The sequence below is a fragment of the Chrysemys picta genome, chromosome 3 (assembly GCF_011386835.1).
Source record: "Chrysemys picta bellii isolate R12L10 chromosome 3, ASM1138683v2, whole genome shotgun sequence".
NCBI lineage: Eukaryota > Metazoa > Chordata > Testudines > Emydidae > Chrysemys > Chrysemys picta.
In genome coordinates this window covers 48,818,923-49,370,319 of record NC_088793.1, presented here as the reverse complement: position 1 = coordinate 49,370,319, position 551,397 = coordinate 48,818,923, and the positions used below count along the sequence as shown (strand labels likewise).

General features: G+C 41.4%; 3 protein-coding genes, 4 long non-coding RNA genes and 1 pseudogene across 20 annotated transcripts; 4 read left to right on the top strand and 4 right to left on the bottom strand.

Moving 5' to 3' along the window:
- Nucleotides 1–5,384: 5,384 nt before the first annotated feature.
- LOC135982032 (uncharacterized) lies at nucleotides 5,385–9,652 on the bottom strand. Its single transcript, XR_010599230.1, has 3 exons — nucleotides 9,234–9,652; nucleotides 8,095–8,253; nucleotides 5,385–7,287 (listed from the first exon to the last, which is right to left on the bottom strand). It is a non-coding gene; the product is annotated as an uncharacterized LOC135982032 (long non-coding RNA).
- A 23,658-nt stretch (nucleotides 9,653–33,310) lies between these two features.
- On the top strand, nucleotides 33,311–75,408 carry LOC101939741 (collagen alpha-1(IX) chain-like). 12 transcript variants are annotated; one of them, XM_024101582.3, is made up of 27 exons: nucleotides 33,311–33,610; nucleotides 35,815–35,915; nucleotides 41,692–41,815; nucleotides 42,542–42,935; nucleotides 45,110–45,187; nucleotides 45,885–45,977; nucleotides 46,066–46,119; nucleotides 47,773–47,826; nucleotides 47,914–47,967; nucleotides 48,483–48,536; nucleotides 48,720–48,773; nucleotides 49,611–49,655; nucleotides 50,849–50,902; nucleotides 53,526–53,579; nucleotides 62,758–62,802; nucleotides 62,894–62,947; nucleotides 63,041–63,094; nucleotides 63,193–63,246; nucleotides 65,606–65,677; nucleotides 65,837–65,872; nucleotides 69,084–69,128; nucleotides 70,532–70,564; nucleotides 70,763–70,909; nucleotides 71,419–71,595; nucleotides 73,808–73,898; nucleotides 74,036–74,113; nucleotides 74,959–75,408. In XM_024101582.3, coding segments are annotated over exons 1-27 (2,148 nt in total). In that variant the 5' UTR covers nucleotides 33,311–33,608; the 3' UTR covers nucleotides 75,006–75,408. The 12 variants fall into 12 exon arrangements, with proteins under 12 accessions (XP_023957350.2, XP_023957347.2, XP_042704761.2 ...); XM_024101576.3 differs by having other exon boundaries at nucleotides 33,313–33,610; nucleotides 74,800–75,408; XM_024101579.3 differs by lacking the exon at nucleotides 45,110–45,187 and having other exon boundaries at nucleotides 33,312–33,610; nucleotides 74,800–75,408.
- On the bottom strand, nucleotides 45,884–51,296 carry LOC135982228 (uncharacterized). The gene is made up of 2 exons (XR_010599477.1): nucleotides 50,804–51,296; nucleotides 45,884–46,056 (listed from the first exon to the last, which is right to left on the bottom strand). It is a non-coding gene; the product is annotated as an uncharacterized LOC135982228 (long non-coding RNA).
- A 24,955-nt stretch (nucleotides 75,409–100,363) lies between the features above and the next one.
- LOC135982589 (SCAN domain-containing protein 3-like) lies at nucleotides 100,364–102,053 on the top strand (annotated as a pseudogene).
- A 4,481-nt stretch (nucleotides 102,054–106,534) lies between these two features.
- On the top strand, nucleotides 106,535–304,125 carry COL21A1 (collagen type XXI alpha 1 chain). Of its 2 annotated transcripts, XM_005300199.5 has the most exons (30): nucleotides 106,535–106,781; nucleotides 157,038–157,163; nucleotides 163,132–163,683; nucleotides 166,427–166,595; nucleotides 166,706–166,922; nucleotides 170,055–170,228; nucleotides 176,731–176,808; nucleotides 178,540–178,548; nucleotides 180,475–180,558; nucleotides 184,056–184,118; nucleotides 201,285–201,338; nucleotides 201,516–201,569; nucleotides 210,837–210,890; nucleotides 212,575–212,628; nucleotides 213,539–213,592; nucleotides 213,673–213,726; nucleotides 218,394–218,447; nucleotides 256,342–256,386; nucleotides 257,215–257,268; nucleotides 268,067–268,120; nucleotides 269,576–269,629; nucleotides 272,024–272,095; nucleotides 284,664–284,699; nucleotides 285,538–285,582; nucleotides 287,237–287,269; nucleotides 291,616–291,762; nucleotides 291,851–291,905; nucleotides 292,288–292,488; nucleotides 299,546–299,623; nucleotides 300,780–304,125. In XM_005300199.5, the coding sequence occupies exons 2-30, from the start codon at nucleotides 157,076–157,078 to the stop codon at nucleotides 300,965–300,967; spliced, it is 2,874 nt and encodes a 957-aa protein (XP_005300256.2). In that variant the 5' UTR covers nucleotides 106,535–106,781; nucleotides 157,038–157,075; the 3' UTR covers nucleotides 300,968–304,125. The 2 variants fall into 2 exon arrangements, with proteins under 2 accessions (XP_005300256.2, XP_023957343.1); XM_024101575.3 differs by lacking the exons at nucleotides 106,535–106,781; nucleotides 157,038–157,163; nucleotides 163,132–163,683; ... (3 more) ...; nucleotides 176,731–176,808; nucleotides 178,540–178,548 and having other exon boundaries at nucleotides 179,872–180,558; nucleotides 184,056–184,110.
- Nucleotides 304,126–316,009: 11,884 nt separating this feature from the next.
- LOC135982227 (uncharacterized) lies at nucleotides 316,010–353,752 on the bottom strand. The gene is made up of 4 exons (XR_010599476.1): nucleotides 350,454–353,752; nucleotides 348,377–348,484; nucleotides 343,370–345,899; nucleotides 316,010–323,972 (listed from the first exon to the last, which is right to left on the bottom strand). It is a non-coding gene; the product is annotated as an uncharacterized LOC135982227 (long non-coding RNA).
- A 29,775-nt stretch (nucleotides 353,753–383,527) lies between these two features.
- On the bottom strand, nucleotides 383,528–402,572 carry LOC122173557 (uncharacterized). 2 transcript variants are annotated; one of them, XR_006174130.2, is made up of 3 exons: nucleotides 402,392–402,572; nucleotides 385,681–385,735; nucleotides 383,528–383,695 (listed from the first exon to the last, which is right to left on the bottom strand). It is a non-coding gene; the product is annotated as an uncharacterized LOC122173557 (long non-coding RNA). The 2 variants fall into 2 exon arrangements; XR_006174129.2 differs by lacking the exons at nucleotides 383,528–383,695; nucleotides 385,681–385,735 and adding an exon at nucleotides 398,955–399,004.
- Nucleotides 398,762–471,983, top strand: BMP5 (bone morphogenetic protein 5). Its single transcript, XM_005300200.5, has 7 exons — nucleotides 398,762–399,245; nucleotides 428,584–428,776; nucleotides 436,292–436,440; nucleotides 453,615–453,812; nucleotides 462,038–462,114; nucleotides 465,272–465,382; nucleotides 469,710–471,983. Exons 1-7 carry the CDS (start codon nucleotides 398,762–398,764, stop codon nucleotides 469,857–469,859), a joined length of 1,362 nt encoding a protein of 453 aa, XP_005300257.1. The 3' UTR covers nucleotides 469,860–471,983.
- Nucleotides 471,984–551,397: the final 79,414 nt, after the last annotated feature.

Below are 551,397 nucleotides of genomic sequence, written 5' to 3'. Positions count from 1 at the left end.
CACATCCTACCAGGCCCTGAGGTGGCTAAAGATATGTCTTTTGCTGATATGATTACATTATATCTTGTATCTCTTCTGTGCACTGAATGTGATAGGAGTCCTGTTGAAAAAAAAAAGTGATTGTGGGAGATAGTGTTGCCCAGTGGTTAGGACATTGGACGAGGACTCAGGAGACCTGGTTCACTACCTTGCTCTGCCATTGGTTTGGTGGGTGACCTTGGTCAAGCCATATCCCCTCTCTATGCCTCAGTCTCCCCATCTGTAAAATGGGGATTATAATACTCCCCTCCTTTATAAAACATGTTGAGCTCTATGGATGAAAATCTCTATGTATTATTATATGGGCTAGGCATTCTAATAGCACCTCAAAATAAAGGCTGGTAATATACATGCATGGGGGGAGAGTGACTTAAAATTACCTTGTATGCATTGTGAGACCATCTTTATTTACATGATAATATATTAGGCAACCTTAATTATGGCATTTGCTAGCTTCTGAGTGCTTCACTTTGCATCCTAAATGATTTTCTTTAATCTTGGGAATTCATGTATATAATCTCCCCGCTATGCTGGGAGGTGGGAAGCTCCTGCTCCACATCGTATCCTAGAAATGCAGGATGGGCTTCTAAGGTCATATCCATGCTCTGGAAAGGGAGCCTGGTGCAGCCCAGCCCTCTTCCTTCCCGCTGACATTTCATTATAGCTGTACAGGAGCTCTCAGGTGTTTGCATTGTAGTATCTGCTGTTGCTATTTGGGCAGTAGCATAGACCCACCTTTAAAATGTTTGCGTTCAGTTATTATTTTGGCAGCCTTCCAAATTTTTGATAAAAAAGCAAATCACAGCAGTGAAATGGCAATTGTACAAGTTCATATCTCAGCCAGACTTGAACAAAACGTCATGGGGCAAAAAAAATAAAAAAGGTCTCTCTCTCTCTCTCTCTCACTCAACACACACACACACTCTCTCTCTCTCTCTCTCACTCTCTCTCTCTCCCTGCAGAAGTTCAAAGGCCTTCTGCAAACAATGGAGTGTGAGAGAACCTAGAACAAAAGGTATCAGGAATATGTTATAAGGGACCTGATAGGAAACCTAAATATAGCGCCTGCTATCAGTTCAGACCATAATAAGGTTTTTATGTTTTCTTACAGAAGGGAAAACTGAGCAGAAGAGGTAAAGTAATCAGAGACAGTGCATGAGATGTAATAACTCAAATTATACATAGTTTGTATCTAGGCTAGGCTTTGTGCCTAGCATTGCTGAGCTATTCTCCATGCAGTTTGGCGCTCCTTGCATTAAGACATGCTCAGCATTTGGATCTTACACCTAAGAAATAGGGACTTCTAACCTTAAATGTAATTTGGTAATTCAGTGACTATTTTGTTTTGGATACGATTGTTTGTAAATTGCCTGAATTGCAGCTTGTAATGATAAGCCTTGTATTTGGAGGAGGTAATGGGTTGTGTGATTCAGCTGGCATCACATCTGAGTAATTGAGGCTAGGGTTAACAGACAGCTTGATTGAAAACTAGTGGATTTTTTGCTTAGGCACTTTTGGAACTACCACTCCAAATATAGAGATTTATGAAGCACCCTTCCTGTTGGCATTTAAGCTCCATGTCACACCCATATTTAGTGTACGTAAAGAGTGTAACACCAGAGGAAATTTAATGGGAAGTTGTGCTCCTAAATCCCTTAGGCATTTTGAACATCTCTCCCCCCAGGACTCTCAGCAGGAAATTCAGATTAATGCAAGGCCACATTTCCCCCTGCTTTGACACCTGCACAAAGTGGCTACTCACTCTGGATTCTCTAGTCACTTACGCTGATGGGAGCAAGTATGCACCCACTTTACAGGGACATAAATGACAACACAATGTGCAAGGCAGGGGGCAGTCAGCCCCCAGGTGTCCAGAGGGCCCGACCAACTCCAAGTTATGTCATTGAAGGGGTTACCTCATTCTTTTCAAATGTCCTATAGAAGCCCAATGAGTTACAATAAACAGAATTCCCCAAAAGCTTGAACAATTAATTGCATTGTTTGTTTCTGTTGGGTCTTTTAGGTCCAGTTGACCTTAGGTTGTTGATAAATGGCTCCTGCCTGGAAGGCAGACAGGGGAAAACAGAGAGACAAGGTGGGTGAGGTAATATCTTTTATTGGACCAACTTCTGTCATTGAGAGAGACGAGCTTTCCTTCACCCACCTTGTCTCTGTCATATCCTGGGACCAACATGGCTACAGCTACACTGCATACAACAGGGGAAACTGGTTGTTTTAAGTTCTGGGCCCAATGAATATTTACTTTCTCTGTATTGTATAACACAGCATCTGAGCAAACGTTGGCAGAAGATGGCCGATAGCAGCAGAGCATGCTACCTTTCCTCAGTGAGTTACTGCATTTCCTTTACTGAATCTAGTTTCATCATTTGGTTGATTGGTTTGAGCGTTACAGTGAACCTGCAGCACTTTGAATTTAAATGAGCAAACAATTTTCCATCCCGTATGTGTTGCTCTGTAACAAAAACACAAATGATGCTTTCCACAAAGACATGGTCGTTAGACTGGGTGAGCTTTGCCGTTCCTGAACCCGTGCTGAACTTTGCAACTTCAGAATGACTCCATTGTTTCTGCCACGGTTGTACTGTACAGCTGCCTGCTAGTCCGGGATGTCTCACAGTATGTCAAAAGTGGCCCTTCGTGATGTGGTTGCTCATTGTTTCAGATAATGCTCTAGGGGATTGTTAGGCAGACTGCAGCACTTTCAGAATTTGAAAGGCCTCCTTGGGTCCACTGATGTGGTTACTTACTGAGACAGACAGATTATTCTCTGTGGTTTCCTTTCACAGCATAATGCCCCACACAGTATTCACCTGTTGACTGATCCTAAACACTGGGGATATGAACTAGTAAAGAAATAAACCTTCCTTTTAATCTCATTTTCTTTCATATTGTTTCCCTTTGTTGTGTTGTTTTTGCCCAGCTAATGAGGTCTTGTGCTCACTGATTCTTTCCAGGGTTTTGTTTCTGTTTTTAATAATGCAGAGAGATTTGTGAGTTTAAGCAGGCTCTGGCTAACAAACAGGGTGTATTTCATCAATGGTGAAAGTTTAAACCCTTGCATGAGCACTTTTGTGTTTTCCATGCAAAGGAGAAGCTTCTCCGCTGAGGTCTCACTCTGGGTCAAGTAACATGTGCTGTAACACTCCAATAATATAGCTGTGATCTCATCTAGTAAAGTAAACAAGGGTGAGACTGGCTCAGATTCTCAATTATACAGTAAGAACATATGAATGAAACATTGGCAGGACCTTTTGCTAATTGCAGGAGGAATACCCTGTTTTCTGACTTTGCTAGCAGCAGAATTCCCAAATGCATAGATCTGCTGGGCAAGAAAAGAAATACCTGTGCTATCTACCTGGTTATGAAGAGAGCTAGTGTTACTGAAGCAGACTAGGGGGTAGCAAAGTGAACCTGGCCCACCATTTGGGCAAAGTTTTACAGGACTGGAGGCTGTGTCATCTGCTGTTTTGTCCCTTGCATTTAGGATTTGATCCTGCAAGGTGTGGGGTGTCCTCAATTGCCAGTCAGAAGTCAGTGGCATTTGGGAGTGCTCAGCACCTCTGCAGGGGTACCAGCGCCTCAAAGAAACAGGCCTGAGCCTCCTGCCATATCGTTTTAGAATTGGAAAAGCCCTCCATCTTGCACCCTCCATTTCTGCCGTGAGATGGCCGGTTCAGAGACACAAGCTGCTCTGGTATGCTGAGCAATGCCTTATTTCAGCTTGTTGCTGGATTGTTATGTGATAGCAGCACATAGCTCCATAGTTCTCCTGGCATTTCAGAGGTTAACATGTGAGAAATTGCCAGTGGACACAACCCAGCAACTTTTCCTGCATCACATCCCTGGCAGAGAATCTGGATTCCATTGAAGTCCATGGGTGGCTGCCTTGTGAGAACTTTCCTTTCAACTGACCTCCCTATAAGGAACTTGGAGCAATCAAATAACTCTCATATATTGCTTTTGTTATTAACAGTGGCTGGGTTGTGGTGTTTTATTACTGTGGGTTATTTCTTTGCAGAATGAAGATGTTTTTGCTCCTCTAAACCCATATTAGACTATTGTTGTAAGGTGGCACTATTGTGGAGGGAGGGAGAAATGGAGACGAAGGATGGATGACAGCAATGGGAAAAAAGAGAGAGAGAGAGAGAGATGTGGAGGGTCATTGAAAAGGTGATGTACTAGAGATGTCAGGAAGTGCGGAGAGAGGGTGCATTGTCTAGAAATACAAGATTTTGCTTTTTGCAGTGTAACAAACTCAAATTCATTTCTATCCTCCTTTCTATTCTCTTCTATACAGGTTTTTATCCCACCCTCATCACCATAATATCTGAGCACCAGTACTGCAATAAGTGACCTCACTAACGTCTGTCATGTGTGGTTCATTCTTTCTCTCACCCTCTCTCTCAGGGGAGAATTGTGTGTGCAGTGTAGAGTTTTGTTTTGGTAGGACTCTTTTTCTTTTGTTTGTTTATACCAGAAAAGTCAGGTCAACGAAAAAGATGTGCACTTGTTCTTGGAGTGGAAGGTCGTGAGATCTTCAATGGACCTTAGTTGCTGTGAAGTTTATTTCACAGCCTCAGAGTAGCTCCTGAGAAGGTGCTGTCTCCTGCAGAGGTGAGCTTTTCCTTTGCTGCAGATAGTTCTATTGTTCTAGAGGAGTTGGTCCTCGTCATGGAGCTGTAATTTGAGTTGGATTAGCTTTGGTAGACTATAAAGACTGATATGATATGCTATTGAAGGGATTGGCAACCTTTGGCACGCGGCTCGCCAGGGTAAGCACCCTGGCGGGCCATGCTGGTTTGTTTGCCTGCCGCATCTGCAGGTTCGGCCGATCGCGGCTCCCACTGGCCATGGTTCACCGTCCCAGGCCAATGGGAGCTGTGGGAAGCAGCGCGGGCCGAGGGATGTGCTGGCTGCCCTTCCCGCAGCCCCCATTGGCCTGAAGCGGCGAACCACGGCCAAAGGTTGCCAATCCCTGTGCTAATGTAACCCACACACCTCCAGGGTGTGGTGTTCTGTCTCATCTAGTGGCACCGAGACCACTTAGAGAGAGATAAAATGAGTCTGCTCTACAGCCTTAGCTAACAGCCAGTTTGCTTTTAGCTCATGCTGTAGAGCAATGGTTCTGAACCTGGGGTGCACACACCCCCTGGTGGTGTGAGATGCCCTTTCTGGGGGTGCGAAACATGCCAGATTTTTTTAGAAGGTAAATCATCGAAAACACAAATTAAGCACAGGCACGTAAGAACAACTACTTTGTTTAATCAAACCTATGTATTTATTAACATTATACATTTTTTAACGATTACTGTAATATACTGCATCCTAGACATTATGGAAAGGTTGCCAAGGCTCATCCATCCTTCTGTCCACCACCCTATGCTACTCATCCATGTGGGCACTAATGATACTGCCACATATGATCCTGAACAGATCAGCAGTGACTTACAGGCCTCTGGAAGTGAGGATGAAAGAGCCAGAGTGCAGGTATCCTCTAGCCTGCTGGTTGAGGTTAAGGGCCCAGGCAGGGGCAGACAAATCCTGGTGATGAATGCGTTGCTGCGCAGACAGTGTTGACAGGAGTCCTTTGTCTTCCTCAATCATGAGATCGTGTTCTGGGAAAGGGAACAGCTGGAAAGAGATGGAGTCCACCCGCCAAAGAAGGGAAGAGCATCTTCTGACACCAATTCACCAACCCTAGTTGGGGGGCGGGGGGGCTTTGACTTGATTTACAATAGGGGAATAGGAGCAACAAGAGGAAAAACAGTGCAGGAATCTGCTCAACATCTTAGAAAAAGGTGGTGAGACATTTTGCTTGAATCTAATATAGTTTGTCAGTGGTTCTCAACCAGGGGTACGCGTACCTCCCGGGGTATGCAGAGGTCTTCCAGCAGGCACTTCAACTTATCTAGATATTTGCCTAGTTTTACAACAGGCTACATAAAAAGCACTAGCAAAGTCAACACATGGTAAAGTTTCATACAGACAATGACTTGTTTATACTGCTCAATATACTATATGCTGAAATGTAAGTACAATATTTATATTCCAGTTGATTTATTTTATAATTATATGGTAGAAATGAGAAAGTCAGCTATTGTTCAGTAACCGTGGGCTGTGACACTTTTGTGTTTTTATGTCTGATTTTGTAGAGCAAGTCGTTTTAAGTGTGGTGCAGCTTGGGGGTATGCAAGACAAATCAGACTCCTGAAAGGGGTACAGCAGTCTGGAAAGGTTGTTAGCCACTGGTTTAAGTTATGCACTACTAAGTGCTTTATCTTTATTTTTCTTGTAACCATATTTGACTTTTACTCCTTGTATTACTTGTATTCATTTAAAATCTATCTCTTAGTAGTTAATAAACTTGTTTTACTGTTTTATCTAATCCAGCGTGTTTAAGCTGAAGTGTTTAGGTAACACTTTAAGACAATAAAATGGCATATTATTCCCTTAAGCAATAGTGGACTTAATGTATTTGTACTGTCCAGGAGAGCACTGGTAAGTACAGGACATACATTTCTGGGGGGAAATCTGTGAATGGGAGTGTATTGAGGTCACTTGCAGTATAACCAAGGCTGGTGAGAGGCAGAGTGTAACTGAAAGTCTGCAGTTACGCATAGGCACTCAAGGTGTGGCTTGCATGCTGGAAGGCTGTTTGTGAGTAGCCCAGCTGGGAGCTACTTCAGCAAGGCTTTTGTAAGGCATCCATGGGCAGGGGTGACACAGCCCCACACTGGTCTGAATTGTACCCCAGTATGTCACAACACAACCACCAGCTCCAACACATTAGGAGACAGCAACACCCACTAGAGCTCCACTACCCATTAATGAGGCGCTCCTTGGCACAGCACAGAGTGTCTGGCAAACACCTTCTACCATTCATTCAACTTGCAAATTGGCAGATACAAAATGTTATGTTCCCTCCAAGGATTCCGATTGTTTATTCTCTCACCCACAACCTAATTCTCTCATCATTACAGAGGGTCAGTTATTAGCCAGGATATCTTTTCAAGAGTCCTTAGATGCCACAGACACTGCTGTTAGGTCCATTGCTATGCTGGTAGTTATTCACAGGGTATCATGGCTCCAGCTCTTGGGATTCCTGAGAGAGCTTCAGAACACCATTGAGAACCGATGATCGAAAGTTGTTCTCAGAAACCATGGACGAGTCTCTTCACACACTAAAAGACTCCAAGGCCCCGTTAAGATCTCTGGTTATATATACTCCTATGAATAAAAGATGATTTAGTAGGCCACAAATTGCCCAGATCTCACCCTGCTCAGTTCTCCAGGTTTCATGAATCCACTGAACCCCCTAGGAAGAGACATAAGTTCCAGAGAAAGAGGGTTGCTCATCCTCTTTCCATGAGTATCCAATCATCATCGAAGCAACAGTTTTAATAGGTCAGTTGAGGGCTCAAATTCTCCCAAGGCTCCAGTTCAGCAGCTATAACCCTTAGCCTTCCTCTCCCCTTTTGAAGACTGCCTTTCTCATTTCTAACGTGCTTGCAGGCAGATCACTACAGACAAGTGGGTCACAGAGGTCATAACATCGGGCTACACCGTCCATTTTATGTCCTTCCCTCCCTTCTACCTCCCTTCCCCATCCTTCTTCAGGGACCCATCTCATGAGCTTTTACTGAGGCAAGAAATATACTTTCCCCTTCAATTAGGAGTAATAGAGCTGATCCCAGCTCCTCACTGAGGAAATTTTCTATCAGAGTTATTTCCTTGTGCCAAAGAAGGACAGAGGGTGGGGACCAAATTTTGGATTAAAACTACTAAACAAATTAATAAAATATCAGAAGTTTAGGATGGTGCCTGGCAACTATAATCCCTTCACTAGAGGCAGGCAATTGCTTTTCAGCCCTGGACTTACAAGACACCTATTTCCATATAGCAATACATCCATCTCTCAGAAAATACCTATACTTTACTATAGGCCAAGAACATTTTCAATACTAAGTACTTTCCATTGGCCTCTCCTCAACTCCAAGGGTGTTCTCAAAGGTCCTAGTAGTAGTGGTTGCTTACCTTGATTGGGAGGTGATTTTAGTCTTCCCATACCTCAACCACTGGTTGTTCAAGGATCAATGTTATGAAGCAGTACAGTCATCCACTCAAATGGCCCTTTCTCTTTTCCAGGAATTGGGTCTTCAACGTAGTTCAATGTAAGAAAATCCAAGTTAAAACCTGTACAGAGAACACAGTTCATAAGGGCGTACTTGAACTCTGACAGCCAGGGCCTACCTTCCCATGGATAAATTCATAATTTTATCAGATCTAGTCAGGTCCATTCAAGGGAGTCCTTGAACCTCAGTAAGGAACTATCTACAGTTACTGGGTCATATGGAGAGGTTGCACCTTCATGACCAAGCATGCAAAACCATGCCTCTGTTGCTTCCGGGACTAGCCCAGAACAATTTATTCACCAAACAGAGACAGTTTGGACAAGCAAGTTGCAGTTCCCCTTCATATAAAGAACTCTCTAGATTGGTGGAAAAGTCAACTCAGTGTTGGTGCAGGCATTCCTTTAATTTGCCCAACTCCAACAATAACCGTGACAATGGATGCATCCCTGTTGGGATGGGGCGTTCACCTCAATACTTTCACTGCTCTGAGCAGATGGTCACCTCAGGAAACCACATCAATCTGTTGGAACCCAGGGCAGTCAGGACTGCTTGCCTTCATTTCCTGCCCCTGATGAGGGCCAAATCAATCAACATCATTGTGGACAATGTGGCCTGCATGATCTATATCAACAAACAAGGAGGAGCAAGTCCCGCTTCCTGAGTGCCAAAGCAATAAACTTATGGCACAGGTGTAGAGCCCCTCAGATCCAAATTTTAGTTGTCTACCTCCCCGGTATTCAGAACACTACAGCTAATACTCTCAGCAGACAATTCCCCCAGGATCATGAATGCAAACTGGACTCTCCAATTCTCCATGGTATATTCCAAAATTGGGGACTTCCAGAGGTGGACCTCTTCATTACCTACAGGAACAAAAAGTATCTGTTTTGCTCAAGAGCTAGGTCATTACTCTCTGAGAGACGTCTTTCTCCTATCTTGGATGAAGGGTCCATTCTGTGTGTTTCCTCCATAACCACTAACACTGAGCATGATGAACAAGATCTGATAGGAAAAAGCCAGGGTTAGCCTTATAGTACTGACCTCGTTGATGCAAGCTTGGTATCCTTACTTGCTTTACCAGTGTGTCCAGATGCTAGTCAAGCCTCTGATCATTCTTCATCTCCTCTCCCAAGATGCAGGTCATTTACTTCACCCTGACCTAGGGATCCTCCACCTCAGGGCCTGGTTCCTTGATGGTTCATGGCGATAGAATCTACCTATTCTGCGGAAGAACAAGTATTACTAAACAGTAGAAGGGAGTCAATCCCACTTACTTACCTGCAAAATGGAAGAGATTCAGCCATTGGTGTCAACTCCACCAACTCGTGTCTGAATCCTTGTTGCTCTCAGCCATCCTGGATTACCTGTAGGATCTAAAGAAATCAGGGTTATTAGTTTCCTTGATTAAGGGTCACTTGGCTGCAATATTAGCTTTTCATCCTTGAGTAAAGGATTTTCTATATCTGCTCACCCTATGTCTTCAAGGTTTATTAAGGGTTTGGGGGCAACCTCTATCCCAAAGTTAGGGACCCTACTCCAACTTGGAACCTCAACCTGGTGTTTAGATATTTCACAAGACCTCCATTCGAACCAATGATAACCTGTTCATTGCTTCACTTATCCATGAAGACAGCTTTTTTAATAGATATCATGTTGGCTCTTAGAGTTGGAGAAATTGGGCCTTGGTGGCAGGGTCTCTTTACACCCACATCCTAAATTCTTACCTAAGGTACTATTGAACTTTCATCTTACCCAGTCTATTCAGCTACCTGTTGTTGTTGTTTTTGAAAATCTGTCATGGTAGTTTTCCCTGAAAACCTTTGGTTATTCATGACCCCTTTCACCCTACAACCACAGAGGGCCCGTTATTTCCACCCATGAACATGGGTCACCTAATCAATCTGTGGCTTTGAGGGTACCAACTGGGTTTCTGCTGGTAGTGGCACGGCCTGTATGGGTGGGGTAAGCAGGAACTGGCTCCACTGCTGGCACACAGGATCAGAGAAAGGACGGGTCAGAAGAGGAGGGACAAGGAAGAGAAGACAGAACAGATGTACCAGGAAGGGGGAAAGAGAAACAAAGTCTTGCCTAATTTTATTTGACTTGGTTTGACCAGTTCAATTAACATCTTAACGGTCAGAATTCTGGGACTGAATATTGTTTTCAATATTGTTAAACCCCAAGGCTATAAAATCTACAAAATAAATAAAAGCAACCTCGACACAATAACATTTGAATTGAACTTTCAAACAAATGTTTTGAGTAGATTTGAATTTAGGTACAATACGTTCACCCAACCTTGCATATAAAAAAAATACTATGAAAAAATACCTTAGACAGATCACACAATATTTATACCTGCAATAATATATGATTGACAGAGGACTGAATGACGACAATGCTAAACATTGTGGGTATGCTACATAGCAAAAGCTGTGCACAGGTTAGCCTATCCAAGCTAGCTTGAATCCAGCTAGCACGGTAACAGTAGCAGTGAAGTCAGCACAGTGCAGGTTTTACCATGGATAGTACAAGCCAAGCATGGACCTTGGCTATGTATTCTGTTTGCTAGCCCACTCCAAGGCTTGTGGGTTGGCTACCCATACACAGCTTTTGTTGTGTAGACAACCCTGGGCTATCCAGTACTTTAGCCAGCAACCTTGAATTAGAGAGAACCTGTCAGACTGGATGCTTTGAAGGCTGTAGTTTTTCCAGTTTGTTTTGTGGATCAGTCTAAGGCTGTTAGCAATAAGATGCGGGGATAAATTGATAAATATAGATATATATTCAATTGGATTAAAGCCAAATAAGAGACAACATAATTTGCTGAGATGCTAATTTTCAAAGCAACGGTACAGTTCTTGCCACGGGTTTTACAATGTGGATTAAGATATATAACCGCAAATTGCAACACCATTTCTGCCTTTAGCTGGGGCAATTTACCTAAGGAATAAGTAGGATTGGAAGGATTAGCTTTTAATCAGTAAATGTCAGTAAACATGAATTTCATACACAGAAACTGATGAAGAAATTATTTCCAGCATGATCGTCACAATTTACATATAGGCAAAGTAAGAAAAAATGCTGCTTGAGAATTTATTAGTCAAACTCCAGTAATCTAGAGTTTTGAATTAGGCTTGTTAAAAAGGACTATAAAATGAATAGTAAAAACATGTCTGATTTGATTTAAGGCTATTTACTTCATATGTTTTGACATGTTATGTTGACATTTTGAGTTTTAATGATTTACAAAGTTTTAACTTTTTGAATCGCAACAGCTACTTTTATTAAATAATTTTCGGACCCCTCCCCATAATTTCCCAACTGTGAACATTTTAATTAATAGAAAATAATTTTAAAAATGCTTAAAAATAAACATTGATCTCATCCATCAAAATTATTTAAAAGATCAAATTCCACCACGGCTAATAATAATGCATGTCAGGGAGAGAATAATGATATAATTTATTCACACCCACTACGCTCCCAGAAATTAGGCTGAATTCCAGCTGCCCTCAGTGACATTATTCTGTCCCTGCTTGCACCATGAGGTGCCTTATCACAATTGCAAAATACTATTCCACAAAAGAAAATAACATCAGCCTTATTAAAACATATTTTCCAATTTAGTTTTTCTGTAGTTTTACTAAAAATGGCACCACTGAGACTAATACTAAACCAGAATATGATTTTTTTTAAACTAGTGCTGACAAAACTAGTAAAGGCATAACCACAAAACACAGCTGATTTTTCTTGACTCTCCCTGTTCTGTGGGGGGCATAGTGATTGAATGTATTAGAATGGCGAAGGATGGTTAAATGGAGGTTCCTTCTGCATTATAAATTGATGGTAGATGTATTTCCTGGAATGATTTTCCTCCACTCCTCGCTTTCACGAAGGGAGACAGGCCAACAAGAAAACAGGAAGGCTTACATCTAACACCATATTTTGTAACAGCCATTATTTGGCATGATCTAATCTGGCAGTAAAACAAACTCTGAACAGTGGTTCTTCTAATTGGTATAACATCAGGAGATTCTTTAGTTAACTGAGAGACATTGTATATCAGTGTAAAGAAGTTAACTATCATTAGTTTCAGGCTGTATGATACCAGGACATTCCTTAAGCTAATATTTCCTGACACAGTTTCCAAATGTGCAAATATAAAGCAGTTGTGTTGGTGCTGGTAGCAGATAATAAAAAAAAGGGACACAGCAAATTATCAGAAATCTGGAAAATACAGTATGTGGTACCCTCCTGGCCAGTCTTGGTTTGCCTCAGAAATGCTTTGATGACTCTTTGTGCTTCTAGCAAGCATTTAATGTACCAAATCTCACTCAGTTTTCATCATTTTTAATGGTGAAGGAATCTGTCTTTTGAATTGCTAACTTTTCATTGGCCATGTCTTCTGAAGTGGTTATGGCTATCTGCCCACACATTTTCCCCCTAAACTGAAGTCTGTAGCTACAGCAATGAGTGGTAAACTTGGTATATATATATTTATATACACAACAGATGACATCTTTCTTAGTTACAGAGTACTCACCCCACCTAATACATCTTGGCTCTGGGTAGGACAGAAATAATTTAAGAAAGTTCAAGTACCTCTCATTAGCCTAAAGTACATGGAAAGTTTGTTTCTGGGTCCCACTTTGGAAATTCAGTGCAGTGTTGTGAACTAGGTTAGATTAAGCTATGCTTGTCTTAAAAAAAAAGTTGACATTTCTTACTTGGGAAAATCCTCAGCTAGAAAGCAGATCAGCCTGACCTGAGTTTGTTAAACTTCAGTCCAAATGCACAAAGAACTACACTAATAATATACTCCACCGTGTATGTCAAATGGTTCTGCTATGGATTACAGGCTCAAAGGAAACACAAGCATGAATGCAAATTTATCTTTCAGCTTGGAACCTTGAAATGTCCCTGTTTTAATAATGTTCTAAAAAAAAAATCAAAACACTGAATGTTTCCCAGTACAGCTATAAATAGAAATTAGGCATTTGTGTTGCATTATACTCAGAACTCAGCTGCAAGGGGACATTGTGCACACAGTGAAAAAGTCCAATCATGATGCTAAGATTTTACTCATTGTATCTTAAAACCATTACAATTTTTGGTAACAAGCAGCTGTTGTTTTCTCCTTTGTGTTTTCCACACAGTTATTTTGTTCCAGTGTGGATTATTTAGTTTTATTTTTCTGGTGGAGGGTGTTGTTTTTTGTAATTGGAGGTTTTAGAATGTTGTCTGTATTTATCAGGTTTTTTGGGGGGGAAAAGATATAAAGAGCTTCCTATATTTAGAAGAGCTTTTTGCTGCTCAGTGGCTGAACTGAATCTTCATGGAGGGAATTCCAGTATGCTATCAATGCTGTTTTGAACAGGGCTTGGGGATTAGGAAGGGGAGCATAAGCAACATCATGACATGGCACATGCAAGGAAAGTGAGAGGCATCTGACATAGCTTCACGATCTCTCCCATCAGACCAGAGGTGGAGACAACTCAAGGCCTAGTCCCCCCTCCTGCAGCTGGGGAACCTGCAATCAGGACCAGCTCTAGGCATCAGCAAACCAAGCACGTGCTTGGAGCGGCACAATTTCAGGGGCGGCATTCCGAGTGCTCTCGGAGTTGCAGTTGCACTCTCGGAGTTTTTTTTTTTTTGCTTGGGGTGGCAAAAAACCTAGAGCCGGCCCAGCCTGCAATGGAGTCTGCCCAGAGTGGAACCAATCCATTAGGGACAATAGCCATGTTAGAGGTTGCTCCTGACCTACATCAGATAAATTCAATGTAAATACTTATTTGAGCCTGAACTTTAGAATCCCTAGAAGATACTTTATTCTAGAGGATTATTATTATGCATTTGTGCTACAGCCAGGGCTGGCTCTGGCTTTTTTGCCGCCCCAAGCAAAAAAACGTGCAGGGCGGCCAGAGCGGCGAAGCAAAAAACAAACAAACAAACAAAAACGTGCAGGGCGGCCGGAGCCAGGGTGCAAACTTTCGGTGCCACTTACTTGGCTGCCTGGCCTGGCTGTGCTGGCTAGCGGGACTCCCTGTGCTGCAGACGTGCCCCGGGCAGCGGAGTGCACACCCTGGCTAGCGGGGGGAGAGAGAGAAGGGTGGCGGCCAGGGCTTCCTTCAGACGGAGCGCTCGCCACTTTCCCCTCCCGCCACACCGCCTGCTGGGAGGGCTCCACGCCGCTCCCGCCTGCAGGTGAATTGAAGGTCAGCGGGGAGGGAAGGACGTGGGCTGCCGGGCTTGCTGCAGACCTGGCACCGGCTGGGGCAGACGGAGCGCGCAGCCCACTCCCAGCAGGGTGCTCCCCTCCTCCGTGCCGCCGCCCCCTACAGGGCGGCCGGAACGGCAAACCAAAAAAAAAGGGTGGCCGTGCCACCCTAGGATTGGACGGAATGCCACCCCTTAGAATCTGCCGCCCCAAGCACGAGCTTGCTTGGCTGGTGCCTGGAGCCGGCCCTGGCTGCAGCTGCACCTAGAGGCCCCAACAGAGATCAGGGATCCAGTGCTAAATTCTGTACAGATATAGTAAAACAGAGTCCCTGCACCCCAAGAGATTACAACATAAACAGATAGATTAAGGGCAAACAGAGGTGAAGTGACTTGCCCAATATCACACAGCAGAACTGGGACTACAATCATGGTTTCCTATTTACAGGGCCAAGCTACCTCATCAAAGTATGCTCTGGATTCTTGAACAAGATCCTCATGTGAATTGACTGTACTGGTATAGATCTGTGTATATCTATGAATCAGCCCTGCCTTCCTTACGCACGCCTACACAAAACAGATAGCTCCATTCTTGTGAGAACCACTTCAAAGCTATATTCACAACCACTCATGGAAAGTGTGACATCTCTGAACATGTGTGAGAGAAAGCTAGTTTCACTGGCTGTAAATGTAACTGGGAGTCAGATTATGGCTGGCCTCCATGCAAGGACTGGCCACAACTGCCGTCCCTATGCTCAGAGTGCAAGCCAGGGCAAAAGGGATAAGTAGGTTGAGGTCATGACCTTTCTCCCTCTGGACTGGAGACTAAAGCTGACTGCCATAGAAGAGAGCACATACTGAGCTCTTTTGGAGGGGATATCCATGGTCACTGTTCCACTGCAAGCCAGACATCTCTGGGAAGTTTTATGCCTCGCTGGGTATGACTACTCTGCAATTAAAGAACCACAGCTGGCCTGGATCAGCTGACTTGGGCTCACAGCTCTCCAGCTAAGGTGCTGTTTAACTGCAGTGTAGATATTTGGGCTCAGGGATCCTCCCCACTCGTGGGGTCCCTGAGCTCAAGCTCCAGTTCAAGTCTGTGCGTCTACACTGCAATTAAACAGCCCATTAGCTTGAGCCCTGCAAACGTGAGTCAGCTGACCTGGGCCAGCGGCAGGTTTTTAACTGCTGGGTAGACATACCTTGTTCATGATATTGCAGTGTCCGTGTATGATACACTCCTATATAATGAGACTCTATATATGGTTAGTTGCAGATGTTTCCATGGCTAGTGGAACTTGTGCCTCTGGTTTTAGTGACTTTCTGCTCAAAGCCTCTATCCTCTGCCCAGCACTGCCCTGCATAACAGGGATGAGGGCTGGGGGACTGCAGAGGGACTCCTCCCTCAGGTCACACAGTGGAAGCAGTGTTACTCCCTGACCCTTACTCCAGCCTAGAAAGACCAGAGGATGGGCACAGGGATGATCCTCTAACCCCTCTTCTGCCTGCTACTAAATCCCCACTCATATCCAACACTGCCTCGTTGATAGCCCATAGTGATTCCAAGCTGAGCCCCACGTCACGCTGAGGGTATGCATGCTCCAAGTGGCCTCTCCAAATCGACCTTATGGAGAAGAATTGTATCCATTCAACTTTCTGTGTACGACCCTCAGCAGCTGCTGATGTGGTGGCTGGATTGACTTGTGTAACAGGCCACATTGTCACAATGTGAGCTCTATTTGTGTGTGAAAAATATTTGAGTACTATTGTTTGTGCTTGCAGCAGAGAGGGTAGCACAGTAAATGGGTTTAGCTTATGGGGGGAGGGATAACTCAGTGGTTTGAGCATTGGCCTGCTAAACCCAGCGTTGTGAGTCAATCCTTGAGGGGGCCATTTAGTGATTTAGTTGGGGATTGGGCCTGCTTTAAGCAGGGGGTTGGACTAGATGACCTCCTGAGGTCCCTTCCAACCCTGATATTCTATGTAAATTTGACTACTTTATGTGGACAACAGGACAGAGTGCAAAAATAGTATGTACAGAAGGAGAGTTGCAAAAGCAAAGTGGCATGTGCACAGATGCCTGCAAAGCTGAGGCCCCTTTGAGTAGTTAGCTCTCTAGACTCTGCAGTATGCATCCTCAACTTCCATTGATTTCCAGGTGACCCATTCAAATACAAAGCTTGGCCTAGCTTTCTTTAGAACAGTTTGCTTCATGACATAAGCTGGGAAGGAATAAGGGCGCATATTCTGCTGTGGCATACATGTACATAACTCCCATCCTCGATGTGGAAGAATTCATGTGTGTTCAAACAGAAACATGGAGTTTTAGTTTCACTCAGCACCTTTGCAAGCTTGCCGTGTGGTATTTGGCACATTTAACTTTACTTCCTAAAGGCTGTTCTTTGCATACCTTCCTAATAATGCAGGTGATGGTTCATAATCAGTAGTGCAAGAACGCATCCATGAAGAAAGTGAGGTGAGATGGAAATTGCTACCATTTTACCATAGATGCACTTCCTTTGGTCGTTTAAAATATATAACTCTCCATTTAAAAGCCCTGATTTTTCTTTGCTGTTTTATCTGTTGCTGTTGCATTCTTCCTTTGTGAAATGGAAGGAACTGATGTAATTGTTCTAAATCTAGTACAATGAAGTGCTGTAGAATCACTGCCAACAGTGTATTTCCTGCCAGTGTCTGCTCCTCCAATCAGTTTAATTATGAGCAATTGTTTGGAGTGTGCTGTGAAGAAATATTAGAGAATGGAAAAAAGAACATACTTCAGGCCATTATTTTTCAACTGATTCATGGTTTGGCAGGAACCATTAACTAGATTTTATGCTTTACAACACTGTAATAGTATCACTGTGGATCAACCTTCCCATATAAGCACATAGAGCACAAATCCACCATTTATTTTGACAAGGTTCTAGTCAAAGCATTTGAAAAATGCTGAGATAACATCAGCCACTGGCTAGATTTGTGCTAATCATGTGCATGTTCTTATCCAAGGGATCTAAGTCAGCAATTTAAAACTGGCTATTGTTAACGCCTCCGCTATTTAGCTCTCATGTCAAATTTTAGTGATGATTTCGCTGTTGTTTGACACATATCTCACTTCTTGCAGCTACATACCTCAAGAATTAATAATGCAGTGTTACTTTGTACTCCTAGGCCAGTTTATTATTTTTGACTCTATAAGCTTAGGGAAAATGGTACTTTCCAGACTATGCAGCACAGCTCTCCTCCACATTTTTGGATGCAGAACACTTAAAGCAGCCAACTGGACTGCTCAAGGATACTGAGATACAGAACCCTTCACTGTGAGTTGAGCGATTTGACAGCAGACCAGGTAGAGACAAAAAGTGGTTACTCTCCTAGCCCAGCGCTAAATACATCCCTGGTCTTACTCCAGCTCCCTAGTCGGCAAGGTTCCACAGGACAAACACCATTATTTGACACCCTTTTTGTCAACGTCAGGATAGATGTTAAGCACTGGAGAAAAAAGCCTCCCTTCTAGAGATGGTGTGCTCCTAATATTGATGAGACAGTGGCGGAAGCTTATCTAGCCACACTCAGTGCTGTCCTTCTTCTGTGCAAAGAAGATGTTAGTTTCCAGGGTTGTCAGTCTGCAATGTTCCATGCACCAACACACTGGGGAAAACAGTTCTGGAACACAGAAAACACATTCTTTTAATAGCTTTAGTCCTGCAGCAGGTATTAGTTTTCATATGCTGATGCCTACATGTGATGTATAACATGCTACTGCTGCATGCCCCATCAGTATCCTGACCCAGTCAGGAGGCTGTTGCATCAGAAGACAAGTCCATTTGTATTAAAATTTGCTAGTGAAAAATGTTCCTTTTCCACTCTCAACAAGCACCTTTGTGTTTGCTGTGATCTGAATTAATTTTGGGGCATCTAACACATCCCTACTTGCACCGGAAATAGTTGATTAAGGACAATGAAATTACATGTCTCCTCTTACCCTGGATAAAGAAGCCATCTCCTTGTTGCTGCATGTGGCATTTTAAAAAGAGAATCTCCAGCTACCAGTTGAAGTTGCTGTGTAGTGTTGTTGGGTGTGGGGTTTTTCCCCTCCCACAGAGGTAGCCTTAACTAGCAAAGTTCAGAAATGGATCCACAATCAAACTTTCCCAGAGTTTGGGGGTATTCAGTTCTGTGGTGAGTGTTTGCTCCATGGCAGTTACTAATGTGAAGTTTTGAACTTGTACAGACTTAAGGGATGGTCGGCTCTGGAGTTTTGGTTTGGACCTATCTTTAGTTCTTTATTTTCTATATACCCATGCAAATATCTGTGTTTGCCATCTACTTTAACCTGTAGGAGCTAAAATGTAAGCATCTTAGAAGGAGATGAGGTCACATCTCTCATAGTCATGTGGCATAGCTTTGGCTCTTTAATACTGACCAGGAGAGTCAGCATCCATGAGCAACTCATGTTGAGTATAATATTGTTTATAGCTAAATAATTGGTACTTGCAGGGCTGTTAACTGCAGAGCTGCTTTATTTTTATACAGCCCTTTACTAATAACATACTGGCACCAAATGTCACTGTCGGACGGAGAGCTTGTTTGTGGTAAAAGAGTAATTTCATTGCTGGAGAAAGAGGAGAAAACTTTCTCTTTGTGTAACATTGCTGCAGAAAGTGAAGAATTTCTGAAGTTGCTTTGGAAAACTGAGTCATAGCATTAGACAAGCTCTCAGGAAATTAAGCAGGAAATCAGAAAAGTAAGACCAGGAGGGCAATAGAAACCCAGGTAGGTAGGCTAGAGGTATCTCTCACAGCTATGACTGAAGTAGCACAATCAGAGGGGAGAGGCTAACCATGCATTATTTGGAAGACAGGTTAATGGAGTAGCACCATGACAAACCTTTCCATGGGGGTCCAGTGAAACAACCAATCAGCAGTGGGAGAGCCACATAATCAACAGCAGTGCAGATGCATTGCATTTTGACAACAGCTAACTAATTTAATAATTAATAAATGTTGCTGTTTTTAGAGCTGCTTTTCATGTATTTTATGACATGTCAATCGTGGTCTGCAAGAGATGGTGGGAATCGCAGCCTATGAGGTAGATGATTTGCAATGTCTCATGTGACTGAATAGTCCAATCTGAGATTTGCATGATCTTTGGCTGTTGTTGCAAATGTATGTATCTTGGTTGGGAGCTGCTTGCTTCCTACAATCTCTTTTCTCTTTAAATTGTAGGAGCCAGCTTCTGTCATGGACTTTGATGTTCTGATGGAGACGATGGTGTCACTTGTTACGATCACTTGCCAAGGTTTCCCATCCATCAGGATCAATTCCAAATTCCTTTGTATCTCACTTGCATGTGTCTTTATAGCAAAGCTTGGGATGTCCGGTTGTTCTTGTTCCCTTTGATAGCTCCCCGTATAGCATGTCCTTGGGTATACATCCATCTTCCAATCTCTTCAGATGGTCCAGCCAGCACAGTCGTCTTTGCTTGAGCAGGGCTGTCACTTGGTAAATTTGCCCTTTAAAGAACCTCTGCGTTGGTGACTTTATCCTGCCATTTGGTATTGAGTATGTGGCATAAACAGCATAGCTGGAAACTGTTTAACCATTTCTCCTGATGAGCATAAGTTGTCCATCTTTCCTCACCATACATGAGAGTGCTGAGGACACAGGCTTTGTACACTAGCATTTTGGTCTTGATGGTAAGCTTTGAGTTGTTCCATGCTCTTTTAGTTAGGTTGCTAAAGGCGGTGGCAGCTTTTCCAATGTGAACATTTAGTTCTTCATCCAGTGAGAGGTTGGTGGTCACTGTAGAACCTAAGTAGCTGAACTTTTGGACTACTTCTAGCTGGTTTGCATTTAAGGTGATTGAAGGATCTTGTGGAACCCCCTGTCCTAATACAACCATTTTCTTGATGTGGATGGTGAGAGCAAATGCCTGACAGCCACTTGAAAGGCAGTCCATGAGTTATTGTTGTAGATGTTCATTGTGGGCTATGAGGGCAGCATCAGCAGCTAATAGAAGTTCCCTGATTAGCACCTTTTTTACTTTAGTCTTTGATTTAAGTTGGGACAGGTTGAAGAGTTTCTCATCCGATCTTGTGTGGAGATGCACTCCATCTTTCATGTCCTTAAACACGCAATTCAGGAGTACCCAAAAGGAAATTCCAAAGAGTGTTGGAGCAAGAACACATCCTTGCTTCACTCGGCTTTTCATCTCAAAGCTGTCCGAAGTGGACCCGTCAAACTGGACAGTTGTTCTCATATTATCGTGGAATGAACATATAAGACTTAACAAGGTTGGTGGGCATCCTATCTTTTCTAGTAGTGTCCATAGTAGTAGTGCATGATATTCTATGTCAGGTTATATGGGAGCCAGAGGGGAGACTAGATCTGGGAACTGGTAAGAGAAACAGGGGGGACAGTTGCTGAGAGGAAACACTGTGATCATACAAAGAACTGTGTGGAGGTGGGGTGACTGGGACTAGATGAGATTGGAAAACAAGGACAGGGAAGAGAGGAGACAGACACAAAAAGAGACTAGGACGAGGAGCAAAGGAGAAGTGGGGAAGGAGAAAGATTGGACGAGGAACCCTGAAAGGGAATGTAGCACTGGGAACAGTTTACAGAGGGAGAGGGATCAGATGAGGAGCTAGGAGGGAGTATTCCTGAATTCCACCATTCCTCTGCTGTCAGCAAATATCTATGAAACCCATTGGCAAAGTGTGTGTCTCATCCCCCTGTAGTGTTGGTCCATATAGAGGATGACACCCTATCATCAGTTACTCCATTAGCTCAAATGACAGATGACCATGCAGTGGATCTAAGGTTGCAACTCTGCTGATGACCTATTTGGGTTTCAATATGATGTCACATGATGGAATTTGTGTTATTTTCAGTTTGCTTCTTTAAAAACCTAGGAAATTGCACATAAAACTGTTAAAATAACTTCATTAAGTCAAGCACTCAAAAGTTAAGAATTAATACCAGAATTAAGATTGCCTTCCCCAGTTCAGCTTGTGATCTGTGTGTCTATACTGAAGAGTCTAATCTCTTTGGGGTAGGGACTTGCTTTGTAGTTGTCTCTTATACATTTCCAGTGTTTAAGAATGCTGCTGGTTATTAGTAATAATATTGTTTCACTAGCCAGTCCTTCTTACCCTGCAAATCACTCAATGACAATAATTCAAGGTTTCTGAAATGTTCAATCAATATAACTTCATAAGTAGTAGAAAACAGTACATTCTTTTACTAGCTGTGAAACAGTTTTCACTAGCTAAGTAATGGAAATACTCATCTGGAAGAAACTAGTGTTTTTGCTTTTGGGGGGCTATTTCGATTTAACTCCTCTCCATGAGCTCAATTCCTCTTGCCAGTTTGCCTAATATGAAAGGAATTCTCCCTTTGTTTTCAACCTGCTGTCTAGTTGTAGCTGAGCAAAGGCCAGTATCCTGAATACAAGAGAGAGCTTTTTGTGATATTGCCCACAACTGGGTTTTTGTTCAGGTTTTTGCTTCTCAAGCGCAGATCTCATTCCTTTTCTAGAAGGTCTTGTGTTTCTGCAGTGCCTTCTTTTCACCTTTGCTTGTCCTGCTCTAGACAGGCTCAAAAAATATCCTTAGTTTTAGTCTTAGTACGTCATCAAAGAAACTTCATACTCTTAATGTTAGTGCTGAGCCAGGCTTAAAAAAAGTGATTTTAACGTGATTAAAAAAATGACATGAAATGTTGATAATTGCAATGTACGTCTCACAGGCTTCCACATGGCTACAGTAAGTTGTGCCAATATTGTGCACATGAGCTTTGTGAGCAAAAGAGTCTTGAAGAGTCTTAAAGCATTTGTTCCAGGGTGCATTTCTGCATCTGTTGTATGGGTATTTTTTATTTGTACATTTTCCTCCTCAAAGGCTCCTCCTTAAAGGCTATATAAAGGGAAAAGTAAAAAGGTGCCAAGAAGTGATTGAGTGACAAGACATAATTGGTAAAGCTTGTTCACCAAGAGAAATGCAGTGTAAGAGGTACCATATGTATGCAGAAGTCAATCATCTCATTTGCTGTACAGCACATGGGATCAAAGGGTTGCACGTTACATCCATTCCTCTTTACACCATATTACACCAAAGACATACATGTTACATCAAAGATGCTAGTTATCCTTTTCTCCTCTCAAGGCTGGGGGTGGGTAGAATGCGTTTCTCATTCCTATTCTGCAGTGTTAGTGTGTACAGTCTTCCAAAAGGGGCATGGTCAGTGCCAGTTCCCTTAGTCGGTATCTTTCCGCACAGTACAGTGAGCACAGGTACTCTTACCTTGCAAGATTTCCATTCTGGTGCCAGTGTGGGATGCTTGTCCCAGTGGGGGAATCACAGCTCCTTAAGGAGACTGTATTTCCTGTAGTTGCATTTCCAATGGCATGTTTCACTGAAACTAACATTCCAGCTCTAACAGGCATGCACACATAAAGCAGAATACATACTATATACAAAGCACTATTAGACGTGGTATATACTACAGGTGTTTTTATATGTAGTCATATTCTAGTCAGGTGAGCATTTCTTCTTGAGCTCCAGAAGCTGGGAATGGGTGACAGCGGATGGATCACTGGATAATTACCTGTTCTGTTCATTCCCTCTGAAGCACCTGGCATTGGCCACTGTCGGAAGACAGGATACTGGGCTAGATGGACCTTTGGTCTGACCCAGTATGGTTGTTCTTATGGTAATTTACTTTGTAAATTTGCAGAGTGCCCACCCAGCTCAAAATAATAATTACTGACACATAGTAGAGTAAAAATGTCACCTCTCCTGGGGTCTCTATTAGCAGAAAAGGAATCCCAGGATAACAGCATAAGCCTAGGCCTGGCTGCTCTTGGGGCCTAACGCCCTCTAACAGAGGGTTAGTCCTACTTCCTTTGCATTCAGAGGGAGCAACTGAATGAGCTTTGAGAGCCTCAATGAGTCAGCAGTGCCGTTGTAGCCGTGTTGGTCCCAGGACCTTTCTCAGACCTGAAGAAGAGCTCTGTGTAGCTCAAAAGCTTGTCCTTCTCACAACAGAAGATGGTCCAATAGTAGACATTACCTCACCCACCTTGTCTCAGTGAGTCAGCAGCAGTTAAACTGCAATTCCATACAAGGTGGAGCAACAGGAGAGTCCCCCCAGCCTGTGGCATACCTCAGTTTTGTGGGTTAGTCTCTCTCCTCACAGTCTGCACTGCAGGTCATTTTCCAATCCCTTTCTATACTTTCCTATCTGTATTCCAGCTTCCGCTGGTTCTAGCGGCTGCCAATATCTTTGTGCAAGTATAATAAAATCTTTCACTTCTGGGCTGATTGCTAGAGTTATATATATGGAAGCTACTGTGTGGTATTTCCAGGACTTGTAAATGAGGCTTCTTCCTTATAGTACCAATTGTATGATTGACGGGTTGCTGTTTCCTGTGTTTTCCATTGTACTGTACTGCCAGTTAAATTTGGTATAATCCTATTATCACTTCCTTAGCATTTATCCCTTTGAACTATTTGCTGATGAAACTCTGCATATCAGCTACCCAAATTTTCTAATTTAAGTTTTTTCATCTTTCTCTTTCGCATTCACATTCACAGAGAGTTAAAAATCAAAGCTTGCTTGAGATCTTCTCATTAGGAGGTCTTGACCTGCCCTATAAAACTCAGTTGCAAAGGCAGTATCCTCCTCAACCCAAAGATTGTTGGGCATCTGTTGCCCTCCTCGGCCAATTTGAATTCCACTGTTGTAACCATTCTGAGGAATAGGTATTACCATCTCAGTATAAAGAATGAACAGATGCTAGGGCATAATGCTGCCTTTCTTTGCTTCTTTCCTGACTTTAAACCATGTTGTGCCTCTTTGTTCTGTCTGCTACTTTAGTGTCCCCAAAGAAATCTAGGAAAGCTCATTTCCAGGAGAACAGCCCAAAACATTTCATAAAAAGTCATACACACAGTCCTCGGTTAGAAATCTTTTATGATTTCAGTGATTATACTAAACATGAAATCTTGATCTTGTATTCTACCCCTCACCCTACTTATTTCATTCGTGTGTGGATGACCATTAGCTGTACTTTTCATGAGACATAATATTAAAGTATTTCATATTATTTTAGAATAGAATTATACAAAAGAGTCTTCTACAAACAGCATAATGCCCTAAAATAATGTGCTTTAAACAGGGCTTCTGTTCTAGGACACAGACTTCAAAATGTCTCATTAATGTTGTTCAAACTCCCTATTCTATTAAACTAAAAGCTGAGATAACATATCCTCATAGTATATGGATGATGCAAGCTGTTCTGTGAGCCAATACTGCTGTGGTGGAGACACACTGTTGAATATGTACCACTGCTCAATTAAAAGCAAGTTTTCCTCAACAGAGTGTGCTAATTGGCTGCTGCTAGGTAGCACTTTACCATCCATCCACCACAACTGATATATTGATTGTCATCAATTATGAAAAATGGGAATGCCACAAAATGTATGCAGGAAATGTTACTTGTTAAGGTATAATCTCTGCATGTGAAAAATAGCCTTAAATATCCTAAAAATTTACTTCTAATTTCAAAAAATGACCAAACAATCACATAAACCAAACAAAAAAAGAATTTAACTCTTTCAAACTTTTAGCATTTGTTAAGAGAATTTAGTAATGAAGCAACAGTAACAGAATAAGGAAGCTCTTTGTAAAATGCTTTGGTGCCCTCTAGTGGGCCAACATTGGAAAACACCTTGAATCATTTTGACAGGTTTCAGAGTAACAGCCGTGTTAGTCTGTATCCGCAAAAAGAAGAACAGGAGTACTTGTGGCACCTTAGAGACTAACAAATTTATTAGAGCATAAGCTTTCGTGGACTACAGCCCACTTCTTCGGATGCATCCGAAGAAGTGGGCTGTAGTCCACGAAAGCTTATGCTCTAATAAATTTGTTAGTCTCTAAGGTGCCACAAGTACTCCTGTTCTTCTTGAATCATTTTGAGATCTGAGCAGATTCTTTTCCTTTCATGGCACTATTTTATGATTAGCTGAAGTAGGCATAAGATTGTATTTTGGAACAATGAACAAGATAAACAGGAAGAAGTGCTACCTGCTATTGATGAATGGATTCAGTAGATCTGGAACATTCATACCATGGACAAATTTACTCTTTGCTTAGCAGACAAATATCAGACCAAAGTCAGTCTTCAGGAGCCACCCATCACAGTCACTTTGATTCACCTATGCTGGAGAGATGGGAAGGGGAAAAACAGAGGAAGAGTTCATGCAGAAAGTTTCCTGGCCCCTATCACTCCCCTTCCAGAAGTGATTGCTTTGAAGCAGGAGAGCATAGAGAAAAGCTGGCTCGGGTTCTTTGCAAGGCATCTGCTGCTGATGCAGTGGGCTGTAGGAGAGGCTACCATCTATGGACAGAGTGGAAGACTGGGAAAGCCATTGAAGAAGAAGGGAGGGTAAGCAGTTAACAAAGGAACAGGAGTGATGCGGTGGTGTGCAGAGAGGAAAAAACGGAAGTGGCACCAGCTATTGAGATGGGGGTGAGGTGCAGGGCAGCTATCTGGAAGGAAAGGTGACATGAAATAGATGTGAATTTTATGCGAATGAAAGGAAAGGTTGGTTATGGGGAACTGGCACATTTCAAAGAGGGAAGGAGATTACTTCTAACTGCTACTTGACTGCCTATCCAAACAGTGCTAATGGTACTCTTGGTCTTCGTTTTTAACCTTCTGCAAGGAGTCCCATCTGAAATACTTGTTTCAGTAAAGTTATTCCTTTTGTATCAATTGCTGCTAGAAAGGTAGATTAGTGACCCTTTACTTGAGCAAAGCTTTTAGTTTGTCTCTATATTTTAATTTCTTTTTATCTCTTATTCAAACAAGTGGCTTGAGGAACAAGGGAACACTCTCCAGTCTATTGGCAGATATAATAATTCTGGGAACAGAGTTTGTGGTTTTAACTTTGAATGTTAAAATTCAAGAGATTAATTAAAATCATACTGCACCTGTCAAACTGCCAAGGTCATACAATGCAGGGCAGGTACTCAAAATGAAAACATATAAATCAGGAGCCTCAAAATGATGTGGGCTTAATTTCTGTAGCATAATAATTTTCTGTTCTATCAGTTTCATGATTCTGTGTTTTTTGCTATAGATAATATCCAATAATAAAAGCAAGGTGACATCAGGTGTGTTTAGGACATTGGTAAATTGAGGTCTAAAGTGCAAGATGTCACTCATGACAAGGAGCGGTAGAGAGAGCTGAAATATTCTATTCTGTTCTAATTGATTACATGGTCACAGAGGATGCTTGATTCATGTAATGCAGGGGAAGAGTGAAGAAGCTGTCGCAACAGCAACCCTATCAGGGGTTACATGCTAAGGAATCTGCTCCCCCCGGAAGAAAGTGTGTAGAATTTAAATCTTGCTGGAAGTTGACAGTAATTGCTCCCATGTGCGTCATACTCTATATTATTTTAACAATGGATAAAAGCGAAAAATGCCAAAATCTTTTTATAGTTATGATTTGATCATTCTTTGATCTTTCTGGAAGTCATTATAGCAGCAAGCATGGAGATGGATTTCTTGAACTGATGAAAACAAGGTGCGAGTTAGAGTTATACCTTCCAGATATATAGTGGTTTTCGGTGAATGGAGAATGTCCCTTTTTCACATATTATTCATGTGTAATGCATAAGGTAGGAAAGTGGCTGTGGCAATGGAATGGGAGGCAGGAGTTCTATTCCTGATTCAGCCACAGAATTCCTGTGGGTCCTTGGACAAGTCAGTTGATCTTCCCTTGTGCCTCAGTAATCCATTTATAAAAAGGGAATAGTATCCCATTCTCTCACAGGGACGGTGTGAGGATTAAATTCACCAATGATTATAGAGTGTGCCAATATTATGTTGATAAGAGCCATCTAGATAGATAACTAGAGTACAAACTAGACATCTAAACCCCTTTGATCTTTGGAAAAGTTTGGCTGTAGATCTGAACTTGGTTGTTTGGCCCATCTCGGCGACCAATTGGGTTTGGACACCCACTCATCGCTTCTGCTGCATTCCTCCCAAGGGATTCAGTGCAGAACTGGCACAAAGCAAATGTGTGGGAGAAGGGGCTTTTGTACCTCTGCATTTACCAAGAGGAGTGGTATGTCAGCTGACAAGTCACAGCTCCTCTCCTTCATAGTTCCAGAAAGAAGGCAATCCTGCATGTTACATCAGGGGACCAGCAATGTGGTTTAAGGCCACCATAGCCCAAGCAAAGGAGACAGCAGAGAAATCCTAACTGCTGGCAGGAAGTCTGTCCATCCATGCTATCTTTTATTTGTGAGGTATCTCCCACTGGGATTCTCTGAATACAACAATTTAGGTAGCATTAGTAATATGAGCATGGACTCTCAGGTCCTGCCCCTAAATTTCTCCTGCTAGTTGTTGTCCCGTTAGAGGAGAGGAATGCTGCTCTAGTTGGAGGAGCTGGGGAGAAGCTCTGTTCACCTGGAGGTTTTAATATAGCTATGTGTCTACAAAGTTAAATCCTTGGCAGTCAGCTAAATACCTTAGCTAGACATTTCTATGGAGACTGAGGTGAGAATTGGGGAGAATTCTTTAACCAAACCTCAGTGAAATAACCGCTCATCTACGGGGAAATAACAGGCCCAAATGTAAGCCTGATCAGCGGCACTGACATTCTGCTTTCCTGGGGGTGTTTCACCCCTGCTCTGCCCCCAGGCCCTGCCCCAACTCCACCCCCTCCCCTGAGGCTCCACCTTACCCCGCCTCTTTCCACACCCATTCTGCCCCCCTCCCCGAGTGTGTCCTGCCCTTGCTCCATCTCTTCCTGCACCTGCTCTTCTCCCTCCCTCCCTCCCCCCCCAGTGCCTCCCAGCCTCCGCCATAACAGCTGATTGGCAGCAGGCAGGAGGCACAGGTGGGAGTGGGAGGAGCTGATTGGTGGGGTGGCTGGTGGGTGCTGGGCACTCACTATCTTTTCTGTGGTTGCTCCAGCTCCAGAGCACCCATGGATTTGACACCTATGATCCTGACCATAAGGAGGTTAGATTAGGCCAGGGAGAAAAGGATATAGCTAAGTAATTGAGATCAGCGAGGTCAATGAAGAATTCGGCCCCAGATTTGCAAGATATGGATTCCTAATCAAGAAAATCAGGATGTAAGAAAATCAGGATTGTCCCCTTACTGAAATGCAGTGGGGTTTTGGTTGTCCCACTCTGTACGTCAAAGTAGCACCCTGGAACCGCCATATTAACTACTGTCTTATAATTATGATGTTTTGTACCAAGTATACCTATATGATATGTTTTGTACCAAGTATACATTTTAAAAGTCTTGATCCATTGAACATTAATATCCTGTTGGATTTTATGTGCTGTCATTATATGTGACGTTATGAAGTATTGCTATATGTGTTACTCAAATATGTTGTGTGGTTGGAAACACCCACAACGAGCCTTTCAGTCACAATAAAGGAGTAGCCATCAATAGCCAGATGTCGTTAGTGGCTCATCCACTATCCCAGAGACTCCTTAGAGAAGGCACATATGCAATGGAGACTGCTTGGCCAATGGGGGCTGACTGACACCCATGTCATAGCAAAGATCTTTCCAGCAAACTGGAAGAAAGTATAAGAGAGTGATATCATCACTTGGCCTTTCCCCCACCCCAACTCAACACATGGCACACGCCTTCCTCCTACACCTCTGATGGCTCTGTTACGACCAGCAGCTCTTTTACCTCCATCCGAGGGGTCTTCTGCGAGAACTATCCAAGCTGCCAGTCTTCTATCAGAACCATCTCCAGGCCTGGAAGGTGGTCTTGGTGACCAGTCCATGGCAGCCACCAAGGAGGAAGATTTCCTCATGGAGCCCCTGCTACACAACCCTCAGCTTGGTGGGTAGGTGGCAGAGTCTCCTCTCAGTGTCTCGGAGATTGGTCCTGGCAGATACCACCAGGATCAGAGATCTCTTGGACTACGACTAGAGGGCCTGGGTGGACCCCCTGGTGCTCAGCCAGTGCATAAGGCTCTCCACCGCTTGTGTCCCCCAGCATATACTCCAGGAGGTGAGGGCAGGCTTACAGCCCGCCTCTTAGGCCTTCTTCAAGCTGGTCTTGCAGGAGAGTGCTCCTCACCCATCCCTCACCCCTGGCCTCCCGACCTCACCATTGGGCCCTGCTCTCTGAGCCCCCTGGCCACCTCCACATCACCTGAGCTGGCTGTGTGGCCTGCAACTGGTCCATTTGTGAACCATGAGTAGGAAACAACTGTATGTGCTTGTGCTCCAGGCCCTTCATTTCCTCACCCTCGTGTCCCACCCCAACACCAAGTAGTGGGATCTTCTACCACCCATGGAAGGTGGGGAGGTGCGGTGGGCCAGTCTGTATTCCATCCTGACCCCCTGGCCCACCAGGGATCTTAGTTGGTAGCTCCTTCAGGGAGCTATGAGCATGGGTGAGTACCTGGCACAGTTCACCCCCCTCCCCAACACTTGCCCCTTCTGCAGCGAGAGGGAGACGCTGGCACACATCTACCTTGAGTGTACCAGGTTGCAGCCCCTTTCCCGGCTTCTTCAGAACCTTCTTCTTAGGTTCTGGCTGAATTTCTCCCCACACCTCCTGATATTTGCATACCCCATCCATTGCCCCATGAAGTCATGAGACCTCCTCATCAACCTCCTCCTCACGTTGGCGAAAGTGGCCGTCTATCATACCAGGAGAAGGATGTTGGATGGGGAGGTTCTCTGCAACTGTGGGGCCTATTTCCGCTCCTTCCTTAGGTCACATATCCAGGCAGAGTTCCTTTGGGCCACCACCACTGGCTCCCTGGATGCCTTTGAAGAACAGTGGGTGCTGGCTGAGGTTTTCTGCTTGGTGTCCCCTTCTGGTTCCCTGATTTTGACCCTGTGACCTTCACTCCTGTCTGTGTTTATCATTTGTTGTCCCTGGTATTTACTTGGGATCTGGGTTCAGTAGATCCTGGGGGAAGGGGGCCTTTACATGTGCCCACATTCTCAATAGGTGCCAGCAGAACCTGCAGTGACTCGTCACGGACACGGCTGCAGCAACTCAGCTGCACTGACTCATCCCTTAAACAGAGCCTGCAGTGACTCATCATGCAGTCACACTGTGGCCGTGTATCCCTTGGCAGGGCCCTGGTCAGAGGACCCCCAGGAACAGGTACACTGACCCTGCTAGAGCTGCAAGTTCATCTGTGCAATAGCACCACTTGGCCAGGAACCCTCCCGCTGTCTCGGTGTTACAGAGTCCCTAGCCTTCCAGCCTGCTCTTGATCCCATTTCTGTTACTGCCCTGAGCTTTGCCTTGCCCAGGCCCTACCCTGACCCCACTCCAGCCCTGTTCCTGATCCACTCCAGCCCTGCTCCTGCCTCCTGAGCCCCCTGACCTTTGTACTGACTTCAACCTGGCTTCACCCTTCGGACTGCTTCCTGTCTCTGACTACAATCTCAATTTGGCTTATCCATGGACTCTGACCCCAGTTCTGACTCGTGACCTGTCCCCAGACCCCAGTTTCAGTGCTGCTCTTGACCCAGTCCTGACCCGACCCTACTTTGGACTTTCAGCTGGACCTTTTGTTACCCTGAAAGGGGGCTGAACTTAAGAGGTGACCTGGCCAGAGAGCCAGGTCATTGCAGGGCTGAGAAAGTGGTCAATTAGGGGTGCAAGAGAGGTGAGGACCCTGGCAACAGAGTTCCCTGATGCCAGAGTCTCCTATGGCGGTTAGAGCAACTGCATTACTGGGCCACAGGCAGCTGAGTGCACTTTAGGACCACTGTAAATTGCAGTGGGGCTGAGCTTGGACTTCAGTTGGTCCCAGGACTGGGGGATGCAAAGCCACCTTTGGACTCAACTCCCATCAGACCTTTGCTGACCAGAACAGATCATCATGGGGGGAGGGATAGCTCAGTGGTTGAGCATTGGCCTGCTAAACCCAGGGTTGTGAGTTCAATCCTTGAGGGGGGCATTTAGGGAACTGGGGTAAAAATCTGTCTGGGGATTGGTCCTGCTTTGAGCAGGGGGTTGGACTAGATGACCTCCAGAGATCCCTTCCAATCCTGATATTCTATGTTTCTATCTAGGCCAGAGAGTTCAATGGGAGGTCAAAACTTCCCCTTGGCTATTTGACGGTATCTTATCAAAGTGTGTATTTTATGTAACCAAATACTTGGAAAAATTGCATGAAATAATTTTGTACTGATGTCTTAAGAATATTATATACAAATCTATCATATGATCACATCTTAGCAATATCCAAAAAAATATGTACTCTTACCTTCAGTTTCCAAATATAAACCTGTTGCAAAGGAGTATGTTCTGGTGCTTTCCTAATCAGAAGGTAATCAGCAAAAAAAAAAAAAAAAAAAGAAGCCACAGATGCAATTTGAATAAAAAGAGAAGCTTTTTTTTGGTGAGCTGAACAGCCTTATATACTGCTATAGACAGAGGTGAAAATAATATCAGAAGTTTGTCAAATTCACTAGATCTTATACTAAACACAATGAGTCAGCTCCACTGCCCGCTAAAGTCAGTGGGAGTCTTTCTAAGGACTTAAATGAGCTTTGGATCAGGACCCAGGCCTAAGAGTGGGTACGAAAACAGCACAAAGAAGAGCTCTTACTTCTGTGAAAGAAGTTTTTAAACAGCCAAATTTCATATTCCTATGCATTACCTCTGGGATTCAAGCAGCATAACAGCTGCAGTATATGGGGGACGCTTCAGAATCCATTTTGTTCACTGGTGATATATTTGTCTTAGGTCTGTCAACTCCTTGTAAAATATAACGCCCTATTGCTATGTAGTGTCTCTCACAGCATGACTAGGAACGTTGCTTCAGCAAAGTTCTACATTAATGAAGAGAATTACAACTAAAGAAGAGAATCATACAGTAAGGATACATATTGTAGTTCTGTATACGTAAATGTCTTTTATATATGGCTGATGGTTGATACCAATAACCTCTCTCACTAAACATGTGTAACTAAAAGTTCTTTATAAGTGGTATCTGCATTGTAGCAAGAAATTATTGAGGTTATCTATAATATATAGAAATGAATAAACAACTGACAAATTTTAGTTACATTGAGTCTTACAAGATAGCATGAGCAGCAATTTTAAACGCTATACTAAAACTAAGAACAAAACATTTTGAAACACATTAAACGAAAACATATTTAAAACCCCCAAACCTAACCATTGTTTTAAGCCCAGTGTTTGTGTTCGCCATGATCAGAACCTTGAACAAATTTGTGCATATTGGGCCTGACCCAAACTAGTGGGAGTCTTTCTCCAGTTTGTTGCACACTGTTTCATAAAGTATGTGATTGTTGATTAATTTAATAATATTTTATCAGATGACCAAATGGTGGATGCATTGGCTTATACTTATTTATTTATACTGGTCCCAGATCACTGAGATCACTTCCTGAAGGGCTTTTGTGCAAATATCTGTTTCTCTCATGGAGAATATGAGCTTAGTAATAAGTAATAATCAGTATTACTTACAGGTAGATATAGTGGTCTTAGCCTGGCAATGTGTTCAGCACTATGCAGACGATGTCCTTTATGTATAGGACTACAAGTGGAAGTACTTAAATATAATGTGAAAAGCCTTTTTTAATATACCACCAGCCCTGCAAACAAGGAAGAAATGGAAATCTTATGAGAAAATCTGATCAAATGAAGCTTACAGATCTAAGGGGTTCAGGCAAAGCTGGATAAAGCAAATCATAGAGATACTACACTTCTTGCCCTCTAACAAATGCTCATTTATTCAGCTCTTCAGTAAGTTGTCACAGATTTGAAAGTTCTGGTGACAGGAGGTGGAGGGAGAAAGGGAGGGAATCCAGACACCCCCCGCCCTTCAGCATTACAGAGATTTTCCAAGAAACTCTATTTGGGGAGTGACTGTCCTATCAGAGGCCTAAAAAACTTGTGAGAGCTACTATATGATCAGACAGCAGAGCCTCTAGCCATTATAGGGGGAGCAAAGAGGTTACTGAAAGAAATGGCTGAGATTGAAGAAAGTATTTAGTATGAGGAATCTTTAGCTCTATTTTGTTCAACTTCTCCACATACTGTCTCTTGATATTCTTTGTGTTCCAGCAGCGTCAATCTAAAGCTTTGTGACCTCATAGGTATACTGCTCCTCATCCACGTTTGTTGCTAGAAAGAATGTAAGTTTTCTTCTTATTGCTTCCATTTGACATTGTACCTTCTTATATGAGACTTTATCCACTATATCCATGTACCGGTGCTTTCTATTTATGATATGTACAAGCACATTATGCTGTAAGGTTTGTGTAAAAAAAGTGCTTGCTAACAAGTTTCATTATACCTTAGCTATGAACCACTTAGTTTTCTTCCCTATATTTTTTAGTAACATGAGATTCCATTCAGAATCTCCAGGAAAAAGAAAAAGAAGCAGCTAGTTGAAATGCAGTTTGTATAAATGCGTCTTTTGAAATGTTGCAACATACTAATGTTAGAATACATTGTCTATGTCTATAATAATCGGGAACTAAATACCTATGCCACTTTTTAGAGAAAAAATATACTTTAACAAAGATGACTTTTTAAAATTACTGAATTGTGTAATTAACATTCTTACATGAAATAACAAAGAGAAAATTAAGGGTGACTTGATTACAGTTTATTAGAATCTACAAGGGAAAAGTATTTAATTGTGGGCACTTCAGTCTAGCAGAGAAAGCTATAACACCATCCAATAGCTGGAAGTCAAAGCTATATAAATTCAGAGTGGAAATAAGGCATAAATTCTTAACAATGAGAGTAATTAATCATTGGAATAATTTACCAAGGGTAGTGGTGGATTCTCAATCACTGACACATTTTAAATCAAGATTGGATGTTTTTCCTAAAAGACCTGTTCTAGGAATTATTCTGAGGAAGTTCTATGTGTTATACTGGAGGACAGGCTAGATGATACAATGGTCCCTCTGGCCTTGGAATCTATGAATCTAAGAATAGAGTCTCTTGCTTTTATATCTAGTTATCAAATGTATGGTATATTACAAATATTGTGAAGGATTTGGTGTAGGACCTGATCCTTCAGCTTATACTCAAATAATTTCACTGATTTCAATTATGTTACTCACATAAGTAAAGGTTACAATATTAGGCTTTAAATGCATATGATTATTGCTGCTGATGTATCCTAATAATATAAGCATATTGATATGCTGTCCTTGATACTCACATTATGTGTGCAACAGAATGATACTAGAATAATATGTGTAAGTGCCTTGCTCCTCTGTCTTTTGATTTCTTTTTTAAGAAATAAAGGAAAAGGATAATGCATAGTTAGACCAAATCAAGTGTTGCAAGATTAACAATCACATGGCTAGCAGACTTTCTAGTAAAAATGGTTAGGGATTAGCTGAGTAGCGCAATTTGCATCTAACTACAGATTTGAAACTTTCCCAAAAGTCTAGATGTCAGAAGACAAGGGTTGGTTCTTTCTCATCTTTTAGAAGATATTTTTTGTTGATCTGAAAGTAATTAGAGTGACTGTTGTGTGTAGAGTGACAGCGTATTGTGAAAATCTTCAAAGATGCTAACAAGGGCCCTAGTCCTAAACCCCTTAATTTCAATGACAGCAGGACTGGGCTGTAGATTAACAAATTGAAACATATTTCACTGTGTATAATTTTGAGCCTCATCCTGCTTCAGGTGAGGTAAGTGACTAAAACTCCATTGACATCAATGACTGTAGGATAGAGCTTTAGATTGAAAACTGTAAGGAGTAAATCTTTTTAATGGGATGATGCCATGTAGATAATATCATCCAAGTACTAGTCTAATAATTAAATTATTAAAACATTAAAGAGAAAACAATCTATGTGAAAAATAAGACAATGAATTAATCACACATGCAGTACATCTAGTAAAGTAAAAAGCTCCATTCTTAGAATGGCCTTTCACAGCAAACTGTAAGGTTCAATATTTATCTTTGTCACTCAGTAGAGGATGATTGAATTCCGCATATAGTTCACCACTGTTGTTTGTATCCATAATGTAGTTAAAACTAACTAGCCAATATCTTTGTAACAAATACTTGTGCATAGAAATCTAGTTATAGAGGGTGATTTGAGGTCATTTGTGACCCTTTACATGATGGATAATTATTAGACATATATTTTGAAAATAATTACAATGCATATTTTAAGTCTTTAATTTATGCATGCAGTGTCTGTGTGTATGTTTATACATATATACTGTGTATATCTACATGCACATTCCCCATCTGTTGCGGGGATTCCCTATCACAGCAAACCTAGTGCTTTAGGGACTATTGAGTGAGAGTAGCAGATTAGCATTAATAATAAACAGATCTAACTATTAAATGTTCCTTTCATAGGTGCATGTACTCAAGAAGTCCTACAATGAAATTTACAGTTCTGATGGTCCTGGTGACTCTTTTCAATATTTTCCTATGTCAGGATTTACCAAATACTGTAGGTATGTGAACATACTTCTTTCACAGTTGATAAATTCAGAGATGAATAAAAATATTTTTCATAAAAAATGTGCTGACCAGCCTGTTACAGAAAAAAATTGTGAAAAGTACCATGAATTTTTTCCTGATTTTTTTTTAATCAAAATAAGTTTCAAGTGGACATTTTCTAAGCACTCTTTTACTAACTGACAATATATTTCTTCAGAGAGAATTGGCCTTAATTCTTGCGTAATGAAATAAGTGATCCCCTCCTCCATTATAGTATTTTGCAGTGATTTGGCTCTGCATCAAATAAGTGTGTGTGTGAGAGAGAGAGAGAAACTGAAGAATAGCTTGAATAACAACCTTCATCTCTAAGGTGTAATTTAACTTTATGCTTATTTTATTTATTACATGCAACAGTACAAAAAAGTTGCCATATACAGCTAAAAAATATGCTATTGCTTATAATAACAAAGAACACACAATATAACAGTGCAATTTGTTCTCAAATCTTAAATAACTGTTGGAAAAGCATTCTGGATATCCGCATGCAAATATACATAATAAGTGTCTCACTTTGCTTCATAATTCCTACAGTAGCTCAAATACTGTCACAAGAAATCTGGCATCTGATGACACCTATATCAAGGTATGGGAAAACAAAACAGTGCAGCAGAAGGTAGACAGATCAAATGGTGGGCAGTACTGAAGCCTAGCTACTAAGTAAATAAGTGGTTGGAATTCTATTTTTTATTTAGCAGAGTAAGAAACACATTTCCTGACAAACCATTCTCATTACTTACGGAATAAGCAATTGTGTAAAACAATTATTTTCCAGGAAGCCACTACTAAAACATAGGAAGGAAAAGGCTCATAGTTACCAACCAATCTTTAGTTTTGAAAAGACATTAATGTAGAACAAATCAAGTGTAGCAAAAATAAATAAATATTAAGTTTCCGTAAAAGAAAGGTCTCTACTGGAAATACCTTGCCTGATGCATCCTAGGATTGCATTAGCCTTTTTCATGGCCGCATCACATTGACGGCTCATAGTCATCCTGTAATCAACTGGTACACCCAGGTCTTTCTCCTCCTCTGTCGCTTTCAACTGATAAGTCCCCAGCTTATAGTAAAAATTCTTGTTAGTCCCTAAGTGCATGACCTTGCACTTTGCACTATTAAATTTCATCCCATTTCTATTACTCCAGTTTACAAGGATATAGATCTTTTTGTATGATATTCCAGTCCTCCTCTGTATTGGCAATACCTCCCAACTTTCTGTCATCTGCAAATTTTATTAGTGCACACTCACTTTTTGTGCCAAGATCAGTAATAAAAATATTAAATAAGATTGGTCCGAAGACCAATCCCTGAGGAACTCCACTAGTAACTTCCCTTCAGCCGGACAATTCACCTTTCAGTCTGACCCATTGTAATCACCTCTTTAACCAGTTCCTTATCCACCTTTCAATTCACATATTAATACCCATCTTCACCAATTTAACTAATAATTTCCCATGTGGAACTGTATCAAATGCCTTACTGAAATCCAGGTAGATTAGATCTACTGCATTTCCTTTGTCTAAAAAATCAGTTATCTTCTCAAAGAAGGGGATCAGGTTGGTCTCGCATGATCTACTTTTTGTAAAGCCATGTTGTATTTTATCCCTTTACTGTTCACCTCTATGTCCTTAGCTACTTTCACTTTCAAAATTTGTGCCAAAACCTTGCATACAATTGAGGTCAAACTAACAGGCCTGTAATTTCCTGGATCACTTTTTTCTCCCTTTCTTAAAAATAGGAAATATATTAGCAATTTTGCAGGCATAGGGTACAATACCCGAGTTTACAGATTCATTAAAAATCCTTGCTATTGGGCTTGCCATTTCATGTGCCACTTCCTATAATTAAGATTACCCAGGGGCTGCAATTTAGTCTCATTAAGCTGTTTGAGTTTGTCTTCCGCCTCGAATGTGGTAATTTTTACCTCCATATCCTTGTTGCTGTTAGCCACCCTGCCATTACCTCTAAACTCTTCATTAGCCTCATTAAAAACTGAGGCAAAGTATTTGTTTAGGTATTGGACCATGCCTAGAGTATCTTTAATCTCCACCCCATCCTCAGTGCTTAGTGGTCCCACTTCTTCTTTCCTTGTTTTCTTCTTATTTATATGGCTATAGAACCTTTTACTATTGGTTTTAATTCCCTTTCCAAGGTCTAACTCTGCTTGGCTTTTGGCAGTTCTCGCTTTATCCCTACACTTTCTGACCTCCAAGAGGTAGTTTTCCTTGCTGATCCTGCCCATCTTCCATTCCTTGTAGGCTTGCTGCTTTCTCATCATCACCTGTTTGAGATGCTTGCTCATGCAGCTTGGTCTGCAACCCTTCCCTATGAATTTTTTTCCCTTTCTTGGGATGCAGGTTTCAGATAGCTTTGGCAACTTTGACTTAAAGTTATTCCAAGTTATTCAGATGCTTGAATTCTTTGGTCCACTTATCTAATTCCCTTAATTTATTAATGTTTGCTCTTTTGAAATCAAGGACTCTTGTTGCAGATCTATTTTTGTTTATCCTTCCATTTAGTGTAAACTGAATTAATTCATGATCACTCAAACCAAGGTTGTCCTCTACCACCAGTTCTTCTATGAGGTCCTCACTATGCACCAATATCAAATCTAAAATGGCATCACTTCTTGTTGGTTCAGCAACTATTTGGTGAAGAAATCTCTCAGCTATCACACCCAGGAAAACCTACTATTACTAGTAGCACTTTCCCTCCAATCTATATCTGGGAAGTTAAAGTCTCCCACGATCCCACAATTCCCAGTAGTATTTATTTCATTAAAAACATTAAAGAGATCTCTAGCCATAGCCAAATTGGATCCTGGTGGCCTGTAGCACGCTCCAAGCACTATATCGTGGGAACCTTTAGTAGCTTTCTTCCCCAAAGTGATTTTGGCCTAAACACACTCTGGCTTATCCATTCCATCACTTCTAATTTCTTTACAGTCTACCTCATCATTAACATGCAATGTTACTCCACCACCTTTGCCTTTATTTCTGTCTTTCCTGAACAGCACATACCCTTCAATACCTATACTCCAGTCATGACTACTATTCCCTCATGTTTCTGTTATCCCTATAATATCTGGTTTCACTTTCTGCATGAGTAGTTTTAGTTCCTCCGTTTTGTTACCCAGGCTCCTTGCATTGGTGTACGAACATCTTAACTGATGCTGCTTGGCTTTGCCCACATTCCTCACCCGAGTGGGTACAGTCATTCTACTGCTACTGTCGACTATCTGACTGGTATCCTTCCTTACTTGATTTTCTTTCCTCTCAATGTTAAAATCAGGCCTGGAGATATCATGAGCATCTCCCAACCGTCTCCCCTGAGTTCCTAGTTTAAAGCTCTTTTAATGAGTTGCACCAACCTCCTTACCAGAAGTCTATTTCCCCCCTTACTCAGGTGGAGTCCATCCCAAGAAAACTGTCTTCTGTCTATGAATGTCTCTCAGTGGTCAAACATCCCAATGTCCTCCTTATAGCATCATTGCCTGAGCTATCTGTTGATCATCATCATGTTGTCTCACCTTCATTCTCCTCCTCTAGGGACAGGCAGAATCCCACTGAAGATCACCTGAGCCTCCATTTCCTTAAGCATCTTCCCCAGCCCGGCATAGTCTCTCTTGATATTTTCCAGCGAGAAACTTGCTGTGTCATTTGTTCCCACATTAAGGATAAACAGTGGATTCTTTCCTGCTCCCATTAAGATTCTCGTCAGCCTCAGGTCCACACCCCATATCTTAGATCCTGGAAGACAGCACAGCCTTCGGTTCTCTGGATGAGCTCTGGTGACAGACCTGTCTGTTCTTCTTAGTAGAGAGTCCCCAATCATGTAGACCTGCCTTTTCCTGGTGATGGTGTGATTCTCTGGCCTTCCTCCTGTTCTTTCTGTCTGCAAGTCCTCTTGTCTTTTTCTCTCCATGCAGTCTTCTCTAAGTCATTCTGTATCCTTCTGGAGCTCTGAATTCTGGGTATCTCCACTGGCTCTTCTTACAGGATTGGCTGCTCTTTTCTTCTTCCTTGCCCTCCCTCCTTCAGTTATAGCCTGCTGTGCCCCTTCTTCATTTTCCAACTCAGCAAACCTGTTCCTGAGCATTATTTCTCCAGTACTAGCTGGTCTTTTCCTCTGCTTGGTTCTCATAGTCCAGGGGTCGGCAACGTTTGGCACGCGGCTCACCAGGGTAAGCAGCCTAGCGGGCCGGGCCAGTTTATTTACCTGCTGACGCGGCAGGTTCGGCTGATCACGGCCCCCACTTGCCGCGGTTCGCCATCCTGGGCCAATGGGGACGGCAGGAAGCCGCGGCCAGCACATCCCTCGGCCCGCGCTGCTTCCCGCCGCCCCCATTGGCCTGGGACGGTGAACCGCGGCGAGTGGAGGCTGCGATCGGCTGTACCTGCCACGTCAGCAGGTAAATAAACTGGCCCGGCCTGCTAGGGTGCTTACCCTGGCGAGCCGCGTGCCGAACGTTGGTGACCTCAGTCATAGTCACTTGCTTCCACTGGCCACTTTCCTCACCCAGCAATCTCCCATCCAAGTTCTTCAGTCCAGCTGCACCTGCAAGTCTTGACTTTTCCCTTCAGCCTCCTCTTGCCTTTGCTCCATCATCTGCTCAAACCCCCTTTGAAACTCAACCATAGTTTCTACCTGTATCTCCAAGCCTCAGAGCTTCTCTTCCATCAGATCTATGATGTGGCAGTTCATACAAATGAAGCTCTTTTCAGATATCTGCTCTAGGATCATGTACCTCTCACAGCTTCCACATCTGGTCATCTTCATTGTCTCTTTCATGGCTTCAGTCACTACCACTGCTGCCTCTGTACCTGTCATAGTCTTCCTGCCTAAATATCTGTCAAGGGAAAAAAACCCTAAAGACCCAAACAAACACCAAAACAAAACCAGTATATTCTGGGGTAGGCGTTTTTGTTGTTGCACTCCTTTCTCTGAATCATCAGGGATGGTCCATGGCTGGAGATAGTACACTGGACAGGGTGTGCAAGTGCTTTGAGGTGGCACCCAGCATTCTGTCTCTCAGGGATTTGGCTGGTTGGTTCTTGCTCACTATATGGGGGTTGGGAATGCATTTTCCTCCAGGTCAGATTGGCCAGTGACCTGTTTTTTGTTTGTTTGTTTTTGCCTTCCTCTGTGGTGTGTGGGTGCAGGTCACTTGCCAGGATTATTTGGGTATATCTCACTTAGTCATTCCCTTCTACTGTAGGGGCCTCAGGCATTGGTGTACCTCAATCCCTCCTGTTCTCTTTCTGTGGCACATAAAAGTCTAGTCTCCTATTGGCTGTAATACTTTGGTCTAATTTTGGCTGCTGGGTTTAGTGTGTGGGTGCAATGTGCTTTTGGTGGCCTGTGACACACAGCAGGTAAGACTAGATGATCTGGTGGTCCCTCAGATCATATGTCAAGGGAATGCAAGCACAAGTGTTCTGCTGCCCCCTGCACAGGTGCCCAAGCAGGAGAAAAGGGCTCTCTTTGTCTGCATTCTCCCTCCTATGATGAGCCAGAAACCAAACCTGACCACTTACAAATATTTGCACAGAACCAGCAATGAGAAACCAGTTTTCCAGGGCCAGTATCTCATTTACCATAACTTGGCTTCACTCCATTGGAGTCAATAGTTCTATGCCAATTTCCACCAGGAGAGTTGTTTTAATAGAAAATACCAAGCAACTCAAATCTTTGGCAAATGAAACTAATTATAAAACCTTTTTAAAATTGCAGAGGTTGATCTTCTTCAGGAGTTCAGATTGTCCAAAGCATCGGATCTAAACATAGTTGAAGGATCAAACTCAGATTCTTTAGTTTACTGCATAAATCCTACCATACAGCTCAGGAAAAACACCAGGTATGCTATAAATTAAACTCTATGTCTGTTTCTTCCTTAAAACTAAGAGATTTTGCTGAAGAAATGGATCATAGTTAAACTAGGGTGACCAAATATCCCGATTTTATAGGGACAGTCCTGATTTGGGGGGCTTTTTCTTATATAGGCACCTATTACCTCCCCCCCACTCTGTCCCAATGTTTCATACTTGCCCTCTGGTCACCCTAAGTTAAACACAGAAAGTGAGTAAGATTTAAGAGCTATATTGGGATTGGTCTTTGTGCAGGTGGATGGGCGGAGGGTGCTAAGAGGTTTTCACCACTTTAGACCTACCATGCAAGAGTCACTGCACTCGCTTGAGTTTTCCCTGCACCTTGATGCTGGCTAGCTTGCTGGGTGCCAAAAGGGGTTGGAAGGAAAACACTGCACTTTGTGAAGGAATTGTGCAGTGTGTGCACTCGTGTTTTCAGTAGAAGTTTGCCTGCGAGCAAAATGTAGAATCTGGCCTTTTGTTCAGCATCTCTGGGAGTAATAAAGTGTGTGATCTCATTATGTGGACAAATCCTTGAAATGCCACTCTTAAAATGTACTTCTTAGTGACTCTCTAGCTGACTCTCTACTACACTACAGCACTGTTAAAATAATAAAGTTTAAATGCATTAGAGATGAAATTTGTTGAATGGGGTTTGGTTTACATTGTGTCTCAATATGTAGACTTTAATTGGACTGTATGTGTTCTTGTTTTAGTGGTGTTCATCCTGACTGCTTGCCTTCAGAATTTTCCATCATTGCTACTTTTAAGATGCTGGAAGACACTCCACAAAATGTGTGGAATTTATGGCAAGTTAGTGATTCTGCCGGCAAAAACAGAATTGGTATTCGCTTCCTGCGTGACAAAAAATCTCTGGATTTCTTTCATGCCACTCCATCCAAAACACTCATGTTCAGGACATTCAGCAATCTGGACAAGGCTTTTGATGGTTCTTGGCACAAGTTAGCATTAAGTGTGAAAGACGATGATGCAAAATTATTGATTGATTGTCAGGAGGTCAGTGCAGTTCCAGGAAATGAACAGAGAGGTGTTTATGGAAACGGATATACTTTGCTGGTAAAAAGATCAGTTGAAGAGTCTCCTGTTTTGGTAAGTAGCTCTTCTAGCATAAGTAATGTTACTGTACAGTGTCATCTACTGGAAATATAAGAGAAGAAAGCCATTAGGCTAGGTCAGTGAACCTAGTTAGTGTTCAGTGTTTTTATTCTGTGTCCACCTGATTCTTTTTCTAAATACAATTGTTCAGGGCTGGATTAACCTTTTGTGGGCCTTCATGGAGGCAATGGAGAATGGTGTGGGTAGGTCAGTCTCTGGACTCAGGAGCCAGCCAGAGGCAATGGGGCATGGCATGGCATGGCAGGGGTGGCCCCGCTCCGCCCAATGAGGGGGCACTATTTACAAACCGGCAGTTGCCAGACACACAGTGGCCTGCCCGGCCCTGTGCTGTCAACTTAACCCTTCCCCTCGCTGGCAGGCCCACGCCCAACACCACACAGCTCCCTATGACCAGAGGCCCCCCAGACCCACCCACAAATGCAAAGCGCCGTGCACAACACCACCCCTGCCCACAGCCCCACCACAACTGCCCAGCACCCTCCACATAACCCCCACTTTCTAGTGCCCCAGCACACACAGGCCCTCCCTACCCCTTTGCAGCCCATCACCCCCCCATACTCCCCACAGACCCACTCCCCCAACCCCTGCCTCCCGGCCACAGTCACCAGCCCTGCTGGGAGGTGACAGTGTCTGCCGGGCTGAGCCGGCAGCACAGCCAGGGCTGGTCCCAGGGCCAGGAATCGCTCCATCCCCTTGGGAGTGGCGCGATCAGCCAGGCCAGTACCTGCCCCGGCCAGGGTCCCTCAAGATGCACTTGCTTGGAGGGGCCCAGCCAAGCCCTTCACACTGTCTTCCCCCACACACACACCTGGCTGAGACAGGCCAGGCTTCTGCACCAGTCCCAGGCAGCTCAGTTTCAGGGAGACAGGTGGGGCCCCACAGGTGGTAGGAAGCAGAGACTACCCAGAGCCAGAGGTGCACTGAGGTCTGGCCAGGGGGGTGGGGGCAGAGGGCGGAGAGGAGCCCTTGGCCAGCTGGTGGGCAGGCTGAGAGGAGCAAGTGGTGGGCAAGGGGAGCCAGCAGGGTCTCAGGGCACAGTGCAAGCGGAACAGGCCAGGGCCCCTTCTGAGCATGGGCCCAGCTCCATGGAGCCACTGGAGCCATTGTAAACCGGGCATTGCAATTGTTCATAATTGCTCATCGTGCTGCCTGTGGGATTCCATTCCAGACACTAACTATCCTCTGTGCAATCTCCCATAAGGTGAAGTTTCCTTAGCTACAGTTTATATCCTTTTGTTTGTGAACCTTTAAATTCCCTCTGCCCCTTAAAATTTAATATCTCCAGCAGGTTCCTTTTTTCTCTCCACTTGCTCCCACTGAAATCAATGATAAAATTCTCATTAATTTTAGAGGTACAGGAGCAGGCTTTTAATTAACAGAAAAGTAGTAGTAACTTTTCATACAGTTATCTATTCAATATTTTTCCTATAAGTGGCACACAGCAATATTTTATTACTTTAGCTAGAGTTCCCTCTGATGGTGAGCATGTGACTCTAAAAATTGTTGTGACTATTTTGTGCAATATAGATTTTTAGTATCAGCATTCAGAATAGCAGTGAAATACTTCCTACATATAAATATAATAACAAATGCAATTACTGACCTAGCACAGGCTTTATGCTAGAGGCAATTGTATTTTGATTTAGTATTTCTGTAGGCTATGAATGCAAGCAAACACAGAAGAGTGAGAAAAGATTTTAAAAATTGTTTACCCTTTGTCATTTTATTAGTGGATAATAGAGCATACAGCAAGTATTTGACTTGAAATTTTGCATTATTCAAGGAAATCAGACTGAGTAATTTAGAATTTAAAAAGAGAAAAGCAGCAGAGACAGAATTTGCTCTTTTAATGTGAGCCAGATTCTGCAGCTACTCCAGATACAGAATTTGTATTGAATTCATTGGAGGGGTGGAAAAAATGGGCGTGGGGAGGAACAATTGGTCAATGTCCGCAACTGTGTGTGTAGACTGAGTGTATGTAGCTGATGCAGATGGAGGCAAATGTGTCTATGTGACGAGGAGCACAAAATGAGTAGGTGTGAATGTGTGAATTTGCGCGCGTGTGCACTGAGGGGTTTTCTTAGCCCGTTTATTTAGCACATTTGCTATTGCTCACATTAGTTTAATCCAATGATTGTATGTGTCAGGTGGATTTACAACAACTTGAAATGCACTGTGATGCAGATAAAGCTTACTCGGAAGGCTGCTGTGAGCTTTTGGATGTTGTGAGTAGGCTATGTGCTTTCTTTCATGAACTCCTTTGCTTCATCACTAACCTACAGAGTGAGCACAGGTTTTGCAGTGTTCTGTGCAAAATGAGGAATACAGGGAGACTTCCCCAAATCACATGTCACATGGGGAGGAGGGGAAGTGTTTGGCTGGGTGGAGCAGGATGGTTTTTGCTAAGGGACTGAAGAAGGGATAGAATGGGGCTCAAGATGTTGTCATTATTATGCAGATTCAGAAGGGCTTCATCATCTGGAAATGGGGCAGGGCATTAGTAGCTGAGAGTGGGCTTCAGGGGTGCTGGAACAATTTTTATAGTGGGGATGCTGATGATGGAGACCATGTATTTGGTGTTTGTTATTACTACTTCAAGCCAGGGGTGTGGCAGCACCCCTAGTTCCACCATCACTGGTGAGACTGGGCCTGTAGCGTGTACCTCTCCAGGTACATATGGGGTTCCCAGGAGGCCACTAAAGTCAGTTCTGCTTAATGTGAAAGCTGACAGAGCAAGAACTCTCCAAAGCCATGCACCTGATGTGTGTGCCTAATGCCAGCTCTGTTATATGATTCAGGAACATTTTCTAATGCCGTTTGTGGAGAACAGAGATGGCAGCTCACCATGCCATCAAATCAGTCATGTCCTTCAACTCACTCTTTGCAATGCAAAAAATAAAAAACATGTATCTTCATTGTCAGTGCGGAGCAAGCGCTCAACAGGATCTTACTGGAAACACAGTATGTAAATGTGCCCATGGGAGACCAGGAGATCAAGGAACAACAGGGCCCAAGGTATAATTTAAAAATCAACTTTCTATTTGTGAAGATCATTTTTAATTTTTGTGTAGAAATGATGTCCATTTTTCTACTCCTGCACCAGGGGCAAAAAGGAGAGAAGGGAGAACAAGGAAAGTCTGTCAGTGTTGGAAATCTGGTAATTACCATTTACTCTTTATCTTTAATATTAAATAAGACAACATGCCTTCATTGTATAGTCTGCATTGCTCAGTAACGAAGACCGGCGGCTTTGAAAACATGTTCACCGTTGCTGAACATGGTGGACAAAAGTGAGCTTCAGCAGAGGGGCAATGAACTACCTGCTCCTTCCCTTTCTGGTCCAGGTTCCCACTGAAACCTCGTGACCAAAGGATTTTGCAGCTTCCTTAACCAAAGTTTGTTCAGTGGTCTGTGGTTCAACCCTTTCCATCCTGTGATCCCATGTTACAACAGAAACCAGTTTCAGGACCCCTTTCTAATCTAGCCATAAAGAAAAAGAGGGTAATCATGACCCCCAATATTGCTGGGGTTCATGACCTGTGAGTTGAGAATCCGTGTTCTATTGTTTTATGTTCTCAGAATACTCACAGAAGTTAGATAAAAAACATAAATACTATTGCTGGAAGGTTGCAACCTAACACTACTTTATTTCTTAGAATTCAGAACAATATCAAACAAGAACCCAAGAACACAGAGAGAAAACAGGCTGCTCCCTAAGGCAGCAAGGCACAACTCACCTCATCCTGCTTTAAGCTGGCTCTTTCATTACTGACTCTGTGCTCATGCTTTGCTACAGAGCCCCCTAGCCTGCAAGCAGGACCAGGAATGCCACGCCACTCTTAAAGTGATAACATGCAATTCTAACACAGTCCCACATATGGGAAATTACTTTTAGTGTCATTCCTAAAGAGCAGAAGTCCCTCTTATGATTCAGGAAAAAGACATATTCAGTTTCATGTCAGCTGTCTGAACTTGTCAAGTTAAACCTAAACATCACAGGTTTGATTTCAGTAGTCTTGGTGTCACTTTATGATGTCACCTCATGAGAGCTGGCACTTCAGGAGCCAGTCCCAAAGAATAAAAAGATCATCGATAGTGACTGCGCTCTCTTGTCATCTGACCAGCTTCTTTCCTGCACCCAAGCTCCTACCCCAGTGCGTGAGCCCTGTTGAGCTTACATTGTATTATTTTTGGCTGTGATGTGATGATGATATCCTCATGCTTTAATCCAACTGTGTAGTTAACACTAGAAATTCTTCTAGGTCGCTCACTCAGTCCCAATTACAATTGCCACTAGATGGTGTTGCAAGATTCAGGAGAGAAGCTAAGGGCAGAATGGGTGTAGAGGTCTTCAGACTTTAGGGCTAGGTCTACACTACCCGCCTGAATCGGCAGATAGAAATTGATCTCTCGGGGATCGAATTATCGCGTCTCGTCGGGACGCGACAATCGATCCCTGAATCGACGCTCTTACTCCACCAGCGGAGGTGGGAGTAAGCGCCGTCGACGGGGAGCCGCAGAGGTCGATTTTGCCGCCGTCCTCACAACGGGGTAAGTCGGCTCTGATAGGTCAAATTCAGCTACGCTATTCGCGTAGCTGAATTTGCGTATCTTAAATCAACCCCCCCCCGTAGTGAAGACCTGCCCTTAGACTGGCTTAAAGACCTTGATTGGCAGCAGGGGAAAACTTGCATTGACTCTTGTGTGGATATAAAAAGAACTTCAGACCCCAATGCAGTCTTTCCAATGACACTCACTAGCTCTATATTCACTTAAAACTAAACAATGAAACTGCTTTTCTTGTTAATAGGGAGTCCGTGGTAACCCGGGAAATTATGGAAACACTGGAGAGCCCGGTCCAAAAGTATGACTGACTTATTGTTCAAGTATATAAAAATATCTGATTTTTTGTTATTTGTTTGTATCACATTTTATTTTATTTTCCTTTAAGGGTTTAGTGGGCACTAAGGGTGAAAAAGGAATGAGAGGGTTACATGGTGAATGGGTATGTATTGCATTATATTCTGCATGAAGCCAAAGTTCAGAATCAAACAGGAAACTAAGCAACCTATTAACTTTTTTGCCATGTATTTTATGTGAAATATAAAAGGGAAAATGAACAATGTACTTGTGATTTGAAGTATCCCAGAAACATGTTGCCATTGCCAAAATATTAAACAGAATACTTCATCTGTAAATATGAAATGTTAACCATGAATCTGCTATCAGAAATAATTTAGAGCCATAGCTAATTTAGGGCATAGCTTCATTAAAGTCAGTAGAGCTACAGTGATTTACTGCATAGTGATTTACTGCAGCTCAGGTTTTAGTCCATATAACTTGGATATGATTTGAATTAGTAATATCTGTTGGAAAATGCTAGGAAATCAATATGGTTTACAGGGAAATCATCATCAAACTGATCTGGCAGCAAACTAGATAGATAGATAAACTAACTTGTTGCAGTTCTAGTTAGTGCAAATGTATTTTCTGGGTTGATAGTGTTCTTTTCTTTCAAAGGGTGATCAAGGTCCTCTAGGTCTCAAAGGATTACCAGGAGCAGAGGGCTTCAAGGTAAGTACATGTGTCTAAACGCTTTAAATCCTCATGGAAGCATCTCTGTGGTGCATCTTGTAGTGTATCACAGAAATGCAAGACACATTATGGCAATGTCTGCACTGCAGTGGTAATCATAATTGCAAATTTCTTAGGTCTTGGAAGCAGTTGTTAGTACTAACTATTTAATTTTTCTCTTAGGGGGTATCTGGAACACCAGGAAACAGAGGAGAGCCTGGGGCAAAAGGAGAAAAGGTTGTTTTTTAATTTCTCTCTCCCAAGTTGAGCTTGCCATTTTCTCTGCTGTATCAATTTCACTATGGCTGTGATCTCAAAAGCAAGAGAAACAATCTCAGACCTTGTCAGTACTAGCATGGGAAACCTTCATGGAAAAAACAGGGTGCTGCCGAAAATGATGATGATGATGACTCAGTAGATGGCATTATTTTCTTTGAGTGGAGACTGAACCATTTCTCCAGCATGGTTCTACAGGGTAATGAACTGCTGATAAGTTTTGTCACTGAAGTTCTGACTGTTTGCGCTCTTTAAATGATCCCATAGTGTCTTTGCCAAATTCTTGGGTCACTTGTTACACTCTGAATAACTAAAATTTTCCTAGTAATTTCAGTTGAAAGCATTTTTTCATCCCCCTCTCCTAAAAACTGCTGTGTTGTGTTGTTGGTCCAGAAGGGCTGCTATGTTCCACCCCACGGGTGGCTGCATTTCAGTAGTGAATGAGTGATCCTTGCATAGACAATACATAAAGTGCTATAGTATTTCAATTATAGGTGTGGGATTCCTATGTAAAGATTTCTATGTAAAGTGTATTGGGATCCTTGATAACTCATTACTATTTAGTAAAAAGCAACAGAGAATCCTGTGGCACCTTTAAGACTAACAGATGTATTGGAGCATAAGCTTTTGTGGACAGATCCAGACTAACACGGCTACCCCTCTGATACTATTTAGTGCGTTTCTTATTTTAGATTTCTGCTGGAGGTTTACATAGACATTACATGAAATAGAAGTTTTGTGTATTAAATATTTGTGTCCAGGACTGAATTGCCGGTAGTTATTTTTTTAACATTTCAGGGAGAACTAGGGCTTGTGGAAATCATGGGATTCCAAGGAGTGAAGGTACTATGCTTTAGAGAGAGAATAATATTACATACACACTGCAAAACAACCTTGCTATACCTAGAATTGAACACAGTATTTTGAATGTGTTAATATGTTGTTTAGGTGTCTGATATCAATACACAAAAAGAAACTATATATCTTCACCCTAAAATGACTTATTTAGGATTGTTTTCCTAGGAAGAACAGAAGTAAAAATCTTAATGAGGTAGCACAGAATGTCTCCTCTGTAATTAGGGTTGCCAACTTTCTAATTGCACAAAACTGAACACCCTTGCCCTGCTCCTGCCCCGCCCCTTCTCTGAGGCCCCGCCTCCCACTCACTCCATCTGCCCTCCCTCTGTCACTTGCTCTCCCCCACCGTCACTCACTGTCTCTGGGCTGGGGCAGGAAGTTGGAGTGCAGGAGGAAGTGAGGGCTCCCCATCTGGGGGTGCAGGCTCTGGGGTGGAGCCAGGGATGAGAGGTTTGGGGTGCAGGAGGGGGCTCTGGGCAGGGACCGAGGGGTTCAGAGTGCAGGAGGGGGCATGGGCTGTGGCTGGGGGTAGGGGTGAGTGCTCTGGGCTGCAGGTGGGGGCTCAGGGTGGGGCACAGATTTGGGGTGTAGGAGGGGTTTGGGGTGCAGGCTCCAGGAGGGAGTTTGGGTGTGGGAGGGGGTTCGTGGTGTGGGCTCCAGCTGGACGGAATTTATCTCAGGTGGCTCCCAGTCCATGGCACAGTGAGGCTAAGGCAGGCTCCCTGCCTGCCCTGGCTCTGCGCAACTCCCGGGAAACGGACAGCATGTCTGCCTCCTAGGTGGAGGCTCGGCCAGGGAGCTCTGTGTGCTGCCCATGCCCACAGGCGCTGCCCCCACCGCTCCCATTGGTCGCAGTTCCAGGCCAATGGGAGCTGGGAGCCTGCCTTAGCCCTGCTGCACCGCTGACTGGACTTTTGCTGGCCTAGTACATTGTGCTGACTGAAGCTGCCAGGCTCCCTTTTCGATCGGCCCTTCTGGTCGAAAACCAGACGCTTAGCAACCTTCAGCATAATAGACTTTGCAGTTGTTCTGGGAAGAAAATGGCAGCTGTCTAGAAATTTTAAGGTGCAGCATACAGAAAACAAAGGCATCACTGATCCATACCTACATACACCATAAGGTGATTATCTTACCTGTTGAGAACTCAATTTTGTTTTTGTCTGTTGTTGTGCTTCTAGGGTAATGAAGGCTTCTCTGGGGCTGATGATTTACCAGGCCAAGAAGGACCTAGGGTAATATTAACTAAAGCACATATTTACACACAATTCCTTAAATCCACTAGTTAGTTTTAACACTTAAGGTAATTAGCATTGGAACAACTTACTAAAGAAAGTGGTGGAAATCTTTAAATCAGGATTGTCTTTCTAAGATATGCTGTAGCTGAACCAGAAGTTATGGACTCAATCCAGGAATCACTGAGTGAAATTCTATGGCCTATGTTAAGCATGAGGTCAGGCTACATGATCCTAAGGGTCTCATTTAATCTTAAACTCCATGAATCGCCTCTATTTATTCCCATAAAGATCAATCTGTGAGAATGTCAAACACTGCTCAGAATCTGTCACTATGTATTTTTCTACATTATTTAACACTTTTTCATTAGCTTTAGTGTTTGTTCTTTTTAAATTAGTGAAGTAAATGTCATGGAGCTTTGCCTATTTACTCTTGCTAACTCCCCCTTGTGCTAAACTCACCAGACTACTGCACTGGATACAAACCTCCGGATCTCATGGGCTTTTCAATGTACTGAGTTGCAGTAGCATTCAAACACTTCTTTTCTATATCTGGTCTTTGAGGCATACTCCTGTTGTACAGTCTCCAAGTCTGGTATTGCTTCTCAGGATGGGGGACCCTGTGGTCCAGCTACCCTGTGCCCCAAGATCAGTGCTGACCCCCAAATCACAAGATCCACAATTTGTGGGTGCTCTAGATTAGTATTTCACCCTCCAGGGACTTTGTGACAGTTAAAGCAAATAACAGTGTAGTGGTTCAGTGGCAGGGTTCCTCCCCTTCCAGGTCCAGGGGAGGCCAGTCCGCCTCACTAAGTCTCTGGGCGTGGCCTGTCATGGGGATTTAGTGGCACGGCAAGAGTCTATAGCTCAGGCCTGTGTTCAGCATGAGGTAGCCCAGGCCCTCAGTCAGGGTGGGGCAACAGGAGTCTAGGGCTCAGGCTGTGGTCAGGGCCGAGCAGCAAGGGGTTCGGGCATCCTAGCTTCGGTGGATGACCGACAAACACTGGCTCCATGGCATAGAGAGGGGGAGATTGTCACCCCAGGGTTGGGGTGGCAGGGTGGGGGCCAAGGCCCACCCACTGCACTGCACCCCAGCCCAGCACCCTAACAGTGGCAGCAGGATTTGCCACTGGGTCAGCGGGGATTCTGACCATAATAAGCTGACCTAAACTCAGGTGGTGCTGCAGCTAGTCTTGAGTCAGCTGCCCCTGGGCCACTTCCTAACTGCCCCTTGGGTTGTACCTGGGTCTGCAAAGCGTTGTCCAGATCATCAGGACTCCTACTCCTGGTAACTCCATGGTCAGGTCAGCGTATGGCTTTGGCCAGTCCTCAGCTCCCCAGGGGCCTGCAGCAGTCTCCCAGCTCTGGAGCAAGCAGGAGGCATCTGGCAGCTGCAGCCCAACTGAGCTTCCAGCCCCACCTTTTATACTTCCTGTCCCGCCCACTGACTTCTGGTGGGAGGGTTGAGCATGGCCTGGCTCCACCCACAAGGGCTCAGTGTAGGGTTCCTCCCCCTCTGGGTGTGTGGGAGGCCACTCCACTTCACTACACATATGGACTATTAAATCTCACACACACTTTACTCTTAGACACAGCACAGAGATATACAGATCTAGGGAAAAACAACAAACACGTGCACACAAGACCCTTCCTTATTCAGTGGGTCTTAGCCAGGGCATCCAAGATTATTCTGCACTCCTTTTTCTCCTACGCAATCTTGTCCTCTGGTTTGGAACTGGTCTTGCTGCAGAGACATTTTTAATAGCAAATGTTATCATCTTTATTTCTTACTGCCCTCCCCATTCTCCAATACTCTGTTACAGTGGATCGTTAGGAAGTCAATAGTCTTTGGCCAGTAGTCTCCCCTTGGACTACAGTTCTTGATACCTGTATTGCTTGGTTAAATATCAGCGATTGGGCTGTCTGTATCCATTGTCTGCCATCCTGCAGAGGAGGACTAAGACTATGTCTATGCTATAATTACTTTGGTATAACTTACATTGCTCAGGGGTGTGAAAAAGTCACCTCCCCAGGCGATGTAAGTTATACTGACCTAAGTGCCAATGACATAGCTACCGCTTCTCACGGCGGTGGAGTTATTAAGCCAACAGGAAAGCTCTCTCTGTCTGCTTATAGCATCTTCACCAGAAGCCCTACAGTGGCACAGCTGCATTGGTGCCGCTGTAAATGATGTAGAGTAGACATAGTCTAAGTTAATTATTTGTCCCCTCTGTGGCAGACATCATGATAGTCAATCAAATAGAAAAATGTGTATACAATATTCATAAAAAATAATACAGATATCTCCCATGTTCTTCACACTTCTTTTATTACTTTCAGATAAACACCACACAAATTATTACAACGAATGTTCCAGTGGAACCAAAATATTTTCCATTATTCTTATAATGCTTACAGGCTTGACCCTGCCTTCCAAGACTCCATTATCTTCAATATTCAGGTGTAAGATTGACTTTGTGCTCCTAGTGGACAGTAATGTATCTTGTTTGTACGTGGTGATTTTATACAGGTTACAGTTACACTGATAATTCATAGTAGAAGTTAGTTGTTCATGAAGTACCTCTTTTTACACAATGCAGGTATTTGTGTTTGTTAATTGCAGGGTCTCGTTGGTGTTCCAGGGGATTTTGGTCCACCCGGACCAAAAGGAGCTCCAGTAAGCTATGTTTCTGCTTTACAAGAACTAGCAACTCTACTGTATCTAAAGCTAGACTACTAAAGAGAGGGACCATATGGTTTAGCAGATTGGTAAATGGGAAATGGAGTCTTTTACTGCTAGGTCACCAGTTCAAATGCATCCCAAGCTGCTAGTGATTAGTCTCACAATTTGTTTCCATCTGACGTTAATTGACTGGTCTCTAAAACAAAATGCTCTTAGTCCAGTTCCCACTAGACAGTAATATCACGAGAACCATTATCACAATTTGCACTCATTAGCATTGATATTGGCAGAACTGAATAGATGGTGACCTCACTTTCCACATGTAAAAGAATAATATAAAATTCACAAAAGAAGAACAAGGGACTGTCATAGGGACATGGCTGCTCAGTAGTGCTCCCTGTTGGCCAAACACGGTGCTGTGCCTCAGTTTCCCTCACCCAGGTGGGTCTCCCTGGCTCTTTGCACACTAGTTTGTGCTGGAGATGTGGCTTAGCTCTCCAGCCAAATCACAACAAACATAACCTCTTCTGGGGTAGCAAGAGTCCAAACTAAAAAGTCCCACCAAATAGAAAAGTCCCTCACCTTCTGGGCTCAGTGCCTCATGTCCTTCCTGGACCTGGTATAGAGCCCCGGGCTGGTTCCCCTGGATGACCCTTTTCCTTGCAGGACCTATCACAGAAGCCAGCCAGCCTGAGCGCCTGCCTGCTCACTCCTTGTGCTTTCAACTTTTGACTGACCTCACTCTCATTCCATTAGTCTATCACCTGACCCTCCTTAGTCCCGCCCCTTAGGCTGTGTAACGACTGGTGTGTGTATGATGCATCCCTGCTTATTGCCTCCTGCTCCCTGTTTCTGTTTGTTTCCTGGTTCCTGCTCCCTGAACTCAGTGTTCCAGTGTTTGTTTCTGTGCATGTACATAGCGTTGGGTGTGTAGAGTTACCCAGGCCCTGATGTTACATACCTGACATTTGGATTGGAGCTCACCCACAGTTATCATATAAAGGAAGAATGGCAACATTTGAATGTGCACAGATTTTAGAGCAGTTAATAAATATACGAAACATGAGCAGTTTCAACTGCCAACCTTCAAAGGGGTGATATGCCAGGTAAGTAGATCCTAGACTCTCTCTGAGTTGGATTACCGATCCATTATTGGCAAATACCTGTGGCTTGAAAGTTCACAGCTTTTATTGACTTTCAGTACACGATTTGGGAGGTACTACTATCTATGGCTACCTTTTGGTGTAGTTTCTGCTCCTGGGGTTTTTCTGAGAGTGATCTCTCAGCTCTTCGATAATATCCAGGATGACATTCTCATCTTTGCTAAGACCCTTCCTGAGCATAATGGTATTCTGGACCAGCTAGACCAACTCCAACAAATTGGCATACAGTTGGGGTATGTCTACACTACGGGATTACTCCAAATTTACAGAATTTGATTTTTGGCAACCGATTGTATAAAGTCAAGTGCAGGCGGCCACACTAAGCACATTAATTCGGCGGTGTGTGTCCATGTACCAAGGCTAGTGTTGACTTCCGGAGCGTTGCACTGTGGGTAGCTATCCCATAGCTATCCCATAGCTCCTGCAGTCTCCCCCGCCCATTGGAATTCTGGGTTGAGATCCCAATGCCTGATGTGGCAAAAAACATTGTCACTGGTGGTTCTGGGTACAGCCTCACCCCTCCCTCCATGAAAGCAACGGCAGACAACCGTTTCACACCCTTTTTCCTGGGTGAACTGTGCAGACACCATACCACGGCAAGCATGGAGCCCGCTTAGCTCAAGACAGCAGTCATGACCATTGTAAACACCTCGCACATTATCGTGCAGTTTATGCTGAACCAGGACCTGAAAAACCAGGCGAGGAGGAGGTGGCTATGGCAGCATGGCAACGAGAGTGAGGAGGCCATGGACACAGAATTCTCTCAAACTGCGGGCCCTGGCGCTTTGGAAATCATGCTGTTAATGGGGCAGGTTATAGCTGTAGAATGCCAATTCTGGGCCCGGGAAACAAGCACAGAATGGTGGGACCGCATAGTGTTGCAGGTCTGGGACGATTCCCAGTGGCTGCGTAACTTTCACATGCATAAGGGCACTTTCATGGAACTTTGTGACTTGCTTTCCCCTGCCCTGAAGCGCCAGAATACCAAGATGAGAGCAGCCCTCTCAGTTGAGAAGCGAGTGGCGATAGCCCTGTGGAAGCTTGCAATGCCAGACAGCTACCGGTCAGTCAGGAATCAATTTGGAGTGGGCAAATCTACTGTGGGGGCTGCTGTGATGCAAGTAGCCAAAGCAATCATTGAGCTGCTGCTACCAAAGGTAGTGACTCTGGGAAATATGCAGGTCATAGTAGATGGCTTTGCTGCAATAGGATTCCCTATCTTGGCACCGGAGCACCAGGGCAGCCGGTACATAAACCACAAGGAGTACTTTTCAATGGTGCTGCAAGCACTGGTGGATCACAAGGGACGTTTCACCAACATCAACGTGGGATGTCTGGAAAGGGTTCATGATGTTTATGTCTTCAGGAACACTAATTTGTTTAAATGGCTGCAGCAAGGGATTTATTTCCCAGACCAGAAAATAACCATTGGGAATATTGAAATGCCTATAGTTATCCTTGGGGACCCAGCCTACCCCTTAATGCCATGGCTCATGAAGCCATACACAGGCAGCCTGGACAGTAGTCAGGAGCTGTTCAACTACAGGCTGAGCAAGTGCAGAATGGTGGTAGAATGTGCTTTTGGACGTTTAAAGGGTCGCTGGTGCACTTTCTGACTCACTCAGACCTCAGCCAAACCAATATTCCCATTGTTATTGCTGCTTGCTGTGTGCTTCACAATCTCTGTGAGAGTAAGGGGGAGACCTTTATCGCAGGGTGGGAGGTTGAGGCAAATCGCCTGGCCGCTGATTACACGCAGCCAGGCACCAGGGCAATTAGAAGAGCACACCAGGAAGCACTGCGCATCAGAGAAGTTTTGAAAACCAGTTTCATGACTGGCCAGGCTACGGTGTGAAAGTTCTGTTTGTTTCTCCTTGATGAAAACCCGCCCCCTTGATTGACTCATTCTCTGTAAGCAACCCACCCTCCCCCTTCGATCACAGCTTGCTTTCAAAGGAAATAAAGTCACTATCATTTAAAAATAATGTATTATTTATTAATTGATTATAAAAAGAGGGAGAGAACTGACAAGGTAGCCCGGGTGGGGTTTGGGAGGAGAGAAGGAGGGAAGGAAAAGGCCACTTCAAAAGTTCAAAGTAATGACAGCCTTTTGCTTGGGCTGTCCACTGGGGTGGAGTGGCAGGGTGCACGGAGCCTCCCTCCCTGCATTCTTATACATCTGGGTGAGGAGGCTATGGAACTTGGGGAGGGGGGAGAACGGTTATACAGGGGCTGCAGCAGCACTCTGTGATCCTGTTGCCGTTCCTGAAGCTCCACCAGACGCCAGAGCATGTCCGTTTGATCCCGCAGTAGCCCCAGCTTTGCATCTTGCCTCCTCTGATCTTTCTGCCGTCACCTCTGATCTTCCTGCCACCACCGCTCATCTCGAGCGTCCCTCCTCTCTTCACCGTGGTCCCGCCTGTCCTCACGTTCACTGGCATCTTTCCTGTACTTTGATACTGTGTCCTTCCACTCATTCAGATGAGCTCTTTCATTGTGGGTCGATTGCATGATTTCCGAGAACATTTAGTCTTGCATGCGTTTTTTTCGCTGCCTTATCTGAGATAGATAGTGCTGTGTGCTCTTCCAGAGAGAGGAGGGAGGCTTGAAAAATTTGCAGCTGCGGGAGGGAGGGAAAAAAGGGAAAGAAGTATTTTAAAAGATACATTTTACAGAACAATGCTTATACTCTTTCACGGTGAACAACACTATTCACATTACATAGCACATGATTTCTGTACAAGGTCACATTTTGCATCTTATATTGAGTGCCTGCGGCTTTGGTGTTAGAGATCACAGATGCAGGGCCGGGAAAAAGAATTCGGCTTGCATGCGGTCATGGTAAGCCATTGTCTTTCGGCTTCTGCAACCTTCATTACAGCAGCACCCTCCTTTCCCATACCAAGCAAAGCCCGTTGAGTGCTGTGGTTTTCCTGTTAACGTGCAGCAGCAGAAACCACACTAAACCCCACCACCACCCATCCAATTCTCTGGGATGATCGCTTTACGCCTCCCCCCACCGGGTGGCTGGTATCAGGGAAGATCCCAACAGAAACCAAACGGCCACCTCTGACCCTTATTTCAAAAATTCCCATATTTCAACCAGGTTACCATGAACGATATCACTCTCCTGAGAATAACACAGCGAGATAAAGAACGGATGTTGCTTGAATGCCAGCAAACACCGGGACCATACGCTGCCAGGCTTTGTCATGCAATGATACCAGATTACTTGCTACTAGCATGGCATGGTCAAATGTCCTACCATGGAGGACGGAATAAGGCTGCACTGCCCAGAAACCTTCTGCAAAAGCTTTTGGAGTACCTCCAGGAGAGCGTCATGGAGATGTCCCTGGAGGATTTCTGCTCCATCCCCAGACATGTTAACAGACTTTTCCAGTAGCCGTACTGGCCGTGAATGCGTCTCAAGTCCTCAGGGCAAATTAATCATTAAAAAATGCTTGCTTTTAAACCATGTTTTATATTTACAATGGTACACTCACCTGAGATCCTTTTCATGGGTTCATGGTCTGGGATACCGCCTTGGGAGGGTTGGGAGGGTACTTCAGTCAGGCTGAGAAAAAGATCCTGGCTGTTGGGGAGAACGGAGTGCTGTGTGCTCTCCGCAAGCTTGTCCTCATCCTCCTCATCCTCATCTTCCCCGTCCGCAGAATCCTCAGGCATGGCTGAGAGTACCCCCTCCTCGGAATCCACGGTCACAGGTGGGGTAGTGGTGGCGGCCCCCCCTAGAATTGCATGCAGCTCAGCACAGAAGCGGCATGTCTGCGGCTCTCACCTGGACCTTCCGTTTGCTTCTTTGGTTTCCTGGTATGCTTGTCTGAGCTCCTTAACTTTCACACGGCACTGATATGAGTCCCTATTGTGGCCTCTCTCCATCATGCCCTTGGAGATTTTTTCAAATGTTTTGGCATTTTATCTTTTGGAACGTAGTTTTGCTAGCACGGAATCCTCTCCCCATATCGCGATCAGATCCAGAACCTCCCGTACGGTCCATGCTGGTGCTCTTTTTCGATTCTTGGACTGCATGGTTACCTGTGCTCATGAGCTCTGCGTGGTCACCTGTGCTCTCCACGCTGGGCAACCAGGAAATGAAATTGAAAAGTTCGCGGGGCTTTTCCTGTGTACCTGGCCAGTGCATCCAAGTTCAAATTGCTTTCCAGAGCGGTCACAGTGGTGCACTGTGGGATAGCTCCCGGAGGCCAATACCGTTGAATTTTGTCCATAGTAATCCTAATTTGAACCGGCAATGTCGATTTCAGTGCTACTCCCCTCATCAGAGAGGAGTACAGAAATCGATTTTAAGAGCCCTTTATGTCGAAGTAAATGGCTTGGTTGTGTGGATGGGTGCAGGGTTAATTCGATTTAACGCTGCTAAATTCGACCTAAACACATAGTGTAGACCAGGCCTTGAATGCAGCCAAGTGCAGTTTAACAAAAGATGCTGTATAGTTTGTAGGGAATTCTGTCTGTCAATGGTATGAAACTAACATCTGAATGGCTCCATGCTGTTGCTTTGCTACCATTACCCACTGATAGTAGCACTTTATGTTCATTCCTTGGTCTAACTCAATATAGAGGTTGCCATGCTTTGCCACATTTTAGTTTGTGACCAGTTGGTTTGGACTAAAGAGACAAAGCAGGGTTTTGAAACCCTGCATTAAGTCCTCTTTGGGATCCAATCCCATGCTTATTTTGATCCAAGGAAGCCTGTAGTGACTTAGACTGATGCATGCAATTGGGACCTAGGCGCAGTTCCCATGGCTATACTCTGTTCACTGTTATAGATTATTACTCACTTTATCTATTTGCATTCATAATTTCACAAGACACGTGAAAGGAGCTCATTTCTTAACTCATCATTTTATATGTGATGTTTGGCCTGCCAGAGAGCCTTGTTTCAGATAATGGGACACCTTTTGTATCAAGATGGTTTTAAGGTTTTCTGAGGAATATTGTTAAAGTACATTATAAACCTGCTGTGTACCATCCCCAAGGAAATGGGATAGTGGAGAGACTGCATGGGACTCTGAAGAAATGTGTAGCTTGCATACTGGAGGAATGTCTAGATACATCCCTTTCTATTGCATTGAGTCTTAGCTTATATGATATTGGGTGTACACTTCATGAAAGTACTGGAGAAACCCTTATCTATTGGCTCTTCAGCCAACCTATGAGGAACAAGTTGCCTCTGCTGATGGAAAAGTTTCATCCCACCCCTCAGAGCCAACTGATGGGACTAGGAAATATATGAGTTTTAACAAGCGCATCTGTGCAAGACTTCATGCATTCTATCCTGGACAAGCATCATATGTTAGATGAGGATCTGGAAGAATTTTTGATGTTTGTGGCATGATCTTGGAGGCTGAAGGGTACAGAGAGTGGCAAGCACATTTATCACACGGAGAACATGTTGTTAACCAGCGAGATATACTGTGTACTGAAAGGGAAACAAATAGGGAAGAGGACATTCTTTTTCTGTGTATGATGATGTCATGTGGCCAATTGGGAAAGTTGCACCAGAGCAACAGCATCCACCCCCTGCATTGAATCGGAGGTATAACCTATGACCCTGGGCAGGGCCGGCTCCAGGCACCAGCTTAGCAAGCAGGTGCTTGGGGCGGCCACTCTGGAGGGGGGCGGCACGTCCAGCTATTCAGCAGCAATTCAGCGGAAGGTCCCTCACTCCGGCTCTGAGTGAAGGACCTCCTGCCGAATTGCCGCCAAAGTGCCGCAGATCGCGATCGTGATTGCGGCTTTTTGGGGGGGGGGGGCTGCTTGGGGCAGCAAAAACTCTGGAGCCGGCCCTGGCCCTGGGATCACCCCTAGTTACCAGCAAGGTGCTGTTGAACATTTGGGGGGAAAAAGAAGGAAATTGTGATGACTGGTGTGTGTGTGTGTGTGTGTGTGTGTGTGTGTGCTTCCTGCTTATTGCTTCCTGCTTCCTGTTCCTATTTTTTTCCTGTTTCCTGCTCCCCGAACTCAGTTCAGTGTTCTTGTGTGTGTGTGTATGTATGGTTACTCAGGGCCTGTTGCTACATACCTGCCATTTGGACTGCTATTGTATTTTGTTCCAGCTGTTGCTGACTTAACTGTGCCATGGTTATACATTTTGATTGATCATCTGCATGTCTTGCTTCGATTTCCTTGCGTTTTGGGATTGCTGGTCTGGGTGCATCAGCATGTTACAGGTTGTGAAGCAACTAATTAATTATGGTACAGGTGTGGCTGGCCTCCATATACTTTTAAAGGGGACAGTCACCCTGTGACAGGAGCCTATCCTGCTCCCATTGATCTCAGTGTCAAAACACCCATTGAGTTAAATAGGATTGTGCCCTAAATAGTAATAGAAAAATACAATTTGAAAAATGAGTGGAAAGAATGACTAGGGATAGAGGGAGCAGAAAACAGGGCAGAGGTGTTATGTATGAGATGTTACTTTTAGGCAAACAAACTCTAAAACAATTAGGGCCAGATTTATTAATTGTCTTCAGTAGAGCTCCATTGGGATGAATTTGCCACTAACATTTCTCAACCATTGCTTTGTATTAGTGTTTGACAGACCAAAGTTCAGTACTGAAGCTTCCCATACGTGGTTGGATTGACACCTTGACCAGCTTGAGTAAGGGACAGCATGTTTTTGTACGGTCTCTGAAAGCCACACAATTAAGTCCCTGCTTTCTCCTTGTTCTGTGGGGAAATAAGATGCACCAGTGTTTTTCCTGGTACAGGTACTTCCTCTTTTTGGCCCCTCAGCTCCACCCACTCTATTCCCCTGCCTACCTATCCCTGCTCACCCATGTGGGAGGGGAAGTAATAGCCCACTAATGGCTGCTTTCCTACCATTGCTGAGATCTAGCTCAACTCGTCAGTTCTCCACATACCAACAGCCCAGCCTGTTTGCCTGTGATCACTCCTCCCCATAAACTCAGTTGGTTCCTATATTCCTTCCCTCAGAACCTCTGTCTGATCCCTGGAGAGAAGAAGGGAACCAAGGGTCCCAAAGTTTTCAAGGAAAACCTTCTCTGCTTGCTTCCTTCCCTGTGGTGCAGTGGGATTAGGAGACAGAATCTACTTTCATTTGGAACCTAGAACTTGATATGGTACAATTGAGATGTCTGGCTCTACCTCCCTATGAACCAGTCAGTGGAGGTGGCTGGACATGGGCAGCAGGAAGTATGCTGTGATCTGTAAAGGGCTATAGTAGATTACTCTTCTTAGGGCTGGTGTACACTCTGTGTGTGTGTGTGTGTGTGTGTGTGTGTGTGTGTGTGTGTGTGTGTCAATCTAAGCTACGCAACTTCAGTACGTGAATAATGTAGCTAAAGTCGACATATTTAGATCTACGCACCGCGGTGTCTTCACTGTGGTGAGTTGACTGCTGCCGCTGCCCCCTAGACGCGATAAATCGACCCCTGCTGGATCGATTGCTGCCCGCCGATCCAGCGGGTAGTATAGGCATACCCTTAGTCTCTCATTTCCCCAGTATAAGAAAGCAGTACCAGAAGAACTGTGCCCTCGAGGTGTGTCTGAGACACAGTGCCTTCCAGAGTTGCTGGAATCCAGCAAGGCGGTGCAACTACGCACATACCATACTCAGGGCTGTGCCTAAAGGCACCATCTAATATCATAATAATAAGCACTATGCCCATTTAATGTATTTACAGAATAGGGCCTTTAACTATGAAACCTTAGAATACAGTAATTGGGCTATTGATACTGAATATGTGCTTGTTTATTGTACAAGGAAAATATTATGATTTTTTACTATTATTAAGAAAGCCAAATACATTCCATTATATATATATGGCTGATATTTAAAGAATTGAGAAATAGGATTAAATAGCCATGCCCTGCCAGAATTTCATTGGTTTGTCACATACTAGATACCTATACCTGCTTGTATACTGTCACAGTTATAATGATCACAGTTGGCCTTTGTGGTTTTAAAAAAAATCTAATAAAAAACAATGCATTAATTGTTTATCTAGGGTTTTACCGGATCTCGAGGAAGGAAAGGTACACCTGGTCCAAAGGTATCATATGAATAAACCTAATTTTTCCATCTTGCTAAACTGCACAATCTGTTTTTGTATGTTTACTTGATGGGATTTTGTTCATTTACAGGGAATACGTGGAGATCCTGGATTGCCTGGGCGAGAGGGGGATCCTGGTATAGAGGTAAATGGGGTGTGGAATTCTGAAGTAACCAGTATTTTGTTTATGTAATCTTAAAAACTAACCTCTTTGTCTTAATTTTTGCGTTTTCTTTAGGCCTATCAAGGAGCTCAAGGGCCAGAGGGTGGTCAAGGTACTTTGGGTTTAAAGGTAGAGTTTTTAAAATCTGAATTTATTCCCTCAACTATCTATTAATGTATTTATACTTTTTTATGTAGATTAAAATAATCTATTTTACCCTTATGTAGGGAGAGAGAGGATTTCTAGGAGAAGCAGGTCCTGAAGGCCCTTGGGGAAGAACAGTAAGTATCATTCTCTTTGTGAGGGGCCCAGTCTAGTTTCTCAGTGACATGGCTTTCTGGGAGACGCATGCATCAGAAGGCAGCATATGGGAGCTGTTCCTCAGTCAGGTTGGTGACCCAGGACTGAATCCAGTTTGCCTTTATTCACACAAGTAGTTCCATAGAAGTTAACTGGACTACTTGCTTGAGTAGGGCAATAAGGATTTGGATTTTGGCCCCTGGCCTCAATATGTAAAGACAGAAGCAAATGAGACTCACCAGGCTAGTTGTCTATAGAAGCGAAGGTATTTGGGAGTAGTCTGTACATACAAATAAATTCCCTGTTCCATAACTAGTCCTAGACAATATTTGAGTCCCTCTCTCCTAAATGTTGGGGCTGTGCAGAGGACAAAAGTTGCTATGATTCTAGGGCTCCTGTTATTGGGAAGAAAGTAAGAGAGAGAGAGATCCCTCTCCTTGGTGGGTTCTTTAAAAAAGTAACAAAACAGCACACCTTCTTATGGTTGGGGCTGGGCTCTCCCACGGGAAGGAGAATCCTGTTGTTCGTCTACCACAAACACCATTTGCAGGGATGATGAGGAGGAAGGACTCTTCAAACTGCTAACAGCATCCTTGCATCTGTCTGACTGACAACTCTTTCTCTGTAAGAGAACTATCAGATAGAAGTTAATCTGCAGCCCATGTAGCCCCTCTAAAACTCTCCCAGGTGACTCATCAGTTAGCTAGGAAAGAACCCAGCCTTGCTTAGACATGCAAACCTGTTCTCAGTATATTTCCAGCTCAGTTTTCACATAAAGGAGGTTTGGGTAAACTTGGAAATGTTTTGGATAAATATCCAAACCCAGTAGCTCAGACCCAACTCTAGAGCTCTTGAAGGTCACTCATTTACCAGTCTGGATGTGGTTTAAATAATAGATTTTAAAAACAGAAATCACACGAATAACCACCGATTGTACCGGAGGAAATGGCAGAACAATCCTCTGATCACTCATATAACGGAGAGCAATTGTGTGGGCTGTCCAAAAGGTACCAACCCTCCAATCTACATTCTGCAAATTCAACGATGGGGGCCAGATCCTCAACTTGCACCAGTTGTTATAGCTCAGTTAAAGTCAATGGAGCTATGACAATTTACACCACCCGAGGATCTGTCCCAAAGTAACTATTGCCAGGATTTAAAATCAGAAAGACACATGCAGAAGAATATAGCGGGGTGTGTGGGGGAGAGAGGTATTCTGCTGCTGCCCCTGGTAACAGATAGCAAGACTGCAATGCTTCTGCTAGGGTTGGCATCTGTAACAGTAGTGGCTTAAGGAAGACCCAGGACTGGAGAATATATTCACCCGGTGTGTGGTGGTGTTGATTTCACAAGAACAGTAAATCAGAACAGCTGGTAAAATTGCTGTAAATTTTTAAACATGACAAAAAAGCAACAATTATTAATTGGATCTTTTTATCTTTGAATTAATTTTGGTCTCTGGTCTGAAATAATTATTTTATGTTATTAAAGATAATTTAACAAAAGACATAAATCAGTGTGACAGAAACTTTCCAGATGCACATTTTAGTACTATCCTCTGTCCAGCTTAACTTTTCACTTTATTATTAAACATGGGCAAACTATGTTCTGAATAACACATAAAGAGGGGATATCAGTCTTTAATAGAGGGCTTAATTAAAGAAGTCTATGCTGATTATTAGAAATGAATATTAACAGGATCATGATAGTGAAGATGCTATTATAGTAACACAAATAGATTAGTTCCTATTAGTTAAAATTGCTGGACAGAATCGTAGAGTATAATGAGTAGCAAACGGACTGGACTTTTGAAGAGGAAGCTAGATACAACCACATTTTATATGTTGTGTTTGTGGGTGTATATTATAAAATATATCTATGCACAGGGGTGGCTCCAGGCAAAAAAACATAGAGCCACCCCTGTCTGTGCACGTGCACAGATATAGACACAGATGGACACACACAGTCTTTCCAGTTCTGTTTACCCAGAGGTTGGAGTGGACACACATCACCTTAGGTTGGAGATTAAGAAGGAGCTGGCCATCGGACTCCGAAAAACTACACTCTGGGACATCCCTGTTTGAATTGCTTGCACTCTAGGTACCTAACAGACAGAAGAAAATGCTGGCATTTTTTTGCAGACTGGTTCTCATTGTGATGAGTATCACAGAAATCCCTTTATCTAAACAAAGCAAACAAATACTGGCAGAGATATATCTAAACTTATATACCTGGGCTGTTTAGTTTCTCTTCCTTTTTAAATTTGTGATAATATAAAGCAATAAGCATGTGATCAAGGTGGGTGAATTTATTTTTAATGATTCAATGTTTCCTGGACAGGGTGATACTGGTTCAAAAGGGATTGCAGGAATTCCTGGCAGGCCTGGCTTCGCTGGTCCCCCTGGAACTACTGTAAGTTTCATTGTTAGTAACCATGATTTACCACCCACTGAAACTGATGGGAGTCTTTCCATTGACTTGAATGGGCAGTGGATTCAGGTCCTAATTGTATGTGGATGATTGGCTATATACTGCTTGACAGTTGTCATTTTCTTTCCCTGCTCTCTACAGGGTCATATTGGGCTACCAGGAACTCGTGGATTGAAGGTACCTTTATGAAACTCTTTTACTGGAAATCTTGCTTTTTGTTTCAGGAGTAAACACTTCTAGTTTGATTCTTAAGGTTGCACAGTAAGCACAGGGCCGATTATGGTTACAGTAAAGGAGAACTTTCTTTCAATGAGGTAAACAGATGTGGAAAAAGATTACAGGCTACTGGAAACTTGTCCAAATTCTAACTTTAAATGCATGTGGGTGTAGCAAAAATTATAACTGATAATATGCACAGCCTTTTTTTTTAAATGTCAAACACATTCTTGTATTAGGGTTGGAGAAAGTATGATCTGAACATTAAAAGGCGCCTCATTAAAGCTACATTGTGCTGCTTAGGAACAACCCAGAGAAAAGAGCAGTGTGGATGGTGGAATGAATTTTGCTTTAGGGGAACATAATGTTTTCTGGAGCACCTATAAGCATCCAGACAGAGTAGGCAGTGTGTTTGCTACACTCCTCATTGTGGGGTCTGACTTGCTTTCCCACAGGCATAGGTCTAGAGCATTAGCACTGCCTTATTCCCACCTCTTCCCTTCCTACCTCCTTTGGGCTGTCATGTGCCTCTGTGGAGAAAGGATGGGGCAGCCTTTGTGCCTCGCAAACAGGGGGAAAAATCCTTCCTTCCTTTCCTCATTGAATAACTATGTAAGAGCCAGGTTCTGCCTGGCTCTTAATAACTGGCACACCTATTCTATTTCCATGTGAATGACAAAGAGATAAAGGTTTTAATTTTCAGATGGCCTCAGTGTTGTGTCCATGGAAAATTGTATATTTGCTGGAAAATCAGGTAACTGAATGTATAACGTTCTGCTGTGCATGCAAAATATGAGAGTTTTGTATGCACAAATGAGTGCAGCATGCATGTGAAAATTTTATGCATGCACTGAATGAAGGCTAGTTGAGAACTGAGCAAAAATGAGTTAAAAGGTAGCTACAGAACCTGAGTTGGTGGCTCAGACATAGATTACATATACAATCTAATATATAGGCTTGGCAGAATTCAATTTATATTTTTTATAATTTCAACAGATAATATCTATGTTTATTTTTAAGCATTTTTTTCTATTTTCATCTTTTTAAATTTTCACAGTTGCAGGAAACTAGTGGGGGGGAAGAGACAATACTTATTTAATGACAATAGACAATGAGATTCAAAAAGTTAAAACTTTATAACCATTAAAAAACAAATTGTCAACATCACGTCAAAATATACCAAGTAAACAGTGTATCCTTAAATCAAACTCTAATAAGTTCTTAAGCAATATTTTACTTACTTTGTCTATCTGTTAATGTTTGATTATTATCAATGGAAATATTTTTTCTTCAGTTTGTGTGTGTATGGGGAAACTAACATTTACTGATAAAAATCCAATCCTTCCAAGTCTAGGTATAATGAATTTTAAATTAGGATAATCTGAGATGAAAAGTAGCAAGTAGCTTCTGAAATGTTCCTTTTTATACATAATTTAGCTTTTTTTTTTAAAATAATTTTTATTATTTTCTTAAATAGCAATTAGTAGCAGTAAAATGTATTTTAATAATATAGGGTCTGATTCTGCAACCGTTACTCATGTTTGATAGCAGCCTTCAACTACTTGAAAGGGGGTTCCAAAGAGCATAGAGCTCGGCTGTTCTCAGTGGTGGCAGATGACAGAACAAGGAGCAATGATCTCAAGTTGCAGTTGGGGAGGTCTCGGTTGGATATTAGGAAAAACTATTTCACTGGGAGGGTGGTGAAGCACTGGAATGGGTTACCTAGGGAGGTGGTGGAATCTCCATCCTTAGAGGTTTTTTAAGGCCCAGTTTGACAAAGCCCTGGCTGGGATGATTTAGTTGGTGTTGGTCCTGCTTTGAGTAGGGGGTTGGACTAGATGACCTCCTGAGGTCTCTTCCAACCTTAATCTTCTATGGTTCTTTACCTTAACTCTACAAATGGTCCTACGCTGGCTCTGCAACAGCTCAGCATTCAGCAGGCCCCTGAATACAGTCTAAAGGCTACTAATCACCTTATTGGCGCTGAATATCAGTCATTTGAAAAGAAGAGACCCCTGCTGAGATAGGAGAATGGTCTAGTCCAGGGGTTCTCAACCTTTTTCTTTCTGAGGCCCCCCCTAACATGCCAGGGCCGCCCAGAGGATTCAGGGGACCTGGGGTCTTCAGCGGCGGGAGGCCCCCACTGCCAAATTGCCACTGAAGACCTGGCACTTTGGTGGCAGGTCCCGGGGCGGAAGGATCCCCCGCCACGAGTCTTCAGGGCACTTCGGTGGCGGGTCCCGGAGCGGAAGGACCCCCTGCCGCTGAATTGCTGCCGAAGACCCGGTGCGGAAGAAGCTCCGGGGTCCCGGGCCCTGCAAAAGTTTTCCGGGGCCCCCGGAGCAAGTGAAGGACCCCTCTCCAGGGGCCCTGAAAAACTCTTGTGGGGGCCCCTGTGGGGCCTGGGGCAAATTGCCCCACTTCCCCCCCTCTCTGGGTGGCCCTTTAACATGCTATAAAAACTCCACGGCCCAGCTGTGCTACAGCAATTGTTTTTCTGCATATAAAAGCCAGAGTTAGGGGGTAGCAAGCAGGGCAATTGCCCAGGGCCCCACGCCACAGGGGGCACTGTGAAGCTCAGTTGTTCAATCTTTGGCTTCAGCCCTGGGTGATGGGGCTTGAGGCCCCGGGCTGCAATCCTGTGCGGTAGGGCTTTGGCTTTTTGCCCTGAGCCCTAGCGAGTATAGTACCGGCCATACTTGTCGGACCCCCTAAAACCTGCCGTGGCCCCCCAGAACCACCGGTCTCATCTAGTGGATAGGGGACTGGAACTCTGGCGATATGTGTTCTGTTCCCAGTGGCCTCCTGGGTGACCATAGGCAAGTCCCTTCACCCTCTGGGTGTAAGTTTTCCTATCTGTAAAATGGAGATAATTGTACTGATCTCCTTTTTAAAGTGCTTTGAGATCCACTGCTAAAAAGAGAGAGTTGTTATTATTTATTAACATGTTATGAAGACATTGCAGTGTACCAGGAATGAGAGTGATATAACTGTCATTTATTAGCATAGACTAGGTTGAAGAAGTGCACTTAGTATTTGGAATGGAAAGTGGTGAGGTTATTAAGCTTTTGATAATGCTCACAAAAAATTAATATAAGCATTGAGTCTTGCTGTGACTATTCTTAAAAATATATAATTATAATATTTGTTTGGGGTTTCATTCTCTGTGTAGGGAAATGTTGGTGTTCCAGGCATAAAGGGTCAAGAAGGTGACAAGGTACAGTAATATATGACATACATCTCTACCTCGATATAACGCTGTCCTCGGGAGCCAAAAAATCTTACTGCGTTATAGGTGAAATGGCGTTATATTGAACTTGCTTTGATCCACCAGAGTGCGCAGCCCCGCTCCCCCGGAGCTCTGCTTTACCGCGTTATATCCGAATTCATGTTATATCGGGTTGCATTATATCGAGGTAGCGGTGTATTTGTAATTGAATATTACTTGTAACTAATTCATTGTTCACACTCTTGGCATTGTTATAGTTTTTATAAACTTCTACACACCCATATTAGTTTCCTATAGATCTTAGCAACACCATAGCTTTTGACATTTACTGCTTTTATGGTATGTGGAACTTTGCACTGGTAAGTAAAATTAAAGGAAGAATCTTGCTAGCAACAAATATTAGTTACTGATGTGTTGGTTTGCCGTTGACGTCAATGAGAGCGCAGTGCTCAGCCTCAGTGAAAACGTGGCCTTTTATTTAGGTGCCTAATGTTGGACACTCAAAATTTGAGAATATTGGCCTAAATGTCCCATGCAGAACCAAATGGATACTGCAGTCAAAATTCTTCATAGTGGTAATTCAGCCCTATTTACAGCACTTCCACATTCACTTTCCACAAGCATTCAAGCATACAAGCTTTACTAGTGCAAGTGTTCATGAAACACAAATGTTTAGCCTGTGTCCTTGAATATTCACCATTGGTGAATTTTTTGAATTGTATACTGGATTGTAAACTGCACAATTTGCACTGTTATATAAGTGTGATGGCATTGTTTCAATTCCCTGAATTATCTATGTAGCTAGTCAGTACAGCGTAGACTATGAATATTACATTTCAATACACAATCAGATATAGGCCCAGATTTTTAAAGGTATTTAGCTGTTGCTGTACTCAGTGTTGCAATGCTTAACTGATTTAGGAGACTAAATCTCATTTTCAAAAGGGATTTAGGCATGCCAGAGCTCAAGATCTTGGCTCCTAAGTTCCTAAATCCCTTTTGAAAATGAGAAAATCCCCATATCAATTAGGCATTGCAACACTGAATGCCATAATGCCTAAAAATCTGGGCCATACAGTAGAAGTAATCTCAACAGAGTGTCTCAACAGCTGCTATGCAAACTTGGGTCAAAGATGGGTGGATGCTGGGCTGAGGATTTGGCCTTATATGAATATATATTCTATGAACAGAAGTTTTGAATGATATGCCCAATGACCCCTCATACTCCTAGTTTGTCATTTGCAAATGTGTTTTGGATCTGGATGAAAAGTGCTGCATAATTGTAAGGTATTGACATTCTTACTTCTACACAAGGATAACAAACAAAGCAATGGGAAATATTATTGTATGAATTTCAGTGCCAAAAATAGTATTTGTATTTATATTTAAAGGGAGAAAAAGGAGTTAAAGGACCAAAAGGAAATGTAAGTAAAAACACCTTTTACTCCCTTGCTGTTCCGTCTTTAACTTAGGATACTTGTACTGCACTCATCAAAAGTGTACAGTATTTGAACTTATAGAAAATTTGTAATAAATCCAGCAAGAGCAAACCATAATTGCTCAAACACCATTCTAAGAAAACTTCACTTACAAAGTGTAACAAAGTCAAATCTTTGTTTTAGGTTGGAGACAAAGGACCAACAGGACCAGAGGGTGTTATTGGTAAAAGAGGTCCACCAGGAGAGACTGGATCCCGAGGCCAACCTGGAGAACAGGGTGTTCCTGGAGATGAGGGTCCACCAGGAAATGTTGGATCAGTTGGACTTCCTGTAAGACTTTCAGTTCCTTTGACCTAAAATATTATAGAAGAAACTAAGTACTCAGAGTTGTGAGATGGTGTATCAAATTCTGCTCACAGTTACATGCATGCTGTAATAAATGTGGTCGTACATGTGTAAGTAGGATCAGAATTGGACAAGAAGGCCAAATTCATTTCTCATGTTAGTGGAATTATAGAAGGGATGAAGTTGGCTCAGTAGTTCTAAATTTTTATTTAAAAACTAAATTAGTCCAACTGAGGTCCATCAGGCATTTTCTTGTAAGAATTGCTTGTTTTTGTAAAATAATTGTTTAACAAGGTTCATTTGTTAATATGCTTGGAAATCATCTTTTTTAATGTTATCATAAAATTAGCTGTACAGTGACAAAGAACAGCACAGCCAAATGTTACATGGATAATTACAGGAAACTCAGGAGGTGTTCCAGCGAGTTATGCTATTAATGGAACTGTTCCTGCATATTTTATTTCTCTGATTGTTCTCATGTTCTTCTCATGCAGGGACTGGCTTTCCCAGCAGCTCATGTGATAGAAGTGTGCAAACGAATTGTCTTAGAACAAATGTCAATGTTTGCCAATAGTGTTGGGAGGAAATGTGCCAGCACATGCCCACTTTATGGAGATGTGCCTATGGGGCCTCCAGGACCTGTTGGTTTGCCTGGACCCCCTGGAGAAGAGGTGAGTATACAGGGGGAGAAAAACAAAGCCATTACAAAAATTAACCAGTTATTGAAAACATTGTTAAGTGAAGTTAACACATGAACTGAAAAAATAGAAAACATTTTTCCATGTGGCAATATTGTGCTTGATCCTGCTCCCATCGAAATCAATGTGAGCTTGGTGTTGACTTCAGAGGACCCATTTTTCTCCAACAAGTACAACACTACTATGGAAGAAATTAGCAAGTTAGAAAAAAAAACTGAGATCATAGTTGTGTTATCTTAAGCTTAAAGAAATGTGTAGTGGAGCTGTATCAGACAAGTACATTTAATACAATTACAAGCTGAACAATAAAGTAATGACCTTTTTCACAAGTAATTAAGCTGCTAAAAAGTGATATGAAACAGGATTTTTTATTTAGTGCTATCATGATGTTTGACAGCTCCAAAGGCAAATTCTGACTCATAACATGGCATTCATCACCCACTAATCTATGAAATATTGACCTTTGGAGAACCATAACTTCATTGTGTACAGCGCAGTAGTATTTTCCAGTACCTACATTATAACACATGAGTAACTGCCTAAGTAGTTCTTATATCAGAGTTATCACATTCATTATTGTGTTGCAGCCAATACCCTTTCACATAATCTAAAATAACATGGTAAGAAATTTTTAAAAGGTTAATATTTCATGGTAATACGTCTGAGCTATTCCTTTTCATCTTTATGGTTCTTTAGGTATCTATATTATTACATGTAAATAACTGCCTGCAGTATGAAGTATTCTAAAAAAAGAGATTTAGTTTCATAACCTAAAGCTAAATATCAAGCCGGGGAACAGCTATATTTAGTGACCTTTTCCACAGATATACAAATTAATCTTTTCTGAACAGAATGGACTAGTAAGATATAGCACACAAAATTGGAATATCATGGCCAAAAAAAAAAGGAGCTTGTTTCAATGTGTAAGTTTAGGTTAATTTGTTGGATAAAGGTTAATATCACCTAATAGAAGTAATACACAAATAATAAACAAATTAAAACTTACATTTTACTAATGCCTTCAAATATCTTCAAATGCTGACTTCCTCCTGGCTGGTGACCCCAACTCCCAGAGAACAGTGCCAAGCTGCAAGCATGCAACGTTGCCTCAGTTTTTTACCTTCTCTACTCCAAAGTATACAACTAAAGATCTGCCTAGTGTTTCTCAAATCTTTCTGTAGCCTTGTTCCATCTTATTTCTTTGGCCTAATCACTCTTTGCTCTCCTGCTTCATTCAGTTGCCTCTGAACGCCTTTCAGTTTACTCCATTCACCCTTCATTTTTGATATATAAAGTCACTTACAACTTTGCTCTGACATATGGAACACCCTTCTTTCCCCTCCTGCAATTCTTATCTTCACCTTTTCAAACTGCACTGGTGGGTAAAACATACCTCCCAAACACACAGCCTGTTTTCAGTAGCTTTTGGGTTTTCTCCCCCACTAGCAAATGTAACGATTTTTAACACTTGAGTTAGGTGACATGATATTTACCATTGCTGACTGCTTGATATGGAAAAGGAAAGTTGTGTTTAGCATCCACTCGATTGTGAGTAAACCCTACTGGGACCTGTGTTTATCCATAACTATACAACATAATACTAAACAACAATTTGTCCTTGTGCCATGGCCCAGTCAGCGGTGGTCAGCAGCACCATGTCAGTTAATTTGATTGTTAAAAATCAAGTTTAAACACTATTCGACCTTCTAGAGAAATTAAGGCCTTTGTGGATGCCTTAATCCTTATCCCCACATGACCTTTATCTACTTCAAATATTCTTGGCTCTCACCTTATTATGGTGGGCATAATGAACTACAATAGGAATTTTCCTATGTAAAAATGTACTGTGCTTTTTCTATTTTTTACAGATTTTTCATTTTACTATGACTTTTTCATAAAAGTAAGCAGACTTCTAATAACCCTTAGTTCTTACTTCATTTATGAATTGAATTAAATGTTTTATTGTTGGAGACTAGGAAAGTTTATTGAAGTCAAATACTTACTTTTGATTTTTAAGGTGACATTTGGACTCTTATCCTTTCAGTGTAGCTAATCCTTTAATTTTTATATAGTTATGGTATTTTAATCTAGTTACAGTATTTTATCTGATGGTACTGATTGGAATTCAACAACAAAAAAATATCGAGTAGTTTCACATACTGTAATATTTGTAACATTTCTATAGGGCAAACCTGGGTTAAATGGAGCAGATGGAGAACGTGGACCTAAAGGCTTTTATGGCGATGTTGGTGACCCAGGAAAACAAGGACCAAAAGGTAAAATGTTTTCAAAATGGAAAATAATTTTTTTTGCAATATTCGTTTGAATAAATTACAGCAGTCACAAGTGTGAAAGTGCTGCTGTTGACAAATGTGGTAGTCATTTAAAGACACTTAATTATTTTAAATTTTAGGTGAACATGGAGACAAAGGAGATAGAGGTGCCAAAGGTTTTGTATTTGCTGGCTTTGAAGGCAATCAAGGCCCAAGAGGTACTCCTTTTTGCTCTTGAAATCTTTCTTGCTATAAGTATATTCTGTATTCATGTTGTACAGTATGTACTGATTTATGGTAGGTTTTGGTAAACACTTTAATGTGGTATGGATGTACGAGATGTGTCATATGATCCTGTATATGTGCAATTCTGTCAAAACTGGGGCAAACCTCTAAGGAGATAGATAAAAGGCACCATGTAAAGCCCAAATAGGTTGTATTTTGCACTGCAGCCTGTCATGGCAGATTAAACACTTTAGAGTAAACTATTAGAGTAAACTATTAACATAGTCTGGTTATTTAAATAGTGAAAATTCTACATAATTGGTTTTCTCTAAATCAAAAGCAAATAAAGACCATGCAGCTTTTCTGACAGAATTATTTACGTGGATACTTTCCAAAATCCATATAAAGAACCTTCCCATAAAGGCTGTATCATGTCAGGCCAAACTGCACACATCTGCTTCCACATGACCTTCCCTGTCGAACTTGCATACAGCCAGCCACACTTTCAGTTCTTGAGCATCATAGCTTAATGGGAGTTGGTGGAGTCTCAGCATCACTGCTGGTGCCAGCTCATCAGCTAGGCAAGAGAGATAGGCTAGGGGGACCACAGGTCCTTTCCATCTCTAACCTCTATTACTGTAATTGCCTGATTTCTCTTGCTCACTGCCCCTTTCTTAAGGTGAAAGTGGAAGAAGTGGACTAGCATTCAATGGACTTCCAGGTCAGCCTGGCCCACGGGGACATATGGGACAGTCTGGTTTGAGAGGATACCCAGGACTTAGAGGGCATCCAGGTATATGTAAAACAGGGTGTGATCCTTATCTTTCAAATGATGTAGATCAGCAAAGTGAGTCATCATCTTCTTTTATATGGCAAGCAAAGTGAGCGAAGACTTCAGAGAGAAACATCATGAAATCCTTGGATGTGGAAGAAAACAAGTGTAATTGAACAAAGTACGTGTTTGCTCCCTTTTTAAAATTGAAACCTTTTGAAAAATACATATGAATTACTGTTTCATTTAGAAGCCAGTTCACTTTGTGAATTTTTAGTGTAAAATAATATGATAATCCTACCTAAGAAGTGGTAAACCATTTCATTTAAATGGCACCTGTTCAGATAGCGGCTATTTGTTTTTAAAATACTGCATTTGCTTTTTAAATGTTGAGTACATTGTACAACTTATATTAATATAAAGCAATGCCATGTTTTATATTTGACATCCAAACAACTATTTCTTTTCTGAATGTACCTAGGAAATGCTTTTTATAATAAAAGTTGAAAAACATTACACAATGGTTTTCATTTTATGGAAGTCTATCTCTTGTGGTGCCAACCTGTATTTCCATCTTAAGAAAAGATATAGGATCAGGACCTGTATGAGGGTTCTTAAGCCTTTATACATTCCTCACAGTTTGGATTCATGACGGGAAGGCTGAAGAAGACAGCCTGAAATGAGTCTGCCCTACATTAAGTATTTATGACATCTGCTGATGATAAACTAGTCCACCCATTGCATATCTTCATGACCAAGCAATTTATGCACTAATTAAAGGAGGAAGACATGCTGCTACTTGCAGCATGGGCTAAATCCCATCTTGTAAAGAGTTAACCAGGCATAACTCACCTTTTACCCAGACTGTAATATGCTTTTGCTTACTCAAAGTGGGGAGGGAGAGTATCATTTACTTTTCATGCTGTTCTTCCAAATTTTTTTTTGTCATGTATCAATATTCTATTTGAGTCCCAAGATAGGACTGATTGTTGGTTTACGTGTAGTTCCACTGCATCACAAAGCTTGGCTTCAGCTTGTATTTGGATCATAAGTTCTTTGCTCCTTGCCTCAATCTTCTTGTTATGTGTGTACAGCATTAAACCCATAGAGCCCCTGACCCTTAACTGGGGATTTCTGTGTAGTACCACAGAACAAAAACTAATAATAATATACTGACAGTAGTATGGTGGGCACCAAGACTGAGTGTTTTTGGAAACTTTAGTGCCCATATGGTAAGTCTTGTGAGTGAACTCAAGATTTCATGTACATCCAAGGGATTGTCTCAGGCTATTTATAGCCATACTTGAACTCCAGATCCAGCATTTAGGGTCGGATTGAAAGTGTAAGGAGTAGAGATCACATCTACGTGCATAGATTAAGCATTATCTCCATTCTTTTGAGATTAGGGAACATCTAAGCTTTTGGAGCAAAGGACTTGTTCTGATGGACATCTGGTCCACCCTCAAAGTCTAATGGATCCTCCCTTCATCTCTCATTAGCACCAGCCCCAGCTCTGATCACAGGCACCAGGAGGGACAGAGTCAGTGTGTGATGGCCACACTTAGGACAGACTCTGCCAGCACCACCATGCCAGAGCCCTGTGGACTTACCTTACCTCCCCCTGCTCGTCCTGCTGCTGGGCAGCCAAGTGGCTCAGCGTCAAGCTGGCGTGGGTGCCACTGGAAACATAGCTTTCCTTGTCGAGCACTGGGCTGTACACATGGGCAGTGGGGTGGCTCAGATTTGGTGGGGAGGAAGGGCTGAGCCCCCCCAGCCCTAACCACCTGCTACCTATAACAAGGATTGTCATTTTGATATGTTTGTACAGTGGCTAGCATAGTAAGGCAGAATCTGGTTGAGGCTATTAGGCTCTACCACAATTATAAATATTTAACAATTCTAATAATCTTCATCAAACATCAAGCTCTTGGGTCAAAATCTTTTCACTATTTTACATGCAGAATTACCAATAACAAAAGGAGACATTTGCTTAAAAATCAATAGCAAGATTTGGGCTTTGGGCCCAAATCCTGTTTATTGAGCCCAGCCTCAGAAGCTTACTTGGTCACAGAGAAATTCTGTAATAGGATGGGGTTGAAGAATACTTTTCATCAACCCAAGGTGTGGTGGTACCTGCAGAGCAGCTCAGTTCCTATCAGTCTATTTATGTTGGTTTATATGGAGACTTTTAGGGCAAGGGTCACCGGATGTTGCTGTTAAATATAGTCTTACAAGTTCTTGGAGTGTGAGCAAGTTTTTAGTCTTGGAAGAAATTCTGAAATGTTTTTTGGTGATAGTTTCTTTGAACGAGTGATGTTAAATCGTGAAGGAATATGTTCTCTGCCCTAGTCCATTTAACTGGAGTCAGTTCTTGAGATAGGCTTCCTGAGTATTGGTATCTGGGCTGAGACCCTAGGAACAGGAGATTGTTTTGCATGCTTTTTATGACCACTCTGTTCCAGGACTGGTGTAACTAAAACTTGTTACATTGAAAATATACCCTGGGACCATGATTTCTCCTCCAACAGGAAAGTAATCCACAAGGCAAATCCAAATGCTTTCTAACGGACTAGATTAGGCTATGTAGTCTTAATACCTTTTTCTTACCTACCATGGTGAAGAAGGACCAGTGAATCCATGGCATGTAGGCACCCCTGCCTAACCAATCAATGTAGTTAATTAAAACAAAAATAAATGCATATTTCAGAGATAGAAGCTTTCCTACAAGATAGAAGCTTTCCTACATGGTATCAGAACATGCTAAAAAACACCAAGGAAATTCCACCTGTAAATCAGTTGTTACATATGAAAAGTACATTAAGTGGGTTTTCACGTGAGTTCCCCACTGGGTGGCAGAAGCAGACCAGAAAAAGACAGTAGATGCATTAAAAAAAAGAGAAGAAGTAAATTTACCATATAATTCTCGCTGTAATTTAAGCCCTGTTTCATGACAATTCTGCATAAGTCTTCCACTGGGTGGCAGATACACTCCAAAAATATTACTGATTCACACATACATATCTTTAGATAAGATACTAAACTATAAAACCTCCTTTTCTCTCCTTCTCTATACTATCTAGCCACTTCTGTAGGTGAAATGATGTGAAAAGTGCCCACCTCCTCAGCAACCATAGAAACATAGAAGATTAGGATTGGAAAAGACATCTAGTCCAACCCTCTGCTCAAAGCAGGACCAACCCCAATTAAATCATCCCAGCCAGGGCTTTGTCAAGCCAGGCCTTAGAAACCTAATTGCCTTCTATGATGAGATAACTGGCTCTGTGGATGAGGGGAAAGCAGTGGATGTGTTATTCCTTGACTTTAGCAAAGCTTTTGATACGGTCTCCCACAGTATTCTTGCCGCCAAGTTAAAGAAGTATGGGCTGGATGAATGGACTGTAAGGTGGATAGAAAGCTGGCTAGATCGTCGGGCTCAACGGGTAGTGATCAATGGCTCCATGTCTAGTTGGCAGCCGGTTTCAAGCGGAGTGCCCCAAGGGTCGGTCCTGGGGCCGGTTTTGTTTAATATCTTTATTAATGATCTGGAGGATGGTGTGGACTGCACTCTCAGCAAGTTTGCAGATGACACTAAACTGGGAGGCGTGGTAGATACACTAGAGGGTAGGGATCGGATACAGAGGGACCTAGACAAATTAGAAGATTGGGCCAAAAAAAACCTGATGAGGTTCAACAAGGACAAGTGCAGAGTCCTGCACTTAGGACGGAAGAATCCCATGCACTGCTACAGACTAGGGACCGAATGGCTAGGTAGCAGTTCTGCAGAAAAGGACCTAGGGGTCACAGTGGACGAGAAGCTGGATATGAGTCAACAGTGTGCTCTTGTTGCCAAGAAGGCTAACGGCATTTTGGGCTGTATAAGTAGGGGCATTGCCAGCAGATCGAGGGACGTGATCGTTCCCCTTTATTCGGCATTGGTGAGGCCTCATCTGGAATACTGTGTCCAGTTTTGGGCCCCACACTACAAGAAGGATGTGGAAAAATTGGAAAGAGTCCAGCGGAGGGCAACAAAAATGATTAGGGGTCTGGAGCACATGACTTATGAGGAGAGGCTGAGGGAACTGGGATTGTTTAGTCTCCAGAAGAGAAGAATGAGGGGGGATTTGATAGCAGCCTTCAACTACCTGAAGGGGGGTTCCAAAGAGGATGGAGCTCGGCTGTTCTCAGTGGTGGCAGATGACAGAACAAGGAGCAATGGTCTCAAGTTGCAGTGGGGGAGGTCCAGGTTGGATATCAGGAAAAACTATTTCACTAGGAGGGTGGTGAAACACTGGAATGCGTTACCTAGGGAGGTGGTGGAGTCTCCTTCCTTGGAGGTTTTTAAGGCCCGGCTTGACAAAGCCCTGGCTGGGATGATTTAGCTGGGAATTGGTCCTGCTTTGAGCAGGGGGTTGGACTAGATGACCTCTTGAGGTCCCTTCCAACTCTGATATTCTATGATTCTATGATTCTATGAACCTCTAAGGATGGAGATTCCACCACCTCCCTAGGTAATCCATTCCAGTGCTTCACCACCCTCCTAGTGAAATAGTTTTTCCTAATATCTAACCTAGACCTCCCCAACTGCAACTTGAGACCATTGATCCTTGTTCTCTTATCTGTCACTACCAAGAACAGCCTTGTTCCATCCTCTTTGGAACCCCACTTCAGGTGGTTGAAGGCTGCTATTAAATCCCCCCTCACTCTTCTCTTCTGCAGACTAAATAAGCCCAGTTCCCTCACCCTCTCCTCGTAAATCATATGTCCCAGCCCCCTAATCATTTTTGTTGCCCTCCGCTGGACTCTCTCCAATTTGTCCACATCCTTTCTGTAGTGGGGGGTGGAGGGGGAAAATGGACACAGTATTCCAGATGTGGCCTCACCTGTGCTGAATAGAGGGGAATAATCACTTCCCTTGATCTGCTGGCAATACTCCTACTAATGCAGCCCAATATGTCGTTAGCCTTCTTGGCAACAAGGGCACACTGTTGACTCATATCCAGCTTCTTGTCCACTGTAATCCCCAGGTTCTTTTCTGCAGAACTGCCACTTAGCCAGTTGGTCCCCAGCCTGTAGCAGTGCATAGGATTCTTCTGTCCTAAGTGCAGGACTCTGCACTTGTCCTTCTTGAACCTCATTAGATTTATTTTGGCCCAATCCTCCAATATGTGTAGGTCACTCTGGACCCTATCCCTACCCTCCAGCGTATCTACCTCTCCCCCCAGCTTAGTGTAATCCGCGAACTTGTTGAAGGTGCAATCCACCCCATCATCCAGATCATTAATGAAGATGTTGAACAAAACTGGCCCCAGGCCCGACCCCTGGGACACTCCGCTTAATATCGGCTGCCAACTAGACATCGAGCCATTAATTGCCACCTGTTGAATCCGACAATCTAGCCAGCTTTCTATCCACCTTATAGTCCATTTGTCCAATCCATACTTCTTTAACTTGCTGGCAAGCATACTGTGGGAGACCGTATTAAAAGCTTTGCTAAAGTCAAGGTATATCATGCCCACCACTTTCTCCATATCCACAGAGCCATTTATCTCATAGAAGACCAGATTATCTTGTTCTCCCTGCCACCTGCCATGATGAGGGAGGAAGCTGATATGGACTTTGAGAGCAAGAGAGGGCCCCACACACATTTTGGTAGGTGATTGCTGCTTCTGAAGTTGAAGGGGAGACTGTACCTCTGCCCCTATTTGCCCATTTCTTCCTGCTTTTGGGAGTAGGCTAGGTCCTAGCTTGCTCTACCCTCCACTGATGATGTATGCATGGGAGGTCAGTGCTGCCATTGTTGTAGGTGGAGGATTCAGATCCATTTTTTTTTTGCCTTTCCTCGTGTGCTGGGTGCCTGCAGCTGAACCAGCTACTTTACTGAGTTGCTTCCTCAATAGAGGAGTCAGCCCAGCTGGTCAGCGCTTAGGGAGGAGATTTCAGTATCCCTAGTATTGTTAATGACAGCCTGGTTAGTCTCCCAGACTGGATTAGTCTAGAAGTAAATGAGAAGTCCAAACTGATTTACATGCACAAAGGCAGTTGTTTGCACAAATGCAGAGTCCTGGTTGAGGCAACTTTGAAAATTTGACCCTAAACGTTATTTCACCAGATTCAGCCACTTTTCAACTGTAACAAAAACTATGAGCTGCACCAGAACAGTGTGAAAATACTGAGTTTGTTCTAAGTTTTGTAATCATTTTGTATTGCAGCACCACACATTATATGGCACTTTCCAAACACAGAGGAAGAAACAGTCCTTGTCCTGAGAGCTGAAAAAACAAAAAACAAAGAGAGGAAATAGATATAATATACAAGCAACTGGTGAGGGTGCAGGTTGGCATGTTTTGATAAATTCAGTAGATTTGTGTGGGGGTGAGAGTGGAAAGTAGACGGGAAGTAGGGGGAAAATAGAAAAGAGTAAGTATGGAAGTGTTATGAAAGGAGGGGGATTGAAAGGGAAAGCAAAAAGCAGGCAGACGATCAAGCATGTGATCAGAGCAGAGTTCAAAGTCTGACAGTCCAAGTGTACATGCCCATTCTTATAATACCATGAAACTGAGGATTGGGATGCTGCTCTGGGGATGGAGGGCTTCTATAGAACTGCTTTAGAAGCACCCCCTGCTGGTCACATGGGTGGCAATTGTTGGGGATCATTGTCTGGGAGAGGTTGTGGTCTGGGAAGGGGAAGGGCTGGCCTGGACTCGTTCCTACAGTTGCTTGTACGCTCTCAAACAATGGGAAGCATTCTACCCACATCTGCTCTTGTTACTGAAAAATGACACTGAAGCATTTCTGAATCAATTTTTAATTTGTGGTTTATCAGTCCATTGTTTTAAACATTCTTTTAGATGTTTGAAAATAACTCTTCCCCCTGTTTATTCTGGCTATTTTTCCTTCCAGCGAATATTTTCTCCTCCCCCACTTGTGTTTTAAAGAGCATGTTGCCAACATGGCTGTGTGGTGTTGTCAGCACCACTACTGGTGATGTCATCAGCCTTGGCAGCACAGCATTGCTGGCTAAGTGGGTTTCTTATTTATTGGCCTCGTTCTTTACTGAAGCAAGGAATCAGCAACATGCTGAGGCCCAGATCCTCAAAGATATTTAGGAGTACAACTCCCACTGAAATCAATGGGTGCTTAATACCTTTGAGGATCTGGACCTGAGTGCCTACAACACTCAGTGATTTCAAGGACCTGTACTTTGCGGCTTAACGGCCTAATCCTACTTCCATTGAAGTCATGGATGTAGGAACAGAGAGCAGACTAATCAAATTTCCAGATGACACAAAACTAGGGGAGTTGCTTACACTTTGGAGGATAGAGCTAAAATTTAAAGGGATCTTGATAAGCTGGAGAACTGGGCTATAGACAACAAAATGAAATAAAACAAAGAGAAATATAAGGTGCTTGTAGCAGGGTAGTCACCTGCTCCTGCTCTGAAAGGGCTTGAAGCCAGCCCTGGGAGAGGGCTGGGGCTGCGAGCTAAAGGCTCGTTGATTGGGGAAGTAGCTGCAGCTGGGCCACGCCCCAATCAGACTGCAGCTGGCCCTATAAAAGCCAGTGAAGCCAGGAGCTGAGAGGATTTTCCCCTGAGCTCTTGAGGGAGAAGGGCTTGGCTGCCTGGGAGCTGAGAAAGAGTACCTAAAGTGGAGCAGGGCTGGGGGAAGGCTAGAGGAGCTGGGGGAGCTCCAGCCTGGAAACCCCCCAGGCTGCAGGCCTTGTTAAAGGCCAGAAAAGGTACTAGGTTTGCAGAGGGGCAGCCCAAGCGTAGGCAGAGGCAGCAGATCCAAACCCTCCTTGGCAATGATGAGTGGCAATTATACTGCCGTCTGCCCCAGTGAACGGGGGCTAGATGGTGACTGGCAGTAGCCAAAGACTGAGGCGAGGTGGGGATATGGGGTTGAGGGTTCTCCGGGGGAGGGGAGACCCAGTGAGATTGTGGGGTACTGCAGGAGGCAGTACCCCAACCTGAAAGGGGCACCGGGAGCCAGGAGGGACTTGGGACCCAGCAGGAAGCAGGACACCGGCCTGCAGAGGGTGCTCTAGAGGCTGGAAACACTAATTCCCTGGACGGCCAGCAGGAGATGCCGCAAGGGTGAGTCCCGCCCTGTGACAGTGCTACACTTAGGGAAGAAAAAACAAATGCACAAATACAGAATGGGGGATAACTAGCTTGGCAGCAGCACTGCTGAGAAGGATTTGGGAGTTGTGGTGGATCACAACCTCAACATGAGTCAACTATGTGATGCAGTTGAAGAAAAAGCAAATGCAATTTTGGGTTACATTAACAGAGGCATAGCATGCAAGTCACAGGAGGTAATAGTACCACTCTTCTCAGCACTGGTTAGGTCTCAGTTAGAGTCTGTGTCCAATTTTGATCATTGCTGCATAGAAAGTATGTAGAGAAACTAGAAAGGATCCAGAGGCGAGTGACAAAGATGATCAAAGTGTTGGAATGCAAGCCATCTGAGCAAAGAAACTGGGATGTTTAGTTTGGAAAAGAGATTAAAAGGGTTAGGGTAGGGGAGGACATTATAGTGGTCTTCATATACTTGAAAGACTGCCATAAAAAAGATGGTGAACAGGTGTTCTCTCTTGCCACAGAGGGCAGGACAAGAGGCAACAAGAGGTTCAAACTACAGCATAGGAAGTTTTTCCTGCGATTCTAAATCTGCTAACTGTAAGAACAGTAGGACAACGGAACAGACTTCCTAGGGAGGTTGTGGAAGCTCCTTCACTGGAGGTTTTCAAAAGGAGGCTGGACAGCCATCTGTCTTGGATGGTTTAGACACAACAAATCCTGCATGTTGGCAGGGGGTTAGACTAGATCAGTGATTCTCAGCCTTTTTGCACTCAGAACTCATTTTTAAATGTTTATGGCCTGTCACAACCCAGTAAATAGTTTGGGGGTGGAGGCCCTGGGCTGGTTTTGGTCAGGTCCTGCCCCCTCCGAGGGGGGGGGGGGGGTTGGGACCTGCCTGGCACTCACCCCACAGTGGCAGCACCTTTGCTGTGGGACTGGCTGGGCTTGGCTCTGGGATCTGGACATTGCAACCTCCAGGGTTGCGGCACCACTCAGGTTTGCCCCTCCCTTCTCCAATTGTATCAAATTTGTGTGAGTGGAGTTGTGACTGAGCTTATGGGATTGAAGTGCCACTCACTCACATTTGGCCTACCCAGACACTTGTCATCATGATGGCTGGGCCAAATCTGAATGGCACTGGAACCCCAGAGGCTGCAATGCCTGGAGCAGGGAGGTGACAGGAGCTGCCATGCAACTTTTTGAAACATAACTCAATTTTGAGTCCTAACCCATGGGTTGAGAAACCCTGGACTAGAGGACACTTGTGGGTCCCTTTTCACCCTACGGTTCTATGATTCTATGTTCTATGATTCAACCCACATCCCTTTTTGCCATTAGCTTCAGTGCCTGTGAGGAATACCAATATGCTGCAGAAGCAGAATCTAAGGGTACATCTACACTACAGCGGGGAGTCGATTTAAGATACGCAAATTCAGCTACGTGAATAGCGTAGCTGAATTCGACATATTGCAGCCGACTTACCCCGTTGTGAGGACGGCGGCAAAATCGACTTCTGCCGCTTTTTGTCGGCGGCGCTTACTACCACCTCCGCTGGTGGAGTTAGAGCGCCGATTCGGGGATCGATTGTCGCGTCCCGACGGGACGCGATAAATCGATCCCCGAGAGGTCGATTTCTACCCGCTGATTCAGGCGGGTAGTATAGACCAGACCTAAGAGACTGGCAGAATATGATGGGAGCTGACAGAATTTAAGGACCTCACAAACAATGCTCAGCATTATCCCCTAAATATCTTGTAGATTAATTCAAAATTAATCAATCAGAGAAGAGCAACAAGAATGATTAAAGGTCTAGAAAACATAACTTCTGAGGGAAGATTGAAAAAATTGGGTTTGTTTAGTCTGGAGAAAAGAAGACTGAGGCCTTGGCTACACTTACCCGCTAGTTCGACGGCTGGAAATCAAACTTCTGGGTTCGACTTATCGCGTCTAGTCTGGACGCGATAAGTTGAACCCGGAAGTGCTCGCCGTCGACTGCGGTACTCCAGCTCGGCGAGAGGAGTACCGCGGAGTCGACGGGGGAGCCTGCCTGCCGAGTGTGGACCAAGGTAAGTTCGAACTAATTCGAACTAAGGTACTTCGAACTTCAGCTACGTTATTCACGTAGCTGAAGTTGCGTACCTTAGTTCGAATTAGGGGGGTAGTGTAGACCAAGCCTCAGGGGACATAACAGTTTGTAAGTTACAAGGAGAAGGGAGAAAAATTGTTCTCCTTAACCTCTGAGGATAGGAAAAGATGCAATGGGCTTAAATTCCAGCCACGGCAGTTTAGGTTGGACATTAGGAAAAATTTCCTAACTGTGAGGGTGTTAAGCACTGGAATAAATTGCCTAGGGAGGTTGTGGAATCTCCATCATTGGAGATTTCAAAGAGCAGGTTAGACAAGCACCTGTCAGGGATGGTCTAGATAATATTTAGTCCTGCCATGAGTGCAGGGGACTGGACTAGATGACTTCTCGAGGTCCCTTCCAGTTCTATAATTCAATTATTTTATTAAAATATCTTTAGGTTACATGTATAGCATCTGAGGGTATCTCCCAAACATATATTTAGAATCTGGTTTTCAGAGAACAAAGCATACCAGACAATAATTAGAGCTAGAACATATATCAGGCCTAAGTTGTTCGACAGGGCCATTTGAAATGTGTTGTATGTGGAAAAAAAAGCTCTAAGCAGTTGAATCTTGTTCTGATGTGCCTTTTAATTTATTTTTTTAATTACTGTTGCATGAAACAGTATAATTCCATTTTGGAACAAGGGTACCTATAATGTTTTGAATATTAAAATTTTGCAGTCAGAGTTCCTGAACCACACAGTATCCAGTTGTTAAAAGATTATTGCTATAGTTAATCTAAACTTGAATCAAAATTACATTAAAACAGTGAAAGTGAAAACGCCCTTTGCTTGTATATGGTTTAGGGTTGCCAACTTTCCAATTTTTCAAAACCAGACACTACAAGCCCCTCTGCCGCTCACTCTTCCTTCTCCTGGGACTCACATTGGGTTGGGAGGCGCTGATGTAGGGTTGCCAACTTTGGTTGAATGAATTCCTGGAGGTTTCATCGCAGGACATTATCTTTAATGAAAGATTAATCTTTAATTCCTGGAGACTCCAGGACAATCCTGGAGGGTTGGCAACTCTACTGCTCACATGGAGTCTTCCTGCCTGCCCAACTGGGGCATGGTGGAGCAAAGGGGGGTTGGTCCCTGGAGTGAGGGACCAGAAAGAGTGAGGGTCCCTGGAAGCTGCAAAGGTGGAATGGGTTGTCACAGGTGATGAGCCCAGCTGCTGTCCCCGCTCGTCAAACAACTGTGTGCTTCTCTCCATCAGCTGAGCAACTCTAGCAGCAGCTGCTCTTCCCACCCTCCCAGCGACAGAGGCCAATTGCAGTTACTGTGGTAACTGGACTTTTGGTGTCCGGTCAGCAGTACTGACTGGACACTGCACAGGTCCCCTTTTGACCAGACTTTCTGGTCAAAAACCAGACACCTGGCAACCCTAATATGGAGGGTAAATTCAATATTCTATATTTTATTTAATATTCATATAATGATGATGTACCACTGTATGAGACCTAATAGCACAGGTGAGCAACTAAAATTAAGCAGCCTGCAAACCTGTGGTACCAATGTTAAATACCAATAGACAATAATTAATTACTTAAGCATTTGCATATTTCCTGAGCCAAGAAATAGTGTTCTTATTGGACATCTGGAGCTCTTGGAGCCCACTGCTGAATTTGGTTGGCGGGTACTCCTCAACAATGTGTATCATTGTTTGATCTGCGCCGCAGCTTGGATTGTCTTAAAGACCCTAACGGCGCTGGTTGGCTGCACAGAGGCCTTGCCCAGTCCAGAATTGGTTAAGAAGGGCCCACTGATGTTGTGGCAGGTCAAAGCTGGGTGGGTGAACAGTAGGGTCTGTGACAAGGAACTCATTGGTGGTTGGTGTTAAGCACCAGTCTCCTGCCACAGGGACTCTGCTGTCATATCCTGGTGTGGCAGCCTTGACCACAGTGGGTGTTTTGATGAAAGACGTGTGGCTGGTGGGCTAAAAAGATTGTTGAACAAGGGTAAATGTGGGTTGGCACATACATTCTCAAGCAGCTTGCCAGCTGCAATCTCCCTAAGGGGGAGCAATGTGGCTCAGAACTGGAAGCCATGAAAAGTGAATCAGTCGGAGACTTCCTGTGATGATGCACATTGTTGAGTTGAGTTGCACATTAACAAGTTTGGTGTGTGCTGACCCACTCCATACTGGCATACAGTACTCTGCTATTGAATACGAGGGCTGAGGTCCTTGGGGTTCCCCATGAAGAACCTGCCAGTTTGCTGAGAAGTTTGCTGTGTGTCTTGACCTTCGCTGCAACCTTGCTCAGGGGGGCTTTTGTGTCTCATAGTTCGTTTGAGGGTCACAGCTAAGTAAACTGGGTATGCTTCAGCCTCTGGCCATTCATTATGATGTTTAGTTCCCTTTTCACATTGGGTTGGTGGAGGTGGAGAGTGCTAGAGACTGTCTTGCTGGTGCTAAGCTGAAGGCACCGTGTCTTGCAGTAGTCAGGTAGCTTTGCAGCGTCCAGTGCTAGGCTGGAGCACTCACAGGAAAAAAATAGTGGATGCACCTACCAGCCACAGCTGTTCAGCAGCGCCACTGATCAGCTATTTGGCGGTGCCCCTGATCAGCTAATCAGGGGTGCAGCCAAATAGCTATTTGGCAGCTTGGGGAGGGATTTGGGGGAGGGTGGAGAGCAGTGGGCATGGGCCTTGGGGAGGGAGCGGAGCAAGGGCAGGGCCTTGGGCTGGAGCAGGGTGAGCACCCGTGGGGAAAAATAAAAGGTTGGGGCTAGAACCGACATTCATCTGTTTTTTTCCAAGTACTTGTTTTCTCACCCGCATGCACCCTGAATCATCTGTCTCGGAGAAGCAGTTTGATGGCATCAGTAAGCCACAGTGGGAGCACTTTTGATATTTTAAGAAGTAGACCCGTGTGCCACACCATATCCTACACTGCAGTGAGGTCAAGGAAAACAGTGCCTGGGTTCAGGTTTCTTTGAAAACCGTTTTCAGTTAATGTGGTTAGTGCAAGTACTTGGTTGCATAATTAATGATCTCAGGCCCAAATTAAATGAGCTATAGAGACTATACAAATTGTAAGAATATATAGGCAATAGGAAAGTATATCAGACTCTTAAAGTGAGAGAGAGATTTTTGTGTGCACACAAACAGGTATCTGGAGTATTTGTGCTCAGAGCAGGCATAATCTATGCAGAATGCTTACAACCCAGCTGGCATATATAATACTTTGGAGGTAATGAAGTTGATTAAAAGAAAAAGAGAGAGAGGATAATAAGATTTAATCAGGGATTATAGTGCTCTTTGATTTTTCAGCTGCAGAAAATGCATTGGAATTGCCGGTCATTTGTAGATTTGGACGCAGCAGTAGAAGATTGAGAACAAGGAAGCTATTGGTAAACTGCTTTTCTCTCACCATACCAACTATTCTATTTGCAGTATCTATTTGCATGATATTCATATTTGGAGGAGGAAAAGGCTGAAGGCAGGCTGCCCCATCTCTCTCTTAGGTGGGGACAGCAGATTCATGAGGGAGGAGGCTGACTTTTTTTCTTTCTTTCTTTCAACACACGCTTAAAAGGTTCATGCTAAGGAATCCATCAAAATTTGCGGCAGAAATGACCCTAAATATTCTCCAGAGCACTAAGGGTCTTGGCCTAACACACAGAATGTCTTTGATTTATTCCCCAAAAATGTTCCTTCATATTTTTTTATGAAAAAGTAATCAAATTAACAAAGGCAAATGACTTTTTAATTGCCAATTTGACCATTTTCACAAAGATGATAAAGTCTGTATACCCTGCAAGACACATTAAAAAGCTGTAGAGAATACTTTACTTCCACAAAGGCAGGCTAGGTTAGTTTAGGTTATCACCACATCTCTTGGATACTACTTAGATAATCCCTATTTTTAAAATTTGAATGAAGACTAGCGAATTATTTTCAAACAAAAAGCCCCAATAAAAATTACACAAAGCAGATAAGAAGCATATAATGAAATGTTTCTTTAGTGACAAGACATTTTTGCTACCAACAAAAATACATTTCTATACTTAATGTTATGTGATAGTGCAGAAAAGTTTCATTGCAACACTTGCCTTAGGTAAAAGGAAATTATAAGTTATTAAATGCTTTAAAAAGCTAGAAGACATTAAATATATCAATAAAAGAAGAGAGAGGTCTGGGACTGATTTATTATTTATTTATTTGGACTCAGAACATGTGGAATACCCTGCAGGATATAAGTACTATCCCACAGTCAAATATGGTTTTCACCATGGTCCTTTGTAGTGAGGAATATATAATTTAAGACAAACCACAATCAATTATTGGGATGGAAAAAATAACTCCTTATTCAGGGAACACAGGAAAATATTTGTATTTCTTCTGTTCTATAACTATTTTAAATTTCCCCTTGAATACTTACTGAAACAGCAACTGAAGACAATTAACCATGTTGGGGCTTCATTGGTTTACACAAAGTGCACATTATTTGTGAAAGATGCTCGTGTTAACAATGCAAGTCCTTAAAAATCATAGGTTAATCATTTTGAACTGGTGGTAGACAAGGCTTATGGGAGAGTGCTAATACATAAAGTGCAAACCCACATATATGAACTTGCAAAATATATATATTCCATAGGAACACCCATCCTGTACTCAGAATTAGAATTCATTTTAATTCTCAGAGATTAATAAAATGTGCCTTTTCTTCAGTTTGCTACACTCAAAATGGTTGCCAGGAAGCAGCAACCACAAACACAATTCAGCTGGTATTGCAGCATTTCACCAGTCCCTTCTGACTATACAGACAACTTTTACTCTTCCTTCCTTAAATGAGAACTGATCTTAGTGAGATGTGATGTAAAACTCCAACCCCACAGAAAAAAGACAAAAAGAGAGAGAGAAAACAGGTGAGGATCAGCTGAAGCCACCTCAGCAGTTTTTGAAAAGTTTATACAACAATTTTTGAGAAATCCCCATCCTTTTAAGATACATCTGACTATTATCCATGGTCATCACACCCCTATACATGTGCCATGTGCCGTTAGACATCCCCCCCTGAAAAAAAGGTCAGTGCACCCTCAGAATATAAAGAGATCTGCAGCCATATTTCCCAGATCCTAAAGAGACAGCCTTGAGCGACTATAGCAAGAATGTTGTTAATCTTTGATCTTTGGGGAAAGTATCATTATTACAGGCAGTCCTCGGACTTATGATACAATTGGTTCCTGAAAAGTGCATCGCAAGTCAAAACGTTGTAACTTGGAACCGCAGTACACTTCATTGCGGGACCGAGTGTCGTAAAGTCAAAACCAATTGTCATAAGTCGAACCAGGGAATCAATTCAGAAACGTTGTAAGTGCCATTCGTTGTAAGTTGAACGGTGTAAAGTCAAGGACTGCCTGTATTTACATTTTTAAGTTCCCAGAACTGTGAGCCCCAAAGGCTGGCACTGAAAATCTTTCTGGGCTGGAGGAGTAATTCAGTTGAGTCACCTAATGAATATATTCTCTTGCATTGTAATTGGCAAGACTTAATTGTGCCTGCTGCAGTAGCACTCAACGTTGCAGAACTGCACAGAAAATTAGGGCCTGTTCTCAGGACCTCTGGGTGTCATGCACTTAATCCTCCAAAGGAGTCACAGAGAATCACAAATAATCCTGGATTGATGTCTATATACTGAAACTTGTAGGATGCAAACATTGTACCACAATGTCAGGATGTCATTTCAGGATTATTCTGTAGCTCTCTGTAACTCTGTTCAGCATTAACTACTCTGTCCTCCTTCCGCCCAATCTTCCTCTATCACCGCCCCCCCCCCTTCCCTCATGTAGACTTCTTAATTTCTGAGAGAGATGGGGAGGAGACTATTTGCTTAGTGTGACCTTATGTTTGAATTAGGCAGAGTAAGAGAAGCACTAATCAGTTATGAAGGGACTCCATAAGCAGGGCTGAATTAATAATAGACTTTTTTCAGTTCCTAATTGGAAAGATTAAATTCAGACCCGGGCCTTGAACATTTGTGATACAGCATGTCCTGGTTCCCACGAAAGCTTATGCTCCAATACTTCTGTTAGTCTTAAAGGTGCCACGGACCCTCTGAGTCACTACTGTAAGCTAGTGTAAATATATTGATGTGAGTGGAGTTGTCTGCTTATCCCAGGTCTGAATTTGGCTTTCAGAGTTTATATTCAGTAATGGGGGAGGGAGAGATAGCTCAGTGGTTTGAGCATAGGCCTCCTAAACCCAGTGTTATGAGTTCAAGCCTTGAGGGGGCAACTTAGGGATATGGGGCAAAAATCTGTCTGGGAATTGGTCCTGCTTTGAGCAAGGGGTTGGACTAGATGACCTCCTGAGGTCCCTTCCAACCCTGGTATTCTATGAATGTACATTGTAGTGATCCACCAAGGGATAAAAGAAGGTAACTTATTGCCAGGTGAAGTGCAGCAAGGTAGTCAGGCTGCATAATTAGTTATGGATAAGTCGTGGGAAAAGGGAGATTTGATATTATAAATCCCCCACCCATTACCTCATGCAGCTGAATACTGGAACTTTCTCTGCATGTAGGCTTCTAACTGCAATAAAGTGGTTCTTTTTTGGGGGGGAGGGTAAACCTTAAAAAGAGACAGTCTGAATCACCAACTGAAGGGACTGCCTGAAGCCTCCACCATATGAAAGGAAAATACTTAGGGTCAGATTCTGACACTCTTACACTGAGTATCATACTCCTCAAGAAGGCCTATTGATTTACATGGGACTACTCAGTCTTTTATTTATATTTTAAAAAACTATAGAAGTACACCACAGTCCAGAAAATTAATCCCACTTTCAGATTCAAATATTTGTGTACATTTTTAATAACTCCACCTGATGCTGTATGTAATTATTACAGTTAGAAAAAGTTATATGCACTACCACCAGGTCCAAGATTTTTGAAAGGGGTATTTCAATACAGTGTCTGCATTATGAAGACATTAAAGTATACTTTGCCTTTATTATTTTCTGTACAACTTGAAAACAGCTTTATCTACATATAACAGCAACTGTCTCCCTGCCTGTCTCTGTCTTTCTGATGGTAAGGTTCTTCAATCCTTACTGAGGAAATAAGTGCCACTGAAGTTAACATAAGTTTTGCTCGAGTAAGGGAGGATGAGGACTGCAAATCTTACTGTCTGTTTCAGAAAGAACAGACATAAGAGAGCAGGTTTTAGATGTAACATTTTAAATATCAGTGAGTAAACTAAAATCCAGCAATATATCTAACGCTGATTTAATTTGATATGCCAATTCCTAAAAGTTTCCACAGGGGAGTTATCTATTCACATAGGCTTGGCTAGTATAATCCATTTGTGGGATAACCAGAGACTTCAGATGAAACCACAAAATTCAGAATTTAGAAAAAAAACCCATGTATTTTATATATGATTTGATGAGTGTAGCAATGTAGCTGAGACTGATTCTAATTGATCTAGTTTTTCATCTCCTGCACTCATATATTTGATTCTCCAGCTCTCCATTTCATTTCATATAGATGTTCTCCACTGGATACCACACTTCATTTTATATCTCACAGATATACCATTACACTAGCTCCCCTCCCCCTCCTTTAACATTCAGCACCTGAGTGGAAAAAAATATTAAAGTTAAGGGCCAAAATCTGCCATGTTGAAGATCTAATTGTGAGAGATGTTTTCATGGACCTCTGAGCAGCATGAGGGCAAAATAACTTACTTGAGCCTATATAGTGAAATTTCTTACTCATGTATAGTACTGGCATGAGTTCTGGGGAATACTTAGTCCTGCCATAAGTGCAGGGGAGTGGACTAGATGACTTTTCGAGGTCCCTTCCAGTCTTACTATTCTATAGTCCTTACTAGAATGAACAGCCCCAATGAAGGCCAGAAGGCTTCATTGGGGCTAATCCGTCTGACTAGGTAATAGCCTACTGAAGTCTTGTTGACCTTCAGTGGGTCTATTCATATAAAGACTACTCGGGATTAGGACCACTGGCTAGTTTTATCCTTTCCAGAAGGACTGCATTTACGGATGTTGCTGAAGCCAGGATTTCCCTTTCCAAGCATTTTGCCAATTATCTCAAACATTGTAATGTTTTAAAGTAGAACCTTCAGTGTAGGCATCATCATCTTTTATGTAACACACAGCCCTGTTGGAATAGAAGCATCATCATACTTCTTGTAAAGGATTCATGTACAGACCTTTACATGATGCAACTTCATTATGCTTGAGGATAGGGTGGAAATAATTTGATGCTGCTAAAAGATGTAAAGATACATTTTCTCCATCGGAATAATGACCTGGAGGTGCTGAGTATTAGTAACAGGAAATTAGGTATGCCAAATGTCCTATCTAAGTTGTAGAATATGTTCCAGTAAGGAGGGGGCCACTCTTGCTAAATATAGTGGACCAAATGTATCCCTAATCTAACTGTGCTGAGGGGATGAATCTCTTCTAAGAGGGGAAGATGTGAGCCAAGAGGGAGAAACAAAATATGGTGAATAGTGACATAACAAAACCACCAGTGCAACATATAACCTGATATTTCAAATTAATTCATAGGGCATACATCACCACTCATCAACTACTGCCTTGTCTCTAATTTCCATTCTGGGGACACATTTACTGAGAAGGTTCTGGCAAAGCAGCTCTTGCAATATTTAGAGTCATTAGCATTGATTGATGCCTGTCAGTCTGTTTTTTTTTTTTTTTTTGAGGATTAGGTATAGTGAGGAGGCTGCACTGGTAATCTTGTTGGTCAGCAATATCCACTTAGTGATGAACAAAGACCAGGTGTCCATACTGACTCTATTAGATCTGACATCAACTTATTTTACTGCTGCTGTCATGTTTGCAGTCCTTGGCAGGGTTAATGGCACTTGACTGATTCTTTTCTCTATGAGAAAACTATAGGGTAGTCTTGGACTTTATGATGGAGTTCCCTCAATGCTCATGACACCTTTTCCTAGCCATCCTGGGGATTAGCTCTGCCAGGTGCTGTGCCCTCCTCAGCAATCTCTCTACCCATCTTCTTCTCTCAGTCTGCAGTCTCTCTCACTCTCAGAGTGGCAGCTTCCAGTCTGTGGCTTGGCCCTCCAACAGCCTCACAATCCCCTCCTCTTAGGGAGTGACTACAGCATCCCTTCCTGTAGCTGCCCTACTGCTCATCACTCCTGGGCTTTATACAGGCCCCAGCTGAGTCTGCTTCCAATTAGTTGCTTGCTCCCTGGCTCCTCCTCCAGGTGTGGCCTATGGGGTTAATTGGCCTCCCCAGCCATCTTAACCCCTTCCAATCCTGTGTGGTGTAGACACCCCATCACAGACTTATCCTCCCCAAGGGCTCTCTCATGTGAAGTGCCACAAATTTCTATTCATATGTTCCTCCTTTTCAATATGTATGTGAAGCCACTAAAGCAGTGACTTGGACTGATTTACAGTGTCCAAGATCAGGACAGGAAGCAACTAGTAGTTATAACAGCTTCTTCAGTTGAAAGTTAAGTGACTATCCTTCTGTAATGAGATTTACAGTCTAAGTCTCTCCTTAACTTTGTCTGGATAGCCAGGTAGCAGGGCAAAGAGTGTTTTTTTTTTCCTTCCCCCCATTTGCACTTGGCTGGAAGGTAGCAATTCTTTCTCTAAGAAATGGATTTCACCTCAGTTATCCAGATTGGATTACTACTATATGCTCTTGAGACTACACTTGAAGACCATATAGACACTTCTGCTGATGCAGAGTTTTGTGGTTGCAGCATGTAACTGCTGGGCTCCAGACATTTCACTGGCTCTCAGTTTGTTTCAGAGTACACATAATGTGTTGATTTTAATCTGTTAGGTCTTTATAGCTTGGGTCATGGGTTTCTGAGAGATTGCCTCTTTGTGTTTTTTCCCAGCAGTTGAGATCAGCTGGGACCCTCAAGCTAATAGTCCCCATCTGGATCCTGGATTTTCTCAGTTAAGGCCCCTCAGATTTGGAATTTGCCTTCAGTTTGGTGTTCATTGTCCCCAAACACACACACCTGCATGTCTAATGCAGCAGGCACAAGTGATGCTGAACAGGATCCTGGACATGGGCCTGGTTCTGAATATTGCAATGAGGATGAGAACCCCCAAGAAGGGACAAGAGAAGAAGAGCAATCTTGCTGTGGATTGTTTCCCTCAATGCCCCTGAGTTCAAGTGCAAACTGTGTATAGTTTGGAGAATATATGTTCTCCTCTTTGCATAGTTTGTTTCTTCCGTTTCCTGCCTTGAGTAAGTCATCAGAGATAGTGGGTACGTCCTGCCCTTCCCTGCTGTACACCTCACATATGAGAACATCATGGCAGCAAGCCAGGAGTACCACCCAAGTCTTAGCTTGTCCACATCTGGGCATGGTGCCCAGGAAATCTACTTTAATGAGCAGTGTAAATAAGAGTCCACAGATCATTGTCTTTCATAACATTTTTAAATTTAAAAAGGCACTGTCATATTTGTAATCCATTTCTAATTTTCTTCTTTGTTGTGTATTGCTACTGGACTAATGGTTTTCCTTTTGTGCTTCCTTCTTAGGTGCCATCCTTGTCAGTGATAAAGACCGTATTCCTACACAAAGATTGCTCACTCAGCCTCTGCATCCCACCCAACATGTTTGCTTCATAACCTTTCATTCCCTTCCAATAATGTTCTCTGGGGTTATGTTGCTCCCTTTCGGAGGGGAGGGGGCAGCAGGGGTGGAGGGTTAATGGTGTATGGGGCAGTGAGTAGATTTCTTTTGTGATGTTTAGGGAGGGGTTGCCTGAAGGTAATACTGTGTGTCATCCCTGTTCTGAGTTCTCTAGTTAAGCCCACAAGTACAGGTGAAAATGTTTCTTTAAATAAACAAATAAAAGGAAGTATTTCTTCACACAATGCACAGTCAATCTGTGGGACTCCTTGCCAGAGGATGTTGTGAAGGCCAAGACCATAACATGGTTCAAAAAAGATCTAGATAAATTCATGGAGGATAGGTCCATCAATGGCTATTAGCCAGGATGGGCAGGAATGGTGTCCCTAGCCTCTGTTTGCCAGAAAATGGGAATGAGTGACAGGGGATGGATCACTTGATGATTACCTGTTCTGTTCATTTCCTCTGGGGCACCTGGCACTGGCCACTGTCGGAAGACAGGATACTGGGCTAGATGGACCCTTGTTCTGACCCAGTAGGACCATTCTTATGTTCTTATGCTCTTTAACTGGGGTTGGACCATTTGGACAGGCCCCAATAACTTAAAAGCAGTTTGGCCTATTGCTTTCTATGATCCCTTTGTTCTGGGTGGATGCATGGAGTTTTGGTATGGGTAGGGGGTAAGAAAGGCTGAACCCATGTATCCCACCAGTGTGTGTGATTTCAGCTCTGTATTGGGAAACATGAAAAACAGTGTGCTAACTTGCTCCTCCTGACTTGTGCCTTTTGCCATGTTGCCAACTCTCACAATATTATTGTGGTTCTTGGGATATTTGGTGTTTTCTTAGTCTGTGTTCCTGGATGCATGTGATTAAGTAAGACTGCATTTATTTACAAAAAATGTAAGTTTCTAGCCATCATGACTGTGGAGAAAAGTTTGAAAATGTGACCCAAGTGCATCCTAGAGTCTAAAAAACAGATGGCAAATGAAAACAACTCAATATGTTATTTTTTTCAACCAAAATGTGATTATTTGTGGCCACACTCATCAGCCGTGGGATGCTGTTCTGAGAATGAGGTCTGCTGGGAAGAGATTGGATCCATCTGACCAAGAAGAGGAAGAGCATCTTTGTGTTCCAACTTACCAACCTAGTGATGAGGGCTTTAAACTAGGTTCAAAGGGAGCAGGTGACAAAAGCCCACAGGTAAACATAAAAAGATGACCTGAATAGAAGGCTAGATATGGGGATGGAATATGGAAAATTACAATAGGGTCATAGGAGCACAAGAGGAAAATCAGTGAGGGAATCTGCTCAACATCTTAGATGTCTATCCACCAATGCAAGGAATATGGGGAATAAAGAGGAAGAACTGGAAGTATTAGTACATAAGCTCAATTATGACTTAATTGGCATCATAGATAGGGGGATAAATCTCAGGAAATATTGGTATAGAAGAGTATATCTTGTTCAGGAAGGACAGGCAGTGAAAAAGGGAGATGTTGCATTATACATCAAGAGTATATATACTTGTTTTGAGGTCCAGAAGGAGGTGAAAGGCAGGCCAGTTGAAATCTTTGGGTAAAGTTAAAAGGGGGAAAATAAGGGTGACATTATGGTAGGTGTTTACTACAGACTAGCAAATCAGGAAGGAAGACAAGGTGGATGGGGCATTTCTAGAACAAACAACACAAATATCCAAAAACTAGGATCTGGTAGTAATAGGGGGCTTTAACTACCCAGACATCTGCTGGAAAAATAATAAGGAAAAAACACAAAAATAAGTTATTGGAATGTACTGGGGACTACTTCTTGTTTCAGAAAATGGAGGAAATAATCAGGGAGACAACCATTTTAGACTTCATTCTGACCAACAGAGATGAATTGGTAGTGAATCTGAAGATGGAATGCAATTTGGGTGAAAGTGATCATGAAATGATAGATTTTGTTATTCTAAGGATAGGAAGAAGTGAGAGCAGCAGAATAAGGACAATGGACTTCAAAAACGCAGACTTTAACCAACTAAAAGAACTGATAGGTAAAGTCCTATTGGAAGAAAATCTAAGAGAAGGAGTTAAGGATAGCTGGCAGTTTCTCAAGCAGACGATATTAAATGCACAATTGCAAACTATCCTGACGTGAAGGAAAGATAGGAAGAATAGTAAGAAGCCAATATTGCTCCATCAAGAGCTTCTTAATGACCTGAAAATCAAAAAGAAATCTTACAAAAGATGGAAACATGGACAAATTGCTAAGGAGTAGTACAAAATAATAGCACAAACATGTAGGGACAAACTTGGAAAGGTTCAGGCACAAAATGAGTTGCACCGAGTAAAGGATATAAAAGGGAATAAGAAGAGTTTCTAAAAATACACATGGAGCAAGAGAAAGACAAAAGAAAGTGTAGGTCCTCTACTTAGGCAGGAAGGAGCGTTAATAACTCATGTCCTCAAGAAGACAATGATTAGTGCTTATTTTGCTTCAATCGTCCATAAAAAGTCTAATTGTGACCAGATACTCAACTCAATTGATATTAACAAATAGGGGGAAGGAACACAAACCAGACTAGAGAGAGAACAGGTTAAAGAATATTTAGATAAATTAGATGTATTCAAGTCATCAGGGCCTGATGAAATTCATCCTAGGGTACTTAAGGAATTAGCTGAAACAAACTTGGAACCGTTAGTGATTATCTTTGACAACTCACGGAGGACGAGTGAGGTCCCAGAGGACTGGAGAAGGGCAAACATAGTACCTGTCTTTAAGAAGGGGAACAAAGAGGTCTGAGTGAAATACAGACTAGTCAGATTAAATTCAATACCTGGAAAGACGTTGGAACAAATTATTAAACAATCAATTTGTAAGCACCTATAGGAAATAAAGTAATAAGGAATAGCCAGCATGGATTTGTCAAGAACAAATTATTACAGAGATGGCAATTTCCTGCAGTATCCTGAACAAACCTTACTGAATTAAATTAAACCTTATTGAGTTAAATTTGAATATCTTAGGAGTTTATTGTATTAAAAATGCAAATGTTTATGCATTTGTGGGATTTTATGTAATGTTTAGAATCCTGGGAAGTGTTATGAACTTCAAAGGACTATTTGAAACAATGGGTTAAGACAAGAATGAACTTTTAAAGTTAAGTAGGTTTCCCAGAAAATCTCTAGGAGGAGGGATATGCAAGTACACCTATTTTGGTTATACAAGAACTCAGCCTTTTGAAGCTTCGTCTTGAGGAGGACACCTTTTGTCGGCTAATCACCTGTTCCTTGAAGACAGAATAGAACTTACCCCCTCAAAAAAACTATATAAAGAAAAAACTAACAGTTTCATAAGTATTCTTGTTCTGAACTAACAGCTGTGATGAACCTGTAACTATAGAAAAGTCCATTGCTGGGGTCTGAAGGACTGTTCACCAGCCAGAGACCTTGTTGGAGTCAGGGGGTGACCTCTGGTATGCTTATTAGCATGTGTGTAAGTTCTTTTATTGTTTTTAATATGTTTTGTTGTTGATGCTTTTACCTTAAGAATAAATGTGCTTGCTTAGAAAGAACTATGTTGTAACTTGAATATGGCAATTACACTGTTTACTGTGTCTGAGGAGAAAAGTAAAGCAGTCCTGCATAGGTGGATTTGACTTTACTGGGGAATCCAGTATAGGCAGGGAACTGTGCAGCCTGGAAATACTCTGGTAAGGAGGGAGAAGGACGCATGTCTCTGCCAAAGAGAAGCAAAAGCTTGGGAGTTGGAAACCTAACAGTGGGTGCTCTTGCTGGACCAAAGAGGGGGAATACAGGTTCAGTTGCCCTGAACTGTGACACAAATCATGTCAAACCAACCTAATTGCCTTCTTTGATGGAGTTATTGGCTTAGTGCAGAGGTTCCCAAAGTGGGCGATACCGCCCCCTGGGGGGCGCTGGAACGATCCGGGGGGCAGTAGTAGCCTCGGGTGCAATTGGGGGGCGTTGAATAAAAATAAGGGGGCGGTGGAAGCATAAAGAAAGAAGAGAATATAAGAAAACTTTGAAAAACCATTCGTACATGTTTCATCTGTTGTGTAACAGAGTTAAAGTTGTAGTGATTACTTTATTTTCCAAATAAATTCACAAATTATAACCGATCAGGTGTCAAGTCCGTCAACAGCTCTTAACAAGCAAGTGTTGGCAGGCGAGCGTGTCGCGCATTGTCGGGAAGTCCAGCATGCATCGGCAGGAATATGTGCGTGTAATGACTTGTTTACAATACGATACTGAACCCAAGAAAAAATGTAGACAATATAGTATTGAATATTTGAACTATGGCTTTATTCAGTCGCCTACAAACAATACATTACCGATATGCCTGATTTGCCAAAAAGTTTTATCAAATGAAGCTATGAAGCCTTCAAGACTACAAGAACATTTGACAAAAGTTCATGCTGATAAGAAAGATAAGGATTTATCTTATTTTCAAGCACTTAAAGAAATTTTTTTGAGACAGCCGACATTGGCAAAACTCTTTTCAATAGCATCCAAAGAAGATGAGGATGGGTTGCGTACATCTTACAACATTTCGTTACTGATTGCGGTTTTCCAGATTTAGCATACTATTGGTGAAGAACTAATTCTACCGGCTATAAGTGAGGTAATACGCACTATGCTGCACAAGCCAGCATCTAATATTACCAAGAAAATTTCTTTGAGCAATAATACAGTGCAAAGAAGAATTGATGAAATGGCTCAAGATGTTGAAGACTCATTATGTGAGTATTTAAAAACATCCCAGTTCTCTATACAGCTTGATGAGTCAACTTTGCCAGGAAATGAAGCCTTACTTTTAGCATACATGCGATTCATAAAAGAAGAAAAAATTTGCCAAGAATTATTATTTGCTAAAAATTTGCAAACTGATACTAAAGGAGAATCGATATTTCATGCATTGGAAGAGTTTTTTAAAGAAAAAGAAATCCCCCTGAGTAATATCTTGTCAGTTGCTACTGATGGTGCTCCAGTGATGATAGGGCGGCTACAGGGGTTTTCTTGCATATTTATAAAAAGCGGTTCCCAATGTATTCGCTGTACACTGTGTCATTCATCGTCAACATTTAGTTGCCAAAAATCTGAGTGAACGCCTACATAGGTCATTACATTATGTCATTAAAGCAATCAACAAAATCAGAAGCAATTCATTGAATGACAGATTGTTTGGACAACTTTGTACTGAAAACGATGAAGAATTCAATCGCTTGCTGCTTCATACAGAAGTTCGTTGGCTATCAAAAGGTGCCTGTTTGGATCAGTTTTATAAACTCTTTGACTCAGTGCTAGAGTTCCTAGAAAACAAAGATGATGCTTTATGAGCCAACTTGATTGATTCCAAAAATGACATAGCTTATTTGACAGACTTGTTTAATAAATTTAATGAAACAAATTTACAGCTCCAAGGCGATGAGCTGAATTTAATCAAAACAAAAAATGTTATTTCCGCATTTGTGGCAAAACTTCTTCTGTACAAACGAAATTTAGGACGAGGAGAATTCAGCCAGTTTCCAAATTTATCAACAGTAGAAAAACATGATGAAGACTTGCTTATCTATTGTCAGCACGTGGAGGCTCTCCATTCTGACTTCAATCAACGATTTGAAGATATTCTTAAAATGAACATACCCGATTGGGTTTTGGAGCCTTTTTCAAGTACAAACACAGAAGAATCTCCAAAATTACAAGAAGAACTGATAGAAGTAACAACGAATGAGGAATTTAAATTTAAATTCAAAGACGGCTACCAACAGTTCTGGCTGCAAAAGCAGATACCTACACTTTATCCTGGATTATGGGTTATAGTACAAAAGTTTTTAAGTGCATTTCCTTCAGCATATTTAGTGGAACGTAGGTTCAGTGCGGTCACAAATCTGTTAACTAAAAAAAGAAACCGACTGCAAATAGCTCATTGCGGTGATTTAAGAATGCTGCTGACAAAAATAGTGCCGAACATTAATAAATTGATAGCAGCGCACCAGGTTCATCCTTCTCATTAGGATTATTTTTAATGTTATTCATAATTTTTATTTTAATATTATCCTTCGTTATCTTAATTTTCTGTGTGTAATGCGAATGTTACTATGGTTGATTTTAATAAATAATTTTATAATTTCAAGCTTCAAGGTGTCTTATTTACAACAACATCTTTCTTTACTATATTGTAGGACGTAGGTAGAAATATAGATGCATAAAAGAACGCAAATTTGTCAGTGCATCTTTCTGTTTGTTCACTTAAAGAAGGTAGATTTCCAGGGGGGCGCTGAGTAATTTTTTTTCTGAAAAGGGGGCGGTAGGCCAAATAAGTTTGGGAACCTCTGTTTTCATTAATGACTTGGATAAGGGAGTAGGAGAGTATACTTATAAAATTTGTGGATGACAGCAAGCTGGGAGAGGTGGCAAGCACTTTGGAGGACAGGGTTAGAATTCAGATTGACCTTCACACATTAGAGAATTGGTCTGAAAATCAGTAAAGATAAGTGTAAAGTACTATACTTAGAACAGAAGACTTAAATGTTCAGCTACAAAATGGGGACTAACTAGCTAGGCAGTAGTACTGCAGAAAGGGATCTGGGCATTATAGTGGATCACAAATTGAATGTGAGTCAACAATATGATGGAGTTGTGAACAAGGCTAATATTCTGGAGTGTATTAACAGAAGTATTGCATATAAAATGCAGGAAGTAATTGTCCCACTCTACTTGGCACTGGGAGGTCTCAGCTGGAGTACTGTGTCCAATTCTGGGGGGGCCATGCTTTAGGAAAGATGTGAACAAATTGGAGTGAGTCCAGAGGAGAGCAACAAAAATGAAAAAAGGTTTAGAAAACCTGACCTATGAGGAAAGGTTAAAATAAACTGGGCAGGTTTAATTGTGAGAAAAGAGAGAGGAGGGGGGGGGCAGGATGTGGTAACAGTCTTCAGGTATTTTAAGGACTGTTTGAGACACAGAGGCCCATTTTTAGTTCACTACTCTGTGTCAGCAGCTCTTGTCAGGCCTGACAAGTAAGACATCATTGGAAAACCAGTAACTCACAGATCATTAATATTCTTGCATGATGTATGCACAGAATGTATACAAAGAGTTATGAATTATGTGCTAGAATATGTGCTTGGACACTTCTGGGCACATTGTTTTGGAAAAATTTGGGACTGGGAATGTGTTGCCAAGTTGTTAACCCAGGCTGGTAGAGACCAGGAAGTGTGAGTGGTGTGTTGCTGGCAAGCTCCTGGAGTCAAAATTGCTCATTCAGGACTGCACAGCACACACACACTCAGAGTGTGACCTGCATGATTGTCTGCTGGTGTCCAGGCTGAGAACTACAGTAACAGAAAATTTTGAAGCACTCAGAGTTACAGGGCAGGCAGTAACAGAACCCGTCTCGCTGGATTGCAGCCCAGAATGTGACACTGTTATAAAGAAGATGGTGATCAATTGTTCTTCTCCATGTCCACTGAAGGTAGGCCAAGCAATAATGGGTTGACTCTACAGCAAGGGATATTTAGGTTAGATATTAGGAAACCTTCTAACTATAGGGGTAGTTGAGTTCTGGAATAGGCTTACAAAGGAGGCTGTGGAATCTCCATCACTGGAAGTTTTCAGAACATGTTGGACAAACACCTGTCAGGAATTAGGTTTACTTGGTCCTGCCTCAGTGCAGGGGGCTGGACATGAGGACTTTGGGGGTCCCCACTGGTCCTTTATTTTTATGATTATATTAATGCTGGGAGATCTGCAATGCTAATTATGTTTGACTGGCTCCTAACTTTCCTGAGCAGGTAGGGGTCTCCGGGTGCTTCTGAAAATCCCACAGCCCACCCCCCCCCACCATGCCTTAAGGGCACACACAGCACCCAGGGTCACCAGGGGACTTGGAGGAGTCACCCGCCTTTAACTGCTCAGCTTTTGGAGCACACCTGCTTTTGAAACACTGGGCTAAATTCCCACTCCACCCTCCTCAATTCAACGCCTCCCCTTTTTCCCTCCCCACCTCCAGCCACCCTTCCTGTGGGGAAACTGCCTCTCCCTGGTGGGTGCAATCTGGAAAAATCCCATGCACTGCTACAGGCTGGGGATCGACTGGCTAAGCAGCAGTTCTGCAGAAAAGGACATGGGGATTACAGTGGACGAGAAGCTGGATATGAGTCAGCAGTGTGCCCTTGTTGCCAAGAAGGCCAACAGAATATTGGGCTGTATTAGTAGGAGCATTGCCAGCAGATCGAGGGAAGTGATTATTCCCCTCTATTTGGCACTGCTGAAGCCACACCTGGAGTATTGTGTGCAGTTTTGGTCCCCCTACTACAGAAGGGATGTGGACAAATTGGAGAGAGTCTAGCGGAGGGCAGCGAAAATGATTAGGGGGCTGGGGCACATGACTTACAAGGAGAGGCTGAGGGAACTAGGGTTATTTAGTCTGCAGAAGAGAAGAGTGAGGGGGGATTTGATAGCAGCCTTCAACTGTCTGAAGGGGAGTTCCAAAGAGGATGGAGCTAGGCTGTTCTCAGTGGTGGCAGATGACAGAACAAGGAGTAATGGTCTCAAGTTGAAGTGGGAGAGGTCTAAGTTGGATATTAGGAAACACTATTTCACTAGGAGGGTGCTGGATGAGCACAAATCCATGGGGCCAGATGCGCTGCATCCGAGGGTGCTAAAGGAGTTGGCGGATGTGATTGCGGAGCCATAGGCCATCATCTATGAAAACTCATGGCGATCGTGGGAGGTCCCGGATGACTGGAAAAAGGCTAATGTAGTGCCCATCTTTAAAAAAGGGAAGAAGGAGGATCCAGGGAACTACAGGCCAGTCAGCCTCACCTCAGTCCCTGGAAAAATCATGGAGCAGGTCCTCAAGGAATCAATTAGGAAACACTTAGAGGAGAGGAAAGTGATCAGGAACAGTCAGCATGGATTCACCAAGGGGAAGTCGTACCTGACTAACCTAATTGCCTTCTATGATGAGATAACTGGCTCTGTGGATGAGGGGAAAGCAGTGGATGTGTTATTCCTTGACTTTAGCAAAGCTTTTAATACGGTCTCCCACAGTATTCTTGCCACCAAGTTAAACAAGTATGGGCTGGATGAATGGACTGTAAGGTGGATAGAAAGCTGGCTAGATCGTCAGGCTCAACGAGATGGCTCCATGTCTAGTTGGCAGCCAGTTTCAAGCGGAGTGCCCCAAGGGTCGGTCCTGGGGCCGGTTTTGTTTAATATCTTTATTAATGATCTGGAGGATGGTGTGGACTGCACTCTCAGCAAGTTTGCAGATGACACTAAACTGGGAGGCATGGTAGATACGCTGGAGAGTAGGGATCAGATACAGAGGGACCTAGACAAATTAGAGGATTGAGCCAAAAAAAACCTGATGAGGTTCAACAAGGACAAGTGCAGAGTCCTGCACTTAGGACGGAAGAATCCTATGCACTGCTACAGACTAGGGACCGAATGGCTAGGTAGCAGTTCTGCAGGAAAGGACCTACGGGTCACAGTGGACGAGAAGCTGGATATGAGTCAACAGTGTGCTCTTGTTGCCAAGAAGGCGAACGGCATTTTGGGCTGTATAAGTAGGGGCATTGCCAGCAGATCGAGGAACGTGATCATTCCCCTTTATTCGACATTGGTGAGGCCTCATCTGGAGTACTGTGTCCAGTTTTGGGCCCCACACTACAAGAAGGATGTGGAAAAAATGGAAAGAGTCCAGCAGAGGGCAACAAAAATGATTAGGAGTCTGGAGCACATGACTTATGAGGAGAGGCTGAGGAAACTGGGATTGTTTAGTCTCCAGAAGAGAAGAATGAGGGCGGGGATTTGATAGCTGCTTTCAACTACCTGAAGGGAGGTTCCAAAGAGGATGGAGCTCGGCTGTTCTCAGTGGTGGCAGATGACAGAACAAGGAGCAATGGTCTCAAGTTGCAGTGGGGGAGGTCTAGGTTGAGTATTAGGAAACACTATTTCACTAGGAGGGTGGTGAAGCACTGTAATGCGTTACCTAGGGAGGTGGTGGAATCTCCTTCCTTGGAGGTTTTTAAGGCCCGGCTTGACAAAGCCCTGGCTGGGATGATTTAGTTGATGTATGTCCTGCTTTGAGCAGGGGATTGGCTTGCGGTCTCTTCCATCCCTAATCTTCTATGACAGGGTTGAGAGCACAGGGGCTTGCCAGACTCCTAGCTGGAGGCTCAGGCTCTGCTTCCGGGAAGGGCGGCTGGCACTCCTGCCCCACCGTGCTCAGAGCAACCTCCTCCCCGCAGCCCTGCACCTGGCTGAGCGGATGCGGTGTGGACCACATGTCGGGCAGCCGCTGGTCTCCTAAGCAGAGCCCACCGCGGTTACAGCAGCCAGCCTCTCCCCTCCTGGGGCCAAGTCCATCCGCGGGGGGGCTTCTGGGGCCAGTTGGAGCCTGGAAAGCAGCTCAGCCCGCGGCTATTTGCGGTTCTGAATGAGGTCCCTGGAGGCTCGGGCTGGGGACCGGGGCGAGGGGCTGGGCTAGCCTGGCGAACTGCAGCTCCTTTGCGCGGGGGGGGGGGGGGAAGGTCTGCAGTACCCCAGGGCCGGGGTCCCACCGATCACGGGTCGGTAGAGCCGGCTCAGACGCGGCTTGATTTAGTGCGCGGCACGCGCAGCCCCACGCGGCGCGGCCGCCCAAAGCCCAGGACGCATCCTGCCCCTCCAGCCTCACAGCGAGGGGGCTCTCGCCTCTCGGGCACTGCGGGGGGGCGGAGCATGTGCGATAAGAACCCCCCCCCTACCTCTAACCAATCACCTCCTTGGGCCGGGGGTGCACGGGGGGATCTTATCTCTCATGCTCCGCCCCTCGCCCTGGGGCCGAGTAAAACAGCCTGTGGGCTGGGCTGGAGAGGATGAGACCCACAGGACGGGCTGCTGCTGCTGCTGCTGCAAGAGACGGGGCGGGGACGTGGGAGGCAGGCTCACGCTGAGAGCACTTCGGGTCAGGCTGCTCCATTGCTGCCCATTGCCCCTCTTGGTAGGATCTGCCTGTCCGTGCTCAGCAAGCCCCCGCCGTCCGCCTCTGCCGCACAAACCAGGTACGCGCCCAGGCTGACTCCAGCTGGGAAAAGCCATTTCGCAGGTAGTCAGTGAGGAGCTGCAGACAAAGTGTCACAGCCCCTGGATTTGCTTTCTGTTCATGCATTGCTCGCTACTTCTTCCAGGCGGGGGGGCACAAGGGGCAATGATCGCATGGGAAGGGAGCTGGCTGGTTGGGTACGGGCTCCGCGGTGGCCTTTGCTGAAACTCCGCTCTCAGACTGGGCACATGCTGAAGTGTTGGGTCAGGTAGGAAGCTGTCTTTCATCGCCTCAGTGCTCCCACACCACATAGGGACCAGCCCTGCTGTCCTTGTTCAGTCAGTACGGAGGGAAGCAATTCTGAAGCCAGTGGGCGTTTTGTCTGAGTTACTAAGGCCTGCAGGGATTTGGGTTATGAACTGATGACATGAACTGGGGTGATACTTGAAGCATAGGGGAGCAGAGACCTCCCTGTATATCCTTTAGTTTCATTCTGAGGAGAGAGTAAGTGGGGGGAGCTTGTCTTTGAATGGCAGGTGCAGATTTCAGGACTGGCCTAAAATCTGTGAATAATTACAAACTTTTAAAACATGCAGCCAGTTTTCCTCTAGTGAAGAGCTTGCCTAGAGGAGTGGGGAGTGGAATAACCTTGGCAAACTACAAGTGCAAATCTTATATAATCTATGCATTTACCAAAACAGAAATGGGACTGGAACGTGTTACTGATGGATTTCTCACTAGCCTCAGTGTTTGCATGTGCACTAGGTTGTACAAGCATGACTTTATGGCTCAGTTTATTTGCACAAGATTATATGATCGATATAGCATCATAACCCTTTAGTCTTGTAGTTCTTTTTTCTTGTGTTATAGTTGAAAAACAAGCCACCCCTTTTGTGTAAATTTACAATTAAAACTTGTTTGGTAGCTAGCTTCTTAGTACAGGAATACAGGAATTTTAATAATAAATAATATAGTTATAGTATAATTAGCAATTCACATTCTCAAAGCACTGTGCAATGTGTTTATAGCACAGGTTATTTTAGTTTTATAATTCTGCAAATCACTTGGTAAGACAGTTCCACTCTGTGGGCCATCTCTAATGGTTGTCATTATTTATATGGTTATATATATTCAGTGTAAGAAAGGTTATCAAATTCTAGCCTTCAGTTGCTTCATTTTTATTCCAGTTTCTGTGATATGATTTCTCCTCTTCTCTAAAATTATTTATACAACTACCAAAGCTAGAACCATACCTATTGTAATGTGCTAGTACTGATACCAACAGTTCAAAGGAAATGTTTCTAAGGGCATGTCTACACTTGCCATTTAAAGTGGAAAAAGTCCCTTTTTTGCACAAAAAACTTTGGAGCATCTACTCTTGCCAATGACTTTTTGCAGTGAAACTCAGAAGTTCCACCGCAAAAAGAAAGCCACCTCCACGAGAGGCATACAGCTCTTACTGGTGATGATTTTGCAGTGATGTGCAAGTGAAGACACGTTCTAAGTAAACATAAGACTTACCATACTGGATCAGATCTAGTTTGTTCAGTCCAGTAATCTATTTCAAACAGTGGCAAATAATGGATTCTTCAGAAGAAGGTGTAATAAAGCCTACAATAAACAATTATAGAATAATATACTAATAGGGACATTTTTTTCACCATGGCTGTAGATTGAGAATAAGTCTTCTCTCTACAAACCAGTGATACATATATGTGTTGCTTTAGAAGGGTCAGTTTCACAAAGCTGAAAACAATTATGAGCCAAATCAGTTGGGTAAAAGAAGTTAAATAGAAAAATGTGAATGATAATTGGGAATTGTTTAAGAACATTTTACTAGACTCAAAAAAAGTTACAATCCCACAGTGGAGAAACAAGGGTGCACTGATTAAAAAACAACTTCTTGGTTACAGTGGAAGTGAAGGCATCTATAAAAAGAATTTTTATGATATAGATATAAACACATGGAAAAAATTGAACGTTGACAGTAATTGAATATAAATCAGAAACTAGGAATTGTAGAAAATTGGTAAGGGAAGCAAAACAACACAATGAGAAGAGTTAAGGACAGTAAAGAATTTTAAAAATATGTTGGGAACAAAAGGAATCCTAACAACAGTATTGGTCTATTACTAGATGGAAATGGTTGAATTGTCAATAATGCAGGAAAGGCAGAAGTGTTCAGTAAATATTTATGTTCTATATTTGGGGGGGGGAAACAACCGTTTCCATTCCAATAGTAACTTGGGAGGATGTTAAACAGTAGTTACTATTGTTAGACATTTTAAAATTGACAGGTCCAGGTAACTTGCATCTAAGAGTTCTAAAAGAGCTAACTGAGGAACTCGCTGGACCAGGAATATTGATTTTCAGGAACTCTAGGAACTCTAGGAATATTTAAAAAGGGGAAAACAGAACAACCTGGGTAAATATAGGTCTGTCAGTCTGACATCCATCCTGCGCAAAATAATGGAATGGCTGATATGGGACTTGATTAATAAATAATTAAAGGACGGTAATATAATTAATGCCAATCAACATGGATTTATGGAAAATAAATCCTGCCAAACTAACTTGATTTTTTTGAGATTACAAATTTGGTTAATAAAGCAGGTAGGACTAGATAATCACAGTGGCCCCTTCTGGCCTGTTAGTCTATAAATCTTCACTGAGCTGTCCACACTGATGCCCACATGTTTTTCCTGAGCTGTTAATTTAGAACCCAGTTAATTTAGAGCCCACTAAGTAGTTCAAATTACTCCTCCTAAAGATCATTGCCTTGCATTTGGCCACATTAATTTTAATCTGCCATCATATGACCCATTCTTCTTGTTTTAAGTTTTGCTGAAGCACCTCATAGTTTTAAATGGAAAGATTAATTAATGTTATGGGTTAAGGATGACATTCCTTTGACTTGGATAAAGTTCCAGTATTTGGGCTCTATGAGGGTGGAGTGCAGAGAACCTGGGAGGTGAAATCCATCGCCTAGCCCAGGGTCAGAGTTGCAGTGCAGCCTGCTGTGCAGCCCAAATGGGGATTAAGCAGCGTAGATGGACTTGCATGGCCATCTGTACCACAGATGAATTTCTCTCTTTGAGTCAGATGTGGTTGTAAGTCGTCATTGCTACTCATCCAAAGTAAAGCCTGGTTATGAAAAAGATCATTTAAGTAGATTACTGTGCTGTGACAGTAGCATGTTGCTGTGTCAAATGGAAAGTCCAAGTTTTGGAGTTTATTTGCAACCCTCATCCATGAGTGGGAGAATAGAATGAATCCTGGCTGACTTCTAAATGATACTGCATAGAATTGGACTGGTCATATCACTGAGCAATATACTGTAGAGAGCAAAATTGCATTGCCAGAGGCATGGACAAAATGACCTAATAGATGGAAAAGACCTCTAATTTCTGTGATACTGGAGTTCTGTGAGATGTACAAAGGAAACTTTTCTTCCATTAATCTGTATAGGCATTGGCTTAAAGTAACGCTGCTTGGTTTAGTTTTCCAGGGTTGTTGCAAGCAGATAGAAACCAGGGAGGTGAGGAGTGTTGATGGTACTGAGTACTGAAATGAATAGAAATAAAGCATTATAAAGCAAATAGATGTCAACTTTCTAGTATTTTACGCATTGTAAATCATTCCAATGAAGGATAAGATGATTTATCTCTTTTTCAATGCGTGTTATACTGTAATGAAACGAGTTCTTAAATGGTGGTGTAAAAACTAAAAAACAATTCTAATAAAAACATTTTGGCATTGGAGTTGACTGGCATGAAAACATAAATCCACTATAATTTACAACAGACATAGAATGCAGGGAAACTTGTTTTGAAATGATCTCTGTGGTCTCATGAAAAATAAAATTTTAACTCATATTAATGAGACTTATTATAGAGGATTACTTTGAATTCATTATCAGTTCAAAGTAAACCCTTTTAAGCGAGCGTCACATTACTATCTAGAAAATTTATATTTCTGCATTACATCAGTATTTTGTTTGGTTAGAAAGTCCTTTATACTTGAAGTCCTGAGTATCCCTGAGATTATTATTTGGTAGTGACAGTGCCTGGAGGTCAGGGTCCCATTGCACTAGACACTAGAAACATAACAAAGGGATAGTCCTTGCTTCCTTTTCCATGTTTTAATCTGGCAGTTGAGATGTGTTGGAATGTGTTTGTCTGAGGACAGGACATTCTCATTAGAGGGTCTGGGACTCTGCAATATAATACATATTCCATGGACTGCCAAAATCTAAGTTTATCAATTTGCAGAACATAATACAGGTTAATTTGGAGAGGGAAGGTTGAATTGTTGGAGTGGGCAGAGTCCCAGTTTTTGTGGGTGGATTTTGCTTTAGTGTTGATATTTGGTAAATTTGTAGTATTTGTATATGTTTTAAAGATTATTTACAATACCCAGATCACAGGCTAAGTACATTTTATTAGTTGAAATAAATATGTAAGATGTTTAGTTTGCATTTTCCAAACTATCTTTGTATACTTTTTTTTCTTCTCTTCCTTTTGTATAATAAACCTTTAGAGTTGTGGTGATGATAAAACATGTTCTTTCTTGCTTTACCACAGCTATACCCTACATCAACAATAGCTTAAAAAAATTGAACTCCAGCTATACCCTACATCAACAATAGCTTAAAAAAATTGAACTCCAGCTTGAGAATAAACCAACAATTTTTAAAGCATACCTTTATGTATTTTCCAAAATATCTTTATAACAATCTGTATTTTTCTTCATGAAACAGAGTTAATGATTTCCAAAAATTTAATCTCCGGTGTCCACGATTGCAGCATTTTTGCTCTGTATTTTTCAAATGTATATATGAAAGTGGGTTGACAGAGGAGATAAATACTGTTTCTGTGGCTATTACTTGTAAAACACAGAATTATCAATTCGTTAGTGGACAGCTGATATGTCTTCATAACAACCAGACCAGAGTACATAAGGCCTGTTCCTAGGTGGTGCTAAGCAACCACATCTCCTATTGACTTCAGTAGAAGTTGCAAAACCTCAGCACCATAGGCCTAGTTAGACTTCTGTATTTGGGAGGAGCAGGTGGGGCGGCTCCAGTGAGGCCAACTTTGTGGGGGAAATTCCTTGCCTGTCCATAGGGGTGCCATTTCAGATTGGATGGGGCAGGGGGGAAGGAGTGCAACGTTAATTGTGATTCCAGTGGCTACTTAGGCAACTGAAAACTCCAGTGTTTTTGCATATAACACTGTTCTGACATCTTGTGGCAAGTCACTTATGGGACACTGGTTAGGTTTAAAACTGTAATGTATATTCTTACTCAGATATTCTTACTAAAGTCAGAAGGGATCATCGTGATCTAGATTGGAGGCCACAGAACCGACTCACTCCTGTAATAGACCCCTAACCTCTGGTTAAGTTACTGAAGTCCTCAAATCATGGCTTAAAGACTGGAAGTTATGGAGAATTAATCATTTACACTAGTTTAAACCTGCAAGTGCCCCCATACTGCAGAGGAAGGCGAACCCCCCCGCTCCCCGGGTCTCAGCCAATCTGACCTGGGGAAAAATTCCTTCCTGAACCCAAAGATAGTGATCCGTTAGACCCTGAGCTTGTGGGAAAGACCCGCCAGCCAGATACCTGGGAAAGAATTTGCTGTAGTAACTCAGAGTCCATCCCATCTACTGTCCCATCTCCATCTGTTGGGGGATTTTTGCTACTGACAGTTGTCAATGGGCCACATGCCATTGTAGGCAGTCCTGTCAGACCATCCTCTCCATAAACTTATCAAACTCAGTCTTGAAGCCAGTTAGGATTTTTGCCCCCACTGCTCCCTCTGGAAGACTATTCCAGAACTTCACTCCTCTGCAGGTTAGAAACCTTTGCCTAATTTCAAGCCTAAACTTGTTGATGGCCAATTTACATCCATTTGTTCTGGGGTCCACGTTGATGCTGAACTTAAATAACTCCTCTCTCTCCCTGGTATTTATCCCTCTGATGTATTTATAGAGTGCAATCATCTCCCCTCAGCCTTCTATTGGTTAGACTAAACAAGCCAAACTCCTTGAGTCTCTTCTCATAAGATAGATTTTCCATTCCTCAGATCATCCTAGTAGCCCTTCTCTGCACCTGTTCCAGTTTGAATTCATTTTTCTTAAACATGGGAGACCAGAATAGCACACAGTATTCCAGATGAGGTCTCATCAGTGCCTTGTATAATAGTACTAACACTTCCCTGTCTACTGGGAATACCTCGCCTGATGCATCCTAGGACTGCATTAGCCTTTTTCACAGCCGCATCAGACTGATGGCTCACAGTCATCCTGTGATCAACCAATACACCCAGGTCTTTTCTCCTCCACTTTCACTTGCAAATGATATGACCCCAACTTATAGCAGAAATTCTTGTTAGTCCCTAAATGCATGACTTTGCAAGTTGCACAATTAAATATCATCCCATTTCTATTACAAGGTCATCCAGATCTTCTTGTCTGGTATTCCAGTCCCCGGTATTGGCAATACCTCCCAACTTTGTGTCATCTGCAAATTTTATTAGCACACACTATTTTTTGGTGCCAAGGTCAGTAGTAAAAATGTTAAATAAGATAGGTCCCAAGACTGATCCCTGAGGAACGCTACTAGTAACCTCCCTCTAGCCCAGGGGTCGGCAACCTTTCAGAAGTGATGTGCCGAGTCTTCATTTATTCACTCTAGTTTAAGGCTTCGCATGCCAGTAATATATTTTAACGTTTTTAGAAGGTCTCTTTCTGTAAGTCTATAACATATAACTAAACTATTGTTGTATGTAAAGTAAATAAGGTTTTTAAAATGTTTAAGAAGCTTCATTTAAAATTAAATTAAAATGCAGAGCCCCCTGGACCAGAGGCCAGGACCTGGGCAGTGTGAGTGCCACTTAAAATCGGCTCGCGTGCCATAGGTTGCCTACCCCTGCTCTAGCCTAATAGCTCACCTTTCAGTATGACCTTTTGTAGTCTTCCTTTAACCAGTTCCTTATCCACCTTTCACTTCTCATATTTAAACCCCATCTTCTCCAATTTAACTAATAATTTCTCATGTGGAACTGTGTCAAATGCCTTACTGAAATCTATTGCATTCCCTTTGTCTAAAAAATCAGTTATCTTCTCAAAGAAAGATATTAGTAACTTTGTTACCACCTCTTGAATATAACAATTGAAACAATTGTAGAAAAATTTACAATTACTTTCTGTCATTTAGGCTACTTACTTTTTGAAGTTCACTAAGCTTGGAACAGATCATTTAACTTTAGGAAACATCCTAACAGCCATTTCTTATCTTAATCACCTGTTAATCACTCTGTTTATAAACAAAATTCTGACTCCCTGCCTCAGGGGCACAAGCTGGAAGCAGCATATCTCCTGTCTCCTCTGCGGAACTCATTGCATTGCACACTTAGGCTGCCTGCCTGAGGCTTGCAGTCTGGGGGACAATGCCCTCCCATGCCCCTCCCCAACTCCTCCTATGCTCAGCACTTCCTATGATTAATTTCCAAGTTCAATACAGTCTGCAATTTCTGATGAAGAGAGATCAGGACTTCACTTCATATTTATGAAAAATAGACAGTAGGATTTGTTAAAATGTAAAATAGTCAGGACCAGCTTTAAGTTTTGCATGTATAGCCCTCTGCCTAGTTGAACTGCACAGAAAAACTGCATACAGTTTTACCATACTAAGAAAGATGGCAGGGATCTTGACCACACACGACCAGGATTCCTTAGACAAGCCCTACAGGAGGCTAGTATAACAATGACACACACACTTTGGATAAGATGCAGCAAGTGTTTGCTTTGTTTTAAACCATCCAATTTTTAAAAAAGTTTATATAAATGTTCAAATACACAGCAAATCTAGCAACTTCTCTAGTAATTTTCTTTCCACACAGTCCTTTTATGCCAAATGCCCTGGAACCTTCTGGATCATTTTCCTGTAGCCCCTGGCCTGAACTCTGGTTGATTCTGTTTCATAAAGTTCTAAGTGGAACTGTTTGGATAATGACAGTCCTGTTACTAATTACAACCACAGCTCAACAGTTCCATCTTACTTGCACTCAAGAGAAGAACCTGAACTTTCCCATCAGAAGTAGAGAAAACGGAGTTATAACTTCAGTAAAAAAGGGAGAGAAAGAAGAAAATGGAATTTAAAATATAAGCACATTGTAATATTTGAAATCAAAGTGTTATACATCTGAATGGTAACCCAAATAATAGGTGGGTAACCTGTATAACACATGAATTAAACAAAGATAAAACAGAACTTAAGGGATGAAAGCTGGCAGAGTGGCCAGAGCCCTAGGTTTGAACTTCAGAGAGATGGGTTTATTTTCCAGCTCAGCTACCTACAGACTTTCAAATATTGCAAGAAAAAAGCACTTAATGGCAAATATCATTTCCAGATGACAGAATTTAAACCCAAGACAGGAAAAGTGAAATCCATCTGCTATAGATAAACCAGAACTACCATTTGTTCAGGCAATGGCTACAGGAGATAGATTTGAGTCTAAAGTTAGGCTTCTGATTTTTAAAATTTTAGCCTTATTCGCAGTGAGATAGAAAGTAACAGAGACAGATTGCCTGCTGACTAGGGTGACCAGATGTCCTGATTTTATAGGGACAGTCCCGGGCTTTTTCTTATATAGGCTCCTATTACCCCCCACTCCTGGTCCTGATTTTTCACACTTGCTGTCTGGACACCCTATTGCTTACAGAATGTCATCTGAAAAAAGTAGGCTTCATTATTACACAACTACAAAATTGGGAATAAGTGGCTGGGTACTACTGAAAAGTGTTTGGGGGTTAGAGTGGATCACAAATTGCATATGAGTCAACAATATGCAATTGCAAAAAAGGCTAGTATTGTTCTGGGGTATATTAATAGGAGTGTTGTACATAAGACATGGGAGGTAATTGTCCCACTCTGCACAGCACTGGCGAGGCCTTAGCTGGAGTACTGTGTCCAATTCTGGGTGCCACATTTTAGTAATGATATGAACAAATTGGAGGAAAGTCCAGAGAAAAGCACCAAAAATGATAAAATGTTTAGAAACCCTGAGATACACGGAAAGGATTAAAAAAAGGATATGTTTAGTCTTGAGAAAAGAAGACTTAGAGGGGACCCGGTAACAGTATTCAAATAGGTTAATGGCTGTTATAAAGAGGACTGTGATCAGTTGTTCTCCACGTTCACTAAAGGTAAGACATGAAATAATGGGCTTAATTTGAAGCAAAGTAGATTTAGGTTAGATATCAGGAAAATCTTTCTAACTATAAAGGCATTTAAGCTCTAGATAGGCTTCCAGGGAAGGCTGTGGAATCCCCATCATTGGAGTTTTAAAGACAGGGTTGGACAAATACCTGTTAGGGATGGTCTAGGTTTACATGGCCTTGCCTCAGTGCAGAGGGCTGGACTTGATGACTTCTTGAGGTCCCTGCCAGCCCAAGATTTTTATGATTCCGTGATTCAGAAAAAGAAAGATATGTACTTCTGCACCAAGTGAAACAGGAGCTACTAATATATCACCTAATCTTTTTAAAAAAAAAATGTCTTGCGGAACTAAGCAGAATTGGAAGAGAGAAAGCGAGATACGCCAGAAGACTCATTTGGAATTTGTATGAAAGAAGAATGGACAAAAAGTCATACTGGAAGCCAAAGTGAAGAAGGTTGAAGATGCTGATACATAGCAAATCAAGAGACCAAGACGTGGAAGAATAAAAAGAGTGCTTAAAAAGACTCAATAAGATACAGGAAACATTTGATGGATTTTCAGAAGAGAAAAATAAAAGGTATATATGTAGAGACCTGTGAGTGAAGTGCTCAACCTAACTGAAAGGGAGTTCCCCATGACTTTCAGTGAGAGTTGGGCACCTAACTCATATTTGTGTCTTTAAAATTCTCCCCTTTCAGAACAAGTGAGGACCCAGTGGCAAAAACTGACAGAAAAAAATTAAAACAGCTGTTGGGGAAGCACTGACTGTACAACAGAGAATAGGCAGAACCAGGAAGAATACATCCTGGTTCAGGGTCACGTAAAGACACCAGGGGAAACAAACAAACAAACAAAAATCCAACCCTGTTCTTCATGGGATAAAGTTGCTCAAACCACCAGAAATCATAGAACTCTGTTGATAGTAAAAATGTCTCCAAATCACTGCAATCCACTAATAACTAGGACCCTACCAATTTCACAGCCATGAAAAACGTGTCACGGACCATGAAATAATCCCTTCCCCGTGAAATCTGCTGTCACCGAAATCTAGTTCAGCCAGGGTGGAGGGTGTCCTTCCCCTGCACGGCTGTTATGCGGGGGGATCAGACTCAACTCAACAGGCAGCACAGAAGTGTGGGTGGTATGTCCTCACTTCTGTGCTGCAACAGCCCCAGAGCTGGGCTTGGGGCTTCTGCCCTCCCTGCTCCCCGGTGGCTCCTGCCCAGACTTGGGGCTTCTCTTCCCCCCCCCCCCCCGACTGTGGCCTCTTGCCCGGGCTTGGGGTCAGGGCTTCTGGACCCACTCCTGCCTGGGGTCAGGGCTTCTGCCCCTTTCTGCAGCTCCTGACGGAGCTTAGGGCTTCTACCCCATGGCTCCTGGCAGGGCAGGGGCACTTGGGCTCAGGGCTTCTGGCCCCACTCCTGGTGGCTCCTGCCTGGGCTTGGGGCTTTCACCCTCTCTTCCCCCGGTGGGGAGTGTGGGAGGGGGCTCAGGGATGGGGCAGAGGGTTGGGATGCTGGGAATGGGGGGGGGGGGAGGAGGGGTAAGGGCTCCGGCTGGGGATGCGGGCTCTGGGGTGGGGCCAGCGATGATGGGTTTGAGGTGCAGGCTGCCCTGGCGCTATAGCAGGGAGAGAAGAGTCCCCCAGCTCTCTTTCCCCGCAGCAGCACCTGGGCTTAGGGGGAGAGGTGCCTCTCCCCGCTGTGGCAGCTCCGGGGCTGGGGCCGCAGGATAGGCACCTCTCCCCTAGCCACAGCAGGTCTGGGCTGGGTCTGGTTTGGGGCCGGGTGTGGGGTGCCTCTCCCCCCGGCTGTGGCAGGTTCGGGGCAGGGCAGGGTTGGGTTGGTTTGGGGAAGGGAGATGGGTGCCTCTCCCTCCCCAGCTGCAGCAGGTCTGGGTTGGGGCCAGGGAAGTGGCGCCTCTCTCCCTGGCGGGCGGCAGGTCCAGGCTGCAGCTGGGTTGGGGCTGTGGGAGGGGCGCCTTTCCCCACCACAGCAGGTCCGGGGCTGGGGGAGAGGGCTTTCTCCATGCCGCAGCCCTGAGTGCCTGTGCGGCGCTTAATAGAGGGAACTTAGCTTATAACACCACAACACCTTGAAATTTTAGATATAAGCATCTGAAATAGTGAAATTAACCAATTTAAAAATCCTCTGGCAGTGAAATTGTCCAAAGTGGACCCTGAATTTGGTAGGGCCCTACTAATAACCTATGAAAACCAGATCCCTGTATAATAATTTAAGATGAGTGGATAAGGAGCCTCTTGCTTTTGACTATTGTAAGGAAAAAACATTTGAAGAAATTTTGCTAATATACTTTTATAACAACCAAACAATAGAGTTTTTTATGTTTTAGTCCATGGTGAGGTTGTAAAGACTAGGTAGAGGAATGTAATTGTGTTTCTCTTTGCTGCCTGTCACCTTTATTGTGAATCCACTTACTGTGAAGAGGGGACCCTATGGTTATGGAGTACTCATGACTCACCTTCTGAAGTGAAGGTTAGCGACATCTTCTGGGAGAGTGGGAAGCGAAGACCCAGATTTCCTTAATGAGGTCAGAACAGAGGGAAGGGACAGCTGCTCCTAATTTTCAGAATCACAGGGCTATGTCCTAGGAAGGCTTCTTGTACTAAGAAAACACCTACTCTCCATTTCCTGAGAAATTACTACAAATATATACACATCTTTTGTTAGCATGTTTTTATATTTTGACCTTGGCTAAATAGGCAGCCCAGAGGAATTGGGGGCCTCTGTTTACTTTGGGTTGGTCTCTAAATATGTAAGGCATCTTTCCTCAAAAGAGGTGTTTTCCTCTATAATTAAGTAAAATCTTCTGTTTGTGAGGAGGACTTTTGGAACTGGGGCCAGGCATTAGTGCAAATGCTGTTAGAGAAAGCTGCAGGCTACTGGTGCAGATAAATAAATAGCAACCTGTACCTGTGTGTGTGCATGGATTTATCTTTGACAAAACAGTATAGTGATGAGTTGTCCATGTTTCATTTCAGTGCACTTGGCTGTAGCCGGAAAAAAGGTGCCACTCTGCCCTGTAGCTGTCCAATAGATACTCCTGGGGGAATTCTGGTCCAAAAAAATAAAAATTCTGCGCACAATATTTTAAAATTCTGCATTTTTTTGTCAAAATAATACAATATAATACAGCTAGTTTCAATTATTTCAGTAATTTATTTACCGCTCTGGCAATGTAAAGGAGCCTTAAAAGTTTTACACATGTTTTACACCTGCGGGAATTCACTAAGAAGAATGGGAGCAATTCACTAAGTAGGCAGGCTGCTACATTCTCCTCTGCCAGAGGGAACAGAACCTACTCTATGCCTACCTCTTCAGAAATACCCCAAAGCCCTGCCCCTCCACTCCGAGCGTGCTGCAATAGCGAGTGAGAGGGACAGAGTCTCTCTCTCTCTCTCTCTCTCTCCTCTGGGTGCCCAAACCAACCTGTTGGCACTGCCAGGAAGTGGGCACATGACTGCTCTTGCTACTTCCCCATCAGAAGTCATTTTTCTGCGGGTAAGCAAAGAAATCTGCGGGGGCCATGAATTCTGCGAACACACAGAATTCCCTTAGGAGTAAAGAGAGCTGGATGACATATAGTTCCTTTATAAAATCCCAGTGCTATGCATACAACCGGAGTCTGGATACCCCTCAAAACTTCAACCATGCACAGTTCTGGACTTATTTTGCAGCGTGTCTAGGTGGGCAGATAAATCTTTGAAAAGAGACATTTTTTGCTCCCACAGAAGAGTAGGCACATACACGCTGCACTGTACATAGATGTAAGATTTTTTTGAAAAGTTGAAACTCTCCCCATCAGCTTACAAATATTCTCCTTATCCTGAAACCCTGCCTAGAAAATAAAAAGGGTTGGAAACTATGGACTGGAGTTTGTAGGGAAATAGTGTCATGTCACACTAAGTAACAATGAAATACCATTCAAATATCAGTGCTGAAAAGAAAATTGCCCTTTTAAGAAAATGTATAGCTATTTTAAGTCACTGATCTTAAATAAGAACTTAACATAAGAATGGCCATACTGGGTCAGACCAATGGTCCATCTAGCCGAATATCCTGTCTTCCAACAGTGGCCAATGCCAGATGCTTCAAAGGGAATGGACAGAACAGGGCAATCATCAAGTGATCTATCCCTTGTTGTCCAGATCCAGCATCTGGCAGTCAGAGGCTTAGGGACACCTAGAGCATGGGGTTGCATCCCTGATCATCTTGGCTAATTGATGGACCTATTTTCCATGAATTTATCTAATTATTTTTTGCATCCAATTATAGTTTTGGCCTTCACAACATCCTCTGGCAATGAGTTCCACAGGTTAACTGTGTGTTGTGCATCCCCTGGCAATGAAATCCACAGGTTGACTGTGTGTTGTGTGAAGAAGTACTTCCCTTTGTTTTAAACCTGCTGCCTATTAATTTCATTGGGTGACTGCTGGTTCTTGTTTTATGTGAAGGGATAAATAACACTTCCTTGTTCACTTTCTCCACACCAGTCATGATTTTATAGACCTCTATCATATCCCCCTTCAGTTGTCTCTTGTCTAAGATGAATAGTCTGTCTTTTTAATCTCTCCTCATACGGAAGCTGATCCAGATCCTTAATCGTTTTTGTTGCTCTTCTCTGTACCTTGTCCAATTCTAATATAGCATTTTTGAGAGGGGTGACAAGAACTGCATTCAGTATTTAAGGTGTGGGTGTACCATGAATTAATGTACTGTTATTAAATTTACTGTTTTTTTATCTATCCTTTTCCTAATGGTTCCTAACATTCTGTTAGCTTTTTTGACTGCTGGTGGAGATTGAGTGGATATTTTCAGAGAACTATCCACAATGACTCCAAGATCTTTCTTGAATGGTAATAGCTAATTTAGATCCCATCATTTTCTATATATAGTTGGGATTATGTTTTCCAATGTGCTTTACTTTGCATTTATCAATATTGAATTTCCTCTGCCATTTTGTTGCCCAGTCACCTAGTTTAGTGGAGATCCCTTTTTAACTCCTAGCAGTCTGCTTTGGATATAACTATCTTGAGTAGTTTTGTATCATCTGCAAATTCTGCCACTTCACTGTTTACCCTTTTTTCCAGATCATTTATGAATATGTTGAACAGCACTGGTCCCAGTACAGCTACCTGGGGGACACCACTATTTACCTCTCTCCATTCTGAAAAATGAACATTTATTCCTACCCTTTGTTTCCTGTCTTTTAACCATGATTCATGAGAGGACCTTCCCTCTCATCCTATGACTACTTAAGAGCCTGTGATGAGGGACCTTGTGAAAAGCTTTCTGAAGGTCCAAGTATGCTATATCCATTGGATCACCCTTGTCCACATGTTTGTTGACTCCTCAAAGAATTCTAATAGATTGGTGAGACATTATCTCTCTTTAGAAAAGCTGTGTTGACTCTTCCCCAACAAATCGTGTTCATCTATGTGTCTGATAATTTTGGTTTTTACTGTAGGTTTCAACTAATTTGCCTGGTAACTTTGCTTGAAGTTAGGCTTACTGACCTGTAATTGCAGGATCACCCTTGGAGCCTTTTTAAAAAATTGACATCATGTTAACTATTCTCCAGTCAGGTACACAGGCTGATTTAAGTGATAGGTTACACCACAGTTAGTAGTTCTGCAACTTCATATTTGTGTTCCGTCAGAACTCTTTAGCACCTCAATCATCACAGGGCCCCACTAATTGTTTGGCAAGCTTCTAATGTACTTAAAATTTTTTGGCTGTTAGTTTTTGTTTCTTTTGGTAGTTAATCTTCAAATTCCTTTTTGGTCTGTCTAAATGTACTTTTACACTTGACTTGCTAGAGTTCATGCTCCTTTCTATTTTCCTCAGTAGGATTTGATACCGAGTAGTTCAGCCATATTCACCTTTTGGACCAGATCCTGTGCTGTACTTAGGACTAAATCAAGAATTGCTTCTCCACTTATGGGTTCCAGGAGTAGCTGCTCCAAGAAGCGGTCAATGATGGTGTCTAGAAACTTTATTTCTGCATCCCATCCTCAGGTGACATTTATGAGGCTAGTTGTGAAATCCCCCATTATTACTGACTTTTCTATTTTTGTAGCCTCTCTCATCTCCCTGAGCATTTCACAGTCACCATCACCATCATGGTCAGGTGGTTGGTATTATATTTCTACTGCTATACTCTTATTATTCAGGCATGGAATTTCTATCCACAGAGATTCTATGATACGAGTTTGATTCATTTAAGATGTTTACTATATTTGATTCTATGCTTTCTTTCACATATAGGTCCACTCCCCCACTTGTGCAACCTATTTTGTCATTCCTATATATTTTGTACTCTGGTCGTACAGTGTCCCATTGGTTGTCATCATTCCACCAAGTTTCTGTGATGCCTGTTATATCAATATCCTCCTTTAATACCAGGCACTCAAGTTCATCTGTCTTAGCATTTAGACTTCTAGCATTTTTGTACAAGCACTTATAAAATTTGTCCTGTAATTGAATGGGACTCTTTTTCATTTCTATTTCTCTTCAGTTTCTACCTGTACTTCATCAATTTCTATCCTCTCCTCTTTAATAAGATAGAGAATCCTGTTTAATAGATCCCCCCCACTTGGGATATCTCTGTCCAAACCACATGCTCTTCCACACCTGTCTGTTTTCCCCCAGATCTTGGTTTAAAAACTCCTCTACAACCTATTTAATTTTACATGCCTGCAATCTGGTCGCGTTTTGGTTTAGGTGGAGCCCATCCTTCCTTTATAGTCTGCTCCTTTCACAAAAGGTTCCACAGTTCCTAATAAAGTTAAAACCCTCCTCCCTACACCATCATCTCATCTAAGCATCAAAACCCTCAGTTCTGCCTATGTAACTGGCCCTGCTTGTGGAACTGGAAACATTTCAGAGAATGCTACCATGGAGGTCCTGAACTTTAATCTCTTACCTACCAGCCTAAATTTGGCCTCCAGGACCTCTCTCCTACCTTTCCTGTGTCACCGATACCTCCTTTTACCATGACCACTAGCTCCTTCCCAGCAATGCGCATAAATCAGTCTAGATGTCTCAAGCTATCCATAACCTTCACACCCGGCAGGCAATTCACCATGTGGGTTCTAGCTGTCATCACAAACCCAGCTACCTGTATATCTAATCATCAAATCCTCCATTACTATTACTATCTTGAAACATCTCTTCTGATTTTTAAAATTCATGGTAAGGTTGGGGAGATAACTCTTCTACTCTGGAAATGAATAGACCCAGGAATAGATAATTCAGTTGTGTATATTTTTATTGCTGTTTGAAAACCTTCTTAATTATCCTTGAAGATAGTGCCAGTCATTTCAACGATGAAATATTCATATGTCTTTTGTGATATAGACGTTATGCTCTTTTTCCAAGGAAGATTGATGTGTTTTAAGTATTATTTTATTTGTAATTTGTCTTTGATGCGTGTTGTGAAAGGATTTTCACTTTTTATGTAGGCATATTCGACATTTGTTTGGTCTTAGCTAATATTAAAGGATTTTATGGCAAGACAATGTGAATTATTAGAAATATTTCTTTACTGAATAAGAAAATCATAAGTCATTGGGTGTTGAGTATTGGTGGCTGGATTACAACTTTTATCAACTAGGATATTTAAAATAGCAACCATTCTTCTATTAGACAGTAAATAGACAATTCTGCCAACAAAATGTTTTAAGAAGGTACAGTTGTGTAATAGGAATATTGTTTTTGCTTTTTATTTCATTTATAAGATAGCAGATTGGCTTCAGATACATTTATTCTGTCCAGAAGGCAATGATTCTGTACCTCTAATGCTGTAATAGTGTTGTTCCTGTTTTATATTCTGAGAGTTGAAGACCTGACAACTTGATTTTTTTAACACATGTTTAAGGTATTACCTTTTTGTTTAGCTTCAAAGAGTACTTTCTAAAAGTTAATTTTAATTTGTTTTTGTCTTACTTTAAAGATTGAAAATATAAAATAATCCCTTTGGGTTATGGTATAATTGCAAAATGTCTAAATTCCATCATGCTCAAATGAGTTAATTTTGAATTACACCGTGTTGTAAACCATAAAAAGAATAGTACATATGGCATGAATAGAGAAGATGATAACAAATGTTAATATAAGGCTAAAAATGACAAACAACTTCAGTCATGTGAGGTTCAATTTCCTGTGGCACTACCAAAGGAATAATGGAGTGCACAGCAGGCCACATACTATGTTCTGGATTTAGGTGTTACACATCAGAGGATGATGCATCTGAAGAAGTGAGTTTTTTTTACCCACGAAAGCTTATACCCAAATAAATCTGTTAGTCTTTAAGGTGCCACTGGACTCCTTGTTGTTTTTATCAGAGGATGAGTTAATTCTTTGACACTATACAAAACAATTTTGATTTGATTCATGAAAATTATACAAGTAACTAGTTCTTTGTGTAGAATAGCTAGATCACATAGACAATTTATGAGTTACCATCTGTCATAACTATAAAGGGAAGGGTAACAGCCCTCCTGTGTACAATACTATAAAATCCCTCCTCGCCAGAGACTCCAAAATCTTTTTACCTGTAAAGGGTTAAGAAGCTCAGGTAACCTGGCTGACACCTGACCCAAAGGACCAATAAGGGGACAAGATACTTTCAAATCTTGGAGTGGGGAAGGCTTTTGTTTGTGCTCTTTGTTTTGGGGTTGTTCGCTCTTGGGACTAAGAGGGACCAGACATCAATCCAGGCTCTCCAAATCTTTCTGAACAAGTCTCTCATATTTCAAACTTGTAAGTAAACAGCCAGGCAAGGCGTGTTAGTTTTTATCTTTGTTTTCTCAACTTGTAAATGTACCTTTCACTAGGGTGTTTCCCTCTGTTTGCTGTAACTTTGAACCTAAGGCTAGAGGGGGATTTCCTCTGGGTTCTTTAAGTTTGATTACCCTGTAAAGTTATTTCCCATCCTGATTTTACAGAGATGATTTTTACCTTTTTCTTTAATTAAAAGCCTTCTTTTTAAGAACCTGATTTATTTTTTCCTTGTTTTAAGATCCAAGGGGTTTGGATCTGTATTCACCAGGGAACTGGTGAAGAGTCTCTCAAGGCTACCCAGGGAAGGGAATTAGCACTTTTTGAGTGGTGGCAGCAGACCAGATCTAAGCTGGTAGTTAAGCTTAGAAGTTTCATGCAGGCCCCCACATTTGTACCCTAAAGTTCAGAGTGGGGAAGCAGCCTTGACACCATCTAAATCCTAGAGTGGTAGAATTGTAGTGATCTGTTAATTCAAAGTGTCTTTCAGGGCAGCCCCAGGAGGTAGCCCCTGGGGATCTCTGAGTTCAGAGTTCAGTGAAGAACAGTGGTTCTCAACCTATTTACCATTGGTAAAATGGACACATATGCAGCTTTCTATGTGTTATGTGGTTGCATCCACACACAAAATATATATATAATATATATACACACACACACTGCGTGTATGGCCCTGAGGATTTCACATGGGCTGCAGCAGCTGTGTGCTGATTGGGCCGCAAGCAGCCCAGGGGCCGCAGATTTAGAACCACTGGTGTAGAGTCTCTGGCCCTGTCAAAGTTAAAACAGCCAAAAAGATGGAAAATTTTCCTGTGACTTTGTTTTATTCCTTTCATTCAGTTTCCAACTCCTCAGAATGAGCATCATGGCCCATCTGATTTTGATAGTTCTTCTGGATGGGCATGAGGAGGGGAGGGAAAGGAACATGAATGTGATGAGTCCGATGCCTGAGATCACAAATTCAGAGCAAAAGTTTTCAAAGTTATAAAGCAAAACTTACATATTTTCTTATAACACGGAATACAGATACTACAAGTGAGATTAATACATGCAGCTACTTACAAGGATTTCATAAAGCTTAACCCTAAATACATTCTTATAAGACTAATACCTCTTTTGAGCAAAACTAACATACAGATGAACAGGTCTGGTCTCCAGCTATAAATTTGTTGGCTCTCAGCTTATGCCTGCAGCCTGGCCAAGAGCTGGCATCTGGTCTGTCAGTGTCACAGTTACATATAAAACAAAATCATAACATGCTTTCTAGACACTAAACTTAACCAACAGGTTAACCTCCTGTCTACAGAAATGTATCTCACACATTGTTGTTTTCAGTATTTTCAACCAAGCCTGGCTGAGATCCCACTTTCATGAAGCATATCTGCTTTTACTTCTGGGTGAGGGATGCTGGGGTGTTTTCTCTGTCCCCCAAATAAAGTAAAGGTGTACTCTTCCCTCCACTGTTTTTCTTTTCCTCTTAGTTTCCTTCTCATCTTCTGATAATCCTTCATTTGTATTCAGTTCAGACGGGTAATAGACAAATTGTGAACAAGAGAATATTTAATTTATATGTAAACAGATAATGAAGAAACATCTCTTGTCTGACAGAAAATCTGTTTTTCACCTTTGCTGGTGACCAACCCCCCAGACATGGACTTTAAAAACATTTTCAACATATGTACACATAATGCCATACTCAACATCCAAACACATTTCACAATGATATTGATGACCAGTGTGACACCAGCCTTTATTTGGGACTTCACATTACAATCTTTGGTGAACTAAAATGTGCATAACAGACTTAGGAGATTCTTGTAACTGCTGTGCATCCCCTTGCCAGTTAGCATTAAGACTTTCTTTGGCCACATCTTCCCAGTACCATTTCATTTTTTTGAGAGGTGGAGGGGGAGCAATGGGCCTAACATAGCATTCTGTAATGTGGAACAGCCATTATTTAAACTTTTATTTCAGGTTATTTTTGTGTGCATGCTTTTGTTACTGTTTGTATAGTTTTATCTGGAGGCCCAATCTTGCATATTCTTACAATTGGGTACCGTTGCCAGAAATAGTCCCATCAAAGTCAATAAGAATACTTAGGCTGCACTACTGCAAACTGCAATACATGTGCAGCCTGCTGTGTTTGTTTAGATCCCTGCTGATTCAGTGGGCTTGGTGTGGGTGTAGTAGTTCATCCAGGAATTATAATTTGAAGGATTGGGACTTTATGTAGTAAGTACAATGCCTGGTTGGGTATGATCCTGCAGATACTAGCTATAAGATTCTTGAGATAAATACCATGTTCTCTTTTAATTTTTTTCAGCACTGAACACACCCTAGGCAATAACTGCTAAATGTGTATTATGCTCATTACTGTTGTGTCACAAAACTTTATAATAATTTTCATCTACTTAAAGACTAGTGCAATTTTCAAAGCTGACCAGAACATATAGTCACACAACTCCTATTTGTTTCAATGGCAGTTGCATGGCTAAATTCCTAGTTGTCTCTGAAAATTTCAGCCTAGATTCTTAGTATACAGTGTTATGGTAACCATCTCAGTTCCAGGATATTAGAGAGACGAGGTGAGTGAGGTAATATCTTTTATTGAACAACTTCTTTGGTGAGAGAGACAAGCTTTTGAGCATAGACGAGCTCTTCTTCAGAAGCTCTGTGTAAGCTCAAAAGTTTGTCTTTCTCACCAAGAGAAGTTGGTCCAGTAAAAGATATTACCTCACCCACCTTGTCTCTAGATTCTTAGTAGTTATTCAGGGTTTGAACCTGCTCCCATTCGCTAGGGATTGGGTAGCAGTCTCTGCCTCAGATACTCCTCACTGGTCGCTTGTGACTCCTTCGGTCATTCATTGCTCCTCAGCCTTAATTAACCTCCTCCCTGTGCTCAGGGGACCTGAAGTGTGGTTATGTAGCTCAGGGGTTAGAGCAGTGGTCTAGGAATCCAGGGGCTGCATGTTCTTACAGACTGACTTTGTATGATGCTAAGCACTTTCTGGGAGGTACTGAGCAACTTCAACTTTCACTATTCAATGAATAGTCCTTGACTATTTGAACCTGAGCTTTTGTTTTAGACAAATTCTACCCCCCCAAACCATACTGTAGTTATAATTGTAGTTTAGGGGGAAGGGAGCAGTTTTAGACCACTTGCACAATTTTTCCAAATATTACTTTTCTAAAACTATGGCATTTCACCTGTCATGGGGAGTGCAAGTGAAAATTGATACTGAAATGATTAACCTCCACAATCCTCCTTTATGAAGAATCCATCACTAATTCTATGTGAATTATATATGTTCAGCTGTACTAATACAAGGCTTCCAATGCCAGACTCTGAACTAAAAACCATTGTAATCACTTGGGACACTCTAGAGTTTTTGTTAGTGTACCCAAGAATTGTACCCATTTTCCCCCTGACCACTCTGACATTTAAAAAATAATAGTACCTCTGAGCTTGAATAAATGCTGAAATATGTTTGAAAATGTATTTGGCACTTTTAGAAATGTCAGATTTTTGGCACGAGCAATATATCGTATTCTTTTAACCTTTTTAAAAGAGTAAAAACCACTTTTCTAATTTTTGAGAGGGTTACAGTATTCTACAATCATACATCTGCTTACGGACTGAGGCATTCCCTCTCATCTATGTCAAGTAAAGGAAGCAGTGCCACTGCACAGAATACCCAGCATGTCACAGTCTACTGGAGTTGTGTGCCATCTCCTTGTTTCTTTCTTTTTAAATGTATCTGATTGAGTAAACAGTAAACATTAGCTAATCGAGACTACAGAAGAGGAATTACATGTGTTTTATCCATTTTGAGATATAAGACCACTTTAGAAAACATCATTTGCATCAAGGTGATATAAAAATAAGTTTAGGTTTCCCAGATTTGCCCAAGGACCCACATCACAGTCTAGTACATATGTTTGACTTTGTTACATTCTCACAGCTACAAGAGAGTGGTGGAAGGTAAATACAGTAGAACCTCAGAGTTTCAAACACCTCAGGAATGGAGATTGTTCATAACTCTGAAATATTCGTAACTCTGAACAAAACATTATGATTGTTCTTTGAAAAGTTTACAACTTAACGTTGACTTAATACAGGTTTGAAACTTTACCATGCAGAAGAAAAATGCTGCTTTTAACCGTCTTAATTTAAATGAAACAAGCACAGAAACATATCTTGTCGTATCTTTTTTTTTTAAGTTTCCCTTTACTCCTTAGTAGTTTACATTTAACACAGTACTGTGCTGTACAGTATTTTCCCTTTTTTGGTCTCTGCTGTCTGATTGCATACTTCCAGTTCCAAATGAGGTGTGTGGTTGACCCGTCACTTTGAAACACTGGTGTTCATAACTCTGAGATTCTACCATACATCAGCCCTAGAATGGTGAAGGCCCTTTTCCCGATGAACTGAAAAGAGGTTACCTCATGTTAACTGATACACCTGAATCCAATTAAGGGTGCTGGTGACCTTTAAAACCCCCTTTTCTTATGAGGGAGGGAGGAGGAACAAGCTGTAGCAGGGTTAATAGCAGAAAGGAGAAATGGCTTCTCCTGGGTGCAAGGCTACTCTCCTCTCGATGGGGAAACAGCCAAGTCTACTGCTGTTTGGGGAAGGACTGGGCACCAGAAGCTAGCATACTAAGGTGGCACCCCAAAGAAGGGGCTGGGAAAGATATTTTTTGTGTGTGTTATGAGTGTGTGTCCTTTGTTTGGCTTAAGAGAACTACTTGGGTCTACCCTGAGGCCCACTTTGTAAATACTGAAAAATGAACCAGAGTGAGGAATTGAAAACCGCTGGAGTAGGACTAACTTTCTTCAGGCCCTCTCTGCCAGAGGGAGAAATTCTGGGGCTGATGAGGCAAAGGAGATGCCTTGCCAAATGAGCCAAACATGCTATTTGTAGCATGACTGTGCAACTATAGTAGAGGGAAGTGTTTCTCAAATGTGGCCACTGTGGCTGCATGTGGCCACCAAAGGGTTTTCCTGTGGCCACAACAGCCTCCTGGGCAGAGATGGGGAGGGGGCAAAACAGCAGCTCTTCCCTGCAGTCCCCTGCACCCGGCTTCAGCCACTGGACTCTGGGGGTGGGCTTCAGTCCAGGGCGGTGGGGCTTCAGGAGGGCTGGCCTTACTAGACACTGTGGTCAAGAGGCAAGAAGCAGGATGAGCCTGGGGTGTGAGGCCACAGAAGAGAGCTTAGAGCAATGGGGAGGGGGGAGCAGCGGGGCCTGGGGGAAATAGGGAACCCATGGATGGTGGGGGGCTGGGGAAGGAAGCATGGGCTAGAGGTGATGGGTGGGGGTGGGGGCAGGTAGCAGAGCCCAGATGCACCAAAATACAATTGTACATGATTTTTATTAATGAGTCTGCAAAAGGTGCCCTACATAAATCAATTACAATGATTTGGATGTGTATAGAATCATAGGACTGGAAGGGACCTTGAGGGGTCATCTAGTCCAGTCCTCTGCACTCATGGCAGGACTAATTATCTAGACCATTCCTGACAGATGTTTATCTATCCTGCTCTTAAAAATATCCAACGGTGGAGATTTCACAACCTCCCTCGGCAATTTATGCCAGTGCTTAACCATCCTGACAGTTAGGAAGTTTTTCCTAATGTCCAACCTAAACCTCCCTTGCTGCAATTTTAGCCCATTGCTTTTTGTGGTATTCTCAGAGTTTAAGAAAAACAATTTTTCTTCCTCATCCTTTTAACAACCTTTTACATACTTGAAAACTGTTATGTCCCCTCGCAGTCTTCTCTTTTCCAGACTAACCAAACCCAATTTTTTCAATCTTCCCTCATGTTTTCTAGACTTTTAATCACTTCTTTGGACTCATTCCAATTTGTCCACATCTTTCCTGAAATGTGGCACCCAGAACTGGACACAATACTCCAGTTGAGGCCTAATCAGCACAGAGTAGAGTGGAATAATTGCTTCTCGTGTCTTGCTTACAACACTCCTGCTAATACATCCCAGAATGATGTTTGCTTTTTTTGCAACAGCGTTACACAGTTGACTCATATTTAGCTTGTGGTCTACTATGACCCCCAGATCCCTTTCTTCAGTACTCCTTCCTAGGCAGTCATTTCTCATTTGTATGTGTGTTCCTTCCTAAATGGAGTACTTTGCATTCATCCTTATTGAATTTCATCCTATTTACTTCAGACCATTTCTCCAGTTTGTCCAGATCATTTTGAATTTTAATCCTATCCTCCAAAACACTTGCAACCCCTCCCAGCCATTATTTAAATAATTGATGAAGATATTGAACAGAACCGGACCCAGAACTGATACCCGTGGGACCTCACTCGTTATGTCCTTCCAGCATGACTGTGAACCACTGATAACTACTCTCTGGGAATGGTTTTCCAACCAGTTTTGCACCCACCTTATAGTAGCTCCATCTAGGTTACATTTCCTTAGTTTGTTTATGAGAAAGTCATGCGAGACAATATCAAAAACATTACTAAAGTGAAGATATACTACATCTGCTGCTTCCCCTGTATCCACAAGGCTTGTTACCCTGTCAAAGAAAGCTATGAGATTGATTTGACACGATTTGTTCTTGACCAATCCATGCTGATTGTTACTTATTACCTTATTATCGTCTAGATGTTTGCAAATTGATTACTTAATTATTAGCTTCATTATCTTTCTGGGTACAGAAGTTAAGCTGACTTGTCTGTAATTCCCTGGGTTTCCTTATTTCCCTTTTTATAGATGGGTACTATATTTGCCTTTTTCCAGTCCTCTGGAATCTCTCCCTCTTCCATGATTTTTCAAAGATAATCGCTAATGGCTCAGGTAGCTCCTCAGTCAGCTCCTTGAGTATTCTAGGATGCATTTCATCAGGCCCTGGTGACTTGAAGACATCTAACTTGTCAAAATAATTTTTAACTCGTTCTTTCCCTATTTTAGCCTCTTCTGATCCTACCTCATTTTCGCTGGTATTCATTATGTTAAACGTCCAATCACCGCCAACCTTCTTGGTGAAAACTGGTGGTAAGCACCTCTGCCATTTCCACATTTTCTGTTATTGCCCCCCTTTCATTGCGTATATGTGTATATTTATTTGTTTTTCCTAAAGTTAGTTAAATATTTCAGGAAAATTTGTCAGCGCAGCAAGAGTTCATGGCCGCACTCAAAATTTTTGTTATGAGAACGTTATAGTTTCAGTGATTAGTGTATCAAGACTTCAGATACGGTGGTGGTGAGTTCAGTTTTCCCCCTCCCACCTCCGGCACTGATTTTCAGTGCTAGCACAGACCGCTTACGTGATATAAAATGCAATTAAGAAGTTTTGGAGGCATTTTGTAATTTTAACTTGATGGCATCTAATTCTGGCTGCTTGGTATGCATAGGAATGTGCTAGAAACCTATGGGCAGAAATTTTTTGCCCCAATTTTGGCTCCTCCAAAATGTGTAGAGAGGCTGTTCCACAGGCCTTCTGTGATGTGAACTGGAGACACAATCAGAGGTGGAGCATATGTATCCTCGATGTGGTCCACACATATGCCACCTGTTCTGGCAGTGGCCACTGTGAATACCCTCTTCCTGCTTAGATAACACTGCTCTACAGCCAAAATGCTTCTGAAATAAATGTAGTCAAACTTTACTAATGCTGGGTCACTGAGAACGAAAATGATGCTTAAAATTGTTGATTGGCTCTAGTTTTCAAGATATGCTATTGGGTCAGTATATATGACCCTTGACTTGGGAATGGCGGAGGATAAGTGAGTTATAAAGGGAAGGGATCTCAATTTAAACCAGAAATGACTAAAATACATCTTTGACTGGATCTATGAATAAATCTAGGACTGGGTTTGGACAGTACTTGCTTTTTAGGCAAAACAATGAATGATGCAATCTGAAGCTGGTATTGCATCAGACATGATATGAATTGCATCATGTTATTCCTAGACGTCATGGATGATGCAATCATAATGAAGCTTACATCACTTTGCTGAACAAATTGCCCTATATCAGTTCTAGAAATCATACAGTGTTGTGCTCTCTTATTTGTCAGTGTTTGATTTTGCAAAGGGACACATTTCTGTTTAGCCAAAGTGAGCAGAGATGCCTCATACTTGTGTGAACAGTGCAGATAACTTCTCCTATGTTTGTGATGAAGTGACTTTTGCATCACAAAAGCGCAGTATAACCACTATGGTTAAGAAAGCCTCTCACCTTTATTTTGGCTGCAAAATTGGAGATCAGGACAAGAGGTGGGCCCCACACATATGCTGCAACACTTGTGCAACAAATCTTCACCAGTGGTTGAACAGGAAAAGGAAATCTATGCCTTTTGCAGTGCCAATGATTTGGAGAGAGCCAACAGATCATACCAGCAATTGTTACTTCTGCATGGTGCCTCCAGTTGGGAAAGGTGTGTCAAAGAAGAAAAAGTGGACTGTGTATTATCCAAACATTCCATCAGCTATACGCCCAGTACCCCACGGAGAAGGACTGCCGGTTCCTGATGCACCAGAATCATTCTCACTTGAGTCAGACGAGGAAGAGGATGAAACTTCTGGTCCTGAACCATCAATGTCACAGGACCCACATTTTCTCCCATCCTCCTCCTCTGAACCACACCTCATAACACAAGGTGAACTGAATGACCTTGTCAGGGATTTGGAACTACCCAAGAGTAAGGCAGAGTGGCTCCAGACTACAGCAGTGGAATCTCCTGGCAGGTGATTAGGGTTTCCATGTTCCGTGACCGTCAAAAGGATCTTGTCCCATTCTTCTTCATGGAAGGTGATCTTGTAGCCTGCAACAACATCGATGGTGTGATGGCAGCCCTCAACATCGTTCACGATCCAGATGAGTGGAGACTGTTCATTGATTCATCAAAGACGAGTCTTAAAGCTGTTTTACTGCATAATGGCAATGTTTTGCCATCAATTCCAGTTGGTCATGCAGTCCATATGAAGGAAACCTATGACAACATGAAACAACTTTTGAGGTGCATAAACTATGACCAACATCAGTGGCAGCTTTGTGGCGATTTGAAGGTTGTTGCTCTCTTGCTTGGTCTGCAGACTGGATACACAAAGTACTGCTGTTTTCTCTGCGAATGGGATAGTCGTGCAAGAGATTCCCACTACATCAAGAAAGATTGGCCACTCCGACAGTCATTGGAGCCTGGGAGGGAAAAGTGTTCAGCATCCACCACTTGTTGCATCAAGGAAGATTTTGTTACCACCCTTACACATCAAGCTGGGTCTGATCAAGAACTTTGTCAAGGCCATTGACAAAACACAAGCAGCTTTCAAGTACCTCCGTGGAAAATTTCCAAGGTTAAGTGAAGCTAAGATAAAGGAAGGTGTCTTTGTTGGTCCTCAGATTCGTGAACTTCTTCGAGATGATGCATTTGACCATGCACTGTGTGGCAAGGAAAAGACGGCATGGAAAGCCTTCCAGTTAGTGACAATAAATTTTCTCGGAAACAACAAGGCAGACAACTACAGGTTGTTGGTGGAAAACCTCCTCAAGGCATACAAAAGCCTTGGTTGCAACATGTCACTAAAGATAAATTTTTCGCACTTTCACCTAGATTTTTTTTCCACCGAACTGTGGAGCAGTGAGCGAGAGCACGGTGAGCGATTTCACCAGGACATTGCAACAATGGAGAAACGCTATCAGGGCAAATGGAGCCCATCAATGCTTGCAGAGTATTGCTGGACAGTGACAAGAGAGGCTCCATTTAATGAATACAAGAGACAAGCCAAGAAGCGCCAAGTAGACACTGAATAGGACTAAACTATGTACATAATAGTTTTTTGCCTTTTGTTTCATAATAAATTTTATTTATATAACCCTTTTGCTGATTTTTAAAGTGTCACATAAACGGGACAGGTGAAATATTATCATGTAAAGCAACCATAAACACTTGAAAAGACCTAGGTTTACAATTTATGATTAAAACTCTCCTATCTACACAATATACATAGACATAAAATGTAAAAACTTAAATATCTTAGAAACAGTAGCCAATCGGTTGTTTTAATTGTCATATTTGAATTCAACACATCAAAATACATAATAAATAGCACATTTTATCTCTGAAGCAGACGACTTCTCAAAAATTGTAGACCAGTGTAATCTATGCAGTGAGCTGTGTTTCTGGTTATTGCTGTCAGAATTTGCCGTGTGTTGTTGTAGTGGCTAGAGTTTATTTTATTCCTGCATCATATATACTTGAGTCTTCTGTGGTGTTTCCTCTTTGGATTTCTAAAGTTTGGGGTGAGAAGTTCCACACACCATTTTTCTGCCTATTCAGAATGTTTGATTTATAGAACATAAGATTGCAAGATCAAACTGAACATTTTAAAAGGTTTGCAAATTTCGTAATAGACTTTAGTTTATCTGGATAACTTTCTTTGTTTTAAGAAAAATCTGACAAGTAATCTACTTCAGCTCTGACATAACTTGGCTATTGTGAACTGATTTCTGTCACTAAAGCAGAAGGTTGCAGTTCCCAGCCAGGACTAGACAAATTATTTTCACAAATATTCTTGTCATCCTTCAAGGGGAAAAAAAAAGTAGGAGGAGCAGGGAGCTAATCCTGCAAGATTTGTGGAGGATGTCCAAATAGAAGTATTGCAGATAGTCCTACAAGTTTTGCTTGATTGAATGGATATGCAGCTGGATCTTGGAGAAATGCTAGTAGTAGTTTTATGAGACAGGTCTCTTTAGATGCTGTTTCATGCTTAAGTAAAAGTTTTATTCTGCCTGAGGCTAAAACCATTTTTTAGGTATAGAGATACTGCCTAAAGGTTATACCCATGCCAGCAAAGCAAACACATTATGTGTTGCCAACATTACAAAGCAGTTTGCACAAAGATGCTCCAACTTACACTCCAGATTTAATAGGTGAGGGGAAAATGTTGCAAAAAGACTCAGTGTTGCCAACTCTCATAATTTTAGTGTAATTGCTGTGATATTTTTTGTTTTTCATAAAACTGCAGTTCCTACAATCTTGTGGTGATATGAGTAGGGTTGCCATATTTAAAAAATAAAAAAAGAGGACACTCCACGGGGTCATGGCCCCGCCCCTTTCTGACCCTGGCCACGCCCCAACTCCGCCCCTTCCCAACCAGCTCCGCCCCTTCCCCGCCCCTTCCCCAGAGTCCCCGCCCTAACTCCGCCCCCTCCCCTGAGTGCCCCGCATTCACCCTCCTCCCTCCCAGCCACGCGAAAAGGGCTGCCTGAGCGCTACCGGCTTCACGGTTTGTCGGGCAGCCCCCAGACCCTGCGCCTCTGGCCGGCGCTTCCCCAGCGCAGCTAGAGCCCGGGAGGGGAAGCGCCCAGCCAGGGGCGCAGGGTCTGGAGGCTGCCCGGCAAACCATGAAGCTGGTAGCGCTCGGGCTTCGGGCAGCCCCCATGCCTCCGGACCCTGCGCCCCCGGCCGGGCACTTCTCCGAAATGAGAATGCAAATAAAAAGAACCACAAATGTATTATTTGTTTAACTCATGATTTTTAGACCACTCATATTTTTGGGGGCCTGACCCATATGTTTGAATGTTTGGGGTTTGCAATACTGTAGATAACAAAGCAGTCCCATAATCACAAGCAAAAATGAGACACTATGACAAAGCTAAACTTTGATAGAAACGTTTGTATTTTGCTCCAGCCAAATAAATGGAGTATGTTCAGTTTGTGTAATATGAAGTCAAGGGCAGGGAGGAAAATAATCTCTACTAGGAAATATTGTTAATTTTAGCAGCTATTTGGTGCAGCCTGCTTCATTCCAAAGGCTAAAAGTTGCAGCTCAGGAGCATTTTTTTTGAGCTCCATGGATAAATCTTCTGTGGATACACCCTTGCCAGAGAAGCATTTAGTTCTTGCAGAAACTTGGGAACAATCCCAAACTTCCCGTCTGCTACCTGGAATTTTAGCAAGGGATTCCCAGAAGGCTATAGGAATCCCCAAGAACCCTCTCCAGGAAAACACTGAAAGGATTCACTATAGAAACTACTTAAAACCATAACAGCCACTTCATTTGACTGTTTTTACATTTCCATATTTCCCTAAAGTAATGGATGATCCAAGCCATTCTGATCACAAATATGGTGTCAGTCAGCAACTTGAGGGAACTGGGAGACTCTAAAGTATCTTTAAATGTGAGTTATCTGTACAAAATATAACTTTAATCAACTCCTTATTTAGTGTCAAAGAGAAACCTAGGACAAAATTAAGCTCTTGCTCTTCTGAACTGAATGAGGGCAGAGGAAGTAGTGGATTGATAGCTGTGGAATTAGATGTTCCTCAACCATGTATTCTACCTGTGTAGAGCAGAATGCCTCAGGATGGCCTGTGTGGTTAGCTGTGCTTTCAACTGTTGCTCTTAAAAGAAGTGTGTGCTCCCTCTCACCTGTGACCAGACTTGCCAAACCTGCAAAAAAAACACACACAAAAACGCAGAAATTGGGCTTGTTTTTGGCTTAATTGGCTTGTGAGTTGCTTGTTGGCTAGTTTTTGGATTGTAGTGGCTTGTAGCTTGTTGCTTCTTTTATTTGATCAGCTCCTGGCAAGGCGGGGGGGCAAGCAGGGGGAAGAGAGTCAGGGGTTCACAGTGGGTCGATCACAGTCCCAGACTGCACGCCGGGGGGATCTACTCACATAGAGTGTTGGGCTTCTTAGGGATTGACTTGTTTTGGCTATATTTTGAAATGGGATTAGCTTGATTTTTGGCTTATTGTGAAAGTTGGGGTGCTTATTTACTATGTGAAACTGTGCCTGTGACCTGCTAATTGGTAGAGGTCAGTATGCAGACATGGAATGATCATAACTCCTTGAGGCTACAGAACATTGCCAAACTTAGTAGTTGGACCTCATCCCTAGTGCACAAAGGACTATTGGATTCTATCTTGATCTGTTCCTAGATTGGTGCAAGGAGGAGGGAGAACAGAAACTTCCTGCTCTTTCTCTGCACTGTACCTCACAAAATGGGGGCAGAATTTTTCTTCCTTTCAGTCTGTTTTACTTTTAATGACTAAGGCTAGGTCTACACTATGGGGGGCGGGGGGATTGATTTAAGTACGCAAATTCAGCAACGCGAATAGTGTAGCTGAATTCGACGTATCCGAGCCGACTCACCCCGCTGTGAGGACGGTGGCAAATCGACTGCTGCGGCTCCCCGGTCGATGGCGCTTACTCCTACCTGTGCTGGTGAAGTATGCGCATCGATTCGGGGATCTATTGTCGCGTCCCGACGAGACGCGATAATTCGATCCCCGAGAGATCGATTTCTACCCGCCGATCCAGGCGGGTAGTGAAGACAAGCCCTAAGCAAATGATTGGAAAGGCAGAGGGAAAATTCATAGGGTGCAATCTCTGCAGCTTTACATTTTGTGAGTCTCTGAAGTGTTCTAGCTAGCATTCTTATATGGCTCCCATTACTGTAGTTTGTGAGCATCTCTCAATCTTTAACATGTTTCTCTTCACAACACCCCTGGGAATAGGAAAGTGCTATTATCCCCATTTTACAGATAGTCTTTCTCTGTGCCTCAGTTCTCTAAGTGATATGCCCAAGATTTCACATAGAGGCCTTGGCTATACTCGGGACTTCCCAGCGCTGTGAAGCACGAGTGAGAGCTCTCTCGCAGCGCTGTATGTATTCCACCTCTCCGAGGGGAATAGCTTGCAGCGCTGCGAGCGAGCGTGTAGCACTGCAGGCTCTGATTACACTGGTGCTTTACAGCACTGTACTCTCTGTGCTCAGGGTGGTGTTTTTTCACACCCCTGAGCGCAGCAAGTTGAAGCGCTGTACAGCGCCAGTGTAGCCAAGGCCTAAGTCCGTGGCAGAGCAAGGACTTGAATATAATTCTTCTGAATCCCAGACTAGCACCCTAACTGCTGAATCATCCTTCCTCTCGAGTGTGTGTGTGTGTATGTGTATTACTAAATGATTTTAAATGTATTGTTCAAATGCTTGACACTACAGAAGTATTGCCAACCTCAGTGATTAAAAAACTGTGAGTTATATACTTTTCCCTCCCCCCAAAATCATGAGATTTGAAAGCCCATCAAATCATGTTTTTTGACTTCTGTCAAGGCTGCTTCCCCACTCTGAACTTTAGGGTACAAATGTGGGGGCCTGCATGAAAATTTCTAAGCTTAACTACCAGCTTAGATCTGGTCCACTGCCACCATTCCCAAAGCTAGTTCCCTTCCCTGGGAAGCCTTGAGAAACTCTTCACCAATTCCCTGGTGAATACAGATTCAAACCCCTTGGATCTTAAAGCAAGGAGAAATTAACCGTTCCCCCTCCTTCCTCCCACCAACTCCTGGTGGATCAAGATCCAACCCCCTTGGATCTAAAAACAAGGAAAAATCAATCAGGTTCTTAAAAAGAAGGCTTTTAATTAAAGAAAAAAGGTAAAAATCATCTCTGTAAAATCAGTATGGAAAATAACTTTACAGGGTAATCAAACTTAAAGAGCTCAGAGGACCCCCCTCTAGCCTCAGGTTCGAAGTATTGCAAACAGAGATAAACACTCTAGTAAAAGGTACATTTACAAGTTGAGAAAACAAAGTAAAACTAACACGCCTTGCCTGGCTGTTTACTTACAAGTTTGAAATATGAGAGACTTGTTTAGAAAGATGTGGAGAACCTGGAGTGATGTCTGGTCCCTCTCAGTCCCAAGAGCGAACGAACTCCCAAACAAAGAGCACAAACAAAAACCTTTTCCCCCCCGCCAAGATTTGAAAGAATCTTGTCCCCTTATTGGTCCTTTGGGTCAGGTGTCAGCCAGGTTACCTGAGCTTCTTAACCCTTTACAGGTAAAAGGATTTTGGAGTCTCTGGCCAGGAGGGATTTTATAATACTGTACACAGGAGAGCTGTTACCCTTCCCTTTATAGTTATGACAGCTTCCCTCTACTCCTCTGCAATGTGTGTGAGATAATATCAGGGTGAAAAATCAAGCTTAAATGCCACCTCTCCCTGGCTGCTCAGATGGAAGCTTCACTTACCCTTTCCTTGTCCTTGCAATATAGGGAGTAGATGGCAGTTCTCCTTACTGTCTTGAATCTCTCCCTTCCTTGTTTATTTCTTTTGATTAAAAGAAGGGCTGGATGGTAAATAGTTTGAGAACCACTGAATTAAATGCATCATGATTAAGCCTAAGATTTTGTTATGGACATTTTAAATAAAAGTCAGTGACAGATCGTGGACAATAGGTCCCTTCCAGCCCTAGAATCTATGAATCTATAAAGAAGAATTCAGAGGCCTGTGACCTGTCCATGACTTTTAGTAAAAATATCTGTAACAAAATGGGGACCTGTGGAGTCCCCACACCGCCTGTGGCTGATGGGCAGCTGCGGGGGCCCCTGCTAGCAGCTCCAGGGCCCCCACCGCCTGTGGGGGCTCAGAGCTCCAGGTTCTCCCCCCGCCCCATGGCGGCTGGGAGTTGCTCGGCTTGGAGCCCCCTGTTCCCCTCATGGCAGCCGGGAGCTTCCAGCGGCGGTGTTACCCTGCAGCTCCTGGCCACTGGCGGTGGGACCCTGCATCTCCTAGCCACCACGCACTGAAGTCATGAAAGTCTCTGGAAGTCACGGATTCCGTGACTTCTGTGATCTCCGTGACACAAACGTAGCCTTAATCATAATTCACAGCCACACATAGAACTCCTATTACTTCTCAGGGTTGAGGCGTTACAAATATACATATTAAAGAACTTTAAACTGATACCTATCATTCATAAGCAATGATGTCAAAGTAAAAACAAACATGGGCTTGGTTTAGCCTTTTCCCAGTAGCAACCTTTCTGACTCCCCACCCCAAACATCTCTGCTTGAGACTGGGCAGCACTCACCACCCCCTACTCTGCCTCCCTCTGCATCCCATTCCATGCAGCCCCTAAATCTGCTTCTTGTACCTCCCCATTCACCTTACTCATTTTCTTCTCATAGTCCCTTTATCCTACCTGGCCTCCTGAACCATACTATGGCAGCCATTTGGTCTGCTGGCATGACTACAACCTCACCAAAACCAGCATGAGGTGGTAGCCAACTTCATGAAGGGAAGCCTCACTTCCATATGCAGATAGACTATAGGGAAATGATGGCCATTGTCCTGGCTTCAGTTCGGTCCCTTTGATGGTAATAGGAGATGGTGACTGTTTTAAATAAGGGAGAATTTGTGAACTGGTTGTCTTGAAGTAGGTTTAAAAAAAAACCAAGCCCCAAGTTGCCAGAGTTGTGATAAAATCACGATAGTTGGCAATCCTGCTATTGTCTGCTACAATAGGCTCCCCTTTCCTGCCAAGTGAGGGAATGTTGGTGTGGCTACTATGTCAGCAGGTGCATTTGCATCTACCACTACTGCATCTGTGGTGGGGTGTGTATGGTATATTACCAACTTGCACAATAGTTGGCTTAACACTTTGTCTAAAAAAGGTCTTTGTCAAAGCAAAGCAAAGTATGCAGGACTTTCCTGAAACTAGGGTACCAAAATATTGATTATGTACTGAAGGGCAATGACCCTCTTTTTTTTTTTCTTCTGAATCTGTAGATCCTCTTATTAATTGTAAGCGTTTCTAATACGTTTGCTAGTTATAGAGCACTAATTGTTGTTTGATGGACTAAAGGAAACAGCTATATTTTGGGGAATCTGGGAAGAGTAATATTTTAGAAAATCAATATAAATAATTCTCTTTGGATAAAAATCATGCGTCCTACATCATATATTTTGAGAAAGTGAGCTTGAATATTGGTTGAAAGAACTAGCCTTCCTGTAGGGGCTTGGGAGTCAACTCAGTCTTTCAATCATCTTAGTCTTGGATTGTACTGAATGAGAAACTGCCAAAGTATCTCAAAACACCACACTTTGGATGTATTTAAAACAATGAATGCATTGTTCTTGCTGTAAACATGTTTTCTCCTGTGAGCATGACTGTGCTAATTTCCTTGTGTCCACTTCTCTGCTCCCCTCTTCCCTCCCAAAAGGAAAACAGTGTAAGGAAGTTTAAGGGCCTAATCCAGCTCCATTGAAGACAATGGGAGTCCTTTCATTGATTTCACTAGGGACTGAAGTTCCTAAATTCTTAAAGAAGGGTTACTACCATTTCCACTCCCCCAGCCATCACAAGCCCTTTTGATCAATTGATCATTTTTCAATAAGGATAAGACACAGAAATAAAAACTTAGGCTTTGTAGTACCCTGTAGTTTAAACCAACATTGCAAAATTTGGCTGGAGTGAGTAACGTTTGTTTGTTTGTTTTGTATTTTTGCTTGCAGGCAAGTACGCAGTTTCAGTATCATCATCATCATCAAAGTAAACAATTCATACATTTTATGCTGAGCTACTCAAACCTGATGCTTTTGCCAGGCTTCTCTAAAGCCTCCCTGAATCACCATTTTCCTTCTTACATCTACTAATAAATACTAAGGGCCCAGTCCAAGCCCAATACTACTGAGTGTAGACAAAGTGGTCTCTTATTCTAACGCAAGTGATTATGTGGAGCAGTAGTTTAACTTTCCACTTTATATTTACTAGAAACAAATCTTAAACTTAGAACTTTTTAGATTTTAGTAGAAGGAGTCACTTTAAACATTTGTTACTTGGAATCCTATCTGGAGACGTTAGTTAACTTGGATCTATGCTGAGTGTCAAATTTAGTCCTATTGATTAGCTGTTTTGTTTTCCTTGGATCAATCCATGAAGGGAAAACACTGTGAAATATCAAATTCCTTGATAAAGGGAGAAATAACAACATGGGCTTTTCATATACTGGCTGAAATCATGGTTTCCAGGGAGACCTCAAATTTGCTTGTTGCAGCCAGAATCTTGAACTGGCAACTGTGACGGGTTACATAACTTGCCCATCCTATACTGTATATTGTTTTCCCAAGCATTCATGCATATCATCCAGGATCTCAAATTCTGTGGTAAGGCTGCCTCCCCTTCAGTCTTTAATAACTAATTACCAACCTCACCTGGCACATTATCATCTTGAAGTGGGGACAAATCCAACAAACTGTGTGAGGTGCCAGAATAAACTGGATTTAAAAATGCAGGCATTCTGTGACTCTTCAAATGTTGGCGCCTGAAAACAAACTTCCTCTGTTGTAGACTAGAGGAGTCTGTGGGTTTGTTAGCCTTTACTGAATGGTATCAAAAATAATCTGTCAGTCCATCCTTTCCAAGTAATGACTTTTAATATTAGAGATTTTTGTATACATGTTAGTGTATTTTAATGGCTTTAGATTTTTCTTTGATGTTTGACATTGGATGAGCCAGTTATATGATTTCTCATTGAAAACCAATCTCTTTTGCTCTTCATTTGCTATTTTCAGACCCATCTTTACATAACTAATTCTTAGTGCTTAAGAGCCTGTTGGCATTAAGCCTTTTTTTCTGACTTTTCACCGACATTTGATCATGACTTTTTTTTTTAATATTATGTTGCAGTTCTATCGATCCAGGTTTTAAACTTGTCACACAGCGTTAGTTTTCATTCATATAACATGTACATATTCTACTTTGGAAGTAGTGAAAGCTATAATTAATTTTACAAAAACATTTCCAGTAAAACTTCATATTTTCTTAACTATCTGCAAATTGTCATTTTGGGATGAAAATTTCTGTAGTAAGTCTTGACCAATAATTAAATGTTGTTTTTGATGTTTCAGCCAGCCATTTTTGAGTTCATTGAGGTTGAAAAGAATACTTGTAAGTAGGTCATGGCAACAGCACAGATGACTGAAATGTGAAATGTTGCATGTGAAATAGTCTGTAATGTGGACTAGTACCTTTATTTTAATTTTTTCTCTTCCAAATTTAGTAAAGTTATGAGTGATGCATGCTCACTTTAAACCTAAAAGTTTCAACCGAGCTTAATGAAGACCTACCTCTTTTTGTGACCACCCACATGGAGCTGGGGCAACTGCACATTCACTCTATTCTGTGGCAGGCACAGGGTCTGCTGCTATCAGATTGCTGGTGGCAGGTCTGTCCTTAACATTTTAGGTAGGAGTGCAAATCAGTTTTTGTGCACGCGCACACACACACACATACACCACATACCCCAAAATTGAATACATTCCACCTTCTTGCACCACTATACACAGGACCAGCCTGAGGAAGATGTTAGGGTATATCCCCTCAAAAAGCCATGTGTGTGTGTGTGTAAATGTAATTTAATCGCTCATTTTGTCTTTTCTACTGGCACTCATATTATCTGAACACCTTCCACGTAAAATCAATAGCAAAATAGTCCCTACACAATCTCTGGCACTTCTCTCATTTTGGGGTAAAAACTTGGAGTTTGTTTTGGCTTTTTCTTGAATCTTATTAATTTCCTCTTTTTGTTGTTGTTAGTTGGGTTTTATTGGATAGAAGGGGGCTTTCACAGGTCTGTCAAAGGTCTCACTCTTGTGACATGTCTGCAGCACCTGGTCAGGTTGGCCTACATCTCAGGTGTATTCTCACATATCCAGATTAGCTGTGGGCATGCAGAACGTGTTAGCAGTTAGTTGTTCTTCCAGTCCACTGGTGGCCACTGTGGTATCTGCACAGTCAGTAGCTAGGCAGTAGCTAGGCGCAGTCTCTTTGTTTAGTGTCTTGGCGCTTCCGTGATGGATTGAGCTAGTAAGGAATAGCTGTGTGAAGGCAGCACAAGGGGACAGGCCCATTGCTGATCCTAGTTGGCCCCTCTCAGCTGAATTAGGATTCCCTCCATCAGAATCCCTCTGCTACCCTAGCCACTATCTACTCTAGCATCTCCAGACGCCCAATCACTCCACTACCCAGCTGCCCCAAGCTCCCACCTAACCCACCATCACCCCTTAGCTGTTCCCAAGTACCCACACAGTTACCCCAGGCACCCGATCACTCACCCTCAGGCCACTCCACTACCTCCCTTGCACACACAGTTACCCCATACCAGAGGGAAGTTGCAGGAACAAACTGGCGGAAATTCTATTCTATATAGATTCTTATATGGTGCAGGATAAATTTGGGGAGCACGTTAGAGAGCTTATTCCTTCACTCTCTCACTTTCCTGGTCCTTCTCACATGAACAGAGAGCAACAATACCCAAAGTCTGAAGGTGCAAACAATTTGATGTTTATTGGGGTGAACTTCCAGCAAGTGTAAATCCAAGTTCCTTTTTCCTTATTTTCGAATCCCAACTTACTTCCTGTTTGCCCCTAATTTATATAGTAATATTCCTAGCTATATCGTAACCAATCATTTTACTGAAATCTATCTAAGCAATCCTAACATATTGTAACATAATTCTCTAACCAATTATATCCCACTACCCTAATTAACCTGCACCTAGCAAAATTAATTATACAGCAGACAGAAATAATTAGAGAACCAGACAGATTAACAATAGAAAAGTGGGGGCCATAAAAATAAAACACACAGAAATGAGGGTTTCACAACCACAACTATTGAGAAGTGATTTCTTGCCAGACAGGATGCTATCAAACTAAGTTTTCTTTAACCATCTTTATCTGGTGGTGGTAGACATTATCAGGACAGGACTGTATTCCTAACAGCCCAATAGCACCTTATTTCAATGTGACTAGTTTGGAATGTGAGGATGTGACCGTTCACTTCTCAGCTTTTGGCTGCCTCTGCTGCTTAGCCGAAGGCCTTAGCTTAAGAACAGGGCCTCAGACTGTCACCGTGAAAGAAGGCCTTTACACAAATTCTTTCTTTTTATACTTCTATAACGAGCTAAATGATAAACATACACCTAAATTCTTAAAGTCTAGGCCTTTATGGGCAGGCCTGCATATCTATATCCTAACACACAATAGGTGGCAATGGGGATTGAAGAGGATTTGTGTGTGTGTGGGTGTGTGTGCGTGCAAAATAAAGTAAACCAAACCAAATCTTGGCCTCTCAACAAAAAACTTGCTCCTATGACAAACATTGGTGCTTTTCAAAACTTGAATGCTTTGCTTTCCCCTGTAGCAATCCATTCATATTGGCATATATGAATTTGTTTTCTAGATTCTCTTCACAAGAAAAGCAGCAATAAATTAGTTCCCTAAATTAGCATGAGTCCTAAGTGGGGGTTTTCTGGGGCAAAAAGCTGGCTCTGGCTTGAGGGAGACTATAAACAGTCACTGAAACACGTGTATCAAAATCTTCTAAAAATTCTGCCTTTGGGAACAGGAAAAAATTTTCAGGCAAAAAAACCAACCAACTAAACATTGGTGGAGAGGCCCTCAGTGGGAGATACTCTGCAAGAGTCATTTTCACCCGCTTTGTGGCCCCCTGGTGCTCACAGAGTGGGGTAAAGTGGCTTTAGTATAACTGAGAATTGGGACCCAAATGTGACTTTGTGCAGTCTATATGGTTTTATAAAAACATGATAATAAGTGAATATAATGTAACTGGGATATGCTTCGTGCAAAAGGTCTCTTGTAAGGTATCATTACAAAGCTCATAATCTACTGAGTGTGATCATCCTATTTGTAGAAATGTACCACTCTTGTATCTAAAACTAGAAATATAAAACATAACTCTGAGGGCCTATTGTAATTACGTAAAGTGTGGGCCATTAATGGTGGTCTGGAATCTTGATGACTCCCATTAACAAGGACCATTGTCTGCAGATGGCTGTGTTTACCTGTTAGTCTTCCTATATATGTGTGTGCTGGTAAGTTGGCAATGAAGTCTTGCAGTGACATGTGATCATGTCACCTGAACTGGAATTCATCTTTAACCTGGTGCTTTTCCAGTGGGGGAGAGGGGTGGAAACCCAGAGGGACAAAGGGTTCCTGCCTTATGCAAAAGATATATAAAGGGTTGGAAGAGTACAAAGGAGAGAGGAGCCATCATGAAGAATCCCCTAGCTATCACCTGAGCTGCAACAAGAGCTGTACCAGGGGAAAGAATTGTGCCCAGGTCTGGAAGGTGTCCAGCCTGAGAAAAAACTTACAGAAGCATCTCTGAGGGTGAGATTATCTGTATTCAGTTTGATTAGACATAGATTTGCGTGGGTGAGAGATGCACTTAGATGCAGTGAACACTACCAGTAATTATTAATATTGTTTATATCCGCAATCTCAATGGAGAGGCCTGGAATTCAGTGGTTCTAGTGGCCTCTCCTGGTTTACACTACAAAGTTAGGTCGACATAAGCCACTTTGTGTCAACATAGTTGTGCATGTGTCTGTATTCAGATTTGTTCCCTGCCAATGAAAGGGTCCCTTTACAATGACACAGTAACATCACCTTCCTGAATAATGTTATGTCATGGTTGATGTACTGTGATTGACACAGTGCAAGTGGAGAGACTGTGTGACCCAGGTCGACCCTAGCAGTCCTCCAGCAGCTGTCCCTCAATGACCATCACTGACTGCTTTGGTCACAATTGTGAACTCGACTGCCCAGGGGTCATGGAGACCAGACCTCTCCCCTCTTCCCCCCCCCCCCCCCCCCCGGCACACACTTTAAAAACCCTGCATATTTTTGAAATACCTAGTCCTGATTGCCCAGCTTGGCGAACACACCTAGCAGCTCTCCATTGTTGTGTCCAACTGACCATCCCAGGTATGCACTCCTACGTGGAGTAGACAGGAGATATTGGATCTTCTGGGCCTGTGGGGAGAAGAGGCTGTGCAAACTTAGCTAAGGAGCAATCGTAGAAACATGGACATCAGCAGCAGTGTCACATGAAAGCAAAAGAATTGTGGCAGGCATACCAGACAGCCAGAGAAGCCAACAGTTGATCTGCTGCCCAGCCGAAGATCTGCTGCATTTACAATGAGCTGCACGCCTTACTTAGCGGAGACCCCACCAGCACCCTGCAGAGCACAGTGAATACCTCTGAGAAGCCTTAGATGCAGACCCCTGTTGTGAGAAAGAGGACGATGGGGGACATGTTAACAGCGGGTCCAGCTATGCTGTGAGTTAGGACTGTTAAGACTCCACTACAGCCTAGCTAGTCCCAACAGGGTGGTGAAGCACTGGAATGGGTTACCTAGGGAGGTGGCGGAATCTCCTTCCTAAGATGTTTTTAAGGTCAGGCTTGACAAAGCCCTGGCTGGGATGATTTAGTTGGGGATTGGTTCTGCTTTGAGCAGGAGATTGGGCTAGATGACCTCCTGAGGTCCCTTCCAACCCTGATATTCTATGGTGACTTCAGCGGGCACCACTGCAGTAAGCAAGCAGATTAGTGGCAAATGGGCCTGGGTGACTTTGGCATGCCAGCAGCAGCTGTGCTCTCTGCCTTTGTTACTCTAGGAGCAGGATATCAGCTAAAATCACAACTGTCTATGGAAAATAGTGCGAGTACTCAGTGCCATTGCCCTGTACTCATACCCATGGAAATAGGGTCAAAATTATGTTGTTTCATGCAGCTGAACAATTCCCTCTTAGTTTCTCCCTGCGCACCCCTTGGGTGGGCCATACTCACCATGGCTGGAACTGGAGATCAGTACTGTGCAGAGGTGCACCAGAGCTGAAGTGTCAATAACCATGTTTTGTTTGAAACTTCTGGAGCGCAAGGGAAGGGAGTTCTGAAACTTACTCTTTCGCTTTCTGTTGTGAATGTAAATACAGTGACATATGTTGTCTTTATCTGCAACTGCTTCCATTGTGGCATTGAGGGGCTTGCCCTTCACACCCGCAGAATGTCTGGCCGTGATAAGGAGGAGAAAGAAGAGGAGTCAGCAGGACATGTTCTCAGAGATTCTGCAAGCCAGTGTGAACAGAGGGCAAGGAGGGTGAATATTTCAGACACTATGGAGAAGGAAAGGGTAGACAGGAGAAAGCCCAGTGGGAAAAGGGAGAGAGATGTACCAGGACATGATGGGCTTTTCTGGCAGCAATCAAAGATGTTGCAGAGTCTTGTTGACCTATAGGTTCAACATTCATGGGCTTGCCTGTTGGGTGTGTGTGTGGAGAGGTGCTAAAATGGAGTTCTCCCTTGACGGCAACCCCCAAACAGTCCACATGGCATCAGGGGCCACTTCCCTACCCTTACTACTCCATGTCAGGGGACAGTAAGGACAATCATGGCTTCACAGATGAGTGGATGTGTAGGCAGAGTGGACTGAACTGGACATGAATGTTTTTTTTTCCCCTTGTGAAGTTCTGTTCCATTAATTTATTTCAGAAATGTTTATTATTTTTTCAATCGTGCATAGTTTTCTTCCCCTCCCCCACTGGTTTGGTATGCAATAAAGTTCTTTTTTTAAAAAAATAATTAAGATTAATTATTTCACAACACATGCTGCGGAACGCCTAGTGGTACTGAAAGCACCCACTACTTGTTATTGTACAGGGCAACCGAACTCCTGGGATCTGTGAAAATCACACTGTAATGTACAGAAAGCACTGAAAAGTTTATTTACAAGCCCCATACAATTCCTAATAGGTTCCAAATTTTCAGTGCTAAGTAGAGCACAGTCCACCATACCAAATTACTGTTGCTGACTGATAAAGTGCTCTGTCAAGGGCCTCCCTCAGCTGCATAGCTCTGCATTGAGCTCTTCCTGTAGCCTGGGTGTCAAACTCAGCAGACAGTAGCTTCACCTCTGCCCTCCATCTTGGTGGCAACTTTTCCCCCTTTGCCTCACAGATATGTAGGACACAGTGGGCAGGTATAACCATTGGGATATTTTGCTCACTGAGATCCAATCTTGTGAGTAAACACCACTAGTGTCCTTTCAGTCTACTAAAAGCAAATTCAGCTGTCATTCTGCACCTGCTGAACTGGTAATTGAATCTTTCCTTGGTGCTGTCCAGGTGGCTGATGTACATCTTCATGAGCAAGAGGCAGGCTGGTCCTCCAGGTTCCCTGTTGATATTTCAACATCACAAAGGTAATCTGCCAGTCAGGAAAGAATGCCCCTGTATGCATCTTTCTGAACAGTCCTGTGTTCTTAAATATGCAACTGTCATGCATCTTTCCTGACCAGCCCACCTTGATGTCAGTGAAACATCCCCAGTGATCCACCAGTGCTTGCATAACCATAGTAAAGTAGCTCTTTCTTTCTGTTAATGTACTCTGTTGCAAGGTGGGCTGGTTCCAAAATAGGGATATGCGTGCCACAGTTTGGGAACCCTATTGCAGCAAATTCATCCACTGTGTCCTGCACACTAATGAGATTCACAGTCCTGAGCAGCAGGAGACAATCAGTGGCCTTGCGCACTTGCATGACACTGGACCTCCACTGTGTATTTCTCAACTCCAAAATGATTTCCCACTGAGTGGTGGCAATCCAGCATTGCCAGCTTCCATAGTGTGATTACCACTCACTTCTTCACTGTCAGGGCTGGTCTCATTCTGGTGTCCCTGTGCAGGAGGGCTGGGGCAAGCGTGGCACACAGATCGAGGAATGTGGCTTTTTGCATCCAAAAGTTCTGCAGCCATGGGAGGTGGGTATCATAGGCTGGGGGAGGCTGTGCCTCTCCAAACAGCCAGGTGTGGCCCTGCCCATGCTTCACCCCCAGTCCTCCTGCTTCCCACTCTACGGTTCCATTCCCCCTGTGCTGTGGCCCCGGCTCAGGCTGGCGCCACGGCACCCACCCTCCCAGCGCTCCAGGGCTGGGGATGCTAGCCTGGGGTGGGCCCCGGCAGCTTTGGCCCCCATATGGGTTATGGATGGTATTATGGAATGGAAGAAGCTGCATGATGGGAACTTGACCCCTTTCTCCCAGGCACCCCTCTGTAACTTGTCTGCCCCACCAGGTACATTGCCAAACAGGGCCGGCTCCAGCATTTCTGCCGTCCCAAGCAAAAAAAAAAAAAAAGCCACGATCGCGATCGGCAGTGGCAATTGGAAAAAGAAAAAAAAAAAAAAGCCGCGATCGGCTGCAGCAGTTCAGCGGCAGGTCCTTCGCTCCTAGAGGGAGTGAGGGACCTGCTGCCCGCGAATTGCCACAGGTGCCGCCCCTCTCCTTGGCCACCCCAAGCACCTGCTTGTTAAGCTGCTGCCTGGAGCCAGCCCTGTTGCCAAAATTCCCCAAAATACAGTGTGCTGGATAATGGTGAATTGCACACTGGGATACCTACCCAGGGTGCACCACACTGTATTGACACACTCACTCTTAGTGAGTAATGCAGCACCGATACAAGGAAACAAGTACACACACACGGGATGTACTAACTGGCGCTGCATTATACCAATGTAACTTTCTTCGACCAAAGTTTGTAGTGTAGAAGTAGTACTGAGGTATTTTGGCAGATCTTTTCAGGAAACTTACACTTCTATTGCCTGTGCTGTATCTTTTATGTAGATGATAAAGAGAACTTTGGTATCTAGTGCTGTTGGTTGGCACCTATCATGACCACTGAAAATTCAATTCCATATTATTATTTTCTTTAAATTTAAAATAAATGTATGGCTGTGTAATTCCTGTAATCTGCCTGCTGGGGAAGCCACTTAAGTTTTGGGTAATTTCCTTTTGAATTTTGGTTTCTGGTAACATATCCAATTTGGAGTATTGAACAGCTTTTTGGCTTTAGACTTATAAATGAGATTTTTAGGTCTCCTGTTTTTTTCTATCTTACAGGAACCAGATGTTCTTTTTGAGAGTTGTAAAGAAAATACAGAGGAAAAATTGTATTTGGAGAAATAGCTTTGTTGCGAGAATATACTTTTATTCACCAAACCAAAATACATTAAGACCTACTATTAAAGCCTTTTTGTTACCGGACAAATCTGATTTAAAAATAGTCTTCCTTTGCCACTATTTTGTTGACTCCCTTAAAAAACTCTTTTATGTTGGAAAAGTATGGTTTTCACTTACAGAAGCCCTTCCCCTGTTTTATTGTGTTTATCTAGGTATTCAGTAATTTTACCTAGTATTGCAGTAAGGCTCATTTATCTGTAATTCCCACAATCCCATCTAGTGACATTTCATAAAGCAGTAGTCCCAAATGTTCAGGGTGGGGTGGGGCGGGACCCATGCCAGCCCTCACTGGGGGTGGGAGAGAGTGCCACCCAGCCGTGCTCTGCTCCCAGCTCTGTCCCAGCCCCAGTCCCAGCTCGTGCCCTGGCCGTGGACCCGCTCCTGGCCCCGGCGGCGGCTCTGCTCCCAGCTATGACTCCAGCCACAGCTCTGGTTGTGGCCTGTGGCTCTGCTTCTGTCCCGGGCTCCCGACCATGGCTCTGGCCCCACCCCCAACTGCGATTCTTGAGGGGTTGGGGGTGTGTGTGTGGACAGTTTCTATTATGGGTTGGGGGGGCGTGACAGAAAAAGTTTCATGGATCATAAAGGATACAGATTTTTACCATATATTGCTGTAACATGCTGTACATGGGACTACACTGTAAGGCCATTTGAAAGCTGAAGCTAGTGCATAATGTAATTGTCCACTTATGTAGTTTCCTGCTGTTTGCATGTTACATCCATGCTCAGTGATGTCCACTGGCCATCTGTTAGCTTTCAGATGGAATTTAAGGTGTTGGTGTTAAGCAGTCGAGCCACGAGTGGTTTGTGAACTGGTTCTTTTTCTCCGTGTAACATACTGTTGCAATTGTGCTGAGCAGAGACATTGAGCTGGTGTTCTCTCAGTTTAAACAGGCTAGTGCTTCTATATGAATGTACTTTCTGAAATTTCTTGACTTTTTAATTTGCTCCCGTCTTCTCCTTTGTGGTTTGAAATAATTATTTTCCAAAAGCCATCTTTTTGCAGGGTTTTTAGGAAGAGGACAGTTTTAGGATGAGGAACAGAGGGTCCTGTGGCACCTTTAAGACTAACAGAAGTATTGGGAGCATAAGCTTTCGTGGGTAAGAACCTCACTTCTTCAGATGCAAGATGCAAGATGAGTTTTAGGATGGTTAGTGGATGTGTGTAATTACATCCTGAGTGGCTTATAGGTGGACTGTGTTAATTTTTTACTTGTATTTTATGAATTGCTGATTTTAATTTTTATAAAGGAAGCACAAATTCTAAAGAAACAAAAATATTTTCTTTAGCCATTTCATTCTTAAGGTCCTCCATCTCCAGAACCCATGGATGAATACTATCTAGTTATTATGACTTCTTCCAATATTAAAATTATCAGTGTAGTCCATCTCCTCTTTTTATGCCTCCATCTCTGACAGTGACTTAAATTTAGTACCATAAAGACTGTGGGAAAGACTGATGCAGAGAAGTCATATCTCTTCTCTGCAATATATTTATCCTCCTTAATAAACAAACCCTTAAGAGAATCACCAGGATGTGCACATACCTAAAGTGATTATTCTATAGAGTCCTTCTCCTTGCTTATCACAGCCCCTCTCAATTGCTTGTCACCTTCCTTTGTTCTTTCTTGTGTAAAGTTTAGATTTTGTCTTCTTTGGGACAGTTTTCTGTGGCGATCCCAACTCACATTTGAGTGCAATGAAATAATAATAATTGTTCCCCTTTCTGTGCCCTCTTTCTGATATTCCCACAATTAATTTTTCTGATATTTTTAAATAATGTATTTGTAGGGTTTTTTGTGTCTTTGGTTATTTGCTATTCAAATTCCTTCTTAAATCTTCTGTTTCTTTTGGTACCACTTGGCCTTAGTTTTCACTTCTTGAAGGATAGCTTTTAATTTTGCCAAGATGACATTTTGGCATGGTGAGTCTAAGGTTATGTATCTCAAAACCATCAGGTCTGGGAATCCCAGACTGGGATTAACAGCTTTCCAATGGTATAAATCTTATGTTTCTGGTCCTTTCAGCTTTCTAGATTATTGAATCTTAAATTCACAGTGTTTTGATTACCTTTCAGCTTTTTTTTTTTTACACACAGTTAATGGTTTTAATGGCCTCTATTTCAAATTGCTAGAAATTAGCACTTAAGTCTGTTTGAAATAAGACTGGTATCCGGGCATTCAAATGGAATCAAACAGTACTCTTTAGTTTGAGCAGTAGGTGTGATAGCAGCAGATAAAGTAAGGTGAGAATTGAAGTGGGAGTGGGGAGAGGCAAGATGGTAATCAGAAAGAATTATTTAAATTAAAAATCTGCAGTTTTATTATTTACCAGAGCTAGAAATACTCTGGTCTTCCAGTACAAAAGAGGGTAAGTAAACTTTTCTACTACTAGATCAGTTTGAGATAAAATTCCTATCCTAGCATACCTAACAAATGCAAGCTTAATAGGTAATATATATTAATGCATATAGACTTTTATTCATGTGTAACAGGTATGCTGTCTTTTGTTTCTTAAGTTCTGTTTGTACTTTGTAAGTAAATGTAGTAAAAAAAAAATTAAAAAACACTAGAGATCGAAAGTTCTTGAGTTGGTTCCTCAACAGTCTGATTATAGATTTCTTTGGGACTATGGCAGTAATGGTGGGGGCAGAGGGCAAAGTAACTTGTGTTCATAATGAAGTGTGCACAAACCCTGTTGGGAAGGGACGTTCTGTGTTTGTACAGCATCTACCAGAATGTGTTCTGGTCCCTGATTGGAGCTCCTACATTCTACTACAATACAAATAATAAATAAATAGAACATGTTGCAGAAAAGTAGGTTTATTTGAAAAAGAAAATGGTAGTGTCACCTTGTCTTACTGACTTACGTAGACCATAATAATTTGAAAGAGGTAAAATAAAATAGGTTTCTTGTAAGTGTTAACATTGCCTCTTCTTTACTTGTTATAAGTTAACTAGCATTTCTGGAAGCTGATCTTTCTTTTGTGCTTTGTTTTTAAGTCCCTAGTATTTAGCCTCGGCTCAGGTCAGAAGTCAGATTTCACAGAGGTTGTGTATGGAGGAAATTAAAAAAAAAAAAAAAAAAGTTGGACTGAGATGAATGCCTTGTAAGTAATAGAAAATGCAAGAAGCTGACTTAGAAGCCAAACTACAGCAACGTACTCCTTTTGGCTCATATGCTAGAGTAAGAAAAATTCCCCAAAATAATGGAAAAATTCTGAGTTTGATTGGAGAACTTGTTCAAGTTGCACATCTTTCATTTAGTACATACCTATCATGAGTCCACAGAGAATAAACTTGAATCTGAAATTCTTACCTTTCCAATACTTTTTCCCTTGTCCCCAAATCTCAGGAAAACCTCCCCTCCCCCCATCACCAACCTAATACAAACTTTGCCTCTGGTATGTTGGTATTTGTGGGACCAAGGCTCTATTAAACTGTTACAGAATGTAAATTCTCTTCTGGATGCCTAGTACATTATGGCACATTAGTAGCATTCTTTTTATTGTACTCCTTTGGCTACCTTTGGTAAAGGAAATGATTATTTGTTTCCATTTACCTGCTCATTGTGGCCCTTCTCATGTGTCAAAACAAAATGCTGCATGCCTGTATCCAGAGTGGGTGTTCTGTAGTACTTAGAAGTTTCTCCACATCTAATCAGTTTCTAATTATTACCAGGGTGGGAGATGCTGTCCATACCTATAGGAAGACCTTTTTTTTTTTTTTTTGCACTGAAAAGATTACAATCAAAGGAGACAAGGAACATACAAAGGATGAGGGAGAAGGACACTATACATATATGTACAGGTGTTATATATTTAAATAAAATACATTGACATTTTATTTTGTTATTAAACAAATGTCTTTCATTTACATCCAGTGGCACTTTCATCTATGTATTATTTGTAGGCCCATTTAATGTGTGAATCATTGAAAACATGGGTCTTGAGGAGGGATTTGAAGGAGGATATGTTAGTGACCCTGTAGGTCAGCTCAGGGAGAGGATTCCATGTTTATGTCAAAAAGGTGCAAAGAAGTTTTTTAGACAAATGAACAAGTGGGTGGTCAAGACCAACATGGTTGACAGAAGAGAAGGATGGGGGCGGAGGGTAATGTCTGTATTAGTCTAGTCTTATTCTGTGAAGTTTTAAGTTCAATGGGAGTTAAGGGTGTTTAGCATCTTTTAAAACTGGGCCCCTGTTTAGTTATTGGGTTTTCTTGCTGAAGAGATAAAAAAAAGTTGTCAGATCAGCTACTAGACAGACGACTAGGTTTTATATCAAAACCAAGAAATTCAGTGGATATTGCCACTGTTGTGACACAAGAGATGCTGACAATGTATTAAGCAGAAAAAACAGCCTGCAGATTTATTTAAAATGTGCACACAGATAAGCAAGTGAGGATCAAATTCTGGTCTGCATTACATTTGTGCAACCACACTTGACCAAATTCACTTGCTTGTGCCAACAGTGCATTTTCCCCACTGACTTGAAGTTTGCATTTTGTAACTGAGACTGAATATGACCATTAAAGATATGCTTGTGTTCTAGACGATGAAAATACACAAAGTAAAGATTTAAAGTAATTGTCTCCTCTGTGTCTTGAAATTAGTTTAAAATTAATTAAGAGTAAAGTATAATATTCCAAAGTAGCCCTATTTCAGTTTTATTCATTAGAGTCCTATTTTAATACATAACAGGCATGGAATTAAGCAAAGAGTATAGTTATAAGATGTGGTTAAAATAAAATTTATCATGTAAACAAAGAGGCAAATCAGGGGTTGGAGCAAACAGAAGATGGGAGAGAATATCCAGAGTAAAAACTGTAATGGAGAAAAGGCAATATGAAATTTGTCATGGCATGTTGCATCTGCTAATATTAGTGGAAGCAATTTACTGATAACTTGCATTAATGCATGGCATTGTGCTCATCTTATTCTCCCTCTAATGCACAGCTCTACTGTAACACATTTGGGACAAGATTTTGATTTCAGTGACAGAAGATTAAATCTGCAGTAATGCCACTGAAATCAGCGGTCTCACTCCCAGGTCTACACCACAATCTTTGAGATCAGAATCTGACTCTCTTTCTTTGAGTTTCATAATAGTATATGAAATAGTGTAAATCACATAAATCAACATTATTTTGGGCAGGAAAAGTGCAATTCCAATAGCTAAGTATGGTGAAGGGGCCTACAATCATTCAAAGACCTATATTGTGTTTTGTGGCTCAGGCACTTTGTCCCCTCTTAAGAGCAATGAAGCAGCTGTGCATCCCAAGTGAATTACATTTCATGGAATAATTTCAAATTTGTGACTTTTGGACATAATGTACTTGCTACTTTTATATAATACCCTATAGTAAATGATAGTTGTTTCAGAGAACACCTAGGAGATGGTTCTAATTCTAGAATAAGGGTCAAATCTTTTTCACATTACTTACATGGACAGTACACCTGAAGTTATGGAAGATAGTCAGTAGGACTACTCAGGAGAGCAAGGTGAGCTGGATTTGATCCTGAGTCATTTTTATGCACAATTGGCAAAGCATAACTGTTCAGTTGTATTTTTGTTTGATAGAACTGTAATATATTTTCTTTTTTTACAGTTTAATTTAGGACTCAAAATTTTGGAAATAAAATATACATGGCACAGAACTTAAAGTTTCTTCAGACAATTTTAATTCTGCTACTTCAGGATTACATCTCGGCTGAAGATGGTGAAATAAGAGCAAGTAAGAGATATTTATTTAATTTTATTTATCTATCCTGGCTAGTTAAAAACATGTGTAGCGTATTCAGAGGACTGGATTATGATAGCTGTATCCAGGTCCACATATAGTACTTACTTAAATGTCAGTGGTGAATCGAGGAAAGGGAAGAGCATATTTGGATACAGACTGGCTAACCTAGTGAGGAGGGCTTTAAACTAGGTTTGAAGGGGGCAGGTGGCAAAGCCCACAGGTAAGTCAAGAACAATGAGACCTATGAGAAGGTTTGGAATGGGGGGGGGGGGAGCATGGGCTGTTAGAGAACGGATACAGGAGAGACAAACAGAACTGTGGGGGGGGGAGGAAATCAAATGAGTATCTTAGATGTCTGTATACTAATGCAAGAAGTACGGGGAATAAGCAGGAAGAACTCAAAATGCTAGTAAATAAACACAACTATGACATAGTTGGCATCATAGAGATCTGGTGGGATATACACATGACTGGAATATTGGTATAGAAGGGTACAGCTTGCTCAGGAAGGACTGGCAGGGGAAAAAAAGGGAGGAGGTGTTGCCTTATATATTAAAAATGTATACACTTGGACTGAGACTGAGATGGAAATAGAAGACAGACTTGTTGAAAATCTCTGGATAAGGATAAAAGGGGTACAAAACAAGGGTAATGTCATGGTAGGGGTCTACTACAGACCAGCTAACCAGGTAGAAGAGGTGGATGAGGCTTTTTTAAACAGCTAACAAAATCATTCAAAGCACAGGACTTGGTGATGATGGGGGACTTCAACTACCCAGACATCTGTTGGGAAAATAACACAACATGGCACAGATTATCCAATAAGTTCTTGGAATGTATAGGAGACAATTTTTTATTTCAGAAGGTGGAGAGAGCTACCAGGGGAGAGGCTGTTGTAGATTTGATTTTTGACAAATAGGGAGGAACTGGTTGAGAATTTGAAAGTGGAAGGCAGCTTGGGGGAAGTGATCATGAAATGGTAGAGTTCATGATTCTAATGAATGGTAGGAGGGAGAAGAGCAAAATAAAGACAATGGATTTCAAGAAGGCAGACTTTAGTAAACTCAGAGCATTGGTAGGTAAGATCCCATGGGAAGCAAGTCTAAGGGGAAAAACAATTGAAGACCGTTGGCAGTTTTTCAAAGAGACATTATTAAGGGCACAAGAGAAAACAATCCCCTGTGTAAGAAAGATAGGAAGTATGGCAAGAGACCAGCCTGGCTTAACCAGGAGAACTTCAATGATCTAAAAATAAAAAAGGAGTCCTACAAAAAGTGGACACTAGGTCAAATTACAAAGGATGAATATAAACAAATAACACAAGTACATAGGGACAGAATTAGAAAGGCCAAGGCAAAAAACAAGATCAGACTAGCTAGAGACTTAAAGGGTAACAAGAAAACATTCTACAAATACATTAGAAGCAAGAGGAAGACTAAGGACATGGTAGGCCCATTACTCAATAGGGGTGGGGGTGCGGGGAAATGGAAATGGCAGGTTCTTAATGGCTTCTTTGTTTTGATTTTCACCAAGAAGGCTGGTGGTGATTGGATGTCTAACATAGTGAATACCAGTGAAAATGAGTTAGGATCAGAAGAGGCTAAAATAGGGAAAGAACGAGTTAAAAATTACTTGAACGAATTAGATGTCTTCAAGTCACCAGGGCCTGATGAAATGCATCCTAGAATACTCATGGAGCTGACTGAGGAGATATCTGAGCCATTAGTGATTATCATTGAGAAGTCATGGAAGACAGAAGAGATTCCAGAAGACTGGAAAAGGGCAAATATAGTGCCCATCTATAAAAAAGGGAAATAAGGACAAACCAGGGAATTACAGACCAGTCAGATTAACTTCTGTACCTGGAAAGAGAATGGAGCAAATTAAGCAATTGGTTTGCAAACATCTAGAAGATAATAAGGTGATAAGTAATAGTCAGCATGGATTTGTCAAAAACAAATAATGTCATACCAACCTGATAGCTTTCTTTGACAGGGTAACAAGCCTTGTGGATGGGGGGAAATGGTAGATATGGTACATCTTGATTTTAGTAAAGCTTTTGATACAGTCCCGCATGACCCTCTCATAATCAAACTAGGGAAATGCAACCTAGATGGAGCTACTATAAGGTGGGTGCAAACCTGGTTGGAAAACAGTTCCCAGAGAGTAGTTATCAGTGGTTTACAGTCATGCTGGAAGGGCATAACAAGTGGGGTCCCGCAGCGATCAGTTCTGAGTCTGGTTCTGTTTAATATCTTCATCAATGATTTAGATAACAGCATACAGTGTACAAGCTGGGAGGGCTTGCAAGTGCTTTGGAGGATAGGATTAACATTCAAAATGATCTGGAGAAACTGGAGAAATGGTCTGAAGTAAATAGGATGAAATTCAATAAGGATGAATGCAAAGTACTCCATTTAGGAAGGAACAATCAGTTGCACACATACAAAATGGGAAATGACTGCCGAGGAAGGAGTACTGCAGAAAGGGATCTGGGGGTCATAGTGGACCACAAGCTAAATATGAGTCAACAGTGTAACACTGTTGTAAAAAATGCAAACATTATTCTGGGATTTATTAGCAGGAGTGTTGTAAGCAAGACATGAGAAGTAATTATTCCCCTCTACTCTGCTCTGATTAGGTCTCAACTGGAGTATTGTGTCCAGTTTTGGGTGCCACATATCAGGAAGGATGTGAACAAATTGGAGAGAGTTCAGAGAAGAGCAACAAAAATGATGAAAGGTTTAGAAAACATGACCTATGAGGGAAGATTGAAAAAACTGGGTTTGTTTAGTTTGGAAAAGAGAAGACTGAGAAGGGACATAACAGTTTTCAAGTATGTAAAAGGTTGTTAAAAGGATGAGGAAGAAAAATTGTTTTTCTTAAACTCTGAGAATACCACAAGAAGCAATGGGCTAAAATTGCAGCAAGGGAGGTTTAGGTTGGACGTTAGGAAAAACTTCCTAACTGTCAGGGTGGTTAAGCACTGGAATAATTTGCCTAGGGAGGTTGTGGAATCTCCATCATTGGAGATTTTTAAGAGTAGGTTAGACAAATACCTGTCAGGAATGGTCATAAGAATGGCCGTACCGGGTCAGACCAAAGGTCCATCTAGCCCAGTATCCTGTTTACCAACAGTGGCCAATGCCAGGCTCCCCAGAGGGAGTGGACCTAACAGGCAATGATCAAGTGATTTCTCTCCTGCCATCCATCTCCATCCTCTGACAAACAGAGGCTAGGGACACCATTCCTTACCCATCCTGGCTAATAGCCATGGACTTAACCACCATGAATTTATCCAGTTCTCTTTTAAACGCTGTTATAGTCCTAGCCTTCACAACCTCCTTAGGTAAGGAGTTCCACAAGTTCACTGTGCGCTGCGTGAAGAAGAACTTCCTTGTATTTGTTTTAAACCTGCTGCCTATTAATTTCATTTGGTGACGCCTAGTTCTTGTATTATGGGAATAAGTAAATAACTTTTCCTTATTCACTTTCTCCACGTCACTCATGATTTTATATACCTCTATCATATCCCCCCATAGTCTCCTCTTTTCGAAGCTGAAGTGTCCTAGCCTCTTTAATCTCTCCTCATATGGGACCCGTTCCAAACCCCAAATCATTTTAGTTGCCCTTTTCTGAACCTTTTCTAGTGCCAGTATATCTTTTTTGAGATGAGGAGACCACATCTGTATGCAGTATTTAAGATGTGGGCATACCATCGATTTATATAAGGGCAATAATATATTCTCAGTCTCTATCCCCTTTTTAATGATTCCTAACATCCTGTTTGCTTTTTTGACCACCTTTGCACACTGCGTGGACATCTTCAGAGAACTATCCATGATGACTCCAAGATCTTTTTCCTGACTTGTTGTAGGTAAATTAGCCCCCATGATATTGTATGTATAGTTGGGGTTATTTTTTCCAACGTGCATTACTTTACATTTATCCACATTAAATTTCATTTGCCATTTTGTTGCCCAATCACTTAGTTTTGTGACATCTTTTTGAAGTTCGTCATATTCTGCTTTGGTCTTAACTATCTTGAGCAGTTTAGTATCATCTGCAACCTTTGCCACCTCACTGTTTACCCCTTTCTCCAGATTATTTATAAATAATTTGAATAGGATTGGTCCGAGGACTGACCCTTGGGGAACACCACTAGTTACCCCTCTCCATTCTGAGAATTTACCATTAATGCCTACCCTTTGTTCCCTGTCTTTTAACCAGTTCTCAATCCATGAAAGGCCCTTCCCTTTTATCCCATGACAGCTTAATTTATGTAAGAGCCTTTGGTGAGGGACCTTATCAAAGGCTTTCTGGAAATCTAAGTACACTATGTCCACTGGATCCCCCTTGTCCACATGTTTGTTGACCCCTTCAAAGAACTCTAATAGATTAGTAAGACACGATTTCCCTTTACAGAAACCATGTTGACTATTGCTCAACAGTTTGTTTTTCTGTGTGTCTGATTTTATTCTTAACTATTGTTTCGACTAATTTGCCCGGTACTGACGTTAGACTTACCGGTCTGTAATTGCCGGGATCACCTCTAGAGCCCTTTTTAAATATGGGTGTTACATTGGCTAACTTCCAGTCATTGGGTACAGAAGCCGATTTAAAGGACAGGTTACAAACCTTAGTTAATAGTTCCGCAACTTCACATTTGAGTTCTTTCAGAACTCTTGGGTGAATGCCATCTGGTTCCGGTGACGTGTTAATGTTAAGTTTATCAATTAATTCCAAAACCTCCTCTAGTGACACTTCAATCTGTGACAGTTCCTCAGATTTGTCACCTACAAAAGCCGGCTCAGGTTTGGGAATCTCCCGAACATCCTCAGCCGTGAAGACTGAAGCAAAGAATTCATTTAGTTTCTCCGCAATGAAACTAGATAATTAGTCCTGCCACAAGTGCAGGGGACTGGACTAGATGAGCTCTTGAGGTCCCTTCCAGTTCTATGATTCTATGAATTGTCACTGATGAAAGGTTCTTGATGTATGTACCTGTAGCCATAATATTTTACGTTTCCTGCAGGAAGGGAATGTCTCTATTTTTAAAAAGTGGGAACTGATTTTTATTTAATGGATAATTCCTAAGGGGCAAGTTGAACTCTAATAAGGCTTCAAGACCATGACCACTCTTTATTAAATGCATATGGCTTGCTTATTCCAAAATTGTCCTTTGTACTGCCTCTCCTCCAGAAGTCATGTGATTCAGATAGCTGTTTGTATAGCAACAATAAGACAGTAATATTGAAACCTATGCAGATGTCATTATGCAATTGCATTACACTTTATATTAAAAATAGTGCACCTTCTAACTACTATGCCCATAAACACATGTTCCACTCTTCTGTTATTGAGCTCAAATGATTCAATGACATCTCCTTAAAATATAATGGGCTACCAGTGCCATTCAACAGAGTTAAATGCTCTATAATTGTTATTGTAGATGCATGGTAGCAGTGTCAGATAAATTTTACATTGGGGTTGTGATCAGAAAATGATTCAGGAAAAATACCTTGCTGCTGAAATTAGCTGTACCCTGGCTGTGTGTGTTTTGTGTCAGATCTGCTTTTTTTACTGCTGTTATCATTGAGGACAAATACAGGTTTGGAAGAGAAAGCTGCATTCTTTTCTATCTCAGGCATCAAATGCAGTTGCTAGCTGAAGTTCTGATTCCAGAGTTTTTATTGTTGATTATGGATGGTGATAATGTGCACAAAAGGGCCCAGCTTGATTTTTTTTCAGATGCCAAGTCAAGTCTGCAGGTCTGACTGAAAATATCTTGTCTTCTGATAAATTTAGTAGATTATTTGATATGGCAATTATAAATGAGGAATTTACAAAATATTTGGCCAGCTGACTACAATATAACCAATCAGTGATAAATGAAAAAAGGATTGCTTGCAGTAGAGAAGATGCCCATTAAAAGTATTGCTTTGATTTTTGTTTTTAGGTTGCAGAACTGCTCCAGCGGATTTAGTTTTCATCTTAGATGGCTCCTACAGTGTTGGCCCAGAAAACTTTGAAATTATCAAAAGGTGGCTTGTCAATATTACAAGAAATTTTGACATAGGGCCAAAGTTTATTCAAGTTGGAGTAGTCCAGTACAGTGATTACCCTGTACTTGAAATCCCACTAGGAACTCATGATTCCACTGAAAACCTAATCAGAGAAATGGAATTCATACAATATTTAGGTGGAAATACGAGAACAGGAAGAGCTATACAGTTTTCGATTGACCACCTTTTTGCTAAATCCTCAAGATTTCTAACTAAAATAGCTGTTGTTCTCACTGATGGCAAGTCCCAAGATGAAGTCAAAGATGCAGCAGCAGAAGCAAGAAAAAACAAAATCACTTTGTTTGCTATTGGTGTTGGCTCAGAAATTGAGGAGGATGAACTTAGAGCTATTGCCAACAAGCCTTCATCAACTTACGTATTTTACGTTGAAGATTATATTGCAATATCCAGAATAAGAGAAGTAATAAAGCAGAAACTCTGTGAAGGTAAACCTTAATATATCTTTGGAACATAGATAGTCTTAAAGTCTTGTGATATGTACTGCTGTGTGCATATTGCAGTATTTCAGTGGTGTCCTTTTGGTAAGTATATAGCTCCGCCACTAATGAATAATAACAAGTTTTGTTAGCTATTGTATGAACTTCTCCTGATTTTGATGCAGTATTATTTTTTTCAATTAAAAAAGGAAGCATTTTTGAGGAGTGATATGTTAATATGTTGTATATTTTCATCTCAGTGTGTGTTATTTTTATATGAAAATCTTCCCTTTGCTTTACCAGAATTTGCAAACACAAATCACTCAAGCTCTTTGCATTAGTGCTGAAAATATTGAGGTTAATTTTAATGCGTGTTGAGTTAAACCTTCAGGGATAAAAAAAAAAAAGTGTTAATACTAGTTCTCTAAGTTCCAGTTTAAGTCTGCAACACTGTTTATCACCTCTTAACAAATGGGAAGAGAGGTTCACATTAATAATAGGAGTGCTTCTGCTAGCAAGTGCTGAGAAGCCCAGGAGAGATTTAAAGGCTTTTGTTACAATTCCAGTGGATTTTGCCAAAATATTCTGCATAATTTTTAAACAGCATTTTTGGTAGAAGAATTAGCCAAAAACAACACTTTAAAGTGACTTTTTAAACTTCAAATGTTAGAAAAATAACAGCTAATTGAATTTTTATAACAACTTTATGAAACACTGACATTCCTCTAAAAAGTTAGCATAATGCTTCCAAAATCCATCACACAGAAGGACTTTGTTATACTTTGTTATACAATGAATATAGCATGCGTCAGCAGCATGTTTGTTGTGCTTGTTATACTATTAAGAGTTGATGTAAGACATACTTCAGTGGTACAATGTTTCTGCATTTAGCAGGAGTAAGATAAAAATATTTTCCTTTGTTTTTATCTTGAAGTATGGACTTCATTGAAAAAATGTGGTAATTATTTGTTTATATTGAGGTACAAGTGTTAGTCTCTTCATACATAAATGAAAATCACAATCATCCAATTTACTGTAGTCGATATACTGTAACTTAAATAGTGGGGGGGAAGCCAATCTAAAAAATGACTGAAGTCCACTTAAACATAGAGATTCTTTAATAAAAAATTGATACAGGGAGAAGTTTCCCAGAGTAAAGACTCATAGATTATTTTCATTACATACAATTTGCCAAGGTAGACCCATGGTCTATCAACTTGGGTATCTTATGAAGGATACCACTGCCTAAATCTGATTCTTCAGAAGAGGGTCAACCTTCCCTATAAACAACCTGGCCAGTTGTGCAGTGGTGTATATACAGGACTCCCTTCCTGAACCCTGGGTTAATCAATGAGCTGAAGTATGTGATTTAGTTACCTGTTTTTGAATATAAGTGTTACTAATGGCAATAAAATTATCCAGCACCTTTAAAAAATCTAGTTGCTGTATTTCTCTCTCTCAACTCCCATGGCAGCAAATTCTATATGCTGACTACACATTGCATCTGACTACCTTCACCATCCCTGTTGTGGGCAAATGACTCCATGTACATTAGTAGGGCAGACTCCCTCAGTTCCCACATTCGGAAGGAGCCAGAAGACTCTTTGGCCTAATGGACATCTTTCTTCTATCTATGTCCTGTACCAGAACTATTATCCAGGGATGAATCCTTCTCTCTTCCCTCTTTATTTCTATAACACACACACACACACACACACACACATACTAGTATCAATAGTCAATTAGGGGATCTCATTCTCATGAATCCGATCATTGAGAAGGGACCAGTGTCAGCTAGCTATGCCCTGATTAAACCAGCAATGAGCTACGCATCTACCCTCTTAAAATAGGAAGCAGCTTCTGTAGCTGGATGTCTAGGGTGCCCGTGTGTATCCGAGTAATGGCTGAGATAGTCTATCCCTAATAAAAAGCTTTACAGAAATGGAGATATAATAATGTTTTATATGTCTGTACTGCCTTTCATCTGAGGAGCTCAAACTGTATTAGTGACAGTGGGTATGTCTCCCACACTAGGTATGTCTACATTGCAGCTGGAAGCAAGCTTCCCAGCCAGGATAGACAGGCTGGTGCTAGCAGGGCTCAAGCTAGTTTGGTAAAAATAGCACTGTGGTTGTTGCGGCTCCAGAGGAGACTCGGGCTGGCTACCTGAACTCAAACCCAGAGGGTCAGGTGGGCTTGAGAGCCCAAGCTGCCACCCAAGCCACAATGTTCACACTGCTGTTTTTAGCGTGCTAGCTTGAGCCCTGCTAGCACAAGTCTGTCTATCTGGTCTGGGAGTCTCACTCACAATTGCGGTGTGGACATACCCCTTGTTCCTGCCGCAATATCCATCAGGTTCCCAGGAGAACAAGCTGTGCACAGCAGCTATTTCCACCAACAAACTCACAGAGATCCAAAAGTTTAGTGCTGTGTGGAGGGGATTTGGAGGACACCTGGCAAAGAGGGGAACATGTGACAGAGGTTCTGCTTCCAGGCCCTTGTATTTTGGGGTTTTCTACTCCATTTTTCATTCATTCATCTCTTCTGAATCCTGTAGCATAGAGAAATATTTGTCCCAAAGAGTTTCAGTATTTCTTCCATAGTCTTGTTTTGGTATTGAAACAAAGAAGTTGAGAACTTTATACTTTAGCCTAAAATCTTTCACAGTTTGTCAAACAGATGCAGTATCAAATAGCAGTTTTAGTGTTTTCAGAATTGATTGCTGTCAACTATTCTGTCTATTGCTTTATAGAATCTGTTTGTCCAACAAGAATTCCAGTGGCAGCTCGAGATGAAAAAGGATTTGATATTCTTCTAGGATTAGGTGTGAAGAAAAAGGTTAAAAAGAGAATTCAAATCCCATCTTCTAATGCAAAAGCTTATGAAATAACATCAAACATTGACTTGTCAGAATTTACAAGGTACTTCATTGTAGAAAGTTATACAGTTTGGGATAAAAATGCGGTTTATTAAAATATATGGGATTTGTTTCAGAATTTCCCATTTAGAATGTATGTGTTTTTTTCCCTAGGAATGTGTTTCCAGAAGGTCTTCCTCCATCATATGTGTTCGTCTCCACACAGAGGTTTAAGGTCAGAAAGACATGGGATTTGTGGAGGATTCTAAGCCTGGATGGGAGGCCGCAAATAACAGTTACTGTAAATGGGGAAGATAAAACATTATCCTTTACTACAACAAGCTTAGTAAATGGAACTCAGGTTGTCACTTTCACTGCATCTCATGTAAAGGTAAAGAGTACATTTATCTTGTATTGGAATATTCATGAGAATACAGGTTTATTTCCTTGGTTCTTTACCTTTGTTAAGATATACGAGCTCCTGAATTTGTAAATATTTGAAAATAGCTGGATGATGCCTCATACTACATGCTGGTGTTAGTTGAAAAAAATATTTTTTATTTATTACAAAGATAGCATCTCTGTCACTTAGTAAATGTATTTTGATAAAAATAATCTAGTTTTAGAGATGGATTTTGCTCCTGTATTTGTAGAGCAATGGTTTTCAGCCTTTTTTCATTTGCGGGCCCCTAAAAAATTTTGAATGGAGGTGCAGATCCCTTTGGAAATCTTAGATATAATCTGCAGATCCCCAGGGATCCGCGGACCACAGGTTGAAAACCACAGTTCTATGGTAGCAACAACCTTTTGTGGACCCCTTAGACATTGTTCGCAGACCCACAGGAGTCCATGGACCACAGGTTCAAAACCACCGTGGTAGAGGTTTCAAATTCTTTAATTATTTTCCATTTATTTATTTATTTATTAAAATAATTGTTTTCTAGTAGATTGGTTAGAAACTTGTGAATTTCAGTGCAACCTGGTTTATCCAATTCTGTGTCCAGTGAAAACGTCCTTATCTGGTTTGTTTGTTTGTTTTTTATTTGAATAATAGACAATCTGCACTAAATTTATTAGAACCCTCCAAGCACTTTGGAGTCCCAGAAACATTTTAGATAAACAAAGTTGTACTTTACTGGTACCTAAAATATTGGATTGGATATGAATGCTCATAAGAATAAATATGAAATAGTCTCTGGAGATCTTCTCTGATTCTCCAGAGAGAGTAACCATTTCTGTGATCCCCCATGGCAAAATTAAGTTTAATTCTTGACCATCATTATTTGAAATGGTTTACTCATTCCATTTCTTAGATGACAAATAGCACATGATAAGGAACACCATGTAAACAAAGGTGCCAACTGGAGTCTTAGCAGAGATCGCATTAAACTTTTAATATTGAAGAACCTTCTTACTATAGAGGTGGGGAAGGCAGCATTGCCATGCCAGAGTTGTAACAGTTCTGTAGGTGAATAGGTGGCTTCAGGGCTGTTAATCCAACATTTTTCTTTTACAATTAAATTTGCTTTAAAATGTTTAGTGTTCATTGGATATCTTTTCTGATCAATTTTAAAAACCACAAGTGAAAAGCAATTCTGAGTTTTGAAAAATAGTAGGGCTGTTGAGTAATTGCATTTAACTCTCTGTTATAAAAAATATCATTAATCGTTATTAAAAAAATAATCATGACTAATCACACTGTTAAACAATAGAATATCAATTGAAATTTATTGAATATTTTGGACGTTTTCTACATTTTCAAATATATTGATTTCTGTTACTACACAGAATACAAAGTGTACAGTGCTCACTTTATATTATTACTTTTTATTACAAATATTTGCACTGTAAAAATGATAAACAAAAGAAATTGTATTTTTCAATTCACCTCATAAAAGTACTGTAGTGCACTCTCTTTACCCTGAAAGTGTAACTTACAAATGTAGATTTTTTTTTGTTATATAACTGCACTCAAAAACAAAACAATGTAAAACTTTAGAGCCTACGAGTCCACTCAGTCCTACTTCTTGTTCAGCCAATCGCTCAGACAAACAAGTTTGTTTACATTTACGGGAGATACTCTTGCCTGCTTCTTATTTACAGTGTCACCTGAAATTGAGAACAGATGTTCGCATGACACTTTTCTAGCCAGAGTTGCAAGGTATTTACGTGCCAGATATACTAAACATTCATATGCCCCTTCATGGTTCAGCCACCATTCCAGAGGACATGCTTCCATGCTGATGATGCTCATTAATAAAAATAACGCATTAATTAACTTTGTGACTGAACTCCTTGGGGAAGAATTGTATGTCTCCTGTTCTGTTTTACCCTCATTCTGCCATATATTTCATAAAGCAGTCTCGGATGATGACCCAGCACACATTCATTTTAAGAACATTTTCACAGCAGATTTGACAATTGGCTGAAGTATGACTGAGTTGACTTGTAGGTTCTAAAGTTTTATATTGTTTTATTTTTGAAAGCAGTTACTTTTGGTACATAATTCTACATTTGTAAGTTCAACTTTCATGATAAAGAGATTGCACTGCAGTACTTGTATTAGGTGAATTGAAAAATACCAGTTATTTTGTTTTATCATTTTTACAGTGCAAATATTTGTAATAAAAAATAAATACAAAGTGAGCACTGTACACTTTGTATTCTGTATTGTAATTGAAATCAATATATTTGAACATGTAGATAACATCCAAAAATATTAAAATAAATGGTATTCTATTACTGTTTAGCAGCGCGATTAATCGTGCAATTAATCGTGATTAATTTTTTAATTGCTTTACAGCCCTAACAAATAGTCATTTATTTTCTTTACATTTGTTTTTTCAGCTTAGTATCCTCAAGCTGAACAGCAGTAATACTTATATAGTGCTTTACATAGTCAAACTCCGGCAGAGCAGTAGTTTTGTGAATGCCAGTGGTGTCTAATTGTTGGATTTAGGTACCTAAATTTGCAGTCAGGCACCTAAGTCCCTTTCGGAATCTAGCCCTTAGGCTACTAAGTCCTATTGTCCTTTAATGAAATTTTGGGTCCTGAGTGAATGAAAATGGGATTTAAGCTCTTATGAATATTTTACCCATGGTCTTTATCATTTTGGCTAGCTCACTGCTTAACAGGATTCCTCTATGAATTTTTGCAAATGTGGGGGTCTCTCTCTCTCTCTCTCTCTCTCTCTTTATATCCAGCGTAGTGAAGTATGGGAAAGTGACCTTTTTTTAAAAATAGGTTCAAAACTATTAGTTATTTTTAAATGGCTTAGCAGAATCTTGATTGTAAAATAAAGGTGATCTTGTGACATTTTGATTTTTTTATATCATTTGTCTTTTGCATTTTTTTTTTGCTCTGACACAGCCATGACCTTTGCTGTATTTTGCCATGACAATAGATTTGCCAGTCTTATTAATAGATAAAAACAAGTGGATAAATAGTTGAGATCAAATTTCATAATTCTTTAAATTTAGGAAATTATATTTTAAAGTCCTCTTATTTTCTCCATTTTCTTAGACATTGTTTGACGAAGGCTGGCATCAGATTCGTCTCTTGGTAACAGAAGCACATGTAACTTTGTATATAGATGATCAAGAAACTGAAATGAAGCCATTACATCCTGTTTTAGGTATCTACATCAGTGGACTAACCCAAATAGGGAAATACCCTGGGAAAGAGGAAACTGTACAGGTGAGTCTAGAATATTGTCGGATGTAACATAGTTTGACACTATACCAGTTCAGTAGTACTGCAATCATTAGTCTTTTACCTAGTATTTCATTGCAGCCTTCTATTTCGATGGGGTTATACTTTCTAATATAATTCCTTCTGGGCTGACAATTTGAGATACATTTTAGCTAGTAATTAGAGAGATAGTCAACATTAAAAAAAGTCACATTTTGGTCTGAATTTCTTTTTCACCACAGCTATTGTAAGTAATACCTAACACTGCAGTAAGTGACAGAGATTAGGGGAAAATGTTTGTCTCTTTCTTCATGGGTGCTTAATTTACATGTTTGACAATATATGTATATAGTCAGTTTCACTTTTCCCTCTGTATTGGCAATTGTCCCTGATGTTTGTTCAGGTCTTTCACAGCAACAATGTAGAGAAAATCATTCTTGCCATAATGGCATTCTTGAGTACCCAAGAAGAATTATGTTACAGTAAAATGAACAGTTTGTTAAAGCAATGTTTTGGCAATAAACATTATTTAAAACTATTGGACTCTAAGGGCAGGGGAAGAATGTTTTTTGATGCAGTAATAAACAAATAACAGAGATGAAAGTTCTGTATATGCTATTCGTACAGCAGTATATAGTGCTTCTCTTTCATGTCATCATGGTTTGGAGGGCTCTGAAATGCTTATTCTGTAATTAAGGTTGTGACGGGTTGGATCACAGAAACCCCCTTGGGAGCTGCCACCCGATGTGCCAAGACTACTTCTGCCCCTGCTTTCCTGCCCTGTCAGCTTAGGACTTCAGTGCCCTGCCTGGTTTGAGCCAGACTCGCTAGCCTGCTGCAAACCTAGACCCAGGTCTGAATCACGTCCCCTAACAGCTGTAGGGTTACCTGAAAGCAGCTAACAGAAGTGTTCTTGTCTTTAACACTCAGATGCCCAACTCCCAATGGGGTCTAAACCCAAATAAATCCGTTTTACCCTGTATAAAGCTTATCTGAGCAAATGGCCTGTTCGGGAAACCCCAGAATAAGAATAAGAATAAGAATAAGAATAAGATCCTCTTATTAAAATATTGGATTTATACACGTCAAACAGTCAGCCACATCTAGCAATACTCTGGCTATGTTATGATTCACTCCAATTGGTCATTTCGGCCCCCCGGAAAACCCTGAGGCTCTTGAAATCTCAGATGGCCAAATATGCATGTTTTCATGTAGTCCTACATCAACTCCTGTGACACGTGCACTTGAATGAAGACTCCCTGCACCAAACCCCTGGGCACTTTGATTCCACTGCCAATTCCATCTCAATCGTGGTCATCCACCTCCGTGGACTTGATCCAGCAGGGATCGATTTACCGCGCCTAGTCTAGAAGCGATAAATCGACCCCCGTGCGCTCTCCCGTAGACTCCTATACTCCAGTGCCGCGAGAGGCGCAAGCAGAGTCGATGGGGGAGTGGCAGCAGTCAACTCACCGTGTTGAAGACACCGCAGTAAGTCGATCTAAGTATGTCAACTTCAGCTACGTTATTCACATAGCTGAAGTTGCGTAACTTAGATCGATTTCCCCCCCCCAGTGTAGACCAGGGCTTAATTGTAGAGTTTCCTGTCAGTCTTGACTTGGAGGGGCACAGTTTCATGCTACCATCAATTGGCTTCACGTGGTTTGGGGTGAGCATCTTCTGCACTAGAAGTTGAGTAGCTTTGGTGAGCCCATCATCCATAAAATTACTAGAAGCACTGGAATTCATGAGCAAAAGCTGAGTGCAGCTCACTTCTAATCGGGATTAAGAGATGGAGGAAGACCTGCATTGTGGAGGGTGGCAGTTCGTGGCTGCCAAGATACAAGATGGCAGAAGAGGGGGCTTTTGTGGAGGACTCAATTTCTTGGTTACATCCAGCCACAACCTCTCTAACAGGGCTGGATGTGGTTGTTTTCCAAGGGTCTAGATTTAAAGGGGTACTCCATAACTAAGTCCACCATAAAATAGAGAAAGGTTGTTCTATCACCAATACTCCTTCTCCTGATCCATGAGGTGCCTTTGCGTCACATCAATCTGCATAGGCTCCTGTTATGGAATAGTGCTTGGGGTCGGCTGGAATGGAGCAGGTCTAAGCTGGAGTTGTGGCTATGTCCTCTTCTTTTCTTGGCGTCGCTTAGACAGATGACTGTCGATCCAGATGCACAATTCAATACGAGTTCAGAATTGTGGGGGATTCGACCTGGGCCAATTAATCTTTTACGTTGTCATTCAGACTCTGGTGGAAATGGTAGATCTGGGCTGACCCTCTCCATGCCATGTTGGCAACCAGATGCTGAAAGTGAGCAGCATATGCCGAGATAGGCTGACAGCCTTGTCTGAGAAACTGTCGAATGTTACCAAAAAGCCATGGATGAACTCATCAAAATTAGTCAGCATTGGGCCCATCTGCTCCAGAAGCAGTGATTCTCAGTCTAGGGTTTCACCAGTCACCAGTCAATAAATGGATGATAAGCCCAACTTTGGTCTGGTCGTCAGGATACATTGTGGGACACATCCAGAACAAAAGGTGGCACTGGTTAAGAAAACCATGGAACGTCTGGCAATTCTCATGAAATCTTTCTGGCAGTGGAACCTTTGGGCCATGTTTCAGAGGGTCCATAGCTGGTGGTCCTGGAGGTACTGGAGATACTGAGATTTGTGAGCAGAGAGAGGCATTCTCCAGTTGCAGCTGGGCAAGTTGATTCCGAAGATGGTGGACCAACCATGCTAGGTGACCAGCCATTGCTTCAGCAGCAAGAGCAGGGGCAGTCTGTCAGCACTGCTGGGAGTATCCCCAAAAGCTGGGAGTATCCCCAAAAGGTAGCCATGTTGAGCAGAATGGGATGGCTCAGGTTCCGGGATGACTCAGGCTCAGAACACTCAGGGTATGTCTTTATTGCAGTTAAAAACCCACGGCTGGCCTGTGTCAGCTGACTTGGGCTTGCGGGGTTTGGGCTGCGGGGCTATAAAATTGCAGTGTAGATGTTCGGGCTCGGATTGGAGCCCAGGTTCTGGGACCCAGTGAGGGAGGAGTATCCCAGTGCGTGGCCTCCAGCCTGATCCCGAATGTCTACACTGCAGTATTATATCCCCATAGCTTGAGTCAGCCGACATGGGCCAGTCGCATGTTTTATTGCAATGTAGAGAAACCCTCAGGCTCACGAATGACTCATCAGACTCAGAACACTCATCACACTTTGCTTGCTGTCCCCACTACATTTCCCCTGTATACAAACTTAAAGCTCAGCTGTTGCTCGGCACCCATTTGTTTGTGAACATTTTAGTCTCCATTCAAATTGGGTGTGTTCCAATCCCCGTCTTGCATAAACTGATCCGGTGCAGAATTTGGATTGCCTTAAAACCTATTGAATGAGAGGTGGGCAATTGCAGTACATTGGGACCCAATGCAGAAAATGGACCTTGGCTGTATTGCTAAAGGCTTGTTTCTGCCACCCTTACAGTGCTGCCAAATGTCATAAATATCATGGGACAGCCCTGACATGCCTGCCTACTTTCCAGCTATGATCTCACAAATGTAGCTGGGCTGCAAGCAAGGGAGCAGGGATTTCCTAACAACCATCTAGGTTTCCACAATTCTGGTTCTGGTCCATGACTGGGACTCCTAGGTGCCATGGCAATGCAAATAATAATAATAAACTTGATAGCTGCGCCCTTCCTCGTGCTAAGTAGACCAACTGACTGAAGGGGAAGGTGGTTGCTAATTGAAACAGCTGAGATGTTAAATTAGTGAAATGACAGTTGCCCTTCAAAATTGGGAACCATTTATCTAAAGAAAGGGTACCTGATCTCTTCTTGATACTTTCACATAATTTCCACTGATGTCAGAGGAATTACTTGTGCATATTGAGGAGAGAATAAAAGTTGCAAGCAGCTACTGTCCCATCATTGGCTTACAGGAAGCATAAAGCACATAATATATGAAGTTGTGTCCCTGCTGTGCTGCCTTTATCATGCTTGTAAATTGTTAATGTTTGATTCTAGTCTGCCAAAATAAAATATGGAAAAGCCTGTAAGTATTTTTGATCTATTTAAGGAATGTAAAACACCTTTTTTCAATAGCTATGTGCTACCACAAAAAAGTAAGCAAAATTTTGGCTTTATAAGTAATTGCTAGCAATAAAACTACAGTACATAAAGCGTTCCATATGTTTGCTAAATAAATTAAATCCAGTTGTTAATTTCTTATGATTTCTTGATTTATAACAGTGTGGTACGAGACATTACTAATTAGACTGAGAATAATAGCAGCAACTCTGGGAAATATTGAGTTACTTAAATTAGATTAATTTTTTTGGTTTCTTTGAAAGATATATTTTCTTTTGTTTTCTCTCAGCTGTTTAACTTCTTAAATCTTTTAATATAAACATTCAGACTTTTAAAAGATATATTGTGCTTTTCATCATCAGGGTGCTTGAACATGCACCGAGATTAAAGCAGAGCCTTCTTACAGAATGTTACACAGGTGCTACTCACTGCTAGTGCGTCTCCTTGCGTCTAGGTCTGGGAATGTATCTCTTGCTGCATTGGGTACCCCCTTGCTGCTCATTGCTCACACTGTAATAGTCTCTCTTGTGATAACTCGGCCTTCTGGCCAGGTTCCCATTTAGTCCATCCCTTAAGGATTACGAAGTCCAGGAGGACATCTATCCAAATGCCATCACTGGAAAGGTGTTCAGCCCCTCCTTGGGCTCTGTGCTACTATAGCACTGGCTGGCAGGGGAACTCGGGCCCATCTGCTACACCAGGTTCCAGCCCAGGGACACTATAACCAGCAATCCAGGTCCACAGTCCCTTCCCCTGTCGCTGTTTCCCTGGGCTTCTTCCGACAACACCTCCCTGTCTTCTGTTTCCTGGTTCTGGGTTTCCACTGGAGCTTACTCTATTCCCCATGACTACTTCACCCCTCCTAGCTTCTTGCCAGACTCCTTACTCCAGAACAGGCTCCAAGGCCTTACTTTCCTCCTGTACTTCCTCCTCATCCCTGATGACCTCCCTCATACCAGGGAGTTTCTGAAGACTCTTTCCCCTGCAGCCCCATTCTACTCTCAGTTTCTTGGCTTTATGTTGGCCCAGCCCTTTCATAGGTGGCTTTATAGTGCTGGTCCAGTGGGGCTTCACTTTCACTTCACCTTGGCCCTCCTTCTCTGAGGTGACTCTAGCTGACCTAATTGGCCTCTCAAGCCCTCATTAACCCTGTTGAGGCTGATGTGGGGCCACACCCCATCACAAATAAATTGTCCTGTTTTTAGACCTTTAGCAGTTCTCTGTCTGGGTATCCTGCATTTTACTTATTTTTGGGAATGCTTGAGACCTCTTTTTATAATCTCTTAAACAAATTTTAGGGAACTGCATGGTCTGTCTGTGAGTCAGTGTTCCCAATGAGATTTTGTTCATGCTGTAAAATGGTTCTCTGCAAGAAAGACTGGATTGTGTTGCAGATTTCTTGTAGAAATCTCAAACATTTATTTTTACTGGAATTAGAGATGGAAGAGATATAAAAGGTCATCTAATCCATCCTTCATGCCAAATCAGTATTATTCCCTACATTACATTTGTATAGTCTTGTGCAATCTAGTTTTTAAAATAGCTTCAGGAATGGGGCTTCAACCAGTTTCTTAAGAAGGCTGTTCCTTAGTTAATAAATGTCACTGCCAGGAAATTTTGCCTGAAATTAAGAAAAGATTTAGGAATGTGGAATTGTGTAAGACCCACTGCCTGAGAGATTTAAAAGTAGCCTGGAAGAAGCACTAGAATATACAGTAGGGAACAATTTTGCACTGCCAGAAAGATGGTCTTTGTGACCTAAATGTTTTTTGTTTTCTATCTGTAATTACTGAGATTCTGTTTCTCAACATCATGACACATCTTGTTCTATAGAATAGTCAGTTTGGTGGAACATTGCTATATTAAAATCTATTATGAAAGACTAAATTGTGCATTTCATTTTTATTGACAATGTATTCTGAAAGCCTCTACTGAATGAAACCTATTGGATCTGAATCAGAAGTATGGGAAGGGAGGCTGATTTCACAATAATCTAAATATTATGGATAGTGGTACTGTACAGAGATAGAATAAGGGAAGATTTACCATAAACAGTTTAGTATATTGTGCTGTGCAGTCCTCATCCACAGCCAAAGACTCGGGACAATGATTTCTACTGTTTTGAAAAAATAATAATTATTTTTTCCATAAGTAGTCCTGTTGCTTTTATCCATGAAATGTCAAAGTAATGTACACATCAGTCCGTGGGAGCAGTGTGGCTAAAATGCTATCACTAACTACATTCTGAAATTGTCAGACAACCTTACGTGACATGTATGACTTCAAATGGGTTTAAAGATTTGTTTGTCTATATTATCAACTCAGACCATTTAAGGGAGACTGTATTTTGAATTCAGTGATGTAATATCAAATGATTAACATTTAATTTCTCCTGAACAATGTATTTGGCTTTGACTTATAGTTTGATGTCCAGAAACTAAGAATCTACTGTGACCCAGAACAAAACAACCGAGAAACAGCTTGTGAAATCCCGGGATTTGTGAGTATGATTGATGAACTCTCCAGGATTGTTTGACATTTTATCCAAATAACTAAACACAGGGGCTATCTTAATAATGAGCTCTTAAAATAAACATTTCTGCATTTATTCAACTACGGTAAACAAATTCCTTCTGGAATTTGAGGAACTCATTCTATAATGTTTAAACAGGTAACAGCTACATGTATCTGGCATCTATCAACCTAGTTTTAGAACAAACATATTTTACAAGACTTTTTTGTATTTTCCTAGAAATACATCCTTAAAGAAGTCTTAAAATGTTATTACTTACTTGACAGTGCAAATGTGAAATCAGTACGAAGTGAACTTTAAATTTTGTGTGACAAATGCTTTGAGATACTAAGTGCCTTGAGTTCTATTGATGAAAAGAGCTATCTACTTTAAGTGCAAAGTATTTTTATTACTATAGTCATCAGTAAATCCCCTAATCTCTAAAATCTATTATCTATTCAACAGGTTTCTAGGTTTTTAAATTAGAATTTCCTGTCAAAAGTATCCCCATTGAAGTTGGTGGCAAAACTCCAATTGACTTCAATGAGGCCTGGATTTCATCCAATGTGTTTTGGATGAGACAAAACTGAAGTCCTAATCAGTTCATGTCCAGGTTGTGGGGCTGAAGAGTGACCTAAAAGTGGCCCTGTCCTTACTTGGTTGGTTAGAGTTCATTCTATATTGAAATGTTAGTTGTTTGTAGAATGGTGCAGGGAAGTCTAAATCATGTGGGGCCAAATGTTGTAAAGAGTTCAGCTCCTATTTCAGAACCTAACAAACAGCTATATTTACAGAACTGTGCCATGTCTAACAGCTGCCATTGTGATACTTATAGTCATTTTTTTGAAAGAGCTCAACTCCTGCTTAGACACCAGATAAGTAGTTAGATTTTCAAAAGAGCTCAACTTATTGGATACTGAGCTGTTTGGCAAGCCTGGCCATAGGTACTGAGCACTTTTGTACATCCAGCTCTTGTTTAGGTTCTTAAATGGGAGCTGAGCTTCAAAGTCTACAATAAATTTAAACGTACTGGATATAATTCTTTCTATAAAGCTTTGTCAACTTGATTGTAAGATTGCATCATCTTGATATTTACAAATTGCTAATGGGATTCAGAAAATAAACAAATGCAAACCCACCACATTCTGCATGATCAAATCCAGATAAAAAGATCCCTTTTTGCCAGTTTGGTTTCACTTGTTTTTGTCATAAATGAAATTCACATGTCACTGTGAAAATCTGAAGGTGCAGTGACATGTCAAAGGATGCATAGCACTGTGGCCATATCACTTTGGATTCTGATTGTGTCAGAGTTTGTAAGCTAAGCATGGTTTGCTTGGTCAGCACTTGCATGAGGATCCTACCAAAGGTAATGGTGTGGTAATTCACTAAAGGAGACTACCCCATAATTTCTGATGTGCTAGGAGATTTCAGGATGTAACATTCTGTGCTATTACAGATACCAGAAACCTCATTGTAATTATATAGCCCATAGGCTAGTGTGTGGCTGCATCCTACACAGGCACAAAGGGAGGGAAGGGAAAATCAAGCTAATCCTCTCCACACCCTTGCATGGCCACACAGGATCTACCCAGGTCTTGAGTTAGGACATGAAGAGGGCAGGGACTTCACACCTGCTATTTGGGAAATGGTTATAAAAAATATATATTTTCCTTTACAAATATTGCTACATTCTTAAACTGTTTCTTTTCATTTCAGAATGGAGAGGTAAGCTCAATCATAAACCACTCAATTTAAGGTAGTATTTACTTTTATATAAACTCAGTATTAAGCCATCAGCTGGTAATGTGCAGTTGGTTTCGAGAGATGAAAAGTGGTTTGCAAAAAACTAAAAGCAATGGAATCCAGCTAATCAAAACTGTATTGTCAATGGGCAAACATTTTCAATTTGGGTGTCTAAAGTAAAACATCTAGTTCTAAATCCACAGGTGGGCACTGGATAAGTGGCCTGATTTTTGGAGGTTCTGAGGACCAGTGGCTCCTATTGGCTTCAGTTCAGTTGCAGTTGTTTTTGACACAAACTAAACTTATATTTCATAAATGAAATCTACCAATTTCACCCTGAGAGAATATTCTACTTGGAACCCTCTTTTAAAAGTCCGTGTTACACAACACCTTACAGATTAAGGTGCAATATATTATTTGGAATATGTGAATAATAAGTGCTCAATTCAATACTAAACCTCCTATTGCACAGCTCAGAATGCAAATCCCACAACCTCAAGGTCGGGAGGGAGCTTTGACTGGACTGGCAGAAGAAAGTGTATTGGCTCCCTTTGCCCCATCCCTGGGAAGAGGCTAGCCAGGAGGAGAGGGAAAGGCATCGCCTGATCTGGGGGCTGGGTTTGACCTTCAGCTTGAGCCCCCCTCCCCCCCCCCGGTGTAGACCAGGGCTAAGTTCTTTGGGAAATGGACCCTCCTTATATCTGCATATTTTACTGTGGCACACTGCTTGCAGTGAACAAAAAAAACAGTATTTCCTGTATAGAAAATATATAGCACAGTAAGATTTAATCATAAACTTATTAGATGTTTCAGATGAAGTACTTCGATGTATCATAAATGAAAGCCACAGTGGTGACGTGTAAAATTCTTTGTTAATGGATTTTTTACTATTCTTTAATGATTCATGTAACTGGTGCTGGATGAATTCTGTAAAAACTATTTGTTAAAATTCATTTGCCTCTTATATGGATGTTTGGTTCAGTCACGGTCAGGCCCCTTTTTATTCAATATTTTTGAACATCCTTGTTAATGAGTTTTTGTTTTTAGGAATATTTTTAGAAAGGTCTTTCTTGGTATGAATTCCCATAGTCACATGCTAACAATATAGCATTCACAATACGCGATTTGCTATAAGTCATTTGTTGTGTATTATCCTCTTTAAAAAGTTTCAGAAATAGTTCTATGTGAATTAGTGATCATGTACAGTGAGAAAGATTGAATAGTTTAAAAGAAATTTTTTTGAAAATCTATCCTCTGAAAATTTTTCATTGAAACTATTTGGTGAATATTTATGAATAACAAATTCATTTTCAGAAATTGGGATCTTTTTGAATGATTCAAAAATGGAAAAGAGACTTCATTCATTCCCCAAGAATAATTTGACCAGCTCCATTTGTAGCTATAATTTCTTCAGAAAAGAACACACTTTAACTACAATAGAAATCTGTTTTTTTCTGAATGGTCTAAAAGCTATCAGGGTTTTGGAGAGATGGGACAGGAATTCATGTCTGCAAAGTTGCTCAGGGACATGACTTAATATAATATAATATATACCTATCTCATGGAACTGGAAGGGACCTTGAAAGGTCATCAAGTCCAGTCCCCTGCCTTCACTAGTAGGACTAATTTTTTTTGCCCCAGATCCCTAAAGGGCCCCCTCAAGGATTGAACTCACAACGCTGTGTTTAGCAAGCCCATGCTCAAACCACTGAGCTATCCCTCCCCCCTTACCACTTGTATTCATTTAGGCAGGAGTTCTGATTAAACAAATGTTACATAACCTAGGGCTGTGCTGTATATGAAATAAAAATATTTCTGTCCTATATTTGGTCATGTTAATGCAGTTAATTGTAATATGTTGATTTATGGTTTTCCATGTATTTTGATGATCATTTTTATTTTTGGTAGTGTATGAATGGCCCTAGTGATGTAGGCTCCACACCCTCTCCTTGTATATGTCCTCCAGGAAAACAAGGGCCTCCAGGCCCAAAAGTGAGTAGAGTTTTCTTTAATTTTCTTATTTTCAAAATCTGCATTTTGGTGGTGTTTTTACCTTCTATGTTATAAGGTCATTGTATAAGGAAGAAGCCACACAGCGTCCAATTCTGCTCCCACTGAAGCCAGTGGGAGTTGCTGGTAGTTGCCATCTTGCAAGATCAGACTCTGACAGATGCAATTAATCGGCTACTGGTTAAATAACTCCTGATAAGCTAAATGTCATTTTAATTGTTTAAGAAAATTAGATGTTCGTTTACACACAAATTTCATGTTACTGTCCAGTAAATAATTTCACCCCCCTTACGATCATTTCAGTAATGAAATCCTAACATGGTTTGACATGGAAAAATCTGGTCATGGAGAAATGACAATTTCTCAACTTTTCTTAATTTGCAATTAATATTTAGAAATCTATTGGGGGCCGCTTTGGGTTTAGTTGACCTTTATAGCCTCTGTCCAGTGGTGAAGCAGCATTAAAGGCCAAGGTGAGGGTTAGAATCTGGCTTCAGGTCTCTAATAGGACAAATCCAAACCTCAGTTGATAGCAAATCTGTCTTTTAGAATAAATGTGCTTGGAGGTGCTGTCTCAAAGGCCAGGAATAGAATCCAAGAATCCCTTTGCTAGTGCATGTTGCATCAACCACTAGTGGCTTTTACACACTGAGGATAACAGCTGCTAGTTACTCCATTACATCAAGTGTATGGGCATTTCCGCTGATGATCCATTTCAGCAGTTATTATCGTTTCACATGATAGAATTTCTTGTTTTTTCTTTGCATTTTTAAACAAAACCTAGGTAAGTACTTACAAGAACAGTAAAACACTCAAAAGTTAGGAATTGACAGAATTAGGTGGCCCAGGCAATCTTAAGTAGGCCCCCTAGTGCATATGCAAGCTTGAATTGCATGACCATATACTAATTGTTCTAGCAGAAACCCTGCTTCATTCAGTTCACAACTGGATATTGAATGAGGCAGAGGACTGCAAGAAGAGAGGAATTTTTCTTGTGTTTAAGGCTCTGCATTAGGACCCAGTACAGTGAGAGTTTGTTCCTGGCTGTGTCACAGATTTCCCATGTCATGCTGGACAAGATTATCCTAACGTTTAGACACAAGGTAGCTGAACTAAGATTGCACAGGCAACCCTAGGGCCCTACCAAATTCACGGTCCATTTTGGTCAATTTCACAGTTGTAGGATTTTAAAAATAGTAAATTTCATGAGTTCAGCTTTTTAAATCTGAAATTTCACAGTGTTATAATTGTGGGGTCCTGACCCAAAAAGGAGTTGTGGGGGTTATTGTAGGGGGTGCTTGCGGTACTGCCACCCTTACTTCTGCACTGCTGCTGGCGGTGGCGCTGCCTTCAGAGCTGAGCAGCTGGAGAGCGGCAGCTGCTGTCCGAGAGCCCAGCTCTGAAGGCAGAGCCACTGCCAGCAGCAGCACAGAAGGATGGCATGGTATGGTGTTGCCACCCTTGCTTCTGTGCTACTGCCTACAGACCTGGGCCCTCAGTTAGCAGCCTCCACTCTCCGGCTGCCCAACTCTGAAGGCAGCAGCGCAGAAGTAAGGGTGGCATGGTATGGTATTGCCACCCTTACTTCTGTACTGCTGCTTGTGGGGCGCTGCCTTCAGAGCTGGGTGCCTGGCCAGCAGCTGCTGATCTCTGGCTGCCCAGCTCTGAAGTCAGCACAGAAATAAGGGTGGCAATACCATGAACCACTAAAATAACTGTGTGACCCCCCTGCAACTCCCTTTTGGGTTAGGACCCCCAGTTCTCCCCACAAAATCTGTATAGTATAGGGTAAAAGCACACGAAAGACCAGATTTCATGGGGAGAGACCAGATTTCATGGTCCGTGATGTGTTTTAAATGGCCGTGAATTTGGTAGGGTGCTAATTATAGCATGCCCTAACTTTTGAATGCTGGACTTTAGAACCTTAACATTATTTCAATATTTTTTTTACTTGTAATCTGAATATGCAGTAGTACCAAATAATTAGTGGCTTGTTATTTAAGACACTTTTTGCAACCCTCTGAATTTTTATATGGCTGTTTCTAAATCCACTTGTTTTCAATCCATTGTCTGTTATGTTATCTAATAACATTAGATGCTCTTTACAAAAAAACAATTTTATTTTTGGTGGTATAACTACTAAGACCAAAATTTTCAAAGGTAGGTGTCTCAAGTTAGTCATTTAAATCCACATTAGGCACCTAAATGATAGTGGCCTAATTTTCGAAGGAGCTGATGATCTGGAATTCCCAGTGGAGTCTGTTACTCTTAGCTCAGCACCTCTCAGTGTCAGACCACTTTTATTTAGGTCCCTAAATGTAGATTTAGTTGACTAACTTCAGAACATCAGTTTTAAAATATTTTTCAAAGGTGTGCTTTGTATTCTGTGACTTTGTATAAATGACATTATTGTGGGATTCTATATTCTTTGTCACTGAATTCAATATTAAACTTGCTCAATTTACATGTTGTTAAATGACTTCTCACAGTTCCAATTCAAACTAGGCTTTAAGTCTCAATCTGTGATCTTCATCTTCCTCTATCATCAGGAATTTACCCGGTAATTTTGCTGACAATGTGTGAGGCTGAACACAATCTGGTTTACTATTCCAGAACTGCATGTGCTCTGCAGTTCTTACAGTAGTAAACTATTGTTTGGAACCAAATCTTTGTTCCTTTAAAGTCAATGGGAATTTCGCCATTGATGTTTGAGACAAAGAACCACGATCAGATCCTTTGTTGGTAAATTAAACAGAGAGCGTTCAAATACAGTGAACTAATATATTGAGTAAGAATATATTTGGTGGTTTTGCTTTCTGATCATAAAGATGGTCTAGTTATCTTTGGGAAACTGCAGTTTTCTTTTGCCTTTTTATGGGCCTGATCCAAACCACATTGAAATAGTTGGAAAGACTCCCACTGACTTCTGTATGCATTGGCTAAAGCTCTAAGAGGGGTTACAAAGGATAAGCACCTTGAGGCAGTAGCTGATGATTAAAAGGTTTTAACCATGTCCATCTTAGCTGTTTCACTTTAATTAGAGCCAAACTCAATAAAAATCTGGCGTCAGGATAATCCTTGGTAGAGACCTACAGACAGATGAAGTTTGGTTCAGGGTGGTATTGACTAACGTATTTTATTGAGTTTTTTTATTTGTTTTTATTTCTACTGTTTTCTTTTTCATGTTCTATAACATCCTAAATATGGGATATTATGTACTATCCTTAGGGCCCAATCTTCCAAGCCCTACATAAGAAGTCAGTGGGAGTTTCCCCATAGGATCGGGCTCTTTGTATTATAGCAATTACGCTTTCAAAAAAATTATCTGGGCTTACAGCCAATGTTCTGTGGAACAATATTCCTTCAAGGCCTGAATTCCTGAAGCTCAGAAATATGCTTGGATAAAAGTTACTTTCAACTAATTGTAAACTTCTCTTTCATATGTCTTTGTGCTCTGATGTGTAACTTCTTCTCTACAGGGAGACCCTGGACAACCTGGGAATCATGGTTATCCTGGACAGCCTGGTCCAGATGGTAAGCCTGTGAGTACTAAAAACTTAGTCATATAAAGTACTGTAAATGCAAAACTAACGGTAAAGGAAAAAAATCTTTAATATGTCATGTTCTATAGCATTGTGAATTATAGGCTAAGCTGCATCAGAATTTAACAATTCTATGAAGATTTTGATTGTTAGATTAAAAGCCATCAAATAATAGCATGAAACTAGAGACTTGCCTGAATGAAAACCCAGGATATGAACATCCCTAAATTTGTGGGACATTTGAATCCAAAGTTCAGATCTTGAACTGATCTCGTCATGTGACATGTGTGGATACAGTGGCTTAAAGCAACAACCCAATAAGCAGTTTACTTTTTCTCAGTGTTAATATGGCCCTTATATTGTGCTCGAAAATGTTTGGGATTTTTCGTACAAGAGTATCCCAGAATTAGAATTAAAAACAGTACCCTGCTTTGAAATATATATATATATATTCCCACACACTGTAGTTTGTTTTTTAACTTACTATTGTTGGTTTATGAATGTATGTTTTATGAAAACAGTAGGTGAATGACAGGTGTTCCTATAAAGAAAATGGCAAATTTGGTGATGGTCAGTTTGGTCTTTAGTTTTAGAATTTTTTTTTAAATTGTGTTAAAAATCCCAAAGCAGTAAAGTAGCCTTAGGTTCCATAAAAGAAATTAGAACTCTGATCGAAGTGGAAGCTTCTGAGAAGTTGACACCCAAGATCTTAATGCTCATTAAATGCATAGTGTTTACAGTTCATAGGTTTCATTCTGTGTTCCTGAGCCACTGGTGTGTGTGCCTAAGGTGTATTGGGAAGATAAAAGTGAAAGACTCAGAGACTTCGACCACCCAAATTCCTGTCCTAAGAATGTAGACCCCAGTGTGGCTTCTTCTTTATTAGAGTTTTTTGTAAAAAAAATGCAAAAGACAGTGGAGGGCATTTAAAAATAGTTTAATTTTGAAAAGAGAATAATTTCTCTGGAAGCTACTATGACGTGAAAAAATAATTCTAGTGAAAGAAATGGAAGAAATCTGTGAGTGCATATACATGTACACAGACATACACACACATGCATTTCGACGTGCACATACCGCAGATACCTGTATTAGGGGTTGTTAATCTATAATAATGTTTACCCTTTTGTTTTTACTGGGGAGGAGTAAATGATCTAAATGGTTCCTTGGACATTAGGAAAGACTTCTTGATGTACATCACTAGCAACATACATATCTTAAATAATATGAATAACGATCAAACTGGAAGTGCAAATACTCAAACAGGACATGGAAGAAGATGGTGAAGAGCAGAGGTTAACTGGAATAAGCCTTCAGTTTTCCGTATAAATGAGTTGTCCTTTGGAAACTGGCATTGTAAGATGAAAATTGATGAAGAATATAAACTAAGGATAAGGCTATCCTGCAATGTACTGAGTTTGCAGAAAATGTCTAGTGGGGGCAAAAAAGGGGTGGGGGAAGTTGACTGCAGAGAAGGCTAATACAGTTTAAGCAGCGGCATCATGTCATGGAGATAATGTTCTACATTTTTGGTGAGACTGCAGCAGGAATATTGTGTTAAATTTCCACTGTGTTATCAGAAATGGACAAACTGGAGAGAAGAGATGAGCAGTGAAGAACTAGACTGAGCCTTTCAGCTCAGCTCTGTATTTGGCGCACTATGTAGCTGTGCCACCCCAGGAGAAGAACCAGGAAGAACCTGTGATTCAGAGTCACAACTCCTCTCCAAATTCCCTCTTGTTCTGGGAAGGTGAGGGGCAAGTAAAATTGCAAAAAATCCTTTAAAAGTGAGAGTCCTAGTTGTGTTTAAGGGTGATACAGTTGAGTCCTTAAGGTTCAAATAATTTACCATAAATGATTGGGAAAAGGGGGTGAAAAGTGAGCTGGCAAAGTTTGCAGATAGTACAAAATTAGTCAAGAATGTTAAGTTCAAAGCTGACTGAGAAGAGTTACAAAGGGATTTCACAAAACTGAATGACGGGGTGACAAAATGGGAGATGAAATTCAATATTGATAAATGTAAAGTAATGCACATTGGAAAACATAATCCCAACTCTACATACAAAATGATGAGGTCTAAATTAGCTCTTACTCCTCAAGAAAGATATCTTGGAGTTTTTGTGGATAGTTTTCTGAAAATATTTGCATAATGTGTAGCAGCAGTCAAAAAAGCTAACAGAATGTTAGGAACCATTAGGAAAGTGATAGATAATAAGACAGAAAATATCATAATGCTACTATATAAATCCATGGTATGACCACATCTTGAATACTGTGTGCAGTTCTGGTCCTCCCATCTCAAAAATGATATATAAGAATTGAAAGTAGTGCGGTGAAAGTCAGCAAAAATGATTTGGGGTATGGAACAGCTTCCACATGAGGAGAAATTAAAAAGTCTGGGACTGTCCAGCTTAGTAAAAAGATGACTAAGGGAGGGATATGATAGAGGTCTATAAAATCATGACTGGTATGGAGAAAGTGAATAGTGAAGTGTTATTTACTCTTTCACAGACACAAGAACTATGGGTCATCCAATTAAATTAGCAGCAGGTTTAAAACAAACATAAGGAAGTACTTCTTCACACATGGTAAGCCTGGTGGAACTCATTGCCAGGGGATGTTGTGAAGGCAAAAAGTAAAACTGGAGTAAAAAAAATTAGGCAAGTTCATGGAGGATAAGTCCATTAATGGCTATAAACTAAGATGGTCAGGGATGCCTCCCCATGTGCTGGGGCTCCCTAAACCTTCAGCTGTCCAAAGCTGGGATTGGACAATGGGATGGATCACTCAAAATTGCCCTGTTGTGTTCATTGTCTCTGAAGCATCTGGCACTGGCCACTGTCAGAGACTGGATACTGGTCTAGATGGACCATTGGGCTGATCTAGTATGGCTGTTCTTATGCTATGTACCAGGTAACTAGAGATGGGCTGAAACCAAAATTCTGATAAGAATAACTCTGATTTTGGCAAAGTCTGTATTTGGGTCCAAACTTTGTAACTCTTCTTATTTTTTTCATCTATATTTTGATCAATTTGCTTTAAAAATGTTCTGCAGATTCTTAAAACATTTCCACAGATTTTGGTATATCTCCTACAAGTTTCCTGGGCTCTCATTAAGTGATGTGGCCTTGGCTTTATTACTTTTCATAAGGATATTACCTGCCATTTTTACAACTTAATTAATACATTTAAAGTTCTGTGTTTAGTAAGAACTTTAAATACCAATAGTAATACATTTAGTTTCTGTAAAAACAACAAGGAGTCCGGTGGCACCTTAAAGACTAACAGATTTATTTGGGCATACACTTTTGTGGGTAAAAAACCTCACTTCTTCAGATGCATAGAGTCATGCATCCGAAGAAGTGAGGTTTTTTACCCACAAAAGCTTATGCCCAAATAAACCTGTTAGTCTTTAAGGTGCCACCGGACTCCTTGTTGTTTTTGTGGATACGATTAACATGGCTACCCCCTGATTTAGTTTCTGTGTGTTGAAAGAATGAGATTAATACTTGTTTGGAACTATGTGCCGTAAAGCTTATTAATTTTGCAAGTTAAATAGAGAAACCTCTATGCTGTACTTTATAAAATGTCCAATTTCTCCTGTTTGGTTGCTTTGTTACATTTTGGCCATGTACTTGGGGATGACAGATGGTTGATTATAATTATAGTGATTCCTCTTGGATACAGTATTACTGTGAAGAGCAACAGTACAAGAAATGTACTTATTTCCAGGAACTGAAAATTACACTGAGCTGAAGTCCAGGACTTGGTATATTAAGTCCTGGAGGAATGTTAAAATAGCACTGATGACCCAAGGGACCACTGACAAATTTTCAGTATCTTCAAAAGCTGAGATTCTCATCTTTCATATGTTCTGTAATTCTAATCATGTGGTATGTTGGATATCTCTTCCTGATTCTCAGAATTCTGGTTACATTGTTGTGTGTGTGTGTGTGTATATATATCCCCCTTGCCTCAATTACCACCAGATTGCAATGGCCATTATTCTGAAAGCTGTTAGAGCTAGAATTAATTACACTCTTTGAAAGGGGAGAATCCTAGCTTTCGAATGGTCTAAAGCAGAGGTGGGCAAACTATGGCCTGGGGGCCACATCTGACTCTCCAGCCATTTTAATCTGGCCCTCGAGCTCCTGCCGGGAAGTGGGGTTTGGGGCTTGCTTGGCTCCGGCTCTCCAGCTGGGGAATGGGGTTGGGGTCTTGCCCCACTCTGCACAGCTCCCTGAAGCAGCGGCAGGTTCCAACTCCAGCTCCTACGCGTAGGGGGAGCCAGGGGGCTCTGCATGCTGCCTCCTCCCCAAGTGCTGCCCTCATAGCTCCCATTGGCCGGGAACCCCAGCCAATGGGAGGTGCAGGGGCGGTGCCTGTGCACAGAGCAGCGCGCAGAGCCGCTTGGCTACGCCTCTGCATAGGAGCCGGAGGGGGGACATGTTGCTGTTTCTGGGAGCTGCTTCAGGTAAGTGTCGCCCGGAGGCTGACCCCCTGATGCTTTCCTGTGCCCCAACCCCCTGCCCCAGCTCTGATCCCCCTACCGCCCTCCAAACCCCTTGGTCCTAGCCCAGAGCACCCTCCTGCGCCCCCAACTCCTCATCCCCAGCCCCACCCCAGAGCCTGCACCCCCAGCCAGAGCCCTCCTGCCCTCCTGCACCCCAACCCCAATTTAATGAGCATTCATGGCCCACCATTCAATTTCCATACCCAGATATAGCCCTCGGGCCAAAAAGTTTCCCACCCCTGGTCTAAAGCATTAATTTCTAACCCAAGATATTCATGAAAATATTGGCTAACATTGGAATAGATGGATGTGGAGTGAAACAATGCAAATCAGTAATCAGAATAACCTGGTTTTAAGACATGGATATCACCTAAGTATCCAGTTGTGCTTTTAGGCACAGCCCTAAGCTGCCTCATCTTAGTAATAGTCCCTGGAGGCGTTATAACTTAGACACCTCCCTGAGGCAAAATTCCCTCACTGTTTCTCCCTTGTTTGAGGGGAGTAGTAATTTTCTGCTGTCCTATACAAGCTGCAAATTTTCACATCCTGTGGGCTGGCCAGTGGGCTAAGTCAAGGCTTTGCCCATTCCTCAATCACTCAGGAATTAAGTCTAATTCCACTCTTTTCCTTGAATTTGCATTTTCTCTGCAAAATCATTAGCAATTTGTACCTTTATTTTGGCCACAACCATCCTTATGTGCACAACCCTGTCAGGACCGGCTCCAGGCACCAGCCTGGCAAGCAGGTGCTTGGGGTGGCCACTCTGGAGGGGGCGGCACGTCCAGCTATTCGGCGGCAATTCGGCGGACGGTCCCTCACTCCTGCTCAGAGCGAAGGACCTCCTGCCGAATTGCCGCCGCAGATCGCGATTGCGATCGCGGCTTTTTTTTTTTTTTTGGCTGCTTGGGGCAGCCAAAACCCTGAAGCCGGCCCTGAACCCTGTGTATTTAGTTCCTTCCTAAGAGTAGGAGTAATCTGTGCAGAAGGATGTTCTTAGAAATTCTTGACAAATATATGTGCCATAGGTACTTAGAAGACCTAGTGATGGCCAAATGGATTATAGACAACATTCCGGCACTCTTTTGCTTTTAGTTGCTGACCACAGGTTTTCTAACATGTGTCTCTGTCCAATATCAGCCAGAATTTGACTGTATTTTATTTATTCTTTGTATTGTGGTTTAAGATTTCCAGAAAACAGATATTTGTACAAGGGTATACATTTCCTGACTGTTTCTTATTGAAGAAACAAGGCTTACTGCTGTAGGCTTTGTTAAGATGTACTCAAAGCAATTTTGGGAAACAATTGTTGTCATTTTTGCATATCCTTTCATGTTTCTTGGCTTCTGTTTCAATACTATTCATCTTCCCAGGAGAATCATAACTTGTAATATAACAAATTATGGAGGAAAAATAACTTGATTCTATTGTCTTTCTGTAACCTTGGAATTGGCAGTCATGATTTTTTTGCCACTAGTGAGTCATGATTTACAAAGATGGACATTCTGTGAACATGGAAAAGATTTACAAAACTATCTCAAAACAGTAGAGGAAAATTATGAACCTCTGATAATACAGAAAGTGAGAGATTACAAATTGCAGCAATTTGTTGAATTGAAACTCATATTAATTGAAGTAATTTTGATTAAATGCTTCAGTTTTCTGAACTGACTTATTTTGCGAATATTCAGCTGTCGCTATTTGCACTTGTTCTTTGTAAGAACAAATCGCAGACCTATTAGGTCATCTCCAACCCTAGCCAGTGCATTATTGTTTCTTACAGTAGATTCTTGAGTGCTTTCCAGTCTAGTTTTTTAGACTTGAATGATGGGACTTTTACCCGTCCATGTGGGAGACCTTTGTGCAGTCTAATAGACCTCTGTATCTGTTTATCTTCATTTTTTCAGTAGTGTCCCTTGCCATAGTATCTAGGACCTTAGTGTTAGGAAATGTGTCTTGTTTTCCTTTGCTCATTTTAATCTTGTTATTCCTGATTATATCCCCTTGAGGCACCCTAAGGCTTTTTGGCTCTTACCCCGTAATATGCTTGCAGATGGTTATCATGTTCATGTTATTTGTTTAATCAAATTATGTGTGTATGAAAAACTTGAGGTTATGATGTAGTATTTTATAATCTTGCCTGGGAAGTGAGTACTTCCAGACCCCAGATCAGTTTTGATGCTCTTCTCTAAACTCCCTCCAGTTTGCCTCTCTCTTTCTGATATTCATTGTTTCTGAACTGTATGGTGGGGCAACAAGTGTTGCTTGTTTCTTTGTTTACATAAAGAATGTATTAAATTTATTTATTTTTTCATTTAAAAAAATAGCTTAGTTTCAAATAATTACAATGAATTGTCTATGGTTTAAAGATCATGCATGAGCAGTTCGTTGCAAGTGTTCAATATTCACAATTTAACTATGTTATTTAGTGTTGGTTGGATATAGAAACTATGTTGTATGTGTATATCTTCTGAGTAGATGTGTGTAACCCTTAGAATTGGGTTTCTTGTGTTAGACAAATTCAAAATTTGCTTTTCATGAATATTCTCAAACATTATGGGAATGGTTTGATGGTAAAACATATTAGCTGAGGAATACCAAGCAATGGTAGGTAAACAGTATAATGGCTAACAAGGGTCAGGTTGGAGACTCTTGCCTACATGCTCAGGGTCTTACTGATCGCCAGATTTGGGGTTGGGAAGGAATTTTCCTCCAGGGTAGATTGGCTGAGGCCCTGGAGGTTTTTCGCCTTCCTCCGCAGCATGGGGCAGGGATCTCTAGCAGGAGGGTTCTCTGCCAATTGAAGTCACTAAGACACAGGATTTGGGGACTTCATCAGCAGAGTCAAGGAAAGGGTAGGGATGGCTTTGTGGCCTGCAGCATGCAGGGGGTCAGGCCAGATGATCATAATGGTCCCTTCTGACCTTAAAGTCTATGAGTCTATGAGTCTATGAGTCTATTACTCTAAAATTAGCTGTTTCCCTGAATATTTCCATAGTAAACTTGTTTCCTAGAATATTCATGGAAAATGAATGTTAGTGGGATCCAAACACGATCAAAGTGCATTTGTTAAATGTGAAAAAATAGTCGCTGAAGTTCTCTGTTTTGTTTTGTTTGTTTTTGCTGTAATCACCAGCTCTACTTAATGTACCCATTCCTATAGCTTAACGTTAGTTGAAGTACTTAGAATGAGCATGGCTGGGCCCATTTATACAATCTTTACTCACGAGAGTAGTCCCATTGACTTCAAAAGCACAGAAATGAGAACCTGTAGTACCATAATAAAAAGAGAAATATTTCTACTCTCTCAAAATTTCTTGACCTAAATTATCACAGACCAGTATCAATAGAAATAGCTTCTGTAAATGAGTCTAAAATTTTATTTTAATCTAAGTAGTAATTGTAATGGGCCCTTATCCAGCTGAGAAAGAAGGCTGGAGTAGCTGGCCCATAGAACATTCAAGGGCCTCCCTGACTTTGCAGTCCCAAAGGCTGTTCTCTGTTCCAAGGGATTCTTTATATGTGTCAGGGAAGAACTCAAAATATTACCATGATAAAACAGCATCTTCTGCTCTTACGCAAAGGATACTTAAGGGCAATAAAGAAGATAGGTTATTGACCTGCTTGTTGAAAAGAATGCATGAAAACACTAATTCATAAAATTTGAACTCTGAACAGATGGTTGACAAGTCTGGGCTATTTTCCAGTCTCCTATTTAGCTTCATTCATGGAATTTTAAAAGCTTTTATTGTCTTTTTACAGTGTTCAGTAAGTGATGAAGAACTTTAAACCTGGCAAGGTTGAGTTTACTGAGATATCCAGCTGCAAACTCAGTATTCAGATTACTGTTCTTGACATTCTTAAAGCTATCAAAAGTCTCACCTAATAAAGTACCTTTTGAAGGTTCTAGTCTTTCCTTTTACATTGAGCTGCAGGATTTTGTTACATGCTTACTATCCAAATATAACTAATATTTGTCAAGTATCAGAGGGGTAGCTGTGTTAGTTTGGATCTGTAAAAAGCAACAGAGAGTCCTGTGGCACCTTTAAGACTAACAGATGTATTGGAGCATAAGCTTTTGTGGGTGAATGCCCACTTCGTCGGATGCATGCATGCATGCACAGGACATGCATCGTCCGACATGCATCCGACGAAGTGGGCATTCACCCACGAAAGCTTATGCTCCAATACATCTGTTAGTCTTAAAGGTGCCACAGGACTCTCTGTTACTAATATTTGTGATGGTTTAATACTTACACAATGAACTTTGTATAGTAGCCAGAAACAGCAACAGCATTTTAAAAAGAAAAAAAAGTTAATAGTAATCAGTGAGAGTTAGGTGCCTAAATATCTTTGAGGTTCTGGGCATTACTTTCTTATGTACTTAGGACCCCTCTTGCCACCCATCTGTGGGCATGTGGTGAGCTTGAATTTACACTTCGGGCTCCATCCAGCCTCTACAGCTTCTGTCCTATGAAAGCTCCACAATCCTTGATGATTATGCAGCCAAATGCTGCCCTTGAGTCCACGAAATAATTACTTGGTAGTATGTGGCCTCATGCGACCTACCTCTTCCCACAGGAAATATAGTCACTAAAATATCCCTAAGTGTCAAGCACCATCCCCTAATGTTCTGAAATTTCCTTCATTTTGGGAAATTCGTACTGTAAATTAGGCTTCTTAAACACCACACATTTACTTTGAAGGCAGAGAGGGGCCACTCCAGACCTGGATAGTTCATTACCATTCTAGATTATTATTTTAAATAGAGTACACATTCATTTCTGGATTCTTCTAATTAACATGGCCTTGTTTATAGAAATTTTCTGATCTGTATAGCTTAACCTTTCATGAAAGTAACACAAAATTCCCCTCTTGCTTATGCGGCATATGTCCTTTATTTGTCACTTTTTACATTTTCAAGAGCTAAATTATATGTAGGCAAGAACAACTACTGAGTCAGGAGTTTAGATATGTTCCTCCTATTGGCAGTCATATAGCTGAAACCCTCACATAATCATACAATTTTAGAAATACATAGTTATTCCTTTCCATGTATTCTCTAGCGTAGTGATTACCAGAGTGATTGGTGGTCTGCAAAGCACTTGGTGGTGGTCTGTGAATGATGTTGAGTCTACTCCTTGTTTCCACCTCTTTCAATAAATGTTCAGGATCTTCACTACAGTGGTAAACCTGGAGGCCTGTAAAAGTAGCTGGAAATTTGGAGCCAACTTAGCCCAGGTCTACACTAGCACTTATGTCAGCTAAACTTTTGTCTTTCAGGGAAGTGAAAGAACACCCCCCCTGAGTGACATAAGTTTTGCTGGCATAAGTGCTCATATGCACAGTGCTCTGTTGGCAGCAGACTCTCTCCAATTGACATAGCTACCTCCGCTCTTTGAGCTGGTTTTATTATTTCGATGGAGAGCTCTCTCTCATCGACATAACACAACTACATGAGCGCTCTTACAGCAGCACAGCTGTATCTGTACAGTAGTGAAATGGCCCTAGACTGTACTCAGACCTATTGCTATACAATGAGAGAAGAAGTGGAAATGGAAGGTTCTTTTGCCATTTTGGGTCACCAGTGGAATAAGAATGTGCAAGGCAGCAAGGGAGAAATGAGCAAGGCAGTTGATCAAGTAGGTCGAGGGGAGAAGACCAGGTAGCTGGGCAACATGTCAAGAAGAGCAAGGAAAAAGGGAAACAAGAAATAGACAAGCAAGTGCATTGATAGAGAAGGAGCAGGCAACAGGGAGGAAAGGAGAAGGGAGACAAGGCAACAGAGGAACATGTGCAGAGGTTCAGGGAAGAGAGAACATAACCAATAGGAGGCGGAGATTAAAAGAACAGCAATTTTTAAAAAATAAATGGCCAAAACAGCTATCACATTCAACAAAATACATCAAATGCTTTCCTAATATTTTTTGCTGAAGCAATTACTTTAGTCACCGTGAGAATTCTGCGAGTGAGAAGGGAAGTCATCCTTATGATTGCGAGTGCGGATGTAACTGGAAGTCCACAAGGTAGACCACATCTTAATGGAGAGACTACCTTATGAAAAAGTTTGAGATCCTCTCTTGCAATGTTTTGTCTGGTCTTGTTTTCTTCAGCTCCTAATAATTGTATTGCTTTTCTCAGAGCCTACTGACTACAGCAGCATTTTTTGAGTAATAAGGTCCCAAGAATTGATGCAGTATTCTAAACACACTCATCAGAGCCTTACATTTTTTATTTATATTTCCTCTGATGCGAGGTGCCTTTTGTGCAGTGTAAACCTGCATTGTCCTTTTGCTGCCCTATTGCATTGCAAATTTCTCCTAAAATTCCTTTTGAAATATTGCTTTCCGTGTTTCTCCTTCTGATTGAATGACTGGGCTTTTTTTCCTTCAGAAGATGGATTAGCTTGCAATTTTCCATCTCATTTCTTTCTATGGCCATATTTCTAATTTCTCTTGATCCCTTTTTATGTAATTTCTCTGTCCTCACTTGTGACTGCAGTGCCTCTCAATTTAGAATTTGCAAATTTATTAATATGCTATTTACTTTTCCAGATTACTATTAAAGCTGTTAAATAAAACTGGATCTACCAGCCAAAACTAAGTACCTCCTCACATCTCAGAACATTGTTGCTTATCCTGATTTTTTCTTTCTCTACAGTTCTTCCACCCTTTTTCTTTTCATGCCATGTTGTTCCTGGGACGGGTTCTCCCTGGGTGCCACCTGGGACTGGGTTACCACTGAGCCCTCTGACCCACCAGCCTGGGCTTCCTCTCACACTGTGCTGCTGTGACAAGTTGCAAAGCCCTCCAAGCTTGCTCTTTCACCAGCATTCACACAGGTAGGGACACACCTAGCTGAAGTCACATGTAGGCTCTCTAACCACCAGCCTCCCAGCCTAGGACCCCAGAGCAGTACCGTCCTGCCCTGGTCAAATATGGCCAGTATATGGGTTTAATACCTGGTCCGCCTCTCCCTCAATGTGAAGAGAACCATGCACACTTGTGGCAACCAAACTAAGATTTTCCCCAGATACCTTAGTCAAACGCATACTGATTTGGATTAAAAAATAAAATAAGTTTTTATTAACTACAAAAGGATATAGATTTTAAGTGATTATGAGTGATAGCAAGCAGATTACCTAGTAAATAAACAAAACTGCAAACTGAACTTAACATATAAGATAGGTAGGATATGAATTAGCAAATTCTCACCCTGAGTGATAAACAAGCTGGAAGATTCTTAAGGCACAAGCTGCCTGTGCTTTGCAGCTTGGGTTTTGATACACAGGCTAGAAATCCCTTTAGCCTGGGACCATCATTTCCCCCAATTCAGTCTTTGTTGCTCAGATGTTTCCAGGTGTGTTGTTGTAGGGAGAGTGAGGTATCATCATGATGTTATTTCCCCCTTTTATATCTTCTTCCCATTTACTGGAAAGCTGTTTTGCTGAGACCTGGATCAAACAGTTCACATTGTGTAGTGCTGTCTCTGAGAGGTACACAGTTCCTGGGGTAATCCTTGTGTTTGTGTCCATTTCCTCAATAAGCCATTAACATTGTTTGGCCTTTTTACTGTTGTACCTGAAAGGCTGCTTGTAGGTGTTTTCAACCCCACAACACGTTTCAGTAACACATACATAGCCAAACTTCATAACTTCACATACGATGATAGCACATACAAGCCAATGTGGTATTAATGTCTAGCAGATCAAGACTTTTAGAACGATACCTCACAAGGCATACTTTGTGCAAAACGGATCCTAATTACATGACAGTGGTGAATAAGGAGGTGCCAGGGTGTCACAGTTCCTATCCAGGACAATTTGAAAATAAGTTTTCATGAAACACGTCTGTCTGAATTGCACTAGTGTACATCTGGAATAAGTCAGATACATGTATAAATGTCTTTTTATCTGACTTATTCCAGATGTACACCAGTGCAGCAGAGTTGTGTGTGTGTGTGTGTGTGAGAGAGAGAGAGAGAATAACTTGTTCATACTGGATAAGCGTGTGTGTGTGTGTGTGTGTAAAAGTAAGTAAGCCATGGATTGTGGGAAAACCAAGTCGTAGAGGTGGGTTTTGCATTTAATTCTGAATGTGGCAAGTTTAGTGATCATTTTTAGCTCCTCTGGAAGTGAGTTCCATAGCCCAGCCCAGCTCCCATGGAAGTTCTCTCCTGTGTTCATGAGGTGCCCCCTGTATTTAACACTTTTGTGCTTCGAGTGGAATATGATTGTCACGATAGGCCATACTCATGGAGGCAGAAGCAATCTTTCAAGTAGCTAGGTACACTCTCATTGAGGGCTTTGAATATCAGGAAAGAGATAGTGATTTGAACTCTATATTCAACTGGGAACCAGTGCAGAGGTTGAAGTTTGAGGAGTTATGCTGATGGCCACCTGTATAGAAAGTAAAAGGGTTGCTGCATTGATTGCCCATCTCTGTGAGTTATGAGTAGGGCCCTACCAAATTCATGGCCATGAAAAATGCGTCACGGACCATGAAATCTGGTCTTTTGTGTGCTTTTACCCTATACTATACAGAATTCACAGGGGAGACCAGCGTTTCTTAAACTGGCTGTCCTGACCCAAAAGGCGGTTGCAGGGGGATTGCAAGGTTATTTTAGGGGGGGTCATGGTATTGCCACCCTTTTCTGCACTGTGATCAAAGCTGGGTGGCCAGAGGGCGGCAGCTGTTGGCCAGGCACCTAGCTCTGAAGGCAGCATTCTGCCAGCAGCAGTGCAGAAGTAAGGGTGGCAATACCATACCATGCCATTCTTACTTCTACGCTACTGCTGGCAGCGGCTCTGCCTTCCGAGCTGGGCTCCCGGCCAGCAGCCACCACTCTCTGAAGGCAGCGCCGCTGACAGCAGCACCACAAAAGTAAGGGTAGCTGTAATGCAACCCTCCCACCCCCCACAATAACCTTGCAACCCTCCCACAACTCCTTTTTGGGTCAGGATCCCTAAAATTATAACACTGCGAAATTTCAAATTTAAATATCTGAAATCATGAAATTTACAATTTTTAAAATCCTATGACCGTGAAATTGACCATGAATTTGGTAGGGCCCTAATTGTGAGAATTACCCCAGCATGTTTCATTTACACCAACTAGATTATGATCACTTGTCATTTCTGTTTCTTCTTGGTTTTTTAATCCGTTCTCTGTGTGTTGGTCTCTTTCCCTGTGTGTAGGTTATATGGCTTGATGGTAGTCAAATATTTCAATAAAGTACTCCCTTCCTGCAGGATAATTTAACTAACAGATGCTATTACAAAAAGAGTGCCAGTGTATTAAAGCTGATCCTGGTAATTCCAGTTTCCAATGTGTCTGTAGTCAATGAAACAAACTTTAGGTTAGTTCTGCTCTGGAGGTTAATTCTTGTCGTCTTAGCTTTGTGTGAACCTCCTTTTGAGTTTTTTTTACTTGTAGTTTCCCTGTTCCATCTTTCCACTAGGTCAACCTTTTTCAGAGCCATTTGTTCTGTTTGCAGTGAGATCACGTTACAAGGTCTATCTCTGAGCTAAATTTGCCATTTCAGAAGGCCAAGTTGGTGTGAGGACTCCTCTTCTATCTTCCATTCACATAGTGTATTCTGAAATCAAATTCAGCCAGGAAATTATTCTTCCCTCCCTATGATCCTTCCCAATAAGAAAAAGGAGGAGAGGAAATTGCATTTCTTAGATCTGAAAAGTGCACTAAAGGTTTATTTATATATGACTGTTTCTTACAGAAAGTCAGACAAACTTTTTGTTTTTCTTGGATAAGAAATAAAGGGACAGACAGTTTTTAAGGCATCCTTGGCTAGTTGAATTGTTTCAGCTATTTTTGAGGCTTATAGGCAAACTGGGAATGCTCCTCCATTTTCAGTTAAAGCTTATTCTGCAAGAACTATCTCTGGGCACTAAAAGGGAAAGACTTGCTATAGGATAGATGTGTGACAGAGCCCTAGAGTTCTGTTCCCTTCTTTGTTAAACATTACCAGTTTGGATTTTAGGGCATCTGCTCAAATATCTTTCTGGAAAAGGGTATGGCAAGCATTGTCCCAGCCAGTAATTTTGGCTTTGTTTATTAGTTACATGACTTGTATAGAAAACAAATAAGACTTATGAAATGGTTCCATTAGTTCTTCTTTACCAGTACAGAGATTTGGTACTAGAACTTTGTTTTAGTGAATTTGGGACTGTCTGTCTTCTCAGCATTTTTAGTTTCTCAAAATTTTACAGTAGAAGTAGTCATTTTACAGTTAGCAAAAATTCCACTTCTTTTTCTTCCTATTCTGTCAGAGGACAACTCCTCCTTCTATCTTAGGCCATATCTATACTGGTGAACTTACAGTGGCACAACTGTACCGGTTTAGCTGTGCCACTGTAAGATTATTCATATAGATGCTATTGATGACAGGAGAGAGCTCTCCCGTCAACATAATTAAACCACCTCCAACGAGCGGCGGTAGCACTGTCCACATCGGCGCTTCTGTCAGTGTAATTTATGTTGCTCGGAGGGGTGTTTTTTTCACATACGTTTTACTGACAAAAGTGCTGGTGTAGACATGGCCTTATTTTGTATGTTGGAAGCATATGTTACTTCAACTGAGTCAAATGAAAGCTCACCTTCTCCTCCTTCCCTGCTTATAATAGAATCATAGAATGTCAGGGTTGGAAGGGACCTCAGGAGGTCATCTAGTCCAACCCCCTGCTCAAAGCAGGACCAATCCCCAACTAAATCATCTCAGCCAGGGCTTTGTCAAGCCTGACCTTAAAAACCTCTAAGGAAGGAGATTCCACCACCTCCCTAGGTAACCCATTCCAGTGCTTCACCACCCTCCTCGTGAAAGTTTTTCCTAATATCCAACCTAAACCTCCCCCACTGCAACTTGAGACCATTACTCCTTGTTCTGTCATCTGCTACCACTGAGAACAGTCTAGCTCCATCCTCTTTGGAACCCCCTTTCAGGTAGTTGAAAGCAGCTATCAAATCCCCCCTCATTCTTCTCTTCTGGAGGGAAACAATCCCAGTTCCCTCAGCCTCTCCTCATATGTCATGTGTTCCAGCCCCCTAATCATTTTTGTTGCCTCTGCTGGACTCTTTCCAGTTTTTCCACATCCTTCTTATAGTGTGGGGCCCAAAACTGGACACAGTACTCCAGCTGAGGCCTCACCAGTGTCGAATAGAGGGGAATGATCGCGTCCCTCAATCTGCTGGCAATGCTCCTACTTATACAGCCCAAAATGCCGTTAGCCTTCTTGGCAACAAGAGCACACTGTTGACTAATTTCCAGCTTCTCGTCCACTGTAACCCCTAGGTCCTTTTCTGCAGGACTGCTTCCTAGCCATTCAGTCCCTAATCTATAACAGTGAATGGGATTCTTCCATCCTAAGTGATCTGCACTTGTCCTTGTTGAACCTCATCAGGTTGATTTTGGCCCAATCCTCTAATTTGTCTAGGTCCCTCTGTATCCTATCCTTACCCTCCAGCGTATCTACCACTCCTCCCAGTTTAGTGTTATCTGCAAACTTGCTGAGGGTGCAGTCCACACCATCCTCCAGATCATTAATGAAGATATTGAACAAAACCGGCCCCAGGACCGACGCTTGGGGCACTCCGCTTGAAACTGGCTGCCAACTAGACATGGAGCCATTGATCACTACCCGTTGAGCCTTGTGTTTAAAGGCTGCCTGTAAAGCCCTGCCACTTTTAAACATAAGGTCACCTCTCATTGCAAAGCTTTGTGCAAGGCATGGTCCAGCGACTGTAGTAGTTACTCTTAAGTGTTTCTTAGGTGGAGCAGGTAACCCTTCCTGTGTGTGTGTGTTTGTGTGTGTGTGTGGAGGGGGGCATGGACTTAAATGCTGGCCAAGCCACCCTTGCAATTAATGGGGCAACTCCCTTTTCTGTTAAGACAGACAAAGGGTCACATCGCTTAAGTACCATGAGGGCATTGTTTCAGTAATCTCTTCTTCCTCCAGTGCCAGTTGCTAGAGAGTGATGCCGGAGATTACCATCACTGAAACTATCTTAAATTCTCATTCCTATTCCTAATCCCCTTCCCTCATGTCACTTGTTCCCTGAAACAGTGCCTGCTCCTGCTCTTAAAGGGCCAGCATGCCCTGTCACTTATCTTTAACATAATTTTCAAACTGCACATGCTCAATGCAGCATTATTATTATTTAATGTTTATTTTAAAAGCAGTTATTTTAAACATAGCAAAGCAAGGTCTCGTCTATAAGGCTTATTTTCTATAACCAAATTTGAGTTTCAAAGTTCAGCCAGTTTTTGATTAGCTTCATATAAAAGACCCGTGTGTATGGGTTTTTTGTCTTTTTACAACGGAAAAATAAAAATGTGTGATACATTCCCCTCCATTCTCTTGCTTGTCAAGAATTCTAAAGCAACTGAAGGGGTTTTGCTTACTCATGAGAAAAATTCACCTTCAGTGAAGACAGAATGGCAAATTTCAGCCCCCAAAGTGAAAGTTCCACAAAGTTGAAATATGAGTCTCAAACATGAGATTCTAATGGAAACTGTTGTAGTTCTGCAGCCTTAACCTTAGTCTGTGTTACCAACTCAGTTGCTGTAACTAAGATATTTTAAATAATTGTTTGCAAACTTCTGCATATAGTTAGCTATAATGTCTTGGTTTTTTTTCTTAGGGATATCAAGGAATAGCAGGAACTCCAGGTGTTCCAGGATCCCCAGGGATTCAAGTAAGCTCCTTTTGTCTTTTCTACAATGTGGAAATCTAAGCCAAATCCTGTAAGTACTCATACTATTTCCATTTATTTCATTGAGAGTCCAGAGTGTGGAGCACTTACAGGATCTGGTCCTTATCTGTAAAAGAAATGAGTACAAAAATTTAAATGTGTATATTTTTTCTCTCTTAGGGGCCCCGTGGCTTACAGGGTATCAAGGGAGAGGCAGGGAGAGATGGTGCAAAGGTAAAAAGTTACTTTAATATTTACAGTCCTTGCTTAGTACAAGTAACAGCCTTGGTATTTCCATGTGAAACTAGTTTAAAAGTGGTTTACTACCAAGACAATAAAGTCAGAACTGGAATTTTATTCTTAGAATAGTATTTCCATTTTTAATAAGATGTATTATCTTTAAAATATTGTTGTATATACAATAATACTGTCAGTTAAGACCTTTAATGTGACTGCTAATTTCATTTTTAAAAAGTGTAGTAGATGGAAAGTGATATTGACATATGCCTGAATAGCAGGTTATCTATGATTAATGAAATTGTTCTTTTCCATCTCCTTTCTCTCTTCAGGCCTAAAGATAGCCCCCAGGATTTCCTTATTATTAGGGCCCTAATTCAGCAAAGCAGGTTGTTAAATCTTATTAAGGCCCCTTGTTCAGCACAGCATTTAATCATATGCTTCAAGTTAAATATGTGCTTATGTGCTTTGCTTCATTGGGGCTCTCATGTTAAACAAAATTGTTCAGTCAGTAATGGGCAATATTCAGTAATGATTTTATTCCTTTCTTTCACTCTTGACATTTTTTCCTGTTTCAGAGAGTTAGACATTAAAGATGAAAAAGACTTCTTAGGTCATCTAGTCTATTCCCCTGCCACTGCAGGATTGTGTTTTAAAATATATTTTCTCATCGTTTGTCCAGCCTGGCTTGAAATGTGCCAAGACATGGGGCTTCCACCACTTTCCTTAGAAATATTTTCCACTGTAGAGTAGTTCTCACCATTAGGAATGTTTTCCTGATATTCGGCCTACATTTTCATTTCTTAATTTCATCCCATTACTTCTAGGCGTTTCCACATTGGTTAATTTAAAGATAGGCGTTTCCGTTGCAGACTGTTTTAGTTAATCCATAATTAAATGAACATAAATTATGGCTACATTCACTTTTAATCAAGGGCAATGGAAGTAGGAAGATTGTTTTGACAAGTTCTGCAGGTATTTTACTCTTAAATATGTACAGTTAGACTGTATTTAAAACTGCCTGTTTTAAACACTTAATTACACGTAAGAAGACATGCCTGATAGTACTATCTTATAAATTGTTATTACTAGGGCCAGCATCCTGTCATGTGTGAATGTATGGGTGGACCTGTGCACCAGTGTAGAGGCCCCCTGGACTCTGCACAGGCCTAAATTACTGCCTGCATGAATCTTGACATTTAAGTCAACTTCTTCATGAGAAGGTCCCTTTCCTTGTGTTTTTTCTGTATTTTATTGCTTTTTAGTACAGTATGTGTCCATTCTTTTTTGATTGTGTGTCAGTGTGGATCCCATTGTAGTTGTTCCTGCACGTAAGACTGGATTCTTTTCACTAGCAGTGTCCATCAGGACTCTGCATGCAACCTGAGCCATCTGGTGCATCCACATGAGAGCATAAAGGGTGGGGTGACCATGATCCTTCCCTGGTTCCCTCTTACTACCCATGACAGCAAAATGGAACCTGGCAGTGTCCCTATCTGCTGAAATCTCTAGTGTGGGCGATCTTTTTCTAAACTTCTGAAACATTTCAGAACAGCCTTCTCTCTTTCACTTACAATTTCTTGGACAGAATAATCCTCTTCTGGATGGCAGTTTTGAAAAGAGCCCTCTGTAATATACCTTGGTCATACAAACCTCTCTGTACAATGACTTCAAGATGGTGGACTCAGAACCCTGTGGCCTTCAAGTCTTGCTTGTCCTGTGATGGACTAACTTTTCTTAAAGACTAGCAGAGCAAGTGCTTCTTCTGCCTGGGCAAATCCCACATCCCAAGCAGATGCCTTTTTGTTCTTCACTCAAACCAGAAAGTCACAATATGCCAGACTCAAGTTCCATCTCTTAGAACAATCTATGAGTGACATTGGACTCAGACGATCTAGATTCAAAAACTTCATACTGATCAAACCATCCAATGCCTCATAGAGAAGGCAGAATGATTACTAAGACTTCAGTAAAGAAATCAGATATAAGTAAGGAGCTGGTACTGACAGCAGCATCAAATCTGGGTATCACAACCGTCAATATTAAAGGCGATGCCACACGTTTCGAAGCAGGCCATAGAAAGAGGCTGCTCAGAGGAAGAGCTCTGTCTTTTCACATAAGTAGAAACAGGGAGGCATCAGAGGATTAATTCTCCAAAGCTTGTCTAGCACTGAAGCAAAGCAAAAAGGAGCAGACTGCGATGCAGCAGACTCCATCAGTACTGGACCCATTGCACTACTTATGGAGGAGCTATATCTCTCATCACTGTTGCCAAGGCATATGTTCTTGCCAGCATCGAGTAAGGCCTGTCCCCCTTATAGTCCATGAGCGGTACTGCCTGAACAACTGAGGAGAGTTGGCAGTTTTTCAAAGGGACACTATTAAGGGCCCAAAAGCAAACTATTCCGCTGAGTAGGAAAGATAGAAAATGTGGCAAAAGACCACCTTGGCTTAACCACGAGATCTTGCATGATCTAAAAAATAAAAAGGAGTCATATAAAAAATGGAAATTAGGACAGATTACAAAGGATGAGTATAGGCAAACAACACAGGAATGCATGGGCAAGATTAGAAAGGCAAAGGCAAAAAATGAGCTCCAACTGGCTACGGGAATAACGGGAAACAAGAAGACTTTTTATCAATACATTAGAAGCAAGAGGAAGACCAAGGACAGGGTAGGCCCACTGCTCAGTGAGGAGGGAAATACAGTAACAGGAAACTTGGAAATGGCAGAGATGCTTAATGACTTCTTTGTTTCGGTCTTCACTGAGAAGTCTGAAGGAATGACTACCATAGTGAATGCTAATGGGAAGGGGGTAGGTTTAGAAGATAAAATAAAAAAAGAACAAGTTAACAATCACTTAGAAAAGTTAGATGCCTGCAAGTCACCAGGGCCTGATGAAATGCATTCTAGAATACTCAAGGAGCTAATAAAGGAGGTATCTGAGCCTCTAGCTATTATCTTTGGAAAATCATGGGAGACAGGAGAGATTCCAGAAGACTGGAAAAGGGCAAATATAGTACCCATCTATAAAAAGGGAAATAAAAACAACCCAGGAAACTACAGACCAGTTAGTTTAACTTCTGTGCCAGGGAAGATAATGGAGCAAGTAATTAAGGAAATCATCTGCAAACACTTGGAAGGTGGTAAGGTGATAGGGAATAGCCAGCATGGATTTGTAAAGAACAAATCATGTTGAACCAATCTGATAGCTTTCTTTGATAGGATAATGAATCTTGTAGATAAGGGAGAAGCAGTGGATGTGGTATACCTAGACTTTAGTAAGGCATTTGATATGGTCTCACATGATATTCTTATCAATAAACTAGGCAAATACAACTTAGATGGAGCTACTATAAGGTGGGTGCATAACTGGCTGGATAACCATACTCAGAGAGTAGTTATTAATGGTTCCCAATCCTGCTGGAAAGGTATAACAAGTAGGGTTCCGCAGGGGTCTGTTTTGGGACCGGCTCTGTTCAATATCTTCATCAATGACTTAGATATTGGCATAGAAAGTACGCGTATTAAGTTTGCAGATGATACCAAACTGGGAGGGATTGCAACTGCTTTGGAGGATAGGGTCATAATTCAAAATGATCTGGACAAATTGGAGAAATGGTCTGAGGTAAACAGGATGAAGTTTAACAAAGACAAATGCAAAGTGCTCCACTTAGGAAGGAAAAATCAGTTTCACACATACAGAATGGGAAGAGACTGTCTAGGAAGGAGTACGGCAGAAAGGGATCTAGGGATTATAGTGGACCACAAGCTAAATATGAGTCAACAGTGTGATGCTGTTGCAAAAAAGCAAATGTGATTCTGGGATGTATTAACAGGTGTGTTGTGAGCAAGATATGAGAAGTCATTCTTCCGCTCTACTCTGCGCAGGTTAGGCCTCAACTGGAGTATTGTGTCCAGTTCTGGGCACTGCATTTCAAGAAAGATGTGGAGAAATTGGAGAGGGTCCAGAGAAGAGCAACAAGAATGATTAAAGGTCTTGAGAACATGACCTATGAAGGAAGGCTGAAATAATTGGGTTTGTTTAGTTTGGAAAAGAGAAGACTGAGAGGGGACATGATAGCAGTTTTCAGGTATCTAAAAGGGTGTCATAGGAGGAGGGAGAAAACTTGTTCACCTTAGCCTCTAAGGATAGAACAAGAAGCAGTGGGCTTAAACTGCAGCAAGGGAAGTTTAGGTTGGACATTAGGAAAAAGTTCCTAACTGTCAGGGTGGTTAAACACTGGAATAAACTGCCTAGGGAGGTTGTGGTATCTCCATCTCTGGAGATATTTAAGAGTAGGTTAGATAAATGTCTATCAGGGATGGTCTAGACAGTATTGGGTCCTGCCATGAGGGCAGGGGACTGGACTCGATGACCTCTCGAGGTCCCTTCCAGCCCTAGAATCTATGAATCTATGAACTATTCACCGGAGCTGAGAATGACAAATGCAGAATCTTTTGTTACAGGGGCAGCATGGGTCTAAGATCTCTGTTGGATACTTCTTTTTTTTCTCTGCTGGTCTTGAGGTTTCCTCTTCACCTTCTCACCAATCCCCCTGATTCCCAGGGACAAAGCTACTGTTATCATGATAGCCCCATATTGTTAGCCCAGAACAGTTTAACTATGGTCTACACAGATCAGAAGATGGGCTGTCTGCAGATCCCACCCCCTCCCGCATCTATCATCGGGTGATTTATTAAGACAGAGGCAGAATAAGATGTAACACACACACATGTATTATGTCACAGTTATTAAACTAGACAAGGACCCCCTTCAGACAATAAACAACATAAGCAAGACACACTTGGTTGTTAACAGTTACCAGAGCGTGAAGCTCAGAGCCCTTAAACCCCTTAACCTATGGATGTAAAACAGAGGAAACCACAATGGGTATTACAATACCATATTCTGAAGACAGGAACACAATGACAAAAACTCAGGATACCGACAGGGTTAGTGGTGAAAATCAGGGGCCCTGGATACCAAACAGGAACTCAGGAACTGGGTATTCTTCTCCCTCTGGTCAGGTCCTCTGGGCAGATCTTCTCCCTCTTGGGTAGATCTTCTCCCTCGGGTAGGTCTTCAGTGCTTGCCCACGCAGTCTCTGCTTGACCTTGTAGTCCAGTGCAAATATGCGCTCACTAATGGTATGTAGCAGTTGAGTGCAAGTATGTTAATAAAGACCAAGAATCCAAAGTCCTATGAGTCCTAGTCCCTCTGGGGCTCCTCACAGCTAGCTGAACTGTGTGTGACTCTGGCTGCCACTCAGATGGACAGCCTTGAGTGACAGGCATGCCACTCACTAAATAACCTGCAATTGCTAGGCAGATTATGGCTGTCACATGACTCTAACTGCCCTGATCTTTCCCCTCCTTGATTTGAAAAAGGCTGAAAGGGCACTAAATCATCTGAGGAGAAGGGTATCCAAGATGGAGGCTTAGCTGTCCTTTTACAAATCCAAGATGGACATTACATAAAACAGGTCAGAAACAGATTTTACCCAACAATATTGGCTGAGACAGTTTTGGCCATCAGACTGACTCCCGATGTCCAGACAACCTCCCATTCGCTTTCCTTTTTGACCAGACATGCTGTCTCAGGACCACAGACAGATTTAAAATTTTTATTAAAGCTAATGTTAAAAAAATTATATAATACATAGGTTGGGAAAAGAGTGTCTGTACATCTGGGTATAGTGCTTAGATTATCCACAAATACAAAGTTAGTTTTTAAAAGTCATATCCTACATAGAGTACATAATCAACAATAACCCAAATTTAGGTGAATAGATTTAACAATACAGTTTAGATATTAGAATCCAAATACTCGGGTACATCACTCATGAAAAGTTGTACAGAGATTTGCTTGTGGAAAGCAAAATATATCAATGAGTGGAGATTGTCCCTCAATAATTGAGAATTAGGTTGGTTGTCCATTTAGAAAATACAATCCATGAGGAAAGTATTTGTTACTTTCCTGACTGCGCTTCTCATCGACACTCCAGCTCATCCCTCCTGGTATTGCTTATGTCCAGTGATGTGTTCTGTGTAGATGTCCTTCGACCACCTGATGGCATCCAACACCACGAGTTGCCGCATCAGCCGAGCGTAGCGTTGACTGATTCCCCATTCTCTCAGCACTCGCTCGTTACTAGGGTCCCAAGTTCCTAAGGCTCTGATGATCAGTGCGTGTGTCTGGACCTGGTAACCCTTAGCTCTCAAGGTTTCAACCAAAGGTTTCTCTACCTTTCAAGCTCGGGCATCGTGGAAGGCCAGGGTCCTGTTCTCGAACGGCACTGTGACGTCCACCATGATGATCTTCTTCTGGTCCTCATTGATGACGATGTCCAGTCACAGTTGGCTGTTGGTTCCGGGGATGGCGGAGTTTACAGCAACCTTCCCCACAGCTGGCAGGATGGCTCTGGCCAGGCAATCTTGGATGGTGTTGTGTTGCAGCTGCCAAGCTCTCGAATGGGGCTTGCAGGTCTAAATTCGGACCAAGTCACTGCAGCTGATGGCTTGGATGTGCATCACTAAAAAAGAGTGATCAAGATAGGTGCAAGAAATTCTTATGCAAAGCAGTAAAGCTTCCATTAGCAGGACCTTTTTTGCAAAATGAAAAAAGGTTTTCTATAGGAGCAGCTCAAAACAATGATTCTGGACTATATGCTGCTTCTGAAACAGTCGGGACTGGCATTTAGCTCTTTCAAAGTGCATTTGACAGTGCATCATGTGCCAGTTTCTGTTTTTCACAACCTACTGTATTGAGATTCATCAGGGGCCTCCTTTATGCCTGTCCTTTGGTTAGAGACCTGATTCTTACACGGGACCTCAGTGTGGTTCTCTTGTATCTCATGGAGCTTCTTTTCAAAATGTTCATTGTATCACCTTACCGTCAAGATGGTCTTCTTTGTTGTCATCACATTAGCATAGAGTCAGCAACATCCAAGCCCTCATGGTGTTACCCCCCAAAATTTTTTGGGCATTCCTGGAATAACCTGTGTATTGCCTCCTTAAGTTGTCCTTCCTGAGGTATAAGTTTCTGGGATTATTAAGGAAAAACATTAAAGGACATGGGTACAACCTTCCGGTAAAGTAATTGTCACAGGCACTATTCTTTTCTAAATCAAAGTTTATTTTTTATGAATGTAGCTAATAATCCCTAATAGAGTATATCCTAACAATTCTAAATAAGGCACAAAATCCCTTAACATAAATCCCTTATTACAAGTTTAAAGAGCATTCAAACTGCAATAGCATATAGTTTAAGTGATTCTAAGGGAAGCACTCTGAAAGAGTTTCCAGAATGCTACTCTGCCACCTAGACAGGACTAAGCCTTTCGGGCTCTCTTCCAGTGTCCTTGTGATCATATAGGCTGTATCAAAGGTGATCTCTTCACAGACACTCTACAAGTGGCTTACACAGTGCATTTTACCTTTTACCAGCTGGCTGGTGAGCATTCTTTCCAAAAGTTAAGGCACACTCCACCAGAGCACAGGCAACCTTGTTGGCCTGCTTCAGAAATGTGCCCATATCAGAGATTTGTAAGACAGACACATGGAATAACCTGCTGACCCCTGGCTGCAGGAACTAGATGCGGCAACCAGGGAAGATTCTAATTTTGGAAGAGCAGTACTTCAATCTTTATTTAACACATCTGATGGATACTCATATCCACCATCTGGGAGAAGATGCTCTTTGCCAGTCCCATACAGTGGGATACACACTGATAGATATTTGAAGAAAGAACAGTTACTTATCCTACAATAACTGTGGTGTAGGTGTAAGATGTTATAGTCAATGTAAAACCCACGACCCTCCTTACACCCTTGCACGGGAACTTGAGAGCATGCACAACCCTAATGGACACTGCTAGCAAAAAGAACCCAGTTGCAAATGCATGAAGTGCATTCTCACCTACGGAGCCACACTGACTACATCTTGAAGAACCACAGGTACAGTACAGTAAGTAACTGTATTATCTTGCATGGTTCAGAATGGTTTTAACACCTCTCAGGGGGTGTTGAACATTTCTCTAGTTCAGGCCCATTGTTCATACCTTCTTATCTTATACCCGAAATATTACATAAAATCACTAAGTGGGCAGCATAATTTATTCTAATTTTCTCCTCTGTTGTCTGAAACTAATGTAAATGTTAAATTTAAAGTTAGTGGATTTAAGTAGAGACAAGCCATGGTAACTGGCAATGAAAGTAAATGTTCAAATGCTCTGTTGCCTGATTAAAATAAAATCTGTCTACTGAAGTATCTTTCTCTAGCTTTTTAAGGTCAGGTGGCAGCGAGATACAATTTAGCCTCTGTTGGAATAGTTCAAGTGAGCTTGAAAATAATAATCAAATAAATATCTCCAGTATCAATAGCAAAAGCATTGAGAATCCTGACGTCTGGCAGTTGCAATGACAACAGGAAGACCAAACTCATAAACAAAGCTAAGCTCATGATGCTTTCCCACAGAAATGTGGACAACTTAATTTTTTTATGGCCAATTGCTTTTATCAAGTTTTTCTTTCCGTAAAAAGGGAATTGCTTATTTGAACTGCCTATATGTTTGTTTATTGATTGATTTTTAATGTCTCTAATACTGTACCTGCTCACAAATGCTCACTCTTTTCACTAGGGTAGAGTTTTGATGAGTTCAACAGGGAAATGAACAGCCAGGATCCCTAATAGTGTCAAGTGGGGTCTATCTGTATGAAAGCATCCTTCCTACATGGCACTTGCTCCCCATGGCACAGCAATGAACAGAATTGAGGGCAGGACTCTGACCGTTCCTAGGGGCTAAGATTGGTTTATGTGTATTTGTAAGCTGCTGATGAGCAACATGCAAAGGGTGATGGCAGTATACAATTGTTGTAAACATATGTTTGTTGGTTATATGCACATACACGTGTTCACATGTACAATATATAACTTCAGTATTGTAATTACATGAAGAAATGTGAACTGTTACTATTTGAGCCGATATAGGCATTGTGGTACAAGTGGGCCTTGAGAAGAGAACTAATGTAGCATTAAAAATAATTATCAAATACTGGTAACATTGACACCACTAGCTCATGTTATTCAGACTGGGTCTTCTCCAAAGCCTTGGGACGTTAGTGGGAATTGTTCCATTTACTTCAGTGGGTTTGTATCAGGCCATTTCGTTTTAAGTCTTTTCCTCGTTTGTTAATCAGTTGGGTTATGAAAATATTATTTTATTTTATATACACATATTTTAATATATTTGTTGTTTTAGGGTGAGCGTGGATTTCCTGGTTTTCCTGGATTACATGGGATGCCAGCATCAAAGGTTGAAATCAAAAGCTTCTTGTAAAATATCCATCCATCTTGGATTATTCCATAACTTCTTTTCATAGTTTTTAAAAATGCTTTTAGTTACCTGAATGTGTAAAGTTTAAGTTTATCTATAAACACAGATAAGAGGTGAGACTAATACTGAGAATGTTTTTTTTTCCTATGGGCTTTGGATCATGTTGCATATAAATTGCTTTGAATTTTGATTTTAATAAAACTTAGAGCCCTCTTCTCTGCAAATAGTGTCAAAATAATGGAATCATTGATTATATTCAAGTTCCTCAGGTCATTCAGTTTGACCCCCAGCATTTTGAAGAACTTTCTTGCACTAATTCCTTAAAATTCTTATTTAACATGTTCTATAATGAAGTTCTCTTAACTACATCTCTTGCTAGTGTGTCCAACTGCCCAATGGATCTTACTCCTTAAAGTTCCTCCTAATGTCTATTTTAAACTTTTTTGCTGTTTTTAAAATTAAATAGATAGCTAGTGTTTTTTTTTTAAATTATTATGAAGAACTAGTTTAAGCTTTGTTTTAACGTGCGTTGTTTGCCTGGACTGCTCAAGACCTGAATGCTTGTGTAGGAGGAACTCTTTGAGTTGGCGTCTTAAATACCTTCATGCTGTTTCAAATCTGATACTCCTTGATGAAATATAGGAGCCTTGTCTTATAACAGGCTTATTCAAAGTGATACAAGATACAAAAGTGAGATCTTGGAAGAGTGTTGCTATTTTCATAATGTAATAAAAATACTGTAATGATAAATAATATCATTATGTAATAATATGTAATAATAATCATTATGCATAATATGTAATAAGCGTCATAAAAACAAATTTTATATTTCCAAGATCACTGCTTTTATAATTTATACTCAGATAAAGGAGAAAATCCCTGGAAATATTCATTTTTAGGAGGGGGTTTGCGAGACTTGACATTTTAGTGAAAGGGGTTCACAGGTTGTTAAAGTTTGGGAACCACTGCCCCAGAGGTACTAAGCATGTGGTACTTCATAGGCCATCTGTACCTTGCAGAAAATGCTCACCATCATGCACAATTGTGTTCTTTGTTTGCAAGAGTTTGCCACTCTGAAGTCACATTTAGTTTATCATCCTGGACTCTTTATCAGACTGTTTTTCAGATAGTCATATACCCATTTAGATCTGGACTATGTATTTCTTAGTTTTGTCAGAAAATGTCACTTTGGTAGAACAAAATGTTTTGCTGAATCTATTACAGATTTGACTAGACTTCTGTCAAAAGACAGCAAAGCATGGGCCACTCTGCCTCCTCACCTTCCCCCGCTAGCTCCAGGGAACTGAGATGCACATTGCCTCTCTGGCTCCTGTAGTGAGTTGTTAGCAGGGAGGAAGAGTGGAACTGTGGAATTGACAAGAGCTTTTCCTGAGGCCAGCTGGGAAGCCAAAAAAAGTTCTGTTTCAGTTCTTCTGAAACAGAATCTTTCTTAAAATCCCTTTCTGTGAAAATGTTTGTTTTTGGTGTTTCATCCTAGTATGAGAGAGCTTTTCCTTAAAAATTCAAACAAAATTAATGGAAAAGGATTCCTTCTTTTCGGCCAGCTCTTTGTTAAGCAAACAGTGAGTTGGAATACATCATGTTTGTAGCCGTATATAATTAGCTCAAATTGAAAAGCAAAATAATGCTTATTTTGTTGTAGGGTGAAAGGGGTCCTAAGGGAGATCAAGGACCACCAGGAATTTACGGAAAAAAGGCAAGTGTGAATTGAATATCATAAAGGGAAGTGCCAGCATTTTTCTGATTTGTTCACGTTGTAAAATGCCTTTTATTTACATGGGGTTGAATCCTACAGTGCATTCTCAGGCATACTTCCATTGATGTCAATGTTTAGAACAGGGGTTGACAACCTTTCAGACGTGGTGTGCTGAGTCTTCATTTATTCACTCTAATTTAAGTTTTCGTGTGCCAGTAATAAATTGTAATGTTTTTAGAAGGTCTCGTTCTACAAATCTATAATATATAACTAAACTATTGTTGTATGTAAAGTAAATAAGGTTTTAAAAATGTTTAAGAAGCTTCATTTAAAATTAAATTAAAATGCTGAGCACCCCGGACTGGTGGCCGGATAGTGTGAGTGCCACTGAAAATCAGCTCGTGTGCCGCCTTTGGCACATGTGCCATAGGTTGCCTACCCCTTGTTTAGAACAATATCTCTGCTCCAGTCTGATCTCTTCATTCAGATACCTCCTGAAAACTCTTTTTTCAGCTAACAAAGTCTAGTCTGTCAATATAACACCCGTAGTCACCACCCGTATGCATACACGTGTAAAACAAGCAAAAACATTCTAAATTACAATTTTATTTTTTTCAGATCTTTGTCTAAATTCTCAGCCATTTGAAGCAGGGTCGTTGGTTGATTTCTGTGTTTCCCATTTTATACTTCAGTAACAATAATAATAATGGCCTTTTACCTGAGTAAAGACCACAGCATAGGGTCCATAGTCTTTTATATGTAAGAAATTCCATTGCAAATTTTCATAGAAAGCAAACAACAGTGTGAGAATTTCAGATTAGTTGTGTTGGAATTGTGTAACTGAGTTTGGGGATACTATCTGAACATCATTTTCCTTTTTTTTTTTTTTTTTTTGGTTATATTTTTCCAGGGTGCTAAAGGGGAAAAAGGTGATCCAGGTTTTCCAGGAATGCCAGGACGATCTGTAAGTTCTACAAGGACAGTTTTGCCTTTAAATTTACTTTGTCAATACTACTAATAGTGTCATGTTACCTGTTGCCACAGGGGGAACCTGGGAGAAATGGGAAGGATGGATTACCTGGAAGCCCTGGCTTTAAGGTATTTACATATTCATTCAATAAATTGTATTTAGGTGTTTGGTTTTTTTGAACTGTCAGTAACTTGCCAACGCCTTATATAACATTGTTATAGGTCTAGTTATTTCTAGCATGTGTTTTGTGGGTAGTAAATGGAAATAAAAATTGTGTCTACTACAGGTAGATGTTAGTCAAAGCCATTGGGGTTTCAGTGGGCTTTGGATCAGGGCCCAATTGCTGAAGAGCTATTTGGGAAATTTATTATTAGTGATTATAATCAAAGACTGCTTAGGACTAATCTTGTTCTTTCCATTTCCATATGTATTCCTCTAACTCTGTGAATAATGTAAAATATCGGATATACATATATATTCTTCTCAGCATTCGTTCCGATACAGGTAAATGATAGAGTTGATTATTATGATGGCTATTGAAAAGGGGAAAATGGCCCACAACACTGCGTATACACTTGAGGGCACAATCTAGTTCTAAACCTGAAATATGCTTCATGTTTAACTAATTTAACACCAAGAATCCACCTCCATCAGTTGGTAGTTCATGGGAATTAGCAGGTTTCATGGGAAACCGAGAGAACTACTTCAGCACATCTTATTATGTTGAGCTCCCAATTCTTCATATACTTAGCTAAATGTATATCTGCCTCCTAATAGTAGAGGGTACAGGAACACAGCCTGATCTTCATACTGGGGACTGTGGTTCACGAGACTATTAGATTATTGGTTTTTCCATTACTCTGAGATGAAATAAGAAAGACGCTAAGCATTTCAATTTTAAATGCAATATGCAAGCTGGTTTTCGGTGTCTGATAATAATGAAGTTTGTTTGTGTCAAACTACTAATAGTTCCATTCCATAAAATAATCCTTTCAGTATTGACAAGTTCATTGAATGTAAGTGATCATCTACAACGGTACTGGTAGTCATACTATGTTTAAAATATATTTGGCAAGGAGAATACATGTACAGTGGTGGCCTTGAAAATTAAATATTTTCAGTTAGATAACCTCAATATTTGCACTGTTTGAAGTATTTCCTTTAGATGTTATAGGAAGGAAGTACAAGGGGATAATGAAGATACTCAGGTTATCTACTTAATCTTAGGTCAAATTGGCAAATTTTTGGGGCCATAACTGTAATAAGCTTCTTTGGTTTAGTCCTTATTTTCTGATTTGTCTGCACCTTTCAGAAATGCACTAGCAGAACAAACTGGGTAAAGTTAGTAAAGATTCTGATGATAGTTTATTAAGAAATTACTTCATGCTTCAGCAACTGATAGTGTTTTGGATTTCTCTAGTATTTAAACATTTCACGTTTTTATTCACCATTCAATTTAGTTTTCAGCATTTTTCCATTCACCTGACTTTGGTCTGAATCTCCTTGATGCATGCAAGTCATGATTATTCACATATATCTGAGAAATCACCCAACTCTGACTTGTATAAATGCATTGGGGGATTTGGATTTGGTATCCAAAATGAGTGCATACAAGAGTATGGATTCCCATTTGAAAATCTATACTGAATATTGTAGTATGGAAAGTAGCTGTTTTCCTGCTTCTGAGACTACTTGGGTGATAAAATCAAATATGCAGCATCCCAGAACTCTCATTTTATCAGAACCAAATGAAACTCAATCTCATAATTTTCTCTCATCCCTGGTATATGATAAGATGGGTTTGATTCCAGTTAATCACTTTGTTTGACACAGAGTTTTCCACAAAATTTCTAACAAATTTATATGAGCTTATGGCCTGTTCAAGAAATGTCTGTCTTTGAAAAACATGAATTTTGAGAGTATATAACCTGCCTTCACTCTTATAGTAAACCATAAGATTAAAAAAATAGAAATGTATACATTTAGACTAAAATTCATTTGTCTTTATTTCCTTTAGTTAACTATTCTAGTATAAGTGTATGACAGGCCCAAAAGGTCACCACTTTTTTCATCTCCTTTTGTAGAATATTCTTGAAATAGTTGTGTGCGGGAAGTCTCATTTACTCCCGTCACTCACAAAGTTAATTTATTATGAGTGTGAGAAAGAGTTTGCGCCATAATTGCTTCAGAATATAATAGTTAACAGAAGTCTTTTATTTCTGCTTCATTCAAACATTTTATCAGCTTCCCTTTACCATCTGAAATGTTTCATTCTGGGTCCATTGTAATCAAAATCAGAGGATTTAAAAAATGTCTGTCTTTGTTGGAGCTTTTCTGTTCTCTTACAAAATTTCTTAAACATATTTGTTCTGGGAAAGAATGTGAAAGAAATTGTTGCTGCATACTCAGGTTTTGTAATTTAAATTGACAGCAACTTATTATACCTTAACTTGTATAAATATTTATTTTATGTACAATCAGTTCTGGAAGTTTTTGGCTTTTGTTTCTATTTCTCTGAGTTTTTAGTAAGGAATAACATGCATGTTTTGAATCAGAACATAATTATTTGGTCATAGCTTGGTAGTGCAATAGTTTAGAAGTGCCTTGAAATAATTTTCAGAGGACTACTCTTAGTAACAATGGTAGCTGGAATCATACCTGCAATTATGAGATATATATATATTTATTTATTTTAACACTAACATGGTGCTTGGCACAATACAAAGCACAAAAATACCCCAAAGTGCTTACAGTTTAAAAGACAGACACAGAAGACAGCATGCACTCTATCTAGTACATTAAGAGGATTTTTTTTCAATATATAGCTGTGTAAATTAGGCACCAAAATACCATGATCATGAGATTGGTATAAGGCTGAAGATAGATCAGTTCTCTCACAGAAAATTACAGTGTTTTCCATAGGCTTTATTGGATCTGCTGTGAAGTAACGTGTGTGGATTGTCACTTCCGCCACAATACCACAGGACTCGCCCTCACAGTTTATAATGTGATTCAGCTGGGCAATGTGGCTAGGCTACACTTTCGTTTAAAAAAAAAAAAAAGTGTTCAAGAATTGCCTGGAATTGTCATTGGACCCAGATTTTAAACATGCATTAAAATCACAGTTTATTCCCAAACCACACAGGGTGGCCAGACTGTGTTATAAACTGGTTTTGCTGCAGCCCTGTTAAAACACCTTTTAAGCACAAAGATCTTTGGCTTAGAGTGGCAAATCTGACTTTTGAGGTTTTTAATGCTTTTGTTTTACTTGTAGATGCATATTTGAGCAAAATGCCTAAATTCAGGAGTCAAAAATGTTCTGTAGTCCTTTGTAATCATTTCAGATATGCAAACTCAAAATGGCCACTGGTTTGGTTAGTTCCACAGTACTTTTAAAATCCTATAGTTTGTCTTGCACAGCTGCCACATTTTTTCCTCAGTCATGACACTATATTATCATCCCTTGTCCTTCAAACTTCATTTCCTCAGAAAACTTTGGAGTTCTCATGGAACTCTTGGCAGCTTTCTGTTTTATTTGAATCCTTTCACAGTCATGAAACTTCACTTCTCTGGATCTAGCCTAGTTTCCAACATTGGATCTTCCCCCCCTCCGCTTATTTCATTTGATCTCAGTGTGGCTCTTGGTAGGATCATTCAATCTATAAATCTTTTGAGACTTCAGAAAATACTGAAGCTGATGTGTCCAACTTTCATCTGCTTTGAATCTTACTCTCTAACCATTCACTTTTCAGTTCTAGCTCTTGTGTGGAGCCTTACGGAATTTAGTGGAGCTCCACACTAGTGCACTGGTCTGTGGATTATCATTTGGAGTCCTCCCCATACGCAGGATCTTGGATTATTTTATCTTTCAATTATTTGATGCTGGGAGTCTTTGAATTAGCTTCTTTATTTTATTTGGGTACAACATTTATTAATCAAACACTTCCTCAACATTTTAATGTTAAGTGCAAACAGAGACCACTTCCTCAGTTGAAGGAAAAAACACCTAAGAGCTAGTTTTTACTATCAATAGAGCATGAGAGTTTCATCATCAGTAATACGAACACCCGTCACACTACATGTTGTAACAAGCAGCTAATAATGACACTTAATAATTCCTCTAATTAAGAAATGCCATGTTTAACAGGTTTTTGGCAGTAAAATATATTTCAGACTGAACTTCAGTATGCATGTGCATATAACCAGCTATGGGATAATATTTTTAACAAGTGTCATACGTTTTTAAGTTAGGTGATGGAACAGGAATACTTTTCACAGTAGTGTTTTTTCCACAAAAAATTAACAATGTATTTCTATTGGGGATAGTTTTACACAATTAAATGTACATTATAATGTTGTTTTTAAGTAATGTGTTTACATGTTTGAATGACAGATTACTCAACATGTGTACAATTGAAATATACAAAGTACATTATCTTTATGAAGTAAAGAATAAAATTCTGAATTGACATTTCATTCTGTGTTTCAACATATCTTTAAAAGGCATCTGTTTCATAGGGGGTTTGGAAATGGTGAGCTTCATACAATGATGAGTGGGATGAACAGGCATTTCTTAGGAGTCAGTTGGCTGAGTTCCTGTTTAAATGGTTACTTTAATGCTGATGAGATTGTATTAATGATGTTAAAAGTAACATGTTAAAAGAGCCTAGATAGGTGTCTCATACATTTTTAGATGAAAAATAGTTACCATTTGAATTCACTATTCTTTTTGAACAGAAAGCCAAGACAAAAAAATAACCTAAGTTTCCCATTTAACACTCTTTTCATTTTAAAGGGAGAAGTTGGGAAGCCTGGTTCTACAGGAACAGAAGGACATCGGGGAGACCCTGTAAGTGTTTTAACTGCTGAAATATTGGGCATGTTTTATTAGTGAATGATTTAGTTCATGTGTCAGCCGTTCCAAGTTTGAACAGTTTGCTGTATTCTGAAGTAGGAGTAGGAAGATCTACCTTTAATATATAGACAGTGAAGTCTTCATTCATATATATCAAATTTGATTTGACGACTCTGCAGTCTCTCTCTCTATATATATCTATAAAGATATAGATTAGATATAATTTTGAAGACTGCAGTAATTTTACACACAAAAACACCACTTCTTTTCTGTCAGAACAAAGGCATAGTGAGGCATATTTGATGTTCTAGTTAACATTTTTGTTTAAATGGTATAATTGCATATATTAATTTAAAATAAAAGTACATTCATGTTGTAGAGATAAAGTTTATAGTTGAACCTGGCTGTTTTTGAATTATTTTCAAATAAGCATTAGACATGTTTGAAAAAAAAAAAGTCTTAAATTTCTAGTAAGTCTTAACTCAAAAATTCTTTCTTCAACATTTCTTAAGTAAATAAAAATTCTCAGAGTATAACAGAAGCTTTTTTATAGTTTGAACACTGGAGCTTCTATTAATGCCATTATAATCCCAAGATATCTTCCTTTGTATGCCATCATTTATAGTTAACATTGACTTTCGGTTGCTATCATAATCAGTACCTCTGACAAAGTAAAGGTGCTGCATAGATAGAGCATAAAAGGACGGGGAAAGTGGAACAAGTCAGGAAGGATGTGTTTTCTCCCCTTCTGGCTGAATCTAGTGGAGAAAGCCTCTGGGGAGTTGCTGCCCAGTATTTTTCAGTTGACTTACTATGTTTTTATGATTGTTTAGTGGAAATTAATAAGTCCAATTAAAGGACCTTAAAACAACATAGGCTTGAAGCTTATTTCCATTCCCTGACTGATGAAACTGTCCACCAGTTTACAGTACCATATGACATAAGTCATCTCTCAGGATGCTAGCTGTAGTACTACAAAAGTTTCTAAAATTGTAAAGTGGTGTTTTTTAAATTTTTATGAAGAATACAATCTATCTGTAAAGCAGTGTTCTCAAATGTTGTCCATGTACCACTCATGGTCTGCAGAGCACTTTCTGGTAGTTTGCAGAGAGCTGGCTTTTTCTGTTTTCCATGCTTTCAGCTGCCTCTACAGATATCTTGGCTCATCATTGCAAAGCACAGCCTGGTGGCCTGGAAAACAGCTGGAAACAAGGAGGAGCCAGCCTAGCTGTCTCTATGGACAGCTGCTACATGAAGCGCAAGAGAGGAAATAGGAGCCACCCTCAGGGACATGGAGCTGCCAGCCACCAGCAGATGGGGAATGTCCAGCAGAATAGGAGAGATGTGAATGAGGCAGCTGATTAACATGTCCCTAAAAGTTCGGGGCATTGACGTTTCAGTACTGTCATGTGCTGTAAAGATTTCTTGGGGTACAATTGTGCTTCGTGCCTGCAGCTTACAGAAATGGATGGTGTATAAGACCCCAGAGGGAGCACAATCCCTCCTGGACTCTTCAGTTCTACTGGTGGAGGGATAATTTGCCAACACTCATTTAAAAGATGTCACACCTCTACTCAGCCAGTGAGTGCCACATGTGGGTGAGGAAGCCAGAGCTATGGCTCCATCTGCTAGTCTGCTCATTCTCCACTCATAGGTTCCAGCCAGCTGCAGTTATAACTGACCCGTGTGCAGCCACCCTAAGGTGGGTGTGGGGATATGATCCTTCCTCCTTCCTATTCATTCTGTCCCACCTTGTCATTCCTAGATAGAGTCTAGCCCTTTGCTTTTTGACAAGTGCAATCTCACCATTCCCTTCTGCTCTCCCAAATTACTGCAGCGCACAGCTACAAGATAAACACTTTCCAGTGGGTGCAGTTGTTACAGCTATATGTCTTGGTTGCGGAGCGAGGCTGCACTGACAGCCAACTGTCTCCAGCATCTGAGAGGTGTGGTTATTCTCTCTATACCACACACACTGGAGTATTATTGGTTTTATTAATCACTGAATTTTTGAGTAGGAAAAAGTAGTTTGTAAAACTAAGTATGTATTTCCAAGTGATGTGTTAGTTTTCTCATACTAGTAGGGCCTTAAGCTAGCCAGATATGCGGTCTCCTGGTCCTGCCCATTTTATGAAAGAAAAGTAGCCTCCAGAATGTATAGATTTATCAAAGCAACAGAGGGTCCTGTGGCACCTTTAATACTAACAGAAGTATTGGGAGCATAAGCTTTCGTGGGTAAGAACCTCACCCTCTGTTGCTTTTTACAGATTCAGACTAACACGGCTACCCCTCTGATACTTTACACAAGTTAGTTGTCTTCAAGTCAGTGTGGACAAATTAGGGAGTAACAAAAGTGATTAAAGGTCTAGAAAACATGCTTAGTCTGGAGAAGAAAAGACTGAGGGCGGGGACAGGATAATAGGCTTCAAGTATGTAATAGGTTGTTATAAAGAGGAGGGTGATAACTTATTCTCTTTATCTACTCAGGACAGGACAAGAAGTAATGGGCTTAAATTGCAGCAACAAAATTTAGGTTAGCCATTAGGAAAAACTTCCTGTCAGGGTAGTTAAGCTCTGGAACAATTTACCTAGGGATAGGGTTACCATACATCCGTATTTCCCTGGACATGTCCGGCTTTTTAGTTAATTGCCGTCCGGGAGGATTTTTTAAATATATAAAAACGTCCGGAAAATACGGACATATGATAACCCTACCCACTGCCCCCTCTCCTCTTGGGGTGTCAGCTCGCTCAGCCTGCGGATTGCAACCCCCCTGTGCTGCTGCAACCCTGCGCCCCATGGCTAGGAGCGGTGGTGTCTCTGCAGCCAGCTGCTGGTGCAGGGGACCCGTGGCCACTTCTCCCTCCCCCGAGCATCCCCCGCGGCTCTGGCAGAGCCTCAGTCTTCCCCCTCCGTCCCAGCCGTGCAAGGAGCCCCCCCCGCCAGCGATCCGTGCAGCTGGGGCTGCCTCCCCCCGGCAGAGCTGCTGCCCGGGGGCGGGTCCCGGCGCAGGGGAAAGTTTCTCAGCGCGCGGCGGCTCCCAGGAGCCTGAGCTCCTCCACCCGGGAAGGGCCCGTGCTGCAGCGCCTCCCGCAGCCTTATCGGGTCCGGCTGGGAGTGGGGTGGAGGCTCCCCTGAGGGAGGTGAAAGGTGGGGGACTCTGAGGTGGGGGGGGATTCTGAGGGGCTATGGGAGGAGGTGGGGGTCTCTGAGGCAGGGGCTATGGAGAGTGGGGGGCTGTGGAGGGGGTGGGCTATGGGAGGAGGTGGGGAAATGAAGGGTAGGGGTTATGGAGGAAGGTGAAGGGGAGGACTGAGGTGGGGGTGCTGTGGAAGGTGGGGACCGCTATGGAAGGTGGGGGCTATGGGAGGGGGTGGGGGGCTCTGAGGCAGGGGCTGTGGAGAGTGGGGGGGCTGCGGAGGGCAGGCTCTCAGGAGAGGGGGCACTGAGGCAGGAGAAGACTGAGGATGGTCCCTGTGGAGAGCAGGTGGCTCTGGGGTGAGGCCTGGGGGGTCCGGCGGACGGGTGGAAGGCAGCTCTGGGGTGAGGCATGGGGGGGTCCGGCGGGTGGGAGGCAGCTCTGGGGTGAGGCCTGGGGGGGGGGGGGTCTGGCGGGCGGGAGGCAGTGGCTCTGAGGAGAGGCTGGGGGTTCTGGTGGGCGGGCAGGAGGCAGCTCTGGGGTAGGGTTACCATACGTCCGGCTTTTCCCGGACATGTCCGGCTTTTTGGTCATTAAATCCCTGTCTGGGAGGAATTTCCAAAAAGCCGGACATGTCCGGGAAAGTAGGGAGGCATGGTAAGTGTACCGCTTCCTCCGCCCTGGGCTCCAACTTTCCCTGCTTCCGCCGCTCTCCACCGCAGCGGAGGCTGAAGCAACTTCCCCAACACAGCAGCAGCCGGGGGGTGGGAGGGAGGAGGGGGAATGCGGGGTGCTCAGGGGAGGGGGCGGAGTTGGGGCGGGGACTTTGGAGAAGGGGCGGAGTTGGGGCAGAGCCAGGGCCCCGTGGAGTGACCTCTTTTTGCAGTATTGAAATATGGTAATCCTACCTAGGGAGTTTGTGGAATCTCTGTCAATAGAGGTTTTTGAGAACAGATTAAACAAACCCCTGTAAGGGATGGTCCAGATAATACTTAGGCCTTCCTCAGTACATAGAACTGCACTAGATGACCTATCGTGATCCCTTCCATTCCCTCATTTCTGTAAGTAATCAAACACAGTTAATATTTATGAAGATAGACAATGTTCCAGTCTGCAAATGTTTTTTTCATTGTAAGAATTGAACAGTATATGTATCTTTATTAACTGTGAATTTGAACAAATTCAAATTATGTTGTAATATGCTAATTTGAGGTTTTTCTATGTGCTGTGATTAAAATAGGTCTACATAGAAAGCTATGTAGTATTGTGGCTAGAATACATTGGAATAGTATCTCTCTGATCAAGATCTTGCCAGATGTTTTTCTTCTAACTTTACTTTTTTTTTTTTAAAACAAAATACAGCCCTATAAATATGATTTTATATATATATATAAAAATAAATAAAAGCAGCCACATTAGAACATGGCAAGCTGTTTAAATGATAGTCAACCAAGATACAATTTGGGCTGAATGGGGTCCTGATTACCCTTCCGTTGTAGGTAATGAGAGTTTTTTCACTGCTTTCAGTGGGAGCAGGATCACTCTTTTGCTTTTCTCCTTGTGTTTAGATTCATAGATTCCAAGCCCAGAAGGGACCATTGTGGTCATCTATTCTGACTTCCTGTATAACAAAGACCAGAGAACTTTCCCACAATAATTCCTAAAGCATAAAAAACCCACGCATGAAAACTTAATTAGGTTAGTTTTGAGGCTCATGGGTGATGCTGTCAGGATATTTTTAGCACAGTTTTGGGCCTGGCATATGTAGTGCTGTCACCAGCACCATGTCTAAGCAGTGGGAGTAGCTGCAATAGATCCTACAAGTTGCCTATTTCTTATAAACACATACACAGCTGAAAACATTGAAAAACTGGTGGAGAGTGTGCTTAATATTTGGGTCACAATACGTCTCAGATATGGATTTTTCCTTGTGTACGATGGTAGCAATATAACAAAGCACTCAAATTCTGGTTAATCCCACTGTTTGACCTGTTGTCTTGACAGTGAATGTCAACTGATAACTGTGCTAGGTATGACAAGTGTGTGCCCAGTTTTAATCAGTCTACAAAAGTTTGTGAGCGTCTTACTGGAATCCTGCTAAGTAAAAAACCTTTTGCTTGAAAAGCTCACTCAGTATATACAAACAATAGGGAATTATGTATACCACAGGAATGAATGTATTCAGCATCAGAAAGTAGAAGCCATTGGCTGCATCATGTATAATGATTTCAGTCTGTAGGAACTGCCAAATATATCATTCAAGAAGGAAACTCCACTTTCATATCTTGAAATCGATATCCCTCTAATCCTCTTGCTAGGAAAAAAGCAAGCAAAATGAGGAAAAACCCTGACTTCAGGCAGGGGTGGTAATTACCGGTATATGATGGTGCCTTATACAGAGAATATTTTGGTATTTCCACCTCCCAAGTAGAATGGTTCCCCCATATCATGTTCCCACTTTCAGATATCCCCATCTCTGCTATGCCTCTCAAGTTTCCTCAGTGCTCTTACTATCTCAGGACCCTTTTGTGTAGGGAACTTGTATTTTGGCCATCAAGGCTTCTTCCGTGTCTTGTACTGCAAGTGATGGAGTCTTAGAGCATGGAGCCTTTTTTTCCTACAGTGGAAACTCTCCTTGAGACACTGTGCTGCCTTGAAATGTAGTGCTAAGCTAGCCACGAAGCTTGCTTATGTCTAATGTTGCCCTAAAGCTAAGCTCTCCTTTAGATAGCAAATAAGAAAAACCTGCTTGCTTATATGCCCATTAATGAAAAACCATTAGCAGTCCACATCATAGGTATGCTAGTGGCCTTCACAAAATCCCTTGCTTTCAGGGCATTTGCCAGGGGACATTAACACAAAGGAAAGTTTATAGACAATTTTTGATTGTTGAAAAAATAGACTTTGATATTTCCAATGATCAACCTTCTCCTTATTCAGAAGTCGTTACTGTACGTCACTTCCAGTATTGACCTACACACAAGTCAGCAGATGTTCTAAACAGGGCTGAGTGAACACTCAAAATAAAAATAAATTCTGCAGATATTAGTTCATATTTAGACAAATTACTTTGACTGCAGTTGCAACCACTTTGTGCTTCTTTCTAGTGAACAAATTTGCCGACAGAAATGCTTGATGAATATTAAGTGAATATTGAAGAATATTCATGAGAAGCAAATTTTAAAATTCATAATGAAGATTTTTTGCAATAGATACCTGATCTTAACAGCTACATTCATCTATTCTGGAAAACCAAAACAGCTCAAATGTTCTATACTGAATAGTCAAAAGAAACACTAGGGATTACTTGACAAAATTATTTGGTGAATAACTTCTAATACTAAATGAACTTGAGAAAGTTGCATACAATTTTTGGATAATTCATAATCAGAAAAAGAAGCAAAATTTACTGAATACATTAGTTATGAATTATTGAATTCAGCTCGAATGATGAATGTAAATGGAGAATAAAGGAGTCAGACAATGGAAACTGAAACTTTCAAGTGCATAAAGCTGCTCTTGAGTTGTTATGGTGATAGTTTCTTCTGAATGTTAACATAACATAAACTAACACTAGCATAAAAAAGGATCATTTCTCTTACTGATATAATTTCATCGGTAAGCATTTGTCCAATACTAGTATCTCATGTCTATCTCTATCCAATATTAATTCTGAAATACTTACTAGTTACTCAGAAGATGTCATGACAATGCAATTAGAATGAAACCTGACAAAGCTAAAAGAAGGATATACAATGCTCTTTCTGACAGAGATCTTATCTAGAAAGTATATGGTTCGGGTTATTCTGCTAAACTGATGGAAGTGTTGTTTGAGTTATAACATTGACTTAATTCTGATTGTGGCTGGATGTGGGACAGAAAGGGGTAATTTGAAATTGTTGGACACCAAATAATTTTATTTTAAAATTATTAAAAGTATTTAGTTTATTGAAACAAGAAATGGGTAGGCCAGCTCTTACTAATTGTTTCTCTTACAGCCACCTTATGGATATGTCTCTCACTATTTAGTCTTTTACATACTTTAGAAAACACCATGATTAAAGCCAAGCAAAATCACCACAATTAACAACCATGGCTATTTCATTATTAAAGAAAGGGAAAAAGGGAACATTATGCAAAAGGACACAAATAACCAACCACAAAAGATAAAATATTTTTTTTCTGTTACAATCTCTTCTATATGTCTTTCTGTGAAGAGCTTTTAACAGATTACACCGGGGGTCGGCAACCTTCGGCACGCAGTCCATCATGGTAATCCACTGGCAGGCCGCGAGACATTTTGTTTATGTTGACCATCCGCAGGAACGGCCCCTCGCAGCTGCCAGTGGCCGCGGTTTGCCGTTCCTGGCCAATGGGAGCTGCGGGAAGTGGCAGCCAGCAAGTCCCGCAGTTCCCATTGACCGGGAATGGTGAACTGTGGCCACTAGGAGCTGTGGGGGGCAGTGCCTGCAGATGGTCAACGTAAACAAAATGTCTCATGGCCGGCTAGCAGATTACCCTGATGGACTGCCGAAGGTTGACGAAGGTTGACGACCCCTGGATTACAGTGATTGAGAATGACAACTTCTTGGGTAGGTGCTTTTCTCTTGGTAAATTAAGACCAAAATATATTGTTTCCTAAAATTATTGTGAATCTGTTCTTTAGTATATCCTTAGATTCTATTACTTAGAATGTTTATAGATGGGCAAAATAATTTTGTTTCAGGGAATGGGAACCTGTTGGTTATTAATAAATAACCAGCCAGTTTATAACTATATACGATGAAGCTAAAAAAAAATTAAATCAGTTACTTAGACGAAGCCATTTAAAGAGCTGCCATGAGACAGGCCAGTTAACCAATATTAAGAATCTTACATCCAACATCTCCAATGTTTCTGTGTTTAAAAATATTTAGCCACTGTCTCCTCTCCAGAAATATATGGTCTAACCATCTGTGATTAACACGAGAAATGGTTAATATTGTAAGTTACAACAGCAGTTTCATATCCCTATAAAACCATTACAAGAGTTTAAATCTAATCCCATGGCAGTATTTTAGTTAACTTTCTCTCACCAATCCACTGTGATTCTGTGTTGAAGTCTTGGGGAGACTTGGGGTTGGTTTCTTCTTGAGTGTCCTTTATTGTTCTTAGCTGTCTGTGGCAGCGTCCTTATGGAGATGGACAGGATGAGTTGTGGAGTGCTTACTGTCTAAGCTGGGTATCAGAAGGTCTGTTCGTGAGGGGTGCTCACTTCTCAATTTTATACTCTTCTTCTTCCTGTTTCCATGAAATTACAATTGTTTATATTCAAAGCTGGTAACTGTCATCCTTTCATTGTTTCCATGCCTTCATGGGTACTGTCTTCGTCTTATGAATGTGTAGTTTATTAACATTAGGGTTGTAATTCTTTCTTCACAGTTATATTTCCTTTGTTTTTGTGGCAGGAGAACATCTTTAAGTTTAGAGTTTTAACTCTCTTTTATTCAGTCAGTTTCCTGAGATATGCCATCAGGGTTTAATAGGAGCTGAAATTCTGTTTCCAATGAGTCCAAACACACTCCTGTTCTCTTTATAATAGTTAGCTCTCAAAGTAGTCTTTTTTAATTTAAACTATCTAAGAGAGTCTTTAAGCTTAAATGGTCATAAAAAATGTATCATCTCTTCTTTTTCCCACTCATTGGAGAGGTTTGTTTGAGTAGTTTGAATAATTAAGTAAGTCCCTATTAATATAAATATTCTCTATTTATATATCTTCTTACATTAATAATTAGTTTAGCATTGACTGATCTTGCTATAATGATACATTAAACATCTTACTGTTGATATAACAATGATATCAGGCTATTGTTATATGAAGGTTTACATTCACATACAAAATATTTCCAAATATACATCTCAAAAGAAGCTTGTCATCCTAAGAATTTGAGAAACACAAAGGTTTTAACCTTCATTAGAAACAGGAGTTGGAAGTAACCAATATCTTTTGTAACCTTTTTCCACCATAAATGTTCTCCAGATTTAAAGAGTGAATACTTTAATTTTTTACAAAAGAAATCCATTTCAAAAAGAATATTTCTCCAATTCTTAGTATGGGTTTAAACTCAGGTTTTTCTTCGAAAAGAAAAGCGGAGGGGCGGGGGAGAGGAGAGAGAGAGAGAGAGAGAGAGAGAGAGTGTGAGTGCGAGTATAGGTCTACTTACCTCTATATTTATTGCTCTGATAACAAAACCCTGCATTCCTTTTTATAAATCATGATTGTTTTACATGGTTGTTGTTTCTTGACCTCCCACTCCTTAGAGTTACGATTGTTTGTTATTTAGTATAAAGTACAAATTTCAATAACCAATACATTTTTAACCATAGCATAAAAGAAAATAGTATAAGGTAAAAGCAAGGTAAAGTTTAAAATGCAGATGTCTGAGTCCATATGTAATCAGGTGTGGACTCACCCCTGCGGCGCCTCCTATTGGTCGTCTTGGGAATTAGCTCACCAGCATCCAGAGCGCCCTCTGCAGGCCAGGTGTCCTGCCTGTTGTTGGCCCCCACGTCCCTCCCAGACCCCGGTGCCCTTGGCTTGGGTGCTGCCCCCCTGGCAGTACCCCACTCTCTCTCGGGGTCTCCCCACCCAGGGGAACCCCCACCTCCTATCCCAATGTCGCCTCAGTCGTGGCTACTACCAGTCACCATTTAGCCGCGCGCCCTGGGGCAGACTGCAGTCTATCAGCCAATCATCACAGGCAACAAGGTGTTTGGACTGGCTGCCGTTACCCACCCTCAGGTTGCCCCTCTGCAACCTCAATACCTATTTGGGCCTAGGACCAGGCCCTGCAGCCTGGGGAGTTGCTGGCCTAGGGCTTCCCAGCCCCCAAGGCCTTTCCCCAGCCCTGCCTCACTCTAGGTCCCCGGTGAGCTCCCTGCAGCCAGGCCTGTCTCTCTCTCTTCTGTCAGAGGGAGACTCCTCTAGCTTCTGGCTTCCCTGGCCGCCTTATTAGGCTGAGTTCCTCAGTTTGGGGCATGGCCCCATCCGCAGCCACTTCCCCAATCAGCCGGGGTTTTGCTCCTTTACTCAGCCCCAGCCCTCCGCAGGGCTTTTCCAACCCCTTCAGGGCTGGAGCGGGCGTTCACCCCACTACACCATATAAAATTTCTAGGAGTCATAAACATGGTGTATGGCCAAGGAGGTGATCATCTTGGGGTTTGCTTGTCCTGAGACAGAACAGAAACCTGAAATTTCTTTAATCAGCCTGAGCATTTTATGATCACCTAACTGAACATGTAGAAGTATTAGGGTTACTATATTCAAACATTTAAAAAAGAGGACACTCCACGGGGTCCCAGTCCCGCCCCCGGCCCCACCCCAACTCCGCCCCTTCCGCGCCCCCGGCCATGCCCCAACCCCATCCCTTCCCCGCCCCCATTCCAACCCCTTTCCCAAAGTCCCTGACCCAACTCTGCCCCCTCCTCTGAGCACCCTGCATTCCCCCTCCTTCCTCCTGCTCTGATCTTGGTTGGGGGTTGCTAAGTGCTTCCCTGCTCCCCACTGGCCCTGCAGCCTCTGCACCTCCCCGCCCATGCAGCCTCTGTGCCCCCTGCTTCCCACTGGCCCTGCAGCCCCTGCACCCCCTCCGCCCCTGCAGCCTCTGCGCCCCCCGCCTGCCCTGCCCCTGCAGCCTCTATGCCCCTGCCTGCCCTGCTCCTCCTCGCCCTGCAGCCTCTGCACCCCCCGCCTGCCCTGCTCCCCTGCTCATCCGGCAGCCTCTGCCTGGCGGGGGGCTTCGGATGCTCAGCGGTGACCGGAGCAGCGCGGGTCCCTGCAGCCCCGGCACATGCCGCACTCCCTGCCCCGCAGCCTCCTTCCTGCCGCGTGGGATGACGGGGCCACAGGAAGGGTCCCCCAGTGGCTGGAGAGTCCCTGCCCGGGAGGGAAGCCCGAGCCGCTGGCTGGGCCCAGCCTCCCCATGGTCTTGCGGGCTTGGCTGGGGCACGCGGTCCGCCCGGCTTCCGGGGTCAGCAGCGGCCCCTTTGCCGCCTTCTGCGGCTGCACCCCTTCCCCTGCCCGAGCTCGCTACAATGTAGCCGGGCGGCTGGGCCGCACTGCAGACCCGACAGGTTGTGCTGGGGCCGGGCGGACCCTGGCTTATGCTGCCTCCCTATTTCCCCGGACATGTCCGGCTTTTTGGCAGTTCCCCCCGGACGGGGATTTGAGTACCAAAAAGCCGGACATGTCTGGGGAAATCCGGACGTATGGTAACCCTAAGAAGTATTATTTTATGTTTAAGCCTCCTGGCAATAACACACTTGTATGTTCAGATATTAACATATCTTAATATACAGTAAAGCTGCACACAAGTTTGCAGCAACCAAAAAAGTTATAATAATTTTATCAATATAATTGTTGCATCTCTTGAGGTCACTTATATGAATTTTCAAATTTTCTCTCTCAATAAATGGTTTAAATCTTGCAATCCTCTTGGCATCACGTGAAGACAGACTGAAGACCAAGGCTTTAGTGCCAGTGTCATTGGATATTTCCTTGAAAAAGACAGAGCAGCCACTGGGACTAGAGCAGGCTCCAGTGAAAAGCTCTGATAAAAGGTCAGGATTTGAAGAGTATCAGAGGGGTAGCCGTGTTACGGGGTAGCCTGTAAAAAGCAACAGAGGGTCCTGTGGCACCTTTAAGACTAACAGAAGTATTGGGAGCATAAACTTTCGTGGGTAAGAACCTCACTTCTTCAGATGCAGGCCTGTTAGTCTTAAAGGTGCCACAGGACCCTTTGAGGATTTGAAGAGAGACCCTGGGAAGTGCTCAGTAGAGAAACTCAGCAGAGAGTTCAAGCTTGAGTAAGGTAGTGTGATAGACTATTAAGCCCTCGTCCTGCACCATAGAAGTCAATGAAGTTTTGGTGAGTAGGGTCAAATTCTTCCATCATTTACACGATGGAGTGTTGAAAGACTGGGAAGAATATGTGTCCTTCTCCTATAGTCTTTAAATGTCTTATACAATTTCTGGTCCCTTTCATTTGAATTTTCTTTTTGTTTCCTTATAGTTGGTTATTTTAAACAATTTTTCAAATAGTTTCATGTCAGTATGTCTTTTAATCTTCAATGTGTCTGATAAATAATGTAATCCATTCCATAATCTGTTTTTATCAGATTTTATTTAGAAGGATCCTGTAGGGCAGGGGTGGGCAAACTTTTTGGGCCGAGGGCCATATCTGGGTGGAGAAATTGTATGCAGGGCCATGAATGTAGGGCTGGGGCAGGGGGTTGGGGTGAGGGAGGGAGTGTGGGGTGTATGAGGGGGTACAGTGTGCAGGAAGGGGCTCAGGGCAAGGGGTTGGGGTGCAGGAGGGGTGCAGAATGCGGCAGGGCCTCAGGGCAGGGGGTTGGGGGTTCAGGGCAGGGGGTTGGGGTGCAGGAGGGGTGCGGCAGGAGGCTGAAGGCAGGAGGTTAGGGGGCTCAGGGCAGAGGGGTGGGGTGCAGGGTGCATTTATTTCCAGCAGAACTAGGGACTTCTAAAACAAATAGAATAGTATAATGTGAAGAAAAGATGCTGTCCTGATCTGGCATTTAGCAGAGACTAGTTGACATATGCACTGGTCACACTTACATTAAGGGTACATTCATTAATACCTTATAAAGGGTTAATAAATGATTAGCAGATGCTACAAGCATCTGACAAATATGAATATCATGCAATATAGTTGGTTATAAACCAGGGGTGGGCAATTTACGGCCCGCCAACCATTTTAATCTGACCCTCAAGAAGCCCCTGGGAAGCAAGGTCTGGCACTCCAGCCGGGGAACAGGGTGAAGGGCCGCTCCACACGACTCCCAGAAGCAGCGGCATGGCCCCCCTGGCTCCTACGGGAACTGCAGCCAATGGGAGCTGCAGGGGCAGTGCCTATTGATGGGGCAGCATGCAGAGCTGCCTGACCGTACCTCCATGTAGGAGCCGGAGAAGGACCATGCTGCTTCTTCCGGGAGCTGCTTGAGGTAAGCGCCCCAACCCCTTCCCCAGCCCTGATCCCCCTCCTGTCCTCCATACCCCTCAGGCCCAGCCCGGAGCACCCTCATGCACCCCAAAGCCCTCATCCACAGCCCCACCCCAGAGTCCGCACCCCCAGATGGAGCCTGAATCATAGAATATCAGGGTTGGAAGGGACCTCGGGAGGTCATCTAGTCCAACCCCCTGCACAAAGCAGGACCAATCCCCAACTAAATCATCTCAGCCAGGGCTTTGTCAAGCCTAACCTTAAAAACCTCTAAGGAAGGAGATTCCACCACCTACCTAGGTAACGCATTCCAGTGCTTCACCACCCTCCTAGTGAAAAAGTTTTTCCTAATATCCAACCTAAACCTCCCCCACTGCAGCTTGAGACCATTACCCCTTGTTCTGTCATCTGCCTTCACTGAGAACAGCCCCCTGCCCTAGTCCTGATTCCCCTACCACCCTCCAAATCCCTCGGTCCCAGCCTGGAGCACCCTCCTGCACCTTAAAATCCTCATCCCCAGCCTCACCCCAGAGCCTGCACCCCCAGCCGGAACCCTCCTTCCCTTTCCCCCCGCACTCCACCCTCCACCGCAGACTGGAGCCCCCTCCCGTACCTTGAACTCCTCATTTCTGGTCTCACCCCGGAGCCCGCACCCCCAACCAGAGTCCTTATCCTCTCCCGCACTCCAACCCCAATTTTCTGAGCATTCGTGGCCTGCCATACAATTTTTATTCCAAGATGTGGCCCTCGGGCCAAAAAGTTTGCCCACCCCTGTTATAAGCACTTTAGTAGGAGCACATCAGTAGAAAGTGCTATAAGTGGTTAAAATCTACCTACTAACCTCTAGGATTCTATTACAATTCATAACCATTTATTAAAACATTTTTTTCTAATTTCTTACCTTTTTGTACTTGCCACTGTATGTTTCTTTATGAAAATCAATAAGAATTAATCAAAAAAGTATATTAATAATTAACTATTTAAGGGAACATTTATAAATAGTTTATAATATAAAGCGTGATCATTGCAGTCATGCAAGGGTTTGGTTTTATAATTCCCGAGAAATAAATGTTTAAAAGCTCTTCAACAAACAATATAAAGCACATCTTTTGTTAGAATATGCAGTACCAGTACTTCCATACACCAAGTTACGGGTTTCTCCTTTTATTTATTTATTTGTATCCAATCTGCTAGGCCCTGCTGACACACAAAATAAGTCCTTGCTGTGAAAAGTTTATTCCAACGATTACTGGTAACTAGTTTATCAAACCACAGGATATTCCATCCATGGAAAACATTTTAAGTGTGAAGGGAGAAACTTATGCCAGTTCTCTTCCCTTTGTACTGGATGAGATGTTCTCTGGGCCTTCCTCCTGCTCCAGAGTCTCCTCCTCCCACTCACTAGAATAAGAATAGAATAGAATAAAATAAATGGAGATATCCCATCTCCTAGAACTGGAAGAAACCTTGAAAGGTCATTGAGTCCAGCCCCCTGCCTTCACTAGCAGGACCAAGTACTGATTTTGCCCCAGATCCCTAAGTGGCCTCCTCAAGGATTGAATTCACAACCCTGGGTTTTGCAGGCCAATGCTCAAACCACTGAGCTATCCCCCTCCCCCCCCAAGTCTACCCAGGTCTCTTGTCTTCTGGCTCATCACCCCATTCCCAGGGAGCTCCTACAGAACTTTTGGCTCTCTGCACTCTCTCTCAGTCATTGAGAGCCCCATGCCTGCTCTCTCTGTCCCTTTTCTCACTCAGCAAATCTTCTTCTTCCCTCTAGTGCCAGGTGCCTTCTCTTAAATGCAACTGGGTTTAGCTCACCAGTCACAGATGTGCTGGCTTCTTCCCTCTTAAAGGGCAAGAGCCACCTTATGACACTATGCTTAGGTGTTTGCTGCATTGGGCCCAAGGAGACCTCTTTATCAGCTGTCTAGACTATTCTCACAAATATCACTACTTGTTTGTCCTCATCAGTAATGGGATTTGGTTAATAATAGCATTGCAGTTAGAGATGGGGGGAATTTTTCGCCGAAATGGTTTTTCATCGGAAAATGACAGTTAAACAAAACTGAAACTTTTCATAGGAAAGGGTTGGTTTCTGAGGTCCAGGATTTCTGGGGAGAGACAAAGGCCACTAGAATAGCCAAGAGCCCAATGGTTATGGTATTCACCAGGAATGTGGGAGACCCTGCTCTGTCTGATTTGGAGTAGGGACTTGAACCTGGTTCTCCCAGATCTCAAATGAGCACCCTAACCACCAGGAGATTCTTGCACACACATATACACACACTGGTGAAAACATTTGAAAGGTCTCACTTTCATCCCGGTGCAGAACAAGACAATATTTTCAAATATGAAATGTTCACAGGATGGGAGAACTGTGTCCCACCCAGCGTAAATTACAGTATCTTGTTGTATAGGTATTACATCTATTATTTGAACACACTTTGTAACTGATCTATGTTGCACAAATTATTTTAAAAAATATGGGTAAATGTTCCACTCACCACAACAGATAATAATTTTGAAGTATTTTTGATTTATTAGTTCAGGATATTTTAAGATTCTGATAAACACAGAGGCTTTGTAATAGACTCATAGACTCATAGACTTTAAGGTCAGAAGGGACCATTATGATCATCTGGTCTGACCCCCTGCATGCTGCAGGCCATAAAACTGTCCCTACCCCTTCCCTGGACTCTGCTGTTGAAGTCCCCAATCCTGTTTTTAGTGACTGCAATCGGCAGAGACCCTCCTGCTAGAGATCCCTGCCCCATGCTGCGGAGGAAGGCGAAAAACCTCCAGAGGCTCAGCCAATCTGCCCTGGAGGAAAATTCCTTCCCGACCCCAAATGTGGCGATCAGTAAGACCCCGAGCATATAGGCAAGAGTCTCCAGCCCGACCCCGTTAGCCATTATACTATTTACCCACCATTGCTTGGCTTTCCTTGACTACTATAGGTCAGCCAATGTAATACTGTTTAGGTTGCAAAAAAGGCTCTGAAAAATTACTTGAAACTGATTACCCACATGACTGTGAGAGCTGAGGGGATCATCCACATACACACATAGCTTTACATACTTTTATCAGAATTTTCTGAAATCCTGCATCTCAACTTGAAATGTAAATGAATATAGAACATTTTAAAGAGACAAGGGGGGTGAAGTAATATATTTTATTGGACCAGCTAGTGTTGGTGAGAGAGACAAGTTTTTGAGCTACACAGATCTCTCCCCAACAGAAGTTGGTCCAATAAAAGATATTATCTCACCCACCTTGTCTTTCTAATATTTTGGAACCTACATGGCTATAACAACACTGCATATAGAATGTTTTAAAGCTTTACCAAATTATATATGTATATTTTTTAAAAGTCAGATTCTGCTATGAACAGGTATCTAGGACACAAGTTGAAATTACAGAATGGGGAGCTTAAATTATTCTTTGTTTTCCCCTTTACAATACTAAATTGAAGTCATAGTTACGCTGGTATAAAATCAGTGTACAGTAAGTGAGAAAAGAATCAAATCCACAGCGTACTATACTATCTATGGTATTTGATTTGTGAAAATGCTCAGCATTGGACTGAATTCACTCTCATTGATGTCAGTAGTAACAAAATTAGATCAACCCTGAGCACTTCAGAAAATCCCACCCATGAAGTTCAAACTGTTCCTCCAGTTGGAGACACTTGAAGTGCTTGGACTGCTATCTGCCTTGTGTTGTATTGCGCTGACATCCACCACTTTTGTGCCAGGAAAATCAATGTTCATATTCCCAGTAAACAATGTTTGACATCTGCTGATTAATCTAGTAACATAGAAACATCTATCTATTATTCAGACCTTGCAATTTACTCATTAACTATCTCAGTTTGCAAATCCACCAATAATGTTTGAATACTGTGTTACAGTGGTTTTCAACCTTTTTTCATTTGTGGACCCTAAAAAATTTGGAATGGAGATGCGGCCCCCTTTTGGAAACGTTAGACATAATCTGCGGTTCTATGGTAATGACAACCTTTCCTGGACCTCTTAGACAGTCTGTGGATCCCCCCCCTCTCTCCCCCCTGGGGACTGTGGACCACAGGTTGAAAACCACTGCTACGTTAGAAATGGTTTGCTAAACAAAATGGATTCATAGAATCATAGAACTGAAAGGGACCTCAAGAGGTCATCTAGTCCAGTCCCCTGCACTCATGGTAGGATTAATTATCTAGACCATTCCTGACAGGTGTTTGTGTAATCTGCTCTTAAAAATCTCCAATGATGGAGATTCCACAACCTCCCTAGGCAATTTATTCCACTGCTTAACCACCCTGACAGTTAGGAAGTTTTTCCTAATGTCCAACCTAAACCTCCCTTGCTGCAATTTAAGCCCATTGCTTCTTGTCCTATCCTCAGAGGTTAAGAAAAACAATTTTGCTTCCTCATCCTTGTAACAACATTTTACATACTTGAAAACTTATCATGTCCCCTCTCAGCCTTCTCTTTTCCAGACTAAACAACCAGTTTTTTCAATCTTCCCTCATAGGTCATGTTTTCTAGACCTTTAATCATTTTTGTTGCTCTTCTCTGGACTCTCTCTAAATTGTCCACATCCTTCCTGATATGTGGCGCCCCAGAATAGGACACAATACTCCAGTTGAGGCTTAATCCGAGCAGAGTAGAGTAGAAGAATTACTTCTCGTGTATTGCTTACAACACTCCTTCTAACACATCCCAGAATAATGTTCGCTTTTTTTTTACAACAGCGTTACACTGTTGACTCATATTTAGCTTGCAGGCCACTATGATCCCCAGATCCCTTTCTGCAGTACTCCTTCCTAGGCAGTCATTTCCCATTTTGTATGTGTGCAACTGATTGTTCCTTCCTAAATGGAGTACTTTGCATTTGTCCTTATTGAATTTCATCCTGTTTACTTCAGACCATTTTGCCAGTTTGTTCAGATCATTCTGCATTTTAATCCTATTCTCCAAAGGACTTGCAACCCCTCCCAGATTGGTATCATCCTCAAACATTATAAGTGTACTCTGCATGCCATTATCTAAATCATTGATGAAGGCATAGAACAGAACTGGACCCAGAACTGATCACTGCAGGACCCCACTCATTATGCCCTTCCAGCATGACTGTGAACCTACTCTCTGGGAATGGTTTTCCAACCAGTTTTGCACCCTCCTTATAGTAGCTCCATCTAGGTTGCATTTTCCTAGTTTATTTATGAGACGGTCATACGAGGCAGTGTTCCTCAACACAAACATTATGCCTTGCACCAGAAAAGTGAAAACAGTCTGGCAGTGCCACAAGTAGCAGAACATAAATGTATAGCTCTGTGCATGAAATGCCTGTGGATGTGACCGAAACTGCTGACCACCAAAGCAGCCCACAAACCCTGTCAGAGTGCAATACCATCAGATAGTTTTTGGCCTCACTTAGTCATAATATACCTTTTCTCAGCTAAAATACATAACATGTCAGAAGGCAATGAAGCAGCATTCTTGAGGTCCATGAGGAAGCTCTTGATGCTTCCAGGCCCGCTGTGGGTTGACCAGTGAGGATTCTGCCTGAAAAAGGAAAGGGCCACATGGGTTGTAGAGGTAAGTGAATGTTCCTTAAATATTCTGATAACTCATACACTAATCCAAACAACTACTCGTTTATGAAATCATGATAGAGAAAATGTAACATGTTGTAAGGCCCAATTTGTGAGTCCCTTTCCTGTACATTTGGAACTCATACAAAGCCATAAACAGAGATGACACAGCTACAAAAAATAGGATGGAGTAGTAGTTGCTTTATTTGGTCCGGCTATCTCTTTGTAACTCATCAGTCAACTGTGTCATCTTCCTTTCACAGCAGGAATTCATGGTGGGATTATGGAGGCTAACATTAGGTGAGGAAGTCCCCCCTACGGTGTCTCACTTTAATGTGTGAATAATATAGCAACTTTACTTAGCTTCTACTGGACTAAGTAGTCACATGACTGGATTGTGGCTGAGGAGCTATGGGTGAGTGAGATTCCAGAAATCTGTTTTGTATTCAGATATTTCACAGCAAGTAAAACCATCTCTATCATTTGTGTAAACAAAGCTTCTCTTTGCAATCATGTTTCAAATATAGAGTATGGTGAACCTTCATTTTAGCATGTGCTGGGGGAATACAAATAATTAATAATAAATAAACTGGCATTTACAAAGAACCTCTCATCCAAAAATCCCAGCACACTCAACAAATTCATAATCTCGCTATAAAGTAGATAAACCAACAATTACTCCCTCTGTCACTGTAATGCAGCCACTTCTGGGATGCACAGCAACTATGCACATCAAAACTAACAGCAGTTCAGGATAGCAGTATGACGTGTATGGACTACATTAAGCCACATTGTTTTTTTTTTTATATAGTCACATGCACAGATGCATCTAATGCCTTGTGGATGAATGTGCTCTAGCTGGCAAGTAAGTAAATATTGTGCTAATTGTGGCCTTTTCTCTTTGTTAGGGGTTAGAAGATGAACCCTAGAAGATCAAGATAGATCTGGATGCTTTGATATTGCCTTTCTTTGCCTTGCAAAGTGATAACCATGAAACTTGAAATATTTGTCAGAAAATTATGATATAGAAAATTTAATTTAAACGATTTTAGAGATAAATGTATTTATTCATCCTGTAACCCTATTTTGGTTTCTTCCCCCTCCTTACAGTCTGTAAATCATGTTTGATAATAAAGCTGAATTTTTTTCAATTATGTCACTGATAATTTTATTCCGTCACAGGCTAACACTTCAAAAGCCAACTTTTAAAAACATGACTTCTATTTTAGTGTATAATTTTCAAATATTTTCACTTTCGTGTGCACCTAAATAAATTACATATACAAATCAAACATAAGTAGGTTTTCTGTATATAAAATGAACCATTTGTTTTCAGGTGTAAAAGGGCACCGACACTGTGGCCTACAAGTGATTTGTTTGTGCAAAGTTGTGTACCTGCATCAGAGACGTGACCAGATTTTCAAAGAGGCAAAGTATTTTCTTATTTGTCTTCAAACCCAAACATGGTCATGCAGCCATAAGACTGTTTTTATTATTAATTTGGTGTGATAGGCATTCATGCTGTTTTACAAGCAGATAAGAAATCTGTCTATAACTGAGGACAATTAAAATCTAAGGGCTTGTCTCTACTACAGGTGGGATGGACGCTGCAGTGATCAAGCCACTGGGGGTCAATTTAGCGGGTGTAGTGAAGACCCCCTAAAGCAACCACCGATTGCTCTCCCATTGACTCCGGTAAGTAGATCCAAGCTACGTCGACTTGAGTTATGGTACTAACGTAACTCAAATTACGTAGCTTAGATCGACTTTTCCCTGTAGTGTAGACCTGCCCTAAGTAAGAAATCACAGAGAGGAATAGAGGAAGGAACAGAATCACAAATCAGGGAGAGAAGAAATCATAGACTGATAAGGAAATTTTACGTGCTATTCCTTATTAATGAATTGCTGACATTGAGCTGTTTTTTTTCTTTCAAATTAGGGCCAAATTCAGCATAGGAATGCAGTGCGGGGTTGGGGGAGCACACCAAGAACCTCCCTCCTCTTCATTGCACAGGCCAAGTAGATCTGTAGGCCCTGCATAGTCATGGGCTGTTCTGCCCATATGCCACTTTGGGTGAACAGTGCCCCAAACAGGGTGGAGAGGAGATGTTTCCATTGGTCACCCACTCTCCCTGGCTCACACAGCTATACCATGTAAAAGGGTGCAATGGTAGGCACACAGCCTGTGCACATCTGTAACTTCCAGGATGTACTTTGCCTTCATGGGGCAGAATACCTCCCTGTGCTTCCCTTAGGGTGGTGCAGCCCCATGTTGCCCCTGCAACGCACAATCAAACCTTTAAATAAATCTCTTTCTCTCTCTCCCTCTCTAATGCCTGTATATATGTGCAGGCTCACTTAACTGTAGCAAAAGAACTTTTCAAAGATGCATCTGCACTAGAGATCATCATCAGATTATGTAATTGTCTTCTGTAGCAGCAGTTGTGATACCACAAACATCCAAAGTAGTGTGAATTGGACCCAAATAGTGGTGCTTATTAGGGGTCAGAGTCCCCCCCTGCATCCATGCTCTGCTCAATACATTGGATTGCAGTGATGGTGAGGTGTCAAGATGCTAGTTACAGCTCCCTGGCATGAGTTTCCATATGCCATTGGAGGATTGACGGATCAGAGGAACATGTATTCTTCCCATCCCCAATATGCTACTTTCATCTCCCAGCACACTCCCTGTGCCAGAGAATAGGGTTATGGCTGTTGGTTTAGGAGGATGGAGCTATTTAATCCAATGGAGACTTCCCCACTGCAGACTAGCTATGACCAGAATCAATACAGAAGACTTAGGGGCTAAATCCATGATGCCATTCCAACACTGAAAGCCCAGTTAAGGTGTGACCAGGTGAGTCAGTCGCAATCATTACATGGAGTGATATTTAAATATTTAATATTCCAGCTGGTTATGTCTGCCTTTTATAGTTCTGTTCTGTATTTCTTAACCTGTACAATAGTTTTAGAGTCAGATACTCAGTCCCGTGATACAAAGGGGACTTTGCTGCTTTAAGGCAGCTTCGATGCAATGTCAGAAAGAGAAAGAATGGCATAGTCAGCCCTGTGCCACTACCTCTTCCTCAACCAACAGATGGGCATGTTGGGGACGCAATGTGCTGCCAAAATCCTGGCCAACAATGTGACTCCATAGAAGCCCCCATCCACCAGTTCAAGTCACAGCTGCCTTAAGGATTGTGGGGGAGAAAAGTGACATAAAACCACCTCTGCCCTTCTCAGGATCACCAGTGTGGCTATCCCACTGTCTGTAATCTCTAAAATGACATAAAAATGAGGCAGGAGTAAGAAATTAGAAAGAAGTGTGGCAGAAAAGATTGCATTGTTGTGAACATAAGGAATCCTCTTGCTCGTGTACCCATTAGCATCCAGCTAAGTCTAAGGTTTGGACATGGCAGCACAACACTGCTGGCAGTTACCCCTGTTATGTCAGGTCCTGTAAGGGTGTTTTGTTAGGCAAGCTCAGAAATCTGATTGATTGTGTGTCTTTGCTGCCACTAGTGGAAATTCCAGTTGAAAATTGAAACTGGTTCCAATTGGCAACCAGGTTTTGGAACAAAGCAACGGATTTCTCATTATATTGGTTCAAAGTGTCCATCAGTAGAAACCAACCAAAACCTTTTAAAGGGTTCTAACCGTCTACTGGAATTTCCATTAGGAACATTTGAATTGCACAAGATAAATGGCAGTGTACAAACATTTTATATGAATCAGGAAAGATTCTGTGAAGTTAAATAACAGCAAGGTCCAAATTGTACCCTGACTTGCATCCCATGCAATAGCAATGGTCCAAATGCTTATCTCAGTTTTACTGGTATAAATCACTTATAAATATGCTAATAATTTTTAGAAATTCTGGAATGTGATAAGATTGATGACAGAATTTCTTTGGGAGGGAGAGGCATATATAAAAGCTCCATGTATTTCATTTCTGCTCCTTGGGCCAGGGGAAGTGAAATTGCACAGGAGAAGGGGTATTATTATTTACTGTTGTTTATTTGTTCAGTGCTGATAATTTAGTTAACACTGTACAAGACATGAAATAAAGATAGTCCCTGCTTACAAGCTGAAATAGAGAGATTGTTTCTTTCTATGACTCCTTTTGGAGCATTGACTTGTCACTGCTTTGTTTCCCTGTGTTAACATCCCTGTTTCCTCCTCTTCTCTAGCACTGGCTTCCTATAGGCCTCTCCAGACGATCTGGCTACTGTTGGTGCTAAAGCCTTTTCCTCAGTAGCTCCTGCTATCTAGAACAACCTTCCTGAAGGGGGTGGTGTGGCAGGAACACATGTTATTTTCAGTGTTAAAAACAAAAGTATTACTGGGCATAGTTAGTGCATTAGCAATTTTTTGCAGAGTAAATGCCTGTTCTTTGTAGTTAGTTCTTCAGTTCTGTAGTCCTTATGTCTGGCAAAACTCCAGCTCCATTTTTGTCTGTGCTATCTAAAATCTGGTTTAATTAAAAGCTTCTGGTAAGGTTATAAATACTTTGGTAGTATAGCATCACAAAAGCTGTGAAATTTGCTAACACACGTAAGTCTGCATTTTGTATTTCCAGTGTATATCAGTGGACTGGATAGCTTGGTTGAGAAGCATGCTGGGACCAAGATTTGTTTATTTTCAGAGATCTGAGTTTTTAATATCAACAGCTAATGCCTAACTATGGCTGCAAAGATGTGACACTTTACAAACCAAATTTTCCTCAGGATTGAAGAAGCACATAGTGCTTGTAGGCTGACTGCCCTTCAGTCAAGATGGAATTTCACTGATGTATCAAAAAATGGACAGCCATGTTCTGCCCCCCTTATTCATATATGTTGGACTTAGTTACTACTAGGAGATACAGAAACTTTTCAGCAATTTACAGCAGCTGTGGATCTAGCTCACTATCAAAATGAACTCTCTGTGGACTTTGGTTTTATTAGCAAATTAAAAAACCATATCAAAGCATAAAACTCATCTTAAACTTTCTCTCCAGACTTGGGAGTCCCTGATATTGTTCTCTTTCCCATTCCTTCATTTCTCTTCCCTTGAGAAATGCTCCAGTTTCTCCCCTGTCCTGGGTTAAGCCAATAAGCTCTGTCAGCAAGAGGCAGCAGAAATTACTTCTGTTAGCGTTCTAGTGCTTGAGCTATGGATGGATATCTGGAAAGGAGCCAGAGTGTTAGAAACTATTACCTTGTTACAAGTCCTGTTTGTTTATTATAAAAACCTTTTGTCCACTAGAGAACCTTGAAAACTGAAGTAATATTTTTCAGTCTTTTTTCTTTAGTGTGTATAATGCCAGTTGTTTTCTTCTTTTTTCAGTTTCACTATCAGAGCCCAGTTATTATTTGTGTTGGTTTCAAGGATAGCTGCGATAAATTGTGACAGCAACTTGACCATCTAATAGTACAATAATGTAGTTCTCATGTCCGATTAATATATTCAACTTTGTCATTAAGCCCTATGTGGTTCGCAAAGAAATACTAGCCACCGTGTTGCATTAGGAGTGCTTTGTGATTATATTTATAATAGTCCATCTGCCAATGATAGTGTTTCAAAAGGCTTTGTAACTGTCCGGGTGCCTCCCACTCTCTTACTTCTTATTTTTGAAGTGGCTTGTTTGTGGGAATACTTCTTAATGTATTTTTACCATATATTTTTTCCTTTATTGATTCCCCTACCTGATAACATATCAACTACTCAGTATCAACTGAAGGCACCACATCGATTTTTTTTTAACATATATTTCTTCTGCTGTTCCCAATGTTCCAGATCTTTTATCCAAATTAATTTCAGACCCCCCATTCCATGTGGATAATCCAGATTTTTCTGTAATCATGTTTTATCCAATCTGCCCGTGTATTCTTATCCAAAATCTAAGTTAACTTGACCTTTTTTCCACATTCCCAGTAATTCTCAAATGCATCATCAAGGATTTCTGGGAAAGTAAAGAGGAGTTATACATAAAGAATCACGTTTCACAGGTGCTTAGATGCTACCGTTAAAGCCATCTTATGAGAGTCTATTTTGTTGTTCTAATTTATGTGTTTGCCTTTCTCTGTCTGCACACTGCTTCGGTTGCAAAATTCTCAACATTCACTGAACAATTGAATTGAAACAGAAGTAAATAAATCCTTTAACAACAGTTATTTTTTGTATGGCTTAGCCTAACATTTCACCATATTTAATGCTAAATATAAATGAAATGATTAAGATTGCCATCAATGCTGCTAATTGTGACTATCTCAACAGAGATGCCTGCTGAGACTGAACTGCTCACTAGGTACTCCTGAGGGAATTCTGCATCAAAAAATTAAAAATGATGTGCCAAAAATTAAAAAATATGCCCACAATATTTTAAAATTCTGCAATTGTATTTGTCAGTAAATAAATGTGGCTCCAGCATGGCAGTGGGGAGCACAGGACACTGGCTGCATCGAGGTGGGAGATCACCCTGAAGCCCCCACCTCCCCTGATACAGGGACTTGGCAGTGAGGCTGAACCTGACCTTGACATAGGGCTGACATCTGGCCCCAGAAACACCCCCGGACCCTGCCCCTCTGCACCAGGTACACCACGTGTGGGTGAGCAGGCTCAACCCAGCAGGATCCAAGTGTGGAGAGGCTTACTGTGGGGGGATCCAGGTGTGGGGTGAGAGGTTTCTGTGTGGAGCAATCTGGGTGTGGGTTGCTCAGTGGAAAATCTGGCTGCACAGGGGCTCATTGTGGGGTTCTGGGTGCAGGGGCAATGGGACTCTGCAGGGGATCCAGGTGACGATGGTTGGGGCTCAGCGGGAGGCTCTGGGTATAGGGAGATGGGACGTGGGGGCGGGGGTCCGGTGCCTGGGGGGGTCCGGTGCCTGGGGGGGTAGGGCTTGATGGGATGGGGGTCCAGGTGCAGCTGGTTGGGGATCAGTGTGCCCCCCATGCCTCACCTCTGTATGGAGGGGGGCAATCCTCCCCAAAAAACTGCACTCATGGTTGCCTCCTCACCCCCGCAGCTTCCCTTTGCTTCCCTGCCATTTTCTGCAGGGAAGAACAGGAACTCTGCACAGAGGGGAGTTGTTTTCTGTGGGCGCGCAGTCATGCAGAATGTCCCCAGGAGTATAGAACTCCTTAGTGTATTGGTGGGAGATTATAGCAAAGCTTACATTGCTACCACACATACTGTATGTGTACTAAGGAGAGAGCACTTTAGTTTTGTAATTGAGGGAATCTCCATCCTTAGAGGTTTTTAAGGCCTGGCTTGACAAAGCCCTGGCTGGGATGATTTAGTTGGTGTTGGTCCTGTTTTGAGCAGGGGGTTGGACTAGATGACCTCCTGCGGTCTCTTCCAACCGTAATATTCTATGACTGACACAATGTTACCATCCTTCAACAGAAATCTCCAGGTAAATGTTTTCTGGATTTATGTTAGAAAACCTTTAAAATAGATGTGGTTGAAAACAAAGTTGAGTAGAATTATCAAAATAACTTTGACACAGTCTCATCAGAAAAAGTCAGTTATGAAATGAGATTCTTGGGCCATATGCTGTCTTTGGCAGCAAAAAATTGCATTGGTCAGTATTGTTGGCAATATTCTCTAATGGCAATGGAGCATCTGCCAGATTTTGCTCTTTGATTTTTCCAGAGAACTTTTTCAGAAATACATGGTGCAATGTTAAACTACTAGTTAGCTCCATAGTTAGCTGGCCTTCAAGCATTTTCTTCATTCAAGATTTCTCATTATGGATCAAACAGACAGTAATGGTCTCCTGTTAAATTTTTGCTTGAAAGCACAATCATCCTCTTTCAATCTGGAAATGGGTTTATTTCAAACATTTGTGTTTTTATTGAGAGACTGGATAGTTTGAAAAATTATTCCTTTGTGGATTGTCTTAGACAATATTTATTAAATGTGTGACACATTCATAAAGTGTAGGCATACAGGATATAAAAGGAAGTCTGTTTAAGGCTGTGTGCCAATATAGCACAGAGATGTGATCTCCTTGAACAGACTTTGCCTCAGCATCAGTCTGGCACCCTATAACATGGTGAGCTCCATCCATGCCCTCTGATGGTTAAAAGCCATTCAGGCTCTCCAGTGAGTGGCATCTCCACATTGCATATTTATGTTCCCACCACCAACCCCAATACAGCAAAGTATTTACAGTGGTTTCTTGTCCTGTCCCATAGGGCCAGAGAGGAACAGAGATATCCCTCCCTTGGGATCTCAACACATACTGGGCTCAGCTAACCCACTCTCTCACATCTTTACTTCCTTCCTGTGTTGTCTTTTATAGCTCTCAATTGATGACTAATTAGTTTCTCTGCTTCCCTAGACTGATCAGTTAATTAGCTGCATGCGCCAAGGAGCCCTGCAGCCCAACCAGGCGATTTAAAAGGGCCAGGGACTCCCAGCAGTGTTCCCTCTAATTTTCCCACCGATGTGCAGAATGAATTTTGTTATGTGCACCAATATGGAGGCGATGTGTCACACATCGCCTCCATATTGGTGCACATAACAAAATTCATGTGGTGGGGTGGGGCTGAGGGGTTCGGCATGTGGGAGGGGGCTCAGGACTGGGGCAGAGGGTTGGGTTGTAGGAGTGTGAGGGCTCTGGCTGGGGGTGCAGGCTCTGGGGTGGAGCCAGAGATGAGGGGCTCAGCGCTGTGGCAGAGGGTTGGGTGCAGGGGGTGAGGCTCTGGCTGGGAGTGTGGGCTCTAGAGTGGGAGTGAGGGGTTTGGGGTGTAGGAGGGTGCTCCAGGACTCCCCCCAGCTCTCTCCCCCCACAGCACCACCTGTGCTGAGGAAGAGAAGTGCCTCTCCCTGCTGCCGCAGCTCCGGGGCTGAAGCTGCAGGATAGGCCCCTCCCCTTGCCCCTGAAGGTCAGGACCGGGGCTGGGGTGGGGAGCCCCGGTCACATCTGGATCTGGGCTGGGCTGAGCCACGCCACCCCGGCCACCTCTGGGTCCAGTCGCCCCGGCCATGGCAGGTCCAGGCTGCAGCAGAGTTGGGGCCAGGGGAGGGGTGCCCCAGCTGTAGCCGGTTGTGGGCCGGGCTAGATTGAGGCCGGAGCACCTCTCCCCTGGCAGCGGCAGGTCCCTGGCCGGGTTCCCCGAGTGCCTGCACAGTGCTAAATAGGCTGCCACAAGGCCACACAGCTTACAGGGAACTTAGACCCCTAAGTCTTTTAAATTGCCCGGGGTCTTGGGCAATTGCCCCCTTTGCCCCTCCCCCCCGGTCCCCGTTGGTGGGCCTGGTTGGACCCATGCTCACATTGTGTCCCATGAAGCTGATGGGGCTCCCCACAGTTCCAAGGGGTCCACCCATGCCAATCACAGTCATATTTCGTAAAAGGTTATATATTTCTAGACTACTGACTAGGGATTCTGTGCCTAGTCCAGTTTTTACTTAGAGCCTGTCATAAACATACAGCTCAGGGTAGCATAAAATCCCTCCTTTACCTGTAAAGGGTTAAGAAGCTCAGATAACCTGGTTGGCACCTGACCAAAAGGACCAATAAGGGGAGAAGATACTTTCAAATCTGTGGGGGAAGGTTTTTGTTTTGTGTTCCTTTGTTCTCTCCGGGTCAGCGAGGTATCAGGGCAGGGAAAATACATCTCCCAAAATCATACCTGAACTAAACCTCTAAGATTACAAATTGTAAGTAATAGGAAGAAATTGCATTAGATTATCTTTTGTTTTAGCTTGTGAATTTTCCCTGTGCTAAGAGGGAGGTTTATCCCTGTTTTTGTAACTTTAACGTTTTGCCTAGAGGGGAAATCCTCTGTGTTTTGAATCTGATTACCCTGTAAATAACCTTCCATCTTGATTTTACAGAGGTGCTTCTTTTACTTTTTCTTTATATTAAAGTTCTGTTTTTAAGAATCTGATTGGGTTTTTAGTATCCTAAAAACCCAAGGGTCTGGTCTGTGCTCACCTTGGTTACTCTCAAGCCTCCTCAGGAAAGGGGGTGAAGGGGCTTGGGGGGATATTTTGGGGAAACAGGAACTCCAAAGTGGTCCTTTTCCTGAATCTTTGTCTAACTCACTTGGTGGTGGCAGCATACCGTCCAAAGGCAAGGAAGAATTTGTGCCTTGGGGAAGTTTTTAACATAAGCTGGTAGAAATAAGCTTAGGGGGTCTTTCATGCGGGTCTCCACATCTGTACCTCAGAGTTCAGAGTGAGGAGGGAACCCTGACAGAGCCAAATACCAATTTCAGTGTGGTCAGTGGCAAAACTCCCATTAATTTTAATGAGATCAGGATTTGGCACTTAGTTTTCCAATTGCTCTTTTAACAGGTTGCTGCTGGACCATTAGCTAATGTGCTATCTACTACTGTACAACCTCTGTAAATGGTGGATCACTCATTTAGAAACAATTTGGTAATGGTTCAAATATTATTACTTCTTATTATTTATTAATTTTATATATTGCATTAGCTTTTAGAGACCTCTATCAAAGACCTGTTGTGCTAAGTACCATGCCAACAAGTGAAACCAAGACAATTCCTGCTCCAGAGAACTAACAATGTAGGTTTATACCAAGATGGAAACAGATGGGAAGGACTGCAACATTTACACAAACTAGTAGCCTCAATCTTTTTAGTCACAGGTGGCTGCCAATCTAACTAGTGTCTGATAACATTAATTTCTAGGCACCATGGCAAAGATAGATGGTAAGGATAGATATAAATCCCAAATTCAGTAAGGTTCTTAAACATATGCATGACTTGAAGCACACGAATAATTTGTTGAAGTCAATGACTGCTTACATGGTTAAAGTTACAGGTGCTTAAGTCCCTTGCTAGATCAAGATCTAAGAGGCGATAAGGAAGCGGCTTTACAAAGTTTGATGGGGAGTTCTTCCCATGTAAAAAGGATGACTTGAAGGAAAACACGAAGGTACTCATAGGAAAAGCTGACAAGTGGGCAGTCAAGGCTAATGTCTCTGGAAGAGTGAAGGCAGGGGTCAGCCTTGCAATAAATTTGATAGAAAAGGGATAGCTAAATGTGGAAGGGACTGACAAAGACAAGAAGCTTGTGCTTGATTCAGAGAAAAAGGGGGAGCGAGTGGAGGGATGCAAAAAGGGGGTAAGATCAAAATGACCACTTTTTAAAGCTCAATAAGGCTTTGAGATTTTTTGAGGTTTAGTTATAGTGGATAGAAATACAGTGCTAAATTTTATTGGGATAGTGATCGTAAAAATGCACTGTTAAATTCAGACAGTAAAAAAAAAAAAGTTTTCTGATCAGAGGAAGAAAAAAGAAAATTAAAATAGAGAGTTGCCCATCTTTTCTCATGTATTACTGACAAAAAGTTGCTTGATGCAGTTAATTGTGCAAAGGACATCCCCAAAGGCCATATTTTCTAGGCCAGTGAATCACAAATTATTCCATAGCATTCATTCTATCACTCCCAGTGGGTGGCAATTTTCCCATTTGTAGTGATTCCAAACATTGTGTTTCCCTAAGTGAAAAATTGCATGATGCATCTGTTTTATATTAACTTCTAATTAAAGACAGGCATTCGTTATAGTTCTAGTTTATGCAGCCTTTACAGGAAAAGAATTAAACTAGATTTGTCAACTCATACTTTAAAGTAGTGGTATATCTTGTGATCATTACAGTAAGGTTACTGTGATAGTTTACTTAACGTTATGTCACTCTCTCATCTATAACTTCCTGTTATAAGTGGTTTATTACTCATGTTGTTAAAAATAAATAAAAGAATTCAGGTTCTGAAGCTTTGTGTTGCATATGAAGTATCTGCTTAGGAGTGAATTTCTAACACTTTTCCAAAACTTGGTTTGGCTTTTAACCTAAAAATTAAAAAGAAAATATAGGATGTCTGAGAGGATTTTAAAACACTCTCCTCTGGGTAGGTTCCAGTAATTTCGATTGGCATGAACACAGGTTATGCATGAATAGGGAAATAATAGAGTGAGAATAGATAAGGAAATAGAGATTCAATTTAATTTTCTAGGTCTTCTGGATCCAGTCCTACAGAAATTAGCCATTGCAGCTGCTGGACCATGGAAGTTATACAGGAAAATAATTATTGTGGGGAAAGCCTCTTTCTTCACCGGTCATTACATGCCAGATTAGCCATTTCATACTGCTCCTTATGTGCCAATCAATATGTGGTGAATGACTTTGAAGAACTCAACTTAGTTTGCTCAGGGAATCCCTGAGGCAAACTAATGTGAGGGGCAGATTCATTCTCAGATGAATAAATGTCAGTGAGCCAAATAAGGACATTAAGGATCTGGTCCTGCTCCCACTGAGGTCAGTGGCAAAAATCTCATTGACTTCAGGGATACAGAATCAGTCCTACAGGAGCTATGGCTGGATGAAGTTTATTTTCTTTCAATCCTTCATTGCTACTGATGTTGAGGTAAAAGCAAAAGAATGGTATAAATGGATCCCTTCAGCCAAGAAAGTTTTTTAAAAGGAGCTAAGCAGGGCTTTAAGGGGTTTTCTATTGTTTAAATGTTCGTGTGTGTGTGTGTGTGTGTGAGAGAGAGAGAGAGAGAGAGAGAGATTATTTAATCTGATTGAATACAACCTGGAACAATTTAGTGTGCTGCTTCCTTGCTGAGAATATTTTGGCAGTTTCAGATCCTGTGGCAAGATGTTGAGTGGAGAGGCCCCTACCAAACAGTTCAGAACTCTCCGGTCTGCTTCCCTCCAAAATTCTGTGTGGCAACGAGGAAGAAGTGTCCTCTGAAAAGGAAGAGAGAAATCAAGAAGTCTGCTCAGAAAAATCTTTTAGAGAGTGAGCAGTACTTCCCTCCAGACATTCCTCTGCTACTTCCACAGAAACATCAGAGTTTTGGGAAGTGGTGAGGAAATTCAAGGCATAAATTATTTGTGCTAGCCTCTGCATAAATCTCTTGCATTTACCCCTTCTCAACCTGCCATGTAATTACAAATGTATGCAGTGTAGTTGTAGTCATGTCAGTCCCAGACTATTAGTGAGACAAGGTAGATGAGATAATATCTTTTATTGGACCAACTTCTGTTGCTGAGAAAGACAAGCTTTGCTACACAGAGCTGTTCTTTGGGTCTGGGAAAGGTAGTCAGAGTGCCACAGCTAAATACAAGATGGCACAGACATTTAGCATAAATTGTTATCACATATTCTAAGGGACCATTCAAAGTGAAGTGGCCTGGTAACACCCCTGTAGTCATAGGACAAAAACATGGTTTTAATGAAGACTCTGGATTCATGGGTTGTCACAACAATCTGTAACCCACGAACCCCCTCCCCCTTTTTGTCCTATGACTACAGGGGTGTTAACAATTATTCTCACACATTGATTTGTGGGTTTGGGAGGGTCATTTACATTTTCGAATGTTATGACAATACTTGTCATATGTGTTAAATAAGTATTCATTTGTAGATTGGAGAAACAGACACAGAGGATATGCAACTTGTCCAAGGCCACACAGCAAGTCAGAATCTAGGATTTAGGAATTCCTGGATCCACCTCATTCTCAATTCACAAGACCACACTATCTCTCTCAGTCTACAATTTCACAATAGGTATCCTCTCCTTACAGGCATTTGGCCCCATCTACATAATTTTACAACTACGGTAATCTGGTGAGACAGTTTACTAGTATAGCATAACTCATCGCTAAACACTATCACCATCTTGCTAGTAAGAACTATGTCCAAATGTAGTTGTTGTCAGTTTGGTTCCAGCATGAGTGTAAACACGTGGTCTAGGGCCAATTGCTTAAATTTGAGGCCCTGGCTTCCCTGACTAAATTGTTCAGCATTGTTGTGCAAGGATGTCAGGTGAGGATGGGTTTGATGTGGTAAATGTGGTCAGTTGATTACTTCATTCTCATCCCTTGCACATACCATAGTACTTAATCAATGTCAATATATGGTATAATATCCAATTTTCTTCTACTTCTGTTTGGCAATTGATACATTTACTTTCACTCTTTTCTTTGAAATATATATTCTGGATGTTACTTAGATTTAATCTCATCAAATGAATTATAAACTGAAAAAAAAATCAAATGAGTGACTCTGAAAGTCTTATTATTTTAGCAGTTAGGTGTGAATTTGAATGAGAAACCTTCTCACAAAATGTATTTACACATTAATTCTGTTCTCAAGATTTAATGGGTTTTACTTTTTATTTTATATTCCATTCTTTTTATTCTCAGGGTTAAATTAAATCCACATGCTCATCATTTTAACCAAATCAGTGGTTAGAACCTATTATTACTGTCTTCATAAATTTTTGTTCCTTGTTAATGGAAAAAGAGCCAAATTTTCTTCTCAGATCCACATAATGCTTTTCTGAATTTTGGAATAAGTTGTTTGTTGGAAGGGGTAACATTGATATTTTGCTAGCCCCCAAGCCTCTCTGTTTGTGCTGGCATATTACAAAAGGGTTGTGTGTTTTGCATAAAAATTGACTCCTTTTGGGAGGAAAAAACAAAACAAACAACAACAGCAACAAAGTGCCAAGAGCCATTTTAGTGAGTGTATATTACTGTACATATGATCCTGGAATAATTAACTCCTGCTCTGACCCTCCTTACATTACCAACATTTTTTTGTTTATTTGTATATTGTAGTAGCCCCCAGAGGCCCCCAATCAGGATTGGGTCAGCATTGTGTTAGATCAGAGGTTCCCAAACTTATTTGGCCTACTGCCCCCTTTTCAGAAAAAAAATTACTCAGCGCCCCCCTGGAAATCTACCTTCTTTAAGCGAACAAACAGAAAGATGCACTGACAAATTTGCGTTCTTTTATGTATCTATATTTCTACCTACGTCCTACAATATAGTAAAGAAAGATGTTGTTGTAAATAAGACACCTTGAAGCTTGAAATTATAAAATTATTTATTAAAATAAACCATAGTAACATTCGCATTACACACAGAAAATTAAGATAACGAAGGATAATATTAAAATAAAAATTACGAATAACATTACAAATAATCCTAATGAGAAGGATGAACCTGGTGCGCTGCTATCAATTTATTAATGTTCAGCTCTATTTTTGTCAGCAGCATTCTTAAATCACCGCGATGAGCTATTTGCAGTCGGTTTCTTTTTTTAGTTAACAGATTTGTGACCGCACTGAACCTACGTTCCACTAAATATGATGAAGGAAATGCACTTAAAAACTTTTGTACTATAACCCATAATCCAGGATAAAGTGTAGGTATCTGCTTTTGCAGCCAGAATTGTTGGTAGCCATCTTTGAATTTCAATTTCAATTCCTCATTTGTTGTTACTTCTATCAGTTCTTCTTGTAATTTTGGAGATTCTTCTGTGTTTGTACTTGAAAAAGGGTCCAAAACCCAATCGGGTATGTTCATTTTAAGAATATCTTCAAATCGTTGATTGAAGTCAGAATGGAGAGCCTCCATGTGCTGACAATAGGTAAGCAAGTCTTCATCATGTTTTTCTACTGTTGATAAATTTGGAAACTGGCTGAATTCTCCTCGTCCTAAATTTCGTTTGTACAGAAGAAGTTTTGCCACAAATGCGGAAATAACAGTTTTTGTTTTGATTAAATTCAGCTCATCGCCTTGGAGCTGTAAATTTGTTTCATTAAATTTATTAAACAAGTCTGTCAAATAAGCTATGTCATTTCTGGAATCAATCAAGTTGGCTCATAAAGCATCATCTTTGTTTTCTAGGAACTCTAGCACTGAGTCGAAGAGTTTATAAAACTGATCCAAACAGGCACCTTTTGATAGCCAACGAACTTCTGTATGAAGCAGCAAGTGATTGAATTCTTCATCGTTTTCAATACAAAGTTGTCCAAACAATCTGTCATTCAATGAATTGCTCCTGATTTTGTTGATTGCTTTAATGACATAAGGTAATGACCTATGTAGGCGTTCACTCAGATTTTTGGCAACTAAATGTTGACGATGAATGACACAGTGTACAGCGAATACATTCGGAACCGCTTTTTATAAATATGCAAGAAAACCCCTGTAGCCGCCCTATCATCGCTGGAGCACCATCAGTAGCAACTGACAAGATATTACTCAGGGGGATTTCTTTTTCTTTAAAAAACTCTTCCAATGCATGAAATATTGATTCTCCTTTAATATCAGTTTGCAAATTTTTAGCAAATAATAATTCTTGGCAAATTTTTTCTTCTTTTATGAATCGCATGTATGCTAAAAGTAAGGCTTCATTTCCTGGCAAAGTTGACTCATCAAGCTGTATAGAGAACTGGGATGTTTTTAAATACTCACATAATGAGTCTTCAACATCTTGAGCCATTTCATCAATTCTTCTTTGCACTGTATTATTGCTCAAAGAAATTTTCTTGGTAATATCAGACGCTGGCTTGTGCAGCATAGTGCGTAGTACCTCACTTATAGCCGGTAGAATTAGTTCTTCACCAATAGTATGCGGTTTTCCAGATTTAGCAATCAGTAACGAAATGTTGTAAGAAGCACGCAACCCATCCTCCTCATCTTTGGATGCTATTGAAAAGAGTTTTGCCAATGTCGGCTGTCTCAAAAAAATTTCTTTAAGTGCTTGAAAATAAGATAAATCCTTATCTTTCTTATCAGCATGAACTTTTGTCAAATGTTCTTGTAGTCTTGAAGGCTTCATAGCTTCATTTGATAAAACTTTTTGGCAAATCAGGCATATCGGTAATGTATTGTTTGTAGGCGACTGAATAAAGCCATAGTTCAAATATTCAATACTATATTGTCTACATTTTTTCTTGGGCTCAGTATCGTATTGTAAACAAGTCATTACACGCACATATTCCTGCCGATGCAAGCTGAACTTCCCGACAATGCGCGACACGCTCGCCTGCCAACACTTGCTTGTTAAGAGCTGTTGACGGACTTGACACCTGATCGGTTATAATTTGTGAATTTATTTGGAAAATAAAGTAATCACTACAACTTTAACTCTATGTTACACAACAGATGAAACATGTACGAACGGTTTTTCAAAATTTTCTTATATTCTCTTCTTTCTTTATGCTTCCACCGCGCCCTTATTTTTATTCAACGCCCCCCAATTGCACCCAAGGCTACTACTGCCCCCCGGATCATTCCAGCGTCCCCCAGGGGGCGGTATCGCCCACTTTGGGAACCTCTGTGTTAGATGTTGTACAAACACACATGAAGTTACTATCTCTGCCCTGAAGACTGTGTAGATGTGTAGCCAAAAGGAAGTTATTAGCCAACATGAGTTTCTGTACATCTTTTCAATAAATATTATCCTGTTTCTGAAAAAAATCTTCTGATGGGTAGTCAAGTATATGGAATAATTTGTGTTAATAATGTACAGCTATTTAGAATTCATGGACAGGTCTAATCTCATCTACATTTATTTAAAACCATGTCTGGTTATGGAACGCTTACAGCCCAGATCCAGCAGGTCTAATATGCTTTTGGAATACTGAAATATCTTGACAGAGCAATAGTTTGGAGAGAAAATGTGTATTACTCAACATGTGTAAAGGTGGTAGAATCAGGCCTTTATTATCTAGTGTAGCTTTCTATAATATTGTGTCATTGCTTTCTCCTGTAATTGGTACCAAAATTAGAACCTTGATGACTAGTCAAAGCCCACAATGTGTCATTATTAAATATATCCTGAAGATAATTCTGTTAGATGGAATCTATATTAGCTAAAACTAAACTAGAGTTTAAGTATAGTGTAAACCATAGAACAATTACAATTCTAAAGTTTGTTGGCCTGTTCACATGCTGATGTTACACAGGTGTAATTTCACTGATTACTGTGGAATTATTCCTGATCTACATTAGTGAAGGGGAGATCAGAATCATGTTCGTAGTGTTGAGCAGAATGCACTACCCTGATGCTGTGTTAGGAATTTCATAAAATCTGGATTTCCTTTGCTTTATCACTTCACCCTAGGCTTCCCATCATTATTTTTGGTTTCCAAAGACAACAACATAATGCTAAGGGAAGAGCTTAATATTCTTAGAATCAGTAGGTCTTCATTAATAACAATTTAGGAACTTATGTGAATGTGTTTGATTGGAAGAGGTTTTACCTATGTGTGTCTGTTATGTCCAGGACATCTCTCTACTTAGTTCCATTGCAGCATATTACGTTAAATATTGGACAAAATAATGAAGTCAGTGAGCCAAATTCACAATGGACTTACTCTGGATTTTTACTGGTGTAACTGAGAACAGGATTTGGTCTATTAAGGCTGCATAGGGAGTAACTGAGAGCAGAATTAGGCTGACTACACACGTGAGAGTTTTGTTTCCGGGATGAATTTGAGTATTCTTTCATTCGTTATAACACTTTGTGCTAACGACATGTAAAAAATGCATTCAGGTTGACCATCCTTAGTCACTTATAGTGGCCCTCCTTAAAGCCTGTGGAAGCCCAACAGCCATGTCTAAGAGCAGAAATTGGGACACAAAAACAATCATCTCCAGTGTCCCTCAGATCTGATCACTACAAGCTAGACAGGAACGTAAGATTTGCTATGCTGGATTGGACCATTTATCCATCATGTTTGGTGCCTTAGCTCTGACAGTAGTCAGTAGCTCATGCTTTGTTGAAAGGTGAAATGAACCTAGATAATTGTGCAGTATTTAGCTCTCTAGCAAATATTTTAAGTCCTGAAGCATGAGGTTACATTTACTCTGTTTTTAGCAAGCATAACTAAATGATAATATTGTAAAAGAAAATACTTTGCATGAAATTACAATTTTTGTTACCGCAAAGTGCTAGCCATGTAAACATGTCATGATAGATCTAAAAAACAGCTGGTTTATTTGAAACTGTGATCATGCCAAAGCCGGCCTGTACATTCTGTAATAGGAAATCTTATGGGTATTTCCTTCTCTGCATCATCAGGATTTTCACTCCCCCATTCCACCCTCGGTGGGCCAAAGGTGGGGACCTGACCCTGCCCACCTGCACATTTGCAAGTACTGGCAGGAAAATAGAGGGGGAGGCACTGAATTCTTTGTTTTAGTCTATATCCGCCAGAAGCATTAGCTTGCATGTTTCCAGGTTGTATCTTATTTCCTGGCTATGTTTCTTACCCAAATTAAAAGAGAAATGTTAAACCTTTAAAAAAAAAAAAAAAAAAAGTTTACATTTTTTTTTTTTTGGAATAGCCATTTAATGTATTTAAAACTTCTTGTTTTTTCTCTTAGGGAATTCCTGGAATCCCTGGAAGTCATGGAACAAAAGGACAAAAGGTATTCATAATAATTTAAGATACAATTAAAATCAATGCAAATTTAGTTTTTTTGGCCTGAATAAGGATTTGAGGGGAAATTTTCAAAAGCGTCATAAGGGATTCAGGAGTACAAATTCCATTGAAAAGCAATGGGGACGAGTTGGGAGGGTCCCAGAGCCCAGGCTGTAGCCTGAGCCTGAATATCTACACTGCAAGTTTATAGCCCGCAGGCCAAGCCTCACGCTCTCAAGTCAGCTGATACAGGCCAGCCGCGGGTATTTTATTGCCATGTAGATGTACCCTCAGAGAGAGAAAGGACTGGATGTTATGCTACGTGTTACAGATTTCAGGGCCCCTTCAGTCTCCAAAATACTACCCTGACCTGGGCCTTAGAGATGTTTTTCAGACTCCAAGTTTGTTTGATCTGAAATATGAGCCTTATGAACCGGGTTAAGCTGCCCCTGATCTGACCTCATCTGACTCCAAAGGGTAAGGGAGAGAGCCTGTCTGCCTCCTAGACCAATAACAAGGAACTCTGCTTGCCATGGTTGGTTTGGAGGCCTTCCTAAAGGGGATCTATTTTTTTCTTAGTTTGGTTTTGGCCTTCCCTGTCTTGGATCCTGTACAGGGACTCATGCTTCTCAATCTTTTATGCAACTGCAAATCTTTTGGTCTTTTTTCTTTCATTCTGTGATTAGAGCAATCAGTATGGCTAACATACAATTAATTGGATCTTCTAACACTTTGAAATCAATCCTGGTGAAACTAATCTGTAGAAGTAGGGTTTTGTAATCAAATTTCTTTTTTGCACCAATATTATATTTATGTGAGATGTTTTCAATTATAGGGTGAAATCGGACCTCCAGGGCAACCAGGAGCAAAAGGATCACCAGGGGCCGCTGTACGTTTTTTCATGTAATTTCCTAGGTTATTTAAAAAGAAAAATCAAATTCTGTTATGTGTAAGTGTAATGTCCTGCTTTGACTGCCATCATTAGCAAAGTTTGGCCCTGGACATTCAGCACTGCAGCATAGACCTCTTCCACTATAGCTAAAGAATGAACTAGAATAATTGGTAGCAAGCTATTTTCTGCTGTGGAGTGGCCTCTAGAAGATGCTGCATAATACAGTGAAACAATGGGTTATATCAGCATGATTGGCTCCATGTTACAGACAGCATAAGTTGTTACTGCACATAATTCTCTGTTACTCACACACTCACCCTGTTCCTAGGGCTCAGGCGTAACCCTTTTAATTTAGGCATCTAACTTTACCCCTCCGTGGGCTCCAGGCTCTACTCCTCCGAGCTCTGGGCTGTACTCCTCTGGGTTCCGGGTAAACATCCATTCCCAGAGGACTCAGGGTTTAATCTTTTGTGGGGTTATGGGGTCTTTTACCAGTGAAAAAGCCTAACACAATAATACCCTACTTAACTTCTATTTATTAATCAAACAGAATGCACATACTACACATAAAATGCTCACCACTCTCAATAAGACGGATGAACTTTTCTTGGTGGCCAGTCAGGATCAGGTCATCTGGGGGGCTCCAGTTTCTGCACGGTGTCATTGGCAGAGTGTTGCGGTCTGGCAATTCTGATCTTGGGACTGTGTCCTGGAACTGGTTCCCAAAGAACTTCTCTTTGGACCCCAGTTTATATAGTGAAATTTGAGTCCTGCTTAGCTGTACCTTAATCAATCATTTTACTAACTAATCCTAACCTATTGTGACAAAATTCTTTAACTAATTATACCCCAACATGTTAATTAATTTACACCTAGCAAAATTCATTATGTAACAGACAGAAACAATCAAAGAACCAGACAGAGATCATATAGACAGACTATAAGGAAAGGGGACCATAAAGATAAAACCACAACTACTGATAAGTGGTTTCTTGCCAGACAGAATGCTATCAAACTAAGTTTTCTTTAACCATCTTAAGTTCTGTTTCTCTATCTGGTGATAGTGGGTGCTATTAGGAGAGGATCTCCTTCTTAACAGCCCAATATTACATTGTTTTAATGTAATTTAGATGCAATGTGAGGATGTGACTTTCTGCTTCTTAGCTAATGGCTGCTGTTCTCCTAATATGGCTGCAGATAAAGGCCTTAGGCCTTTCAATATGGCTATAGGAAAAGCCTTCTCCTTACAAAGTGGGAGTGTGCTAATAACATTTGCACATACAAAGTTGGGAGATATTGCCAATATGGAGGAGGACCAGAATATCATACAAGAAGATCTGGATTACCTTGAAAACTGGAGTAAGAGAAATGGGATGAAATGTAATAGTGGAAAGTGCAAGGTCATGCATTTAGGGACCACCAACAATATGTTTTGGTATTAGCTGGGGATGTATCCGTTGGCAGTGATAGAAAGACCTGGTGTATTGGTCAATCACAAGACAACTATTAGCCACTAATATGATATGGCTGTGAAAAAGGCTAATGAAATCCTAGGATGCATCAGTTGAGGTATTTCCAGTAGCGATAGGAAGTGTTATATTATCATTATACAAAGCTCTAGTGAGACCTTACTTGGAATACTGTGTCCACTTCCGGTTGCCTGTGTTTAAAAAAAGATGAATTCAAATTGGAACAGATGTAGTGAAGGGCCATTAGGATGATCAGAAGAATGGAAAACATATCTTATAAGAGGAGACACAAGGAGCTTGGCTTGTTTAGCCTAACAAAGCGAAGGCAGAGGGGTGATATGATTACTCTCTATAAATATGTAAGAGGGATAAACACCAGGAGGGAGAGTAGTTATTTCAGTTAAGGGCCAGTCTTCGCACAAGAACAAATGAATATAAACTGACTGTCAACAAGTATAGGCTTGAAATTAGATGAAGGTTTCTAACCATCAGAGGAGTTAAGTTCTGAAACAGCCTTCCAAGGGGAGCAGTGGGTGCAAAAATACCTGTTTCAGGACTGAGCTTAAGCCTAACTTGATAAGTTTGTGGAGGGGATGGTATGATGAGATTGCCTATAATAGTATGAGGCCCATCTGTGACTGCTAATAGCAAATATCCTCAATGGCTGGAGATGGAACACTAGATGGAGAGGGCTCTGAGTTACTACACTGAATTCTTTCCCAGGTGTCTGGCTGGTTTGTCTTGCCCGCATGCTCAGGATCTAACTGATCACCATATTTGGAGTCAGGAAGGAATTTTTCCCCAGGTCAGATTGGCAGAGACCCTGGGGTTTTTTTGCCTTCCTCTGCAGCATGGGGCATAGATCACTTTCTGATCTACACTAGATCCACTAGACTAATGGATTCTCTGTAACCTGAAGTCTTTAAATAATGATTTGAGGACTTCAGTAACTCAGTCAGAGGTTATGGATCTATCAGAGGAGTGGGCGGGTAAGGTTCTATGGGCTGCGATGTGCAGGAGGTCAGACAATATGATCAGGATGATCTCATCTGGCCTTAAAGTCTGTGAGTCTATAACTGAGTACTTAGGTTTGTCAGTGTTTTGCTGAGAGACCATGGAGATTAAGTAGCTGAGCGCTAAATCTGGCACCTAAGAAATCTGAGTTCTGTTCCCAGTTTGTTATCTCTCAGGGTATTTTGATGGGTGACAACAGAAGGAGGTTCATCCATTTTGTCTGTACTGGCTGGAGGTTCTTTGTATGTGGCACACTTAAATAGGGTGATGCATGTGCAGTGCTAATAGAATGTTTAGAGTTTTTTAGGCAGAATGCCAAGGCCATACTGTCGTGAGCAAGACACTGATGGGAAATCCAATTTTGCATCTCTTTGATTTCAGGAGACTCTCTGCCGATGTCAGGTTTTTGCTGCAGATAAAAAAGTGCTAGAGCTCATTGAAAATAACAGTGTGAGGAATTTTTATAATGGAAAATGTTAGGCAACCTAGTAGCCTCTACCTCTTCCCCAGAAGTACATTATAAGAACCTTGGGGCAGGTACCTAGCTTTATTTTATAAGACAGGCAGTGTGGCCTCTTTGATAGAGCACTGGGCTAGGTTTCAGGAGACCTGCATTCTATTTTTGACTCTGCCATTGGCCTGCTGAGTGACCTTAGTCAAGTCATTTCCCTCCTCTGTGCCTCAGTTTCCATCTGTGAAATGGGGTAATGGTATTGAAATCCTTTGTAAAATGAACTGTGGATGAAAAGTGTTATGTAAGAGCTAGATATTATTTATATCACCTAGTGAATTTAGTTAACTACAAGGTTAGGCAGCAACTGAGCAGGAGTTTTGTGAATGCCAGTGATGCCTAAATATGGGATGTAGGCTCTTAAGTAATGTAGGTGCGTCTGAAAAAATTGCCCAATGTATTTATCCTCACAACACCCTTGAGAGGTAGGAAAATATTATTATCCTAATCGATAAATAGGGAACAGGGACAGAGACTAACAGCCTTGCACCAGGTCATGTAGAAACTCTGTGGCGTGGGAGAAACTTGAACCTCTATCTCCCATGTCCAGGCTAGTTGCCTAACCACTGGCTCAACCTTTTAGCCTCTGTTATACCCATATAAAATGCATATAGGCAAGACTCTTATTCAAGAAAGATCTACATCTTTTGTATGTGAACTCTAATCGTATTTCCTTACATTTAATACTATGTAACCCATTTATCTGAGATCTTTAAAATCATGAAGTAATCCTATTAGTGACTCCTACAAATGATTCCTTTTTCCAGAGTATATGGGAATAATTTTTAACAGATGGTAGCTTTCACTGATTGAAATCTGAGTTTACTGCAAGAAATAAAAATGTTGCTTCTTTCGTTTTTAATGGAAACAAGCCTGGTTGCTCTGGAGAATTCTTTCTCTTTGAATTAAAGCTTTGATTTGTTTTATGGCTTTTGTTCATTTAACTTATTTTCTATAAGACTCTGGCAATTGAGATCAGATGGTCTTACTAAATATAAATTCCCAGATCTGTGGATGCTTTCTTCTTATACATGTGAGCATCATATAATTCTGCTTTTAAATGTTTTTTAACTGAAAATAGAAACATTTCAATTTTATAATAAAAATAACTTGGGTTTCTAGGCCTATTTTTATTCTGAAATATATTGGCTTTTTATGCAGGAGTTTACTTTATTACTTGTATTAGGCAGTGATTAAGTTAGATCAGAACTATAGAAGTCAAGAACTTAATGTGAAAGCAGCCTCCGTGGTTCCATCCTAACCAATACTGAACTTTTTAATGGTTACAGATTTGTATTTGTAGAATCAGCACAAACTTCAATTTTTGGTCCCACATGTAGTAATCCCTCAAACAAACTGTCTATTTTCATGCTTGGGATTTCTTGATTAAAATATGTTATCAGTTAAAATGAATCATTGAGATTCTGTTCTCTGCCTCTCAGAAGTGCAGCACACAAATTCACAGGCCATGAGGTAGGAAGGATAAGGGAGGTTTAAGCTACCTTTGTGCCCTACCTATTCAGTACATGCAATCCCACCACTGGCACAATCCTTTCACTAGAGCTTGTAAGGGGCCTTGTGTGTACAACACCTGCACTGGAGGAATTCACCTAAGTTCACATAAGGAACTTTTACAGCCCTTTTGCATTGTTGTGGGAAGAAGAGTATCTCTCAAAGTATTTCCAGTTATTTCTTGTCAGGTGTTTAGATCACAGTTGAAAGAAATGTTATCTGCATAGGAACAGAGTGGTCTCAGGCATTCAAAGCACTTTCACTTTACCTTTTTACCACGTTCTTAGTACAAGCATAATCTACTCCAAGGTAGTACCTACATACTCTCCTTCCCACCAGTGTCTCTAATATTCTTTTATTGCCCTTTAGTAGAAATAGAACATTTCTACCATCTCTTTCTTTCTGAGATGAGGTGACCAAAATTGAACAATTGTTAAAGGGGGGAAGGCTTTATCAACAATTTTAATAGAGGTATGTGTTTGCGTGATTCCTCATTTACTTGTTATTTCAAAATAATATTTTATTGCTTTTTGTCTGCCATTGCTCATTAATAAGCTGTTTACTATGACATCTAGATCATGGAACTAATCAATGAGTATAAATGGTATTGAGTAGTTTAAACAGCACAGGTCTTATTATTGGTATTACCATATTGCCTGGAAACCACAGTCATGGACCAGGACCCTCTGGCACTAGGATCTATACAAACACAAAACAAAAGAGCTTTCAATCTAAGCATAAGACAAGACAACACATGGACACAGATAGATAGACAGGGGACTACAAGGAAACAATGAGGCCATATTGGTCTGTGTGATAGGCTGTGGTCTCTGCACATGAGCAATTCAACATTTGTCAAGCTTTTTTGTAGGTATCAGAGCAAATGAGAATTTTGAGGAGGGTTTTGAAGGAGGATAATGAGGTAGTTTTGTGGGAGTTTATGAGAGCTCCTCCCAAGCATTGGGGGTGGGGGGAGTACAGGAGAAGAAGATTTAACAAGTGACAGTGCAGGCTGGTATCATGGGCTAAGCGGAGGAAAATCAATATCTCAATAGCGAAGAAGAGATGATATGTAGAGTGGGATAGATCATGAAGGGCCTTAAAAGTGAAGACAAGTAGTTTATGTTTGATGCAGTGGAGAAGGGAAAGCCAGCAGAGGGCTGCAAACAGATGGGGGATATATTTTCAAAGTGATGGGCTAGGAAAATCATCTTTGCAGCAGCATTCTCAATGGATACAAGCAGAGCAAGATTGCATTCATTAAAGTCATAGAGAAGTATGAGGCAGTAATTGAGACACAAGATAATGAGAGCATGGACGAGATATTTAGCTGTGGGGATGGATAGGAAAGGCCACATCTTAGAGATGGTATGCAGAAAGAATCAACCAGATTTTCATATAGCCTGGATGTGAGGACAGAGAGAGGTCTGAGTCAAAGGTGATACCCAAGGTATGGGCCTGAGTGATAGACAGGATGGTGGTGTTGTTCACAGTGGCTGAGAAAAGAGATAGCAGGATGGCTTCTCGGCAGGGGTTGATGGGGGGAATTAGAAGTGCTGTTTTAGCCATGTTTAGCTTGAGTTGATGGCTAGCAGGGTAGCACAGCCTGAGTGGCCCTTGTGGAAATCAGCTTGATTTCAAGCATTTTTGGCTTTAAGGGAAAGGGTGTGGAGCCATGGCAGTGATGTTACCAGCTGGGTGGGTGATTGATTTTTTTTAATTCACCCAGAGAACTGAGCAATCAGAAAAAATATTCGGATTGGCTTCAGAAATGTTTGAAACTTGTCAGCAAATCAGAAAAATCCACTTTGTATGAAAGTCTAACCTGTATAACCTTTAGCCCAGTGATTAGGGTATTTGCCTGCAATGTGGGAGACCCATATTGGAATCCTCTTTCTGGGCCAGGGACTTAAACTCAGATCTTCCCCTCAAATCTGACCACTCTCAACACCAGATTATAGATGATTCTGGCATAGATTGTTCTCAATCGTTACTTAACGAATCACTGAGCCAAAGAAAGAACCTGAGCAAGAGAATAACTCTGTAGCTTGGTAATTAAGGCACGCACTAGAGAACTAGCCGGAGTTGCAGATTCAAATCCTTCCACTGGGTTTGCTGCATCCCTAACAACCTTTGGGCTAAAGTTTCTAAGGACACATGTACTTTTCTGAAACTGGCCAAAACGAATTGCGTCAAATTTGTTAATAGTTTTGGGTCAACTAAAACAACATTTTTCAGAGAATAAACTATTCATCCCCAAAAATTTCGCCCCACTCTAGCCATGCCCTGGTTTGAGGGGTGAGCAGGCAACAAGGCCACACCAGATCAGGGGTCCTGACTCTTGTGCCTGCCCTTTGTGAAACTTTCCCACTTACATGCTGTCTCACACTGCAGGTTATTTACCACTGATATAGGTATGAGTGGGTTGCATGACTATAGGATGCAGGGGGGATGTGAAGGAACATGTGCTACACTGGGTTTCCTTATGTTTGTATATACACCCAGTCTACTTGGTTTGTGTTCTTGGTTTCTGAGTTTGCATCACTTGTTCCGTTTTGGAGTTTCTGGATGGGTTCCTTTGTAGTCACATTGTCACAGCTTCTAGGTCTGCAGAATTGAGGAGTTTATTTTTTCAGTAACTCACCTACCATACTTTGTTCATATTTTCTTTGGAACACATAGACGAATGTCATCTGGTCCCGGTTATCTGCTGGAATATAATTTCCTGAGGTCTTCAATCAATTTGATTTATCACATCTCCTATCACGTGATTAAAAAATAAGTCATTGATGCATGGAAGATTTGAATGTTTTGAGTAACATAGGGAAATTCAACCAAAAAAGTAGAGTGGACTTTTCCTTGTATTAGTCACACTAAATATGTTTGTTCCAGAGGGGGTGGGAAACAGATGGAAAGCTAGTTGATAGTTTATACTTAATACACTGGGGAAACTATTCAGTAACAAGTTCTTCTTAAGTAACAATTATCCCAATTACACTGCCAACATCAACAATGTATTAATTTATCTGCCACATAAATATAGTCAGCCCTGGAAAAATAGGGGAGTAACATTAAAATTTTAGGACATAGTCTCCTCTTTTAATTTTATATGCCATAATCTTTGGATTTGTCCAGTTAAACTTTCCCCACATTGCATCAGAAAATTGTTTCATTTGCAGAACATCAGTTCTATATAAGACCATGTTCTTATAATTTTTGTGCATGACATAGATAAAACTTGGTTTCCTGATTTAAATCACAAGACTGGAAGTCAGGACACCTGGGATTTATTCCTCTCTCTGCTGCAGACTTTCTCTGTGACCTTGAATAACCTCACTTCAACCTTGCCATCTCTAAAGCAGTGTATAGATATTAATATGTATATATTAAAGAATCCTACCAAAACCTTACATTGCATACACAATTTCCAGACTGAGAAGTGGATGAGAAAGAAAATGAACCACTTTCAATCTGAGGAGCTCAAAGTGCTTTAGCAACGTTAACAAATTAACCATCTGAATAGCCCTGTGAAATAGGCAAGTATTATATATCATAGGATTGCTCAGAGGATTAATTTATTAATGTTGGTAAAGCACTTTAAGCTCCTCAAATTGAAAGTGCTACATACATTAGAGAACACTATCAAGTCAGTAGTGATTAGTCACTACTGTGCAGTGACCACCCCATAAATCCTAGTCCAACTATGGGGAAAATTAAGAACAGGAGTACTTGTGGCACCTTAGAGACTAACAAGCATAAGCTTTCGTGGACTACAGCCCACTTCTTCGGATGTGGTATTTCAGTTAAAAATCTGTGGGACCTGTTGATAAATATTGACTTCCTCATGGTGACCACTGTCAGCACAAAGTATTGTTGCTATAAATTATGCAAAAATTAGTTTAAATATCACATGTAGGTCCATTCTGAATAGGTTTCTAAATCTTGCCACAAGTCTAAATTGCCTTTAATTGATAACAGTGACAGCTTAGTTTACATTTTACTGAAGATGCATTATAATGTTTGACTCAAAGGTAGCACTATCATATTTTCCAGCTATTTGACCATTTCCATGTATTGATATGCTTGGATGACAAAAAGTATCTCATTAAGGAGACTTTCCTTTATTAACTCTTATTTCCAAGTATATATATATATATATAATAATAATACAATTGTGATTGATACCTGCAGTTCTGGAGTCAAAATGAAAGTGAGAAGTTGTGAGAAAAACATATATTAACACTTGATGTGAAAAGTACTGTAAATGGGAATTCCCTCTTGGAAAACATGATTTAAAAATATGATTTATCTTTTCCAAAATACACTTGGGAATAACTTTATATAGATAAAAGAGAAGCCCAGGCAGGGGCTTAGCAACTATTAATTTTTAGGTTTCAGTGGAACAAATGTAGTTGTGGATTTCATTATTCACGCATCTCTGTCACTGGTATCTGGCAAAAGAGAGGGGCATTCTTTTATAGGCTCTACTTGAGCTTGTATGCTGAAAGTGCTGTATTTTAAAATGATTGAAGTTGTTGAGTTGTTAGTAAATGCTCCAATCCTGAAGTCTGCCAGTGGTTATATGGCTCAGTGATTAACTTTTCCCTCCCCAAATCCCCCAGTTAATGGGAGAGGAGGGTAGACACATTTACGGGGGCAACTGGGGAAGGCCACATCCTGTTTTCTGATGATCAGGAAGTGAAAGGAACACCCTCCATTCCCAGTTCTGTTTGGGTTTTTAAAAACTTGTACTGGAGGCTGAGCAAAATCTTCCATCTCATCATCTGCAGTTGTGGAGTAGATGACCTCTCGAGGTCCCTTCCAGTCCTATGATTCTATGATTACTCCACTCACTGGACAATTAAGCCTTATATAGAACGTTCGGACAATGCTAAAAATCAGACCACAGGAAGTAGGCTGCTGATTTTATGAGGTGTCCTCCCATGAGCAAATTTAGAATTTATCGTCACAATTCTTTTTTTATTGAAACTTGCATGTCAGATGCACCTTTCCCCTGAACAGGTTATTCCACATTCTAGAAGGCCCCGGGTGTATAGTGTTTGGATCAGGACTTTAGTGAGTTATAAAAGATGACATTCTCTATCTCTGTATTGTGTCATAATCATATGGTGAATTCATCTTAGAGTACTTAAGGACCTAGCTGAAGCAATCTTGGAACCATTAGCAATTATTTTCAAGAACTCATGGAGGATGGGTGAGGACCCAGAAGACGGGAGAAGGGCAAACATAGTACTTTTCTTTAAAAAGGGGAACAAAGAGGAGCCAGGGAATTATATACCTATCAGACTAGCTTTGATAGCTGGAAAGATACTGGAACAAACTATTAAACAACTTGTAAGCACTTACAGAATAATAGCCTGATAAGGAATAGCCAGCATGAATTTGCAGATGACACCAAGCTGTAAGAAGTTGCAAGCACTTCGGAAGATTAGAATTCAAAAGGACCTTGACAAACTAGAGAATTGGTCTGAAACCAACAAGATGAAATCCAATAAGGACTACACTTAAGAAGGAAAAATCAAATGCAGAACTATAAAATAGGGAATAACTGGCTAGACAGTAGCTCTGCAGAAGAGGATCTGTGGGTTATAGTAGATCTCAAATTGAATATGAGCCAACAGTGTGATGCAGTTGCTGAAAAGGTTAACATATTTCTAGGTATATTAACAAGAATGTTAATTAAGGGAGGTAATTGCTACACTCTACTCAGTACTGATGAGGCCTCACCTAGAGTATTGTGTCCAGTTTTGGCTGCCACACTTTAAGATGGGAGAGTCCAGAGAACAACAAAAATGATAAAACCTGACCTATGAGGATAGGTATGTGTAGTCTTCAGCAAATAAGAGTGAGGGTGGGGGACCTGATAAGTCTTCAGATATGTTAAGACAGTGATCTGTTATTTTCCATGTCCACTGAAGGTAGGACAAGAAGTAATGGGTTTGATCTGCAGCAAGGGAGATATTAGATTTTCCTACTACCTAACTAAAAAGGATAAAGATAGTTAAGTACTGGAATCATTACCAAGAGGTTGTGAAATCCCCATCATTAGAGATTTTTATGAACAGGTTAGACTAACACTTGTCCGGGATGGTCTAGGTATACTTGGTTCTGTCTTAGCATAGAGGGATGGATTAGATAACCTCTTGAGGTCTCTTCCAGACGTATTTATTTACGATTCTGTGATAAATGTAATAAGCAATAAAACTGGGCCAGCTGTCTCTCCCTTAGCTAATTTTAGAAATGTCATATTTTCTTTTTAAATAAATAGGGAGTGATGGGACCTGTGGGATCATCTGGCCGACCTGGAACATCTGGGTCTAAGGTAAGGTCATTTACTCTATTTTACTTTGAATGGGACAAATGATGTCAGGAGTATTCATTGCCCTATGGATCATTATAACAAAGTTATAGTACTGTGTCATGTGCTTGTTTATTTTAATATAAAAACACTGAAAATATAACTATAATTTCCCATATATAACTTGTATGTGATAGTCCAATTTCTAAACAAAAGAAAGTCTTGGTAAGATGTAGCAACCATTATCTGTCATGTTATGAGGCATTGGAACTTCTTCAGAAACAGTTTGTGGTACTTTGTTTGAGCCTTGGAATCTTGAAAAATGTTCCTCAATACTAGGGGCCAAATAATACTTAGTATAAACCAGAACTTTCAGCCTGTTTTCCAATTATTTATATTTTAATCGTGTTAAAGTGATGTGCTGCTCTTTCCCTCTAATATTGAGCCAAATTTATTTCAGATGTAACTTTATTGATTGCATTAGAGTTATAGCAGGAATGAATTTGACCCATGTACTTTTGTAAATCCAGATCTGACTGTTAGGATAACCTTTAGATTTAACATGAGTGGAGTTTTGGCTGAGTGAGCAGTACATGATATGGCCCTCAAAACTTTTAGAAGTTGAGTCTTAATTCTTCTAGTCTTTGTGTCTCTATCCATATATACATGCTTTCAGTTGTATAAATCATGCTTAGAAGCATATAAATATTATTGTAAGTCTTACGTTGCAGGTGGATTTTCAAAAGTGCTCAAAATTGGCATGACTCTGCTCCCATTGACTTCAGTGGGAGCAGAGTTAGGCCAAGAATCAGCACAGCCAAAAATAAATACATTTGATTTTAAAATGTGATAGATGTGGCTGTTCTGAGAAAAAAGCTGCATTAGTTTCTTATGTTCTATATATGGAGCTGGATCCTGTCGTGCTTCCACAGGAAAAAACGTGTATTGATATTTATACACAGCCAAGATCAGGTTAATCAGTAACTCCTCTTTAATTTTAATGAAAACGTGAATTGTTCTATAGGACCAAAATATTTTTGACTCAGAAGTCCTAGGATTTGCAAGGCCCTTTGCTAAGTAAGATGTGTGAGAACATCAAGCTGATATATGCAAATATCATAGTATATTTGGTGAGGGAAGGTTTGCTGCTGGGGAAGGGAAGGTCAGTCATTGCCACCTGGGGATAGAGGCAGACATACATTTCTGGTATCCAGCAGGGATACTTGTCACTGTGGGAGGGTTTAAACCTCAAGGACATTAAGATGAATTGGGGGTTTTAAGGTGGGCCAGCAGGCAGGAGGGATTACAAGTGCATGGTTAAAATAGGAGTACTGATCATTTAGAATCCCCCAAGTTTCGGAGGGCTGGATTGTTACTGTCACACATATGTTAAGTGCCCTTTTGTGACCGAAGGTTTTCAAACAGGATCTCTTTATATTTGATATTCTCAACCACACAGTTATGTTGTTTTATTAATAGGGCTATAAGGGTGAACCTGGAATACAAGGGAAACCAGGATCATCAGGAGTCAAGGTAAAGGTGGTTTACCTTCATCTGGAAATATTCCAGTCAAGGACATTATGATTACAATGTTCCATGATTTACTTGTTGGTTACAAGGTAGTTTTGTTTCAAAATGGAAACAATAATTAACAAATTTACTCCAGATTGGATTTAATGGGTGATTCTTACAAATATATGACCAAATCCTGGAGTGAAATCAGCAAATCTATGCCATTTTACAGCATCTTAGTGTCTGGGCCATTGTTTACATTGCATCTGCACAGATAGTTTCTTCTGATCTGTACTATGGAACTTTACATACAGGCATACATATAGTGTAAATGAGTGGTTCTCAAACTTTTGTCCTGGTGACCCCTTTCAAACAGCAAGCCTCTGAGTGCGACACCCCCCCCCCCAAATTAAAAAACACTTCTTTATATATTTTACACCATTATAAATGCTGGATGCAAAGCAGGGTTTGGGGTGGAGGCTGACAGCTCACGACCCCCCATGTAATAACCTTGCGACCCCCGAGGGGTCCCGACCCCCAGTTTGAGAACCCCTGGTGTAAATTGTTTCTTGCTACTTGTGTGTACCAAAGATGTAGATAATACATTATCAGTATTTGCTGGTGCTTTCTTATATTTTTAGTTAAAGAATCCAAAAAGTTAGCAAATAACAATGCAGATACTAATCAGTGACCTAATGGTACCAAATTATGATGTCAGAGGGAAGATCCAAAATACCTGATCTGATTGGAAAGCAGCACTCCAGAGTGGCCTAGTTTATCTCTTGGTCTAAGGATGACTTTGTGGTCATGTAATACAGTCCTTTGGGAGGGTCAGTACAGTGCCTTGTCAAACAGAGCGAAGGGAAGGGAAGGATCAAAGGGGAGAAACTGTGGCTTGTCAAAAATTAGTGTCTTAGACTCTTATCTTCAGTTGAATGTTGAGCCCACAAGCGACCTGTCTGGGAAGAAATCAAATGGAACTTGTGCAGATTATTGAAAGTTCACAGTAAAACAGGGAGAGTCAAAACTGAAATAGTTTCTGAGGTACTTTTTGGGTAAACTCTTTTACACAGCTATAGGTTTCAGAAGTAAACATGGAGCCTGGCCTTCAGTCACACTGGTATAAATCTGAAATAAGTTCAGAGAAGTCAGTGAAGTTACAGCAATGTTAAACCAGTGTCATTAGCCCGTTCGTTTATAAGCTGACCCCCCAAAATGGATAGGTAAAAATAGCAAAAACCATATGACCCTTTCATAAGCCGACCCTATATTTCAGGGGTTGGAAAACTTTGGCTCCTGGCCTGTCAGGGTAAGCCGCTGGCGGGTCGGGACATTTTGTTTACTTGGAGTGTCTGCAGGCATGGAGCCCCTCCGCTCCCTGTGACCACAGTTCGCTGTTCCCAGCGGCCGCAGTTCGCTGTTCCCAGCCACTTCCCGCAGCTCCCATTGGCTGGGAACGGGGAACCGCGGCCACAGGGAACTGAGGGGCTCCATGCCTGCAGACACTTCAGGTAAACAAAACTACAATGTATTAGATCAGGGATCGGCAACCTTTGGCACCCTGGTAAGCACCTTGGTGGGCCGGGCCAGTTTGTTTACCTGCTGCGTCCGCAGGTTCAGCCGATCGCGGCTCCCACTGGCCGCGGTTCACCGCTCCAGGCGAATGGGTGCGGCGGAATGCGGCGCAGGCCGAGGGATGTGCTGGATGCCACTTCCTGCCGCCCCGTTGGCCTGGAGCGGCGAACCACTGCCAGTGGGAGCTGCGATCGGTTGACCCTGCGGACGCGGCAAGTAAACAAACTGGCCCGGCCCGCCAGGGTGCTTAAGTGCCAAAGGTTGCCGACCCCTGTATTAGATATTCAATTCAATGATTCCATAGAGTTTAAAATCATCAAATTTTGGTGTAGACCTGTTATAAGCCAACCCCTGCTCTTTGATGTGTCACTGTTTTACCTAAAATATTCGGCTTATGAACGAGGATATATAGTAAGATGAAAATCAGGCCCAATATTCTGGAATGGTACATAATGAATACAGTCAAATGCATGTGATAAGATGCATTTACTCTAATTCTTAAAATGAAGTTGTTGAAAACTAAATTGCTTGACATTGCCATTACTAGGAACAGTATCATTTGTGTAATATTACAAAAAAAAAAATCCTACCTAGGTAAAAGTCAGGGTAAGTCTTTTTCACGTTGGATGAAAGAGTTGAGAAATCAAGAGTGAGAGCATTGCTGTGGCTTTTAGTCACTATCGCTGTATTCAGCATACAAAAAACCACAGAGGTTTCAGCTCATAATATATAAATCTCAGAGTATCATCGCCAAACCTGAAGAGATCTTGAAAAAACATGCAATCTGTGTTTTTACACACAGCACATCAATGATACTTATGGAGCTATTGTATTACTCAGGGAGAACAAGGAGGACCAGGTACTCCAGGTGAACCAGGGTACCCAGGCATGCCTGGGACACAGGGTGTAAAGGTAAGTAGTTTATATGGCTTTAATATCCATTACAACTTTCATTATGCTTTTTCCATAAATGGTAAATGGGTTTTTTAGGCAATATGTTTGGCGAATATGTGGATCAGTGTTAACTTCTAGTATTATCAATAAAACTGTGATGGCACAGGTGGTAATAAAATGTGTATAATGTATTATTGTTATAAGTGCTTGATGTGAAATTCTCTCATAGAAAAGGTTTTATGTATATGTAATATATATATAATCTCCTTTCATAAAGGAGTCCATAAGGATTGTAGGAGCAACCACACCTAATCAGCCATTAAGGGGGATGTGTGGCTTAAGCACTCTCCTATGTGGATGCAGCCAGAGCCATAACTAGGGATTTTACCGCCTGGGGCAAACAAGCATATTTGTGCCCCCTACCGTTTTTCTGGTCATTTTTTGCCCCATTTTTCCACCCCATGTGGCTTTGCGCCCTCTCGTCCCAACCTGTTTACAGCCCTGCAACTCTGCCACTTGCCTCCTTTGTGATCTTGAGCAAATCTTATGTTTTGTTGCCCCAGTTTTCCCTTATACAAAAGAGGGATAGTGATACTTACAGAGGGATGGTAAGAGGTATAATTCACTGGTGAAGTGAAAGGCACGATTAGAGTGCAAACTAGAGTAGTTCATCTCTCCAGAATGTGTACATGGAGGAAAAAAAGGTAAGCTTCCCCCATAAATCAGAGATCATGAGTAAGGAACCCTTACAGAAAGCAATATTGCAGTGCTCTGCAATAATGATCTCTAAGGCTAGGGTTTACAATGGAGTGAGTCACTACAGCATTTGGGACCAGTGATGTAGTATCTATTTTATAAAGATTTCAAATATGTCTCTTTGGAACTTAATCCTTCCCCCCTCCCCGCAAAAAAAAAATCTATTCCCATGTGTGGCTCCCAGAGAGAGAATCCTTGCCAGCTAACACATGTCCCAGGAGTGAATGGGATCCATCACTGTAGCTGGACCCCTCTTATTCTGTTAGTAATCTGCCTGTCCCACCCTAGCCCTTAGGAGCTGTGCTAAACTGTTCTCTTCTGGGAGGCATTTATGTCCAGCAGGCATAAAAACCTCTTCCATCAGGCAAAATCAGATCAGTGTTTTGCTTCCAGCAAAGAAACTGCAAGCTTTGTGGTGAAAGTCATTTCCCCGTGTCCTGATTAACAACAACAAACCAAGGCCCACAGGCTGGGGAAGAGAACAGAGCTTAATTGACGGAGTTTTGAAATGGAGTCTTAATGATTAGGTTCAAATTAGCCAGCATCACCTTTTCATCCTGAGGAATTGAAGTGAAATGTGATTCTCTACAGCAGGCTATGGCTAATCCAGCTTGCATCACACACACAGCCCTTTTAAAACATGTCTCAGATAAAGCAGGTATCTTCCTCTTTCACAGCTTCTCTTATTTTCTTCATTGTATTGTCGGAAGTACATATTTTAAAGCTCTCCCCTCCTACCCAGCTAAGCCACTGGTATTTTACCTGCAAATCAAGAGGAGGATGAGATCTTGGGGGGAAGGAAAACAAAAAGAAATGGCTTTGGACTGTTTCGTTTTTTGTGTGAAATGATAAAGCCATGTCCCAAAGCAAATGAATAGTGTCTAAGTGTCGAAAGAGCAAGACATGATTGTCCGTCACCAAAGGCGCAGGATAGGAAGTGTGAGTGGAACCAGTGACACCCAAATAATAGCATAATTAATACCTGGCATTTCCCATGGCAGAATTCTGCAGTAATGGTGCAAAGCACAGCAGGAGCACTGATAGCAACTAGGGTCTACTGGGCTGGGCACAAGTCTGGGAATCAGATGTGTCTCCCAGTCCTAAGCACTGCAGCAAATCACTCTGCCTGGCATGGGCGGCAGGTGAAGCTTCCTTTTGGGGAGACTAGCCCTGTGCCCCGCCTCTTGTGGCTGAGGCCCTGCCTCCACTTGCTGCTCTCAGCCCTGCCATGGCCTCAGGCCAAGAGCTGAGAGCTTGGGCCCAGCTGGGACCACAGCGAAGCTTTCCGCACTGGCTGGAGTTCCAAGCCTGTAGCCCCTTCCCCGTTCCACCCCTTCTTCTTCGAGGCCTTGCTCATGTCCCTTCCATATCAGGTGTGTGTGCTTGCCACATGCACCGCTGCTGGAAGTTTTTCCGTCAGCAGTATCCATAGGGGACTCGCTCTGGTGCTCCCTGGAGTGGCACCCGCATGGCGCGGTATAAGGGGCTCTGCCGACACCCCCCACCTTCAGTTCCTTCTTGCTGCCAATGATGGTGCTGGAACATCTGCTGCGTTGGCTAGCGTTGTTTTGTTTTCTGTTCTTGTGAACTTTGAAAACCTGTAATATAGTTAGTAGTTTCTTAGTTACCCTTAGTAGTAGTTCTCAACTTTTTGTTAGTCCCACATACCAGCTGCCTAAGGTGCTTAGGCGAAGGGCACATAAGTGACAAGTGCCGTTATCTGCAAGTCCTTTAAACCTAAGGAGCGCGATATCCATCTGAAAGCACTCCTAATGGAATTGGCACTCACTCCGGCACAAGAGCAGCGGTCCGATTCCTCACTGAGCACTGTGGCCTCCATGCGCAGTGCTCCGCTGGTGCCGTCCACGAGCCGGCACCCGTCCCCCTCCACAGCTCCAGGGAAGATCTCCTACCTCCCGAAAGGGAAAGGAGAGGGCTCGGAGTGTGCCACGACGAAGTGTACCTTGCTGGTAGATTGGCACAGAACCTCTAAGGCACACTCCACCCAGCAAGAACTCCGGAACTGGCCCCAACCATCTCCAAGGGCATGGTACTGATCCCGGGAACAATCGGACACCAGAGACCGCCATTATCACCTGTCCCCAAGAAGGGGGTCACCCTAGTCAGGACAATCCTCCTGGCAACTGGCCCATAGTAGCCCTGGTCCCGTTCAACATCCTGGTACCGGTCAAGTAGCATGAGGCGTGGATTGCCGGGTATCCGACGCAGATCTGCTGAACGCCATCAGTCCATGAGTGCCAGACCAAGATAGTCTCGCTTGGACAGGTCGGCTTCGGGATGCAGCGACCGGCACTGGTTGGACAAGAGTCATTGCTCAGCCCAATCCTGGTCACCTGGTACCGACCACGCCGCTGGTACCTCTGGCTTGGAGCAAGGTTCCCTGACTGTGGGACAAGCCCCGATACCGGTGGTACCGACTACATTATTGGCACTGAAACCTGTCCCATGGTCCCAAGCGCAGTGGCCGGCGCCATGGTATCCGTGGAACCCTTGGGGGTTCACTCAACCTTCCCAGGCTGCCTGATCAGTGTCGGGAGCCTCAGACAGGCCAGCGGCCTCAGTATCCTGTCCCCCTCTGGTGCCAGAGAATTTGGGGGGAAGGACCCCACAGGTCCAGGTGGATCCAGGGGAGCAAGCTGCTGGACCACCAATGGACATGGAGGTTCCCATGGCACCGGTATTGTCCTCGTCTTCACTGGAGGAGGCTATCATGGAGCCCCCTCACCCAGTTCCTCAGGATGATGCCAAAGCGCACCAGGAACTTTTGAAGAGGGTCGCTTCTAACCTGGGGCTTCAAGCAGATGAATTGGAAGAGGCATCGGACTCTCTGTTTGACATCTTCTGCTCCTCAGCTCCTGCCAGGGTGGATCTACCCCTTCATGAAGGGGTTTCCAAAATCACTAATGCCCTCTGGCAGACCCCCCTGTTCCCTTGTCCCTATCATTTAAAGGGCCGAACGCAAGTACTTTGTGCCAACCAAAGGGCATGAGTACTTATACTCCTACCCAGCCCCTAATTCCCTTGTGGTTGAGGCGGTTAACCACAAGGAGAAGCAAGGACAACTCGGGGCCACTCCCAAAAATAAAGACTCAAGAAGGCTGGATCTCTTTGGTGTAAGTTTTATTCGTCTTCAAGCCTTCAGCTGAGAGTCGCCAACCACCAAGCCCTCCTTGGCCGATATGACTTTAATATGTGGCAAGCCATGGCCAAGTTTGAAGGGTCACTCCCTGAGGTTTCCAGGAAGGTGTTCCAAGCGATCTTCAATGAGGGCACAACTGCGGCCAGGGCGGCCCTCCAGGCAGCGTCAGATGCTGCTGCTGCCCACATCATGGATTCCACTATCTCCATGCGGCGAGTCTCTTGGCTGCTTCTCTCTGGGTTGTCCACCAAGACCCAGTAGTCATTGCAAGACCTGCCCTTCGATGGCGGGTCCCTATTTGCGGAGCAAACAGCAGCAAGTTGCATGATCTCAAGGACTCCTGCACCACCCTGAAAACCCTGGGTCTCTAAGTCCCAGCCCCAGTGTGTAAGTGGTTCAAACCACAGCAGCATCAGGCCAGGGGAGCTAGCCTCAGCTGGACCAGCCCCATAAATGAGCCAAGGCTGCAACACTGCCCAAGCCACCTGCCTCCACCCTCTGCCCAGTCTGGCTCAACCCGTAATAAGCAGGGGGCCAAACGGTCGTTTTGAGGGTGCGCCCACGGGCGACCTACCAGACTATTCCCCAGATCCATCTTTCCCAGTGTTCTCCAGCCACCTTTCCCCTTTCCTCCCTGCATGGACCACTATAACTTCAGACCGCTGGGTCCTCAGCACAGTGGAATGGGGTTATACCCTCCAGTTCTTTTCTACCCCCCCCCTTCCCACCTGCTTTCCCCGTCCCTCTTCAGGGACCCTTCTCACAAGAGTCTCCTCATGCAGGAGGTAAAGGGGTTACTACAGCTGGGTGCGGTGGAAAAAGTTCCTCTCAAGTACAGGAACAAGGGGTTCTATTCCTGGTACTTTTTAATTCCAAAGGCCAAGAGCGGTCTATGGCCCATCCTGGACCTGCGAGACCTCAACAAGTACTTACAGAAGCTAAAGTTCCACATGGTCTCTCTGGCTTCTATTATCCACTCTCTGAATCCGGGAGACTGGTATGCCGCCCTCGACTTGAAGGATGCATACTTTCACATAGCAATCTTTTGATGACACAGACATTTCCTCCGGTTTACGGTGGGACCCCACCACTACCAGTATACAGTCCTCCCGTTTGGCCTGGCGACAGCACCGAGGGTGTTTACCAAGTGATCCTCGACTCCACCTGCGCCAGCATGTTCCTGCCGCTGGAAAGGTTCCACATGATGGCGAACCTCATCGTGGAAGTCTCTGCATTCCCTCTGACTACAGCCATGGTCTGTCTGCGTCTGCTAGGCCACATGGCAGAGTGCACTTACGTGGTCCACCATGCCAGGCTACGGATACGCCCCCTGCAACAGTGGCTGGCGATGGTCTATTCCCAGTCCTGAGACCCCCTGGAGAAGATCATTACCATTTCCCAGGCAATACTTACCTCACTGAAATGGTGGACTGACTTCAGGACAGTCCTGGAAGGGGTTCCATTCGACAACCCTCCTCACTCCATCGAGTTGGTGTCGAATGCCTCGGACCTGGGCTTGGGGGCACATCTTGGCAACCTCCAGACAGGGGATGTGGTTCCCCGGAGGAGGCGCAGTTACACATAACATCAAAGAGCTCCGAGCAATCCGGCTGGCATGCGTAGTCTTCTTGCCCCACCTTTCGGGCAAGGTGTTACGAGTCCTGATGGACAACGCAGCCTCGATGTTCTACATCAACAGGCCAGGGGGAGCACGCTCATTGGCTCTCTGTCAAGAGGCACTCCGTCTGTGGGACTTCTGCATCAGCCATGAGATGCACCTGGAAGCTTTTCACCTTCCCGGCTCCAGGAATACGCTGGCAGACCAACTCAGCAGGGACTTCTCCTCTCATCACGAGTGGTCGCTACATCCAAAGGTAGCCTGCATGATCTTCAAAGGTGGGGAACTCCCCAAGTGAACCTGTTCGCTACCAGACGGAACAGGAAATGTGACCGGTTTTGTTCTCGATAGGGTTTGAGCAAAGACTCCCTCTCTGATGCCTTCCTTCTGTCGTGGTCAGGGAGCCTGATGTACGCGTTCCCTCTGATTCCACTAGCAGGCATGAAAATATTGCATCTGTCACAATTAGAAATGGATGTATTTTTGCTGGATGTCAACATGTGTAAGAACAGTCCCATTGAAGTAATTCTGATTACTTTGATCTGGCCTGTTATGTATATTTAGTTATGTTTAAGTGTAAATAGCAATCAAAAATCTGTACACTGCAGGTGACTCAGTTTATGAGAATTTTGCCTTTTTGGCCTGGTCCACACACAGGTTTTTTAGTCATTTCAGTTGGGAGTCTGATTATCTACCAAAACAGTTGGATTGGTATAATCCTAGTGTGCAATTTTACTGATATAAAGGTAACTTATATCAGTATGGCTTATTCCTCTTTCCTAGGAACAAACTATATCAGTGTAAACACCTTTTATTGGTAGAATTGCATCCACATTAGCAGGTTTGTAACCAGTATAGTTAAAGTGGTACAATTCGTATGTAGAGAAGGCCTTCATTTCCTGATTTTTGTGGATTTAAAGGTACATTCTTAAGGAGAGGAGATGTTCACATAGTTGTTTTCCTGTCATATAATACTGTGGCTTTCCTGGATATATATATCCACCATATTTTCTAGGGTTATACACCACCTGGACATCCTTGACTCTCACTGTAAAGTGTCCTCCTCCATAAGACATTATATATATATATATATATAAAAGACATTTTATATATATATTCCATATATATATTTGTATATAATGTCTTATGGAGGAGGACACTTTACAGTGAGAGTCAAGGATGTCCAGGTGGTGTATAACCCTAGAAAATATGATGGATGCCAATGTATACATTATCCACCTGGCCTTATTCCAGTTTGTCTGTGCCAATACAGATTTATATTAAAGGGGATTCCCCACTAACCATGGCACATAACCATCATAAGATAATGAAATGAGTTTTACAGCTCCCAGTGTTTTGAATTGTGCTCCAAAACTAGAAAAATCAACCATGATTTGTTTTTTTTCTCCTCAATGTTAGTATAATTTCTCAAAAGAGTTTATATCGCTATTTCTTATTTGTTTTATTGCCTTTGTTCCAAAATGAGCAGTCTACAATCTGTGTCTTGGCATTAGTGATAGGTGCTGCAGTGCAGAATCATTTACTAATGAATTTATAAAACCAGTGGGTTTTAGGTGCATCATTCATTTGATGTGCTTGGTTACCTACTTTAAAAGGTGTCTTCTAAAAACCAAAATACATCATATATATGGTTGTATAAAACATGCAGAGATTGAAGCTCTTGCTTGACACTGGATGTCAGGAATAAACATCGGAAAGCAATACTGGAAGGGGGAATGGGCTTTGGGAGAGAGAACAGCAAGTGGGGGAAGCAGGGAAAAAGAATCAAGATATGAAGGGAAGTCAAAAGAGAGCTTGGGTGAAACAACAGCAAATGAGGAGAAAGAAGGAGGTCAAGCAAGAATGAAGGGGAAAGGGAGAAACTGCAAAACAGGAAGACTTTGGCCAGTAAGCATGAAAGGGAGAAAGCTATCTTCCAGTGAAAATAAAGGAGATACAGAGTAGGAAAAAGTTTAGAAGAAAATATAGAAAAAGAAAGGTGCATGAACTAAGTGAGAGAGAAGAAATGGAAAAACATGGTAGAGAAAGAGAGAAAGTTGTCAAACATTGAATTTAGATGTTTATTTATTTTATTGCTATTACCTTCTACATATTAGTGTGTTTGTCTTGAAAAACCCCACAACTCTAGCCTAAAGCAAATTTTAGAAAAATATATAGTCCTTGATTGGTGAGCATTCATTACACTTTCCCTGATCTACATTCTTCCTTCAGAGGTCTTCAAATCTCTGGAGGAATTTGTCTAACAGATGGTCTCCTTTGCTTGGGATGTAGTTGACTATGACTATCAGCACCCATCTGGGTTCATTCAACCTCAGTGAAATTTAAATTTAAAAATTTAAAAACTTGCAGCAAGTGTCTTGTGAACAAAATTTTGATGTTTTCACATATTTTGATTTTTTTTTTGCCACAAAAATTACTGAAAAGAAATTTCTCTGCTGAAACATGTTTGCCTAGTATTCAAATGCACATCAAGATATACCTTTCCAGTATCTGCTTACTAATGCATTACTCTTAATTTTTCTGTATTTACTCTGCTTGTAGTCTAATATACTTGCTAAACCTGTATGACTACTAACATGTCTGTACCAGTTTACAAGTCTAACTATGCTTCTGTGGTCATTACCCCGGGTGTTTGGCTGTGACAAGATTTCTCTGTAACTAAATCAAATTGCAAGGACAGGATAAGAACACAGTGGGAAATTCTGTAAAATCAGCAGGGGGTCGGATTAAGGAGTTAAATAAAAACACTCTCCTCATTGAGAATAAAAATGCACACATTGTAACTTCTGTAGGCTGAGCACATTGCCCATGCCAGGGGTTCCTTGCATTCCTCCAATTCCCCGCCTTTACAAGCTGCCTGTGTGCCCCCTTCCCTGCCCCTCTATTTCAGGGACTCCCTGAACCTCCCCCAAGCCCTCCATCCTGCCAAGGGCCCTGTATTCCCGATGTATCCCTCCCCCACACCATTATCCCCATTCTCTCTCCCATTGCAGGGTCTCTGTACGCCCCCCCCCACCATGGCAGGGTCTCTGTGTTCCCTGCTTTCCCTTCCCCATCCCCACTTCCCCACACCCTGCTTCCATCATCACCACCACTTCCCCCCCACACCGCACTCCATTACATTACATGTCCCTCCTTTACTCCTTTCTGCCACATCCACTTCCCCCCTGCCCACTTGTCTCAGGGTCCCTGCTGCCACCATCAGTGCCACTCACTTCCAGCCCTCCCTGGATTCCTGGTTTGCCCCCCACCACTTCCCCATCCCTCCATCCCCTGCTCCTTCCTACCCAGCCACCACGCCTTCCTGTCCAGGTGTCCATTTCCTCCCCACATTCTGCTTTCCTCCCTCCCCAAGTCCCTGTCTCCCAGCTACAAACCCTCCCTGTAAGGCTCTCTTATTTCTGTTAGAGTCAGGCTACAGACAGGAAGTTAAGCTGCTGCCACTGATATCTGTAGGTGGGTGCAGAGGGTGGCAGAGAAATTCCTCTGCTTGCAGTACCTGTTCTGATTTGCACAAGAATCATTAAGGTTCTGCCCATTGAAGCCAAGAACATTCCCTGAAATGTATTAATTGATCAGTTGCAGTGTCCCAAAGTTATTGCCAACCATTGAGTTGAGGGTAGGGATTCTTTGTACTTGGTCCAATAAATGTCTATATACAAATGCAAGAAATTTAAAAGCAAAAATGGGGATACTAGTATGCCTTGCAATGGTTGCCTTTATATAATAAACATTACAGAAACATGGGGGAATGGCAAATAACAAGAGGATACTGTAATGCCTAGTTACATGCTATATAGGAAAGACAGAGTAGGCTGAAAAGCTGGAGAAGTAGTGGTGTAGGTAAAGGATTCTTTGGAAAATTCTGAGTGGAGGGGATCACAAAGTTGAACCTATATGGATACAAATTCCAAACTGTATGAATATAAATACATTATTGGTGCTTTATTACCAGCTTCCTGATCAAGAAAAAAATTGTGTGCACAGTGTTGAGAGAGATCAGAGGCAGAAAAATGTTACAAAATTCTAATAAAATCAGATTTCATATACCCACATATGTCTACACTTTGAAGTGGGGGTGTGATTCCCAGCTGGAAGAGATGTCTTTATGCTAGTTCTAACAACATAATAAGACAGAGTTTAGAGAAAAACTTAAAGTGATTGCTTCTTGGGACAGCAAGTCCTAGAGCACACAGGAAGAGAGATGACTTAATCTTAGCTAACACAGGCACTAATTCAAGATGTGACAGGAGCGGAGCCACTGAGTAACAGTGACCACAATATAATTAGGTTCAACATCAAAGGGGCAGCTAGGGTACCAAAAGTGACGAGTGACATTAAACTTTAGAAAGGGGGATTTCAATAAAATGAGAAGATTAGTCAAAAAGGCCCTAAAGTTAAAAGTGAAGGAAGTAAAATCCTCAGAGGTGGCATGGATGCTACTTAACAAAACAATAATAGAGTCTCAGAAGACCTGTATTTCTTAACAAAAAGGTACCAGGAAGATAAGGAGTAAGCCAATATGGCTAAATGGCGAGGTCTGAGAGGCCAAATAGAAATCTTTCAAACTTTGGAAATCTGACCCAGCTGAAGCCAATATACATAAATTACAGCAGGTAATAAGTAAGAGGGAAATTAAAAGTCTACTAACACAGTTTCTGCAAAGGAAAATGTCACTTAATCTCTTAGGCTTGGTCTACACTAAACCCCCAAATCGAAGTAAGGTACGCAACTTCAGCTACGTGAATAACGTAGCTGAAGTCGACGTACCTTACTTCGAACTTACCGCGGTCCACACCCGGCAGGCAGGCTCCCCCGTCGACTCCGCGTACTCCTCGCGGCGAGCAGGATTACCGGAGTCGACGGGGAGCACTTCTGAGTTTGATTTATCGCGTCCAGACAAGACGCGATAAATCGAACCCAGAAGTTCGATTGCCTGCCGCCGAACCAGCGCGGTAAGTATAGACAAGCCCTTAGAATTCTCTGAACAGCTCAATAAGAGAACCAACTCTTAAAATTTCTTTAGATTTCCAAAAAGGCTTTGAGAAGATCCTCTGCAAAGGAATGGATAAAGAAGCTAAGTTAGTCATGGTGTAAAAGCAAAATACTGTTATGGATTAAAAACTGCCTGGAGGCAGAAAATGGAGCACTTTGCAATGGACATACTCCTTTAATATTGTATCTATGAGTGGAATCTGGTTAAATAAGAATATGTATTGCAATTTAACTAAGTGTGGTAAGCAGGGATGCAAATCTACCTTGCAGTAGCCTGCCACACACTAACCGTCCATGTGAACCCTGCTGCCGAGCACTAAACGTTCCCTAATTTTGATCTACTCTTGTTCCAAACAGGAGTAGATCAGAGCACACTGTGGAACTTTTTAATGCACTTCAGCATGGTCCACATGGCAGTACACTCTAGAAATCACACTCCCATTGCCATGCTGTGTAGACATTCCCGGAGTGGGTAGCAGGCTAATGTGAGATAGATTTATGCCCCCAGGTTGTCAGCAACTAACTATTTGTATAGACAAGCCATAAGGTTATAACTTAGTATTGACTAAAACAGTATCTTTCCCATCTGAAAAGAAAATAACTCAGAGAAAGGTGCAGTTTGGGCATGTGACAGGAAAATAGATGAGCTTCAGTTTTATCATAGTTTATGTTAAAATAAATACTAAACTAAAACTGAAACTAAACCAAATAACTTATGTATTGTTGGATCTGACAAAAGTGTGCTCAGACCTCTTAGGATTTTTGACCTGGAAAATATTTTGTTTAGCCAAGATCTCATTAATACTGTTAAACACTTGGCTAAACATTACAATTATTTTTCTGGAAACAAATACTTGGCTCCAGCTAGATACATAAAAAAGAATAAAAAGAAATAGTCCCTGTCTTCTTAAAAAATTGCAATTTGGCCCTTTCCTTCCACTTCCCCCACAGCTCCTCCCTTTGTATGTAGTCATCACTCACCATATTGTGTCCATTTTAGTCCTCAGTTCTTCGGTCAAATCTGCTAGCTCAGACCTCCACACTTAGGTGAAGCCCCATTGAATTTCAAGATCAGGGCTTAGATTCTAAATGCCCTACGGCAGAGACTTGTCATTGTATGTCTGTAAAACACTATTTACACCTATGGCGCTACATAAATGATAATAATTAGCACATAATATTATACATAAGATGTCAGATGTGCCATGTGGCTGTTGTATTACTTCAGGGTTTTTGCAGTTGAGTTAACACTGTGGGACTAATTCTTATTTTATTTACATCAAGGTAAACTGAAAGGTGTTGAGACTTTATGGTGCCAGGCACTGTATTAAAAAAAACCCCTATAATATATAGATATAGGGGGAGATTTTTTATGCCTTTGAAATCTCCCCCATATAGATTAGATAGAAACTCTAAATTGAACCAGGTTAAGTGCAAATAAAATCTGGTTTTGTATGTAAGTCATGGGATTCAAATTCATATATAAAAACACTTTGATTAATTCTCTGTTGGTTACCATAGAATATCAAGGACATGTGTTATGCATTGTATTGGGTTAGCTGTCATTTTTACAGAAATTATTTGGGCTTTGCTCACCATGAATGAAAGCAGGTGAATATCTATTTACTGTAAGAGTTGCACCTGCTTACATCTGCAATCAATCTGGTCCTCTGGTAAAAGCAAGGCCCAATTTAACTTCTATTAAATCAATGATTGAACTCCCACTGACTTCATCAGGGTTGCCAGCAATCTCCGAATTTGAATTTGACATGTAAATATTACCGTTCTTTATGATAGTTATCTGCACAGCAAATTCCCTACTTATTATGGTCCCGTTCCTGCAAAGCTGTTAAGCTTTTAAGGGCTTTGCTAGATTAGGAATTATGAACATGTGGACAGAATATTTAGTTTTCAATCACCATCAATGCACTCCATTAGCTGCTTCTCTTGTAGTTACTGAAATACATTAAAACACAAACTAATGTTTGTAAATGGATTATAATGGAAATTTTACAATACCTTACAATATTTTACAGGGGGAAAAAGGAAACCAAGGTGAAAGAGGTATCCAGGTATATTAACTTTGTTTTTCATTAAATATCATTTGGCATGCCATATGTTTACTAATAGTCAAATGTTAAAAATTAATTCAATTTGAATTAAAATAAACAGGAGCTTTGCTTGACTAAGGATTGCAGGATACAGTCTTAACTCAGTAAATCACTGCACAATATGAGCTCACCAACACAATGTTATGAAAGAATGGGATTTTCAAAAGTACTCTAAAATGGCTTAGCTGCTCCCACTAACTGTAGGGGGCAGAGTTAGGCTAATGATGAGTGCTTTTGAAAATCTACCATAGGTCTCTAAATCTGTAATGTCATAAAAATGAGAACTTTCCTCAATGTACTGAGGTGATAAAGAATGGGATTTTATGAAAGAATGGGATTTTCAAAAGTACTCTAAAATGGCTTAGCTGCTCCCACTAACTGTAGGGGGCAGAGTTAGGCTAATGATGAGTGCTTTTGAAAATCCACCATAGGTCTCTAAATCTGTAATGTCATAAAAATGAGAACTTTCCTCAATGTACTGAGGTGATAAAGCAACTGAAATAGGCAGTAACAAGGGAGATCAGCATTTGTCTCTGTATATTCAGATCATAGGCTTGCTCCATTATATCTGCAGTAGAAATGTGTGTCAAAGCTACACAGTTTGGAACTGAATCTTGAAACACCTCTATGTCTGCCTCCCATCAACAAACTCAGTGATGGTTGGATCCAGGTTTTTGACTGAACCCATTATAAAGATGGGCCTTTGGTCAGGGCTTATCTCTTTACATTATTTTGACTACTTAATTTGTTCACCTAAAGAAATATGTACTGTTCAAGAAAGTCTGTTTCTTTTCTGAAGGGACAAAAGGGAGAAGGAGGAAGACCAGGGACTGCAGGCCAACAGGTACCATTAAAAGAATACACAGTTTAAGGAAACTGCATTCATTTTGCTTCTTCAGAAGATAAATGCCATTAGTTCTTTGAATCTAAAGAAATACATTAGATATAATTACATGTAAATAGGATTATATTGATTATTTAAAGTGTATTAAAATATATTTTAAACTTTAAAATAGTTAAACCAATGAAATGGTAAATAAACTGTATGTTGAAAAATAGAATAGAAAGCAGAGAAAAAGAACAGGATTGTTTACATAACGAGGCCAAAAAGGCTGAGGGAAGAGTTCAGAAAAGGTAAAGAGCTATGAGATAGTAAAATCTAGTTATATCATTGCAATAGTAGGAAGAAACTGCTTCAATTTTTCAAAGTTTTTATTTAAAACAATTTATTTTGCAATATTATTGATAAAACAATAACATAAACTCCAGATAATGTAGTAATGGAAACATGGATTCAAGCTTCTATGATATTGCTCTGAAAGTCAAGCCCAAGACTATACAAGCCCTCCATTCACTTTTGTATTCATCATGCAACATTTTCATAAAGTATTGCATTTAAAGATTCAATTACTGTCATACTGTAAATCAAGTCAGTGTGTTAGTATTTTCTGTACTTGTAAATTACAGATGTTTCCTGTTTCAGCTGCAAATCAGCTAATTTCTCTTTTCTTTAACCTTGTTCCAGTATATTTTGATTATGTCATATTTGGCTATATTAACATACCATAGGAAATAACTGTTAGTTGTAAGTGTAAGAACTTGTTAACTACATGCTTTATGTCATGTCTAAATTGCAAAGTACTTACTAGCAGGACAAAGCTAAAGCTAGATTGTGAAGAAAATAGCAGTGAAGATTGTTCTTACAATCAGTGCATTGGTACTATCACAACCTGCCTAGTTGGAAAAACAAGGAGCCACATTCAATGAAGCTGGGATAAGGAATTATACACCCCAGACTGACCCCCAAAACCTCAGGAGGATTTAACCAAAAGGAGGCCAGGCAGTGCTACATTCTCTCCCCTTTCTCAGGGTTTCTAGCTGATACATGAGATGCAGCTTCATTTTGTAGCAAGGCTCCATAGGAGTCCCACCAGTGGACACAGCTGAGGTTATGTGCCCTCTTGCCATACCGCTTCACAGCCAGCGACATCAGTGTGTGCCTTTTGGCAGACAGTAGGTTGTGAGCCATTTTCCACCACTGCAACATCCTCCTCCAACACTGAATTTATATCTCAAGGGCCCTATGCCTGGATTTCTGGCAGCCAAAGCCAATGTAAACACAGATTGAATCTGGATGTCAGTGTGTAACGTCTCTGGGCCATTTGGTTACACAATGAACCTGTTATTTCTTTAGCTTTTTATTGAGGCAGTACTTATCAATAAGTGTTTCTTGTAAGAAAACTAATGCAAGTGCATATGATAATTTACCTAATGATCTTCTTGTACATTATTCAGATATATTAATTTTTAAGAAGATAATTAATATTTGTTTACTGTGCCTCATATGTATAAGAATTCAGATGTATTTTGAAATAAATCTTAGTTAATTTGTATATCAAACATATTCTGGTTTGTTTGATCCCAGATTTAGTAAGAGTGATGCATCATAACGGTGGCTCAGTTTGGTTTATACTTTTTTCCACATTTGATTTCTAAAGGGAGCAAATGGATTGAATGGAGCAAATGGAGAGGTACGTGTTTTCAAATCACAAGCACCATTTTCTAATTCTCTTTGCCAATTGTGTGAATAGTGACTATGTAAACAGTGTGCTAAAGGGCTTGCTTTGTCCTCATTGGCACACAAGTGAAAGGGAATGATTAGATGCAAAGTCAGGTAGGAGGAGGCATGAGAAATAAAGATTTAACAACAGAGTAGAAAAGCAATGTTTAGGGAAATCAGTGACTGAAAAGAAAAAGAAATATTGTTTAAAAAGAGAGAAAGGAATATAGATTTTCTACAGAACTCCAGGTAAAACAGAATCTGAAGACAAAAGAAGGGATTAATTAGAGAAAAACAAACAAGTAAGCAAGAGACTTTAAAAAAAGAAAAAAGCAATTTGTTTTTCTGGAGACTCAATCCCCAGCTCTTCATTTAAAAAAATGTTATAGTTCAGTAAAACAGAAGAAGAGACACCCTTATTTGGTGACAGCCTGTCTTATGAGACTGACCCAAACTATCCCCAAATCCAGTGGGCATGAGTTTGAACTCACTTCCATTGGTTTTACACTAGTATGACTCAGTCAGGTCAATCTGGAGCCCAAAGACATTCTCTGTTGAGGGGTCCTGGATTATGGAACTCGACCCCTTTCTTGGTCTGCCAGAGCTCAGATTTTTTTGCTTTCTGGGTATACTGTAAGATCCATCTTTTTTCCTTCTTCTCTTGGGCTGCAGAGGAGAACATGGGTTGAAGTGGATATATTTATGGGCAGTCCTTTTTTAAGTTCATGTTGTGCTTTTTAATTTATGGGACATCTGCCCAGAGCACTGGATGGGTGCCTATAGTTCTGTTTATAAAAACTAAAAAAAAAAATCTAATTAATTGGCTTCATTGTAGTTGCTCCTGGTTCTGACTCTAGGGTAAATGAAATCAGTGTACATAGGCCCATTCAGTATAACTATGTTTCACCTTCATTAGGAAATTCCTTTACTCAGTCAGTTTTTGGCAGTCCCTTGTTGGGTTTCACTTAAAGGAAGTTTGTTGTATTTCAGTAGCTGAACTTGTTCTTTAGGGCCCACTTGAGCTGAGTACTTAAGCAAGTGTGCAACTGTAAACAACTGAATAATACTATAGGCTTTGATGGAACTACAACCATCCTTAAGATTACACTTGTGCTTAAGTATCTTGCTTAATCATGGCCTAGCTCAGTAAAAGATTGTCATAGAACTATCCGGCTTTCCTCATCTGATCCTCCTGCATTTTCTAAATCACCATAATCCTGGGGTATACTTTCATGTGATATGGACATTATTTACATTTTTCTAATACTCTCTGTAATACATTTTTCCAAATAAATATGATTTCATTTTGTGTACTTATAAGAGCTGTACAATTTACAATATACACTTATTTTAGGGTTTTGGGGTTTTACAAAATATTTTTATTTTAGTACTTGTTGTAAAGGAATTGTTTTAATATAAAATCTCTCCAACCAGTCTGTTTCAGCATTTCTTAAGCTCCTCTCTTTTTCCTGATTGTCTCTGCCAATAGCAAAGGTCAACAAACAAGGCCACACACTGGATGTGGCTGGCCATTACAAGACCAAAATTTGCTGCAGAAAACCTTCTTTCAGCAGTTTCATCTTATTTCTTGGCAGGTTCTACAGGCAGTTGTGCTGATGATTCCAGTATTTTGTCTTGGTTTCTTAGGTTGGCTTGCTGCCTGCTGTTTCATTCTATAGTAGATGCCATTTTCTCTAGGTTGCATTGTTTTTTAACATTTCACAGCCCTTTTAAAACTTATTTCAAAATAAATCAACTTACAAGTAATTTATAAGTATCTAAACATGCTCTATAGCCTATAAAATAATAAAAATAATAATAAATTACTCCCAAGTACCGTAAATATTTTCTTGTATCATATTTCCTAAAATGGGTTTCTGGAATTAGTCTCCTATATACATTGTTAGATACCTAAAAAAGTGGTCTGATTTTCAGTTGTCAGCATAAGCAGCTCCTGTTGTAGTCAAAAGCAGCGGTAAGTGCTCCACACTTTAACAATCGCTAAACCTTAACAATCCCATGAAGATATGTTAAAGTGTCTGTTAAACAAAGATTTATAACTGTATCGTACAAAAGGGAATACAAATTTAAACAATCTTAACTAAGAGCACTGTTTTCTGTAAAACAAATTTTGAATTGAGAACAGTGAGTAGAATTCTGTGGCATGTTTGTTAAAGCCTGCTGTATAGCTGATTGGAATTTAGTCAACAATTCATTTGTTGATGCTCCATAAGAAAAATACCAACACTCTGTCTCTTTACTCTGTTAGCTGCATAGAACTTACAAGTAAAGTGTCATAATTTTGAAAATTAAGTCAAAATTTCATTTCAAATATACACAGAGTGATACTCTGCTGAGTAGGAAAGTGTTGTTTTTATACAATTACATTTCCGGGTAGAACTATCAAATAAATGTATGAGTGAGATGAAAAAGCCTTTGGCTTGCCATTTGCAGAAAGAACTGAGCTAAATGACTTTCTTTGGGTTCACTGAACTCTAGTGCTTACTAGCCCTAAAAATGTTAAGGGATAGATTGTGACTGGCTCATGTGTGGCTGTAGGGAACAGGGCTCCAGGAGCCTTCCCCCTCATCCTTCTTGCACTCCACTCACAGAGGTCAAACATAATCACAATCCCCTTTAGAGCCCCTGGGATGCACACCACCCAAAGGCAGCAGGGTCATGATCCTGTCCACCAACCTGCTCTACACCGGCCAGCAGAGCTGGCCAGGTACAGAGTCAGAAGCATGCTACACTGTTGTAAACGAAGGTGCAAAGGCCATGCTCTTTCAGCATGCGGGGAAGCTCTGGGAGGTTTATCCTTCTCTACGGTGGTGAAGAACTGCCCTGTTTCTACATGGGGCTGTGCCAAACAGGTTTGAGTGAGCCCTAAAATTCTGTTGTAAGGTAATCTAATAATATACTTACTGTACAATGAAATAGAATATAAAACCTGTGGCTGCTTTATAAAAAATGTTTGACTAAGGACCTCTTAAACTTTCTTCCTTTTCCCAAAGGAATATTATTTATCTAGCAATATGTAGTCTGTTGCTTTGTTTTTGCACTTCCAAATAGCACATTTGGAAAGGGTAAAATAGATTTATAAAGCTGCTGTTGAAAATATACACAAGTCATATAAAAACTGAACGGAAAAATTCATAAGGGAACAAAGATTAGACTAATTTTAAATCTGGGAGTGTACCATATTCCACTGCAATAGAGGTTTGTTGGCTCCAAGTTTGGAAAGTAGTCCAAATTAACTAATGCGGTAGGTAGTCAAATGTAGAAGAATCACTACTTTAATTAAGTTTCTTATTTCAAAATGTTTCCCAGTAATGGCTTAATCTTACTTAGCAAATTGTCTACTGTTATTGTCAATTAATTTGAGAATAACTGAGGTCTGGAAAAAGAACTAGCACAAATCAAACTCAACTTCCTCCCCCGTCCTGTCCTCCATCCTGGATGGTAAAGATGTAAAATTATGTCTCCATTGTAGTCAATGGAAGTTTTGCAATTTACTTAAGTGGAACCAGATTTTCACCCTTAGGCTGTCTCTACCCGTGTGAGACATGCAGAGAACATAACGCAAGCTCCCCTAGCATGGGATAAATAGCAGTGTAAACACGAGGCATGGGTTAAGTGAGTAAAGACACGCCAAAACTTTCAGGTAAATAAATACATGGCTCTCCATATGCCCAAGCAGTGCCCAAGCATATGCCCAAGCTGTTTTTATTAGTGTAGTGTCCCACTGCCTCCCCAGTGCTGGAGCCTTTCCCTGCCATGTGTAGCTACACACCATAGTTTGGACACAGCCTGCTTTTCACTGCAGTGTGTTGCTACATATACTCTATATGTCTCCATTAGTGTAGACGAGGCCTATAATCTTCCAAAAAGATTTTTAATGTCCTGTATTAATATAACTGTGGTATCATCAAAAAGAGGAGAGAGTCATTTAATATTTTTCTTTTCATTTAACTGTTATATAAAATAGTTCTGCCTAGGATTAAAAGTTTGGTCTGCACAAAGAAAAGTAAAACTGTTATCTGTAATGGTAATTTATTTCAAATTAACCTTTTTCTAGTAAACATGCTTGAATTAAAATATTATTTACAAAAATCCAAAGAATTCAATGATTTTTTTGTAGAGATGGACTTGTTAATCAACATCCCCTGTCAAGATGATCCCCACAGATGAATTAATTCAGACTGATTTTTATGAACACATCTCAGTGAAGGTGCTGCCAGCCCCTCACAATGAAGATTAATTTTGAAAATTAATTTTGAAAAATCTAGTTACGGTTTTTGTTGCCTTTGATTTCAGAAAGGTGAGAAAGGAGATCCTGGCATTAGAGGCCTCAATGGACAAAAAGGAGAATCTGGTGTTAATGGTTTGGTTGGACCTTCTGGTCCGAGAGGACAACAAGGAGACAGAGGGCACCCAGGGCCACCTGGTGCAGATGGAAAACCTGTACGTACAGAATCTGACATTGCAGTTTTCATGCACTTTTAAAAAAACTTTCTATGCATTTTTTATAACTCTTCTATATTCAATTCAGGGAAGGGAATTTTCAGAAGAATTTATTCGGCAGGTTTGCGCAGATGTACTGAGAAGTAAGTCCCAAAGATTGCAATGTATTCTTTCTTTATTTAAAATGCTCTGGCTACTTTCATGGTAATTATAAAGATGTCCTGTTCTAAGAAAAATCAAAACTACTAACACAATGGACTGTCTACAGCTTCTTGCGATATAATTACACACCATAGTGATGTCTCCAAATCTTACCAGTCTGTAGGCCTTAATACATCACCACCACCGTCTCCTTCTCCTCCACAAAAAGCCAGATATTTTGCTTTTGGTGATTGTATAACAAATGATTTATCTTAAATCCTTATTAATGTAGTTTGGCATTTGGTTATTTTTATCTTGCATAGTAATGTTATCTCAATGTCATTCTCGGAATAGTCTAAAGCATTTTCATTTGAATTCTCCTAGCCCAGTTGCCTGTTATCCTTCGGAGTGGAAGGCTACAAAACTGCAATCATTGTCAATCCCAAAGTGCTTCTCCAGGACTTCCTGGTCCACCGGGTCCAATAGGCCCAGAAGGTCCCAGAGGTTTTTCTGGCTTACCAGGAAATGATGGTGTTCCAGGTCTTCCAGGAGCTCCTGGGAGTCCTGGTGTCCGTGGGGCAAAAGGTAACTGCATGGGTATCTCACGAAGCAAATAACATATAGCTTTTACTTTTTTACATGTTCAGTTCTGAATGGTACTTGAGTGGGTAGCAGTAGAGGGTTGAGAGGGGTCCACATCATGTAGTCTGGTTCAGGATACAGAATTCATTTCCAAAAGTTGAGAGATGTTTGGTTTAATTTTTATGTTTCCGACCACTTTAGAGAGAGGCTACAGAATTGTAATCTGGATCTGGGTCAGCAGGTTTTTGAGGGGTGGTTTCAGAACCAGTGTTTAGGTCCAAATTTATTGGTGAAGTAAAAAATTGTGGCTTTCTCCCAACTTAGCATTATATGGGATTTGACCTGTGCCTACAATCCCCCACAGTTTGTCTTTTGAAGGGTTCAGTCATGCCTTATAGGCACAGTCTTACATCAGGTGGTGGTATAGAACAGCACTTCTGTGAGGGAGAGTGCCTCACAGAATTCCCTGGCATATAGCAGAGTTCATCTGCTGCACCATGCCTTAAGGGGGCGTGTGGAACTATGACCTAGCCTTGCATAGTCCTTGCACTCAGATGCACTCAGATGGGCCTTTCTAGATTTGACAGCTGCAATTGTGCCTGGTGCTTGCATGGTGAGCACTTTGCAATCGTTTAAAGATGTTTTTCTTTGGCTGACCTCAGGGATAGACCTGTCAGCAAGGAAAGTGCTCACCTGCACAATGGGCCATTGCTAGAACCAGTGGCGGATTAGCTACTGGGCCAATGGGACCAGTGCCCAGAGGCCCTGACCAATTGGGGGGCCCTGGAAAAATAGGCGCTCTGACCTTCTCTGCCCGGCACTCCTGCCGGGGAGTGGGGTCGGGGCACTGGGGCTTGCCCCGCTCCTCCCACCCACCTGGCGCTCCTGCCAGGGAGTGGGGGAAGCCCCCGCACCCCACTCCCTGCCAGCAGCACCGGGGTGGGGAGCAGGAGGAGACTGCAGGTGGAAGGGGTGGGGAGGGGAGGAGAACCCCACTTGCTCTGGCCCAGGGTCCCCCGAAAGTACAATCTGCCTCTCGCTAGAGCTGGTCAAAAATTAGAAGTTCTGTCCTGTGGGAAATTCTGGTATGTTATTTACTTTCTGTCCTGACTCGGGATGAAAATAAAAATAAAAACAAAATAAAAAGTTCAGAAAAATTTTGATTTGGAAGTGTCAAAACATTTCATTTCAGCTCGCTTGACAGAGAATTGAGAACCAGGGGCATGAAGCACTGTGGAGGTCAGGCAGCCACAGATTAATAAAGAACTGGCCCAAAATGTTTTGATTCTATTCAGCAGATCAAACTGTGTTGAGTTGGGAAGACCCAAAGTGAAAGTAAATATTTTGTTTCAATTTTCCTAACAGAAAAAAAAAATCTGCAATATTAAAATTTCCTGTGGCAAATTTCAGTGTGACAAGAATCACATTTACCATTGGAAATAACATTTTGACAGAAAATTCCCAACCAGATATAGCCATTTCCTTCTAACTTACCTCCGAATATAAAAATGAAGCCTTTTTGGTTCTGAAGTATCTGAGAATATCTGTCATTCTAGTTTTCATTCTCTATGAGAGTAATGACTACTCTTAAAGATTTTATATTCAATTAAACCAGCTTTAATTGATCACTCCAAGGAACAATACAAATTGGTTCCTCACTAGAGATCTTCTAATATACGTGGATCAGAAGTGTACTCCAGTGGGCTACATTCTGAACTGATTTATACCTTATGCCACCTTACTGCACTCAAGGTGATAGCACTGGGGGTATGTCAGGTCAGAGTTTGTTCTACTATTTTGGGGTTACTTTTGAATGGTCTCAAGAAAATAGTTGCCTAATTCACCTATATTCTTGGAAAGGTTGAACTGTCCTTTACATCTTGTCTGGTGGCTATGTTCTGTACTTTTAATTGGGACGCTTGGGTTTGATTCATGCTCTTACCATTTCTCACTTCAGTAATCAAACCAGTTTCAGTAAATTCTGCAATAAAAATCACTATTCAGGAATCGTATTAGCTAGGCTTGTGATCTTGTCAAATCTCAGATACTTAACTAAGTTAGGCCTAACCTTTGTGAATCCTCCATGGGGGGTGGGGGGTGGGGACGGAATCTGAACCACTATCAGTGGAGTTTTTTTTGTTTTGTTTTTTCTTGCTGGGGATCTTTGATCTTTTCTCCCTTATTAAAAGGCTTGCAGTCTCTTTTGCCCTCTTAAAAATGCAGAGTCATTCTCCATCTTTGCGTTTTACTTGGTTTCCATACACACAATTTATTAGGGGAACTTTTTAAAATCTCTGTAGTAGATTGATATTTTCCTCCACTATTCTACTTATTTGGAGTGGCTGGGCTTAGGGATTCTTTAACTTGGAAAGTCTAGGCAAATTGCCATTATCAGCCGAATTCATGAGAGCCAAGATACAATGTTTCATTATGTGGAAAAAATGAATGATCTTGGAAAAGGAGGAACCTCTAGAAAAGATATTTTTAATCTTGTAAAGAACATTTTATAAACCTCTGAGCTCAAATTTTGGACAGCAAAAGATTCCAAGGAAGCTGCAATTTGTACTGTATTCCTATAATATGTACTGAAGTGATTTAGTTACCTTGTATCCCTTAGACTTCACCCTGATACTCTGAAATACTCTATCCTCACACCTTCGTGTCAACTGTCCGAAATGGGCCATCTTGATTGTCACTTCAAAAGTTTTTCTCCCCTGCTGTTAATAGCTTCTCTTAGTTAATTAGCCTCTTACAGTTGGTATGGCTACTTCCACCTTTTCATGTTCTCTGTATGTATAAATATCTTCTTACTGTATGTTCCATTCTATGCATCTGAAGAAGTGGGCTGTAGCCCGCGAAAGCTTCAGCTCAAATAAATTTGTTAGTCTCTAAGGTGCCACAGAGGGCTGGTGAAAGGATATTTTGCGCCCTAGGCGAAACTTCCACCTTGCCCCCTTCCCTTCCCCCTCCCCCCCGGCACATCGGTTCACTGAGGGGCAAATCCAACGAGCCTTTATAGACCCCAGGGGCCAGCCTGCTCAGGGGCCAGCCGTGCCCAGGGGCTGCTTCCCAGACCAGGTTCCCTCCTCCCCACCCCCTGAACTCCCCTGGAGGGTGCACAGCGCCCCCGCGAGCCCTCCCCACCCCACCCCGGTGGCCCTCGCCCCAAGTCCACTCACTGGCTTTGCCGGGCTTGGGCCGCTGCAGCAGCTTGGCAAGGAGGAGCTGCCTTTTGGGGGCTCCTGCAGCAGATGCATGTGGGCAGAGGCCCCCGTGCATCCCCCCGGCTCCCCTCTCGCCGTGCTTGGACTCTGCGGCTCCCGGGAGTGTGAGCCGCCACCGCTGCCCCTCACGGAGCAGGCTCAGGGCCCCGCGCCCAGGCGGCGGCTCGCATGCCCGGGAGCTGCAGAGCCCGAGCGTGGCAAGGGGGCAGCTGGGTGGTGCACGGGGGCTATGCCCGCATGCATCTGCTGCAGCCTGCAGGAGCCCCCCGGGGGGGTGCCAGGCCGCAGCCTGGGCAGGAGGGGCGGGGGGCATGGCTGCTCCCTGCTAGTGGCGCCGCCGCCTTTGCAGGGCTCCTGCCCCCCAGCGCCGCGCCGGCTCCTCCATGGCTGGGGCTCACCGCCCCTGCAAGCCGACGCTCTGGCTCTCCGGTGCCTCCGGAAGGCGACTCCTCCCTGCCGAGCCAGGGCACCACTTTTTGGCGCCCCCAGGGTTGTCCTTAGGATTTATGGGGCCCTATGCAGTATTATTAAACTGGTGCCCCTATGCCCGACGGCAGCCTGAGCTTGCAGTCCGGCCGGGGCGGGGGTGGAGGGACAAGGCAGAAAGACTAACAAGAGGCCCGGCCCGCCTCACGGTGGCGGAGAGTCACAGTTCCCCGCAGAGACCCCTGTACCCTCTCCCTCATGCAGAATGGACATGCAGAAGGTACCTAATTAAAAGCACTAAACTTGGGAATAAAAAATGTCAGTCACAGGTTTTTTGATATGCCTGAAGTTTGTCAGACATTTATTTGCAAAAACTTTGTAGTAAGGGTGAGTTAGCTGTCTTGCTGAATACAACATTAAATATTATGGAATACATGATGCAGCTCTTCTCTGTTTTACATTTTCTTAATCAGTATTTCTAAGCTGATTTTATATTTTAAATGTACTCTTAAGCCTTCATAAAGTAATCATTCCAGATTACTACATATTTAACTCACTGAAACAGACATTATTTAAAATTAATCAGTCACAGAAGTTTAGTGTGTTCATACCAATATTCATTGCTTTTAGAAAAAGGGAAGACTAATTTACTGTGTGTGATCTCCATAACAATAGACATGTTTATGAAATTTCACCAACTTTAAAAAATATGTTTCCAAAGATTTTAGGCATAACAAAGGATTTTATATCTTACTAAGGGACTGATTTTGCTTAAAACTAGTTCATCTCAGATAGTCAGAAGTAAAGAAAGGGAAACTCTTTGTCCAGCTATCTGGAAGCAAAGGGCTGTTTCTCCTCCCTTGGTGTTCACACCTCAACTGCTAGCAAAGCACCTCACCCTCCCTGATTGAACTAACCTCGTTATCTCCATACTAATTTATACCTGCCTCTGGAAATTTCCATTACTTGCATCTGAAGAAGTGAGGTTCTTACCCACGAAAGTTTATGCTCCCAATACTTCTGTTAGTCTTAAAGGTGCCACAGGACCCTCTGTTGCTTTTTACAGATTCAGACTAACACAGCTACCCCTCTGATACTTGACACCATGCAAGGCACTGCATTTAGCCGTATGGAATGGAAATCTATCTAAAGACTTGCATCTGAAGAAGTGAGGTTCTTACCCACGAAAGCTTATGCTCCCAATACTTCTGTTAGTCTTAAAGGTGCCACAGGACCCTCTGTTGCTTTTTACAAAGGGCTGTTGCTTCCTTCAAAGGGCTCGGGGGGGAGGGGGAGGAGGGGTGAAGGGAGAAATGGATGGACAGAAAGGACAGGAAGACTTTGGAAGTAAGTTTTTTTTACTATAGTAATTAAAATGTGTATTTTAGATAAGGGTGGTCTTTTGAAGAATTTATTTAAAAAACATATGTCTGAAGATCCAAGCATTTAAGGCTAAAGATGATTGTGAATCTAAAAATCTATGCAAAGATTTTTTAGAGATGTGATTTTATAATCTTCACCAACTCACTAATGAAATATTTTTAAAGCAAATTTTAAACTAAGGTCCTGTAGACTGACATGTTCTGAGTAAATATTACAGTCATGCACAACTGTTTTTGTCAGTACATTCAGAAACTGACAGTAGATACCTGGGGGTTGGCAAATGCCTGTTAAATGTCTTCATTACCCCTTGAATGGCTCTTTAACAGTTTCAGTGTTGTGCTAATAGGTCTGGCAGGCTGGAGACTGTTTCTCTTTTAACTACTAGATCCTCTTCCCAGGAAGACTCAGAGCCTGCAGGAAGGGTCAGAACAGGGATAGGAAAACCAGTTGGGTGGACACTAAGACCCAGTGGTGCCCCGAATTTTCAGGTGCCCTACCCAGCTGCCTATGCCTGAGGACGGCCCTGGGCGCCCCCAACAACTTGCCGCCCTAGGCGGCTGACTAGTTCGCCTAGTGGTTGCACCAGCCCTGGTGCCACAAGTACTCCTGTTCTTTCTATTGCACAGTTAGTCGAAGATTACTCAAGAACATGATTATCATTTGCGACTAAAGTGTTTCACTTCTTATAAAAAGTGCCATACTAACATTTGAGGATATAAGGAGACAGTGTGACTTTTCCAATAAAATCAACTTCTATGTCTAATTTTTTTTCCTCTGGTGTATTGTTTTTCTCAGTGTCTAATTATCTTTTATTGCATTTGAAATAATAATTTCTCTGACTACATTCAATACATGTGCATTTCATTTAGACTTGTATCCCTTTTTACAGCAGGGCTGAATTTGGTGTGTGTTTTCTAAACTTCTTCACTATCTAGTATTTTCTTAGACTCCATTACTTGCTATTTGTTTTGAGCCTGTTACACTCTTGAATAATTTTGTGGCATACTCTTTTGAATTTTATATATTTTCTCATAATTAATTTCTTATTAACATTAGCCTAATTTTCCTAAATTTTTACTGCAATTACAACCCAATAGCTTTTACTACCCTTGTTACCCTCTTCTGTAGCTTTTCTAGTTTCAGTCCCCTTTTTGTAATATCAGCCACAATCCAGCAAAGCATGTAAGCCTGTGACTAGTCCCATTGATTTCAATGGGTCTACTTACATGCTTAACGTTAAGTGCATAGGCAAATTGGATCAGGGCCAAGGTGCATGGTAATGTCCAAAATATGTCAGCTTCGGTCTCAGCAACTATTCTGTTTCTACAGCATCAAAAGAATCTCTGAGAAGGATATGTAAAGTAAAACCAACTAGCAGGATGCCAGCTATAGCTCAATGCACATTTTGAAAATCCTCTGTAACATTTTTGTCTCCGACACAGAAAACCAAATTAATTTCGGAGCACATTGAAGTTTTGTCTTCAGCAGTTAGATACTTTTATCTCCATTAATACCAATTAGTCTTCTTGGCTACTCAGCAAAGGGTGAAAAAAGGTGGTAATCTTTTTCACCGAAGAAACTGAACATATTAGGCCATAGGTTGACAAGTGTAAGCACTGAATTTGGCTTAATATCTCTTGTTTGAGAGAGATTTTAATTTCTGATGTACATTTTGAATGTTCACCTGTATATTTTCTGATTCAACTAGAGACCATGTTCAAAGCATCAAATTCATTTTTTCATGTGACCTATTCAAAACGCCACCAGTGAAAGGCAAGCCAGAATTAGCCTTCACCATCAATCCTGCCTATTATACACACACACACACACACACACACACACACACCTCCCTTCAACAGAAATTACTTGCCATTAGTTCTTTAGTTGAAATTAGGCTGATAAATAAGGCAATTACACTGCATAACATTGAACAATCACTCATCCAGCCCCCCCACCCATCCCCCTTTTCAATTTCTCTAACGAAAACAATGCTTAGTGTGCATGTGTGTGTGTTTGGTATCCTACAGGGCTACCAGGAAAAAATGGAGAAAAGGGCAGCCAAGGAACTGGGGTTCCTGGAATACAAGGCCCCCCTGGCCCTCCAGGTAAGGCATGGGTTAGCCATGTAGATTTCATTGCATGTAAATTATTTGAAAATGTTGGTGACTAAATTTATCATGATTGGATTAATCTTAAGTAGTTATATTTTACACAGTTTAAATAGTATCTCTTTTATGCTAGATAGAAAAACACTGTGGGTATGTGTGTTTTTATTGCTTTTCATTTGCAGCAGAATATATTATTTACTATAGGGTAGGTATTTATAGATACACCTCTACCCCAATATAACGCGACCCGATATGACATGAATTCGGATATAACGCGGTAAAGCAGTGCTCCAGGGGGGCGGGGCTGCGCACTCCGGTGGATCAAAGCAAGTTCAATATAACGCGGTTTCACCTATAACGCAGTAAGATTTTTTGGCTCCCGAGGACAGCGTTATATCGAGGTTGAGGTGTATAACTGACTCAAATTCCTATTTCCTGGTAGACTGAGATTTAAAATTAGCAAAATTCCCTTGTGTAGTGGAAGAAGAAATAAAACTCAACAGGTCAGATTTTCAGAAATGTTAAGAACCTACAAACCTAATTCCCACCTATAGGAGCTGCAGGGGCTCTGAAAATCCAGGTTGATATGTTCATGAAATCACACTGCAATTTCTTTTGAAAGGAAAGCATTTTTTTTTAAACAATAGCATGCTCTGTCAAAATATAAAATTGATCCTTTAGAAGAGATGATAGGGCCTGATCCAAAGCCAATTAAATCAATGGAAAGGTGCCTATGGACTTTTTGGTTCTGGCCCACAGTGAGCTGGACTATATGATAAAGTAACAATACATCAAAGTCAATTTTTAAAAGTTTCTTTTTAAATAGCTTTTAATTTTGATTTGATTTTCAATGTCTTCTGCTATTCATCTTGATGTTTATTTGTAAATCTTGATTCAAGTTCAGTAGATGACATAGGTAATATGATTATTTGTAACCAACATTTAATTCGCGGTATATAAACTCTAATGCCAAAGAAGTCCCTTCTTCTGAAAGTGAAGTTTTGTTCAGCTTAATACAGAAACAGGAGCCAGATGTAAAATTCTGAACTTCCCCAAAGTTCTGGGGTGTTTGAATCCAGTGTTCATCTTGGACCCATCTCTAACAATATATATACAGCATAGCCTAACTGCTTATTGTATATATGTCATCAAGGTCGTGAAGGTCCACCTGGAATGAGTAAAGAGGGACGTCCTGGAGAATCTGGGCAGCCTGGTAAAGATGGAGATCGTGGAAATCCTGGAATTCAAGGACAACCTGGACCCCCAGGAATTTGTGATCCATCGTTATGTTTTAGTGTAATTGTAGGAAGAGATCCATTTAGAAAGGGCCCGAACTATTAATTTTAAATGAGTTAGTCCATGAAATAGGTATGGTGCTTGTCTTTTATGGTCTTTCAAGTCTCAGGAAGATGACCAGAAATAATCCCTTAAACAGGAACAAAAGTACCTCTGGTTTGGTAAAGCAATAAAGATCGCAAAGGTTATACATTCCATTTTAAAAGAATCTTGATTCATATTGGGCCTTTAGGTGCATAACTACCATTGATTAAATATCAAGGGTTTTCAGAGAGACAGTCAATTTTATCATGAATAAAATTAACCATGACATTTGATTTTTAGTATTTGAGTGCCTACTCATACTCCTGCTTCCATTGAAGTCCATTAACATTGCTAGACAACTTCTGTTGACTGTAATGGGAGCAGGATCGGGCGCTAAATGTTTCTTGATCAGGTGTAAATCACTGTGAAATGTTTCACATTTAGCCTACATATACAATAATTGATTTTAAAAGAAAGTGTCTAGCTGTTACTTCATATGTGTGTGAATTTCATTGGTTTATGTACATTTAATATTTTATAGCTCAAGGCTTTCCATTAGCAAAAGCATGTGTCTGATTTTTACAACATTGAGAGAAATGTTTGGCTTTTTTATGCCAGTAATTTCACCCAATCTATCTTCAATTAATTTATCTAAAGGTCAGCGTGAAATGGAATCGTAATTTATCTAAGGACCAGGGTGAAATGGAATGCGGCTGAGATTTCACCCCAGAATGACACATTCTAACTAAAGAAACAAAATGAGTTATAAATTAACTGATATTAAAAATTGCATTATTTTAAAAATAAACTTTAATTTGTTTGCAACTACAGTCTACCAAGGTTGAAAATCAGTTTTTCACAACGAAGTTTAACAATCTTAATACATTCAGTAAAATTACAGATCTAGCTCCATCCCCTTCGCTGTGCTCCACAAGGACTGTAGGTGTCAAACATAAAAAACAGGATTACAAGAAAGGTCTTTGTGTTTGCTAAATAACTGCAATGTTTGTTATGTTGCTTTGTTTTCCATTTTAAGCAAGACATTTGTATGCTAATTTTCATTGTATGCAACACTAGCAAGAAGGTATTTCTTGCATTCTAAGTAAAAAAACAATTGCACGGTTCCCATTAGAATTTGAGTACATTTTTAAATTAATGCAGAGAATCGTTGTATTGCACTTAACCAAAGCTTTATATGACTTTTTTGATGTGTTGTTTTTCAGTTGTCGTGCTACAAAAATTTGGTAGAAAGCTTGACATTCAAGGTAAAATAAAATTTTGTAGAGACTTGGTGGTGATGTGATGAATAAATGCAAGGATTTTTTAATTGGCTGTGCTCTGTGATAGCACAACAGAATATATATTATTCTCCTAGGGTAGGTATTTATACCTGGGAGCTGCTCTTCTATTTGGTATCCTTCCATCTTTTCTAAACAAAACCCAAAACAGAAAACCCTCTAAAAACAAGAACAAATCTCTCACTCCCTCTCTCCCACCCTTGTAATCCCCAAATCCATCTAACCATGTAGAACCTGAATGTCATACACTGATTACTCCATGAGCATTCACACTGACTTCAGTAAGACCATCTGGGGAATTAGGTACTATTCTTTGTCAGTAAGGGTACCAGAATCTGTCCCATAGAAATGGCATAATTCCATACGTTATTAAAACCCTAATTTTAGTATTTAAGTGCCCACTTAATTTGTCAGCTTTCAGGTTTTTTATATTAATATCCTCAAACGCTGTGTTTTTTCAATAAAAACAATGAGGAGTCCTTGTGGCACCTTAGAGACTAACAAATGTATTTGGGCATAAGCTTTCATGGAATATAACCCACTTCATCAGATGCATGGAATGGAAAATACAGTAAGCAGGTATAAATATTTAGCATATGAAAAGATGGGAGTTGCCTTACCAAGTGGGGGGTCAGTGCTAAAGTAATTTTCCCTCTGTTGATATTCACCCCTTCTTGTCAACTGTTGGGAATGGGCCACTTCCACGCTGATTGAAGTAGCCTCATTAGCACTGACCCCTCACGTGGTAAGACAACTCCTATCTTTCCATGTGCTGTATGTATATTTATACCTGCTTACTGTATTTTCCACTCCATGCATCTGATGAAGTGGGTTATATCCCAGGAAAGCTTATGCCCAAATAAATTTGTTAGTCTCTAAGGTGCTACAAGGACTCCTCATTGTTTTTACTGATACAGACTAACATGGCTACCCGTCTGAAACCGGTCACTGCTTTTTCAGTTGCGCTCACTTCAATTTGAGATTTTCAGTCACCTGATTAAAAAGGAAATAGAACCACTGAAGCCAGAAATGGAAAAGTCTTAGTAGATTATATCTTCTCTATCTCCCTGCCAATAATTAAATGTTCCTATTGTATATTAAGTACTCCCCACATAACAGGATCCATCTCTTGCAGCAGAATAAACAAAGGCCATTCTAGTAATCTTCTTGAATTATATTAGAATACTTTGAGTGTTCCAACAAAATAGGGGAAAAGGAGAACTAGTTAATATAATTTATATGGACTTCCAAAAAGCCTTCACGTCTCTCACAACAGTATATCAAGCAAACTTAATAGATGTGGGGTGAGAGAGAAAGTATGTAATATTTAGAAACTGGCTAAGAAATAGAGAAGATAAACCATGAAGAAATTATCTGTATTCAAGATGGGAAAAGAGTAAATGCGCGGTGCCCCTAGGTTCCATACTATGAACAGTTTGTAGTACATTTATTAATGATTCAGAAAGTGGAGTGAACAGTAAGATGGTCAAATTTGCAGGTGACAAAGTTTATTTAGATTAGTCAAGAATAGAGAAAGCTGTGAGGAATTACAGTGGGACACAACAAAATTAGATGAATAGACAGCAAGATGGCAGGCGAAATCATTGTTGACAAATATAAAGTAATGCACATTGGAAGGAATATTTGGACTACTTATACATATCCTTGGAAGGATTAATTTGTATACGTATATATACAATGTCAATTTCACTCTACACTCAAACCAACAAAAATATTTCTGTCAATAATCAAATTTTACAGATAGGCAAAGTAAGAAAAACGCTGCTTATTAGAGTTTAATTTAAGGATATTTACTTCGTATTTTTTGACATGTGATGTTGACAATTTGTGTTTTAATGATTATAAAACTAACTTTTTGAATCTCAGTGTCTTTTGTATTTATATAATTGTCTGACCTATAATTATGCACAACTATGAAAATTTAAATAATAAAAATGCTTAAATATACATAAATATCCATCAAAATTATCAAAAATTAAGATCTCCTTCTGCTAAGCCTACTCATATATATTGCTGGACCTAAACAAACTATAACCACTGAGGACAAAGACCTTGATACCATTGTAGAGAGCTCGATGAAAACTTCAACTCAATATTAAAGGACATTCAATAAAGCACACAAAATGTTAGGATTTTAAAAGAATGAGACAGAATCATATTTAAAATATTACATCATATAAATTAATGGAACACACTCAGTTTAAATATTGTGTATGTCAAAAAGATCATAGTAGAAACTCAGAGAATTCAGAGGTGGATGATGAAAATGATTAGAGGCATAGCAAGACATTCTTATGATGAGAGATTGAAAAGATTAGGTTGAGGATGTGAGGGAGTTTCCCAAACCTGAGCCATTCTTTTTAGGTGAGGAACTGTCCCAGATTGAGGTGTCATTACAGGAGGTTTTGGAACAAATTGATAAACTAAACAGTAATAAGTCACCAGGACCAGATGGTATTCACCCAAGAGTTCTGAAGGAACTCAAATGTGAAATTGCAGAACTACTAACTCTGTAATCTATCATTTAAATCAGCTTCTGTACCAAATGACTGGAGGATAGCTAATGTGACACCAATTTTTAAAAAGGGCTCCAAAGATGACCCCGGCAATTAAGCCTGACTTCATTACTGTGCAAACTTGTTGAAACTATAGTAAAGAACAAAATTGTCAGACACATAGATGAACATAATTTGTTGGGGAATAGTCAACATGGTTTTTGTAAAGGGAAATCATGCCTCACCAATCTACTAGAATTCTTTGAGGGGGTCAACAAGCATGTGGACAAGGGGGATCCAGTGTATTTAGATTTTCAGAAAGCCTTTGACAAGATCCCTCACCAAAGGCTCTTAAGCAAAGTAAGTAGTCATGGGATAAGATGGAAGGTTCTCTCATGGACTGGTAACTGGTTAAAAGATAGGAAACAAAGGGTAGGAATAAATGGTCAGTTTTCAGAATGGAGAGAGAGGGGTCTGTACTGGGCCCAATCCTATTTAACATATTCATAAATGATCTGGAAAAAGGAAAAAGCATTGAGATGGCAAAATTTTCAGATGATACAAAACTATTCAAGATAGTTAAGTCCCAGGCAGACTGCGAAGAGCTACAAAAGGATCTCTCAGAACTAGGTGACTGGGCAACAAAAGGGCAGTCAATATTAATATTGAAATTCAATATTAATAAATGCAAAGTAATGCACATTGGAAAACATAATCCCAACAATACATAATAAAATGATGGGGGTCTAAATTAGCTGTTACCACTCAAGAAAGAGATCTTGGAATCATTGTGGATAGTTCTCTAAAAACATCCACTCAATGTGCAGCGGCAGTCAAAAAAGCAAACATATAGGAACCAGAGCAATGTAAATTTGGTTTACGACCATGAAAGTAAATACGTTTGAAGTCAAAGCTGGAACTGCAGGTTGCCCACACTCACCCATTTTTGTAGGTTCTCAGGACAGTTTCTAATATTACTCTGTATTGTACAGTGTAACAGTAAGTTATGGACTATCAGTCCAGAATTACAACCTTAACACTGATTCTCTATTTTGTACCAGCAGGACGTTTAGAAAACCCCAAAACAAGTTATCCAGTATTAATGGCAGCAGCTGCAGAACATAGGATTTCTGGATAGATAATATCTAGTAGAAATAGTTTTAAGATTTTCTCTTCCACCCATTTTATTTTACTATTTCCCTTTGTCACCCAATCTGTTGCATCAAGAGGACCATTTTTAAAACAAACACACACACAAATTTTCTTTAACTGAATTAAAACTCATATGAACAAGCAAAAATAAAACTATGATTTCCTAACCCCACATAATAATAGATATATACTGTGGAAGACATCTCCGCTATTGTACCTATTAATCTCTATTTTATATCCAGCAGATGGCACTAAAGCAAAATCGTACTGCACTAATTCTACTCAAACTGCACACATTCATCCTAATCAGCTGCAGGGTAGAGTGAGCATTGCTAGATTCAACCATAAACAGGATTACTGTAACTATAATCCCCATGAAAGGACTTCCTGCTACAGCTGCCGCTAATAACTTGCTTAAATGACATCCCCCTTTGTAATGGGAAGTAAACTGGATTGCAAATATGAATTTAAGAGCAATAGGAAAATCTCCAAACTGATCCCAGAAAGATGCACATATACTGTCTGAAATAGACCTGGGCCGTCCTTCATGTATGAGCATCTCTTCCCAGAAGAGCCACATTAATGACTTAGTATCAGAGGGGTAGCCGTGTTAGTCTGAATCTGTAAAAAGCAACAGAGGGTCCTGTGGCACCTTTAAGACTAACGGAAGTATTGGGAGCATAAGCTTTCGTGGGTAAGAACCTCACTTCTTCAGATGCAAGTCACTTGCATCTGAAGAAGTGAGGTTCTTATCCACGAAAGCTTATGCTCCCAATACTTCCGTTAGTCTTAAAGGTGCCACAGGCCCCTCTGTTGCTTATTAATGACTTAATTTATTGTGCACACACCCCAACACTCAGCAGCCCATCACTGTATTTTTGGCACCTGATTGTAGGCACAAGACCTGGTCAGATCAGTTGAAGGAGAGGGTTACATGCACATCTCACAGGTCTATCCAATCCCATTGATTTTAACAGAGTGGGAAGATGATCCTTATTGCTAAATAATAGAGATGGGTGAAATTTTTCAAACAGAACTTTTTTTGGCAAATAATAATAATAAAAAGAGCCAGATTTGGCAACTCTGAACCATTTCCTGAATTTGTTTTGATTTTTCCAAATGGCTAAACTAAATGTTTTGTTTGACCCAAAGTGATTTTTTTCAGAAGGGAATTGCCAGTAAACTGGAAAATCTATTATTCACCTGGCACAATTAAATCATTATTTCTCAGATCTATCAAGAATCAGAATTCCATTGCATGCTTAGAACCTTCCCAAGTCATCTACATTGTGTCCAAAACTAATCTGACCTCTTGGATGTCACCTGTCTCATATGATACTGCGCCTGGTGATCCACACCTGTAGGGTGGGGCCTGAAAGGGCCAGAAGACACTAAGAGGAAACAAAAGGATGTTAGGTAGAATTCTATCCGAGTCCAGTAGTTATGACTGGAACTGGTCAAAAGTCATAGTCTCTATCCCTCTATCAGAAAATTCTGATCTTTTGAAATTTTCTCTTGTCTTGACCAAAATTAAAATATTAAAATTTTTGGCACACTGGAAAGCTCAAGGAAGTTAAATGCTGAAATACTGAAATGTTTCATTTTTTATTTACATGAAATGACAATTTCTGAATCATATTGTTTCATTTTGTTTTGTCAATCAATATGCTTCATTTCAATTTGATTAAGTATTAATCTGTATCTCCCGGAGCCGCTATGATACTTCATGGGACTTATAGTTCAGATGCCTCATGCCCCCATTCCCCTCTAAGGACCGGGCTCTCTAGCCAAATAATATCAGAGAGGAGATTATAGTGCATCATAGAAGCTGTTTAGCCAAGAAGTCCAGTCCATACAGGAAAATGAGGCACCATGGTAGCTCAAGTGAACATAGATTAATGTTGAACTGACCTAAAACAAAATCTTTCAATTTAGTTCGACCAGATCTGAAACAAAATATAACATTTTGATTTTCCCAGTGCAACTGGCATTTCCTTCTTATCCTGATCATCTTTAAACATGGAGCATGACCTAGTATTTAAGCACAGGACTGGAAGTTAAGAACATCTCACTTCTATTCTTAGCCCTGCCACTAACTGGCTGTGTGATCATGGCCAAAAATTTAGGGTTTGATCCAGTGTCCATTGAGATGAGTAGAAAGACTACAGTTGATTTCAATAGATTTTGGATCAGGCCTTTCAACTCTTTCTGACTCAGTTTCTCTGCCTGTAAAATGGGGATGATAAAACATACTCAGCTGACTAGGGTGTTGGGAGGACTAATTCATTAATAGTTTGAACTATTCAAATATAAGGATGGAGAAGTGCAAAGTATTATAGCTATGTTATTTATTATTGAAAGCATAATGCTGTGCTAAGCTTAGCCCTCTCTATTTCCTCTGTGCCTCTGAGAAGTCATTCTAGGAAAGTTTGGAGTAGATTCATATGGGCTGGTGTCATAAGTTAAAGGCCAGATATCACAGTTGGCTTCCACATGTGAAGTATTTACTTGGCATATATGTAGTTCACAACTCTCAAATTGCTTAACTGGCAGACACCAGTCTCCCAGTTAAAAAAAAAAAAAAGTCAGAGTATGGATCTTGCACTAACTGTCAAGATAGCATAGCCCTGCTACCATTGGACTTCATCTTGTGAGAGGTTGATTATCATTCTCCGCTTCAGATAATGAGCGGAGGGTGAGCAGTCACTCACAGAAGGGACTGAACTCCCTCAGCTCAGCACTAATTGGACTCCTAGTGAGTGGCATATGATGAGAGATTTCACTACCTACCTCCCGGATGCAATAGGATAAAACTTTCAACCAGTGTGACCACCTGTCTGACAGAGGTTTGGCTGTATCCTTTGCTAGTTTCATTTTTATACCGTGTACTCAGACACAACTTTTAAGTAAAGCCCAAGAAACAGAGGGGAACTTTATATCCAGTATAGAAAACATGAAGGATGAACCTGAAGGCATGTCAAGAATTTCTATTAGGTGAGCACAATAATCCAGATAAGAAGCTGTTGCTGGGGAGTTAGGCCTGATCAAAATCCACTGAAATCAGTGGAAAGACTCCCACTGACTTAAATGGGCTTTGAATCATCAGGCCTTTATTTAACAAAGTCCACATGAGGGCCCTGATCCAGCAAAACACTTACGCACATGATGACTTCAAATGGACTGCTTGTGCTTAAAGTTAAACATGAGCTTCAGTGCTTTGCTGGATCAGAACCTAGCATCAGACACGAAAAGGACTTCTTTAATTTCATAATGCTCTTTCAGTAACACCTTGTTCTGCATTTTCAATTTATCTAGATGTTCCCCGGATAGAAAAAGTGAAATATACTCTAGAAAAGATTCACTTTAAAAAATATTTACTGCCCATTTTACCATGTACTGGAATCCTGCTTCTATGGCATTCTTTCAATCATTTGACATGTTATAAGATGTAACCGAAATAGTTTCACAAATACTATTACAATACATAAGGGTGTGTTGATGAATTAATAACAACATGAATTAACAGGAAAAACCCATTAGAAATGGGATTTTCCTCTGTCAACAGACACAGGGTAAAAGTTAACCAGTTGTTCCCTGCAAATTGGAGGACTTAAACCCATTTACCAGTTGCTGAACTGCTGTTATGCAATTCTTCATCTTCTCTTTTCTTTCAAGGTTTTTTTTTTTTCCGGATATTTACTGTATTTGTATTTAGTGCTTTTTATTAAAAACAAAAACACAAAAAAACAACACATTTTTGGTGATGTGCCAGTATATTGTATCACTCCAACTTTTTTTTCTTTTTTACTTTCTTCCTTTCTTTCTTTTTGGATGGCAAAAAATGCTAAATGCCAGAAGATATTTTCACAGAAATTGGTTGCTTGGCAAACTCTCAGACAGTTATGTGGGCAGCTTTGTTGTGTGCCATGTGATTATCGTACTCTCTGCGTACTCAGAGTTGGCTGTCTCACAGTTTTTGACATCATCTCCTTTTGCAACCACTGAACGTACATACTATGCTTCCAGCTGAAGAATGATAGTTGAGTCTCTTTCGTAAGATTTAAGACGTTCATGGCATAATCTATTCATATTGTTTGTCAAAAATATTTGCCTTAACTTTAGAACCTCATAAATTCCATTCTGTGTTCCATTTGTTTTTTTTCAGTTTTCCCTTTGTGAAGCATGAAGAGAATCTGTGGCATCTCAGTGACACGTCAAAATTGCATATTGTATATCATACAAAAATGGAAAATGATTAGAAATCATGTTTTGGCCAAAATACTTTTTTATTAAGTGTTGGGGAAAAATACAATGCTAGCTGAGAAGATTAAGCAACTAGAAGGCCCTGATACAGTTAGGGCCTTCTAGCCACCACAAGTGGTGGAATTGACCTCCGTGGGAATTCTTCATGAAGCTTCAAAGATGAAAGAGAAAGATACTGAAGAAAAAAATATAAGATATAAGGTGACCTATATATATTGCAAAGGAAGAAAAGATGGTTATAGCTCTTCACTTTGTATATCAACTGTAATGTGGAACACATTTTGTATCTTTTTATTTTTGTCCATAAATGCAGAGCCATACATTTGTGAAGGGAATAATTAACCCCTTGGCACCAGGAGTTGGGCCTCCCAAATGGCAACTGCAAATGAAAACTGTCTCAGAGCTGAGTGTTGGGAAATCCTGGCATCTAGGAGTGAGGTCTGGACTACAGTGCAAGAAATCATAACTGTCCCAGCCTAGTATTATCTAATTTCTACATTGGAAACTGGCAAGAAAACACTAGCTCCCAAATGGGGTTTGTTTTATACAAGTTGAAAATGAAATTTTATATATTCAGTAAGTCCTTTCATAATATTTCTCAGAAAAAAACAACAACAAAAACCTAAGACCAAAAAAATAGTCCTGGTTCTGTGATTATGATCCCCTAAACTTGCTTTAAATACATATAAAATCTACCTAACTGGGGAACTCTTTTAATTTGCTTTTCAGTATTTTAAGAGGAAGGGGCTGAACTGACATTTACAAGAAACTTTCCTTTACCCTCTCTGGGCAAAATTGAAATTGTGCTTAAGAAATCCAGTAGATAGCAGTTTATCCAATGGCAGCTGGGAATTCCTTCCCCAAACACATAGGTCCACAACATTGGATATTGCATTTATACTCCAGATCATCACCAAAACACAATACTTCAACTAATAAAATCCCAGTGCACAAGCTACTATGTATTAGCCCCTATTGGTGGTTGCTCAAAGTACTGAGTTATAAAGTCAAAACCCAGTTACAAACTCTATTATCAATTTGCCTTTAAGGATTTTTGGCGATTTTACATACCCTGACAAAACACTAAGCCTTAAAAAAACAATCCTCAGAATAACTCGCTAATGACATACTGGGTGACTTTAACATAGGTTAGGACATTGATAGAACTACATTATCCCATGTCGAATCACAACTCACTTTTATAATGGCCTGATTTTAGGGTGGGTGGACAAATGCAAAACAGACATTTGATGATCAGGCAGCACGTTTGGGGACAAATTTAATGATGATGATAGGGGCTTTTGGTGGCTCCTGGTCCCTAAAGGACCTCCTGCCATCCCTGCAAATGCCATGAAGCCTGAGGGGTTAATTTCCAGCCAGGGTTCTGTGGCAGATCAAGAATGCACTGCCAGCTGGGATCTGATTCAGCACACTTAAGCCAATTTAGAAGGGTATTATACAGTCAGAGAAGAGAGGTGGAGGCTAGTGCTTGTGCTGACTACATACTAGAGTAAGGACCTCTGTAGTAACAGGTGAGTTTGGCTTTTTTTCCATTAAGGCAACTACATGGGAAGAATAAACCTGCAGACTTTTGCCAAATTTGTATTTAGTATTCTGATTTAGTAGCAGAACCTCTCCAATAAAACACTACAGAATGTGGAGACAGTAATTTTATGTTCAATCATGAGCCTGTGGTGAACTTTCCTCTTTGTTGTTCTACCCCAAGCCTCTTGGCAGACCCTTATATCATCTCAACATGTGGAAAAATGAATATCTGGTTGTAGTGTTTTTTCTATATGCTATCAGGAGCAAACATACCAGCATATGAGACTACAGTGGGTTATAATAATGTCAGTGGAGTTGATGCTAGTGCATAAAAGAAACCTTTAGTTACCATATATAAAAAATGTTTGATTTTGTTATTTAGGGCTTTTATTAAGCATATTTCAAATCATTACCATTAAGATCTGCCCCTTGCTTTGACTCTGTAGTACTTGGAATGCATTGGGGGAAACATGCATGAAATGTTTTTATAATTATAAATTTAAGGCTTCTGCAAAGGACTTAAAAAGACTCCTAAAATACTATTCAAACTTCCCATGGAAGAATCAAGTAAGTATTGAAACTGCCAGGTAACTATAGCCCCTTGTAATATGAGATTAGCCAAAAGTCATAGCTCTATGGGCTCTTCCATGTGGTATATTACATGATATACTGTAAGAAATCATTTGTTAGTCAACAAATAAAGTAAGCTGCTTAAGTGGAATTCATGAATAGAAAGAATCTAGGTTCATAGAACAATTTATTTTTGCTATGAATTCTTTGGTCAGCTCAGTTTTTAGATGAGAAAGCTAAGCAGGTATGACACTTTCAGAGTTAAACTGTAACATAGGTATGTCCCTTTATAGACAAGTGTTCCTGGGAGCAGTCCTATATATCTTGATGCTAGTCAGTAAAGAGACTTCAACAAAAGTGTTTATTAATGTAATTGAAAGAAGCAGAATATTTTGGTATCTAGAATACTTAACGTTACAAGGGGTATTTATGTTCAGCCGTCAGGTAACTCATGCAGATCCTTTACTAGAAGAGTGGTTGCCATTAAACAAGCAGCATTGCCAACAGTTATCCTACAGAGGTATCTGAGCTCTTATGGGACCAGGAAATAATGAGAAAAATTAAGAAGTAAGACCCATGTTATTCACTATTTAAAGTAATTCAGTATTTTCTATTAGACTGCTCATAAGCTTATAATTTTCTTACCAGCTTTGTATCCATGAACTTTCCATTTTTACGTTAGCAGTTCTGATACAGCAACCACTTTGCCATATCAATATTTAAAACTGGAACTAGGTAGACTGATGTTTCAAGAATAAACTAATCTGTCAAAGATAAATCAACCCAGCCTTGAAGGGCTTAGCCTAACTCGAAAGCTTGTCTCTCTCACCAGCAGAAGTTGGTCCAGTAAAACATATTACCTCACGCACCTTGTCTCTCAAAGATAAATCAAGATAGTCCAAACAGATGGATTCAGTCCAAACAGATGGACATAACAGCCATTTTAGTTTAAATAGAAATTTGTCTAAAACTTAGCCAAGAACAACCCAGGGCTTAGACTTGACTTCAGTCTGATTGTTTCACTGGGGACTAATTGTGAAATTTATTTTATTTTAGACATGCTACAAGACTTAGGTTGCCGTTTGCTTTGTAACAGTGCACCAATCCTCTCCTTCACTTGGCTTCAACTCTTTGAAAATGAATAGATGCATAAATTCTTTTGACTTGCATTGTATCCTGTTACTTTGTCTGTTCTCACCTATCTCTGCTGGCTAGTATTAAATGTTTGGTTGATGACAATAAGCTAGCCCCAATCAATGCATTAAATGCCAAAAAGGATTCCACCCCATTCTCAACTAGGGCTGGGCCGGAAATGGTTGTCCTGTCCCGCAAAATTAATAGTGATTTAAAAAAAACTATCCTTTGAAAGAGACCTTTCAAAGATCTTGAGAGAAAGAGCCTGCCAGACTAGCCAATAGCCATAAGGTTAAGGCACTCACCCAAGACATGAGCAACTTAGATTCAAATCCCTGGTCTCTCTTTTGACCAAAAATTCCATTCTGGACCTGAACATTTCCCAATAGAAGTTTAGTCAAAACTGACCCTTTCCTCAAACAAACATCAGTTTCAACAAAATGGCATTTTTCAATTAAAAAGAGTCATCAAAAAAAATCCTAACCATCTCTATTCTCAACCCAGTGTTGCCAGCAGCAATCCTGGTAGGGAAACCGTGTGCTCTATCTCAGGGGCTAATGTATGCCGACATTTTTTTTGTCTTTCCTGCTCTGTCCTTCAATTCTGTCTCCTGCCTTCCCTCCCAAAGTAAAATAAATTCTTCACCCATAGACATAAAACACAATTGTATTTCTCTTCCATCCAAATCCAGCTTTGGTCTGTTATCAATAAGGTAAATGACCTTCATTCTCTGGCATTGTTATGTTACCACTAAACCTCCTGTAGCAGCATGAGATGGATTTGGGTATGTAACATAGAAGAGTGAAGGAAAGTTCTTGCTTGGGAGGGAAGTAGTGGTGGTATTTCTGTGTGGCGGGGGTGTTTTCCATATCTCTGCTGGGTGGACTGTCTGTTTCTTTCAGTTTCCAGGCAGCATTGGGGATGTTAGTATGACATGATAAAGGTTTAAAAACCATCTTTCAAGCAAATGTAAACAAAGCTTACATCTTGGTTTTTTGCAATAGACTTCAAGGCCTGATGTAACATCTAGTCTTTTGTATAAAACAGGCCATAGAAGTTTATTCAGTGAACATCTTTTCCCCTCAAGGCTTGTTTGCATCTTGTCAGAAACTGTCCATTTTTTTGTTTGTTTTTTACTAAAACAAACACTACTTTTATTTTTCTCTCTTCATATCACAAAGATACTACTTTTTGTTTTAATTCTGCCTCTTTGAGATCTTTCCCCATTACTTATTTTTTACATCCTAATTTTCTTCTTTTCCTTTTTTTAAGCTTCTGCATTCTGTGTGCTGCATTTCTCCCTCACTCTTTTCCTTTCTGTATTCCTCCTTCCAATTCAATATTTGATGTATTTATGTAATGCCCATTAGCATACTATCTGAGAACGTCTCCTCAGAGCTGACAGGAAGGGAAGCATTATTGCCACTGTCCCCATATTACAGAGGGGGAATGGAAGTACAGAGTGACTAATCCTAAATCACACAGGAAGTTCAACCTGGATTTTCTGAGTCCCAGGCTAGTATTATAACCACTGGACCATCCTTGCTCTCAACATCATGTGCTCTCTCTTCTTCACTTCCTGACTCCTGGTCTCTACATATGTCACCATTCAGCATACCATAAAGGAGAGCTGGGAGTGGATGGGTAATGGGAGGGGGAGTAGACAGCCACTAGAGGTGATAGGAGGCTCCATTTGCTTCAGTGGCATGACACTGACTTGCAGCAACTAGGAGTTTTTAAGTGTCTCTGCCTCTTTGAGAATCTCAGCAATGTTTTTGTATCAAATATTCAAAATGACTTGGATAAAACACTATATTTGTTTTGCTACCCTTGACTAGAGGTGCCTTTGATTTACCAGATAGTTCAGTGGAGGAATGATAGAGATCATGAATGGAGCTACATTCTCAGTAGTAAAGCTGGCCAGGGAAGGGTTAATTCAGGATTCATCAGACCCGGGATATAATAAGGAGGCACTAGAAATGGAAGTGTGTACTCTTTCTCCTTCTGTCTAGTCAGGAAGTGCCTACGCCCAGAAGAACAAAGGAAATGGCAAATGGACTCTATTGGTTACCATTAGTAAGACTCTATTGGTTACCCTGTAAATTGGTTACAGGGACTTTCTGAATTAACACCGCTTGGGACTTTTGCCCTACAACCACAGTAACCTAGCCTTTGACTGCTGTCTTGCTCTTTTTTGGGTGTAGGGAGAGGGAAAAGGAAAATAAGGTTGCAGAAACCCTGACATGTTGGCCAGGATGCATAAATAATGAACAAAAATGTGGATGTGTCTAAAAGTGGAAGGATGTAGTAGTTTTGATTTTTGTGCCCTTTTGCTCCTCTCCTATCGCACATGGTATGTTCCAGGTCACACAGATACAGAGGTGTGTCCATATGTGTAGTGTACTAAAAGAGACCTGGATTTGGGGGCATGTGAAGGGATGATTTGGAGGCTTTATTTTCTGCAGAGCAATAGTGTGGCTCTGTGGGAAGTAGGTTCTGTGAGAGAGGGTAGAAGCTCTAGTCAGGAAACTGGAGGCCATTAAAGGAAGAGATGCAGGGAATCACAGGGCCTGGAGAGTGTTCTGCTTATACAAAGCACACGGGATCTTTATAGAGGAAGGTAAATACGCACAGCATTTATTGAGAATACCACAGTTAGCATATGCTTTACACACACACACACACTCTCTCTCCTGCCGTGATGTTTATAGTTACCAGTCCAGAGTCTGGATCAATCTAGTGGCCAGCCAGATTGGTCGCAGAGGAGAGCGGGGCTCTATCAGTCGCAATCCGATGCTCCTGGAGTGTGGCAAGATGAACCCAAAGTCTCATGGCCCCACACCTTGTTCTTATAGGTTTTTTTCTCTGTTGAAGCTTATGGATTTTGCTGTGTCAGTTTGTGACCAGTTACTTCTTAATTGGTGTAAACATTCCAATACACCTCCGAGAGGGTCATCCTGTTCTTTGTACCGATTTAATCAATTGTCCTTAGGGGTGCCAGCCTTTACCTCAGGTTCGTCAATCTGCCCTGCATTATGGATGCGCATTGATGATTTTTTGATGTCCTTTAAGTCTCTTCACTCCTTCTTCCTTGACTCTGGCTATAACAATGGCCTTCACACCTTACCTTTTCCTGATGCATACATTCCTCATTCACACAAACAGATTGAGAATACAAACAGTAGTATTTTATATCGATCAAAAAGGCATTGCAAATTAAACCTTGCTAAGTTTTACAGTCAATAACCAAGACAATTTACATTGAGACCCAGGTCTTTAGTGTTCCTCTAATTTACTTAACATAGACACAATAGAGAATCCTGTCTCTTACTTACTAAACCTTAATACAAAGAAATGTATATTTAACTAGAGTGCCTACTTTGTAATACATATAGGAAACCATAGTAGACATTATAACTTATCCTAAAACAAAAGGGTGACCATAATCACTCATAAGGATTGTTCTTGTCTGTCATTCCTTTCTGCTATTCAAAAAGGGTGGCTGACAGGATGAAATCAAATCATACATTAATTCTCGTAGTACATTATAAAATCCAGCTCCTACAAGAGGGGGCACAGCAGTTTAAAGAAACCACAGAAAAGAACACAGAACGGAGATGCCTTTTATTAACATCAAAATCTTTAAAACTTTACATTTTCTAAATACAAGTTGAAAGTCTGGCTCCATTTAAATCAATAAGAGTTTTGCCATAGACTTCAAAGGGACCAAAATATCACCCACAACACTTTTAGCCCTTAAAGGTGTTACTGTGGATGAAAGCCTCTCCTGATAACATTTTCTAGAGGATAGGGTTGCCAACTTTTTGATTGCAGCAAACCGAACATCCTTGCCCTGGGACAGGGGGTTGGGTTGGGGTGAGGGCTCTGGCTGGGGATGCAATCTCTAGGCAAGCCTGGGGTTGAGGGGTTTGGGTTGTGGGAGGGGGCTCGAGTCTGGGGCAGGAGGTTGGGATGTGGGGGCGGTGAGGGCTCCGGCTGGGGGTGCAGGCTCTGGGGTGGGGCCAGAAATGAGGGGTTTAGGGTATGGGGGAAGGAGACTAATTCTCTTAACTAATTAATTCTCTCTGGACCTTTTAACTTTTAAAAAAAATGTTAAGTGTAGAACTTCTAATATTTTGGGGGTGCAATCTGGACTAGGGTAAAATCTACTTCCAGACTGAACTTTGTTTTGTGTCTTTTTGGGAATCTAGTCCTAAGAAGCATTGATCTCTGGATAATACACTCTCTAATATTGTATTGATTAACTTTATCGCTGGTGCCTCATCCTTATTCTCAACATTAAAAGCTTAATTTATAAAGTGGCACAAAGTGTGGAAGTCCTGGCTTTGAAATTGGTAGACTACCATGAGTAAAACAACACAGGACAGTTAGTTAAATCAAATACTAAAATGCCTGTAGGAGAAAAGTTTTATGATCATTCTAAAACAATGACCCAAGTGATATCTCATATACCCTATATATGGTTTAGGATGGTGTATTTGTCCCATATAGTTTATGCAGTATGTCATACAGTGTATGCTGTTACTTCAAGTGCCACCAACCTCTCACTGGCAAAAGAAGTATAAATCTTGTTTTAATTATTCCCAGAATGCTATAAAAAGGTTTTTTTATCACCATGTCTCAGTTTTACTCCAGCTGTTGTGCCAGTATGTCAAGTAAAGAAACAGAGTTTGGAAGAAGTTAAATTTCAATTTCCAGAAAAAATATTTGGATTCTGTACAACTTCATATATACACATAACAAAATGTTCCTGCATATAAATGTTTAAAACAAATGTTTAAACACTTTAACAGATAAAATGCCCAGATTTAAAGTGTTCACAAATTAAAATGTATTTTGCATAAAAATTTGATCATGGGAATTATCTTATGGCCATGGTTGATGTTCCAGCATGCCAGTGATGATCAGTGACCTTCTTTGTAGTGTTGTATTATCAAAGAAAAGCTACCTGCTTCTGCACCCCAGATTCAAATAATAAACTCATCTGCTTTTTCCCTTGTACAGGACCTGTTTCTCATCAAACACTTATCAAAAGAGAAAATAACAAGTCCATATTTTCCTATACTGGTTTTTAATTCAATGGCTCTTAGGACTCAGTCTTGAGCCCCTAACTTGGAACTTATTGAAGTTCCAAGTTGAAATAAGGGGTTGCCTATTTTCACATCCGCATTACTAAACTTCCTCTTACTTGATTTTCCTTTGTTTGCTCCTTTTTGTAGCTCCAAGCATACATCAGCTTGGACTCCGTTAAGCTCTCTTACATTTCAGTGGTGGAAATTCAGATTTGATGTGTTGAGGGTGTGCAAGTGTAAATTAAACGGCGATAAGTGGGTGGAAGTCTAGAGGGAATCTACAGTTAAAGGTTAGAGGATAGGGGAAGAAAATAGAAATTAAGACAATTTTAAGCCTCTCTGATCACTTTCTGAGAGGAGTTTGGATGAGATTTTTATGTAACCGTGCGCACAGTACCAAAAAATGAAACCACTAGGTGAGCATATTTATGGTTAGTTTAACTCAAGGCAATAGATTCCTATTAGGGAAAATGAGCTGTATTGTGTTTGAGCAGATGAATGGAACGTGAGGACATAGGCTATGGATTATGCAATGTATTTCTGACACTGGCTTCTTCTGTGCCCTGGTTAATTTTGTGGTGGCTGAATTTAGACTAACATACAGAAAAGACATATTATTTTCACAAATAATTGTGTTCTCCTCTTTATTTGACTAGGCTGTGTGTTTTGTTAGAGCTTATGGATGGTTTCCTGATTGTCTGCACCAAGTTACAAGGGGCAATGAGTATACTTCCTCCCCTCAGTTGGAGTGGGCCATATTTTAATGTCAGATCTTGCCAAGAAAGGGTTAATCTGCCTCTGTGGTTTGTTACCAGATGGTCACAGGCAGGGCTGGCTCCAGGCACCAGCTTTCCAAGCAGGTGCTTGGGGCAGCCACTTCGGAGAGGGGCGGCACGTCCAGCTGTTCGGCGGCAATTCGGCAGACGATCCTCACTCCTGCTCGGAGTGAAGGACCTCCCGCCGAATTGCCACCGCAGATTGCAATTGTGGCTTTTTTGTTTGTTTGTTTGTTTGGCTGCTTGGGGCGGCCAAAACCCTGGAGCCGGCCCTGGTCACAGGGGCCTTTACTTTTGGGAATCCAAGTCTAGAAACATAGTTATGAACATATACAACTCCAGGGGAAGTCAGTGAGATTGGTCAATGCAAGTATTTAGATCAGGGGTGGGCAAACTTTTTGGCCTGAGGGCCATATCTGGGAATAGAAATTGTATGGTGGGCCACGAATGCTCACAAAATTGGGGTTGGGATGTGGGAGGGGGTGAGGGCTCTGGTTGGGGTGTGTGTGCTCTGGGTGGGGCCAGAAATGAGGAGTTCAGGGTGTGGGAGGGGGCGCTAGGGTGGGGGGAATGTGATGGCGGGGGTGAGGGCTCTGGCTGGGGCTGTGGGCTCTGGGATGGGGCTGGAGATGAGGAGTTTGGGGTGTAGAAGGATGCTCTGGGCTGGGACCGAGGGGTTTGGAGGGCAGGAGGGGGATCGGGGCTAGGGCAGGAGGTTGGGGCGTGGGGAGAGGCTCAGGTCTGCAGGGTCCAAGTGGCGCTTACCTCAAGCGGCTCCCGGAAGTAGCGGCATGTCCCTTCTCCAGCTCCTATGTGGTGGCATGGCCAGGTGGCTCTGCACGCTGCCCCATCCACAGGCACCACCCCTGCAGCTTGCATTGGAGTGCCGGAGGGGGGCCATGCGGCTGCTTCCAGGAGCCGTGTGGAGCGGCCCCCAGCTGGAGCGTCGGAGCGGGGCAAGCTCCAGACCCCGCTCCTCAGTGGGAGCTCAAGGGCCGGCTTAAAATGACTGGCAGGCCGGATCTGGCCTGTGGGCCGTAGTTTGCCCATCCCTGACTTAGATTGTGTAATGGGGCATACTGGCCATTTAAGAGTAGAGGGGGATGGAAGACCCCATTCCAGGGAGTTGGAATGAACAATGGTAATGGCCTGGTAGCGAAAGAGAGAAAGCAGTCCCAGGGAATTAGGAGTTGGATGTGGAGTGGGAGGTGGAGGCGAACACCCTTTAAGGGCCCAGGATCTGGAATCCTGTAGTGTGGGGTGGAGCAGACTCCCCTTTCTTCTAGCTAATTGGAAGCGCTCTCTGGAGGAGGGCAGTATATAGACTGCCTTCTCCCTCAAGCAGGGCAGACAGTGATAAGGGTACAGTAACAGTTCTCCTTGTGCTCAAATCTTCATGGAGTTACCAATCTGATGGCTCGTAAGAGTCCCTGGCATTGCAGACTCTAGGAACACTCTGTAGGGTCAACAGACTCATTGCTTATTCACAACTGTGGCAGAGTTCATGCACTGAGATGGCTACTATATCATTTTGTTTGAATAGTAGAGAGATTCTCAACATTTCGTATGCTAGGATCCTTGTCGCCCCACCCCATGCACACCTCAAATCAGTAATCCAAAAAGGACAAAGTAGCTACTGCTCCTTGATGTCTACTCAAATGTTTCGACCCCCTTCCAGCTGTGTTGGCAATGCCTGGAATAGCCTGTTGAGTAAATGGCAGCTAGATTTGAGACTAGTCAAAATAATTGGACTGTTGCCTTTTTCTCCTAATGAAGTGTTCACAAACGTGTGAATTTTCTTGAATGTACTTATTAAAGATTGTTCATGATCTGCAAGTACTTAATAGTCAAAATATGAGCTGTTTAGGTTGGAGTCAGGTCATATTGTATGCTCTGTGATTGGATAAGGTGAGAGTCCTAGAATCAACATCATGAACTGGAAATTCACTGTGTCTTAATATTTATGTTGTGATATTTTAGCAAAAATCCTTGTTAGTAAATTCACTTGTTCTAATATTCAAGGAGTGTGAAATTCATCCCTAAGCACGGGCTTAACAGAGAGATGAATTTCTTCTGAGAACTGGACTGGAACTTACAAGGTATATGGGCCTTTCACACAATTGTGAATTTCACCAAGAAATGAACACACGGGGCAATGAGCACAGTTACAGCACATGCATTTAAAACAAACATTCTCAGAATTTATTTCGCAGTATTCACTCCGCTCCAATAACATTATATTCCGTGTATGTAAAGCAGTTGTCAATGCTGATGCTCTATTTCCCTTTATAACAGAGCCTGAATTCTCATTTGAAACGAAATTTGATCTTACACAAAATTGCTTGCAGATATCTGCCTGAAAAGTTAACTGGATGAAATGTGACATCCTCCCACTCAATGGTTCTTGATCTTTGATTCACTCCCACTAAGTAAAATCCTGCTGGGATACAATGTTTATAGTTGTATGTGCCCTTTCATGTAAAAAACAAACCCAGGAGATGGAAATGCAAAACATACTCTAAAACCTACTCTTAAACAACAGAGCTTAATATGCCCCTTAAAATTGGGACTGAATGAATACTGGAAGGATTGTTCCCAGGATTTAGCAGTGGGCACTTGGTGATGGAACTTGCTATCTGTAGAATTCTGTGTCTAGCCTTTTCAGATTAAGCTATTAAGGGTACGTCTATACTTACCTCCGGGTCCGGCGGTAAGCAATCTATCTTCTGTGATCGTTCCCGGAAGTGCTCGCTGTCGACGCCGGTACTCCCGCTCGGCGAGAGGAGTACACCGAGTCGATGGGGGAGCCTGCCTGCCGCGTGTGGACCCGCGGTAAGTTCGAACTAAGATACGCAACTTCAGCTACGTTATTCACGTAGCTGAAGTTGCGTATCTTAGTTCGAAATGGGGGGTTAGTGTGGACCAGCTCAAAGTTGGTCTCCCTTGAAAATAGGGTATAACACAGGTTCAGAGAGAGTGAGTCTGTTAACAATGCTATGAGTTAGGTTACACGCCCCTTCCACCTTAAAACACAATTAAGGATAAATATTTTAAGAAAGAAATACAAGCCAGACAAACTGGAGACAAGAGATGAAACTTCCCCAGGTGTAGAGGATGAAATAGTCAAGAAAACAGCAGAGCAAGCAAGTAAAATGTCACCTGAGAGCTATATCAAAACTCACCAGACATTTGTGAAATAGTGTACATGAGCAATGCAAGGTTTTAACAGAGCATATACAATTTAGTTCACTTGAAGAAACGATTTCTCGGTCTCTATAGGGTGGTACAGTGTTTGTGGGTGTCACCTAGGTTATTCAGAGCTGGAGGGAAATGACCACGTTTTTAGTTCCCACTCCAAGAACTTCACAATCTTCAGCAAAACAAGAGTCCAAAGAATCTTGCAGACAGCAGCATACTCCAGTCCCTGAGCTAATAGGTGACTGTCTCCCTGGTTTTCAGCAAGATAGGAAATCTGTAGCCTGTATTCAAAATAAGGGTACTGGGATGCAGCCTTCATGGCACACACATTTCTTGGTTCTGCATTGCTCAGCAGTTGAGTCCATAGGGCTGTCTCCATATTTATAAATCCCTTCTGCTGATTGGCTCAGCTGTCAGATGGTGAATATATGAAACTTGTAAAAGTGCTTGCCTGTAATGAAAACTTTCTGTACTATTGAGCCTGGCTAGTAACTACTACTCCCCTTCTCTAGATGTCTGTGGGCCCTTGTTGCTACTAAACTGTCCTACTCATTCTCTACATGTCTCCAGACAGACAACTCCCATGTCTGCTTCCCACTGTTTCTCTCCCTCCATTTGGGCTTAATTATTTTTTTTTAAATCAAATGCTGCAGTATAAGCTTGAGAGTTGCATTTGCTGGAGAACTCATGGAATAGGTAATCTAGTGAAGAGTGAAGTTCTAAGAGAAGGTTTCCTCTTCATTACATTAGGCCTGAGACAGGCTCAGTCTTGCCTTCCAGTTGATCTCTTTTCCATGCCTCTAGCAAGCATCCCAAAAGAATAATCTGACATTCAGCAGTAACTTGAGAGCTAACTTTAGTGCATGGGAGATTTCTACAATCCTCTTGTCAAAGGGGAGACCATGGCAAGTTTACATTGTGTAGGAAGAGGAATAAGGAGGAAATCCCCTCTGGAAGGTAGTGGGATATCTTGTGTACCTATGGCAATAAGCCTCTCTCTAATTCTACAGCCCCGGTGAAGCCCTCCCTCACAGATCCATTGTCAGAGAAACAACCAGACACAGACCCTGGCTCAAACCTGAAGTAGTCTGTGGTAGGAGACTTCTAATGTTGTAGGTATTTTTGTTATGCTTTGGTGGCCAATGTGAGAATAGCTATTTACCATTAGAAGCCCTAGGCGGTATGAGCTTGCTCCAGACAGCATGTTTCTCAACCTTTTTGATACCAGGGACTGGCTTGCTGCCTTCCTAAACTGTCAGGGAGATCTCAGGGACCGGTGCCAATCCATGGATGGGTCATTGAGAAACACTAGTCTATGTGAGCCAGTACTGGAAAAAAGATCTCCCTTTTCAGTTCTAATCTGTTTCCAGGTCTCCATATGCTACAAAGCTCCTCTTTCATCACAAAGGAATCTGTACGTTCTGATGAATAGTGCTAGAAATATGGTGGCATAGGGTAGAAGGACTCCTCCATGTGGCAATCTAGCAGACAAGAGATGAAGGAAAATCACTGAGGAGAGGAATTAAGGCCTATTTAAAAGGCATTCTACAAATTTACATTTGAGTGCAAAAATATTAGTTTAATCCACCTGAGAAATCAGACAAAGCTCTGGATAAATAATTCAAAAGTGATAAGTCTCATTATTCTTTAGCACTTTACTCCCCAGTATTTGCATCTCAGCACTAGACTTAAAAAACAACAACAAAAAAACAACACTTGAACAAAAGTCTAAGAAACATGAAGCAAATCCAGGCTTTCAGTTGACTGAAGAATACAGTTTTGATGGCTGAAAAAGTAAGCAATTAAAAATTATGTCTAAGGAGGTGTGGAGATGGAGTTTGGATGACTTAGATTGTAAAATGTTTGTGGTTTGATACGTGTTTGTACAGCCCATCACAATGGGGTCTTGGTTAGATCTGGTTGGAAAAGTTCCAGTGAACATTTTTTGTTGGAATTTGCTAATTTGTTAAAATCAAAACACTTTGGGGAGTTGGTTTGATTTTGATGAAGTTCCTTGGAAACCAGACAGCTTTTTGAAACCTGTCTGATTTCCTGCCAATCTGCCTACTCAGCATCCCACTGGCAGGCTGTTTGGAGGGCTCAAACTTCCAGGAACAGAGCTGTGAACTCCTGGCTTCCATAGTTTGTGGCTCGGGGAGCAGCCCAGCTGGCAAACTGTCTCTGAGCTGGGGACCTTGGGACTTTCCCTTCACAAAGAATTTCAAAAGTTTTGGTTTTCTTTCTGAATTGGAAAGAAACCAAATGTGGAAGTGAAGTTCTCCATGAAATGGAGTTCTCTTTCTCTGCACAGCTCTAGTCCTAGTCTAGGCTGGCGCTACTACAATACGAACAATAATGGCTATCGGTGGTGAAGTTGTGAAGTTTGTTGTGCTTGTAATTCAATTTATTTTTATTTTTCTCTGTAAAGATGTTTCATGTTACTTATCCCTGCTGGAATTGTTGTAACTCCTACTGTGAAAATATTAAACGATATTTGTTCCATGAACACAGAAGTTTCCCAGTGTTCCCACAAAACTGCCTCAAGTATAAATACTACTCATCCAATTTAAGACAATTAAGGGACTCAGAACATCTTAAACCCATAAATCTTTAATTTTCCCTTCATTTCAGTGGGGAGCATCAATTTTTTTTCCATAGAAAACCTCAAGTGGCATCTTGTATTAAGATAATCCAGTTTTACCTCTAACTGCAGCTAGTTTACTCTGTGATTTGAAGATGTATCGAATATATTCACACACTGTAAATGTGATAGTTTTGTCTAACTGCAATAGACATATTGTCAATGTCTCTGAACATCTCTAAGCTCCAAACATTGTTCATAAGGATATTCTGTGCCCCAGTAACACATTATAAATTTAATATTAAATATGGAATAATGTTGAATTCTCTTCCAATTGCTTCTTAGTTCTGATTACTTGAGTGGGTGGGGAAGCCATCCCAGTGATCATAGTGGCAGTACCACTCTTTAAACTTTCATTTAGGGATAATTCTTGTCTGTCTCCATAGAGTTCAGTGACTTAAAAAAAAACCCTATGATGAGAACAAAGATTAATTTAGATCTCCAACTCAACACTGTATTTAAAGTTATGACACAAAATGCATACTGGATATTGTAGGTGATACTTCAGATACTTCTACCTACCTCTGATCTTTAGGAAATTGGATATCCTGGGACTTGCTTTGCCTTAGATTTGGGGGAGCACTGGGGAGGCTGTCCCAGGGAGTGTTTCTAGCTTCTGAAATGAGTCCTGACTTGACCCCACTTATTCCCTTCGCTTCCTGTGTGGTACACTTCCTACTGCTGGCTTCCTTTCTTTATGTCACAAAGAAGCTGCAGATATAGTGTTTCCGTGCAAGGTGGTGAAACTGGAAATGCTGTTTGCTTCATTATACTAATTTACTATCTATCTTCTGGGGTTAGTCATGGCATGTTGCTAATTGCACACCAGAAGTTATTTGCAATACATAACAAAAACATTTTACTGAATATACTAACTTCCTATTCCTATGTGCCAGTAGATTATGCTTTTTCTATTAGTTATCTATGTATATACAAACAACTCTTCTATATAGAAGACACTTGGTAATGGATGATGCAGGGCTTTGTATCAGATTCAACTGGGGAGAGAGAGGAGAAGGCTGAGGCACTGAAAAAGAGTTCATGACATGATGAAAGAGGAAGCTAGAATGTATGGGTAGGGTAGAATCCTAATAGGTAGGAACAAAGAGGCTGAGTTATCAAAAAGGAGAATACCCCTCTGTTACCCTGAAAAATGGGTTTTGGGCATTGCTACAATAACGTGCATATTGACCCCTTAGTCTGTTTTTTTCGAGGTAAAAGTTCTCAGGGTTGCTAAGGAAAACACAGAAGGACACAGAACCTTTTGATGAAATAATTGATACAAGCAGTATTCTTTCCAAAACAAAATCTTATTATTGATTTATCTAATAGTTTCTAATACACAGTATCCTAAAAATGCTAAATAAGGCACAAAATCCCTCAGACACAAATCCCTTATTGCAAATTAAAGAGCACTTAAACTACAATAGCATATAGTTCAAATGATTTGGGCGAAGCTATTTGTTGGAGCAGATCTTAAATTGCTTTAAAGTTTACATATTTAAAATATAATTAAAACACACACACATTTAAAGCACACACACATTAAATACTATATACAGTACAAGCTCGCAATAACGCACCACCCCATAACACGAAATCGCATATAACGCGATCATAAGTTGGCTCCCCTTTAAGGCCTAATACTGTACTGTACCAGTGGTCCCCAACACCATGGCGCCCGGCGGGACATTGATGTGCCTCTGCCTAGTGCCCAGCAGGGGAGAAAAGCCATGGCCCCGCACCTGCCGGGGACAGAGAAGTCCAGGGCTGCAGGCGCCGGTGCTCACTGTCCCCGGCAGGCGCAGGGCCACGGCTCCTCTCTGGCTTCTCCAGGGCTGCAGGCGCCAGTGCTCTCTGTCCCTGGCAGGCTGGAGAGAAGCCACGGCCCCATGTCTGCCAATGACAGTGAACTCCAAAATAAGTCTTGAAAAATTGTTGGCGCCCACCACACTTCTCAAAACATGAATGTGCTACTGCCCACAAAAAGGTTGGGGACCGCTGATTTAAGTCTTGTAAAAAAAAACAACTGTTATCCTAGCCTGTTTTAAACACAAAAGTACAGTAGTAATTTAATTAAATGAACATGAAAGAAACATTAAATCAACTACAGTACTGTATACTAATCATTGCGCAGAATGCAGAGTCAATCTGGTTGCATGATTTCATACAGTACTGTAATTTTAAATGTCATCGCTTCTTAAAAAAACTATCTAGTGTGGTCTGCTTATTTGCCATGGACTGTTGGCTTCTAGCAAAGTCAAGTATGCTTCTGAGTTGGAGGATTTTGATGCTCTCCACGTCTTGAGTTTCCAGCCCCCTCAAACTGGCTTCTAGGTCGCTTTTGGAGGGGGAGTTGAGGTGCCGTCGTCGTCGTCATTATCACCACTGATTTCGGGCTCTGGTGGTGCAGCTTCGTTCTTCCCGCTGACATTTGCAACAATTTCCTCATCTGAGATGTGTTCATATATGGGGCAGATGTCCTCTGCTGAAAACCAGTTGAGGATATCATGATGACTGTGCTCATATTATTGGAGTGTTTCTTTGGCTAAACATACGTCGTCTTCAATGAATCTTGTAAATTCAGGCTTGTCGTCGTTGCCATCATCGTGTGTAGATGATGGAAAAGCTGGACCAAGACCCTTTATCCAGCACTGTTCAATGCAACTTGCAGAGATAGCAACCCAGGCTTTCCTGCCGAGGTGACAGACTTCTTTCAAGTTGAGTGATGCCAGTAATGTGTGGACAGAGAAGTTGTTACCCGCTACCATATTCTTGATCATTTCCTGATGATAGTTTTGTTTAAATACCGATATGATGCCTTGGTCCAGTGGCTGGCTTTCTGATGTAGTTTTCTTTGGCAGATAAGAGACTTTAATCTTGCCGTCACGACTGACAAGATTTTCCGCTGGGGAGTGGGCAGGGCAATTATCCAGCAGGAGGAGAGCTTTTTCCTCCTGCTTCAGTTTTCGCAAATGAGCCCAAACAGCTGGCATGAAAGTTTTATGGAACCAGTCTTTAAATATGGAGCTATTCATCCATGCATACTTGCTGTTGGTGTATTCAAAGGGAAGGACTTTCATATTAACATGATGAAAACATCTGGGAGACCTCGCTTTTCCGATCATCAGAGGTCTGAGTTTGTGGCTGCCAGACTTGTTGACGCAAAACAAGAGAGTGACTCGGTCCTTTCTCTGCTTAAAGCCTTCTCATTTGTGACTGTCAGTCTTGGTTGCGAGTGTGCGATCGGGTAACATTTTAAAGCATAAACCAGTCTCGTCGCAGTTGTAAACTTGATCGGCTGTGTAACAACCTTCCTCCAGCAACTTTTTAAGCTCAATTGGGTACGAATCATCAGCCTCTTTATCAGCTGAGCGGATTTCCCCAGACACAGGAACTTGGCTTATAGTGTGCCTTTTCTTGAATCTGTCCAGCCAGCCGTTATTCGCCTTAAATTTGGATTCATTTCCATTGATAAGGCAATCAAACTTCTCGGCTTGAGCTTTCAGAATAGGGCCAGAAATAGGAATTCCTTCTGAGTGAGCCTGGACAAACCATTGATACAAGGCTGAATCTAGGCTTTCGTCATTAGCAAACTTGACCTAAATAAAAAATAAATAAATGGACATATTCTATCTCCTAGAACTGGAAGGGACCTTGAAAGGTCATCGAGTCCAGCCCCCTGCTTTCACTAGCAGGACCAAGTACAATTTTGCCCCAGATCCCTAAGTGGCCCCCTCAAGGATTGAGCTCATAACCCTGGGTTTAGCAGGCCAATGCTCAAACCACTGAGCTATCCCTTACCTTTTTGCACTGTAAACCAGTTTCCTCTTTAAGAATGCAGGGTAGGCTACGGAGCTTTTCTTCTTTTTTCCACCCTTGCAGAGTGGACTCGCTAATACCTAGATATCTAGCAAGCTGAGTTTGTTGTTTGCCCTTCTTTAGTTGATCCAGGGCATACAATTTCTCTCGGGCAGAAAACGACTTGCGTTTGTGAACTGGCGTATCCATAACAGTAAAATATTTTTTTAAATATAGGAAATTAAAAACAACTTCATAGACAAACACCATACACATGTACTGTACAACCTGAGAACTACAGTAAGTGCAATGGATCTGCAATGGCCACAAGTCACTTTATCCTATAAGACTGGAAAAACGCGGTTTATTTATAAATGTCGTAAAAAAGTACAGTATTCCGGCAAAACACGAACAGTATTACGACAGTGGTCCCCCAATCTTTTTGTGGGCAGTAGCACATTCATGTTTTAAGAAGAGTGTGGCGGGCGCCAACAATTTTTCAAGACTTATTTTGGAGTTCTCTGTCACTGGCAGGTGCAGGGCTGCGGCTTCTCTCTGGCCTGCCAGGGACAGAGAGCACTGGCGCCTGCAGCCTCGGAGTTCTCTGTCCCTGGCAGGCGTGGGGCCGCGGCTTCTCTCCCCTGCTGGGCACGAGGCACTAAGGGCACTAGGCGGCGCACATCAATGCACTGCGTTGGGGACTATTGACTTAAACTGACTGGCTTGAAACCCCGCTATACCGCGACCCCACATTTATCGCAAAGGAATTTTTTGGACCTCAAACATCGCGTTATAGCAGGGTTTCACTGTACTATCCTAAACTATAATTATACTAAAACTATAATTAAAAGAATATTAAGTTTACTCTATAAATCTGTTGCTCCTTTCTTTTAAAAATCAGATCACTGCTGTTGCTGTTCAGCTCCTGGTCAGTCAGCTCTGCTCCATTCCAGCTTTTTTTTCTCCCTTTGCAGTGGTTTGTCTTTGGCTTCTCTTGCTGACTTTCTGGCTCTTCCTGCATGCTTCTCTTTCTCAGATGCAGCCTCCGGACTCAAATGTTGCTCGCAGCTGGCCTTTTATGCTACATTTAGCTCTTTCTTTATATACCTTCGTATTCTTAGCCACAGTTACCTCACTTGTGCATGCTCAATCTTGACCATTTTGACTGAGAATTTTGACTGAGAGCTCTGACCTTTAAAACAAGTTATGTCCAGTATGAATGGATTCTGACCAGCTAGCTGCTTACCTGTCTGACCTCTCTGTCACCTCTTACTGCACATGCTCTATAGTTGCCAATCTTGCACATGCTCACTGTTGTCTTTTACCTCAGAGCTGTCATTCTGCTGAGCCACATCCACTTGGCTCTCTGCTGGGGCTCTTCCCCCTCCCCCACCCCTCCGCCCCCAAATCCTAAATTCTTTCTGAGTATGCTCAGAGTCCCCATAGCATGCATCTCAGGGTGGAGTGATTTTTGCTTATTCAGAATAAAGATCAGAAACATGAAGTAGAGACTGGAGAACTTTCTCTAGTAATACCTTCGGTGCAGAGCACTGCTGATAACTACACTGTCCTGTATAGTAAATGAGACACGAGTAGTGGAAACAGCAGCTTTTGGGAATTTGCTCTTTATATAATCTTAACAGGCTAGTATAGGCTCCAGTTCCTCTACACAAATGCAGCTACACAGATAGTAATCTGGCTTTAAATGAGAATTGGAGGCTCTTGGTTTAGAGCAGCTGAAATGCTGGTTATAGCAAACACCACAGCCGCTGAACCAATGTATGGAGTTGAAAGTATTCTCTGCTGAACTTTTTGTTTTCTTTAAGTGAACCCTTTGCTACTTTGAAAGCAAAGACTCTTTTTAAACATGAGTTTATAAATGCTGATCCTCCTACCTGAGCTCTGAAAATTTAACCCTGCAATTTCACGTACTATGGAGACACCAATTGAAGCTCCATAGTTAAAGTTGGATTGAATTTTGCACTTAAAGCAGGCATTCTACCTTTGTTACGTATGGGAAAACACACAATTTCTTCTCCCAAATTAAAGCAGTTAATGAGTATAGAATGAATTTTATGATAATTTATTAAAAAAAAATAGGTAGGGGATTCATTTGGGAGGTGGGAGACCTATTTTCAAATCCCTATTCCTCTCAGGTACAGTGAGGATTTGAACCTGGGTCTCCCACCTCCTGGGTGAGACCTCTGGACTATTGGGTAAAAAAGGAGGTGATAGCTCCTCCTCCACCATTTTTGTGTGGGGCCTACTCCAGTAGGCATGTTTATAAGTAGCTGTGAGCACAGCTACTGGTTTGGGCGAGACAGGAAAGGTAAAGCCCACTTTGAGGATCCCATTGGGGCATAGGAGTGAGCTAGGTGCTGGGTGTCAGGCCTTAAGCAGCTCTGCTCATGCCCACTGGCTGACTTGAAGGCTCCAAGGGACTTCAGGCAGCAGCCGAGTGGGGGTTTTGAGGATCTAAATTTTGATACGTAAAGTGGCAGTTTGGCATCTAACTCCCCTTATGGATCTAGCCCTAAGAATATAATAAAATCAGAATTGCTCATCTTCCAAAAGAAGTCTCTCTAAAATTAAAATGCTTGAATAATGAGACTGGATCCAGGAATCTGTGGTGTATTAGATGCAGATTTAATTGTGGTAAAGGGGCTGATTTGAATATGCTTTTTTTGCCTCTGTCTTCATGAACAAGGTCAGCTCCCAGGCTACTGCACTAGGAAGCAAAGCATGGGGAGGAGGTGACCAGCCCTCTGTGGAGAAAGAAGTGGTTCAGGATTATTTAGAAAAGCTGGACGAGCACAAGTCCACGGGGCCGGATGCGCTGCATCCGAGGGTGCTAAAGGAGTTGATGGATGTGATTGCAGAGCCATTGGCCGTTATCTTTGAAAACTCATGACGATCGGGGGAGGTCCCGGATGACTGGAAAAAGGCTAATGCAGTGCCCATCTTTAAAAAAGGGAAGGAGGAGGATCCGGAGAACTACAGGCCAATCAGCCTCACCTCGGTCCCTGGAAAAATCATGGAGCAGGTCCTCAAGGAATTAATTCTGAAACACTTAGAGGAGAGGCAAGTGATCAGGAACAGTCAGCATGGATTTTAATTCTAATGTAACTGTGTAATCAGTTACCCAAAATACTTATGGAGAACTTCTTGACTAAAGTTACATAAGAATGGCCATACTGGGTCAGACCAAAGGTCCATCTAGCCCAGTATCCTGTCTTCCAACAGTGGCCAGTGCCAGGTGCCCCAGAGGGAATGAACAGAACAAGTGATCCATCCCCTGTCGCCCATTCCCAGCGTCTGGCAAACAGAGGCTAGGGACACCATCCCTGCCCATCCTTCCTAATAGTCGTTAATGGATCTATCCTCCATGAACTTATCTAGTTCTTTTTTGAACCTGGTTATACTCTTGGCCTTTACAACATCCTCTGGCAAGGAGTTCCACAGGTTGACTGTGCACTATGTAAAGAAATACTTCCTTTTGTTTGTTTTAATCTTGCTGCCTATTAATTTCATTTGGTGACCCCTAGTTCTTGTGTTATGAGAGAGAGTAAATAAGGAAGTGTTATTTACTCCTTCTCCATATAGGGTGACCAGACAGCAAATGTGTAAAATCGGGACAGGGGTGGGGGGTAATAGGAGCCTATATAAGAAAAAGACCCAAAAATCGGGACTGTCCCTGTAAAATCGGGACATCTGGTCACCCTATCTCCATATCGGTCATGATTTTATAGACCTCTATCATATCCCCCCTTAGTCGTCTCTTTACCAAGCTGAAATGTCCCAGTCTTCTCATATGGCAGCCGTTCCACAGTCCTAATAATTTTTGTTGCCCTTTTCTGAACCTTTTCCAATTCCAATATATCTCTTTTGAGAAGCGGCGACCAGAACTGCACAGTACTCAAGATGTGGGGGTACATTGGATTTATATAGAGGAAATATGATCTATCCCTTTCTTAATGATTCCCAACTTTCCGTTTGCTTTTTTGATTGCTGCTGCACAGTGATTGGATGTTTTTAGAGAACTATCCACAATGATTCTAAGAGCTTTCTTGAGTGGTAACAGCTAATTTAGACCCCATCATTTTGTATGTATAATTGGGATTATGTTTTCCAATGTGCATTACTTTGCATTGATCAACATTGAATTTCATCTGCCATTTTGTTGCCCAGTCACCCAGTTTTGTGAGATTCTTTTGTAGCTCTTTGCAGTCTGCTTGGGACATAACTTACATTTGACAAATACAACTGGTGACCTGAAGATGACCTTCATTTCTCCAAACTGGTAGCCTTATAGCTAATATGCATGCCTCACAGAAGGAATTAATATTAGTTTTGTGAATTGTTGCCTCTAACTTCACATGTAAGGGCATCTGAAAAGTAAAATAAATTTTTATGTAATGATCTCTGATGGAAAAATTGTCAGACTTCAAATTTATGATTCTTTTTATGTACTCAGCACACACATAACAAATCAGAGTACCACATTCATCGGGGGGCGGGGGGAGGGAAGTAAGTAAATGGTCAGTCAGCAGGTGACCAGTATTTCATGAGATTGTACAAACTTCTTGGGAGCATGTGTTGATTCTGATGTTAGCTAACCCAATTCTGCACTCAGTTACTTCCAATTACTCAGTTATTTCCAATTTTACCTAAAATCAGAATCTGGCCCCAAATAAAAATATCCAGTAGGAGCTCATTTCCATGTCTGAAGGTAAAAATTAGAGCAGCCAAAGACACAGTGCCTCTATCCCAGGGATTCCCAAACTTGGTTTGCGGCTTGTTTAGGGTAAGCCCCTGGCATGCCGCAAGATGCTTTGTTTACCTGAGTTTTAGGGTGACCAGATGTCCCGATTTTATAGGGACAATCCTGATTTTTGGGTCTTTCTTATATAGGCTCCTATTACCCCCTCTCCCCCATCCTGATTTTTCACATTTGCTGTCTGGGCACCCTAACTTGAGCGTCCATAGGTATGGCCGCTCGCAGCTCCCAGTGGCCGCAGTTCACAATTCCTGGCCAATGGGAGCTGCGGGAAGCGGTGGCCCGGCCTGTGCTGCTTCCCACAGCTACCATTGGCCGGGAATGGCAAACTGCAGCCACTGGGAGCTGCGAGCAGCCATACCTGTGGACACTCAGGTAAACAAAGCGTCTTGCGGCCTGCCAGGGGCTTACCCTGAACAAGCCACGAACCAAGTTTGGGAACCCCTGCTCTAGCATCATGCTGGGGCATTGATTCACTACTGGCACAGAGAGGACTGTACTAGGTACAGGGATTCATAGCAATATGGTTTCCTTTAGAGGTTTCCCACTTAAGTATTGACAAACTAATCCAGCTTAATTGTAGAGAATGTATGTGAAGTGAAGCAGAGGAAGGTAGGTTAATAATTAAACATCACTTTATGATTAAATGTTATAAGGTGACTGAAAATTTAAAAAATTATCTCTAAACACCTGATGTAATTCTCCAAGTGGTTTAGAAATAATCAAAAACTTTCGATTCTTCTTAACTTTCACCTTCTGGATTATTTGTTCTTAATATATTTTTGGTACTTTTTCCCTCCCCCCCCCCTTTTTTTTTAACTGCTCAAACACATTGACAAAAAGCTAGAAAGTTACTTAACATATGTTGTTTCAAACACTTGAAATTGCCAGGAATCATCTAATATCTAGCCAAATTATTTGCACAGTTTGTTGAATTGGAAAAAATACATGCAGCTGACACACATTTAAGGAGCTTCGGTGTGCAACTGATCTTGGGAGATTCTCATTTGAAACCTGTGAGCTAATAGAACTACCACATGTGTTGGCTAGTAAAATGCATCTTGTTGCTATGGTCATTGCTTTTGGAAATTTACTCTTCTGCCTAATGTTAAAGCATGACAATTTATGCTGTAAACATGGTAAGAAGAACTGGAAACTCCCTTGCTGAGAGATGATATAGCCGTGGGGCCTACATTAGCAAAATGTGCTTTAAGTTTTCTAGCACTGATGTGTTTATAATTAGAAACTACCTTTGTATCAGGACTAACAAGCAGCAAAGTTTGCTTTTTACTTCTTTGTCTTTCTCCATTACACTAGATTTTATAAATACCATTATGACCTTTTAGAGAAATCAAGATTTTAAACTAAATTCTTTGAATAATGCAATCCATAGTGATTTGGATAACCTCTGGCAGTATTTTTTTTTTCTTCCTAGACTAGTAGTAAGATTTTAACAGGCTATTTCAGGACACGGCCTTATTCTGGCTGCTTTTGAGGGAGTGCAAAAGAACTATACGTTTTGCAGTTATGAGTAAGCGGGGCAGCCAGAATTTTTGACTCCTCCATTGTTAATGCTCAGTTAGACCATTTTATCATTATCTTTCACCAGTGGGAGTTATTTACTGCAGTGCAAAATAGCTGTATGGTGTACTACCAAATCAAAATGGCAGTATTTTCCACCCTCTTTGCATTCACTTTGCACTGATGTAAATGATGTACAGTATGATGTATAAAAGGTGCAAGTTTACAGTTAGTTGGGGCCACAGAGCCCATAATGGTGCTAGATAACCCCTGTAAGGCCAGGTAAGTGTATCCATGGCATCAGCCCCCCTTCTGTACTAGTTGGCTGTCCTGGGCATGAGGAGCATGTACTGACCACTCTAAAAGGTTCTAGATATTGGTGCACCTGTGTGTTTTCTCCACGATTTCCAGAGGGGGCAAGTAATGTGGTCTGGTGGCTACAGCACAGATTCTTCCTCAGGAGACCTTGGCTCTACTCCCCCTGTGGATTTGACTTTGAGCAAGCCATGTAACTTCTCTTTGCTTCAGTCCCCCTGTTTGTAACACTTGGGATAGTTGTGATACTTATCCTCTTTTATGTAACACTTTTTGCCCTGTAGATAAAAAGTGCTACATAAGAGCTAAGTAGTATTGTTTAATTGTTGTCTGTCTTTGCCCACTGCTCTTATAACTGGGAAGTTGGTATAAATTAAATGGGAGTATATATGTGGAGGAGATGACCGTGACATTTAATATATATAACAATGAGGGCACCTCAGGAAACTAAAGACTTACAGCTATGTAAAACCCTTGGTTTTGGCTTTTGTTATGGACTGTAGCCAGGTTCCTGAGGATTGCCAGTCTTTTGGTGTCTTTTGGGGCCAAATTACACAAGCCTGAGCTGGATTTTGATCAAACCTTTGGTCAACTTACGGTTTTAGGCAGGACTTATTCAAAACTTGGTTTTGATCTGAAACCAGGCAAAATTAGTGGGTTTTGGCTGAGTTTCATTTGCAATTTTATGTTCATTTGAATGTACTAACTTGATTCTGAAACTCAGGGGCATAAACCCAAGTGGAGAAAAACGGAGGGGGGAGTGCACATGAACCAAAACTGCCAGCTGACTTTTCCTATTTCTGCTAAGGATAGAATGAGCCAAGTAATTTTGTTCCATCCTACACTATAAAAATCACCATGTCCAGGGACTGATAACACCGCACTTGTCTCATGACAAGGTTATAATATGGTCTAGTGTTGCAGAGTAGATAAGACCCAACTGTGTTCTAGAATTGTGCTATTGCCTGAGTCTAAACCCCCTGCACCCATGGGTAACTTCACTGATGTTTAACTAATCCTCCATATGTGTAGAGCAATTTGTAGTATCAGGCATTAGACTCTGCAGTGTAGCCTGATTCAGAAACAGAGGTAAAACAAGGCAAAGGACAATGATTTGGAACAGATATTTTATTAAATAAACTTTTGTCTCCTGCTTTATTTCACGAATTGTCTGTGAATAAGTTGTTTGCTGTGTTGGACCCAGGATATTAGAGAGACAAATGGGGTGAAAGAATAAGCTGTGGCTAAACTTGAAAGCTTGTCTTCCACCAACAGAAGTTGGTCCAATTAAATATATTCCCTCACCCACCTTGTCGCTACAAACAAGTTGTCATTTTCTCAAATGGATTCATTATTCAGAACTATGTACTAAGTAACTTCTGCAAATAATATTTGGTCTGTAGCTTGTACTCAATGAGTCTGTGAGTGTCTGATAATCAAAAGTTTGAGAAGTTTAAATTAGATACAGATGAACGTAGCCTGTTTCCATTTCCTTATTGGATGAGAGTAACTCTTAAAATCAGTTAGGGTTTCAGATGCATGTGATTACAAATTCTTAATTTACTCTCTATTAATATTCTCTGTAACATATTTCAAATTTGCTGTATGGGGAAAATATTCCTGCTTTGGTTGCCTTCATATCTTTGTTGGATTTTGGCAAAAGACTGAGGCCCCAGAAGGGGCTGGCCACTGTAAAGTGGTTTAGAAGAAGGGCCTGGTCACTCCTATGGCAGGGTAGGCCAAACACAGGGGAAACTGAAGCAAAGTTGATGCAGCCAGAGGCCATGTTGGTGCAGCAGTTTTGCTACACCCATTTTCAAAAGTGACTTAAGCACTTAGAAGGCCAAGTCACATTGAGTTTCAATAAAACTTAGGCTTCTTGAGTCAATTTTTATAAAATATTTAGGCTAATAAGACTACTGATAGACATGAATATTCAGATGGTGATTTCCTTCAGAAGGCGCCATGCTGTAATTTACAAATCCCTGCATTAGTGGAGATTAATTTGGCTCATTTCTGACACTTATACCCAACTATTCCATCCCCCCCCCCCTTCTTACAATTTTTGGCTGCACTTCTGCCCTTAATTATGCTTTAACCAAGGTTGCAAACATTTCACTGAGACAGAATTGAAATCTCTTGCATTGGTTAGGGACGCTGCTTGGTTTCACACACCCACACCCACTGTCTTTATACAGACACAGATGCTTTTGATGAAAAACCTAATCTGAGACATGGTCAATTAAGCCTAGCAGTGAGATTGAGTTTCCAACTTCCAGATCATGCCTTGCAAAATCTGCTTTCCACAGTGGAAATGAAGTTTTGTTTCATGTACAGTGTGAGCTGCTGGAAAGTGTAGGAGGTTTATGCTTCAGTGTGTGCTGGGTCTCGAGGGGGATTTCCTGGGAACATCCTTATTAAATTATTATAACTTTGTGGTGAGATTTGCCTCACTAAGCATCAGTTGCCTACGTTTTTGGCACTCAACATAGGAAGTCAGGCTTTCAGCAGCTTACTGTGTCTTCAGTACTTTTCTTCAGTATGCAATTTTAAAAATTATTCTGTGGAGCTGGTAATGGCACCTATTCTTGTAGTAGAAGCTGAGGGCATGTTGGATCTTTTGAAGTAGCCTCTAAACAAATCATCTAATCAATACAAAGTTATAAAAAAGGAGAAGGCCTATTTCTATAAAAAGGGAAATATAGACAATCTGGGGAATTACAGACCAGTCAGATTAATTTCTGTACCCGGAAAGATAATGGAGCAAATAATTAATCAATCAATTTGCAAACATCTAGAAGATAATAAGGTGATAAGTGACAGTCAGCCTGGATTTGTCAAGAACAAATCGTGTCAAACCAACCTGATAACTTTCTTTGACAGGGTAACAAGGCTTGTGGATAGGGGGGAAGTGGTAGACATGGTATATCTTGACTTTAGTAAAGCTTTTGATACTGTCTTGCAAGACATTCTCATAAACAAACTAGGAAAATGCAACCTAGATGGAGCTACTATAAGGTGGGTGCAAAACTGGTTAGAAAACCGTTCTCAGAGAGTAATTAACTGCATCAATGATATAATGGTAGAGAGAGTACATTTATAAAGTTTGCAGATGGAAACCAAGCTGGGAGGGGTTGCAGGTGCTTTGGAGGATGGGATTAAAATTCCAAATGATCTGGACAAACTGGAGAAATGGTCTGAAGTAAATAGGATGAAATTCAATAAGGACAAATGCAAAGTACTCCACTTGGGAAGGAACAATCAGTTGCACACACACAAAATGGGAAATGACTGTCTAGGAAGGAGTACTGCAGAAAGGGATCTGGGGGTCATGGACCATAAGCTAAATATGAGTCAACAGTGTAATGCTGTTGCAAAAAAATGAACATCATTCTGGGATGTATTAGCAGGAATGTTGTAAGCAAGACCCGAGAAGTAATTCTTCCGCACTACTCTGCACTGATTAGGCCTCAACTTGAGTATTGTGTCCAGTTCTGGGCATCGCATTTCAGGAAGGATGTGGACAAACTGGAAAAAAATCAAGAGAAGAGTGAGAAAAATGATTAAAGGTCTAGAAAACATGACCGGTGAGGGACGATTTGAAAAAATTGGGTCTGGAAAAGAAGACTGAAGGGCATATGATAACCGTTTTCAAGTATGTAAAAGGTTGTTACAAGGAGGAAGGGAAAAATGGGCTTAAATTGCAGCAAGGATGGTTTAGTTTGGACATTAGGAAAAACTTCCTAACTGTCAGGGTGCTTAAGCGCTGGAATAAATTGCCTAAGGAGGTTGTGGAATCTCCATCATTGGAGATTTTTAAGAGCAGGTTAGACAAACACCTGTCAGGGATGGTCTAGATAATACTTAGTCCTGCCATGAGTGCAGGGGACTGGAATAGATGTACTCTCAAGGTCCCTTCCAGTCCTATGATTGTTTCTGATTTCGAGAGGTGTCCTCTCTGGGGAAAACAGAGAAAAAAACATGGGGAATTAAAAAGCAGCTCATCTGGATTGTTAGGCAATCTGCTCTAGTGTTATCTCCTTGTCAAGTCAGTTGACATAATTGAATCAGGCCCCAGAGCATACTGAAGGCATAGGAAAAACTCCATGGGCTTTGATCAGGGCCTAATACAATGGCTGAAGGATTGCATAACAGAGGGGATTTGGTGTGGAATGTGGCACTTTTCATAAGAACATAAGAATGGCCATACTGGGTCAGACCAAAGTTCCCTCCAGCCTAGTATCCTGTCTACTGACAGTGGCCAGTGCCAGGTGCCCCAGAGGGAGTCAGCCTCACAGGAAATTATCAAGTGATCTTTCCTGCCATCCATCTCCACCCCCTGACAAACAGAGGCTAGGGACATCTTTTCTTACCCATCCTGGGTAATAGCCATGAGTGGACTTAACCTCCATGAATTTAACTAGTTCTCTTTTAAACCCTGTTATAGTCCTAGCCTTCACAACCTCCCCAGGCAAGGAGTTTCACAGGTTGACTGTGCACTATGTGAAGAAGAACTTCCTTTTATTTGTTTTAAACCCGCTGCCAATTAATTTCATTTGGTGGCCCCTAGTTCTTATATTATGGGAACAAGTAAATAACTTTTCCTTATTCACTTTCTCCACACCACTCCATGATTTTATATACCTCTATCATATCCCCCCTTAGTCTCCTCTTTTCCAAGCTGAATCTCTCCTCATATGGGACCGTTCCAAACCCCTAATCATTTTAGTTGCCCTTCTCTGAACCTTTTCTAATGCCAGTATATCTTTTTTGAGATGAGGAGACCACATCTGTATGCAGTATTCAGGATGTGGGTGTACCACGGATTTATATAAGGGCAATAAGACATTCTCCATCTTATTCTCTATCTCTTTTATAATGATTCCTAACATCCTGTTTGCTTTTTTTGACTGCCGTTGCACATTGCATAGACGTCTTCAGAGAACTATCCATGATGATTCCAAGATCTCTTTCCTGATTAGTTGTAGCTAAATTAGCCTCCATCATATTGTATGTATAGTTGGGGTTATTTTTTCCAATGTGCATTACTTTACATTTATCCATATTAAATTTCATTTGCCATTTTCTTGCCCAATCACTTGGTTTTGTGAGATCATTTTCCAGTTCTTCATAGTCTGCTTTGGTCTTAACTATCTTGAGCAGTTTAGTATCATCTGCAAACTTTGCCACCTCACTGTTTACCCCTTTCTCCAGATCATTTATGAATAAGTTGAATAGGATTGGTTCTAGGACTGACCCTTGGGGAACACCACTAGTTACCCTTCTCCATTCTGAAAATTTACCATTTATTCCTACCCTTTGTTCCCTGGCTTTTAATCAGTTCTCAGTCCATGAAAGGATCTTCCCTCTGATCCCACGACAACTTAATTTACGTAAGAGCCTTTGGTGAGGGACCTTGTCAAAGGCTTTCTGGAAATCTAAGTACACTATGTCCACTGGATCCCCTTTGTCCACATGTTTGTTGACCCCTTCAAAGAACTCTAATAGATTATCAAGACATGATTTCCCTTTACAGAAACCATGTTGACTTTTGCCCAACAAGTTATGTTGTTCTAGGTGTCTGACAATTTTATTCTTTACTATTGTTTCAACTAATTTGCCCAGTACTGACGTTAGACTTACCGGTCTGTAATTGCTGGGATCACCTCTAGAGCCCTTTTAAAATATTGGCGTTACATTAGCTATCTTTCAGTTACTGAGGACAGAAGCTGATTTAAAGGACAGGTTACAAACCATAGTTAATAGTTCCGCAATTTCACATTTGAGTTCTTTCAGAACTCCTGGGTGAATGCCATCTGGTCCTGGTGACTTGCTACTGTTAAGTTTATCAATTAATTCCAAAGCCTCCTCTAATAACACTTCAATCTGTGACAATTCCTCAGATTTGTCACCTACAAAGGATGGCTCAGGTTTAGGAATCTCCCTAACATCCCAGTCGTGAAGACTGAAGCAAATAATTCATTTAGTTTCTCCACAATGACTTTATCATCTTTAAGTGCTCCTTTTATATCTTGATCGTCCAGGGGCCCCACTGGTTGTTTAGCAGGCTTCCTGCTTCTGATGTACTTAAAAAACATTTTATTACCTTTTGAATTTTTGGCTAGCTGTTCTTCAAACTCCTTTTTGGCTTTTCTTATTACATTTTTACACTTAATTTGGCAATGTTTATGCTCTTTTCTATTTACCTCACTAGGATTTGACTTCCATTTTTTAAACGATACCTTTTTATCTTTCACTGCTTCAGCCATGGTGGCTCTTCTTTAGTTCTTTTACTGTGTTTTTTTTATTATTATTTGGGGTATACATTTAAGTTGGGCCTCTGTTTGGCGACTACCTACATCCTCACATGATTCTTTAGAAGCATAAATAAAATGACATGGTAGTGTCTGCCCTGCTTCCTAATAGACTTCCACTTTGAAAGCCACCACTTCTACAGTCTAAGTCTCTTCTTGGTGCCCAAGAAGTGAAGAGACAAGATGACTTAGGGCTTGTCTATGCTTACCGGGGGATCGATGAGTGGCGATCGACACATCTGCGGTCGATTTAGTGGGTCTTCACTAGATCCGCTAAATTGACCGCAGATTGCTCTCCCATTGACTCCTGTACTCCACCGGATTGAGAAGAGTAGTGGGACCCGACATTGTGTAGTGTGGACCCCGCGGTAAGTAGATCTAAGCTACGTCAAATTGAATTACACTATTCACATGACTCAATTTGTGTAGCTTAGCTCAAATTTCACCTGTAGTGTAGACAAGGCCTTAGCTACTCCCTCATCTTTACTGGTAGCCCTTCCAGGCAGAGATGAGGCATACTGCTATGGCAGTGCGAGGAAGCCACTGGCTGTATTGTACCATCTGTTTGGTGAAAAATTAAAAAAAAAAAAAAATCTCTAAGGATGACCCTTCCAGAGCACTCCATTTACTAAAAATATTGTGGGCAATTGCAAACTATCCTAATTTTGTTATAGAGCAATTTAATAGCAGAGTCAGATTTGTGATAGCACAAAATTCAGTGTGGGGTGGGGATCTGTGCTTGTGTAACCTTTCGGGGGACTAGAGTTCACTTCATTGCCCTTCTTCAGTGCCTAAAAAAGCCCAACTCCCATAGAAATGAGCTGGAGACCCAGAGTTCAGTCTCTAAGGATTTTCAGCAAGGATTGCACAGGGTCAGCCTCCCCACATTCAAGTCCCAGAAGGAACTAAAGAAATGAATTTAATTAAATAACTTTATAAAATCTTTTGATAAAGAAACAAATAATTATTTTTTTACAGCATAACATGGCTATTTTATAATCCAGACATCTTCAGTTATACACAAATATAGAAAACTAATTAAAATCTGAACAGTTCAGTCCCCACAGAAAACACAGTGAGAAGAAACTGAGAGTTCCCAAAAGCTTAGGTTTGGTTCAGTCTCAGTCTTTGATCACCAAATCTATACAGTCTGCTGAGTCTAAAACAACATCTTCCCTCCACTTGCTTGTTGGACTACATGCAGACTCTTCCTCTGCGGAAATCACTGCTAGCCAGTCAGCTAACTGATGAACCAACCACTCAGTTTAGTGTATAGAATTAAAGAAAACCCTGTTACAAGAAAATACAAAACTGAGAATAGCAAAATATAAATGACTTTCCCCTACTACATTTAAATAAAACTTGGCGAATCAAACTAGTTGAGACCGTTTAACTAGAACAGTTTGGCTAAAATCAAAACAACATTCAAAGCATACAATTAAAATAGAAGTTATTTTCCTTCCCGATTTCCCCTTGCTTCCCTGGTAGAGGGTTAACAATATCACTGACCTGCTGCAAAATGCTTCAGAGTTAGGGACAACAGCCTGCTTTCTCCCAGCTCACACAGGACACATGGCCCTTTGTAAAGCAGCTGCCCTGACCGTTTGCCCTCATGGAATCTGACCCCAGCAACAGGAAACCTATTGGAGTATTCTCAAAACTACCACACCCAATTCCAGAAACTTCTGGATGTGGCGTGCTAAATCTGCCTAGCAACAATGACCCAGACACAACTGACTCCTACCTCCCTGACCCTCATCCATGGGCCTCTTAAAGAGATATCTCCCTATTAGGCACATGGGTTACACTTGTATCCAGAGTTTCCACCTGTCGCTGTCTGAAGGAGTGAATTAGTATTGCCTTCACTATGGGCATGGGAGAAAAGCTCATAACATAAATGTTATAGAAGAACTAATTATCTCCTCTTAGTCGTCTTTGGCTGTCCTGAGCCTTTGCTCTTACACACACAAACTGGCCCATTAAACTCAATGGCACTACAAGTGAAGACTGTGTGAGCCCTTCATAGCAACTCTTGCCTTCTGGTCTTGCTGATTTGTTTACAAAAAAATACAAATGGTTGAAGGATTGTAGTACACATCTGAGTGGAAGATGAAACTATGTGGAGTGTAGGGATTTTTTTTTTTTGGCCATTGTTTGTAGAAGTTCTCAACCTCTGATGTTGTCCCATCTATGTGCTGATTTTCAGTCCAGACGTATCCTTGTTGTACTTGAGCTTTGAGTTCAACTTGGGATTTTCCCCAATGGACAATAACTTTTAACAAGTCTGACATTGTTCAGATTCCTGTTTCCAACTTTTGTAGATGCTCCAGCTTTCTCAGCATTCTTGTCAAGATGTTTTTCAGGATAAAAGGGAAATGATTAAAGTAATAAAACTGACAGATTTTGTTCCAATTTTAGTAAACTTTTAATGAACTCTGATTCATGGAAAAGTTTTCATAAGTTATGTGGAAAGGTGGACTAAATGCTTTAGATTAATTATTTAACTTGCTCTTTGAGATTCCTTATCTGAGACTTCCTTGTTCCTGGTGGGGTTCCAACTATCAGATACATTGGGCAACACACAAGGAGTTAATCCAGTTTTATGTTATGTGTTCTGGATATAAAGATTCTGATGTCAACATTCATGCATTCCTATTTCTATAAGGAGGTACTTCACCTGTTTCTCTCATCTTCCATTGGTTTCCTTTCTCATTGCCAAGAAACGTATTTTATTCAAGGGGACCACTAATTCCTGCCTAACACAATTATTTTGCCTAGCTAAATTTTTGGACCCTCTTAATAAAATGGAAAGAAATCTTGGCAGTAAACAAGGTAGATCTTGAATTACTTGAATTGATCCACTTTTACACTCCTTTTAAAAGACTAAAGAAATATTTCAAACAAGTTTAAAGAGATTAGGACTTTTGATACAAATATAATGTTATGCTGTGATTGGGAATAGAAAGTAAAATGCAACATAAATGTCTTACTATCAAGTATAAGTAGCTTTGTTTTTATTATTCTTAGTGGTATTTTCTCTCTTTCCCTTATGATGGAGTGTGACTTGTCTGCACTTAGGCAGCTCAGTTGACTCTGGCTTTGGTTTGTTTATTTTGTTATGTGGTTCTAAGTCCAAAGTGGATGTAAAATATTATTCAGATGTTTAGTTAGTTTGTTTAGCTCAAATTATTTTAAAATGGATCATGGGCAATGTTTCATGTTTGGTGTAATATTTGGTAATTACAACCAAAATAGCACATCAGTACTATGCTTTATCCTCTGACATGTTGAGTATACTTAACTCCCAATGAGCCAAGGTTAGTGTTAATAAAGTAGTAGGGTTTATGACTAGATCTCTTTGAAACTGGATAGTTTCCGTTCATGGGAATTTGTGTGAATGTTTTCTTTTGTTCTAATGCAGGTGATTTCACAACAATCCATCTGCTTTAAATTTCAGAAAGTGAAACGTAGTGGAAACTGCAGAGATTCACCTGGCTTCAGTTTGAATCCATAACTCAACCTTGGTCTGTTCAAAACTAGGGCTAATTTTCTGAGAACTTTAGCAAAGATCATCCAAGCCTTTCCATTAACCTGGGTGAGATTTTTTATTCAAAATGAAACTGGAAACTAGGTGGCTGCTCACAGAATGGAAACTTAACACTGTTGTAACTGTGATTCTTGGGAAGGTGTGAAAAGAGGAGAAACTGAAGGCTTTGCCACTTATTTTTTACCGAATGAAGTAGTAGTACTGATATGTATCACTTGCTATGACAGATCACAAATGTTATACAATGAAGAGCCATATGGTAAATTTGCTTTGTTCCTCTTTTTGCCTTCTAATGAAGCTTTCTGAGCCTCTCTCTACCACAGAAAAAAAGAAATGGGCAGATAGCCAGACCTTAGATGATATTTGAAGAGTATGTACATGTGTCTGATTGACTTACATTGCACTTACCTCGGTGGCCCCATGAAGACTTCAGAGGTAGCTTAGAGCCTTAGGTGCTGAAATATCTCCAAGGATCTGGGCTCAAGTCACTTTCTGAAGATTTGGTACGGGGGGAAAAATCCAAACAAGACACTTGTTATGGGCAAGGTGCTTTCTGCTTTGCGTGGTCCTATTGACTTTTTTGCAACTACTCCAGGAGATAAACGCTACTGCAGGGGCGGGCAAACTTTTTGGCCTGAGGGCCGCATCGGGTTTCATAAATTGTATGGAGGGCCAGTTAGGGGAGGGGGTCATAGCCTGGCCCCCACCTCCTATCTGCCCCCCCCCCGGACTCCTGCCCCATCCAACCCACCCGTTCCCTGACGGCCACTCTGGGTCCCCTGCCCCATCCACACACCCCTGCTCCCCGTCCCTTGACTGCCCCTGGACTCCTGCCACCCCATCCAACCCCTCCTTTCCTGACGGCCCCCCCGGGATCCGTGCCCCATCCAACCACCCCTTCTCCCTGTCCCCTGACTGCCCCTGGAACCCCTGCCCCGGACTGCCCCCCCGGACCTGTGCCCCCATTCAACCCCTATTTCACTCCCGACCACCCTGAACCCTATCCACACCTCTGCCCCCGACCACCACCCGAACTCCCCTGCCCTCTCTCCAACCCCCCCTTCTCCCTGCCCCCTTACCGCGCTGCCTAGAGCACTGGTGTCTAGCAGTGCTACAGCCATGCCGCCCAGCTGGAGCCGGGCCACGCCGCCACCACCACGCAGCACAGAGCACTGGGGCAGGCCCCGGCTCTGCGGCTGTGCTGCCCCAGGATCTCACAGCCCCGCCGCCCAGAGCATTGCGCCGGCGGCGGAGCGACCAAGCTGAGGCTGCGGGGGAGTGGGGACAGCAGGGGAAGGGGGACAGCAAGGGAGGGGCCGGGGACTAGCCTCCCCGGCCAGGAGCTTGGGGGCCAGGCAGGACAGTCTTGCAGGCCGGATGTGGCCCGTGGACCATAGTTTGCCCACCTCTGCACTACTGCCTCGTGGGAGAGTGTTCTCAGGATCAGGCACGTCATATATACTCAAAATAATAACTGTAGATTTTCATTGTTTTATCATTTTATTGGTAGTGTTTAACAAAATGAACTAGGCTTTTGCAGGCTCTTCCTCTTTTTATTTGAAAACAAACTGAAATATATCACACGTTTAGAGGGGCCTTAACAAATGCACATTTTCCACACACACAACAAAACTACATGTGATGTTGCTCTCTGACTCAAATAATACAAATTAAGTTGTAATATGATATTTTATCTTTAATATATAGACTTTGGGTTCATTATTTCATTTTGTTTGTAAGCTGGAGTCCAACCTGCAATTGTTTTGTCTGAAGTAATCGGAGCTCAGATTTTGAAAAATTGGAATCTCAAGCTGGGCTCCGAGAATTGTATTTTGGCACTCGGCAGTACCAGTATTTTTTTTTTAAATGGGATCTGCTGACTGCTGCTCAGCACTTCTAAAAACCAGGCCCTTATTTTGATGCGAAAATATGGCTATAGGAACCTAGCCTTAGATTCCAATTTTTGAAAATCTTGGCCCAAAATGTTGGAAAAGAAATTTGTGTCCAGCAGACAGCAAAGCTATTTGACCAAACACAAGACCATGTTCCCATAAGCATGGTCCCAAAGGAGGTTTAGGGTACATATAGGCTCATATGTAATCTCTCCAATCAAATTAAGTCAGTTTAAGACTTTCTCAAGGGATCTGTACATGAAACTAACATTTTCCAAACTTGTCATATATTTTTCTGTCAAAGGCAGCTTTTAAGAAGCAATAATCATTTCTATTGTGCCAAAAAAATCAGAACATTTCTTTTCACCTGGATGTGAAGACTAAATGAAATATTTATGTGGACAAGTGTTTGTCTCCACCATATCAGCTCCTTTTGCCACTTCCTTTTATGTTGTTGACTAGTTAAAAAGTCAACCTTTGCTGAAAAGATACCACCCAGTTACCGCAGATATACATACGTCATATTTTACGTATAGAGGGAAAATGTTTTATTTTAGCTACAATTGTGTTTGCCAATGCTGATGTATTAATGGCAACCACTGAATTTAGAGGGGAGTGGACTATAGTTTGCATTGGGCTGCAGCCAGGAAATTGAAGGGGAGATTGAGGCTCAGGTCTTCAAAGATATTTAGGTGCCTAACTCCCATTGATACCTTTGGGCCAAAGTCTCACTTCATGAATGACTTCTTTTGTGCACTCACATAATGTACCATATTTAAAGGAACCACTTCGAACTCTTCTGCAGGTGATGGGGAATTTAGAATGTTGTAAGTAGAGTGGGGGAGACAGGGAGGAAAGATTCCTGTGGACTGTACTGGATTTAATTAACTAGAAATCTTACTGCATTTTAGATATGTTTTAGACTTTGTCTACTGCCATGATTGATACCAACCTAGAAGGTCAGAGTGCAACAAACTGCAGTCAATGCTATTTAACTTTGTCTCACACAGCCATTCGCAAGGGTCAGCTTTCCTTATTCCCTTTATAGAAGAGTAGTAATCATTCTGTTGGTCTTACCACATGATAGCTGAAAGGAAAGCCATTGTTTACAGATAACTTTGTAGGGAAGGATCTGGAGTTTACCTTCAATGCTCCTAGTATAAGAGCAGTCAGAATAGTCATAATCTATAAACAAGAAATCATTATTAGGAACACTATAGGCCACAAATCCTTTTCTAAAAATGCACATTTGAATTCCCCCCACCCCAATGTTACATATTTGACTTCATCATGGCTGAACATGTGATTTCTGAAATAAATACTATATCACACTGTGGTATTTTTTTGAATTAGGAAATGTTGGGGTTTTTTTTTTTTTTTTTTTTGTACAGCAAATCATCAGGGTTCATGTGCCAATATTAGCACTGGTTACATCATTTTGCCATGATGCAGAGTGGTAAACAACACAATTCTATGATTTAAAATGAAAAAAAAACCACTCTCTCTTTAGATGCTCATTTTGTACAAAATGAATCTGATCCTAATAAGCTTGGTAAATAACAGTGATGTGAATGTTGAGCTATTCTAGGTAAATGTCATGTTGTAAACACCACTTGCCAATGTGTTTAATGAATAAATAGTCTAGATACTTTCCACTTCTGATACCTAACAAGTCAGACATCCTCCACTTCTGATCTTAACTAGTGACAGGGATATTTCTGACAACAAGCTGAACTGTATTATCTAGTTATAGCAGAAGCTGAACCTTTTGGAAGGTAGACTAGATCTACTGAGATACTGACATGGCTATATAAGAGTTAGATATTATATGTTAAAGAAAAGTGCATTGCATATGATTGTTTTATTGTAAGTTGCAGTGAAGTAGAAGATGGAATTTTATTGAGTTAGATCAAAAGTAAGGTAATATTACATTATGGACTGAACAGAATGGTGAGAGATGACTGAATTCAAGTGATAGACATGCAGTCAACTGCTATTACATCATCCATACAAGTAAATTTAGTACACTTCTTCACTGAACTTTATGCTGAGACATTTTTCTTTTGTGGTTATTTGATGACTGATCTGATGTGGGTGAAAACTTCTACAAGTTGCAAACATATATTGTCTTTTTTGTTGTTGTTCAGTTACTTTTTTCTGTTTATGGGCTCTCTTGCTAATATGTTTGACTATGGTAATGAGTTAGTTAGGTGAGGAAAAGGTATCTCTGTAAGTGAATATTCTGCACATCATAGAAAAATCCATAGACTTTACAAAACTATCAATTTCTTCAATTTGTATCTCAATTTATAGCATCACTGGAAGTGCAGGGTGTTTCTTTGAGATTAATATTTTGTATGTTATGCCTTAAATAATATACCTTTCATTACTCTGTTACAACTGAAATAGTTATGACCTGCTTTTTAATACTAGAAATTGGTTAGAGTTGCAATACCAAATACCTATTATCCTCATAAGTGATTATTTTAAAAATACACTGAATATCCAGGCTGAGAGAAGATTGACAATGTTGTGTCCCCAAACATAGTAGCATCTAACCATGATTTTTATGGTGCAGCTGAATTCATGTAACTACAGACAGCAGCCCTTTTTTGGATAATATAGTATAAAAGACATGGCAGCACCAATTGCTTGTCTAGAAGGCACAGCTGACACAATGTGGGGTATACTTCTACACTGCCTTTCACCCCGAGCAGTCTCTCTCACCTCTGCAAAGTTAGTGTCAAATATTACCAAATCAGAATTTTCCACTCCACCACGCCACTGCATTTTACATCTTCTTTGCACAAACATAAACAACCACAGGCAAGGCAGTGTTATATTGGATTCATTATTAACTCCTTAACATCCTTCACTTAAACTCTGCATGTTTTCTTCTCAAGAGGTACTATTGCACTAAAGTATAGAGATAGGAACCAGAATTTTTTTTTTAAGGACAATAGAATCTTTAGAGACAATAGCTGTGTTAGTCGGTATCCACAAAAAAAATGAGGAGTCCAGTGGCACCTTAAAGCCTAACAGATTTATTTGGGCATAAGCTTTCATGGGTAAAATACCTCACTTCTTCAGATGCATGGAGTGAATGTTACAGATGCAGGCATTATATAATGACACATGAAGAGAAGGGAGTTACCTCACAAGTGGAGAACCATGTTGACCGGGCCAATTGGATCAGGGTGGATGTAGTCCATTCCCAATAATAGATGAGGAGGTGTCAATTCCAGGAGAGGCAAAGCTGCTTTTGCAATGAGCCAGCCACTCCCGGTCCCTATTCAAGCCCAAATTAACAGTATTAAATTTGCAAATGAATTTTAGTTCTGCTGTTTCTCTTTGAAGTCTGTTTCTGAAGTTTTTTTGTTCAAGAATAGTTACTTTTAAATCTGTTATAGAATGTCCAGGGAGGTTGAAGGGTTCGCCTACTGGTTTTTGAATGTTATGATTCCTGATGTCCGATTTGTGTCCATTTATTCTTTTACGTAGGGACTGTCTGGTTTGGCCAACGTACATGGCAGAGGGGCATTGCTGACACATGATGGCATATATAACATTAGTAGACGTGCAGGTGAATGAGCCCTTGATGGTGTGGCTGATGTGGTTGGGTCCTCTGACGGTGTCGCTAGAGGACATGCAATGCATATTTTAATAACTATTTTGAAACTTGAAAATGAGGGGTTATTTTCCCTCTATGGGAAACAACACAAAGCAAAATATGCAAACATTACAATGCATATTTAGTACATTTATAATAAAATCTATGAACATAGGCTAGCTCTGCCATCAAAAGAGCTAACTCCACCTGATTTCAGTGGGAGTTCTTGATTGCATAACTGAAGGCAAAATTGGGTCAAATATTTTAATTAATTGCTGCACAGAGGGAAAGGCACAATAAAATTTATATTTAGTTTTCAAATAAAATGAACTATGATACAACAGGGAATTTATTGGAAAATATTTCTAAGTGTTCAGGGCAATCCTAACCTCCCATCCATATGGTGAATATATGTGTACACTGGCTTAGAGATGATGTTTCCACTGTCCTGACATATAAGGGTGTTGCACAAAACAGCAGAAAAATGCATTTTAATACATTTATTTTTTACAAAGAAGTCCAAAGCTCTTAGTTTATTGGCTCAACTAAATGATTAGCATTAGCTACCATAGTAGTAAACTAGGAGAACAGTATTCACTGGAGCTGGGTTCATAAGCACAATTTTTTTTTCAAGATTTAATATTAAGTTATTGGGGCAAAGGAACTGGAAGCAGAAGATCTGTTTGCTGATATGTGGAAAAGTGGCAGAAAAAAACAAAAACAAAGGAAGTCTCTTGAAGTTGGAGGAATTTTTAACTAGTGGAAAGCATCCTTATTTAAGCTGCCAGTGTAAAGGCACTCTGTAAGCTTTCCCCATTAAAAATAAATATAATTATCAGTTTATACCTAATTTCTGACCTGCAGCAACCCTATTATTCTAGTCTTCAGCTGTCATACAGATGTCATTTGATACGGACAGATGTGCATTGGGATCTGGAATGAACTCATTGATGCCTTCCAGTCTCACCACTACCTGCCCTTAGCATGAAGTAGTCTTGTTTGTGCCTGCTGTGGCTCAGCTCCCTGAAACCAACAGCCTGTGGCAACACAAGTATTGCCTTCCAGTCCTCTGCAGACCTCATTTTCTCTATGCACATTAGCGATGGGCACACACCAACCCCCAAGTCCTTGGAGCTCTCCTGGCAGTGTCCAGCCCTTAACCACTGGATGCGTGCAGAAATTACTAGGTGTGCTATCACAAAAGGGATAGTGTACACACTTGCTTGTTTGATTCAGCTGAGGATCAACTCCTATATAACAGCACAGCACTGAGATATATTTATAGTGAAAACAATCATAAGTTTGTTATCAAAGGCTGAGATTTAAGAGAGAGTAAGAAGGATAACAATGGGAACAAAGTACAACATGCTTCCTAGAGTGTAAACTTAAACTATTTTATACAAGGATTTTAGCCTGTTAATCTCACCTAATGCAATCTTCCAACATCTCCAGCCAACAACCCTCTTTCATGAGTGCAGAAAGTACTATCCTTTTTGCGTCCTCAGTGAAGGATCAAGAGGTGTCCTTTTGCCTTTTCCTTATATCCCCCCAAATTCATTGTTTTGTCTCCAGAGTCAGGATGACCCTGTTGTTTATTTCCTGGTGTGCTGACTCCATGAAGCCTTCATGTACTCGTGTTGACTTTGTATCCAAACACGGCTTCCATTGTGTTGGCTTGCAATGATTAATTTACATTTTAACTGAGGCAGACAGGTGAATATACATCATTTGTCTGGCAAAAATCTGTTTGTCAATAGTGCTTTGATTCTGACTTTAAAACATATATTCCAGTGTGTATATATACATTTAACTCCTTAAATAATGTCAATATGTATATTTCACAATGATATTAATGATCTGAGAGATCCTGGCTTTCATTTAAGAACTTACATGACATTCTTTATAGATAAAGATTGTGAAAGCTGCCTGCTACCTGTAATGAGTTTGGCAAGCTTGATAAGAGTTGGTGTTCTAGAAGAGTGAAACCTCTGCCAATTGGCATTGAAAGTGGTTCTTGTGGTCATGCTAAAGATGATTGAGGCTAAGAGAAACTGAGGCATTACTTAGGGATAAAGTAAGAGTTCTGTGAGAAATAGGCCTAACTAACGTGGCAGTGTACTACATACATTTAGGATGTCAAGATATCCCAATTTTATAGGGACCGTCCCGATATTTGGGGCTTTTTCTTATATAAGCTCCTATTACCCCCCCCACTCTCTGTCCCGATTTTTCACACTTGGTCACCCTTCATACATTACTACATTGGCTTTCAGCACTAGGCTTCCATCTGTAGTTTTCTAGTAAGTGAAGGGATGACAGACAAGTAACTGGTTCTGTATTGTCAATGTCAGTATGGTTCAGCTGTACTGCCACTGGTGGAGGAAGGGCTAAGAAATGCTTATAGAGATATAAGTTCCACATGTGTGGCTGGAGGCCTGGAGACTTCCACATGCTTCTGTTTTAGTCCATTCCTATGTCTGGAGATTTGTTTTAGCCAGACTGTGATTGCCATTTGAAAAAACCTACAATACAAGTGACCATACAAGTCAGAGTTCGCAAGTTAACCAACTAGAATTTTATATTCTATCTAGAGATGGATCCAGATTAAGAGCGGGATCTCCAGAGCTTGATGGGATATTAGGATCCCTCCTACTGAAATGGACTTGGGCTGAGAAGTTCAGATCTAAAACTAGATCTTCCCAAAGGTAGAGGCTGTATGGATCAGGTGTTCTGGTCTGGCCTCATTTCCCATCATATAGTAATGATCAGTGCAGGCAGCATTTCCACCAGGAGGTGGAACTTATTGTTAAGTTCTTGTCTTCTATTGATATTATGATGTTTGTCTTGGTTCAGCGGGGGGGGGGGGGGGGGGGGGGAGGCGAGGGGAGGAATAGAGGAGGGGTTTGGAGAAAGTGCAATCCTTCCTCTGTGTGTTCAAGCTGTTACTTGCACTGTTCTAGTAAACGGTTTCAGAGTAACAGCCGTGTTAGTCTGTATCCGCAAAAAGAAGAACAGGAGTACTTGTGGCACCTTAGAGACTAACAAATTTATTAGAGCATAAGCTTTCGTGGACTACAGCCCACTTCTTCGGATGCTGTAGTCCACGAAAGCTTATGCTCTAATAAATTTGTTAGTCTCTAAGGTGCCACAAGTACTCCTGTTCTTCTTTTTGTTCTAGTAAATGCTTTGACTTCTTTAAGTAACTATTACAGTATATCAGTGGGTTGATCTGGATTTAAGAACAAGCAGCAATGTTTCCAAAGTTACCTTAGCACATACTGTTCTTTGAAAAGTTAGCCAGCTTTTCCAGACAAAACACAAGATTTTCATATAAAATGCAACTCGGTTGGCCATTTTAAAGAATACATTGCCCCCTGGTGTACAAAATGCTGAACTTTTCTTGCTTTTACTATTCGAAGTGTACTGTCTCTGAGGAGAGTATCTTCTGTAGCTCGCAGTGTTTGTCCTGTCATCAGGGTCCCCTAAAGACTTGAGTCTAAATAATAAACTAAACAGCATCCCTGTGTGACTGAACTACTTGGCTAAAAAGTAACTTTTGTAGCTATCTCTTGGTTATCTATGATTGAGAGGAAAGTGTAAGGAACCCTGCCTGGTGTAAATGCCCTGATCCATGCTTCTAGGAAGACTGTAGATTGGCCAGAGCATGATATGGTTGAAATTGAATTGGGGTTCAGTATAACCAAGTCCCTCCACATCCTGGACAGTGACACTTAAAAATATGGGGACAGATCCTCAGAGTAAACTGCCTTAAGCCCATAAAGTCAGATATGGTGTACTCTTGTGAATGTCAGCAATTGTGAAGTTACAAGATGTTGAATTAAAATGACGGTCCAGTGTAAGATATCAGTCAAAAATTATGCTGTATCAGTAATAAATGATTGCAGTAAAGAGAGAGTTGGGTAAATGAAACGCAGTTCTTGGAATGTTTTATTGATGGCCATCTAGAGCTTATCCTGCTAAGAATATGTACTAATTAGATACAATGGAAGAGCTGCATAATACCTGTTATAAAGTGGTTTTGAAATGAAAATGTGAACTGTCTGAAAAGCCCAGATTGGATCTGCTTTCAGCAGAAAGGCCCAACCCAGAATACCAGTTCCAGGGTCCAGAACTGGACCATCTCTAACTTCTAGGATGTAGAATCCTATTTAACTGTCCTCCTAAGGTGAAAATAATTTAACTATATTGTGTTTTTAAACAACGATTCCGGTGTGTGTGGCTTTTTTTTTCTTATTGCTGAATGTTGTGTATCTCGAACAGTGTTTCTCAAATAGGGCCACTGTGGCTGCTAGGGGCTTTTCTTGCAGCCAGAGCCTCCTGGACAGTGATGGGGGGAAGGGGAATACAGTGGCCCCTCCTCCAAGGCCGCAAGCAGGGGTTGGGTCCTGCCCCCTTCTGGAGAGACAAATGCTGGAGGAGCAGGCTGCTAGCGAGTTTCCCACGGGTGACGGACAGCAGGCTCTGGCCCTGGGCTCACCCCCAATTGTTCCCCCCGGCCCTCACTACCTCCCTACCCACCTCCCCATCCAGGGCTTAATTTGTCTCTGGGTTTGCCAGGGCTGAGTAAGTTGTCTATTGTGAAAAGTGACATTTGTATGTTTGGGAACATCACTTTGCACAGCAGCACACTTAGTAGCTAGCAAGTCTTGAAAAAAGCAACCAAAAAAAGCAAAATAAACAACAACAAAAAAGACAAGAACGTTCAAAGCACCTTCTTTGTGTTTCTATTCTGTTTAGATCCAGTGAAGAATAGAGATAAGTATACACTATTTTTATTACGGAGTCTGCAAAAAATCCCAACATAAATAAATTGCAATGATTTGGACATGTATATGTGCATATTTATTTCTCTTTCCTAAACTTAATTAGGAATTTTAGTTAAAATTGTAACCAGGGTCACCAGCAAGAGTTGGTGGCTGCACTCTGAGGCCACCAAAAATTTGTTGTGAGAACCCCTGCTCTAGAACCCCTGCTCTAGAACCTAGCCCAGACTGAGCTGAATTCCCTCCTTTTATACTCCCAGAGCACTTGGAGCATGCCTAGTACGAAAGGGGCGGGACTTCCTCCGTCAGAGCTACTGGTCTGATGCCGCTGGGGCTAGTACGGGGCAGGGCTGCCTCGTCACACACCCTCCCCCTCAAGACGGATCCCCCGGGTTGGGCCGCCTCCTCCTCCCCCTGTCTGGAAAAGAAATCTGTGTTAGCGTGGGCTTTACCCGGGCGATGAAATGCACGGAAGTCGTAGGGTTGGAGGGAGAGTTACCACCATAGCATGCGGGGGTTCGTGTCCTTCATACTATGTATCCACCATAGGGGGGCATGGTCTGTGATCAGCCTGAAATTATTCCCCAACAGATAATAACGTAGGGCGTTGATGGCCCATCTCACCACTAGGGCCTCTTTCTCTATTGTGGAGTAACGTTGCTCCCGGGGGAACAGTTTGTGGCTTAAATACAGTATCGGGTGTTCTTCCCCGCCCAATTCCTGGGGGAGTACGGCCCCCAGGCCAACTTCCGAGGTATCTGTCTGAAGTATAAATTCTTTTGAAAAGTCTGGGTGTCGCAGGTCTGGTTCATGCATAAATCAGTCTTTCAGAGCTTCGAAGGCTTCGTTGCACTTTTCCGACCACTGCACTTGTCGAGGCTGCGAGTTTTTTGTCAGGTCCGACAGGGAGTGGCTATGGATGCAAAGTCTGGCATGAAGTGGTGGTAATATCCGCCCTAGGCCCAAAAACTGGCTCACTTGCTTCTTCGTCTTGGGGACGGGTACGTCTCTGAGGGCTTGCACTTTGCTGATTAGGGGCGTCAGTTCCCTCCCCCCTCCCCCCGCCCCGTATATCTAAGGTAGGTTACCTCCTCTTGCCCGAGGTGGCACTTCGCTGGGTTATCTGTAAGGCCGGCTGCTCTAAGGGCCTGCAACACCCCAGCCAGATGGCGTAGGTGGTCCTCCCAGTTGTTGCTATAGACTACGATGTCGTCTATATACACCGCTTCATACTGGTCGTGGGGTTGTAAGACCTTATTAATCAACCGCTGGAACATAGCCGCGGCTCCGTGTAGCCCGAACGGCATAGTTATAAATTGGAAGAGGCCGAACAGCGTTGAGAAGGCAGTCTTCTCCTGGGAGTTTGGTGTGAGAGGGATCTAGCAGTATCCCTTGGTTAGGTCTAAGGTTGACAAGTACCTCGCTCTCCCGAGCCGTTCCAACAGTTCATCCACCTGCGGCATCGGATATGCGTTGAAGCGGGAGATGGCATTGACCTTTCAGAAGTCGATACAAAAACGGGTAGTCCCATCGGGTGTTGGGACTAAGATGATGGGGCTGCGCCACTCGCTCTTTGATTCCTCCACGACCCCCATCTCCAGCATTGTCTCCAGCTCCTTTCGGACTGTGTCCCACATTTTCCGGGGTAACGGCCGGTGGTGGTCTCTTACCTTCTGACCAGGAGTGGTTGCAATATGATGACTCATCATGGCAGTTTGTCCTGGGTGGGCCGATAAGACGTCGGGGAAACTCCCCTATCAATTTCTGATTTGCTCTTGCTGTACGGGGGTGAGGCCCGCCCCTAACGTCACCGGCCTTGGGTCCGGGGGGTCCCCTATTAGGGGTCCGAGTTCTGATTCCGGGGTGGACGGGCCAATGAGCAGGGCTTCCCTGGTCGTCCAGGCCTTCAGAAGATTCACATGGTAGATGCGCGTCTTCCTCCATCGCCCTGGTAGCCGGACCTCGTAGTCTACTGGTCCAATCCTCCGGATTACCTCATAGGGTCCCTGCCATTTGGCTAGCAGTTTTGATTTGGCCAATGGCAACAAAAGCAACACCCGATCCCCGGGGCCGAAACTCCATCCCCTAGTTCCTCAGTTATAGAGGCGTTCTTGGTTCGCTTGGGCCTGTATCAGGTTCTCCCAGGCGAACGCACCTAGCTTTCGTAGCCGTTCTCGGAGTTGCAACACGTATTGGGTGGTCCCAAGGATTCGGGTCTCCTGGGCTTCCTACTCCTCCTTCAGGAGATCCAGGATCCCCCGGGGCTGCCTGCCGTACAAGAGTTCAAAGGGTGAGAACCCTGGCGATGCTGGGGGTACTTCCCTGATGGCGAACAGCCGGGCTGGCAACAGGGTGCCCCAATGCGTAGGGTCCTCCTCCACGAACTTCCTTAACATGGATTTTAGTGTACCATTGAAATGTTCCACAAGGCCGTCTGTCTGGGGATGATAGACTGACGTCTGGAGTGTTCGTATATGGAGGAGGAGGCACAATTCAGCTATCAACTTAGAAGACACGTTCGTACCCTGATCCGTCAGGATTTCCGCCGGTATCCCGACTCTAGCAAAAGTCTTTACTAGTTCGGTAGCGATTGCTGTGGCTATCCGCAGGGGCACCGCTTCAGGGTAACACGTCGCATAGACCACTACCACTAGGATGAAGCGGTTTTCTGTCTTACTTCTTTCAAGGGGACCGACCAGGTCCATCTCAATCTGTTCAAAGGGTATGCCGACGATGAGCATAGGGATTGGGATGCCCAGGACACACCCTTTGGTCCCACCAGTTGGCATTCCGGGCAGTAGTCCCACCTCTCTCGGTGTATGCCAGGCCAGAAGAACTGGTGAGCTATCCTCTAGAAGGTCTTCTCCCGCCCCAGGTGCCCAGCCCAGTGGTTAGTGTGGGCTAATTGAAGGAGGCTTTGTCGCAACCTCTGAGGGACCTATAGCTGACCGAATGTCTCCTGGGTCGGCGGTTCTTGCACTACCCAATACAGGCGATCTTGCCATATCTCAAAGTGTGGACCCTGTAGAGGCCCAGAGGTTGAGCCTGCGTCTGGACCCAGGCTGGTGGCCTGTTCCCAGGCTCTACTTAGGGTCGGGTCCTCTTTCTGTTCTTGCACAAAGTCCACATCCCGTTCCAGTTCCATTTGAGCCTCCTTGACTGACAGGGGCCTTCCAGGGGGGTTGTTCGCAGAGGTCTCTCCCAGCGCCAATGTCCCTTCTCCGGGGTCGTCACTTGGCGTGTGTCAGAGCAGCCCCACTCATGGGGGCCTAAACCCATCCGTTCGTGGGTCAGGCGGTTGTTACCTCCAGAGAATCTCCCCGAAGCCCGGCCAGTCTCATCCCAATACTATTGGATAGGCTAATCTGGGGGCTACGCCCACGTGAAGGCCCCTCTCCTGGCGGCAGACTTCTATCTTCGCCCAGGCCAAGGGGTAAGGGCGGATGTCCCCATGTACACATTGTAGGTGGATCTAGGTGTCAGAGTTTGAGGTTGGGGACCAGCCCCTCCCGTATGAGGGTCTGGCTGCACCCCGAGTCCATGAGGGCATTTGTGAGGATCCCCTTGACCCAGACGGGGACCACGAGCTTTCCCAGTCCTCTCTTCCAGGCCCTTCTTCCGGCAACTCAGGCTTGTCCATAATTGCAGTCCATAAACGGGCAGTCTCACCGAAAATGCCCCTCTTGTCCACACTCCCAGCACCCCTGAGCGATAGCTCAGTGGTTTGAACATTGGCCTGCTAAACCCAGGGTTGTGAGTTCAATCCTTGAGGGGGCCACTTAGGATCAATTTTGCCCCAGATCCCTGCTAGTGAAGGAAGGGGGCTGGACTCGATGACCCTTCGGGGTCCCTTCCAGTTCTATGAGATAGATATAGGTATATCTCTCGGGCTTTGGTGGGTCCTGGGCCTCCACCTGGTGGACTCCCTCTCTCTTGTGGGAGCGAGTCCCTCTGGGCCAGTACCTGGGCAGCTCTGTGTCTGGGCTCTGGGCTAGGGACTTTCGGGTCACGGGGTGGGCGCCCGTTCTCTGGCGATTTCCTTTGCCCGGCCCGCCCCTTTGTCTGGAACTTCCTGTTGCCTAGGGTGGCGCCTCAGCCCCATCGGCGGACAAGTAGTCCTCCATCAAGGTCACTGCTGCTGAGAGGGTTGCCGGTCGATGTCGGCGTATCCAGGCCCTTTCTCCCGGGGGCAGGATCTGGGTGAACTGCTCCACCGCCACCATCTCCGCTACCTGGGGTCCGGTTAAGCCTTCCGGGTTCAACTACTTCCACCAAAGGCCCTGTATCCATTGGGCCACAGCCCGGGGCCGGGCCCCAGGAGGGTACTGTTCTTTGCAGAGGCATTCGTGATAGGTCTCTGGGCTAATGTCGGTTTTGTCCAGTATGGCCGCCTTCACCCGTGGGTATTCCAGGGCCTCCCGGGGATCGAGGCTACGGTAGGTGGCCTGGGCCGTTGCCATCAGATAGGGGGCTAGTAAGGTGGCCCAGTGCTCGGGGGGCCACCTGGCGGCAGTCGCCAGCCGTTTGAAGGTCACCAGGAACGCCTTCGGGTCGTCCTCTGGCCCCATCTTAATGAGGCATACCGGCAACTCCCCTACATTCTCCCTGGGTCAGGCCCCAGCAGATATGGTGGCGGCGGCTTCCGCCGGGTGTAATAATGTGGTCATCTGCTGAACCAGGCATTCTTGTTGTGCCTGTTGTTGGACCGCAAATTCCCGGAGGAGCTGCTGCTGGTGCTCTTGATGCTGAGATATCAGCAGCTGCTGCTGGCTGGCCATCTGCTGCATCATCTGCACCTGTTGCTGCTGCTGTTGGGCCACCTGCTCTTGCTGCCGTTCCAGCATCCACTTTAGGAGCTTCTCCGTCTCCATCTTGGGGTTTAATGGGATTCCCACGGTTCAACCCTGTTCTCACGGACCCTTCAGCAGGCCCTGATTGCTGCCTGCATTCTCCACCACGTGTGAGGGTTTACGCCCTTTGTTGCAAGGCAGCACGGCTTAGTGGCCAGAGTCCATGGAATTGCCCCTGGTTGCAGGGCAGCATGGCCTAGTGGCCAGAGTCCATAGAATTGCCCCTGGTTACGGGGCAGAATGGCCTAGTGGCCAGAGTCCATAGAATTGCCCCTGGTTGCAGGGCAGGATGGCCTAGTGGCCAGAGTCCATAGAATTGCCCCTGGTTACAGGGCAGCATGGCCTAGTGGCCAGAGTCCATAGAATAAGCTCTCGTTACAGGGCAGTAAGACCTTACTACTGGCTCAGCGGGGGGGTCCTACCAAAACACGCTGAGGCTCACCGGGGGCAAGGTACCAGTCCGTCACACACTCACACACACACAGCCGGGTCGCTTCCGACTGGCTTGGGAGTTGGGGTCTCCCACGAATCCCAAAGGTTCTCCACAGGTCTCAGGGTCCGTCGCCTTCCCTGGTTCCTCCTGCAGTAGGGGTTCGTTCCGGTCTGTAGAAGCCTCTGTTCCCAGCAGCTTCAAGAGTGTTGGCTGGTTCTCTGCAGGAGCTTCCCGGTCAGGTCCTTCCCCTGAGGCCGCCAGCCCAGACTGAGCTGAATTCCCTTCTTTTATACTCCCAGAGCACTTGGAGCATGCCCAGTACGAAAGGGGCGGGACTTTCTCTGTCAGAGCTACTGGTCTGACGCCGCTGGGGCTAGTGCGAGGCGGGGCTGCCCCGTCACAAAGCTATTATAATGGCCTCCAGCCAATGCTGATTTGTCAGGGACTGGCCACTACTTTGTGTTTGTACAGTGCCTAGCACAATTGGGTCCCAAGCTTCCTTGATTCATAGGCACTTGCGTAATAATAAACATGATTAATAATAATCTCTAATTTTGTGATCTTGAATACCTTCTTTTTTTTCTTCTTTGGGATTCTGAACAAACACATAGGGTTACTGAGTTAGGCTCTGGTCCTTCTAACAACAAACATGGGTTTGTTTCATTTATCCATCAAGATCTGTTTGGCTTTACAAACTTACTTCCATGTTTATCTGTGGTGACTTAATGGGTTACAAAAATGGTCACAAGAAGTAAGTTTATAGGAACAATTCTCATTCATGATGGATGTATGCTTTAATCTGGTGTGGGCTGTATTATAAAATACAAATAAAATTTGTGTGATTAAATACTAATCAAAAGTATTGAAAACAACTTAAAAAATTACATCCTTAAACCCCAATTCTTTACCCTCCCATAGATCAGTATGACTCTCTTGGAGCCTTAAGACTCCATCTATATTACTATTAATTATATGCATTGCTTTGGTACCCGGGGCCCCTAGTCATGGACCAGGACCCCTGTGTGCTAGGTGCTGTACAAACAGTCGATTTCTCAAAGAGTTTACAATCTAGAGTTAAAGCAGTGGTCACCATCAGTTTAGGTATCTACAATGCTTGGGGAATATGTCTGTTTCTTGTCACTGCTACCATTGGTGCAACTTGTGACATGTTTTGAACAGCTCTAGTCATGAAATGACTGGTAGAAAGTTGAAATTGAGAAGCAAAATAGTCTTCAATAAAGAGAAATGACTTGGCATGTCTTGGAGAAAATTTTAATGTAATCAAAATTGAACTGAGTATATGAAAGTCAGACTCTGTTGATGTATAGTATTTTGGGAATGATTGGTTAACACCTCCAGGCGAAGATGGGCTCTGCTGCATATCAGTGCATGCATATCAGTGCCTCTTCTAAAGTGCACATTAAATGAGGCATAATTCCATGGAACTCTGGCTCCTTAAGGCTGCATCAGCTTGGGCTATTAACATTCTCTGATGTGCACCTTTGTGTGGGACGCAGCAAGAAAAGAAGAAGAAACAAAAACCACCCAGTTAGGAAATTCAGCTTAAAAATCTGCATTAAGAAACAGTTAAGGTGAGTGCGAAAGTTCAGATTGAGCTTCGTTGTCTGTATGAATTACAACAGTTTTTAATTACATGATCTTAAATACTACAGCAGGTCATAATTTCCTTCCCCCCTACACCCTTGTAAGGCACATGAGGAGTGAATGAAAAGGCATTTTTTCCCCTCTCACCAAAATGCCTCCTTACTTAGGAGTGTGCCCATGGCTGAAAGCTATGATGTCTTCAGTTATGTTTCCACCTCTTTGCTGAGTAGTTTTAATCCTTATGCACTTTGCAACTCTTATGTAGTGCACTTTTGCAGCATGCTAGAAGGCAGTAATATAACAACTTCATGTTACAAATGGGGTAACTGAAGCAGAGAAATTAAGTGACTTGCCCGTGGTGTCACTGGTAACTTGTAGCAGAAATGGAAACAGAACCCAGATCCTTGTATATGTCATAGCTTTTTTTTTTCTTCCAAGTAGCCCACACTGTTCTCAGAACAAATGTTTCCGATCAGAGTGCTTCATTAGATCTGTAAATTGGGCTTATTTATATATGCTTCTCCACCTTTGACAAGTGCCTCGTGAACTAGAGATGAAAAAAGTTTTATTTTAGTGCCCATTTTAGATATTGGAAAGGCAAAATGATTAACCTATCTGGCACTATAGTTCAGCAGGTCTGTATTTAGCCTCTGACTCCCATTAACCAGTGTTCAGCTCCTGATTCTGAAATTAGGGAAAAAATTCTGGCTTTTAGAGGGGTTTAGGATTAAATTGCAGCACCATCAGTATTTTATTAATAAATATTATTTGAAGTAAACTTACTGCTTAATTCAGTTCAGCACTTTGAAAACAGAAGCACACAATTTTAGGAACTAACGGAAAATGTCAACAGGACAAGAAGTAGTGGGCTTAATCTGCAGCAAGGGAGATTTAAGTAAGATATTATGAAAAACTTTCTAACTATAAGGGCAGTTGAGCTCTGGAATAGGCTTCCAAGAGAGGTTGTGGAATCCTTATCGTTGGAGGTTTTTAAGAACAGGTAGGACAAATCCCTGCAGGAATGGTCTGTGTTTATTTGGTTCTGTCTCAGAGCAGTGGGCTGGACTTCACGACTTCTCAAGGTCCCTTCCCGCCCCGCCCTACATTTCTATGCTTTTATACATTAAAAATGTATTGACAGCTTTCAAATTAGAAGCATGAATGTAAAAATTCTGTACAGAATTTTTCACTTATTTTGAGATCTGGGTGTTCTTTAATATTTGCATTTCATTATGTCAGTCTGAGGATACAGCACATGAAAAATGTACTTCTGCATGAGACCTAGTCAAGCATGAAATGATAAAAAATATACTTAGTACATCTGTGTCATGTATTTCTGAGAAATAACTTCTGAGATGCTAACACCTGCGTGAGGAGCAGGGGGACATTGGCATGCAGGGCGCCAGCTGCCAGGGGTGGGGTATGGTGGGAGAGAGCACAGGACACTAGCCACTGAGAGGATGGGAATACAGGGGACACCCTCCACCTCTGAGACTAAGTAGCTCCCCTTATTATCCACCCACCCTTTCAACTCCTCCCCCCCGCCCCGCAAAAAAAAATTTGGCCACAGAAATATTTGGATTTCAGAAGAGAATCTCTTTTGTTACTGACTCTGGAGAAATTTAGGACTGCTTTCAAATATATACAGATCAGCCTGCGTCCTTTTTTATATTGTACCTATCAAAGCTGCAAAAAATACACATATAAAAAGACTGTCCACTAGGTGGCAAAAGACACTCTGGGCAAGAAGATAACTCATAATGAGGCTTGGCAGAATTACGGTTGTTCTTTTTTAACAATTTTGACAGGTATCAATGTTTTGTTTTTAAGACCTTTTTTATTTTTATTGATTCAGATTTTCAGTTGAACAAAATTATGATTTTTAAGGTTTTTTAATTTATAATCTATACTTTAATAGTTGTGAGAAACTCTGTGAGGGTCAGACAATAATTATTTAATCATAGACACAGAGATTCAAAAGTTAAAATTTGATAACCATTAAAACACAAACTGTCAATATCACATGTCAAAATATACAGAGTAAATATCCTTAAACTCAAATAAGTTCTCAAACAGGCAAATTAAGAAAAATGCTATGTATACATTTTGATAATCATTGATGGAAATGTTTGTTTGTTGGTTTGTATGTGTACAGGGAAACTGACATTTACTGATTTTTAAAAATGTAATCCTTCCAAGCCTAATTACAAAGGAGAGCTTTATGAAAATGTCAAGCATTTTTGGATTTAGATGCTGTTTTCACTCCCATAATTCCAAAGAATTCATGTAGTAAAAATATTTCAGCCATTAGTTAGTTTAGTGCTTTTGGGTAATTAGGCTCCCACTCCACCACCTAGCTATTGTATGTATTGCATATTATGGGCAGAGCCTGTTATAAAGGTTGTCCAAGACTTCCATTCTTAGACCCTGCTTACAGTTGCTTATAACTTTTTGCCAAACTTTAACCATTTGAGCTGAAATTTGACATTGTAGGTGTCTACGTCAGACTGAAATATTTTTCTGAAAGTTTTCAGCCAGACTGGTTCAGCCATTTCTGAGAACAAGCTTAGGGAAATATATTTTGCCCTGTGTGTGTGTTTTAAAACAAACTTTTCTTTGAACAATTTTAGTGTCCCCATGCTTTGAAGCAGGGACATGAGATTTGGCATGTGGTAGCCTTTGTGTTAGGGATGTGCCTTTTTGATATCCTTGTGAGAATCCACCCAAATTTGGCCAAATTATAAGCATTTGAAAAATCCCAGTTTGCACATGCTCAGTAGAAACTTCTAGCAGCTAAAGTATCTGAAGATTACATCCTGACTGAGCATGCTCCAGCCTTTTGCAATGTGTAGTGCTTCCCAGACTGCATGCAGCATTCCCACAGAGCAACTGAGCGTGCTCCATCTGTTCACAGCTCCCACTGCTGACTAGAGCACATGTGCTATCCCCACTGAGTGACTAAGCTCGCTGCATCCCCTAACAGCTAGCTCCATGAGACAAGGTTGTGCATATGCTATCCCCATAGAGCGAGCACCTGAGCGTGCTCCAGCCCAGGACTACAGGGGCACAGCTGGACTTTCCCTTCAGAGGCTACTCCCAGCTGCTCTGGGCTGGGGTGGATCTGAGCACTGGAACTGAAAGCAGAGGGCCCGTCTCCGCTGCTCTCAGTGACCCCCTGCTAACACCCGGGCAGCATGCAGGAGGAAGCCATCCAATTCAAATGCAGAGGGGACAAAAGTCAAACCAGGGTGGAGGGAAAGGAGTTAGATGTCCTGATTTTATAGGGACAGTCCCAATATTTGGGGCTTTTTCTTATATAGGCACCTATTACCTCCCCCATCCACCCCGTCCCAATTTTTCACACTTGCTATCTGGTCATCCTAAAAGGAGTTGACAGCAACAAGGAATCTAGTGAGAGTGGGTCCATAGGTTCTGGAACTAGGTTTCCATCACATACAGGGTTTATAGTTTGGTTCAATGGCTCTCAGCACCCCCATTATACAGATTGTTCCAGTGCCCCTGGAAGCGGGGAGGGAAACTGGGATTTTGTCTGGTTGGGCAAGGCATCATGTCCGTGACCCTGGAGGTGACATATCCTTTGTATAGAGTAAAGATGAAACCAGATGTGAGTTGCTGTGTACGTTTTTGGTCATAGCAGTACCAGACATTCTAAGATGAATTAGAAGATACTCAGATAAAGCAACAAAAATGTGAGTTGGTGGCTATAGGGAAATATTAATGGAACTAAATATGATTAATTGATCCATGAACATGCATCTAATTCTCCAGTACCCCGATCAACAATAGGTCTTTCATCGAAGTAGACAGACAGGATTGAGAGATACTTGTAGATATTGAAGGTGTTGCATGTGGCTTCAGTAGAATTCCTTTCTGCGAAAGAGATTACAATATTGGACCTAAAGATTTTTTTTTTCTTTTCACTAACAAATTAATTGAGAGTAATTATCTGGGTGAAATCGACTAATGGTATTTCTTCTATCCCTGTCCATCACAGGAAAGTTTTAAGGATGTTCATGGACTTCCTATGAGAGTTTCTTCTCATGAGATTTTTACTTCATTTAGATCAGTTGGAGATCCATGCATGGGGTGGCTACAGAACTGAGTCCTCTATGACTGAAGATAAGGGCATTGGAAGACTCTTTGGGTACGTCTATACCCAGCCGCTAGTTCGGCGGCTGGCAATCGAACTTCTGGGTTCGACTTATCGCGTCTTGTCTGGACGCGATAAGTTGAACCTGGAAGTGCTCGCCGTCGACTGCGGTACTCCAGCTAGACGAGAGGAGTACCGCGGAGTCGACGGGGGAGCTTGCCTGCCGCGTGTGGACCGAGGTAAGATCGAACTAAAGTACTTCGAACTTCAGCTACGTTATTCACGTAGCTGAAGTTGCGTACCTTAGTTCGATTTGGGGGGTTAGTGTAGACCAAGCCTTTGACAGTGATATAGTTGTAAGCAGATTTTGGTGCCTTTCACACCACATAAACAGCCTGAGAAGACTTGAGCTAGAAACCAGTGGAAGAAAATTTCGGCTTGGTCAATTGGGGCTTTATTCGCCTATAGTCTTTTTGTCACTGTTCAAGATAATACAGCCCTCCCTTAAAAATGTTTCCTGCTCCCATAAAAGTCTTGACTCTCAATTTGCTCTTTTGTTAACAAAAGACATTAGTTCCAACTGTTGTGAAGAATCAAAGAAGCTTAGCAAAAATCATATCGAATAAATCAAATGCATACTGATTGCTTTGGTCTTGATAGATAGAACAAAACAAAAACACCATCCCATCCATGTCTGCTCAAGTTTCAATATATTCCTGGGGTAGAGACAGAACCCTATTCAATGTGAAAAGGAATCCTGTTACTGGGGTTAGTAATCAACCACCTGGGAGAATATAAAACTAAAATGATAGGTGTCCACGGAGACACAGTAATGCTGCCAATTTAAAGATTTAAATCCAAATAAAACATAACAGTAGTCTCAGGTGGTAGCATCTGTAGAAATGTGGACCTCATTAGGGGAATTGTAAAGCTTAGAGCTGCTTCCATTAACAACACTCAATTTAGTTGGCTAAATTAAAACCGAACTAATCTCCTTTTCATAATGTGTTTTATGCAAGTTACATAAAACTCCTCCATTAGGACTCTTGTAGGAGAGAGAAGCTCAGGCATTATACTTTAGTCTGTCAAAACACAAATTCTGTGCACAAAACTCTGAAATCTGGCCATTCCCAGTTAGTTTGGTAAGGGAATTTTCCTATATGTTAGAATGATGCAAGACATGACTGTTTCAAATCCATATAAAAAAATCAATCATTTGAAGGGTATATGGCTTCAAGTATGTCATCTATATTTTTGCTGAGGAAGATGAAAGATGTGCAGTGCCACTGAATTGTGTTATAATCATTGCTTCAGTGTAAAAGAGGCGGTGTTAAATCTTTCATCCTCATTTCGTGGTGTTCTCCATTTATTCTTCAGCCACAGAAATGGTGTCCTCAACTGCTCAGAGAAATTGTACAGCATCTGACTGGCCAGTTACAATATGCCAGTGACAATGGAGAAAACTACCCCCCCCCCCCCGAATGGAGTCAGCACCCACAGGTGTTCAACAAATAACAAGTGAATATTAAGTTTAAAAAAACAACCAAACTTAAAAAACAAAACAAACAAAACCCCCACCTTATTGAAAATTCTTAGGGTAGGGATTACAGACAATGTCCTTTGGAAGTACATGTGAGACTCCACATTCTACAAGCAATAGTCACACACACACAAATCACTGTAATACTTTCAAATCATAAATCTAAATATTTATTCATAATTAAACTTGCTCAATCTTAACAACTATCTGCTTTTTTGGTTTTAAATTGGTGCTATATTTGGCTTTCTCCATTCTTTATATTATTTTGCAGTTTTCCATAATTATTGAGAAGTAATTGTCAATTAGCCACGCTGACAAACATTTATTGTATGTTCAAATTTACCATGTATTTTACTGTAGATTTCATTATAATGCTACAGCAAACATGGTGTCTTTTTATAAAAAGTTGGGTGTTCTGGCCTCTGTGCATTTACAATAACTTTCTTTGTGTTTACAATCTTAGTAATTGCACATACCTACGTTTAATTAAAACAAACGAACAAACAACCTCCCTCCACCAAAACAAACCACCCAAATCCATAGTGCCCTTTTGGCTTTTTTGTGACTTACTGGTTTCCCCAGCTGGGTCTGGAGTCAATACAGGACTTCAGGTGCTTGAGTACTTTGCTGATTAGGGACCCTATTTACTATGCTGGTTTTGTGTCTTGTCCTTCAATAGGTGTGAGATTTGTACATGGTTTCTATTACACTTTGTAACCGATTTCTTGTGCTTGTCACCTTTGTTCCTCTCACAGCTTCACACAGTTTCTGATCTCTGAAAGTACTTTCTGCGTTGGGTGGGAAGTGTGGCACTGCAAGGTAAGAAGGTGGTTGTCCTGTGAAAACCATGTTACAGCAGGGCCAAGAAGTAAGATGTGCAGGGATTGACTGGAACAGGTGTGTGTGTGTGTGTGTGTTTAAGGACTGAAGTGATGGAGCTGCTTTTATGCTCTGTGGAGTAAAGAAGCTGTTTACTTCAGACTAGCTTTGCTTTCTCCAACATCATGTCAGAAGCTCACTTCCTCCAATTTAACCTGCTTGTAGTGCACAGAATCGTATGGAGGGTGAGAGGTCTTTTAAAAACAAACAAACAAAAATGCAAAAGCTAAGGGATTGCCTTCCCTAATATCGTCATTAAGGACCCATCATCATGCAGACTCCACTCCTAGGATGGGAGGGATGAAAGGCTGCATATGTCCAGTTCAGTTCCTCTCTGAGCACTGGCATGAGGATTGGCACGTATTGCACACAGCCTTGAGAAACTTTTGAATGTCTTTTAAATTTTGTTTTTTAAATATGGTTTCAGGGCATGGGAAGTTAAATAGAAGAAATACATTAAATACTGTTAGACATGATTTTTAAAAAATACAATAGCCAGAAAGTTCAAAGTCCAAGTCGAAATTTCCAATCAGATCCATCCTGTTTTTCTTACTGTAACAACTGCTACCATTCAGATCCCTAAATTACCCTCTGTTATGGTAATTTCTGCATTCATTATTAGATACAACAAGATGGATTCAGGACATAGGTGATTCACACCGTACTTAACATTTTGGTAGATTTTGCCAGTAGACCTGATGTCAATACAAGTTGTATATTCCTATGTATAACTTCATAGGAAATTACTTTGGTTGTTGCTTAGTCCCTGCCTTTTTCTCCCCCCTTTCTGCCTACTAAATTATCTGGCTGTCTGACACAGAAATTGACCCGTGAGGTTACTGAATAATTGAGTGTGGTTTTTTGTTTGTTCTTTTTTTTGTAAAGAAGAGCTATTGCTCCAAGTCTGCTTTAAAGCTGACACTAATTATACTAAATAATAAATGTAACAATGCAATCTCACTTTCTTAAAGATAATCAACTAAAATCAAGGGACTGAGCTAGCATTTCATGGTCAGGCCAAACTCTCATTGACTGCACTGGGGGAGTCTTGCCTGATTAAAGGTATGCAATACTGGGCCCCAAATAATTATAAAGTATACTTTCATTGTAATGAGAGCTTGTAAGACTGTTAATCCAAAAATAAAATTGTATGAACACATCACTTACTGAATGGCTATGTTATATTTTCAACACTAATATTTTTTTATGCTTCATTCATATCTTATTGAGGGGCATTTTTTTTATAACTATGTATGGTTCTCCTAAATGGCAAGAGTCTTTTTGGAATAGATCTGTTTATTTTATTGTGCTCTGTTTAGTTATTCTAGGGAAAAAAAAAGTTAGATGCATAATTGTAGCCATCTGTTGTGTTTTAAGTCCATTTTAGCCCAAAAGTCAAAAAAGTCATGGCAACTACTTACAAAAACAATGGCAAAAATATGAACTCACTATGGTTACTGGTGAAACTTTATTTTCGGATCAAATGAAGTAAGTTTCCTTAGAGAATTATCTTAACACTTTTTATTTTTTTGTTAAATTTGCCCATAATATGATCAGCATCTCAAATAAGAGTGTCATACGGCTGTCTACTTGATAGAAAACCACCATTTCTCTAAGCTGTTGGACTTTGCTGTCACTCAAAGCCAAACATCAAGAAAAGCCTCTGTGTTTCAAAGTCCCTCTTTAAAATATATTTTTCTGGAATGAACTGAGAAAAACTTTGTTAAAAATAATCTGTTAGAGCTGGCTGAATAATAGTTTATTTAACCAATTTTATGATAGTTCTCAAATACATTATTTGAATATTTTCCCTATCATTCATCCAAAGTACACAGCTGGCTGAATAGTTAATGAACATATTCAGCAAATTTATTCAATGAATTTCATGAATATATTTCAATGAAATATTTGACAGATTTTTTTTTTACCCACTATTAGTCCCTCTCCCACATATATCTATTATTCTTATATATTCCTCCTGGGGGGATTCTGCACCAAAAAATTAAAAATTCTGCAAAATTCTGCACATTTTATTTGTCAAAATAATTCAACATCATCACACCAGTTTCAATTGTTTTGGTAAGTTATTTAAACTACAATACTGAAAAAAATCACAATAACTATTCAGGATTTCTTAAACACATGAATGATAGTTACCAAGTATTTGTAACTAATACCCTGAATTCCAGTTATAATCCTGGATTTTCATTTAAATTACATGACAGAACACCAAAATAAAATAAAAGTAAACTGATATTGAGCAGTTTGTACGGTTGGGACGCCATTTGTCCCGATATTTTGTTTCGGGCATGGCAGCCTTTTTTTTTTTTTTGCTTAGGTGGCGATGACAGGCAGGGGGAGCGCCTTTTCAGTTGTTACACTCACTCAGCCAGGACCCATCCCTGCCCTCCCTGTGTCAAATGGGGAGGGGAGGGAAAGCAGCACTAGCGCTATGAATAGCTAGGAACCGGTTTGTACTGACCCCACTGCTGCTGCATGGATCTCTGAGCTTAATGTTCCCCCCCACCTCTTATTCTCATTGCACTATCCCAGTTGCTTCCCTCCCCCTAAAGGACTCTGCACCTGCCTCAAGATATAGGCTGTGGAGTCCTTTAGGGGTCCTTTGGCGGCATTTCGGCGGCAGGTACAGTACTTCTTTCTTTGGCAGCAAGGTTTATTACCTGCTGCCGAAATGCCGCCGAATACCGTCTGCGACTGACGGACCCACCACCGAAGTGCCGCCAAAGGCGCTCCCCCTGCGGCGGTCCCGATATTTTGGAGTTATCATCTGGTCACCCTACCTTCTTACCACCAGTAATGGTTGCTGGAACCCCTCAGTGCTCAGGCAATCCTTGTTTTGATGTTTTTTTTCCCTCCACTCTTTAGTGTAAACCATGGACCAAGAAGGACCAAGACACTTGACTGAAGGTCCTCTCATAGAGGCAGCTTTAAAGACCTACCTCAGAGACACACTCGGACTTGGCACCAAGTACCTCAGCATTGGTGCAGAGCGCTTCTCCATCGACCCAGGACTTTCGGCACCGGGCATCTTCCCCGGTGCTCAAGAAGAAGCACTGCAAACATCAAGACAAGCAGTACCAGTACCAAGGGCGAAAGAAGACGGGGAGAGAGTGAGATCTGCGTCAGGCCGCTCTTCCTCCCCGGCACTACATCATCAGGTGCCTTCAACTCCGGTGCTGCAGCAAGCCCCTCATACACCTACAAAAGGGAGACGCCTCAGAGTAAATGCACCAGCCGTCAACTCCTGAGGCTTTTGCATCTGCCAGGGGCCTTCTTATCCTATTGGTACCAGGGTCCTTGGAGGGTCAAGACTTGGTTCCACCGAGTAGCAGGGAGCCAGCACCAGAACCTCACCTGGTGCCATGCCCATTGTCCAGGGGAATACCTCCCATTATCATCTCAGTGACCCTCTCCAGCACCTAGTGGCCCAGCACTACCCTGGTCTCTGCACCACACTTTCCATCTTCATTGGACTCTGAGGTGGGCTTGTATTCCCCTTCTCAGCACAGCCAATCTCGTTGCTCTCCACGCCATTCATATCCCACCATGACCCTGACTTACGTGACGCCTCCAGGCATTTGGCCACCAGGTCCATGGGGACTGCCAGCTATCCAATGGCTGTTTTGGAACCCTTGATGGTTTACCCCAATGTAGGGCACCCCCTCCAGATGCTCATACTCTGTTGTCTCGGCGGTCCAGGCGCCCCAGCACTGTGCAAAGAGGCTATGTATCTGGACTCCAGTACCAAATATGTCACCAAGACTTGGGAGGAAGCCTAGCAGACTCCTGCGGACATTTAGGAACCAGCAGAGACTCCTCAGCCTGTTTTTTAGCTTCCTCATCCTCCTCTATGGACAAAGCACTGATAACACCAGGGATCTCCCCGCCACAGGATGCCTACAAGGATTGCCAGGACTTGTTAAAACGCATAGCCTTGAACTTGGGAGTCCAAGCAGAGGTGGTCAGAGAGGCAGCACACGGTCTCCTGGATATTTTGTCACCAGTGGACCCCTCGAGAGTGGCCCTACCACTAAGTGAAGCCATCATGGACCCAATAAAGGTTTTGTGGCAGACTCCTGCCTCCCTTGCTCTGACAGCAAAGTGCACAGAGTGCAAGTATTTCATACTGGCCAAGGTGTACGAATTCCTCTTTTCTCACCCTCCCCTGGGATCCCTGGTTCTAGTGGCTGCCATTGAAAGAGATGACCAGGGACAGACAGCTCCTATGCCCAAGGCAAAGGAAACAAAGAAATTGGACCTATTTGGATGGGAAGGCTTATTCTACAGGGGGCCTTCAGTGCCACATAGCAAACCAGCAAGCCATGCTGGGTCATTAGGATTTTAATATGTGGGAGTTAAAATCCAAGGACCTACTCCCTAAAGACTCAAGATAGGAGTTTCCCTCCCTGATCAAGGAGGGGAAAATCGTAACTCCTGTCTCCTTGCAGGCTGCCCTAGATGCAGCTAAGTCTGCAGCCAGATCAATGGCTACAGTGGTATCAATGTGCCGGAGCTCTTGCTTGCAGTCCTCGGGGCTCCCTCACAAGGTGCAACAGACTATTCAAGACCTCCCGTTTTGAGGAATCGTCGCTCTTCTCAGAGCAAACAGACACCAATCTGCATGTTCTCAAGGACTTGAAAGCAACTTGAAATCTCTGGGACTTTGCATACCAGCAGGGTCAAGGAATCAGTACAGTCCACAGCAGACAAGCTGCTACTTCTCTCAGCCACCTAGGTAAGACCAAGACATGACAAAGAACAGGGGATTCAGGCACAGACCTCCTCCCACATCCTCCTCATCAGGTCCCGCTCAACCTGGGCACAGACACTTGGGATCATTGAAGCACTCATTTTCATAAGACGCTTGAGGTTGGCATTGCAATCCCCCCTGTATCAAATCCAGAGGGACCCTTCTCACGATCATCTGTTGGAACAAGAAGTCCAGTCCCTCCTTCGGGTGGCAGCCATGGAAAAAGTTCTGTTTCATGTGAGAGGAAAGGGGTTCTATTACCATTACTTCCTAATGCTGAAAGCCAAAGGTGGTCTCAGACCCATTTTAGAGCTGTGCCATTGTTACCCCAAAATTTGGACCCAGCTCTGTGGCTGGCAGACCCCTCTGGGAACACAGACTGCAGGGGAGTTCTCCCAGCACAGCCCCTAATATCCCTCTCCCTGCACCCTGAGCTACCTCCTGCCTGCACACAGCCTCAGCTACCCCACCCATGTCTCCACACAGCCCCTAGCTACCCTCTCCCTACACCCTAACCTGGTTTCAAATTTTTTGAGCTAAGCCCCCCACCTTTTGAGTTATAAATTTTGGTTGTGCTGGGTGGCCTGCTGAGGTGAGTTGGGGGGAGGGGGAGGTGGCACTCCCTCCCTGGACCCTGCCATGCAGAGGTGGCTCAAGCCCCACTGGCCCCTGCCCCCCCCAAATAGAAGTCAAACTACACCTATGCCCAAGGCCCCTACCCCGAGTCCCACTCACTGGGCCCTGGAGTTTTTATAGCATGTTGAGGAGGGCCTCAGAGTGAGAGGTTGAGAACCCCTGCCTTAAAGAACATTAAGCACTAACATTCTATGAGTGATGCTTAATCAGTCACAGAGTTGGTGGGTACAAGTCCATTCAAACATAGGCTTTACTTACAATCATACTCATGCATTCCTTATAATTGAAGAGAAATTATATACCTATTTGTCTTCTTTATAATCTCTCCGTACCATCTTAAGAGTGCTTCTGTTCTGTCAGCAATTTCTGCACTGCTGCTGCCACCTTCTCCACTGCTCACTCTTGCTCCTCTCCTGCTTGCTCTCCTCCACTCTCACACCCACACCCAAGCCTGCCAGTTCTATGCCTTATATATGATTTTTGGCCTTCTCTGATTGGTTGCTTTCTCACTTCCAGGCATTAGCATAGATCCCCAGTGGGGCGATACCGGCTTAGCCAATCAACTGTACCTGTCATTTAAGCTGGACCTAGCTGATAACCTCCTCCTCACCGCTTCCTTCAGGTGTTTTGTAGTAAGTTCAGCCCCACCCTGCTGAACTTTGTCACCCTAATCTCCTGTCTGATATTGGTCAATTTAGTCTGAATCCTCCATTTTGATGTCTCTAATATAAAAGAGACCTCAAAATGGGGAGGAGGGATAGCGCAGTGGTTTGAGCATTGGCCTGCTAAAGCCAGGGTTGTGAGTTCAATCCTTGAGGGGGCCACCTAGGGATCTGGGGCAAAATCAGTACTTGGTCCTGCTAGTGAAGGCAGGGGGCTCGACTTGATGACCATTCAAGGTCCCTTCCAGTTCTAGGAGATGGGATATAGATTCATAGATTCTAGGACTGGAAGGGACCTCAAGAGGTCATCAAGTCCAGTCCCCTGCCCACATGGCAGGACCAAATACCATCTAGACCATCCCTGATAGACATTTATCTAACCTATTCTTAAATTTCTCCAGAGATGGAGATTCCACAACCTCCCTAGGCAATTTATTCCAGTGTTTAACCACCCTGACAGTTAGGAACTTTTTCCTAATGTCCAACCTAGACCTCCCTTGCTGCAGTTTAAACCCACTGCTTCTGGTTCTATCCTTAGAGGCTAAGGTGAACAAGTTTTCTCCCTCCTCCTTATGACACCCTTTTAAATACCTGAAAACTGCTATCATGTCCCCTCTCAGTCTTCTCTTTTCCAAACTAAACAAACCCAATTATTTCAGCCTTCCTTCATAGGTCATGTCCTCAAGACCTTTAATTATTCTTGTTGCTCTTCTATGGACCCTTTCCAATTTCTCCACATCTTTTTTAAAATGCGGTGCCCAGAACTGGACACAATACTCCAGCTGAGGCCTAACCAGAGCAGAGTAGAGCGGAAGAATGACTTCTCGTGTCTTGCTCACAACACACCTGTTAATACATCCCAGAATCATGTTTGCTTTTTTTGCAACAGCATCACACTGTTGACTCATATTTAGCTTGTGGTCCACTATAACCCCTAGATCCCTTTCTGCCGTACTCCTTCCTAGACAGTCTCTTCCCATTCTGTATGTGTGAAACTGATTTTTCCTTCCTAAGTGGAGCACTTTGCATTTGTCTTTGTTAAACTTCATCCTGTTTACCTCAGCCCATTTCTCCAATTTGTCCAGATCATTTTGAATTATGACCCTGTCCTCTAAAGCAGTTGCAATCCCTCCCAGTTTGGTATCATCCGCAAACTTAATAAGCGTACTTTCTATGCCAATATCTAAGTTGTTGATGAAGATATTGAACAGCGCCGGTCCCAAAACAGACCCCTGCGGTACCCCACTCGTTATGCCTTTCCAGCAGGATTGGGAACCATTAATAACAACTCTCTGAGTACGGATATCCAGCCAGTTATGCACCCACCTTATAGTAGCCCCATCTAAATTGCATTTGCCTAGTTTATCGATAAGAATATCATGTGAGACTGTATCAAATGCCTTACTAAAGTCTAGGTATACCACATCCACAGCTTCACCCTTATCCACAAGGCTCGTTATCCTATCAAAGAAAGCTATCAGATTGGTTTGACATGATTTGTTCTTCACAAATCCATGCTGGCTGTTCCCTATCACCTTACCACCTTCCAAGTGTTTGCAGATGATTTCCTTAATTACTTGCTCCATTATCTTCCCTGGCACAGAAGTTAAACTAACTGGTCTGTAGTTTCCTGGGTTGTTTTTATTTCCCTTTTTATAGATGGGCACTATATTTGCCCTTTTCCAGTCTTCTGGAATCTCTCCCGTCTCCCATGATTTTCCAAAGATAATAGCTAGAGGCTCAGATACCTCCTCTATTAGCTCCTTGAGTATTCTAGGATGCATTTCATCAGGCCCTGGTGACTTGCAGGCATCTAACTTTTCTAAGTGATTTTTAACTTGTTCTTTTTGTATTTTATCTGCTAAACCTACCCCCTTCCCATTAGCATTCACTATGTTAGGCATTCCTTCAGACTTCTCGGTGAAGACCGAAACAAAGAATTCATTAAGCATCTCCGCCATTTCCAAGTTTCCTGTTACTGTTTCTCCCTCTTCACTAAGCAGTGGGCCTACCCTGTCTTTGGTCTTCCTCTTGCTTCTAATGTATTGATAAAAAGTCTTCTTGTTTCCCTTTATCCCCGTAGCTAGTTTGAGCTCATTTTGTGCCTTTGCCTTTCTAATCTTGCCCCTGCATTCCTGTGTTGTTTGCCTATATTCATCCTTTGTAATCTGTCCCAGTTTCCATTTTTTATATGACTCCTTTTTATTTTTTAGATCATGCAAGATCTCGTGGTTAAGCCAAGGTGGTCTTTTGCCACATTTTCTATCTTTCCTAACCAGCGGAATAGCTTGCTTTTGGGCTCTTAATAGTGTCCCTTTGAAAAACTGCCAACTCTCCTCAGTTGTTTTTCCCCTCAGTCTTGATTCCCATGGGACCTTACCTATCAACTCTCTGAGCTTACCAAAATCTGCCTTCCTGAAATCCATTGTCTCTATTTTGCTGTTCTCCCTTCTACCCTTCCTTAGAATTGCAAACTCTATGATTTCATGATCACTTTCACCCAGGCTGCCTTCTACTTTCAAATTCTCAACGAGTTCCTCCCTATTTGTTAAAATCAAGTCTAGAACAGCTTCCCCCCTAGTAGCTTTTTCAACCTTCTGAAATAAAAAGTTGTCTCCAATGCAGTCCAAGAATTTGTTGGATAGTCTGTGCCCCGCTGTATTATTTTCCCAACATATATTCGGATAGTTGAAGTCCCCCATCACCACCAAATCTTGGGCTTTGGATGATTTTGTTAGTTGCTTAAAAAAAGCCTCATCCACCTCTTCCACCTGATTAGGTGGCCTGTAGTAGACTCCTAGCATGACATCTCCCTTGTTTTTTGCCCCTTTTAGCCTAACCCAGAGACTCTCAACACTTCCGTCTCCTATGTCCATCTCTACCTCAGTCCAAGTGTGTACATTTTTAATATATAAGGCAACACCTCCTCCCTTTTTCCCCTGTCTATCCTTCCTGAGCAAGCTATACCCCTCCACACCAACATTCCAATCATGTGTATTATCCCACCAATGTCATAGTTGTATTTATTTATTAGCACTTCCAGTTCTTCCTGCTTATTGCCCATACTTCTCGCATTTGTATATAGGCATCTAAGATACTGGTTTGATCTTTCCTCCCAGTTTTGTCCTGACCCTCCTTTCTCTCTGACAATACAGCCCACACTCCCTCTCGTTTCCGACCCATCTCCCCAGTCTCCATGTTCCCCACTTACCTGTGGGCTTTGCTCACCTGTCCCCGTCGAACCTAGTTTAAAGCCCTCCTCACTAGGTTAGCCAGTCTGTGTCCAAATAGGGTCTTTCCTCTCCTCGAAAGGTGAACGCCATCTCTGCCTAGCAGTCCTTCCTCGAATAGCATCCCGTGGTCTAGGAAGCCAAAGCCCTCCTGGCGACACCATCTTCGCAGCCACGCATTCACCTCCATGATGCATCTGTCTCTGCCCGGGCCCCTACCTTTGACAGGAAGAATTGAAGAGAATACCACCTGCGCTCCAAACTCCTTCACCCGTACTCCCAGAGCCCTGTAGTCACTCTTGATCTGCTCAGTGTCACACCGCGCAGTATCATTTGTGCCCACATGGATGAGTAGCATGGGGTAGTAGTCAGAGGGCTGGATAATCCTTGACAATGCCTCCGTAACGTCTCAGATACGGGCTCCCGGCAGGCAGCATACCTCCCGAGATGAAATGTCAGGGCGACAGATGGGCGCCTCCGTCCCCCTCAGCAGAGAGTCTCCGACCACCACTACCCTACGTTTCCTATTCGCAGTGGTGGCAGCAGACCTCCCAGCCTTAGGGGTACGAGGCTTCTCCTCCTTTACTGTAGGGAGTGATTCCTTCTCTCCTGTATCAAGAAGAGCATAACGGTTACCTATTACCACGGCAGGAGGGTTCGGAGCAGGGGTGGAGCACTGCCTGCTGCCAGAAGTAACCAGCTGCCAGTGTCCACCCTGAGCCATCTCCTCCTCCACCAGTGGTGTATCAGCAGTCCTGTGTACTGGGACAGCTACCTCAGCTGTCTCCACATGGACACTGTCAAGGAATTGCTCGTGGAAATATCTCCATTAATTTATTTTTATTTATTTTTTATTTATTTAAAATCATTGCGGTCACCATTTTGGATTTCTAGCTATAAACTAGCAATATTTATTACTTATCACAAAGCCTTAAATCTCAAACTAACTACATTTCTGTGCATGTTTAAGCATTATGATACTGTCACCACCTTTTGTTATGTTAACTGGGGGAGGTGATTTCTGTGATGTTTTCTGCCCTTCTTTGTCTGTTTACAGTTGCATGGCCTGACTGCTTTCCATGGTACTGTTCCTCCGAAGAAGTGGGCTGTAGTCCACGAAAGCTTATGCTCTAATAAATTTGTTAGTCTCTAAGGTGCCACAAATACTCCTGTTCTTCTTTTTACACAGCATAGAGCGTCTAAAAGCGTCTTGTATCACCGTCTCAACCGGTATCTCAAAAACTTAAAGTTCTGCATGGTTTTCTTGGCTTCCATCATTCCCTCACTGGATCCCGGGGACTGGTATGCTGCCCTCGATCTAAAAGATGCTTACTTCCACATCTTGATCTTTTGTGGCCACAGATGTTTCCTAAGGTTCATAGTGAACTAAAGTCTGCATCAGTTCACAGTGCTCCTGTTCAGCCTCTCAGCTGCCCCGTGAGTTTTCACCAAGTGTAGGGCAGTGGTGGCAGCATTTCTCTGAAAAAACGGAGTCCACATATTTCCGTATCTCGATGACTGTCTAGTCAAAGGCCTCTCCAGAGTTAAGTGGAAGCTGACATCTGTCTCATCCAATCGGCCTTCAATACTGGGCCTCTTACTGAATGAACTAAGAAGTCTACCCTTATCCTGGTCTAAAGGATAGAGTTTAGTGGGGCTGTGACACTGTATGGAATCTGGGGGACACTTTAGGATATTATGAATACCAATATTGTAAAATTGCCATGAGTTATGCCAGATATACCATGTAAGGTATCTGCAAAAATGTTATAATTTGCCAGGTATGATAATCTCATTTATGTATTTGTATAACCTTTGCACTGTACATTATATGTGCCAGATGGGCAGGAATATAGAAAATTTTATAGTGGGGAAGGCATTTTAGACAAGAAGGACTTAGAAATTCTGTTGGTGCGAGAAACAGTACTGAGAATGAAACAATGTCAAATGTTTTCTAAGGTAAACTTTGGTGTTTCTCTCAAAGAAAATCCCCATTGGTAGGAACTGAATCTGATTTGCTTATCTCCAGCCATCAATATCCTCTGAATGTGAGGAGCAAGACACGTGGAACTTTTGCACACACACACAGTGCCTCCAAGTCCTGCCCCTTCCTTGGGACATCAGTTCAGATGCCATGTGTTCCTTTCCCTTCCTGTCTCGTGTTGCCAGGATCCAGGTTCAGCACTTGAAATGGGCATGAAGTCACTGCCTGGGATAAGGTGGTCCATTAACAAGTAACCAAGGCAGCGGCACTGGAACGGGGGGAGCTGGGAGGCCATTGCCCCGTGACTTTTTTTACCTGCCTTAAGTGCGAGTGACAGGGAGAGAGGGCGGAGAGGAGCAAGCAGGGATGGGGCCTCATGGGAAGAGGCGGAGCTGAGGAGGAGTGGAGCAGGGGGTCAGGCCTGGTGGAAGGGGCAGAGTGGGGGCTTTGTGGGAAAGGAGCGGGGGATGGGGGCCAAAGTTCAGGCGCTGGTGGGCCCTCCCCACTTCTATGGAGCTTCCGGTGTTCCTAAACCAAGGTTAGCAAACAATGAGGCACAATCTATTTAGACTATTAAGTTTTGCAGTAGCTGCCAGCAGGAAACTGTGCAAATGAAACAAAATCTGGTTTAGCTAAGAACAAAAATAATATTCAGATATCATCTCTAAATTATTTTGGCCACCTCAGGCAAATTTATGTGTGAAGTAGGAAGAGAGTTAAATAATGGCTTTGCCTTGTTTTGCTAGTGATAACATAATTAAAGTGTTAGCTATTTCAAGTTGCTACTAATGCCCTGCACCTCAGACAAGGTGCTGGGCTATAACTACCCCTGTATGGATGCTGTGTGCATGAACTATAAGGTTCCTACTTGATATTAATGTAGTCCTGTTTGAAGAGGACTACATGAAAGCAAATTAGGAATGCTTTTAGTTTGCGCTCACACAGCCCATAGAGGGGAGTTACAGCCCAGCACTTTGGTGTGCATAGTTCTTCACACATCCCCGTAGTCAGACATGTGGGCAGTGTAGACATGGCCTTAGTCCAGAGAGCATGGGAGTGAAATTACTCCAATTCTTAACTGCCCTTATAACTACCAATAAAACGAACAATGGGATTTCCTTTTACAAGTGATTGCTGATAAGTTTGTCAACTGGATGAAAAAATTGTCAAACAACCTGCAGCAGATGAGGCAATATCTTTTATTGGCCTAGCTTCTGTTAAGACAAGCTTTCAAGCTCTTCTCTTTCACCAAGAGAAGTTGGTCCAATGAAAGACATTACCTCATCCACCTTCTCTTTCTAATAGCTCCTGGGACCAACACAGCTACAACAACACTGCAAACAACATAGCAGATGAGTCGTATTTACTAAATGGCAGAAAATTAGTAGAATTTAGGCCGAAATATTAACTGAATAAGTTTTCTGTGAGTATTGCATTGAATAGTTCATCTCACCATGAAATTATCATGGGCTATGTTCTGGTTCCAAGGTGAGCTTTTTCTTTTGACTTCTCTCTTTGTTTCCTCAAAGGGCACCCCTTCCACAGGCTAGAGCTTGTACTTTTCTTGGGGCAGAGTCTTGTGATTTCTCCCTCCTTTCTCCCCCAAACACACACTCTTTGAGAGTGTCACCAAGTTACAGTTCCTCTGTTTACCAACCATGTCCTCAGCAGGGCCAAAATGATTCCCCTTTGTCCCAGACATTCCCCAGCATTAAGCTGCATGAGGCAGACTGCAGCCCTACAGCCTCTGCTTCTGGCTGGCTGGCCCTCAGTCAGCATCTCCTGCCTCTTCAGAGGCTCAGCTTTTAACTGCTTTCCATCTCCTTATGACTTGCTGTCTGAAACTCCCTGAGGTTTGAAACTGTGATCTGTCTTTCCTTGCAGTTGGGGCCAACTACAGCTGTTGTCTAATACAACAGCATAGATTTTGGCCATGATGCAGCAAGATACTGAAACATATAAACAGTCCTTTTAATTGATGTTAAGCATGTGCTGGATTGGGGTCAGATTGCTGTTACAATGGGTTAGCCAGAAACGTGTTAGCTAAAACATTGTAACAACATACCTTTAAGTCCAAGTCAAGTCAAACCCTCTGAAAGTCTCCAGTAGCTCACTACCCAGGAGAGAAACAGTGCATTAAAGACAGAATTATCTTACTAGCCAAGCGGACAGTGTTTGAACCACAACTACAGAGCCATGCAATAAATGATAGGAGATCATTCATCTGTGACTGAATAATGAAACTATGAAACTAAAGATTAAGTTAGATAAATTTATGGAGGGAATGGTTTAAGGGGATAACGTGATTTTAGTCAAAGGAACAGCGTGCCATGGCAGGTAAATAGTATAATGGCTAATGAGGGTGAGGCTGGAGAATCTTGCCTACGTGCTCGGGGTTTTACTGATCGCCATATTTGGGGTCGGGAAGGAATTTTCCTCCAGGGTAGATTGGCAGAAGCCCTGGAGGTTTTTCGCCTTCCTCTGCAGCAGGGGGCAGGGATCGCTGGCAGGAGGATTCTCTGCTAATTGAAGTCTCTAAGCCACAGGATTTGGGGACTTCAACAGCAGAGTCAAGGGAAAGGGTAGGGACGGCTTTGTGGCCTGCATCATGCGGGAGGTCAGACCAGATGATCATAATGGTCCCTTCTGACCTTAAAGTCTATGAGTCTATGAGTCTATTCCAAATTCTACAGTCTGTGGAGAGAAAAAACTCCCAACTTAATTAAAAGCATTACTTGAATAAGGACTGCATGATTGGCTCTATTGTTCGTCACCATCCCATTGTATGACAGAAGTCACCAAGCTAATTCCAGCTGAACAGAAACTATGTTTTGCACTTGCATACAGCTAGGCATGCTTGTGTATTTTTTAAATAAATAAATAAATAAATAAGTTGTCCTTGGAAGTGGATGAGATTGAAGTTTGAAAATGAGAATTGCTGCAGGACCTGAACATAGATTTTATAATAGCTAATGACACATAATCTGGCTCCTAACTTCCTGCTGAGTGCTCAGTCATCAACCTTCTTTATTTATGAAGAAATTTTTGGTTGGTCTTTTCAGAAACTCCAAGTAATACTTTACAGAATATGAAACTTTAGTCTAATTCAGTCAAATAAAGCCTTTGTCCTTACCTCCTGTGTATTCTATTGCATTTCTGTTATAGACTATTTCACTCTCATTTCAATAGAGGCCTTTAGTCTGTCTTCTCCCGGTGATCTTTACATCTTCATCATCTCCTTCTTTATCTGTCTTCTGTCTCTGGTGCACCTCACTGTTAGCTCCTTGTCTGGACCTCACTCCTGTTAGGATAATAGTTAGTTCAGTTTCCCTCAATTTACTAACTGGTCTTTTGGTTTTCACTCTTCTTTTCTTGTCTGCTAAATCCTGGTTACACTCTAACTTCACACTACTGAATGCTTCAAAGACTGAAGTTTTTGCTTTTGGGTACAAAAGGTACCGCTTGTTCAACATCTCTGAATCCACTATCATGCTCTCGAACTCAGATGTGAGCTTTTCTCCAAAGGCTAGAAGTTTTCGAATTATCCTAAGTCTCTTACTTTCTTTTACTTCCACATCTCCTTTGTCTGTCAATCTGTCCATTAGCTCTGATTTCCTAAATTTGTCCTAGTGTATAACCGGTAAAGAATCTCAATGAAGGCAAACTTACGGTTGCAGTTACGTTGTCAAAATGCTTCTTTATCAGTCTCCAAATCAACTCCATAACTATTCTCCTGGCTTTCAAAAATCTCCATGGACTTACTCCACCCTATTTCCTTGACCTCATATCACTTCATCCTCCGCCTGCTCCTTTCTGTCTCTTCCTCTCAGACGGAGAGTTCTCTTTTGCTTACACTGCATCATCTGTCTGGAACTCTCCGAATAAGTGAGTCACTTCCATACCTTAGATCTCGCCTTAAAACCCTCTCTTTTTCTCGTGATTAAGGCCACTGGAAATCTGTATCTCAGAAAAAAATCTACAGAATCCTGTGCATTTGCTGTTCTCCACTGGAAAGGCCATAATCTCCTACTGGGACTCTTGTGAGATGTTTTAATTCTCATGTTTCTAGCTGAATGTTCCCTGGTACTCCATGGCTTATTGTTTGACTTCCAATACTTGGGAGCTGAGCTGAACCCTGTCACTGAAATGAGCTTTCCAGCACTTTCCTCCCTTACTCATGGCAATTGAAATCAATTCTATCATGATCATTAGCTGGTAGGGAGGAACCAGTTGCTACAGATATTTTGCAGAAACCATTTGATAAAATTTCTGTGAATTTTCTATGGAATTTAAAACTCATCATATTTTATCTGTGGAACGTCAGTTCACTATTTATATTCTGTTTTCTGCAAATCTGTGCACAGAGGACATATTATAAACAAGTTGTAATGTACTTCAGTCTTCAGCTGCTTGCCCATAGTAATAGCACTATTTTTTTTCATAGTAATTTTAAGGACAGCTAAAGGTCTTTGATGGGTTTAAACAATTATAAGTATAAGCCCTGATTAATATTTGCCTGCAGACATCTTCAGCTATTTTGTTTTTTCAAATGATATAGGGACACGTTCTTGTCAGTATTCTGTTTCTTTTGCACCACTCAGAAGGCACAAAGAGCAGAGACTGGCCGTAACCCTCTTGCTTTGGGTTCTCTTGGTATGGGGAACCTCTCGGGTTAGCTCCTTTGCCATTCTCCCTGGTACAGGGAGAATGTTAGAGGGAGTGGCTGGACCATAATGTATCCTGGCTCTCTCCAGCTGGTGGGTGTCTCTTGGGAAACATAGCCAGGTACCTGCTGCATGTTAGAGCAGCCTCAGCCAGGTAGAGAGATCAGGGAGCCAACCAATCATGTCTGGAGTGGCTCACAACCGTGAGTGGCTACCTAAGAGCAAACTGGTGGTATGTTTTATAATTAGACTTCACCAACCCAGTACTAAACATGAACTCCTGGGATCACTATAACAATCTTGCCATGGAGTCACAGACAGTCCCCTGAGACTGTCTGTAACGCCAACAGACCCTGGTCATCGGCAGGTGCGATCGAACCTGGCACCTCTGGAGCTAAATGCATGAGCCTCTACTGCATGAGCAAAAAGTCACATGGCTGTAGAGCAGACTCATTAATCTCTCTAAGTGGTCTCAGTGCTACTATATGAGACAGAACACCAGACCCAGGAGGTGTGTGGGTTACACTCTCCAGTCTATCGTGCCACCCAGGCAAGTTGGGCTTGGTGACAAATGGTCACTTACACCAAAAGTCACAAAATACTCAAGAGAATAGTCACTTACCGCAGATCAATTTGTATCTTAGATCTCACACCAGAGACAAAGCCTGTAGCCAGTCCTGTAATAAAAGAACTAAAGGTTTATTAATTAAGAAAAAGAGATGAGTTATTTACAGGTTAAAGCAAGCAAACATATACACACTCATGAGTTACCATATATGGTTCCTAAAGATGAGAGAGATTTGGTAATATGTCAATTCAAAGTGTCTTTCATGGCAGAAGTAGTGGCAAACCCTGGGGATCTCTGCCTTAATTTAATGTCTCTGGCCCTCTGAGAGTTCAAACAGCAAAGAGATGAAAAATCTTTGTCAACTATTTTTATTTCCTTCTTCCAGTATTTAAACCGATGGGATGAGGCACATAGTTCTCCATGGGTGGATGGGTCAATTAATAGAGCTTTTGTCTTATAATGTCCACTTAATTTTTGATAGTTCTCCTGGATTGGGGGGCGGGGACAGTTCCCATGCCTGGGTTCACAAGTGCAGAGCAAACATTTTCAAAGTTATAAAGCAAAATGTACATAGTTCCTTATAGCATGGAATACAGATATTACAAGTGCGATTAATTCATGCAGCAATTTACAAGCATTTCATAGTGTAAACACTAAATGCGTTCTTATAAAACATATCAGTTTTGAACAAAAATAACATATAGGTGAGCTGGTTTGGCTTCCAGTTATGAGATCATCAGTTCTTAGCTAAAGCCTATGGCCTTGGCCAGAGCTGGCACTTGGTTTACCAGCATCACACCCCAATTCTCTGCTGCACCCAATGAAAGGGGACCCAGCAGACAATCTGCCCCATAGTTTCTAGTCTGAGATTTTTTTTTTTAAATGTTAAAGGAACTCCCCCCTCATCCCCCCACCTCATATTCACCAGCTGATAGTCTGGTAATGTTAGCAGTAATTACTTCCCCTGCTGTTTCAATCTCTGAAGTGTGTTACCCATACACACATTCTCCGCTTCTCCCTACAGCACACATTGTCCCCATCCCATGAACATACTCATGCACTTGATTTTAGTTGTCCCAATCTACGAACCTGCCTGTTTATGGCAGATTTAGACATAAAGAATTGAAAGCATTTGCATGAAAATGTTAAGAGGTGCTGGAGAAGGTTGGGGATGCACACCAACAATAATAAATTAGCTGAAAATAAATAAGGAGCAGGTTTTGAAGTCTGACAAATTACCGTATATAAACACACCAAAAACTACTATTAATGGAAACAAAAACATTGTTATTAAAGCTGAACACTGCCATTCAATTAGCTGCAAACTGTTAGTGTCATGCAACTAGTCTGTATAACCAAAAGGTGGCAGCATTTCTTTCAATATTCACAAGGAACAGCTCTTTCAATTACCCATTCTTTTTCAAGCTCATCCTAATAAAACAAATTTTACCCTGTATGATTCCTAGTCTATTTGAATGCCATATGCAAAATGACATCAGGTGTGAGAAGTAAATATTGTTTAACACCAGGAACATAAAAACATCCAGTGTATCTCAACAATAGACAATACACAGCAGGATGCATAAGGATACATTTTCCAAAGCAGTGTATAAGAGTTTTATACAGCAGTCATATCATTAGTTAACAGAATTTCTGTAGCCCTTTTGCTCTCTACCTCAAAGATTGCCCTCAAATAACAATGTTAATAACAAAGTTATAAATAGCAGTGTATAGTCAAAAATTTATTTTCCCCTTAAAAGACTTGTGTGGTACAGGACAAGGCAGGTAGTTGTGTATTGGAGGATTAAACTATTTAACAATCTAAACTGCAAACTTTATCTAGTCACAGATGAGTGGATTGAAAATGTTCCCTACAGGAAATATTGGACAATTGAAGTTACCAAAAGACAGCTAATAAGGAGCTATAAAATATATGGAATAATCCAGTCAATAATACTAAATTCTAAAAAAAAATTAACCAGGAAAGACCACTTGAGGCAAGAGTCTCTTTTACAAGAGTATCCTGGCAAGAGGGGCAGCATAACAGTCAATTATTACAAACAAAATCCAGGTTTCTTAATTAAAATACAAAATACTGGCTCTGCTGTGTAGCCTGTAATAAGTTATGTCCTGAGAAGACTGTAATTATACTGGCGCCTGCTAGTGCCGCCATAGTTAAGTCTGTCACCGTTTCCATTATAAATCCCATTTTTAAGCAATTTATAACTCAGCCGTAAAAAATCATTCTGGACTGAAACTTGGCATGGAAGGTTTCAGACCAAGAAGTTTTTAGGGTTTTGTATTTGTTTTTGTTGAAAAAAAAAATGTGGTTGGTCATCTTTATATTTTTTTTAGGAGCGCACTTAACAAACCAGAAATTTTATGGTTTCAGAAGCTTTCTATCCATCCTGTAACATAAACATAGTTGCTTTTTAAAACTGCATCTGTTCATAAACTGGACTAGAATCCTTCACTGCTTCTTACATAGGATTTTACCTCTTCAGAGATCCACACATACATGAAAACAGACCTCACAATACCCCTGAGAATGGAGAGGTATGAATATTGCCATTTTACAGATGGTGAAACTAGGACAAAGAGAGTTTCAGTAGTAACTCAAGGCCACATAGCAAGTCATTGTATGAGCCAGGATTGGAACTCAAGAGTTCCTGTCCCTCAGGCACATGGTCAGTCAATCAAACAGCACTGCCTGACTTAAATTCCAAATTATTATTGATCAAGTGACTTGTGACATTCCGCAGCCTATGTAGAACAATATCCAGGGAAGATAAGATGATTGATTGATTGGTACAACCTCCTACCTCTGTACTCTCTGGGCCCTCACTGGAGACTGGTGTTGGCCAGATTCCAATGGCAGAAGGGTTGCAAGCTGGTTGTGCTTCCATTATTGGAGAAGTGCCTGTTATGGCTGTCATGGAAACAAAAAGGCTGAGGTTTCTTTGCAGCTCACTGGCCTCCATGTAGTCTCCATGCCCTAGCCCTTGTGCATCGCTGCTGAGCCCATAGAACGGGGAAGGAGAATACTTTTCCAAGGCCACACATTACAATGCTGTGGAATATCATCATTAATTTGTTCCTGTGCAGACTTTTACACAGCCAGGGAACGTAGGGCCCACTGACAGAATATTCTAGTATGGTTGTACTCTGAAAAGAGACTCTGAAAAGATTAGACCTACTTCCTGAGTGTACTCATAATTTCTGCTCACTCTGCTAGCACTCCAACCCAACATTGCTGCTGGACATGAGCTATACCTACTTGTGCATTATCAATGGAATCGTTAATTAAGTTTCCATTGCATAACCTGCTCTCCTTGATGAGGCATGAACAGACAAAACCCAGTTTCATTTTCAGATCCAAGGCTCCATTTGCAGGAAGGCAGTTAATTAACAGGCAAAGATACTTTTCTGGATCAATTTGATCTGCAATCATTGAGGCAACAGGGAAACCCCTGAAGCCAGTCACTTTTCAAAGTAGAAATGCTTTTTAAAGTCTCAGTCTAGGATTTTTTTTACATGTATATGGTAGGACTGTCAAGCGATTAAAAAATTAATCACGATTAATTGTATTTTTCAGTTCACCTCATAGAAGTACTGTAGTGCAATCTCTTTATCATGAAAGTTGAACTTACAAATGTAGATTTATGTACAAAAAAAGCTACGTTCAAACACAAAACAATGTAAGACTTTAGAGCCTACAAGTCCACTCAGTCTTACTTCTTGGTCAGCCAATCACTCAGACAAACAAGGCTGGCTACAATTTGAAGGAGATAATGCTGCCTGCTTCTAATTTACAATGTCACCTGAAAGTGAGAACAGGCGTTCACATGGCACATTGCAAGATATTTACGTGCCAGATGCGCTAAAGATTCATATGTCCCTTCATGCTTCAACCACCATTTCAGAGGACATGCTTCCATGCTGATGAGAGGTTCTGCTCGATAACGATCCAAAGCAGTGTGGACTGACACATGTTCATTTTCATAATCTGAGTCAGATACCACCAGCAGAAGGTAGATTTTCTTTTTTGGTGGTTCGGGTTCTGTAGTTTCCACATCAGAGTGTTGCTCTTTTAAGATTTCTGAAATCATGCTCCACACCTCATCCCTCTCAGATTTTGGACGGCACTTCAGATTCTTAAACCTTGGGTCAAGTGCTGTAGCTATTTTTAGAAATCTCACATTGATACTTCTTTGCATTTTGTCAAATCTGTTGTGAAAGTGTTCTTAAAATGAACATGTGCTGGGTCATCATCAGAGACTGCTATAACATGAAAGATTGCAGAATGCAGGTAAAACAGAGCAGGAGACATACAATTCTCCCGCAAGGAGTTCAGTGACTAAGTAATTAATTCTTTTAAAGAGCATCATCAGCATGGAAGCATGTCCTCTGGAATGGTGGCCGAAGCATGAAGGGTCATACAAATGTTTAGCATATCTGGCATGTAAATACCTTGCAATGCCGGCTACAAAAGTGCCATGCGAACACCTGTTCTCAGTTCTAGGTGACACTGTAAATAAGAAATGGGCAGCAGTATCTCCCATCAATGTAAACAAACTTGTAAACTTGTTTGTCTTAGTGATTGACTGAATAAGAAGTAGGACTGAGTGGACTTGTAGGCTCTGAAGTTTAAAATTGTTTTGTTTTTGAGTGCAGTTATGTAACCAAAAAAAATCTGCATTTGTAAGTTACACTTTCACGATAAAGAGATTGCACTTCAGTACTTGTATGAGGTGAATTGAAAAATACTATTTCTTTTGTTTACAAATATATGCACTGTAAAATGATCATCAGAAATAATAATATAAAGTGAGCACTGTGCACTTTGTATTCTGTGTTGTAATTGAAATCAATATTGAAAATGTAGAAAAACATCCAAAAATATATTTAATAAATTTCAATTGTTATACGTGTGATTAATCATGATTAATTTTTTTGAGTTAATCGCATGAGTTAAATGCGATTAATTGACAGTCCTAGTACATGGACATGCTGCGGTTCTTCCATGACGCACAGCTCATACCCACTAAAATGCCAGGTCAACAGCACTGAAGTTTGTGAGGCTATAGAAATATAAATAAGGGCAGATCTGTGTGATTATGCAGTGTCTACACTATGGTGTAGTTTCAGATATGGAAGTTGGGATCGTTCTTTGACCATGCAAGGACGCAGCCTGTACGTGTAAATAATTAGCCTGTTGCTTAGAGTAACTTGTGCTTTTCTTACTCTCCTGAAATGGGCCAGTGGTATTAATCTTTATCCTTCCTAAATCTTTTGGGGAAGGGGTGGGGAACAGATTACTCTACTCTCGGCCATGGGTTCTTTACCTGGGTGTCTCAGGTAGGTGAAGGGTATTAGATTCTGTGCCATAACCATGCAATGGCTCTGCAAATCCCAACTTCACAACACCAGCTATGTGAATGGAGGGTCAGTAGCTGCTAATAATTTTCATATTTTCATCTGCAAATTTCAAGGCACTTTACAAAAGTGTGTGAATATTTTCTCTGTTATTACAGAGGAAGTAAACTGAGGCAACGACAGATCACCCAATGATAGAATAGAACAAACCCAGACCTCTTGACTTCCAGTCCTGTACTTTTAGCAGCCAGACCAGTTAGCTGTGCTGACAAACTTCATCAACCCAAGTATTGACAGTTAATTTTAGCAACACCTGCCTAACAATGGTGAAATAAGTTTGATCACATGTGGCAGATGGTCCCCATCCTGCTGCATGTGGGCACTATGCCCTGGAGAGACAGTATGATTCAGTAGCTGTGGATTCAGGACCCTTCTGTTCTATTCTCAGCCCTGCCAACTGCTGTGTGACCTGGGCAAGCCACTTCACCCCCTCTGTGTGCCTTGTTGAACTAGATAGTTCCTGCACTGAATGGTTTCTAGTCTGTCCCTATGGGTTTATACAGCTTTTAGCATCATGGAGTCCTGATGTTGGTTGTGGCTTTTAGGTGTTATCATAGTACAAATAATTAATAATAATAATCCCTGCCCTCCTGTGTCAGTATCAGTACTGTGCCTACAAAAATCCCTTTTCGTGCAGCACATGGGCATTTCACATGATTGCATACTTTGGTTGTGTTTTGGGTGATACCACTTTTGTCTATTGTCCCAAAGCTGCTGTACAGATATTTTGTACCCTGGTCCCTTCATTGGGCATGGTTTACTGTTGATGATGCCCAAAGAAACCTGTTCACAAAGCTCAGTCAGCATAATCCAAAGATTTTAGGGTGTATGTTGTGTCCCATTAATATTATACACTTTTATGCAGATCTTTTCCTCTGGTAATATTCTTTGCACTGCATGGGGCGATTAAGCCTTTAATAATAATTAATAATATAGCACTTTTCTTCAGTAGGTCTCAAAGTACTTCACAATTTTTAATATAATTATCCTCACAATATTCTTTGAGGTAGGGAAAGTATTATCTCCATTTTACGATAGGGAACCGAGGCACAGGGCAGCTGTGTTACTTATGGTAGTACAACTAATTGAAAGTATTGCAGCCACAGCTCCTTCTATGCCTCGAGGAATGCTGATCTATTACAAAAAGAGGAGGAAAGTGTTGCTAAACAAGGGAGAAGGGAAATTGTAAAAGAAAAAAAAGAAAAAATAGAAAATTACATCTGTCTCCAGAGATGTTAGAAAGAGTAGAAGAGATGTGGGGGCAGGAAGAGGGAGAAAGGAAAGAGTTATGCTGGGAAAGGGTTTAAGTTAAGAAAGTAGAAAACAAATGGACATGTGCATATGGAATTAGAGAGAACACGTCAGTGCAACACTCTGTAAAGGAGAGAAACACATGGTGGGAAGGTGTAAGGCAGCAAAATAAGAGAGGGCACACAAGCAACCTATAGAAAAAACAATAAGACCAAAAGTTTGTAGGGCAAAAAGAGAGTGGGAAACAGTCAGATCAAAATATTTCCATGAAAGGTGCTAAAGAGATAGGTAGAGTACTCGGGTAGAATACACAATAGAGAAAAAATCCTGGAATTTTAGAATAAAGAATTTCAAGAGAAGATTAATAGTGTGACACAGACATTCAAACTAACGAGCTATGATTTATTAACACAGTCATTTAATATATTGCACAGTAAAGAATGAAAAAAGCAAAGGAAGACGCAGAGCACAAGCTGGAGGATGTCCCTGACACAGAAATTAGGACAGCATTGGCGTAACAGAAAGGATATGGCACAGCCAGAGGACAATGAGTGTAACAGGTACCAGTTTGCAGCTGGGGCACAAGAAATTTTTTTTAAGGCTAAGCCAAGCATAAACTTTGTAAAAAGAGCTATGCACTGCTACTTACAAATGTTTTCCACGTCCAAGTGTTTTGCATTTGCCATTGTGCAATTCTTTTTACTAATTAGAGCCTTATTGGAAACCAAAGGGGGTTACTGGAAGCTCTTTTGGTTTCTAAAATATGCAAATGACAATGCTTGGATGATAGATCGTTTTATTAATTGTATGTTCTGTGGTTCAAGTATTGCAAAGAATATTTGTGAAAGAAAGCTTCAATTTTTTTAATCATCAAACAAAATATGATTAAAAGGGCTCATTTTATACATTGCAAAACATTTTCTGACTTGAAACTTTAAAAATATTGTGGTGTTTTTTATAATAGGGACAATACCATGCTGATGGCTTTTACAGCATAGTGCATGGAGCTCTACATAGAACAACTCTCACAGATTATTGTATTTTAAGCTAGAGGTCCTTCTTTGCCTGTAGATTGAAACAAAGACGACTTATTCTGTTATATGCTTTCTATAAAATGCCTGGAGACATACCACATAGGCAGGGCTGTGAACTTGTCTGAACTTTATAAGAATTGGATGAGAAACCTGTAGAGAAAACGTAAGTTCCTCTAGGAAGTTGTGTTGGTGACTGAGTTGGTGGCACTCAGCTATGAGTCAGTATTGAACCAATGCCTCTATGTAGTGGGCACTGTGGTGCAATGCATTCATCTGAATAAAACAAGACATAGAGGTCCTTTCTACTTGTTGATTCCATGTCGTTCTTATTGATTCCATGATGGTACTCATAACAATACGGATAGCATAAATATCTCCTGGTAACATTTCAAGGCCAAAGCCTACTCTAAATTTCCCTTGTGGTTAAAATTTAATCTGGTATCCTCCTCTTCCTGCTGTGATGTAGTGGCAGATAAAGTTATCCCTATCCACTATATGTAACTCTTAAATGCTTTGGGATCCTCCCGAATGAACAATGTTTATATGGGTATGTTGCTTCACTTGTCTCCAGCAGTTAATTTCAGCAATATCCCAGCAATTTATTCTGACTCATTAAATATAATTAAGAATTCCAACATAGATCATATTCTCTCCTCTGCCAGCAGAATTCCCTTTCAGAGTTCCATGCATAGGGCAAGTGCAGTCCTATGCAGAGCAGTTGTTTCATTTGTACAGTAAGTAAAAATACAACTTAACACACACTATCCATTTCTGTTGAGATCCAATTGAAAGCAGCTATGTGGATTTTATTCCTGAGCTGTCTAACATGTCCAACACAGGAACCTGCAATTCAACCTCTCCTTGCCATTGCAAGTAGGTCCAAGTTTGGTGGTGGTGGTGGTGGTGTAACACACATGCATTTTTCAGTTTGATGATACTCTATGCACTTTATGGAATGATCCTATCCCAGTAAGAGTGTGGCAGACATGCTATCTCTAAATACGCTTAATATATATGCCAGTCTTCCTTCCATGCTGCCTCTTGTACTTGGAAATCTCACCCTCTCCTTGTTCTTCAGATGTTTTCCCCCTGGGTAGTGAAATCTCTCCATAAAAGTCTCTTCTTCCTTTTTTAACCCCAACTCATGAGAGAGAACAAGTATACCAACAAAGAGTAAACTTGCACTGCTTTAAGGGTTGGACCTTCATTTTATGTATAATACAGATCTGGACGCTGGATCTATCCCATTGGTTGCATGCATAGAATAGACAGGATGATTGGGCCCTGAGCTGTATTCTCTGTGACTGATATAAATTTTAAACATGTGGGAAAGGGACCATGATTTCCTCTATTTTAAATGTGGCAAAACACAGTTATTTATAGAGAACCATTGCTATGATCTGTTCCTGTAAGCCAATGTGATATACAGAATCCAGCAGAGTGCTCCTCTTGGCAGCCACTGGCTGCATATATTTCTAAGCACCAAACAGTGTCCTCACGTAAAAACAATGACATATCCAATGACTTCAGTAACTCGCCGCAGAGTTAAGAATTTTCACTTGTTGAAATGCTATGGCCAAGTATCCTGAATCTGTGAATGGCTATTTCCTGAACACAGGGATTCCCAGGATTTATTATTTTTTCTTAATGTCATCCAAGTTGTAGTGTGATCTGAACACACCGATGATGCTAATGTTGCCATTTGCAAGGTCTGGAGAGAGATTGCTTACATGCTCTCCTATGTAAATTCCAAGTTGAACCCCTGGGGATGAAAGATGATCAAACTGTGCATCTTTATATTTCAGAATGAGGATTGTTGATTTTAGAGAGAGCCAAAACTGGAACCTCAAATCCAAAGTAATCTGAATTTTGGATTCAAACACACTGCTGCAGTTTTGGTTCTGGATCAGATACAAAACCACCAGGGGCCTAGTTTCCTATTCTGATTTGAACGCAGCTAAAATGTTATGAAATTAGTTGGTTTCATACAGTTTCCATTACTTTTAAACTGAAATCTCATGCAAACAGCTCACAAGATTATGTTGTCATAAAATATGAATCCTAGCTCTAATTTGATGTTGAACCTGAATCCTCACCTCAACCCAATCCAGAGCCAAACATCACTTCTTGTTTCATCTGTAGTCAAAACTTGGGGGGGTATGGATCAGCGTTCACGTCGCACTCCCTGTCAGTACCCGGCCCGGGCAAGCTAATAATCCAGCCAGCGGACCAAATTCGGTGATGAATCCTGGTCATGTGCCACTTGAGGCATGTTGTGCATACACTAAGAAGAAGACTTGCCAATAAAAGACACCAGTATACTAGATTTGTGTGTGATGTCTCCATTTGCTAGCCAATCCACCTACAGAAGATATAAGGAAAGGACCTTTTCTACCTTAACTGCTGCAGGAGATGTCCTTTAGCTCAACTAATAGACCCTTTAATTTTTGGAGCTGAAGGGTTCTGGCACCCCATGTGTGAGATATCTGTGGTAAATGTCTGTTGTCGTAGAACATGAATTTGTTATGGAAGGATGTTGTGTTTGTTCTGATAAAAATTAAAGGCTTTTCTTTAAAAGTTCTAGTCAAGTGGACTTGCTGGCTCAGAGTAGGTAACCTTTCATATGTAGATCAAGTGTTTGCTTCTGACTTAGTTTGATAGTGACTGAAATTGTCACCATCAGCTGTATGATTAGTGGTTTATATGATTATTCTGATTCCTATCAGACAGCTATTTACATAATTAAAAAGCAACCTCACCACTGAGAACATTAGTTGGTACTCGCAGGAGAGAAACCAAAGATTGACTGACTGGCTTTGTGCTTGAGGCACTTTAACCTTCAGCTTGTCTAAGGGGCAGCAGGCAGCAGTACAAACTTCCTACATTGTCTCACTCAAGACTCCAGGGCAATCCATCCAAGACCTTTTATGAATGCTTAGAGGGAAAAAAATGATGTAGCAATGTTGGTCCCAGGATATTAGACAAGATGAATGAATATATTGAATCAACTTCTGTTGGTGAAAGTGACAAGCTGTTGTGCTTACTCACAAGAAGAGCTCTGTGTAAACTTGAAAGCTTGTGTTTTTCACCAACAGAAGTTGGTCTTATAAAAGATTGTCTCTCTAGAGAAAAATGGGGACATTTTGGTGGAAAAGAGAAATAAGCAAGTTTACGAGAGATATAATGGAGCCAGGTCTACAATAACATCCTAGGCACCATTATGCCCCTGTGAATAGGGCAAATGGGAGCTCAAACTTAAATGCAAACTGAGATTTACTTTATAGCGGACACAGCAAATGGTTGCTGAGGGAAAATAAATGGAAAAAGATCTCAGTAGGGTCCTGATCATTCTCCCATAAAGGACTAAAAATTTTGTCATCAACTTCGGTGTTAATTGTAGCAGTCCCATTATAGGATAAATCCTTCCCCTGGCAATGTCCGTAAACCCTACTGAACTCAATGGGGTGCCTGGGGTTGCCTTGAATGGGTCCTTGATTTAATGGAAAGGGTTCAATATACTTTAATGGGAGTTGAATTGGGCCCCAGGGGCAGAATATGGACTAGAACGTATGAGAAAAGCTTGTTTGTGCCCACTGTACTAGAGAAATTGTTCATGAGTGGCTCATTAGGGTGAGAATATCATTTCTGTAATGCTCGTAAGTTCACTGAGAACTATGGTCATCTGCTGAGTAGGTGCTGGTCACATGAGTGAAAGCTGCCTGAAGGCAATTTAGGAACCTGTTTTTCCTTTGATGTCCGGCATTTCAGTAACTTTTTTCATTTTTTTGGTCCTATTTCTTCTTGCCCCCATTTCACTCTCCAGTTGTATCCTCATCAAGGGAAATTTCCCTAATGCTTAAACCAAATTTTAAGAAGGAGGTTACTGGCTGCAAGTAATTTTAAGCAATAGTGACACACAACACTATGATTTTTGTGTAAATTATATGAAAATCCAAGGTGCAGGCCTTAATAAAATCGAGACAAGAACCATAATTTCGATTAAAGCATTTGTGAGTAACTGTTTAGCTTGCTAGCCAGTTATACTAAATTGGAGAAATAGTTTATTGGTAGCAGGCTATGAGTTTAAATCTCAGTTCTGGACTTTTACTTGGAAATGCAGTACAGTCATTTATTATACAAAATACATTTTAAACAAATGATTACATAGGTTGTAATTTGTAATTAGCAATAATGTATAATTACACCATTAACTATGTGCATTTTGAATATATTGCTTGCTGACTTTAATTTAGATTGCCTTCTGTTAATTTTCAGCTAAACAGAGAAATAAATTGAGCTTTAATTGATAAATTATCCTACAGGTTTTTTTTTTTTAAAAAAGGTAATCTCTATTTACGTAAGCATCTTAAAATATAAACACTTCTCCGAATGAGATCCTAGTTTAATATGTCATGTGATTGAGTGTGTCATATTCAAATTTTCTAATTTGCAGACTCAAAGATTTATATTATAAGCATAAACAAATTTAGGACGTCGTTAAAGTAAAGCTAAATGATAGAGCTGTGGTTTTCTAGAAGCTGTTTGTAAATGTCAAAATAGGTATGTAGCCAATTTACATATATTACTGTACATTGGGGTCCTGGGGGGGTGAAGCTTTGTCTGGCAGCAGAAGGGTTAAGGACTTTTTTGCTTTGCCCGTTTCAAATTACAATGAGAAGCCTCTTCTTTCCCAGCAGGGTTGTGCTTACATTAGTCTTTAGATCTCTGTTGAAGAGAGCTGTTATATTTGTGCCTGCTAGAGTTGGAAATAACAGTTAAGAAGCTGACTGGGGTTGAATGGATTTACAGAAGTTTTTTCAAGTAAATTCAGGGAAACATATGAATTAGATTAGTACATGCTTTAGAATTAGTTTATACTAAGGTGATTCAAAAGATGTTAAAGTTATCACCAGGCTGCTGGACAAATATAAATTATACTACCAAGGTACAGATCGAGACAAATCTGTGACTCAGGACTTTATCTTGGAAAGAGCGCAAGGTGTGAGAAGAACTCAGAATAACAAGAGAAGATAACTCTGGCAACTACAGTGTATCAGAAGATCAGCTTTTGCTAACACAACCCTGAACTAAAGACCTGGTTATCTAAGGTTTTTAATAGGAATGCCTAGGTCAGCTGACAAAATACTGGTCTTCTGCTCCATAAATGCAGAAAAAACGATAACAACAGTGGAAAATTGGAAGTCTGAATTTCAGCTTTCTTAGAAATAACTGCAACCTGACACATTCCATAATATTTAAACGGCGGGCAGGGGAGAATCACCAAAGATGTTATGTTTAGAGATGACATTGACATGAAGAATAGGTAAATTTTGTTTTTCAGCCACTGGTAAAGCAGACCTCATAGGAGCTCAGAATAAGCAGGAGAAATATTTTTGTTCTTTTTCTTTTCAACAATGAACCTAATGGCACTCAAAGCTTTCCTGGGCTTGCTCTGGAATTGCTGGGTTCTAGTGGGTCATGCACAGGGAGGCTTGGGAGACAATCATGTCCATTCAAGTTTTATTTACAGGAGGCTGCGGAACCATGAAAGAAGGGAGATCCAGAGAGAGATTCTCTCTATCTTGGGTTTACCTCACAGACCCAGACCATTTTCACCTGGAAAGCAGGCTTCTTCTGCACCCCTCTTCATGCTGGACCTGTACAATGCCATGACAAATGAAGAGGATACTGAGGAACTGGCGTATTCACTGAGGGAATCAATGGGAGGAGAGAGCAGAGGGGTAAGAAAAGGATACTCCGCATCTCCAAATGGATACTCACGGAGAATACAATTATCTCGCATGACCCCCCTGACCACACAGAGTCCTCCCTTAGCCAGCCTGCGTGATACCAACTTTCTGAATGATGCCGACATGGTCATGAGCTTTGTCAATTTAGGTATGTCTAAACATTTTTTTCTGCTCTGTTTGACAAACTAGCACCCTGATCCTGTAGTTTGTACAGAGGCAAATCTCCCAATGGGAGATTAGCCTGTATATACAAAACAGGATTGGGCCCTAGAAGTTGTACTACTAATAAAATAGAAATTGTACTAATGGTAAAGTAGCTACATTGTAGGTGGCCATGGAAAAAGGTTTTTCTCACTGTTTATATAAAGTCAGTTTCTATAACTCCCCTCTCCTGGCTTCTGTTTTCCTTCTTTCATTGATGTAATGAAAGTGCTAGCCTTAGGCCAGCTCCATTTTTTTTAAACTAAAAAAAAAAAAATCAAACTCGTATGTGTATTGGTGGGTTATTTCCCCCCTCCGTTTTATGTAAAGCTCAAACATAAATAAACATCAGATGTTAATATTTTAAAGGCTAGAATGTTAAGAGGGTGGGGAATCAAATCATTTCTAACAAGAGAAGGTTATTTTTGTTTATTTTTTCTGTTGGTAAATGTCAAATTTTTGTTATCTTTTCAGCTGGATGGCTGGATTTTGTGGCATCTGCTGCTGATTTTTTGTTATTTCTATTTTGTAACAAGGATTGTATTTTTAGTGTTTTGTCAGGGTGCCTGAAACCTGGGTTAGGTCTTTTGTGTGTTTATTTATAACATAAATAATAGATATAATATTTCATACCAGAAACAAGTAAAAAAGAACGGTTCCAGGACTTTTGAAAGTGTATGTTAATTAAGGTATATGGATGAAACCCAATTATATTTGATCTTGAGTAGCAACATGTTTACCAGTTATGAAGCATTACATAATTCAAACAAAACATCAATTGCACATTTCTTAACTAGAATAGGCAACTTAAATTTCATTAAGAATGTTGCAAACAATTCATTTAATTTACTCACTATTTTTACAATCTCTAAAAATGAAAAAGGAATATGCTGCAAGCCTGACAGCACTATTTATACAACTTCTAATTTGACTTTAGTAGCAAAAGAGTGTAAATGAAAACCTGAAAGTTTTCTACAAGTGCTGTAAAAGATGTGATAAACTCTATTGCTTTCCAGAGTAATAGTTATTATCGTAACTTTTTAAATATTGGCCCATGTTCTGAAATGCACATTAAAATATGTGATAAGCTTTTTAGTCTTCCAGGTTACTAAAACCTGCAGCAGGATTGAACATGTCTCTAATCACTAACCTTCTTAGCTACCAGAATTTGTAGGAAAATGACACCCTAGAGTTCAGTTGCCATAATAATAAAATTACATCTCACTAAATAGTTGGCAGGTTAGTGTGCTCAATTTTCAAAACTTTTTTTTTTTTTTTTACAAAAACAGCAACGTATATCTGCAACTCCTAATACAATTAATAAATTAATTTAATTACATTTTAATTACATTTTTTGTTCCCAGAAGTCAACAAGTTGAACAGAAAAAAACTTATTTTTTCAGTTCCTTTCCAGGGTTTTTCTAAATATTATACTTCTATATTATCTGCTTATTAGTTTAAAAATTATTGGCAACATGATACAACTCACAAAAAGTACTCTACAGCATTTGAAGTTAAAATTCCACTATTAAAAAAAATAGGAAACTCTATGATCTCCTAAGTAATAATCACGTATCCAATCCTACAAAAGTTTACATATGTACTTAACTTAGTACACTGTGGTCACATCCTCAGCTAGTGTAAATTAGTTCAGTTCCATTAAAGTCAATTGAGCTACATCCATCTACAGTGTCTGAGGATCTGACCCTTTGAGTAAGCCTGATGATTTTAATAGGACTTCTTACAGGATGAAATATTAAATACGTGCATAAGTCTTTGCAGGATTGGGATCAAGACTAGACTGGCCAGATTCTGCAGTGCTTACACAGGCAAAACTCCCATTCAGGTGAATGCAAATCTTGTCTATGTGTCTTAATATTTCTGCTTCTCATTCTGCGCTGAGGTCCATGTTCCTTTTAAAAATAAAACCCCTTTAAAATAACATTATATGCTTTGTCTTACATTTTTAACTGAAAATTTGGAGTGAGAGTTTTCTAGTGGTTACAGTAATTAGACATGATTAAAATCTCAAGAATACTATATAAATTCCAGGTTTTGTTTGGTATCTATAAACCATTAAAATGTATTTTAAACCTAAATTAGGCTTAACCCTAAATCAGTTTGAATGCCCTTCCACAGTGTGCATTCTGTGTAATTGTGGTTTATAGCATGCTTCACTATGTAACATTCATAATAAATATTGATGACTAATATAGATTAGCTTTAACATTTTTATTAAATGAGCCCATGTTTTAGCATAATAACGTATGACTAAATAAGTCATTGAAGCAGGTAACCATTTGGTATGATTTAAGATCCCGACAGATGAGAGCCAGCTATGTTAACATATAATGGGGAAAATATGCATTGATAAATTAATGCTAACACTATACCTTAAAATCAATACAAATTGAGGTATTGTTCGTAAAAGAACACAAGTCATTTTAGATTTGAAGCATTGAGCAACATTTATCAAATTAGTAAATCTTTGTAATCCTAGATTGCACTGATAAAATGTATTTAATTAATTATATGCCAGTATTAATATGGTCAATACTGCTTCCAAAGCAGATTAATCATCCTGGCATTTTAAATTTAAACCATTGTATTGCCAATTTATAATTACTTAAAGCACATATGGTAAAACAACAAATGTGTAAGTATCCTGCTGGAGAAGTCTTATTAGCTATGAGCTACAAAAATAAAATCATCCTTATGGGAAACACAATAAATTACAAAAGAAACTGGGGGAAAATAAAAATCAGTGAAGGACAAATCACTTTCTACTGAAGAACAAAAACAGCACTTACATGCTAATTTCAATAAAAATCTACCTGTCAGAATGGAGTTCTAAACTTCTCATCTTTTACAAATACATTTTAAAAATGCAACCCAGGGAACTGAAGTTATACGAAGTTCCCTCAAGCAACCAGGAGCAAAAAATTAACGTATTTATCTTGTCTATAATTAAAACTGTAAGCACATGCTGCTTACACCAGTATTATGGCCCCTTCTTTTTCAAACGATATAGACAGGGCAGGGACTACGTATTCTCTTATGTTTTATACAATGCTGAGCATATTGGCAACTCACCATAAATATTGATGATTGTAACAGAAACGTTAACAGGGTTGGTCTAGAAGACAAAGAATAAAACCTCACCAAAATAAACTACAGAGTTTTTTTAATAATCTGATCATATAACCTATAACTTCAGAGCTTCTTTGTTTTGTTCATGGGTGGTTTTTTCCTGTTACATTTTGACCCAGACTGTTGCAAGTGAGTGACTACAGCTTAGAGTTCTGGCATCTTCTTTTTGGCTGATCTCCAAAATGACATATATGACACCGTATTCACCAGGGAAGAGCTAAATCCTATAATAATTATACAGTCCTTGCTCACTGTGTCCAGTGGGAATTATGTCAAAGGAAGGAGTTAGCTGAAAAAAAAAAGTGTCAGGATTTGCCCACCCCAAACCTTAAAAAAAAGATTGAATTAAAGAAAATTTGGGTCGAGTTTGGACCAAAGAAACAGACAGGATTTTTACAGTTATGTTCAAACATTTCCAGTAAAAGGATTAAGTTTTCCATATGCCATCACAATGAGCACTGCTACCACTGTGCTTAAGGGTTTCTCCACATTTCTATTAATATATCTATATATTTTCTTTTGTTTACAAGTCATCTGTAAAACTTGCTGTAAGCAGATATTTGCCTTTAATAAGCTTTTTCCGTTTTCTGTCTTCCTGTATTTGGTTTGAATAGATTTGGCCACTGTAATATTATGGAATACAAAAATAATCAAACCTTTGGTTTTCAATTATTATTTTCTTGTCTAACATTAAAATGGTTTTAATTTTTAAAAATGCAGATAGGAAGGTCATTATTATATTTGTCAGCCAGAACTTTGCATGCTATTTTAAAGAAGGAACTGACTGTGATATTTAGCTTTACAAAGCAGCTAATGTCCATAAACAGAAACTACTCTTTCATAAGGAGTTTTTGGGCTAGATTCTGCACATTTAATCAAGTGTCCCCACACTAGACCCTTTGGAGTCAGCTACTGAATCAGAGGTTGAAATTAAAGAGAGTTTGCTTGTTTAAGGCATATTTACACTCCTCTGTAAAATGTGAATCATGTATGGACTCATTACAGTCTATTGTTTATTCTATATTACAAATATGATAGAAAACAACTTTTCTGAAGTCATTTTAAGGCTGTACTATGTTTTTACTCAAAATACTTACAAATCTATTTATTACTATTTGAGTTATATAAAATAAAACAGGGGCTCCTATCCATATTTAGCCATTGCGTCTGTACAGTAGCTAGTTTCTTAAACCAAAATAATTGACTTGCTATAAACTCCCATGCTAAAGTAACCAATCATTAGTGAAGGATATGGCAAACTAAGCAAGAAAATGTCAAGAGTAGCGGAAACTGAGCTAGTTTTAATATATGAATTCAAAGAGCATCAGAAACTATTAACTTCTGTATTCATTTAGCACTTAGGAATGGCCAAACTTTTTGTATGGTTTAAAAAAAAAAGAAAAGTGGTCAGTTTCTGACCTTGTAGGCTTAATTTTAGCTATGAGTGAATTTCTTTGGCTGTAGTACAGTATTTACCTCACAAAAATACAAGTTTCTAATGGAAACATTGAAACATCCTTAATGAAAGTGATGCAAGTGGTGCTCTTATTATCTTGTGTTAAACAGACAGATGCTATTATAGAAATGAATGAAGATTAAATAAAATAGCCCACAGAACTTAACTATTTGTATAGTTGGGCAAATACTGCAAAAAACTTCATGACGATGTTGAATGGAAACTACAAAAATCACTGTTTTTTCTTTGTTTTCTGCGAATTTTCATACAAGTGAAAGTTTTGCAAGAAACTTTGTAGCAAGTGAGTCTTGCTAATACTATCCAAACAAGAGCCATGCTGGCAACTTGAAATCTCCTTTGATTTCCCTTCACAATAAAATTTTTAGTCATCCAGTTAGCGAACAGAAAAAAATCTAATGTGATTTAGAAGTCCAATCAAACACTACAAACAATGAGTAACAAGTGAATATGTGAACATATAAAATTAAAGTTCCCAAACAGTTTTGAGTAATGAACAAATTTGTTACAGGAACAAAAAGACAAATTCATTGAATAACTTATTTACTACCAATAACTCACCAATCTCTAATCATTTGTTAGTCAGTGCTAACCAATTTTTACATTTTGACAGAGCAGGTTGTTAGGATTTCAAAAGGGAAATATTTGTCCGTCTTTGCATCCTAAAACTATATCGCTTTATCACTTCATATTTATATATTTCCTTGGAAATTTCTCATGTTACATGAATGTTATGAGTTATATAGACATACCTCTAGATAGGTTTGTGTGTTTTGCATGAATATCATCTAACAAAATAATATTTTTATAACTGTCAGTTAATTCTTTGCCAAAGTTAACACTTTACATTCAAGTAAATTGTTGTAGCAACTCAGCCAAAAATATGTCAAGCTCTCCATTAACTGGGGCATAAAACTGTCTGACTTCCCTTGCCGACAGATTTGAAAGAAATTGCAGATAACTGAAGAGAAACTGATTTAGCAGATGTTCAGAAGTGCATGGTGAAGGGATATCTAGAATCAATCTCTCTCTCTCTCTCTCAAATTGTACATAAATATATATTTAAAATATTAATATTTTCCCATTGGAAGGATGGTTGACCTGGTTCTGCTTCTTTTTCTTTAATATGTGTTGCTTTTCCAAACTAAACGCAGCTTGGGGTGGGGACATAGGGATTGTGTGTATTGTACAATACATATTTTCCTTAGAAAACATCAATTCCTAGTGACTAGCTACAAAAGAGGAAGAGAGAGGCTGGTGAGGACTCACTCTCTGAGGAGGATCTTCAAGGAGTAACAAGTCTCCAGTGGGGATGTGGAGATGCCCTCTTGACTTTCATGCCCTTGCCCCTTTCCTAACTCCCAGCCTTGCTAGAAATTCTGAGATAACAGGCCAATCTTGGTACAGATGTGGTCTTTTACATTTACTGCTGCTATTATTGCCTTATCTGAATGTGATATTGTGAGTTTTACCATTGCCACCCACCTACAGCCTGAGTAACTGGATATCTGACATGAGCAGCCCCTTTCTAGCCATGACACTTCCTTTGCGCTGCTTTTCTTGGGCCTACAGGCTGAGTTTAGCAGAAAATTGATAATCATTTGAGGTGCAGTCTTGTATTCCCACATAGCTGAGGACGAACAGTTTAAGAAGTGTCAATTGCAGCCTCCTGCTAAAGAAAGGCTCCCCCGGGGCTTCAGGAGAACTCTGGCTGCTATGAGACTTGTGATTATTTCCCACACTCTTTCCATTGTCTCCTCCTTGTCCTCCTCCCTGTCAGCGAAGGTGGGTCACTGAACTTTAATTTTATGGCAGTTTCATTTTGCTGCAGAGACAGTGAATTAGAATAATGCTTTAAGAAAGCATTAAGAAAAATGAATGAGATAAAGATGACAAAGGAGAGAATGAATGAGGGCAATTCGACAGAGTGACCCCATTGGAATCGCTGATATGGAACGTGATGTATTCCCTTTGGCGACACTTGTATACCTTGTCATGCCAATAAAGTTCTTAGATTGGAGGTGGTGTTAAAAGAGAGACAGGAGAATGAAAGGTCACAAGATGAAGATGGATAAGATGTAAATGAGAGGGAGTGAGGAGGTGCTTGTTAAGCCATGCAGGTGGAAGTAGGGAATTGAATACTTCATCCTCCAATTCCTCCCTTATAGCAAAGTAACTTCTTCAATGTCCCCAAACCATTCAGTTCCAGATGCAAATCCTTTCATCCTAGCAAAACAAAATAAGCCCCGTCTCCCCCATTATGTGTGTGTAGGGAGCACAGAGACTGGCTATGGACACTATAGTCATAAATAACATAGTAGCGAGCTTTTAAAAACCACAGTTTAAAGGATGAGGGCTGCCATGACGCATACAGAGAGGCTGAGATCAGAGGATCATCTAAAAGGGATCAGGAGGAACAATGAATCCTCTTGTTCCGAGTTATATTTATGAGTACTTCATTGCACCTAAAGTTCATATTTTATTGGCTAGGCCATGGGGTTTCCCCATTTGCTCTTCTCTTAAAATAACACCCCTGGCTAAAATTTCCTATAAAACACACAAGTCCTACAGCAGGCAGAACTTGTCAGGCCTGACAACAGCTCATTTAGTTTGCGGGTGGGGTTCATGGGGGCAAGAGTTGGTTTGTATTTTGTATTGTATTTTCAGATTTGATTTCTGTGCAAAAATTTATGTAAAATGAGTACAACGGTATTGGTTTTATGGTCCTGTATTTTGGCCAGAGTATTAGAGAGAGATCCTTCAGTAGTCAAACCAAGCCAGTTGTTTCCAACCATTTTGAGCAATTGTGCCAGTAAACTAGACTATGCTTATGGTATTATCCACTCTCTGTCTCCTCCTATTTAATGATGTGTGTTGTACCCACAATGATAAGAGTAGAACTTGGAGCGGCTCATCCTCTTTTGCAGATAGGGGCATGCACAACTGATAGACGGCAATGACACAGTGGGGGCCAGCGCAAAGGCACATTACTAAAGTAATGAGCGGCAGCCTAGAAATCTAGTCAGGAAAACCTGAACTATCAATGCTAGTACATGGTATGCATCCATTGTTGGCAACCAACAAACTAGAAAAGAAATTCCTCCAGTGCTCCCTTGTTGAAGGGATATTGAAGGGATACAATATTGAAGGCTGAATCAGACCTTAGCAGGATGACCAATAGTATTTTCATCCATATAAATACCTAATATTTAGGGCTAAATTCTCTGCTGCTGTACCTGATGTCACCTATAATGTCTAATATTTTACCCATTCATGTTTGCAGAGAATTTGGCCCATGAAGACCCTTTACACATAGTTTTTTTTTTTTAATTAATTAGATTTCTTCACCACTGTGTTATGTATTTAAACTACAGTAAAAAGAATAAAATTAAATGAATACCTATTGCAAAGTCCCAATGGCCTACTCAGTTCCTGCACATAAAAACATAAGAATGGCCATACTGGGTCAGAGCAATGGACCATCTAGTCTGGTATTCTTTCCTCCAACAGTGGCCAGTGCCAGATGCTTCAGAGGGAATGAACGGAAAAGACAATTATTGAGTGATTCATCCCCTGTTGTCCAGTCCCATCATCTGGCAGTCAGAGGCATAGGAACATCTGGAGCATGGGATTGCATCCCTGGCCATCTTGGCTAATAGACATTGATGGACCTATCCTCCATGAATGTATCTAATTCTTTTTAAACCCAGTCAGACTTTTGGCATTCACAACATCCCCTGACAATAAGTTCCACAGGTTGACTGTGCATTGAATGAAGAAGCACTTCTTTTTGTTTGTTTTAAACCTGCTGCTATTAATGTAATTGAGTGACCCCCTGGTACTTGTACTATGTGAAAGGGTAAATAACACTTGTTTATTCATTTTCTCCACACCAGTCATGATTTTATAAACCTCTGTCATATCCCCCCTTAGTCCTCAATTTTCCAAGCTGAACAGTCCCAGTCTTTTTAATCTCTCCTCATATGGAAGCTGTTCCATACCCTTAATCTTTTTTTGTTGCCCTTCTCTGTACCTTTTCCAGTGCTGATATCTTTTTTTAGACCAGCACTGCATGCAGTATTTAAGGTGTGGGCATAGTATGTAACGGTTTTATGATATTTACTGTCTTGATAATGATAACGGCTCTTAACCATTTTTTTATTTGTGAAGGAAACGGTCTTTAATCTGTGAAGTTTTAAAAGGATGGGTGTGCATATATATAGCCATCCATTTTCTTTCTTTCTTTCTTTCTTTCTTTCTTTCTTTCTTTCTTTCTTTCTTTCTTTCTTTCTTTCTTTCTTTCTTTCTTTCTTTCTATCTATATATAGTACAGTATGGCTGTAACATGTAGGAGCCCTAGTCATGGACCAGGAGCCCATTCTGCTAGGTGCTATACAAACACAGAACAAAAATGTATGTATTCAGTTGTAAAATACTCTTTCTTAAAATTATTTTATATACAATTAGATATATAGAAATATTTGTGTGTGTGTGTGTGTGTGTGTGTGTGTCAAAAACACATCTGATAGTCTTCCTGATGTGGACAGAATGGCTAATTAGTAATTTACTAATAGTATAATTTGCCTGGGGAGAAGGTTAAGCTGACTTTTTTATGTTGTGGTGATATTAATTTCTGTGCTAATAATTTGATAAGGGAAGTCAAGGGACACAATAAGAAATCTTTGGCCTGCAGGTTAAGGACAATAAGAAAGAGTTTTTAAAATGTATTAGGAATAAAAAGAATACTGACAGGGTATTGGTCCATTACTAGATGGAAATGGTAGAATTATCAATAATAATGCGGAAGAGGCAGAGGTAATTCAGTACATATTTCTGTTCTATATTTGGGGAAAAAACAAATGATGCAGTCTCATCATATGGTGGTAACACTCTTTCCATTCCACTAGTTTCTCTGGAGGATGTTAAACAGAAGCTTACAAACGTTAGACATTTTTAAATCAGCAGTTCCGGATAATTTGCATACAAGAGTTTTAAAAGAACTAGCTGAGGAGCTAGCTGGACCATTAATATTGATTTTCAATAAGTCTTGGAGAACTATGCAAGTTCCAGAAGACTGGAACAAAGCTAATGTGTCAAATTAAAAAAAAAAAAGGGATAAAAGGTATGATCTGGGAATTATAGTCCTGTCAGGCTGACATTGATCCTGGGCAAGAAACTGGAGCGGCTGATACAGGATTTGATTAATAATGAAATAAAGGAAGGTAATGTAATAAATGCAATCAATATGAGTTTATGGAAAATTGTTTGACCCTAACTTGATATATTTTTTGATGAGATTACAGATTTGATTGATAAAGGTAATAGTGTTCATGTAATATACTTTGCCTTCTGTAAGGCATTTGATTTGGTGCCACAAGACACTTTGATTAAAAAAAACAAATTATATAAAATTAACTAGTCATATATTAAATGGATTAAAAACTGGCTTACTCATTGGTCTGAAAAGGTAACTGTAAACAGGAAATTGTCATTGAGGGGGTCTGTTTCCAGTCGGGTCCTGCAGGGATGGTTCTTGTCCCTACGCTATTTGCCATCTTTATCAATGACCTGGAAGAAAACATAAAATCATCACTGACACAAAAATTGGTGGAGTGGTAAATAATGATTCAGAGCAATCTGAGACACTTGGTGAACTGGGTATAAGCAAACAGTGTGCATTTTAATATGGCTAAATGTAAATGTATACATCTAGAAACAAAGAATATAGGTCATATGTACAGGGTGAGGGACTTTGTCCTGCAAAACACCGACTCTGAAAAAGATTTGGTGGTTATGGTGGATAATCAGCTGAACATGACCTCCCAGTATGACTTTCTGGCCAAAAGAGCTAATGCAATCCTAGGATGCATAAACAAGGGAATCTTGAATAGGAGGAGAGATTATTTTACCTCTGTGTTTGGCACTGGTGTGAACACTGCTGGAATACTGTGTCCAGTTCTGGTGCCCACAATTCAAGAAGGATTTTGATAAATTGGAGAGGGTTCAGAGAAAAGTCCTGAGAATGATTAAAGGATTAGAAAACATGCCTTATAGTGATAGATTGATCTCCTTGTGTCTATTTAGCTTAACAAAGAGAAGGTTAAGGGATGTCTTGATTACAGTGTATAAGAACCTCGATGGGCAAAAATATTTAATGGGCTCATCTGTCTAGTAGAGAAAGGTATAACACAAACCAATGGCTGAACGTTGATGCTAAACAAATTCAGACTGGAAGTAAGGTGTAATTTTTTAACAGTGAGAGTAATTTATTGTTGGAACAATTTACCAATGGCTGTGGTGGATTCTCCATCACTTTCCATTTTTAAATCAAGACTGGATGTTTTTTTAAAAAATTTGGGGAAGTTCTATGGTGTGTGCTATATAGGAGGTCAGATTCAATGATTACAGTAGTCCCTTCTTGCCTTAGCATCTATGAATAAAACCAAACCACAGGAAGGGAGGTAGTGGTGACTCTACACAGGGCTTTGCTTTAGATCAGGTGGAGAATGGCACCTGGTCACACATCATGTAAGGTGCCACAGGATTCTTTGAACCCACTCTGCAAAAAAGGTATGGAAGGGGGAAAATGGTAGAGATCCTGAGGGTGGATGATGGAACAGCAAGACCAGCATGCAGCCCACCAACAGCAAATGGTTTTGCTGTGATTTATGATGGAAAATAGCAGTCTCAGTCAATGGCCCTATAGTAAGATAGTTTGGGAGCAGCTTCTCCAGAGGTTCTTTAACCCAGGCCATCTCCCATGTTGCCAGTGAGTATTAGTCCTTCTCTGTCCTAGATGAAATAGATTGCCATTCTGAGGTCTAATTGGTCATCCTCAAGTGAGTGGTACTTGCTGTGTGGAACGTGGAAAGCTATATGGAGGCTGAGCAGCTGGAGAGTCTACCACAGCCCTGGTTGCAGCCCAGACCTAAAGGACAGTCCATGGGGTGTCCAAGAAACAATCAGGGAGAAAACCAGAGAGATTGTTTCTAAACGAAGATGCCTTGCCTTGGTTTCTCCATCTGTAAAATAAAGATGCTTGTATGGAGCTTACATGCCTTGTGAGCTCTAATACCCTAGGACAAACCTTGCTTTCTCTCCATAAGCACAGAGGGCCAAAGATGTTTCAGAATTGGTCTAAAACTGGTTTCACCCAGTGGTGGAGGCAGAATTTGGGGGACCAACAAGAGGTCTGAGCCCCTGTTTGTCCAGTAGAGGTAGACGTGGTGGATCTGCAACCACATAAATCCCGTGGCTTCTGTCCTCCACACACCCTATTTTTACTCTGGCTGTGAACTTTGTATAGGATTTAGCTCTTGAGAGCTTTGTAGTCCCTTGCGCTTGTACTGTGCATTCTTCCTGGGGATTTCAGAGTGTCATTGTTCTAAAAGGAGATGTCAGTGGATTGGTGTGAATCATAATCTTCAAGACATATTTTTTAAGACAGACAGTCATGTAGATGAAACAAAGAATTATTAAGACTAAAGCAGTAAAACTCAGATTTAAGTTCCGGGGAAGCTGCCTAACTCACTCAGGTATTGTGAGACTTGCCCAGTTATTGACTGTAAGGTATAAAATTGTGCAAACTTACTATGAAATGTCTCTACATAATAAAGATAAAACACAGAAATCACACAAGTCTCTCTAGTTTAATACACTGGGATTATTATTTTTCCTTTTTAAAAAAGTCCTTAAATTATACTATTTTTTCTCTCATCAGTACTGTGCAGCCTGACCTTTCCAGGCTGCCTATTTGGACCAGGGTTTATCAGATGACCATTTGACCCCTTTGTTAATTGCGCTTAATTGCATCCTGTTGTAACATTTTGAAATAAGGATGAGAGAGTTCATGGATCTGCTCCCAGGAGTTGAGGACTAATAACAGCATTTGAGCCTGGTGCTGTGAGAATCTGAGTAACCTCCAATTTAGTTCAGTAGGTTGCTTAGTAGCTTGCAAAATAAATCCTTTAAACTCCTATATTTCACAAGTAGGGTCCCAGTTACTTTGTAAGAAGAGCAGGATCGGGCAGTGCTGATAAGGACCTGGAGCTTTCCAAAAGGCCTCAATGCTGCATTGAAGAGCATAGGTCCCTGGTATCAGCAGCAATGAGTGGAGTTTGAAGAAGATAACCTGGGATCTGTGCCTCTGCTCCCATGAGAGAGCTTATTCTGTCTTTCCAGAATTTCCCCCTTTCACTTCTCTAATGCTGCCATCTCTCCTGAGCTGATTGTGAGTCTCATGATGTTTGGTGGTCTTCTTGGAGTCCTGACACTTATGTGAGAATCTCAGCTTTTGTGGTTTTTTGTTTCAATGAAGTTTCTAGTCCTATGGTTGCAAAGAAATATGTGACCCTAAAATGTTCAAAAAGCACAAGGCAAGTAAAAAGAACCCAAACTTTATTTTTTTTTAAATGCACGATTTTTAAGCCAGTCCCATGATTTGTGTGTGCGAAGATGTCTGTCCAATGAATTTGGAACATTAGGGTGAAGATACTGCTTCTCCGCCCTCTGGGGGACTGATTTCCATGTCACTGTGTAGCAAAGATGGGAGAGGCTCCCAACGAATAGCATTGCTATTGTTTTGTTGTTCAGATCTCATAAGGAAGTTCTCAGAGTGCTTCATGTCTGAAAATAGACGAAGAAAAGAAGCAATAAAATGAAAAATAAGATCCTCAGCTGGTGTAAAATAATTCACTTCTATTAACTTCAATTGAGCAATGCTGATTAACACCAGCTGCCCCAAAGATTTTAAGAAGTATGAAAGAATAAATAGAGATAATTAACCTCCTAAGTGTTTTGTGAAGAACTAACTGTGGTTGTGGAGTATTGTAGAAGAAGTCCAGTTACACTGTGTTTGCCATGTATTAGTTGGAATTTACAAATTGTTTGACTCTGGATTGTAAGAACCTAGATGGATCTGGCACCTACTCATGAACCTGGCTCTGAAAAGAAAAGTGTTCTTGAAAGATCTTGAAATAAATACTAAGTTTTAGAGGTAGCATAGGCAAAATCTGCAGGTTAGGTTCCTATGTTCGAATTTACTTATGGAAGATGCTATCCTTCTTTCAAGTTGCTTAGTCATGATCCTGTTTGGTTTTAAAAAACAACCCCAACAAGCTGAATATTGCAGTAGTCTAATCAAAAGGAGGTAAAGACATGAATGAGCTTCATGGTATCAGCCAAAAATAAATATAATTGAAATAATAGAATATGATGTGATGACTTAAAGGAAACGCTGCCTGTATTCCGGTGAACTTTGTGATGGATGTTTATTGTAAGACAAGATAGTAAAGTTTATCAGCACAATTCAGTTTTAGGTGGCACATCAGAATATAGCCATTTCCTCTTTTTAATGCCTACAGTGAGTCACTTCAGATATTTCCTACCATAGCTCATTATGTGTGCTTGTGTTCCCTTATAACCAGCAGTCTTCCAGCAATACATTTTTGATTCCCCTTTTACATTCTGGAATCGTGTTTAGTGAGGCTTTATAGCATACACTATCATGTGGCTAGAGAGTACTTTTTCTTATTTTATCATAGAAAATCCAGAGTGTAGCCCATGGTACAGAGTGAACAGACGATAGGGATTTTGTGTTGGTTTTTTATGTTACAATTAAGGCACTGACTTAAATATATGAGAATAATATTTCCCTCCCCCCTCCAACTTAAATTCTGAAACTAAAGACCAGATTTTTCAAATGGATATATACCAAAGGGCATGCCCACTATTGCAGGCTTGATACATATGTGCAGATTCCCTAAAGTGCACATACAATGAGGAGTTGTGCACCTATGCTAGACCAGACTAGTGTGCAAGCATCGGATGATTTGAATACTAGACTCTATAGTACAATTTCCTAAAAGGAAATTTCAAGCTCTATGTGTTTACATCACTACTTGCTGCAGGATGTGAAAGAAGCCTGCTTTGTTAACATGTCATGAACATCCCTTTGGACTAGTGGGATATATTATGGCCAGCTCCAACCAAATTGTTCCAGCTTGCCTTCAGGAGAGGAACTTGTATTATCAAGAACAGGGAAGCACGGTAGCCCCAAAAGGTAGGGTGCAATCATGGGTTGGGCAACAGGTGGTTCCAAATCACATTTAATAGAAAAATAGGCCTATCATCAGAGATTAGACCAGTAGTCATTTTTAGTCCTAGGAGAAACAAGAGCATAGTATAAACAGCAGCCAAGAAAAAGGTAGATCCTGCGCTGTATTGTAAATGTCAAATTTTCCTCATTGTCCTGGCTCTAAAAACATACCATTTGAAATACAAATACGAAGTACCACGTTAGTGCTCAATTTACCAAACACAAGTATCCGTCTCTTAAATTTAAGCTCAGCTAACAGCCAAGCAGCTGGAGTTGTAGCACATAAAATGCATCTTGAGATTGTGTTAATTATTCCAGAGATTAATTATATTGATGTATGACTCTACAATCAACATGACTGTTCTGATTGTCTCGCGCTCCTAGTAATCCAAAAAATCAACAGCTACATGCTAGGTTAGGGGTAGGCATCCATTGTGGTGCTGCCCATGGATAAACTTCGCATGTGTTCTTCGCAGGCAGGCAAACTGGCATCAGCCGAATGCTCCTACTACCACAGAGGCAGGGAAGAAAATTGGGGGGGCTTTCAACATGCTGCTTGACTTGTAGCACCTGGAGCACTTTGGTAGTGGGGAGCAGGATGGATCCAGAGTCATGCAACCTTCCCCAAATCCAATGCATCTCTTTTTAACCTGTTGATAAATGTAAGGTACTGTACATTGGGAAAGAATTATTCAGTGTTCATGCAGATTGGTGAGTTCTGAATTCACTTTAATTATTCAGGAAAGAGTTCTGGGTTTCATGGTGGACAGTTCAGCAAAGGTGCCCAATGTAAGAAATGTTAGGGTGCATAAGAAATGTTTTCATTGTTCCCATCCTATCGTTTGGCCAGGAATAAATCATGATCCAAACACACACTGAAGCAAATACTTCAGCTCCGATTACTATGACAAGCATGTCCAGTATAAGGATGTTATCAGTAAGGATGAATGTCCTTTTTCACTTTGCAGATTTTTGGTATGCTTTAACTAAACTACTTCCTTGTACTTTTATGATAATCAATAAAATGACACTGTTGCATAAATTGCAGAACTAGAACATGGAAGGAATAAAATATATAGGGTGGTTTAAATCCACTGGTGTAAATCTGTGTAGCTTCACTGATTTCAGTGGAGGTACACATACTTATAATAGGTCAGGATCTGGCCCAAAATATGTTAAATTATATTGTTTTTGCAGACATCAGTGTATTTACAATGTCTCACTAGAATTACTTTGACACATCAAATATTTTCTTAAAGTGATCATCTATAATATACTTTTTTCTGTTTTCTCTAAATTGTATGTTCTGGATATTTTCAATTTCATTTATTTATTTATTCATTCATTTATGATCATTGTTACAGCTGGCTTGATTTTGTTTAATGTTTAGTCAAAGTTAAAATGCAGCATTCTAAAATGAAATAGTTGGAAGTTCATCATTCAGCACAGTTATTAGTAGTCGTAGCATATAGTTGCCTATTCAGTCAATGAGTATTTGAAGGGTTAAACTTTAATTCCTGGTTTTCTTAACCAGAAATTGTTTCCCTGCTTTATTTCTTATTTCATGTAAAATGTGATTCACTGATAATTCTAGATTGAATTGGTAGTGTGGGTAATGTTAAAACATCAGTAACCCACTAAAAGTAGGTAAATTTAAAGAGCAATACTAAACTGATTCATACCTTAGTAGGGCAAGTTGACCCTGAAGTAAGAAGGTAGAGCTCACATGGAAGACTCTCAGCTGAATTCAGCAGTGGTCAAATAACTTGCCGTGATTCAGTGGAAGGGGGTATATAGTAAGAGAAGTAAATAACAGGAGGCAAGAAGATAAAATGTGCTTCAGCTTGTACACTCCTGACAGTTGCCTTATGGTCCTACATTCTCCTTCAGCCTTCTCACAAGTTACACTCCATCTTCAAATTCTTTGAATGCTAAATCAGTTATAACGTACACCCATTTTCGGACCAACTTCTGACCAACTTTTCCCCGATGTATAAATTGAGTTACTGTTCAAACTTTGCTGAATCAAAAAGCAAGCGACTTGGATGAGATTGCACTAGGTGTAGGTTAGGGCAGAATTTGGTGCTGAAAGTTTCAAGAATGAGGAAAAAGAAATGTGTGTGTGTGTGTGTGTGTGTATTCCTTCGATTCCTGCATGTACTGTATACTCAGCTCAGGAATCTGGATTTGAAATATAACCTGACACGTTCAATAGCAATAAAAGTTTCAGAGCTTTCATTGTATACAGCTAGTTCTCAAGCAGTTTTTCCCCCCCTGTGGTTCACTAATCTGCAGGCTGCGTTGGCCTGACATCCTGACCTTTAGGCTTGGAAAGAAACCTGGCTATAATTGTTACCTTTCATTGCAACCATTTGGTATGGGAGAAAACTAGAGCTAAATATTAGGAAAAATAATAGATTATTGACAGACCATATCAATATGTACTTGATTTTTCTAAACCATAGCCATCCGAATAGTTGACTTAACTGAAAAAGCAGAGAAAATAAATATCCTTGCTCACATGGTGTTCGGATGAATTATCTTAGATGCCTTCATTAATAAAGGGCTGTATAGTAAAAACTAGTCTCCTAACAGGACATGAAATAAATGTGGAAAATTTGATTTCCTGATTGAAATGGGAACTCTAATATATTCTGATCTAGACCTACATGATACTTTATTCATCTGAAAGACTTATTTTCCTTAGTGAAATGGTAATGCCAATCCAGTATCTAATGGGCATACTATTTTGAGTGAGGTTATCGCTGTCTAGCATGCTTATGTAATAAATGTTGTCATATCATTTAAAGTAATAGAATGAAATAAAGGGTCCTTATTTGTTTTTCACAAGAAAAACTATTTGATCCAGCTTCTTCCCTCAGTCGTGTCACTTTATGGCACATCAGCAGCATAGAACAGTCCTGAAACTGTCTCAGCTGCCTATGGGAGGATTAATTACCCCAGCAAAGCTAGAACTGCCGTTGGTGGCATAGAACCACAGTGACAGATCCCGTGCTAGTCCTACCTCCACCAACTATAAGTGACATGGCTGGGGGAAAGAGAGCATAGCCTCAAACTGCTCTGATTTATGCCAGGGGACTGGATTGATACACAGCTGGCCCAGGATTAGTGAAGTGCGGAGATAGTTGTGCTGTGTGTTACAGCTAAACATCAGGGCTACAGGATTCAGTGGAAGTTTTGTCTCCAAAGGTTCAAGCCTTAAATACAATGGAAACAAGAAATAATGGAAATTACTTTCAGTTCTTTCTTATTTCTGTGGTGGTGGTCGTGGTGGTGATGATGATGATGATAGTAATTAATAATACGTAGCTTTTCACAATGCTTTTCACTTCCCAAACCCTGTTCCAGTAGAAACTAGCCTCCATATTTTTTTGCTGTTACTTATCCATACTGTTGCACTGGCAAGGTTCAAACTAGCATAGGGAAGATGAAGCACTGTTTTTCCACTTACAATATCAATAACTGAAAACCTTCCAGAATTTAATAATTTTTGGGTCAGCTGTAGTGTAGTACTTGTTTTGACTTGTAAAGCAAGTGCATGTTACTTGGAAGGCATAAATGCAATGAGTACCATATGTTTACAAATTAGCTTTTCACCAAAACAGTTAATGAAGTGAGACTGGTTATTTCTTCAAAATGTATATTTACTTCAGGGATATTTTAGCCTATATAAAGTGAATGGAAGATGCTGCTGGTAGAACATACTGGTAGCTTATTTGTGATAAGATCCAGTTATGTCTCTTTGCACTGATGCACGTTGGAGTCTGTGCAGGAGAGGGGCACTGATAGACACTGTGATGTTGTCCCTTGGAGCTCTTGGAAGTATTGTAGAGAGAGGGAACTTTGGGGAAGGCAAGTCTGGGAGAATATTCTGATGACTTTAACTGCTCAAGCTTTGAGTCTTAAAGGAATTAAAAGGAGAAGGAAATAGATTTTACTACAAACCCTTCTACACTTCACTTTTTCTCACACACCATTTTCTTTTTTTCCTGGTTGCAGAATTGGTGTCTGCCATTTATTAAAGTTGATTATGTCACATGGATGTTTTGAGAGGAATGTCACAAAGACCCAGCTAACCAATAGCTAGGACTTTTGCAAATTCATATTTGGCTAACCCATAAAACCCTTTTGTTCTCAAAAGTAAAAAACCCTGTGGTGTTACAGCAGTTCTTGGCAAAGATTTAAGAGCAAAGTGCTTGGGAGAAATCCTTTAATACTAAGAATTCATGACTTTTACAAGATACTGAATACTGCAGTAAATTATTTACAAAAATTCTATGAATGATAAATAATTAAAACTAATCTATCCTTGTAAGAGGTGAACAAAGTGCAGTTTTGTTGCAGTATGCTTGATTGATTTAACCATAGTAGTTCCCTTCCTCTCTAAGGTTCTGATCCAGTCTACTGCAGTGAATTAAAGTCTTTCCATAAACTCCACCACTGCTTTGGATCAGGCTCTAATTCATATATTTCAATAATTCTGAGTAATTACGAAAGAGATATTATCAAATGACTGGACTCAATAAACATTAGTCAGCTATTTTTTTTTAATTGAAACTGGAATGATCTGCACAGCATTTTGACAAACAGTTCGTAGAAAGTATCTTTTAGTTCAGTTAAGGACAACTGGGCAAATTCTGCTCAGCTGAGCTGGTAAACAAATAACCTCCTTGGATTCAGTGCAATGACTCTGGACTTACATAAATTAGTGTAACTTGCAGCAGAATTTGACCCATCAGATTTCATGTTCTGTAATTTAATAAAAAAGACTATTATATATAAAATCTATTTATATTACCCTTTCAAAACCACATCTGGAGACCTGTAATTAGCTTAAATAAAACCAGGGCGGTAATAACAAATGCAGCACCATTTAAATATCTAGATAGATAGATGGATAGATAGTACTTCAATAAAAGTACTCTTCAAGGACCAAAAGTGCTGCAATGAAAATTTAACTTACTGCAGACTTACACTCTGCTCAAATAAAATTCTCATTGATTTCGGTAGTGGTTTTATCTGAGTAGGGAGTGCAGAATTTGGCTACTAGTGTTCTGTCAAACAGAGTAAAGCTTATAGTATTTAAACTTGTTACTGTTATGCTGTTGTTTAAGTTCTCAGTTAAAATATGTTTTTATCACTTTAACAACTAAAGTATTTTTCACTGCAGTTCAATTTTAAGATTCTGTTCAACCAAAAAAAATTCCTGAAGCTTCTAGAAGACTGTGGGCCTTATCCAAAGGCCACTGAGATTAGTGAAAAGACTTTGGATTGGGTCCTTCATTTTTAGGGCTTCCAGAGTACAGCAGAGAAACATATATTTTTTTGAATTAAGCCTATTTCTGGCTTGTAAAATTTAGACTCCTTGCTTTCCACACTGTGCAAGCCCGCACAAAGATACACAGCTTGATATTACAGTTTGTGGGTGTTAGCTTCGTCTCCTCGTGTGCTTGAAGTGTAGAACATGAATGGTGGTCTGAATATGGCTCTTAATTTTTCTTCAATGCATTAAATTAAAATGACAGGTTTCAGAGTAGCAGCCGTGTTAGTCTGTATCCGCAAAAAGAACAGGAGTACTTGTGGCACCTTAGAGACTAACAAATTTATTAGAGCATAAGCTTTCGTGGACTACAGCCCACTTCTTCGGTATGCATCCGAAGAAGTGGGCTGTAGTCCACGAAAGCTTATGCTCTAATAAATTTGTTAGTCTCTAAGGTGCCACAAGTACTCCTGTTCTTTTTTAAATTAAAATATTTGCATATGGGAAAACAATGGTTTTATCTTTCACCTTGCTCTAGATCAGACCTCTTGTTATTTTGTTGTATATAATGTTATATAAAGTGTAGCCAAAGGAAGTAAGAATAGATTTCTAGTCATTTGAATTTTTGGAGAGAAGAGCAAGACTGCTGTAAATAGCTGTTTGATGTCTGTCTTTTCACAGTAGCACAATAGCTAATTCCTGGGGCCTCTGACCTTTTAGTGTCCTGTAACAGAGTATTTGCATTAATCTGTTGCTTATCTGTCACCTACCACATTTGATATTTCCAGCCTCTGCTTTCAATTATCAGTCATTAGAGGCAGGACTGGGTAACTTCAGGAGAAAACTCCTGGAACCTTTGGCCTGTTTTGTCAGATAACCACAAGTATTTACTGTAGATAAACTATCATTTCATTGTATTCAAGATGTAAACGAATGTAGTTTGTAGTATATCAGCTTACTGTAACCTCTCTCACCTTGAGGTAGTTAAAACTGACTAGTTTACTTTAGTGCTTGTGCAAAGAATTCAAACAGTGAAATTTAGTGAGATTAGGATAAGTGACTGTTACAGTCACATGATCTATAAGCCCCATATTTTGCCTGTGCAAGTATATTTAACAGTGAAACAGTGACAATAAGCTAAGTAGCGAAATATCACAGCTTTAATATGGGTTGATCACATTTATAACATGCAACCAGAGTAAAGTCCAGACTACTAACATATACAGGTGGTGCTTTAATTGGGCCAATTTCACAAAGCTAAAAGCAGTTATGAGGCAGATCAACTGGGAAGAAGAATTTAATCAGAACATTGTGAATTATAATTAGGAATCATTTTAAGACCACCTTATTAAATGACAAAAACCACAATCCCGCATTCTGTACTGCTTAAGAAACAGATCTGGTTTACCGGGGAACTGAAGGCAGCTCTTAAAAATAATGTATTATATAAAATAAATGGAAGAAAGGGGAAGTTGATAGTAATGAATATAAATCAGAAGTTATCAATTTTCTACAATTCCTAACAGAAGCAAAGGGACATAAAAAATCTATGGCCAGCACAGTTAAGGGGTATAAAAAGCAGTTTGTTTTTTTTTTAAAGAGGATTGGGAACAAAAAGAATCCTGACAATGGGCAGTGCTCCATTATTAGATGTAAATGGTAGAATTATTAATAATAATGCAGAGAAGACAGAAGTGTTCAGTCAATATTTATGTTCCATATTTGTGGAAGAAACAGATGATATCATCTAATCATAAGGTGATAGTCTTTCCATTCCTTGAGTATCTGTGGAGGATTTTAAATAGAAGCTATGAAAGTTAGACATTGTTAAATCAGCAGGTCCAGACAACTTGCACACACGAATTCTTAAAGAGCTAACTGAGAAACTAACTGGACAGTTAATGTGGATTGTCAATAAGTCTTGGAGCACTGTGGAAATTCCAGAAGAATGGAACAAACCTAATTTTGTGTCAATTTTTAAAAGAATAAACATTATTACCTGGGTAGTTATAGGCCTGTCATCCTCACATAGAACCTGGGAAAGATAATGAACTAGCTGATATGGGACTTGATTAATAAAAAAATGAGGAGGGTAATGTAATGAATGCAAATCAACATGGGTTTCTGGAAAATAGATCCTTTCAAACTAACTTGATATAAAAGTAACATGGCACATATTAAGTGGATTAAAATCTGGCTAATGGTTAGATCTCAAAATGTAATATGTAAATGGGAAATTGTCATTGAGCAGGTTTGTTTCCAGTGAGGTCCTCCTGTAGGGATTGTTTTTTAACTCCAAGCTATTCAACATTTCATCAATGACCTAGTAGAAAACATAATATCATCCCTGTTAGTTTGCAGATGACATACAATTTGGGTGGGGGTGGTAAATAATGAAGAGGACAGGTCACTGATTCAGAGCAATCTGGATCACTTGGTAAACTAGGCGCAAGCAAATTATATTTGTTTTAATATGGCTAAATATAAATGTATACATCTCGGAACAAAGAATGTAGACAATGCTTACAGGATGGAGGACTCTATCCTGGGAAGCAGTCACAAACAGTGACTCTGAAAAATATTTGGGGAGGGGGTTGGCAGATAATCATCTATACATGAGCTCCCATTTGGTCCTGGGATGTATAAAATGGAGAATCTTGAGAAGAGAGCTTATTTTATCTCAATATTTGTGCTGGTGGGACAGCTGCAGGAATACCGTGTCCCGTTCTGGTGCTCAAGAAGGCTGTTGATAAATTTGAGATGGTTGAGAGAAGAGCCATGAGAATGATTAAAAGTTTAGAAAACTAGTGATAGATTGAGTTCTTTGCTCTATTTTGTTAACCAAGAGTAGCTTAAGGGGGGTGACTTGATTACAGTCTTTAAGTATCTATAAGGGGAACAAATATTTAATAATGGGTTCATCAGTTTGGCAGAGAAAGGTATAACATGAGCCAGTGGCTGGAAGTTCAAGCGAGACAAATTCAGATGGAAATAAGGCATATCTTTTTAACAGTGATAGTAATTAACCATTGAAACATCTTACCAAGGCTTTTAGTGGATTCTCCATCACTGATAATGTTTAAATCAAGATTGGATGTCTTTCTAAAAGATCTGCTCAAGGAATTATTTTGGAGAAGTGTGGCCTGTGCTATACAGGAGGTCAGACTAGATTGTTATAAAAACGGGCGTGAGCAGGAATAAAAATATGACCACTTTTGATGGGGCATTTTCTATGCCCCTGCCACAGCCCATGGGGGGGGGGGGGGCGGAGGGCAGAAAAAGGTGTCAGCTCCCTAGGGCCAGAGAAGTTCTGTGCCCCTGCTCATTACTGTGGGGGGCATGACCCTGCTTGCCCCCCACTTCTGAATACCCCTGGTCATAATGGTCCCTTCTGGCCTTGGAATCTATGAAGACAAACTGGGATCTTGTCCACAGTATTGCTTGTAAAAATCATCCTATAACAATATGTCTTTAATTTTTATTCAGTAGTTTAAGAAGGCTTGGATTTTACACACTTGTCGCAATTTACCAGCATGAATGAGAAATGTTTTTAAAGCTTGAAAGACAAACTCTTATATGAAATTAGTTATCCAATTAAATAGCCTGTGTAATATTCCATATTACGCTGTACAAGAAATTGGAAGACTATTAGGAATGGCTTGCTTACCCATGTCCTCCCTCATGAAAGTTTGGAAAAACTCTTGCATCTTGAAGCGTATCAAGCAGAAAATTGAAGCCTTTGAGATACAGTGCTGACAAAGACTCTCGGGTATCTCCTGGCTGGAAAAGAAGATGAATGCATATGTTAGGAGCAATTTTGGAGACAAGCAGACCCAGTTGTCAGAAATCAGCAAGTGCAAATTTATGTACTTTGCACATCAGGCATAGCAATGGAAATAACCTTGAGAAAGTTACTGTGGAAGGGATGGTAGTAGGTCATCCTACTAGGGGATGACCAGTGAAGAGATGGATAGATGGTATGAGGTAGATCACTAGGAGGTCAGCTTCAGAGTGTGGAGAGCTAGCAATTGATCAAGAAGGCTTATGAAAATTCTGCTATGATGTCACCAATAGTCCGACATGAAGAATTTAATTTTGCTTACTGTATGCTGTCCCTTTGTGATAAAGTTGTTGTTAATGGTGCTTGGTATATTATATTTACTCAGGCCAGGTCTACACTACCCCCCTAATTCGAACTAAGGTACGCAACTTCAGCTACGTGAATAACGTAGCTGAAGTTCGAAGTACCTTAGTTCGAACTTACCTTGGTCCACACTCGGCAGGCAGGCTCCCCCGTCGACTCCGCGGTACTCCTCTCGCCGAGCTGGAGTACCGCAGTCGACGGCGAGCACTTCCGGGTTCGACTTATCGCGTCCAGACTAGACGCGATAAGTCGAACCCAGAAGTTCGATCGCTCGCCGCCGAACTACCGGGTAAGTGTAGCCAAGGCCTCAGACTTATTCTATACCTATTTAGAGATATATAGTTCAATTATAAACTATCAGGATATCATACTATATATATTTCCCCCCCAGCGGATCAAATTCTCTGCTAGTGAAAATTGGTGCAGTTCCATCGATATCAATGGAACTGCGTCAGTTTACTCCAGCAGAAAAATTAACCCAATATTTTTTCTTGAGATCAATGATGATCCATTTTATAAAGCAACTCTTAGATGTGGCTTTTGTCTTTTTTTCTTTTTGTAATTTACTTTAGTATGAATGCATATTGATGGCTGGCAAAAAAACGTTCTTTGCCATCTACTCAGTAATTTCTTGTTAATATCCCCCTGAGCTGGTGGTGAACTAGTGCCCCAATGTAATGTTAAACATGTAAGTTGGAAGTTCTGTTTTTAAGTTGAGACTTGAAACCTAGGTCCTGGCCAATTGTAACAACTTAAGATCTCTTCTGACCTTTTATAACAGCATTTGCTCTGATGTTCTAGTCAAATTCCAGTTTGAGTAATTATATTCCATTTATTTAAGTTCCCCTTCCAATTCAAATGGTTAAGATATATTTCCTCACTTCCTGTTATTAACTGTTGCATAGTATTGCTGTACTTCATTAAATAGCGGTTGTGATCCATCCCTGTGATGGCTGCATTTCAGCTAGTGAATTGGTGTGTGTGTGTGTGTGTGTGTGTGCATATGAAAATTGGATGAGTAAATATTTAAGGTTGCTTAAGTGTTTCCTTTATAAGAACCTGTTTTTCAGAGTCTTATAACTTCCACCTATGAAGCTAAAATCTTTTTGTCATGGGACCAGATCCTGGACGACACCATGGCTTCCTTTGTGCCACTTTAGCATGTAAAAGGACCTGAAAGCTGCCCTGAATGGACAGAAAAGGATTTCCTTGGCAGAAGGGAATCCCTTACTAATATAGAGTTAATGTAGAGGTGTGTGGTTTGTAACACAGATTCTATTGTATTACCTTCTCTACTAAGAAGTTTTATTTCAATGGATTATATGGACTTCCTTAGGAAGAATGTTACTCCCCCACTTCTATGACCTAATCTGACCTCCTTTATGGTTCGTAGATAGCTATTAGTACATCATACTGTTTGGTTTTTTTTTAAATTCCATCATGTGTCACTAATGCCTATTTCAAAATTTTCTTTAATTGCCAGGCATTCTAGTTCACCGATGTTTGCTTTTAAGGTTCTCATCTTGGTATACTGAAATGTACAGTGTGAAATCCCAACCCCACTGAAGTCAGTGGGAGTTTATCCATCGACTTCAGTAGAGCCAGGATTTCACCTATGGTTTTTATTTTTATTCAATTCTTTATTTGGACAGTCAGTTATTTTTCTGGAATTTACCTCTGTTTTTTTCCACTTGTCTGTCTGTAATTTCTGTCCTGTCCAGTAGAAGATCAGGACTAAAGAAATGCACTAGAACAACAGAGGTGTGTGTAAGGTTTCAGAGTAGCAGCCGTGTTAGTCTGTATCCGCAAAAAGAAGAACAGGAGGACTTGTGGCACCTTAGAGACTAACAAATTTATTAGAGCATAAGCTTTCGTGGACTATAGCCCACTTCTTCGGATGCATATAGAATGGAACATATATTGAGGAGATATATATACACACATACAGAGAGCATAAACAGGTGGGAGTTGACAACTCCCACCTGTTTATGCTCTCTGTATGTGTGTATATATATCTCCTCAATATATGTTCCATTCTATATGCATCCGAAGAAGTGGGCTATAGTCCACGAAAGCTTATGCTCTAATAAATTTGTTAGTCTCTAAGGTGCCACAAGTCCTCCTGTTCTTCTTTTTTTAGAGGTGTGTGTGTGTGTGTGTGTGTGTGTGTGTTCCATATTGCAGCAGTGCCTTTTCTTTGAAATAATATCAATAGATAAGTAAAATGCGTGTTAGCCCTATTTAATACATTTAATTTTGTTTAATTCAACAGCAAATGCTAAGTATTCATTCAGCAGTTGTGTGTACTTCTAGGAGAGTACTATCAATGCTGTAATACGGTGTGTTGTAAATACTGATCCTATTTGTGTCCGAGTTATGACATGGGGGATACTTACTGTTTCCATACAAATGTTATTAATTTGAATTTACTGCTAAGTAGATAGACATGAAAACCAGGCCAGTAATCCTGGGATTTGAAATCCCATTTGGGGCCTAATTCTGCCACCAGTGAGTAGCACTTACCCACATGAGAACTCCCACTGAACTCCATCAATAAGTACTAATCAAAGGGTTGCAGAATTGGGCCCTGAATTAATTCTACTTTTAAAATATTTTTAAAATGAAAACTCTTGGCACATTCTGCTCCCAAGTACTCTTCAAATTCTCAGTTATGACATTAATAATTTATAGCAAGATCTTCACTCTATTAAAAAACAAAAACAAACCAAAAGCATCCCTGAACAATTCATTGTGATTGCATGTGCTAACTCATGCTGTACTCCGTCTCAGTAATGAAAGCTTTAATGTGTATTTTTAAAAACTTTTTGTTGAGGCACAGTTACAATAACATGTTAACATACTACATCATACATTACTTATTACTTATTCAGGATCAGGTTAATATTCCAAGAACCTGGCTAAAGATTCTAGCTTGTTGGCTGGGGTGTCCTCCTCCTTTGAGTGTGCTAAAAAAGTTGACAAAATTTCTAAATTCTGATGCTCTTTTTAACACTTCTCTTGTGTATGTACTTGGTGTGATTGCTTTCCCATTACAAGGATAGGCCATATTTTTCTATACTGTAATTCCACTCAAAGGGTCCACTTTTCCAAGAATGTGCAGTACAAAGTCTAGCTGCGAACAATAAAACAGAAATTGATTTGTCGTCGTGTTTGAAATATAGATCCTTTATTGGTGCATTAAGTAAGCCGGTCAGGGGATCTCATTTCTTTAAACCTGGTCTGATATCAATATATATCTTGCTGTTTAGGAGCTAGTGATGGAGGTAATAAATAGACTGTATCCTGTTTCTCTTCAGTGGCAGCCCATTTATCTTTGGCTGCAGAGTGGCTAGTTTACATGCTTCTGCCTCTTTTCTGTCTTGACTTTCTGTCTTACATGGAACAAAATTTTGGATCCTTACAGTCAAAATGTGCATTTGGGCTACCTAACTCCTTGAGTTTGTTTAGAGAGGAGTTTTATGGTTCTTTGTCAGTCAAGAGAAATTTCATCTTCACTGAAGTAAATATACTTTCTTATAGATAATATAGTCTGTGCAGTATGTTATACATACTGACAAAGCAAAACTTATCAACAGATCTGCACATTTAAAGTATTATATATTAATTAAATCCATTTCCAGTTATGTTTTAAAAGACTAAATAATAGGTGCATACTTAGGGCCTGGCATTGAGAGTTGACAGAGGTGCTTTAAATACAGTTCTGAAAATAATTTCAAAGTTTTTGGAAGGACAACTTTTACATCTGTGTCCTTAACTATGAACTGTCAAAATCTAGCTCTATTTTCCTTTCCTTTCCTTTTTTAATGTAGAGTGCTTCAGGGCCAAAATTGTTACTACCTTGGATCAGTGGAATGAAAATAGTAGATCTGAAAGTAGGAGAAGGGGTTGTGTGGGGAAAGAGTGTAGTGGGGCTGAGTGAGACTCAGTTTGTTGGCTCATCCCAGCTGAACTGAAGCTCTGAACCCTTTGGATTTCTCCCATCACTAGTAGACACACACTAACTCTTGATGAAACAGATGAATGGATCTGAACTCTCGACTCTGGATTTCCCAAATCTAGTAAGGTACAGAACCCTAATGCAGTTGGGGATCTACCACGGATTACCCCATGGGCATAAAAATGACAGGTGATCTTGTTTTTCATACATGTAAAATCACATTGAGTAATTGTGTGGGCTTCTTCGATGCATCAAAACAAATATTCTGCAAAGATGTCCTCTCATACTACTGGGCCAGAACCTCAGCTAGTGTAAATTAGCATAATTCTGGTGATATTAATGGAGTTGTGCTGATTTACCTCAGCTGAAGATCTGGCCCTCTGTTCTTAAAATACTGTGGAATCCTGATTAACTAGTTTTGAGGTTAGATTTTAGCTCCTGGTGGAACTTTGCTGCAAATAAAGAAGCATCAGAAACGATACATAAACAAAAACGTGGCAGAGAATTAATATATATGTGTGGAGGGGACTTCTTATACTAGGAGTGTTGCTTCATTTTGCAGTTTGGGTGCCAGAACCACTTAGCTCTGACTTGTGGTTCTCTTGCTCATACCATTGACAAGAGGACACTTTTATGCCATAAGATGACAGCATGTGTTAATTTATATGATGTAGTTTCTTCTTAAATATGTAGCAATTATGGTGCACTTAACACTGTTCCAAAATTTATTGCCTCAGACAGAAGTAGTCCTCTTTCCCTGTTTTCTTTCCCGATTATTACTTAGTCATGTACACCAAGATCATTTGTGTCTCTCAAATAATTTCTGCTGTTCATGTAACTAAACCAAAGTATCAAATCCTTCTGCAACTTTCATTTTGTCCATATTTCTAGTTGCTTTACACCATGACTTCTTTCAGTTTTCTTGATATTCTTTCCACTCTGACTTCTGGAATTTGTAAAAAACCACAGAGGGTTTTTCCTCTTGAACTGAAGACCATTTGGCTTGTGGAGTTTCCTTTAACTGGAAGTATGTCTGGATTTGTGGCTTTATTATTTGCACAGTTTTATATCATCCAGTTTGTTGGGATTTTTTTTTATACATAGTGAATGCACAGTTAATCATTGGATTGGTATATACATTTCACTCCTTTTAATTTAATTTAATTTAATCTTTTTTCATAGTTGAAAGAGACAAGGACTTTTCTCATCAAAGAAGGCACTACAAAGAGTTTCGATTTGACCTGACTCAAATCCCACATGGAGAAGCAGTGACAGCAGCTGAATTCCGGATTTACAAGGACCGAAGCCACAATCGGTTTGAGAATGAAACAATTAAGATTAGCATATATCAGATCATCAAGGAATACCCAAACAGGTACTATTTTTTTTAAAAGTCCTCATGTTAGCATTCTCTCAAATGGAGAAGTGATAACTGGACATCTTTCACAAATTCATCTGCATCTGGACATCTGCAAGATATTGTCACCATCAGTTAATTTAACAGGCTGTTAATTCCTGGGAAACAACAGAAATTCAGCTAAAAAAATATCTTGTACAAAATGTCTTCAGTGTTGGCAGAGTTTTTCCAGCCTGATTACCTAATCTGTGCACACATACATAAATACGCTCTCCATGTTTCTGTGTGCAGATGGGTTAAGTTAACTGTTCTGGATGAGCAAATGTCAGAATCGCATGCCCAATTTAAGTGGCCAATGTTAAAAAATTTACCTTCATTGAAATATGGATACCACAAGCATTTAACTACTATATATTATGCAGTTCAGCCTCATTTATTTTTGTCAAAGCAAGAGCTGTATTGATTTTTTTAAAAAATGTTATTTATTTTTTAAATACTGCCAAGGACTGATCTGTGTTTCTGTGAGTGAGTTAGGCAGGGTAGTTGTGGCCGTGTCAGTCCGAGGATATTAAAGAGACAAGATAGGTGTGGTAATATCTTTTACTGGACCAGCTTCTGTTGGTGAGAGAGAGAGAGAGAGACACACATTTGCTCCACGGGGTTTACTATATGTTAAAGTTTAATGCAAATATAGCATTACAAGTGGACAAAGCAATACTCTTTGAGTGGAAGTTTACAGAAAGCTCTATAGGACAGATTGTCAAGTGTGTCCAGCACCTAAATAATCAATCTGATTTTCAGAGGAGCTCAGCGCCCAGAAGTGCTCATTAAAACCTAGCAGCAAGCCCAATCCTGGGTTCTCCCTTTCCTACTACTAACCCAGAAAATAGTCCTTCAAAATGATGTAGAGAATCTCCTGCTTAAATATATGGGTCCAAATAGTCAAAAGATCTCAGAACTTGGCTTCCATGGAAATTCTTCCTTTTGAGAATCTGGCCACTTCTTTAGGTGCCTACATGGAAACCGCTGGATGTTAAGCTGTTTTGAAAATCTGGCCCTACATGTTTTAGCACAGGGGCAGGCAAACTTTTTTTGGCCTGAGGCCACGTCAGGTTTCGGAAATTTATGGAGGGCCGGTTAGGGGAGGCTGTGCCTCCCCAAACAGCCAGGTGTGGCCTGGCCCCACTCCCTATCCAACCCCCCCCCTGCTTCCTGCCCCCTGCCGGCCTCCCCTGGACTCCTGCCCCCTGCCGCCCCCCCCCCCCCCCGTTCCCTGATGGTCCCCCTGGGACCTGTGCCCCATCCACCCCACCCGCTCCCTGTCCCCTGACAGCCCTCAGAACCCCTGCCCCCTACTGCCCCCCGCTGCCCCATCCAACCTCCTCTCGTTCCTGACTGCCCCCCCGGGACCCCTGCCCCATCCAACCACCCCTTCTCCCTGTCCCCTGATTGCCCCCAGAACCCCTGCCCCCGACTGCCCCTGCCCCCCCATCCAACCCCCCCTCTCCTTCCAGACTGCCCCCCGGAACCCCTGCCCCATTCAACTCCTGTTCCCTGCCCTCTGACTGCCCTGACCCCTATCCACACCCCCACCCCATGAACACCACCCCAAATTCCCCTGCCCTCTATCCAACCCTCCCTGCCCCCTTACCACGCTGCCTGGAGCACCGGTGGCTGGCGGTGCTACAGCCGTGCCGCCCGGCTGGAGCCGGGCCACGCCACCGCGCAGCACAGAGCACCTGGTCAGGCCGGGCTCTGCGGCTGTGCTGCCCCAGGAACTTGCAGCTTTGCTGCCCAGAGCATTGCGCCAGCGGCAGGGCAAGCTGAGGCTGCGGGGAAGGGGGAGCAGTGGGGGAGGGGCTGAGGCTAGCCTCCTGGGCCAGGAGCTCAGGGGCTGGGCAGGAGGGTCCCACGGGCCAGATGTGACCCACGGGCTGCAGTTTGCCCACCTCTGTTTTAGCAGGAGACTTCATACATCATCCAGAAGGGATGTTTTCAGGGTTAGTAGCAGGGAAAGGGAAATGTAAACCCAAAATTGGATTTCATTTTACAAAACGAAGGAATATTGTTAAAATGAGAATCTTATTCAGAATATTACTCACCACAGAAAATGGTCACCAGTAACCAGAATATTGCCTATATAGATCTGCAGAGCAGGAGCGTTGCAAAACAATTCAAAAGAACTGTGACAACAGGTTCTAAAAAGGTACTGTGAGGAGGAGGGGAACCTGAGGTGACACAAATAGATGTCTTTAAATAGATATAAATGAAGGTGTAAATGAAACAGGGTCTTCACTATAAATTCAAAAGACTGATAAAGAAGTCCAAGTCCAAAGTCAGCTCAGCTGCCATTTGCTTGTGATGAGGTCTGAAACCTGCACAGCTTGTTGGATTCCCAGCTGCCAAATAGAAGTGGTTGCCAAGAATGTGTTTATTATTTGTGCTTGGCAAGGAAGTTCTTTGTTTTGGTTTGCAGACCTGATTACAGTTATTCATGGGTCTGTCACCTCTGGGTTGTACTCTACAAGTGGGCTACATGGGAACCATTCAGAAGCTGCAGTTGGCTGCAGCATTCTGCAACTGCTTCGTAAGCAATAGTTACTTGGGGCTATCAGTTAGCTCCTGAGTGAAACCAAACATTAGTTTTGACATTAAAAACCCTAAATGGTTTTGTTCCTGGCCATCTCCCATAGTGGTCCTGAGGTGGCCTGGGACAGATCTGCCCCAGGATTCAGGGGCTTACAAAGGTGACTTTGTGCACCTTTATCCTGCCCAAATCTTGCAAGCAGAGAGCAGCTCAGCTGGCCATTGGGAATCAGGAGCTGCACATCCATTCTGTCCAGGGCTGCCTCTGCTGAGATTCGAAACTGTGGTGGATTTTCTGTTGTGGACAGTTGACCACTAGGGACTGGACTGAAGCCACCAAACACACTATGCTTAGACACACAATAGCCTTTCTCATGGTAAAATCCATCAGTTACAACCAGAGTATGTTGTGGTGGAGGCAATTTTTTCCCTGAATTTTGTAACCAGATGTTCACTGTTTTGTTCAATGTTTTCTTTCAGGCTACTTCATCTCCCTTCACGTTTTCATTACATGTGATAGGCTATCTTTTGCATAGAAAATAGGAAATTTTTCATTTTGAATCTGAATTTTGAAGCTGCCCATTATTCAGAATGTCCCCATGTTTGCTTTTCATTGGATAAAAGTAGAATATCCACAAAATGTGGTGCATTTTGGGTGAAATGGGCCCAAATTAAGGGTCACATCCTGGCCCCAGTTAAATTAATGGCAAAACTCCTACTGATTTGAGGGTGGGCAGTACTTCACCTTGAGTTTGTAACAAAATATGAAAAAAATCAAATTTTTGTTGCAAATGTTTTGAAGTTTTGTAGTAAGTTACTATTCACCTGGGCTAGATTCTTTGTAGTGATCCAGAAGTGAAACTCTCTATATTTTATCACATTCCCTTGAGCTATCATTTCTTGTTTTCTGTAGTTCCCTAAAATGAATAACTTGTCCATATGTAAAGCCAAGGAGGAAGAATAATCCCTATGTTACAGCCAGTTACACTACCTGATCCTGTTGCATGAAGAAGGAAGAACCAAAAGATCGAAGTGCCAATGCCAAAGAGTAGCCAAGTTCATGTCAGCTCCAGCAGTGCAAGCCTTATTGGCCACCTCTGAGATCCTTAGTTGGGCAAAACTCCCTTTGAGGATTTTGTCTGTAATAAGGAGTTGAGGACTAGACTCATTATTAGTAGGGATGGCTCTAGGCACCAGCAAAGCAAGCAGGTGCTTGGGGCAGCCCATTTGCAGGGGCGGCAGGGATCCAGCATGGGAGCTGAGAACCAGCAAGGGGCCCTGGGAGTTGTAGTTCCTTGGTTAGCTCCCTGCCTATAGAGCCAGCCCTGGAGCAGGGAAAGAACTACATTTCCCAGCATTCCCTTGGCCACTACCAACAGGAAAGAGGGGGAGGGAGTGAGGAAGCTGAGACCTCATGCTGCAGCCTGCTGTGAATGGAGAGCTGCACTGTGAGTAGGGATACCATATTTTAACATTCAAAAAATAGGATACTCCATGGGGAGGGAGAGTAGCCCCACCCTGCCCCCATCCACTCCCTCCGACTGCCCCCCACAGAAACCCCAACCCATCCAACCCCCCTGCTCCCTGTCCCCTGATCATCCCCTCCCGGGACCCCTGCCCCAACTGCCCCCCAGGACCCCACCTCCTGTCTAAGCCTCCCTTCTCCTTGTCCCCAACTGCCCTCTCCTGAGACCTCCCCCCCCAACATCCCTCCTAGGACCCCACCCCCTACCTGTCCCCTGACAAACCCCTGGGACTCCCATGCCTATCCAACCACTGCCTGTCCCCTGACTGCCCCCCCCGAACCCCTGACCCATCTAACCCCCCCTTCTCCCTGTTCCTTGACTGCACCCCCGGAACCCTCTTCCCCTTCTCCAACCCCCCAGCCCCCTTACCGTACCACTCAGACCAGTGTGTCTGGCTTCGCGCAGCGCCAGACACGCTGCTGCATACATGCTGCTGTGCTCCCCTGCGGAGCCATAGGCCCCCCCCAGCACCTGCCTTCCAGATTTGAACACCTCAAAATTCAGGAGTGCTCAAGCTCAGTTTGGGCAGCTGTTACTTCATTTCTCCCAAATCAAATATACTGATCCACTGTAACTTGCTGTAGAAAAAATAGGATAAAATTGAGCAAGAAATGCTTCCCAGTGGTTATTAGGACTGGAATTGCTATTTTCAACAGCCATTGCCTTTTGTTTGTTTGTTTGTTTAAAAGGAAGACAGTGATATTGCATTGGCAAATTCCCCATAGAAAGAAAGAGTGGAACAAAAGAATAATAAAGGCACCTCAACTTTTCCTCATTTATGTAGGACAGTCTTATAATATGCATCCAGATATCCTCCAATCACACAAGCTGAAAATTGTTCCACTTTACTGCAGTTCTGTAACCATATGGGAACCAATCCTGTCGGTGTTCTGTGCACATCCAAAATTCCTGGTGAATGACCCGCCCTGGGAGCGAGTTACCAGTGACCCAGGGCTGCGACGGAAGGAGGGTGCAGGGCCGGGGGGGAGAGCCCAGGGCTGGGGCGGCAGGAGGTGTGTGTGTGGGGGAGAGCCCAGGGCTGGGGCAGCAAGGGGGTCAACTTACAGCCACCGCAGTAATTACTGATGTCCACGCTACCCACCTTCTGTGGGTGGTGCACATCCTCACCAGGAGTGCTTCCACCAACTGAAGAGGGGCAGTGTGTGGGGGGCTGAAAGCCAGGGCTTGAGCTCTGGGAAGCTCCACATGGGGAGCCCAGCTTGTCCCCCCAGCCTCCGCCCCGCAGCTTTTGCCTCCCCACTCCTGCCTGGGCTTCACAATTCCCTGCTCCCGGCCCAGGGGCAGCAGAGCTCTGGCTGCCTGGCTTTCTTGTCAATTTCATGGTTCCAGCATGGAGCCCTGAAATTGACAAGGCAGCCAACAGCCAATGTAAGTAAGGCAGTGTCCACACAGACACTGTGATGCCCTAACTACACCAACATAAGCATATGCCTCTCCTGGAGGTGAAGTTATGTTGATGTAGTAGGGCACTTACATCAGTAGGACAAGGCTGTAGTGTGAACACTGACATAATTGTGTAGTGTAGACCAGGTCCCTTGAAAAGGGCTCTCCTGCAAAAATGACAGATTTGGACTAAAGGCTAATTTGAATCTTAAAGAAAATGATGTTTAACAGACATTATCACATGGACTCCTTGGTGGGGAGTGTGCATGAAACTACCAGTTCTGTTATCATTGTAAAGTTGTTTCAGATGTCTTTTAAATATTTATTATAAAATCCTGAGTTTTGTAAACATTTTTTCCTGTTGTGTTTAATATTTTAAGTAATTTGTTCTTGAAGAGAATAGTAAACATTAAAACAGTCAATTTTTAAAAATCTCATATTTTTGCTCCAAAATAGAATTACAGAATTGTCATCTTTGTGTACATTTGTTACTAAGTGATATAAAAATATTTATAAATAACTATCTTAAAAGGGCATCCCGTTTACAGCTAGATGTTTAACTTTTAAAGTTCCGATTAAAACTGCTTATTAGAGGAAAATTAGGCATTTAAGACCCCAGAGAATACCTTTTATGAGCTTGTGGTACGCTGTTAATGTGTTCAGTGCTTGAGTAGCAAGTCAGGGTCTCGTGAATTGTAGAATTGTTTTCATGTTAGTTATACCCAGAGGAAGCAGTACGTTTTCTTCTTGTGTGGTCATTAACACATGTCTGCTATAATCAAATAGATAGGAGAATGTCATCACAAGCATTATAATTTAACAAAGAAAAGGGGGAGCATTGGCAAAATGTAATTGATCTTGTTTTAATAAAAAGCCAGTCTCCTCTCCATAGGTCACTTTTTATTAGCCCTGATCCTGCAAATACTTATGCACTTCTGTATACTGTAGTCTCTTGGGGGTCTGTTGGCCTGATTGTTAGAAAATCCGAACCCTTGCCGCTCCCATTGACTATTATGAGAGCTGTAGGTGCGCAATATCTCTCAAAATCTTGTATGTAAAATTACTCTCATCTGTATAAATTTGCAGAATCAGAGCCTATGTCTGCATTTAAAACTGACACTTTAGACATGCCAGTTCCACCCATCATGTCACTGTGATGCCCATCTGCACAGCTGCTGGCTGAAGTATCATTTACTCAAGGCCACCATAATTTTTAACCTGTTTGTTTAGTATTTTATAAGCTTGTTGTCACTTTGTATTTCTTTAACATATAATCTTGGTGTGTGCAGTTAGTATAATTTTAAAAAAGGATGGATTAAGTCTGACTTGAATCATTTACCATTAATTCGGACAGAAATAATTTTGAATCAGATACTTTACTTACTAAAAGATTTCTGAGGTTACAAATGCTTGCTCACCATGGCAAATAGTGGTAAGAATATTTAACTTGAACTTGCATGCTGCTTTAAGAAAAACAAACGGATACAGATACTATTATTATTATTTTATTTATTTATTTGTAGTATAGTTGTGCCCAGGAAGCCCCAATCATGGATCAGGGCTTATTGTGCTAGGTACTGTACAAACACAAAGAGATGATCCACACCAAACACTTAGGGTATGTCTACACTACAATCCAGACTGACTCCCAGCTTTTGTGGACACACTTCTGCTAGCTCTCATCTGAGCTAGCATGCTAAAAATAGTAGTGTAGCCATGGTAGCACAGGCAGCAGCAGCAATGGCACATGTCTCTGATATGACTGCCTTGTACAGATAACTGGACGTGGTCAGGTTTTCCCCACTCCCTGAGAAAGGAACCACCAAGGACTCTGTTATAGGCAGTCTCTTTCCAGGGGAAACAGCTAAAATACCCTGTGTCACAGCAAAGGAAGACCAAAAAACAGTGCCTCATTATTCATATGGGCTCTGGCAAATCACTTTCAGGAGAGCAGATAAACACAAGAAACAATGACTTTGCTATTGCCCTAACTTTCTGCTGTTTGTTTTTAAAATAGGGATGCAGAACTGTTCCTGCTGGACACAAGGAAGACTCAAGCTTTTAATGTGGGCTGGCTTGTATTTGATATCACTGTGACCAGCAATCATTGGGTGATTAATCCACAGAACAATTTAGGCTTGCAACTCTGTGTTGAAACCGGGGATGGTAAGTTACAGTTTATACCTCATTTTATATGCTTGGGGTGTGGCCTGCAAGCCTCCTGTGTGCAGGACCGATTTGAACTGCAATGGGTAAAAGTTGTATTCGCTGTTGGTTGGCAGGATGAGACTGCTAACTTGCCTTGTCACCTCCACAACATGTTCTCAGTGTAATAGAGTATGGTGACTTTACAAACTGGAGTGAACCTGATTACGCCTAATGAACACTTAGGTTAGGTAAGATTTATTGTATGGGACTGCCACTGATGATTACCCATAAGATGACAGGGACAAGATGGGTGAGGTAATATCTTTCATTGGAACAATTTCTGCTGGTGAGAGAGACAAACTTTTTGAACTATACAGAACTCTTCTTCAGGTCTGCAACACTGAGGATACCCATAAGATGAACACTCATAGAGTTTAGATGGGCCCTTCTTAAAAAAAAAGAAAAGAAAAGAAAAAAGTCTTGCCCTAGGTAGCACATGGCTTCATTTTTCATCCAAGACAAATTATCGCAACAGTCCTCTATTGAAAATGATGATTTTTCAGGGCCCATAGCTCCTGCCCATGCTACCTCCAGAGCCCTGGCCTTGGCTAAACTACCCAGAGTCCTCTCCACTAGAACCACCACTGAGCTGCCTCCTCTAGAGAACGATGTGGAGGAAGAAAGAACTGGGTTGGACATTTTTTCTTTCCTGTGAGAATTTTTGAGATTTCAAAAAAAAAAAAAAAAATTTCCATCCTGAATTGGGACAAAAAGTTGAAATCTTAAAAAATTTCACAAACTGTTAAGTCAAAAACTTTTTTAGATTGGGTCAACTGATACATTTCAACCTTTTTAAAATATGACCTTTCTAAAAATATGGATAACTAAGATGTCAAAAGATCTGGTTTTCAAACCAAAATATGAAACTTTTATTTTGAAAATATATATTTTGAATGGGGAGATTAGTTGAAACCTACCTTATCCTGCAAAATTCCTGAACAGTTGTAAAGTGAATACTTGGACCCTATGGAGTAACCTGGGATAAAATTCGTACCACTTTCCCTCCACTAGCTTTAAGGCAAGGAATGGAGAAGGGAATAACCCCAGTACCCTGCTGAATAAAAAAATCTGCCAGCTGACTAACGTAGTGACTTGTCTCTGCTCAACCAGACATTCATACCCCTGGCTATACTAGTCATTTAAAAGCATGTCTTCTAAACACAGCTGCATACAGTTTATGCGTAAATGAAAGTTTAGTTACAAAGAATATTCTAGAGAATTTAGCCACTACATATACATTATTAAAAACCAATTAAAAGTGAATATACTAGTAAACTGAGTTATTATATTATCTCTGAAATGGTTTAACTAGCCCATACTCCACAAAAAGTCTTCCAAATTAAATTCTTGCCCTGTCAGTTTAGTATTTGTGTCGGAGGTCAGGTGATCTATGGTGTCAGTTAATCTGAACATTAGCTGACATGATGTTAATAAGGACCAGAAGAAATTCTGGGGTCAGGATTGATATTTTTCTTTTTTCCTATGTCTAGGCAGCACTTTCTCACTGTTAATGATCTGGATTCAGAAATTGCATTTCTCATTCATCAGTCTGTGAACATTCCCAGCTTTAGAAAGTTAGAAAGGCTCCTCAACTCCTTCTCTGATAGGTCCCCACCCAGGCCCCTGTCTTATGAAGATATTGCCCGTTTTTATTCACAGATGTTAAGAGCTCCCTTTTGCTGAAGTTACTGTGGGGACAGATGTTTTCAATAAGTGAGACAATAATAAATAAATGAGGCTTCAACAGTTTTTCTGTCTTTTTTTTTTAATCTGGCGCTGCATTTTAGTATATGGTTCTTGGGAGACTGCAAATCTTTGACAAAGTAGCTTGCATGCAGGACCATAAGCTACCAAATGTTTGCTACTGAACATAGGCACATCGGTGGGAATATCCTTGGTAATAAGTATGCACCCATTAATAAGTGTTAGTAGATCAGGCTGTTAGGTAATTAACACACATTGGTGCTTTCAAAGGGGGTAAATCACCATCTTAATTTTTCAAGAAAGCTATTGGTTTAAAATTACTCTCTTGCTGTTATGGAAAATGCCTGTGAACTCTTAACTGAAAAATTACTTTGATTTCTTTCCACCAAAATGAGTTCTTTTTCAAAAACCATAATGCAGTGATCGATAAAGTATCCTCCCACTATCATATTCTCTACTGACAGCTGGTGATTCTCAGCTAAATTCAGCTCTTGGTTACAGAAGTGGGCTAAATCCAGAGTAGCTGCATCATCTTCTGATATGCAGCAAAGACATATGTCTACTCATTCAAGAAATTATATAAAATTAATAGGGTTGTCAAGAGATTAAAAAAATTAATCGCGTGATTAATCATTGTTAAACAATAATAGAATACCATTTATTTAAATATTTGTGGATGTTTTCTACATTTTCAACACAGAATACAAAGTGTACAGTGCTCACTTTATATTTATTTTTGATTATAAATATTTGCACTGTAAAAAAACAAAAGAAATAGTATTTTTCAATTCACCTAATACAAATACTGTAATGCAATCTCTTCATCATGAAAGTTGAACTTACACATGTAGAATTATGTATAAAAACCCTGAATCCTAAAATAAAACAATGTAAAATTTTAGAGCCTGCAAGTCTACTCAGTCCTATTTCTTGTTCAGCCAATCGCTCAGGCAAACAAATCTGCTTACATTTGCAGGAGATAATACTGCCTGGTTCTTGTTTGCCTGACAGTGAGAACTGGCGTTCTCATGGCACTGTTGTAGACAGAATTGCAAGATATTTACATGACAGATGCGCTAAAGATTCATCTGTCCCTTCATGCTGCAACCACGGTTCCAGGGGACATGCATCCATGCTGATGATGGGTGCTGCTCGATAACTATCCAAAGCAGTGCAGACCGACGCATGCTCATTTTCATTATCTGAGTCAGACGCCACCAGCAGAAGGTTGGTTTTCTTTTTTGATGGTTCGGGTTCTGTAGTTTCCACATCAGAGTGTTGTTCTTTTAAGACTTCTAAAACATGCTCCACACCTCGTCCCTCCTCAGATTTTGATGGCACTTCAGATTCTTAAACCTTGGGTCGAGTGCTGTTGCTATCTTTAGAAATCTCACATTGGTACCTTCTTTGGGTTTTGTGAAATCTGCAGTGAAAGTGTCCTTAAAATGAACAACATGTGCTGGGTCATGATCTGAGACTTCTGTAACATGAAATATATGACAGAATGCAGGTAAAACAGAGCAGGCGACATACAATTCTCCCCCAATGAGTTCAGTCTCAAATTTAATTAATACATTATTTTTTTAACAAGTGCTATCAGCATCGAAGCATGTCCTTCTGGAATGGTGGCCGAAGTATAAAGGGGCATATGAATGTTTAGCATATCTGGTATGTAAATACCTTGCAATGCTGGCTACAAAAGTGCCATCCAAATGCCTGTTCTCACTTTCTGGTAATATTGTAAATAAGAAGAGGGCAGCATTATCTCCTGTAAATGCAAACAAGCTAGTTTCTCTTAGCGATTGGCTGAACAAGAAGTAGGACTGAGTGGACTTGTGGGCTCTGAAGTTTTACATTGTTTTGTTTTTGAGTGCAGTTATGTAACAAAAAAATCTACATTTGTAAATTGCACTTTCACACCAAAGAGATTGCACTACAGTACTTGCATGAGGTGAATTGAAAAATACTATTTCTTTTGTTTATCGTTTTTACAGTGCAAATATTTGTAATTAAAATAATATACAATTTGATTTCAATTACAACACAGTATACAATATATGTGAAAATGTAGAAGAACATCAAAAATATTTCTATTTTTAACAGTGTGATTAAAACTGTGATTAATCGCAATTAATTTTTTTTTAGTTAATCATGTGAGTTAACTGCAATTAATTGACAGCCCTAGAAATTAACAAATACATGATCATTCTCCTTGCAAAAATAATATGAAAAATAAAAATAGGTGATTTCCTGTCTGCCTCCCAAAAATTGATATTGCATTATTCCAACAGTATATTTTTAATCCATACATTACTATCCCTATTCATCAGCAATTGTTGTAAATCAATATAATCTCAGGATGACTACCTACAAGGTGATATAGAGCAGAACACTGAAAAGCAGTATGTGTTCGAATTGTGGCGCTGCCTAAAGTTATTGGTTGCTTGACACTTCCCATTATGAGACTCTGTTTTAGGTTGTTTATAACTTGCCAAACTTTAACCATTTGGGCTGAAATTTTCCATATGAAGTGTATGCTTGAGGCTGCATTTTTTTTTTTTTAATTTCAGCAAAATTGGTTCAGCCCTTTGCTAGAAAGAGAAGTGGGGGAACCCACTTTGTTTTGCCAATGTTAAAAAAATGCTTATAGCTGTTTCATTGAGAAATTCCATGGTTTAGAGCTAGTGCTTGAAATTAGACAGAGCGATTGCCCTCATGTCAGGGATGTGCCTTTTGCTGTTCCTTGGAATACCACCCAGATCTGGCTACATTATGAATCTCTAAAAAATCTCAGTTCATTCATTCTCTGCAGAGACTAGTTGGAGTTTGGCAACTGAATTATCCAAAGATTCCATCTGCATTGAACATGGTCCAGCCAGGGGCAGCAAGGGCTGAGTAGGATTTTCCCTGCAATTGCAGCTCCTGGCTGCTGTGGGAAAAAATAGTATGTGATCATGTAATTAAAGAAGGTATCATAACTAGGCTTGGAAGGATTAGATTTATATTGGTAAATGTCAGGGCTGGTCGATGCAATAAGTCTACCTAAGTTACACCACTTCAGTTACATAAGTTGCGTAACTGAAGTCGACGTAACTTTGGTCAACTTATTGCGCTGTCTACACCATGCTGTGTTGACAGGAGATGCTTTCCTGCTGACTTATCTTAAGCTTCTCGGGAAGCTGGAGTACAGAAATTGACGGGAGAGTGCTCTGCCACTGATTTAGCAGGTCTTCATCAGACCCTCTAAATCGAAACCACTGCATCAATCGTAGCAGTGCCAATCTAGCCGTAAGTAAAGACATGGCCTCAGTCAACGGTGATTTCACTGCACACACACAAACTGACCAAAAATATTTCCATTGGTAATAATCAATATTTACAGATAGGCAAAGTAAGAAAAATTCTGCTTGAGAACTTATTACAGTTTGATTTAAGGATATTTCCTTTGTATATGTTGACAATATGTATTTTAACGGTTATAAATTTTTAGCTATTTGAATCGCCACATCTACTGCATTAAATAATTATGGTCTTAACTCCTTCCCACTACCCCATAATTTCCCACAAGTGTGAAAATGTAAATTGGAAAAAAATGGAAAAATGTTTAAAAGTAAACATCGATAATATGTATCAAAATTATTTAAAAAATGAATTCTTCCTAGCCTAATCATAATGCATATTATCCAGGGGGTTAAATTAGGGTTGCACGGGCAACCTTAATACTGGCATTTCTTAACTTTTGAGTGGTTGGCTTTGCATCCTTAGGATATGTCTACACTGCAGTGTAAGAACAGGGTTCGAACTCAGGCCCAAGCCTAACCCTTCATCCGTCTACACACAAGTCATGCTTGAGACCAGGGCTTAGTCTCAAGATCCCATGGGTTGGAGGGTCTGAGACTGAGTGAAGCTGGGATCCAGTATTCAAGCTTTATTGCTTTGCGGTGTAGACTCAGGCCCACTAGAATCATACTATGGGAGTCCACCAAAAGTGTTCCACAATACCATCGTCCGATTTTTTTTGTCTTCTGGACAGTCAAGTTCTGTGGACAGTCAAGTTTTCCCACACTACACCATGAATGAAGGACTAGAATGACCACATTTTGGGAGGGTGGTAGGAAGTCTGGGATATGAGTGGTAGGTCTCGGATAATAATGCTGGAGTCCCAGGGTTCAACAATTCCTAACCTAGGGTTACGAATGAGTGTAGATGCTCAAGCCCTAGGTTAACAAACCCAGGGTCTACTAACCCTGTGCTTACATTGCAGTGCAGACATACATTTAATGTTCTTTAAACATAGTTTTTTGGGTGGAAACATGGATATAAAACACAGTATTGGATATAAAACAGTATTCCTACTGCAGAATAAATTTTACCTGCTTTTTTTCAGGGGCTTCATGTAAATTCATCTTCGTTTAAAGAGTTAAATACTTACAGGTTGATATTCTTGAATACCTTATGGGAGGCATTCAGTACGAAAATTTGGAAAGAAAGAGGTGAACCGATTTGTTGGTACTAGCATCAAAATTCAGTAAATAATGAGAGATTGTATAGGTAGAAAGTAATCTTTTAACTTACACATTGAAGAAATTGTATAAGTACAGCTCATCTTTATATAGATTTTACTCCTGTCTAGTTCCCCAAGTCAGATAAGCAGAAAATTACCCATCTGTTAAGTGCAAGTGCCACAGGCAGTTTTAAATTCTATGCCTGACTTGTCTGATTTTTGTGATGTTTCAGCTAAATGAAGATCTTCATTTTGAAAGGTAGTTCCCCTCTTTCCCCACTCTTTAAACTTTTCAGTTTATTCACGCCAGAAGAGTGCCCATCCATAATGAGTAAAGATTTTGGTAAAGTTCTAGGAGAAAGTTATGCTGTGCTACTTCCTTAGTTTAGTAATTGGAAAATCATCCTTAGATACTTTTAGAATTTTGGGCTTAAGGTTTTCATTATTTTTGTTGAATTGCTTTTATTTCTGGAAACTATTATACTATAAACATAGACCACTGAATGACATGTTTGTGCACAGATGGAATATGTATTTTTACACGACTCAGTATGTAACAGATTCTGTTCCTCAGTCATCGAACCCCCTCTCCCCGCCTCCCATCTATTTTATATGTGCATATGGGGCTTGATCCAGGGACCATTCGACTCCATGGAAAGCCTGCCATTGACTTCAGGGGGCATTAGAACAGACCCCTGATCCCAGGGCCACCCAGAGGATTCAGAGGGCCTGGGGCAAAGCAATTTCGGGGGCCCCTTCCATAAAAAAAAGTTGCAATACTATAGAATACTATATTCTCATGGGGGCCCCTGTGGGACCCGGGGCCTGGGGCAAATTCCCCCACTGCCCTCCACTCTGGGCGGCCCTGTCTGATCCTGCAGTCCTCAAGAAAAATTCCCTGTGACTTCAACTGGAGCTCTAAGTGAGTGAGGAATGCAGGACTGGGCTGTGCACTGGCAAAAGCAGAGATTTTAGGCCCTGCTTCTCAGTTAAGATCCATGGGTACAGAACATTGCATCCAGCTGGAGTCCCAGTGACATAAATGGGATTCTGCTTGGGTGCTAGGGTCCATGCCAGGGGATCCAGATGCAAAATTGGGACCCAAAGTGATAAGCTCTTTGAGGACAAGACTGTATTTATTTGTATGTATTTCTATGGCACCTGCTCAATATGGCCCCAATCATGATCGAGCCTTCCAGATGCTACTGCAATACAATATTGATTAGTCATTATTTTTTCAATGTCATTTGTAGAAGAATTTTCGGGGAATTAGAAAAATGGATATTTTTCTTGAGCCATCCCACTTGGTGAAGTCTGAAAAATAATGTTTACATTAAAAATCTAAATGATTACTATTTTAAAACAATAGTGTATTAAGAATAAGAAATGTCTGGTTATTGTAGTTCATATTTTTTCCCTTGAAAATGCTGAAAACGTACAAATGTTCACATGGCATTGTAATGTGTTTTTTCTTTAAGATGCATTTAGTATCACAGCCATCCTTTGGTATGAAATGTAGCCATTTTTCTGTTAATGGGACATATATTGAATAGTAAAAATGAAGAGTTGCATAACACATATGGAAGCTGTCAACATATAATTTACCGTTTCCCTGGAGCTGTGGTAAATTAAGGATCATGTGGTTTTTTTTTATTTTTTAAATGTCTGCATTTATCTCCTCAGTATTCTTCTTGCTGATTCCATCCTTTTGATGCTGAAAGCCTCTGTGGTGTTTAAAATGAGGTGATCTCTTTCACACTGATACAAGTGGGGTACTAGATGAATTCCAACATATCATTTATGCAGATGCAGAAGCAATTTGAAAAACTTCATTGTATGCTGAATATCGAGCATGCACTCCATAGGCCTCTAAAAATGGTGTGAGTGACTCAGCACCTTTTGTTTTCATGCCTAACACTGGTATAATTGGAAATTAGTGACAGTTTGCACATCATTTGTGCTACAGGAACATAAGAACCCACGGTAGAGGAAAAAGTATCAGTATTTCTTTTGCTGTCATGTTTTTCACTCTAGAGAGAACTCAACACGTTCTCTCCTAAATACAAAGGAGAAAGAAGATGTAGCTGTGTAACATCAAGGACAGAAAATCCACAGAGAGAGCAGATTGCAGACACACAGATCTCAGCTCACCTTCAAGGAGAGCTTTCAGACCCTGCACTTTCTGTGCAGCTTTCTATGCCCATGCTGCTCTTGGCTCTTTCTCCTGTTGCTGAGCATTATGGGGTTAGAATCTCAGAGCAACTTTGAAAGAGTTAAAGCTGCTTCTAGCAGCATTTATTATTGTGAAGATTCCCCTTGGAATTATGTCAGTGTTTGAAATGTGCATGCTGTGTGCAGCAGCTGCCCCAAGTCTGCCTCCATTACCTAGACTGGGTCCAGGGAAGCCCAACTTGGAGTGATGTGCTCTCTCTCCTCTCCCCCAGATTTGAGGTAGCTCCTGCCCCATGTGCTGCCCACAGAGGGGGAGATTGGCCACTTGTGCCATGTGCTGGGTTTCGGGGATGGTTGGAGCCTGGCCTGCCTCTTTCTCTTTCACCCCCCTCCCACCCCATCAGCCTCCATTTCTTACCACCTGGGAATTGGGGAAGATCCTGCCTCCTATAGTGCCTCAAGGGTGAGAGAATAACTGGGCCACTGGGACCATATGCTGCATTGGGGCTGGCCAGCTTCCATGCAACATCTGGTGGCGATGGAGGTGATGCTTTCATGGCGGCATGAGCCTGGCCTTTGAATGTTCCATGATTTTGGCAGGCTGCCAAAGTTTTCCTCAGGCATGCAAGTCAGAGAGAGCATTACTTGTACTTTTACTTGTACTTTTGTTTGTATTTTTAATTTATGTCTCAGCCAAATTTGAGTGGAATTTCATGGGACAAAGAAAAGGCATTTTATAGAGCAAGTGGATCCTCCCAATGGAGAATACCAAAGGTCTGGTGCAAACAATTTAGGTGCGAGAGCTTCTCAGAGAAAAATGGTTGCAAGAATGCTTTCTAATGGAAAATCTTAGGCAACCTAAATATATGAATACCTACTTGCTCCCCCTATAATTATTATTCTGGTAATGCTTGAAGGCTAGAGTGAGGATCAGGGCCACATTGTACTGGGTGTCCCCCGTCTCCTTGTGTGTCAGTGAGCAACCCTTCCTTTTAGATCCTTTCTTCATTTTTTTCCTCCATGAGGCCCATCAATATTAATCCACCAAGTGTGGGGCATTTGTTTGATATATTGCCCATCTATTAGCTCTATCTGTATTTGTAGGTAAACTGAGCCACATGAGTCTGTGCATTCCATGATGCCTCTGCTTGTAGATAAACTAGATTATGAGGTCCTTAAAAGAGGGACCATACGTTACAGAACTGAGTACACATTTGGTACTTAAATAGTAGAAACACTAGACCTGAGTCTGTAGTCACTCATACTAGAAAGCAAGGTGGGTGAGGTAATATCTTTCACTGGACCAACTTCTGTTCGTGAAAGAGACAGTCTTTTGAGCTTAAGCAGATAGAGAACATCAGACGTGATTTCACTGTGATCAGTTGACTTTCACTGGGATAAATCTGAGTTCAGAATCAGGCCCACTGCATCACTTAGATAGTTGCCAGCATTCCAGATGCAAAAAATAGGAGTTTGGTTAGTTTTATTTGAAGGCTATTGGCTCTTTTTAACTCTTCTAATAGATGACTGAAGAATCCAATCTCTCCCTATTTTATCCTCTTGCTGAAAATACACTAAGCATGCCAAGAAAACTGAAAGACTCCCACATACCATTCACAGTTTAAGTGCATTAAATTTAAAGAATAGGTCAAATATTTAAAGGGCCATATTTTTATATGATTACAACATTTTTCTTTTAAATAATATATCATACTATAGTAGAATATACTGTTCCATGGCTCCTCAGATGTTCATAAATTATCCAGGGAGCTTGCCTTAAAGTGCTTTTCAAATACCACTTTCAACAAGTATAGATAAACCACAAAAAATATGCAAAATTAATTTTGCTGGTCGGACTTAAGGCAACAACAGGAAGATTGCTGGAAGTTAAAGCTAAAACTTCAGCTTTGACTTAGGCCTAGGCATGGTGGGACTTGAGTGGCCCGACTTTGTTGGGCCTAGGCAGTGCAACACACAGACTCTACTTGATCACACATTGTTCTTGAGGGGGGTTTTGTGTGCATGTAGTTAACCGAAACAAAGGGGAAAATATTAAGGGAAAGTTTTATTCCATCCAATTCAAATCCTTTCTGCCATGTAGCCCCCACTGTTCTCCCTTTTATGAGAGATTAAGAGCAGAAGTACAAGCTGTACTGCATGCAGGGGCTGTAGAAAAAGTACCTTTAATTTACAGAAAGAAGGGGTTCTACTTTCTAATCTTGAAGGAAAAATTGAGGTTTCAGACCAGTTATGGATCTCAGGGCTCTAAACAGATATGTCAGGAAGTTTTAATTCAGAATGCTATCTCTGGCTCTGATTATTTCCCTCCCTGTCAACCCTGGATTGGTTTGCTGCTCTTGACCTCAAAGATGCATATTTCCACATCCCCGTAAGACCATCTCACCACAACTATCTAGATTTTGTCCTTGGTTTGGATCATTTCCAATACAGAGTCTTACCCTTTGGCCTCTCCACCGTGCACAGGGATTTTATCAAATGATTGACTCCAGTAGCAGCACATTTAAAGAAACAAGGGATCTTTGTTTTCCCTTGCTTAGATGATTGGGTGCTCAAGGCCCTGTAGGAAAAGGATTTAAACAAAGCCATTCAAGTCACTTTTTCTCTGTGTGAAAACATAGGTCTTCTCATAAACAAAGAGAAGTCCCTTCTGATTACATCGCAAAAGATTCCCTTCATTGGGGGATCCTCAATTCCATAAGGGAGACAATTTTGGAACTAAAGACCACTATACAGAGACTGCTGCTGCAAGCCTCTCAGAGGATAATGTATTTCCTGGAGTTAATGGGCTTCATAGTATCCGCAACGTATATGTCCTCATATACCAGACTCAGAATGAGGCCACTTCAGCATTGGCTATTAAAGAACTTCAAACCCAGTATGGACAATATGCTCAAAATACTCACCATTCTGAGAAAGGTGCTTCTTTCTAATATGGTGACTGAAACCACAAGATGTCCTCAAGGAAGTATTGTTCAATCCACTTCCTTCTTTGCAAACCACAGATGAGTCCGGAATAGGCAGGGGGACACACCTCCTCAACCTTTACATTTGAGGTCTTTGGAACGATAAGGAATCCTTACTACACATAAATGTGTTAGAACTGAAGGCCATTCAGCTGGTTCTCAAGGCATTTCTTCTGGAGATTCAGGATGTGGTAATCCAGGTGGCCATGGATGACATGTCTGCAGTTTATTATGTGAACAAACAAGGAGAAACTTAATCATCTCACCTATGCCATGAGGTGACAAAACTTGGACTGGTGTATCCTATACAACATTTCTCCAATTGCCTTATGTGTTGCAGGACGACACAGGGAGCTTGCAGATCATCTGAGCAGAGATTCCTCGCAGATGCATACATGGTATCTTAAGGACTCAATGATTCAGAACAGTTTCAACCTTTGGGGAATTCATGACCTAGATCTAGTCACTGAAAGATTCATTACAAAATGCGCTTGCTTGAGACCAGGCTCAGATGAACAGTCATTGAAGGACACATTCCTCCTACATTGGGGAATGTGTCTGGTGTAAATGCATTTCTCCTAACCCTCAAAGAAAATAAAACAAGATTCACCAGGATGATTCTGGTTGCCCCAGCATGATCAAGACAACAGTGGTATAAGGAGTTACTCCATCTGTTCAATGGAAAATACAAGATTTGGAAAAGTCATGCTCCATTAAAGTGCAGTGAATTCTTATTAATGCTCAAAAACCATCTACCAAAACCGCTACAATTTCAAATGGAAGAGATATGTTATCTGGGTAAGTAATAGGAGTATTGATCCAGTTTCTGTCCCTATGCAACTGGTTTTGGAATACTTGTTACACTTAAGGACAATGGGCTTGTCTCCCTCCTCCATTAAAGTCCAATTAGCAGCAACAGCAGCATTCCATATTACACTGATGATAAATCCATAATGCACAAACAATTTGGCAAAAAGCTTTTTAAAAGGTTTATTGAATCTATATCCCCCAATTTGGGACCCTGTCCCACCATGGAATTTGAACTTAGCTTTAACATGAGCTGTTCTTTGTTTCATCTCTCTGTGAAGACAGCCTTTATAATAGCAATCATTTCTACTAGCAGTGTCCGTGTGCTACATGCATTGATGCTGGACCCCCCGATACTGCCTTTCATAAAAAATAAGATGGTTCTTAGATCAAACCCTAAATTCCTTCCAAAGGTGGTTTCAGAATTTCATGTAAATCAAAGTATACATTTACCTATTTCTTTTCCCCAAAACTATTACAGGTAAAGGGAAATCTAAATTATGTTCCTTAGATGCGAAGAGAGAGCTCTCATTCTACCGGGACAGAACTAAGAGCTTTAGGTCTTCTCCCAAATTATTTATTTCATATGCTGGTTCTTCAAGGGGTCAGGCCATTTTAGCACAATCCCGCTGTAGGTGGATCAGGCTGTGTATTGAAGAGTGTTACCGTGCAGCTTCACTCTCTCCTCCTGCTCCTCTTAGAATACATTCCACTAGAGGAGTTGCGACATCTGTAGCATTCACTAAGCATATTCCCCTTATTGATATATGGAGGGCTGCTACATGGATCTCCATGCATACTTTTACAAGACATTTATGCACTGGCTAGGACATCCAGGTCTGATGCACAGTTCGGCGGGGGAGTACTTCAGTCATTGTTTAGGTAGGACTGTGCGCCCTCCTTCCAGTTTACAGTACTGCTCGCCAAACCAACCCAAGAATAGGAATATACAGAGGATTCTCAAAGAAGAAATGAATGTTACTTACTTGTAACAGGAGTTCTTCGAGCTGGACTCTGCATATTCACTTTCTCCATCCACCTTCCCTTCTCTTGCAGAGTCCTATTTTAGGGTTAGTTCATAATTCACTTTAGTGATTGGAAGAAACTGAGGTGGCAATGGGTGCCATACCCCTTCTATGACCAAGCAAAGGGCAGGGAAAGGAAGGGCGGCACTACAACTAGAAGATTCCACCATCCCGGATGCACTTGGTCAGTGCATCCCCAAGAGTGTGAATGTTCAAAGTCCATCCTGAAGAACTCTGGTTACAAGTAAGTAAGCATCATTTATCTTCATTGGTTTGCGAAGTGCATGCTGGCATATTAGGATAGAGAAGGTTATGGGAGCTCTCTGGATCCTCATCCTGAAAAGTAATTCCTGACTGCTCTGCATATTTTTTTCAAGAGTAGGGATTGGTCCTTGTTCTGGCTCAGTGAGCTGGGTGCCAGTTGATCACCAGCTTGCTGCCCTCCACTTCAATGTTGATGGTATTTTTGTGATTCTGTATGTACATACAGTACTGGAGATATGAGCTTTGAAATCTTTCAGGATTAAAGGTGCGAGATAAATGTAACTGTGATCTAATTATTAATAGAAGAGTTAACTGACTCCTGTGAAGAGTCAGAGATGCACTTTGCCATTTGATATGACTCTGAAAGGGATGGTGCAGCCTGAGTGATGCAACAACTTTTGGAATATATCACACTAATACTATATCATGGAGAATTGTGTCTCAAGAGGACCTGAACCTGTGGTTCTCCCAGTGAAATCAAAAGAGGGTTTGCTGGCACGTGGAGTAAGAACTACAGGTTTTGGCTGCAAAGAAAAGAACAGTTTTCAAAATTTTGCAAAGTGAATCTGTCTCTCTCTCTCTCTCAAGCTAATCTGTTTAGATATATTCAGGTTTGAGTAATAACTGTTCCTGTCACTAGCCATTCAAGACTTTTTGATAAACTAATGTTGACAGACCTTGTTAAGCATTAACTTATCCACTTCCCTTGCCACAGTGTAGCACACCTCCTGAAATCTGCACTACAGATGAAGGTTTAGTCTGGGAGCAGTGGCTAACAAGCAAGTCGTTGGCACATTGGATGAGGTAGAGTAGGGACAGGGAGCTTGAGGCAGTTCAGAGGCATGGGGTTTGAGGGATCCCCAGGTTTAGGGAGGGGCAAACTTCTATATTCTTTGGTCTGAGTGGGATTCCTGTTCTTCCCAGGGAGCAGTCTTATGGACGCTCTGCAAACGCAAATTCTTAGATTCTTTCAGTAGTCTGCACAGAAGTAACCTACAGGAGACAGTACATAGTTTGATATGTATTTAGATAAATTAGGGTAATTACCAAATGTAAAATGTAGCTAGTACTACTTGTGGAAAAGTGTATATTTATATGAAATCATCTTCTGAAAGATGCAATTAAATCTAAAGCACATAATAAACCAAGGTAGATAATGGGACTCAAAGTGTTTAGAAGTAAAAAGTCAGTTGGACTTTTACCATTGACTTGAGTTCTGGTTAGGGTGACCAGATGTCCCGATTTTATAGGGACAGTCCCGATTTTTGGGTCTTTTTCTTATATAGGCTCCTATTACCCCCCACCCTCTGTCCCGATTTTTCACATGTGCTGTCTGGTCACCCTAGTTCTGGTAGAATTGTATCCTTATCCACAGTAGAGTTCGGGGAAAAAACCTCTTTTCCTAAAAAAAACGTAGTTTGGCTACTCAAAAGGTCAAATAAACAGAAGGTATAGAACCACATAAACTGCTTCTGTGTCTAAAAAGAGTGCGGGTTATGGGCTTCGATTTTTTTTTTATGGTTTATATCTCTATACCTTGAGTAAGTAAGTAAACCTTAACTTGTGGAATCTTAATAGTCATCTCACTGCTGAAGTCTAAAGGAAACCAAGAGGAAACTTAATAATATTAAAAGTTATTTTAAAGGGAGTTCACATGGGTTTGAAGGGTATTTTGCTTTTCACACAATATCCACCTTTGTAAATTCAGTGAACCTAGATTTAAATTTAGAGAACCTACACACATCTTTTACAGTCCTCAGTACATAAATCTAATAGGATTCCTAAAATGTCTGCCAGTAAGGTATTAATCTTTTACAGATAAAATTAAAATTCTGAAAGTCACTGGAACAAAAAGAATTCCCTCTAGAAAAGTAAAGGAAACTTGGAACTTTGTGGTAAGTGGCTGGTCGGTCCATGTTGTAATGAATAGAGAATAGTCTGTACAGTGTTTCATATCTGACCTGCTACAAGACTTGAACATTCAGAAATTAATTTTAATGTGTTATTTCATAGTCATTTAAATAGATGAAGAGAAGAATTAGATAAACACAAAACTAAAAAGCCATTTAAAAATGAAATCAGAAGCTTCAACAAATAATTTTTCCCTTCTAGTCAAAAAAGCAATTATCAAAATAGTTCAGAATATGTTGCCAGTTACTCTGCTCCAAAACTGCTAACTTTCTCAGTTCTTCTTTTGCCTTTGCTGGGTTCTCTGTCACTGGAAACATCTTAAACCAATTTAAAGTGCTACACCTGAATAAACATGTTGTAAAAGTGTTTATGTATTGAAGTGGGTCAGTTCAAGGTATGGTATTTGGCTGGAACTTCTAATTTCTCTTTTTACAGCAAAAGGGCTGCCAGAAGGAGGAAGTCTGAGCTGAATTAATACATTTGTTACAGTGGAAGTAGAATGGAAACTGCTTTAACCACAAATCAAACTGCCTCTTTCATTTACGCCAGTGATAGAGTTTTTCTAAGAAATATAGACTCTGGCAAGGAGCCACTGTAAGTTTGCGTTTAAAAGGAAACCTATAGGCTTATTTGTTTAAGGTTTACTCCTATGATTATTTGTAAGGTCTTTTTCTAGTAAAATTAAGTTTAATGGCATTATACAGTACATTTGTGAGGCAGATGCTCCCCTTTATTATCCTTGTAGCTATTTAACAAACCTTCCAATCTATTAGGACAATAGTTGAATGCCCTGATACTGCCCACACCAGTGCATAGACTATTTCTTTACCAATACCATCACATTTACAGGACCTCTGTGTCCCCCACCCTTGCACAGCTGCACAGCTTCATGTGACACTGTCTCATTTTCTGACGGTTGAAGGGCTCTGCATAATACACGTACACACAAAAGTGTTTATGCTGCCAAAATAAATTCTGTTAAGAGCAAGGGTTTATTTGTTAAAATGTCACTGATGCAGTTTCAATGACTTGTTTTGCTTACTTTTCTTCTAGGGAGGGTCAGTTCCTCCAATACAGTGAGGTTACCACACAGTCCTGACTGAACAAATATTTCAAAGAAGTATGTACATCCCTTAGGAGCAGAACCGGAGTCAATCATGTACATATTTCAAACTCTTTTATATTTCTCCTGAAAGATTGAGTGCCCCCGTATATATAGTAATGACTTCACATGAACTTGGAGTAATGCTTTACATTGTTTAAAGCATAACTATATTTATTGCCTACGCTTCTCATTCCTACTGATTTGAGTTAGGGAAATAGAATTCCAGATTTAACATACTTGTGATGTAAAATAAGATGACTGCATCATGTTATCCTTTTCCAAGAGGATAGAAGTTAATGGAGTTGATTTATTTCTTTGCAATAGATCAGTACATATACCACTGAATTAATATATCAGGGTTTTGTGTAGAATGTGTAGACAATGTTTTCATGCAGTGGTAGACTGTGAAGTTGTTGAAACTTTTGTAAATAAATCTTTTGAGTTCTCTTCCTTTTAGATTACATTCAACAAAATAAGGCTAAGGTTTCTAATATTGTAACTTCAGGATCATTGGTAAAATCCTTGCCCCAATGAAGACAATTGCAAAAATGACATCATTTGGGCTAGGATTTCACCCATATATTTATCTGGCAACCAGAAAAAGCAAAATTTGACAGTATGTATGGTATTAATTGTATGTCTGCATTATTTTATAGGTCGCAGTATCAATGTTAAATCAGCTGGCCTTATAGGAAGACAAGGGCCTCAATCAAAGCAGCCATTTATGGTTGCATTCTTCAAGGCAAGTGAAGTGCTTTTTCGATCTGTCCGAGCAGCCAACAATAAAAGGAAAAATCAGAACCGCAACAAATCCAGTAGCCATCAGGATTCTTCCAGGATGCCCAGTGTAGCAGGTAAGACGAAGAAGCCATAGTACCATCTATGTAGTGGGCATCTGTGAGTACAACTGCAAGTTGGCACATTTCAGAAGTTAGGTGCTGTGAAATAAATGTGTCCATTCTCAGGTTATTTGGTCCAGTTGAATAATGCAATGATGATTCAACAGCCTCAGTCTTCTTGCCTGATGAATTATTCACTGAGAACTTTGACTGGGAAAAGGTGAAAGATCCAACTCAAATTAAAGAAACAGTCAGTAATGAGATTGAAAATGTGTAAATCAGCTACAGCTACCAGTACATGTCTTGCTCGGTTAAATGTGTACTGGGCTGTGTGATCTTTTAATATACTAGAGGGTGATTGGGTAACTCAGTATACTTTTTCAATGTTTTACCAGTGCAGGTGAGCCATCCAACTAAAATTCCTTCTCGCAAATAGCAGTATACATGCTATGCAGATAATTAAAGTACTGCTTATTCCAAATGTGGTGAATTTGAACCTTTTGATAAGTCACTTAAATGGTTCTTATATGAAAACTATTTTCCACGTCTCATCTTTCAGAGAAGAAAAAGCTATCTAGTGGGATGAGTGCAATCCATTTGTTGTTTTAGACAACTCAGATTTCTCTTGGTGTTATAAATCCACATGGTATCCCCAAATGCTAGTATGCCTTGTGCAATTTGATCTCTTTCTTACTTGAAAGGTGTTGAAAAACTCACATAGTCAGACACTAATGCATACAAGGATGGTCAAGGTGGTTGCTTGTTCCATCAGGTGTCTGGAATTAATTATGGTCAATAAATTATTTCCTGATATGTTTCCAGTTAGAGGAATATGAAGAACTTTTTTGAAATTCAAGATCTCCCCCTTTTGAAGAAACCTTGTTTTCCTTTTTGGGGACAGGACCTGCACATCTAAATATGTATCTTTTAGAGGATACTATAGTAGAGTATAGTACTAGTGGATCAAGAATTTTTCTTGAAAGCTGTTGCCAGCCTCTCAAACATTCCATTATGTAAGTAAATTAGTGCCCTGGAATGCAGTTTTTGTGGCCAGAATTCAGCCATAGGGTGGCATTCATATATTTGCAGAGATTAGTACAGGTCCTGTGCACCATGCAGGTTCCATTCAGACCCTCAAAATAGCAGGTTAAGTGGCTCTTAAGCAGTGTATAAGCCTTGTGCTGGCCATCTGCTCAGGGATGGATTTCACCTTTATTGAGTACAAACTGCTGCTGAGTTGACAAACAAAGTGATGATCACTTGGGATTGGCTGTCGAAGTGTTTCTGTCAGAGGCTATGGAGATTTACCAGGTGATCTACTGGATCCAAAACCTGCTTTTAAGGTATAAATAAATGTCAACACCCGTAAAATGCCACAAAAAAGGAAAAAAAGCTCAGTCAGTAGCAGCTGTTATTAATACCTGTCATGGTGGTGGTGGTGGGTTTTATTTGTATGTAAAATATAAATAAAATGCTGTGCTGTCTGCTAGGGCAGGGCTTCTTCCTCTTTGCCCCACTCTACATTGAGGGATTGGAGCAGAAATTATCCTGTGAGGCAGGCAGCAGAGAGAGAGCATGCATCTTTTCATATTGCTCGGGGATTGAGAACCTGACAGCCCAGCCTTTGAAAAGCCTCCTCTGCATATATTCAAAAGCACCTGCAAGTTGTTAAGACTTAGTGGTGCTTTACTTATAATTGCTCTCTTGCCTGTCCCATTTGGGTATTGTAAAGTTCTCTCATTTACGGTTCAAATGATCTTGCAGGTGAGTTGTTCCTGAGAGCACTTTATAATCCAAGAAAGAATCAGGCTGGGGAACAATTATAAATAAATAAAACAGACTGGACAGTTTTAAATTATTACTGGGGGAAGAAAAAAAAACTACTTATTGTTGCTTTACATCAGAAAACCCCATTTGATTGTTTTAAAGCACATTTACTAAGAAATGAAGAGTAATTATGGGTCTAAATGCTTTTAGAATTTCAAAAAGGGGTAATCCATTGAGGTTTAAAAATCTATTAAGCATGTTCTAAACCAGCTGAGACATTCAGAGCTGGTATTAGCAGGTGTAACTCACTGTGTCAAGTCAATGGAGTTTTGCCTGCTTACACCAGGTCTGAATCTGTCAAAATCCATTGACTTTAATAGAAAGAGTTGCACCTGTTTACACCAGGTCTGTGTTTGTATCTGTGTGTGTAATTGCAAGATGGTCAGGAATGGCTCTAAGGAACTGTTCCTTCCCAGTAAATAATATTTGCCATAGAAAGATGCATTTTCCTCTTAGCATAAAATGGCTTTGAGTTAGGTGACATAAATAGAAGTTTTGAAAAGAAACCTACTCAGATACATTCAACCAGAATGACTCCAAAGAAGTAATCACTGATTTCTAGGGTGAATAATACTTCATACATAAATTATATATAAAAAACATTGTTGCATATTTTCCACAACATTTTTACTGATTCTGATAATCATAATTCAGTCAAGTAGGCCTGTTTGGTAGTGCTGTTCTCCAGTCATTATGTATTTTATTTCTATTCTTATCTCTCGAGAAACTAATTTTAAAATAAGAGGTAGGTAAAGAACTGTTCAGAATTGTAGTGGCAAAAATCAAAAAGTCAAAAAAATTCAAATTGTTTTGGGAGGTTTATCAATGATTTTTGACCAACATCACCAAATTGTATGAATGTGCCATCATTTTGTAATTGTTTTAGTAACTTTGTGAAAGCTCCTCTAAAAGCTGGATATAGTACATTTTGTAATGATTCATCAAAGCCATTAATCTGTAGACAGCACTATTCCCTTTAAATCAACCAGGCTTCAGTAAAAAGCAACAGAGAGTCCTGTGGCACCTTTAAGACTAATAGATGTATTGGAGCATAAGCTTTCGTGGGTGAATGCCCACCTCTCTGATACTTGACACCAGGCTTCAGTGTTGGAGATGTCACTGTGATGTTATAGAGGCTGTTTAGGAATTTGTTTGTACTACACTGTTAAAAAAATGTCATGTTCCACCCTAGAGATGCTTGCATTTCAGTGGTTAGTGAAATGATTCCTATATATTAACAATGACTGCATTTATTTGACCTTTGGTTAACTGATGGCCAGTCATATCCCCCACTAGCTGTATATGCTGTGAGTTGCTCCCGTGCTTATCCCATGACCCATATTTCCTGAATTTCAGGTCTGTTCAGAACTCTTTTGAAAAACGGTGCTGTAATTATATTTAGTCATCTATATTTCATGATGCAAAGTGCCTTGGGATTCCTTCAAGATAAAAGGGTCTGTTTGAGCATGAGAGAGTTTTCTAAGTCTTAAAAGTAGTCTTGGAGTTTGTTTGCATATTTTCACAGTATAGCTGAAGAGCTTTTAGTTTGCATCTCCAGGATTTGTTTTCAAGTATAAAATGGTGCAGCTGAAAAGAGACAATCAAGTAATGAGGTCCCACAAAACAAAACTGTTCTGGGGGGTAAGCCCTGGTACCTACTTTCACCATGGCAAACCAAGTTGCTCTTATATTGTCTTGCTTTCGTCTTCTCTGAACAATTTCCACATCACCCATTACTGTGTAGCTGTACACCAGTCCCTTTGATTAGGGTGTTATTAAGTATCAGTTATAAGACTTGAACAATATCAACTTTTCAAGATCTATAATAGCTATTGTTGCAGTAGTTACCATCTGCAAATGAAGATAGCAGTGGCTGCAAGCTTAGTGACAGATTCTATTCAGCTGCTTTAGGGTGTAAGAAGGAGGAGAGGAGAGCAAAATAAACCACTAGCCTTCTTGTGTCTTGTGTCCTTGCACAGTGGCAGAATGTAGTCACAATCCCTCGGCTCCTCTGCCTGTTCACCAGCCACTGGAGCTGGCAGGTTCACAAGGGAAAGTATGCTGCATCCCCTGCAGGGGTACAGAAGAAGGCACACTCTCCCAGTGTGCAGGGGTGCAGCAGTTCTGCACAGCCCCTACCAATGGCCAGTATCTAAAAGGTACAGTGACCCCTTCTGTAAAATGAATAGAAAACCTAATAGTTCTGCCCACTGTGCTCATTCTTGCTCATGCGTAGGCAATGGAATTTGCAGATTATAGTAGCTTAACTATTGATGTTTATTAGAGAGACAAGGTGGGTGAGGTAATATCTTTTATTGGCCAACTTCTGTTGGTGAGAGGGACAAGCATTTGAGCTACACAGAACTCTTCTTCAGGCTAGAGAAGGACCTTGAAGAAGAGCTCTGGGTAGCTTGAAATCTTGCCTCTTCACCAATAGAATTGGCCCAAGAAAAGATGTTGCCTCACCCCTGGTGTCTCTAATATCCTGGGACGAATGTGGGTACAACAACACTGCAAATACCTAAGCTTATGTCAGTAGGTCAAATTCTACTCCAATTTATACCCCATGCAATTCCATCAAAGTGAATGGAATTGTAAGTGGTGTAATTACAGAATTTGGTTCCTTATCTCTTTACCTGTTGTGTAACCTCTGGCCAAATGCCTCAGAGTCAGGTAGGTTTGGTGGGAAATGCTGTTCTGTATAAGCCACATGACATGCTCCTGTTATGGTTGCTGCCACTTGTATAGCACAGGATTTAGTCTTATTTCTTTATCATTTTGCAGAAGACACTTGTTTGGGAACTTCCTTTCTTGACTTTAACCCAATCATTCTCACCTTTTGTTTTTGTTCTCACGAGAATTAGGTTCATTTCACTCTCTCACCAAGTCAAGAAAGACATTCCTACTTCCCATATTTCATTTCATTCTTTTCTCCTTTACAGCTAATTAAAACTGGGAAACTCCTTTTTGAAATACTCCTGCACGTGCACGCAAGCAAACAAAATGTGAATAAGAACAAAACCTATATATGTATATATAATGTTACTGATTGTAACAATCTGGCAAAAGTTTTCTTCTTGATGTTGACAGGTCTGTGCTTAACCTCCCTCTGTTGAGTGAAAACTTTAGAGCACATGGCTTAAATGCAATGCAAGAACACACTGCAGAAAGCAGAATGTATCCTCCAGCCCCCCCCCCCTTCTGTTCCACACAGAGGGGTGAAATTTGCAGTATTTCTTCAGTTCTTACTCAGGTGCTACTTCCATTTTGGCCACAATGGAGTTGTCTAGCTGAGTAAGGGATTAGAGGAAAAGTATTTTTTCTTTCTTTAACTTGTCCTGAAATGGACAAAAAACAAACAAAACCCAGCCTTTTCCTCAAAACGTGGTTCTGAAAAGGGGGGGAAATAGTAATTTGGCACAAAATGAAATCTATATTTTAATAATATAAAGGCAGTGATGCAAACTGACATCTACCCGGAAATTCAAAAGCAAAGCTGTGGTACTTTTTATTCCTGATGCTATGAGATAAGAATGGAAAAACATGCTAAACAGTGTATTTCCTGGATTTTATTGGTTGCTGTCAAACTAATTAATTAAGCATATGGTACTTTGTGATAGTAAATGCAGGCAGGTTCATATGTCTCAACTTCCATCTCTTCTTTAGAAACCAAAATACTCTCTGACTGCCAGTGAATATGCATAGGAATAACAAATTTGATTCCCTTGCCCTACCCCCACAGCTCCTTCTGCCACATACAGATTTGGAACACAACTGCAGTCCCTGGATGGTTTAGGTACAAAGTTTACTCAGTCATAATATCCCATGGTTTTGATGCCTGACAGAATAAGCATATGGACCTTGAAGCTACAGAATGTGAAACTGGATCCTTGGCACCAGATCCTGTTGTAAATGTCACCGTGGCTACTTTTATGTAATGTTACATTACACACAACATTTGTCTTATATAAAAGGCAGAATGTAGGGAAGGAATATGAATTTCCTTTAGTAGTTTAGCATTCTAAATAGGTGTGTGGTTAGGTACGTTTCAGAAAGCTATGTGTCGAATGCATGTCTGCATATCAAGTATCCTGGGACTTTTTCACATCCACACAGCATTAATCTATTTTCTTAAAAGTAGTTTTTTGGGATTTTCAAAACTGTGAAGATATCTGAAGTGATGCCATACATATTTATCATGGAGCCTTCTTCCCACAGCCCTAGGGCCCCCTCCACAGTCTTTTTGGTGCTGAAGGTTGTGTGTTAAACATGAAAAGTTGAAAAAATTAGAAATTGATTCCAGAGCTCAATCTGATGGAAAACTTGATAAAGACTAATTTATTCACCAGCTTCCACCTGTTTTTCTTTTTGTGGACCATCTACAAATGGATTGTGACTTTATCCTGCGTGTTTCTTTCTGAAATTATTCAGTCATATTTTTCACACATTTCATTTATACTATCGCTTTCTATTCTAAATTTAGTGCTTGAAATTTGAAATGACACATGGCATTGTCTTTATTTCCTTGTTGAATGAGTATTATAACTTATAATCCAGTTTCTTGTGTGGTTTTTCATGGAACATGAATTTAAAATTAATTTTGAGAGTTTGAGCATGCGAGCTCAAAATTCATCTTCAAAGAGCATTAAAACTAGTAAAATATTCATAGAAAGTTATCAAAGAGAACTTGTTTAAGATTTTGAACTAATATTAGTCCTCAGTGTATTTGCATTATTAACCAAGGACACAATCCTAGTGGTGAGCACGCCAGGCCAATCTAGAAAAAAAATATTTAAAATTAAGCTGAAGTTAATGAGACCATTAACATGTTTAAAGCTAAGCACATACTTCAGCATTTTGGTGATCTGAGCTGGAGAGCACTGTGCAGAATCAAGCCCAACTTCTAACCAGAACCTTTAATGGCTGTACCTATCTAACATACCTGCCGGACATGCCAGAGCTATTCCAGGCAAGAAAGCCTAACCATGTCATTCCACACTACATTAAATAGAGCAGGCTGGAAAATGAAATTATTTGTCATCAGAAATTTTAAAAAAGGTCCCCTGCATTTCCCAAGAAAATGTGTTAAAAAAGACAGACACACAAACCCCTGCCCTGAAACCTCCAAAAACTTTTGTTTTTTGAAAACCATTCTCAGTTTTAAAAAAAGTCAGTTTCTGAACATTGAAATTTTTATTCAAAACCCCAAATTTACCAAAGTATTTTGGGTTTTCAGTTTCCAGGAAGGGAGGAGGGTTATGAAATTTCTACCAAAATGAAAATGTTCTATGGAAATGTTTGTTTTGATCAAAAAGCCATTGTTTGTCTTAACATTTTTTCACCAAAATCTTTTTTTTTTTTAAACTGGATGTAATGTTGAACATCATCAGGAGGCATAATCACTCTCCCAGATCCCAGGCAAGCAGAATGTGCTAAGATGCAGCATCCCTTGAGGTGCTACAGCCTGTTGCCTTGTATTCCCATCCAACTGCTCAGATAGGGTAGTGATGTGATGGGACCAGGACTTCCCCACATCTTTGTACTTCCCCAAGGAGAGGGATTATTTCAGAGTGCACAAGGGTGTAGAGAAGGCTCTGTGGGTCTTCCCATTTTAGCACACCTATGCCAGGGCCAGAGACAGTCAGGCCTTTAAAGTGCATCTATTGTGCTACTTGCTTACATTTGTATTAACAGTTAAAGACCATTAGTTGGCAGATATTTTTTACAATAGTAAAAAATTTAACTATGCAAAATGTGCTAAGATTTAAATAACTGGAATTATGCCTTTTATATTTATCATTTGAAATTGGGGCCCCTCCCACTCTTTGTCTGGCACTTGAGACCTGATCCAAAGCCCAGTACAAAGACTCCCACTGTCTTCAGTGAGTTTTAGATCAGGCCCTTGATGTTCTTTTTCCAGCTTGCAAAATTATATTTGCCAATATTATTGGACCTGCTACTTCGATAGCTAGCAGTTAGGCAGCACAAAAAGTTATTTCCCCTAATCCTGAATGCATTATTTCCACTCTGTACACAAACTATGGGGTGAGGGCTAGCTCAGTGGTTTGAGCATTGGCCTGCTAAACCCAGGGTTGAGAGTTCAATCCTTGAGGGGGCCATTTAGGGATCAGGGGCAAAAATCTGTCTGGGGATTGGTCCTGCTTTGAGCAGGGGGTTGGACTAGATGACCTCCTGAGGTCCTTTCCAACCCTGGTATTCTATGATTCTATGCCAGCCTGAGATTGGGGATTCTGAACTTCAAAATATTATATTGACTTTATGGATCAGCCCTACCTGTAGAAATGAGAGTATTTCTGTTCCTTTGCTTTGTGCAAGTTTGCCAAGGAACTTAAAATAGCTGAATCTTGTCTTCCAGAGCAGTATGTCTGAACAGTGTCTTTTTCTTTCTCTAGATTACAACACAAGTGAACAAAAGCAAGCCTGTAAAAAACATGAACTTTATGTGAGTTTCCGTGACTTGGGATGGCAGGTATGGATACCAATGCTCTTTCCTATCAGTGCTAGTTTCTATAATCTCGTTTGCAATCTATCGTCTGTTGTAGAGGGATTTTCCCTGGTGGTAACTGGTGCTGCACTGAAGAAGCAAGAATTCTCAAAGTGCACTTTGTAATGATGTGTGATCCTGTATGCAATCCTTTGGCAGCAGTTATAGAGCTATTCAAGTTTACAACCCACTGAGTCCTGTGGGAAAATAGCTGATGAGTCTGTGTGATAAATACCCCAGACATAAATAGGTTTATAGCCCTGATAAATTAATCGGTTTTACTAGGGATAGGCCTTAACCATTACTCCAGATCTGAACACCCTGTGTACATTGGTGGTGCTGGGGTTTGAATCTGCATCAGAATCCTGTCACTCAACCCTCTTTCAATATTTGATCAAACCTAAATCCCAGCTCTGAACACCCCTAAACTTCATAGGTGCTGGAAGTAGGAGTGCTGCTGCACCCCTTGGCTTGAGGTGGTTTCCATCATATACAGTTTGGTTGAATGGGTTTCAGAACCCCCACTATACAAATTGTTCCAGCACCCTTGCTAATTTGTGGAATATTTGAAATCCAGATCCAGATTTGGCTTGAGTCTCTTTCTAGTTCCTGCACTTGCCGTGTAATGACAGATGAGAATTATACCATCTGGGTTTGGAGCCCTGTGGAAGCAGAGCTTTCAGCCCCTACAAGGTGTCCTGAATCACTCAACAGCAACCCCTTTATGCAGTCGTAGTTTAACAGAAAAGACGGTGCCTGTGGGGCCATGAAAGCAGAGGTAAGGCAAAAAAAGACAGAGAAAATAGAGGCTCTGCTGGGTTCTTCCAGAGAAGCAAAAGCTGTTTGCAAAGGAAATATTTTATTAAGGAAATAATGGGAAGGCCATCAGCAACTGATTTAGATAACACATTTCAGGTTTCCATGTATACTTAAATTCCCTCTGCAATATCAATTTAATACAGAATTCATTTTTGCTTCCTAGATGTGTAGAACTGCTGTGCGCTCTTAAACAGTTGCAACATTATACCCCAGAGGTAGTTTCATTTCAGTGATGGTTGATGTGATTCCTATAAATAATATAAAACACTCATGTTAAAACTAAAGTGTTCATTGCTAGGTGTAGTCAGGATGTAATCCCTAAATATGAGCTGAGGCATATACTTAATTGCCTCTAATACTGTACTTGGTTTTAGCTATAAGGCCAAAAAGAATCAACTGGCTAAAATTTTCAAATTGGATGGCTTAAGTTAGGGTTCTAAATCCATATTTAAGCACATAAACAGAAGTTGAGTGGGTAATATGGATATAGATGTTTAACTTTAGGCACCCAAGTTTTAAATTTTTGGCCACTGTTCTTAGGGTTATGTCATCTGCCTCCAATGTTAGCTATAAAGGGGATTAAAGTACTGGAAACCCCACTAAAAAGGCAAAAAAACTGACAAAGAGGATTGAACTCGAGCAGCATTAGCTTCTTTTGACTCAGCAGAAGTTCCTTTATGTGGTTAAAGGAGAGTCACTCTGTGGCATCATTCCCACCAAAGCCATTAACGTTAATTCCTTTGTTTTCCTGCTCAGTCTGTCCGTCCCCTTGGAGGGTGGATAGGCCAGTCTAGGGCAAGGAAGAACTGGACTCCTGACTCGTGGTGGGGATCTGAGTAGTAATGTGGACATAGCAGCTCCTGCACAAATGCCTTTGCCCTCTATGGTGTCCCTGTGCTATTTGTATGTGACTCATGGGATAGCTATAGGATTAGCATATCAAGCACCCTGACAGATCCATAGGCAACAGGCCCTGACACCCTCAATGTTCTTTGGAAATGCTCTAGCTTCTAGATATCTATCTTAGGTATTTATAGGGCTCCTATTACTGTAGTATCTGAGAGTTTTATCCTCTCAAAACCCCTGTCAGGTAAGATAGTATTGTTATTGCCATTTTACAGATGGGGAACTGAGGCACAGAGTAAGTGACTTGCCTGAGGTCACACAGTAAGTCTGTGGCAAAGCAGGGACTTGAATGCAAGTTTCCAATTCCTAAGCGAGTGCCTGACTTCTGGACCATCCTTCCTCACTACATGGATGTTCAGAGTTTTCCAAGTACCCGGTACTTGTTCTCCCATAGATTTTTCCACAACAGGGCCCATCATTTGTAAGGCACTTTGAGATCATGGGCAAAGCAAGGTGTCACAGAAAATGTAAAATAATATTTCATGAAAATGTTGCAGCTTGTGTAGCTCAGATTTCTCTAAATACATATTTATAAAAAGAATAGATAATTTCATAATGCAAGCACCTAACCAAGTATAGCAATTCAAAAATGGATCAGTGAAACTAACAGTGAACAGGACTACAATGAAAATTGGGTTAACCCCCAAAATATGTGCTTAATGCTCCCCTCCCCCTCCCCACCTCAGCCAGGCCATGGGGGAATTCAGCAAAGAAAAATTCTCTAACTAAACTTTTAAAAATACCTTTTTCTCTTTGTGAAAAATTATCTGTTTTATGGCTTGCTGAAGACCCCCCCAAACTGATCATTCTGTAACATCACTAATGCCACCATCCCCCATGCAACTCCTGAGACCATAAATACTCTTAGTCTCAAGCAAATCATAGGGATTAATGGCATTGGATATGCCAGAGAATGATGCATTTGGGATGTTTTTAGTGAACCAGAAATAGCCTGAGAATTCATAGGTGCTGGAACTAAGAGTGTGGGGGATACTGTAGCACTCCCTGGCTTGAAGTGGTTTCCATTATACAGGGTTTATAGTTTGGTTCAGTGGCTCTCAGCACCCCCACTATACAAATTGTTCCAGCACCCTTGCGAGAATTTCAAAGTGGGAGGAAAAGTATTTTAAAGGCTAGTTTCAATGTATTTCTTTGCTAAATTCCTTCACTGGTTGGTTAGTTGGGGGTATTCAGTACATATTTCTAGGTTTAACTCAATTTTCATCTTGGTTTTGTAGGAACAGAGATTAGGATAATTTTTTTCCAAATATTGTATTTCTGTTTACGCCTTATTCAGTCATCCTGGATCCAAATTAGAATGATAGCGATACAGTTTTCAATTGATTGAACTGGGAAGGATTGAGATTGTCTGTTTGTTATTGTTATTATTTAGTTTGCTTATGGTTTTATATTTCAGGATTGGATAATAGCACCAGAGGGCTATGCTGCGTTCTACTGTGATGGAGAATGCTCCTTTCCACTCAATGCCCACATGAACGCTACAAACCATGCCATAGTTCAGACTCTGGTATGTCCGTTAGATCATTTGTGTAACATGCAAGCAGCTTGGGACAGGGAGCTACATCTTCCTCTCGGTTTATTACTATTGGATTCGGATTAATTTTATTGGATTTGGATTAATTTTGTTTAAATTACACCCTTGTACAAAAGCATTAGTGATTGCAATGGCTAGTGGATGAAATGCCCAGAAAGCCCCTTTTGATATATTTACATTTTGTTTCTGACCCAATAATGCATGAAAAAGACTGTGTCACAGCACTGAGGGGTTCTGCTGATGCAAAGGCAGGTTAAGGTTTTGTAGAGCCCTGGGACAGAGCAAGTGAGGGCCCCTCCCCCCCCCTTTTCACCTGCACTCCCTCCCCCATTCCGCTCCTTCTGCCTGCTGCCCCGCCGACAGCCCCAGCCTATTCTGCCCCTTCCCACGGCCCCACTCCATTTTATCCCCTCACCACTGCGGCCCCACGACTGGAGAAGCTCTGTTCTCTCCCTCCCCTAGCCACAGACCTGGGGCAGCAGCAGCATCTGGGAGCTCCCCCAGCCCTGAGGCCATGGCAGGGAGCTAGAGCTCCTCCAGTCCCGGGATTAGGGCACAGGGGCTTCCCCCACCCCACCTGGCATTCCTGTTGGGGAGCAGGGTTGGGGCACAGGGGTGCCCATTTTGGGGGGTCCCCCAATTGACCAGGGCCTCTGGGCATGGGCCCCGTTGGCCCAGTGGCTAATCTGCCACTGTGCTGATGTAAAGCAAAGAAGGGCTCCCTCCCTGCTTCCAAGTGGTTTATGCACCTTTTGAAGTTTCTCATCAACATTCACACTACAGTCTCCAGTAACTTGACCTGTGGCTGCACAGCAGCTCTCGGTTTTCAGCTGTTATCAGAAAAGCCTCAATCAGTTGACTGGACTGAAAAATACCTCTAAGATATGTGAGCTGATGCAGTTGCAAGCAAGAAGTATGCTGTGTGCTGTCATGCCTGGCTCCCAGTTATGATTAGAAACATAGTACCATTTGGATTTGATTCTCTCCTTGGTGGAGCTGAAGTGGGAAGAGCCTTACAGCCACCTTTCCACCTCTCTCAGTCCTGGTTCCAGCTGGGAGTCAAGCCAGCCCAACACAAGATGGAGCGCCAGGGGATGTTCTGACTTACATTTGCTGGAACAGTCCCCTAGGAAAGCTTCGGTGGGAGCTACTGGGTGCTCAGCAGTTCAAAAAATCAGGGGAACTTATTTATGTGCCGAAATATGGATACAGGAGTCTAATGTTAGGCTCTCATTTTTCATTTACACCAGCTGAGGATATGACCCACTGCCCATGCTCTGCACAGCATGTATAATTAAAAGGCAGACCGATGAAGGACAGGGGAAAGAGCTACAATGGACAAGCAGGGTGACTGGGATCATGGCAGGCACATTTCTTGTTAGTTCCATTTTTAACATACACTAAATGTGCCTCTTCTCCTCCCACCATTCATTCCCCTCACCCCCAGCAGTCCCCAGCTACAGAGCCAATGACCTTATATTCTTCCATCCCAACATTCAAGCCAGCAAGATCCTGCACAGAGAGGCAGAAGGGGACAGGAGGAGGGGAGGGAGTCAAAGGTGGAAGTAAGCAATGGGCTGTGGGAAAGGGATTCATTTGGAGAGGGGAAGTAATGCTCTTTGGCAAGAACTATGGCAATGTGCATATGTGGTGATGAAGAAAAACACATTTACAATAATAAACTGTTATTTCTCTTCAGCTATTATGGCAAAGATTGCCTAGAAAAGTTGCCAAGCTTCAGTGAGACATTAGATTACAGTTTCTCTCATGCAATTACGTGTCATGCAAGGTAAAACATAGCAGGGCAACTTTCACGTGTGCACCTAGTTTTTGCTGAAATCCCCCATAGTTTCTTAAGGGCAGGGGGTTCAAATTGTACTGCACATGCATTCTATTGGGCAGCCAAATATCCATGGGGCTAATTGAATTTTAAGTGCACATAAATTAGCTGGGTCAGCAGTAGCCAAACACTTTGTTTGAAATTATACAGATTATTTAGATTTACTCAAGGGAGTTCACACAGGGAGAGTTCGGGAAACAATTATTCATACACTCTCCCCCAATCCAAATGTAATCAACTCCTGTCCATGGTGATTGCACCATTCTGAAAAAGCAGCTTTGTTTTGGGACAAGATTGTTCCTTGAAACCCTTCCAAATATAACTGACTTTTTGGTTTGTTTTGTAACAATCGTTGGTCCAGCACATCTTCATTTCTGCATGGGGCTAAACTGCTTTTTCTAAGGTGTATCCATAGGAGTCAAAAAAGTGCTGGAGTAGTGCTAACTCTGCTCCCATTGACATCCGTGGGTAAAACTCCTATTGACTTCAGTGGAAGCAGAGTTAGGCCAATGCCGAATGCTTTTGAAAATTCCACCTTAATAATGCTTTTTAAACATTTAAAAAGTGAATCCTCACTACAGTACAAATTCTAGTATCAGTATTATTAGAGATTGTAAAATTTGAATCAGGATGCTGCACATTGAAAGGACGTGTGTGTTCAGATCCAGGGGTTGGCTTTTGTTCCATCTCTAATTATTATTTCCATTTTGGAGATGGAGAAAGTAAGGCAGAATGTTTAGGAGATTTGATCAAGGCCATATATGCAGTAGTGTCAGAGCCAAAATTCATGAGCAGGAGTTCCTTGCTTCTAATTCTGCATTTAATCCTCCAGGTCAAGCTGCCACTCTTGCTGCTGAACTGTCAGACCTGCTCCCCTTCTCTGACCTATAATGGTGGGAGGCCAAATTAGCTATTTAAAAGAGGAGCTGGCTCACTGGCAGGCAGCCAGGGTGTAGCTTGTGGAGACACTAGCTTCTTCAGTAGCAGGACTGGCATCCCTAAAATATCACAGAAATCAAAGCTAAGGGGTTCAAAGGCTCAGGAGGCTGACCCTGGATGGCTCTGAGCAGAGATTGCCCGGGCGGAGGAGATAAAATCACTGCGACAAATTCCAAATCCTCATGACTAACTTCCATTGTAAAGATAGTTTTGAAAATGTAACAGGCAAGAAATGTATTTAGTGAAAGCCAAATTTAGCCCCAACACCCACACGGGGTTCCCAGAATTGGGATGGTGGTAGCTGTGGGCTTGATAGAATCCAGAGGCTGGCTCTGGGCAAATGTCTGCTTAGAAAGAGGACAATATTTTTTTTTCTCCAATATTTTGCTTGTCATTAGTTAATCAGTTTTGAGGTAGCAGGGTGTGTGTGTGTGTGTGTATCTACATCCTTACTAAACTAATACTTTGGGATTTATTATTGTTCATTTCAAAAGATCTTCTCATGGTAACAGTTACATAAAAATCACTTCCTGATTGACTGTTCTTGGTCTGGCAAAGACCATCGACTTATATTACTGCTAGAAAGATGGCTATAACAGATTTTAAAAGACTTAACATACAAATGAAACCCATTACTGCTGAAGTCTTCATCCATACCGTAATGGTCTCTTGTCCTCTCTATCACAACTCCCTTCTCTCTGGCCTCCCCAGTCTCTAGCTATCCAGACGTGTAGAAAATTACTTCCAGCCTTTTTTGAAGGATGGAGAAAGTATGTTTAGTTGCCCCTATTTTCAGTTATTTTCACTATATCTCCATTCATTTTGAGATGCTGCTCAAAATTGCCTTTCTTTTATTTAACATTCCATTGGAGTACTGCAGCCTACCTCAGAGAATAACCTCTCTTTACCCTTCCCTGCATCTGACACCCATCTTTTGGCTTGATTCTGCTTCCCCTGACAAAATTGTCATTGACTTCAGTGGGATCACAGATGCCAAGGCAATAGACACCTTAAATCTATAGATGCTGAAAGAGAAACATGTTCTTAGAATCGTCATAGAATCCAGACATTCTGTGTGAGAGCCTTTGCCTCTACATTTGCTGTATGGAACAAACTTCCTTTCTCCCTCCCCATTGAGGCTCTGATTCAGGAAGACAGTTTAGTTAAATCAGGGACTTAAGCAAATGCTCAAATTCTGTTCTGAATAGTGATGGTATTAACCACATGTTTAAGTGCTTTCCTGAATCAGGACCTATCTCCATTTCTTTTTCAAATCTCATCTGAAAACCAATTTTCTCTCTTGGCTATTCCTCCTAATTTATCTCTCCATCTGCTATTATTGTATAACTCTATTATGTAAATCAGTAGAGCATTCTGGAGGTGAGCTTTTTATTAAAGTTGCTAAATGAAAAAAAATCTGTAACTACAGAACTCTGCAAATTGCATAGTTGTGTTTTCCATAGATTTGCCATTACATCTTTCTATTTTGGTCTATAAGCAATTTCGCTCTCTCTCTTTCAGGTTCATCTGATGTTCCCTGATCACGTACCTAAGCCATGCTGTGCACCTACAAAACTGAATGCAATCTCAGTGCTCTACTTTGATGACAGTTCCAATGTTATTTTGAAAAAATACAGAAATATGGTGGTGCGTTCGTGTGGCTGCCACTAGAATAAAAAATGAAAAAAAATCAAACCCAGTGTTTGTTCAGAATTGTAATCAAGTCAAAATACAATTCTTGCTAGTGAAAAGGCATCCCTAAACTTATTCCATTTCATGCCATCTCTCATTTAATGTACAGTAATGTATATAGTAGCTTTTATTTATTTAAAGGTATATAGTTTCTTTTCTATGGGTGAAATTTCAAAACAGTTTATTTTATGGGTCACCTTACTATGTTGGGGAACCTCCAAAGCTGTTTTTCAATCGATCTCACTGAGACCCTTTTCTGTCCATTTCAACATTTTAAAGTAAGACCTTTGTATAGTTTTTTTTTTAAGTTAGAAAGCCCAGAACTCCTGTGACTGTTATATTGTTAAAGGAAATTGAATACATTTGGTTATGTTGTGCAAATGAAATATATACTTGGATATTTATTTAGAAAAGGCACTAAAAAAAGAAACTGAAGAAAAAATGCTTGGCTAAACATAATTTTTCTTTTAGAAGTTTTACTCCATTAGACAAATTGAAATGTTGAACAGTGTTTAAATAAACAAACAGTAGGTAGAACATAGAAGCTGAAAGACTGCACATAATTGTTATAGCTATTTTCCGTAACAGAATCGGTGTAACTGGAGGAACATGTTACGTCTTGGCTTGTGGAATTTTGCAAAAGGCTCAAAGCTTCAGGAATTCTGTGGAGATCGGCTTGAGTCTGTGCCTATAGCTTTCCAAGTTAACACTAGACACTTGTAGTACAACCTTCTTTCCTCAAATAAATTGTCAGTTTATTATCTATAAGACTACTGCTGCAGATTTTTTGTGTGTTTAATAACAAAAAAACAAAAACAAAAACAAAAAAACTCCACACTCACCTGAGCCACCTTACCATATGGGCAAGAATTAATATATGTGTGCAATGTGTAAAAGATTAAAATCTGGAAAGAATTTGTTTTCCTTAGCTTCCTTTTCTTGCTGGGTAAGGCATTTAGGAACATTGGAATTGCCATTCGTAGTCAGATTTGTGGTTAGTCTAGTGCAGTATCCTGTCTCTCACAGTGGCCAACAGCAGGTGCTTTAGATGAAGGTGAAAGAAACCTTATATGGCAGTTTTTAGGATAATCTCTGTGCACAATAGGTCCTCTCCTAATCTCTAATCTTACTATCTCTTCCAAAACTTGTTTGCATTAACTATTATACTCTGGATATTCCTGTTACCATATAAATGTCCAATCCCTTTTATTGTCTTGCTAAGTTTTTTGCCTCAATTACATTTTCTGGCAGTGAGTTCTACAGTCTAATTGCACATTGTATGAAAAAGTATTTTCATTTATCGGTTTTGAATTTACCATCTTTTAATTTCATTGAATATCCCCATGTTATTATGGGAGAATAGAAGGTCCTGATTTCCCATCTCTACAACCAGTCATTATTTTATATAGTTTTATTGGGAATTGCCTCAGTAGAAATATTGCTATATTCGAGTGTTATTTAAAATGAATAGAACATTTCTCATGCCTTACAGAATCTTTTCATTTAAATCCCGATGTCTATGGTTATTTAATGCACATTCCACAAAACACAGACTATTGCAGAATAATATAATCAGGTATGTGTGTGTTTTGCAGAAACTAATTTATTTTATCTCACTGTTGGAGTATTGTCTTAAATTGTTAAACATACACTTAACTTTTTGAAAAATTAAACAGGGTGGGTTTCTTTTTTTCAGTCATAGCATTTTCTCCAAACATTACATTTCAATTACTATTTTATACTTTATGTACCTCCATAACTATGTCTAATTGCAGTTCATGTACAATAAGGTATATTAATAAAGTTTCTTCAGTGAATTGCTGTTTGGGGACCACTTAGATAATGAACGTTAAACTGCATGGGGGATACTTTCAGAAAAGTTATGGGTTTGTTTATGAATCAGGTAAATGGTAATGATGTTTTGAATTCAATTTATTCTAAATAAAATTTAATGGAAACTGAATTTGGTGTACATTAAGTAATATATTTTTGAATAATGATGTACTATTTTGAGAATAAGAAACTGAAAATTATATTATTCTTTAAAATGTGTTGTTGGAATATGTTTCTATATTTTAAGATCTAATAAACCTGTAATACTAATTTGCTCTGCTTTGCTTTTTGATTCTAAGCCATGTTATACTGGAAAGTCAAATTCATGTTCTTTAAAAGCTGGAACAAAAGAGAATGGCCATTACTGTAGTTAGTGTTTGCTGAATTCTGTGTCTTAATACTGACCTGTGTTGCAAAATGGCTTTCATTTTGTTACTGTAAAGACATAATTATTATTTGAACCATGTAGAGTATTAATAACAGTTTTACAACTCTCTAAGCTACTAAAACAGCAACTGAAGTCAAAATATAGCACAAACAAGGAAGGATGAAAAAAATGCTCTGGCAATTCCTTACTAGTCCTTCCTCTGTTTGAGAGGAGAGACAATTGGCATCACTATTTTCACATACTCCAAAGAAATGCATACATATACCTTTGGGTTTTAACACACACATGTTCAACCACACCTTTTTCCCACAGTAGCTGATGTAACACTTTCCACATTTCTGTCCTCTGAAAAATACTAAGTAAATGATTAAGGTCATTCCATTTCCATTCAGGATTCATAAGAGAGTAGTTCCCATTTTAATCAGTTTAAACTTTCTTCATCATCCTTAGAGACTGAAAAAAACAGTGGGTACCTAATAAACCTACTGAGCTAAAGACAAAGAGAGAAAAAAATATATATTTTATCTCTTCAAATTAATTGCACTTTATGGGCCAGATCCTTAGCTGGTGTCAATCAATGTATTTCCAATGACTTCGATAGCGCCAATTGCCACTTATACTCTTAGGGCAGGTCTACACTTAAAAAGCTGCAACAGTGCAGCTACATCAGTGCGGCTGCGCCCCTGTACCGCTTCAGTGAAGACACTCCTATGCCAATGGGAGAGCTTCTCCCTTTGGCATAGTTAATTCACTTCCATCAGTGGCAGTAGCTATGTCAAAAGGAAAAGCCCTCCCATCAACATAGCACTGTCAACACCTGGGGGTAGGTTGGTATAACTGTGTCATTCGGGAGAGTGGATTTTTCACACCCCCTGAGTGATGCAGGTATTCTGATGTAAGTTTGTAGTGTAGACTTGGCCTCAATCCTTATCTTATTCATAATGTTAATACCATGGGCGGTGCGTGAACCGCCGGATTGGGGATGCTAGCCTCCAGCCCCGCTCCTTCCACCTGAGTCTCCGTCCCTTCCAACCCCACTGCTGGAGTCCAGAGCCCCTCTTCACCATGGCCACTGGCCCCCACCCTAGGCTAGTCCCCCCTAGCCCCAGACCACCAGGAGGGCAGGCAGCGGGCAGCTGTTGCCCCTGCCCCGAAGCCTTGGAGCGCCGGAAGGGTGGGCGGCGCAGGCCACCGCACAGGAGGACTGGAGCCACATGCAGAGTGGGTTGGGGAGGCCTGGGGGTGGAGCCATGCCCCGCTGTTTGAGAAGGCACAGCCTCCCCCAGCCTAAGGTATCTGACACCCATGGTTAATATCATTGTTATAAAATCTCAGCCAGAATCAAGCTACTACCATACATTACTTACTTTTCTTTCTTAGCCCTACTCATCTAAGTAAGGATCAGAATTGACCCATTGAGTGGTTATGATGCATATTTAACAGTTCTATTGTGGTAGCACCTGGAAGCCAAAGAGGTTGGGACCCCATTGTGTTAAGCACTGTATAAAATAAAGTAAATAACAGTCCTTGCCCCTGCCCAAATGTTGTTACCTTGATGCTGGTGTTATAGCTGCTACCTTGGTAGGTTGTCAGCCATGTTCTACTTGGAATCCAACATTCCTCTCCACTTGCAGTAGAGGTAATGGGGCATCTTTTTAAATATATTTCTTCTGTTCCATTTTCCTTTCCCTGAGTTCTTTTGAAACAGCTTTATGGTTAATTGTCTTTGATTCAGGAAGCTTGTTAGATATTGATAATAAGGTTTTTGTACTTTATTCATAAGTCTCTGAACTGTTGATCCAAATAAAGCATTTTGGGTGCTGTGTGATTCTCTAACAGTTTGAAATATGGATCTCTTGAATCCAGGGCTTTTGTAAATAAAGGTCTTTGTGTTTAGTACTGACTTTCTTGTTCACACATTGGTCTGTGCATATTAAGAGTTTGACATGTGGTACTTGTCCCTGGTAAATGAGCCGCTGGTATATCATAGCACCTTATCTGTGACTGCTGCATTGAAGCTGCAAACACATGACCTGTAAACAGCAATTTACAATGTGTTATTGAATTCTTACTCAATATTATCTTCTTCAGATAGTGTCCAGTATAGGCACGCTTGCGTCCCTGCACTGCCGTTTAGAGAACTTTAAATCCGTGTCCATTTGGCCCACACATGCGCTGTCCCCGCCTCATGCTCTGCCAGGAGGCTAACCAGCATGCACGGGTGAACTCTCCTCAGTTCCTTCTCAACCACGTCTGGCTAGAGACTGAGCTATTAGCAGTCCATTCATTGGATTGTTATCTCTCTCCTAGCATTCAGTAGTTAGTCCTTTTTCTCTTAGTTGTAGAGCTTTCTTTATTTTCTTTTTCTTGAAAAAGGGGGGAAAAAACTTTTTATTTTCCCCTTTGTCTGGGGTTGCCCAGAGTACATCCTGTTCACTGAGCTTTAAGAGGTGCCTCTCATGCAAGTAGGGCAACCCTGTAATGGATAGGCATTCCTGCTGTATCGGGGGAAAACCACATTTCCTAAAAGTGTAGTCTCTGCCAGCAACTCAAGTTCAGATCTCAGAAGGGCAGAGAACTGAGACTAGAACTCCTCCTCATGGAGGCAGCTCTTCAACCTTCCTTGGACCTGCACTAGGAGTCGCCTGATGGCACGAATCTGTCCCATAATCCTCGACATCTAAGGACCATGGGTCAAAGAAAACAGCCCCACATGTAAGGCTTCAAAAAAGAGACCTGTGACTCCCCAGAGTGAGCCCTGAGTTTGACAAAAAAGATCACTGGCACTTTTGGTATCATCAGTACCAAGATAGTCTAAACACGGTACCCATAGCTCATGAGGGTCTGAAGCAGCAGGTACCATTGATGCGTGTAAGGACCTGATGGGCATAGGCATTGAAGCAATGGTACTGACAGATAAAGGCAAGGACAGAGACCGCACCTTTTCTAAGAAGACACTGCCAGTACAAGTCTTACCATCAGTACCATCAACAGTGAGCCATCCAGCCTTGGAGTGCTCAGTATGGCCAAGATCCCTGATCCTTCCAAACTGCCAGCCCACTGGTAATCACCATCGGCACCGGTTAGGACACTCTAGAGCAGGGGTTCTCAAACTTTATTGCACTGTGACCCCCTTCTGATAACAAAAATTATTACATGACCCTAAGAGGTGGGACTGAAGTCTGAGCCAGCCACCCTGGGCAGGGAGGCTAAAGCCAAAGTCCTTGGGCCTCGGCCACAGCCGGTAGGATTCAGACTTTGGCCCTGGGCCCCAGCAAATCTAAGCCATCCCTGGAGATCCTATTGAAACAGGGTCATGACCCACTTTGGGGTCCTGACTTAGAGTTTTAGAATCATTGCTCTAGAGACACTCTATAGCCCTCATGGTATCTGACATACCAGAGTCTCCCTTGCTTGTACCAGGTCTCCAATACTGAGTTTACTTCAGGTGCGGGAATCTCCACTGGTGCACCATGTCATGCATGCCCATTCTCCAGTGGTGAATCAGATAGCGAACTGGAGGAGGCCATCTTTCACCACTCCTTGTTCCTTATAATGCTCTCTATCAACCTGTGCCCCCTCAGTCATACTCTCCATCTTCTCCTCAACCACTGTGGTATGGCCAACCATGGGCGCCACCACCGGGACCCCTTCCACCGCCCCAGTTGCTGTACTGGGATCCCTGGGTGGCTTACAGTCTCCATGCCTCCAGAGCATCCAGCGTGACCCACCGTAAACCCTTGAGGCACTCTCCCTCAACCACAGCATCCAGAACCTCTAAACCTCCAGAGGAGATCATGGAGGAACAGGAAGGCAGATTTGAGGAGCAAGTCACAGCACAGACCAACATCTCTTCCTCCTCTCCAGATGAGGCAGTTATGCCCACACCACCATCTCTAGCTGAGGACTTCAGGCTGTTTAAAGATATAGCTAAAAGGGTGGCAGACACGTTGCAGATATCCTTGAGGAAGTGAAAGACACACATTGTAAACTCTTGAACATCTTGCACTCCTCCTCTTCCTCCAGAATAGCCCTCCCCATCAGCAAAGCCCTTCTGGACTCATATGGCAAACCCTAACATTGGTCATGCCCACCTGTAAATGTGCTGGTAAGAAATATTGTAGCCTGGCTAGGGATATGGAATTTCTTTTTCCTGCCCACCTCTAATTCCATTGTGGTGGACATAGTAAATCCACAGGGTCTCCGACATCAGGTGAGCTCCACCCCCTATGATAGGGCTTGGAAGCACCTCAACCTGTTTGGGGAAAAGGCCTATTCCTCTGCCACACTGCAATTATGAATTGCAAACTATCAAGCTCTGGCAGCAAAATATGATTAAGTCGATTATACCAAGCTTAAACACATTTATTGATCAGCTCCTGGAGTCACACCATGAACAGTTTTGGGCCATTGTTAGGGAGGGACAACTGGTGGCCAAGACAGTGCTCCAATCAGCGCTTGATGCAGCCTTCACAGTAGCCTGGTCCAGCTCTACTATCAAAAGTCATGTTAAAAATAAAAAGAGAAAGAGCAAACATCATACTGATAGCGCCTTCCTAGCTGAGATAGATGTAGTACCATTACCTGTGACAATTGGCGATGTGTCCACCAATTTCTCTCCAACCCACTCTATACCTCCTCTCGCAGAACGAAGGATTGCTCTCCATCTCAGTCTGCAGATACTCTGACTCAAGGTTTCTTCAGGTTCCAGCACATACAAAGGCCCTGCTCTGACGAAGTACAGGAACTATACAACACAGTAGAAAATCTGCTACCCATTGTACTTACCTGTAAAAGTGGGGCAGGTTTCAGGTCTGGTGTAATTCCAGACAAATTTTCCTGACATCTGCTACTCTTCCAATGGTCTTAGATTATATACTGACTCTCAAGTAATCAGGACTATCTCTCAAAGCTCACCTAGTGGCCATAGCAACCTTACATCAACAAGTAGGGGGATACGCAGTGCTCTCACACCAAATCACAAAATGATTCCTCGGGGTATAGTAAACCTTTTTCCTCAACCCAGACAGCCTACCTAAACTTAGTATTAAAAAGCCTGACTAGGCCACCCTTTGAATGCATGGCTACTTGTTTGCTCGCATATTTTCTATGAAGATGCCCTTCCTGGTGGCTATCACCTCAGCAAGAAGAATAGGAGAAATAGCAGCACTGATGGCACATCCCCCTTATACAATATTATTTTGGGACAAGGTTACTCTCAGACCACACTTGAAGTTCATCCTCAAGGTGACCTCATATTTTCACATTAAACTAACTGATTCACCTCCTGACCTTTTATCCCAAACCTCACCATGATATCAGGGAGGCTATACTGCACATGCTAGATGTTAGGAGAGCCCTGTTTTTTACCTGGACAGGACAAAAGTTTAAAGGAAATCTCCTAAGCTTTTCCTATTCCTTGTGGAAAGGTCTAAAGGTGCAGCAATATTGGCCCAGAGACTCTCCAAATGGTCTTGAACTGTATCAAACCATGCTATCAAATTCACAACATAATGCCTTCATCCAAAATCTGCATCGACTTCACAAAGTTGGTTTCCTCCTCTGTCGCCTTCTTCAAGAATGTCCTTATCTCAGAAATCTGTAGAGCAGCAACCCGGGCATCTGCGCATACCTTCACAGGAAACACTGTGATTACCAGGGACTTTGCTTCCGGCGCTAGCTTTGGGTCTGCAGTATTGTTATCCATAACAGACTCAACTCCGAAGGTCTAGCCTCCCATTAGGAATACCGCTCGGGAGTAACCTGCAGTGGAGCACCCTCAAAGAAGTAGTAGTAGTTACTCACCTTAACAATGGTTCTTCAAGATGTGTGTCCCTATGGGTGTTCCACCACCCACCCTACTCCCCTCTACTTCAGAGTTCTTGTCAAGGACTCTGCATTAGAGAAGGAACTCAGGGAGATTTGCCCACGTGCACTGGTTAGTCTCGTGGCAGAACACGAGGAGGAGACAGCAAATGTGTGGGCCAAAAGGACACTGCTACAGCACAGGAAAGCAAATACATCTACAGTGGAGGAACCATATGGACATACATTTTGAAGAACCATTGTTACTGCACAAGGTGAGTAATTTCCTCTGCTGCAACGATTCCATTTAATAAAAAATAATCCTGAGTGTTTTCTGTTTTAATTCAAGTAGCCCAGCACTGACCATGGGCCAAGGCTGATCAGGAATCACATGTTGAATTAGTGGTCTTTTGCGTTGGTTCCTGTATTTATTGTAGATTCCACAGTTGGATACTTTCAATCGCCTAGATTCCTGGCCAGAATAGGGCATTTGTGGCTCTGGTCTTGCACTGCTTAATATCCAGATGGGCACAATGGATTAATAACAGTACTTGTAGAAAAATTTTCATCAGTAGATCTCAAAACACTTTACAAAGGAGGTAACTATCATTCTTCTACAGATGGGGAAAGAGGCACAGAGCAGTGACTTGCCTGTGGCAATATAGGGAATACAACCTAGGTCTCCAGAGCTGTTCAGTCTGGTTCTCTGTCTTCTAGGCTACATTGTCTGAGCCATATATACATTTTGAACACCTTCTCCTACAGCTCCTTATGTTTACTAATTTCGGACATTCTTGAAAACATATCTGGGCCTGTGTTATACAGTTAATGAGTATTTTTCAGTTTCATGGTCGTTTTCTGAAGTCTGAGCAGTAGGTGCTGTTAAAGCCAGTAGCAGCAACATTAAAGGGCTCCTCTGTGCAGACTACACCCTTTCTGTGTGTGTGTGCGTGTGTGTGTGTTAGTGTTAGTCCCCCTCCACAGAACCAATTGTTCCCTGGCCCAGATCTTGCTGAGTCTTCTCAGAAGGATTTGTAATCTTCTGCAGGAGGACAGGGTTAAAAGCAGTGGTAGCACGAGCTGTGTAATTTATTTCCCCACATGTATTTTTCCCATGCTCAATGGAAAGCCCAGCAGTGAGTCAATGAAACCTGGGACCATGTTAATATTTTTGTATGGAGGAATCCCATGCAGCATGGAGGGGCAAATGCTCTAGGGGAAAACTGTGAGGAGATTCTTGTGGAGTGTTCTACACCTCAGGCCTCCCTCTATGACAGTGGGAAATCTGGGCTGAGAAATCTTGAGTATTGCTAGCTAGTGAATTTCATAGAGATTGAAGCTGTAACAAGATAGAGTGTAGAAACATGGTGTTTGCATCAAGATAGTCCATGTTGATCTTCTTTAAAAATACTGCCTATCAAATCATTGTGGCTGTGGTGTGTTTTGTTTTATTTTGTTTTGTTTTTTTAAATGCTGGAGCCTCTTATACCATTTTACCACAGGAAACTACATTCCTTTCTAGTGGGCCAACTGCACTTCTATCATTTTGATTCATTTTAAAAATAAGCATCTCTCCCTTAACCATGGAAATAGTTTTTTTTCTACCCTTCTCTGCATTTTATTTGTTTTATTATTCAGGACTAACAACTTCCACTGGGAATGATTTTGCCTGCACTGTGTTGCAGGGCTAGAAGAGAGATAGGACCTATCAAATTGGTTGCTTGTTTAACTGGGATGTGCAGCTTAAATAAGTGTGTTTTGTTACTTTTGCCTTTCTCCTTAAACATATTGATAGTTTCTTGGTGTATCCTTCATATAAAAGCTCTTAAGGGAAAAATATATACATAACTAAGGGCAGGGCACTCCATGCTATATTGTTTTGAATCATACTAAAGCATTTAGCAATCAAAAATATGTGTAGTAGAAAATAAAAACAGTAAATGGAAGGCAGCTTGATCCAAACAATCTGGAGGTAAAGGAATCGTGGGCAGTCATCCAGATCCCATTCAGCCTCCTCTCTCTCTCTCTCTTTAAAAAAAACAAAAAACAAACAAACAAACAAAAAACAAGGATTGTGCCTAGTGAAAAGTTTGTATTCCCATTCGGGAGTCAATTTTACCTTGTCACTGAGATCATTTGAATTTTATTTACTGTAGCTGGACAGAGCAATCACTACTAGTTTAAGTTACAAAATAAAAAGGGGTTTTAATAAAGGGGAGTATGAATAACTTGTATCAATTAGGATAGAAAGGGCCAGATTTTTGGTTTGTTATGCTGGTGTAAATCCTGGAAAAATTCCATTAAAGTCAGTGGTGTTATTCCATATTTACTCTGGCATAAGTGGGCTTAGAATCTGGCACAAACTGTTCCTAGAGCATGGAGATCCATTTTGCTTACTTCTGTTTAACACTGAAGTAATAACAACCTCAGGCATTGCTTATAATTGGAAAAGAAATAACACTTTCATCTCCAAAGTTCTTGTCCTCTCTGCAAGGCCCTTCACAGCTCTGCTCCTCACTAGTTATCCACTGCTGGGCCAAAGTCTCTGCTGCTGTAAGTGGGTGCAGCTTCACTGACTTCAGTGGGTTTTGCCCATTTGCATCAGTAGACAAGTTGGCTCCACGTCTTTAATCACATCATGCCCAACTTCTTTCACTCTCTCCAATGATGCCAACCTCATTCACCCATTCGTCAGCCTTTCACATAGTCATGTACATGCTTTTCCCCATGCTGCCCCTTACACATGATGGAATGCCCTCCCTGTGCTTATCTGTAAGGCCCTTCCCTCCTCCAAATCTCTCTTCGTCACCTACCTCTGCTGCTGAGACACCTACAAGAAAGCACCCAGTTAATGATGGCTCATTGAAAGGCAGAGAGGAATAGCTGGCACTTTATTTGTAATGTTAAAAATTCTGTGTGTGTGTGTGTGTGTGTGTGTGTGTGTGTATAAAATGGTTTGTATCAACTGTATTCCCCTCCCCACTGTCGTTGGCCACTCATCTTTGGGGTAGAGACTGTCTTTGCATGTGTTTGTACAGTGCCTGTCATGATCAGAAACCTGCAATGGAAATGTATCCCATACAAAAAAGCAGGAAACTGATTTTGTTTGTGTAGGGTACTTCATGATATTTAAATAAAGACACGAGAGCTTTCCTATTAGGAGAGAGTACTCTGTCCAGTGGTAAAAGCCATTTTATCTTGTGCAATTGTGTTCTATGAACTTGCTGATCTGCAGCATGGTTCCTTCATCTCCTAAAATAGCACATTTCCTTGTTAAGTAGCTGTGGTTCTATTGAGCATACCCAGAAGATTCTTGATAGTTATTTCAAAGAAAATGCTACTACAATGGTGATGAGGGTTATACAATAGATAAATCAATGGTGGAGAAAAATTGAACGTCTTTTTTCCTTGTCTTCCTCAAATAAAAATGGGACCTTGAATAGCCCTCGGATCAATTTTACTGTGAACATAGGAACTGACAGGCTGGGTCCAGACCCAAGATCCATCTAGTCCAGTATCCTGTCTCAGACAGTAGCCAACACCAGATGTTTTAGAAGAAGGTATAAGAACCCTACAGTAGGCAGATGGTCTTATCCTAATCTCTAATAGAGATTGTTCTAAAACCTGGTGTAGGAGGTTAATATCCTTTTCAAAATTTGTTGTCACTAATTATGAAAACTCTGGATATTCTTATTAAAAAGAACAGGAGTACTTGTGGCACCTTAGAGACTAACAAATTTATTTGAGTATAAGCTTTCGTGGGCTACAGCCCACTTCTTCGGATGCATAGAATGGAACATATATTGAGGAGATATATATATACACATACAGAGAGCATGAAAAGGTGGGAGTTGTCTTACCAACTCTGAGAGGCCAATTAAGTAAGAGGAAAAAAAACTTTTGGAGTGATAATCAAGATAGCCCAGTACAGACAGTTTGATAAGAAGTGTGAGAGTACTTACATAGGGAGATAGATTCAATGTTTGTAATGGCTCAGCCATTCCCAGTCTCTATTTAAGCCTAAATTGATTGTATCTAATTTGCATATCAATTCAAGCTCAGCAGTTTCTCACTGGAGTCTGTTTTTGAAGCTTTTTTGTTGCAAAATTGCTACCCGCAGGTCTGTCATTGAATGACCAGACAGGTTAAAGTGTTCTCCTTCCTTCCTATCAGGAAGAATAGAAGTTCTGATTTACCTTCTCTAGATTGTTCACTAGTTTATATACTGTTATTGTATTTTCTTAGTTGTCTCCTTTCTAAAGTCAACAGTCCCAATCTTGTGAATCCCTCTTATAAGAAAGTTTTCCCAGGAAAAGTATCACAAATATTATAATTCTTTTCACCAACATAGAGTAACATAATCCCTCTATAATATGAAGCTTGCATATTTTGACACATCAACCATATTACAGTGTTAAAGATATATAGCACAAAAACAATGAATTAACATGTGTAATTCACAAGGAATTCACATTTTACCTAGACATAGATAATTGGAAATTCTAGCATGAGCCTACTGTAATTTACCAGTTATCTATAAAATAGAAACATAACTTCTTATGTACCATTTGTTAGGTGTTTTTTTTCTTTTATGAACAACACTTGTTTAAAAAAATGCTCTGGTCTTTGCACAATGAAGTTTAAAATAAATTTCTGCCCAATACAGACTGTTGCAAACCTGATAAATTTTCTCAGCCACTATTGTTTGTAGAGGACTGTTTTTCAGAAACATCACAACACCAACAGTTCAGTGAGTTTACTCTCACTTACATCTAGTTTTCTCCTCTACATGTTTGTCTCTACTCTAGTTCAGAAATTGCCCAACAGTTTGCAGAAGTAATTTCACACATCTTTAAACATTTCTTTAGTCACAACTTACTCTTCCTGTGGCTAATGCATTTCTAGTCACGCATTTGCTTCCTGGCTTGGTGCCACACTCATTTACTGTCACCCAGAACTTTTGTTAATCACGTTTCCCCTATTCTTACCAATTACTGGTACATCCCAAAACCATGCCACTATACAAATCAATGGTACGCCCACATCTTGAATACTGCATGCAGTTCTGGTCACCACCGTTCAAAAAAGGCTATATTAAAATTGGAAAAAGTACAGAGAAGGGCAACAAAAATGATGAGGGGATATAGAAAAGCTTCCATATGAGGACACCGGGACGGTTCAGTTTGGAAAAGACACAACTAAGGGGGGATAAGATAGAGGTCTATAAAATCATGAATGGTGTGGAGAAAGTAAATAAAAAAGTGTTACTTACCTCTTCACATAACACAAGAATCAGGGTCACCCAACGAAATTAATAAGAAGCAGGTTTAAAACAAAAGGACATATTTCTTCACACAAAACACAGTTAACCTGTGGAACTCATTGACAAGGGATGTTGTGAAGGCCAAGACTATAACTGAATTAAAAAAAGAATTAGATACATTCGTGGAGGACAGGTCCACCAATGGTAATTAGCCAAGATGGTCATGGATGCAACCCCATGCTCCAGGTGTTCCTAAGCCTCTGACTGCCAGATGCTGGGACTGAACTACAGGGATGGATCACTTGCTAATTGCCCTATTCTGTTCATTCCCTCTGAAGCACCTGGCATTGGCCAATGTCAGAAGACAGGATACTGGGCTAAATGGACCATTCCCCTGACCCAGTATGGCTATTCTTATGTTCTTGACAATTTTCCTTTTCACGTTTACTCATTATTATTTAAAACCAAGTTCTGTACCTAAAATCTCAGTGACTCCTCTCCTGATTGTGATGTGTGGGCACCCTCAACTCCCATTGAAATGAAATTTGATTCTTGAGGAGGGAAAAGAGCATGCTATACACCCTGCCTGATGATCTGCTAAATAGCTTGTAGCTCCCTATATATTCTCTGCTGCCTTTGGAGTCCTGTTGTAACAGTGCCATCTTCTGACTGACTGACTTCTTATGAATGCTCTTACCTGCTTCTAGCTCTGCTTCACTTGGTACCTCTATATGTCCCTAATTTGTAGAAAGCTGTGGCTTTCTTGTTTCTCTTTTGCTACAAACAGGGCCGGCTCTAGGATTTTTGCCGCCCAAAGCAAAAACAATTTTGGCTGCCCCCCCCCTTATTTAATTACCCCACCCCCGGCCCTGCCTCAACTCCGCCCCATCCCCAAATCCCCAGCCCTGCCTCCTCCCCCCAGGCTCTCAAGCCTAGGAGGGAGGAAGGGAGGGGAAGAAGCGGCGCCGCGCTGCGGCCACTCGGAGTCTCCCCCTCCCTCCCAGGTTTGAGAGCCTGGGAGGGAGGGGGAGACTCCGAGTGGCCACGGCGCGGGCGCCGCTTCTCCCCCTCCCTCCCAGGCGCCCAAGCCTGGGAGGGAGGGGGAGCAGCAGCGCACGAAACGGCCGCTTGGGATCTCCCCCTCCCTCCCAGGTTTGAGAGCCTGGGAGGGAGGGCGAGTAGCGGCGTGCAAATCAGCTGTTTCGTGCGCCGTGGCAGCAGCAGCGGAGGTGAGCTAGGGCGGCCGGGGCACATTTTTAGGGTCGGCATTCTGGCGCCGGCCATGCTGCCCCTAAAAATGTGCCACCCCAAGCACCAGCTTGTTTTGCTGGTGCCTAGAGCCGGCCCTGGCTACAAATACCTGATGAAATGGTTAACTGAGTGAGATAGTAAGTGGTACAATCATCTGAAGAAGTGAGGTTCTTACCCACGAAAGCTTATGCTCCCAATACTTCTGTTAGTCTTAAAGGTGCCACAGGACCCTCTGTTGCTTTGTGCACAGCTGAGAATTCCTTGACTTTGGCAAACTCTTAAAATTTACATCTACATGAAAGGAAAAATCAAGCACTAGAGAATGAAATTAAAATAAAATATGTTCCACTGATATATTTTTGAAGCTGTCTTGTTACATTCTGTAAGATTATAGCACTGTCCTCTCAACCGCTGCCAAGGTCCAGATCAGGTGGTAAAGTGTCTTCATGTGATGTAGAATCTATTACACTAAGGCCCGTCTACACTGGCAAGTTTCTGTGCAGTAAAGCAGCTTTCTGTGCTGTAACTCCTGAGGTGTACACACTGCCAAGCCACTTAGTGTGCAGAAACTGCGCAGTTGTAGTGCTGTAAAAAAAACACCCTGACAAGAGATGTAGAGCTTTCTGCATCGGGGTACAGCGCTGTGGTGCCAGTGTTGACACTGTGGTCGATTACAATGTTGCGATTGGCCTCCGGGAGGTGTCCCACAATGCCTATTCTCACCTCTCTGATCATCGGTTTGAACTGTACTGCCCTGCCTTCAGGTGACCAACCGTCATCCCCACCCTGTAAATTCCTTTGGAATTTTGAAAATCCCCTTCCTCTTTGCTCTCAGCGCATCTTTCCAGGTGGCCATGCCTGCTCCATGCACCAGGTGATCCCCCCCGCTTGGAGCAATGCCAAACTGCTGGACCTCATCAGCATTTGGGGAGAGGAGGCTGTCCAGTCCAAACTGCGCCAGCCATAGAAATTATGATACCTAAGGACAGATTTCACGATGCATGTCCGGAACACATTGCAGTGCAGGGTCAAAATGAAGGAGCTGTGGAACGCCTACCACAAGGTGCGGGAGGCAAACTGCCGCTCCGGTGCTGCGCCCACGAGCTTCGGGAGCTTCACAGAGATGACCTGGGGAGCCCAGTCTCCCTCTTTGTTATCGGTGGCTGAATGGCTGCGCAGAATTAGAAAGCAGCCAAGAAAAACTAAGGAGGACGTTCTGAGTGATGTTATGATGCACCCCACCGCTGAGAAACAGGAATTGAAGGAGTGGCAGGACAGCGAGAAGATGGATCAAAAGGAGAACACGGCACGCCAGAATGAAGCCATGGAATGGCTCTTAAAGGTTATGCAACACCAAGCAGACACACTCCAAGTGATACTAGCTCTTCAAAATGAGCAGCTCCGCTCTCGCCCTCCCCTACAGCCACTGTCACAAAACTCTTTCCCATGATCCCCTCAGACACTGCCAACACACTCTTATCAACCTCCTGGCTCCAGTCTATACTCGTGACATTCCACTCCTCCCCTGTGACAGTCCACCATTGCGGACTCCCACTACCCACTGCACTCAACACTATCCCTCTGCAGTTTGGATCTGCTGAAGTACAGTACCCACTGCATTGTACTCCAAAGGAGAAGGTTGGATATGATTCCTGGACATACACAAACCTTTAGCCATCCCAGGATCCCTCCTCCTCCTGGGACCTTCCCTCCCCCCATCCCCCTCACTGCTGGGTTTTTTTTTGTTTTGTTTGAATCTCTCCTCCGGTTGTTGTTTTTTAATAAAAGAATTGTGTTGGTTTGAAAGCAATCTTTATTCTATTAATTGAAAGCAAAAAAAAAAAAAAAGCCCTGCAAAGCAACATACAATTATGTTAAACCCACATATTGCATCGTCTGCACCAATCATCTCCTAGCATTACAAGCATTGCTCTCCCAAGCATAGCAACAAATATTAGTGGCTTTCAGCTTCAAATTGTTTCCTTGAGGCATCCCTGATCCTTATGGCCCCACGCTGCGCCCCTCTAATAGCCCTGGTATCTGGCTGTTCAAACTCAGCCTCCAGGCACTGAGCCTCTGTGGTCCAGCCCTGAGTGCAGCTTTCACCCATCCCTTTACAAATATTATGGACTGAACAGCACATGGCTATAAGCATAGGAATATTGTCATCGGCCAGGTTCAGCTTCCCATAGAGGCAGCGCCAGTGGGCTTTTAAACTGCCAAAAGCACACTCAACAGTCATTCTGCACTTGCTCAGCCTGTTGCTGAACTGCTCCTTGCTGCTGTCAAGTTGCCCCATGTATGGCTTCATAAGACATGGCATTGAGGGGTAAGCAGGGTCTCCCAGGATCACAATGGGCATTTCAACTTCCCCTATAGTGATCTTCTGGTCCAGGAAGAAAGTCCCAGCTTGCAGCTTCCTGAACAGGCCGGTGTTCCGAAAGATGCGTGCGTCGTGCACCTTTCCGGACCAGACTGCGTTAATGTCTGTGAAACGCCCACGGTGATCCACAAGCGCCGGAAGAACCATAGAGAAATACCCCTTGTGATTAATGTACTCATTGGCTAGGTGGTATGGTGCCAGAATTGGAATATGCATGCCATCTATCGCCCCTCCACAGTTAGGGAAGCCCATTTGTGCAAAGCCATCCACAATGTCATGCATGTTGCCCAGAGTTATGGTCTTTCGGAGCAGGATGCGATTAATGGCCCTGCATACTTCCAGCAACATGAGTCCAATGGTCAACTTTCCCACTCCAAACTGGTTAGCGACTGATTGGTAGCAGTCTGGAGTACCAGTTTTCACAGTGCAATTGCCACACGCTTCTCCAATGACAGGGCAGCTCTCATTCTCGTGTCCTTGCACCGCAGGGCTGGGGCGAGCTCATCACACAGTCCCATGAATGTGGCTTTCCTCATCCGAAAGTTCTGAAGCCACTGCTCATCATCCTAGACGTGCATTACGATGTGATCCCACCACTCAGTGCTTGTTTCCCGAGCCCAAAAGCAGCGTTTCACTATGGTCAGCACCTCCATGAATGCCACAAGCAATCTTGTGTCGTAGGTACTACACGTGGTGAGATCAATGTCACACTCCTCTTGCCTTTGTAGTTTAAGGAATAACTCCACTGCCACTCATGACGAGTTGGTCAGTACGAGCAGCATACCGGTCAACAGTGCGGGATCCATTCCTGCAGCCCGAAGAGGCAGGATGTGCAATACGTAAACCATTGAAAGATGGTGCCAAATGCAGATGGAAGCACAGGGATTGCTGGGATGCAAAGCAATGAATCACAAGGTATTGGTACAGGACCTAGGATGCTCCGTGACCACCTCCATCTTCCCACAACTCTTTGCGGCAGAAGAGAAAGAGATGCTCTGTGGGATAGCTGCCCAGAGTGCAACGCTCCGAATACCTCTGCAAGTGCCACAAGTGTGAACACACTATTGCACAGGCAGCTGACAGTGTGAATACACAACAGCGGTTTTTCTTCAGCACTCTCTGAGCGGCGCTGTAACTGCTGGCGCTGTAACTCTGCCAGTGTAGACATGCCCTAACATTAGAAATGTAGTTCCACTAGTAAAGGTGAAAGGTAACACCTATACTCCCCCTCTCCATACATGCATGCAAAAAAGTAAACATTCAATCTAAATTGAAGTGGCCTGTTGTCAAACCATTTTGCCAAAGCAGTTCCTGCATTTGTATAATTTGCAAAACACATTTACTTTAATTTTGGGGTGTGTACTACCACGCCCCTCTGCATCTCTTCCTGGCCATTTTCATCTGAATGGTAGAAGAAAGTTGATCAACAGCTGACCATCAATACTATTTAGTCCTTTGTAGAGCTACCTTGGGTTGTTCTCTGAAATCATGCTTCCAGTTCATTTTCTGAATTATTATTTAAAAATGAAGGTGCATTGGCTCGGGATTAGTGCCCAAGATGGGGGACAGGAGTTCTGGTTTCTATTCCTAGCTCTACCATTGATTCCCATTCTACCTCAATAATGCCATTTATATCATGGGCAATGAACATTCGTATGTTATAAGGTTATAAGGCTTTATTAATTAGTATTTGTAAAGTTCTTTGAGATGCTTAGATGAAAGGCACTGCAGAAATGCAGCGTGTGAAGTATAATGTATAGACAAGAAGGATGATCCAGTGGTTAGGGGGCTAGCTTAGAACCAGGAGCTCCAAATTCAGTTCCATGTTCTGCCACAAGTAACTGGCTCAGGTCCCCAAAGGTATTTAGGCATCAACTCCTATTGATTTCAACAGGCGTTAGGTGCCCAAATATCTTTGAATATCTGGACATTACTTTTCTCTCTGTAAAATAGGGCTAACGGCACTTCCCTATCTCACAAGGGGACTGTGAAGATAAATACATTCAAGATTATGACGTGCTCAGACACTATGGTTATGAGCCATATATGTATATCTAAGATGTACAGTAGAACCTTACAAACACACTCAGGAATGGAGGTTGTTTGTAACCCTGAAATGTTTGTAACTTGGAGGTTCTACTGTATACGCAAAGCATATAATGAAAAATCTATAAACAATCAAGTGCATGTCACCATTAAGAAACTTCACCTGATTCTCATCTTAAAGTTTTTTCTGCGTTTTATTCCATTACTTTTAATAGGAAATAATCTTCTAATTTTCTACCATCCAAACAATTCCTTTTCCTTGGCTGTTTGCACCCTTTAAACACAGGCTGACAGTTATAGTCCCCTGTGACCAGGGTCCAGTGAATGAGGTCCATCACTGGTATTTAGCTATACGAATTAACATAAGGCAACTTGCTTGTTCCTCCACCATTCACAGATGATTTTCTACACATTTCAAAGAGAGAAGAATACAGAGATATCCTGTGTTTACAATTCATTTAAATGCTAGGATGCTCTTTTGATCCTGAATGATCAGAATACAGTACAGACAGGGACTGTTGACAACTTCCCATATATATGTAAATACACAAAAACACAAACATTATCTCCCCACATGTCTATAAGGGTCGAATTTGAGTTGTTTATTTTACAGGATGTTTAACCCTTTCTAGCCATGTGTCACATCCCCAAAGACATATTTTGGTCAAGCTATATATATTTGTTTCTCTTACTCTTTCTTCATAAGTCAGTTTTCCAGCTGCTGAATTTTAACTAGACTTGATTTTATCTAGACTTTATCTAGACTTGATTTTAACAAATAGGGAGGAACTCGTTGAGAATTTGAAAGCAGAAGGCAGCCTGGGTGAAAGTGATCATGAAATCATAGAGTTTGCAATTCTAAGGAAGGTAGAAGGGAGAACAGCAAAATAGAGACAATGGATTTCAGGAAGGCAGATTTTGGTAAGCTCAGAGAGCTGATAGGTAAGGTTCCATGGGAATCAAGACTGAGGGGAAAAACAACTGAGGAGAGTTGGCAGTTTTTCAAAGGGACACTATTAAGGGCCCAAAAGCAAGCTATTCCGCTGGTTAGGAAAGATAGAAAATGTGGCAAAAGACCACCTTGGCTTAACCACGAGATCTTGCATGATCTAAAAAATAAAAAGGAGTCATATAAAAAATGGAAACTAGGACAGATTACAAAGGATGAATATAGGCAAACAACACAGGAATGCAGGGGCAAGATTAGAAAGGCAAAGGCACAAAATGAGCTCAAACTAGCTACGGGAATAAAGGGAAACAAGAAGACTTTTTATCAATACATTAGAAGCAAGAGGAAGACCAAAGACAGGGTAGGCCCACTGCTTAGTGAAGAAGGAGAAACAGTAACAGGAAACTTGGAAATGGCAGAGATGCTAAATGACTTCTTTGTTTCGGTCTTCACCGAGAAGTCTGAAGGAATGCCTAACATAGTGAATGCTAATGGGAAGGGGGTAGGTTTAGCAGATAAAATAAAAAAAGAACAAGTTAAAAATCACTTAGAAAAGTTAGATGCCTGCAAGTCACCAGGGCCTGATAAAATGCATCCTAGAATACTCAAGGAGCTAATAGAGGAGGTATCTGAGCCTCTAGCTATTATCTTTGGAAAATCATGGGAGACGGGAGAGATTCCAGAAGACTGGAAAAGGGCAAATATAGTGCCCATCTATAAAAAGGGAAATAAAAACAACCCAGGAAACTACAGACCAGTTAGTTTAACTTCTGTGCCAGGGAAGATAATGGAGCAAGTAATTAAGGAAATCATCTGCAAACACTTGGAAGGTGGTAAGGTGATAGGGAACAGCCAGCATGGATTTGTGAAGAACAAATCATGTCAAACCAATCTGATAGCTTTCTTTGATAGGATAACGAGCCTTGTGGATAAGGGTGAAGCTGTGGATGTGGTATACCTAGACTTTAGTAAGGCATTTGATACAGTCTCGCATGATATTCTTATCGATAAACTAGGCAAATACAATTTAGATGGGGCTACTATAAGGTGGGTGCATAACTGGCTGGATAACCGTACTCAGAGGGTTGTTATTAATGTTTCCCAATCCTGCTGGAAAGGCATAACGAGTGGGGTACCGCAGGGGTCTGTTTTGGGACCGGCGCTGTTCAATATCTTCATCAACGACTTAGATATTGGCATAGAAAGTATGCTTTTTAAGTTTGCGGATGATACCAAACTGGGAGGGATTGCAACTGCTTTGGAGGACAGGGTCACAATTCAAAATGATCTGGACAAATTGGAGAAATGGGCTGAGGTAAACAGGATGAAGTTTAACAAAGACAAATGCAAAGTGCTCCACCTAGGAAGGAAAAATCAGTTTCACACATACAGAATGGGAAGAGACTGTCTAGGAAGGAGTACGGCAGAAAGGGATCTAGGGGTTATAGTGGACCACAAGCTAAATATGAGTCAACAGTGTGATGCTGTTGCAAAAAAAGCAAACATGATTCTGGGATGTATTAACAGGTGTGTTGTGAGCAAGACACGAGAAGTCATTCTTCCGCTTTACTCTGCTCTGGTTAGGCCTCAGCTGGAGTATTGTGTCCAGTTCTGGGCACTGCATTTTAAAAAAGATGTGGAAAATTGGAGAGGGTCCAGAGAAGAGCAACAAGAATGATTAAAGATCTTGAGAACATGACCTATGAAGGAAGGCTGAAAGAATTGGGTTTGTTTAGTTTGGAAAAGAGAAGACTGAGAGGGGACATGATAGCAGTTTTCAGGTATTTAAAAGGGTGTCATAAGGAGGAGGGAGAAAACTTGTTCACCTTAGCCTCTAAGGATAGAACCAGAAGCAATGGGTTTAAACTGAAGCAAGGGAGGTCTAGGTTGGACATTAGGAAAAAGTTCCTAACTGTCAGGCTGGTTAAACACTGGAATAAATTGCCTAGGGAGGTTGTGGAATCTGGAGATATTTAAGAGTAGGTTAGATAAATGTCTATCAGGGATGGTCTAGACAGTATTTGGTCCTGCCATGCAGGCAGGGGACTGGACTCGATGACCTCTCGAGGTCCCTTCCAGTCCTAGAATCTATGAATCTATGAATCTATGAATCACTTATGTTGTTGTTTTCAGACTACTCTGTACATTGTCAAAATCCTTCTGGAAGTTAAGTTGGCCAGAAATGAAAGCAATGTTCCGGCCCAGGGCTCACTGGAACAGCACAGAAAGCCTCTCTGCTCTGTGACATAAGGGACCTGATTCATTACTGCTTTGTATAGGCATTACATGAATGACAGCTTTACACCAGTATAAATTAAAACATGAGGTGCAAGGCAGTCGAGGATTGGGCTCAATGCTTACATATAAGTAGCTTCTAATTGCACTGAGTTTTTTCTTGCTGCCCTGTAGGAAAGATGTGTGACTGGTTAATAGGAGGAGTGCTGCACAAAGGTGATCTCCCTTACAGAATACCTGGATTCACAGTCATTTCTATTAGGGCATTAATTTCGTGTCAATAGAAGCTAAGTGGCCATTGCTCTCATGGATGAGTCTTCAGCATACTTAGTGTCAGCTAAGATATTCACATTTAGGGAACATCTACAGTATCTCAGCGTGAGCCTCCTAGCCTGGGTCCACAGACTCGTGTTACTGGGGCTCGTGCTAGCGCTCTAAAAATAGTGGGGTAGATGTTGCCTTGATGTTGTTTCTCAAGCTACCCCTTCCCCCAAGGCTTTAGAGTCAGAGCTCCAGCCCATGCTGCAACATCTACACAGCTATTTTTAGAAACCTAGCATGAGCCCAGCTAGCATAAGTCTGCGGACCTGGGACAGGAGGCCCATTTTCAGCCGAAGTGTAGACATGCCTCCAGGAGCCAATCCATCTGGTTTCCAAAAATTTTAACAATATGGTTGTGACAGAGTGCAGAGGCCCTACATTATCGACAGCAAATAGGGGGTTAAAAGCCCATTTGGCTGAAGGAAATTAGATAGAATGGCAGCCTCATCAGGCTCACAAAATGAAGACAGGAAACTATATAAGAATGGCTTTTCTGGAGTAAGAAGGCCAGGTCTACACTACAGACCTATATCGGTATAACTACATCACTCAGAGATGTGAAAAATCCACGCCCTTGAGCGACGTCAATATACCGAGCTAACCTCCTGTGTAGACAGTGCTATGTTGATGGGAGGGCTTCTCCTGTCAACATAACGACTGCTCTCAAGGAGGTGGATTAACTATGCTGATGGGAGAAGCTCCTCTGTCAGCATAGGAGCGCCTTCACTAAAGTGTTTCAGTGGCACAGCTGAATTGCTGTAGCGCTATATGTGAAGACAAGTCCTTAATACCTTTTCCAGACCTGAAGGAAGAGCCTGTGTAGCTCGAAAGCTTGCCTCTCTCACCAATATAAGTTGGTCCCATAAAAGATATTACCTCACCTGCCTTACCTGGTCTTGTCTCTTGTTGCTTTTCCATCCATGCTTCCTCTTCTCCATCAACACCAGCCTTGTCTGTCTGTTCCTCAGCTTCTCGTACAAATGTCTCTATATCTTCTTCAGTGCTGCCTTCATTGAACTGATCCATACAGGTTCCTGTGCTCTTCTCCTTCAAATCGCTCTCTAAGATCCACCTCATATGAGATGTGAGAAGTAAGCATTGTTCAGTTGGAAGTGCAGAGTTCAATATGTATAACCAAAAAAGATAACAGAGATATTTATCTTTGTTACGCACACCCTACTTGTAACTGCTACAATCAAAACTTTGTTATCACTCCAGCACAATTTATTATTCAAGACCAATATGCCACAAAATGCTGCAAAACTTCTATTGAATTATATTTGGATTAAATGAAAAATATTGCACATGTAATATGTAACAGATTATTAATTTTGATTATTTTTCTCTCTTGAATAGTTTCCTACCCTCCACAATCTCATAATCGGCTCTTCAGGTCCCCCCACCCCCTTTCCACACAATATACTCAGAAGGGCAATAAATACAAAAGGCTCTGACAAGTTGAATATGTTAGGGAGTATCTTTTACCTGCATTATTTGTGAACACCTCCTGTAGAGGTGGAGATATGCTGTCTTTGGAATTGTTGAAGTTGTTTATCCATTTATAAGTAGAAAAGTATGTCTAACAATTAAAGAAACTATAGTTGAGTGTAATTAATTGGTTTATGTGCTCTAAATCCCTCAGGTAGGGTCAGAGATCAATATGCTATTTTCAAGGTCTGAATTTTGTAAATGGATCTTCAAATTAGCTGGAAGGTACGCAAAAATCACATGTAGGCAGATAGGTCCCACTAGGCTTTGAATTTGAGCCCAGCTGAAGCATGGGGCTTATTCCAGTTAGTGTATAATATGCTTATGAATAGACTTTCTTCCTATAGGATTAGGCAGATAGCTGTACAGTGGGTAGGGCTATCACCTTCTCATTTGGACTAGCCATGGCTCTCTTCTGGGACACTTGAGTACAGGTGTGATGGCCCCATGTGTCTGTCCCAATCCGCATAGACAAAAGACAGCAATATCCTGGCATGGCTACTCCTTATTGCTTAGGCTGTTGTTTGTCACCATCCTGCTTTACTTTTGGGTGATGCACAAACAGACAAGGCATGAGACTCAAGTGTTCAGTTCTTTGGCCAGATCCTCAACTGGTGTAATTTGGAGTATCTCCATTCGCTTCAGGTGACACCAGCTGTGAATCTGGCCCTACGTTTTGTGACCATGATTTCCACTCTTGCTATATCAATATCATACACAATGACAATGTTGTGCATACAGAGATGGAACCTAGTTACGGAATTTATCCAACAACCTACATAAATATAATTGACAAAGAATGGAAAAATAACAGGCTTACTATTGAATCTTATCGGATTCCACTAGCAATGGAAAACAACTTTAGATCACAACAATTTACAAGTTCCTCCCCCACCCTGTTTGATAAATTGTCTTTACAAGAATGTTGTTACATGATGGAAGACCTAACCAGTGTCCCTTCATCGCCCCCTTCTCTTGCCCTGACCTCCACATGCTTTTCTAGTTTGGCTGCTGTTGGGAATCTTATGGAAATGGTACAAAGGAAAAAAATATTTTCTTTCCATTTTTCATCTGCTAAGTCAAGTCTCCATGTCCTTTCCTAGACTTCATACCTAGCTTGCTGGTGGTCCTGCAGGACTATATCATCACACATAAATGAACAGGAGAATGCTGTTTGCAGTGTTGAAGAAATGTTGATATGCTGACCTGAAGAAGAGCTCTGTGTAGCTCGAAAGCTTCTCTCTTTCACCAACAGAAGTTGGTCCAATATAAGATATCTCACCCACCTTGTCTCTAGGAGAATGCTCGCAGCAAGGATGAAAATGAGCATCCTTCCCCCTTCACCGTTATGTTGCTAGAGCTTTGGCTGTTGCTCTAAAGGGAGTTGAAGGCTTGTGTTCTTGCCCTCTTCTTCCATAAAAGCTTGAAGAGATATGCAGGAAGTAGAGAATGACTTCCTCTCTTTGTACAGCTTAAGGTTCCTTGGGGACTAAGGGCCTTAAAGTCTTTGCCTGTGCGTGAAATCTTCCTGAAGTGTTGACGCAAGAGTTCTGCGGGAAGCAAAACATTACATCAGACCACTGTTTGTATTGTCTACTGTTTAACAATAGAATGAATAGGTTTGTGTGCCTATAACTCAAGCTGATTATGTGTGGAAACAGGTCCTGGTCCGTAGCTACTGCAAGCAGTACAGAAGCAGTTTGTGAAGAAAAGCAGCTATGGCAATCAATGTTCCATGCAACCTTTCACTAAATTAGTAACAGCATCTTGTACCATAATTGTAATTGCTATTGGAAGAACAGTTGGATGATTATTCAATATAGGTAATTGTTTAATATCAGTAGCCACATGTTAAAGCATAGCTTCCCAAATCCAAAATCTGGATCCTCAAAATATCTACTGAGCTGCCACTTAACTCTCTCTTAACAGGGTTTTAACTCTGTGCTGGAAGATTTCAGCTGGTTGGCATACACAAAGCCACCTCGGTCCTGACAGCTAGTGCCTACCTCTCACTTAAGCCTCAGGGGGAGCCTCAAGATAAGTGTTCATCTGTCTATCATCATGCTCACTCGGCAATAGGCCATACTCTTATTTGTCTTCACTGTTTCTGCCCATGTGATTTCCCATAACTCTCTAAATGCAGACAGGAGAGAGAGACACTATTTTGAAGGTGCTATAGTGAAGAAAGGAGCAGGAAGTAGTCAGAGGAGGGGGAGCTAGAATCTGAATGCACCCAGTACTGTCCTTAATTTCAACAAAGACTCAAAAAAAAATAGAAGAGGAGGAGGAAGAAGACAAACTAAACTGCTGTAAAAGGTAGGAAAAAGATGGCTTAATTACAGAGCTGTCCCCAGTTTATTTAATGACTGACATTTTGTGATAAACCCTAGAGCTTACTGATTTTAAAGAAGATACTCTGTTAGAGAGATTAATTATTCATGCTGCTTCTACCTATATTTTTTCTTTTTTTTTCTGTCCCTTGTAGGACGATAAGGGGTGACATATTGGATCAGAGCAACGAGATGATTTAGAGAAATATACCCTGTCTACAACAGAATTTTTTTCTAACTCGTTAATTAGAGGTTGGCTTAGTCCTTAAAGCTTGATGTTTTATTTCCCTTCTAAAACTCTTGGTTATTTTTAAAATCATTACTATTAACTCCGGATGTTGTTACTATCCATGTAAATGTCCAATTGTTATTTGAATTATGAGTAGCTCTTAGCCTCAAAGATCTCTTGTGGCAATGAGTTTCACAGGCTAAGTGTGCAATGTGTAAAAATATATTTCCTTCTAACACTTTTAAGTTTGCTATCTCCTGATTTCATTGACTGTCCTTTTTTTTCTTGTATCATAAGAAGATGAACAGATATTCCTGATCTACCTTATTTATACCATTGATTAATTTGTATACCTTTATCATGATCCCACTTATTTGTCTCCTCTCCGGGGTAAACAGATCCAACTACTCCAATCTCTTTTCATATGATTAAGAATCACAAGGGACTCTAGTGATGAGAATTTCTTATCACCTGTATTCTGTTCTCAAGGAAGGGAATACATTTTGTATTTATCCAAACCAATGGCAACCAGAGCAAAGCAAAGCAACTAAAATATAATTTTCACAAAAAGTATTTCTGGAAAAAATATAAGCAAACACTAAAACTGGCTCGTAAGGGAAAAGCATTTGTTTCCTTAAAAGAAAGGAAGAAGACTCCATAGTAAAAGTACTTTCTCAATTAATAATTGCATGAGAAAACTGGTATTTTTCTAGATGTCTGCATTGTGGTCCGTCATTATTTGCTGTAGATGAAAATGTTAATAGCATTAACTTTTGGAGTTCATTGTCTGCTAATACAACAACTAATTCAGTTTGCACAGCTGGGAGACTTCTATTTTTTCAGCCTTTTTTCCACCTCTGATTTGTTATTGTTTGAAATTCTGAGAATGCTTTACACGCATTTACAGTGTACAACATTTGGACACTGATAAACGAATGACAAGTATGATATAAAGACTAGTAGAAGAGCCTTTAGGGCCTAACCAGGGAGAAGTGCACATCTGTCTCCAGCTGTGCAGCTATTTAGAAGTGAAATGACTAGTTCTGGACTGGGGGGAGATGGTAATTATTTTTGTTGATGATGTGAAGATCAAAGGTTATTCTCAGGAAGTAAGGACAGGGACTTTGGTATTTAGCAGGAAAGATTTATACTGGGCATAATTTAGTCCATGGTTTGCACATTAACCTGGTGCTAATGCATGTAGATGACAGGAGAAATGTAAACAGTCCTGATATAAGATTAATTATAATAGGTGAAAAGCAAATTAATCTACTGGTCTTGAATCTCCCACAAGTTAGCTGAATCTCCCACAGCTGTTACATTCCAGTATCACACTTGGAAGAGAGGCTGCTTAATGTAAGGATTTCTGGCCACAATACAAACAGCTTATCCTCTTGCCCTGATGCAGTCTTTTAATAATGAAACCATTACTTTTAAAAACAGCATCCAGTGATGGGGTAGCATTACTAACAAGCCTCTTCCTATAAAAGTGGAATCCTAAGGTTTGTAATATTTATAGATGCAAACTGAAGGAACAGCAGTAATAGTTTATAAATGACTTTTCATAATTGAGTGTACTATGACCTCATGGTCAGTAGATGAGATGTAATGTTTACTTCTCCACAGTTTCCTGATACTAGGCCAGAATTCCATGAAGTGACTTTCTCATATTTCCAGTTCCTTAACTGACTTACATATGCAAATAGTATTTCTCTGTTAAAGGTGCTTCAGTGTAACATACAAATATACAAATTGTTTAAGCAAAGAGGAACAAACTAAATAAACCACCTAAGAGGAAAGGTTGGGCCATCTATGAGCATACTAACTTCAGCTGAGATATTTACCTAAAGCATTGTGATAGGAAAGTCCCATATTTTTACAGTAATGTTGACTAAAGCACAAAAGCCCCTCTGTTTAAAAAAACCTGCTTGCGTATATCTCTCTATGTGTTGGATTAAATAGGACCTTGGTTCTCCTCAGTGGTCCCAATTCTGCTTTCACTACCCCAGTTTAAATTAGGAGCAACTCTGTTGAACTCTGCAGGGTTACATCAGAGTGAGAGCAATATAAATTACTTCAGAATAAGCTTCTAAATAGTTAACAGATAACCATTTCAGGTACCTATAACATGACTGTCACACAACTAGTGCTTTCTCTGGACAATGTTGTATATTTCACACACCTTTATTTTTATGGGGGGGTGGAAAGGTTTGCAAAAAAGTGTGTGTGGAAATGTCATTTTATAATCAGAGCTCATTTATTTTAAAAGCACACAATATGGTTACTTCTTTCCAGAGTACGAATGAGTGCATTAAAGTTCCAGTGACTGCCAAATGAAGACATCTGTTACACCAGCATTAATATATAAAAGATTTGTGACCCATATACTATGGACAAGTGTCTAAATGGTAAGGCAGGGTAAGTCATATGGAGTTAGCTGTAGTTGTTAGGTAGTATGCAGAGATATTATGGATTAGAATGGCTGAAAGGCAATTAACAGGGAAAATACTTATAGTACTGCTGGGGGGAAAATTGGTGTACCTGCTTCTTGTATCTGCTCACCATGGTTATACCTCCATGATTCAAGCTGCCTTATCAAACCTATTTTAGAAATGTAATAAAATACGAGAAGGTGAATATAGCCATATTCCTATATTCCCATATAGCTATATTCCCATAACTAGTAGACGGAGACAAACTTTTGACTATATGAGTGTCACAGTTCACTAAATAAACGTGGCTGTAAAACTATCAGTAACTTGTGACCCGGATTCTCTCTGTGAAAAGTTCAAAATGAAATGCAAAAACTTGAAATATTTTTTTCATTCCATTTTGAATTGGCAAAAAGGTTCCAACCTATGAATTTTTTAAAAATTTAACTTGTTTACGCCATTTTACATTTTTAGCTCACTTTCATTCAAATGTACTCTTGTTTTCAAACACAAAATCCTAAGGTCTTCAAACAAAAATCAGCTTGGTATCAAAAACATGGGAAAGGTCACATTTTTATTGTGGCAATGGCTATTTCACAGAGGTTTCATGGTAGAGAAAAAAAACATTTCTGGCTTACCAAATAGTCCATCATGATACTACTATAAACTTTTCATACAAAATATTTGGGGGAAAAGTTAGTCACTTCTGTGAAGTTCTAATCTCTAGCTTTCACAAAGGTCACACAGGAGGCAATGTATAAGCATATTGAACAAATCATTCTGTGTGTGGTTTACCTCCCAAGAGCAAGATGGACAATTCCCACATATGTCATGTTTTCCAGACTGAATCTGTGCTGTATGATTTTTCCTATGTTACACATCTTGTGGTAGTAGCTTGTAAAAGTCTACAACAATGTTAGTCATTTAATAAAGGCTCCTAACATTATTTGGCAAGTGCTGGGGAAAAAGCAGTCTATACCATCAACAAGCTAACCTGCAACGGATCTTCTTTTTGCACGTCTTTAGGGTGTTAACAAACTGCTTTTTGAACAACCCCTGACAGTAAAAACAAGATAGTGACAATATTAGAACATAGCAGACTTTGAAAACGGTTTTTATTTTTTATGTTCAGAGTCACAACTAATTTCTCACGAACCCAGCACCGTAGACACACATTTGTTCCATGATAACCCATTGGGGAAACTGCATCTGCTGCAATTCATTTAAATAACAATAGCTTTTTACAAATTAAAGTGTAGGAACAAGTGCATCATCAAATTCAACTCATAAAAATGTCTTTTTTCCCCACCCAAGCCGTGGTGAGCACTGGAAATGCAGCTCTCACAGAATTTATCTATTTATTTATTTTTAAGACAACTGTCAGAGGTCTGTTAATGAAGACTGCCATTAGACAGGAATGTTTATGGTCATCAGCCTTCGGGCTAGGCTCATCAAAGGGATAATTCACAGTTACTTTTAAAAATGCTTTACAACTAAATGGCATTCCTGTACTTAATTTATCTACATTCAAAATGTCAACTAGTACTACTGGTTATTGCATTATTTCTATATTTAAAGAAAGAAATTACAGATGTAGCAGTCCCACACCTATGTGTCAGTCTTCTAAAGCTATAGGGGCCTGATTCTATATAAGATTCTATAGAATGTTTGTTTGGCATTTCTAGCCATGCAAACTACAGAACACCACAGGTGTACCAACTTTCAGGTCACCCTATTCACTGGCTTTGGATTCTTTGGATTCTTCGACCATGGGATGGTGTTCCAAGAAGAAGGAGTGCTAGGCAGAGACGGGCTCCACCTAACGAAGAGAGGGAAGAGCATCTTCGCCAGCAGGCTGGCTAACCTAGTGAGGAGGGCTTTAAACTAGGTTCACCGGGGGAAGGAGACCAAAGCCCTGAGGTAAGTGGGGAAATGGGATCCTGGGAGGAAGCACGAGCAGGAGAGTGCAAGAGGGGAGGACTCCTGTCTCATGCTGAGAAAGAGGGACGATCCTTGAGTTATCTTAAGTGCCTATACACAAATGCAAGAAGCCTGGGAAACAAACAGGGAGAACTGGAAGTCCTGGCACAGTCAGGGAACTATGATGTGATTGGAATAACAGAGACTTGGTGGGATAACTCACATGACTGGAGTACTGTCATGGATGGATATAAACTGTTCAGGAAGGACAGGCAGGGCAGAAAAGGTGGGGGAGTTGCGTTGTATGTAAGAGAGGAGTATGACTGCTCAGAGCTCCGGTATGAAACTGCAGAAAAACCTGAGAGTCTCTGGATAAAGTTGAGAAGTGTGAGCAACAAGGGTGATGTCGTGGTTGGAGTCTGCTATAGACCACCAGACCAGGGGGATGAGATGGACGAGGCTTTCTTCTGGCAACTAGCAGAAGTTGCTAGATCGCAGGCCCTGGTTCTCATGGGAGACTTTAATCACCCTGATATCTGCTGGGAGAGCAATACAGCGGTGCACAGGCAATCCAGGAAATTTTTGGAAAGTGTAGGGGACAATTTCCTGATGCAAGTGCTGGAGGAACCAACGAGGGGCAAAGCTTTTCTTGACCTGCTACTCACAAACAGGGAAGAACTAGTAGGGGAAGCAAAAGTGGATGGGAACCTGGGAGGCAGTGACCATGAGATGGTCGAGTTCAGGATCCTGACACAAGGAAGAAAGGAGAGCAGCAGAATACGGACCCTGGACTTCAGAAAAGCAGACTTTGACTCCCTCAGGGAACAGATGGGCAGGATCCCCTGGGAGAATAACATGAAGGGCAAAGGGGTCCAGGAGAGCTGGCTGTATTTTAAAGAATCCTTATTGAGGTTGCAGGAACAAACCATCCCGATGTGTAGAAAGAATAGTAAATATGGCAGGCGACCAGCTTGGCTAAACAGTGAAATCCTTGCTGATCTTAAACGCAAAAAAGAAGCTTACAAGAAGTGGAAGATTGGACAAATGACCAGGGAGGAGTATAAAAATATTGCTCAGGCGTGCAGGAGTGAAATCAGGAAGGCCAAATCACACTTGGAGTTGCAGTTAGCAAGAGATGTTAAGAGTAACAAGAAGGGTTTCTTCAGGTATGTTAGCAACAAGAAGAAAATCAAGGAAAGTGTGGGCCCCTTACTGAATGAGGGAGGCAACCTAGTGACCAAGGATGTGGAAAAAGCTAATGTACTCAATGATTTTTTTGCCTCTGTCTTCACGCACAAGGTCAGCTCCCAGATTGCTGCACTGGGCAGTACAGCATGGGGAGAAGGTAACCAACCCTTTGTGGAGAAAGAAGTGGTTCGGGACTATTTAGAAAAACTGGACGTGCACAAGTCCATGGGGCCGGATGCTCTGCATCCGAGGGTGCTAAAGGAGTTGGCAGGTGAGATTGCAGAGCCATTAGCCATTATTTTTGAAAACTCATGGCGATCGGGGGAGGTCCCAGATGACTGGAAAAAGGCTAATGTAGTGCCCATCTTTAAAAAAGGGAAGAAGGAGGATCCGGGGAACTACAGGCCAGTCAGCCTCACCTCAGTCCCTGGAAAAATCATGGAGCAGGTCCTCAAGGAATCAATTATGAAACATTTAGAGGAGAGGAAAGTGATCAGGAACAGTCAGCATGGATTCACGAAGGGGAAGTCGTACCTGACTAACCTAATTGCCTTCTATGATGAGATAACTGGCTCTGTGGATGAGGGGAAAGCAGTGGATGTGTTATTCCTTGACTTTAGCAAAGCTTTTGATATGGTCTCCCACAGTATTCTTGCCGCCAAGTTAAAGAAGTATGGGCTGGATGAATGGACTGTAAGGTGGATAGAAAGCTGGCTAGATCGTCGGGCTCAACGGGTAGTGATCAATGGCTCCATGTCTAGTTGGCAGCCGGTTTCAAGCGGAGTGCCCCAAGGGTCAGTCCTGGGGCCGGTTTTGTTTAATATCTTTATTAATGATCTGGAGGATGGTGTGGACTGCACTCTCAGCAAGTTTGCAGATGACACTAAACTAGGAGGCGTGGTAGATACACTAGAGGGTAGGGATCGGATACAGAGGGACCTAGACAAATTAGAGGACTGGGCCGAAAAAAACCTGATGAGGTTCAACAAGGACAAGTGCAAAGTCCTGCACTTAGGACGGAAGAATCCCATGCACTGCTACAGACTAGGGACCGAATGGCTAGGTAGCAGTTCTGCAGAAAAGGACCTAGGGGTCACAGTGGACGAGAAGCTGGATATGAGTCAACAGTGTGCTCTTGTTGCCAAGAAGGCTAACGGCATTTTGGGCTGTATAAGTAGGGGCATTGCCAGCAGATTGAGGAACGTGATCGTTCCCCTTTATTCGACATTGGTGAGGCCTCATCTGGAATACTGTGTCCAGTTTTGGGCCCCACACTACAAGAAGGATGTGGAAAAATTGGAAAGAGTCCAGCAGAGGGCAACAAAAATGATTAGGGGTCTGGAGCACATGACTTATGAGGAGAGGCTGAGGGAACTGGGATTGTTTAGTCTCCAGAAGAGAAGAATGAGCGGGGATTTGATAGCAGCCTTCAACTACCTGAAGGGGGGTTCCAAAGAGGATGGAGCTCGGCTGTTCTCAGTGGTGGCAGATGACAGAACAAGGAGCAATGGTCTCAAGTTGCAGTGCGGGAGGTCCAGGTTGGATATCAGGAAAAACTATTTCACTAGGAGGGTGGTGAAGCACTGGAATGCATTTCCTAGGGAGGTGGTGGAGTCTCCTTCCTTGGAGGTTTTTAAGGCCCGGCTTGACAAAGCCCTGGCTGGGATGATTTAGCTGGGAATTGGTCCTGCTTTGAGCAGGGGGTTGGACTAGATGACCTCTTGAGGTCCCTTCCAACTCTGATATTCTATGATTCTATGATTCTATGAAAGATCAGCTAGCTGAGACAGCCCCGGAAAAACAAAGTGGTCCCATGGCAGCAAATGTAATATTGATATAAGGATGTTTTTTTCATGCAATGCACAATTCACCTGTGGAACTTTATTTCTACATGAGCTCATTGAGGGTAGGAACTTAGCAGGATTCAAAAAAGAATTGGACATGTATATGGCTAACAAGAACGTCCAGAGTTATAATAGTAAGGGTTAACAAGAACTAGCCAAAAGTTTTGAAAGAGACATAATCCCTCAGACTTTAGGATGTAAACCAACTTCTAAATGATGGAAGTTAGGGAGAATCTGCTGCCATCATACAGTTTAACCTGGCCTGTAAGCATCTGGGAAATAGCCATGACGATCCAACAAGGCTTGCATTGATTGTCACAAAGTGGCAGCCTTTCCTGTTCACATACTCGATTGATTGGATGAGCACATAAGAACTGTTGAGGGTACAGTTTGGGAAGTCCAACTGCTCAAAAAGCCCTTACTAATCTCAGGCACATTTTGCACTTGTTTAAATGCCCCTACAGCACTTGATGTATTGTCATGCACATTTCCAACCAAACAGCGCCAAAGGTGGACTTTCTAATCCTAAACTGATAAGGTAAGCATGTGAGCATAACTTCTCAGCTTCCCTAGGGCAATCATCACTTTCTTCTTCACTCTAACAGGGGCTTTTATCTTAATGGTCAGGTGCTTTTTAAACATTCTGCCTGTCTGACAACTACGGAAGAAACCATACTTTGATTGTAAGATCTTTGAGGCAGGTATTGTCTTTTTATTCTGTGTTTGTACAGAGCCTTGCACAATGGACTCTTGGTCCTTGAGCGGGCTCCTAGGCACTATGATTATACAAATAAATAATAATTACGATTCCATATTAGATATGATGGAACTCATTTGGCGTGCTTAGTGGAGTTTTCCAACATCATTCCCACATATGTCATGTTTTCCAGACTGAATCTGTGCTGTATGATTTTTCCTATGTTACACATCTTGTGGTAGTAGCTTGTAAAAGTCTACAACAATGTACTGCTTTCTCGTAATTAGGCCCAATAGAGTCAGAGAGCTAGATTCACATCAATTACACCAGTATACAACTGGAATAAGTCTTCTGAAGTCAACAGTTACTCAGTAGTGTGTGGAAGATCAGAATGAATTATATAGATGCTTACCCATAATTCCATCCACTGAATTTTGTTACTTTAGTTGGAATTTATTTGTTTTGATTGTATAATCAAAGTGATAATAGGTTGTTACTATTGCTGTACTGATAAGAGAGCATAAAAATGTATGGGATATGCCCTGAAGTGAGTGGGTCAATCTGGCTTTATGGATAGTGAACTTTGGTTTGGTAATGAAATCAAAGATCATCAAGAGGATAGAGGGTTCTGTGCCTATGACTAGGTTTTCATCCTGGAAGCAGGCACTGTTCAAGGGTCTACTTTGGCTTTGAGTTTCCCTCCTGGAGATTTGTGCCCTCTGAGGAGTGAATCTGTGAGACTAGACCAGTTTGGACTAGTTGCAATGCAGAGCTGATCTTGCAGTGTGGCTTGACCAGACCAACAGTGGAAGAAAGTTGATTTTACCTCACAAAGGTGCACCAGCCTGCCAGAAGCAGAGCTGATACCCCAGGTATCTGCACACTGTGGTAGGACCTGGCAGAGTGGTTCTCTCTGAACTGGAGCAGATTGGCAAAGCAGAACCACACTTTGGTGCCCTTTGACTACCACTGAGTCTAACTGGATCTGTGAGCTGGGGTTTTAGGTGGTAGGGTTTGTGGTGGGACCATGAGTACTGGATCTCAGCAATCTGTACAATTACTTTTTGGAACTGTGGGGCTGACCAAACTCATGAGGTACTATTGCTCCATTTTGTTTTATGTTTCCTGTTTTTTTCCTTCCTTCATTCCCCTCTCCCCACCCCCCAAAAAGATACTTGTGGTTTCATGTTACCAGGGATTCTGCGGGCTTGTTCGTGGGGCAGAACCATCTGCAGAAAGGAGCAGAGAGATTCTAGTTTAACTTCCCAGAGACAGAATAAGAGTATATGGCTTGAGCCCCCACCCAGAGCCAGTTTTATTTTAAAAGACCCAAAGATTTAAAGTTGATGAAAGTTATAAACAATTGAAAACACAGGGTCTTATAATAAAGATCAGGCAACTTAAACTATCACTGCCAGCCTCCACATATAATTTCCTTATTCTTGTTACTAACCTTTACCTCCTATTATTAAAATAGAAAAGAATCTTTTTATCTCATTTACTTTTCACTTTTTACGCTGCTTATTTACTTTTTGCTTTCAGTTCAGAAAATGGAAATAAACCAGTTCTTTTCCATTCTGGTTCTCACGCACTAGCATAGCGCTGCAGGGTTTGATTGGGAAACACTGCGGGAAGGAAGTCCTGGGACCAGTGATATTGGGTGTACAATAGAAAGGGGGGTTTTTTTTGGTAAAACCTACATTTTGGGCCAAATTTGACCCAACACTGTCACTTAGGCACATATTAGGACCAAATTATCAGGCTCAGCATGAACTGGATTTGTAATAACATTTCCATTCAGTGTAGATTCTGTGTTCCACCCTAACGTGGGGAAATGATGCTATAGTCTATTCAGAGTCCATTCAGAGCACATACCGCAATGGCACCAAAACAGTAAGAACTGGGCAGCACATCTGGGCTAAAGCAATGTAAGAATAAAAGACACAATGAGAGATAATGTTTATGTTTAATGGACAGACAGGATAATTAGATGCAACAAAATGTCTGGAAATATTCCAAGAATATAAAGAAACAACATGGAAAATTCCAATGTGTATACTATGGAGCAGAGGGCTTCTCTTGGCATAGGAATCATTTTTTATTCTGATTTTTTGCAATCCCCAAATTGCAAAACCCTGGAGAGTCTGTAAATTAGAGAAGGGATTACTTTACACCACTGCTGAGCACTCTAAAGAGAGATTTTTTTTTTTTGGAGAATAAGAGTTACACATGTATTAAGTCAAAGTACAAAATAGACATTCACTGTACTCTAGCAAAAGTAACCAAACCCTTTCAAGAATAAAAAATAGATTTAGGTTTCTCAAGTTGCAGTTTTTAAATGGTTTTCCATATATTATATATATTGAGATTAATCATAATTTTAAATTGGTTAGAGGGCCCTTCAGTATTAATCAACTGATTTTTCTTAAGGAATATGTTTTTATGCCTTCCTTTCTTTGAGTCCTTGAATTTAATAATGTTGGGATTTCTGCCTCCAATGTTGGATCTGCTAAATAAATTAGAACAAACTCAAACATTTAAAAAATGAATAAAACCCATGACAAATATATTCAGATAGTATCAGGAATCTGATTAAATTTACCCCTATAAACACGATGGTTCAAAATTAAGCCTGAAACTCAAGCCTTAAGCTTATCCATTGTCATTCACTATTTTTATACACTGTAATGCAGAGGTCCCCAAACTGTGGTGCATGCCTCCCTAAGGGGGCACTTAGGAACATTGGGGGGCTGGCTCCCAACTGTGTCCCAGGTCCTGGCGCTGGCCCCGTCCCCAGTCTCGATGCAGCTCCACTCCAGTCCCCAGCCTCGGCCCCGGGCTGCGGCTCTGTCCCTGCTCCTGGCCTGAGACCCACCCCCAGCTGCGGTCCCAGCTTCGGACCCCTTACTCCTGGCCACATTCCCCCCATCTCTGGACCCACGGCCTCACTCCTGCCTTAGGCTCTGGAGGGATGGGGGGCACAGACAAGGGTAAGGGGGGGGCACAACCCTCAAAATGTGGGGACCACTGCTGTAATCCCATGTAATGCAAGTTAGACTCTCAAGGTCTGATTCTCAGTTTTGACCAAGCTATGCTCAGTGCAAGACCCGAGTGATGGGGTAACAGTGCCTGTTCACCATCTTTGTTAGCTCCATGAGTTTGGAGCTAGATGGGGGTTAGTTTGGCCCTCAGCAGAAGCTAGAGCAGCCTCAGTGCTACTCTAACTTACAGCAGGCTGCTCATAGTCAAGAGAAACTTACCGCCAGAAATAGCCAGAGCATATCTATGCTCTGACCATGACCCATTTTCCTCAATATGAGGAGACTTCATGTATGTGTAAGAAGGGAGGCTGGCATAGAGCTCCACACCACCCAGAGAATTTCCCTTATAAAAGGAAAGTTCTGAGGTTGCTGTCCTACTGGCTTAACTGCTACTTTTTGCTGGTGGCGAAATGCAAAGGGGCCTATTGTAATGGAGAATAGGGCCCTGAATGTTTTATCTTCTGCAATAGTAAGATAAAATGCAAGGAGATGAGATTAACATCCCCTAAAAGGGGAGACATGCTCCAGTGAAATTCATCGTGCAAGGTAAAATATCACCTGGAAAATGAGTGGAATCTGAAGGTTTCAGGATTGTAGATGTAGTATCACACCTGCACCTGACAACTGTGCAGTTTTAAAAATTGACGATGGGGGATAATCTGTTTTTTGCATTTACTCTACCAGCCTGCAGAACACTTGGAATTTATGAAAAAGGCAGAAAAGGGACAAAAAAACTAACAAGCCAAAGTCAATTGTGAGGGCATGTATGTGTTTGTACAGTGCTTAGCACAATGACACCTGTCACAGTTCAGGACAACTGCACTTGTATTTTCCCTTCATGGTCCACTGAGGACACCCACTCTTGGCTCCCAGTTCCTCAGCTGTTCCCTCTCTTGAGTGAAGACCTGTGTCTCTCTTTCTCGACCGGGGATTTTCCAGGCTGCACAGTTTCTTGCCCCTATTGTGCTATCCCCAGCAAGCCAAAGCGCATAAACAGGCCAGCATCTGCGCTTTGCTTTCTCTTCAAAGGCTTATGGACAACATAATTGCCAGCAGTTATAAGGTACCACACAGCTCTTTCTAAGTAAGCACATCTGTTTTTAAGGTGAAAGCATCACAGAGAAAAGATATTAAAAACAAGTTCCCATATGTGTGGTAACAGCTTACCATGGTCACCCATCAGTCTTATGGGGCTTCAGTAGACCCAAGTCCTTCCAATACTTCCCAGGCAGGATTGCCCCCGACCTCAACCTTTGGATAGAAGGTCCTGTCCATTTGCTGGATCACAAAGAAGGCCCCGAGTCAGTTTAAACTCAGGCTATTTACTCTTTCTTTGTCTGTTTGTCTCTTCAGAATCCAGTCTGAACCAGGATATGCGAGCTTCTCCAGGTGGTGGTACCTCTCTGGAGATGCTGCAACCTGAGTGAATTTGCCAAATAACCCCACACTGTTCTTAATTCCTGGAGAAACTGTGGTCACCCTCTGCCATGGAATTACATACAATTCCTGGCCCACAATGATACATAAATTTAAGGCAGTAAGATATCCCAAAGATGTTGCAGGAAATTGCCATATCTGTCACAGCTTGCAGCCTGATTGTGGCCGGAAGTAGCTCCATAATATAAATGTTAAATAGTAAATACACCTCTACCCTGATATAACACGACCCAATATAACACGAATTCGGATATAATGCGGTAAAGCAGTGCTCCGGGGTGGGGGGTGGGGCTGCGCACTCCAGCAGATCAAAGCAAGTTCGATATAACACGGTTTCACCCATAACGCAGTAAGATTTTTTGGCTCCCGAGGACAGAGTTATATCGGGGTAGAGGTGTATATATGTTCTTCTAGACCCATATGCTACAAAAGCTGTTTTGCAGATTTCACAGAATTATTTGACACTTATTCATATACTATATCAGCTCTAGTAAGCAGTTCTTGTGGTGTCACGCTCAGTATGATTCTGCTAACCTGAAACTGTAGAAATGATATGGTGTGATGGCCAAACTGCAGATATTAATTCTGCTACATTACACCTGTGGTGGACAATTTACTGTGTGCATTTAAAATCAGACAAATGAAAAATGTATCTAAAATTGATAAGTTTCTATTTTCTTTATACTTGGACAGTCCTATGTTTTAAATATGGCCACGTAGGTTTTTTAAAATATTTTTAGAAAAACAAACAAATTGCACCCTAGCTGCAAGCAGTTGTCAGGCTTGATCATACACTATATATTTTTAGAGACCGCTGATAGACCCATGTGAAAGTGCTCTAGATGTACATAATGGAAATGCTGACAGCCCCTTAACTATAGCTGTGCTAGCAAGCCAGCCCTAATGCAGTGGCATTAATTAAGTAGCTGAAATGGAAAACAGAGGGAAAAATTAGTTCAAGTTCAGTGGTTACTTGTTACAGTTTGTAAATGGGCTCTCCACAGTGGAGATATGTAAAATAATGCTCTCGTTAAAAGTTATGTGGAAAATAAAGGTTCTCAGCAAGCTAATTTTACTCAGTTAACAAAGCACAATTTCAAACTATTCTTGTTAACCACCCACCCACTTTCCTTTCCTTCACCACCTCAGATTTACAGATAGGAGGTACAATTACAGTTCTTTGTTTCATCCTTAGATCTCTTTACAAAATAAAGTCTGCTTTCATCCTGTTGAAACCTATGTGCTTTCCTTCATTGTCTAAAGCTAAAGGAGCTGAGGTCTTACTTAAAAAGTTTAAAGTAATCCTTTGTGTTCCTCCCCACCCCCACCCATCAACCACCTCTTTGTGGTAAATATATTGTAACTGTGTGCTTTCAGCTGAATATTTCCCCCAGTTAGCGAAACAGCTAAAGTAGGCTGAAATCCTGCCCCCACGCAGTCAATGGCAAAGCTCCAATTGACTTCAGTGGGGCCAGGATTGCACCGTATGTGTCCGCTTTTATTGGTGTTGCTTCCTATAGCCTTGGCTCATACACATTCTGCATTAAACTACTTTTCTATTCCTCCTATAATGTTTCTTCTTTCCCCTCTCCATTTAATTCTTCCCTTTTCCTTGGGCTAGGCACAAGGGGAGGCATGGAGAGGGGCAGTGGGCTGTGTGTTTGTGGGGGGGAAGATAAAGAAAGTTGCATAACCCTGAATCCATCCTGCTGCCCAATTTCTCTCCTAGATGCTTGAGAAGAAGGATGCATCTTGGAATTTCCTCCATTACCACTGTGGCCCTAAAGAAGCCAACCATGGAAACGAGTCATGTTTACAGAATTGTAGGTCCTCTTCTCTGTTCCCAGGGAACTCAGTTCAGCTGCAAAGCACCCTAGCTTCATAGAGGCAGCAGTGGATTTCCAATCTCACTCATGCAGCCTTGCAGGGAGCTGGGGTATGAGTAAGGAGAGCCACCTAGACCTAGTGGTGAAGCCAGGAAGGGGAGTAAAAATAATCCTAAAAATAGAAAGCAAAACAAACAAAACCCCAAATCAAACAAACAACAAAAACCAAGAGATGGTGACAACCTTTGGAATTTCAAGATGACCAAAATAAGGGGAAGGGAAGGCAGCCATCTGCCAATCCAGCACAGCTCCAAGAAAAATAGTTTGGGAACTATTGTGCTAGTGCTTTGAGTGTAAGGTGAGTAGGTATGCCTGCAAACTGGGAATATTACTGTTTTCAGTGCCTGGCCTAGTGTTCTTTACAATTTTCACAAAGGCAGCGTTTCCTCCCTGTTCTTGAAGGAGCCATCAGCTAGATGAGGTGATGGAATTGATGACAGGCTGGCTAAATGCATGTGGCCCTGGAGGTTAGCCCTCCCCATCTTCCCCAGCAGGCCTGGCATATGCTGACTTTCTGTCCTTCTCTTTCACTCCCATAAAGCCTCTTATTGACCCTCCCCCCCCCAAACACACTATATGTGTCCTCAAGGTCACATTCTCTTGTGTGTGGTGTCAAATGCACAGGATCAACATTCAGGGCACCAAATCCCTGTGTTGTTGTTGGTTGTGGGGGTCAGGTGGAATGGTTGTGTGGCAGTATCGCTTGACTGGTGGAGAGGGGGCGAGGGGAAGGGAGTGTTGAAAATGTTTTCTGCCCTGGACAGCAAATCGCTTATGGCTGGCCATTCACAGAACAGCAGGGAGGGAAGTTAGGGGATGTGATTTGTTTGACTAAGTAGGGAAGGTATTCCCTCTTTCTCCCGCCTCCTCCTCCCCCTTCTCTTCCCCTGCCTTTCAATTATCAGAACCCCCCCCCCACACACACACACCCCCCTTCCTGAATCTGCCACCAACACCCCCACCCCACACACTCTCTTGTCATCCCCAGGACCAGTGTCCCTTTTTGTACTCAGCATACATCTATACTAGAAACACTACAGTGGCACAGCTGCAGTGGACACTTATTACAGAGACGGAAGGGGTTCTTCTATTGCTGTAATAAATCCACCTCTCCAAGAGGCTGTAGTTAGGTCGACAGAAGAATTCTTCCATTGATCTAGTTGGGGCTATGCTGGGACTTAGGTCTGCTTAATTGCATTGCACGTGAAATTTTGCAGAGCCCTGAAGTACATAGATAGGCCGTAATGTAATGTAGACCAGTCTTCGGTAAATCTGGTCCTCTCTTCAGCTTTTGCAGCACATTTCTGATTTCCATGTTGTAAGAATGTGTTGTGGAGGTTAAACCTTAATAAACTACCTCTTTATAAGCTTTTCCCATCCGAAGGAGACTCACCTCACAGAGCATTTTGACTTTATTTACAGAGAAGCTACTTCATAGCTCTGGCTTTTAAAATTCATGTAGGCTCTGATTCTGCTAACACTTCCAACTGTGCTTAAATTTAAGCACATGAGCAGTCCCATTGAGGCCACACTCTGTCCCTTCTCGTTTTGCTGTTTCACTTCCTAATTTTTTCACCTATTCTCTTCCCTTCCTACCACCTTGGTCCCCAAGAGCACCTGCCCTGAGAAGCCATTGCTTCTATCATTATTGTGCACTGCTCAGTACCACTACACTGGGACCCTGGTATTAGCTTCCCTAATCACAGAATCATCCTGAAGGCATCTACAAGGTCACCTGTATGCAGAAAACTCTTAAAGACCCCAAAGGCAAATACCTGGGCTAACTCATTATGTTGTTAGTGACTGTTTATGCCTGTATAGCTGTCATTATGTTAATGACTCATGCAAAGAAGACATTCCCCCCAGCATCTTTTATCTTGTGAAGTTACAGGGATCAAAAATGCAAGAGGACGCTGACATTTTCTGAGCACTCTTTGGGGATTTAACCACCTCACTTCCATTGACAGAGAAGTTACATCGCTATGTGCAACTGTGAGAACTTATCACACACACTAGGAAAAAGCAGTAAAGGTTTATCTTATAATTGTAAAATAGCATTTTTCAGCTTATTCTTAGAACAAAGCTTTGATAACTATATATAAGTTACATGACAGAACCCTTTGAGACAATGAGTTCTTCGGGGTCACACTACTCCCCATTCCTAGGCATCTGGATTTTTGGGTTTAGATTTGGTGAAGATCAGATTTCGAAAAAGGAATACATTAACTCTTTTTAGAGAGGTTTTCAGATCTTGTTTAAAAGCTGCAGGAAGAGTGTGTGTGTGTGTATTTATGGGTGTGTGTGTGTTTCTCTCTCTATATATAATTATATATATAATTTATGGGTGTGTGTGTACAGGGCCGGTGCAAGGATGTTTCGCACCCTAGGTGAAACTTCCACCTTGCGCCCTCCCCCGTCCCCGAGCCCTGCGGCAGCTCCCCGCCCCCCCCCTGCCCTGAGGTGCCCCCCCCCCCCCGTGACAGCTCTCCCCTCCCCCAGCCTGGGTAGCCGTGCGGCAGCTCCCCACCCCAGCTCACCTCTGCTCCACCCCCTCCCCGAGCCCTGCTGCAGCTCCCCACCCCACCCCGCCCTGAGGCACCTCCCCCATGGCAGCTCCCCTCCCCGCCCGGGGAGCCGTGCGGCAGCTCCCCACCCCAGTTCACCTCTGCTCCGCCTCCTCCCCGAGCACACCATCGCTACTCCACTTCTCCCGCCTCCCAGGCTTGCGGCGCTAATCAGCTGTTTGTGCCGCAAGCCTGGGAGGGAGAAAAGCAGAGTGGGGCGGCGTGCTCAGGGGAGGAGGTGGAGCAGAGGTGAGCTGGGGCTGGAGTTCCCCTGCGTGCTGCCCCCCCGTTACTTGCTGCAGGCGGCCTTCCCCGCGCCCCCCTGCCCCAGCTCCTTCTGCCTAAATGCCGGCGGCGACCAGGGCAGCCAAAGATCCGGCCGCTGCGGTCGCCGCCAAAGAAAATGCAGCCCCCCCAAATCCTAGTGCCCTAGGGCCGCCTAGGTCGTCTAATAGGTTGCACCGGCCCTGTGTGTGTACATATATATATGTGTGTGTGTGCGTGTTGAAGCACACATACACACACGCACACACACAGATATCAGGTGTGTGAGTGTTGAAGCAAATGAATCAGGGAGAAAACCAAAACCTGGATTTGTCCCAATCCCAATCTTAGTGATATCACTGTGCTTGATGTATCTCTTGGTACCTGCATTATTCCTTTTGGAACCAATGGGTATTATTTATCCCTCATTCTCCTGAGCACCAAATTCAAACCAAAATGCTAGTTAACAGTCTTCAGCAGCAGTACTTAAAGTATGGTATATAGACTACAAGAGGGCTATAGAGTCCTCATGGTGGTCTGCAAAATTAAGAATTTGGTAAATTGGACAGTCAGGATTGGAAGTGCGGCGGGTTCAGGAGAGGATGCCTTTCTCACAAAGTGGTCTGAAGAATGTAAACATGAGGGGAGCAATGACTGACAGCATGAGAATGTGAGGTTTCACTGAATTTCCAAAATAACTTTGTCAAGATCTGAAATAGTCATTAACATACCTCACCTGTCCCAGCCCTAAATGTAAATTTGAATTCTTTTCACCATAGCAATTGACACAGCATCTTTAATCTTCTATCTTGCATTTTTAAAAGTCATCCTTTTCTCAGTGAGTTGGGAGAAAGACACTGTGTACTTTTCTACTGAATGTCAGTCTAAATGTTCATAATAATGACATGATAAATTAACAACTTGCCTTTCAGTGATTTCATCTGACTGCAGACTCAAATGCCCATGATAGATAATTGTAGATTGTTTGTGTAGCCTACCAGCATAGGCAATTTCTTAAATTCCCTAATGCTATATGTTGAGTTAACAAAGCTACAGGAGGTTGTGCTTTGAGGAACTGAATAGCTGAAGTGATTAGTAATTAGAATTAGAGGTGTCCCCCTCTATGTCACCAGTTCAACCCCAGCCTGGTTTGTTAATAGCTGGATGTTTGGATGAGGTGGTTGTTTAGGCATTATACTAAATGACCTACTGGTCATAGTTCAGGCCAGGAGTCTGTGTTCTCCCAACCACCACACCAGTTGGTGTTAATTAGTACCCTTAGTAACAGTTTCAGCAAGGACACGAGTGAATGGAGTTGAATATCCAATACCCCTGGCTCTATCTAACTAAGCTTCCACAACTGTTCTCATCACTGCAGTATCTTCAATATCAGTCACTTAATTTAGAGATTAAGCACAGTCACAGTTCTGAGCCTGGAAAATAAAAATAATAATGTAAAATAATATCAAGAAGCCCTTATTTTTTTTAACAGCAATTCAGAATACATGGACCAAAGTGATGTGTGGTTGCTGGTGAGTATTTGCCCTATACTGGAAACCTACTGACCGCTACACTTACCTACATGCCTCCAGCTTCCATCCAGGACACACCACATGATCCATTGTCTACAGCCAAGCTCTAAGATATAACCGCATTTGCTCCAATCCCTCAGATAGAGACAAGCACCTACAAGATCTCTATCAAGCATTCTTAAAACTACAATACCCACCTGCTGAAGTGAAAAGACAGATTGACAGAGCCAGAAGAGTACCCAGAAGTCACCTCCTACAAGACAGGCCCAACAAAGAAAATAACAGAACACCACTAGCTGTCACCTTCAGCCCCCAACTAAAACCTCTCCAGCACATCATCAGAGATCTACAACCTATCCTGAAAGATGATCCTTTACTCTCACAGATCTTTGGAGACAGACCTGTCCTCGCTTACAGACAACCCCCCAACCTAAAGCAAATACTCACCAGCAACCACACATCACTGAACAAAAACACTGACCCAGGAACCTATCCTTGTAACAAAGCCCGATGCCAACTCTGTCCACATATCTATTCAAGTGACATCATCATAGGACCTAATCACATCAGCCATACCATCAGGGGCTCGTTCACCTGCACATCTACCAATGTGATATATGCCATCATGTGCCAGCAATGCCCCTCTGCCATGTACATTGGCCAAACCGGACAGTCTCTACGCAAAAGAATTAATGGACACAAATCTGACATCAGGAATCATAATACTCAAAAACCAGTGGGAGAACACTTTAACCTGTCTGGCCATTCAATAACAGACCTGCAGGTGGCTATCTTACAACAGAAAAACTTGAAAAACAGACTCCAATGAGAGACTGCTGAGCTGGAATTGATATGCAAACTAGATACAATCAACTCAGGATTGAATAAGGACTGGGAATGGCTGAGCCATTACAAACATTGAATCTATCTCCCCTTGTAAGTATTCTCACACTTCTTATCAAACTGTCTGTACTGGGCTAGCTTGATTATCACTTAAAATTTTTTTTCTCTTACTTAATTGGCCTCTCAGAGTTGGTAAAGACAACTCCCACCTGTTCATGCTCTCTGTATGTGTGTATATATATCTCCTCAATATATGTTCCACTCTATATGCATCTGAAGAAGGGGGCAGTAGCCCACGAAAGCTTATGCTCTAATAAATTTGTTAGTCTCTAAGGTGCCACAAGTACTCCTGTTCTTTTTGCGGATACAGACTAACACGGCTGCTACTCTGAAATCTGTTGCTGTAATATCTGTACAAATTATGCTGTTTTTTTGGAAGTGTATATTTTCCTGCTCTCCCCCACGATCATCTTTGAAGTAGGAGGAGGTGGGGAACGAATTACGGAATGAAACAGGACCTTGTCTGGGTTGCAATGTGAATTTACAATTCATTCCTGAATTTTAGGAACAAGCTTGCCAAATCCTGGCTACCTTTATGCAGAAAGTGCAAAGACATACTTTATTTGTGAAGTACAATATTTATTTTGGTCCTGGTAAGTAGCTGTATTTTGACAACTGAATCTAATATTTGCTCTGTTTTCTGTCACATTAGCTATAATGGCAGCTAGTGAAACCCTATCATTTCCTACTGATATTTCAGAATTAAAACCCAAGAGTAAAAAAATCCAACAATTTGTTTTTCAAGAAGTTATGGGGTCTCAGTTATGCAATTTAGCTGCTCTCTCAAGTAGTGGGCAGTAATCTTGTCCTATGGGAATTTCAGGGGTGGGGTGGGGATCATACCCTCCCCAAGTCACTCCGTGCACAAGGGACTATGAAGACTGCACTCCTGACATGAATCACTTACAGTTCTTTACCATCTGTGTTCACGGAAAGTGATTTTTAAGGCTGTGTGTTGGAATATTCATAGAAAGCTTTCTGCGAGCATTCCTACAGGACACTTAATTATGGATATAATTCAGTAAAGTACATAAGCAGGAGCTATAAGAATGAATGGGGCTATAAGAGCTGCCCTCATCCAGTCAAAGAATAGAAACAGCCCCATGTGACGTAGGTGACCAATCACAGTTGAGCCACGCAGTTTGACTACTGAATTATCAAAGAGCAGTCCCTCTTAGATTAAACAAAATTTGCAAGAAGTTTTATCAAATACTTTAAAATAGGGCATACATTTGCAAAAATTTTAATCTTCTCGGGGACATTTTGTGACTACGAAAAAAGATGAAATAGTTCACTATAAATTAATCTTCTTATGTCTGTTGCTAATGAAGAATATGTGAACAAAATGGTGTGTATACCATCTTTTGCTATATTTTAATATGCATTTAATTCATTCATTTCAACCTCTGAGAGATGTCTGTCCCTTAATTTAAGAGCTTTGACAATTACCAGTGCCAAAACTAACACGCCACAATGAGCCAGATGTAATGACCACAGAAAACCACAACAATACTTGCCCATGATAATAGCAGAATTCAAAAAAGGATTGGACACTTGTTGGGTGACAAGAACATCCAGGTACAATAGTAAGGATTAAAAAATAAACAAGATTTTGGAAAGAATATACATCTTCATGCTTCAGGGCATACAGCAACTTCAAGGTTTTAAGAACTTCAGATATACCCCAATGAGATAAATGCAAACACGAGGTTGCAGATGCCAGGAAAAAATAGCTGCTCACTGAATCTATGCCAGACAAATCTGACTGATGGTTTGTTAAAAAGAGGTGTTGGGCATTGAAAATTGTTAAATTCTCTATATCGTAATGTATGCCCATGCAGTGGTCTGTGCATCCACTCAAGTGACTGTCAAGGGGTGCTTTTATATCTGTTACTATTTATGGTATTTATGCTAGTACTTTAAATGGAGTGACCAGAAAAGGTGTTATAATCATGTGTGTTGCTTGTACTGGAAGTAAAGCACAAGCTTATTTTAACCATGTGCTACAAAAACATGTTAAAAAAGAAGTCCTCTCACCCTACTTTCTACTTAGTCACTACAACTTTACCTTTGCAGGGCACCTTAGGAGACTAGGTCCTCATTCATGTTCAGAGTTTATTTTATGTCCTGTTCTTCAGAAGTGGCTGTTCCATAGCAGAGATGTAGTATATGACTACAGGTGAGGTGTAACTGAGAAGAGATGGGAGGTGTTTCTAAGTGTGTGTGTCAGAGGTTAAAGGGGAGATAAAGTATCAGAAGGCCTGAAAAAATGCCTTCACAGATGTATATTAATAGAAATAAGATGGAAACTGTCTGGTATTTTCTCTTTTTAACCTCAATTTTTGTTGCTGTCATTTCTCATTTATTTCACCAAAGGCTGTGCTGGCTTGTAACTTACTTTTTATATTAAAAGAAAACAACAGAGGCACCATTAAGGGGCTCCCAATGTACTTTTTAATAGGGAAAAAAGAAGTTATAGAAATCTCAACAGCAGATGAAGGCTGTTGAAGCCTGTAGCTGTGACAGTGTTGGTGGGAAAGTATGGAACAGCAGGGAGGAAAGTGGAAGCCAGGAAACCTAACAAGGAATTCCAAACAGTAACATAACCCTCCCCTCCCATTTTAAAATATATTATGATTTTGTTTGTTTCTTAGGGCGATGTGCATTAGAAAGTAGACTCTGCTGCTGCCAGCCTACAGAAACTTCTAAAGGCTGCCCTATCATGCAGCCATAGAGGTTTTTCCATATTAATAATTTTGTAATACCACTTGAGGTATTAAATTGGCCACCCACAATTTTCCCTCCTCTTATGAGGGAAGTCACAGATTCTACCTGCTCTGGCAATTGGGATCATGGGAAAGACCTCAGGGGGTGCAATGAGATGCACAGTGATTCTCCTGAATTTCTATGGTAGGATGGATTATTTCCTGTTGGGCTGATATTCATTCAGACAGACACTGCAACAGTGTAATGATTCAATACTGACAAGGAAGGAAGTGTGCCACTACCGAAGCCCTTGTAACAGTAGAGGTCTTGAGCCTGTGGCTGACTCTTTGCTCAGATAGGGCCATGCACATGCCTGGCCAACCGTTTCTAGTTGTGTGCCACTGTCTGATGTCTCTAATACACACTGGGACTCATTGTGACTTTTAAGCCATGGTCCACGCTAGAGAACTTGAGCTACAGCGAGAGCCACTAGGCGGCTTTCTAGTTGGTTCAGGTCTTCCAGAGTCTCATTGGTAATTCTGCTATCTTTTCAAAAGGGGCAGCACATGTTCTCCTCTCTGCCCAGCTGCCTAGGTACAGAAATGGGGGTGGGAGGCTTGTCCCCGCTTTTCCCTGTCTCTTGTTACATAGCTAGCATTTGTGGAGCACTAGTGGGAGCAGTAATTATGTTCAAAAACAGACAATAGCCAGGACTGTGTCCTCTAGCCATTTGCACGCCTGGTATTTTCTCCTCATGAAGGTACTTATACACGGGTCATCAAGTCCCCTCTCATTTTTCTCTTGATAAACTAAACAGATTAAACTCTTTAAGGCCTTGTCTACATGGAGACTTAAGGTGTGGCAAGCCAGGATCTAAAGCTACAGGGCACTAGCTTGCCATGCATTAACTAGCCATGTGGATCCTGCTATCTGTTTCAAACAGCAGTACATAAAAATGTTTTGTGTGAATGGGCCCAGTTTATCAAGCGATTCCATTCAAAGACTACCGTGTCCTCATCGTTATTTAACACTCTGCCAGTCATTCTGTGATCCACAGATTTGCCTGGAAGCCAGGGAGGGAAACTATGAGTAGAGAGGAGATTGGCTGGGAGCCAGTAAGTGGCAAGGAGATTGGGACTGGATGAGGAGCTGGGGAAAGTGGGTATGGCTGGGGAAGCAGACTGAGACCCAAAGGGGCAGGATGGAAATAGATAAGGGAGAGACAGATCTGGTGGAGAGACAGAGTGCAATGGGAGGAGTAGGACCGGTTGGACAAAGAGACTGAGACAAGGAGCTGGAGGTTGCGGGAAGACACTGAGACTGGATAAGGAGCCCAGAGAGGGAGACTAGAGCCAGTGGGCATGGTACTGTGGTGATGAAAGGCAATTGGAGGCCCAGGTATGCGGAGATACAGACTAGATGAGGATCCAGGAAAGGGAGAACTGGGACTGGCTGGGCAAAGAGCTGGGGAGTTGAGGGAGGAGACTGGCAATGTCTGGACAAGGAGACTAGGACTGAGAATCCAAAGGTGTGAGATTAGGACTTTTTTGGGCAAGGAGACTGGGACTAGGATGAGATGCCTGAGGAGTCAAGACTGGAACTAGCTAGGTGAGAAGAAAGGGACTGGGATGAGGACCCAGAGATGTAGAAGAGACAGGACTGGGCTAGGAAGGTGGGAGAAGATGAAGTCATGCTTGTGGAGGAATGGGCAGAAGATTCTGTGCCCACTACAGCACACTGCCCTCCAAAGCCTGGAATTGAACCAAAGATTCCTGAGTCTTGCTATTCCTTGTCTATAAGCAAATATCTGTGAAACTCACTGGCAAAGTGACCCATCCCCAGCTAGTGCTGGTCCACATAGAGGATGACAACGTACTACAGCTATCAGTTGTTCCATTAGCTCAAGTGGCAGAGGTCTGTGTGGTGGATCTAAAGGTTCCAACCCTGGGATTGACCCATGTGAGTGTTAATATGATGACTCCTGATGGAATTTCTGTTTCTTTTTTTACACGCCTAGGAAATTATATCCAAAAATATTATGTTAAAACAACATTATTAAGGTTGTATATAAAAGAAGACTGTTATCTCTAGGACCTCTGCCAGCTCATGCCAAGGCCCTAGGCCTCACTGAATACTGACAAATGTATAGCTGGAAACCAGTCTAGCTTACCTGTGTGTTAGTATTATTAAGATATATATTAGTGTTATAAGAATGTGTTTAGTCTTTACTGAATGCTCGTAGGATGCTGCATGTATTAATCCTTACAATAGCTGTATCTCATGATATAAGACAATGTTTAAATGTGTGACCAGTAACTATAAAAATGTTTGCAAACACTGTAAATACTCCACAGACAGGGGAGAAGAATTACTAAGTGTGAAATGCTAGTTTACCACAAGAGGTGTTATCTCCTCCCCAACAAAAAAAGGTCTATAGATATCAGACAAGCCATTGTGGACAAAAGACTGTTGATTGCTTCCTCCACACTCCTGAAGAGGGTAGGTGCACAAGCCCTGGCCCCAGCACAGCTTGAACGCTGGGGGGAAGGGAATAAAAATGCCTGTTAAGGAGAAATTGTTATCCTTATGATGCTAAACTCTGAGGTGCAAAGATTTCTAAGCATAAGCATGGGGTCCCCTGCTGCTTAGCTTGTGCTAGCCCTAAAGGACATATAGTGTTTATTTATTATAGACGTTTCTATTATCTTTTGAAACATAAGACTGTAATTTATTTGTGTGTGTATGATTATGTGATTTAACCTTTTAAATAACTCTCATTTATTTTTCCTAGTTAATAAATCTTTAGATAGTTTATTATAGGATTGGCTACAAGGGTTGTCTTTGGTTTGAGATCTGAAGTACAGTTGACTTGGAGTAAGTGACTAGTCCTTTGGGACTGGGAATAACCTGAATATTATTGTGATTTTTGGTGTAAGAGACCACCTGTAATGGCAAGATAGACCAGAGTGCTCAAGGGGACTGTCTGTGACTCCATGCTAAGGATGTTATAGTACTTCAGGAGTTCACACTTGTTACTTGGTTGGTGAAATCTAATTATCAAGCATACAACCAGTTTGGGTAATGTGACCTGTTCCTAGACAGTCTGTCGGGAGGTTGACATTCACACTCATGAGCCACTCCAGACAGTGTGACAAGGCTCTCCCTATCCTGGGGTCCCAGAGCTGGGGCCCCAGCTCAAGCCGGAACATTTACACTGCAATTTTATAGCCCTATAGCCCAAGTCGGCTGACATGGGGCAGCCATGGGTGTTTAATTGCACTGTAGACATACCCTTAGAGCCTGTTCCTGCTTTGCTTCAGAATTCATATGTGATGATGCTGAGCAAGTCACTTAAACCAGACTTTTCACAGGTGTCACTAATTGTGTGTTCTTCATTTTCTGCTGCCTGACTTGAGACTCTGGGAACTGAGTTGCTGAAGTGCTGAGCACTCACAGCTGTAACTGGAGTTAATAGGAGCTGAGCTTTGAATAGTTGTGCTATATAATGCTAAATTCTCTGAAAAATCAGGTCCTTGGCTTCTAAAATTGGACACCCAAAATTAGGGGAAACTTTTTAGACCTTAATCTCTCTGCTTCAGCTCCTCAGATGTAAACTGTAAATAAATCCACCTCCTCACCACACAGGATAAAATAATGAATGTTAAAGAACTTAGATATTATAGTTATGAGTGCTATAGAAAAAGGAAGTTAATAATTCTGTCTATGAGGAAGTTAATAATTCTGTCTTCAGAGCAAGGTTTGAATAATGTGCTGTAAATAAGACCTGTGAGCCACATATTGCCACCTGCTCGATATGACCACTGGCCTGATTTTTGCTTTAAATAGAGTATTTTAGTTGATGGGCACAAAATAAGAAAGGCCTGGATGAATCTGAGTGCAGAAGTGATTGACTGTAATAGATAGAGTACAATGTTTATGCATATTTATAAAATGCCTAGTTGCACTGAAAGCAGAGAGACCCAAGTTTGGATAATAAGTTGTACATATATGTGTGTTTCTTATGCTCTGTATACCAACTCTCTTCCAGTTTGAACTTGAGCTGTTTGAACTGTGAAAAAGGGAAGGTCAGATGGGAGCACTGTTGGTGGATGTGTCCATCATCTGTGACCTTTTGATGAACAAGTTTCTCTGAACTGTCTAAATTCTTTGGAAATGTCTTTTACTTGGCTCAACTTGACTCAGACAAACATTAGCTACTTCTGCTTAACAGTGGAATCCACATGGGTCCCTTTGTAGTTCAGAAAATGTATATTTTTCTGTTGGACATGAGAGAAACCCCCAAGGTAACTTGCTGGAGATTTGCCCTTCTAAACTGTCTATACATGTCTAAATATTCATCTTTGGATTTTTACTGAATATGGAGACCTTTGCTGAATTCTTTTTCCAGATAGGATTAGAAAGGTTGCTGAATCAGGCATCGAAGACTCCGTATGGGAATTGTCACATAACACATTGTAAAGCTTTTTATAGTTAAAGTTGTGCTGTATCAAGAGGATGTAAGGATAGGAGGGCTTGGAGGGAGGGAGAGGTGTTTTAGGTTATCTTGGTAAAGGAACAGAGAGGAGTCTGTAAATAAGTGATGCATAACAAGAAAATCAACTGACCAATTTAAAGAAGCTTTATTGTAAATTATGAAAATGATAATTCTATTTAATTACATTTTTAATCTTATGAGTTTTGTATTTTTGCTATCCACTGTATGCATAGGGCCTATATATTTAATATGATAAAGAAAGTTAATCTTTCAAACTATCTTACATAATCCCAATTCAAAAAGCATTCAACCTTTAGGCAGCACTGAAAATGGTATGTTTCAACAAGATATTTCCTACTCCGCTTATATGACTAACGTTTTTTAAATAATCAAAAACGTCAACTGAAATTCAAATAAGATAAAGTAAAGATACTTTCCCTGTTTGAGTGCAATATCTTCAAATAATCTACAGAACAAATCAGACTTCAGTCAGCAACACCTAACATGATAAGGCAAAATAAAAATCATTCATTTAATATTAAAGGATGTGACATATATTAACAATATCTACCTAGGAGCACACTATACAAATAGCCAGAGTGAAAACAAAAATCTTAACTTTGCATTTCAGAAAAAAATCAAGATTAATTACAAATATTCAGAAGCAATGTAAGAATTGTAGTCTCTCAAACTACGGTCAGAATGAAAGAATTCAGCTAAGCCACCTTCTGCCTGAAAAGTTCTCATTGCTCTTATTGTTGTCTATTATTTGTATTACTGTAAGACCTAGGAGCCCAGATCATGGAGCAAGACCTCATTGTGCTAGGCGCTGTACAAAGAGAATAAAATGATGGCTCCAGCCCCACAGAGCTACAAGCTAGAACCCTTACTAGTCTAAATGATAATTATAAGGGAGAAGCTACAAAGAGGAAGCATATGTAAATGGGTACAAGGACAGCATTCTTCTTATACTCACCCCTGTGCAGGAAGTGACATCACCTGATAAGCCAGAGGTGGAGCAGTGCAGAGGAGGATGCACATCCCCTATGTAAGGTTGTCACAAAATCTCCTGTTTAAAAATATTAACACAGTAAGCAGAACTGGAGGGATCCTGCTGAAAGGCTGTATATCTCTGGCACTTCTAGCTAATCAGATACAAAATATATTCCTGTAGGTCTAACTGAATTCTGAAAGAAATACTTACTTTGGTATAAAATACACTGGAACAGCATTTTCATTACAGCAATTAATCTAGCTGAAATCTGTACATGTGCTTCAAAATTCCCCTAAAGAGTATCATATTTTCAAAAATAGATTTGACCGACATACTATAGACGATGAAGTATTTAAACAGAGATAGCACCTTGAAACACAATTACACAATGGCATGAATGAAAGAAAGGTCTAGATGCTATAATAAAATAGGATCTGTTTGAAATGCTATACCATTGACTCAAGTGCTTAAGTAAGTCTGATCTTTCCAAGAAAAGAGATGAGTATTATTGCAAAGTGGAAATGAAATACCTGCACTGAGAACATGGCTTTAAAAATATCAATTGTCTAAGCTGCTTTACAACACTTTAAAACCAAAGACTGACACTTGCAGCCTTTTAGTTAGGTATTAAAATTAGTCCTTAATATCTGAAAATTGCTTCAATATTTTACATTCAAAGATATTAGTGTTCCCTAAAGGATTTTATATAATGATTATGGTAACATTTTCAAAAGGCTCCTAAGTGACTTAGGAGCTTAAATTAAGTCACTCAGCTGCTTTTCAAAATTTTACCCTATATCTATGAGCTTGTAATATCTTGGAGAGCAATGAGCAGAGGAATAATGATCTCCATATGATTATTTTTGTTGATGTTTCTGTCCGTGAACTGAAGAGATTATAAACTATGTAACCAATGATTGGATATAAAAATGTACTTAGAAACCTAGAGGATATGGAGCTCATAATGCCTCTGATTAAGTATATAGACATGTCTCATTAAGGCACAAGAGACTATTTTAATAATAATTATACTGAAATAAAATTCTCAGGCTGTCAGAGTGCAGAAATTCTGTACAATTACTGAAGCAAAATTGTACAGGCTTTTCCTCATTTATGCAATTCTCTGAAACATTGGTGCTGGGTGTGTGATTTACATAATCAATATGTAGCTTTTTCTTAACTATGTGAGTACCTGTAATCTGATTGAATAATGGTTACCAGCTAATCAGAGTGAAGGGATTTGCATAATCATTGTACACCTATATTTCAATAGCCATATGACTAGAGAAATCTCTCCATTCAGTTAGGTTTTTGCAATCCCTATGCTCTGACTCAGCTGCTAGCAAACATCTTGAAAATCCTGAACACACAGGCCAAAGGTCATCTCAGCCTCTTTCTCCCCACATTAGAGACAACAACCAACATCAACAACAAAAAGATACAATGTACATGAAAGAGAAGAAAAATCTCATCTCCTTCCTTCAGGCCTAGACTTGCTTCCGTTAAAGTCAATAGAAGTTTTTCCAGTGACTTCAGCAGGAGCAGTACTGGGCCTTTCATTTTAGACATGCTCCATTCTTTCAACTTCTTTTCTTCCTGTAGGCAGAGAGGGCTGACCCATGCCTGCTGATAGTGGTGGAGGGCAGAGTGAGGGCAGTGCTTCATTAGATGTTACTGAGCATGCTCAGTCTGTATGAGCATACTCAGTACAAGCCAAGCCAAGCAAACGTGACCCTGTATGCCCCCATAAGTGTTGCCTCTGCCTGCCAAAGAACTTCTTTGCCACACAATGACTACATATATATTTAGACTGAGCATTGGGTGATGTTACATAGCCATCCATTTTGAATGAGTTTGTTAGGACTTTCTAGCTACAGAAACCCCATTAAAATCAAAGGGAGTTATGCAGATGAACCTGGGTTCAATCTGAAAATGTATCCTTTTGTGTTTCCATTGGTTTTGTTTTATTTTGTTATGGTACAGCTGCCTTTAGACACAAATATCCAACATTTTGCACCAGAATAAATAAATAATAAACAGACAATCTGTAAGCTATGATAAAAATGTTGTGCATTAATGAGGCACAATTGCTGGATGATGGCAATGGCCCTAGTAGAGAGAAGAAATGCTACAGGATATAATTCACCCCTTTGCTGTAAAAACTTGCTGTTGACTCAGGAAATGGAGGAAGTTTTGAATGTCTCTGGCTCCTTTGCACTCTCTCTATTTTTTTTAAATTAAGCAAGAATTTAGTAATCTCAGAATTGGAGAAGGGAGAGTGAAGAGCCCCAGAACAGATGGGCAGTGTCAGTTCCCAGCACTGCCCCATTAATGTGCCTCAACCCTGACTTGAAAGGACTACTCTAGAATGAGAGGCTAGTTCTATGCAGAGTTCTGCTCTGATTGGGGGGAGAGGAGAGTAAATTGTATGAGAGTTTTTGTGATGATTACAGCTTGTCTACCAGGGAAAGGACCATATATCTCACTTTACACAGGCTATTGAATGGCCATCACTCAAGTGGAAAACTCTGTCTATTACCAACTTGTGACCTAGTGACCTTGAGTTTAAATGCTCCATATCCTATTACTTGCCTCTCCTGAGCCAATTCTTTACAATTATGTATTATTTTCAACATTTTCACCTATTTTTCAGTCCCTGTTCAGGACAGCACTTGATGTGCTTAACTTTAAGCATGTGCTTAAGTCTCATGGGGCTAAAGTTCAGTATGTGTTTAAATTCTGTCCTGAAAAAGGATGGACTGAACATGTGCTTATGCGTTTTCCTGAACTGGGGCCTAAAAGAGAAGTTTTGTTTTTTTTCAAAGATATCACAAATAAGAAAAATAATTTAATGATAAATGTATTTGAATTCAATACTAATAAAGGGTTTTCAAAAGCATGTCTATGTGTAGATGTTTGTGCTTCCACTGAGTGCATGCTTTCTCTGTCTTTGTCTCTTTTAAAAGCTTATTATATTTGAAAAAGATCTTTGGCGCACTCAAAAGGGAGGCAGTTGAATTATATTTTTGAAATGTCTTTTTACTCATTACTGAACAGATTTAATTATAATTTTACTGTAGTAGTATTACAGTTACAGATGGTTTTTGCTACTGATTGGGACGTCAGAAATAATGTAATTATACATTATGACAGTTTCCATGGCTTCTAGGTTACCGCAGTTACATTCTGTCTGTAAACTAATTTTTGAGAACAAATGTTTCTGTTCAAAACCTTTTCCAGTGGAAATGCTTCAAAGGTTAAAAATAAAAAGTTAATTATTAGGCATTTTTTCTAAATCCTATGAAGGAACAAGAACATTTCCATGGAAATATGGTCAGTCACTGAAATGTCAAAGAAGCTCCCACTGTAGAACATTGAATAGTATATGGAAAACATTTGAAATTTACACTACCTTACAATCTGAGTTAAATGGCAATATTTATTTATATAACTAAAGTGACCCTCAGAGTGCAGAAGATATGCTTTTTACTGTGTGGTTTACTTGTATGCAAGAACATTGGATGACTGTATTATATTTAATTAAAAGCAATAGTGGGCCTACCCAGATGTTAAAAGGGCTTGATCTGAACAGTGTGTTGACATCAGATGAATAGGAGAGGCCACCTGCTAGCTCCACTTTTGGCTTTGTGGATGATTTGCATTCCTGTGGCCTGTTGCTCTGCATGATCACTCTCAGCACTTCACAGTCCCATGAACTGTTTAATATCATAGATACCTTCCAGTCATGCAGGCTATCTTCTCTGTTAACATCCGTGCAAAAGAAGGAATGGCCACTCGCTTGATTTCCATGGGTAAAGTATGATGTTTTTACTTCATTTATACCACATCAAAGGGGACAAAATACTTTTATACAAGATGGATTAAGATAAAAATGAATCCATTCTTGCCTGAGAGTGTTAACAGACCTTTTCTTCCTTTTGAAAGATGATGCTCACCATTTGCATTAGTGCATAATACAACTCAGACTGAAAATGGTATGCATGCAAGCACAGAATGTTTCAACGGATTTTTTTTTAAAGTATGTACCATCAGGATAGTTAGCCTAAATCTGTGTATTGATGAGTTCAAAGTATGGATGTTATCAAGACGATCTTGGCTTTTTTGGCCCATGCCGTTCTGATCTATATCAGCCTTCCAAAAATTATAGACTTTTCTGATGAGGGAGAAGCAAGAAAAATAGTATACACAGGAAAAAAAATACATTCATGGCAATATTACCTCCTAGATAGTATGAGAAGAAGCCCCAAAACAAGATCCAAATGTATATCATCATTTACTGTCCTCTTGAGATTATAGTTGCTATTCTTTTATGTAAGACAAAGTTTCTTGGAAACATCCTGTTTGAAACTTACTTTATCATCACTCAAGGAGTTGAAGGATGTCTTCCTCAATATAGAATCAAAGTTACTTTTCAGGATCTTAAATATTTGTGCTCATCCTAAATATATGTGCTCTTTAATCTATTTTTGTAATTATCAGAGCATTGTAGACTTTATCACAGCAATTGATTTCATGGTCATTTCCTTGTAAATTTTAATAATACATTTAATGTATATGATAACACAACTGAATAGAGTGCATTAATGAGTAAATAATTCAGTTCAGGTTACAGAAAAGAATACTTTCATCTTTATTGAACTATATTAGATTATTGGAAAATATTTGAGCAGATATTTAATTCATTGTTTCATATGCGACATAATGTCTAATTTTTTATTTATATTTCCTGTATTTAAAGGGCTTCAAGGAATAAACTAGAGAACTAAAATATTTTAATATACACTAGTTTTATATATATTAAAATAATTTTTAGTTATAAATTGTTTTTTAACTTGATTTTAATTCTGATAATTACATTTGTAGCTAGATTTTCCCACAAACGCTCTACGGTAGCTTATTGTTATTTATTTATTTTTTATTTGGCTAACTGTGATCAGTGACTTTAATGCTGAAGAAACAGCCCCATCCACGGGGTTTGCAATATAAAGGCCTGATTCTGCAACTGCTTAATGTTAGTAATTTTACTTCTATGAGCGGTTCCATTGTAGTCAATAGGACTATGTGTGTAAGTGAAGTTACATGAGTAAGTGTTGTGAGCCCTCTGAATTCAGAGGCTTACAAAATCAGGCCCCCAGATCAACCACAAATGGTACAATTCAAACACATATAATACACCAGAAGGTTCTATCCTAAACCAGTACAGATATCAACAGGGAATTGAACTGGAAAGGCTTGGAAGAAGTATAATTTAAGGAGAGATTTGAGTTCAGAGGGAGGTCATTTGGCACACAATGCATGGGAGTTTGGGTCCAAATATAAAATGGTCTTACAGCTTTAATATAGGAATCACAAACATTTAAAACATAGTTTTGAACAAGACTATCAAACAAACACTGCATAGAAAATTCCATTCTTACAATGGCTGGCCAATTTCTCTTGGGGAACATTAATGTAGGTCTACACTTGTGTTGTCCCCCAGAAGTGGCTAGTTCACACAGAGGAGAAGACTCTACTAATGGTACTTACTTAATGGAGCTTGTCCTTTATTATAGAATCATAGGACTGGAAGGAACCTTGAGAGGTCATTTAGTCCAGACCCCTGTACTCATGGCAGGACTAAGTATTATCTAGACCAAAGGTGGGCAACCTGCGGCCTGCGAGCTGCACGCAGCCCATTAAGGTAATCTGCTGGTGGGCCACCAGACAGTTTGTTTACATTTGCACGGCTGCCCACAGCTCCCAGTGGCCGCGGTTCGCTGTTCCCAGCCAATGGGAGCTGCGGAAAGTGGCGTGGGCCACAGGGACATGCTGGCCACTGCTTCCCACAGCTCTCATTGGCCAGGAAGCCATGACTGATATAGACCATCCCTGACAGGTGTTTGTCTAACCTGCTCTTAAAAATCTCCAATGATAGAGATTCCACAACCTCTCTAGGCAATTTATTCCAGTGCTTAACTACCCTCTCAGTTAGGAAGTTTTTCCTAATGTCCAACCTAAACTGTCCTTGCTGCAATTTAAGCCCATTGCTTTTTGTCCTATCCCTTCTCTTTTATGTACTTGAAAAGCTGTTATGTCTCCTCTTAGTCTTCTCTTCTTCAGACCTTTAATAATTTTTGTTGCTTTCCTCTGGACTTTTTCCAATTTGTTCACATCTTTCCTGAAATGTTGCCCCCAGAACTGGACACAATACTCCTGTATATTGCAAACCCTGTGGGCAGGCCTAATCTGTGCAGAGTAGAGTGGAAGAATTACTTCTCGTGTCTTGTGTACAGCACTCCTGCTAATTAGCACAAGTGGTTTGGGGTCCTGATCCTGCACCTATTGCAGTCAAATACATTAGATTTGAGAAGGGGATTGCCACAGAGTAAAGATTTTCTAGGATGTCTATTGAGACAGAAAAGCTTGGTCCAAGCTTTCCTCTACAATTAATGTTTACTGCTTTTCTAAGAGGAGATAACATCCAGTCATCAAGAAAAATGGATCCTCTGCTGTACCTTTGCCTAGTGACCTAATTTGATATTGCAGCCCAATGCCATAGCCCCTCAGTGTTTACATTGGGTGAGAGAAGGGATAGATATTGGTAGTAGAAAAGCATATTTGTATGAAATAAATATAATATTTTTGCAATCTGACTGTCATTTCTCATCCATGCTAACTCACATAACCAGGTAGCCCAACTGACTAACCTTTTCCAGACTGCTATCTACCTGTAATAATCTTTCCATTGCTCAGTGACCTGAAAACAACTATATCGTTAAAATATTCACTCTATTTGTTTTTCTTCTCTATCTCTGATTCTCAAAATAAAATTATTTGAATGGAAATGGCAGGTGGTGTGGAAAGAAATGAGGTATTATTTACAACCCCCCACTCCAGATCGAAACCTTTCTGAATATTAGAAGTAGAGGTAGGAAGGAAACGGTTTTCCCATGCTGTTAAAATTTTTGAGATTTCAACAAATGTCCCATCTTGAAGCAGGACAAAATGTAAAAAATCAGGAAAATTCACCCCCAGCCTCCCCAAAAATGTTAGAATGGGACAGTTCGACAATTTCCTACCTTTTCCCCAAAAAGTTTAGTCAAGCAATTTTTCAAAACTGACCCTTTACCATAAAACATTTTGTTTCAATAAATGAGCATTTTTGACAAAAAAAATTGTTTTGTCAAAAAATTCCCAACCAGCTCTAATTAGCGGCATTAACTTCTAGATCCAGACTTTAACTCCTTCTCCAGTATTATTATTTCATGACAGGCAAAGTCCTGAATTATATAGGAGTGAATTACAAATGGGTAATGACCCTATATTATTCTTTAGTGCCAAATCATATAATTGGACCCATTTTACTATTAAGCCATTTGGGGTCATAGTGTACCTGGGGCTTTTACTGGGGCATGGTGAGTGGTGCAAGGAACTATCAACCCTAAGCTCTTTACAATGACCAGGAGCAATTGCAGTCCCTGTGCTTGGGAGTGCAGGAGACTGTTCCCTCTGTATGACTGAGTGTAAATCACCTCAAAAGGAGCAGGAAAGGACAGGGAAGGAAAGTCATGACTTTATTCCCCCTCCATGCTGGTGCTGGGCTGCAGGACTGCCTGGGTCCACCTAAGAGCTGATGCAGCCAGTGGAGTACCATATCCACCATGTAGCTCAAGGAGAGGCTTGTTGGGAAAACTGAAGGCTGTGAGCTTGGCAGCAAATTAAAGTTTAATGTGAAGTACAGTTTATATCTGTTAGAATCCTACATCATTTCACCATCATAACTGTGTGTTAACTGCCATTAGATCCTAGTATATGAAGTAATAAATAAGTCCTAAGTGCCAAGTAAATACTAACGCAAGGCTGAGGCATTTCTCCTGCATATGGGAAACATCTCTAGCTAACTATACATACATAAAAAGGAAGTTACCAGTGTTTTCCTTTACTAAGAAGCTGCTAAAGAAAATGAACAAAATGTTTACTTTTTGTTGAGTGCTCTTTGTTTTTTGTGCCTTCTCCATATACAGCTTTGCAGGATGGTAACTGAATTATGTGAGCTGGGGCTGACAGATTTATTGAACTGTTCGTTGTAGTTGGTCACAACATGAGTTTGCTTCAGCTTGAAATACTGAACCAGATCCTTAACCCCATTCTCTCTGCTTTGCACTAATCAGGTGATGCAAAGAGGCTGGAAAGCTAGCTGATCTACCCAGATGAGGCATCCCCTGGGGTGGAGGAATCTCCAGGTGGTGTGAACTGTGGCGCTCTAGACCATCCCCTCTTATGGTCCCTGACAAAGGGAAGGGGATATGGGAAAAGGAGAGGTGGCCAGAGCATCGCTGATCCTTGGGGTTTGGACAGCGGCATAATTTAAGACAGTCCTCACCTGCCCTAAGTTATGCCAGAGCCAAGATGGCTTCTGCTAAGCCTCTGGAACCAACAGTAGTAGCTTAAAGCCCCTGTGACGTTGTGCAGTCTATATGGTTTTATAAAAACATAATAAGAAGTGAATATAATGTAACTGGAATAGTTTTATAAAAATATAAATGAATATAATGTAACTGGAATATGCTTCATGCAAAAGGTCTCTTGTAAGGTATCATTACAAAGCTTATAATCTACTGAGTGTGATCATCCCATTTGTATAAATGTACCACTCTTGTATCTGTAAAAAGTAACAGAGTGTCCTGTGGCACCTTTAAGACTAACAGAAGTATTGGGAGCATAAGCTTTCGTGGGTAAGAACCTCACTTCTTCAGATGCAAGTAATGGAAATCTCCAGAGGCAGGTAAGATTTCCATTACTTGCATCTGAAGAAGTGAGGTTCTTACCCACGAAAGCTTATGCTCCCAATACTTCTGTTAGTCTTAAAGGTGCCACAGGACACTCTGTTACTTTTTAAAGATTCAGACTAACACGGCTATCCCTCTGATACTTGACACTCTTGTATCTAAAACTAGAAATATGAAATATAACTCTAAGGGCCTATTGTAATTATGTAAAGTTTGGGCCATTAATGATGGTTTGGAATCTTGATGACTCCCATTAACAAGGACCATTGTCTGCAGATGGCTGTGTTTACCTGTTAGTCTTCCTGTATATGTGTGTGCTGGCAAGTGGGCAATGAAGTCTTGCAGTGACATGTGATCATGTCACCTGAACTGGAATCCATCTTTAACCTGGTGCTTTTCCAGTGGGGGGGGGGGGGGGGGCGTGGAAACCCAGAGGGACAAAGGGTTCCCACCTTATGCAAAAGATATATAAAGGGGTGGAAGAGAACAGAGAGGGGAGAGGAGCCATCATGAAGAATCCCCTAGCTATCACCTGAGCTGGAACAAGAGCTGTACCAGGGGAACGAATTGTGCCCAGGCCTGGAAGGTGTCCAGTCTGAGAAAAACTTACTGAAGCATCTCTGAGGGTGAGATTATCTGTATTTAGCTTGATTAGACATAGATTTGCACATTTTATTTTATTTTGCTTGGTGACTCACTTTGTTCTGTCTGTTACTACTTGGAACCATTTAAATCCTACTGTCTGTATTTAATAAAATCACTTTTTATTTAATAATTTACTCAGAGTATGTATTAATACCCGTGGGGAGCAAACAACTGTGCATATCTCTCTATCAGTGTTATAGAGGGCGAACAATTTATGAGTTTGCCCTGCATAAGCTTTATGCAGGGTAAAACGGATTTATCTGGGTTTAGACCCCATTGGGAGTTGGGCATCTGAGTGCTAAGACAAGCACACTTCTGTGAGCTGTTTTCAGGTAAACTTGCAGCTTTGGGACAAGTGATTCAGACCCTGGGTCTGTGTTGGAGCGGACTGGAGTGTCTGGCTCAGCAAGACAGGGTGCTGCAGTCCTGAGCTGGCAGGGAAAACAGGAGCAGGGGTAGTCTTTGCACATCGGGTGGCAGCTCCCAAGGGGGTTTCTGTGATCCAGCCCGTCACAGCCCCCCTTTAAGCCGTCCACTCTTGGCACACCTAGCCCTATGCATCTTAAACAATGTTATTTTTTCTTACTTAAATCCCTTATAAGTGAACAATATTGTTTTATTAAAATATGCCAGCACAAATTTTAATACAAACACTGGGTTTTTTGTCCTTTTGACTGTACCAATAGCATCTCTCATACAAATGTGACCAAGACACAGTAATAAGTTGGCTTTGTTTTGTTTTTGTGTTAACATTGTATCAAATGGAGTGATGAAGCAATATATCATTGTGTATTGTTATGGTATTTGCAGGGGCTGCTTATTTTCGTCTCTTTTTAAGTGGTGCATTAACTGAGTGCAAGTGTGTCAGTTTCTGTGATATAAAGAACTGTTCTTTGTTTACAGTCATTATGTCTTTGGTTGGTTGCAATTGACCAGCTGTGGCCTTGAGTGATGAAACATCTTAAAATATGAACTGTGACTTCTCCAAAGTATGTATTGTGCCTTAAATATGGAGAAGCAATCAGGCACATAAACCTAACCTATAGATAGAGCTACATGTAGCTACTCATACTTGCTTTGATTTCAGGGGCCTCAGTTCAAGGAAAGGGGACATATGGAGAAATTTCAAAAGCAGACATCATCATCTCCTGTGTGTACGGAATGCATCCTCCACACACACCTTCCCTCTCCTTCCTTAAAGAAAGCTTTCCACAGATGCAGAAACCTGTACCTAGGGAGGGTGCAGGGTTGGGGCTGGATTCAGGAGATACATGCCTCACCCCCACTCCCAACAGCCCTAGATGGAATATTTAGGAAAATCCCTGAGGCGATATTAACTTTCCTAAAGAGCTGCCTCCATGCTGTGGAACCACCCCTAAGGGACGTTCCAGGATAGCTGCATGATCCAGGTCTCTGACAAATCACACAAGATCCATGAATGTCTTGTGGGATCTGAGGGCCATGGTGACAGATCCGCCTGTTCATTTTATAGGGGAGCAAACCCAGCCTCAACAATGTTCTGATGTGAGAAAACTCTGCAAGGTGGATTTTTCATGGGAGGGGTTCTCTGTGTCATCGCACTGCACACTACCAAAAACCAGCTACCCCTCAAAAAATGCTTGAGTCCTGGCCTTCACCATTTTTATGCTAACAAACAAGAAGTAAAGTAATGGGCCCAGTTTAGAAACTCTTAATCACATTGGTCCTGATCCAAATCTTTCGCTGATTTCAGTAGGTTTGAATCAGGCCCATAGTCCACTGACTTCAATGCAGATACTTAAAGAAATAAAGGTTTGCAGAACTGATCACAATTTGTCATCAGACTCTGCCTAACACATGTTTATCAGGGGACTTTTGGTGGCTGAGAGCAGGACCAGTACGGGGAAGCTGCTGGTGGTTCACGCTGCATCGAACTGTTACTTCCTCCATGTAATCTCAAACAGTAATAATAACCCACTCACTCTTGTGAGTTCCTCCACAGCTCCAGACATATCATGGTGGTTACAAGGAGGAGGGGAAAAAATTGTTGTTCTTATCCTTGGAGGATAGGACAAGCAGTGGGATTTAATTGCAGCAAGGGAGATTTAGGTTGGACATTAGAAAAAAGCTTCCTAACTGTCATGGTGGTTAAGTAGTGGAATAAATTGCCTAGGGAGGTTGTGGAATCTCCATCATTGGAGATTTTTAAGAGCAGGTTAGACAAACACGTGTCGGGGATGGTCTAGATAATACTTAGTCCTGCCATGAGTGCAGAGGACTGGACTAGATGACCTCTTGAGGTCTCTTCCAGTCCTATGATTCTATGTCAGCGCACCTCCCATGCATACTTTCCCAGGATGCTCAGCTGAGAGAAACTGAGACATACCACGAATGTACTCTCTTTGTGACACACCCCTCCCAGGCATACTCCCAACCTTCTATGAGGCTCTTGGTTCCCTACCTCTCGAGCTTCAGTCCTCCACTCTGTGAAAAATAGAAGTTTGATCATTCCCCTTACTTCGTGCCCCCCTGCTTTCCTTGAACAGTAGCCAGAATAGATGACCCTGCACAGCCAGATCCTTCTCCCACTTAGGACTCATTTGTGCCTTTATTGTGCCTACCTTGCATTGGCACACCGTAGACCAACGCCATCAGAGAGAGGTTGTCATGGGGAGCTGTTAGGCCCAGCTGTTATTTCCCTCAGCTGACAGAGACATACCTTGTCTATTAAAGGCAAATAAATTTTAATTATTTTTTTAAAGGAATACTGGCCTAAATTTCCAGTGCTCATTTAGGTGCCCAAACCCCCACAGTGGCATGTGCAGAATTGCATCTTGCACACCTAAATTGGGAGTGAATGTGGAAATTTAGACCATAATACATTATTTCATATAAATAACGTGGGGGTGGTGGGCAGAAAAGTAAGACAATCTTATTCTTTTAACTACAAAACCCAGTTAATTAAAGGAGATACAGGCATATGGTATAGATAGTTTCAGCTCAAATCTTAACAGTGACTGTGTTTCTGCTATTGCAGAGCCAAACCGCTAAGAAATACAGTACTTCAATAGTAGGGTATATGGGTAGGCCATACACATGCTTCTCACTGCTTGATATCTTTTTTTGATGAGATTACAAGTTTGGTTGATAAAGATACACCTCTACCTCGATATAACGCTGTCCTCGGGAGCCAAAAAATCTTACCGCGTTATAGGTGAAACCGCATTATATCGAACTTGCTTTGATCCGCTGGAGTATGCAGCCCCGCCCCCCCGGAGCACTGCTTTGCCATGTTATATCTGAATTGTGTTATATCGGGTCGTGTTATATTGGGGTAGAGGTGTAATAGTGTTGTTGTAATATACTTTGACTTCTGTAAGGTATTTGAATTATAACAACATTTTGATTAAAAACCTAGAAGGATCTAAAATTAACACTGAACACATTACGTGGATTGAACCTGGCTAACTGATAGTCTCAAAATGTAATTGTAACTGGGGGATCATAATCAAGCATGTGTGTTTCTCTCTGAGTCTCACAGGGATCAGTTCTTGACCCTACAGTATATAATGTTTTTATTAATAAGCTGGAAGCACAGGTGCTGACTTTTCAAACTGGGGGGTGTTCGACCCCTGGCTCTGCCCCAGGCCCCGCCCCCCCACTCCACCCCCTTCCCCCAAGGCCCCACCCCACCCCGCCTCTTCCCACCCAGTTCCGCCTCCCTCCCCCGAGCATGCCGTGTCCTTGCTCCCCCTCCTCCCTCCAAGCCTCCCTGCACACCGCGAAACAGATTATTGTGGAGGGGGGGTGGTGTGGGGAGGGAGAGGGAGGCACTGAGGGGGGGTGGGGAAAGTTGGTAGGGGGGATGCTGATGGGTGTTCAGCACCCACCAGCATTTTTTCCCCGTGGGTGCTCCAGCCTGTGAGTACCCATGGAATCGGCGCCTATGCCTGGAAGAAAACATAAAATCATCACTGATAAAGTTTGCAGGTGCCACAAAAATTGGGGGAGTGGTACATGATGAAGAGGACATGTCATTGATTCAGAGTGATCTGAATCACTTGGTAAACCAGGCAAACAATATGTATGTACATGTATACACCTAGGAACAAAGAATGTAGGCCATATTTGCAGGATGGGGGATGCTATCCTGGGAACCAGTGATTCTGAGAAAGAAATGGGGGTCATAGTGGAACATGGGCTCTGTAGCGATGCAAGGACTCACACCTGTGGTGCCTCCTGCTGGTCGTCTCATGGAATTAGCTCATCCAGCCTCCAGAGCACCCTCTGCAGGCCGGTGTCCTGCTGCTGCTTGGCCCCTGTGTCCCTCCCAGTCCCAGTGCGCCATTTTCTGGGGTGCTGCCCCTTGGCAGTAACCCCTTTGTCTCAGGGTCTCCCCTCCCCGAGGAGCCCCCACCCACTATCCCCACCTCGCCTCAGTATAAGGCTACGGCCAGTCACTGTCTAGCCCCCGCACCCTGGGGCAGACTGCAATATCAGCTTACTCATCATTGGCAAGATTGGGTTTGGGCCTGCTGCCTCTGTCTAGCCTTGGGCTGTCCCCTACAACCTCAGTACCTGTTTGGCCTTACACTAGGCCGCCGCATGAGGGTTTCCAGGCCAGAGCTCCCCAGCTCCCTTGGCCTTCCCCCAGCCCTGCTCCACTCCTGGTACCTTATCTCTAGCTCCCTGCAGCCAGCCCCGTCTCCCTCTACAGCTAGAGAGAGACTGCTGAGCTCCTGATTGGGGAAGCAGCTGCAGCTGGGCCACACCCCAATCAGCCTAGTAGCTGCTTCCCCCTGCAACAGCCCTCTCTCAGGGCTGTTTTAAGCCCTTTAGGGCAGGAGCGGGGTAACCACCCCACTACAGGCTCCCAGTGTGATGCTGTGGCCAAAAGGGCTAATGCGATCCTTGGATACATTAACAAGGGAATCTCTGGAGTAGGAGTAAAGAGTTATTTTACGTCTGTGTTTGGCACTGGTGCAACTGCTGCTGGAATACCATGTTCAATTCTGGTTTCTACAGTTCAAGAAGAACGTTGAAAAATTGGAGAGGGCTTAGAGAAGAGTCATAAGAACGATTAAAGGATTAGAAAGCATGCCTTATAGTGTCAGACTCAGCGAGCTCAATCTGTTTAGCTTAACAAAGAGAAGGTTAAGGGTTGACTTGATTACAGTCTTTAAGTATCTACATGAGGAAACAAATATGTATTAATTGGCTGTTCAATCTAGCAGAGAAGGGAATAACATGATTCACAGCTGGAAGCTGAAACTACACACATTCAGGGCTTGGCTACACTTGCAAGTTAGAGCACATTAAATCAGCCCCGGGCGCCCTAACTCCTGCGGTGGCGACATTGGCAAGGCACTTAGAGTGCCTGGATTCTGCAGCTGGAGCGCTCCTGGTAATCCACCTCCACGAGAAGCATAAAGCTTGCTGTGCCCCAGCTGAAATGCCCGGGTGTCAGTGTGGACGACATGTTGCGATTACTGCGCTGTGATTGGCCTCCGGAAACGTCCCATAATCCCTTAATGTCAAGTGGCCACTCTTGTCATTGTTTTGAACTCGGCTGCAGGTATGCGGCTATCCCCTTTCAAAGCTCCGTTTCTGACAGCCAGCATGCTTATCTGCTCTGGGACAAAGCAATCATTAGTGTGGAATGCTGCTGCTGTGAGCGTGTGTGAGAGAGAGATGCGAGGGGGAGGAAGGTCTTTTGCTGTCTGAACTTACAAGACAGCATGCTGACACATTCTCTGACCCCCAATACACACTGTCTCCCCCCCCACATACACAAAACACACTCCCAGTCACACTCCACTCCCCCCGCCATTTGAAAAGCACGCTGCAGCCACTTGCATGCTGGGATAGCTACCACAATGCACTGCTCTTTGTGGTGTTGCAAGAACTGCTAATGTGGCCACGCCAGTGCGCTTGCAGCTGACAGTGTAATCACACAGCAGTGTTTTCCCTGCTGCAGTCGCTGAAGGCTGGTTTAACTCCCAGTGCTCTACATCTGCAAGTGTAGCCAAGCCCTCACACTGGAAATAAGGCATACATTTTTAACTGTGAGAGTAATTAATTAACCATTCGAACAAATTACCAAGGGTCATGTTTCAGAGTAGCAGCCGTGTTAGTCTGTATCCGTAAAAAGAACAGGAGTACTTGTGGCACCTTAGAGACTAACAAATTTATTAGAGCATAAGCTTTCGTGGGCTACAACCCACTTCTTCGGATGGCTGTAGCCCACGAAAGCTTATGCTCTAATAAATTTGTTAGTCTCTAAGGTGCCACAAGTACTCCTGTTCTTCAAGGGTTGTGGTGGATTCTCCATCACTGACAATCTTTAAACCAAGATTGTCTGTTTTTTTTAAAAGATAGGCTCTAGGAATTATTTTGGGGAATGTCTACAACTTGTTGTATATAGATAATCATAAAGATTCCTTCTGGCCTTGGAATCTATGAATTTATGCTGTTTGTTGAAAAATAGTTGGAAAAGAGGCCAGGGAAGGAAGGAAATTGGGGGGTGGGAGGGGAGAGGAAGGAACCTGCTATTACTTTTCCTTCCAGTATGAGCTCTGAAAAAACAGAAGTGCGTTCCAGTTTCAGCAAAGAGCCTTACCCTGCCAAGCTCCAGATCGCTTTCCACCTTCAAGCCTCCCGTATTTATTTATTTTTTTACAAAACCAAGACAGAAGAGCACCCACTGAATAACGTTACCAATGCTTGAAGAGGAATGTACTTTTATTTTTATGTTGAGGGTACTTGAAATGGGATTGTCCTGCATTTCTTTTTTCTTTCTTCCTGATTTGTTGACAGATTGCAATATGTCTGGCCTATGCTTGCTCATCCAAGTAACTCATTTTCAGCACAACATGCAGTATTGTTGTACACAAGAAGTGACTCTTAATCAGGATAGACTCTTAGGAATGTGACAAGTCAGTAATTTCCCAACAGTTTACTTTCTCAGAGGTCAACAACACTGCGATCTGAAACATTGTAAACCCATTAGATTGCATATGCAAATGACTGCAATTAGACTGCCTTAGCCTGCTCTTTACAGCCATCTGATATCATCTCCCTTTAATTGTTAATTTAAAAAGTTACACTTGAGACGTTCATGATAGAGAGATTTCCAGATATTTTCAATAAACACATTAAGACATGTAACAATTAGAGTTTGGCCCAAGTCGCAAAGCTAGGATCCAAAACATCAGTGATACAACAGTGCTGAATGTAACTATTAGGATGTGTCCTAAAGTGGCTATCAGGAAAGAAATGTAATTCCTGAACTATTTGTTGTGGTTAATTATCAGGTAGAAGAACATTTTACGATATTTTTCGGCTACTTGTGCGTAGTAACGTCAGCAGGTATCCGGAATCTGGAATATCTCTGCTTGAAGCATGATTATAGTTATCTACAGCCATGAAACACTGTGCTCTTCAGAGTTAAGAAGTCTGGGCAAAGGTTAATAGGAGCTCCGTTCATGACTTTTTACAACACAGCCTTTTCTCCATCACACAGTGTGAGGAAGGCCAAGCTGTGGTGTTCCAGTTTCTTTGACTGTTTTTGGCTTTCACATCAGTTAGTATTTAAAGTGGAATAACTGTTTTAAAGGGGAGTTGAATTCTCTGTCCTTTGTAGCATATTGCTCCCATGTCTGTTTAAGAGGTGTTCCATGCATTTTTGGCAGAAGATATTTCCAATCATTTTGCAATGTTTAAATAGTGCAGATTGCTGAACTGGCTGCTGCTGCACATGCTGTAATTAAAATGTGGGCTTTTAAAGTTATGGCTTATGTACAGTAGTTCAGTTCTCATTGGGAGGCCCGGTTCTCTTCTCCCTTTCATGAATCTGAGTCCAGTGAATTGATTTCCACTGGTGCAAGGAGAGAATCAAGCTGAGGATATACAGCGGTAAAAATAACGTGTGTTAATAAAATAAAATTAAAAAAAAAGTTAAGACTGATCCTTAGATTCAGAAGCGTGAATTTTTCCAAGCCTCTATATTGAACATTCTTCCGTCAGCTGGAGTGCATGGGGCAATACAGCGGGAAACTATTTTACATCACTGCTGTGGAAAGAAGTGCCCCCTCAGACTGGAACTACTGAACTCACCATGCTGCACGATAACAGATTTCTAGTACTCTTGATTGCATCAAACTGGTTTCCAATATGGATGTTTAACTGACTGACTACCCTATGGGTTTGAGTACTGAAATAGGATCCCATTTCTGGCATAATCTACTGTTTCAGTTAGGGTACTACAGTTACCATAGTCTAAAAGCCAAATTCACACACAAATTATTTGCATAGTAAGGTCGTATTGGTTCCATTCATTAAGGACCGTAGATTCTATGCTTAATTCTGAAACAAAAAAGATGTTTTATAGAAATGCACACCAGAATGGAGAATATGATCAGGACAAATGGGAGGAAGGGAGGACTATGTGGATTCTCTTTTCTATTCTACATTTCATAACATAAAGTATAGGGTTATGTATTATATCAAAGCATGGGGTTGAACTTAGAACCTGCTTCTCAGTCCCTTATGTTAACCACAAGACCACACTCCTTTTCAGATTTAGTGAAGTGGCTACAATAGTTGCACAGCAGCTCCTTTGTCAGAACTCTTTCTAATTTGCATTGTCTACCAGAGCCACTGTTACTCTGATATAATATCTATTAAAATATATTGAATTTTGAAAGCCTTCCCTGGTTTGTAATGTGGTCCAAGGAGTCGCTTGACATTGTATAGTAACCAACCCTACCCAGATTGAGCATGAATAATAATTTACAGTCACAGAAAGAATATTTTCTTCAGTTGGACTAATTCATTCACAAGTTGAGAAATTGACTGGGAGTTAGACACGTGTTTCTTCTTTTTCAGTCTATCAGGAATCCCCGCCCCATGTTTACAAAAGTATTTCCTCTTTCGGAAAACATCTTTATGAGAAGCCCACTGTCTACTACACATTTTCACATAAGTGAATAAGAAACACCTTTGTCAGATTTAAAATACACAGTTTATACATAATTAACCAGATCTTTCAGTTCCTATGCAGCTAAAACTCCCATTGTCTTATTGGAATAAACAGGAATTTTGTCTTTCTAGGAACTGGCCGAGTTATTTAAATAATTTTTAAAATGTACAATAGAACAATGGCTTTCAACCTTTTTTCATTTATGGACCCCTTAAAATTTTAAATGGAGGCGCGGACCCCTTTAGAAATCTTAGACATAGTCTGTGGACCCAGGGATCCATGGATGACAGGTTGAAAACCACTGCATTAGGGAATTTGGCTAATACTGTTAGATCAGTGCACTATAGCTCTACTATAAGGATAAAAGGGACGTGTTTTAGTGAAAATTTACCTGCTCAGCTATTAGAAGTGTGAAGCTTCCTGATAGACTCAAGATTTTAAAGTTTCAAACACTTCTCCTTTAAAGCTGGTTTATAGGATATTTGGTGTCTACTCAAACACTTTTCCTACTAAGCAGTTATTTTGTTGCAGTCAGGTCTGAAGGCAGCATTAAATGCCCCTGTCTGTGTCTGACAAAGATCCTCATGTAGAGGTGTTGAACCCTGAGCTGAGACTGCTGATCACTCTCAGAACTGAGTCCATAAGCTGAACAGTCATACAGCTGCATTTTATTAAACTGATATTAAACATACACTCTGCAAGATTTTCACCTCCTCAGACCTGGGTTCAAATTTTATGTCGATCATATGCTAAATGGGTTTGCAGGTCTCAGCCCACTTGTTTGTACTCTACAGTAAAACACCAACACCCAATTTGGCATAATTGGCAGTGCCTTGAGTAAAACTAAGTATATTGCAGGCAGATGCTAAGCAATCATCCCTGCACTGCACTCCCAATGCACTCCATTCCTGATCTGCAACACCACTGTTAGCCTAGTCCTGAGTCTTTTTTGAACAAAGACTGACGAATGCGCTGCAATGTTTCAAAGTTGCCTGGCAATTCTGTGAAGTGCTGAGCTGATTCAACAGGGGTTTTGTACACAAGGAGGCTTTTACCAAAACAAAATTTATAAAATAAAATTAAAATTAGTTATAAGTTAGTGAAGAAATCATAAGTCAAATTACATAATGTGTAAATTTCCTGATATTTTTCACATGAAAAATACATACTGTACACAAGTTAATTTACACGTCAACATATATATGTTGTGATGGGGTAAACAAACCCTACACTGGACCCAAAAGGCTTAAAAGGCACTACTGGGACCAGGTAGCTCCACCCCTCTGGGTCTACTGAGCATGCTTTGACTTGGAGGAGTGGGTTAAAAGAAGCTCAGCAGCCCAGGCAAAGGGTGATGGACAGGCTTCAGGAGAGAAGAATGATAAGCCAGACAGGAGGCAGAGCCTGAGAGAGGACCCCGCCCAGAGTATGGCCCATGGACAGTGCCTTCTCCAACCACTATGCCCTTGGAGAACTAGCAGGTTGGCAGGGACCTGCTCCTTTAGACTCTCTTGTTAAGGGATTGCTGTTTGGACTATAGGGGCTATCACCCAAAATGAAGGGATGTACAGGTAGGAAGTGGACTTAAACTCACTTCAGGGAGGACCATGCCAGTTTTGCTTCCTCCAGAGCCCTGTGCTGGGACTTGGTGGAGATGGAGGGCCCAGGTTCCCCCCTACCAAGCCCCTGTAAGGGCCAAGATACTGGTGGAGAACTAAAGATTCCTGGTTAGGATCAGGAACAGGCATCTCTGTCACCCTGATAGAGAGGCAAGGTGTGCTAGCCAACAGGCTGCCTGGGTCTCTGAGAACCCTATAACACATGTACACAGTTGCTGGAGAAATATAATATAATGTTTTTCAAAAATTAAAATACTTATTTTGTGTGACGAGAGATTCTTTAATTTAATTTAGCATTCAGATTAATGGAGGTGTAATAGGTGGTGTCTGTTGCAAAATATTAGTATGCCTTTAAATATGTTTTTATATAGAAGAGGGTTTATCTCTCATCTATTTCAACAGTCTGAGATGCATGGACCAAGGTTTGAAAAATTTATATCTCGGTAGGAAAGTTTATATCTCAGCAGGAAAGTTTATATCTCCTTTCACAGCACATCTGTCAAATATGAATAATGACACCAAGAACACTCCCTTTAATTCACTTTGTCTTGCAGCCTTGTTTCTTTTTATTAAATTTGTTAAGCAGTTCATCACGTTAACCTCCAAGCTTTCTTCTCTATTATTGCTCTGATTTAAAAATGATACTATTTTGTCTGCAAGAATAATGAGGAAAAAGGCTTTGGGGACTTGATATGGATACATGGCCCCTCCTTTACTCTAGTTTCAAGAAGCGGATTAGTCATGTGTTGGTTTAATACATCCCCACAGGCAACATCTTATTGCTTAAGGTCCAGAAATATGAATATGAAAACTAGCCATAATCTATTTAGCTTGCTAGAAATTACATTTAACAGCTTCACCTCATGAATCCAGCTGTAAAAGTATATACAAGGCACTTAGATTAACAAGGACATATGGAAAGCTACAGGATCATATTCCAATGGAACCAAGACTGGTATCTTTGTTAAAAACAGATAATCTGTGTAAGACTTGACAAAATAGGTTCCTTTTTCTAAAATTAACCTCTTCATCTCCATTGAGTATATTCCTCTTTGAAAACCATAAGAGTTTCACTTACTATGGTGATACCTCTTCTCCCCACCCCCCCCAATTACCTTGAAACAAATCAACTGAAACCAAAAAAGTAAATGGATAAAATAAAAAATAAAAACTTGCTCCAAGCTGTGTGTTCCCTGAGAAGGGAGAAGTCCCAGCGACTCCATAAAGTCCACTAGGGAATTTGCTATTGCTATCAATTGTATGTGGAAAGCGCTTGATCCTATGCTGATGGGCAGCCATATGAAACCCTAAGGTAGACAGATGGTTTCACTGATACCATGAATAGGTATTTCTGAATCATTTGGATCATAAGAATTTTTCCTTGTTTCTGAGAGACTCCCAGGTTTAAGGTCTGGCACTGAGGAACCTCTGTATTAGCCCTCTGCAGAGTGAGGGGAATAAGGATGGCTATGGAGGGGGTTTCTTCACCCTCTGTGCACAAGGGAGGTGGGCTTTGTACCTGTTCTTAATATATTGGTACACATACTGGTTCTTAATACACTGTGGTGTGTGCCAGGGCAGAAATTGAAATAGGCTTAAATTTTAATGCCATCTAGAATGGTTGGCAATAATGTAGGGCCGATAGACTATAACCACGTGTACTGATGGGAAGAGGATATATTTACACCCTGTGAATTATAAACAACATGGATAATAAATTACAGTTAAAAGTGTAATAACATAGTGTTAATAGTAAAGGCATCCATGCTGGGTCCATGCCATTTATCATGACCAGTCACACACACTTTGGTTCTTTGAGTAATTTCTCCCTTTCCACTCCTGCTGCTGCATGATGGTGAAGCCAAATGCTGAGGTATAGGAGGAAGAGTTCTGGCAAGAGATTGAAATCTGAAGTCATTATTTTATTTCTTCCGATACTCCTGCAGTTGCTGCTGGGCAGCTGTTTTGGCAGAATGCTTTGATTTCAGCACAGACACAAATCCATCAACTTTATTACCTTCTGTCATTATGCCTCATATTCTCCTGTTATTGCTAGGTGACACTCTACAGCGTGAATTCCATGCTGAAGAACTTTCATTCGGAACAATCATATGCTTAGCATTCTTTAACCTATAATATACACCAATATCTTTTTGCAATGCATTAGATGGCTGGATTTAGGTATGGCAAGCTATCTAACAACAATGGGGCCAAGTCATCCTTCAGAACCTATGCTTTGGATAATGTTCTCAAGTGAAAAGTTTATGGCAGCATTTATATAACCTAAATATAGGCCCTATAGGCATGGAGCATTTCTTCCTTTCTTTCTTGTACAGCAGAGAACAAGCTGTTGATTCTTAGGTACGTACCATGCAAATTGCCATATTGAATCAGACCCAGAATGTAAAAATGATAATGTTGTATTTTGTAGGTATTTACTCCATTGTTTAGATCTAGGATAATTGCTAGGAAACGTTTTCACCCACAGACCTAATATCATATATTAGGTTGTTCTTAACCGAGAAAAAACAGGACTTGCCATACTGCATCAGATCCATGGCCCATCTAATTCAGTATCCTGTCTCTGACAATGTTCAGTACCAGATGTTTTGGGTAAGGAACCTGATAGTGGAGAATAGGGAAATAACCCTATTTTTTTCTAATCCTAACAGTTGCCCTGAAGCATGAGGATTTATATTCCTTTTTTTGTTTTTGTTATCCTTTATAATGTAACTGTGGATGTTCTCACTCGTATAAATGGCTAGTCCTCTTTTCAGATTCATATTGAGCTCTTGGTTTCCATTATATCTTTTGGCAACAGCTTCTTCAGATTATGTAAAAAATGGTTTTTATCCGTTTTAATTTTATTTGCCTTCCAATTTCATTGAGTGTCTCCTTGTTCCTTGATCGGTGAAATACCGAATTTTAACCTTGGTAAGTTGAGAAAGCGAGCCATATTTTTCTGATTTGTTATGATGACATGTGTTAGGAATCAGAGGAATCACTTGCTTTGTTAACTGTATGGGAATATAATTTGCAGTTTGTTTTTAAAAGCTGAATCACTGTTTTCAGATATCATTCCTCAGGAAATGTGTTTTCAATTATATCCTCCCCTTTTCTCTCAGACTAACCACACTACTTATTTTAACAAGATTTTTTTTTCACAAAGATACTTTCTCAAAAGTACACTATTCTTTGCAAAGATTTCTATTTTCAGTGAAGTTGCTTCTTCACTATGTATAATAATGTCACTTATTTTAATGAAGGTCTAATTTACCAAAAACAAGCAACTCATTTTCTGTTGACCTTCATTTACTCTTCTTTGTCTCAAGAAAGTGCAAATCCTTAATATTGCTCATAAAGCCTGGTAAGACTTCAGAAGTTTAAAAGGCAAATAACTTTCTCTTACTTAATCAACTCTTTTTTAATTTACTCTGGTGTAGTACACCAGCTGCCAATTCATGATAATGCATTACAGATATGATACACTGAGCACTAATACAGTAATTACCATATCTAAAAAACATTTATATGTTAAAATCTTTGCCTTTCCTGGCCAAATGCGCCTGGGCAGACCAGAGAATTAATAAGAGGAGGGCCAGTGAGTGTTTCTCAAAACAAAAGTAACAAAATTATTCAATATGCAAGAATGTGCTGCTTAATTTAGCAGATTGCTTCACAATTTCCAACAAAAACAAATCCTCAAGCACATTCTCCTTTGCTACTATGGGTGACTCTTTCAGCAATGTTAGAACTTAGCTGTAAGGGACTGGGGTGTAGGAGGTCTGGCCTAACGGTCAGAGCTGTGCGGGTGTCCACAAGTCAAACATGGCCACAAGATGGCAGTCAGTGTGCACGAATCGGGGTAATCGCTAGAGCCAGGATTGATAAGTAAGAATTAGGATCGGAGTCAGGCCAGGGTTGGAGACCAGAGATCAGTGGTAGTACCCGGAATTGGGAGACAGGCATCTGGGTCAGAGTCAGGCTGTGGTCAGAGGCAGGAGATCAAAGATAGATACGAGGCTGGAATGAGCAGGCAAGAGTTCAGAGTCAGACTGGGGTCAAAGACTGGAAATCAAAAAGCAAGGTGCAGGCTGGAGTCATAGCAGGCCAGAGGTCTGTGTGGTTGCCCAGATGACTTCCTGGGCCAACCTCCAGTGTTAAATAGTGCTTTTGGACAATCAGAGTGCTGTCACTCTGGACCCATTGGATGGTACTTCTTGTGGCGGCTAATCTCCACAGTGTTCCTTGCATGTAGCTCTGCATGCCCTCCTGGTGGCAATGTGGGAATGTCATCTGTCCTAGGCTCTGAAGACCTGGGTTATAGTCCCCTGGATCCTTACATTAACCCCAACTTTCCTCTGGGTTGGAGCTGGGCATGGATGGTCTCAATTAAACCTTTTTACCACGATGGGGCAGCAGGTTCCCAGGAGTGCTCTATGGGGTAGCTGTAGTCCCAATGTGGAAGTAGTGTTTCTGCATTTTTCTTTTAAAAAACATCTGCATAATCCCGATACTTGTCAGGGAGATCGAGACTCATGCATGGGAACAATTCCTTCTGGATAGCTGCTGCCATCTGGGGTTCCCACACAGGTGCTGATGCTTCTAATCAGCTGCATGAGTCCAGGACTGGAGAGACTGGCTGCACGCAGCCAGACCTTTTGGCAGTATTCAGAGGGGAAGCTGATTCTTTTCTCTCACGAGGAGATGCAAGGGTCATGCTGCTGCAGTGAGATGATTCCAAGAATTGGTGGGGAAGTGTGGAGAATGAATCACTGAATTGTAGTTCTTCTCAATGACACTGAAGTATAGCCTCTAGGTGGAATACTGTTTCCTGCATCACTGATCCTGAGGAAAAGTGTGACCCATTATCATCTCTACAAGAACTGATGTAGGCTTTAAACAGAGGGGTATTTGTTGTTCTCAAGCAACTTTAGCGTCTACGAAATTGTTGGCAGCCCCAGAGTTGATCAGGGCCCACTGAGGGGGAATAGGCGTGGCCCCATCTATGTACATAACTGTATTTGTTCTTGGAAGTGTGGGGAGGACCCACATGTCCTGGATTGGGTTGTCTTTGAGGGTTAAGGGGTAGTTCTGGAGCATAGTGCCCTGGTGGTGCCCAGGCTGGCCCCCCACTATATGGCCTGGGCTCACTTGTTTCCCAATTCCTTGGTGGCCGAGGTCCGTGATGGGTGAGAGGCAAGGGCATACCCTAATGTACCACAATAAAAGTATAAATTATTGTGCCATTGCCATTCCTCTTTTCCCTGGTGTGACAGGTTGGATCACAGAAACCCCCTTGGGAGTTGCCACCCGATGTGCCAAGACTACTTCTATCCCTGTTTTCCCTGCCAGCTCAGGACTCCAGCACCCTGTCTTGCTGAGCCAGACACTCCCATCTGCTCCAACAAAGACCCAGGGTCTGAATTACTTGCCCCAAAGCTGCAGCTTTACCTGAAAACAGCTCACAGAAATGTGCTTGTCTTTAACACTCAGATGCCCAACTCCCAATGGGATCTAAACCCAAATAAATCTGTTTTACCCTGTATAAAGCGTATACAGGGTAAACTCATAAATTGTTCGCCCTCTATAACACTGACAGAGAGATATGCACAGTTGTTTGCTCCCTCGGGTATTAACACATACTCTGAGTTAATTAATAAGTAAAAAGTGATTTTATTAAATACAGAAAGTAGGATTTAAGTGGTTCCAAGTAGTAACAGATAGAACAAAGTAAGTCACCAAGCAAAATAAAATAAAATGTGCAAATCTATGTCTAATCAAACTAAATACAGATAAGATCCTCATCAGTTCCAGAATACTCCCTTTTACAGACTAATCTCCTTTTAGCCTGGGTCCAGCAATCACTCACATCCCCTGTAGTTACTGTCCTTTGTTCCAGTTTCCTTCAAGTATCTTGAGGGGTGGAGAGGCTCCTTCTTTAGCCAGTTGAAGACAAAATGGAAGGGTCTCCCTGGGGTTTAAAAAGGATAGAGGACTCTGGAGATCTGTGGTTGGTGGCCCATACCCCGATTGGGGTGACAGGCATGAGTGAGTGTGAGTTGGCCTATCAGAGGGCTACCGCTGCTGTCACTCTGGTATGTCCTGTGGCATCTAAGCTCCATAATGCTGCTTGGATGAATCTCCGTATGGCCTTCCTGTGGTAGTATAGGGATGTCAGTTGTCCCAAGTTCTAGGCCCACATATTGTTATGTAGCTTTCTCTGGCTACGCTTCTATCTCATGTTTTCAGTACCACACCTATGCCTCTGCTTCCAGAACCTAATTTTCACCTCCACCCCCCCTGACAGGGATCATCTTGTTCTCTTTATGGCATGTCATTGTTTTGATGCCATAGGGATAGGTGACTAAAAAATATGTAGGATAGAAAAAGAGATTATTTGTTTTCTTGAAGGTTTTTCAACACTCCATTTGTCTAGGCATTGTTAATGTGCTTGTCCATAATATCTAGCCATCATATGAACAAATTTAGCATAGCAACAAAGTAATCTTTAAAGGCTCAGCATTTTCACCTTTCTGCCAATTATACTGCAGGTTTGCTCTTAGTTGCTTGTCTTCAGGAGAGATGCTGCTGGCTATTCTGTAGGTATTATTATTGGATGAGAAGCTTGCCCAAACAGATATGCCACCTGACCTTTTTGACTGGTTTATTGTTCCTTTCTCTCCCCCTCCTTCCATGCTCTTTCTCTGTCTGGTTTTGCCATTTTTAGAAAGCGTAAGCTCTCTTGGGTAGGTATGTCTTCCTTTTATGTTAATATGGAGCATGAAACAAAAATAATTTTGTGTATCATGGATGCACACTAGGGAACCTTTCCCAACTGGAGATCCACAATATCATAATTTGATTTTGACATAGGAACTGGATATGTGGTCTATCTAGTCCAGTATCCAGTCTCTAAATGTGGCCAGCAGCAGATATTTCAGAAGAAGGTTAAAGAAACCCCACAGGAGGCAAATACGAGATTCTCTGCCTTTTGTGAAGGTCTCAGACTGGCATAAGCCCTAAATCATGAGGTTTTATTTCTCTTAGAAAACTTATTTAGCATATTACTAGAGTTCAC

What these genes read in the sequence shown, in the direction of transcription:
- LOC101939741 (XM_024101576.3), top strand. An exon ending in GCTGTGAGCTTTTGGATGTT is followed by an intron (nt 45,188 to 45,884) that starts GTGAGTAGGCTA and finishes CTTCATTGTCAG; the next exon opens with TGCGGAGCAAGCGCTCAACA. An exon ending in CTGGTCCCCCTGGAACTACT is followed by an intron (nt 65,678 to 65,836) that starts GTAAGTTTCATT and finishes TGCTCTCTACAG; the next exon opens with GGTCATATTGGGCTACCAGG.
- COL21A1 (XM_005300199.5), top strand. Translation starts at nt 157,076, where the DNA reads ATGGCACAGAACTTAAAGTTTCTTCAGACAATTTTAATTCTGCTACTT. An exon ending in CAGGATCCCCAGGGATTCAA is followed by an intron (nt 201,339 to 201,515) that starts GTAAGCTCCTTT and finishes TTTCTCTCTTAG; the next exon opens with GGGCCCCGTGGCTTACAGGG. An exon ending in TGAATGGAGCAAATGGAGAG is followed by an intron (nt 287,270 to 291,615) that starts GTACGTGTTTTC and finishes CTTTGATTTCAG; the next exon opens with AAAGGTGAGAAAGGAGATCC.
- BMP5 (XM_005300200.5), top strand. Translation starts at nt 398,762, where the DNA reads ATGAACCTAATGGCACTCAAAGCTTTCCTGGGCTTGCTCTGGAATTGC. An exon ending in ATCAAGGAATACCCAAACAG is followed by an intron (nt 428,777 to 436,291) that starts GTACTATTTTTT and finishes TTTTTAAAATAG; the next exon opens with GGATGCAGAACTGTTCCTGC. An exon ending in ATGCCATAGTTCAGACTCTG is followed by an intron (nt 465,383 to 469,709) that starts GTATGTCCGTTA and finishes TCTCTCTTTCAG; the next exon opens with GTTCATCTGATGTTCCCTGA.